We start from the raw sequence: 576716 nt of genomic DNA on the forward strand, positions 1-576716 counted from the left end.
TGCCTGAGAATGTAAATATATGGAAGCAAAGTGCAGAGTGAATGTTGCCAATTTTCAAGTCAATTTTCCTAGTGAAAGCTCTAGTGGGGCAGACAAAAAACAGAGCTTATAAAAGAACCTGGTTGCAACCTTAGCCACAGAGTCTTGACCACAGCTCCATAATAAAATTACTAGTATATTAAGCATGTGAATGTGGGGTGATATAGAAAAGAAGATGGGGCCCCCATAGCTGGCTGGCAAGCCAACTGTGATTTTAACTAAAAGCAGATGGTTTTCAAGAACGAATAGGTGCAACTTGCTCTTTTATGCAAGTCACGCTCAATTCACAACCATTTTCTTAGATGTACACCTTCAGCACAGGAGTTCATGTGGCCTAAATTGAATGTAATAATCCAGATGGGAGTATAGCAAATCTGCATCCTTTCAACTGGAGGGTCATGTTACGCAGCCCTCCCATTTAAAAGCATATAAAAACCCAAGCTATTCAACGTGCAGCTGAGAGTGCAAGGGCTTTAATCTTTACATTATCCATATGAACGCACTTTCTATTTTTGTTTATTGTGCCACACAAACCTAATTGCTGTTGCTTTAGAACCAGCAATCCCTAAAGGGCAACAAATAACCGCAGGCTTTGGTAACGCCAAGTTTCACTTTTTGGTCATCAGTTCTAACTTAACCCAGGTCAACCATAACCAAAAGCTGTGACCAGCTGGTGGTGTATGTAAAGCCTGTGGTCTGAATCCACCTGCACATATAAAATGGAGACAAAGGAATGCCCACAAAGAGGAGCATGATCAGTTGGCTGAACTGCAGCATAAGCAGGGGAGCTGACCTGTATCTGTGTCTAAAGAGGATCCCTCTAGGCCGATATGCACTGAAAAGCTGCCCTCATTCATTAAAATATTATTTAGTTGGGAAAGCATTTCAGAAACCTCCAAACTCGGCCCCTTACTAAGGGGCAAAACTCCACCAATATCACTAAGTGGTGACCTTAATTCAGAAGTACTACTTTCTTAAGAGGATCTGTGAATTTTAAAGCACTTTTTAATCATTTTATATGAAACCTACTTGGTGAATTGATAGGCTTTAAGAGGATGGGTGGAAACCTGGATAATCTTCTCTGTTTGCTAGCTGCCCACTTTTCATTTTGTCCTCTTGAGTGAGATTGAAATATGTCAAATTGTTACCTTATATGGTAACAATTATATAACCAATATGCTACCTTATGGAGCTTCTTGCTCACAGAATGCATTTTGTTACATATGGAGGTGTTAATCCCCAGGTAATCAAAAGCTGAATTAGTTCATAATGAAGGTAAAAGACTCTCTGGTTTATGTTGCTGCTGAGCCTTATAGGTTTTCTTGTTTTATTTTATTCAAAGAACTATGGGGTGTTAACAACTTCTGCAATAAATCAAATAAAAGTAGTATAAAACAAGGCCTACCAGTAGCTCCATCCTGGGTTTTGCTTGCACAAGGAAATGCAGCTTGGCATCATCACAGGCACATTGCTAAACATTGAAGCATAAAAGAAGCACAGAAACTTTTACCCTTGTGCCTCCTGAGCCTTGTCTTCTTGTCTAAATATATCCAACCAAACAAGTGTGTTAATTCAGCCATTTTCCATGACAAAAAGCTGCATAGCTCTGCAGAGAGAGTTCAAGAAATAATTCAGGTAATCCAAAAATAGTTTACCTATGGTATGACTCTTGCCTCACATGTCCTCCATGTCTGTGAATGAATTCAAACTTGTGACTGATTACAACAGGCCAAAATGGATACTGTTCATTTCAATTTTTGCTCAAAGTACATGATGCTCTTGTATGTTCGTAACTTTATGTCCATCAGCTCCACGTACAATTACTAAAAACATCAAAGCTAATCAGTGCTGCTGTCCCTTACAGATTTATCTTTTTTACTTGAAAATTGTACCAATTCTATATTTTTAATAAAGCTTGCATGTAACTTTTTTTTTCCCCCAGCACTCATTCAAGGATGGAAATCTTGAAGCCATACAGCTGGAAATTTGAGATACACAGAAAGTGGTTGAACCCACCAAAGCTACCCAGGAAGGAGTTTGAGCCTAAGCCTCTTCAGCAGAGTCTCTGCCTCACCACTTCCTCAACTTGGAAATACTTTCTACTCTTTTTACAGTTTGCACTTCACCATTGACTCTCCAACCCACATGTTCACTGAGTTCACCCACTGACTTCCAATGGATTAGTTCAGTTTCTTTTTCATTTTCATTCTTTCTCTGTACTTGCAAACAAACTGATCATGAATAAACAAAATAATATTTTCCAATTTCTGCTGCATGTGGGAAACAGCAAAAATGCAGAGTGCTCTTACTGTTCAATCCAATAGTAATCAGCAATGCAAAGATGAAAAATAATGTCTTTAAAGTGATGTGTCTGTTTGGTTGCCCATTTTCATCAACAAAAATAGGAAATTCTACATTCAGGTTCAGATCTGGAAAAATAATCCTTCAATCATTGCAGGCAGCAGATTTCCAAATTTGAAAAGAATGAGATACACAGTACACAGCTAAGGACTCTAGGCAGTGACTCACATTTGAACAGTTACACCATGAAAATGGTTCTATATTTCCCCAAGAAAGAAACGTTTGGATCAGTCTTCATTTAAGAGGCAGGTGACAATCAAATACAATACAATTTTGTATGATAAAGTGATCAGAATAAAACAAGGGAAAGATAAACCAAAATGCACAATCCAAAATCTGTTTATGTTATTTGGAGACACTGTGGATTTGTCAGTTACTGTAGAAGGATTTTATGAAGATATAATTAAACTCCAAAGTCAAATCACTTTTCCCCCTCTCATTATATATAGACTGCTTTATAACAAGGCATATTAAGAATACTTGCCTTACTTGTATGAGGAAAAAAATCCTGTTTACTTTTATTATCAAGCATCATATTAAGAACCCCAACCTGTAAGTGCCACACCACTTTTTAAAGAAACTAATTGCAAGCCACTTTCAATATTTTTTCTGTTTTTAATTTAATACCCTCAGAGATACATAATTGGGCTGGAAGGGAGAGTATTCACTGAAGTCATGAATTTGCTGTATAAATACAAACAAGAAGGAAAGCTAATACAGTAAGGGACTGTGGGATTAATTTTGAAATTGTCTGATTAGTGGATTGCTGCCCGTCAATAATTGCCTTAGATGTTCCCAAGGCCCCATCTTTATTGGAGTCTGGCAAGTGCATCTGCCCACAGATTCCGTCAATCAGGCCGTGCAGCTGGGAGGGTCTTCAGAGAGAACACAATTGTAAATCTGCTGGGGCAAGTTGTTAGACAAAGCAATATATACCAGGCATGATGAACAGTCAATCTCTGTTCCATTGATAACATTCTACTTGTTCACTGGTATAAGCTCCTTCAAGAATTATTTGCACAAAGTACTGTTTGAATTAGTTTGAATGAAACAATAACGAAGGTGTTTCTGCAAGATACAGCAAGAACACTGCGCGCACCTAAATTACACAGTAAACTTGGGCCTCTTTCTTCCCCCCTCTCCCTTCTTAAAATTTTTGCTGCTGAGATGATCTTTGCTCCCTTAGCATGCTATTAAGAGAACTACGGAAGTATGCAACCCTGGCATTTTGCAAGTGCTAAAGCCACTGGGTGGATAAAAGAAAAATTTAGAAAATCATCCAGAGAATCTAAATGTACCTCATCAACATGTGCACCTTCATTTAAATAATTCTTTAAATAAGTAATTTCCATAAATATTTCTAAGTAAAACAAAACCTAAAAAATTGTCTCTGTTTCCTGCATCAGTAGAAAACCTGTTAGACTCAACCAAATGAAACATGAAAAAGTATTATTTGGCCTCTTGGTTTGCAGAGTGAAGTTCTTCTGACCAAAACCATCCTATTTCTAAGACCACAAAAATATATATTTTTAAAACTCTGTATAGCTTGTTTATTGCATGCACATTCCTAGACATATCTATGCCTGTCCTGCCAGCATACAAAAGCCAGAAATATACAAAATAGATTCATCGATAGCATAGTTTACAAACCGAAATAAAATAATGGAACAAAGATGCCACACGTATTTATATTTTTGCTCTGCAATTTTCAGCTATTTTTCATTTTCAGCTATACTGATATGTTTTCGTAGCATGAAAATACAAAGAAGCTCCTGGAATGCTGTAATTGCTTACATGTAGAACAAAGTCTGCCTCCATTTTATTATGACCAGCCAAGCTTCAGTTTGAAATGCAGAGCAACAACACTAATGTTGTAATCACCACTGATTTTACAGCCCACATCATTAGCTTCTGTGGATTTGACAAGGGAGCTGATACTCCCAAAACACAGCACCACCTGTACAGAGACTCACCGCCTTTGTGTAAATTCCATTTGAACAGTCACAGTCCTGTTTGGGTCCAACTGAAACCCCCCTTCACTGACAGTGGGCCTATGTTTGGTTGGGGATTTCCCCCGCTTCTTTCTTTTTTGTACACAGGATACAATCATTAGCTTCTGTTGGGTAACACTGCCAAATGGGTTTTTAAAAGGGACTCAGTAATCTTACAGAAGGGATCCTGTACTGAGATGCCTGTCATGGAATCAGATTGAGCCCACTGAAACTGGACTCAGGACTGCTGTCCTACCTTCTGCTCTTGTGGAGTCTTTAGTTTCTTTTTTAAAGAACAATCCAGGAACGGACAGACATTAGAAATCTCTGGAAAAAGACTTTCCTTCATGCTGCAAGAGGGCTAGAGAAAGTACAATCTATCCTTATCCTTGACTTCTAGTTATGCCACGGATAGGCACTAAGCCATTGCCTTGCCTCAGATGAGGTCATCACATAACACTTCCCATGTGGAACCCATGCCTTGTTTCATGCAGAGGATGGGCATTCCTCTGATCCTTTATTAACTTTTTCCACATTTGAAAATCATACAATATCACACAGTTCCCCTTGAAGAGGCAGCCTGTGGAGCCTTCCCACACGGTTGCGACACAATAGCCCCTACATCAGTTATTACTGTTACTGTCACCCTGATTATATGGGAAGTGTCCTAGTACTTCTCAAAAGAAACGCAGATACAAGTTACACTTAAAGGACACAGAACATAAGCTGAAATAATGAAATTGTACTTACATTTGAAAACAAAGCTCTGCTGCACTCTGGTTTCCCTAGATGTGAATAGCTCACTGCAGATCAGCATTAGTGGAAAAAAAAAAAGAAAAAAAAAAAGACTGGCAAAGAGAAATTTTGATAAACCAGTGATATTCTGGTTCAACAAAGACAAGAGGGAAGACTTGAGGAAGCCACTCCTCTCTCAATTGAAAAACTCTTTAAGAAGGTTTTAACTATGGGCAACCTTGGTTTTAGAGATGAACTGAACCTTCACTCCCACAGGTGGGAATTTTTTTACTGTCATTTTGTTGGTCTCTAAAAAGGGCCATATTGTCACACAAGTGACACTGGTTCCTAAAAAAACACATTACTGCAACTTGATCCAAGGGAGAAGCTCAATACTCCGAAATATGGGAAACAACTGTGCCAAAGTCTGTCAAGCATGTCCTACTTCCAAGACAGACATTTTCCTTTCCTGTCATTTTGAATGACACAAAATTTGAAATTCACTTAATAAGCTTTGCCAACCCTCCTTCTTTTCCATGAAGAGTGACCACGTACCATCAGACACAAAAACTTCAGACTCCATCAAGAGCAAACGTTGGGCAGTGTTTCTTCCAGCTCTTACATTGTGATTAATTTTGTGTCCCAGAAAACACCGCCTCCTAAAAGACACTGAAGATTAGTATGTCTGGGCTACTTTGGACCAATTTTAAACTGGACAGCCCATAAGAAACAACACCTTGAGAACAGGCTCAAATTTAAAACTGAATAACCATCTCAGACATAGAGCACACCAGGAAGGACTGTATTTCAGGTAAGCAAAGAGACTAATGTGCTTACTTAAAAAGTTAATCATAAGTACAGATCGTAAATCACTGAGGCTGCGTGCTCTTGGAAAAAAAATTCTACCCAGTATACCAATACTGGATTTTCTGCTATTTTCAGCTTTTGACTGGCTCTGCATCTACCCCCATGCACTAAGTATAGCCACACAGTAATTTCAAGGGATCGAAGAAAGCTATGACAAAATAGTCTTTCAAGGAGTCTTCCTGCTGGGTATGGATGATAAAAATTCTGCCCCCTGCCATATGTTGATGGACAACACATATGTCACACATGACAGCTGCACTCTCTCAGCCAGAAGTGCTGATGAGCAAGGACTGATCTACTCCTAATAAACTAGCTAGAAACAGCAACACTGGCAAATGAGAAGCAAATCCATTAAGAGTACATACTTTGTATTTCTCCCTTTTGAAGCCAATTAGTTCCATACTTTAGTTACAATATACACTGATATGAGATATGCAATTTCCATTAGCTATAACAAATAGTTATGCTTATTTTTTACCTTCATGGGAGGTACAGGAAGCAAGAGACAACCAGGCTCAGATTCCACTACTACTACATTACCATTACATTACTGCCATTTGCATTTCATCATCTTAACTTCATTCCCATAAGACCATTTACATCTTGCAGGATGTTCTTCCCCAAATCCCTCCACTTCCTGCCCCTCCCTCTCCTCATCACACAAAAAAGCAGTCACAGTGCCAATACACAGCCTCTGGCATGTGGCAGTTTCCACTCTCTGCCAAGATATTCCACACATTTAATTCTGAGGTGAAAGTACTTTCCTAAGATTTCACTTCTCTTCAGTCTTTGTAAATGACCCCCAAGCACAACAGTTCCTTTCATGACATTATTTCCACATACCTCATTGTGAGTGACATGCAAAAAATTCTCTGCTTGATCACAAATAAAGGCAGTCTTTCCTAGAAATATGACTGTCATTGAGATATGAGAATGCAAAACTCCAGCTTAGCTGATTTCATACTGAAAACACTTTTCATTTGGTAACATACAAGCGTAGTAGGATAAATGGATCCTGTAAGATAAGGAGAAAATAACACTGATTAACTTTTCTGAGGTGCTGGTCTCCTGCTGGCCTTAAAGACGTCTCAACAATTAAAAGCCTGAACTCAACCAGATTTAATAAAGCTAAAGAAGTCATGGGGGTCCTCAGTTTACTAAATGCTCCTCTCTTTGTTGTTTCTTCTCGGGAACAAAAGTGGGAGACAAAACAAAAATTTCTAATAATATCAACTGGACTGCTGTGTTGAACATGCCTTAGTGTTTTTAAATTCTAGAAGTCAAATAAAGTAAAAGCTCTAACTAGTGAAACAAGGTGATCAATTTCAAATGTGTCAGCTCCTAGTCAGGGACAGAGAACATGTGAGATGACATTTGAGTGCTTTATCCTGAACTTCTGGTTAGATTTAAAATTCTCAGTGGGATGATTTGTCTTGATCTGGACATGGCCATCAGTCCTCTCTCACTTTCAAAGCATGGAGAATCTCTTAGGATTCTTGATGGAGCTAGAACATGCTCACAGGAGACCAAACAGTTATAGAAACAGCGTGAAACCAAACAGGCTTGATTAAAAGCAGCAATCCCCATTGTGGAAACTCACACAGAAGCAATACTCCTGCACTTGTCCCTCCCAGATCGAAGAATTTTATTTCCAAGTTGCAGAATTTTGCTATTTCCAGCTTCCAGAAGCTGTAGTAAAGCCTGTGCTGCAATACATACACTTTGTATCATTTGCTGTTCAACTTCAGATGTCTACAAATTGTCATGAGTTGCTGTTATGAGTCACTTTATATCTACCTGAAAAAATATCCAACCAAAATTGTAATGTGAATTAGATGGTCAGCTCCTAGAAATACCTGTCAATAAGCAGGACGTACCTGTAGCCAGCACAGAGTTACAACATCCACCAGAGGGACCATTTAGAGGCTCAAGTGGAAACAGGCAATTGAAGTTCTCTATAAACTACTCACTGAGGTTTGCTGTGAGAAACACAGACACATCATTTACTTGTGAACCTTTATAGAGTATGGATTCACAAGGATTTCTCAAAATGAAACACTTCTAAACAGTTACAGTTTCTACATGCCCATGAGGCGGGTGAGGAAACGTTGGGACCAGTAAACAGAGGTGCTCTCAAACCTTTAGGTGGTCTCTAACGGGAAGGAGTGGAATTACTGACTTGCCAACCTTTATGAAGCCCTGGAGACACGCAAACTCCCTCACTGCTCTCTCTGAAACCTTGAACAAAAGGGAGACAGAGTAACACAGACTGGCATTACCAACTCGTTCCTTCCACTGTCTTACAGGGCTGATAGTTTTGAAGCTGGATGTGCTTAAGCACAGCTAAGTAGGTACATAAATCACCCTCAGGAAGTCTAGAAAAGCAAGGTGCTATTCAGGCTGAACCGAGAACTCACTCAGCACTCACTTCACGGCGGGTAAGGCTCCTTACAGAAAGCTCTGAAATTAGGCAAATATGATTCATGTTTGGTTTCTAGCTTGCAGGCATAGAGTTTCTAAGTGTATTTGTTGTTAAATAAATACAGACACCAAGTTCAAGACGCACTACCACAAAGCTGTTAGATTATTTGTTCTCCTGAATTATGCATTACTTTCCGATGGTATGCAGTTTTTCTGACACAAGTACCCCACAAAGCCCAAATTCCAGCATGTCTATGTGCCATATGGACCGGCTTCTCCGAACGTCTGCTCCTCATGGAAATTCTATTTGTTTTCCTATTGATTTTATTATGTTTAACAGCATACTAAATCATTCCTGAGTTTGACATGTTTCTGGAAAATTGATATATGCTGTCTAAAACTGCCTGAGGCAGGAATAAAACCAAAACAAATGGCTTCTTTTAAACTCTTGTTTTGCATTACTACAGCCAGGCATACAAGTGCCATCTTGCTCAGTAGAATTCTTCTTCTCCTTTGTGTAATATCTGAAGCACAGGAAATCTTTAGAAGCTCTTCTTATGGGTCTGCATATCAGGGGAAGATGATTGCAAAACACCAGACTATTAGAGTGAGGGTGGGTCTAAAAAGGCAGATTGTCATCCAAGATCAATGGACCGGATTTTCTCTCTGGGGAGAAGTGGAACTACATTACAAGGTGTGTAGATGCCTTGGAATCTACAGCTTAAGGCAAAAGGAGAATTTTTAGTGAAACTTAAAGACTTGTATTTACTTCTTCTGAGAAACTGTACTTTGAAGCAATTAACTAAGATCACGAGGAAGCAGGAGTTTGTTTGTTCAAAATTTAGAAGGCACCACCATTAAGCAGTACTAAATTTGTTCCAAAGATTGGACAGCATTTCAAATGGGAAAAAGCATCCATCCAGAAAAAAAAAAAAGTCTTGGTTCAGAAACTTAAGATGAATTACAGATGCTTTGATGTCAGAAATCTGAACAGCACAGGAATTCAAGATGAAAACTGAGAATTAGATTAAGAAGAAGTAATTTTTGAATCTCCAGAGATCTGAGAAGTTCATATGTACGCATATTCATCCTTGTTACACTCTCACTCAGCTGCTTGAGTGAAAAAAAGAAGAGAAATTGCAATGGAAAAAAATATTTTTGGGGGGAAGTAGCTAAGGCACTGTACTAGCTGACAAATAATGGGATTATATCTGCAGAGCTACAGACATTTAAGACATATGACATGAAGTCATATACTTCCCATTTTGGTGTGGTTAAAATCATTCAAAGAGACAGACATGATATTCTCCCACAGTCCCTTGGATGACACAGGATAAACTGCTAAGTTCCACTACCGAGAAAGCTAACTACTTACGAGTATGTACTCTGAATTGTGGGTCAGTCCTCTGAGTACGCAAAATGCTTCCTGTGAATTAATAGTCAGAGAAATAGGCTCAAGATGTCTTGCATTTAAAGAATTTCATGATAATCCAAGAGACATACATAAAAATGCAAAAGATGCTACAATCCTCACAATATTACGGATTAAAAAATTAATTTCAGTAACAAACAAAATACCACAGAAAGAAAAAATACTCTTTATATTATTCACTAAACTGTGCTTCAGGAAATCAAGTTGATCTCCTCCTTAGAGAAGGCCAAGAAAAAGAAGTTACTCTGCTAAGTGCTTAGATACTGCAGCGATCATATATAAAGTTTAACAAATCATTCTCCTGATGGACATACTGCTGTAAGTAAATGTATCACCTGCAGAAAAAAAAATTCAACTTCTTTGCCTTGCATCTCTGTTTTTCAAGACAGTAACATGGTATTACAGTGTCTAATTTCATAACAAAATCTATCTTGCAGAAGTATTACAGGAAAATTTTAAAAGGCCTGCAAAACATGATTCCAAACTGTGTTGACTTTAACATAATAGAAAATAGTTATCTTTTCTTCAGTGGATAAATGCAATGAAGCTAGTAAGATCTGTCTTCCTTTTTCCCATGTGCTATATTATCCTTTAATCTCCAGAATACACTACCTACAGCTGGCTCATCATTTTGAAAACTAATGCACAGAGCTGGGAGATTACACCAAGCTAACCTGTTCCTAACTCATGCACAGACCCTGTGCCAGCAGCTACTTGGACATTTGTAGTTAGAAACCTTGTCATCAGAGATGTTTGACACTTGCTACAGTGTATCTGGGCTCATCTGTTGCAGACCAGAGCTTTTCCCAGCTTACAGGCAAGTTTGATGACTGCAAATGCCCAATGCACCAAAAACTCCCTGGAAAGACTATATATATACATATATGTTGTGTATGTGCTGTTGCTGGAAATTAATCTTCCACTATACCCATCCTTTGAAAACTTGGCTCATGAAGTAAATCCTTTGAAACACCACCAGAATACCACAAAACCAAGAAGTCTCCAGTTAGAAGAAACAAACCTCCTGTGCTAGGCACACCTAGCAGGAAACAGTGAGCATTTGTAGTGTGAGTGATTAAGCATGTGTTGGAAAGAAAGACAACTAGGACTGTTAAACCACTTGGGCAACCAGTACACTGAGAAAAGATGGACAGAAATGTTTTTATTTTGCAGAAGTATAGAACAACACAAATGTCTTTTGAAACCTTTGAGCAAAGCTCCTTACACTGCAAGGTACATCCAACTGTGTTAATCCATGATAACTAAACAAGCAAAAATAATACAGGTAAACAGACCTAACAACACTGGTCAAATAAATTAAATATAACTATTTCTGAACCATCTGGTTTTAGCAGATGCTTTTTCCTCAGTCTATTTTTGGTGCAATGTCATTACCACTTAACTTAAAAAGATAACTTTTTTCCTACCACTAGGAGCCCTCTTTTAGACTGTCAACCAGAAAAAACAGGCAAACTGAATGGCTGTTTTTTGGGAGTGGAACTACAGATGAGTCTTCTCAAGCAGTACTAACTGAAGATTAAGCAAATCTTGCACAGACAACAGGTAAGAGAGCTGTCTGACAGCCCACTGGAACTTCATTTACTCTGCAGACAAAACAAGGTTGCTTGGAAGTAATCCAAAAACCCGTTCCAACAATTGTTAGCAGAAAAGATTCAAGAAATGTGGTAAAATTGTTAAACTAAAGAAAAAAAAAAAGGCAGCAAGGCGCTGAAGGCTTCAAAATGTCTTCATTTTCAATATTCATTCAATGCCTGAGTCACCATAACCTTGCTCACATTACTTATCCTTTAAAGTCAAGGTTCAATTACTAAAACCCCTCTCACAAAACACGAATAAGATCCAATGTTATCCTCAGTCGAGGAATATCAACATTAAGCACTTTAACTTCCACTCTTTCTCCAGGACCTAGGCCCAGGCTTCTTCTCTTCTTCACTTTAGAGAGTTTTGCTTCTGTTATGCTTCGCACTGGAATCAAACCCGCTTTTCCCACGCCAATATCAACAAAAACTCCAAATGGCGTTGCATTTTCAACTTTTCCAGTCAAAATAGCACCAACATTTAAGTCTTCAAGGCACACTATGCTTCTCTTGAAGTCAGGTTTATCAAAATCTGTTACAGGAAACAAGAAACACAAATAAGACTCTGGAGAAAAAGGGTTTTTAAGAGTTGTTTCCAGATGATAGTTTCTAATTAATAAGTCTTCTCAAGGTAGCTCTTAGGTCACAAATACTGATTTCTGTACATTTTTAAATAAAGACCCATCTGTGGTAAACAACTTGTTTCTTATATTTTGTGAATCACTTTAAAAGACTTAGATTATTGAAGTAGTAAGTATAGTGAATTTTGTGTTATGAAACTATCATAAGGGGATCAGAAGCATGTTGTATATTAGGCAGTGACTGGAAGATTCTTTAAATTTTGTCGGCTCTAGCAAGAAAATACATGAGGTGACTCAAGCTACATCAATTATACATGAAATTCTATTCCTATAGGAATTTCTACACTTCCACAGGAAGATGAATATTCAGTTTCATCACACACTAAAAGAAAAGTCAACAATGCATTGTTCTTAGGCTTGCTGTTCATCTGCACCATGACATCATAAAAACTTCACAGTGCTGCTTTGCACCGAGAACTTGAAAAATCACACAGGCATGATCATAAGAAGGGATTATGCTGAGACATTAATGTTCACATTCTGCATTTAAGGGCACAGATAGATTTTTTAAACTCTTATTTCCCTACCACTTTCTGCTTCTGCAGAAAACCTTTCTGAGCCATCTCAACAATTTATCTTTCAATCTTTTCCTACCATTGTTTGACCTTTCCAAGATATAATAAAGACTGAGGTTTCCCATAAGGGACATCACCAAACCAGAATTGCAATAATTTTTCTCTGTTTGCTTTTGAGAAATAAAATTCAGCCTGAACAAGTTTATAGCTAAAATGCAGTGGAATTTAATCAGTCTGTGGATCTGTATTGGCTTTGCATGGCAACGTTTCGGTGTGTGGGGTGTGTGTGTGGGCTTCAGTGAGTGGGGGCTTCTGCAGCTTTGCCTGTGTCCAATACATCCACTACTGTCCAACGTCGAGCCCATTAAAAGTGGTGGTAAATGTCTCTGGGGTAAAATATTTTAAAAAGAAAAAAAATACCAGTGCAACAGCAATTGCAGAGAGAATTGAGCATATGTGACAAAAACAGCTCTGCTGACATCAAGAGAAGGAAGAGGAAGAGCTCCAGATGCCAGAGCTGAGATTCCCCTGCAGCTCATGGAGGGTGAGAACGGGTGGATGCCCAAAAGAAGGCTGCAACCCTGTGGGAAGCCCACACTGGAGCAGGTTTTCTGGCAGGACTTGTGACCTCATTAGGAAACAATGAAATTCTGTTTCTAAAGGACTTCACTCCATGGAAGGGACCCATGCTGGAGCAGTTCATGAAGACCTGCAGGCTCATGGGAAGAACTCATGATGGAGAAATCCATACAGCTACATAAGACTACTATAGACTGCCTTTTTTAGTCACAGAGTCTGTCTAAAGTAATACTGAATGCCCTTGATCAGCAGAATACGAATATTCCACTGAAGATTCTCTCTTTTGCTTTTATGTCTTCCTATGTCAATAGCCTATCCTACTGTAATTTAGGTGTGAGATCACCAGAACAAGTTGAGATAGAAAAAAATAGACATTTTCAAGATCACTAGTGGGGAATACTTAAAAAATAAGCACAGAAACCATTAATGAGCTAAAAAGGGGAACAGAAATGTTGCTTTAGATTTTTTTAAGCATATGTTTATTATTTGTTATTACTAGCCTGCCTCTTTGCTGTCTACCTTTATCTCCTGCTGTTATAAGAGAATCCAGCTGTAAGTGTCATTACACAACAGCATCCTCAGATGTTTTACTTCATCTTTCTTTACCTCAAACTGTTCAGTACCACTGCAGGTTTTAACCAGGGTAGGTCATGAGCCACGAGCATCAGTTACACTGGTCTCCCAGAAAGCAGGGCAATAGAAGTGCAGAACTACCCACTACTGCTCCACAGCACTTTATTGCTACTGTTTCACCTTGGTCTCAGCATTCCCATCTGTGATGGAGAGCCAACACAGATTCAGCCAATAGAGAGTCAACATACTGAAATTATTTCATCTGTTAACAGCCATACAACTCCCCCTTCCTATGGCTGAAAATGCCATGATGTAAGACAGGTTTCACACATCTTACCTACAAAACTGAAAAGAAACACCTGACTATGATATAGCCTTTACCTTAACTGAGAAAAGAAATTAAGTTACATGTCCATGAAAATCTACTACTGATTTTAGAAGAAGAATATGTGCTGTTTTAAAACTGATACATAAAACAAGCTGAGATTACAACCTTCCAAACTGAGGTTTACCTGTTCGGATGTCGTAGCCCTCAGGCTGAGTGAGACCATCAATGATCAGCTGCAGTGTGTGCATGGTGGTATTGAGCCTTTTGGCTGTGCCTTCCAGTCCTTCCTTTTGAATTACCACATTTACTTTTTGCTGCATATCTGATTTTCCTATGTCGTTTGCATTTCCTCCAATGAGAGATAAAAACCTAGGAAGTTCAAACAAAGATGGAAAGATTTGTAACATCCTTTAGTGGGAACTGAACCTCTGCTCTATTGTTTTTTCATTGATGCATGAACAAAACTTCTGATAACATATATGAACAGTTTCTCAAGTGCATGTCCTCTCAACTTATCGCTGATCTGATGCATAAATGAAAACTTATCTGTATGTATATCTGCACATCTTCTGGAACAGATTACAAAACTAGAAGCAAAATAATAAAATTCAATTGAAATCCCTTCTCAGACCAATTATTTTATCTCACAATAAAACTGAATTTCTTTTTTACCGGAAGATATTTTTTACCATGAAAACTCCCTAGAAATCAGTCAGAGATCTATAACAATGTTATTGTAAATGTCATTCTCATTCAAATTAGAATGAATGGAAATTTAGTAAAGCAACAATGAATACTCAAAATATTAAATTAATATGAAGAATCTTTAACTCAACTTAAGAAAAACTTCGCATAAAATACTTCTCTTGTCTGTGAACTTCATGATTAAGAACAATTAGTTTTTCAGACACTAGGTAATCATTAAGTCAAAGTAGTCACATGACACAAACATCTTTATCTTTCCTTATTGTCACATTGTACATACACACATTGCAGACTGAAACAAATTTGGACTGGTATCTAAAAAGCTGTAAAGAAATAAAAAGATATACTTCTAAATAATTATGTCCTGACGTGATCTCTGCCATGACCTGCATCTCACCATGAATAAGCCTTGTCTACCCTGCTTTATTATGCCTGTTATTGTTGGCAGGAAGCACAATTTTTTTTACATGTTCTATTGGTGAGCAATAGAAAGTTATATGGATTGAAATACAAAACTAAGTTTATTTTTGACAAAATATAAATTGAAGAGACATAATGAAAGCAATATCTGACTTTGAGTAAATCACAAAATTTATCTTTGAGCATAAGGGCAAAATTTCACTTAAAATATCCATTAATTTTGCATCTGTTACACCTGCTGGTCAGAACTTCCACTTTACTGAATTCAAGTACAAGCATAGTGATTAAATGTACTGGTAGCTCAAACACAGAGATTTGCACTTAGTAGTGATGAATATAATTTTCATTAATTCTTTTAGTGCATACACATCTTTCATGTGGCAGTGTATAATGAAAATTAATAAGGTCTCAGTGGATGGTGCTGTTCCCCATATTTAGTGAATTGTGCTTTGACTGCATATCGACTTTTGACATCACGTTTTGAAGTAGTTTAAGGTGGTTTGGAAGCAAAGCATATAGCAAAACAGATGCAAAATGTTTTATAATATTAAGTGCATTTTTATTTCTGTAAACTAACAAACCTCACCACTACTATTTGAGTATTTTGTCTAATAACAGACACAAAAAATATCAGATGTTCCGTGAAACAAAACCGCCTTCTTTTGCAAAGGAGTCCAGAAGTGTTTGTAATGATAACGCTGAAAATGAGCCCAGGCCCAGGTGAAGTGTTCCTCCCCACACTGCTGGAGGCTGCTGGCTGCTAACAGCGGACAATGCCCCACCAGAGCACTAGTGACAGGCAGCAGCTGCCCCAGCTTTGACTGACGTGCCAGATGTAACATGACAAACCCGACCAGCCTCATGACTCAACCTTCTAAATAATGTATGCTTTACCACCCACCCCTATAAACAAGTTTGCTGACATTCACGTACTTGGCTTTATTTCACTTCACATGGAAACTCAGCTTGAGTACATCCAAGTAACATTTTCTCACCATTAGATTTCACAGAAGCGCACTGACTTCGTAAACTGATCATGGGGTGGGCTTCACCCCTAATAGGTGCAACCACATAAAACAGCCACCAACATATATTAAAAAAAGCCTTGGTACATACAAAGATGTCACATGTGTGGACAATGCAATCAGAATAAATGGCGTTACATGCCCATGGCTGGAAAGAAAACCAGTCCAAAACAGGACACAATCTAAGTGCCTCAACCTTCAAGCACAATTCATGAGAGGTGTTTTGCCCCCTGCTCCTTCCCCTGCAGCTGCCTCCCTCTGGACACCTCAAAGCATTTATCTGAAATTAAAAAAGGATTCCTCATCCAGGCAAGAGTGGTAGGTTTGGGTCCTATGTTATCAATTACAATTGTGTAAATAAGTTATTAATGTAGTCACTGCTCACAGAAAAATTTTGGCTCCACCTGAAGATGCTGCTTAATCATGTGTTCAAGTCTAAGTACATGAGAAGTCCCACCGACTTTTACAGAATTTTAACATTGTAAAAATCAGGCATTTTGTTAAGAATATTTCAGATTTATGGGTTATATACCACAGGCAAAACAGAGCACTGTAACAAAGGCCAACATGCACATACGCAGAGAAGAAATACTCTTTATAAGAAACAGTATTATTTCTATTTTGGAAATTCTCACCATTTTTAGGCTAGGTTTTGGTAAAACCTATATATGAAAGTATTTCCAAATTAAAGTAACTTCTTAGTGATTGCAGATGCAGTTAATTTTAGAAATACTATTGTATCTAATTATATATTTAATGTATCATTTTTACTCAAATTAATATAGCCTAAGGACACTTGGACTAAAATCAATCAATATAAAGCACAATTCTCTGACTGAACAGTGGTGCATTATATTGATAATTTCAATTTTAAAATGTCATTGCTAAGAACAAAGTTAATTTTCTCCTTATTAAAAAAACAACCCAACAACTTCCTTCAAGAGTTATTTCAATGTCAGAAAAAAAAAGACAGACAGTTGATAATAACACTCGGATACAGTTATGGGGGAAAAAAGAGATTTCCCTTAATTTAAATATTTTTATCCTTATTGTTAAATTATCTCACTGCAATCCTTGAAACATTTCACTCACATTTACATTTGTAAATGATAGCTCCAGCTGCAAAACATAAGAACATGAATGATCTGTGCAAAAATGGAAGTCCTTAAAGTATTTTCCTGGCTACATATGTGAAATAAATAATACATTGCAGTAGCTCAAGTGCTATGTTTATCTACTAGAAAGACAAAACCTAATGAAAAGTTAACAGAAATGGGGAAAATGAGACTTTTTTCTGAAGTGAAGTCATTCTTACAAGATGTATTATCCTTACTTCCTCAAATGCTGAGGATGTGAATGAATGGTGAACTTTCTGATCAAGGTACATCAACTCAGATAAAAGCTGCCAGAGTCTTAGGAAAAACAGGGTGAAATTTAAACAGTTTAGAACTTTTGAGTTTTATGCTTTTGAGATTTAGAGAATACTGAGAAACCTTTGCAATCACCTTTGTTTTAAAAGCAATCTTTGCAGTCTTACAGGACCTGCAGAGACTGGTCATGGATAAATGACTGATGTCTTTATTTAATACATAATTTCATCCATCTTATCCAGATAAAGAAAGAAAAGTAGCATAAATGTAACAAATAAGCACATCATGTTCACTTAACATACACATCTGCACAAAATTATAGCACAGCCCTTGTAATGCTTAAAAGATAATGTAAATTTCACTGGAATGCAAAAAATAATCAGAAAAGAGTAAAAATTTTACCAAGGGGAGCCTACAGTAAATTTTTAAGAAGTTACTCTAACCAGCCCCCGAAAACCTTCTTATAATGTGCAAGAGTTCTAAAGTTTTGCAAGGGTTTTAGTCACAGTCATTTCTGTTTTATGTAATCATTTCCAGCAACACGACTTAAGAGCTGGGAGTACTGGATTCATTACATTAAAGCAACATGATACGCCATTACATCTTGTCACAGTGCACACATGAATTAATGGTAAAGCAACATAATCACTCTGAAAACAAAACAACTCTGCATTAGTATGCACTTTGTTAGGTAAAACGTACATTTATGACAGTAACAAACTTAAATTATGCAGACATTTATGTCTTAGTAATGTTTTGAAGTGCAAAAGCAGTATTTGTATAACGCAGATGTTGACTGCTTTTGTTTCCACCAGTACGGATCCTCAATTTTTGATTACTGATGAAGACTATGTATCAAACAGTATTTGTGCATTACTTTCTGTAATTAATTGCTGGACACAGAGAGCTAAAGATTCAATTATATCTAAAACTACTTATGTGTTTTAGCCAAAGTTGTTTAACCAATATGTTTTTCTTCAAATGCATAAATTATTAATAATGTAGATTCTTTGACTGCATGCAGAAAGCACTCAGTTAATGAGACTTTCAACTTATAAATTTTAAGAAACAGTGAGTTTCTAAATGAGAAAAGAAATTCAGACACAGTTCCACTGTGGCATAGCCACTTTACTCCCATACCATTAGGCACACTGCTGTTGGCTGTTCTCATGACTACTGATATATCACGTAACTTGAGTGCAACCCGAGATACAAAACAGTGAAACATGATTAGTTATCCACAAAGAACTAGTATACTACACTTAATGGAGAAAATTCCATTAAAAAGGTCTTGTGGGGGTTTTGCCCAGTTTTTTTTTCTAAAGGCGGGAAGTTATGTAACTTCCAAAAATTTCAACAAATTAAAAATATAATGTGATTTATGGGTCTGGTATTTATAGCCTAAATGGAGCATATTTCTCCATTATTTCCAAGTTCTTCTGATCATTCTTCTTAACTGTATTTTACAACACAATAAAGTTTTTAAATGTCTTTACTGGATGGGAATTGGCAGTGAAAGAGTTTCCTGGTCTTCTGTTTATTGACAAGATAACTTTCAAAAACATGGCCTCTAAAAATCCAGCTAAGTTAGTAGTAAAACCTGTGAATTAATTTGCCTTCTAAACTGATGATTATGGACAGTTCTTTATAATACTTAATGGCCACAATTCTGCAAGTGTTCTCCTTAATTAGGGCTGGATATTTGCTATTGGAAATAGTTATAGAGGTTCATTAACTGACCGAGTTTAACTTTTTAAAGTTTCTTCTAAAGAGCCCCAAAATGTAAGATTTTAATAGCTATGAGTCTGCACATTAAATACCTTGAATACCCACACATGTGTGTACATGCAAGTATAGTCTCACTCAAGTGGACAAGATATTTCTGATGTCTTTGTAAGGAAAGGCCTCCTACCACAGTAACAACTCCTGTCCTCTGCAAAAATATTCACCTGCAGACTGCATTATTAAATAGAACACAACAACTAGTTTTCATTGCTCAAATACCATACTGAGTATTAACTCCCTCCCTGATTTCTACTCCCCTCAGTTCTCAGTTGCCTCAGTTGTTCAGTGCCAACTAGGGGATCTGGACAGAGGCAAGCCGGCCTGCCAGCAAGCTGGAAATGCCAGCAAAGGACAAGCTCCCAGTTGCAGAAAGGGTAGGAGAGGAAAATCCCTTTCTTGCTGGCCTCATCAACAGTTCTTTTCTGTATTTTGTTATGTGCCAGTACTTGCCTTCAAAGCCAGCAAAAGCAGTTTATCAGCACAGCAAATGAGATACTATGGATCAGTGGTTATATCCACCCATGTAGAGTACAAGAAACACCAGGGATATTTGAAATATGACTGACTGGCCTATAATGGCATATAAACTGTTATCAATACAAACACCTTACTGAATTCCCTTGGGACTTTGAATTCCTGATGAAGATATCAAGCAGCATTATCAATACACAGAGAATGGCAAGACATGAATCTTCACTGAGAGTGACTGTTCAGTAACTCAAAAACTTCTCTTAAGGCATAACCAACCACGGTGAGCAGGACTCGCCCTCTAGCAGGCAAGGTCCTAAACCTCAGTAATTAGCCAAGGAAGATAATCACACCTCTGTTATTCTAACTCACAGCTTTAGATCTTTTACATTGGCAAAAATTTGTACTTCTAGGTCAGGCTAAAATGCAACCTGTCTGCCAGATGCTGCAATCTGTGAGCAGCAAATACACATTCTGAGTGCCAACCTTTTGCAAAAAGCATTTTAATGAGATTTAAATAACAAAGTCAGCAAATGTTAAAATTCAGTCACATGAAACCAACTGCACCCAGCAGACTGATAGAACAAAGAAAAAAATTGCATTTTCTTTCCAACATTTTGGTTTATAAGCATAACCTGGTTGTAACTTCTGGGGACTTCCTAAATGTTTCCTCAGTTTTCCTACCAATTCTTTAACAATACATACCAAGAAATTGGATATGCTCTACATATTGTATTAATTGTATGTAGAAGATTCTGCCACTATAAACTGGTTTTCACATATAGACTTTTCAAAGACTTGGTTCTGCTTTGCAGGAAAACAGGCTGTCTATAAAGTTTTGAGGTTTTTATTTAGCTTTTTGGAAATTCTAATTCATAATATTTAGAGGTGTTCCTAAGCTTGATCACTGCACATGACAAAGCCAAGCTTTGACGGTGTGGAAACCATGAACAAAAACGCTTTGGTCTTCTGCAGAGCGTGTTAAATCACTAGTAGGATATTTTCCAATTATTTTACAGAAATTGTACAGATTTTAAGTTAAGATGCTTAAATGTCATAAATCAATCATACCAGCACCATTTGTGCCACTGTAGTAAAAATTACATCAGTGTTTCCATTATAAAAAGTCTATTTTTCTAAATCAGCCCTAAAAATTGGCTCCAGCCTGAAGTTTGGCAACCAAAGTCACCACTTGGGAGTAATTCTTTTAACCATATTTTTCTTTAATGTATTGGCTTTTCAAGCTACAAAATAGTCCTGAAAAAGAAAATTAGTGGTTTCAAATTTTGGTAAATTTCTATCCCTCAAAAACATTGTTTTAAAACCTGATAATTTTGCATGTCATAAATCTGCTATGTAGACTGCTGCCTTTGGGTAATTTGGCTATAAGCAGTGGATAAAAATCATCATCTTATTTAATTTAAAAGTAATGCAATTTTCCCGGAAAACTTTTAATCCTATAAAACTTTCAGAAACTACTTTCTCATCGCAAGATGCAGTAGGCGTTGCATGAGGAAGCCTTTATGATTCACTTATGTAGCAGCTATTCCATACATTTTAATTTTTGTGGTAAGAGATATGTAATACTGGATTTTTGATCAAATCTGGTCATATTCAAGACAATTCTGCCCTTTGGCAGCACAGGACCACCTGTGAACTTGACACATTCCCTGACAAAGTTCAGTGTAAGCACACAAAAAGAAGAAATACTCTGATAGCACTAGAGTCACAGAACTCATTAAGATGTATTATTTAAAAAACTTTATTATTAAATACTGATTCTAACCTACATCTAACAGTTTCAATTTTTCTCCTGCATTTTAAGTTATCAGAATCAACAATTAGGTTTTAACCTAGTTAAATACTGGCATTCTAGAAAGACTTTCAGGTATTGCCTAACTTCTGTAAGACACCTCCAACCAACACCATGAACATGATTTGATTGTCAGGCTCTCAAAAACTTTCTCATGAGCATAGGCTCAGCAAAAGGGAATTACAAGCCCAGTCCCATCCACTGCCTGTCAGCAAAACTCACCAACAGCACCAATAAGCTTTGGAAAGCTGTTTTCGTAAGCTCTGAGAAACTTAGCAGCTCATATGCTTTTTTTGAAAAGTCATTCTAAATATATAATCATTGTTAAATTATAGCATTAGTTGCTTGAGGGGAGGATGTCTGGTTTATATTTAGCCCTTATGTCACCAGTGTCAATTTTTAATACTACGCATCTTAGCTTTTGTCAGTTTGCTGCAGAGCTGGATTTTCTTTTCTAAAAGCAGTCATTTGCCATGAAAAAATATTCAAGATGTTTGCCCCCTTCCCCACACCATTTTGTGATATTGGGTTGCTGCACAGTCATACAGTTTATATCATGAAGGTTATCACTTTCATATTTAACACGTTTTCAAGGAAACAAAAGAAAAATACAAATACTGCTGTCCATAAAGTGCATTGGGAGAAAGTGCTAGGGAGACTTTTTTTACCCCCTATCACACTATGTGTAGAGGTACTATAAATGTAAAAAGTAAGACAACAGAGAAAGCCAAAAGGATGCAGAAAAGACTGATACAGTTAGCTAGAGAGAGATGCTATGCTTATTAGTTTTGATGTTTCATTAGCAGATATTGTAATTGTTGTTTTATATTTGCTTTGTAATCAACTTACACTCTTTTGCATTAAAAAACAAAAAAAACCCACAACAAAATCCTGCATGGTACAATATCTATGGCATGCATTTGGACCTAAATACCTCATCTGAAAATTCTTTCTAGGACAGCAAAGTGTTTGGTGAGAAACAGAAGAGAAACCAGCATGGCTGGAAATCTGCTGTAAAATAATTGCAATATCCAAAGAGAGACAACGAGATAGATTAACACTGGTCTCTTCAGCCATGTAACACTTCTGCATTGGCTTAGAAGCATTCGAAAACCGAGTCTGAAGCTGCGCATGTTTTAAGACTCAGCAAGGCACCCTCTAAGCAGTGTTGGCTGTGCAATAGGTGCCAGCCCCCTTGCTGAAACATGCATAAGACTGGGACTCAAACCACTGTCTTGGCTGAGATGTAAAAATTGTGCTCATTTGGGTTTTTTGTTCTATTTTTTGTTAAATAGTGCTAGTGGTGGGTTCCCAGTCAAATTTCAAATCACAATTATATGATCTGTGATACCCACTAAAATGATACAATTTCAGCTGCATGTGAATGTCTGTTCTACCCTATCCAACTCAACACTTCAGATACAGATGTCACCTGTGCTGCTTTGGAAACAAAATCACAATTCCTTATTTTCTGACCAACCTTTGTGAAAATATTGTATATAGGGAAATTACTGTAGTACTCCATCATTACTACATGTACTTCTCTCTAAAGCAATCTGTCCACATCAGGCTTTAAGCAAGGCTGGTAGCATTGTGACCACCTTACTAATGATGTTATTAGTGTACCAGGGCAGGAAAGCTAAAAACTAAAATCCAAGTACTTGACATTTAAATTGAATTAAATTCAATACTGAAAATCAAAATTATTTTTGAATAATCAATTTATTTTTGCTTTTCACATTGACTCACTTACATTGAATAATCTCCAGTTTAGGGTGACCAAGCTGCACAACCTATAAATCACCCACCAAACACAAGATCATTAAGATCAGGACTTTGACTAATGTTTTTTTTTCCCCACAGCTACACAGGGTAGGGACTTTGTAACAAACATTGATACATAAGAAAAAAAGGGAAATGCTCATGGAAAAGGAGAAACCGAAGTTATCTGTACACTGCACCACTGCAGTAGACTCAACCAGGAAATTGCACATTGGGTCCTAGAATCAGGCACAAAGAAGAATGAATTGTGGCACAGAGAGGATGGAAAAAAAAGTGCACTGCATGCCTAGAAGAAGGAAAGCATGGAACCTATGGATAGGAAGAAAGAACAGAGCACGCACTGAAGTGAAGGTGTCCTAAAAATGCAAGGTCCTGTATGACTTTTTTAGGTAAGAAAGTCAAGCTTTGTGAAGTCAGAAATTCTGCATCTCTCTTTGAGGTTTAAAGATGGTTTTGTTTATAAAACAGGAACTTTAAGTTTATTTGTCCAGGCATAATATTCTCAACCGAGATCATAAGAAGCTTAAAGCAACTGGCTACTGGTGAAATTAGCTTCAATACTTTTTCAGAAAAGAACTTGTTCCACAAAAATCTGTTGAAAAATAAATATATGCCCATTTATGGTAAGAGATAATGTTTTCCAAAGAGGAAAAGCAGAGTCCAATTTCAACCAAGGCTGCTGATAGAAAAGATCACAGCTTATAAGAGTATTTCAGAGGCACACATGGATTCCTAATTGCTTTTTTCTGACATACACACAAACCATTCTCTCCTTTTAGCCGCTCAGTAAAACAATCATACTATTTGTGTATTTGGGAACTTATATATACATCTTAATTAGATATTGCAATATCAAAATTTAATTTTAAAGGCCCACAGTAATGACACATGTTCACATATATCCAAAGCATACCTTCTTCTTGAAGAAAGGGGTGAAAGCTTCAAAGCAATATAAATATTCCTGTCTCAAAAGTCTGAGCAGGCTGTTGTCAGAAAAATCAGTACTTTCATTGTAAAAATTGATGGTGCCCATGGTTCAAAAGGTTTCCTATCACTTACCTCATTGCAATGTGGTAAGATTCTGGATGAATACAAGTTTGGTCCAAAGGATTGGGCTGTTGTGAGGCACATGATGTGACTTTACTCTTCTTTTTGCCCAGTGCACCTGCTTTAGTCAAAAGTGCACGATTTTCAAGTTCATTTTTCTTATTACTGAAATCAAAAATGGACATGTCATTCTCAGTGAAGATGATCCTGGCCCAGTGTCCACACACAAAACCAACACATTTTTTCCCCTGAAGTTTCCCTCAAACAAACAAATTCATCAGGGCACATTAAAGGGCATCAAATGACTCCTACTGCAAATGCTCCTTTCATGCGTCTTTATTTTGGTTTTTTTCTTCCTAAATCACAAGTGGTTCCTGCTTTTGGAGGACAAAAGAGAATGCATTGAAGGACCAGAAACTAGCACTGGCATTTTGGGCTCCACTCATCAACTGTTGGCAGAAATGCTAACATATTTTCCTCTTTCCATATCAATTTTTTCAAAAACACTATTTGTTAAATTTCAAGTAAAAAGCACAGAAGTTATTTCATACAGCAATCTAAAGTCATCAAAATTATTAGAAAGGATAAAAATGAAACCTCAAAGTTAATTTCAAAAGCCTCTGGTTATATCACCTGGACCCAAAAGAAGTGTTGTGGAGGCAGTGGTGTTAGAGCTTTACTTTGGCCTCAAAATCCATTTCTCAGGTTATACAGTGTTCCCAAGTTCTATGGAATTTGACTAACATCAGAATCATGTTCCAGAAAAGCTAAAAACCCCCCAAAACAACGTTCACATTTCACCAGTGAACATGTAGGGGCGAAAAAAAAGCCATCAGCCCTCTTCTCACTGGTTGTATTGCAGCATAAACTACAGAAACTAGAACAGAGCTGTACAAGGTAGGACCTATCAATCACAGAGAGCTTTGGAAGCAGTTTCTTTGGTCTTCTGGTGCTTACAGCAAGCACCATTTGGCCTGCAGCCTATGCCTCCCTGCCAGATGGGCAACCAATCTGTACACCTTCCACCCGGGCACAAAGCCAGTCCCTATGTGCCCACGTCCTGCCTGGAAGTTACGCGTGTGCTGTTGGCCAGCAGCAACTGCGAACACAGTATTGGTTCTGAGCACTGTGTTGGCTGAAAAATAGCATGTGCTTCCCAGGAAAATATTTTTTTGAGAGGAGCCAGTGGCAAAAGCGTGGGGATGGTGCTACCGCCATGCCCTTTCTTAGTTCTTTATTTTGGAAGGAGAAATGAGGAAAGACAGGAGAAGAGCCATTGCACTAGAAAGGGCATTTGCAGTTGTAGAAAGGTCAAGAGGAGCACTGTGAATGGCTGAAAGAGTAGATGACTTGGTCCAGAATCAGGGAATGACATGACAGGGAAGAGGATGATGCACTGTTGACAAATTTGACTTGGGAAAAGGCCTCACATATTTCAGACAGATGACAGTCACATCACATTTGCTAGGCACAGCAGTATAACAGAAACAGTTTGATCTAGGCAGCTACTCAACTTCCTCTCTTCAGGTAATGAATTGAAACTCCAAAAATCTGCACTAGTTTACCACCTTTAAGTTCTGCAGAATAATCTTTACCATATTAAATTAATCAATTTACAGATCTCTGCATTATGCCTGAAAAACAAGACTAAAATTCCAATATCTCATATCAACACTGCTGCATGTCTTTTTTTTTTTACCAATTCAGTGGCAATTTTTTTTTAAATTAAACTTACATATTTATCAAAACCCTGACTTAGAGGACTAGGCTAACATGCCATGACTATTCAGAGGAAGAACAATCTTCACCCATGGACTGTAGCAAGATAATTTGTTGTCTTTCAGAGCACAATTGTCTAGGATTCTTTGACTCCCAAGCATGAATACAAAGCAGAAAAGGGGAAAGTTTTCTCATTCTATTTCAGATAATTTAGTCAGAATAGTTAAAATCTCTATTACCTGCAAAAAGTCTTTATATATTCTTGATTGAATCTGATGAAGCCAGCACATTGTTGGAAGGTTTTGGGACCCAAACCTTTAACTTCTTTGAGCTGCTCTCGGTTTATAAATGGTCCATTCTTCTCTCGCCATTCAATTATATTTTTAGCCCTGTTAGTATTCAGTCCTGCAATGTGTCTAAGAGAAAATTTACAAAATATTTTTATTACCATTGAGCAGTCATTATTGCAAGTGCTACCCATTACAAGGATTCACATTCCTATAGAAAATCTAGTTTACAAAATTTTAAAACTGCTAAGAAATTAACAAATAGACTCCTACACCAAAGGCACCGTCTGAAAAAGGATCCCTTCTCTTAGTTCTGTGGAAGGAATCCACTCAAGTCAAGAAAACTTAGTACAGGAATCTGGTTCGGTACATGCCTAACTAGTAAGCCAGGGACGTGTAATTTATGATCTGTTGGCTATTTCCGTAATGCCAATTCAATTTGTCATGTCTTATGGCCTGCCCCCAGCTGCCCTCTTCAGGAAACAGCGTGGGAGGAGAGTTCAGAACAGATAAATCGTTCCTGTAAGAACAGTCCCCTCTCAGCTCTTCCAATGGCACTGAAAAACCTTGCCCCAATATGAAGGGCTCACGTCTGCTACCCAGAAGGAGAGTGGCTGGGAGCAGTTTGCCTTCCTCAAACAATTTAACTGATGCACAAAGCTTGTTTCTTTTATCTAAGCTCTTCTTGAAATAAAAAGCAGCTGGGAACAGGCTGCATGACTTATTCTGAGGGTAACTTGGACCTGGCCAAGAACTCAACTGTGAAGAGCAACAGCGAGTAGCCAGGTTCCTTCAGGAAGCAGCAGGTTTGCTGCACATTTTCTGTATGCACATGTGAGTAAAACTTTCTGTGTGTGGAGTATGTTAATCACAAGAAGAGAGAAAAGAGCTCTCGTGGGAGTTACTCATGGCACCAGTGAAGGAAATGTCACCCACTAGGCTCTATATGTCAGATGCCATTGCTTTAAGCCAGCAGCAGCAGTGACCTGTTTGTGGAGTGGCATGAACTGATTCTAGAAAAACACCACCAGCAAACCCAGCAAGAGACATAAAATCTCGGTGAAAAAAAAAGAAAAAATATGTCCATTATTCTCATGCCCAAACAAAAGTTTAAAAAATAGTGTGAAGTTGGTGAAAGCTCAGAATGAAATTTGAGGGACACACCTTTAATCACAGACAGATTATTAATCATTAGGAATGGTATTTTCCTCAAAAATTTCTTAGAAACATTGAGAAATCCAGCTTATTCACACTGACAAAGGAATGTTACATAGTTGACAGAATTTTCCACTGATGATCTCAAGTCTTTCAAGCACAATACTCAGCAGTAATACTGTAGCACTGTCATGCTGTCCCTGTGGATGAGGATGTGTCAAGAAGCATATTTGATGCATCAGAAACCACAAACCAAAAGCTCCTCTCAGGCTGCAATCTAGCTAGGGTGACAATCTCATAAACTGGATGTCTGAAACTTAAGACTACATCTACACAGAACAGTAGAGTTCAAAGATTGGAAGCCAGATTAATTAGAGCACACAAAATACTTACACAATGTGGTTATCACCTGTAGCCCTGTCTGGACAGGGTCACCCCACATTCAGTTTTGTGGAGGCACAGTAGCATCTCAGGCTGATGCTTCCTGCTGAAGTGGACATCATAGCTGTTCCTTCCAACACAGCTTATTCTATGATTCTATTCTTTTGATTCTATCAATGAAAGTTTAATTTGTCATTTAGGTACCCTGCTTTCTTCCTAAAAGCTGATCTAAATGTGAAGCATGTAAGACAGAAGGAATCAGATGTTGGCTAGGGGCTGGATACGCAGAGAAAGAAAATGGAAGTGGAAAACCAGAAAGAATAGAAAGAGGGTCTCTTCCAAAATATGAAATGAGGTTTTTAAGAAAGATTTTAAGGGGCTAAACAATTAAAATATAGAGCTAGCGACAATACAATTTTCCTACTTTCATATCTAATATAATTTTCATTACTGATTATGGACAACAATATTATGGAAGAGTATGGACAGAAAATTTTGGACATTCTTTTCCTTCCTCCCCTTCTATGGAGGATGACAGAAGCACTTTTGCTCCTCTGAGAGTTTGTTGCCTAAACAATACTGATTTCTACACACTCAAGAGAAAAAAAGCTTTTCGTTTCTAACCATGAAAAATAAAGTCCAGAACATTCTTCAAGTAAACATAGCATAGCTACTTAACAAAAAAAAACCAAAACCCTGTAAAATGGGGTAAATTTTTCAAGTTTTCCCTTACATCTTTCCTTTTCTCCTTTTCTTGCTCAAGTTTTACAACCTTTTCCACTTAGAAGTACCTATAAAAATACCTTCTAAGAGACAAAGTACATTTCAAAATACCTTTCTCTGTGTAAAAATTACTTATGCCATGTTTTTTCCAAAATTGCAGTGTTGGCTGAAAATTTTTAAATATCTGTTTTTCTCTGAAGAATAGTTTTACCCTGGAGAATCACACATATCCTTAAAACCTGAGTCTTAATGATTCAGTGAAATACTGTCTTACTGTGTAATTTTTATGTAATTGGAAGTTTAACACAAGAGCCATTTGCTCCAGCTGAGCTTGAGTCAGATGGCAGACTAAACAGAGACTCTGAGATCCAGAGCCGTGTAATTACTGGAATAGGAAAATGTTTCACTCACCTTAATAGTATTTCTGAGCAGATGTTAATATCAACTCCTACAAAGCTGACACACTCTTCAACCACACTGTCCAGAGTTGCTTTGAGCAAAGTCTGTGATACATCATGCTGAGAAACAAAAATGGAGATATCTGGTTACTGAAGTACTGAAGTATACATAAACAGGAACTGCATATGGCACTAACACAGTAAAAAATGAATTGTGGAATATATTTTTCAAAATATCCCAAATATCTCTTTAAAAACAGCTTTGTCATGATACAAATCTCTCAAATAGACATTCTTCACATCCCTGTAGTGTCCTTTAATAACTATTTCCCTGCATCTTGTAAAAACAAAACTTTATTAAAAACATGATTACTCAAAAAAGAGTAATGCTTCTGGTCATCCATCATGTCTTCTCTTTAATCTGACATTTATTTACCTATAAAATCAGTTTATTAAAAATAAAGTAGAGAAGAGATCACAAACAAAAGTACAGCTACTTTTGCACCGGTACACACAGATATTTGCAAAATAGTCCCATTTATGAGCATCACACTACAGTAGAGTTATTATTTACTAAAAGAAAAAGCCAGGTACTGTATGAAGGTAGGCAATACATACGGTACTTATCAATCCCATGGCAACAAAATGTTTCAAATTTTGAACACATATTTCTGGGAAGATTGGCAGGTCTTTGACCAAAGCTCCACTAATGCAAATGTTCACAGGGTTTTCCCCTTTTCCCCCTAAAAGCAAAATCAGTCACACTTGTCAAAGGTAAAAGTTCTGAAGCTCTAAGATTTCTTTTCCTCCCAAATGTAGGCATACTTCAGTCTGTAACTGCGAGTTCCCCACACAAGCCCATCAGTGCTTGGAAGTCTGACCTGGAGGGAGAAGCCTCTCTAAATGTAGGAGCTAATTCAATCACTATGTTGGCTTAGCTTCAGGGCTCTTCTGCATCACTCATGTAAATCTGGGTTGATCTGCTGTGGTTTCATGATGCATTCATTTAGGATATCAAGCTGGATCCAAGCCAAGGCACCAAACACTTCATCCATTACTTTGTTTCACGTTCTAAGCCATTCAGATCTTTTAAAGATTTCACGGTTAAATTTAACATGCCAATAGCATCAATCCCAATCTACTAACATTGGTAGTTCATTAAGCAGTGATTAATAACTGAGCCAGTCATAAAACTTCAGGCAATGCATTTCATAGCTCCCTATGTCAGGTGATGGTAATGGGATACATTTTTATGATGTGAAATACAATAAAGTTACTTACAAACACAAAGCTCATATTTAGCCAATATTAGTCTTCCTAGATTAATTTTGTATGCAAGACACCACGTGCATGCATAAGTACTGGCATTTGCACACATTCTTGGTCTCATAATCACAAAGCTTGCTTATACACTTGGCAGATAAACATCAGTTTCTACTTACTAATGTGTTGCTACTGCAACACAATAGCTTCTTTTTTTGAATAAAGAGACAAACAAAAAACCATACCCTTAAAAGAAGTCTTATGTTTCCTTATGTTTCATTTTTCTGACTTACTGAAGATGTAGCTTCTCTTAATGAGGAATATATTCCCTCCTCCTCCTGGCATCAGTCATGTAATATACTAGAGCTAGACAACTCCAGCTCACTCACACACTCCTGCAAGGATGCATTTATATAACACGGCACAAGAACCAAAATAAAATGTTCAGAAACAACACCCACATCTTCTCTTCTTTGCCAAGTACAGTTGCCAAATACTGGGCTAGGTTTTTCACTAAACGTTTTATTTGAGGTTCACTGGAAGACAAAAATTCTAATTAATTTTTTTTTCATTGTGATAAAAGAAGGCATAAGGAGAAAAAAATGCAGAGGACAACTTCCTTCTGCTTTTAGGGAAGGTGACTGACTCCAAAGTAGTTGCAAGTTGATTATGATACAGTTTCACAAGTTACATTAACAAATTCTATTAACTGTAGCAGTTCTTTGCCACCTCTAAAAAATACCTTGCTCTAGACAACTGCTCTGAATATAGTCTGTGGCAAAGAGAAGGGTAGACTGCTTCTTCTCCAAGTTTCAGATTCATTCCTTAAGATTATGATGATTCTTCAATAGGAACAACATGATTCCACAGTGCCTTATAGCATAGGGTGTAGCAAAGAAGGAAACCCATTTATCTGGTCTAACCTTTCTAAGGGGTTCTTTCCCTTAGAAGAGACTTGATTCAGCAGAAGCTTTATTTCAAGCCTTCAGAAAGTGAACCTGGATAGCAAATCAGTCTGCTATATTCCCCAAAAATCAAGGAAAGGATCTGGCACAATCAAAAGCTAAGCATCCTAAAATATCTCTGCTAATGGACAAAATGCCAGTGCTCCCAGCACCTCAATCCCAAATGCACCATTGGCATTTATCTAAAGACCTGAGTCTGTGATTCTAATAGTCTGCGTAAAATTCATGAGATACAATACACACATCTTGAAAAAAACGATACTACATAACTGTCTCTTTCTCTTGCCAAGAAGACAAAAAGTTCTCAGGTCTTTCAAAGATTGCTTGCATCTTAACTTTATTTGTGTTTGACAGTCATCATTAAAGAAACCAAAACAAGACATGCACAAGTTGTTCTTTATTACTCGAACACGTGAATGTCACGTGACCTGGAATGGACATCACAGCGCCCACGTGAAGGCACAGACAAAGTGAACAGGCAGATGTGACAGAACAGGACAAGCATAAAACAGTCCCTAAGCTACCAGTACCTCACTGAAGGAACACACATTTAGTGAGTGAAGTTGTAAAAGCCAGGAAAACCTTCCAGATGGCAAACCTGCCTCCCAAGATGCAGCTACTGACCATCAAAGCTTCCTTTGGCTATAATGAAGAATTTTTTTACACCCCTCTTTACACTGAAACAAGGCATAGAGAACTGTTACACATTTAGTGTACAGTGCATTTTCTACTCTTCCAACAGTTTCACTGATCTTCTCAAATATCAGAGGTTAGATGATGCTATATACTTCTGTGTGCTATTTATAGGCACTGAGGTGGTATTAAATGAGTCAGACACTAGAAACACACATACACCCTGCTCCTCACTCCCTACAACAGGTTTGCAAAGACAGGAATGATGAACTGTGGCATTAAGCACATCAGAACAAAACCTGCACAAGTACAGCCCAAGTCTAAAATGCCAGGCTGCTTTCAGTGTGAGGTTATGCAGAACTTTATGTTTGTTGCACAATCTCTGACAACCCCTCCACACACCACTGATCATTGCATCAGCTGATCCCCTGCAAATCCTTCTAAAAAAAACCACTTTCATAATAGCACTGACTCTGAATACATCCCACTGAATGAGGGTGTCCCTGCTCAAACTGTTCAGTACAGCCTTTAAGCTCAGAGCCAAGCACACAAGGTGCTAGCACAGCTAAGTCTAACAAGTAGAAATACGTCCTTTGGTGTGACTTTCAATCTTCTTGAACTTATAGCCAAATATAAAGTTTTACTAAAAGGATATTCAGAAATGACTGCCATTAAAATATTCCCTGAAATAGTACATCTCAAGCAGGTAGACTTGACTTTATATGATCTCCAAAATGATGTATACTCCCAGTTTATGGAAACTAAGGCCAGCAGAAGTAAAGGGCTTGTCACAAACTACAAACTTGCATTTATCATCACCCTCCAGAAAACAAAGCCACCTTGCTTCACAGATACTATTAGCAAGAATTTACACATTTGTTTGGTTTGAGCTTTTTATGGAGAGGGCTATAGAAATTAATCTGTCCTAAGAAGTGTCAGGAACTGTAGCCATATTTCAGTATTTGTTTCCTAAGGAGCTACCAAGTGAGCCAAGGAACAAGATACAGAAAATTACTTGATTAATTGAAACAGTGAAGGATTGTCAATCAGTAAATGAAATTCAAACATTACGTTTGTCTAATATTTTTATAAAGAGTATCCCAAATATAACTTACATTCATGAACATGGAAGAAAATCAAGGGCAACTATTTAGCTTTATGGCCACAATTACTGCTCAGATTAGTCCAAGGCAAACTTGTTAAAACTACCAGAAAAAAAAATCACACATTTCAAAACAACTATTCAGCAAACCCATACTAAAAAATCCTAACAATCAAAATAATTTCATGTAATTTCATCAATCATGGCACATAATGTTAACCCCTGAAAAACAACGTTTAAGAACACCTAATATGTGCATGATAGTTTTGTTCTCTCATTATGTCCCAATACTTCAGCCATCTTTTGCCACATTGTACATAGCAGAGAATTTACTTATTGTGTATAGCATACTCCAGCCATATTGTATGTAGCAGAGAACAAGGATTGTTGCTTCACTCAGTTTCAAGAGTTACAAACACCCTGAGGATATAATTAACATTACTAAAAACCTATGGGTTCCTTGAGATGGCGCTCCCTTAACTGTAACTGAAATCCCTTCTACAGTTTCCAAAACCTGTTGATGTACACAAAAGGAAGGCAGTATTTTAAATAGCCTCTCAGCTCAGTTATTTCTAGCAGTGCACCAGTACAGACACTGTAAAAATACATTTGTCATCAGCACAGCAAATTTATCAAGTCAAAGAGCCAGTGTTCACAAGAAGCCTGAAGGTTGTACTCAGCCCAATGTGCGTGAGCGTGGATGGTGGATCAGCACACTAACTTTGCCTGAACACTAGATTACCAGTGCTAGACTAGAATGGGAAGCTTTTACATGCAAGTAAACTACAACTCCAAGCTCTTTACCTTTGGCAACTCCAAAATATGCCCACAATACTAAATCTCCATACAACATTAAAAAAATACACATAATTAAAATGCCTTTGGTAGTGTTTTCTTAGTTCCCGACAAAATCAGAATTTCATAAAGGATGGTATGATTGCATAGGTATCTGAAAGACAAATTCAAACAGCTTAAAAATCTACTGCAGCACACAACAATTCTGAAATAATTATTTTCCATTTACAAACATCAGTAGACATTGACCCAATCAGCCTGTGCGTCATTATTGCTTTAAAATGCCCAAGAGCCAAGCAAGGCCCTCCCAACACAGTCAAGCAGGAATTATTTGCTCCCTGCCGAGCCTACAAAAGTAGTGCAGACATGACCTAATGATGTTGGTTAAAAAGCAGTGGGGAGGGGATGAGTTCTCAAGACTGGGCAGCAAGCTGCAGGTTCTTGACCCAGGCTCAGCATTACAGTACTATAACAAGATCAATATTCATTCTAAATAAGACTGAGCTGTGTGCCAGACAATCTATTTTGGGGTTTGATCAAGTTATACCTCACTTGTCCTTTGAATCCAGAAGCCAGCCTTCAATGAAGTAAATGCAATTTAACTTTTTTTTCTGTCTGATTGAGTCCTGAAAGACTCCTAACACTTCATAAAACATTATTTTGTTGGTACCTACTATTAACTTCTGTATCCATGAATTTTAATATCGGCATGTGACACCAGACAACACGCCTCTCTAAAAACACTATTTTTTTCTTTAAAGAGTGGCATAACTGTGCAAACGGAATGACTTTTACTGAAAGAGAAATTAGGTGGGACAATACATCCTAAGCAAAGTTAAAAATATATATTACTTTACAGAGATTCAATCCATGGCAATGTGTTTCAAAACTTAAAAAATGAAAAAACATTACTAGTGCTGTAACCTATATACAATCAGCTTCATTTTAAATGCTTGTGAAACCACAGAAATAAAATGAATTCATAGCAAACCCTCAAGTACAGCAGGACTAAAGTAACAGAAATAGTCCAAGGAGAAGCATCTTTTCATGTCCAGAATTAGAAAAAAATTTAAAATATACCTTACATGTCAGGTGGAAAAGTTGTAAAGTTCAGGACTGGGATTTTCATCTCTAACACCCTCTGGAAAATCCCTTCCAATTAGAGTCTAAGAAAACAAGCTTATCCCTCTGATGTTTGATAAAAGGATTTTGAATTTCTTTTGAAGATTATTTGTGGTTTCTCCAAATGTTATATTGTTTTAGGATATATTGTTATCCTATGTACTTAACTTTGATTCATTTCTTGTTTCAAAAATCCAAATTCTGTTTATTTTGACAGCATATTACTATTACTGATATATCCCAGGAGAAAGAAATAGATTTAGATTTTCAAAGAAAACGTTAAAAACAAACCCAAAGTCTTTCAGCTCTAACATTTTAAGAAAGTAAGAAAACAAAATGCACCAATTTATCATGTAAATGCTTTGAATCACTTGCAGATTTCTGGAATTCATCTTATATTTACTTGTGTTTGTGTCCTAAAAGAAGCAGTAATACTGCCAAGCTTGTTACACAAACTCAGTTCCATCGTTGACACATCTTATTTCTAAAGTTAGCTTGTGACATGAGCAAGTTAGCAGAAAACTATGTATACCCAAAACCACTCTCCCCCTTCCAAAGCAGCTATAAGCTGTTTCCAATGCATATTGTAAGGTGACTAAGGAGCAGCAATACAAATTTCAATTATAATTAACTACATCATTCCTGGAGATTTCAGAGGGACATTTTGATCAACAAATAGCAAACGCAAAAATCCAAATTACTATAGATGGAAAGCCTTGTGTTTCATTTTCAATCCAAACATGTATTTTGGGACTCTTAAAGCTATACCAACATAGGGGATATCCTGCAACACTACAATAAAATAAAGCAAAGACCATAAGGAGTGGAGCTTCATAGATCACACGGTTAAAAGGCAACACATTCAGTTGAAGATTTTCCTGAACACTGCTGAAGGATGAGAGAAGAAAAAAACAGAAAATTGTCCTAATAGAAGGAGAAGATACAAAGCCCAGGTGAGTGTGGCAGCTTTGTTTAGTCTGAAGTCAGTGACTATGCATTGCCCTGCAGCAATGGGTGAGGAACAGCAGTTCTTGGGTGTAGCATTCCCACCAACCTTACTCAGAGCAAAGGGAGTCCCCAGAGGGTGTGAGAAGCTTGGCAAGAGGCTACTTAAATACAACACGTGCTTCTTCCAGCTCCATTGAAGACGTGTTGGGGTTCCTCTCCTCCATCCCTAATGAGGAATGTGCTACTTGAAATACTATTAAAAACCACAAAAAACCCCATAAATTCGTTTAAGTGTACTTTCTATAAAGGAAAGATTAGTATTGCTGATGGATATTTTATTGGATCCTAGATGTCTGATATAAGAAACCTCTTTTCACTGGCTTTCTCCAATTCAGTATACACAGCAACTGCTACATCAGGCTCATATCAGCAATGCACTGAGAATATATTTCATACAATGACCCATCTCTCATTAGAAAAAAAAAATATAGAAGTCAAAAAATGACATTTAGTAGTGTTTTAGTCCCATACCCCACAGAATTAGCAATTATATAAAAATAGTCAAGAGACAATTAAGAAGGGGAAAAAAGGTTTTATTTAAGGTGATACTACCTCCTGAAATTGCTTAGTGAAAAAAGCTTTACGGTAATCCAACTTTCCTCAACCCCCCACCCTGGTCCCCACCTTTTCTTAAGTAGATCAGCTCAAATGAAATATGTTTTAAGAACTCTTGCGAATCCTGCTGCTATCTCCTTCTCTTCTATTTGGCTGCTCCTTTACTTTGATCAGACACTCCTTCCCCCTTGATTGCCAAGCTCTTCCAAAGCCTGGCTAAAAGCAAAAACGAGCTAGGAATGAAACAGAATGAAAGACACTGTCCTGCAGAAGACAGCCAAACCCAAATAAAGCAAGCTTATTTTCTCTGCTTACTAAAAAGCAGAGAAAATCAGTGTGATTGACATATGGCAACTCAAAAAAGTCACTCGGAGTAGTGTTTACTGAATGACCCGTGGAAGACTGAAAGCTGACAGAAAACCAGGAAACATGTGGAAAAACAGAAGTTAGCTCAGTTAGCAGCAGTTAGGGATTTGACAGGCAGAGTACATAAGAATCCATTGTGCCATTCATATCTTCGATAAATGAAAGCAATTTCAGCACCACTCATTACATACAACAGCAAGGTATATTTAAAGCAAAGGAATAAGCAAGCAACTGGCAAAAAAAAATCACTATGATACAGTAAGCTTATGACTTGTCAGCAATGTGTTCTGCAGTAAGCTTAGCAAAATTTGCATTAAAGCGTATTTAGCACTTTTCCTATTACATATATAGCACTAACAAAGTGTTTGCACATAGGAGGTTGAAAAGTTGACAGGTCTCAATAATAAATTAATTGTGCTAACATGTCAACGCTAAAATGTTTTCAATGACAATTTTTACAAGTGAACAAGAACACAAACATTTCTGTCATTCTCAAAACCAAGCAACATTTCAGAACCACCATCACCATCGACAGTATGATTGTTACTGCTAATGTAATTAGCATAATATAAAGAGTGAGAAATCAAAATGAGCCAGTAGAACGGCATAAACAAGAACACTACATGTACTACCCTATACATAAAAACAGCAATTGAATACTCTTGTAATAGACACATTTTTATTCAAATAAATAAGACCTCAGCAGGTAGAAGGAAAAAAGCACAAATCAAAGAGCACTTATTTTACCAGCATCCCTGACAGAAACTGATTTGTGCCCTTATAACATAGTCCTTATGTATATTCAAGAACTGGAAATTCCTTCAGCAGGCTTCTTTAAAACATTAAAAAAATACAGCATTTGCAAATGTGTAAAATAATACCTAATTTTGTAGTACAACAAATTGAGAAAAAAATTTTGGAACAAGGTTTTCTTAGGCATACTCTAATGTAAAATCTGTAAATAATAATTGGATTACTATTAGGAATTTACAAAGCTTAAAGACACCTACCAAGTCAGAGCTTTTAACTATTGCATATATGACTATTCATTGCAAATCTGTAATCAGGTCACAGCATCATTAATTTTAAAAACTGACCTCTATTTCCCTTGAAAAATCTTTTATTTAATAATTGATCTAAAACTTAAATAAAATTTTAGGCAAGCTTGGGGAAACGAAGTTAGAAACCAAGTATTTGACAAATTAAGACCTAACATTTTAGCAACTCTGAAAAACAGATTTTAAAATTAGGTATCATTATGAATTCTAATTATAAAAACTTATTGTCCAAAAAAGCAACTACCAGCTCAGTTTTAGTAACGTTTGTAAGTAGGAGGAATAGAGTTGCCTATTTTGTACCAACATTTACAACTTCAAGCCAGTATATCACTGAGCAAGAGGGGAACTAAAATCACCTCTGATTTTGCAGCATTTATGTCTGCCTCTCACCACCTGCAGATGACTTACAACTTCCAGAACCAAGGCTCCATTGAAATCACTGGCTGATGTCCCTTTACATTAAGGACAAAAGTTCAGTAGCAGTTTTATCTGTGCTTTGCAGCACTAAGAGTTAAGAGATGAGGCAGCAGATGGATCAAATATTAGACAGGATTGTTCAATGTGTGTCAGCTTCAGCAAATTATTAGTTACACTGAAATAATCCAGAATTTTGAAATATGAAAAAATAAATTGCTATTGGGATTCTTTTTTTGTAGAGAATTGGTATTTTAGGAACACTGCAAGACAGCTGTTCTAAAGAACCTTTATTAGGGCATCAAGCTTTTGATGAATCCGCACACAAGTTAGCAGTTGCTCTGATAGGAGATCAGATAACTGAGACACCTTAGATCAGCTATGGCAAATCTTCCTCCTCTGGAGCACACAAAGATTAGCAGAGAAGCTCAAATGCAAGTCTTATAGTGAGTTTTAAAACACATAACTGGGTAAGCTGATGAAAAGAGTGGAGCGAATTCAAATGCTGTTGTGACTGAGAAGACAGCTTGCCTGGAGACTGGTCATCACTAACTCTGGCCCAAGCAACATCACCCCTCCTCTGCAAAAGGAGGTTACACAGAGAGCTAATGCCATTCCCAAACTGCAAATTTATCTCAGACTGAGGGATAGCAGTGGATGCAAGACTTGGCCACATAAAGATTTGGTGTGTATCACCCCAGGTTCAAAGGCAATTCTTGCATCCAAAGGTAATCCCACAAAAACACACTTCTATGGTAAACAGAACAGTAGACTTAAGAATAATAATTAGGAATAATAGAATAGTAATAGAATAATAATAATAATTAAAATATGATTTCAAAAACAAAGAAAAGTTTGAGGAAGACAAAAATATGAAGGTCCATTAGAGTAAAAGCTTAAGAAAAATCACTATTTTTTACTCCCTAAAAACACAGGCAGCCAAGAATGTGAAGAGAAAAATGTAGCTCCTAAGAGTCTAGAAAATCTTCATGTTAGAGTAGTGCATTCTCAAAAACTCTCAAGTCACTTCATAAAACATCAGAAGTACTCAACTTCTTCCAAACTTTCAGTGGCAGAAAATGCATAGCTGCATAGATGCAGAGATACAAAGTGGTGACTTTTGGTTTTGGTGTACTTTACTCAGACTACTTTGACCTGTAGGTGACAGAACTTGTGGGAGATATTTGCTTACAGAAACAGTTCTGGTTTTGCTAGGCTATTCTAAAATTAGAATAGTAATAACCTCCCCTGCCACAGTCGCACACATATTGAAGAACCTTTAAACTTCACACTACTTCAATATAAGTACCTGAAAACAGTCCCAGTCTCACAGATGACAAATCAAACCCACAAGAACTTAGTGATTTCTCTGAAACTAAAGAATAAGTAAATGAACCAGGAAAGGATCACAATTCTTCATTTCCTGACTACAGCCCAAGCATCATTACCCAGAAGTGAAGGGTACACATTTCACTTCTCTAATATCTTATGATGTTCATGCATTGATCGCTGTGTTTGCTGATTTCTTGCATCAGGGACAGCTTACAAATGTTTTTGTATCTTTGTTTTCAGCTGTCCATGTACAAAAGAATTAAAACACAGCTTCTAAAGTAAAGGATATTTAGAGCTAATAACCATTTCTCATCAAACTTATTTCTTTTATAAACTTATTACATGCTGTCTTATTTATTACAGCAGGAGTAAAAAAAGTGCTGTAACTGAACCTGTTACATTGTCTTCCAGAGGAAGTGATGACACCAGTTCACTGATAAAAATTAGTCTGCCCTCTTCCATAAGTTATTTTCAAGTAGCAGTCAAGACTGGGATGCAAAACTAGGCTTTCCTCTAAGATGAACAGATTTAAAGTCTCGACGAGGAATTGGAAAATGAAACTATTTAATACTCAGTCAAATCCTAGCAGTGGGAAAAGGGTCTTCAAAAACTGATTCCCAAGTTCTCCTGTTGCTCTTAACTTTTAGCAACATCAACTAGACCGCCTCACATGTACAACCAAACAGGACAAATGCCTCCAACACTGTTTCAGTTAAGTATATTCCTGAACTACTGTCTTTGTAAAACAAGGTATGTGAATAAATTAAAAACGGCTTGTACTTTGATTTGGGGGTTAGTGGGGGTTTTTGTTTCTTTATTTCTGCTGTTTTGTTATGTTTTCTTCTTTCCTTTTAAGTTAGGTAGGATTTATGGGGAACATATTTTCATTATTTCATGTATACATCTAAAAGAGAACTAAAAACAAACTTTCAAGTGGTTCAAGTCATACACATAGCAAAGACCTCTAAGTATGATGAACGGAAAACTGGTCCACAGTATGCTGAAAAATGGGTAGGTTAGGAAAACGAAAGAGAGAATTGCACATAGACACACACAGAGGATGTCACATCAAATGAGAGAAAGAATTACTTCCTCTTGAAAATGTTTCTCAACAGAAGACAAAAGGCTTCTAGCCACAGCAGCCATTTTGAAATTTATACTTGGAACAAACAAGAAGCTATAACTGATGTTCTTTATATTCCTTATGCACAGATACATTCCTTAAGTACTCTTGGTGTTCTCCGTAATTCAATTCTAAAGCTTCAGAAAAGAAATCCATACCTCATCAGGTTTTTCAAGAAAGTTTAATTTCTTCCTTTTTCCATCTGCACACACTGCGCCTCATTGTGCTAAAATATGCATTTTCTTCATGTGAAATTCTGTCTTTAAGTCATAGTCAGTAAAAGAGTTCTCTTAGAGAGTTGCAGCTTGAGAACATTTTCAATAGCTACTTAACACAAAACAAGCACAAAAAGTTTGCTATGCAGAACTTATTACACAGCAGACTGAAATTTCAGCACCAAATTTTCTTTATCACATACAAGAGTGTTGTAATGCAGTCCAGTTCCAGCCTCCGGTTTCTTCAGATACCAGACATGTAAATCCATGCTGCTATTTTCAAAAGACTACTGCATTTGCCTAGAATTTACTCATATTTTCAACTGGTTCAAAGGTTTCAGAAAACATTCATATCTTTAAGGAGTTTATATAGTAATCTATTTTCTATTTGTCCTAGTTACGGGAGAAGAAAAACAGGCCAAAAACACATTCATGGCAAAAAACCACATTCTGAAATGTTTCTCACTCAGGATGCAGACACTCCAAGAGACAGAAGTCTTAGCAAACTTCTTCCCAAAGCCCTGGATAACTAATCCAAACAACACATTAAGATATGCCATTTACCTGGGACATTAGCTTTTCAGAAAAGATTGTGGAAGAAGCATAATGCTTTCTTAAATAGAGCTAGGAAATTATATGGTACCTAGTAATAGCAATGCTGGATCAGATCTCAGGATGTGATAAAAGAGAAAGACACTCTAATGACATGCACACAGAGGGAAGGAATGCTATGAAAATAAAGAGCATGGACATACTATTTTGCACACAGTTCAAGCCAATAACTGCACCATTACCCTTCTTATCCATACTTACAAGATCTTCCAGCAAAATGCCTGTATTCTATAAAAGCACAGCTCAGAATAAAGTACTTCTAACAATTGCCCTTGGGTAAGCAAGGAAAAGCTATGGCAGGACCAGATTTACCTGAGATATCCCTCACATATTTGTTCATCATAACATATATACATAACACCCACCAACACCCATCAAGCTTTACTACAGCACTGTACAGAGAGGCACTTGCAGAGGAAAAGGTCCCTGATAACTTACACTTTCTAAGAAGACAAAACTGAGAGCATGATCAGGAACACTGCCTTAAAAAAGCCTTAATTAGGATTAAAAGTAGTCTTTATCCATAATTTAGGAATAACTGGATTTGTCACTGACTTCTTTCACCAAAGAGACAGAAATTTAAGAGGACATAACAAAAATAGTATTTCCTTTACTTCACCTCTCCAGTTTATTGCATCTATCAAATTAAAATAAAATGGACAACTATACAGCAGGAATTAAGGCTGGAGAAAAAATACTCAAACAGATGGGGAGGGGGTTCATATTTACAAGGATTGTCCAGATTATCAACTTACCCACTCTGAGGTTTTGTGATGTCCACATTTATGCTAATCTTAAGGGATGAAAAAGGTACGAGAATTTTCATTTACAGCATGCTTCTATACAAGTTGAGGAAGTAAATTTTTAATCAAGTACCGTCACTTAACTAATTACAGGGAAAAAAAAAAAAGAAAAAGAAAACAAGGCTACTTAATTCCAAAGCCCAGACAAACATGTCAACCCCAGAAAAACTCCAGGTCCACTGAAGAATTTTTATTTTGCTCTGTATAATAACATACAGGGCTTGAACTACTACAAATAAGAACAACACTTGTTCTTGTAAAACAAATGAGTTTGTAGACCCTAAATGTATGCTTACCTTGCTGAAACTAGTGTTTTTCATTAAAAATTTAACTTGCAAGCAAAGATTTCTATGATTGCAAATCACTAGTGCTTCAGTTCTTTATTTGATACACATTCTGTCTTAACATACCCTTTTCATAAAAGAAGTCACATGAAATGACCATACACATTACTGAAAATTTACCACAGTTTGCTAAAGAAGGAGTACCAGAAAAAGTTACCATATTTTTAAATATGTAATATTAAAAAACCCAACCAATTTTAAATGTTAAGTCCTATTGCGGAGAAGTTACAAGAAAAATCCAGCTTGTGTTAGTATGCATGGGAATAGTGTGAAGCAACTGCTTGTTGGTTAGTCTCACCTGTTCTCTATATTCTCCTAATTATTTTTACATGAAATATGTGTATTTGCAATCAGTAATACATGAAGAGAACGTATTTCTACAGCAAATGACATGGCAGGCAGCATTTCGCAAGGGTAACTATGTCCCACAGCATCCAATGGGACAGTAGCCATTTACCCATAGCCCCTGTACTCCAAGTGAAGTTCAAGGTCCCAGGACTTCCCTCTGCATTTTGCACCATTTGGGTCCAACTTCACAACAGTTTAACTTTCCTTTGAAGCACTGCCACATCAGGGCAGTTTAAGAATGAAATCTGCTTGCCCTTAGGGCTTGATAGTGTTAAAGGGCAAAATCCTGGCTCCATTTGAAGTCAGTGGGCAGTTTGCCATTTAATTCAATTGGTCTCCTGTTTCACAGTGACCTTAGGGGTACACCAAAAAGCTTGTACCCATGTATCCTGCCTTTGCTTGCAGGAAAAAGTGGTGGCATGTATTAGCTCATAACAGTAATGTCTGGGTGGCAACTAGAATGCTTTTACTTTGAACGTTCACGTTCATGCTCACAAGCATCCACAGAAAATTACAGAACAGAACTGTAAACATTGGTTCATCAACAAAGTTAATCTTCTGGTTGCTGCTCAAAAATTCATTTTAAAATTTAGAAACTAGAGAACAGGCACCTGAGAAAACATTCACTTTTACTTAGTCTAGATCATTTCAAAGAAAAGGATGAAGCAAATCATATTTATTTCACTGCAAGAAGTCCCATGGTTTTTAATATTAACTAAAATGTGGCTGTACCAGTGCCAGATGACAAACATCCCAGGAGACATAAGTGGGACATATTTCACATTACCACCTCGGCATCCTACACAAACTACACAGGGTTGGATGAATACCTAAATTTGTGTATCACCACAGGCAGGTGCAAATCTACAGGGAAGATTTTCTAAAAGCAATGAAGCAGTTAAAAGAATAGTTGATCAGAAATTCTAACTGTGGTATAGAGAAAATAATACATTTTTAATCTATCAGCAGTTCAACAACTTAAAATTACTTGTAATCAATCGCATTATTACTCATGTCTTTAGAAAACAAGATTTAAATGCTCCCAAATACAAATCTCACAAATTTACGCTTACAGGACTGTACAGACAACCTGTGGAAAACCCCAAATGTCTTCCTGTGTTTTACTTCTCACACTCAAGTAAAGCTATCCATCCAGTGACAGATGCTGGGATGCTTGCATCTCTACTTTTTTCAATTCCCTTACATAAATAATAATCTTTTTCAAAGTTAAAAATACTCCTCTTCCTTCTCAGCTAATGTACATGGGTACATTATATCCTTATTTAGAAGCTTGGCAAGAAACACACAGGGAAATTGATTTTGCGTAATGTCTCTCCCTTTACCACTTTCAACATTCTGGCATAATATTAAAGACCAACTCGGTAAGTCGACAGCAGAATATTTCTGTTATGCATTGCTTTCTCAGTTTTTGTCAAGAAATTACATCAGTAATCAAGGTTCAGAAAAATTGTTTCTACCACTAGATTTTCCTCATAGCCAAAATTTTAAAAATAAATAATAATTAAAAAGGCTGCAGTTAGTAATTTTTATCTTAAGACGTAGTATTTGTACAGTTATTAAAAAAACATTTTCCATTTATTTACATCATATAAAATGAAAATACATTCCATCATTGAAATTAGGTTCTCCTAGCTAGCCAAGGAGAGGGAGAAAGGGGAATGTCAATTAATCCAATTACTGACAGAGAAGTTATCAGGATGAGTACTTATCAGGTCAGGTTCAAAAACACATCAGAAGCAACAGTGTTAAAAAAACAGAAAAGTAAAATGAAAAAAGAAAAAAGCTTGCACTCCCTGTGCTGAGTAGCACTATTAAATTCAGATGCAGGGTTGTGTTTAGGTTGGACAGGCCCCAACAGTAGAACAAAGTCAGTCTGTCTTAGTACCATAACCAAATTCTACAAGTTAACAGCTTTTCATGAAAAGCTGCCATTTCAAAATGTCAATCAAACCTGAATATAAGTGGGAACTCCTGCAGAAATAACCAGCTGCAGGTTTGAAAAACATTTTTCACTGAAAGTGGAAACACAAAAGATGTTTGAATGAGATCTCTTTTCATTCCTGTAACAGTAGACGGTCATTTTCACAACATCAAGGACAAAAACACAAGACAAAATTGCAAATAATGTCTTGAAAGAACCATTTGCAGGGGTGATGAATGATTCAAGTTACAAATGACAGAATTATTGGCAAATGGAAACTCATTAATATGAAAAAGCTTCTCTTATAAGACTGCAGTTTGTCTCCACTTTCTCTCATTGTATCTGAATGATTGGGTTGTATGTATTCATTTCATTGCATGTTTAATATCGGCTTTCTCACCTTGAGGCAGCAGCTTGCGCTAAGATCATCTGATTTGCAGTATAAGTCTTTTTTGGGGTTCATGTGCTTAGTAAAGAATTGAACTACTTTCACTTAATAAAAATGTGGATTCTAAGATTCTACCAGAGCAGAGTTAAAACTTATGATCTTCCCGCAGGGAGAACACAAGTTTTCCAATTCAGTTCTGGACATACAAACATAACTAACTCATATTTATTCAATAAACCAAGGGGAAAATATTATGTATACAAGTGGCCATTATAATGGAAAAGCAGCTTACCAAAATCCCTTTGGCCACATTCTCCTTTCTAAAGAACATTGCATGAACAAAGCCATTTTCTCTACCATCTGAAAGATGCATACCACATCTGAAAATGAATTCGTTGTCCAAATATGGGCTTAATCAATTTCTTATTCAACAACTGGAGTGATATAGCAGTGATTTGTTTCACAAATCTCTACATTCAATGTCATGAAACAAATTTAGTCAACAGGGAGACTTAGTGAAGGGTCAAACCAGTATATAAGATTCCCCTTTCCAAAAGGTAACACCTGCACTGTAGTATCATTATCCATTTTGCTTATTATAAACAAGCAATAAAAGAATAATTTGCACAATAGATGAACATCTCAACATGTTTAAAAATTTAGAGTATTAACATAGACATAGTGCCCTATACATATTTATCTCCTTCCAGCATGACGATCACCACACAAATGAGAAAATGTTAACTCTTTTGAGTGACAACACCTCAAGTTACACTTTTCACCAAACTGAAAACACATTTACAAGTTACATAAAAATCACAAATGAGGACGTGATGAAACAGCATAGTTATATTAAATGTAACTGAACATACTTAAGACGTAAGAGTTTGAAGAGTCGGAAATCACATATAACCCTTCAGCAGCATTCACTGGAAAGTAAGATGCTACACAACATAAACTGAAACAACTTATCACCATAACCTCACTGTACTGAGATATCAGTTACATCACTCAATTCCACACTACAATACTGTTTTCTATGGAACACTATCCCAAATCTTAATCTTCATATTACACTGAATATATGCATATTACTCTGTAATACGCATTTCTCTAGTGGCAGGCTGCAGCAGACTACCACAGTCACCATAGAATTTTTGCTCACCCTTGAGGTTCATTTCAGCAGAACTGCCACAGAAATTTATCAATGCTGCTCCCAACAAAAAGACAAAAAATACAGCAAGATTTTTTTAATCTAAATTTTACCTAAATCTTGTTCTTATCACTTTGTATACCTAACATTTGTTTTTAAGTATGCTGGGGCATATACGCTCAACTCTGAGGTTTTGGGGTGAATAATACGCAATATGAAGAAATAGCCGAAGCAAGATTAACTTGATCATAGAATGCTGCTACCAAGCCATTTAAAAACAGACAGAAAAAATAAAAGAAGGAAAGAAACAAACTGTGCCAAACCTAGTGCCTTAGCAAGCAGAGTGTTTTTGAACATTCTCAAAAGCATTTACTATTTACTTCAGGAAACAGCTTACAAGTCAACACATGCTGGAGATTTTTTCATTTTGTTTTGCTTTGAGCTGCCAATTGTTAGTCAAGATTACTATTCATTTTACAGGAGTGTTAAGAATGCAAATGGTTAACAGTAGTATAAACTATATACTTGGTTTAAGTTTGAATGTCTAAAACTATTACACACTGCATTCATCTGCATTCCCTGTTTATGGGAATGAAATATGTAGTCATTTGAAGTCCACAATATGTATACTGTGTTTGTAATAACTGCAGATTTTACAAGCACATTATTCTTTCCATTAGGATTAAAACCTCACCGAATAGCAATTTGTGAAAGAATTCTAGCAGGGCCCTGAGCCCAGAACTCTGACCTCTGATGAGATGCTTGGCAGCAACAAACTCTAGGTCTAAGCAAAACATCTGGTTTGAGTTAGACTTCCTGAAAAAATAGCCCCTGTACTGGGGAAACTGGTATTCACTCAGCTTTGTCTATACACTTTGACTGACTGCAACACTGTTGCGGGGGGGTGGGGGTGTGAGGAAGAGAAAAAAAATGCTTTGCCAGAACGCACGTCAATCACTGTAGACTTCTTGGTGGCCTCCGAAGAGCCAGGCACTTACACTAGGAGACACTGTACACGTTTGTTCAAGCTTCCTGGGATTTTTGCTATTGTACTCCATAGCTCAATATTTTTTTCAGAATTAGTGCCAACTCTGAATTATCTAATCCAAAACAACAGTCGAGTTCAAAATATAAATTCTGCCTGAAGAAATAGTTTCTGCAGATTCTTTTTAAACAATGATTGTCTTATCATCATTTTTCTTACAAATTTAGACAATCACTGTCATCATAAAATGAATGAGGATATTCCCAACAAAAACACAAACTCTCACTGCCAAGAAATTTGTAAGAACAGCAACAGCTTTTGGTTGGCTCCCAAGACTTTTCATAGGCACACATTGTTACATGCAGTACCTAGAGATAAGAGTAGGACAGAAGGGTAACTAAAGAGAATGCTGATACAGTGGGGCGGCTGTGCTGAGCCTCCTGCTCTCAGACCTGCAATCAGCAAAAGCTCCAGCAAGAAGGATAAGAAAAGGTTAGAGCCGGTTCTTGCTTCACATTTTCCTGAGATGGGAAGTACACCCTATCACAGGGTAGGTGAAAACTAAGAAGTACACAATAACTGGCAAGAGCTGCACTTTGTTCAAGCTGGCAGCCCAGGTAAGGAGCACAAGAACAGCTTGGTGCAGTGGGTAGGACACAGCTTTGCTTATAGACGTGACTGTCAAGAAGTATGTGGCCAAACTCAATGCAACAGATTTTTTTTTTTTTTTAGGACACTTTGTATTTCTAAGCATAATACTGAAATATTTTTAAAATAGTTTAGCCATAATAATGAAACAGCTAGCAGTAGTTACTGAGACCTGTTACATTACTAGATACACAAAACAGCATTAAGTATCTTATATAGGCTAGGGAAGCTCAAGATAATTGAATTTGAAAGCAATAGATAGAGAATTTATGGAGATCTTTGTTAAAACACTCATCAATGTTGCATATGAACACAGGTATGTATAAGATGAGTGATAAAATTTATCTATGCACAGATTTACTATGTATGGAGAAATTTACCTTTAGGCACTATTAGTAGGACCTATTTCTATTAGCTGAATGCTTTTTCTGTACACTGTCTACTTAATAAAATATATTGTGGTGAAAAAAGCATCTGAAAAATTATTTTCATCTATCTACTGCTCTATTTTACACAAGTCTGTCACATGACTGTATATTGTTAATGTGCTCATAGTTTATTTTCTTCTTGTGATTGCTAATGCAATAATATTTTTATGCCTGTTCTAGCAGTAACTTTACACTGGAATTAAATGTCAATTTCTACTTTCCACCTCCAAAATTTTAAATTAAATGCCATGGATACCGACCCCCTGCATTCAGGCAAAATGCAGCCACCAACTCACAAAGGGACATTTATAAAATAAGCCTTGCTTGTTTGAACTGCAACACTGCCATTGCTGGAGTTTCAGCTGGGAGACTTAAATAAATAAAAACAAACCAAAGTAATAAACACCACGTTTTATGGAGCTGCACAGAATTAAAGAAAAAAAAAAAAAGGTAAAAAAGAAAAGAGGTCCTCCTGGCCAGCTTGAAAGATTACACTTAAAAGCAGCCTCTCTCATTCCGGAAGACTTCTGGCCCCGCCACTCAATGCCATTTATGAGGGACAGTCAGCTGTGGGCAACAGGGCCACCCACACAAGTGCCCGTGATGCCCTTTGGAGCTGCAATGAGATGCCCTTCTGTCCACGACTATACAGAAAACAAAACAACATTCCAAAGTAAGACAACTTAGGAATTTTCTGAGTGCAACAGGAGTAATGAACCCTAAAAATATCTCAAGCAACATGAGGCATGTGGAAAAACAGAGCTCCTTAGCCCAAGGCTTTGTATTATATAGTTATGTTCTCCATGGAGCTGAATTTTTCTACTACTGATGGCATTCCAGTGGCCCTGTTATCCAAACGTATGATATGAAACAGTTTCTTTTGAATTTGAAGAAATAAATCACATATGTCCGTAGACTTTAGTTTTCTGGAAGACTGAATATAATTTTAGAATCATCATCATCAGCTGGTTGACAGCAATAAAGACAACATTCACTTTAAATAACCCTGAATTATATACAGTTGAGTAAATTAGAATTTGTTTTGCTTTAAGGTCTTCCAAAGTTGAAGCCAACATGCTGAACAAAAATATTAAACTATCTATAACCCTGTGTCAACATATGATGCTACTGGGAATGGTAAGTGAATTAATTTTCCAAGGAAAATTAATTACTTATGACTTACAGTTGTAAAAGCAAACAACGTAACTCTGGATTAGGGCACATTTAATTTCTGTTTGGAGTAGCGATTAAATTAATTTCATATAATTCATGGTATGTAATGGAAAGCAGAACAAAGATGAAATCTTAGACAATGACTGACACAGAAAAAAAGTGTATATTTATGTTCCTGATACAAAAATAAAGGTCACAGATATTAATCACTGTCTAGCGAAACATGATTTTAGTTTTTAAAATGATTTTTTCAAAACTGTTTGTTAGGGTAAGTGTTATTAGCAAGATAAAAATCTAAAAAGCAACAAATTACAAAACATCAGAGAAATCTTGCATACTACATTATCTCAGTGAAAAAAAGACTACAATTTTCAGTGATGTCTGTTGAATGACATAACTGTCACAAAATTATCATGAGGAATAGCAGTACTAACTTAAGTTCCTCTTACATTAATTTCAGTTCATCTTACTCTTCAAGAGAAGAAAAATTTGATAACAGGTCCAATATTAAAATGAATATGTACGTTAACATATTGTATGAATTTTATCAGTTACCTACATTTTATAGTAAATACTTAATGAGAAAAATAAATTAATTGCTTAAGTAAACATATGAAAGAATTCTTGCAGCATTCCACAATTTGGTAATTGCTCGAACTGCAAAAAAAATTATTTTATGTATTTCATTGCAAAACATCATGTTTTTACTTTGCTTAATACAAACCAATCAAACCATATGTATTAGCAAACCATTTATGGTTTTAAAGTATCATAAGAATTTTACTTGCCACTTCTGTTCTCCTACCGAATGAAAGAACAAATTTTTTGCTGATTTCAGATTTTTGGGTATCAAATCAACAGCTGCTGGGCTATGAATTCACATGGAATCACTCAAAAGCATGATAGTATTAGTATTTTTCCTTATGAAAATGAATGTACTGTTAATTCATGAAACCAAAACAACAGATGCAACAGATGACCACTGCACAGCAAGCAGTGACTACGGAATTCCACCACAAATAATATTTACATTTGCGATGTTTAAACTGGCCCCCCACACGCATTCAAAGCAAGTGATTCACATCCCTACTGCCACTTCTACCTGACTTTAGACACCAAAGAGATGTTTTTACTGTGGTAACAGTTTGAACAATTTTATCATTATAGTATTCATATTAAAAACTGAATACAGTCCATAATATGACATCTTAGAAATTAACTTACTTCAAATAAAAGATGACTGAGCCTGAAACACAAATTCACAAACAGAAATAGCTCATAATGGGTACAGGTAATGCCATAAGTAATCTGCAGCCCTCTGGCTGTTCTTTATTGTAGTATTTCTAGGACTGTCCCTAAAATGAAAAGAACTTTAGTTATGAAAATTTAACTGAAACTTAGATGAAAGGAGCTGAACAATTCTTCAGTGCTAAACTTGTGTATTTTCACTTAAAGTTGTTAAACACATGAAATGTAAACAGCATCTCATACATTTCAGAAGCTGTTCAATCAAAATACTTTTACAAAGACAGACTTTATCATCCTCTTTTCTGTTTCAGCTTTTAGTCAATCAAGTTTTTCCAATCCAATGCACAGAGAAGGCATATCAAGCCGATTTGCAGGATCCCAGCCTCACAACTCCCATTTTACTCCTCTTGCCACTTGGCTCCCCCGTCAGAACAGTCTTTCAAAAAGTTTAATCTGCCTGGGTGGATCTTCACTCAGGTGGCCTGCCTATGTTTGTATTAGTTCTGCCCAAATACATTTACAAAACTGGGGAAAAAAACCCATGAAATATTAAACAGGCTTGCAGACAGATTACCCTGTATCTGGGCAATCCTGCTCATGACTTTCTATGTGCTTCTTTTATGGAGGTCTGGAAGTAAACAACCCTTACACCTATTTTTCATGAACAGTAACACATATTGCTTTAACCCTACTACAGCACGACTCACAAGTCTGTTGTCACACGGTGACAAAAAAACTTCCTAACAGACTTCTGCCAAGAGAACTGGTAATTAAGCAATCAGAAGCAAACTGGCAGGGAGGGAAATCTGTCCAGCTGCTGTTCCCTATCAACACCCTTAGATCATCCCACCTCAGGACACCAACACTTCTGGAACTTCCCTACTTTTCCTACAACCTCAGCAGCTCTGTAAAAGCCCACGTATACAGGTACAAACTCTCTAACAATAAACAGCAGCGGTGTGAGGGGGGGATTATTAGCAGTAATGTCTAAAATTTACCTGCAGTTCAGGTTGCTTACAGAGGCACATCTCTGACAAGTTTTCAAATGCTGTCCACAGTGCATTTTTGGTGACAGCAGCAAAAGGAGATGCAGTCCACGGGCAGCTTCATGAGTGACATGTGCAGATGGGGTGATACCACTGTGCTCTTGCACTCTTTGTAAATACACATGCACACATTTTCCTTCATTTCCTTAAAGGGGCAGCATCTCACCTCACTGAGCTGGCATGTTTTCCTGGAGATGCCAGTAAATACAGTGTGCTAGCTAAAATAACTAATAACACAACAGTTATTTCTATATCCCTTTGCTTTGCTGAAAATGGCTGTAATAGACAAGCAAAAGTTTATTGTGGTCTGCTGGCAGAACATTTCATTTTTCTCTGCCAGCCAGAGAATAGGTAGATGCAACCAGAGAAACTGCCAAGTTACAGGATATATAAACCACTCCTGGCAGCCAGCAGAACTGCTGCTGAAGATTAAATTACACAAACTTGCCAGAGGTGTAACTTACTTGGAAAGCATTCTTAGGTTTTGTGCACCTACTTCAGTGGGGTGGGGAAGCATCCAAAACATTATGGGGTTATTACCTCTCCTTGGCAAGGCTGTCTGCAAAGACTTTGCTCCCACTGGATGTCAGATGGTTTGGTTCGCAGAGCTTTACTTTTCAAAATGAAAAGTAATTTACCCTAGAAATGATGTTGGGCAAAGAGCACATATGATTTTTTTTTTGCTTGCTTTCCTCACAGATCTAATATTTCATCACTACTACTGGAAAATTAAGGATTCCATAACTTGCTCAGTGCTAAAAATCCTGTATTAAGCACAAACCTATTCACCAGCCTACATATCCATTTAAGTAAAGAAATAAATATACCATTTTCCTTACTGACAAGATACTAGGTTTTTGGACTGCTCTTAATATTTTATAGGTACAGCCACCACACCCTGTCCCTCAAAAAGTTTTTGTAAATCTTAAAATCTTGAGTACTTCTCTCCCTTTTCCACAAATTTCAAGGCAAGCATTCTCTTGCAATATGCAGCAAAAACTTTCAGTGACAATAATCTCTTTGCAGGAGACTACAGGTCCACAGGAGAGGTTCAAGTTTCCTTTACTGAGGAGCAGAGCTAAGAACACAGTGACGTACTATCCTGCATGTCCCCATCTTTAAAGTCCCCGTGACTTTATTCAGAGATGAGATTCAATACAGAAGCAGCCCAGAAGATACTTTTATTAAAATGATAATAATGGCAACATATCCTTATAGCCAGTTTCTTTCAGTCAGATTCCAGTCCAATAGTATATCTCCTTTTATTAAGTTTTTCAGCTTAAGGTACATCCATAACCAACCAGCTGCCATATACAGCCAAAAAGGAGTGATTTACATTTATTACTAAGCTGTTTGATTACAGCAAGATACACGTAATGGAATATTGGTATTCTCACCCTTAGACTTTACCTTGTTTAAGCAAAGTTTCTCTCTAGGCAACCACTTCAATTTAAGTACAGAAAACCATAAACAAGCTCATGAAATTCCAGTTATCCAAGGAGGTTCAGTTCTTTGCTGAACTGTGTGTGCATATTCAGTGTAGTAATACATAAGGAATGCTGAAGCCTTTTGTAGACAGGCTGTTCAACTGAATGTTGAAACCTGCAACCTACAATTCTAACCAGCAAACAACATTCCTGCTGAACTATGTTTCCACAGGAGCTATGTGAATCACACAAAATAAAGCACTGGTCACCTAATAAGACATCCCATATTCTTAATCAAAAGAAAAAGAAGTTGTGAATCCACACAAACTTGCTTTCAGAAGCTTAAGACAGCAAGCTCAATTTTAAGGCTGTTTTGACAATCCCACCTCAGAGGTTTAAAAAAAGACACTCTTGCACATCATGTCATCATACTTTCACATCATACATGAGTGATTCTCCTATGCTACCCAAGTAACATACCTAACTACTCATATACTCTATGAGTCAGTCAAGAAAACCTCCCAAAATAAAGAAAGTAAAACAAACTCCTTAAATATTCAGTGAAAAACACACTCTCCTCACTGGGAAAACAGCTCCAGCACTTTGCTCCACGCTATTAAATAAAATCGTACTACATGAAGAAGATAAAACAAAAATCTGACACCAAGAAGGATACAAAGTCTCATATTTCACCATTAAAAACTGTCTATCTATTCTAAGGAAAAAAAATTCTGAAACTGATTCTTTGAGATGACCAATGTTTGGATTCTGACAACTCATTTGCAACCACTAACTTCTTCACAGCTTTTTTTTTTTTTTTTTTTTGTTAGAAGCTTTCTATTTAAACACAAATTTTTAAAGTTTCCATTACTAGAGAAACAATACAACTTTTGCTTTACCCAAACAAAGCTACCGAGTTCTGTTTCCTGGGGTTTTTTAAGAACAGACTAACAAATACCTGCAGTGCAAGGGACAAGCCAGGTTTTGTTGCAGTAAAGACAATAGAAAAAATGCAGAGTTTTTCAGCCCACAGCTGAATCAGGCTGACCCAACTATACCTGGTCATACTCTTACACTTAGAGGTATCCCTGAGATCTCCACTTTTGACCCCTGTATTTCTAAGATGTTGCTATAATTCAGCTCTCAGAGATCTCCATTGCATCAAATATACAGCCAGATTGTCTCAAGCGAATAATATGCACGATGGCTGTTCACCAGAGGAATACAATTTTAAGTAGTACTGCTGTCCAAAGTGGGGTTAATCCCACACCTCACAACAGGAGGGTTAACAGCTCTCCTGTTGCAGAGGGACCAGCTGGAGGTAAAAAAGATCTTGGCAGTGATGATGCCATGTACAGACATTTTTTTGAGGGAGGAAGGCAACTAAAGAATGCAACAAATGAAAAGGGCTGTGTCCAACTTCAGCCACACGCAGGAGAGGCCAGTAACATCTTTGCACCACTGTCTATCCAGTTGCCACTCAGTAGCTCTGAGACACAGAAGGAAGGACCCAGGCAGAGGATGGCCTGTGACAGCAGACAGCATTCTACACAGACTTCTGGCAGAAAAAAAAAAGCTCCTTCCTTTCCAAAGGAGACACAATGTCCAGGGAGATGCCTCACCATTAACTAGCTGGCTGTAGATTTTTAAGTGGTTTATATCTGCAATGCCATAATTAAGAGAACTGGTCCAACTAAAGAGACGGTGTACCTGATTAAAAGCATTCTCTAAAGTTGCACTTACCAAAACATACCCATATTCTTTGGGGGAAAAACTCAAGCCTAGAAGGAATGTCAAATTGCAACTGAAATAATAAAACATCCTGCAGGTGATAATCAAATCAAACCAATGCACTCCAATAACTAACTAGAGGACCATGGAAAGGAACATGGACAAGAGGAACAAAAAAGACATTTCCAGATTTTGTTTTTATCAGACACCCTGAGCAGGCTTTATGAAACCTTTGAACCTTCCAGCATTATATAGAAAACAAACCAAGAATTAGCTCAATCTTTTTTTTTTTTTTTCCTTGAGGGAATGCTACTTAAGAGTATTGTTTACAGATTTTATTTATTTGACACAAAATGTTCCAGATACATCTGCAATCAAGTACTCTCTCACTTCAGAGGTCACAGAACTACATATATTATCCCTTACATCTTTTTAAGATGCTAATATTCCAAATGTGTTCAACAGTGAAGATGTTACTACACATAACAGATTATGAACAGATTTTTAGATTCCCAAAATTATAAAAACCAAATAGGATGATGCTTTTTCAAGATCAGACATAGAGCACATTTTTTAATATTACACAGAATTTGTCAAAAATTCTAATCTTACAACACAGATCACATATTTCGTTCATAGGCTACAGAGGAGTTTGACCCCCACCTATCTCTTTCTCTAGAGGTTACTGGTTTTATTATTATCCAGGGATTTTGCACAGCAAACGAACATCAAAAGACCAACCAAACTTAACACATTCCTTTACCTCTGTTTCTCATTTCTCTGCCTTATAACATAGATTCAGGTTTTGATGTTTTAAAAGTATATTAACTTAATTCCCCCCTTTACTGTGATGAAAGTTTATGCTTAGTGCTGCTTCATTCACCTCTGCAAAGTTGAGGTTTTATTTGCAAGCAAAGATTTTTTGTTTTCTTACTCATTTTCTTTGCACTGAAATTCAATTCCCTAACAACAATCTTTGTGAAGCAGCTTTGTTCTCAGCTCTTATCTATAACTTCCAAGATCATTACAACTGCAATGGTAATTCATCACCAAAATTCAGCGTACAGCATAATAAAGTCTTGAGCCACTAAATGTTTCTCTCTGAATAGAAATTTAGCTTTGAACTGGCATTGGGAGGTGACAAGGCAAATACATTCTGTATCAGGCAGATTCTGGGCATAATCTTCATGTTCAACTACAGAAGAAATCATACTAATATGGCCTGAAGGTGATAAATTAATTTTGGCTAGGTTCCTGTCTGGGAGGAAAGAACAATTTTTCTAATGAGATAAAGATGAAGGAAGACAAGGACCTTTAGGCAATTGGAATTAAGTCTGAGAGAGGCTCTAATAAATCAGGTTTTGCTTCTCTTTGTTTAAGGAAATACCTGTTAGGAGATTTGGGGCCTGTTTATTTTTTTCTGACAAACCTGATTTTCTCGGCAGTGCGCAAACTCAGAATCATAAATTGAAATGAGAATAAAAGCAGGTGGTAAAGTTCAAATTTCATTTTTTTTTCATCTAAAGTAAGTAAACAAATCTCAGCTGATGGAACCCAATTTACACAGATGATCTGCTACTTGGAAACTTGCAATTCCACATCCAAAGTATCCACACCCAGATGAGCAGATCGGCTTGGAAAAGTTGCACTAGAAAAACTAGAGAACACCAGTATTCTCACAAGGATGCACACTAAATACCAAGAGACCAGATAGGAGGGATCCTATGGAAGTAGGAACTGGAGAAGATGCAGCCCCTTCGCTCAGTTCCCTTTGGGTGGCACACACTCCACAGACTTTGGACAAGCTCATTTTGTGATCAGCAGATTCAGCACACGACCACTTCACTTTCCTGTAGCTCTGCTATCATTGCTGATAGCAGCAGAGCACATTCTGCCCAAGGGGGTCACTCAGCTGAACACACTGCTCCCGTACCACAGTCACATGACAAATGCTACAAGCCTTCATCAGGCAGATTCTGCTTCACCAGTCTCTCACTTCAACCTCTGAGGAAAGACAAAAATTATTCTCTCTGCCACTGCCTTTCAAGTAGGGTAGTTTGGGACCTCTGGCTATCCTAAACTGACAGATGCCGGGTCCCAAGTCAGTCCAGCTGCTGTGAAGGCAGCTGCCCCAGCCCCACTCCCCTGGACACTGTGCACTGCTGCCCCTCTGTTATGCCAGCCCAGGACATCATGTAGCCATTACCAACACCACAAAAAGACTGGAGCACTTGGGTAGGAGTAACAGAAAAGGCAGGACCATCCCCTCAGGGAGTTCACACTTTGATCAACACACAGTGAGTGAGCAACCATCCCTCAAGAAAACACCACGTTGCTTGTGCTGCTCCCATGGTCATGGGCAGCAGCACAGTCTCAGCCCGCCTCTGCCTGATTGCTGACAGACTAATCACCATCCCTCTTTCAGGACAAGAATGCCAAAGCCTGGATTTGTCAGCTTCTTAAATATCAATTTCAGGGTGTTTAAGAAAGGAAAGGTCATATTTAAATGCTAGGTTTAAAGTTACAATAGGCTAAGAAAGCAACCACCTCTATGAAAAGACTGCTGTATTTCTGATCAAGACTGTGCACTGCATATTTCACCACAGAAATTATAAAAAGCTACAGTCAGCATGTAGATTATAAATTAGAATGTAATAAAACCTTTCCAGTTGCCTTGGATATTATAAAATTCTATACCTGAAATACTCTTTATCTGAGGGATTATATCAGCCATTACTCTGGGACTCCCTGTTCAACAAAACAGCTTTTTCCATGTCTGTCCTCTGAGAAACCAGCAAGAGGCTGTCTCTCTAAAAGGAAGACAAGACAGAAAAGCTTAATTCCTCTTCTCCTCTCATTCCTTTCCTGTTCCACAAAACAGCTGTCACACCCAAAGCGCAGCAGACCTTCTGACTTTGTTTTCAAGAGTGCAAATTTGCTTTCAGTAACATCACAAAGATGCAGCACTTGAGAAATTTATGTATCTTTGAACAAACACGCTATAGATTCTGTGGTGATTCTTAAGAATTTCAACAGGATATGTATCTACCTCAGAGGTCTATTCAAACCCTGATGAGAATTAAAAATGCATATCGTTGGGAATGAACAATATTTGAGCTCTACCTCTATCTCAGGCTTCTAGAATTTATTTCTCTGAAACTTTTCATCTAACCAATTCGGACAATAACAAGTGACACAGCTGGGCATGCACTTGCAACACACCTGTAGTGGATCAAGAAGCTTCTCTGGAAGGGCCAGGAACATGGTACTTACCTTGCTCTCAATGAATGAAAAGTAAATGACAGCAGCTTCAGTCTCTGAGACTGCAGTGAGCTGCTGTGATATTGTTCACTGCAACATTCATCTCATAGTACAACGATCGCAAAACCACACCACCACCACCCATTCTGTGTCTTTTTGCTTTAGGTGCCCGCTTGTACAATGTCCACATGGGCCACACAAGAGGGTGTGCATTTAAATCAACATCTTCTAGACACAGCAGTGCAAGCTCCTAGTACTTAAGAATTCACAGTATACTACAAATAGTAAAATATTCCATTTTGAAACTACTGTTAAAAAAAAATAAATCAACTTCTCTAAATGCTGACATAGCATTTCAAATTTCCTTTTTTTAATACTTCTTTCCTTAAAAAAGGATGAACAAAAATCTTTATCACTTCTCATTACTTTTGTTTCAATGTATCACTGCCACCAGTAAAACCTATTTTTACTGAAACCTGGATACATATGTTAAAGGACTCTACAGTGTTTCAGCTCTTTGATACAATTTCCCTCAAAGAGTATGGTATAATTGATACCAAAAGATTATTTAAGTTAGGTTTACCAATAAGTATTACCAAATATTAATAAAGTTAAAGGTACCAATAAGTTTGCAGTTAGCAAGCAACATGACTAGGTTCTATCATCTGTGGTAATACAAGCAGGACTCACAAAAGCAATTCTGAATTCTACTTTAACCAACTAAAATGCTGACCTCAGTTCTGTAAAAACAAAATCGGACATATACTTCTTGGAAGATTTTCGTAACACCTTCTCTTTGTCACACCACCTTTAGCAGTGGCAGCAGGGGATTATAGGCTGCTCATTGCATTCTATCGCATTAATGCTCATGACCTGACCTGAAGGAACAGATCCAGACAGTTCTATGCTTTCTGTTCTGAATTCTGCTGTAGTCTTTCAAATTTACTCACACTCCATAGTTTCAAAATATAGAGAAAAGCACATGCTGTATTTTCTGGATTTTTTTGTTTGTTTGTTTTTGCTTCTTTATTTGATGGGGCTTCAGCACACGCATAGATGTTTTCCTGAATCGATGCCAATTTGCTATAAAATGAATAACTTATGTATCACTTAACATAATGCTCTTTGTAAAAAAACTTGGAAAGTAAAAGTTTCCTCTGAGAAATAACCTACAAAAATGTATAAAAATCACAATTGTCAAACATTTTCCAATTCAGCTTTACTAAATGAAAAACTTCAAAACAAACCCTTTTATTACAAACTTCTAAGAAGGAATGCACCTAATAGTACAAATTAATGGCTTCTAAATGGAGGATCAATATCTCATTGTATTTTACACAAAGAGCTAAAACCCCATTGCTGTAACAATACAGAAAAAGAGAAAGCTTCACGGATCAGGTTACCTGTCTGATTTGATGTTTTTAATAGACTATACATCTGGCCACAGCCATTTCAGAGTCTCAATCACAATCATTAAAAGTAGAGATTTTAAAAAAGGCAGTTTATGACTTAAGTATTTACTACCATTCCATCAACACTGAAAAAGTCTTTTAAAGGAGACATAACTAGTTGACAATTATAAAGCAGCATTTTGGTGTTGCTCTATATCATGACAAACTACTTAGATTAAATGATACGTATTATCTTACCTGATACATTCCAACTCCTATGTGTTTGGGCTCGATTTTCACTAGCTCAGCTAATGGGTCTTGGACACGTCTAGCTATGGAAACTGAAAAACAGAATTAGAAAACAGCTATCACTTTTCTCTGAAAAACCTGAATCAAGTAATTGCCTTCGCTCAGGTGTTCTGGGTTGTTTGTTTGGGGTTTTTTTAACATCTTCTATGCAATTAATTTTTTTTAACCTGGAAATAATCAATAATACAGCAGAATCCTTTTTTAACTGTTGGACGAGGACATCACATGTACCTTAATCCAATTTTTTATTTGAATAATTCCAGCAAAGACCTAGGGACACTTTAAACTGTAATCAAGACATTTAAAAAGTTCTTCTGAGCCACAGAGTTAATAAATGAAACTGTGTACACTATATTTTTCCTTTGTACCCATATTAAATGCATATGTAACATTTAACATTAAACTCTGCAAGAACCTTTAACTTGAAATCACAGATACAAAGAACCACACAAACATTTTAAAAAGTAACAGAGTATCTGTTCACAGACTTATTTTTCTGATACAGTATTTCCCAAGATATGTATCAGATATTTATATAATTCAACCATAAAATTCAGTGTTCACTTCGAAAATGGTTGCTGAACTTTACTAATCTAAACTGCACACCAAAGCACATCAATTTGCAATCTGTCACCATTATAACCACACTTAGAAAAACAAAAGCAATTTCCAATGATGCCATTATGAGCATGTGGGAAGAACCTTTGGTCTTCTAAATCCAAATGTTGAATCAAGACTGCATTTTTGAAGGCTGTATTTATTGATAAATAATTTTCCTTACCAAAATCTCAGAAGAAAAAACATATTTCCAAACATCTATTAATAAAGTTGGTCTGATTCTGCAGATACTGGGTTGTATTCAGTATTTGCAACTGTGCGCCCTCCCACATATATGAAACTACAAGAGTTCTATCTACCAGTACTACATCTATAAATTATTTTTCTCCTCCTGACTTAAAACAAACAGGTTAGCCGGCTTAGCAGCTCTTACAATACTCATTCTACCTAGTGAAGTAAACACTAACGAAAAACAAAAGTGTTTCAACAACAAAAGTGTTGGAACCAAAAACCTTTCCAAATAAGGACCAAAAATCCTAAAAAAAGCAAACAAACAAGTAAAACCCTAAACCCCAAGAAGCCCACAAAAAGCAAAACCCAAAAGAAAAAAAAAACCAAAACAAAAACATCCCAACACAATAAAAATTAAAACAAACCCCTCCAAAAATAAAAAAACAAACATAACACCTGACCTTGTTGCCAAGGCTGTTTTTTCTACCACATGCATTTGTGCAAGACTAAGAAAAGTGGGACTGAAGAAAGCTGTGGGTCTTTCAAAGCTACATCCAGAATCAACCCCATAGAGCATCAGTCATTTCAAGACTGTTTCACATTTAAATACATTTTTAAGCAAATCAGGAAGAGGGTTAGAGGAAGGGTTAGAGGAATAACAGAGAGGAGTCAGGAGTAAATATATATATTTATGCACCATGGTTTGGTCAACAACACACCCAATGCTTAAACAGGAATACTGCAAGTATCTCCGGTCTTCACCAGCTGATTTCACACACACATATGTGTATGGAAACATTAACATGGTTATAATTATCATATATCTAAAATAACCTGTAAGCCCCTTTACTGGGTCACAGAAGTAATGTAAGCATTCACAGAGGTGTTTAGGCTGGACACACCTCTGGAGAACACCGGGCTGCCTTGTCTAACATCCCTGCTGAAACACAGTTTGCTACAGCAGATTGCCACAGATCGTGTCCAGCTGGGTGGAGACTTCACAACCTGTCTGGTCAATCATTCCAATGCTGGGCCACCCTAAAAACAGGTAAATGTTTTCTTGTCCAGATTGAATTTGCTGTGTTCCAATCTGCACCTATTGCCTCTTGTCCTAAAAATGGGCTCTGCTGAGAAGGGTCTGCTGCTCTCTTCTTCATTCCCTCCCATCAGCTACTTACAACCCTTTTCAAGATGCCCCTGAGCCTCCTCCAGGCTTAGCAATTCCACATTTTTTTCATTTTTTCTTGTATGAAAGGTGCCCCAGTCCTAAATCATCCTTGCAGCCTAATTTAAACAGCAACCATCACTACTGCAGGGCGTTAAAGGCTTCACAGCATTTCAGAAAAGGACTTGACTAAACATTTGTACTTGAAGCCAAAACAGTAGCCAGAGATATGCAGGCTCCTCAAACCACAACTGCAAAGTTTATCAATTAAATGCTGCACTAGAGACTTCACTTTTAAAAATTTGTGCTGTTAAATGCACAGTTAACATGAAGTTCACTGCTCGGTCATGCAAGACTTTTCATATCCTTTAATATCCATTTTAACATGCTGACAAAGGCAGTTTGCTAGCTGGGCTCAGAAAGCACTGTGCTGGTGACATCTGATATGCCTGCTTCTCTGATAGAGAAGTTCTGAATTCAGAGACAATCATGTATGCCTTCTTGTGAAAAAAGAACCCCACAAAAGGTTAATCAGTGTACGCACAGCAGTTATCACTTACACGAGTATAGCTCACTGCACAAATGCTTTTCTACAACAATAATTCATATTAATTACTTTGAAATACTAGTCACCCACCACCTAACAAACAAAGGTGAAACAACACACCAATGAAAGTAATATTGATCCAAAACAGGAAACACTTACAATGATGTATTTCTTCTGAATGCACTGATGTCTATGCATAGAGACTTAATTTGTCCTTCAGCAACCATCATTAAACTCACCTTAATACCCATACAGTGTTTCAAAGAATTTTCTTTTAGTTCTACCTAAAGGCAAAACATATTTTAGAAGTTATATTTTAGACAAGCTGAGAGCAAATACCCTCTCACTGTCCACATCTCCTTTCATTACATCTCTTAAAAACAGACAACTATATGGATAGGTTGATATAGGAATTTTCCAAGCATAGCTTTCTCTTGGGAACCTTCAATTAAAACATAAAATTTAGACTGTTTTTGTCATATTAGCTTGGTTGACAATGCTGTCATATCCCTAAGAGGCTTCCAGTGGGGGCTAGGACCTGACCCAGCAAAGCACTTCAGCACAGATGCATGTTGGAATCCCCACTGGAATGAACAAAACTACTCACACGCATAAAGTTACAGAGACATTTATGTACTTTCCTGGATCAGGCCTAATAGTTACAATATTGAAGCAGGAAGATCAGCTAGCAGTCAGCTACAGATTAAGGGACGCAGCTCCTACGGTCAATACCAGCAGGATAGCTGACCTGCCTAATTCCCACTAAAGCCATAATTTCACTCCAGAACATTTCCAATTAATAAATAAAAGAGAGCACAGTAGGAAAAATGCCAGAGTTGTCCACATTCTCTCCAGGCAGAAATTCAGTCAAGATTAGCATCTACTGCCTCTTATACAGGCAAGCCCATTTATTTTTTGCTGGAGTAGTTGCACACTGCAATAGAAGGATCTTTTTGGGGACAATGAGGCTCCACTCTGGCCATTTGATCCAAGTGGCTGGACTCTCACAAGGAGAGTACTACTGAAATCATGAGGGCTCTGCAGAAGTGTGAGGTCTACTACCGTGGAATAGAGACAGCAAAACCCGATGGTCTGGCATTTTCTTCTTTAAAACTCTATCAAGAGTACGAAATTTGTTGTTATTTTTCAACTGTTTTACATTGGGTACATTTTAGAAACCATGCATTTTCAGAAGACTAAAAATGAAACAGGTAATGCATTTTTACTTCTGTAGATATTAAGGTATTCTTCACTTTTGCCCAAGCAAAAAAGATCAAATTACATTATGGCATGCAGGGCAAAATGAGAAAATCAGATTTCTCAAACGTTATCAGCATGGCCAAACATGAAAAGTTTGAGAGATGTCTTTATTAAAATATGCTAGTCTAAGTAAAATGTGGGAAAAAAACCCTAATCAATATTAAACAGGGTATTAAAATCAGGGTGACACGACCCTCTATTAGAAAATCACAAGACTTGCACACCCCATAAATGCAAAGCTTGGAGTTGTGAATTAGGATGAAAATATTATTTCAACACATGGAAAGGCAGTAAGATATTGTGCTGCCTTTCAATAAATTTATGTAAAATTTTAACACTTGAAGGGACAGAATGGTCTAGGTGGTGCTGTGACTTCAGTGTAGATGTACTTCACATCCAAATGCAATGAGAAAGAAGATTACAGCAACATATTTACAGTAATCCTGTCTTGTCATCAGATAGGACATATTCTGCCGTTTCATTAGAAAAGCAGTTTAACTGCTTGGAAGTCTCAATTGGCTCCATACTTTGGTTATTTGACAAGACAAACCCAGCAGACAGTAAAGGACGTTTGCGTGTCAGCGATGAAGATGCCATTGTGGTGGGCAAAAAACATCCCTAAGAGCTGCTTGCACAGCTCATGCCAGTCTCTGTGTCTGATCTTCATAGAAAGTGAGAAATTACATTAAAATGTTTTGTTTCCTAATGGCTAATAAGCAGATATGCCCTCATGAACTAGCAAACATACCTAATTATGTGGCTACTCCTGTCTTAAAGAGCAAATCACTAATTTCAAATGGAGAAATTTCAAATTAAGACCATTTTCTTCAAACGTACATCAGATAACTTTGTTTCTCTAGTAATTTCTACAGCAAGCAATAGCGTATTTTACACAAATCACAAAGGAGTTTTCAATCATGATTACTGATAATCATTTTCAGATTAAATCTTTTCAGACTAAAGACAGAAAAAACTTGCCACACTCAACAGTGAAGGGCCAAAACAACACAGCGGCCTTACTGTTTCTCTGCATGGTATCTATATACGTCAGCCGCCAGCCCTAAAAACTAAAATTAGTGCTAACTTCTTCAGCTACCTGCCTCACTTCAATAATGGAACAGGTCCAAAGCAGTAAGTAGGACCTAAATCAGACAAGCAGACTATTTAGGGTACAAGGGCAATTGGAAATCTTGTCAACTAGATGAAATTTATTATGGATTCAAATATTGTGCCCACTTGGGGGGCAGGCTGCCAACTTCTGTGTTCAGACAATTGCATACTGAAAAGTTCTCTTTTTGCATTGCTTTATGTAAGAGCCACACCATAAAGCAAGAGTTCGATGGCTTAGATAAAGAAAGAGTGCAAATGAGGAACGTTTACGGGTAGCAGAACAAAAAAGTTTCAATTTCTTTCAGTTACAGTGGCATTCAAATGTTGCTTAACACCGTAAGCAGAAAAACATTTTTGGCCAAAAGTCCAGGACGATGGCATTCCTCCTTTTAAACACATCTTCACATAAGGATAAAAATGTGTCAGAGTCAATAACTGTGACAGCTTAGCTACCCCACATGAGTTGGAGCATTTGTTTTGTGCTTTGAAAAAGTATGAAGCTTCCAGATGTGAAGACAGAGATAGTTTTATAACTGCTTTACAAATAAATACATGGCAACCACTAGCTCTTAAGCTACGATGAGTTCAACTTCAATTTAGCAATAAATGAGAACATTCTGTATCTTTATTATAAAACCTCAATATCTCATTCTTGCTGAGACATGCTACTAAAACATCCAAGTAACTCATCCACCCTCCTATTTTAAATTAACCTTCACACCTCAAAAGTCTGGGTTGAAACTTCAATGTCAATGAAATAAAATATATAATATCTTAAGGTAATCAGAGACTAATCACAAATGCATAAGTAATTACTGTCAATATATCATACCAGAGTAGATATGGAAACATTACAACTTGTTAAATCCTTTTATAAAGCCTATTATTGTGTTCAAGATCAATTACTCTCCATAAGTATCTGCAATAATGTTTACTCAGTGATCGATTGTTCAGGTTTCCTGAGTCCTGGATGCTTTCTATCCTGTTGACCTGAATTTCACCCTCCTCGCAAAGGATACAGTGAAATGTACAGTAGTCTTTTCATTAAGCATTCTTTCTCAGGAGGTCAGGATTTGTGACACAGTTTTGAATCCTCATATATCTTCTTGGTGGGTTTAAAGTATGCAATTTATTTTAAGCAACTGTTCAACAGCTGCATTTCATCCAAAGCTCTTCTGTAGCAAGTGAGCAGGTTTTTGTTTTAAAAAGGTTACATTTTAGTTTACTTTTAACTCCATAAAACTGATAATCTGTTATTCGCCTAAGATTAATAAAATAATGAATGACAATATTCTACTTATTTATTACCAAAAAAAAAATCTTTAAAAGAGATGAGTTGAACACAACAAGAAAGTTAGAACTACATTTAAAGAAAAAACTTCGACATGCAAATATTACAATGCAGCTTTTTAGAGTCAATATTTTTTCTTAGAAATATTCTCAAAAACACTTTCCTCAAGCATTAGTAATTTCTGTATCACAGAATAGTACCCATTTTTATCCAAGATGAGATAGAGGATATATACTCATTTAACTGAAGCCTGATGTGATATTTCTATCATAGAAATGAGTTAGTCTCAGAAGAGGGTATAAACTCTGAAAAATCTCCCCCATCTGTTCAGCTTAAGAGGTAGATATCATCAATATCCTTTTCAAAGTCACACTGCTGGTACTAACTGCATCACTATACATTGATTACTGTTACTACTAAAAGTAAAAAAATTACTTGAAGTTCTAATCTTACAAGAGCTAGTCATCTGTATCTTAGAACAATTAGTCATTTGTACCAACAACAAGTATTAACCTTTTGTAAGTGATCAGAATGTTCCTTCCTATGCCAGGAAGGAACATCAGGAACATCAAATCCCAGAATTAAAAGGAAACCAAAACTCCTTGAATTGAAGAGCATCCTGGTACTGGTCATTCCTCTAGCTCCACACTTCAAGGAAGCAACAAAGCCTTCAAAAGAAAGTACACACACACAACACACTCATAAAGTTACACCAGAAGGGGGGAAGTGAATGGTTCTCAGAGCTCTTTTATGCTAAGGGAAAGCAGCTTGACCAGAGCACACAAAACTTGCAGGTAGCAGGAGATTAAACTCCTCTGCTCTAGCCCAGTCCTGAACTCCACAGCTTTAGAGGAAATACTGTGCCAGTATGCAGGATGTTAATGATTATATACCACCTCTCCCACATACCGTGAGGTTTACACAGGTTAGAAAACATTAGATTCTTGTCTAGAGCAACAAGAAAACTATAAGACTACAAACATCTTTAACATCTGTGTAATGACCCATTCAGGATTGTGCTACTGGTTTGGGGCAATTCAAATCCATTTTTCTATTTCTCAGTATCCTGGTACAGGCACAGGTTCATGCCCAACTGTGAGAGGCTCAGTCATTTCCAGACTATCTGCAGTTAGGGACTGGTTTTTGACTTCCTATAGACCCCACAGATTCTCTATAACTTTTGTTTAAACTGTAAAGCCTAGCCCACAACCTTGAGATGAGCTTCTGCTCAATAGTAGGAACTAGGTCCTATGGGGAGACCAGTAACAACACCCTCCTGTTCCTGCTACTAATCACTTATAATACTATTATTAATTAAGAATTAATTATTTCTATTACTATTAATTTAGTTTATTAATATTATTATCATTACTATGTTCTATCTTTAACATCTTACTATGTTCACCACTCTTAACTTCTAACCACTGCACGTTCATCACTACAGGGTAGTTCTCTGTTCTCCATCCTTCCAAAAGTATAGCTAAACTCACTTTTAAATGCTACAGAACACAACAGATGAGAGATGAAATGTGATTTCATTTTGTACTGCTCTAATTGCACGCCACCTAACTAAACATTGGGCTGACAAAGTTTTTTAATGCACGAGAATTCAGTGCTTATTTTCCCTTCTGAAAGCTTTCACCAATTCTCTCCAACTAGCTGTAGAAGAAAGCTTCCACTTAGACAGTAGTGTGAATGTTTTAACCATAGGATTAAATAAAACAATAAAGTTTTTGAAAAATGACCTTCTCTCCTGAGTAGCCAAAGGGGAGCAGTGCTCTTTTAAGAAGATGAAGAAATTAGCTCAAGTAGACATCCAGGCACTATGTCCCACACATCTATTCATCAAATTGTTTTACTTTCCTTAAGATAAAGTCAAAAGAAATTACATTTTTTTCCAATCTCTACCTTCTACTTGCTGGCCAGTATGACAGCTCTGAACTCTATGTCTCTAACAGGACCCCAGGGGATGAAACCCTGTAGCATAACAGTCTGAAAGTCCTAACAAGCCCTCAAAGCCTACAAGGCTTTCCTTTGCAAGGAAAAGTGCAAGTGGTATGCTGAACTTTGAGCGCACAATAACGCAATGTGTTCTGCCCTGTGGAGAGGAGACAAGCAGATGGGATTTGACAACGCTAAGGCAAGCTGTGCTGTGTGACCTTTGGCTCTCTCAGATTCTTCCTTATCCTCAGAAAACATCCCTTAGAAACAACAGTTTCCATACTGGATCATACCCGTGCATGCAGCACAACACATGCTTGCCCTGTTAGTTTTCCAAATCTTCAAAAAAAAGTAGCTCTAGGGAATATTTTATCTACCTTTGTTGCTTTTCTAACTGGGTGACACAACTATGTGGCCTTGACAGAGCCCTAGACCTTCATGTCCAAGAGGAAAATGCACATTTCTTAGAGCTGTTGCATTAGGCAAGCCCAGATATGTTGCTCTTCTTTCAGCATCTGAACACAGAACTGCAAATTAAAACTCAAGTCTGTATGATTGCATAAGGTATGAAAATAAAATAGAGAGGCTTAATATGAGATCTCTTCTAACAAGTGGTTACACAAATATGATGTCTGAAAAAACAGCCCCTTTCTCCCCCTTTTATTTTACTTTTTAAGTAATGATAGAAAGAAAAGATTGCTTATTTGTTAGAGCAGTCATCTGAAAAGGAAAGGTAATTAATCAATTTAATGAAATGAAGACATTTCCCATTTATATAACTGAGCATATATTGAAACCAGAGTAAAATCCCAGCATGAATACTGCTTCATAGCAATTCTCTACCATCGGGCCACTGTTTCACTAGAATGCATCAGTTTCCTCCAGTTCTTAGTTATTAAGCAACATTCATTTCATTATGGTATCCAAGAGGTGGAGAGGCAACAGAAGAAAAAAACTCTGTGAGCACAAGCCAAGCAATTGGTACACCTTTTATCCTCCTTATACTATGGACAACAAGACCTCCACTAGTTGGCCATACCTTAAAAAGCTCCCAGGCATCTAGAAAATATATAAATTCCACGTTCCTGTGTGACAATCCTTCAGCATGAGTCATACTTGCTTACACTTTCTATATACTTTGCCTATTCCTCCACAGTCTTCCCCTTTTGTCTAGCCAAACTTGCTGAAGCCAACAAGCTTTCACAACAAGGGGTTGTAGAAGGGGAGAAGCACTGAGAGGAAAAAAAAAGCCTGGAGGAGTGTATGTGTTGACACCTCTACTGACTATCCTTAATTTCTTATCCCATAAGTTATTTTTATTAGGAATATAGGCTCTGCACAACAAAATAAATATAGAGAACTTTATAGAACAAGATAGAAAAAAGGCAACAATATCAACCTTTGGGAAAATCACTGAATTCCAGGATTCACAGGCCCAGTGACAGCAACCAAACCCAGGCTGGCTCAGACTCCCACAGAGCTCATCTGTCTCAGGGAGGAATGCCTATCACTACTGAGTTTAATTTTTTCTTCTACAAAGAATATCACACCAAGACAGTCATCTCATGTGCTCTGGCAAAGAAAGGTAACTAATGGCATGTGAATTATTGTTAAACTTGCAAGGCAAAGTAATGCTCAGTAAACTGTTACTCACAACTGCTTCTAAGGGAAACTTGCATCCAGGCTTTCCATTGAAAAGAGGCACAAATAAATCTCAGTCACAGAGACCCAGAGCAATCCAGGAGATTTTACAGCCAAGTTCAACAAATGCAGAACTCCCACTTGAAGCAGTCACAAATAAAAACTAACCAAAGGCTAAACCTTTGGTGGTTTAGTGATGCTAGGTCAGAAAATGAATTAATTTTAAAAAGAAGCAGCAAAAACCCCAACAAATGAACGGAACAATCAAAAAAATACGGATTTGACAGCTTTATGAAAACTCCACCAAATGAAACATTTTAACTACTTCTTCAAGAGGGTGGCCAGAGGACACATGCCAGGGCAGAAATAGAACTGCAGTCATCCACACAGCCTCACAGCTCCCTCATTACCAATACCTCATTGCAGCCTCAGAGTTGGCAGTCACAGAGCCTTGGTAGAGCACATATTAATAAACTTCACAAAGGTGATCAACATTTCCAGCTTGCAGAGGCCTCTTTTCATGGTCTCCATTCTTCCCTACAAAAGTTCCCACCCCAAATCTCAAGTGTGTCCTTGGGCACAGCTTTGGAGAAGAACTCAAGGAAACCTTGCACTCCCTTCTGTCAGACTGCAATCCTAGCGCAGGTTCATCCAAAACCCCTCCACTACTGAATCCCAGTGCCTTGCTCTCTAGGCAGAACCCCCCTAATCTGCTGCAGCTGAACTTCCTCAGCCTATCAAGTAGGAAATCCTTTTATTGCTCTGGCCCATAAGCCTCTTATCTCCTAATTCTGTGAGGCTGAGAAATAGCTCTTCTGCTCATTAATCCTACAATGACTGTCAGGAGGGGATATATACCTTCTTACTCTACTCAAACACAAGTAACTAGGTTTCATCAAGGTCTTTACTATCTACTTAGCTGAGTCCCACTCCACAAGGTTTTATAGGAATTGCAGTAGCAGTACAGAAGCTTCTGCACTTTCATGAAATATTCAGGACACTTCTAAAGTTGGAAAGGCAGGCCCTATTTCATTCTCTGTAGTGTGGATAAAAGAAAATTGTTTAAAAAAAGAGCTTTCATTCTTTTTTTTTTAAAGCAAGAGCAACTTTGGCTGAAAGTGCTGTACGGATGATTATAGACTTTCCTCTACAGTTTGTACATACACCATTGGTTTAACAAGAGATCTTTCTCAATCATTTATTACAAACTCTTGTCATCCATGACCTTCAAAGACAGCTCAAAGGGAAAAAAAAACCAGCCCAGCTGAGACCTTGGACTAACTAATACCTTTAATTAGCACCCCCAAGAAATGCTGAAGGTTGCTGCTTTTCCTCCCATATAGGACACTCAGCCAAGGAGAAATGATTAAGCTAATTTTTCCATCACGATTGATATCTTCTATTTCTATGTGTAAAGCAAAAACTGACCACAAACAGTTGCTAAACACCACTGCAACTATTACAGAGATGAGAAAGTTCTCATATAACATGTATTATTTAACATTTTACATTTATGTACCCAATGGACAAACATAGGCCTATCTGTGTCATTCAAAAAACCTTCTATAAAGTTTTGTTGAGAAAAATGTTAAAGTGGCAAATAGCGTTAAGATCACAGATATCTCACGTCAGCTGTACCTTTTATTTTAACTATAAATGTCACACTTCATCATGCAGCTGTCAGCTTCCTTTAACGTACTAAATGCTATCATGTAAGCACAGAAACTGACATGATGTAACACAATAATTAAAATAAAAAGCAAGTCAGCTTTGACACAATGTCACTTTTCTGTATGCTGCAAATTAAAGGAAAATTGAAACTACACAAGTAAGCTAGTCAAGAAAAAAGTCTGAAAAAGCCTCAAACATCAGTTCATGTTTCCCTCTAATGTTATATCCCATTTTTACATTCAACTTCAAGAAAACATCCATAGTTTAGCACAGTGAATTACAAAGTTACACCAGAAGATGTCAGGAAGGAAGCCTAAAACTTCTAGAATACCTTGATCGTAACATAGTTCTAGCTGTCAGTTTCATAACAGCCAACATCCACGGAACTAGGCAATTATATTTCAGTTTCTTTCCTACCCTTTTTCAATTTCTATCCACTCTGTGGTACTGCTGCAGCATGTTAAAATTGCTGATGCTTTTAAAACCAGATGCAACAGCATTTAAATTAAGCCTGAAGAAAATCCTAGTAATAATGGATCAATGATGAACTCTAGGTAATTATTATTTAAATTGATCATGTATTAAAATTTTGATTTCAATTTACCGTATTTGATGCACAACACTAAATAAAAGTGTCTGGAATGTTGAAAAATTAATTTTGGATAAAATGAGAAACATGTACATCTGGAAAGACGTAATGTTAATAATTGAATTTCCTCCTTTTCAGTGTTTTTTGTTCATTTACATCAACTTTAAAGCTACATTTAATATATCAGCACCATAAAAAACTGTGGCCCAAGGGAAAGCTAGTTCTATCTGTCACAAATACAGAAATGTCACATGCCGAATATTTGCTCTGGCCATACCATGACACATTTAAAACCTCTGTGGCCCAGGGAAGAAATAATCACAACGGAGTCTGTTTGCAGGCAGGGAAAAGGGAATCGAGCAAAAAGAAGCTAGAGACCTCTCTTACAAATGGAAGGGCTAATTTAGACATTCCAAGAATATTCCTGTAAAAACATTCACTTGAAACATCAAGTTAACACTTTCCCCTTGGTGAAAATAAGAGGAAAGTGAAGCATGGGGAATTCTATAAAGTTTTACCCCTGAATACCATGTCAGAATTCTTTTCTGCTGATCTATATCCTCTAAAGGATTTCCAGGCCAGTAACCTGCTAGAAAAACATTAAATTTAAGAACATTATAATTTTGACTGGAAAAGTTCTATACACGAGTGCTGCTGCATTTTCCAATATGCTGTATTTTGATTGAGTATGACAGCAAACTGCAGAAACACTAAGAACAAAAAAAACCCTCAAGGTAGATAAAAACAAATACAATAAGTCACACAATTAAAATACATAAGTGAAGTAATACAAAGACAACCTCAAATCTGCCCTTACAGCTGTCTCTGAATAAAACAAATCCATGAGTAGAATTTGGACACAGACGGAGCTGCTAGGAATTTGATCTTTAAGGACTACTCTTTAACCAAACACTGAAAATTATAACAGTGGCAACACTTGCACATTTCCAAGGTCTGTGTTAAACCTTAGTGACATTTATGCTGAATTAGATAACTTTTTAAAAACAAAACCTATACAACATATCTTGAAAGCTGTATTCAGCTACATGAAGACTCCAGTGATCACAACAAATGCACACCTTTAAATTATCTGTTCTACTTGTACATTGTTTTTCCAGCACTTGAATGCTTTCATTATTGTTAGAGATATTTATGTACGCACAGAGAAGAGGGAAGGTCAAGCCCCTGTGGGCATGGACATGTGCAACTGTGAGAGTTGGTGCAATTCATTGGTTCTATTCATCGCTATAAATTCTCCTGTGCCAGCCTGTTGAAGGAATACATCCGCAAGGATCTTTACATTACAGGCGTTTGTACAAGATGATGTCATTCATTTGCACGCCTAAGACTGCAAATGTGAAACAGCAGAAGAATTAAGGTTTAGAACCAAAATATCCCAAACTTTTTTCTACTTTTGGCAATTATTTTATTTAATAATATAAACAAAACAGTCTGAGAACTGAGAATTGAGCTCCATGCTGAAATGTGATAAACTTAAATCCTCTTCATACCTGCACTTCTTAGGTTAGGGTCGAGATCTGGCATTTCCTTGGACGCTTCTGGACTGACACTGTAGATCGATGCTCCTGCTTCACTGACAATGCTGAAAAATAAAATGGCAAATATCTAAAACAGCACACAACTGAACAACACAAGTGAAAGGCTTTGCAAGTGACCTAAGTGAATATTTAGATTTTTTTTCTCAAAGCCGCAGGTTTTGAATAAACCAAATGCTTACAAAAGTAAGTCAGTACAAAGGAAAATTTCTCCATTTAAGCCAAAATACCCCCCCGACTTGCAACATGAATTCTTTATTAATTCTGGCCTTATCATAAATACACACTGTGCATGATCTCAGTCCCTGTTGCAATCTTTACAAGAGCTGAGAAAATGAATACAAGAAACAAGTGTTACCAGAAGTAAATAGGCAAACCAGCTTCCATAAACGAAACTAAACCTGCCTGACAATTTCATTGAAAACACCTACATTCTGAAGTCTAACATTCAAGCATCACTTGAATCCAAGCCGCGACCGTGCACACACATTGCCTCGAGCCAGCTGCCCTAAAACACTCAAAAAGCCCCAACTCGATACAGACTGAGCCACAGAGCTGCAGCTCCTTTTTCAGCAGTATTCAATACCATCTTCTCCCAGCTCTCACTGCCATCCCCAAAGAAAAAGATTGCTTGTCTTCAGGAACTTAAACTACAGTTCATGTATCTACCATATACCTCAAACTCATTCAGTAATGATGATAAACTCAGCAATTCAAATCAAACACATAATTAAAACCCCCTCAAGTGCTCTAGTTCCACTCAAGAGAAAACTGCAATCAAGTATTCACAGTCTAAGTTTATTTTCAGCTGTGAAATTCTGACACCACTGATTCAACAGTATATTTCTTCAAATAACTTCAACAGAACTGGAATTTCAGGTTGATAATTATGGCATAATACAGCTACTGCACTGGAGGTTAATATCAGTTTCTAATATCAGTTTCAGAACTATTTTTACTTTTACTATTCCACTTTTAAAATAACCTAATCTTTGCCATAAGGAGAGAAACCACAGTCCTTAAGAAACAGACCTTTCAGCAAAAAACCATAACTTTGCTTTACATTGTTTTAAAATTGGACTATAAATTTTCCTTTTAGGAACATTTATTAGGTCAAATTTTTAAATAAAGAAACTGATACCTAGAAGCCCCTCCCTTTAGAAAAAGCTGGGAAACAGCTCAGATGTTAAATATATTCCCATTCAGTGTTCCAAGCACTGTAACAGTAAATAGTGTAAAATGCAAATACAAAAGGTAAGAATTTCTTACTGTATTTTTTACAGATTCCTACTTCCCCAATCAAAACTGGCATTTGGTGGAGGGAGGTACACACAAGGCAGATTTTAAAGTTACTCAAAACTCAAGAACAGTAGTACAAACAGACTGGATCTTTCAATTCAACAGAGAATAAAATCCTGCTATCTTTAAAATCAATGTAACTCCAGACCCATTCAAACAGAGCAAAAAAATCCTCAAATCAAGTGAACAGGGCAAGTGAAAATGAAACTATTTCATGATTTTTCAAAAAGATTCAGTATTATGAGCACTCCTTCACTATAAATGACATTCATAAAACATTCCCATCACAGCACTCAGAAATAAGATCGTATCACAAAAACCTAACTGCTGAACGTGAAGATGTTGACAGAAGACTCATAAAACTGATTTCTCTGATGAACGAGCAATTTAAAAAACAATGCAGCAGAACGTATTTCTTAACCTGTTCACACCTTATAAAGGCAGCATCTGGCAAGCGCTCCCTTACTGGATATTGCTTCTAAAAAACCACACACGAGCACACACTTCTAACAACTTTTTACTAATCGCTCTTTAATCCTCATATTCCAACAGATCCCAAACATTAGCCCATGTGCCATTTTTACATTTAATTACATTGATAATACAGTGTAATATAATTTTAGGTTAAAAAAAAAAATCAGTATTTTGCAGCAATTTTTACAGTGCTATACTATAAATTGTGCTGTACTTCTGAACACAGCCTATTGATTGATCCTCTCCCAGTATTGTCTGCAGTGAAAAACCTGATGTGACCTTGATGGGAATTTTTACGCACCCGACATTTTAATGTTTCTCACTAATACTACACTGACAATTTGCAGAAGCAGAAGGATTGCACTAACACTCTAATTCTGTGGTAATATGTGACTTGTGCCAAATTTTAATGTAGGCAGTACAAAAACTCCTTGCTGAAATGAGTAGATAAAATTAAAACTCAGGATAGGAGACAAGAAAATTTGAAAAAAGCATATTTCCTTTTCACAAGAACAAAAAGATTTACACACTGGAGTGAGGAGAAGGGGGGAAGCCAAATAAAAAACTATCACAAGAAAAAGAGCAAGATATAAAAAGCACCTTCAGAAGCAGCATACACTGGATACTTGAGATCTACTCTGAGATGTTTTAGTATACGCATGCAGTTATTCCATGAAGTATTTGGTGTAGCAGACGTGGAAAAGGGGAGCAAGAATTTCCACTCACGTAGAGCCTCACACTCCTCTGCCCAAGACAGCAAAACCCAGACATTAAATAAATCTTTTACCCAGATTAAACACATAAGGCCACGCACTCCAAAGAAACCATCCTCTGGTTCATTCAACAGTCAACCACACTTTTACAGAACTATTAGTGGCTATCACATGGTTTGATATGGCTACAGTGAAGTGGCTACTAATGTGACAATGGCACACAGAATGCTAAAACATTTAGCTTGGTCAAAATATTAAGATTACAAGCTTTAGGGATTGTCAGCAGTTGTTCTGGATTTTACTTTTTGACTAGACAGGAGACATTCACTTTGGTTCACTGACATTTCGTATGTTGTCCAATTCTCTTGAAAAGGGAGATGGCTTTATAGACAATTTAAGCTAATTTAATGTTGCTAAATGCTCTACATCATGTTTTTTAAATAATGTATATATATTTGATGTCAGGGCATATTAAGAGAAAACCAAACACACTCAAATGACTAGGCAACCGAAATTTGAATAGAAATAGAAACTCCCAACTGCTGTGGTCCACACTGTCCTTCAATCTCCTTTTCCCATTTCTATAATGGATACAATTCTCAAAAGAGTCAAAAAAACCAACTTCGTAAGAGCTGGTGAAATTATATTAAAATCTTGTGAATCTTCAGAATTTGTTTCTATTTTGACTTTTTAAGTCACTTAATAGACGAAATCAAAAAAATTGGCCCCCTAATGAGAGCCTCGTTACTGTAAATTCCTTAGAAGGAAAGATTCTTACCAAATCTAAACAGTTAAAAAAGCTTTAGTGAAAAATTATTTTGCTTTTTAAAGTCAATATGCAGTAGGTAAATAAGCACATGGTTATGATACAACATGTTTCCAGTACATGAATGAACAAGTCTCAAACTTCTCTTAGAATTAACAAAAAAGTGGTAATGGATCTGCAGCTCCATGGACATGCAGCCTCTATACTGTGCTTCCCACGTCAGCCATCCTATGGATAAGGGGTTTTTCCTCAGCGTCTCTGTACAATTTTTAAATATTAAAAGGGCCCAAATCACAACGCCACTACACAATATTACAGTGCATTCTTTTCAATTGTATGAACTGGCTTGTTGCACATGAACGAAGTTTTCCTGTACTGCACCCATCTCATTCACAGTTGTTAAGACACATTTTAAGTAGCTAAGGCAACATCAAATGTATTCCACCAGCACCACCTGGTGGCCCTTCAGCTTCATGCTAGAGACCACACCACCTATATCCTAAATACTTTAAGGAGCCTTTTAACATTTACTAAAGAAGTTGTTTTCTTTCTCAGCTTAAATAAGCATTACCTATTTGGTCTGAAAAGATTATTTGATTTTGAAAACATTCAGATTTTCCATCTCCTAATTTTTACAGGAAAAAGAGCCTTTCTTGTAAAAGGTAAAAAAAATAAAATCTGAGAATACTTACAATTTACTCGTTTTTAAATTCAAAGCTATCACATACCTACAAAAATGCATAAAGATTACACGTAACAAGCTAGTTAGCAACAATGGTTTAACTAAATTACAATTTTTAAAACCTGCAAGTTTCTTAGGTAGTAAGTTTTCACTGTAAGCCTTTTCACAGCTATGTAAAACATCTAATGTATGTATAACAAAGAAAATATGTATCAGGCTAGACATTTGTGGGTTTAAAGATGAATGCACCTTTTTGACATTTTCATGAACCTTACCAACATTTCAGACTTCTATATTACACTGAGGTCATTTCCCTACAATCAAATGTAACACTGGATTAATAACCTATAGAGAAACAAAAAGCAACTTTATCCAACTTTATATAACCTGCTGTTCCTACAACTTCCAAATCCCTTATCTACAACTTCAATCCTTTAAAATAACATTTTAAGAAACAACACCAGTACAAAGAAGAGTCTGGTGTTTATTAGTTGGAAGAAAATCCTGGTCACTCTAAAAGCAAAGAGTATGTCAACCTCAAAATAGGCCAAGATTTTTGTATTTGGCCATAAAATGATGATCTGCCAGAAAAACTCCATTCACAGTCATAATTTAGTAATTGTGGCTAATTCCTCTAAGCTAACGTTTTACATATTTATTGATAAATATATTGTTCATAAACTTGTGGCTACATAAGCCTGAGGCTTCCACAAAGTACCACAGTGAAAAAGAGTCAAAGGTTTATTCAGCATTATGTACTAAAATATTTGGGTTATGAACCACCCAGGACAGAAAAATAAAATGAAATAAAATGACAAAATATTCTCTAGAAAAGAATGGTGCATTTAGACACTCAGTTGGAATGTAACAAGCTTTAATTACGTTGACAGATGCCATGATTAAAACCAAGTAAGAAGGGGCAGGGGAGACTTAATTAAGCAGATACTCAAAAGAAGATTGGACTACTTCATGAATGAGAAATCCATTGGGCCTTACTGAAAACATGGAAGTCACAACTAGTTCCTGAAGAGCCTAACACCCAAAAGGGTTGAGTTACACTATAGAAACAGGATGCCAGCATCTGTTGTTAAATGTCTCCCTACACAGTCATTTTTGAGGACTAATGAGAACCACCTAGGGGAGGTTGAAAGAACTCTTCTCAGGAAACAGCAATAACTCCGCATTTCCATTTTGTCTTGTCTTGCTCCTTCTGCTCCTGTCAAGCAAGACATTGCACATGGCAGAACCTATGAGCAGCCCCTTCAACTCCTCACCATTAGCAAAGGCAGAGCTACCTGCCCCTCCTAGAAACTCCTGTTTGGGCACACAAACACTCCAGCACCTCTCTGCTGTGCACAGCACAGCTCCTTCTGCTGTGGTGGTGACTGTGGCCAGCTGGAGCCTGCAGCACAGCACAGGCTGGGCTGTGACCTGTGCAGCCACACGTGCTTAACCACAGCAACAACAGCACACCAGCACAGACAGACCTGGCTCTGACACAGCTATGCCATTGCTTTTGTTCACATGAACAACATAAATCATAGATGTGCAAGATTAAAAGGCTTTGATATATAATGTATTCAAAGGATAAAAAGGTCAAAGATATTTTCAAAAGCCTGTTCATTCTGATAGATAAGATTCATAATGTGGTGTTTCCCCATCACCAATAAAGTAGTGGTATAGCAAAGGAAGATATTATGATCATGAAAAAGGACTATACTGGAAAGCAATCATTATTCACCAGAATCAAGGCAAAACCCATCCAATTCATCTGTGTTTTTTAAATAATATAAAGAATTAGCTTTAAATGTTAACAATATATAGAACCTGGGAGATGTTTTCATTATAAAATATATTTAATACTAAAAACACTGTTAGATAGGAGCGGAATGTTCATCACATTTCCACTGCTTCACTCAAAACTTTTAGTTACTACACACCATAAAAATGTTGCTTATATCACAGCCTGTCTTTCAAAATCATCAAATTAGACAAAAGCTGTTTATAGTTATCTTTAGCAAAAGTATTACAAAAAAGCTCATAGTGACTCACAGTCGCAGCCATTCAATTAGGTGCAGGAGGGACACCATAAGTCTTAAAGTACAGCTCCTGCTTCAGAGCTCCCAAACACAAGAATTTAACCCCACAAGGAGCCTTCAGAGAGCACAACAAATGACGAGCAGTGAAACAGACACCATGTGGCTGCTCAGCTGCATTCAGTAAGTTTCCATAGATAACACCAGGTGAAATTCTGCTTACAACTAACATTTTGAAATCAGAACAAGAAAAAAAAAAGTCAGTGTTTCTAGCCATGTACGAATTTATTCTGTAGTTTACAAAGTTTACTAGAAATTATGCCATGCAAAGAAAGGAATTTGCTCTTGACCAATTCAATCTACTTTGTAAAGTAAAAACTACTACAATATCATATACCAGGGACTCTGTTTTGTGGCAGATTACAACACAGAATAACCTCACCTCTTTCAGTTACAAACCCTGCATTTGAAACAGCTTGCTGACTCCACAGCAGGGACAATAAATAAGCACCTTATCAAGCAGCTGCTGAAATGACAGAAGTTCAAGGCAATCATGCTTTCATTAGGAATTACTTCTCTCCTGTTCAGCCATAAATGATATTCAGCATCAGTTAAGCTGATGGCTTTCCTGGTAGACAGGAAAAATCTTTAGAACCTATTCAAGAGGAAAGAATTAGGCCTGTTTCAATCTATCTTTAGCAAAATACTCTAATCAGTGTTGGTATTGTTGCTTCAGATCACTAAAAATTGCTTATCTTAAAATAACAGTCTTACAATGACACTGTTTCCCATGTTTTCTAGTATGCTTATGCAAAACTAAACTTCAGAATCCAAGTACAGTCTTTCAGATGAGGAACAGGCAAAATTTAATGGTTTCAAATACCAAATTAGAGTCTTTCAAGAACAGAAGAAATGCAAGAATTCCTCAATGTCTGTTCACAAGGAAACTCACTATGAACTCCCAAATCAAGAACTAGTTACCATACTAAACTAATAAAACTAACTGTATAGCTCCAGTCTGGAATCCTTTATTCAGCTGTGTATGAACCATGCCCTCAGCACATCCCTGCAAAGGGAAGAATGATCAGATATCTGTCTTCATCTTGTCTGAAAACGATGACATTTTTCAGTAAGAAAAGGGTCCAAATGGCAGGTGTCAAAGAGCTTTAGCTTCACACGTGGTGCTAGGAGGCAGAAAAAACAACAGTAGCGTGTGGCCATGTCAGGGCTGCACAGAAGCTGCCGTACAAGCGCATATCTGAAAAGAGCAAACCTCAGAGCCTGTTAAATCAATCTAGTGCCAGATGCTGTTATCAGAACAAAACTGGTGCTGTGGATTCATCCCCAGAAGAAATACACGTCCCATGTCTGCAGTGAAAACTGAAAGACCTAGGGTGGCATGTCTCAAGACTGAAGGTGACAGTCACCTGTGACTGCCCCCACCACCTTCATTGACAGTTTCAGAAAACAAGTGCTGTCATTGCTCATAAAGCAGCTGGAGTTGAAGCTCCTTTCTGCTCTTGCACAGAGCTTTAAAATCTGAGCTTCAGGTCCAAAATCTACTTCCAAGTTAACCACCCAACTAAAAAGCAGTCAAGTAATTTATTTTTACTTAAAACAGTATAGTACTGTGGGAACTTCAGAGAAAAATTAGCTACTGCTCGTCTCCTTGCTGCAGCAATGCCAAGAAAGAAACTGACAATAATGATAATGTTGTAGAATCAACATTACCTTAATGCAGGAGGACAAGTTTAACTCAAAAGAAGCACATTGTTTGTGATTACCATGCAACACCAGCAATTCTAAGCAGTTTAAACAAAAAATGGTTGTATTAAAATATGTTCAAAAGTTACCTATCTATAATCAATTACCATTAGAAGACAGGAAAGTAAAAAAGGCTTTAGGACTCATTTAGGAAATGACAGTCCTGGAGTCCACTTCTAAAATATAATAGCATGGAAATGGGTATGCTCTTTATGAATATACTTTGTAATTTCAAGACCAATTGTGCCAGCGCTCAGCAGTTTTGCACAACTAAATTATCCCAGTGAATTCAGGGGAACAAACTGTAGATACAGGATTAAAAAAAATGTACCCAAACACGGACAGGATTTTACCTAACCTGATTTTACCCAGGAGGGAAGGACGGGGAGACAAAGAAACACAACCGATTTTGGCAGTCAGGCTTCAAAAAGAATAGAAACACTAGGCAATGTTAAACACTCACATTTCATACCTTTATAGACAATCTTGAAACGAAATCACCTAGATGCACATTAGAAACATGGCACAGTCCAAAAAGATGGTGATGCTCCCCAAAAAGCCTATGAAAACTGTTCCCCACTGAGGGGCTCGATAAGGAGGTTTTTTTAGCCCCTGTCCCTCACAGTGCTTAAGCACTTGGTGAAGATGACAAGCTTGACTCAACACCATGAAACACAGCAGATCAAAGGAATCTGTGAGTTCCAGAGCAGAAGGCTGTCACCAACACTGTCCTGCCAGCAGCTTCTTCTCAGCAGCTCAGCCAAGCAGAAACCCCTGCAGTGATAGCACCATGGCAAAAGCTGGTGTTTCACCCAGTCGATTTCCAGCCACACAAGATATTACAAGAGGTAAAATCTATCCTGGCTGTTTCTAGAAACAGCAGAATCCAAGGGTAAAACCCTGAAACCTGGTAGTTCAAGTTTAGGTATAGTAACTCAGTTTGAAGCATTATCAAATATCAAAGCTGTGGAAATAAACAATACTTTTTAAATAAAGATTCCTGCCTATAAAGAAATACATAGACCTTACTAGTACCACCAAATGTATTTGGCAGTGTCACTGACAATTTATAAAATAGGGAAAAAATATCTGACTATCTGACTAAAGCCTAATTAATTTTTGAGCCAAAACATTTCCCTATTGCATGCACTGTCATACCCACATCACTCTTCTGTGGGACACGGGACATTCAAGAAAACAAATGATCCACTGAGGAAAGTCCAGCAGGTTCTTGAGTGAATACAGATCTCTCCATCAATTTATCTGTCAGCAAACTTCATAGAGCATTCAGATTTAATCAAATAACATAGCAATAAAAAGCATCACATGTGAATAGTCAGTTTGAAATTACCTAGAAAGGCTACAAGAACGTGGCATTGCAGTGCTATGATTGCTCGTGCTAATCAATTTTATCTGTTAGAACGGGCAACACAGATGCAGCAACTGCTGTGCCTAAAATGCAGTTCGTTAATCCAAACCAAAGGCTGGAGCTTACAGTCACATTAACTCTCAGGGAGACTTTGTTCCCAGAGTGGAGCATAACTGGACAAGACCACAGCATATGGAGGAAAACGCCTCTCGGGGAACGGCACCTCCAGCGACTGTCATTTTCTTTAATGCTCACTCTGGGCAATTGGAGGCAGCCTGGCCAGGGCTGCTGTGCCGCCTGCACAGCCCTGATTCATGCAAAATTCTCACCTGTAGCTTTGACAAGAGACAGGCTCTATGCTGTTTACCCCTGTGCTTTCCTACAATACCACTAATCTTAGTACTCAAACTTTCCTTACTAGCCCAACCCTCCCCTCTGCACAGGTCCAGGAGGGAAAGGTGGAGTCAATTATAACCCTTCTACTAGGGCTGAGCAATGCAATGCAGAAAGGATCTGCAATCACAGATCCTCTGCTGCTGCTCCTCTCTGTTCCCTCCCCATCCTTCTTAACAGTGAGGCTGTGTCCAAAGACTTCATAATAAATATTTTTTAACCTACAGACACTTCTTGGCACAGCTCACTGAACTCTGAAGTACCCAGGTTTTCCACACAGAGAAACTCAAAAGAAATTAAGAGTTCTGGAATCAGAATAAATGCTGGCAGGAAAAATTCTTTAAGGTATTAAATACTAAGAAAAAGTGTTCTTTCCACATATTTCTAGCTATGTAGTTTCTTTTTATTTTACTTTCATTTGGAATTCACCTAAAAAAATAAGCTGTCTGTTTTGGTTTACAGAAGATGCATTTGCCTAGTGAGTTTATTCTCCAGCTCAACATACTCAAGACAAATGTTACATAAAGTAAAAGTACTTCACACAGATTCAATCAAAATGATATGCTTCTACTTTTCAAAAATCACTTCTACAAATTAAATCACGAGAGTGCACTTTTAATTTTTAAAGTACTCATTTGCTCTGGGTTTCTTTTTTTTTTTTTTTTTCCCACAGGACAATACAGTTCCTTTGATATTTTCCTGTGATCTAGTTTATAACCATTCAAAGCTGACACTTATCAGGAAGTGTTCCATTCTGCCCATCAAGGAAAATATTTTTCTTCATTGGAAAAAAGGCTGTAAAACTGAGGTACTCATTTAGTGTTTCCAGCAAAATTTATTAATCCCTGTGAAGCAACTGCAGCATTACAGTATAAAAAGGATTATAGCAACAGACAGGAGAAAAAAAATCAAACAAGTAAGTGACGAAAAAGAGTAGATTACTCATTCTTTAGAAACAGGTAACATTTTTCATGTCTAACTAAAACAACACCCCCCCCAAAAAATCAGCTGAAGCTTACTTTACCTTAACAAGCACTTTTAACAGCTCAGTTACTGTTCTCAGACAGATTTAAAGGCAGGAAGATGTACTCAAATGTCTGTAGAGCAACATAAGTAGATTGAGTGCCTTGTTATTAAATTACCCATTCTTCTCTTTTTAGACCTCTATGGTTTGTCCATGACTTCTCTGGTCTCCTCACTGTCATAGTTTTAAATATTATTATTTTACTTCTCTCATATGCAACTGCTGAGCATCTACAGTAAGAGATCTGAATAAAATATCTCCAAATCAAAGTGAGCTAAACATTAGGTATATTATATTTTATCCTTTAACAATTTACAACAGTGGACACCCTCTCAGTCATTTTATTTTACGAACAGAAGTATGTATCAACCTCTGTGAAAAAAGCGCACAAATAAAAGTAATGACCAAATCCCCACAAACTTGAAATGGATTCATGAATTGCATGTTTTTACAGACAACAAACTCCTTTCATAAGATTGTAACCAAAAGAGGGAAAAAAACCTGACAAAAATAGGTATCTGGAATTAGTGAAATAAAAGTTCAGTTAGGTAGTGCTATATTTGTTTTCCCCCTTCTCTTAAAAGGGAATAATTTGTTCCCTTAGGTTGTGACAGATCCACACAGGAGACTTTCCATGAGTAATATCACTAGAACTGGCATAAACATATGCTGAAAGACCACTTCATTTAAAAGACATTTTTCATTCAGTTACAAACACTTTAAAAAAAAATCTTCTGGACAGAAATTTCTCATGCTTCATTTCTAACCAATTACTTTTAGACGTGAAAAGAAAATCCCAACTGTAGTCTTTTGTTTTATTAGTTACTCAAATATGTAAGCACAGCATAAGATGCCTTCTAGTTCTTAAGAGATCCTTACACCTACCAAATCACAAAACTGCAGCAGCTTATTTTATGTCCTACTTTTTGCACCACAATTTTCAAAATTATTCTCCAGTCACAGATATGCTACATAGCACTTAAATAATCAACTACACTTCTAGTGATAAAATTCCTTACAATAGTGTGAAGGTGCATTAACACATATATACATCTAATTACTTGTGACCCAACAACACATTTTGCAGAAGAACATCTTGAAACATGCATTTTTTAACCATACAACCCCTCTTTTTCATCCTCACCGTACTTTATAATGGAAAAGTCTCTTAGAAACATTTGAAAAGCAGTAGGTCAGTTACATGATTTTAAACAAAGGCAGTAACAAAATTAGAATGGGCAACTCATACTTTTCAAATATAACAATGTTGCTTTCTCTCACAGATGCCAAAGCTTGCACCAGGAAGTTCACGCTCAGTTTTTCTACCCTGCCATGTGGGCAAAGAGCATCTATCCTACATCTACTTCTCTGGATTGCTCATTATTCTTATGCCTAGATCCTTCAAGACAAGCCACCAATGAAGAGTGAGGGTCTTCAAATGATTCTTTCAGCTTTTGGAAACTGCTGAATACCTCAGAATCACAATGGTTGAACCACAGACAGTCACAGTGATCTGTGGAGATTGATGGGTCCAACACTCTCACTCAAAGCAGGGAGAATCAAATCCAGTTGCTCATATCTGTATCCGGTTAGGCTTCAAATATTTCCATGAACAGAAACTCTAAAACCTACTACATATTAACGAGAACATTTGGATCCTCTGTAGCTCAGACTTGATGTTTTGATAGCATTAAGCTGAGGTTCAAAGGTTTTTTTAATGGTAGTTTAAAAATTTAGCACCATATATACACTTCAGAAAAGCACACCCTTGCCCTGGAACAGTGGGGCATAAATAAATGGAAATTTTAGAGTCAAAATTCTGTGTTTCAAAAACGGTGCTGCACTGAGAACTCACTAAACAATCCCAACTTCTTCAAATGCTGTAAGCAAAAAGAAAACATGAAATTGTTTGAAAATTAAATTAACGGAAATGTGTGCCCTGCTGATTCCAGCAGGAACAGAGCAGGCCCACTTAATTTCCACTGGAGTGATATTAAACTGTTAAGATTATTCTTGCAGCCAATAATTAACAGCTGTTGCTTTAAAGAAAATTAACAACAAAACAATGATTTGGAGATCAGGGCAATGGAAGAGATAGCACAATATTAAAACAATGATTGCCCTGATGAGAACCAGAGGTTATCTGAGCGAGACTCCACGGCAGCACAGCAGTGCAGGGCCTGGAGGGCTCTGGCTGATGCGTCTGATCCTACGGGGGGTTATGGAGAACATATGCCAGGGTGGGATACGCAGCACCCTCTAATACGGCAGAGCATCTCCTGCCCCCGGGCCCCTGCTCAGCTCTGCTGGCTACTGCAGGAGGTGGCAGAGCCAAGCCTTGTCCTCAGCCTGCCCCTGGAAGCCAGGCCAGCAGTGCCGCTGCTGTCAGCGTGCCCACGGCCCTGAGGCAGAGCGGCGTGAGGCTCGTGTTCGCGCACAGCATCACCACGTGCAACATCAGCCCACATCTGCACGGGCTTGCACCGGGCAGCTGCGTTTGAGGCTGACAGGATTTCCTACGTCCACTGCAGAGATGGGGTAACAGGCTCCTCCTCACCAAAAGAACAAGGCACAAACATTAAATATTCCCCTTTGCCCCCACGAGGAAGGATAGGCTCCCCAGTCTAAGCACAAACAAAACTTCAGCTAAATTCAGATCCATGTTATATTAGGGAACTGTTGGTGTAGATTTTAGTTTTAAGGGTCAAATTGCCACTATTGGTTTTTTCCTATAAATTTGCATAAGAGAGGATTTAATTCTAAAATGTCATGTAATTATTTCTAAACTATGTATTTGAAATTGTTTTATAAAATAAGTCACAGATGAGTATGCTCAGAATTCCGTCAAGATGTTGAAATATTTTCTTTGAAAAATATAAAAAATGCTTTAAGATTACTAATATCACAAACTGGCACGTGGATGAGAGTGTGATGTGAGTTTAATCAAACCCTGAGAACTAGAACAAACACATTTCACAAGTTCTAAGTCTTGACTTCCTCTGAAGTTCGTAAGGGCTCACATCTCCATCATCACATGCAAGATGTGCTTTATGCAATCTAATTATATTAAGTGTGACATGGTAAGCAGGAAACCCCAAACTTGTATTGTGTCATTAAATCCAATGGAAACTAACCTACAAATACTTTCTAAATAAGAAATAGTCATGAACTCAAACTATATGAACTACATTAAAATTCTGATGAGACCTGTTGTAATCACTAAGACTTCAACCTGTATTGAGTGCTAGAACAGGTATTTCAGATGACCCAAACACAATTTACATAAAGAGAGCATCTCGCTCAAAGTCCACTGTACTAATTATAAATTTTATTTTATCACGACCTAATATGAACCACAGACTAGCATTGCTTCATAATGTTAATATTCACAGTTGAACTAAAAATAATGAATTTTGCATTTTATACATTGCATACTAAATAAAACATATTGACACAAATCAAAATTTCAGCTGTATCTTTACTTCATAAAACCTGGAAGAAATTTCCTACAGACCCAAAAACTGAATAGAATCTGCTTTGAATTAGGTGCCACCATTTTTTTTTTGTCTCACGTAGCACCAGAACAACCCCAGGCTTAAAATCCTGTCTCATTCAGAACATTATTCCTGTTAGTGTAAGAAGTCCAGTAACCAACAATCTACTGTAACTGCTTTACCAAAGAGAAGTCAATAAGAGGAAAAATAATTTCCTCTAGCTCGATCCACTAATAAGGAGCTCAGACTTTCCAGAGAGTGGTGTTCAGAAAAGCCAAGAGATCATCAACCAGCTCCCCCAAGGAGAAAGCTGCAACCAAGGCAGCACCAAGTGCCTGTGGACAATCAGGTAAAAGCCAGCAAGATGATGGCAGAGCCATTTCCCCACAGGAGCAGGGGTTAACAAGAGGAATAGTCAATAGGAGAGCCTTAAGCATTCCTCTAAAACGAGTTCAACATTCCTTTTAAAGTCGTTTTACTGTTCTTGTTAGCTAGAAAAACAGGATATATTAAAAAGATACTATATCATGATACCAAAATTATTTCATTTTAAAACATTTAAATTGACAATGTCTCTTTCTATTTATCCTTACAGTAGAAAATTAGAGTTAACATTTTCTTTTGCAGAGAGATAATCACTGAGAAGTAACACAAGAATACCCAGTGTTCCAAATACAGTTTGATTTACTTAAAAATGACAAACTTCTAGAAAATAACTAATTTAAAAAAGAAGTATCTTGGAGCTGTGATTTTATACTCTGAGGAAAAATAGACCAGGAACAAGCAATAAATGTATCACTGATTTTACTGAAAGTTACACTTACAAAGTATATTTAGAGTACAACATCATAATGGTGACAAGAGGATCACCCATGGAGGATGCACGTTTCCCTGAAACATTTACATCAAATTCAAATGTCAAAATGTATTCTACTGAAATGTTAGTTCTAGTTCAACCCAATAAAAGAACAGAACAGGCAGTAGGCATGTTGCCTTGGCTGCCAAAGAAGTCTTAGAAAATATAAAAGTTAATTAGGTTGAGAGAGAAGTTTTATGTGAAAAGCCAATTTATTATAAGCTATATATTATAAGCAACTTATAGATAGATATTGCCCGCACCTCCAGGCTTTTTATTTAGAAACATGCACAAACAGCTGAGCTGTTTGGATAAGATTTGATACTACATTAAAAAATCTGATTTAATTAGAAACTGATAGTAGTCGCAATTGCAAATCGGATTAAAGCAAAAATGCTATTTCTGTGTGAGCACAAATTTACTTTCAGGAGCATCAGTTATTATAAGGAAAGGAAAATATCTAAATATGCAGAACTGCTAGATAGACGTGATTACATTTACAACCATGCATGGAGTCACCCAAGCAACACCACTCTGCCCCCAAACCAAAAAGGAAGAAGGAAGCCAACATCACTCTCTCCTCTTTGCCCTCTCCCCTGCATTTGCTCATTGTTGCAGCAGGAGGGGCAGGTACTGAAGATGCTTCATGCAGCTTGTGCATTTTGATGTCTCCTTTCAGGAGCACTTTCTCCTCCATATCACTCACCATGACAAACGGATCATTTGTCCCTCTCTCCACTTACTCATCATTGACAAAACTGCTGGGATTCAGTTATAGAAAGGAATTATCCTCAATAGGCACCTTCAGTTTCAACCACATGACACTGCAGTCATCTAAGTCTAATCCCTTTTCAAGCTGAAATAACCTACTCAAAGTCCCTTTGAGACACACAGCATGTCTATATTCTCTGCCTCTCATGCTCTGAAAAAGGCAGAAGTGTGCTGAAGTATCTCCCGTTGCTGTGGCTTCTTTCAGTGTCATTCATGGAGCTCTTAAGACTGCCATGCACTTTGTTGATAAGAAAAGTTAAATGAGTCCAGGCAAGCATAACCCCCAGTTTCAGCATTACACCAAATTACTCCAAGGGAAAGTGCAACACGGGCAGCACTCACTCAGGCACTGCCAACAGCCTCTAAGAGCCGACAGCCTGAGATCAGGAAGAAAAACTGCAATTTCAGTAACTGCAGAGGGAAAGAGTTCTTGCTTTACTGACAGACACGTTGCATTCATTTTTCAGTCCTCGAAGACTCTCATGCTACCAGACACCTAGAGGTCATAAATGTTCAATTTTCAAATCTTCCTAAAGTCCAAGATGTTCTGTCATTTTGGGGTTTAAATCAAAGGTTGCACCAGTTGCTCTCCTAGTACTAGGGGAGCTTGCTTGTTAAGGAGGCAATTTCCTGAGGTTTACTACTAAAAAAAAACCTGAAAATATTTTGGAGGGAGACTTCTACCTAAACTTAGGATCTGCCCACAAACTTTTGTTTTTTAACAGATCTCAACAGTATTGACACTTCAAAGAATAAAGAAACTTTTCCCCTAAACTAATGAGATCATTTATGATTTAGAATGAAATATTTCATCCCCAAGGTACCTCTCTGACAGTTAGAAGACACTGAAATTAAGGTATCTAATGTTTGGCAGCCGAATCTAATCTAAATGCCCATTCTAAGCTTCTGCTATCAGCAGCAAAGATAATAGCACAGTAAGTTTAAATAAATAAGCAAATCCATATAACACATCTCACAACAATAAAGGATGCCCAGTAAGAGCTGAAATGCAGAACAGCCAATGTGGTTTCACAAATGAATAGGTATGAAGTTGGGCAGAATCTCAGTTTAAGTAAAAACATATTACTGGCAAACTCACACAAATGGAAAACTGCTTACTTCTCCATTAGGTTCTTACAGAATGTCTACTTGAAAACAAAACAGTATCCAAATATACAACCAGCTCTGACTGTGCAATAACTCTCAGTATATTACAAATCATCTTGTATTCATATAATTTTAATCTGGATGCTCTCACTACTAATCACTCTGTATTTGCATGCTTCCATTTAAATTAACTCCTGACAGGATTTCACAAATAACTCCTGTTGGCACCTCTTTACATAGTAAGGAGCCTAAATGAAGTTTCTCGATCCTTACTAGTGAAAATGTACCAACTGCCAATTACCAACAGCTATGTCCTTACACAGTCACTTAAAGCACACAAACATATTTCTGATGTCTCTTACACATAAGAAGGATAATGGAGTAATAACCCAAACGCCACAAGCATAATTTATTTTAGAAAGGCCATATTGACACAAAACGTAAATTAACATTTTAATGTTTTTAATTTACATTCACTTTCAGTATCAAAGATTTTGTTGTTAGCATGACAATACCATACTCGTGTGGAGCAATTCTATTTCATCTAGGCAATGGGTGAAGACTAGCAGCTTAAAATGCACATGTGGGTAACAAAAAACACACCCCAATTTTCCAAAATTAAATTGCCATAATTGAAGTTCTGCAAATACAAATGAGAAGGAGGATTTAATCTATTTAAAATACTTGTACTTCCTGTTATTTTCAGGTCCAAACCAAATAGTTTTCAACTTGTGGTTCACAGGCTACTTCTAAGACATTTAAAATAGATCATGGAAGAGTACAACCCACTGCAAGTAGGCTTACAGCCTCTGGAGTGCTTTTTTTACACTACCATCAGTAAACTTCAATGATCTGCAAATCAAAAATGCATCAAAGAACCATCATTTTTCAGCTCAGTCACTTTCTCTCAATCTGTTCTATCAGGCAACATCCAAATTTGACTACATTCCACTTCCACTATGACAGAAACTGAGGTTGACCACACACGTTACTTCAAAGGAAAAAAAGCCACCCGAATCTACAGAACCACACAAGCTCATTTTTGGAAGCTCTTAAAAAGTTGCTTCTGCAGCTTATCTGAATGCCTAAGCTTTTCTGGTTTGTTTGAAATCAGTATCAATACCAAGTTTGGAACAATTAAGGCTTGCATTATTAAAGCTTCACTCTTTTTCCTCATGTGTTACCTCACACTAACGGATCAAAGCTATCCTTCCATGCCTTTTGATGAACAGACGGCATTTTCAAACACACTCTGGATACACATGAAATAAGAATATTTAGCTCACTCCAGCTTAGAAAGAAATTAATAAACATAGTATTGGAAAAAATCCCAAGTCTGAGAAGCAATATTACGTCATTAGGTCCCATTTTTCAGCTGACGTACAAACCTCAATTTTAAGCTTGGACTGAACACCACTCATTCATTCTCACAAATGACCAGGGAAAAAGAGTGGGAAATTTCTCTTGACATAACCTGCTGCACTCAACAGGCAAGGAACACACAGCTCAAATGAGGTGACAGCTGTACAAAGTTCCCACAGTACTTCAGTGTGTCTGTCTAGAGGAAGCACCTTCAAAGTGCCATGCCCCTTATTCCCTGACTGCATTCATTCTTTCTACACCACTTCCTCAGGCTTCTTGCACTCCTTGAGCCATCCCTTGACCCTGGCAACCACTCAGACACCTCTTAAGAAAAGGCTCCTTGCCTTCTCCTGCCAAGGAGTACAAGATGGCACACAGTGCTGAGACCTGCACATAGCCTTTCACGGGGGTTTTTAAAGTTCTATCCTTTGGTATCTCTACTCATACTGCAAACATGGTAACTCTTGGTTTGGTAACTCTTGAGAGAAAAAAGGATGTTGAACCAAATAAACACAGCACTTATGGAAGAAGTGGGCATTTTATACTACTGTCTTGTGTTATGTTCGTTCTGCTAAATAAGAGCTTTCTCTCAATTATATTAAACTGGTTAGAATTTCACAGTGTTGACCAAAAAGCACAGAAAAACTTCAGAAGTTGTAATTACATTAAATAATAATCAAAATCACCTTAGTCTGAAATAAAAAGCTTCATTTTGTCCTGTTATGCAACTTGTCTCCTCAGAAATATCAGACACAGAAATCAACTAGTTTTTTACACAGTTTACCTGAGTTGACAGGAACCTGCAAGAATCAAGTCCTACTCCTGGTTCTGCACAGAACCATCCCCAAGAGTCACACCATGTGCTTGAGAGTATTGTCCAAACACGGCTTGAACTCGTCAGGCATGGTGCTGTGACCATTCCCTGAGGAGCCTGTTGCAGTCTCCAAATACCCCCCGGTGAAGAACCTTTTCCTAATATCCAACCTCCCAACTCAGCTTCAGGCCATTCCCTCAGGTCCTGTCACTGGCCATGAGAGTGAAGACATCAGTGCCTGTCCCTCCTCTACCCCTCATGAGGGAGTTGTAACTGCAGTGAGGTCTCCCCTCAGTCTCCTCCAGGCTGAACAGAACATGTGACCTCAGCTGCTCCTCATATGGCTATCCCACAAGGTTCTTCACCATTTTCATTGCTCTCCTTTGTCTGGCTGGAGAAATCTAGGAAATTTCAGATGTAGTCATATTCCTTAAATTTATTAAAACCTTTTTTTATTTTTGGGCTTTGGAAATAGCCTTGAACGAGAGACTTCAGGCCAGAGGAACTTGTTATCACAGAAAGCCCTCAAGAAGGAAGATTGCATTGTAAACACTGACCAGAACACAATATGAAGTGATAATAGTTTTAAAGATTTCTACTAATGAAGTCAAACACACTCAAAAGATAAAATCCCCTCCTCAGAGTATAGTTTTACTAGTCATGTGCTGTACATTTAAATTAAGACTAAATCTGATTTTGTCTTAATTGAGTTTTAGGAAAACTCCTAGCCTTGCTCTACAAACATACTGCGTGCAATCCACATGCCAGAACTGCCCTCAGGGGACCTGATGGGCGCACTCTGTGCAGAAATGGTAGGTCGAGCTCACTGCACCTTCTTTCTCTGGTGTTTCTCAATAACCTTTTAACTTTCCAACAACTACTCGTTGGAAACCATTTGTTTTGTGTTTGCAAATATTTTTGGAAGGTTTTTCCTTTTCACCTGACTTCTGTTGTACTGCAATACTAGATGAATTCTAGCTGATTAAGATGTTTCATTAATCTGAAAATGACAAAGATCTACAAGAAAATAGGCTGTGTTCAAATTACTGCTCAGTGGGGCACATAAAATTGAAAATAGAGAATTTATTTTGCAATCCTAAATATAAATAGCTTCTCTGTGAGAAAACTAAGGAGGGAAAGAACTTATCATGTTCAGTTTCTCACTGTCATTATTTGATTTGCAAAAGTATATTTGAGATCAGTACATTTCTAACTGAAGAGAATGCATTACTGCCCTTAGATACATTGTCACATATTTAATGGCTTTTCATCCTGAAATCTTCCCCATCTTCTATTTTTTTAGTATCCCTTAAAGACCTGAAGAGATTTACATACTGAGAATGCATAACTTCTAAAAACTCTTAGAAAGAGAAAACACAGAAGGGAAGTTGCACAAAACTTTCCTCTCTCTCCCCACAGACTGTTTCACCACAGATTCCCTTGGATGCAAGTCAAATGACATGTCCCAGTATTATGGAAAAACCGACTTTTTCCTTCAGATTTAGATTTCTTTCACTAGTAACATTTGCTTCCTGACCCCCTGCCTTCACATTGCTGAAATCTAAACTCCATATGCAACTTACTCTTTTTCTGAACTTTAAGGAATTAATAATCTTTTTAACTACATCAAAATACTTACAATTAGTCCTTTTCTCATCCTGAAAACTATGAATTATTTCTCTGAAATATCAAAGAAAGCCTCATAATTGTCAAGTGTGTCATTTATACAGTTTGCATCAAAAAGTTTCAAATTCATGCTATGCAAGCCAGAAGTTAAAATATCCTGTTTCAATTGCCCGACCACAACTTCAGTGCTTACCCATTTCCTTCCCTCCCCTCAGGAAAAGACAGCTAGAGATGGTATGGGTGGCTACAGCTGCATCCTTGCTTCAAAGGTAAAGATGACCTCTGAATTTCCCATTTTGGATACAGTATGGGTCCAGCCCAACACAAATACCAGTCTATGGATTCACCAGGAACAAGAACTGGATCCTATTTTAAATGCAGACACTTGCTCTAGTCCATGTTATACCGAACAATAGATAAATTACTACCCAAGTTATGAACAACCAAGAGTAGTAGGAGGAAGTCACCTCTATGCAGACTGAGGTTCCAACTTACAGGACTGTCTCCTCTAAATATAAGCACATGCAAATGATTTTTCATTTGAAGTATGCATGAGCGTTCAGCTGAGGTAAATAATCACAACAGAACATAATTTTTACATAAGGGACAAAAGACATTTTGGCTAGAAATCACTACATAATTTAAAATGTTTTCATTGACTATGCCTTCTTCACACACATTTTAGACCTGTTTGTTCCTCAAATTAGTTTTTCCTTGTTCAGGACTTCCCATGACTCCATTACAGCTTGAAAGAGACAAAAGCAGAACAAAGGTTCTTCAGTGCACATTTGAGATGTGTGCATTGTTTCTGCTGAATATGTATTCCTTTAGCCAAAACTTTCCAAACTACTTTCCATCTTCGGGATCAGACAACAAATGACCTAAGGTGTGTAGGTGTGCATACATAAATGTGTCATCATCAGAGTTATATAGCTTAACAGACAAAAATAACAGCTTAAAGGAAACACAATCAAAAAGAAATAGGAATAAAGTTTCCCATATCCCTACCCCCCTTCATACTCTCAAGAGACTTGAAACAACTGCATTAATGCAGCAAGCAATAGCTTGTAAAAGGATGCAAACCAGCTGAAACATTTGACAGACAGTGTTAAATACCAGAGGATTCATATCAACCACTTTATTTGAAAAAGTGCTTTGAAGTTGGCTATCTTTCATGTACCTCTTTCATGGCACATTAATAAGGAAAACTGAGATGGGGTAAATTAAGTCCCAAGGTCATATCTAGAGTTACAGCACTGTGGGTACCTGATGAAATACGGATTAATGCTGCATGAGCACTGAATAAATAAAACCACTTCTGTTAACCACTCAAACAAGTTTTACAAGTAGTTCTGAACTTTATTCGGCAACTAGACTTCAGACATCTTAATCCCCCCACACTGCTTTGAAACCTAATTATCATAATGTGAACCCGAATGTTAGGTCCCTTTCAAACTGCGAGTGCTATGAAGCAGAAAAGTAATGGGAATTAAGCTAGTGTAACATTAGAAATGTAGAGGCATGGAACTTGAAAGTGGCATTTGTTAAAGCTGAGAGAGCATAATGTAGATATTCAACAACATAAAACACACATTTAAATTGAAAAGGATATTTAAAGCATGTGCAGACACCTATAAAACACAAGCGGATCTAAAATCCCGTAGAACAAACATGACTAAATCAATTTCTTGCCACCAAGGTCCAACTTCAAAAGGTATTACAGTCCTATTCTACCTTAGCAGAACATTTTTAAGTATTCTAAAGCAGACAATTTAAACATTAAAGCAAACCCAATGAGAACTTTATAAGACATTACAGACTTTCCCTTATTTGTCACAGTAAAGAAGTGTTTGAACTTAAACAGCAGTAAATTATTAATTACACAGCTTATAAAGTCTTGAGAGCAAGAAAAGATTTTTCTGTAAGTGGCAGAAAAGGATTTTGCATCAAGTTTGAAACCAAGTAGACAGAAATTAAACACCAACCCATCTAAACAGCAACAAAACATACACCTGCCTGGCTGCATTCTATGCTGCATGTTGAAAACAATTAACAATTCCTGACACTTATCAAACTTTCTTTTAAATACAAGCCGAAATACTTTATTCTGAGCGTGCATTAATGCACCAAGCACACAAGCAGAGTCAGACCAGTAAGAATTGTGACAATAAAATCCTTGAGGCTGAAAGAGAAATTGTGATTTGATTTTGCCAAATACAAAGGCAGAACTGTTAGTTTTGTCCTGCATTAGCATAGTTCACCTGCCATTCAGATAGCTTTCCTTTCCAAGATGCATCAAAGTGACAGCAATCAAAGAAAAACAGATTCCTGAAATATTTTTTCAAGATGTTAATTTAATCCAAAAAGGCCAATGAAATCCTAAAAGTTCATCATCTGCCATGTTAATACTGAACACAATGTTGTTTCATTTACATTTCTGGTCCTGTTAAAACAAATACACTTGTCTAAACTAGAACATCTGTTTTGGTTATAATACAATGTATCTTTGGCAAGAACTCACAATAGAACTAAGATAAATAATCAAGAATATTTATTGAACCTTGTAACAAAAACTGATTTGTAACAAAAAACCCAAAGACTAGATATGACTGTCCCTGGCTCTAGTCCAATCCTAATCTAAGTCAATAAACAGAGCTCTAAAAGGGAAACTACATTTGAAAAAAAAAAAAAGGAAAAGAAAGTCCTGTAGTTATTTAGGTTGGATGTAGCTATCTGAAAGCACGTTAGTTACAAAAATAGTGAAAAATATTTGCTTTAAATCAAAAACTGTCAAGCTGAGTCCAGACAGGTTTTAAAGCCAGATGAAAAATCATGCCATACGCCTCATTTCCTACTACTGTCTTCACTGATTTCTTTTTCTTCTCTTTGGGACACTTCAGAAAAACTCTACACAGTTTATATTTACTATTGCCAAGTATTTTTGATTTTAATCACTTGCTTGTCATATATTATCTTCAGCCTTCATTATGTGTGTGTGCACCAACTGCACACACCTTTCTGAAATTCCATCTTCTACTGTTGTCTCATTTCCCTGGAAATGCATGATTCCAAGCTCTATATGATGAACTGGACAGAAAAGCATGAACACCTTTTTATTTTTTTATAATTATTCCTGCTCCTATTCTCCACTGCTAATACTTCCCAAGGAAGCTGAAGTCTGTAGTACCTCCCCATGGCATCCACTTTTATGAACAACAGCTTATGTTGAATGTTTTGCTTTTAAAGCACTATAAAAAATGCAACCTCTTTTGCTAAGCCCCTTTATATTTGGATTCCTTTAAGGGAAAAAAAAATTCAACACAGATACAATTAGTAATTCTCTAGAACTTGCACACAGCAATGAGCTGAGCTCTGTTTTGCTGGGCAAGGATTTCCACCTTGATGCACTGGACCCATTGGGAAGCTGAAGGCTTGGGAAATGGTATCACATCAGATGCAACTGACTCATCCTGTTACAGCTCAAGTACTGAAAGGGGCTTTTTCTTCTAGGGGGTTTAGGTTGTTTTGTTTGGGGTTCTTTGTTGCTTTGTTTTCCCCACAGCTCAAACACTATATTGATTAGCAAATCCATTCTATCTTTATTACTGCAACCTGCTGAAGGCAGGCCTTCTTTAAGAATTAACTGTTCCAACAAATAATCAACTGAAATTATTTCTTATAGATTTTAACTGAAAAGTAATTCATAAAGACCACTTCTTCCAAAAGCATACGCAAGTTTCCACAGAACTGATGAGAGGTCTGTATTCAGCCTATGTATAAACAACATCCTCATACTTTTAAAAAAAGCCTGTCATGAGAAAACAACCTAATCTAGGGAAGACTTTGAACACGGAAGCAGAAAAGCTGTTTGTGATCTGAAAGCACATACTCTAGAGGACTTCACTACTTAAAAAGAAGAGGATCAGCAGAGCATATTCTTCCAAGTCATCTTTCACAGTTCCCCTCAAAAGGTATAGCAGTTATCCCAATGTACACCTACTGTCACCCATTGCTCCAACATGAACACTGTACTAATTGCTCCTCATTTAGCAAGTATCACATTTTTTAACTCACACTGACATAAATCCCAGGCATTTCACTGGATTATCAGAAGCGGGGTTAGATGGCTGGAGTCATCATTCCTTTCTGTTACTGAGAAATACCAAGGAGATTAATGCTTTCTGGAGCTAGAAAGGAAGAAGTAGCTACCTTGCAGGATTCAGCAGCATGGCTTGGAAACCCCAACACTGGATAAAGCAATGAGATGCACATGAAACTAGTTTATCAGAAAGGAATATATGGGAACCCTGATCCTTATGAAAAAAAACCTCACTACAGACTGACAAAACGGGAAAAGACCCAAGCATTGCAAATGCAGCCTGTCTGTAAACCCACACACACAAATTCACACAGAGACAGCAGTACACGAAGTTCAAGAGCCCCAGATATCACCTACAGCATGAAGTAAAATAAAAAATTCACTTGGCTTTAACATGCAGTACCTCGTGGCTCCGCACACAAATTCTGAAATATGGACTAGCTCTTTGCCACATGAGCGCAACACAAGAAAACCATCATCAAGATAAATATATAGATAAAAATGTTTTTCATTATGGTGATTTTCAGTATATAACATGTCAAGGTAAACAGCTGCAGTTATAGATTTTTGCTACAAATATCAGAAGCTTTGGAGAAAGTGAAAGGTTAAAAAATTATTGGTCATGACTAGAGAAAGCAACAAACTTGTTAACGTGACTTCTGCTTTACAGCATTTATACTAATTCCTATTACACAAGAGCTTTTATCAGTTGTAACAACTTAGTAACTTAAGTACTACTTTGAAAGTGTTGCCATCTTGAACTATAAATGGAAAAATATTAAATCAGAAGAGGTAAACACAGTGAGAAAAACAACAATCACAGTATTATATAAATATATTTTTCTGTATAAACTATGATCAATAAATAAAACCACTATTTCAGACAAAGTGCTTATAATGGATTTTTAAGCTATATTAAGTGAACAATAGTGAAATTAAGCATTTGCCAAAACCCACACAGTATGAAGTGTTTTGCACTCTCTACAGTCATAAAACATTCACTGTTTTTGCAGTGGATTCAGTAAAGAGGATGCCTAATTTTTCAGGAGCTTGAAAAGCCTCTTCCCTTTGCAAACAATTACAATTAGAAAACCTTTACTGCATCTCCTGGAATAAATGAGTGATTTAAGAATGGAATCTTGCACAAATTTACTTGGGAATCTTAGAAACAAAAAACAAGTGCAATCACATCATAGGTTATTAGAAATACTACACACATTAACCATATATATAAGGCCACTTCCTGATTTATTAAAAAAAGGCATCTTTAAATGTATTTAAATGTAGTTTGAACAGCAAAAGGCTATAACCTCAAAAATATAAAAAACTTACTTCAGTATGTTAAGACAGTGAAAACTAAATACTGCTGTTAAATGTCAGCACAAGAGATAATCCAAGGTAAATCACAAAAAATGCTTTAGAAAAAAAAATAAAGGTGGGAATTAAAAAAAGAGAGGAGTTCCGCCGTTCAGCATGGTAGAAAAGAAAGTGATATAATACCGTTTCCATCCAAATCAACAGAAGAATACTTTAGTTCAAACTTAAACTAATGGACAAAATTTGAAGTCTGAAAAGGATAAATATCTTCACTACTCTCCACTTGGTATTAACACAATATTTATTTCCAGATCATTTAATTCCCATAGGATTAGCAAGCATTCCATACTGCAGTCAGACAACAGAAGCTTTATCACGTGCAGTTAAACCTCATTTATGAAGAAATAAATACACAATGCCAAAGGGGTCCTTAGCTGGCAGTGTTGCTATTCTCACATACTTTGTTACAATGATAATAGCAACAGAGTGAACCTCAGGAAGAAAAAATAAAATGCTTCAGTGAGTCTCTCTTACTGACTCAGGATAACTACTGTCATGCTTCAAAGAGCTACAGTCAGTTTTCTTTGGCTAGAACACTGGGTCAAGCTTGACTCAAATACAGACTCAAACACAAGGCAGTAAAAAGAAACACTTCAAAAATTACATCTAAAACTACCTGTTAAGTTAAAATATGCTGAAAAAAGGAATAATATCCCTGCAAAGGATTCTTACCAGTATACAACATCCAGTGGTGCAAAATATTTCTTCATAATTAAGTCAGCAAAGTAAGCTTCAGTTTCTCTGCATGCCGTGCCATTGCCAATCACAACAGTGCTGCAGCTTTGTGTGGGTTAAAAAAACCAAACAATTACTCTTAAATATTCTTTTATACCTTTTCATGCACAGTATTCAATCCACCACAGTGACCAATACATCTGATTTTAGATAACACAAGGCCCAGTTGTAATGAGAAAACATTCCTAGAAGCATCATGTTGTGTCTAACAAATTTTCAATGTGACAGTTCATGAGAGGAGTCAAAAATTTTCATTTCTTTGTAATGGGATTGCACACTTGTAATATAAGCAGAAAATGCAAAAATTATACTTCACATTAATAAATGGAATGTTATTTATAGTCCTCAAACACTTTCACCTCTTATTTCCCTCATCTGGAATGAGTCATGAAAAAGAACAGAAGCCAAAGCAATCAGTATCTTAATTCCTTAATGGGAATATCACAGTTTCCAACAGTTTGCGAGGTCATTCCCTCTCCCTGCCCACACCACAGCCAGTCAGTCACCAGATCACCTTGTTAAAAGTCAATCTAACGCTTATAGGCAAACTGCACTGGGCGCTGCGGCAACTCAGCAGCTGAATCAGTAGACTAGATGTCTGTCCACAGACATAGCTGGACACAAACTTTTAATCATGCTGCCCCTCTTTGTAATTCCATCTGGAGATCTACCTCTGCAGGATTTCCTTTGCTTGACAAACTCTACCAAAACCTAATGCAGCTTTTGGAACAAGGAAAGACTGATGAGTGATTTGGGGGTTGCGGGAGGTAGGAAGAGGAAGGCTAAACTTATTTCTTGCTGAATGCTTATTTCTATTCCCAAAAATAAATGAATTAACAGAGTTTTACGGGGATACAATCGTAGCACACAGCCTTACTCATAGCCCATGGCTTGATTTCATGTGTTTCTAACATATATGTACTGCAAAAGCATGAACACAAAAGAAAAAGCAAGCTCTGAGCTAGACCAAAGAAAATGAACCTCCAGTTAAATCAGTAGAATTCTTATTGCACTCAAAATCAAGTATTTCCATAGTGAAGATTTTCATTTTGTTTGGTAAGAAAGCACAATAAATGGAAGTTTCTTTAGCATACTTGTACTGTAGCAGAAGCCTCTTGATCTTTTCAGCTTCACGAAATCCTTGACCAGAATGCAAGTAAACCACATCAGTATGGAGTATCTGACCTAGAACGAAAGGCAAAGCCACTTGATTAAACCCACAAAGGTCCAAAGGCTGTATCTTGCAGAGCTATCGAAGTTAATTTGATGATTCACAAAGAAAGCTTCTTAATAAGCCATCTTTCCCTTTGTTCTTTATATCCATTTAGAAGAAATGTATGCTGGGCATAGGACAAGAATGCTTTGGCTGGCAAAGACAAACAAGTTAATACATTTTTTTAGTTTGCTGCAGACATACATAACAAGTAATGAGTATCTAAACCTATTAGCAAATATAATGTATTATATTTCAGAGAAAAAGAGCAATTTACTATAAAACATTTACTATTCCAGTGTAGTACAATTTACAAATCCAGTAAAGAGTGATGAAAATTAGAGAGACTAAGGACTTGCAGTACAGGAGTTCTAGAACTCCAGTGCTAGCTCTTGTCATCATCCCATCTATCACATTTGGAAAGAACTGTATTAACTAGTACTGATAGCTAATGGTGCTATGAAAACTCAATCATTTACCTCACCTTCACTGCTTTCTAAAGAACATACCTTTCTTTACACTCTGCTGGGCTGGATATATTCTCAGGCAAAAAGCAACAATAAAATAAAAGGAAAACAAATAGTTTTTACGTAGGCCTAAAGTGGTGTGTATCCCCTGAACAGACTACAATGAAGTGGAAAGGCTCTGTTCTACACGTGAACTAAAAAGTTTTGCAAAAACAATGCTTCTGACTTCTTACATTAATACACATACTACTAAACAAAAAGGGCTGAAAAAGTCTCCAGATGTCCAAGATACTAGCCATGAAAAAAGCAATGTTATAGAAAGTATTTAAATTCAAATGCTTTGCTAAACAGTAAAAATGCCAGGTGTTCTCTTTGCTGGCTACTGAGGGGCACAATAATTTAACCTGTAGTCAGGAAGGCAGAAGGCATTTGAAATTCTATTTAAGAGAGGAGCAATAACACCAAAGAAGTCACTGGAATCCAGGTGCCAGAAACTTAACCTTAAGCTAACTGAAGAAAGGAATTTATACAACAGGACATGTGGAAAACACTAAAAGCTTCACCAAAAAAAAATTGAAAAAAAAGTAGGTTTTGAAACTATCTTTACTCTAAATGAATGTATTTTTATCAGTCCTTCCAAATATGTTTGGAATTGAAGCTTACTGGTTGGTGAAATAATTGCCAACTTGCAGCCGTGTTTGTAGCCAGGATCTACTCCCATCAAAGCACGGCCCCTCACAGGGCTGGTCAGAAGTAGCTGACGGAGATTTCTCCCAAACATCATCACAGACTCTTTCTCTGCATCAGATGTCAACTTGGATCTTAGAAAGATGGAAATAAAAGAAAAAAAAAACCAAATATTTTTCTTTCAATTAGCTTTCAAATACATTTATTAATTGTTCAAAAGTTGTAAGGCTTTATCCAAACATGTTTCCATCATCTTTAATGAAATGTCAACTCAAATCAAGTTGTTGACACATTTTTCAAAAGGATCAGCTACATATCATCTCATTCTTGTTCTAAGAAAGTCAGTCAATATAAAAAGAGAAACACTTGTAAGCATGTACACCCACTGACTACCATTCAAACATCAACTTGCAATTTTGAGCAAAGAACAGCTTCCTTTCAAAGCTGATATTAATTGCAAAGAAAAGTGGATTTGAAGGAGGCATGGATCAAATTCATCATAAATTCACAGTTCTAGAGAAAAATCACAACCCACCAAAAAAAGAGTGATGGTTTACACTGAGAGGTACCAGAGAGAAACTGGAAGGGTCCCTCCAATTAATTGCTAACACACTGTGACTCCAGAGGCATTTAATTTTGTCTTTGGATTACTTCACTTAACAGACATCATAAAAGCATGAAGACTTGAGGTTTCTCTAGGAGGGTATTCTGATTCCTCAGAACCAAACTAGAAAACTGCTGGGGCCACAGTGATCCCTTTCTTTCCCAAGTTATGTTCTTCAACAGAAAGAAGTGAGGTAGTGCAGCAAGGATTGGCTTAGATGACTTGAAGCACAAACACTTACTGCAGAGTGTCACAAAAAACAAATTAGTCTTGTTAAGTGAAGATGTAAAAGATGCACTGATGTCTTAATTCTCAGATGTGGCCAGCAAGACAAGGACTGACAAGGACAAGTATTTGTTATGGTATGGCACTTAAAAAAAACCAACCAACCAAAATTAAAAGAATAACGGGTACAAAAATATTAATCGCCTCATTGATTTATTTTTCTTTTGCAGGTACTCTTTACCACTTGCATATGCATTACACTGTCAGTAAGTCCCGTAATTAGGGAGTCCAAAGCAATCCAGTAAAGCCTTCATTTAAAGGTAGCCTGTGCCTTTATTCTGCTTTTCTTTTTACCTATCACTGAAAAAAACCCACTACCTGGGTTTATTTCTACAGAATTGAAAAAAAATGTATTACAGTTAACTAACCCTATCAGAATGGGACAGGGAACATTACTCAAGTTGTTTAGGTCAATCAATGCATGGCACAAGTAGGCTATAAATAGTTCAAAGACAACCCTCACAAGGGCTATTTGACATGATGGAATATGAAGCTGTTCTGAGCAGCTTTTGGCTGTGGAAGAACTCAAAAGCCTTACTTGAATATGCCCAGGATGCAACCAATCAACCAGTTCAGCCCTGTCTCCCACAGTGGTACAGAAAAAACCAAAAAGTCCTCATGATCTCTTGTTTGGAAAGTAGTCCAGAAAGAGGTCTAGATCCTCTTTCACACATCACTGATTGAACATTTCCTAAGGAAGTGTGCAACAGCAGAAGGCTCCCTTTTATCCATGTGCTCCTTATTTCTGTATCAGGTAGATGAGATTATCACAGACACAATGTACAGCGAGACGGTGAAGGGCATACGTGCATTACAAGGCTCCTGGGCAGCTCAAATGTGCCCTCAGCCAAGTGAGGACAGTCTGTGTATCGCCACCAAACGTGTGAATGGCTGCACCAGTTCAGCTAAGTTGTCCCTCTATCCCAGTACTCTGTCTCCAAGCAGTTGCCTAAGCAGCTGATAGAGCAGCACTAACATCTGTCCCATAATCTTGTCCTAGCCTCCAACTGCTTCCAGACTATTTCCTGGGCTTGACATGACTTGTCTCTTTACAGCTCGTAATAGAGCTCCTGCTCAACTACCCAATGTCCTCCTGAAGACAGACAGATTTCTGTCATCCATGGAGTGTGTTGGCACCGAGTTTTGCAGGTCCATCACAAACTGTGTAAATAGCTGCCACCTTTTAGTTGGAAACTGTGTCTTTCTGTTATGTTCCCCTAAGCCTTATACTGAAGGGGAGTAAAAATTTATCCTTAGAAACGTTGTTCTGCTCTTCACACATCACTTATCTCTAAGTCCTCCCTTTTCCAAGTTGAAGTTATAGTGTAGTCTTTTTTTTTCTTTCCAGAGAAATTATTTCATTCCTCATTCCTCTTCACTGCGCCTTTTCCAGTGCCAGTGAATTGTTTTCCTACTTCTTATGCCCCTCCCCATGTGAGTGGACCAAAATGGACAACAATATTCCAAATACAGGCCAAACAAATCAATGATTCTTTGTCTTTATTCCTTAACTAAATAACCTTATCTTCCGAGCACTTAACATTCATGTGGAGCTCCCTTCCACAGTGCCAAAGTGCCTCTCCTGTGGCAGAACAGCTCAGAGCTCATAGTTTTACTTATAAAAAGATAACTACTTCCCCTTGAAAGTATAATTTTACACTCATTCCACTGCATTTCAGTTGCCATTCCATTTCTTGATCATTCAGTCATGCAGCATCCTTCTCCCGTTTTTCCCTTCTCTAATTAAAAAAAAAAATAGAAAAAAAATAATCTAAACCACAGAAAAAGCTTCTTCTAGGGAGAGTCCAGAGACAGAGGAATTAGATGCCACTTATGAGAGACCAGAGGAAACAAAAGCCAATACCTCAGCCTCATAGAAGCATGGATCTTCTAGATACACACTACACACATAACAGAGAATCAACCAGCCACCCATGCATGCAAATGAAGATTACAAGTGGCTTGTAGACAAAGAAGGGAATGGCTTTGGACCAGAGGCTTTGTACAAAGACAGGCCAAGTTCCATCTTTCCATCTATCCCAAAGATACAGGGTCCCAGCTGTCCAAGGCCACAAGGCCAAGTCCTCCCACACTGCAAATTCTTGTCAGTCCACCTAAGAAGGGAGACTTGCACAGGATTTAAAATTGTCCCTAAACACATGCTATGAGTTATGTCAGACTTATGGAAATCATGTTTAAAATTGGCACTGATACACAGCAACTTTCACAGTAATAGGAAATGTTACTGAAATTGCCAGGTGTGTAGGGGGAATGTCCTATTATGCAATATCCTGGATTGTTAAACTTCAAATATAGACATCTCTTTTTCCTCTGTCTCTTACTCAACGCTTGTATCAATTACATGACCTACTGTCTGAAGCAGAGGCCCTTAACTTCAAGCTTGGTATAACCATTTGATACTTTGGAAAAAAAACAACAAAAAGGAAAAAAAACCCCATCAAGCTATCCAAAACAATCTAGTATCATTCTCTTTTTCAGTGTGTTACTGGCTTCATCCAAATGGCAAGATGTCCAGCTTCATGCTTTTCCAATTTACGACAGTTCTCATTAGCATGGCAGAGATAAAAGGCAGAGAATACTCCTCTCCAAAAGCAAGAAAAATGGCTATTTTGGAAAAAAAAAAATCCAAACAAATAAATCTCAAAACTCTTTGGCTCCTACTTTATGAAAAAATATCAATCAAGTCAGGACTCCAAGCTCCTCCCTTGAAGTCTATAAAGCACTCAGACTGTATATCACTAACAGGTGTATTGTAATAAAAGCAAATAACTTAATCATTACCCACTAGCTTCCATATTCAATGTTATAAAATTCAGTTTTTAAACTGAGATTTAAAATTCCCCACTTCCATGTACAGCCTGAGATGCAATTATTTCTGTGGAAAAATATCTGCAAAGTAGCTTCAGGTGTGAAACAAGATACACGGAGAAATGTTTGTGTCCCTGAAGACAGAGGAAAGAAAGCACTCCCTGCAAGAAAGTATGGAAAATTATGGAAGGACTATCCATTAAAAATATGTCCATGCCATATCACTTGCATGAAACCTTGATGGAATCATTCCATGCAGTCCTACAACAAGATAAAATGTATTTCAAGGAGCCAAAAGCAACACTGGACATTATTATACCAGATACAAGAAATGATATCTGACAGAATGGAAGAAAGGAAATTAAACAATAAATAAGGTAATCATCTTGCTGGCAAGTTTCATTCTTCTGATCACTAGAAGCACCAGCAATTTCAATGCATCCTTGGAAACTTTCTGTTCCAACATTTGATGATAATAAAAAGAAAAAAAGAACAGCAGGAGGTGGGTTGGAAATATTAATGCTAAAAGAAGGTATTGAATACTTTAGCAGCCCTTTGCAAGAGTCAGAAAACCAGCTCCTGGTGTGTCCAGAAAGAAAATAGGAGGATAAGGCTTAAGTGGTCAGGGACCATAACACTGTAAGGTGCTTTGAGTTCCTCTCCATAGGAGAGGTTTCAGATTTTCCTATCCAAACCCCATCAATCATGCAACACCATCACAACGAGTAAAATCTAAGCAGACATCACCTCAGGAGCCAGCAGCAAGCCTCGTATTCTTCTCACTGATTACTTGTGAGCTGCATCTAATTAGTAGGGAAGGAAGCCTTTTTCCCTTTTGATAAATAGAACAGAACACCTTCAGCAACCTACTGCTCCAGCAGTCCTCAAAGTCCTCAAACACACAACACAGGTCACAACAGTCCTGTGATACAAACTACTGAATAAAAACACAATAAAAGAGCCTTGAAGCACCCCTATGTCAGGTTGCGTAGTTCTCTTAAAAACAAACCCCCAAAAAAGTAGGTCTTCTTTCTTGATTTTCAAAGAGTTTGATTGTAGACATGACTAGGAATGACAACTGTTTTCACTCCCATGTGACAGAAGCCAACAATTGAACTCTCCACCATTAGATGTTCACCATTTCAACCACAATACACACAGTGCCTCCCCTACAGTAGCTACATCTATTGTGGTAAAAATAATAAGTAAACTCAATATTTTTAGAAATCTGTGAAATTCCAGGTAAGAGAAAACCAGACTAACTAATCAAAAGAGGTGAAGCAATCTTGCTTGCAAAGCAATAAGCAAACACAACATACTGTAGAAGCCCAAAAGCCTAAAAGCCCAAATACATGCTGTTAAAATCTTGAATTGACGGTTCTTTTCAGAGAGGTAGAACACAGATCATTCCTGCAATGATGCTCATGAAAAGGTGTCAGGAAAGCAACTCCAATTCAAACACAAAAGCACACCCCGGAAAGTACAGAAGAAACACATTTCACAGTGTGGTTGCTGATTTTAGGTACTAGATAGTATGTCATTTTCATACAAGTCATTTGTAACACGGTCTCTTTGATAAATTTCATTTTGAACTACTTCAAAAATGCATTAACATTTAGGTCATATATCAGAGAGTCTTGCCAGAATGAAACATGTTTTGAGGGGCTTTTCTGCTACTGAAGAATCATATCATAAGTACTGTTAGCTATCAGAAGATAATGCTTTTAACTGACATATTCAATTTCCACTATGTGGTAAACTTTTATACTACACCATGATATACCCCATTTAATTCATGCTAATTTGATAGTAAGTTTTAAATTTCCTTTAACTTTAGAGCAGTATTACAGATCTTAACAAGTGACATGATATCCAATGACATCATTACTACAGTATCACCAGTAATAAATTTACTGACTTCTCTAAAGGCACCACAACACTCACAAAATAGTATCAGACTAACACTATGACTAATTGGTTTGCCACAAAAAGCAGCTGGCAAACCCAAGGGGTGCCTCCAACTCTAACAATACTTCACTGAGTTCCATTAGACAGGTGAAAGAGTGAGTCACAACAGTGTCACTGACAGTACTATTGCTGCAACATGAAGAGATGCTAAGAAAATTCAGTGACATCATGATTTACGCTATTACAAGAATGAAGACACAACTGTCATGATAATATAGTTCTAATTGTACTTTATTAGATAAATGTACAAGTATCTAGCATGTAAACATGTAAAATGCCTTCACAGAAAGATCTACTGTAGCCTAAACTGGATAGGGTTAGAAATTAAATCTACAGAACCAAGACTACATAGTTCATCTCTTCTGTAAGCACAGAGCACTAGAAACATGCTGGTATTTTCAAATAGATAAATGACAGTCTAACAAAACATTGGGGAGGGAATTGCTAAAAAAATCAGTAATAAGAAAATACAGATTTATTCCAGGCTTACCTGAATTCCCTACAGAGAAGGGGATATATAAGGCGTTTATATGCATCCTCTACAGAACTCCGTAGTAGCCTCATAAATTCTGGTTTTAAAAATTGTTTTGGTCTCCATCTGCAAAAGATTGGAAGAAAAAAGAAAGAAATATTTTAAGACACATGTAAACACATAGACAAAAAGAGAATTTTTCCAGAAAGGCTTCTGCATTGTTCAATCCTATAAACTGAAGAATTACTACAATAATTACATAACTAAATCATGAGTCAAATATTAATGGAATGAGAAGCTGCTCATAGCTCTAATGCCACACAAGAGACAGGCTTATCTTTTCTCTTCTTTGGTATTAGAACACAATTATGGTTTATGTTTTAAAGAAAACATTAAAAAACTCTCCACTTTAAAAAGTCAAAGCTTATTACAATTGAACAAAGAACTTGGTTCCATTATTACCTTTAGGGCTGCATTGTTTGCTATTCCTCAATACATTAGAAAAAATGACTAAACACCCCCTGTGATTGTCACTGCAGAATAGCTGATAAAAGGCAACTGTGCCCAGACGGAGATTAAGGAGCTAAACTAATGCCAATAAATGAAACCAAATTCAAATTTCATTTGGAATGCATTGAGTATCTCTATTCAGCTTCTAAATGAACTCCTAATTTTGCAGCAGTTCTTAAACAACAAAAGCCAAAAACCAAATTGTTTTTCTATTTTACCTGTTACTAATATATTTAAAGTGTAAATAATAACATAGGAAAAGGGAAAATTAAATAAATAATACCAAACAAAAACAAGACCGTTTCCCAACTTTTTCTAAGCCAAACATTTTGAAGCCTTGAACACTTTTCTAGGGAGAGTGCACAGTAACTGTGTAACTATAATGACAAATTTTGCCATAAAAGACTCACTCTCAAAGCTTCCTCGATATTTATTCAATTGATCTTTTTGTTGTGGGCAAAGTTTCATGAAGGAGGGTGTGGGGGATGTAAGTGGGTGTGTGTGTGTCCTTGAACAAGCAGAACAGACACACTGAGATTGTCCTTCATGTGAGACTGAGGTTGAGGAGAAGCAACCAGATATATTATACTCAAACAGAAACAAATGCTATTAACATTTTCTACTAAAGTCCACCTGTTTTTTATTACTTAAAAAAATACTGATAACACTTTTCTTCACTTACTGTGTTATTTAACGTGCCTGGGTCCCAAACTGTAATGGGAGATACTCAGACATATTAAAAAATAAGCATGCAAGCTTTCTAAGTTTTTTGTTTGGTTGGCTTGGGTTTTTTAAATGAAAGATGGTAAAATTATGGTCATAATGTCCAGGTACAGGCAAAAACAGAACTGAATTTTACTTCTGATCTTATTTACTTGCAGCCACTCATAAATACTGAGAACTCTAAATTGCTCCTACCCAGACAGCTTTTCAGTTGTCTAAGGGGATCTGCAACTTCCTGAAACACCTTTCTAATTGCCTGTGCATATAATAGCTGAGAAATGTGTGATCGAGTCAATCCTGCATCGAGCAGACAGACACAGAAGCAGAATTAAGCTCAACATTCGGTTTTACAACATTCAGGGTTGTATTTCAGTGCTCAGCCACATGACCTCATCACTTTGCTAACAGTTTTTGCTAGCAGTTATATTATATTTATTTACAACTAGACTCTTTCCACACTTATATAAAACTGGCAAAGGCTTTAAACCCTCTTATTGCCATCACATTCTATAAACATGAAAGTTTTACACGTGGCAGGTATGACTACCCCAGAAAACATCCTCAGCCCAAATAAGAATGAATTTTGAAACCTGTCAGCTGTTTCCTTCTCTCTTCCATCCATTAAAGCCAGTTAAACTTTTCCTCTGTAAATAGGTTATCACAACAGATACTTTTATTACCTGCCTATAGATAAGTAAAAATTTAGGCAACATTCTGTTAGAAATTGATACAAATGAGAAAACATTCAAACAGCAAGTTCAATCGTAGCAAATACTGCAGTTTAATAATTTCAGTATTTCTTGAGAGAAGGAAAAAAATCCATTTCCCTGCAAAAAGCAAAGCAAAATCATGTGTGTATATTTGTAAAGATTATCAGAGCCTAGTTAAGCCTCCCTCTCAGAACGGATTTTTCTTGATTATTTAATCAAGATCTAGCTTTTGAAGCCAAATTTTAAAAAAGCTCCATACACACAGTATCATCTCACTCTGATCATCAGTTTTCCATGTCCTAGTGCCCACAACAGGGACCGCTACAAACACGAATGGCTTAGACTGCTGAGACACCAGGGAGTGGAACTACACAAACAGAATTAACAGAGCCCACACTAAGAACCACCAGTACTGATTAATAACTGTTCCAGGAAGAGAACAGCTAGGCTTTTAGACCTGATGGACAAACAGCAGAGCTTTGTGTTCCTCCAAGACATTATATGAAACATGTACCGAGTTAGTAACCACAGACAAAGCAAGCCTTTAAGGCCTGTACCATGGACTTTACACAGGACCTGAGAAATTTGACTGTAAACTGAAAAAACATCAAGGACCAAATTTCATTTTCAAGACTGAAATCCCACTTGGGAACAAACTCCACTCCATTCCAAGGAAGAACTCCATGTTGTTTCTACACTCAAAGCCAGCTAAGCAGCCCCTCTCTGGCTCTCTCAATGATCATTTTTCTCTTCAATTTCACAACAAAGTTTTTGGGACCAGTACAGTTCTCGTGTTAATGGAAGTAGGTTTACTGTCAAACCACAGAGATGCCATTTTCTGGGCAAAAATAGAGTCCACAGGGCCAGGCATAAGGATATTCTTGACTTTTCTACACAAACCCAAATTGCAAGGAAAAATGCCTATACAGCCTAATAAACATTCTGAACTTTCAAAAAAATTTACAATATTCTTAGACAGCATCTACACAGAGCTCAATGCAATAAGGAACTCTAGTCTCCCAGACTTGCTTTCCACTGCAGGAGCATTTAATGCTAAAAACTTTGTCTCAGAAGAGTACAAAAAGTTCATAATATTTGCTATTAATTCACTAAGCAGTAGGTGATATAATTTTCTGGCTAAAATACCGGCCAAACTCTGTAGCAAGCTGGTATTTCTGGTTCTGCAAGTGACTGTGTGTGTGAGATCTCTGGCAAATTAGTTAATACCTTGGCCAAGTTTTGAAACCATTGACTCAAAAAAAAAGTTATTAACCTTTTGCTCTAACCAGCAAATCAATGCAATGAAAAGAATGCAAATTCCACCCCCGGACAATCATTTCAAAGCTTGCAGGACAGAATACACATTTACTATTTGTCAGTTTGATAACACAGTTGTCAATCTGAGGAGGAAGATCAGAATCCGTCCTTGATGTTAATGCACAAAGATGTACTAAAACCATTCCTTCAGAAGTTTTCTAATGGTGGAAAAGTGTCCTTAAATAGTAAAAATACGCATATACAGACTTATGAGTGCTAAGTATTAATAAGTATTCATTTCCAAGGTCAATATTCTTCTTATCCCAGGATGATTCACAAAAGGGTAATAAACCAAAAATATCTCAATTTACATCCCACTTTTATTTGTGTAGCAGTGACAAGCTGTTCCATTATCTGTGGTCCACAGTGCTTCCAAATTCTGTCATAGATGCAGTAAGAGCAAGACTGACAGCTATGTTCTGCCTACAGAATATACATCTTGAGGGGAGGACAGAAATTCTGTTACAGGCACTAAAACTAGAAAGAAACAGGTGTGTGTGTATGACTCCTGATACTTTCCTGGAAAAAAAAAAGGTTACTTAGCATAATATGACCTAAGAGTAATAGTATCTGGCCAAAAAATATTTTAATACTTTCAGAGCCCTATTCTTTCCTTTCAGAGGGAAACAGCCCTATTAAATTTCTACAGTGAAAAGGAACATTTTTACCACATGTAATGCTAAAGCAGTATCACTGTATTCAGTTTAACACATTAAAAGGCACATTTCTTCCTATTTTTCCCCTCCGTTTGGTTATTCAGTTTTAGGATGCAAAGGAAGGAGTTTCTAAGATACCATCAGAACAATGTCCAACATCTTAAACTACTGAGAAAGAAAAAGTGGTTTTTTATACATGCAAGGAAGATGCAGAGTTTGGATCATAATATTCTCTAACAGAGGACATCGAGGTACAGTTTCCAAGAAGAACACTGACAGAGATATTACACAAAACCCCATATAGTTAGCCTAAACTTTTACAAAATACTTTGAAAATTATGCAACACTAAATATCTCACTACAGGCTTAAAAAACCTGGAGAAGTTATATGAACAAATCAGTAGGAAATAAAAGAATCTGGTTTTTACAGTCCAGTTTTCTAACTTAAACAGTGATCAAAATGCAAGAGATGGTTCACACAATATGTGAGAGGTATGCGTTGAAGGCAGTTACATTTACGTTTGTCTGTTAAATCCATTAAGTTCTTCTTAAATGTGTAATTCCTTACATTTGTGAAACTTGAAGTTATGTACTTCACAGATCTCAAATCTGACATAGCCCTATTTAATCATTGCAATTGGCCATATGAAGCTATTTTTCAAAGTCTGGAGTACACTCTATTGAATTCTACAAAGTCTTTTCAGTAAAAGCTACTAGATGTGATGCATATTACATTTTGAAAATATATTCACATTTCACCGGCCTTTGCACATGTTTTAAAAAAATTCAATTGCTTGAAGAACAGTGCCAGAACTTACAAATATAGCCCAAGGCATGATCTTTTCAGCATAATGCTACAGCAGTTGGAAATACAGAGTAAGAATTATCCACTTGCTAATTTCATCTAATCTAATAAATATTTGTTTAATTTGTTCTCCTAATGTAATGAGACACATGAGGTACACTTCAGTATGCAGCTGTCTATAGAAAAAATAGATTTCTGTAAGAATATGTATCCATGCAGACCTTTCATTGACACACCACCAACAGAATTCATTCTTCACCCCGTCAGGAATGTTGACCTTCACTGTCAGGATCTTCAGATTTTCCCCTCGGTTAATGGCCAGAATCTGAGTGCAAACATAAATGGCAGAGACAGATGACACACAAAATATCCAAAAGATAAACTTATCAACATTTGTGTATGCGCTTGCTTGACATTCTATAGCAAATCAGGATGGTGGTACAGTAAATCAGTTCACAAAGTACTAGCATGTACAGATAACATCCACAATTTAAACAGAGATTAAATCATGCCATGGCCTAACAAATAATACATTTTTCCTGGAGTCTGCAATCTCAGGATCCAGTTTAATCTTAAACACACTTACAATGCAAAACAGCGTGGTGGTGGAATAATTTTGGTGGTGGAATAATCTTACTAAATAACCCAAATTAAAACTCAAGAAATTAACTGAAGAGTGATTCCAATCAGAACTAGACATCTGAAATGGAAAAAGTTATGCTTCAGATTCCATTTTTCTTCCCATTATTAATCCAAATTTAAACACTAAATATCTCACTACAGGCTTAAAAAACCTGGAGAAGTTATATGAACAAATCAGTAGGAAATAAGAGAATCTGGTTTTTACAGTCCAGTTTTCTATGGAAATCAAAATGTGTGACACAAAGGCACTCAGCTTAATTTGAAAGAGGATGAAATTAGTCATTCTGTTAAATCCATTGCCTAGTTCACATATAGCAGAAAAGGATGTAAACACTCACTCTCTTTCCAGACCATATGCATGTATTTCTGGTAGAGCCTTGTGTACACAACTGCAGAGTCATGATCTAAAGCTAAATTTGGTTGTGTGCATGCTACCTGCACACAGAGCTCAATTTTAAATGGAAGACTGTGGCTCTACATTTGAAACCAGAAGCACAACACAAGTGGTGCATCCTGGAGGATCCTGGTGGATATCTCCTAGTCTAGTCTCAGTATGGACATACTGAGTGCTCACCTTAATACTAAGAGAACTCACTGACCAGCAGATTTTAGAAAGAGGATAATACTCAGAAGCAAATAAAATCCACATCTTTAGATTTCATTTTTCCTTGCAAAGTATTTTAAAGTAGAAAAATACCAAAACAGATAAACCTGCTCAAAGCTGACATTCCTGTATGACTACACATGTTGCTGTATGTAGCAGGCCCTGAGCACTGTCACAACAGAGCATTCTGTGTCAATCATGAACTTTAATTCAATCACTAGCTAACTCAGACATGTCACATATGTTAAATACAATGGTTTAAAATGACTCCAGGACATAGTACCAATTTATATTCCTCAGCCTTACTGCTCCTGTGACACACCAGGCCTGACATATCATTGAACAACAAAGCTAATAATAAAGATTGCATGTGAAATATTATAGCATCTGGTACCTTGACTGCCAAAGCAAATGTTTTCACGTAGAAATTACAAAGACACATTTTAACAAATCAAATGCTTTTGCGTTTATTCTGATTTTATTCTTTAAAAAGAGAGAAAATCAAATGTCAAGTCAAAATGAAATCAAAGTGATGCTCACAACAGAGAATGTATGTGATAGAATTATAATGTTATCATTCAGCATGCTGTCAGCAGGGTCAATATTTGCATCACATTTTGTTTCCCGGCACTCCATCTGCAGAATGTGTCAGTCACCTGAACTTAAACCAGCTGTTCATTCAGTGACTAATATTATTTATATTTTTTATCCTCAAACAATACGCCTATCCTGTTATAAGTAAAACATTCAGAGAAGAATTATCATCCAATAAATGCTCAATTAATAACAGAATTACTTGATTTCTCCCTCTAGTATAATAAAGTTCTTTTTGTTTAGCTTGTTTTTTTTAAGTAACAGGTTAAAATCTGGCTATTCTCATCACAAAGCCGTCTTCACTTCTGGAAAAAGACTGTTTTTGTATGAGATTGGAACAGATCCAGGGCAAGGGTCTGGCAAGGGCAAACATACATTTTTCAGAGAAAGCAAGAACAACAATATGATCCAGTCACAAGATTCACCAAACCTTATTCTGTTTATCATAAAAATACAACATGCTTCATTTTCACAGCTCTCTTAGATGTTGCATATTGACTTGAACTCACAGAATAAGTTCTGTATACTTTGCCAAGGACTTTAATTTCCAATTCCTTTTTAAGTATGAGATTGAAAATAGAGTACTTGCCTCAAATGTTACACTTTATTCATGAATTCTTTTCCTCCCACTATTTCAGTCATCTCCAAATACAGGAAAGCAACTCCAAGGCATACACAAACACTGAACTGTTTACAATTAGTCAAAAATTCAAATAAACTCTTAAAGATTTTTTTCCTTAGTTATGACACTTAGTTATGTTGGTATTGCTTCTCAGCTATGTCCTAACAGAGTCCAGTCAGGTTCTCCTTGCTGCCAAAGGAAGAAACTGTGACTGAACCTCCCGCTAAAAAAACCTTCCAGCTGGAAACATCCACGGGGTATCTGGCCATGTCAAAATCTGGAGTCAGCTTTTAAAGCTGACTAAAACAACAAGGACTTTTTCTCATTACAGTTTTAGTATTTTAACTTTTTCAAACAACCTGACTCCACGCCAGTCCTGATTACTTCACGACTCAAACAAGATAAAATGACAAGTCTCAGCAGACAAAACGACAGTGGCACAGGAAGTAACCCAGACCCACAGCAGAACCAAGCTGCAGCACAGCTTACTGCACACCACTTAAACTCACTGCAACACATGCTGCAAGGCACACTCACAGCTGCCAGGGATTTGGGCACAAGGCCCAGCTTGCTCTCCCACAGGTAACATGGCAGGTTACTGTGCAGCCCCTAAACTCACATCTAAGCCAGAGCAGAGTTAGGGTGGTACCCAGGTCTTCAGGATCACTTGCACTTCCATCCTTGGGTGATGACAAGTTTCAGTGTGGTATTTTATGCAATCTTGTGTATGCAACTCTGAAAAGAGGTGATTTAAAATTGACTTTTGCCTCTACCTAAGGGCATTCAGAACACTTGTCTGTGCACAGCCATGATAGCAGTGGAGAAGGTCTTCAAAGCAGGAAGTTTTACAATTGCTCTTCAAACATGCCTATTTAACCTGAAGTTCTGGGGGATTAGTAAATTACATAAATCACTCTGAGGTTCAGGCTCTCCTGTATCTTTTTCGGGTATAAGCTTCTTTTAATAATATTCAGCCAAACCAGAATTCCTTCTCTGGAAGACATCTTGAACTCTGTTCTTAAAGAATACATTTTTACCAGTTTTTAAATGCACAAAGGAACTATCTCTTCACAGTCTTATGTGAAGGAAAAAATAAAGACTTTTAGGTATTGAAAAGGATGGTCATAACCCAAGAAAATAAAGACATTAAAAAATGGCAATTTGCATCAGTAGGGGAATAAGGTCAAGTAACAAAGAAAATGAAGATGATTAGAATGACTTTCAAAAGTACAGAACCAGGGTTTAAGCTTAATGAAAAAATGGCAGATAAAAAAAAAATCTCTTATTTCATTATCAAAATGCAAAAGGGAAAAAGACAGAAACTGACAAATGAAGAAGGAACCGAAGTACAAAAAACAAACACTAAAAGTTCCAGTATATTTACAAAAGCAAATTTTACATGTCAGAAACTATCATAAATTACATTTTTTGCTCAACTAGTACTGAGAGCCCTGTCACACCTTGAACCTTGAAACATCACTGAAGCACAAGCAACTCAGACTTCAACAATTGACAGTACAGAAATATTAAATGTATTAGAATAGTTATACAGATGAAAAGCAGCACATAAGTGTGCAAAACCATCCTGTGATTACAGGACCGCCAGTTGTAAAATCGGTGCTTGTTACTTCTCTGAAGAGCAAGAATGGGTAAAGAAAGATGTATTCAGGGGAGCAGCACACCCAGGGAAGAATAAACCAAAGCAGATGGAGCTAATGTTACTATCCAGCAGACAAACTAAGGATACATCCCAGACAAAAAAAACAGTGCAGCCATATAATCAAAGTGCTGACCAGGTTTGGGAAACACAGTTTTAGCCCTTGCTGTCGCTAAGCAACAGTTTTCCTTAAGTAAAAAAAAAAAAAGAATGCCTTGGATGAGAACTAAACCACACCATCATGCCAGGGAACACTTATGCAACATGTCCTGAGTGAACATCGTGGTATTCATCACTGTGAGTGCAGGTTAAACCAAACACTCTTTACCTCAAGTATTCCTTCAATAAAAAAGGACTCAAAGGAGTCTACACATCGTGACACAACGAATCTACCAATCTTTGGCAATGTCACCACAGTAGCCAATACATTACTCCATCAACTTTTCCAGACCCTCTAGAAGGAACTTTTCACCAAATAACTATCAATATAAGTAAATATTCACACTTACTATGAAGAGAAAAACCACAAGTACCTCTTCAAATATTTATGCAAGACCAGCCTATTGAAATCAACAGTAGCTATTTAGTCCTTCATCTAACACCTTTCCTATTAGAAGAGGGAAAAACACTTAAAAATTAGCCTATCCATGTTGTGAATTTTTTATGATAAATTAATCCTTTGTTAAAAAGTTTAAAACAGAAAGCACAGAAAAAATGAGCATATCAGAGAGTTCTAAAGGAAAAGGACATTTCTAGTTAGAAGCATCTAAGTGATCTGTCCTCTGTGATATTATGGTTTGTTTTGGATTTGGTATTTTCATTTGGATTTTTTAATTGTTTTTTGTTGGGTTTGTTTTGGTTTTTTTTAAGCTAGGTGATTGTAAGTAAAACAAGAGACGATTCACTTGGCGATTAGTAATGAATTAGTGCAGAGGTCTTGACAGCTGAATTGAGTGCATCACACTTGTGCCTTTGAACTTCAGCAACAGGGATAGCCTAGCTGTCAAGTCATCAACTTCTCATCAGCTAGGAAGTTTGCTTCAGCCCTCCTTTCTTTAGTTATGTAAGCATGAGCTCGGGGCTTAGGATGACTGAAGAGGTTTCACAAAAGGGACAAATGATGACTTCCAAAACAAACCCATTTTGGGGTACTGAATAGCAGTTCTTTGCTGTGTTTCTTAAACCACAGATCAAGAGCTTATTTCTGCATTTCAAGCATTTGAAAGTCTCTATTACCTCTGATAACTGTAAAGAAAAAGCAAATATCTTTAGAATTCATTACAAGCAAAAAAATTCAAAAACAAAGCAATATTTACCAGAGTTAAAATTATAAGAAAAAAAAAAAAAATCAAGTTGTACCTGATGATGCTGAATATTCTTTATATTACAAGAAAACTCATGGTACAGTTGGAATTTATCGATATCTTTTTCATTTCCATTTTTGGATGACACTTTTGCTAACGTTGACTGGATGGAAATGTACCTTTGCTGGCATCTGAATAGAAGAAAATCAGATATTTATAAGGTATTTTAGCATGAAACTCATAACAAGCCATTACTGCATAGATCCAATAAAAATGAAGTTTGGAGTCTGCTCAATTACAAGTGATGTTAACTCTAATTACCTGCAGAACGGGATGACAAAACCTCATACTGAGGTGGCATAATGTGTACTGACTGTAATACACCAAGAGAAGACAGTCAAGCAGAAAAAGCTAATCACAACCCTCCTCCTCCTCAAGGGAATGGAAACTCAAAAGCCACCACCTGCACTTGAGTTATGGGTTCAACTTCACACAATAAATTTTGGGAAGTTGCAAAAAAAAAAAAAAAAAAAAAAAAAAAAAAAAAATAAAAATTGAAAGTCAAATCTGAATGCTCCTCGTGACTTATTACAACACACTTCAGAAGAACAGGATTCACCTGCAAAGCACTGAGTATTCAGCTAAGGAACTTCCAGTGGTCAAAATAATGAAAGTGTCAGGAAGTGACAGAACAAAACAAACCCCTTCATTGAAATTATGACACTGCTGATTCAAAGCAACTCTGCTTGCTCCTAAGGTGGTGCATGCTCTTTGATAGCTCTCTTCTCTGTCCTAGATGGCACACAGCAGACAAAATAAAATAACAAGTGATTACTGCCCTGTCCACAGACATGACAACACTGAAATCAAGTAATATAAGAAAACCTAAATTCAGCTAACACCATTAAAGGATCATTAAGTCCTGCTTTAAAACCAGTCATATTTGTTTGCCTTATTGGCTACCAGTGCCAAAATCAACCATCACTGCACACTAGTTACACTGACCGGTGTCAAGTCAGCTACTGGAGCAAGAGCTTAAGCAGATTGACTTCTGAAGAGTTATGGCTTGAAGAAAGCACAAGGAGGGAAAACTCCCGTATGGGTCACCAACTGCAAGGAAGACCTGCTGTACAGAAGGCACAGCACAGAGTTTTTCATTCTTTGGGAGTTACAGCATCATGCCATGCTCACAGAACATCTCTACTGCACTGAAAGCCACAGGCAGAAGGGCTAATGAACATACACAGGAATGGCCCTAAATCCATCTCACAGGAACAGCGTTTTCACATCATTAAGAAAAACTTCTGTATCTGCCACTAGGAGACTCCATTTTGTCATGTAAGCAAGAAAGTTTAGAAAGTAAGAATGAAACTTACAATTTCCTGACAAAATCCAGTGTATCTTTGTCTTTAGCGAAGATGTCTGCTAAAATGTGCTGCACTCCAGCCTCTACTTCCTGGATATTTGCAAGACCTTAGAAGAAAAATAATTATAGAATATGCAGCACTATAATACACAGTTAATAATTACAGAAAAACCTAATGAAATTACTCTACACAACTGCACAAGCACTAATAAAATATATGCAAGATGAAAGGAAACAGATTATTGTTATCTGGAGTGACTTGCAAAGGCTTCAAAGAATCCTAATTTATTAAAATTTTATCAACTAAAGCTTCCTTTCCTAAACATCAAACTATATTTTAATGAGCCTGAAGTGACCAATGCATTATCATAAGTCAAAATTATATTAAAATTAGAGAAAAATAATTTTTTGACTTTGACACTAACAGAACTTGACATTTGTGACGTAAATATTGCAATAGTAAAACTGGATATTTAAATATAATTTTGGAAAAAATGAAATATAATTTTTGAGGTTTCAATAAAATGAGCAACTACAGCAGAAGTCTACATATTTTGAAAACTACTGGTATGAAAACAGCCTAAAGTTGTTTGCAGGGAATCCTGTCTTTTTTCTGTGGAATAGTTTTATATTTACATTGTGTTGTAGCAGGAGTTTGCACAACAACACTTTTGAGGTCAGGGTGCCATCAACCTCTCCTATGAAACACTGAAGGTATAAAATGTCTTCAAAGACATGAGTTTATAAATGTCTTCATATCTCTGGAGAGATAACAGAGCCATTCAGGTAATTTCCAACACTAAGAAGCCATTCTTTCCTTCAAATGGCCAGAAGAGGAAGCACATAATTCTCCTTAGCAACGGGATTGAATTAGACTAGAAGCAGAGATAATGAAATAAAACAGCCATCTTGTATTTTAATTCAGTATATCTAACTCTTCTTCTAGCAAGAGTCAGTAATGAATGCTTCAGAGCAAACAGCAAGAATCCCAGAGCTGGCAGATGCAGCACTAACTGTCTCTTGCAACACATGCTGCTGCTCACTCTGCTGCCTAATGGACAGCTTTACTGATACCATTTTAACAGGTTGCACTGCTCTATGTATTCATTGAACCCAGAACCCTGCTTCTGATTATGCTATAAATTTACACATTATTAAAAAAAAAAAAAATATATATATATATATATAATCTATCTTGCGCCTTCTTAAAACGAGGAAGCTAAACTTACCTGCTAGAAAGAAAAAAAATAAAGTGAGAATAAGAATATACTATTAAATGCCTAAACTTACACCAAGTTGTAAATTTTGGATCCTTACATCTGTGAGTTACTATTTCTTATGGTAGAAGTGATGTCAGAACACAAAGCTAAGGGAATGCATCGTACTGAATGTGGACTGAGACACTCAATGTAGATTATTTGAATGAGACAGCATAGGCCCAAACAAGGCAGAATCAGAAATAATTAGAAAGTTCCTGCATCACTCACACAACACTTCACTGTGTCCACCAGCATGCGCTTGTGTAATAAGAGAAATTTTTGACCACGCATATAACTAAAAAGAACAAAGTTTTCTGGTTAGCCTGCTTCTTTAACTTTTAAATATTGGGCCTTGAAACACGAACTGATGTTTCTATTTCAGTTTATTTTTAGGATAAGTTGAAAAACACTAAGAATTTAAAAGAACCAAATATTAAGATTTGATGAAAAGTTTTCTGTACTCCAAACGGCTCATTCCTTAAAAAAAAAAAATTGCTCTGATCTCAAGTTGTATATAAGCTGTCAAACTGGCTCCCAAGGTGATAAAAGTAACCCATTTCATAAATGTATTTAACTTCTGATGCCTTTCAAAGGCAGACCATTATATAAACCTAAGCAGCATTATTTTTAGCACAGAATTGAAAATAGGTGTACTGGTTTTGAAAAACTAATGTTTATGGTGCAACAAATAGCACCTCCTTTTGAATATACTCTAAATAATTTATCTGAACTTTCACAGTGAAGATTTTTTTTTGGCTCTTTGGACTGCAACAGAATTGTCAGCTATATGGCTACAATACACTGCTGTATGAAGTAATGAGATATGCTGAAATGCAGTAATTTAATAACCAGAATACTTGGTAACTGATTTTCATTGCAAAATTAGCAGAATTTTATAAGTAATATTTAAATAAACTGAAGTGGGAAAAGTATGAGTCAGCTTTACTCAGGAGGTTCAGTATCTTCATGCCAAAATTCAAAAAGTCTGTGTTGGGGCAGGGAAGAAGAGAAGTTCATCTCTATTTTAACATCATACAGAAAGCTGCAGCAATCTTCCCATTTTATTGTCAGAGATTGCCCCCTACAGATCCACCCATAACTGCATTCACAGAGACACACAATACTGCAGTCTATATGTAACAATCATGCTGTTAAAAGTTCTTGCTCAAATTTCGGAAATTACAGCTCCAATCCCTACTGTCATTCAGACACAAAGACTCTCCTGCTCACTCCCAATGCCCAGGGCCAGCTTTTATGAAGATACGCTTTGCTGGGTGACATTTCCTTCAGTACAGAGTATGAGCATAAGCCTTTTGTACGATCAGCATTGAATATTCAGGAAACAATTCAAGTACAACAATGGAAAGGTCTCAGGTGTGTGGTGTGGTTCCCCCTCTCTTACCAGTAAATACAGATGTCAACTCTAAGGTCTCCAGATTTATGTCATTTCTATACCATAATTATTACTATTTACAATACAAAGAGAGAGGAAAGACTGAAGAGTATTTAAATGTGTTAACATGTTACCACATGTTGCTAAAAGCACTGTTGAATTTAAAGTAGTTGCCCAACTTCCAGCAACATCAGAACAATTAAAGTAATTTCCCTTTTAAAATGTTTTTAGACACTTAGAACATTACTGCTTAAAGAAGCAGGGCACTCACCTTTGGTATTGGGTCTAATGTAAGAAAAGAGATTGAGTTCCACAGGATTCTGCAGGAGGGCAAGAGCAGCAGGTTCTAATCCCAACTGCTTGGCCCTCTGGGCTTTGGTGCCTTTACTTCCAGTTTTATAAGGCGAAGACTTATAACAAAAAGAAAAAACAAAGCCAGTTATTAAAAAGAGGGAAGTATTCCAAACATGCTGTGCACTTGACATGATGCACTATTTAGTTATAAGATTACATTTAAACTAAGTTTATCTGGAGAAGACTAGAGTACTGACCACATGGTCCAATTCTTCCAAAGTTCTGCAATTCAGCAATCCTTTTAAAAGGCAACTGGATAACTTTCCTTCTTTCTTCAACTTCTGGATCATTGTATGTGTCTTTTTTGCAACGGTACTAAAATGCAAGAGATTAATGTTACCAGTCACATTTCACAGTGAATAAAAATGTCTATTGATTGTGACCTTGCCTATTACACTGCTGAAACTCTCTGAGACCTGTAAAAATTGTGTCTCATGTTCATCTTCAACAAACCAAGCTGATAATCCAAATGTTTCTAACCATTTCTCTCTCTCTTCAGTTAGCTCAAAACTACTTCAAAATATCCTGTGGTAGCTTTAAGAAAAATCATCAAGTAAAATTTATAGTCATTAATGCTCCACACATTTCTGTAATATTACTGGCCTGGAAGTGAAATAAAAAGGTCCTAGAATAAATCCACACTGATGAGCTCTTACAGATGCAATTCATATCAGGATAGTTCTTCAGCATCAAGTACAGGCTACCACATTTTAACTCCTGGGTCTTCAATAAGACAAATGTCAGCAACTGCAAGCAGCAGAGGTATTTTGCTATTATTTAATTACTTCGGACAAGAACCCTCTCAGGCCACCTCTCCTCCTTGGAAAGGATCTCTTGGTAGGGGTCAGCAGGGAGTACAAGGAGGACGACACCAAGCTGACAGAACAGCTGCCCAGTCTGTTCCCTTGCCATCTCAAGAACGCAGGGACACTCAAAAGCAAGATGGAATGAAAGCAGTCTCATCCATTGCCACAGCAAGCTTTGCTGATCATTTCTTTCCTCCAGTGATCTGGGATAGTTTAACCTCATCTCCTGGAACACTTCAACCTAAGAAAGGCTCTTCACTAGAAGCTTCCCTGATCCAAGCAGGGAGTCAAGGGGTTCTTAGCGATTCTTTTTCTAACAGTGGAGCTTTCATCTCATCATGCTACGTATTTCCAGCGACTATTAACTACTCCTTTAGTACAAGTTCTTCTGTGCAGTTTTAATAAATTACAAAGAAATTAAGATGTTCGTTTGTCTTTGGCAATTAATAAATCTAGATTTCTTAGAGAAAAAAAAAAAACTTCAACCTCCTAAAAAACCCAACAAAACCCCAGACAGGTATCAAGTAAAAATAATTTAAACCTTTTTCTTTAATTCCTTCACAGCTGTAGTGAGACAAAACAAGGGCCACGGGAGCAGCAGCCCATTGTTACTCACCTCCCGCCCAGATCCCTCCCTGTGTCGTTGACTCACTCACCGCAGCTCTTCCAAGGCGTGCTGCACTTCCCGCAAGGCGTCGGCCTCCAGGTTATTGATGAGCTCCTTCCGGTACCGAGCAATGAAAGGAATCGTGTTTTCTTCTTGGAAGAGCCGAATTAAGTTTGCACATACCCACGGTTCAACATTTGTTATTTCTGACAAGGCCTGTCAAAGGAGGCAAAAAACCCAAATACAACATCCAAACACATTTAAGAGAGATGGCAGATTCCTTTAAACAGCCTCTCATTCAACATTCAAAATCACCCCCAGAACATTACTCTGGCCAGCAGAGACTACTGTCCTCCCCAGGACAGGACATCAGGCTTCTCATGCATCCAACCACAACACCCAGTATTTCAGCAAGACATGCAGCAATCAATGTTTCCAAAAACTTGTAACCACAGTAAAAAATGCAGGCAGCAGTACCTCTTGAGAAAAAGAAAAAAAAAGAAAAAAATAAAGAAAAAAACCAAAATTATAAAACAAAACAAAGATCATAAAGGGTACACAGCAACTCGGAAAACTTGATTTTTTTTAAAGCCAACACTGACATACCTCATGGTTCAGCTAAACAAACAAAACCCACAAAGCCAGAGCTAACCCAAATCCCACTCAACCAAAACAGCAAACCAGCGATATTACTGAGGGCTTCAAGACAAACCAAGCCTTGCAAAGTTAAACATGATTTTGTACAAATTGAGCTTTCTAAAGTTATAGTGTATCAATATGGAATCACTGACACCTCATACAAGCAGCTTATCTTAGTAACATTTTAACCATCTCTTTGGTTTAGATTTGTTTCTTTTTCACTAACAAAATCTTTTCCCATAAGTTGTTCCGGGTACTTGTCTAAAACAAAAGAAGTGGCCAAAGGAGATGGCAGCACCGGGCTACACCTATTGTGTTTGGGTCTCTGGGAGTTTCCCTCAGAGAGGGGAGACAAGGCGAGTTTTGGGAGAAGTAAAGGACAGGGTTGGAGGCAGCTTTGCTCTCTTTCTCTGGGCATCTGAGAGAGAACGGCCAGGCTGCTGCCTGCTGCAGGAGTTCGCTGTTATCCCCCCGTCCAGTCTTGGAAAATCAACCACCATCTGCTCCTGTGCGCTGGAACTCAGAGCTCGCCTCCTCCTGCCCGGCCGGGCCAGCCCTGTCCCACCACCTCCTTTTCTTCGGCGTGGTTTTGAGGTTTTCCAAAACCTCAAAAACTTCCAAAACCACTCTGTGGCCCTGCACTGCCCTGCTCTGCCAGGACATCCCTGCTGCTCCAGCCACCACCAACAGAGCTTCTGACACATCTCATCCACCAGCCCGGGATTTTCCACCGCTCCAGCTTGGTGCTCTCAGAGTCCCAAGAGATCAGACTGCCCCGGCCTTTGTGCAACCAAAGCCCCTCGAGGTGCTTAGTTCTGTTTATTATTAATGCTGTAGTTGTTATTATTTGCCTTGTTAAACACACTACTAAAGGACTGCTATTCCTACCCCCATACCTCTGCCTGAAACCCCCTTTAATTTTCTAAATTAGAATAATTTGGAGGGAGGGGATTTGAATCCTCCATCCCAAGGGGGGGTCCTGCCCCTCCCTAGCAGATACCTGTCTTTCAAACCAAGACACCAGCACGATTTGTTTGCACTTCACTCTAGTAGTAACCGTAGATGGCTGACAAAAAAGCCTTTGAAAGTGTCATTCTGAAGCCTAAAAATATAACAACACCTGCACAATCATACTGACTCCTTTCAGAGCACACACAGGGATCAAATTCTCCATATGTATTTCCAGGAATATGTGAGAAAACCCACAAAATTTTACAGCTTTCTTAAGCAGACTGTACTAAGGATGATGAATACAATATGTCCTATCTACTCCCATTCTATTCATAGTAAAATCTTCCATGATCATACCCAGGCTTCCAGCACAAGAGCTATGCTAAAACTGCCTCCCCCTGAATGGCTTCAAAGTCAAAAACAAAGATGGTATCTCCCTTGCTGTCACTGTTGTGTGAGGAATGCAAATCTTCCTGATGGAACCATAAATTGATAAATACTCTCAAATGGGTCTCTGCAACTAAATGATCCACACTGACTAAATATTAAGTTGTAAAACTGCATACAAATATCCCAAGTCTGTCAGCATCCCTTCCTATGGGAGTTTTAGCTGAGTACATCAACAAAAATCCCATGTGCTCATACAGGAGAGCCACGCAAACTGTTTCAGGCAAGCTTTGTCCTGAGGACACCCAAAGTCACATATATGAGAATGATGTAAAAGTTTTAAGTTTTAACAGTTACCAAACAACATCTATATTTATACATATTTTATCACAACCTAAGCAGAGGTTAAATGACTACTTAACTTCAGAGGACTGAAATTGTATGTTAAGATTCCAAGTGCTGATTATGCAGGAAATAGTTTCATTGGTACCTTAGAAAAGAAAAATGTCTCATACCTGTACAATATCCCAGTTCATTTCAAATTCTTCTTTTATTTTGTTGCCTCCCAGATTTTTAACTGGCTTTCCTTCAGGACATGCATTCAACCTAATCTTTTTAGAGGGTTGTTCATCAAACGCAAACTCCTCACATTTCTCTTGTTTCACTACAGGAACACTTGTTGAGGGTTTTTCATCACTCACTAAACTGTTTTGGTTTTTCCCTTCGAATGAATTTACTTCCATTTTCTTAGGCACTTCTGGCATTTGATTTAAACTTTTTGGTTTAGTGCCTGGATTTTCTTCCTTAGGTTTTAGAAGTGGCATTTTATTATCTTCTACAGGTGCAATAAGCAAGGATACATCCTGCCAAAAAGACATTAAAGCATAACTGTTACAAAGTGATTCAACATTTCATTTAAACTCTAAGACATAATTTCCCCAAGTAACATCTCTGGAGCAAAATGCCAAGCCGAAAATCAAGTAACTTGAAAGCTACATTGCATGGAGGAAACTATACAAACACACAGAGCACACCTCTGATTTAGATCAAAAAAAATTATCGTGCATAGAATGTAGGAAGACCTTCCTTCAGAAGACAGTGACCTACAATCTTTGCCTCCATTCACATCAACAAAACAGGAAACAGCAGGGCAGAGAAGCACTTCTGAGGTGTGAGGTTCCCAGCACGGGTACTGGAACCGAGATCTGGTCTGCTAAGATACAGTTTAACAAGCCACACCTTCTTTACTGATTTCCCCCTGGAATCATCTTCAGAAAGTCAGGACTGGCTTCTGTCATGATGTGATCTCAGATATTAATAGCTGACAGAAGTATCTAATTTTCAGTATAACTGCATTTTATATTGATAATAAAACTGCAATCTGTGTTGGGCTGAACAGCCACACAAGGAGATGCAAGCACAGGCTGCCTGTTTTTGTGGTATGCAGACACTGAAAAGGTGGAAGATATCAAAGGTGCAATACCAAAACCAGAGATATTACAGAAAGAACAGAGGCATTTTCTTATTTACGTTCTTAAAACATCTCCAGAGAAAATCACATCCTATTATCATTGGCCAGCATTCTCAAGGAGGACCCTTAGATCATGGACACTTAATGCAAAACAGAGCAACGTTTATCCAATATACTGAACACCCACAGGAACAGTAGAATTGTATCAGCTGATGAGACTCAGGCAACCAACTGAACCAGAGTCGGAAAAACTGCTCATGTTACTTCCCAACAGCAGTAATGAAATGTCTCTTGCTTATAGACACTCACTGCTTCCTCTTTTATTGCTACCTTCTTGACCATCTTCCTGGCCACAGCTGGCCGTGGAGCAGCAGCTTTTTTAGGTTTTGCCTCAGTTTTCTTTGGCAAACGAGGTCTTCTGGCAATTTTTCTTTTTGGCTCCCATTCCTCCTCTTCCTCCTCTGATTCAGAGGTCCTAAAAACAAATGAATCAACAATATTGCTTATGAGAAGGACAAAAAAAAAACATAAATGAGCTAGTCTGAGTGGTTTTTGGCAAGAAAGAAAGTGAAAAGGAAAAATTAACAGAAAGGTGGAGGGACTCAACAAATAACAGGTCTTTCACACTGCTGCAGAGCTAACGGCTTAAACAATACCAACTTTTATGATGTATACACACATCATACACATGAGTCTGTTTGGACAACTGGCAATTCACTGCTCACACTTCTTCATTGTGAGCATGAAGAAGCCTAAGTAATTTGCATTTTATAATTGAAGTTTCATGCATGAAAACTTTTTAATCAGCTTCTCAGAAACTGAATGTTGTTCTTATGCAATTGCTCATGCTTAGCATGAACTTCTAAAAAAATCCTAAGAAAAAAAACGATCTTACGATTTAAGAAATGAAGGCAGCTCTTCTGATGTAGGGGCCTTGGGTACAGATTTCACCCTCCTTGGTAGAGATGACATCTGAAACAGAGGAAAGAAGAGAGAAACACAACATTTGGTTGAAGCTGTATTCTCTTCAGCTCACTGTCAGATGTGCCCTAATAATGTCTTCAGCAATCACAAAACTTTCCTCTAGAGCAAGTTTAGTTTTCTCAGTATCCAAGAATTTAGGCCACAGCAGCATACATTCAACAATCTTTTCAAGTGAGCAAACAAACCAGCACTATGACCTCTCTAACTACTTCTCCCTTCACATGGGGGTAATTTGGCTTGCATGTAAAGCTCTTCTAGCAAAAAAGGGCATTGGTTCTCAAACGTTTTATTGGGTGTCACATATAGTATACCAGTCTTCCCTCCATCCATTTAAAAAGCATAGCAAATCAAAATCTACAAACATGAAGTGAGCTCATGTGTGGTTTTGATGGGACAGGACAAGGCAACTGTCCATTTTCAGCTAGATTTTTACATTTAAAGACTATCTGTTGCTTGTATGCACAATGAAAGCTATTATTTTGAATGAGCTGCTCACTGGAATATAGAAAGTACATAACACAACTACCAAAAGTAAAAAGGGGAGGCCCAAGCTTTCTCCTGACCTAAGATTCATACCTACAATAGCTGTATTTCAGTTAAACAGTTACAGAATTTTTGTGGCTGGGCACATGAATGTCAATAATCATATTTAGCAGTCTTAGTTTAAAAATGTTAGGTGTCCTCAAAATATTATTTGCCAGAAACCCAAAATTTAAAAAAACTTAAAAAGCAAAAAAAAAAACCACCTTGTAATTTACTTCAATTACTACAAAACTCAGAAGCATGTTTTACCTATATCTGGTACAATTTCATCATTTTTCATATTTTCATACCTTGACCTTTCATCCAGCCTTACCACTGCAATGGGAACCTTAAAGTCCCCTGTTTGCACAGTACAAACCAGATAAGCATTTTCTAAAGTGCCACTTAACTCAAGGGCAAAACACCCTTAAATCAAACTTCATTCTGACCTCTGTTCAAGCACCAGAACACACTTGTTATTAATGACTTTCAGCAGGTTTTCCTTGTAAAGCAACACAAAAATTTAGGTAACAATTTTCAGCAGTGGAAGAAGCACTGTTGAGGCTCACAAGAAAAAGCACCACTCACTTGCAAAGAACCTTCTTGGAGCTACAGCCTTGCTCAGTAACAGGTCAGCATTTCCATGCTGTTCCATTATGTGACTGGCTGGAACACACATCCACCACAGAAAAACACAAACCTCCAAAGAACACAACAAATATTACTCACCTTATCAGCTTCCCAGGTGCCTTCTCTCTGTCAGTTCTGAGACACCCCCAGACTCATCCAGCCACTCTGCTTCTCTGCGCTCCTTTGCTCTTTATACCTGAACGGTCATGATCACAGTTCTGAATTAATTACTTATTTATTCACATTACTTCAAGAGGCATGAAAAGAATGCTTCCATTTTTGTATCATATTTCAATGTGTGAATGGTAGATACAAAAAATATTAAACACCAAGATTTCCAAAGTCAGGTAACATCCAAGCCAGATGGATCCCTGATCCACTCTTTTGAAGGCACTTCATGCTTTTTTTTCAGCTAATCCAATGAGGTGGGTATTCTAGGAAAGTGATCAGTTTTTAAACACTCTAGCCTGCTTCTTCATGGGTAGCCATTAAATCACTGCAAGAAAGAAGGAAAAGACCAATATACGTGGTCTCTTACCTGAGGTCAGCATTGTCCCTACTGAGGAACACCACTCCAAACATCCCTGCCAGTTTGGAACACTCAGCATATACCATGAAAGTTTTGGAGCCTACCCAGAAGTCCAGGTGAAACGAAAACCTCATCTGGAAGTTCCTTTTTTCTACTAGTATTTCCCCCATCACCTCAAGCGGCCGAGGGTCTCAAAATATCTCAACATTTGTGTCGTTACATTAAGTAAGATTATGGCAAGAGTAATGCTCGCTTTATGAAGCTAATTGCACTTCCTGACATCCAATGCTGGTGCCCTATCTAACTCTCCCTATCTGCAGAAGAGTAGGAGATGAGCTCCTCAGTAATTCTCCATGAACAGCCAAGTTATGGTCAGAAGCCAAAATGGACTTCTACAGCTGAAAATAAAAGTCAATAGCAAAAAAGTGTATGTAACAAATATCAAGCATGGGGTATCATAAAAGAAAAAAAAAATCGTATCTCCACTGCAAGGTGGAGCCAAATTATAACCACCTCCTCTTCTCACAATGAATACAACAAACTAACTGCACTTTCTATTTGTGGAAAAGAATCTTATATCAACTGCAGACATAGTTTTTGTTTACAAAAAATAATTTTTTAATTAGAACCCACAAAAGTACTTCTTGTTTAATTTCAAATTGCCAGACAGCTGTCTGCTAAAATTTTCCTCCTGATTTGCCTTTGCTGGGGTGTGCAAACACCTACATTTAATGACTAAGAAAACCAGCCCTTCTGTGATTCACTGCAGAGAGGGAGGCAGGGAAGAGGATGGAAAAGAAACCATTCTAAATGCCACTGATGACGAGAGATAACTAATACAGCAAACAAGCTCAGAGACAGTCCCTGAAGTGAGGCAGGAAGGCTCAAGAAACAGGCAAAGCAAACACTGTAAAACTCCACGTGAGGCACCTACAACACTGACTGCATTACAAGGCACTCAGTAAGCTACTGCCAGCTCCACGCTCCGCTTCTGTGGGGATACAGTCCCCCACATCTCCCACCTCGAGTGTCCAGGGAACTGGGAACAGCTTTAGTCACCCTCCCACAGCAAGCTGGGATCAAGCCAGTGTGAATTATCTCCTATTATAGATAGACTGGCCTCAGTGGGGAAACTGCCTTTAATACTTCCTTCTCTGTTGGCTCCAGTTAACCATACTCCAAGTGAGAGTTGGCTTCTACCCTGAGGAAAGAAATGATGGTCCCTTCCAAATCCAGAAGAATCCCACAGCTGTGGAAGAGCCAACTACAAAGCTGAAAAATTAACAGTAACCTATTCATACCAGTCAGGTCATTTTCCCTTCCCATGTCTGTGTTCAGTTTTGCTGTAACTTATCACAGATGCATCACAGATGTTTACAGTGCTTGGTGTTTGCTTATCAGCTGAAGGAAGTAAACACGCAGTACCCAGAATTGTGCACAAGTTATCCAGCCACTCTGTTCAGGATTTCACCAACTGTCATGTATTGAACTTCAACAAGCTCTGTTCTAGCAGCTCTTCTCACACCTGAGGCTAGTAAACTCCGGGCCAGTAACCTTCAGCTTTTCTTATTCTATGTACACTGTCAGCAACCTTTTAATTTCTGACAACGCTGTTCTTTAAGAAGAACAGTTCTTACTTATCTCACCAACACTATTTCACTTCCATGGCAGGCAACATGAACTAAGCCCTGGAAACTTTGGCCTTGCCTATATATTTAAGCTCCTGACTGCTGTTTCATTTCAAATCTGTCTGTGTACAGATTTGTAGATCTTTTGCTTCTGTAAGATAGGCTGAAACATAATGCTGAACCTTCACACTAGACTCCTGATCCCCTGTTCAAGGGAATCAAAACTCACCTGCTTGTCCACGTCCCAAATGACAGTGTGAAGCATCATTGCTTGAAACACACTCATCCATCACTAAAGCCTGGCTTCTCCACAAAACTCAGCAGCTCTAGCATGTTCTTTGAAAGTACTTTCCAGGTAAAAATTAAAGAAATTCACAGAGCTATTATGCTGTCAGTGAAGAAGAGCTGAAACTACTTCAATTATTGCTATTGTAGATAAATATATCTGCTAGGTCCACTCTCCAAATTGTTTGGGATCAGTTTTGCTGCCAGTTATTTTGTTCCCACCACCACCACCACTTCTATCCTCTGCATCCAGTGCAGAGCTCCACATCACAGCATGATCACAGGTGTGCAAACAGCACACCTCTGCCTGTCAGCGACTTGTTAAAATAAGGAGACTCTAGATTGGGGTCACACAAGGAATAAAGACTGACCAAGCAGCTCTCATCCTTTACTGTACAGAATCTTCACATGGGTATGCACAAAACATACAGCAAGGAATCATCATCATTTCTCTGGTCTCTCTCCCCAGATAGGTCTAGCCTGCACACACAATATAAGTAGACTGAGGTTTTAAAGACCTTATTATGCTAAGGAGTGATCCAAATCTCATGTAGAGACTGCTGTTCTTTTCAATCTCCCTATTCATGCAAAGGCACAATCCATGAAAAATAAATTTCTTCTTACATGAATCCCAGTGGCATAAGCAACTGCTTGCAGAAAGAGAAGTTTAATAACAGTTTCAAAATAATTAGTTTAAAAAATTCTCACTCCCCACCACCATTTGCCCACCCCCCAAAAAAACCCTGCACTAGCGCACCTCTTTTAAAACTCCATAAGTAGAGTGATTTTCAGATTCACAAATAACTCTAATAGTTTTCTACTTGAAGGCACAGGAGTAAAAAACAATAAATAATACAAAACCCCAAACAAACTCAATGAACAAACAACACAAAACACACCACGATCACAAATACATTTGGAAATTAATTTCATTTCAGTAACACCAAAAAGCCCTGTCCAGTTGAAAAGCACATAGAAACTTCTGAATATCTTTTCCACTTAATCCAAAGGAACACATTCCTTACAAAAAAGGGATCTGTCTATGCAGGAAGCTCATCAAACTTTGCTCTACAGCACCTGTTTTTCTATCACAAATAAACCAGCAATAATAATAATAATAATAATAATAATAATAATAATAATAATAATAATAATAATAATAATAATAATTTTGCATTTTAGCTTCTTCTTAAGTCTAATAATACTAGCCAAATCAGCATTTGTAACGTGAAGCACCAGGGGCAGGACAAAAAGGGCACTACATGAATCCCATATGACAAGGGAGTTTTGGACCATTGCTAGCAGAAGCAGAATGGCACACTTCAATAATTATAAGGAGATTCTTAACAGGTTGATTTTGCTTGTCATTTTAAGATACCTCAACTACAATAACATTCTAAAGAAAAGAAAAATCAAAACGTGAGCATACAGTCAGCAACAAGGGGAAAAGATGCTATGCAGACCAACGGTAGGGACTTGTATGGAAATCTTTCTGTCACTCCAGGTTTTTATCCTGGAGACATAAGTCAGCTGAGTTGTACTTCAAAATATAAATCCAACTTACTGTAATCCTCTTGAGGTTAAAACCTTGGAGAACTCCCAGACACTTTTGCTCAGGGAAGCTACTGGAGATTTCCAACGACCTTTTCTGTACAAAGCCAGTCAGGCCTGCCTGAGGAAGGAGTCACAGACACAGTTTAGGAGCCTCCAGCACTAACTGGAAAATTACAACCACAAAGAAACAGAGACATACAGAGTACACACATACACCAAAACAGTTCTCAAAGCTAATCAGAAAGGAAAAGGTATAAGAACCAGTAAGAACAGCATCTACTCTTTTTACACACACCAGTACCATCAAAAAGGCAAAGCACAAAGATTGTGCATCTAGAAGGTGCATTCTATCCCATGCCTGTTCCTATAATTAGCAGTACCACTGAGGAAAAGGAACAAACTGTGTTATGCAGCATCTTGTAAGTGAATCAGAAGAGGCCTGCCCAAGAAAGGGAGGACACAAACATTCTTCATGCACTTGCCTTAATCCACCTATCTCAAACCACCTATGAAGACATTATCCAAAATCAAGGGATACTGCTCCTGACACAGCAACAGACAGCTACATCATGTGCAGCTATTCCTTTTCTCCAGTCCACCAAACCAGCCCCACAGAAACACATCCAGCCTTGCTCATTAAACGGGATGTCTTCATACCCAAAGTATGGAACACACACATCTCTTCTGCATGGATAGAGCCACAGCAGGGTTTATCACATCAAAACACTCATTTTGGAGGCTTGGAGGTACAAGGGGAGTCGAGAGCAAAGCACTGTTTGTTGCTTGGTGACTCACTGCCACCCCAAATCACTGCTTCTCGGCCCAGAAACGCGACCGAGATGAAAATACACTTTATGTACTTCAAAGCCCTATTCTCTCCCTAGTGACTCCCTGATTTCATCAGATATGCTGACAGCGCCCAAAAGGAAGGGGTAACACAGCTAAATGTCACCCTCGCCGCCTGGGAAGGGCATCAGCTCCGTGGGAGAACCACAGGAATGAGCCACCTCTCAATTACCTTCCTGCCCCTTCCAGCTGTCCCGCCCCAGCCTCGCCGGGGTGCCCGCCCGCATCCGCGGTCCCGCTCACTCCCTCGCAGGGGTCGGGCACCTCTCTCCCTGGGGAGAGGGGTGGGAATGCCGGGGGAAGAACAGGCTCGTTCCCTCCTGAACAACCGAGACAAGAGCGAACCCCTCGCTCGCCGGGAGCTGCGGCGTGGCACGGAGGGCGCCGGGGCCAGCACGGCGCCGCTGCCCGCCCTGCTCCACTCCCGACCCGGCCCCAGCGAGGGGCAGGCGGCTCCCCCTTCGTTACCCCCTGCTGGCGCCGCTGCCGCGTTTGAAAGGGCCGCCAGCGCGGCAATGGCGGCCTCGCCCGCCCGACGCGCCGCGGGGAGGAGCAGGAAGGGGCGGCAGCGCCGCGCCGCAGGAAGCGCGGCCGGGCCGGGGCGTGCCTCCTCCCACACCGCCCCCAACACCGCCCCCAACACCGCCCCCAACACCGCCCCCAACACCGCCCCCAACACCGCCCCCAACACCGCCCCCAACACCGCCCCCAACACCGCCCCCAACACCGCCCCAAACACCGCCCTTCGCACCGCCTCTAACACGGCCCGTAACACCGCCCTTCGCACCGCCCCTCACATTGCCCCTCACCGCCCCTGCACCGCCCCTGCACCGCCCTGAGCTCACATCGCTCCTCACACCGCCCCTCACATCGCCCCTCACATCGCCCCTCACATCGCCCCTCACCGCCCCTGCACCGCCCCTCACACCGCCCCTCACATCACCCTTCACATCACCCTTCACATCACCCTTCACATCGCTCCTAGCACCCTCCTCACACGGCCCCTGCACCGCCCCTCACAGCGCCCCTCGCACCTCCCGCGCCTCCCGGGAGCTGTGAGGGCTGAGGGGCTGAGGGCGACCGACTCCGAGGCTGCCCAGGGCGAGAGCATCAGCCCTCTTTCGCTTAAACCAAAGAGCGGCGATGCAGAAATGTCCCCGTTCTGTTCTGGGTTAATGGGAATTCGAAAGATGCTAGCCAAGAAGTAGGGTTTTTTCACAGGGGTCTTGGGAAGCAGAAGTCGTCGTTGTGTGAAGCTGAAATACCGCGTCAAAGGTGACTGCAGGAGAAATCCCCTTTCAGTCCCCGGAGTAGATAGGAACGTGTAGATCCCAACAGACATAGGATGTTCGTGTTCTTCCCCCATGCACACTAAAATTTGCACTATTTTTCCTTAAAATCATTTGCACACTAATGCTGGAAAAAGTATCCAAGTGTTAGGTGCCTGCCTTAAAATTCCATCTAAAGTTATGTTTCTCTGCAGTTTCTACACCTATTCCTTTTTCATCCATATCTTCTAAGTGTTCAGCAAGGATCCTGTTAAGTCCATATCTCATGCAAAAAGTTTAAGAGCCATCATCAGAAGCGTGGAGCAAGCATGCTGCTAAATTAAAGCCGCCTTTCGAGCTTCCATTACCCTAAAAGGTCTTCTGCTTTGTATCATAAATATTTGTAACTTGTGGTCATAACTACGAGCCAGCTGTCCTCCAGCCTCAGAACAGCAACATCTTAAGTGTAACTAAGGTGCTATAAACTTAAATAATTCATAATTTTTCATCTTGACTTTATAATAAATTTGTGTTTAACAGTCTGGAATGGTTTTAAACACAATAATGTTCGATGCAGTCTCTCTCTTTGCATGGAGTTTACCTGACCTCTTCAGCTTTCAGAGGCCTGGAGAGACTTAGGCACGTACTTGTCTTTATGCATGGGGTTGTACCTCTGGTGCCAAATCTTCAGCTGATACGAACGGTCAGAGCTCTGTTGATTTAAATAGGGCCAGCGATTTACACAAGTCGAGGATCTGACTCACAGCCCTCAATAGGACTGTTCACATATTTAAAGGTAATCAAGTGTGCAAGTGTTTGCAGGCTCGGAGCTGATTTACCTGGAGTTTTGTACTAGTAAGAGCTGAGAAAAGGGTAGTTTAGTGTAATACTAGGGAGCATGAAATCATGTCAGGTCATCAGTTTTTCAGATGAAACATTGTCGTTTATGACAGAACCAGAAAAGGTTCTGTCATAAACGAGAATGAAATGTATTTCAGATCAGATTCTAATCTTACACCAAGACAACCTTTAAATAAGTATAGGAATTCAGTGCACTGTATAACTAAGGACAAAAAATTGTGACTATAAATACCTTAAAAGTCATATTTAAAGACTTGGTCTGATTAAATTTTGTAATAATTAGAGTGCAACTTTGTGCAGAATATAAAAATACTGCCTGTGTCATCTGACTCCTTTGATGCACTGCATTAAAATTCCTATGTCTAAGTACATATCATGCAGTCAACTTTACTTCTCTTCTATTAATAGTTTGAAATTAGGTCACTGTTCTTGTAAGGATAGGCTAAGCCTGTACCACTGATTTAGAAGAAATTGCCTATATATAAATGTTTGGGTTCCTTTCTCATGCTCGCCTACAGGGACACGGTTCCTTATCTATAATCAGTAATTTTTCTGTCTGTTCTGGCATATGTATTCTATGCTGGCAGGTTTTTGTAGATTTGTTTATAGTGACCCCTGCTGCAAAAGATTAAGACTGACGTTTCTCTAAGCCTTTAAAAAGACATTTACCCAATTATTTCTGAATTCAGCACAAAAGAACCGACCAGATGTAAGTCCAAATATATAAAATTTGAAACTCCCTAATCTGGATAATTTTCAGTAAAATTAGTTGAATCATACAACAGCTTTTCCTCTCTCATATGTGTAGGATTTACTTTCTAATGCAAACCAATATAGTTGCAAAGTAAAATAGCTTCTCATTTCCTAGAGGTAAGGCTAGTACTTTGTGTGATTGTTCTTTGATAAGGACTAAACTTGACAACAATAAATGGATGTCTCAGCTGCTACATGTAAATGTTTTCAGAGGTCCACTCAGGAAAGCACGTGCTTATGTTTATCTCTGTTCAGGATAGCAAACTAGTGAAAAAGCAGACTAAAGCATAGGACTAAGTTAAGACACAGATTACCCCTCTCGTTTCAGAAGGACTTAAGCATCAGCCTATTCCAGTATTGCCCTCAATAAAATGTTTTCTCAAGCTCAGCTTTAAAAGCTTCAGCAAAAGGTATTTGTATGGCTTTGTCTACTAGGAAAAGATCCATGTGTGCTCTGTTCTGGGCAAAAGCTGTGCAGCCATAGCTAGTGAAACACTCAACCTCAAAACGAATAGGCCCTGCTCACAGAGCTGCAGCTTCAAGCTGCTTCAGCTTCCTAGCACCCTGCAAGCTGCACAAAATAAGCATGTACTTGCTTGTGAAAGGCACTCGAGGTATAGCCATGGTGAAACCTCACATCCATATGTATTAGTGTAAATGTTATTGTACAAATATATGTGCCTGATATGTTTTTTTAAAGCTGTGTTTGAAGACTATTATTTAGGCTGCAAAGCTAAGCAAAAAGCCATGCTTAGAGCTCCCTGTGTAATCTTTATACTGCCCTTTGTGCAAATATTTACTGATGAATGGAGACATCCCATGAAAAACTGTCAGACCAGTGTGGTAAAATAACTACAAGGAGGCAGAATAAAAATCTGATAAACAACCTGGACTGTCTCCTTCCCCACTGAGTCCTTCAGGTTGCATTCTCAGCAGGATTCTTGTATTACTGAGTGCAATTTTCCACATCTGATAGACAGGTAAAAGTTGGATTGAGTTGTCCCACATCCTATATTACCAGTGAGGATTGAAACCTTTGTCTTTTCCACAGTAGCCACAATTCAACATAAAGCCAGTCAAACTTGTAATTTTAATGTAGGATGATGGATTATGGGTCCCAACAGCAGTTGCGGAAAAAAATTCAGCATAGCTGCATCTTACTCACTTTTTCTGGGATTTGGAAAATTGATGCTGCCTGAAATGTCAGGAAGGGAGATGAACCAGTGGGGCAGTCTGCTGGGTCTCACTCTCTGCTCCTTGAGAACTGGAGAAAATCCAGTCCTGCACAGTGTTCCCAACAATTTGCCATTGGGGGCAGATGCTGGGTTACTTTTGCTGTGAGAGTGCAGTCTGGTTCTTGGCCATGTTGCAGTAACATGCTGAGGGTCACGTGGTCTGCACTCAGGTTTCATACAGAATGTAATCCATACTTCTGTTTCCTACCTCAGTGCTTTGGCAGCTTGCAAGTGAGCTGCTTCTGCAGCCATTACTGCTGCTTTGGTGGTGGTGTGAGCTGAACCATGAGATCCTCATGTGTTTTTATCATCTTGGCAGGCTGAAAAAATTTCCTTAGGAGTGCGACTGGAAGAAGTGAGTCAGTGATTTTTAACAGTCCATTTCTCAACAAAAAGTGACAACATGTAATGACATAAAGGTGTATGCACACAGAGGAGGCCAGAGAGGCAGGAGAACTCTGCCAGTGCACTCAGCTTGTCAGACACCGGAAGGCCCCAGTCCAGAAGCAAGATAACTACATGAACCTGAGCTAATGAGCACTGCTGAGAGGCAGGGTATGTTATTTTGGGCATGGTGCCACATTAGCATGACTCTACATCTTCCAGACAGAAGCTTGCAAAGTCTGGGCAGCTCAGAGTGTGAGCAGAGTTTGCGTGTGTCTGTCTGCACCTGTCTGCACGGCCTTGCAGAAGAAAAAGCAGCAATTCCCCAATTAATTAGCAAAAACTTTTTGCGAACAATATGGACATAAGAGTATCTGCCAAAGAAAAAAAAAAAGAAACCAAATTTTAAAAAGAACCCCTTTACTTCAACAGCTCCTCAATTTCTTTTTTATACCAGGCCTAGAAGAAAGGATGATATTGTCAGAGTGTATTTGAAGAGTTTCTGAATTGCTCCAGAAAGCCCTGGTATTTATCCTCACAGCCTTTTTTTCCCTGTTGTGAAGGGCAAAGGCACAGACAAATTACACACCTTGTGCAAACATAGAGAACTGTACCAGCACCTTCAAAATGCATTGGTATTCCATAGGTGAACAGTTAAATGTACAGCTACAGGAAGGAAGATAGTGTAATTCTTCTTCCAACTGATCCAGGAATCCTTTTGTAGAATTACTCCTGAAGTTCTGTTACACGCTGATAAATCCAGTCTATACACGTAAGAGAATGAAAAAAAGAATTAAGTCTTGAAAGGAAGCTAATGGGTGCAAAGCATGTTTGGACTGAAGTGTAGGTGACTGCTCCTGGGTTACTGCATGCATTTATTTCAAAGAGAAGGTCTCTTCAGAATCAGAAGCAAAGGTGGTTTAGGAATTGCCAGATAGGATTCTATTTCTGTTGGGATCAGTTCTGATTTCTGTAAATAAACATGCTCAGGATGATGGTAAATTTCTTCTGGGCTGTGAGAGCTTTCTAGAAAAAGTCACATTTGGGAGAAAGTCACATTTGGGAGAAAGTCACATTTGGGAGAAGTAAAATCCTTCACTCGGAGTCAGATCACTGAACTATCAAAACCCATTATTCCAGTACCATTATCCATATAAAAGGATTTATCCATTTTATTTTACCTTTTACCCTATATATGTGTGTGTGTGTGTGTGTGTATGCCTATCAGTTTTCTCTGTGTGGGACTAGGATACCTCAAAGGCAAATCAGAATCTCCAGTTCCCTCTGCTGACTTTGCAGAAGCACACAGGTCAAGACCTTCAACAGTCACGAGGTCACATGTCTTGTTACAGAAGGACTGAATCCATCACTTTTGAAAATAGGAGATGATGTTTGCAAGTGGTGGAGCCTCAAAATGGGTCCATTATTCCTGTCCGTTCAAATAGCAACTTAAGTGCTTACAAATTGATCATAAGCCTTCACCAAACTACAAAAAGGGCTTAATTCTAGGGAACATAAATCTGAATTTCAAACTCAGTTTCCTCCTCTGCTACAGATGTCCTGTGTGACCTTTGATAAGCGACTTTTTTGTGTCTTGTCTCCTCATTGTTAAAATGGGCTACTAATAATGCTTCCTAAAACGAAGTGTGAGGATAAACAATGACTATGATAATGCTCAGGCATTTGCACATAAAGGAGATAAATAAGCATGTCAGATTTTACAGGGAAGTTTCTGCCAGAAAGATTTTGACCAGTTCCAGTAAGTGCATGGACAATAACAGGTCTGCTGTTCACCCTATTCACTGCAGGTCTGTTACTGGCACAGCAGTTTATACAGGCATACATAAATATTTCTAATCAAGCAATCTGTGGGTAATTTTGAATCAAGAAACTTTATATGTAGTCAAAATGTAGTCATAGTACTAGATATCCTGATACAGATCATCATTTGGAGAATTTCTTTCATTCTCGGTCATCATTTCCTCTCTTTTGCCATCCTCGAAAGCAAGCTAATGCTCTATATTCCAAAAGAGGGTTTTAAGTGTGTGGTCAAATCCCCACAACTGTAAAGATGAAAAAAAGAGTCACTTAAGGCCTTTATCACCTGCCTGAAATTCCACTGTCTTCAGCAGAGCTGCAGCTGGAGATGGATGTCTGATCCTAAATGAAAAAAAGATGCAGCTCCTGGCTGCAGGGAGAGACCAGATCCAGCTCTTCTGCCTTTCCCAGAAGTTAGTGCTTGCTTTTGGTTTGTGTCTGTATTTTCACTAGCATGGCAGCCTGCAGTTTTGTTAAAAATACTTGGGAAATGGCTCTGTTAGCAATCCTAGGGACCATTCTTTTAAACAAATGCCATCAGTCTTGCAGGTTCAGTCTCAATATCTGCTCAATTCGAAGTGTGCACAGTGCTTTGTATGGGGGCCAACATTTTGGAAGTAACATAAACATGTAATTTGTCAACTTTGCTAAATTTAAACCAATGCTGTTAGGTTCAAGAAACTGTGGCATGACAACCTCAGCTTTAATAGTACTAGAAGGCCTGGAAAATGGTTGCTTGTATTTGTCTCAGTTATCCTACAGCATTGCAGGTCATTCATTTTCTGACAAGAAGTTCCAAAAATTCCAGTGAATGGAGAATGTTGACACATAAAACTCGGTTGCTATTTCTGTAAAATAACTATTACAGTAGCTAACTATATATAGCCAGAAGTAATTGCTTCTGTAAATAAAATACCAGTGAACACATTACAAGATTAAAGAGAAACTTTGAGCTTCCAACACAATTATTTGCCGACTCCCAGCCTTATACACATGATGACTTTGCATTCATAGCTCTGCTATGCCACAAGACTTAATTTAGGATATGTGTGGCATATTGTACTTCCTCACATTCCTAAATAAAGTGCTTTTCCATGAGCTGCTTAGTTCTCATTTTAGCTGGCCACTTCAGCCTTCACTAGTGAAGAAATGTACAGTCATTTCACCAAATATACTGCCATGTGATTATTTGTTAATCTTATGTTATAGTTAGGATTTATACAGGTATAATAAAGGCTTCAGGTTCTCCTGGGCATTTGGATAAATTTTTAGACAGTATTAACTTGAAACTCTCACTCTTTAAAAATAGTCTCTTTCAAATGGCAGTAATAGGTAGTAAATGAAATAAATTGATGGAAGATCAGATCAGAAGTGATGTATCTTAATAAGTGTGTCATCCATCTTTGAGAGAGAAGGTGATATTAAATAGCTTGAATATCACGCTGCTTTAGGAAAAGGCACCGGTTTAATACTTTGAAGGTAGGTTTACAGTGATCTCTGCCATTCACTGAAGAGTTATTGCCCATAAACTTTGGGAGTCTTGCTTACTACAGCTGGTAAAATCAGAAAGCCTGCTGCTCATCCTTTATACCTTTTTGATAGGGATTTACCAGTTTCATAAATGAGAAGTATAGAGAGCACCTATATAAGATTCAAAGTCCCTTATTTTTCCTTTCCTAATCTGACATTATTCAGGCGAAGCTGGTTTTGCACTATCGGCTGGTTTTGGACCTCTCAGAATAACAGTATTCCATTGCTATGAAATACATTCTGCTGATTTGATCATTGTTGTTGTTTCTATACTGTCATAAGAACTGGAAGCTGCTGTGAAGGAGCAGGATCCTATATAGCAAGGTACAGATAGAAGTAAAAACAGACGGGTATTGTGTGTATCTGTAGGTGTCACAGTAAAGGAGAGCTTTGAGCATGAAGCCCAGTGGGCAGATGGGCAAATCCCTTCAGGGAGCTATTAAGCATATGGACAACATAGGAAAAACCCTTCTGTACTTGAATTAAAACATAAGAAAGGAGTTTTCCTGCTTCTAGGAGTCAGCGAGCAGAGAAAGGTGTTGACATCTTGTTAGGAAGGTGCAATCGTAGGCAGTGTGGGGTCGGGCTGCGTAGGAACCTGAAAGTGAAAATCAACAGCATGAGTTTATGCAAACAGGGATAAATGAGAGTAACCAGTATGTTGTTTTAGGCAAAAACCTACACAAATCCTTACAAGATTCTGAATGAACAGGAGAAGCACCGGAATATATCTGTCATAACTGAAAAAGCAGGCTGATGCTCCATTGTATCTTGGACAGGCTGTTATTGAAGATTTCACTGCTAAAAAGATCCACAAGACAAACTCTGAAGATAATTCAGAGTAGAAGCTGACACCTATGTTATTAGACCTGACAGTAGTGTGACAAGAAAGTAGGTAACAAGAAAGAATCATTATGGCAAACAAAATTGTATTAACTTGTTTGTTTTGTCTCTCTGTATTTTAATACATTTGCAGCAATTCAACATCAGCTCCTCCAAAAGTGCAGATATTTGTGTTCTCAACTTGTTGTCAAACAAAATGACATCAATCAACAACCCATACTTCAGTAGTGTTGCTTCTGTAACAGCAGAAATAAACGTTGTTGATGGGCAATAACCCAGTGTCACTAAAGTATCCCAGTACACATGATACCAAAGAGTGCTCCCACTACTCCCCCTTGGTGTACCTAGATGGATTTCTTCTACCCAGTCTGAGAAACACTTTCCCATAAGGTGTTTTTGTGAAAAACCAAACCAGCAAACAAACAAAAAACCAAACTGGAAAGTTAAAAAAAGGTCCCAGTGACTGGCCCATTAAAGGAGGCACTGAGTGAGTTTCACATGGAGTTTCGAAGGACCTTACATAGAGTTAAATAAATTTTTATTTGCCCTTCTAAGAATGCTGTTTTGTAAAACAGGATAGGAGCAGGTAGGTTAAACAGCTGTTTGAAAGACAACCTAGAGAACACTCCTACCCAGGACAATTCCCAGGAACATTTACTTTAATCACGCAGTGTGGATGAATCCAGTGTTTCCCATCTATTGAGGATGGAGCATTTGTGCCTTTCAGCTGCAATAATTGCACCCTTCTAGTGCAGTAACTTGCTGCTGCTTAGTCTGCCCTACCTTCAGCTGAAGCTCCCTAAATTCACTTATATCAAATGGAGATCCGGTTCAGAAAAGGGTTGTATGCATATGTCCTTTTTAAATCTGAAGCACTTTGCTGCAGTTACAGACACATTTTTAACCTGCCCATATGCTTCATCACAGGGCTTCATGGCTTCTGAACAGCTGTGATAGCACGATAGGTTTCCTCCTGAGATAAAGAAACACTCACCTGCAAAGCTGGGAAAGAAATCCCCATAAAGGGTATGTCCGACAGCTTGCAATAAATATGTTATCATCCACTTCATGCAATCCACTAATAATCAAGACAGAGAAGAAACTTATCCACATTTTATATTCTACGTGGTGATGCACCGTCCTTATGGAAAGAGGCGAGTGGCAACATGTCACAGCTTGCCAACTTCAAACACCTTTGTGAATGCTGTCTCTCATCAGTGGACTTGTATTCCCAAAGTACAGAGTATTAGGTTTCAGTGAAAGACCTGAATTATTCCATTAATGACCTGATGGATGAAGTAAAATTCAGTGGTTTTTACTGAAAGCCAGACTTGAAATATTTGAACTCCCTCTCTTTTCTGCTGGTCTGTTTTCATGATAGATACTCATGTGGATCCAATCATCAGATAAGTTTCTGAATCAGCAGAAGGCATCTGAGCTCTTTCCAAAAATACAAAATAGAGGTCACTAAACAATTAGTTATTTGAATCTGTTATACCTCGGCACAGTGCAGGACCTTTCCAGAATGCTAAGTACAATGGGAGCTTTGCCTCATGATCTTTAGCATCATCATCCTTGGACACCAGAACTGTAATATTTAGATATCTTAGAGCATTTGAAACTGTTAGTTTCTGTCATTTTAGAGAGAGATGATAAACAATCCTAGAAAAGGATTTCTTGAGGAAAATACCTCATTTTAAACTCAAACCTTTGAAACAATTATACTCCTTTTTCCAGGCTGGGCATTTTTTAGATCATACCAAACTAAAAAGAAAAACCACCCCAAAAGAAACTAGGTGTGACGTTTCTGTCCTTTGCCATTATTGAAATATTCAGGCCTAAAATATGCTCCTGAAATGTCTGAATAAGGTTATGTTATTAGTGTATACATAACTTAGAAATGTTTGGAACCATATTACTCAAGCTTCTATATTAAAATACATTAGGCAAAACTGCAAAATTTCAGTCCAAATGAAGTATTTTGTAAAATTACAAATACATCAGCACAAGTTGGGAAAAATACATTAGAATTAAAGATTAGATTACTTTGATTATACTGGATAATAGGTGATGATTCTGTGACAATAAATAATTGCAAATTATAAGACCTTATTAGAGTTTCTAACCTAATTGCTAATCCCCCTTTCCTTCCTCTCTCCCTTATGACTCCTAACTGCAGAGCACAGCTCTCTCTATTTTGCAGCAAATATAAACTACTTCCATATGTTGGAGGAAGAGGTACATAAAGGAACCACTCATTTCATTTGTAAGTATATATTTTTCCTAATTAAAAAAGTGGCAACATTTCTGCCCAGTATAAAAACATTTCTGCCTAGTATAAAAAAATCAAATAGAAACTGGAGCATAAAGGCACAAACCAGAAATCTCATCAGTTTGAAAAGGAGACAAAGATATGTTAATGTTAGTATAAACAAAGAGATTTAAAAAAATAATGGGGGAAAATAAAAGTGAAACAATGACATACTGCATGATGTGAATAAATCAAAACATATAGAAATATAATAAATAACTAATGTAATAAATGATACAAATAAATAAAATATATACTTTAGTAATTTATTTTATGAAGAATGAAGGTATGGGGACTGTAGTATCTACAAAAATAGTAGAGTTATTCATAAGCAGAAATATTCATTTTTTCTCTATGCTGCCTTTTTAAGAATTATATCTAGCCTCTCAAATTCCTTTTGCTTTGCATTAGGATGCATTAGTATGGGTGAATAATACTGGATTCTCCAGACTCAGATAGAATGTTAAAACCGTGGATATTGAAGATCTCCCAAGGGGCTCCTTCAGTTATATTAATATTAGAGAGAGGAAACAGTTTTCATGAAAAATACTTCAGAAAAATGCAGTGTCCTTATAATTATGACATATCTCTTCACCAAACTACTTTTACAGTTATGATCAAAACAAACAAAAAACCCCACAAAGGTTTCATAAATATTTAATATTTTTTCAAAGAAACACTGTAACTGATCTAATTTAAACTTTTTAATTAATTACCTAGGAAAAAAAAACAGTTATAACTTGTCCTATCTTGGATTAGCTGAGAGTCAGCAGCCTTACATTTGATTCCTTTGGATCAGTTACTTATTTGATTTTACAAGAGCAGCATTAGGGCAAGTATACATCTGCTAGTTCATTTAAACTCACATAACAAGAAATAACTGACATATTCATATGAGATTTAGATGAAGGCAATCAATTCTCACTCGTTTCTTTTGGAGTGTCTGCTTTCCTTAAGAAAACCCCAACGAAACAAAAACAAACCAAAAGCCAAGCAAACTGGCTATCATATTAAAGCTTTAAATTCCATGATAGATTATTTTCAGTTGAGACTAGATTGGTTTCACATACTGAAAGTTTGTAGTCTGTGGTACTTTCTTTTTGCCCCTAAATACCTGATATGTCTAAAAGCAGAAATATTTAAGACAGAGGATATATTTTAAAAATTATTTGTTAAACACAGATTTTTCTTTGCCTTTATATAACAGCTATCATATCCCAAGACAAAAGTATTAAAGCGAAGAGGGTGCTCTGAGGATAGACGTGTGAAAGTTTTGTAGATACCTATGAGGTTACAGAGCTATAATTACTAATTAGGTAGCACTAACACAGGCATCTAGGCTTTGCTCAGACTCAGAAATTCCCTAGTACCTGTAATGGGAGTGGATCATGCCCTGTCTTGTTACAAATGTTCTGCAATGGGATCACATCTTTTGCTTTCTGCCCCTCCTGTGCTGTTACAGCAAAGTGGGATTACAGTGAAGGAAGACATTATTTGGATTATTAGGAGGTTCTAGAATCTAGAACAGAAAACACTAAGAAAAAGAGATGAAGCTCTTAGATGGACATATCGTTAGGTAGGTATGTTTGGAGCATGTAAATGCAGAAGAAAATGGAGTGCAAAAGACTTAAAACCACACCCACAAACATAAAAAGGAAAAAGAAAAGTAAAATAAACTGTTGAGGAGTAATTATGACCTGCTAATCCTTTGTGTCTTTATTCTGTTTGTGAACTCCGAAGTCATGAGTCATGGCAGTTTAGTGGTCAACTGTTTTCTATTCTGTGCTTGCCAGTAGAGGCCCATTAAAAATCATTTTTTCGTGGGAAAAGCCATCTCTGTCAGTCCACACCTCAAAGGTCTCACCCGGCACTCACACCCCTCCTCCGCTTATGAGAAGTATGTTAGAGCAACAACAACTGCTGGACTGTCCATGACCTTTTAAAGTTGAAACTGCCACCTATACTTGAAAAGGAAACTAGGCTTTAGCAACTTCAAAGATATAAATATGAAGTGAACCTATGCACTACCTTTTAGTTCTCCAAAGACTTATGCAGGAATAAGTCTCCTGAATTGTCCTGAATCCTGACAATTTGGACTGTATAGTGTTATGCACATACATATAGGTCTTTTTAGGCTTTGGCCACCATTGTAGCTTATGAATTAAACCATTAAAAAATACATCTCAGCATATCCTACATGTCCTGTGTGACTGCACTCCAATACTGTAAATCATTACATCACATCTTCATTCCGCCTTTATTTATCAATTTTACAAAGTTTCACTTCTTGAATACTACCATGGGAAAAGGCTGAAGGAAGGCTGTGAGAATAACAACATACTGGTTTTATTAGTGACTCTTTTAATGACTCTTCATATTAGTGACTCTTCATATGTGAATTTAAGCAGGCGATTAGGACTAAATTCTGAAATTTGTCAACTTAAAATACCTAAAATATCTCTAGTCAGATATTTTACAATTAAAGCACTCAAAATTCAGATGTACTTCCAAAACGTAGCCAGTTACTCATTCTCTTTCTTATTCCTCTGTGTTTTAAAGCAGTGATACTACCTTCTTTTGAAAAGCCTGTTCTTTTTTACATTTCATTGATACTACTGAACCAACAGTGTGCATAATTTAAAATCATCAAGAAAATTAACAGAAGCTGGTAATGATAGTTACACCTTGGGCACACTAATTACTCCCCTGAAACTTAACAACTGTGAAAGGAGTTTGCCTTGGAGTGTCACACATAGCAGTGACAAATGCTCCAAATCCTGCACAGGGTTCAGGGTAGGACAGTAGGATGAATGCTAGCAATGCTTCAATAAAGTACAGACACATTGCCACTACTCTCTGGAAACATTACTGTATCTGCTGATGGCTCGGCATGTAAACATCAAGCTGCCCAGACCTGAAGCTTCCCTTATTTTTTCAAATTCACTCTGGTGCACTCACACCAAATAGATCAGCAGAACAGTAAACCCTTCCAGCCTGGTATGCTGTGTCCTGCCATGCGTTTGTTACGTGGCTTCCACTCCCGTAGTGTATGGGAAAGCAGAGAATCAATTCCATTTCCTGGAGGCAAAGACATTCAGATTCCTTCACAGTTTCTTTTGGGGAAGTCTACTTCAAATTAAGAACAGTTTTTAGGAGCAATAATACTTTGGTACTATATGGAAGAAATAAAACCAATAAAAGCCAGGAGAGGTATGGGTAATTGACAGCTGACCCTCAGGGGGCTGTAACAATCCTATCATGAAAGGAATCACGTTCAGCATCAGACTGTGTTTGCTCCTTGCCTGAAATTGTGTAGCTGGTAGAGAATATAGGAAGGAAACAGACCAGTCCTTTTCCCTTACTTACTGTGCATGGTTGTTTGTTTGTTTGTTTGTTTTTGTGGTGGTTTTTTGGTTTGTTTGCTGTTGGTTTTTTTTGTTTTGTTTTTTTGTTGTTGGTGGTGGTTTTTTTGGGGTTTTTTTTTGATACAATACAAAATCATTCATTCAAGCTGCATATGCACTTACGGTTTTGTTTTTTTTTCTGTGTGCTGCTCAAGAAAGCAACAGCCTGGAAAGGTAAGACTGACCTTCATGCTCCTGTTGTCTTCTAGTCTTGATGCAGAGAGTGAACTGTGCTCTTAGAAAAAATCTCTTCCAAGGTTCACTCCATGAGTGCAGAAAAGCTGATCTAGGGCAGGGGGTTGTCTCTTGAATTCTGATCCATTCCAGAATTCTTTCCTTGTCACTCTGTACCAAAATTACTTCCAGCAATTAATCACTGAGTCTGAACAGTAACAGACTCCTATCCTGGGCAATGCCAGGTAACTCCAAGTTACCATGCCCCAGAAACCTGGTGTAAATTGTCAAGATGAGGGCTGATAAACCAGGAACAGACCAGAGCTTGGGTTTACCCTTCAGAAGTTTTTCTAACAATTTCTTGTATAGAATAGTAACAATCCTGCAAATGGCAAACCCACAGTAAATGCTGTCAGCATACTCGTGAAAGTAGACAGGAGATATGTAGGAGATGAAGTGCAAGCCTACTTTTATATTTGGGGTACACATTGAAGTATAGAAGTTCCATTATATTTTACCAGAAAGATGTACAGTGCTAAAACTTTTTATATCAATTTAAAAAAATCACCATCCACAAGCAATAAAATAATAACACCCGCTCCTACAATGGTGAGAGCCCCTGGCACAGCTGGGTTTGTCTGAGATCATGCTGCTCTACAGCCCTGCCTGAGCCAGAAATCTCTAGCCTAGAAGTGACTGAAGCATATGTTCTGCAACTGGAGAGGTATGTTTTTGTAGCACGTGCAGATATGCTTAAACTGGCTGTGATCTATCGAGCTCAGATAAGAACTGCTGGGAAGGGATGACATCATGGGGTCCAGTCTTGGCTAGCAAACCTGGTGCATACCTGAGAACAGGCTGGCTGTAGACACCCCACTGAAGTCACCATGTCACCGTGCCCGCCAGAACCAGGTTCCTTAAAGCTGCAAATCCATGCAGATGTACTCTGAGAGATTTATTCCCAGTGAAAGCTAACACACTCAGCTAGTGTTCAGCATGTTCTTTTAAAAGAGGTTGGGAAGACTACCAAAAGTATAATTACACTAGAGAGAGAGTTGGAGACCTAATTAATCACACATTGACAAGATCCCTTTTGCTGAGACATTTCACAGAGAGCATTGGGAGTGCCTTAAGTAACTTCCTCAGGTACATACTTTGGGAGTGAAGAATAAATTAGTAGGAAATTGCCTGGACACAAAGGAAACCTTGGAATGGAGCTGAAGGCTTAACCAAGCTCATCGAGACTGGTCTTTTTCTTCATTTTAGAAAAGATGGATTAGCTATTAGTACACCCAAAAGATTGCTTGCATCATGACATGAGTGAAAATGCTCTTGAAGATGCTTTTTTCATAACTGTTCCTCCAAAAATAGATACTAAATTATAATTTGACTTTCAAAGATAGTCAGCATTTGACAGCAATCTTTGATTTCTTGCCAGGAAGGGACTGATTCCAGTAACAGCCAACTATTGCACTTGCATAAGCATATCCAATCAGTTCAAAGGAGTTCAGTGGATATACTCATACTGGTGAATATCTTCATATGCTTGGAATATATTCTTGTCCAGAGTGGATTCAAAGTTCCTCAAATTTCACAGGGCCTATAATGAGGGGTCTGGCTTTCATTTCAATTTTTACATAAAAATGTTTCTAAAAATCTCTCCTGCATTCAAGCCTGTTTTTATTCCTTGTCTATTGGTTTAGTATAACTCTGAGAAAGCTGCTCCTTTCAAAAATAAAACAACACAAAATCTCTCCTTCTTTCATATTGCTGAACTTAGAAAAGCCTGAAAATTTGCTGACTTTTCTCCAATGATTGAACAGTTTTTTAGGATTAATGGGACTATAAAAAAAATCCTCTTAAAAATGTAGTTAAACTTTCTATCAATCTGGAGCAACAACACCTCAAACCCATTGCAATCGTGGCTGCAATAATAGAATCCAGCCTAACGCGATTCCTGGCAGGACTTTACATCCTCTCTCCACCAGATAGTGCTGTTTCTCCACAGAGCCACGGAGGATGCACAGGCCAGGGAAAGGTCAGGGGCTGTGTGAGATTACAGGCTGCCTCCAGCCTGCTCGTCCCTCCTTGTCCCTGCCACCGCCACTACCTGAAGCAGGGCAGGCGCAACCTGAAAGGGATCTGCGGGAGTAAAACCGTGCCTTGGGAGGCCGCTGCCTGCAGGTGACTGCGTGCTGGCAGCGCCATTGCTGCCAGCCCTTATCAGTTTGATAGAGCCTCTTTCCTGAAGTAAGAATGAAAATAGAAGCTTATGCAATTAGCCTGTGTTTTTATGATCTCTCAGGGGTCTTTTCCTCTTCCAGCTGAGCAGCACACATTGAGAGCAGCCTTGACAAAAGGGTTCAGAGGGGCTTCTACCAGAAAAAGTTACTTCTGGAGAACAAACAGACCACTTTAACCAATCCTGAGTCTAGATACCTCATGTAGACCCCATGTATATTTTTTAAAAGAAAAAAAAATACAGCTGGCAAAATAGCTAAAACATTAAAAACCTTCCGGCCATGGTTTACTGCACTGCTGCAGCCTTTGTAGCAGAGTACATAAATGCATCTGGAATACTTTTTACTGCCCTTCTGCAGGAGAAATACTGCAAGTGAGGCATCTTCCTCTCCATACCTCCCTTTGCACAAAAGAATAGCTTTTGCTCTTCAGCTCCTAATGAACCAAATCCTTCTGTATGCGCAGCAAGAGAACAGAAAAAACATTCAAGCAAACAAATATTAAAAAGCTTTTCAAGTGGAAAACAGTACTTACAGTTGGAGTGTTCTTTGCTGTCTATTACTTAGAGTTTTTGAAACCACTGAGACAAGTTTTTACATGAACTTCCAAGAAGCATTGAAACGTTGCTCCATGTACCTGAGTTACTGGATTTTAAGAATACTGTTCCAAGGTACTTTGTTTAAGTTAAGAGCTGCTTAGTGATAAAAGTTCAGTCTTGACATAGATGTGCTTTTCCAAAATATAATTAAAAAGACCAACCAACCAATCAACCAACAAAACAAAACAAAAACCCTAAATCTAAAACCAAATTAAAACTGTGCAAGGTATTTGTATTTTCCTAAGCAATGTAAGGCTGCAGCTGTCTGATCCTAAGTGAGCTTGTTCATGCAGGCAGGTATTTACCCTTCGAAGAAATGATTTGTGAAACCAAACTTTAGCTTGCTTCAGTGCATGGAAAAATGTAGATGGCTCGAATTAGGGATCAGGGCCTAGCTAGGTATGCAGTAGACTGTATATGTAATTAGCCAAATATAAGGTCTATTTATTATTTTGTATGCTGTGTTAATAATGTCTGTATTTATTCAGACTTTCGTAATATGCCTGTGTAATTTCAGAGATATGCTAGGTCATTAAACTCACCATGGAGACTCTGTTTACTTACCTTGGGCATACAGAATACATACAGTTGAAGTTCTCTAAAAATAACCAGAAAAAAAATTTAATAGTGTATCAGTTTGGCTTTCATGTTTTCCAATAAGCATCTAAGGAAATGGAGCATACTATTTACATTGCCCTTATTGAGAAAGAACACAAAGACATCCAGGCAAAAGATTTAATTATAGAGTTCTTTCTCACACACTAAATGTAAGGCCACAGAGCTTAATATATAGTACTATGTGCATCAGGTAGTGAATGGGGCTGGGAGGAAAGGAGCAGGTCCTTCTTGTATTTCTGGTGGGGCCTGCGAGTACGGTCCTTTTCAAAAGTAACGTGATAGATGTATCACGGCTGCTGTGAGCCCAGGAAAGGCTGAATTGAGAAGGAAGACATTTCCCATAATTGGCTCCATACCACAGCTTTGTATCAAACGATTCTGCTTGGAGATTGTCAAGATGATAATGAACATGGAGATTTTACTGTACTTCTATTTTGACTAGTAGACTAAGTGGCAACAGGCACCAGAAAGTCTGTCTTCCATTAACGCGAATGCTCTCGTGACCCATTGCCTTCATTAGTACCGTATCTCCTATCTGGAAACCGCTCTGGAAGCACAGATACTGGAGCTGTTTCATTAGCTCCAAATATAACACCTGCCCGCTGAGCCATTATCTGCAGAAATCCATAATTATCTGTTCTTTCCTCTCCATTCAGGAATATCAGGTCCAGATCAAGGACTGAGTGCTCATCTCTTATGTCCTTATTCAAGTGGATCCAGGCAATCCAGCTTCTTTCTACTTTGGCTGATTCTTCGAAGCACCCCAGCTGCTCTCCCGGGTGCCAGGACTGATGTCTTTTCTCTTGTGATACTACAGCCAACTCAAATCCCATCAAAGGGCAAAGTCCATCCATTTCCTGGTCACTTTCTCAACACAAGCACACACACACACACACAAAGGCAAAATCAGTGGCTAAAAATAATTAAGGCAGTAATAATTTTCACCATGGGAAACCATCCAGATTCCGAGTACATTTGTTCTCAGGAGGAGAAAGTCAGGCTGCATGTATTTCACGGGTATTTCATAGGGTATTTAGTGCGGTGATGAAAAATGACTGAAATCTTTCATGACGTGCAGATAATGTTCAAGAACACAGTACGCACACCCTTTTACCCTTTCAGAAGGGGCTTTTTTTTTGTTTTTTTCGGTTTTTTTCCCTTTTCAGTACGCTCGCAGGGCAGTGGCGACTGCCGGCCCTCGGTCCCCCTCTCGGGAGCAGCGGGGAGGCGCGGCGGGCTGAGGTGGGGCAGGCACGGGCCAGGTGATCGCGGCAGACAAAGGGGCTGGCAGTGCCCCACCGCCCCGGGGCGTCGGGCGGCCAAAGGCGCCTTCTGCCCCAACCCAGGCAGCGCCTCCCGGCCGGGGGAAGGACGGCCGTGAGCCGGGCCGGGCCGGGCCGGGCGGGGCGGGCCCCGGGAGGCCGCTTCCCCTGGCGGCGCTCGGCACTTTCCGGCGCTCGCACACCGCGGGAAAACTCTTCCTCCGGCCCGGCCCGGCCCGGCCCCCGCTGACGTAGCGCTGTCTGTGCCGCTGCCGCGGCGGGCGGGGGCGGCGGTAGACGCGGGTCGGGGCTCGGCGCTGTCAGGCGGCGGGGCAGGGCGGGGGCGGCGGAGGTCGCTGCCCGTCAGGCGCGGGCAGAGGCGTCCGGGGATCACGGAGAGAAGGGCGAGGAAGCCCTGAGGGAAGGGGCGTTCGCCGGCACCGCGGCGCCAGCAGCGCCCGGCGCGGTTTGAGTGGTGGTCCCGGTCCGGGCAGGACCTCGGTGGTCAAGCACGTAAATAAAGGCGGTCGGGGAGGAAGGCGTCCGGGAGGTTTGGTTCACCACTTTATGCTGAGAGGAGGAGGAGGCGGAGGAGGAGGCGTGAGGCCGGGGCGGGCAGTGTCCCCGGCGGAAAGCCGCCCGGCGGGTGTGGAGGACCGGCAAACCCAGCCCGGAGAGCACGACCCCCGCCGCGGTTCCCGGCTGGCGGCGGCCGCGCTGCTCCCCCAAGAGGCAAAACTTTCTACACTCACACACACACGCACAGAAACACACACGCACGGCCGGGGCTGCCGCCGCCGCTCACTCGCCCCACACACACACACTGACGTCTTTTGCGCATTTCCTGCGCTGGAGCGAGCGGCGGAGCGGCACCGGCAGCGGGCGGGGGCTGCGCGGAGGGAGGCGGCCGGCGGCGGCCGAGGGGAGGCGGCGGGCGGGAGGCGGGCGGGGGGCGGCCGGCGGGAGGCGGGAGGGAGGCGGCGGCGGCGGCTCTGCCCATCGCCAGGGCGGCGGCCGCCCAGCCGGAGCCCGCCGAGAGCCGCGCGGGCCGCTCCGCTGCCGGCGCCCCCCATGCGCGGGGGTCGCTCCGCTGCGTCCTCGGCCTTGGCGGCGGCGGAGCAGGAGGCGGCGGCGGCGCAGGACGGGCGGCTGCGGGCGGCGGCGCGGATGGAACGTCCCCGGGTGGATGTTTGCTGAGCGGAGGCTGTGCAGTAGGGCAGGGCTGGTGGGTCGGCCGGTGTTTCTGATCCGTGTGTGTGCGTGTGTGCGTGTGTGTATGCGTGTGTGTATTGTTGTGCGGCGCACGGGCAGGACTGGCGTGTGCGGGAGCCCGGGATCGCGGCTCTGCTTCCTCTGCGAGGACTGATCCAGGATTATGGTCAGGGCGAAGGGAGAAGGCTCTTGCTTACCCCCCGGATTGATTATGCTCGGGTTTTGATTGCGTTCGGGGGTTCCTGCAGCCGCGGCCGCCTCCCCCTCCCGGCGGCCCCCCTCCCTTGTTTTCCGTTAGAAACACGGGCAAGAAAATAAATGTATTCACTGGGTGTCGCAAGAGCAAAGGCTAAATAATCGAAGGTAACAGCAGCAGCCAGGCGAAGAGACCCGCACCGTACCCCGCTCCCCCACTCCCAGACCTGCCCTCCTATTTATTGGCGAGACCTCCCTCCCTCCCTGTCGGTGCGAGTGCGTTGAGCGAGTGTTTGATCCCGGAAAAAGTGCAGCTATCCAGCCATGGTGGTTTTCAATGGCTTGCTGAAAATCAAGATCTGCGAGGCGGTGAATCTGAAACCCACGGCGTGGTCTCTGAGGCATGCGGTGGGTCCCAGGCCACAGACCTTTTTGCTGGACCCTTACATCGCCCTCAATGTGGACGACTCCAGGATCGGGCAGACCTCGACCAAGCAAAAGACCAACAGTCCTGCTTGGAACGATGAATTTGTCACCGACGTTTGCAATGGCAGGAAGATAGAGATGGCTGTTTTCCATGATGCCCCCATCGGGTACGACGATTTTGTAGCTAACTGCACTATACAGTTTGAGGACTTGCTGCAGAACGGGAGCCGTCACTTCGAGGACTGGGTAAGTGCTCACGCTGTAGATACATACATGTACATACGATTTGCAGTGGCGTGTGGCTCTGGATGCAACATCTGTCTCGCAGAGCTAGGTTGCCAAGGGCATGTAATGCTTCTGAAGGCTTTTCATTATTTCCACACTTTGTTATACTGAGATAGTTATGGCTACTATATAACTAATGCATGTGGTGCACAGGCGAGGTAGGAAAGAAAAAAATGCTGAATCTAAGTGAGATGTATGTAGTTACCACGCAAGTTTCTGAAATTGTGTGACATAAGTACAAATCTAGTTGTCTTACCGAGTCTGAAAAACCCGAACCAAATGCATCTGTACAAAACATTACTGCAAAACCCAGATCCAGTGCTTAGATGAGTTTCATCATTTCAGGGTGAATACTCTTGGTTAGCCTGGCAATGATGAGCCTTAAAAATCCAGACCTGACCTCTGATACGAGACACCTCAGGGTCTTCCTGTCACTTGAGAGCTCACTGCATCAAGGCTGATGCTCCTCCTTCCTTTCTCCAGATGATCGACACCTCTATGCGTAGATCTAACGCAATGCTCCTTCAAGTGCTCAAGACTGATGAAAGGGTCCTGGTGGAATTTGGGCCCAACTAGAGAAATTCTCTTGTCTGTACACACAGCGTGTCTTGACAGCTTTCACAGCATCTTTAAGACTCAGAGGCTAACGTGCCTCAGTGGGAGTACAGAAAAAGCTGGAAAATCCTTGCTCTGATATTCCTCAGGTAGTATGATTTAGCAGGGAGAAACCAATCAAACAGTGAAGAGATGGGAAACGTGAATATGCATATTTCACATTTCTGCAGTTAAACAGTTAAATGGTGAATATCCTTTAAATGAGATGTATAATAAAACAATAGTAGCTATCATCTCATTTTCGGTGTGCTCTGCTCAACCAGCCATCCGAAATTATATATGCTCATCTTTGTATGTATTTATTTTTCATGGTCAAGGATACTAGCCAGTATTTTTTTTGGCAAACAGACAAAGAATCCAGGACCAAAGAAAAAATGGCTAGGGCTAATAGGTCTGAGTTTTACGTATTCTTTGGGGCTTCTTTGCTTAATGCAGTGATGTAGAGATGGCGAAATGATGAAAGGGCATGAAAGAATTAGATTCTGTGCTGATTAGCAGCTGATCAATTTTGCTGTTGAAACTTTTATGTTTACAACTTCAAAATATTTTTCATTTTTGCTGTCTATGTGTTGCATTGTGATAATCAGGGTCTAGATTATTCTGATGCTCTGTAAAAGCTACACATCAATAAACTCAAATGGTAAAAGTGGGAGATAGAAAGAGGAAAAATAACTATATCAGGAAAAAACAAATGCAGCAGTATTGCAGATGTCTTTTACCTGGACTGAATGATAATCAAGTTGGGACTCTTCTGATACCAAGTGAGGTTTCATCTTTGAGACCAGTGGGATGAGGAGACCTGCACAGATTTTTAGTGAAAGACTAATAATTTTGTATGTTCTTTTTGAGCGTGGTGCATGTTGTGAGTTTGTCGCCAAATCTGTAAGGACCTTTCAGATTCCAGATGCCAAGTTTGAATTTTGGTGGGACTGGGGTGCATCCTGGCTCTAATATTTAAGGTGAACTCAGATGTCTGAACACATTCCCTAGACAGTGGAATTTAACAGGTTGAGGTGCATTGTAAACAGGATCTGTGAGGAACTAGATAGCTGAATCAGATAAATGCTGGCTTTTATTGCATCAGGATTCATTGCTGTCCAGCATTCAGTGGGTGGGAGGAGACGAGGGAGTGACTTTGCCTGTTGTCTGTTGATGTGACAGAATTGAGGACATGGCAGTGGACCATAACTGGTCAGCCCAGTATAATGCAGCTTCTGCAGCATCACTTAACTTGTTTTGTACTGTAAATCCTTACCATTAGGATTGTGTTCAGTGCTACATAGACAGCATACACCTCCCCCTTATATCACAGTTATAATGGGGGGGTGGTACGTATTTATAGGATTGTGCTTTATCTTTTCCAAAATCTTCCTATTTACTGAGTGTGTCGCTGTAATTGTAATACTGAGTGTGTTTATTGGATTAATAGATAGGGACCTTCAGATAACTGACTCTTACAAAATCACACTGGTTTTGGGTCTTTTTTCTTTGAATTGCAAGAAGATCTGTGGCCATGACATCTCTATAGAGTCCATACTGAAGTAAATAGATTTATTGGTATCTTCACTAGTGTCTGAAGTCTGTATTAAGACCTAAAAAAGGAGTTGTCTGCCAAGTGAATGAGTTTCACACTACCAGGAAAATGCACATGGCCTAAACCAACATTAGGCTAAGATCTGCTGGTATGATACAGTTAGTTTATTCTGTTTAATAAGAGGACTAGTCCCTTCATTTCACTCTTGGCATTTAAGGCAGATATTTTTGTAGTACTCTTTCTGAACTCTGTAACAAGCAAATTAAAACCAGCAATCACAGTAACCCGTTCTTCCTTACTGCCTGAAATACCAAATAAATGCAGCCTACATACTTGAAACACACTTGAAGACCATCACGTCTTTTTATGCCATTCTGAGGGTTTCCCTTTAAGCAGTCCTGAAAGTTGGAACTGGGTACCAAGTACTTGCTGATTGGAGTAATTGCACTGCTGCCCCTCCTCACCTTCAGAAAGATGCACCAATTATTGCAGGACTGGACTGTCACTATTAAAAGAGGGTTGAGAAAATGCACATGTGCTGAGAACAGGTCTTCTCAACATATTAATAGCTTTAATGCTTTTGATCTCATATAGTACTGCATGCAGGGTTTAAGGAAATTTCAGAATTTGTTTTATAATATCTGTGCTAGGGTCAAGGTTATGTTTCTAGGTTTCTAGGTTCTTGTCAGAAGTCCAAAATGCAAAAAAGATTTACAAAAAAGAATGTTTTGGGGTTTTTTTCCTCTAAGAGGAGACTTTCTCATTTTAGCCAGCTCACCAAATTTGATTGACTTTTGCCATTGTGCAAATCCTTATAATTTTTTCTCAGATGAGTTTTTTTGGAAGATACTGGATATTTTTCTCACTCTTAGGCCTGTGCTGTATACAGATGCCATGGTTACAGTGGAAACACTAATGATAAACAAGTACAAAGCTTGAAATCATGATAATGTCTATTATATTAACACAAGTCAGATCGATATGCAAAATCCTGGTTCCTTACATCTACAGTGTTCAGCAGTTGCATTTAACCTTATGATATATATGCTCCCTGAATATATATAATATGTATATGTATATATATAATTCAAAGTTGTTGGCATGAAACAGTGATTCAGAGTTTACTGGATGAAAGCTTTTAAATAAAATACATAGTTTTGTGGGGTTTTGGTAAGATCAATAGAAAAGACTTGTTTGGGTCTCTCAAATAGGTATAATGACAATTAGAAAGATGGCTGCTTTTCCAGTGGTGCATCAGTAAAGGCATAGCACAGTAAAGGTGTCAGTTTTGCAGATTTTTTTAGTCATGGCTATACTGCAGTTTTAAAGAGAGCTTTGGATTTATGACATTTCAGGCTTTTTGTAAGCACAGAAAATGTCATACGGAATGGCACCGAGCATTCAAGAGGATGCTGGTGAACTTACGCTTTGAAAAACAGAAAATACAGAACAACAAACAACTTGCAAGTTCTGATTGAAAAACAAACTAGCAACTTGACAGCTCTGGCTATATTTTTTTTGAGTTAGGTAATTCAGGTAACAATAAAGTATGTTTTTATCTAGCTTTCTTACATGTGGCATATGTAAATGATTCACTTGAGTTGGCAATGCAGCTACATTTTAATCAGTGGAATTGAGATCAGGAAGGAAAATTCCATTGATATTTAGCCCTGTGGTTCCACTCGTGCAAATTATCATGATCAATATTTATGTGTGTGGATGATTGGTAGTATGGGTTCTGAGTTCAAGTCCACTTTCCAGAGTTGAGGACAGATGAAATCAGCATGATTGGACCTATGCCAAAGACTCCATCTAAGGGTCTTAGCCATTAGCCTGGCTGAACATGAGAAAACCTATTGAGTTGTCCTAAAGAATCCTTTTGCTGGCTGAGTAGCAGAACTCACTAAATCAGTGAGGACATCACAGCATTTAACAAGAGAAGCCTTTATTTCCACTGAAAATAATTTACAGCTATATTTAGGTTAATGAAAGAAATTTAATTTTCTGCTGTCTTAAAAAATCCCTAATGCTGTCAGCAAAAAAAAGAAACATAGATTTCAGTGAGCTTTTCTTTGCTAAAGTATCTTCCATACTATTTTTCTTCTTTCAGTGAGACTTCCTCAGATCTAAGTTTAAACATTGTACTTTTTTGAAAGCATCCTTTCATATTTCCATTTTGCCAATGTGAAGTTGTGCAACTGTGCCACCATTGCATAAAGCAAGTTTATTAGGAATTAATCTAATATCTCAGTAGCAACTGGATGATGAGTTATAGGAAATAGCATGGGCAAGAAGTTGCAGTCTATACAGTTAAACACCTAGGTTATCTGAGCTCTGAATGTCACCTGAAAGGCAGTAGCAGGGGAGGAGTTAAAGCTCTTCGGAGTCCTTGGTCCTGTGAGCTGTCCATGGATGTGAGCAGCAGATCTGTCTCTTTCCAGTGCCTCTAATCTGAATGAAATGGAAAGACTACTTAGGTGCTTTTTTTCCCCCCTTCTTTTAATGCCATTTCTGTTGTTGGAATGGGAACCCCTTTCGGTCAGCACGTGATCTGTTGTAGCTGGCAGACAGAGAATGGAATTGTCATCATTGTAGTGCAGGTCACCCTGTGCGTTCACCTCTGCTTGTGCTGCGCACGGCAGAGGGCTGGCACTGGACTGGCAGAAAGTGACTGTAGCATATTTTCGTTTTTATTTTCATCTGCTGACTGAATTTATTTGTGCTGGTGGTGTCGAATGGCCTAGAATTTCATTTGCAAAAACTTTAAATCTCGTCTAAACGGTGGTTCGTGGGCTGCTGAAAAGCTGTTATCAGAATCATTTTTGTTGAAATGAAAAGGAAATTGCTGAGGTCCTGTTTGAGAGGTTTCTGCCTGACAAGGTGGTCATGGAGCAAGGTCTGTCAGGCTTGTGGGGCAAGGCTGAGAGAGCTGTGGGGGCTCAGCAGGGTCTCACAGGGACTCTCTCATTCTGAGGGTGATTGTCAAGAGGAGGTGAGAGATTTTGGAGAGAACTTTGTCCAGATAGGGGTCTCCCTTGCCTTCTCCCACAGTCTTTCTCCCTCCTGTCCCTTCTCTTTTCCCTCTCTGCTGGGGATGTGGTACAGTCACACACAGCTCACCCCCTGTCTTGTATCAATCCCTTTCTACAGCTGCATAAATCTACTCCTACTCCCTGCTAGAAATGTTCTCTCCTAACAGCTCCTGCTTACCTGCAGTGCTTCCCAGTCTGCTGAGAGGCAATAGATGGGGAAAATGCTGCCTCTGCAGTTGTTACTGCAGGGAGGGAGAAAGGGCAAAGTGGGGAAAGGAAGAGATGAGGCATGGGGAGAAACCTGGAGGAGGGTAATGAGTAGTTGCTGCCGCACCGCGTACTCCAGCTGCCCTTTTGGCAGCAGCAGAAAGCTGCACGTGTAGGAGACAGGCATGAGCTGGCATAGCCAAATTGGCTGGGTGAGGGCCGTATGGTGATCACTGACCCGCTTTGGGATTTTTTTTGCCTGCTTTGCTGAGTGTCTGGCTTTCGAAGTGTCATTTCAGATGTGAAAAAAAAATGCTCGGGGCATGAAAAGTGTGTAGTGGAGCATGCATTTCACTTAACACTGAATTATCATAGCTGTAGGTCAGGAGTTGATCCCTCCGCTGATCAGAATCTCATCCTATTGTTGCTAATACCAAATACTGATACAAAGTTCCACATAGTGAAAATAATTCTACTGAACTCTGTAGAAAGTATTTGTTAGAAAAAAGTTATCAGTAGCAGAGTCCAGCTCATAGGTGTTAGTTCTAATCTAGGCTTCTAAGAAATGTCCAAGTGGAGTGAGAACAATTCCTGCATGTCCTTCTTGTACCAGTTTTAAGACGGTGTATGTCCTTATTCCAGCTCAGGTGGTTCCGTAGACACTGTGCAGAACTTCATGGTTCTGAGTAAACCACTGATGTCCCTGGGTTCACTGGATATCATACAGTCAGTTTAAATTCTTCCCTCAACAGGGGCCTGTGCTCCAAAGGAAAACCAAGAATGAATAACAGTTAACAACATCCTTTGTTGTTTTTTCTTACCGATTTATTATTCATCTGCAAATCTTGCGTGTGTAAGTCTGCCTTCTGCTCTCTAGCATCAAACTGAATTTCTGTCCTCCATGTCCAGAATTCTTTAACAATTGCCTAAATGAGAATTTGATAAAAGTTGGAATTGTAGAATTTGGCAACTCATTTCATTTTCACTCTGTAAATAACTTTTATTTAAATGAACTTTTGGGGGGTTTTCAGGTTTTGAAGGGAGACTGTGAATACTGTTTGTAAAACATTAGAGACTGGAGCTTTTTTGGCTTGGAATTGGCTGGTTGAATTCAGTTCTGCTTTACCCAATATTATCTTAATCTCCTTTCCCCCACTCCAACTATTGTCTTGTAAGAGAAAGACATCTGCAGTTTGTGGTAAGAGAGGGTTTGGGAACAACAGATCATGCAAGTAATGGGATATCTTTGGTCTGAGAGGACTGAAAAGAGACTTTTCCTCCATCCACATGGAAAGGTAGGGCTGGAAGTATCTGGATATGGAATAAGATCAGAAGTCCAAAGACAGCTGGGAAAACTGACAGTTTGGGTTGGGGGGGATGAAACAAATCTTTTTGCCAAGCTGGCCAGAGTAAGGCCTGAAGAATGGGGTGTTTTGTATGCCCTTTTGAGTCATGCAAATTGTAGAAGTTACAGGGGTTTCAGCCGTTTGGGGGAAAAGTGATTACTACAGAAGGCTGACAAAAAGTTTTAACCTTGTGTTTGTGAGTATTTTAATGTTTGGCAGGCAGTCACTAGACAGTTTAAAAAGTATATTCAGTAATATTAATATGAAACTGCAACTGTAAAGCTAATAGGCCATTCTGGAGATTGGGTAACTTTCATGGCAGTTATGTACTTTGCACTATATTTCAGTAAAGAAAATGCAAATGAATATGGTGCAAGAACATCTGCAGAATTCTTATCTACTCTGATCATTATTCAGTCAGTAGCTTGAATTGCTAGTAAAGTTGATTTCTGAGCGTCCTCTCACTTGCATTCCTCCAAGAGTTAAAAAATCAATGATATTAAAGTATCATTGCTGTGATTTAACACAAGTTACAGAAGCCAAGATTTCACACATTTCTGAATAGCACAGCTAAGAAACCTAAAGATATTGGCATGTTCCCATTAAATGTAACAGGACTTTTAATGTTTATTTTATTGGAAGCAGTGTTAGAGAAATGCTATGCAGTTCTAAGAGGTTTTTTTTCCCCTCTGAACTCTGTAGGACTTGAATTGTTGAGGAACAGAAGTAATGCCAGACCATAGCTTTTAAAATGAAAAAAAGCAAAGTTTGATTCCATTGGAGGCTTGCAGGCAGCCATTTCTGCCTTATATCGGCTAGCTTGAGCTGATTTGATTGTTCCAGACAATAGAATCATTTTGCTTGTTTCTGGTGTCCTGCTGGGCAATTTCATCACAGGCAGGAACAAAAAAAGCATGAATAATGGCTAGATGTTACCAAATAAATTTCATGTCTGCATTGTTTGAACAGCAAACCCCCTTGGTATCTCTGTATCTTAAGTGAACAGTAGAGAAACCTAATACTTAGCATTTCCAGCTTAGTATCTTCCAGTGTCTGAGCGTATAAATAAGTTACCAGCCTCTTATTATGGGGGACCAGGATTTCTTGTGCATTTAGAGCTCTCCATTCTTCAGTACAATGACCTTTTAAATATCATTAAAAGATTGATGGCTTTGACCATGTTAATATTTATAAGTATATTTAGAGAGTGATGTGGTAGCAATGCAGCAGATGTAATGGAAACATGAAGGGAAGGCTGATGCATCCTCTGCACAGGTGATGAGGAAATGGCTGGAATTGCTTTGCTTTGTTTCACAGATTAAAAACCAGCAAGACAATGGTGTCCTTCCCTGTTTTCCTTCAGTTTTCTCTTTATTGTCTGTTCTGTCTTTATGCTGCCAGCTGTCTGTCTTTCTTTATCTTTTCTGGCCTTAAGATGGTCAAGAAATTATAGGGCAACTTTTACAATAGTGCATAAGATTTTGATGTTGGCAGTGCTAGCAGGCTATGTGAATGAAATGTCTTGCTATAGATCTCTACAGAGATCTATTCCAAGGACAGTTTTCTTACTGGGACCGTATTTACTCATTGCATGAGTCTTTCTGGCATCTGTCAACTTCCCTTTATTTCAAGGTGAGATGGATCCATGGCCTTAGAAAATGATGTCTGAGAATGTATCGGAAAAGGAAAGGCTTAAAGTCATTTGTGCTGTGTCCACTGCGTTTTCTCTCTCACATGGTTCTTTTTAGAGTTACTAAGGAATCTTTTTTTCTTTTCTTTTCTTCTGAGTTTCATTGCCTTTTCCTTCCTTGTGAGCCCATAGTGTCTTGGCACCTCTTGAACATTTGACCTCTTGGCCCACTTTCCTCCTTAATCCACCACTCTCACCTTGTCCTCAAGTCCCAGCTGTCGTAACTTTTCCTTCATTTTCCATGTTATTACTTCCCTTATATCCATATTGCCATTATTCCCAGCAATCCAACTCCTTCCCCTTTTTTGTCACTCCATTGGACCAGTAAGGTCTCCGTGTCAGTAGGACTCAGGAGCATCCCCAGTGTCTGGAGCTCTGTGGCATTTGCCCAGGCGTTGCCATCCAGAGCATGTCCCCGCTGTGCTGCTCAGCAAGCAGCAGGGAACTGATCATACTCGTGGCTCTTGGAGTGGCTATTTGCAGTCAGAAAGGAGTGATGAACTGAGCTTCCAGTTAATTATACTACTGAACTGTTTGAAGGAATAAATGTAATGTGTAGGTTGGAACTTCAGGCAAAATGCTCTGGTTGTAGCAGACTCAGTGAGGTGTTGTAGGAACATGATCTACCCCTGAAAACTGGACTCTCCCAAGCAATGGAAACACTATTAAAATTTTTAGTTAGTACTTACTGTTGGGATTTTCAGGGACTCCTAATCACAGAAAACACCTCCTAGTGTTTGGTAATTTTTTTTTTTATTTAACCTGAAATGGTGGTTTCTGTATTCAAAAAATTCCAGTCCAAGCACAAGTCAAAAAGGCAGATTGGGGAAGCCAAGAGAAATATTAGGAAAATGCTTACCAATGTGAAAGGCTGCAGTGATGGCTGAGCAGCAGCCTATTGCTTGTTGTCCCTAACTCAAAATATCAAGGGGAGAGGCAACAGTGGAAATTTTGCTAGAGCTGTTTGGAGTTCCTGGTGCTTTGCATAATGTGGTGTTTCTCTTCAAGGAGCTGATGTGTTTAGAGGGAGAGGCCATATGATCTAGTCCATGATTCCCAAACTTCTAGTTGGTTCTTAGCTTCCAGAATGTTTGGTACTGCACAGTTTGAGAGAACTACAGAATTTTTCTGTATAATTCAATGAAAGCTGGTATTGTATTACTACATTAGAGCTTTTTTTCTGTAGGATAGGTGAGTTAGACCACTAGCAGTAATCAAATCTGGATTTGATATGTAGGGATAATGGTATGTACTAATGTCACTGGGCTGACATAAGGTATGTTAAGTTTTATCACACTCTTTTACTCTTCCTGCTAGCAATTTCTCAGAGCCATGCCAAGCCTCTGAAAGGAAGAAAGAGGACAGAAGAATTTTATTAACACCTCATGTCTATTTTTCAGAAGTGTTATCCATTGAATCAGAAGCAAGTGACAGGGCTTTTCACCTAAAAAGCAAAATTTGGGCTTGTTTCTGATGACCCTTAGGTAATACTTCATATATATATCTCCAGATTTAGATATAAAGGTAAATTATATAACTATAAGTTATATCTGTACCTATAGATATAACTTTAAAAATAATACTAGGTTAGTAGTCGTATTTGGGAGGAAACTTTGTATATGCATTTTTATAAGGCTAGGTGAAAGGTTTTAAAATAAAAGTTCAGCTAAACTTATTTTGAACAATTCTGAGGAGCAACCCAGACACTGTGACCTAGACAAGCTCCTATAATCTCTTTACGTGCTCTTTTTCTGCCAGTCCATGCCTATTCTTTTCTGCTTTGCCCATTAGTTGCAAGAGGCTTTGGGTGGGGGATGATGTTACCTTCTAGGATAGATATATCATTTAGCAGAAATGTGGGGTCATGATTCTTTTTTGAAGGGTGTTCACTTTACCCTAGTAGCATGGTAACAAAAATAGATGAGGAGCAATTGGCCTATGTTCATCACAGCCCAGAACAGAGCAAAAACCCCAGAAACTTTCCTGTGTTGGTTTTGTTGATAAGTAGATGTGTGAGTAAGCAAAATCAATATACCTTAAACAAACAAATGTAAATTGTAAGTTTGTAGCGAGTGCTGTCCATTAATGACTGGAGGACAGACAGAGGGAAGTTTTGTCTTGCAAACAGATTCAAAGCTGATGTTCCTATGTTGATTTTATTGGGTAGTTCTCTGTTGCTGAAACTATTGAGAGTATGTGTATCATTTAGTTGCATAAATGCTGATTCCCCTGTGCTTCTAGCTAGTTACATCACCATCAATTGAATTCCTTCTGTGTTTAATATTGAACTTTAAGTATTTCTCCAATCTGAGACCTACTGTAAATTTTTCAGCAACGTGGAAACTACATGAAGAATTTAGGCTCCCGATTCAGCAGCCTTTTGAAAGTGTTATTGAGCTGTCTTTTCATGAGTGGTTGTATCTGTTGTCATAGAACCACAGAGTCTACTGAGTTGGAAAGTCCCCATCAGGACAGCTGAGTCCAGCTCCTGGCCCTGCACAGGTCACCCCAGAATCACCGTGTGCCCCAGAGGCTTGGTGCTGTGACCGCTCTCTGGGGAGCCCTTTCCAATGCCCAACCACCCTCTGAGTAAAAACCCAGCCAACACAGCTTCTAAACTGTGTACAAATGAGTGTGTGAGTACACTGTGAACTGCTTGTGAATGTGTTTGGTCAGAAGTGTCAGTTCGGACCATCAAGCCTTGTCTTCAGTTTGGTAATGTCTGTTGTTTTGGAAGTGCTATTGTTCAGAGCATTTTTAAGCTAAGAACCCCCCACCCTCTAACCTTAACATTTTTGGTTTTGCTGACACTTCATTGATAAAACCATAGTAAATCACTGGATATTTGAGCAAATTAAATGAAACTGATCTCTAGCCTTGCTTGAATGTACTCTGGACATCAAACTGACAATCTCTGACATGTTACATTTGGTTTAAAATGTGTGCGCTCTACAGCCAAGCACTGTTTTGCTGTAACAGTGTTATTAATACCATAAAGTTTTCAAAACCCTTAGTGTATTCCAAAGTTCACCCTTTTTAAAAATCAGCTGTGAAGTTTGAGAATGTAATTTTGTCTTTCAGGCTGTTCCTGGAAGACTGAGGTTAAAAAAAACCCCAATCTGACTGAAAGGGAAGGGAGGCAGAGTGAGAAGTGCAGGCACTTCTGGTGAAGCCATTTCTCCTTACAGCAGTCTCCTTGCTGGACTGTATGGGCTTCTTCTCTTTGGGACCTGGACATAATTGTGGCAGTGATCAGTAAGACAAATTACAGGCCAAATGTTTTGTAGAACTGCCAAAAAGTTTGCAGCTCTTCCAGCAACTGTGAATCAACCCTGCACCCTGTTTGTAGACTCGCAAGCGAAATCTGCTTCCCAGCAGCAGTGTGCTGCTCTGCAGAACCCCTCTATTGTAAGATTTATGCACGGTTAATGAACTTTGCAATGCAAAAAATGTGAAGTCTCAGAGACATTTTATGCAGCTATGAAAATGTACTTGATGCTGGTGATATCCCAGTGAGACAGGAGGGGAGTGCTGAGAGCTTGTCAGAGCAAGGATGCATACACGCTGGCAGCATGACAGTTTTGAATGTAGGAGTTATTAGTTTTTCTTTGATAACATGAGGTTGTGCAGAAACAGAAAGTTCATAGTTTCTTCCTGCAGGAGTTTATGATGTAAAATAAGAAAAACAATCTCACTTTTGGAGTGCAATAACCTGTGTATCAAGCTAGATGTGGCCTGCAAAAGCCATGGAAAATGTGTAACAAAATAAAAACCTTTACTTTACAGGGCAGAAGTATGCAAAAGAAATAAATTGTGTGTTGTTGTAACTTTTAAAAAATGTATTTGATGGTCCTTGGGGAAGCAATAGTTGTCTGACTTAGGAGTTAAGGGAGAGTGTTTTTATTCACATGAGTCAGCAGAGAAAGAGGCTGAAGCTTGTGTGCCAGACCAAGGAACATGTAAATATGACAGATGGTCAACAAAGTGAAGCCACTTTGTAATAGAGCAGTTCATACAAATAAAGATCTTTTTTGCAGCAGGCTTTATTTAACTGAAAGTTTCAAAATGTCAAAACAGATCAACAAAAAAAAATAGCCATCATCAGTATTGCTTGGTTTTCCATAGTGTTTCTGGTAACAGGTGGGGTTGGTGAATTTTCACAGTACACAAAGAATTTCTGATCCTGGTTACATTATTTTTTTAAATTTGGGTGAGCTGTGAAATAAGGTGTAATAACTTCATTATAATCTTGCATGCTGTGAACTGGTCATGCAGGTTTTTACTTGCTTAGTTGGCCTGCATCTACTTGTGATACAGCATGTTATCTCCTCTTTCTTCTGTAATTCTTGCCTTTATTTCCATTCACATAGTTCCTTCAAGCAAATGAGCATTTCAGTAATGGAAATGATGGGACAAACATTCACTCATAATTCAGGTATAAAATCTTTTTATAAAATGAATAATCTGGCCTTTTATATCAGTGGTTCCAGAAGAGGCCTTTGTCTGCTTTTGATTTACATGTAGTGATACATAGATCTTATCTAGGTTATGTCTCAGGTTATAATAAAACTCATTAGCCAAATAATCTGAGTCTGGAGAATCTTGAGTATCATCATCTTCACAGCATTCCTGAGAGGAAGTGTCATGGATGGGGATTTCTCCATGTTGCCCAGAAGTATGGCACAAGCACTGTGGTTTTAATCTCACAATTTTGCAGTGGAAGTATCAGTTTCATTTTTACAGTGGGGAGACAGGTGCTGAGATCTAGACTAGTGGAATAAGGTTTCTGCCTGATACCTTCTAGAGATACCTCTTTCTGTCCTAAAGCTTCTCCCTCATCTGTCAATCTCTCCTTTTACTTTTGTAAAAGAAGGATTCTTACCATTACGTTTCTATTTCCTTCTTGTAGCTTACCTTTTTGTGGGCTAATGGATTTATGGTTTGATTGGAAGGGGTTTTTTTTCTGTTTCAATTCTCCAACCACTTTATTGTGGGGATGCTTTCCTTCAGTTGTAGTAACAAACAGAAATGCGGGGCCTCTGTTTTGCTGCCTTCTTGACACTGGAGCTTTTTCCATAGAGGTGTGGATCTATAAAACCAGGCTTCCAGACTGTCAAAGCAGAGTCAGTAGTTGGAAGCTGAGCTACTCCTCTGGATGACTAGTTGAGGGCAGCATCAGCTTTACTATTTCAGTGAAAAAAATACCACTGAGGATTGTCCTGTGTGCATGTGCTCAGAATGCCTCTGGTATTGAGGTACCTGTGTATGAATATGTATAAGCTGTCAAAGGGCTGGAAGAGTTGGGTGTGCAAATCCCTCTGAAATGTAGAACAGATCGTTTTGAAAAGTTTGAAACTTTGAAAGTTGCTGTCCTAACTTATTATTTTGTATATTTTTTATAGCCCCATAACTGCAGTTAATATGGTAGAAGATAACAGCAGACAAAATGTAAAGTCAAAGCATTTGTTGTTTGGTTGTTCATGTACAAATTTGGAGGAAAGAGGACTTTCATTTGAGTCAATCATTTGAATGAAACTGAACATTTAATTTTACAATTTTAGGGTCTTGTCTCTGTTACTAAGAGTGGAAAGGCTTAGGATCCTCCAGCTGGAGTGGTGTGAAGAGGGAGTAAGTACAGCTGGTGTGTGCTGGGGAGCAGCTGTGCAGTGCAGCAAAGCCTGATAGCCCAACACCTGAGAGTGTTTATAAAACAGATGCAGTGAGATTATGTTGGTGTTGCCTGCCTGGCAGACTGGTAGGCTGTGGTTTACACAAGGCTGTCCTGGTTTTGAAAAAGCCACGGATTCTCTACACCGGATGTGCTGACATGGCTTGGGGTTAACATGTTGTGCTTCAGGATCGACTCCACTTGGGAAAAACTTGGAGCAGATTACAGCAACTGGGGCTTCATGAACTCTAGAAAGACAGATTCTGGGGGAATTACAGGGGGGTGTTCATTTAGCTACTCATTGTTGTTTTGCAAAATTACTCATGGTGTTTGGAGCTCAAATGAAATGGGAGAAGGACACAACATACCCATGACCATCCTTTCTCAGTGAATCAGGAACATTCTCTTTGGTTTCCTGATACTGTGTATAGTATTGCCCTCCCTGATCAGTATAAATTTAACATCTAGACTTGTAAGTGTCGTAAAGCTTTTTGCTTATGTTTCTTTCATCCAAAAGGCCTTGTGCAGATGCTACAGAGAAAGTGTTGAAATGTGGATTGCTAAGGTCCATCATACTAAAAGTAGTCAGTAATGGGAATATCAATTAAGTGATATGAAGCTGAAGGCATTGGTGTGCAAAGGTGGTGAATTTAAGGCTTCAGTCACTTAGAGTTTTCATGTGTTTAGGAGAATGCACGTTTACTTACACATTTCTATATGGCTATCCAAAATGTAATATTGACTTTGCAGTACACTGCTCAGTGATCTACAGGAAGAAACTAGTGCCCTTAAAATATTCTGATGGATTAGCTTCATCTTTCAAATGTATGTGGCTCATGAACACCAATTAAAATAGCAGCTTAGGGGAGTATGTTAATAGCTTTATTTCATACTGGAGGCTTAAAATACTGTGACATCTTTTATCTTAGAGAAGCTACAATTTTCTTTCTTTAAGCAAATATGAAAAGACATAGTGCCTAAATACAACAAATTCTCTTCACATTCTCCTGGTGTCACAGGTTTACCTTAGCTGTTAGATGTTCCTCTCAAGGCTGCCGAACATCAGAAAAGAGAGCATATGAGAGGTGTACTCAGCTGTCCTGAAAGTCTCCCTGCTTACAAACCAATTCCTGGTAAGAGCTGTAATCAGAGAACTCAGCTAGGTAATTCCTTTGTGTCTCAAAATGCATCTGCCCTGAAGCTCAGAGCTCATGTCCCAGGGCTTGCATTTGCAAACCCACAGGCTCAGTCTTGTTTTATTTTAACCCTGTTATTCTAAGGGATATTACTTTTCCAGTTCCACTTCCCTCTTGTACCTTCTCCCAGTGGTACTTGTAATCCCTGATTCATTGGTTGCTGTTAGCAGCTCCTCAGTTGAGAAGTACCTCACTTTTGCTCTTAGCAGAATTTAAAAAACTGTGGTGACAGGCTGCATTTACCAAGTCTCCTAGCTTGATTAAAAAAAAAAAAGTTTCGGCTCAGAATAACTGGCATAAATGGGAGTGCAAAGGGATGAAATAATTTATCTTCATTTATTTGGGTGTATATGTCCTACTCATTCGGTTGTTTTATTTCATTTTAGAAATCTAGGAAAGAAGATGCCGTTCACCAACACTCCTGTATTCTCTTGTTCCCTTTTCTCTCCTGGAGAAAGTGAGACTAGTAGCAGCTTTAGTTACAGTTAACATGTTTAATCATTGGAAAACTTAATTTGAAGACCTACTTTGTTACACTGTGTTTCCCAGTGGCGCTCCATCCGCTTGTGAGACAGGTATAATGGATAAAACACATTAAGGCAGTGAATATGTGTTATAGGAAGAGGTTAAGTTGGTTGGAAGTTGTCAAGCAGCCTCCCTTTTAGGGTTGTTTGAAACGTAATTGTGTGACAGCAGATACAGGAACAAAATATGTTACTGAGAAAGAACAAAAGCAAATTCAGTCAGGTACTTATTTCAAGGCCAAGGAAACTCAGTTGAGTTATTACTGGCTCCTATTAATATGCCTGAAAAAAATAATGTTCTTTGCTTCAGCTGGGTGGCCCTCAGAAAGGGGAGAGATTCTTTCCTGCCTTTTGAAATCATCAAAGAATATGAGAGTAATCATTTCCAAAGTTATCTCTATGTTGGAAAACCTCACTGTTCAGGATAAGCCAGGGTAAACAAAGGAGAAATAGGGAGTGACTTTTAAAAAGTATGGATTTGAACCTGTGAGGTGCTGAGTGTCTTCAGTGAAATGCTGAGCCTGCTTGATTTTCAGTAAGTTTATGGCTCTTGATTCCTGACAGGATCAGGTCCTAAGATTAGATCTACCCTCCGAAGTAAAATTAGGTTACTGCTGTCAGCTTTTTTTGCCTGCCAATATTGCTTGCAGTGCTTATCATCAGTGCTCTGTATGTACACAGACATGTACAGCACTTGAGTAAAGATAGAAGCTGATCTACAGGGACTCACATTTTCATTGTTTGTCTGCTGTACTAATTAGAACTCCGATATGAAAATGAGACATTAAGAGGATGAAGCAAGATACCAGATGCTTGCTGACAAAAGGAAGATCCTTCTTCAATTTTACTGTCATGCTTAGGAGCATTTTTAGGTGTTTTTCCCTTATGTAGAGTAAAATAACTCCAAATTTGTGTGGTGCTTTTCATCAGTGGATTCCTAAGCAGATATCAATTTGATGAATGTATTGAATAGGCAATCAAGATCTTTTTGTAAAGAAGCATGTACTGGTGCAATTCTTCACTTCCACATGAATTGCAAAGCCCTTTACGTTTAGGTTTTTTTGACTTTCATTGGAGCTATTCATGTTGTATGGGCATCTCAATACACCACGTTGTGCATGGAGATTGAGAGGTTGTAAAGGATGTTTGGACTAGATTCCTCCTCTCCCTCTAGTTCATATTTTACTGTCCCTATGAGGTTAATTTGCTACCAATGACTGCAGTCATTGTTGGCATTATTTGAACTAAGGGTGGGTATAATGAGACTTCACTGCCAGTCGTGCTTAAGGGGAAAACACTTTCTTCACAGTAGCTTTTAGAAGTTATACAAGGAAATCTATATGCCTTAAACATGAACTGAGAAATGTACATACAGTAGTCAGACTGACTCAGTCCTCTCCTAATTTGTTGCTCTTATGATTAGAAAATGGCTAAAATTTTTGCATCTGGTTATTGCAGTATGTAGAAATAAAAATCTTACCTGAAATAATACTGACATTTTTAACAGCATGACCGATCTGAGGGATAGTTTGGGTTCTTTTATTTTCTGAAATTCTAAATCTGTCCTTGTACAGAAGCATTGGCCCACCTTGATTCAAAGGAATATTGATTATATTATATCTTTCCCAGGGTTTGTTTGTTACTCTGTTTTCTGTGTCTTGACTAGAACTTGCCTGTTCATTGACCATGGCAGTCTATGGGTTATAAACAAATTGGAGGCAAAGGGGAGGAAAAAGAAACAGTGTTTAATTCTACCAAGGCTCCTGCCTCAGGCTTCAGTGCTCAAAGTTTCATCAAACAGGTTCTTCTACCTCTGTTTCCTCATTCCTCCTGAGGAGAGTCAAGCTGACCATGCTTAATTAATCAGCAGGCTTCAGAGCCTTCCTTGTGCTGCAGAGAAACAGTGCCTCCTTTCCCCAGGACCAGCAGTGCCCGGGAAACAGCCGGAGTGCAGATCCTGAGCCATGATCCTTTGGGCTGGGGGTTGTTTGCTGGGGCAGATGTTTTTCACTTGGTGCTGGTGATACCTTCCAGGAGGCCACAGGGAGATGAACCCAGATCTAGTGAGCAAGAAGAGTTACTCCTGTGTAGGGAGAGGCAGTCTCCTGTCAAGCCTGGGGAGCCTTGTTTCCCTTTGTTCAATGATGCAAATCACCTGGGAAGTTATGCAAGGGAAAAGCCTGGGGAATACAGCATATTCTTTAATATACAGTAATCTTTGGAGGATAATATTACATAATCATGACATCACCAGCTGGGATAAGACAGTATTTTGTAGTCAGTGTTTTTCCACCTACCTAAAGGATGATCTTAATACTGCAAAGCAATGCTGAGAAGGAAGTTAGGCTGGTAGTTGCATATTTAACCTCTTTTAGGTTATAGGCTTCACATTACATCTTCTTAATCTCAAGTATATAGTGTACAGGACTTCCCTAAAGACTACTGATAAGGGTAACTTTCTCTGAAACATTTGGAGACTGTGCTTTGAACCTCTTGGTTCTCAGAGTAAAAATGAATATGCTTCAGACTGCCTACTGAGAAAAGACCAGACAAAAATCTTCCTCTTCACTGTACAGATCATGTAGAAATTTGTTGAATATTACTAATTAATTTTGAAGCAGAAGATAAAACCATCTTTCCTGCAGCAGGCCTGTATGGATCAAAAGCTGGGAAAGATCTATTTTGTTTGAGTAACCGTGTGATATTTCTGACTTGCAGACTCAGCTTCAAAATGGCAGTCCAGATACCTGTAGAGCTTTAAAAGCACCTTGTGCTGGTTTTGAATATTAGGGCTAAATGTTCCTATTGTCCCTCTCCCCTCCACTCCCCCTGCTTCCTCCCCTTCCCCCCACCATGTTTTAAAGAACTAAGAGAGCCAGGTAAATAACTTCCTTTCCATAGCATCTGTGGAACAGAAGATGGATGAAGAGGTACACTCTCTGTTTCTGACTCTTATTCCTGGTTTAGTTCATGAAGAGACTACTAAACAGTGATAAGTTGGTTAGTTTGGACGGAGTCACTCTCCTGGCTGGGAACCCCACTCCGTGAGACAGGTCAAGTTGAAAGCCTGGTGGGAAAAACTTGCACGGGAGAAAATTTCCTTCAGGGTAATGTGGAGCACAGGGCTGGACTGTTGTTTGGAGAGTTTTTGAAACCCGTGTGCTTATCTGGAGATCTGACTGGGAACTGAGTGCTTCTCCTCTTAAACGAGGATGGTAAAGCTTGGTTCCTCACCCCCTTGTTTTCTGCTGGAGAGGGTGAATCAGAGCTGTCTGGGCTGCTGGTCCTGCTAGGTAGTATTGCCTGAGCAGGGAGAGGAGGAAGAGAAAAACTGGGATCACAATTGCATAAAAACCCACATAATGTATGAAATACCTCAGTATTACCCCAGAGAAGTGTGTGTCACTGATAAATGAGCCCTGTTATTGTTGTCAAGATGCTTGTGAGAAGCTTATCAGCACAGGCCATGCACCCCCACTGGGGTCTTATGAACCAATCTGAGTGTAGTGTGATTCCATAATCTGGCAAAAAAAGGATGCTGACAAGATGTACTGAAAGGTTATTAGGTTATACCAAACTTATTCCACACTTGGTTTATAAAATTTGCTTATATAGAGAACTGTATCTTTGACACCAAGGCCTTATTACATTAATTACATTAATTACATAATTGTGTAGGCTCTTCTGATACCTCCAGTCCCAACTGATACCTCATCCTCAGGGGATGATGCATCCAAATACGGGCCAAGTAGATGCTGAGGGGGACTAGGTCACTGCTGTGTCCTTGCTACTGTGGTCACTCAGTAGCTGCCCACTGGGAGGTTTCTTGCACCTTGGCTCAGTGCATTTTGTGGGGGTTACTGGAAGATTTCCTCCCTCTGCAGACCTCTGACAGGAGCGTGGCAGTTCCTGTTTTCCATCTGAGGCTGCCAGAGGTAGCAGTTGTGAGTACAGTATGGATAGAAAACTATTTTTTTCCCAGCTGGTGTGTGTGATCATCGACTGCTTTGATTAACCAGTTCTGGGGCTTAAAGTGAGACATTGTTTTTTCCATTCTTTGTAGTGTTTTTGGCAAGGGGTGGAGAAAATATAGTCATAGCTCTCTTTTCTCTCTGAGTTTGTTTTGTTTTCTGCTCTTTGTGTTCAAGCACAAAATGAAACGGTTTGCAAATAAAATAAATATTAAAACTGAAAAGTAGTTTATATTCCCCCCTCAGAAGAGTGTGTCTGAAGATAAATAGGAACAGATCATATTGGGAAAATATTACTTTCCCCCCACTCCTTAAAATAAAGCAATTCCTCTGTTGTTGAAGTTTTCTGCAAGTAAACCACAAGCAGACATACTAAGTGCAGCCAGCTACAGGATGATAGCCTTGTTTTTGTTGTTGTTGGGCTTTGGGGGTTTTTAACTGCAGATTTAGCCATTACAAATTGAACCACAAAAAACACATCAGTGTTATTTTGAAAATCCACAGCAGATTCAGCTCAGACCAGGAAGTGAGGTGCTGTCCTTTTAAAGCCTGATATACTGAAAAGGGTATTTCTGACGCATGACCTTCAGTGAACAGGAATTCCTCTACTCAAAATCTCATCCTTACCATGAACTTCACTGCCACAATTCATCCTTTCACAGCTGTGTGGAAAGTGACATACTGTGGGAAAAAAAAAGCCCCAGCTATGAGAGATTTTTTCATATTTTCTAAAATAAATAGCAAAGACTTGCAAAATATAGAGCATGACTTTTTGTTGAAATGTTTTGTGTGCAAAGAAATGTGATTTTAAGTTGCAAGAGGTTTTTTTCTTTGTGAAGTTCATTAGCTAAATGAACTTTAAATAAGTTAAAGTTAACTAAATAACTGATATGATTGTTAAAATCTGTTTCACTATCAAATCGTTAAGTATCACAATAGAAACCACTGGGGCCTAGGTTCTTGAAAATCTGGTTTGAATTTTGAGTGGTGAATATTTGAAACTCCACAGTGAAAAAAATCTGGCTCTGCATGCACTTTTTGTATATGTTTGCTTTCACTCTTTTTTTTCCCCTTTCTTTTGTGTGCTCTCTCTCACTCTCTCTGCCTTCAATTTCAGGGCAGTGAAAGAACACCTAGAGCTGGCTGGTTTGAGAACTGGGCAAAGGTGGTTTGTGAGCATAGCAGGTATGATGCCATGCCCAGCTGTGGTGGAGTGCATGAGCAGTAACTGTAATTAGCTGTAATTTTGTGCAGATTCTGAGTATTGCTGCAGTTAAATGCAAGCAGAAATACAGCCCTTTTGCCAGAGATGCAGGCTGTGGAAGGCATTGAATCGGAGTTGAATTGGAATCTTTGGAGTAGGAGAGGGAAGTATCTGGCGGGCGTCTTTTTTAGGACTCTGCACTTGGAGCATTTGCCAGTTCCTGCTGTTTAACAGCCCAGATTTGCTAACCTCCGGGACATACGGCAGGGCCTACTTTTTTCTTCTAGTTCTTTGTGGAAGTGGGTGTTGGCTAGAGCGAGATAAGGATGAAAACGGGATATAGTGCCGAGATTGCTCTGTTTTTGCTTTTGCTTTTGTTATGTTTACTGGATTATTTAATTTAACCTAAGGCAATTCATTTCTAGTGTTTAATTTTAAAAGCATGCCAGTGACAGAGAGATCACTGAGCAACATTCCATTGTTTGAGCAAGAAAATGAATAAATAACAGTTTTGTAACTCAAGTTCCCTAGAAAAGTATTGCAGCTGCTAATTATGTAAAACATGTATTATTTTTATCTATAGAATGTGCTAAATATATAACTTTTTTCCTCTAAGGAAGATGATTTCCCAAAAACAACTGAATGCAGTGGATTCAAATAACTGATAAGCCCTAATGAGCAAAAAATCCTGTGGGATTTTCAGGTAGATTAAGAGAAGGGGGTGTGGCATAGGTGCCATAGTAGAGGCTGACACTTACATGCAGTGACAGTGCAGTCCATCAATAGAGATCTTTGATCATAAGCCAATTTTTACCTTCATTCATAGACTGGAGATGAAATAGAAATCAAAGAAGGGGCTTGGACAGTCATATACCTGGAGAGACAGTGCTATGCCCTGTATGAAGGATACATATAAGCATAGTGCCCAAAAGTACTTTTTTTAGTTGCTATAAAGAATTACTCTTATTTGAGTCCAATATTATGTCATTGTAGTTAATAAACTTCTGACAGCTAGTTTTACCCAAAATGTTTTTAAAAGTAACTAAAAACTAATCAGTTGAGGGACAGAGCTAGATAGTATTTTAAAATGTTGGAAAAATAAAGTTAATGATGTCTCAATACCAAAATTTATGAACAGATATAAACCTTACTTTAAAAAGTCTACATAATATAACTTTGCAGAAAATGTTCTAGCTTAATTATAGTAATGTGCTTAGAATTTTCCAATGGGGTCATTTATTTTGAGTATATGTCTCGTCTCCTATTACTGTAACTACGAATAAGCCTTTTGTTGGGTATGTGTTGTCTAAACATTGCACATAACTTTCCTGGAATTTGTAAAGCTATTCTGTTTGACATTAGTTGGCATACCTTGTTTGCAACCTTTGTAATCCAAAAATAAAATATTTATGTGTCTCTAGTAGCAAAGCACGAAGTGCCATATTAAGAACATCCATATACGGGCCTGGCTCTGTAAGATGCTGACTGTTCGAATCCCCCTAGCTCGGCAGTTGCATTTACATGTATCTTAAAACCTGGTGGGACTGCTCTGAAGCTGCAACTTTGAAACCAGAATCTCCATCTGGCTTGGCTGTACAGGGCAGACAGAGACTAAACTCGGTTTAGGTGCTCCTGCAGTTGAGGTGCTGCTGTTGCGAGCAGATATGGACAGATCTTGGTCTGGCTATGGAAAGAGTGGCTGCCATTTGATCATCAGAGTGAGTGGAGCTATTGGAAAGAAGCTGGAGCTTTAAGAAAAATTTGTATTTTCCGTTTCTTAGAAGGGACACTACCTTCTGGCCATGCCCAGGGCCTTGGGGAAGTTGCTGGACACGCTGGAAGAGGAGGCACTGGCCAAACACCAAGAGGTTTTCTCACAGCAGGAGAGTGTGATGCTCCAGGCTCCTGCCTGTAGGAGAGCTCTGCTGACTGATAGGCACCCAAGTTACAAATGCTGCACTTCCTCTGTGTTTTATTTGCTTTATTTTGATGTCCAGTTGAATACTTGTTTTTATGCCTAGCTAAGGATTATATTTCTTTTCTCTGAGTCTTTTTTTGGAGTTGTGGGAGAAGAAAGGGAAGGAGGTATGGGGTTGACTGGTGGGCTTTCAACCTGTCTAAGGCTTCTGTGGTATGTTGAGGATTTTTTTCCAAGAAGAATACTGTGCCAGCCATATGGTCTGTCAAATAGTATTGTATTCGTTAGTGCAGTGAGATGTGCTTGCAAATATCTTTTTCCCATCCTACCTTCTTTTTTTTCTCTGATTTAAATAATTTCATTGTGGGATAACAGTAATAAAAAAATCCTCAAAAAATTATGCCAACTTCATGCCTCAGGGTTAGCAAATCAGGCGTGCAGAGGGAGCAGGGGAATCTAAAATGCCTCTCAGTGCCATTCATCCATAGCCAGAGGTTTAGGAGGAGTAAAGCATGGCTGGATTGGAGTTTTGCCTTTAGTCGTGCTTTATAATTTTTAGCATGGACAGACTGAATACCCATAGAAGAGTCTAGAAGAGGGGAATACAGGTGGCCTCGTCCCTGATTAGTAACAGCTGTGTTAATTAATGAATACAGCCTCATGCCTGATGAGTAACAGCTATAACCAAACTATATTAACTATCCACAGCTAATCCACATTTACATTATAAGTGTGATAAAAGGAAGTGGCTTAGTTGGTGAGGGGAGAATCATGAAGGAGGAGGCGCCTTGAGGAAGAGGGAATGAGAGAATCATGAAGAAGAAGGATCCTGGGAAGAGAGAATCACTTTTCTGAGGTCAGTTGGGGTGTGCAGTCGGAGCCTGTTGTTGGAACCTGCAGTCACAGTCTAGCTGGGAAAAGATGCAGTCAGAGTTTGCAAACCAATCCCTGCAGTCAGAGTTTAGCAGGAAATAACCAGCAGTGAGAGGCTGCAAGGGAAACCTACAGCAGGAGCTTGCTGCTGCCAGAGTCAGTGAAGAGTTGGAGTCAGCATGGCTGAGCTGTAAAGAGGAGTAAACCAGGACCCTTTTCATGCTGTGATGAATAAGAAGTCTGTGCCTTGGCTTATATCTACCCTCTAACAAGAGAGCTGCTGCCACAGAAGAGAAATAAGATAGCACTGCTTGTGTTATTTCTGTGTCATGGTGAATTTGCCCCTTGATATTCTATCATGGCACAAAAAAGGAGTATGTTTCTTACTGAACATTGAGCTGTTCTGCAATGTGGTGTTTTACTTAAGGACAGACAGTCATTTATCTTATATTTTTTTAGTACCTTGATATGGGAATTAATTGCCAGTTGCTGGAGAATAAGGAATCATGTTAACCCCATATGAAAATGGGGTTAATAGCTACATTGACTCAAAACAAAGCTAGTTTAGGCTTTGAAGGTACAACCAGAGTGCTGCCAAAAGACTCTTCCTCTGACTGCAGCAGGATATCTGCCTTTATAAGAGCTGAGAGGAAGTCTTGCCGTGGTAAGGGTTGTGGAAGCCGTCCCTTGGGAAAGCAGTGAGAGGAAACATGGGATGGCTGCCATCAGGAATACTGTTGCTGCAAGTCCCAAGTGGGAGCTCACGCAGTGGGGAAGCACAGCTGGTGTCTCTCATGGTCTCTGGGAGGACACAGTGCAGTGTGGACACTCTGGCAGTGGGGAGTGATAGTGAACTTATCCCTTGGTCCCTTTGTGGCTGTGGGGAGCAAAGTGATGGGCGAAGGTAGGAAAGGGAGAGGCTGTTCCAGGACATGCAGCCTACAGAACTGGCTGAAACTTGTTATGGTAATGAACATTTTAGAATTATGCTCCAACTTCATGCTAGTTGTTGAGGAACTATACAGCCTGTCCTTCCTCCTTCCTGACTGATTGTCCTTGTGAGAGCACCTATTTGTGGGGATATGTGATTTCTTGAAGATTAACCTTTTTCCACTTAGCTTTCCAAACTTGCTTGTGATGGAGATGGATGAGTTTTAAGTATCGTTTGCACTTTTGTTCAAAGCATTCCTGGAACAGTTCATTTCAATGGCCACTTGGACTATTTTAAACCTTGCTTTTTCAAAAAGTGAAGACAAGTGAAAAACAAGCCTTATAGAGTTGTATTCATCTGTTCTTTGGCAAATAAGGACTGATTTTTGTAAAAAACTGCAGATAGAATTTGAGCAAGATATTAGCAGACATGTTTATATTTTTCATTGTAAAAACTATTGCATCACTGTTAATTTCAGAGTGTCTTAAAACCTAGAAGAAGGGTACTGATCAGTACACTTTTTAAAAATGAAAGTGTTTAATCTCTAAATGAGCGAAAATTTGTACTTTGTATGTATAGCAAATTTCAAAGCCAAATAGCACACGCTATAGAATTTTATGTGTTGTGTGGCTTTGACTGATTCACGTGAATGCTAATGCTCTGTTTCTTTCCACTGCTTCATTTCTGCCAAGAACTGTTCTAGCTTTTTAAGCCTTCCAGCAATATAAAACTGGAAGGAGGAGATTCTTTGATTTGCAGGGCCCAAAAAGCAAAGTATTGGTGTATTTTATGCTTTTCTTAATACCTGTATCTATGTATTAATGCTCATGTTTTGCTTGGATTGAGAAATGTTGCATAATATAGCACTGCAATAGAGCATCGATACTGTTTTGGAAGGGTAACAATTTTAGACTCCTGTCTTTGTTCCGTTTAAAGTAGCCATCCTAAAAATCTGCCTAGAAAACACTGTACCATATTGCAGCATAGTATTCTCAATGTAACCACTGTTCAGTGTGCCCAACCAATGTGACCAAGCTAGATGATAAAGGTTTATGCTGTATGGGTCCAATTGTCTTTAAAATTCGACAATATGTACTGTGTATGTTATTTTAATGAAAATATACAGGCAGCATCTAACCAGATTGAATATTTCCATGCATGGGATTATATTTTTCTTATGTTTCCATTCTTTAGCTGGAGAATAGAGAGACACAAAACTTGTCTGGTTTAGGTGGTTCAGCAGTTGGGGTTAGAGACTAATGTGCAGAACATTAGTACCTCTGTTGTCAGTAGCCTAGAGAGGTGCAGGAATCCTTGCCAGTTTTTCCTGACATACTTTGCTTAATGTATAAAATGTCATCGTGTATAGCTGGTCAAACACTTGTGGGGGCTGGTGTGCGTGTGAAAGATGAATTTTACCTTGAAGATAGCTTGATAAATCATGAGTGTCTTTTCCACTGTCCATGGAATGAAGCTATAAATTCCTTGGCAGCCAGGGTTACCTGGAGACTAATATAAAGGTTGCTAGTATAAAGGTAGGTTGCTTTGTTACTTCACATCTGCGAGTGTGCCGAAAAGCAAGGCTAATGGTTTGCATTCCCAAGTTCAGGAGACAGCCAGATCAGCAAACTGGAGACCTCTAGTCTATCCTATTTATTCCATCTGCTCAGGACTTTTTTCTTAATCCAATTCTTATTTTGGAAATACTCATGTGTTGCAGGTTTTTTTTCGGTAGAATGTAGCCATTTTCACGTAATTTACACAGCAGAAATATTTGAGGTCCTGGGTGGAATTACCCTTCCCAGCCAGGAGCTTGGGATGGGAGTGGTTTAGTGGTGTGCAGAAGAGCCCTTTCAAAGCTGGGTTTCTTTACCAGCTGTGGGGTTCAGTGTCACATCTGAGTAGTCTGACCATGTTACTTTTTGGGAGCAAAATGCTCTTCTCTTCCCCCAAGATAGTTGGTTTCACTTTAATGCAGGGTAAAATAGTAAAAATATTGTTGTGATAGGCATTTCACAAAAAGAAGTGAATGACGTTACCTGGTTTTGGGGTGGTTTTTGTTAATGATTTTAGTTGAAAGGGAGTGGAAAGAGAGGTTAATTTACAAAAGCTGAGTAGTACCCAGGTCTCCTACATCTTTAATCACTCTTATCTGTTCCAAGTACATATTAGCAAAGAAAGAGAGCTGGTCTATTTCATCCCATCAGATGATGTTAATATACAATCTGGGTTTTCTCAATGATGTCAAGTAGGTGGGTTTCTTTGACACTGGGATGTTCAGAAGAGGTGGAAAACAACCATGAAGGTGGGTGGAGTAACTATAAAGAAGGAGGAAGATGGCTTCTTTCCCTTCAGAACAAAGTCTCATTGAATTATCGAAAATCCTCTTCAGGTTGTGCATGTCACTGATGTGGCGCTTTGAGTCTTATGAACTGGAATGTCTAGTGAGGTTTATTCATCCCTAGCAATTTAAGGAAGGGAGGCACTGTTGAATTCCAAGATGTCGAACACTGCAATTTTTGCTGTTACTTGCATGTGTGATACTACTACCTAGGGACAAAAATCCATTACCTTAGTGTTATACAAACAGTAACCAGTTGGAATTCTTGCTTAAATGATTCTACTGCCTGTGATGGACACAGCAGATGTCTAGAACAGCAGGTTCAGATGAGTTTTGAGATGGATTTAGCTTTTTGTGCAGAAGTCAGATGTCTTCATGAGAGGTAGAGGTTGGAGCCTTACATCAGACAGCCAAATAATACAGTCATTGGCAAGGTTTTCATTGGGTGCCAGAGGCAAACCTGTGTTCTCCTGGATTACATATCAACACAATTCATGTTCATCCATCTCCTTTAATTTAGTCTGTTTGAGTTTAGTTATTGCAAGTGTGTGGCTGTGCTGACTGAGCAGAATTTTACCACACACTGTAACGTGTATAGTCTTTTCTTTTGGGCACTTGGAACTCTAGCTGTGCTCTTGGAAGGACCCATTTCCAAGTCCTGCACAGCTTTGGCTGGTTGGTTGTAAAACTTGCATAAAAGAGGGAAGAGGATGGATTTCTTTGATAACGCTGGGCTACTTGTGCAGCAGTTCAATGCTTCTTTGCATAAATAGGCTAAAACCAAACTGGGAAAAATTATTAAAAATTTCTAGCAGCACAGTCAGATATCTGAACTTTTTCTTGTGAAGATTACAGCATAACCATCTTTAACCCAATCAAGGCTGTTTCTTTAGAGATTCTAGTTGAAGCTTTGGGTTTTGGGTATTCTTACTGAGAGATGTTCCTACAGAAATAGGGGTCAGTGGTCATAGGCATAGTGCCTGCAGAAAAGGGATGTCCTATAAATAATCCCGTGTATTCATGTTCTAGTTCAGCTAATCAATCTTCTTTCAAAATAGTGCAGAAAGCATAGACAAGTTCCTATAATGAAATGGCAGGAAAAAGCTATTTGTCCTCTGATTTAAGCTTCTGTATGTAACACTACCTAGTTTTGAGTTTAACCTAGAAGTAATTATTTTTACATTAAAGAGTCTTTTATTTTTGCTGCAGTCTCTTATTTGTGTGCCAAAAGTAGATACTTTTAGAAAGCAGTGACCTCTAGAAGTTTGCTGCATCCTTAAATAACTGTAAATTCTGAATGATTTTGAGGCTGCCAACACCTTTTAAAATTGTGACTCAACACCTTGATACTTTCTTTTTTTTTTTTTTTAAGCCAATTATAATCTTTTAAGATAATGTTCACACTAGAGCTTGAGTTAATTTCTTCTTCAGTTTGCATTTTTCACAATGAAGGGAATCTCCACTCTGTTGCTGGCATGTGAAAGGGTAACACCATCTGTTCACCTTGAGAATCTGAATTGTAGTGCTTGATGTCCAGCCTGTAATTTTGACTTGTCCTGCTTTCATTTAAAATTCTACCTGACAACTGATGTCCACGCACACTGTGGACTTTGTTATTAAGTGGCTGTGTAATGATAATAACAAGCATAAATGCACATGTAACTCTCAGGAGTTAGACTGATTTGGAATTCTACTGGTAATAATGAATAATATGCCTAAGGTTCCTCACTGTGTGTGTATAGCAGTTTACGAGTTCAATTGACTCTTAGGATAATCTCGTCCATGGAAGGCAGCTGCTAGGAACACAGCAAGGAGATACAGTGTTTCTTCAAAAGGAAGATATTTGCTTGTTAGGGACTCTGCATGAAGCATGTGTTACTTCCTGTGCTCCTGGTCCAGTGTTCGTGTTTGTCTCCTGTCCAGTTTCATTCTATCTTTGGTCTAATTATGTTGCTTGTAAGCTGCTTTTTTTGTTTCATATTCACCTCTTCTTCCCTCTTTCACTGTGTTCCAGCAAAACCTCTGTTTCTGCATTCAAAAACTATCGTAAAATACTTTTTATTCCTTCAAGGTCTTTTGTGAAGCTACCTTCTGAGGAGCAGAGCTTCCAGAAATGTGTACACTGCAAGAGATAGTCTATAGAATATGTTATGTGGGATACATCCATGCAAAATTGTGTTAAACCTTTAGCATGGTAAAGATGTAAAGGAAGGTTCTAAATTCCTGGTGAGGTAGGAATTGAAAATTACAGCAGTTTGTGTTCTGAACTATTTTGGCAGAAATTTCCTATAAATACACAGTTTTACAGATACCCCATTAATTTGAATTTAACTTTTTTCTTAAAGAAAAGTATTGAGTGAAATTCTGTTTTCAATGAAATGAGTAGCAAAGTTTCATGGAGTTATTAGTGCCAGCTTTGCTTGAACCTCTGTGGCATCAGGATTTCACTGTTCATTTTTACCAGTTTTCATATGGAAGGATGCCACAATGTTTCTTTGTTACTAGGTATGCTGAGGTATTGGTGAGATACGTTGTTGTTGTTGTTCTAGAAGATATAACCTAGTCCCTCATTAATATATAGAATTATTTAAAAAATATTCTTTATTTCCTGTCTTGAAAATTATGTGAGATGCTTTAAACAGTTTTTCAGCTATTTCTCCTTTGTGTCAAAGAACACCATCCAAATCCTGCCCAGCACAAACAAATGAAAACTTTAATTATTGGACTTCTTATTCTTCTGAAAAGTAACATCTGCAGTAGTGTGTAGAGAGTGAATTTGATGTGTAATCTCAACTGAGTTATTAGGAACTTCAGGATTTCATACAAGAAGGTACAAAAGGTGTAAACATGAAATAATGGATCTTGACGCTGGTAACCAAAATTCTCTGTTAAAAATTGCTTCTGCTGCCTGTGTGCTTTAACTCAGAGAGCAGAAACAAAGATATTTTGGGGTTTGTGCTTTTGGTGAAGTGTCCCTGGATTCCCTTCATCAGTCAACTCCAGGTTCTTTGGGAAGCAAACACAGCTGAAAGCTGCTGCTATGGCAGCCTTTTGTGTTGCTCTTTCAAGAATGTTTCTGCCAACTTTTTCTACTCTGTGCCCAAGATCAGGTTTGGCTGGGGTGGCATCATTTCACGTACCAGTCTTTCTTATTTAAAATGTAGCTGGGTCTAAATATTTTTGTTAGGAAGCTTCAGAGCTGTGGGGTTTGCCTGCACGCCTGTGGCTGAAAGTGGTCTAGTTTGCAGAAATGTGGAGAGAACCGTGCACTCAGCATCACTGAGCTAATAAATTAGGTGCATTGGCAGGTAGCTTGTTGTTTCTGTCCCAAATGCCCTTCTCAAAGCAGAAGGGACATGTCAATAATTTATTTAAATAAATCCTTATTAATGAAGGTCAAGTGATTTAATATTTTCCACATCAAACTGTGTTGAGTAGAATGAACCTGTGGAAATATTCCTACTGACTTTAGTGGAGACACAGGATTCACCCTTCAAGAAATTAACTATGGCAATTCTAATCAATAACAAGTTTTTCTTAACTAACTTGAAGAGGAACTGTGCTGCCTATCTTAAGAGAAGGCTGACAACTGCAGGGAGAGGAATCAGAGTAGGAGTCCACAACTTGGTGCCAAAAAATAGTGGAGTGTTTACCCAGACTTGCTTGCAGTGGAGACCATGGGTTTATACCAACACAGCAGATTACATTCAGTTCTGGTTGTAATGTCACTAAAATAGTCCTCTGAACTGAGAGTTTTGATGGTTTTGTTTCCCCAACATACTCTGTGCACACAGAGCCCTGTGTTTGCTGCCTGGGAGCTGAGGGCAGGCAGTGCCTGTGGCGTGCCGGGCACACGGAGACTGGAGGTGTTCCTGTTCCTGCGGGCAGCCAGAGGAGAGCAGGGAACCACATCTTGTTCCCTTGCAATCCTGCAGCAGCAGCAGCAGCAGAGCTGTTGCCAAAGGCGCCTGCATGACTTGTTCCTTCTTTACTGTTACAAGTTTGGTATTGCGGCTCCCTTGTCTACGATTATGCTTACCCAAGTAACAGCTGCAGGACTTTTCAACTGTTTCAAACCAACAAGCAGAGTGAGAGTACAAATTCCTGCTTGAAATTCCCTTCTGAACGTGCAGGATAGGCAAGGTAGTAAATGAGATATCTCAGTATACTAATTTTTACATTTATTTTCTAGCACCTAGGAACACTCTCTTGGTGTACTCTGTAAAACTTTGGATAGAAAATAGATTCATAGAAGTAGCATGAATGTGTGTGTTAGCATTTCTTCTGTTTAATCCTTTTAGTATTTGATTTGAATAAAACAACAGAGAAACAGTTATTTGCCTAAAGAGAAATAATAATAAATGTTGATATGGAATGGTGGATTCTGTTGGAGTCTAGATACATAGTTCATGTAATTTGGCTTGGTAAATTGTAACAGTTACATAACAATCACTCTCCAAAAAGAAATTTAGTGTGGAAGCTATTTACCCGGTAAAACAGGTTCTGGAAGCACTGTCCTCGGTTTAGTGTGATGATACAATTGGTAACTGAATTAATTTGTTAATTTTCTTTGAAAGTTTCCAAGCATTTCTATCCAAAGTACTTACATGCAGCATGGTATGTCAAAGATACTTTTATTACTGCTGGCATGTAATGTAAGAGAATATTATTGATAACATTTTCTGAGGAATGACAAAATAGGTTGTAACACTAGCTCTTTTTGGCTCCATCTGTAGCTGTGTGGCTTGCTGACTTCTGACAAGTTGTTGAATTAAGGTAAGAGAATAATATTTGGAATACTGTGAAAATATGTGGGATTCAATTACTGTCTTGCTGCAGTAGTGCTTAACTGTAGCAGCACATTAACACAATGGGGAAGAAGCACTTAGAGTAGAAATTACAGTTGCTGCTCTGTTGCACTGTCACCTTTGTACCTCATTACACGATCATTATATTTATTGTACGTGTTTGTGTGCAAAATCAAATGTTTTTAACTCCAGTAACAATATTGTCATTGGCTTCAGCAGTGCAGGTTCAGAACAGCAGTGCAGGAAGAGGGAATATTATGTGAGTAGTGGTAATGCAGTAGCTCTCACAGCAAATTTCACTACAGTGGAATTATTTCACTAAAATCTTAGGTTTTTAATAGACAACATGTAAAAATAAAATGTCTTTTGGTAGGTTATACAACAATATACAAGATGCTTCTTTGTCATACAGAAGTAGTTGCTGTTGAAGCTTGTGATGTTTTCAGTAACAGCTCAATGATCACTGTATGTGCCATCTTTTTTCATGACAATTATTTCATGAACTGTTCTTAAAATCCATTTCTGAGCTATTTTCAATATGGAAAGCCAAGCTGAATAGTACATCTTCAAACTGATGATGGCCATCTCCTTCTAAGGCCTCTCTAATGCCTTAGAGAATCTGAGGTGGTCACAATATATTGTAACACCTCATAGAAAGGGCTTTCAACCTCTTGGCCTATTTGGTACCAGATGCCTGAACAAGAAGCCATTTTTGGGTATTTTCCATTTCACACACATCTGTGTTCGTAAAACTCCAAACCGTGTCTTCTAGATGGAAGGAAAATATTCAAGGCTTTTTGCCTTAGCAGGAAAAGTAAAGACTGTTTCAAGCTAGAATAATTATTATTCTGTCTAGATAAGAATGTAACCTTCAGACATTTTTGCATATTTATATAATTTAATTTCCTTAACCTTAAAAATGTTTTAAAGATTTCTTGTTTTTTGAAATAAAATTTCAGCATGTTTTTCTTTTAGATAAGAACTTTGTTTTAACAAAAGTTATTTAAATAATTAACATAAAAAATTTTATCAAGTACTATACATTTTGGAAAATACAAATTCAACCAAAACAATATAAATAAGATCCATATTCCTAAAGAGAGTCTGATATGATAAGTCTGTGCCTTTGGCAATTAAGCTGCCTGTTAGAAACTTTTTACAGGATTCTTCTACTGAAAAAATTGAGAATGCTGAAGGAGTTGTCTTTGGCTTCTACTTTTTAAGGTGTTTGCTAATTGAATTTTTTCAAATGAAGAAAGCTAAACAACTGTCCTGTAGTTTTTGAATGTCAAGAATGTGTAAAATTTAGTTCTTCCTACCTTGTTAATCAGCTGAAATGGTTTTAAGAATTAAAATAGAGACAGAAGCTATTTATTTATAATTAATCACTTATGAAAGTATTAAACATCACTGTAAGAAATTCAGGGCCTTGAACAGAACTTTATGTCAAGTCAAGCTGGAACCAACATAGAATGGTTTGCAAATTTTAGATACCTGTAATCTTAAAAGTTTCACAGGAGAGGCAAATCTATATAGCTCATATAAATATGGGAGTTTAAGTGCCAAAATTGCAAGCAAAATCCTGACTGGGGCTGGAATTTTCTACTCTAAAAAGTGCAGGATATTAGCCTATCCTTATGGCCCAAGAAGCGTATCAAATCCAGAGTGATGGGTTCAAGCTTTGTGTGAACCTGCAGCAGAGCTCAGTGCCAGTCAAGCCAGTTCTGCACTGGTCAGTGCAATACGAGTGGTGCTGACATGGGGTTAATCACACCACTTTCCTGGATAACTACATTCAACACGCCTTAAATAATGTTGGTCACCAAAGAAAGATCATCATGTTAACATCAGCAAATTTTGTAGCAGTCATTAGTAAAGATAATACTGAATGTTAGAAGGAAGCTTCCAGTCACAGAGGTAAAGAGGTTAAGGCAGTATTCTTGACCTGATGGTGGAATGGAAGGCTTGTTGTGGGAATGGAAAGTGATGGTTCTGTTCAACTAAGATAGGAAAATCCCAGGGTATAGAAAATTGAGTTTATTATATCTTGGGCTATATGGCATATTGGTATCTTAGTGTAATTGAAAGAGGGTACTGTTGTTTGTTTCTGTCCTTGCCTAATGATATTAATTGCATGCTGTTTGGTTTTTAGTCACCTCTGAAAGCTGGAACAAAAATTGTTTTTATCTTTGAAACGTGTTTTTGCTTCTGATTTTTTCATTGTTTGTTTCAAGCCTCTCTTAAAATGTGACAAATGTCACAGCCATAAGCACAATGTGCACAGGCTGTGGTCACAGTGTTGAGGTCATTCTGTGTAGTGTGCTCTGTGTGTGCTACCTGTTCAGCTGAGTGATGCTCCTGGGGTTAGGGAGTGTTTTTATCTCTGAATGTAATGGCAGGGATACGATCTAATCCATGACCATCCAGAATGGGAGCTTTGGGTTGGTGTTAGTTTTGGGGTTTTTTTTTTTAACCTGTCTAGTCAGTCACAGGTATTCAGGCTATCTTTGATTCCTTCCGTCTCACTGGAATCTGTCTTGGTACTTTAGAGGTGTTGGTTTTACAAAATTTCAGTCTCTTTTTTTGTTTGTCACCTTTCTGAAAATACTTTATCCTAGAAATTTCCATTAAACGAAGGAGAGGTTGTTCAGACATGTAGGCAAAGGACCTACCATGTGTTTTATCTGAAGAGGGTTGGAGTGATCCCAGTTTAAAGGTAAACTGTCTCATCTCTGCTGCTACGTAGGTGTGTGTCAGTACGTCTCTGCTCTTGAATTAATTTTGATTGCAGAGTGAACTGCTGTGATCATACCTTTTGCTAGGAGGCACCCCAAAGTCCTTTCTTTTGTGTTTTTTGTCTAAATTTTGGAGACTTGTGACACGGTTTTCATAGTCACTCCACACCTGCAGTGCCCACAGGTGGGTGTTAAAACTCTGCCTGTTGTGGTGTAACCTTTTAGCACAAGGAGCCACAGCCTCTCCCAGGTGTGAGTAACCAGCCAGACAGGGACCTGTGCTGTGGCATGATGGCCCAGGAGCTGCAAGGCTCCCCCAAGGAGAGGCTTGGGTCGGCAGTGCTGAGATGGGAGATACAGCTCTGGGATGTGGGGGTGGAAGGATGATGGTGAGGGACAGCCAGATCTGGTAGGAAGGAAGTATGCAGTAGGAAAAAAGAATTGTTGTCTGCTTACAAGGATGTGCCTAGGCCAAGATCCAAAGAGGAGAGGGAGAACCAGACTTGCATTGGTGGGCAGAAGGGCAGTTCTGCCTGACCTGGCTGTGGTGGATGACAAGGTCTCTCCCTCTGGCACATAAAAATAATCCAAACTGATGCAAATGTAGTGTACCAGTTATGGTAACAGTAACTTAATTGTTAAATGCTAAAGTAATTAATTGATGTAATAGTTGATGATAAATGGTATTTTGAATTATGAGTGCACAGATAATCGTTCTTACAACAGGATTTCTGGTTTTGTTGAGAAAATTATCATTATCTCATTACGAGCATTTAGTCACAGGTTTTTTTTCCTAGTTTTTCTTTTTAATTTGATGCCCATATTGCATGGAATTCAGTTGATGCTTTAGTCAGCCCTTTGTGTGTGTGGAGATATGAGTGGATATAAAGTTCAGTTCAAAACTACATAAGACTGGAGCCAAAAAATTGTTTCATCTGCAAAATGCCATTTAAAAAGAATGATTTCACAGGATGCCACAGATGCTGTTGGTGTGTGTATCTGACAAGACCAATCAATTTCATGCAGAGAGACATGTTTTTCTTCTGTTCACTGTTAGGATTCATACTTGAAACATGTCCTTAATATTTAACAGATTTTACTACTTTATTTTCACTGTGCTTCAGAATTCAGACATTGCTGTGCCATGATCTTTGCTTTCACCAGAGCTTCCCTTAGTTTTCTTAGCCATTCTGTATTGTGAACCACCATATGCACTTGCATTTAGTATTCCTCAAGTCTGGAATTTCAGATTGCTGCTACTCCAGCTTGGATCAGTTAACATAATGTGGAGACCATGGTCTTGTTTCCATTTCACTGTGCTAAGAGTTTTCCATATTCATAAGTTGAGAATTGTTCTTGAAAAGCAATCCCTCATAAGTGTGTGTTTTTCCCATGTACCGTGTTTGTTAACAGATTGCAAGAAACAGTGCCAGACATAAAAAGCCCTAAGAAATGCATTTCTTGTGAATACCAATTCCTTGGAGCTGGTGCTTTGATGTATATTCAGAGCTCTGTCAGCTCTCTTTTTCTGTAATAGCTAGTGAGGCTTTCATCTCTGCCTTTACATTTTATGCCCACTTGCAGAGTGAGGAGGACAGCAGCTGGTATTTTGTATTGTATTATCTTTTCGTTATAGCTGCAGCAACGCAGTCTAATTGGCAGCCAGAAGTCCAGGAGGTTGGTCTTCATATCACCATTCACTTATTTTTTAGTGATTTTCTGTCCTTTAGAGAAGTGCAGTGAACTCCTTTCACAACTGTGCTTCCATGTAAGCGAGAAGGAGCAAGGGCCTTTCTGCAGTGTGTGTGGTCTCCTCAGTGTTGCCATGAAAATCACGTATGACTTCTTGGCGTCTGTGTCCTGGAGCCCAGGTTCAGCAGACTTCCAAGTGGGCACCACGCTGTCTGGGCAGATGGGTGTTAATGTAGGCATTGGGTATAAATGTTACAGACATGATTCCCCGTTCCAAATGTTGTCCTGAACTTCTACCTCTGGATGTAAAAGGATTTGTTGCAAATCCAGCTCAGGGAAGAGTTGGCTTTACAGTATTAGAAATTTAAATCTTGGATCAACTATGCCATTTGCAATGTTGGAAAAGGGTGTGAAGTTGCTCAGAGGAACTTGCTTGTATTTTTGGAGGAGTTCCCATAAGTAACAGAGGAAAATAAGCATCTGTGTTGTTTACCGTTTTCATGTGAATAAATTCTATTGTGAAGACACTGTGGAAGAAAGAATTATTTTGTATTTTTCTGTGCCTGTAAGTAGGGAGGGCAATTCATTGGGAATCCAGTGAACTTAATTCAGCTCACCAGACTTGTTTGTTCCCTTATGTAACATGATGGCTATTCAGAGTGAAAAGGGTTTTTTTGTTTCTCTGCCCTTTTTGTCCTGTGTTTCTCTTACATGCGTATCTGGTGGAGGTGATAGATTCTTTCCTAGTCCTTACTAATAACAGATGTAGTTTTGCTTGTCAGGGTCTAGGCAGTCTCTGAATTCTTCCAAGGCTTCTTCCACGTCCCACCAAACTGAATTTCATCTGTCCTGCCAGAGTTTGCATAAGCCTTGAGCGTATAAGCCCTGCATTCAGGAGCTTTTCCCCTCAGTGTGCTCACTTGAGGTGTAACATGGCATGGCCTGGGTGCTCTGGGCAGAGGAGCCTTGTTCAGGATCCTGGAACAAAGGAGTGTCCGTGGGAGAAGCGGTGGCGTCGCCCCTCCTGTGCTGCGGCTCGGGGGGAGCACGGAGCTGTGGGGGGACTGAGGGCCCACCTGCACGAGGAGAGAGGCCGTGTTGGAAGTCAGATGGCAGGGCCTGTCTCTTCAGTGGTCTCCACAGCGTGGAGGATGTGACCTAAATCCTGGTCGTTTTCTCCTTTTGTAACACAAAGAGATTAGAATATGTTTTTATGCTGGAAGTCAGCTCCTTTTCCACGTGATCAGATTATTTATCTTTTACATCCTGCCAAAAGTGAACAGAATGCAATTTGTTTGTTTATTTGGCATTTCTAAACTATCTTTTAAAATAATTTCTTTTGGGAAGAAACATCCTCCAAATTGTTAGTTTTCTTACAGCATGTCTAGTCCAGATAATTTCAACAAAAAGTTAATGTTAGTGGAATCATCCACTGAGGTCTTGGCTCTTATTCAGCCTGTACAGATGTTCTTTTAGACTCTTATCCTGTCTAGATAATAGGAAGCATGCCTAGTAAGCAACTGTGGAGCATGTTAGCATAATTCACGTAATTCCCGGTACCTCAGCATTCAGCCTGGGGCTGCAGACTCTAAAAATAGAACAACAGATTCTGCACAGCTTAATCCTACCTGCTTGTTGGCCATTATCTTCTTAATAAACAACTAGCAGCTACCTTTTGTTTGTTGAGAGTCTTCCACTCAAATGATTTTACCTTTCATTTGGGAGTGAGACTTGGCTTTTGACAATCTTCTTTAGTGAAGGGTTGTGGATGTCTGTGCCGATACTAAAACAGTTTTAGTTAGATGCAGGTTTTAGAATTTCTCTTTGTAAACTCAGAACAAAGAAGAGCAGATGTTGCTTAATAAGAGAGGAATAAATTAAGTCGGCGATATGCTGTGATTTTTTTGTTGTTTAAAGTTTTGGTTCTCTTTATCCTTGGGCAATTGTGCTCCATCAGGGTGAGATTGTCTTCTCTCTTTTAGGACAAGCAGGTTGTAGAGGAAAACACAGTTTCCAGCTGCCTTTTCCCCCATACCTCCATGCTCAGAGTCCACATACCGTGTTGTTATTAGTGCTGAGGGATTTTGCCAAGACAAAAGAGATTAACCCGTGTAAGTGAAAATAATACACAAGAATGATAATCAAAAGTATTTATGGCAACAAGTTGAGAGACCTGTAACTCTAGTTTGATTTTGGCAACTTCCAGAGACTTTTCTGATTTCTCAAATGCACCTTTCCTGTTTAGTTCTATGAGGTTTGGGGCCTCATTTCTGTGACACAGAGAGGGTACAATTTCCTTTGCCTCTTTCTGAACTCTCTACAAACACACACACAGTGTAATGAAGCTCTCAGACTTGGTTTGAGCCTTGGTTTGAGGGCAAGTAGTAATACAAATATCCTGCTAATCAAAGGATTAGGAATGTAGGAAAACTATTACATAGCATTTTTGGAAACTGCAGCAAGGCTGAGCAGACAATAAAAACTTTTTAGGGTAATCGTGGGTGAGATCTGCAAGAGCAGTTCATCATCTGCACTTACTTACATCCTGTTCATTTCAGTTGCTTCTTTTTACAAGTAGGACTGAGACATCTAAATCGCTTAAGCCTTCTTGAAAATTTAATTGGTTAATAAATATGGATCAGTATACTTGCAGCATAGCAGCTGGAGTTATGAAGTGCAACAGCAGAAAGTGAAATCTGTACTATTAAATGTCAAGATAAGTTTAGTACATGTGCTAATGATATATAAAAGTTAAATGACGATTTATTGATTGAAAGAAGGATGAAGAAGACTAATGGATGAAATGTTTACTTGGTTTCTGAGGTTTGTGACTGAAATTCTAGATTTGGGAAATTTTGTGATTTAACCTGAGAGATAAATGAGAGCTGTACTGGAAAATACCAGTTAGTTTTTCTGGGCTGTGATTCCCAGTGTAGCTAATGTTAGTTCATCTGCTTTTAAAAATTCAGACAGGAATCTCGCTAGGAACTTTTGAGTCTTCTGAAACCACTGAGAGAAAGGACCAAGAATGTTCTTGTCTGAACGTTCTTCTGGATACGTATATTTAAGACGTGCTTTACAAAGCTGAGAGTGGTGGTGATTATCTAACTGTTCCTGAGCTATGAGAATCTGTGGCTGGTGGAGCAAAGCTTGGCTGGCGAATTTGGGACACCTTTCAGGACACTGTAAATGTTTGTTTTCTGGAAATCAAGCCTATTTCAGTTCTTCCTGTAGGTTGCCAGTGTATGAGCCATCCCAAACCATTAGCTGCCTTTGAAAAGCTTTCTCTGCTTGCCTGTGGATAGTAGGGTTTTAAATGGCACCTAAACTTTCTGACTTGCTGTTGCCTTTGCTCCTAATACACTGTTACAAGGTAGAATTTGACCATTAGGCCCTTGTTCTGTTTTCCTCAGTTTGTGTATAGTGCTGGTGGTGCCAGAGCATCACAGCTTTAACCTATCTCCAGTTAAAGGCTGGGAAATATATGCTTATGTATAACCAGGAAGCACAAATACTGTCTTTCCATGTAGCAGCAGCTACATGTTAACATAGTTTAATATAATCTTGTTGATTTTGAGCATAGCTGTCTGGTCTTTGCATCAGTCAGCAAAATTGGAGACGTCAGGAACAAAGACTGGTATTTTAAGGTAAGACTTTTGTGAGATTTACAGATTACATTTACTTTCATAGAACTATAATTACATATAAGTGAAGTCACAATTTGCACAAGGAGGTATGGTTCAATGACAACCACTTGAATGTCAAAAAGGATTTAATGCATAGACAAGTTATATTTAATGCATATTTTATGATGCAATTAGTCCCTTAATATATGAAAATAATCACCTGATAACCTTTATGTGCTGGCATCTTCTTGTACTTGGCAAATTTTTGATTTGAAGCCTGGCTCACATTCCCGTGAGAACTGGAGTTTCTTCTATTCCACTGTTTTTCTTCATGGGCAGTTACCAGGTCATGGAATCCTTTACTGCTGAAAGTTCTTGCACAAATTATGTCCTAAAACTAAACTAGGTCTAAAATCTTGGGCACGCCCATAAAAAATCAGAATGAGCTATCCTCATATGCAAAAAGTATTGCTGCTGTTATTCCAGGTCAGAATGAGACTCTCGGAAGGTTGGTTTTTGATACTACGCTGTGTTGTGTTGTGCATGTGATGAGAGCTGCTCAAAAATGGTTTGGCATTTTGGCTCTGATGAGGTTGGTTGGTTGGGCCCTGGGACTGTGCCTCAGAGCAGCCAATTTCTGCTTCATTGTGGCAAATCAGGACGTGACAGGCATGGACATGCTGTGCTTTGCAAAATATAATATTTGTACTTTCTGAATGCTTCAAGTGGTTTGAATACCTGAAGCTATAGCTTTAATACCAATTATGTAATAACTTGAAGGGTTTTTTTTTCCTTTGGAGCTTTGAAAAATTTAACTTTGCACTGTTTTCTTGTCATTGCATAATCTGAGGATCTCTGAAAACAGCAGCAGAATCACTTTTACTCTGCTTGAAGGCCAGTGTTACTGTAAGGGAGGTAAAGGCTAAGGGTGGTCACCTTGTTTTAGGGCTGAGAAATGCCTGTTTCTGTGTTGTGGAAGAGAACATTTTGACCTTTGAAGACCTTTAGAGGAAAAGGGTTGGAAATACTAGATAGCAATGTGCTCCAGGAAATGAAAACTACTGAAGGAATCACGTTATTTTTGCTCAACCTGCATTACCAGTGGAGTCATTAGTGAGTCTGAGCTGAAGAGAAACCTTCAGGATTTGACCTATCCAATATTTAGTCATTGTAGTGTTTCTGAATTATTTATCATGCACAGTCTAGTTTAAATAAATCTCTAAAGTTTTTCAGATGATCCTGGACCAAAGCCTTGTTTGTCTGGCTTTCTAGAATTATCTGATTCTCTGTAGAATTAACAGTATCATTACTATGGAAGACCGTGCTTCTGGGTTTTGTTGTGCAACACTGGGCACCCCCACTGAGTAACAATTTCCCAAGAAATGATGGGCAACTTGGTCACCTGTTAACAGGACTCCAGTGACAATATAGCTCTTAAACTCTGTTCTAGATGGTTGTGGGTCATTCTGCCTGATGTCTGTCTGATCTAGGCATGTATTGGGCAACTGATCTGGCTCTTGCAATGGGTTATAGCTGATAACCTTTTAATTTTCTTGATAGCAGGTGGCTGAATTGCACTGACAGTGCACTGCCGCTGTTTTAATTATGGGTTCTGCAGAAGCAGTAAAATTGGAGATATGAACTACTTTTCTTTTCCCTTGAGTGATGTTGGTCGGTGGGAACACACACACATTTCAGTTGTTTTTTGTGCAAGTGGAAAGCATGAGCCATGAACCTGATTTGCACAAGCACAAAAGTAACATCTGTGGAGCTTTAAAGCAGGGTCTGAAGTGGAGTTTGAGAGCCAGCCCAGTTCATCACCCTGTTGTGATGTGATGCACAGCCTCTAGTTCTCAGCTCCTCTCTTATCCACTTGAAGCAAAATCTTTGTTGCTCATTGGGCTTTTTAATCTGTGCTAATATTTTTGATGCATCTTTAGTCCTAAAATTGTTCTGCTCAGAAAGCTGACATGCAGGTAATTAAGTAAAATGGTTTTCTTTACATATCTTTAAGTTCTGCTGCCAAACGCCAGCGAATCCCTTTTTATATCTTGGTGCGCAAATTGTTTCTAATGTGCAACACATTTTTAATTTAGCCCTCGCATCCGCATTATTACTATTTAAATGCCACAGCCTATCTGTGGCACTGTTTGATATATTCTGGATAGGGAGTTCTGCTCGAGCTGTATCAGATGTAACTCCATATGGCATTGTTGTGTGCCGCTGAGATGCTTGCCAGTTCCAATTTGGAGCACGACATTCAATGCAAATATATCATGATACGAATGCGTTGCAAGGATTTGAGCTGATTGCTGTGCTCTGCTGGTTGTAGGAATATATGGTGACAGTGTTGAGGTTATGGAGTGTGCTTTTGCCTTCGATGCTTAACAAGTTAGAGCTGCTCTGCATGCTCAACTGTAACTTTTATAATTTCTTTTTCTTGTGAGTGTGCAATGCACAAACTGTTGTTTGAGTTGGGTAAGGCAGGGTTGGTTTGCAAGGTACAATCTAAAGAGAACATTTAATGATATAAAATTGTACACACCTCCTCTGAGGCAAAAGAAAAGAAGAAAAATAGGCTAGGTTTCTGAGTTACCTGAGTTCCTGCTACCAGACTTAGGTCCTAAGGATCCAGCCCAAGGCAGAGGTATTTTATTTCTGAAAGGGTGGGTAAGGAGCTGATTCCCCCGTGTGTTTGGGGATTTGAATTTAAAGCTCTCTTTCAAAATATTGCCACCAGATGCTTCAGAGGGGACAGGTGGTGGGTGGGTTGTTATCTTCCTCTTCCTCCTCTTTGGTAGCAGCTAGTGGGCCTCAGTGACTCAGGGGAGATCATGCTGTACTTTGAAAGGCTGGCCATGCCTATGGTGATGTGCAGTGCCTTTTCCTGCCCGTGCCTTGAGGCAGGCTCTGGCCTGCTGTCTTTTCCTGTGTCTTTGCAGTGATAGTGTGCTGGACCCTTGTAGATACCATGTAGGACTTGCCTTTCCTGCATCTGTGGGCATACCATCATACGTGTTCTTTCACAGTGTTTTTCTGAGTTTGTTCCTCCTACTTCCTGCATGTCAGCATCTTCATGGCTTCTTGGAAACACTGTCTTGTGCTTTCTGTCTTCAGCGTGCACAGTTTATCCTGGAATTATGATCTGCATCAAAGATCATCTTAGGCTTTATGTAAAGAAAAATAAATCCCATCAATTTCATGTAATGTGCCATTAATTTTGACCCAGTGTTTAGATGAGCTAGAAATGCAAATATGTCCAGAATTGCTTGTAACAGCAATTGTAGTAGCATGCTATATATGTAGCAGAGCTTCTCCTGCAAAAGGAGGGTAAAAATAAAGGATCGGATGTAAAACAAGTTTGTAGTGACAGGTAGAGTATATCAGTAATTTAGAATTCACTGGGACAATTTCAGGATATTACATCTGAAAATAATTACATTTTTGCCTGTTATATTAGAATTTCTTAACATTGTTTTGCAAGTGAAAAAAAAAATCATAATGCACAGGCATAGCAAGAACAGATGCTGATTAGGTCATCTTATTAGTGACTTAAAAACACCACTGCAGATGGGTACAGATCTGACAGCCTATGCTGTATCACTGGTAAGTTGCACAAGCTGCTAGGGAACAAGAAGCGTGGACACTGAGAGATAAATCTGGGATCCTGGGAACTCTTCTAGCAGGCTGAAACACTGTTCTGTTGTCAGTAACAGTCCAGGATGCCTGAAATAAAATCAGTTTTTCATAACTTGCTGGCAAGAGGTTTTGAAGGAAATATGACGTGTTTTCAAGCTGTGTGCAAATCAAGAGGAGTATTACTCTGAAATCCGCATAGTCAAATGTTCAATTCATGTGATAAAATATAAATCCTTCTTAAGGGGATTCGGTTAGTTAGCAGATGCTGCTTGACACAGTTAAAATTGCAGCAACAGAGGTGCAAACTTGGTGGCTTGTCTGCTGACAGCTGTGTAGCTAAGGTGGGAGTAAACCAATATTGGACATGACTTGTAATATATTTAGGTTCCTAATAATTTACCACCTACAGGGTATGAGATGGCTCAACTATTTTGTGTATTGAGCTATTTACAGAGATCCTGAGCAGGCATGCAAAACATCATGTGGGAGACTTTGTGTTAGAGTGTAGCAATACTACTGGATTGGAATGACTGGAAAAAGAAAGTTTTCCGTATAAAGGAGGGTGATGGCACCAGAGGCTCCTTCAGCTCTGAGTTTTCAGTAATTTGCAGTGACAATTCTTTTCCCTTGTGGCCTGTTTTTCTAGTTTAGCTTATTCCAGCTGCCTGTTTGTTCAGGTGAAATGTAAAGAAGGAGGTTTAGCTTTTTTTATCTACTGAATACCATGTGCGTGGCTGCTGGATCCATGTCGTGCCACGAAGGAGGGCAGTTTTGCTTGCACTGTTTGGCATTGTGTTATCACTGCTATTGTTACTACTGATCCTATTGCTTCTAGTCTGTGTTCTCAAACTTTAAGTCAAGACTGCAAAGAACGTGTGATGACACTAAAGATTTTAAATAATTAGGAGAGTTTTTATCTTTTAGTTTGTGAGACTTCTGTTTCTTTTATTTTCAAGCTTAGGTCTTCCTGGTAGGAGCTTGTAGGGTAGAAACTTAAAAAAAAAAAAAAAATACAGCTGGAAGCTGAAATTTCCATGTAGCTGTCTGGACCAAAACATTTTAAAAAATGCCACAAATGGAGCAATGCTGAATTGATCTTTGAATGTTCTCCCAAGTAACTGCAGTTGATTTGTCTGCATGGTGCTTTTTGTGCTTGCGTTATAACTGTGTCACTGTAAAGGCAGATGTTTGATGAATTACATGTTGCTTGCTTTGCTGGTTCTATAAAATTCTCATGAGAGTTACAACAGGACTGACCTCCAACAGTCTGGGAGAAAGAAATGATTCACAGAGTATAATCCATGATGGTTCTGCCACTGTAATTTTCTGAACACTTTGTATTTCTGTTTCATTATTGCTTGCAATATGATTAATGTGACCTGATCCAATTTTATTTTACTTTTACATTTGATTTTTCTCTTTTTTTCTAATGCCTCTTTCTTTCTTTATTTCATCTTTGCATATGTGGGGATAAAGCTTTACATTACATTACATTAATTGTTCATTCACAAAACTCACCTTTGTGAAGATTTGCATCTGTGCAGTCATTCTGACTAAAGTGTCCTGTGTGAAACAAGGAATTTGCATTTCAGTTGAAGAAAACAGAATCTGTTTTGGTGTTTTCTGTTTTTCCCATCACCATGGCATCCTAGCACTTAGTAATTTTTGCAGACTGAAAAAGAGCAAGCCAAGTTTAATAAGAGAATAGAGACATATCACACATTTACTTGATAGTGCAGTAGAGTTTAAGAATCCCCACACAGTAGATTTTTGATTAAAATGTCTATACATTCATTAACCCTGAGCTAATGTAGATACAAGTAAGAGATACTGACCTCCAACATTACCCTCTGAAAAGTTTTCTTGGCGGAGGTGATGTCTGGTGTGCTGCACACCCAGTAAGCAGTGGAAATCAGTGTAACTTTGAGTTGTGCTCATCCTGAAAATAATTACATGCATAAGCCACTTGCAGCTATTCCCTGTTGGAAGTCTCCCACATTTTCATCAAAGAGAAGCCATTAGTTAGAAGCAGGTATGCTATGAAGGTTGCTATTGTATGCAGAACCCCTTGCATCGGGGTTTCCTGACACTGATGCCCATCCCCTCTTGTCTGGGAAGAGACACTGCTTTTATGAAGAGAGCTGATTTTATAAAATGGTCAAAAAATCTTTCTGATTTATCAGAGTGTTTTGGGGAGTATGCATGCTGGATGCAAAAGATAAGGAGTTGAGTTCCATGGTTAAAAAGAAAGTTGACAGGTTGAAAAGGACGTGCTTTAAACCTAAAGCTCTGTGTGAGAGATAGTTCATTCTTCTCCTTTTGCCTTTGTCTCAATCTATGCAATTTGTCCTTTTACTGCTCTGCCTTCGCAGGTCGTTCACAGAGACTTCTAATATTTTTTGGTTTTACTTAATCACAGAATAGTCCGAGTTGAAAGGGACTGAGAAGGATTGAGTCCAACCCTTAAGCTAATGGTCCATACCAGGATCAAACCCATGGCCTTGGCGTTATCCAACCCAAGCTCCAACCAACACAGCTAATGGAGTCATGTAAACCCCAAAATGCACAAAACCTGGCATCGATTTTCTACTCGGAGTTTGCCTAAGACTGATGTTCTTTTTCCAGTGCTTTGTCACAACTCCTGCTTTGAACTGGGAAAGTTGTAGATTGGGATATGTGGATTAGCCAGGAGTATAATAATTTTACTGTAAAGGATTATGAAAAAAATGAGGTAGGGTAGAAATGACAGAAATAAAACAGAGATTGAAGATGATGGGTCAAAAAAGATGCATTTCCAACAGTTAATCAGATTTTTTTAAAAGGATTTGGTGTAGAAACAGAAACTGGTGATAAAATAAGAAAAAGCATAATTTAACTTGAATATTTAAAGTTGAATAAAACTTAACATTTAGATTAATTATGAAACAATGCTTGGAAACATACAGGAGTATGTTGAATGGAAAAAAAAATTGTTTTTACTAGCATGTCAACCTCAGAGCTGTTGGCAGATTGCTTTAACTAATTTATGCCTTTGTATTTAAGATGGATAGTGTCCTTAATAATCCTTGTTTCAGAACTTTCTGCAGTATTTGTATCCATCCTTTCCTAGATTCCCCAATCTCTTAAGTAACCTAGATTGTTATGTAAACAGGGATTCTAGTCTATAGTGACAAATCTATTTCAGTGTGGATATGCTGGGACTATGTTTTTCTACTATAGAAAACATTTAGTTTTGACTGGCTTTATTATGGAAGGTAAATTTAGATGATGCTCTGAACAGTACAGGCTGAAAAATTTTCTTTGCAACAAATTCTGGAAAGTGGGTCTTAGTTTTCTCTAGGGACATTTGCAAATTCATGTGACATCTGTAATACCGTTTATGCAAGTCTCATCCCTAGAGCAAAGAGGATTTGTATTGTAGTTATGATTTGTTATGAGATTTAAAATATCAGCAGTCTCAGTGAAACTGGATCAGATTGGATGGCTTACAGAGGAAGCTCACTTTCTGCATGATGATTTCTTTCTGTGGCAAGTCTTCAAGTAGCCTGAGAAAAACTGATGTTGGCAAGTCGAAAACGGGTGGCTTTTCCATTGGTAATTTCTAGGCCTTGGCACTACACTAAATGGCAGAGGAAAGGAACGTGGGAAGCTGGTACTCTGGAGGGTGAAAGTTAGAGAAGTAGGTGAGAGATTGCACATGCTAGACAGGCAATGCTGTTAGTCCTTCTTTTGTGTAGGAATCCCATTAACTGGCAGATACCCAGACTGGGATGTGGAATGTTTGTGGTGTATTGCTGCAAACTTTGATGTGAAAATGAAAACTTTGTGAGGTGAAGTGGAACCTACAAGCTGAAATGCAGTTTGGAGTTTTACAACATTGAGCAAATCTGCTCAGAGATTGCTGTAATACAGGCAGTAAAGTAATAAACATAGCTGATCAAAATAGCTCATAGAAATTAGCAGAACATAGCTTCAATTCAGTGGCTTTCCACACTAACTCAAGTGTGGATTAGCTATGCCACAGGAAGCTGCACTATTTATGTCTTGGATTTAATGCAATGTTCAGGTACCATGAGGATGAACACACATAAAACAATGTATAGATTAACGAGGGGCATTAAACTTTGTGGAGCAAAACAGAAGAGGATTGTCTAGGCATTAAGCATTTTTGAAAAAATGTACAGGCTTCATTCTGCATGACCTTTTTTATTGCAAGGCTTAAATAAAAGAACGGAGCTTGTGCTTTATCCTTTGGGCTGATGGAGCTGAAGTGCAGATAACAAAAATTTTTCTATTATCCTATCAAAAGAACTTGGACCTTGACTAAAAGAAAAGACCTTTCATGTGAGCCTTATCTGTAGGTCTCTGTATCTGCTTCATCAGTTGGGATAGCTTCTGAATAAGACAAATGGAAAACATTTTTACTCATGTTAGGCAGGTAATCATCTCTTGGCTCTTGAAGAAGTGGTAATATAAAGGAAGTTAAATGTGCAGGTAAAGGAGGTTTTGTCAAGTTTGTTCCCCGTCTAAAGCCTGAGCCTCTCTTTGACTTTCTACTTGAGTTTCTCTTGAGTTTGTCTTTGAGTTTCTTTGTTGCCAAGGAAAAGATTAAAAATAAAATTTTAGGACTGAAGGATGAGGTCTGTTCAGCAAGAACAATTCTGTAATTATGAGAATTGTTTTCTTTCAATTGCAGTTGTTAAAAAAAGGTTCAGTCCCTTGTAAACTACACTGACTTCAAGATGACCAGCTTCAGTATTAGAGGTGGTAATGCAGGTATTCAGCCGGGAGAGGTATTCAGACTTTCTTCATTGAGAGCTTGAGCTTAGGAGCTCAACTGAGAGCCAGTAAGTTAGAGAGTGTCTTTGCAGGACAACTCAGAGAAGAGGTGTGTATCTCTATACCAGTGTTATAGAGAAAGTAGGTGCCTAACACAGACAACCAGATTTAGATGTCTAAAAAAGTCTGTGTGAACACTATCCTAGAGTGTATGTTGCCATAGACACAAGGAAGACAATCTGATCCCGTGAAGTATTTCTGCCTCATAATGATTTCATTGAAAAACTGTTGTAGTGCTTGGTCTTCAGTGAAAACAGGATTATCAGTCCACTCAAGGCATTGGCATTATTTTTGTGCATAGGAGTATGATTGGATTTTTTAGTAACAGAGCCAATGAAAAATATATATACTAAAGCCTCTTTTAGTGAAGTCTTACCTAATCTCACCCACCCTGAAACTCAAAAACTGGGGTTGAGAGAGTACTCATGTAGGCTTCTAATGTGCCTTTTTCACGAAATGTCTTTTACACCACCTGTGTTATCCTTTATTTTTACTACTGCCACATTTCTTTTCCTGCGTTGTCCCAGATGTTTGATGTTCAGTCTTTCTATGTATTTTTTATTTAATGGAAAAGGAAAAACTTCCCCCTACCCTGTTTCTTGTGAAATAAGATTGTTCTAATTTATAGAAATCCATTGCCAAGGGCCTAGTGTTAGGAGGAATTTACTGCTCTTCCAGTAAGGTTATATTGTGATTGCTCCTAACAAAGATACCTTACTTCTTTAGAAAAGCAGTTGTTACTGGCAACAGCCTGGGTATATTATGAAATAGACCACCAGTCTGCTTAATGTGCCATGTTAAGTGACTGCTGTGTGATATTTACAGCCACATCTCTTGTACCATATGAAAGCAATTTTTAATTAGAAAATTTAGGATCTGTTTGTTATCCCTGCGCTGACTTGGACAGAATTAACTTTGGCACCTTGTTTACACGGCAGGGTCAGTGAACTGCCGAACCTGCTGTCTGGTCAGATGGGAATCACAGCCCTCCCTCAGCGGCACAGGAGCCCTTGGTGTTTTCTGGATGCTGAGCAACCTCTCTAATGACGTCTTCAAGGCTCTAAATCTTTTCGTGTAAAACTATTGCAAGTAGTGTTTGCACAATTAAATCAACATAAAATTTATCTGTGGCTCAGTGAGGTCACTGACCAACCAGCTGGCATGTAGTGATTACGCTGTATTTTCTAAAGGCTTACTACAAGATGAAATTTATATTTCATCTTCAGCAAAAGATTTTGAATCTCAGAATTGAAGCTCTTCAAGCCAAGCTGGGAGGCCTTATCACAGCTGTATATACTGCATAACCCCCGGAGTGCAGGTTCTGTAGTTTATGCAGAAATCCCTGGAAAGTGGGATATAGTCTCTGACAGCTGTGTTACAGTCAAAACACAATCTTCGCATCTTTGTAGCAGACCTGAGGAAATTTCTTGTCTGCAGGTTTTTTAGTTTCCAGTTAAGTAAGATTGTTTAGCTAGAGATGATACCAAATCTTTTTTTAACGTACTGCCTGGTCCCTTGTGGCCTCGTTCAAAGGTACATTGCACTATTGCACTTGGGTGTGGGCAGACAACAGCCCCCCCTCTCCAGAAAGGATGGATACCCTCCTTTTCAAAGTGTACAGGGGTCAGCAGGTATGGGAGAAGAGGAGGCAGAGAAGCAGGTGATTGTGAATGCAGGATCAAAGCATTTTTGTCTGACTTCTTTGAATTAGGGATTAGAAGAGAGGTTATTAAATTGTTTCTCTGGTGCTGCTCCATACTGCAGAGTATTGACAAGAAAACATGAGTATTTTTTTTTTTCTCGTACCAAATGAGACCAATGGTACGTTACAGCTGGACTTGCTGGAGGCAGAAGGCACAGCACTCTGCTTTTGTAATTCAGTTTTGTATGAACCTCACAGTATGTCAACATTGTGTATAGATAGACCAGTTGCACAAGATCAACAAAGAAATGTTGCATTTCTGAAGTTTCACAAGCTTTATAATAAATTAATTTAAAACATACAACAAATAAGGTGCAAATCTTACAGCTTGGCTGTCACTTCAGTTTAATGGGAGCCTCTTTTGAGCAACCTAAATTACCATGTGGCCTCCACCAAGCACCAGTAATTTCATGAGCAGCATCCATGTGAAAACTCTTGTCATTGGTTGTGTTTTGCTTTTGACCACCAGAAACCTCAGCCATTATTGTGTTTCCTGTGGCTGCATGTGCAGCAACCACAGAAAGTTGTTTGAAACCACTGGTCAAAATTCTGTTTCTGCTGGTCATAGCTTTAACGTGTTTTTTTTGTTTGTGCTCTTATCTTTGCTTTGGTTTTCAGAATACAGTGTGATAAAGTTATGTTTTTAAGAAAAGATGTTTTTCAATTTCAAACACTAGTAGGAATGAGTGACTGACTGTTGCCTTAGCTCTGAATTTGGACAGTGAGGTCAGAGCAACAGGTATTGTTAATAATGGCTGGGTTTGATATACTCTAGGACTCAGTTACTGTAGTAGCCTGAAAATATGAATAATTTGGCTTGTGGTTCATACTCAGAACTGGGAAAATCTCAAACTGAAATTTGCAATGGAACATATTAACACAGTAAAAGTGACTACAGAGAATTTCACTTGGGCATGAAGGGTTACCCTCTGTTAAGACAGCTGCATCTCACCCTGTCTGGATGTCCCTTGAAATCTTGCTTTACTATAACAGTAGGATGTTCTGTGGTAGGCACATTGGGAGGATTTGGGAGTTTACCTCACTGTATCTTCTCTGCAACCATCTTCAGTCTCTCCTTTTCGCTACCAAATTCTGAACAACCTGTCAGGAAACAAATACTCCTGAAAAACCCACTATTACCAAGGAAAAGATTATACTGCGAGGGGGGACAGAGAAATGAACGTGAAGACACTTCATAATATCTGTCTAGTCATGTTTTGAAGCTGGGGATGAAGCCTTGCTCAGCATAGTGAAAAAACACTTCTTCAGGCTGAAGCAGGACTACAGTAATTTCAGCCTGTCCCAGCCAGCACTGTGACTACCCTGAGAGGCTGCTCTCATAAATCTTCCCCCTCTAAAAACTACTTTGTTGAGTATGGGTTGCCTTTGGGGGGGATCTGAATTAATGCTGGAAAAGGCAACATCCACCATGAGAGGAAATGCTCAACTGGACTTCAGCAATTTGTTGTGCCATTGTCCTAAGCTTTTGAGGTCCAGAGCAAATATCTCTTCGCTGTACCTTTGCTTTCTTAACCTTGAGCTCTGTTGTATAGTCTCTGATGGGACACATGCAGAGCTGCAGATGAGACTCCAAGTGTAATCTCTGTAGGTTTAACACATTCTTTTTCTTTCACTGTTAGAAGATGATAGTGCTAAAAAATCATCACTGTTGTTTAATACCCATAAGTGTGGTTGTCTGGATCTGGAAGGTAAAGTTTGGCTGTTAACACCTGTCAGCTAATGAGGCAGTTAATAATGTTTTGTGTTGTCCCATCATTTTACTCTTGCTCTGTACAGTGGGAAGCTTGCTCCTCATCCACTCCTGGGATAGCCCAGCTGGCTACTGTTGTCCTCCTTTGGGAGCTCCCAACCTTGTTTGCTGTGCCTATGTGTGGAGCAGATATGAAGTGTTTTCCTGTGGGTGTGGGATCATCCTGGAGCAAATCCTTGACTCACCTTGTTTCCAGCTGTGGGACCTTATCCTACCTCTGGGACCAAGGTGAACCAAACAGCAAACTTGATCAGAAAGGTTGAGCAACACAGGTGCAATATGACCACTGGGGGGCAAGTTAAAAAAATTTGAGGTGCAGGTCCATATAAAAGGTCATGGGATTTTTAAGAAAACAGTGGACCTCCAGGCAGGAAGATGGCTGGATAACTGGCAGCTTTTACTGTAAGTGGGCACTTAGTTTGGAAGTTACCTGACTGCGATGTTGTTTGGTGAGTGTTTGCTTCTGCTTTACAAAGAGACATGCAGGATAGAGATGTTGGCAGAGATATGCACACTAAATTGTTCATTGCTAAATTAACATGATCATTCTTTAAGAGCAAAAGGCAGTGCAGATACGGCACTGTACTGCAGATATCAGCCTCTTAGGGATAGGGGTGGTTGCCTCACAACCAAGGACATAGACAAGGCAGGGATGTTTAATGCTTTCTTTGCCTCTATCTTCAACACTGATGATGGGCTGAGGGAGTCCCAGAGCCCTGAGCTGGAGGACCAGGACTGTGAGAATAACTCCCAGTTGACCTCAAAATTGTGAGGGATCTGCTGCTCCAGCTGGATCCCTGTAAATCTGGGGGGCCTAATGGGATTCATCTGAGAATACTTAAAGAGCTGGCTGATGTCATTACAAAAATCTCTCTCAATTATTTTTGAATGGTCTTGGGAATCTGAAAGGGGCCCCAGTTCACTGGAACCTGGCAAATATTGTTCTGATTTTCAAGAAAGGAAAGAAGGAGAACCCTGGAAAGTCCAGGCCTGTCAGTCTCATTTCAGTGCCTGGTAAGGTTATGAAGATTTTTCTGGGAAGTATTGAAAAACACCTGAAGGACAATGTGTTACTGCTCACAGCCAGCATGGCTTCATGAGGGGAAAGTCCTGTTTGGCAAACCTGGGCTTCTTTTATGACAAGGTGACATGCTTGGTGGATCTACAGGGAGGCCTGTAGATGGAATCTTTCTGAATTTCAGGAAAGCTTTTGATACTGTCTCTTACAGGATTCTTTTGGACAGAATGTCCAGCATTCAGCTGCATGAACAAACACAACATGTGATGGGTGAGCAACTGGCTCACAGATTGAGCACAGAGGGTTACAGTAAATGGGGTGACACCAGACTGGCAACCTGGCACTATTTGGGGTTCCACAGGGCTCCAGCCCTGGCCCTGTGTTCTTCAACATCTCCATGAACAATTTTGATGGGGCTTGAAGGGATGTTAAGTCAGTTTGCAGACAATATGAACTGGGAGGATGTCTCACTCAAAGGCACAGAGGCTCTGCAGAGAGACCTTGACAAATTAGATGACTGGGTAATCACCAACTGAATGAAGTTCAAAAAAGGGAAAGTGCTGGATTCTGCACCTAGGACAGGGCTGTCTTGGATGTACAGAGAAACTGAGGAATGAGATACTGGAAGCTGTGCCAGGGAGAGGGACCTGTGAGTCCTGGTCAGTGAAAAGGTGGGTCTGAGCCAGCAGTGCCCTGGCAGCCAGGAGGGCCAACCCTGGCCTGGGGGGCTCTGCACTGGGGTGGCCACAGCCTGAGTGCTGGGGGCAGTTCTGGGAGCCCCAATATTTAAAAAAACCCCAGATTAAATCTATCCAAACTATCCGAAGGAGTATTGGTTTGGCATGGCCTGGTGCCAAAGCAATAGAGGATGGCAACAAGGATGGTGAAAGCCCTTGAGAGGAAGTCCTATGAGGAACAGCTGAGGTCACTTGGTTTGTTCAGCGTGGGGGAAGAGGAGACAGAGGACAGAGCTCGTTGCAGTTACAACTTCCTCATGAGAGCAAGAGGAGGGCCAGACACTGATCTCTGTAGTGACCAGTGACAGGACCCAAGGCAATGGCCTGAAATTGAGACAGGGGAGGTTTGGGCTGGATATTAGGAAAAAGTTCTTCACCCAGAAGAAAGCTGAAAGCACTGGAACAGGCTCCCCAGGGAAGTGCTCACTGCCAGAGCTCAGGAGCCTTTAGACAATGCTCTCAGACGCATGTTGTGACTCTTGGGATCTGTGCAGAGCCAGGAGTTAGACTTGATAATCATGATGGGTTCCCTCCTACTCAACATATTCTGTGATTCTGTTCTCCTTTCTGTCTTTGTTTGTAGGTGATCTGACAGAGACTGTTTCACAAAGACCCAAAACAAGACAAGCCAGGCCCAAATGCTGGGCCAGCAAGCAGAAGGTGGCTAATAGTCACACCCCATTTTGCTCCACATCTGAACAGCAAATGCTTTGTCTTCCTTTCTCCTAAAGGTGTTTCTAATTTTTCCTGTTTCTTTCTCAATTCCATATCCTTTCCTTTCTAATTCTTCTCCAGATTGAAGAAAAATAGCCTCAATTTATTTTAATGGTCCATATTTTTTTAATGGTCTGTTAATGTTGCATCTGTTTTTGTACAAACTGTTCCAGTTCAAAGGGGAAGAGTTCTCAAAGAGGTTGCTCTCCACTTCTGGATGCTGATGTTTTGTCTGCTGAAAAATTGACTTTTCTGGTCACTGGTAAAATACATTTGGAAAGATATGGAGCATCTGTTCATAACTTGTCAAGCAGATGGAGCCAACTAAGTGAAAAAGCATTTTTATGCCCATAGCCCCTTTAAACATTGCCTTCCAGCTGCTTCTTTCTTTAGAAAGTGTGTCTTACAGATGACATACTGAGTTAACTGGAGTTTCTTTTGGTGAATCCAAATGCCTGCAATCAGATGATGAATTAACTGCATTACTGAGTCTGGATGAAATAATCTGAATAATTTTCTATAATGCCTAAGCAGACTTAATTGAACGAGTCAGATCACTATATTTTGTGCAGAGGAAAACTGAGTTTTCCAGTTGAATAAAGTGCCTTGGATATGCCCCTGAAGTAGTGAATGAACAGGATGATACAATTTAGACATTTAGAAAAATTGACAGAATTCTTCACAGAAGACATTTATGTAATAGGATAAGTACTTAGAGGGCAAAAGGCAGTAGTGCATAATTATTTGACGACTGGCTGAAAGTTGCAAGTAGGAATTTCTGTTGGGAATTTTCATAGTGGTTCAAATATTGCAGCATATTTGTTTGAACACTTTGCCTGTGTTGATGAAATTAAGTCTGACCATAAAGGTAAAAACCGTGGATCTTAATATCAGTTAACAGGATTGTTTGTAGAGAGGAGTAGTAAATTAGGTATATAGAATATTGAAATATTTCTTCTCCTGAAGTCAGAGATAGCCAACTAAACTGAGAGGCAATACATTTTGCAAAACAATAAACAATCCTCTACGTAAAATGCAACTACCTGCAGCTAGCAGAGCCTGCAAAAGAAAACCAAGTTTCAGTGTGCAGGAGTACTTGCCTCAGTCACTTTGGTAAAGGGACTCCTTTAAGCCTGGTGGGCTGTTGCTGATCCTGCAGCGTGGAGAGCAGCCCTGCCTGCTTGCTGAGGCTGGGAGTGGAAGTCAATGTGGTCTGACAGCTACTGCGCCTTCAGAGACAGGTTGTCCCCTCTGCAGATCTCTTTCCAGGTGTTCCCCTTCTGCAGCAGGGCAGCTGTCTTACAGCACTGCTAGCCTGGAGAAGGGTCAGAGTTTTTAATAGAAGACTTGGGCTGTATGTTTGAACATATCCTTGAAGACGGGCGTGTTCAGGTCATCTTTGTGGCTAGGTCAGTTCTGTGCTAATGCTCACTGGCCTGCTTTTGGGAGAGAACACACCCAAAAGCAGCCTGTTAAAAAGCAGAGGTGCTGTCAAATGAAACCAGGAGAAACGTTTTTGTGATTTCGTATTCTTCCAGTAAACTGAACATGTGTACTTGCAAAAGCAGAAGTCTCTTTGTCTTTCTTATTTTATCTAGCACTGCTGCATACAGCAAACGCTCTTTCTGCCTTGCTGGTGGTTGCACACTTCCTCCCTCTGCCCCCCTGCCATCAACCTCAGCTTTACACCTAAGCTGTATGAAGGAGAATTGTTTTTCATTTTCTAAAAATCCAACTCTCCTCTCTGTTCACCTACCTTTGAACGTAAATGTAGTGTATATGAAATGATTGTAGATAGGCAACCAACTATTCTTCTGAATCAGGAAAATAAGGAATTTAAAAGTCTTTTATGTGAAATTTGGGCTATGACTCAAAATTTTCTTTTTCTACCATTCTTCTTTTCCTTCTTAAGTCCTCAGCTTTGCCATCTGCACTCTCACTAGGGGCTGGGATTTGGCTATGTGTGAAGTAGGGTAAGACAGCTGAAAAACTGTTCTAGGAAGAATTGCTACTAAAGGTGTTCAACATTTGAATGCTAAGTACTGAAAAGGAAGCACTTCCCTGCTTCCTGTAGTGACTGTATCCTGACTGCTGCTGCTGTTTTCCTGTGCTTTATGTTTACCTTCAGGTAGATTCTGCTACTACTAGAGAAATGTTTCCACTTCCAGCATTTACATTTATAAATCAAATGCCTTTCCTTTCCGTATGTACAGAAACTCCTTAATAGTCACTGTTGAGTAAACTGGGCTCAGCCTTTTAAACATTCTCTGTCCTGCCTTTTTAGCTTGGGTTTGAAGAAGCGTGTGTAGGGGCTTTTTCTTCCCCATGAGGACAGCATGAGCCAAACTGCTTTGTAGCCGAATTCCATTCTCTCCTTTTTGGCAGTTGCACAGAATGGCTTAGGCTATGTGGAGTTTGGTGCAATTCCATTGGAATTTGCTGGAGTTGCACTGATTTATACCTGGTGTGAATCTCATCTTTCCAAAATATTACTGATGCAACAGAAATGCAGAACTGAGAATTCTTCAACTAAGAAACAAAGTGATCTTCCTTTTGTTTTGCAGTAAGTCAATAGATTATGGTTATCCCTGAATCTTTATCACTAACTTCAGTTTTCATGATCAGCTGTAAGAAGTTGAAATACTTTCAAGAGTGTCAAAATAAGATCATTATTCAGTAGTTTCTGGTAGAGTGGTATCCCTGAAACCTTGTAATGACTCTCTTAGAAGCCCCAAGAGCATCTATCTCAAATTGATAGGCTGCAAAGCTAAACCTTCCAGTTACTGGAATAGATGTCAATATTTCTGGGAGCAACTTCCCTGTGTTGTTTCCAGTGGCAGTTTTTCAGCAGGGGCTCAGAAGGGACAGTGGTTGGATGTACTTTCTTCTGATTGGAACATAAATGGGAAGAGCCTTAGGGTTTCTTTGGGGTTATTTTATTGGGAGTTTTTTTGTGGTTGTTTTTATTTTTTTTATTTTTTCTTTTGTGGTTGTGTCACCCAGGCATTGTTTTACATGATAGAAACATTAATTTTATGTTGTTTTCAGAGTATGACTCTCCCCATTTTGTGATGATGCATCTCTTTTCCCTGCAAGCATCCAGGCAGTCCCTAGTCTTGGACTAGAAGGATACTCATGACTGAAGTCAGTTACCAAGTAACAAACTTTATTTCAGTCTTATGTGATGTCATTCACTTCCTTCTTCAAATCTTAGTTCTGTGTCCTTAGGCAGCTGAATTTCCACACCTAAAGGCTGCTTTTCTAGAGCAGTTGAACTGATTCCTGTACATGTTAGGCCTTGCAGTCAAAGAACTGCAACAGAGAATATACCATGTAGAGTAGGTACTTGTTTGTAATTGTCCCCAAAATGACCATTATTACATTCTAAGAGTGTGTTTGCCTTTACAGTATTCCCTGCCTCATAAAGAGCCTGGATTTTTTCATATGTGGTGGGGAGAGAAAGCAAAGTGAGGGACTGTGAAGGTAGTGGGGGAATCTGTTGGAGAGACAGATCTTTAAAAGAGCCAACATTGTTTAAGGCAAGATCTTCACGTCTTGAAGGCTGGTGGGATACCTTCCTTGGAACTTGGCAACCAGCCTGTTGTACTAGGGATGTGCCATACAGTTCCAAAAGCAAGGATCTACTTGATTTTCATGCAATTGTTTTCTTATCATCAGCTAAATAAATTAGATCTAGATGTGTGCTTCTAGGATTCTGTGTGTTGTGAGTTAAATCTGCTGCTGCAGCCAGTGTAGTTCATTGTAAGTTCAGTATGTTACTGAATATTTATGAATGAATATTTTTTGTGTTTTACAATGACATTTAGCAATACATTACAGCTAGAGCCAAATAAAATAAAACCTCTTACAGAAAGAGCAGACTTTGGGGAATATATCTCATCATATTCTTGCTTTTCCTTGACAGATAGTTTGGGGACCTGTTGTGGAGTTTTATAAATTACTTGTTTGTGAATCTGGCATAAAATCCTGGCCTTGCTGAAGTTAATGAGTGTTTTACTGCTTGGTCTAGCAGTGGTAACACTGGAATTCTTGCTTCTGCTCTCCTGTCCTTCTCCGTTCCTGATGTGTGGGAGGTGCAGGGATGCAGACAGCCAGAAGACAGGTCTTTTCCCTTCAGCTCAAGAAGTGACTGCATGGAAAGATTTTTGGAGCTGGGATATCTCTAGAAAATAAACTTTTTTCCATATCCTCTGCTCCCTATTCTTTTTCCATAATTCTTTCTCCAACCTCCCATGCACTCTATCTCACTGAGATTTTCTTTGGTGAGCAGGGAAGAAAAACCTTGGAGGAAAGATTGCTGGCTATTAGCTGAAGCAGGTTCAGCCTTAAATGTTTACATTTGCTGAAGGAAGGAAGGAAGACTGTTTAGATTTGCCTGCTCTTTGAGGGTCTGGACAATCTTTGCATTTACTTTTCTGTATCAATACGGTAAAACCTGACACAGAGGTTTTAAACTTGCCCCTCATGCAGTGTTCTATCCTGGTGCTGACCAATCTGTTTTAGCTCTGTATGGTAAGACTGTTTTCTCTGCTACTTTGCTTGGATCAGTTTTCAAGCTGATCCAAGGGACTCACCTACATTCTTGGAAGCTCATGTTTTGGGCTTGGAACACTTTTGATAATTATTTTTTCTGATTAATTCTCTAAAGTCAAGCTTACTGACTTTCTTTGACCTCACAGGTTCTGTCCTGCCCTTCTCTATTGGTGCAATAAATTGTTTTAATTTGCCGGAAAATGTTTTTACTGAGGTCTTTATATTTATAATGGCTCTTTTCAGGCTAAGGTAGAAATGACTAGCATATGGGTATTGTGAGAATAAAATATTAATTTTGGCAAATTTATTCAATTCACCGTGGGTGTTCTTAGCCTTTAAAACAAAATTCTCACATTTTTGGCACAACTATCAAGTGCCTGGGTTTTGACTCTAAGCCTTAATCACCAAACGAAGAGAGCAATGTATTATTAACATGTTAGGAAGAGACAGTAGCTATGACTGTGTGCTGAGGGTGGGTGTTCCATGGCTGCTACATGGTAGGAAAGAGGACAGATTGCAGTTAGGGCAGTCTGCAGCAATTAATGTACTCAGAATGGGCTGGTCTCCATGGTATGTTTGAATTGAACATGCCAGAACAATGAGTTTGGAGCCTAAACCAAAAAATTTTGCAGGTGTTCGATGTCATCCCGCATATCCCAGTGTATCTTGATCCATTGTTATTATCAAAGCTCAAGGAAAAAGAGATTTATGCATTGAAAAGCAGCAGAGGAGTATCAACTGATTCATTAGAGCCCCACTGATCATAAATACCTGCATAACACAGCATCTGATGGGCAATGCTAAGTGACAGCAACATAGGCAGTATCACTTACAACTTCACTGTGCAAAGTGCTGACAGCTCCTGCAGAGTCCTCTCCTTGGGAAATGAGGAAAGTCAGTGTTACATAGGAGGGCATTTGAGCTTTTTTTTATCTGCATGGATACATTTGAGTCACCTTCACTCATTTCTGAGTGCTTCACCCCTGGTCTGCCTGCAGTCCAGAACGGCATTTGCATTTCAGATGGCATATTGTGTGTGACCCAGTGGTGCTATTGATGATGAATCTCATTTTCATGAGCATTAACAAAGCAGGGCTTCATAAAGTATGTCAGTGCTCTGTGCTTCACTGGAGCATGATCTTCTGTAGCTGATGGAAAATACAGGGCTGGAGACAAGGCCATTTCCCTTGTGTTGTATACAATATGGTCTTCAAGTTATGTCTGCTCTGAGATACTTCATGTCCTTGTGAGGGGACTGATGACTCTATTGAAGGAGACCCCATAACTGGGACAGATCTCTACGACACCATCACTGTTAGGGAGCTGACTGGTGCTGTCAATTATGGATTCATGAACTCCCTTTGGCATTAGTGTTTAAAAGCTGTGGAGCTGGCCTTGTAGGATTTGAGTGTCCTTTGCAGATAATGGGGAATTTGTGAGGGAGCACTGAATGAAAACTTCCTCAAATATTAACATTTTTCATTCACATAAAACCTAGTTTCTGGAAAAATGTAATAGTTTCTAAGAATACTCAGGAAATTGTACAACATTCTTGAGTACTACTTTTAACATAGTAAATTAGATGTGTGTATTTGCATGTGTATCTGTGCAGACAGACATTGGGTGGGAGTCAGATTGCCCAAAGCGAGAGCAAGTTTCAGTAACCCTGCATGTAATTTCTGCTCCCTGTCTGGACTGCTATTTGGACATGGTGTGGCTGCATTACTGGCTCCTAGAGGAAAACATTGTCTTCTGCTGTCTCTCATATGCTAAGCAAATATAAACCAGAGGTGGGGGGAAAGGATGGGGAAGGGAAGAGAGAGTCCATTTCTTAAACACGATTTTGATCAGAGATTAGGTTTTTTTCTGGAAACGAGTGTACCACTACCAGAACATATGTTATGTTGTAACTTGAAGATATTTTGATAATGTGCAAAATGCCTTCCAAACTCTTTGAGTAAGGCATTTTGAGATTGAACCAGTTAACTACTACCAAAAATATCTCATTGGTTTTAGGCACTGTTTAAAGGATCCATGAGGTTTTCACTTTTTTCTTTTCCCAAGGCCTTGTTCAAGACTGGAAATACTGGAAAATATCTGGAAAGTGACTTGAAGCAATGGTTTTGTATCAAGCTTTGTTCAACTGTGTGAAAGTTGTGTAATGAGATTACTGGCAAAGCAGAATAATAAATTATGAATAGAACTTAAATGACTGTCTGTCTCATGTTCTGAAATAGCTTCAGTCCAGGAGTCAGAGCTGATCTGGGGTTGTGAGCAGGTGGTTTTGTTTGTAACAAGAGTATAAGTTTCCTGCAGCTGATTAAAACTGTGGCAACATCCTACTATGCCAGAAATGGGTCTCTTGAACAAAGCCCTATATAACAGGGGGTTAGTATTTTGATATGTCCCCTGTTGTAGTGTCTGACTGACTCATAGACCATTTATTCTTCCAAGCTTAGTCCTCAACTTCCAGTTTGTAAGTAAGGGCCGTTGATTAGCACAGGTAACCTTGCTGGGTTTGCAGTCCCCAGACCCCATCCTTCACTCTTGAGTGCTGCGTGTGTCTGCATGGCTGGGCCCTCCTGCCCTCTGCACGGTGGCATCTGTGCTCGGGATGTGTCCTACCCTGCTCCTTCAGCCAGGGCCAGAGGGCAGAGTTAAACACAGGGATTAGCATGAGGACTGGCATCTGGCTCTTTCTTTATAACAGTTCACAATGGAAAATTCATTTTCTTTTTTAAGCTGTAGCATTTTATGAAAGAACATGGGATGATTTTTTTTTTTCTTTTTCTTGAGTGTTGGTTTCACTAGGTTTCTATGTTAGCTCTATTCTTATTTGAATATTTTTAAGGCTAACACAAAAACTTCCTGAAGTGTTTGTAGAATGGTTTGAAAAATTTAGAATCATGTCTTCATGCATTTTGGTTCACGTGTATGTATGCAGACATTTGTTTTCTTTCAAAAACTGGAAGATTTGACTTTTTAGCACTGTTCTTTTTTTTTCTTTTTTAAAAGTAATCAGGATGCTCTTTCTAGACTTGGTGTCAGTAACTCTCCCTCTGATGATGACAGCTAGAATTGGAGCCCTCTTTAATTTGGAGTGTTTTTAATACTGCTCTAAGCTCCTGATTAATGTTACAGGAGGTTGGTTGAGAGTAAATTGAGATGCTCTCCTCCTGCAGGATTTAAATGTGCTGTTTCCATTGCCACATCCTGCTGACATAGTGGTTGAGGATTAAATTGAAGATCTAATTTGATGTGGGGCCTAATTATAAGCCTAGCAGCCTCAAAAGCATATATTGCATTTATTATTCATTCAGTGTGTTTTTGAGGTACTGTAGTCTTTATTTACAATTTAATGCGTGTATTGGCTAACTTGCATGTATTATCAACTCCTTTTCTCGTACTCCTGTGATCAGTAAAGCCTAGTTTGGATTTTTTTTTTTTTTTACCAGAAAATGCAACTTTGGAAACCATGAAAAATACTGCAGTTTCCTTTCGAAGAGAGCGCATTCTGTGCTTGCAAAAGAACCAATATTGCCATCTAGTGGGAGTGAAGGTTTTGACCTTCATGCTCCTCCCTCTAGATGCGTGTTATCTAGCAGTTCTCTTGGAGGCAACACGTATGTTTCTGATGAAGGTGCAGGAGTCTTCTCTTTCCTCAAACTATGGAAAAAGCCTCGCTGTTTTATTGCACAAGTTATTCTTGCATGTATTGCTGGAAAATCAGAAATATTTTGCAGGTGTATACATACAAATGTGATTTTTTTCCAAGCTGCTTTCTAAAGTACACTATCAAAGGAAGCATAAGGCAGTGTTTCTATGCCATGGTCTGTCTGGGTGATGTTACTTTTTCAGCGCCTCTGCAACATGTAAATAAATTTAAGCCTTTGAACCTGCCAATTTTTAACACCCATAAAGACTGACAGAAAAGTACATATTTTTCAAGCCTTTGTGCAAAACATACATTGAAAGTGTCCTAGTACATATGTGCAAAGCTATTTTAAACATCTTCAGTGAAACAGAGCAGGAGGTAGGATTTGGCTGAAGCTTTGGGATAAAGTGATTTCCATAATGTTTTATCTCCCTTTTTTACCCCCTTTGCTTCAGATCAGGGGTTTGTAGAGATGGAAATATGATGACACCTCATTGAATTAATTTTTTTGTTGTTTTGTATTGCTATATTCAGCTTTTGTTGCCTTGTTACACTTTTTCTTCAGAAACTGCATCTGGCTAGAATCAGCTAAGTAGCAGGGGTTTTTTGTGGATTTAATCATAACGTTTAATTAATCTCCCTGCTTTAGTCATCAGTCTGCAGCTTAGCAATGCAGGGTCCTAAGAACCTAAGCATTAGTTCTAAGTGCATTTTAGTGATGGTTTTAGTTAATTCTCATGCCAGTCTCTGTAGTTTTGAGTCAAAGTGCTCAGAGAGAAATCACTAACACACCCCTACCTCATTCTGCTTGTAAAGCGCAGAACGTTTAGCAGAGTGATAGTGATGACAGTGTCACTGTTACAGCTCTTTCTTCTCTTTCCATTTTCTCCAGTCCTCCAGCAATGAACTGAATTCCATCTGGAGTGCTTTACATATCTCTTGTCGAGCAAATTGCTACCTGCCTTTCAGAAAACCTGTATCACCCAGAAAAGAGGCCAATCCATGTCTTTTCATCATAGTCAGTACTCTTGACTTGTAATAATTTTTCTTAGCTCGAGGATATTAGTCTGTGTTTCATCAATGGCAATTGGTATTGCAAAGCTGTTTTTGTGTGCAGTGCTTCATCCCTGCTGATGCCCTGTCTTACTGTTCGTAATTGGGTGAGGCAGGTATTGCATAATCCGGGAGGGCCAGGGATGTGGATGGAGAGAATTTGTAAGTTCTAAGTATTGAGTTGGCTTGGGGTTACTGTCTGGGATCCAGCCTGCTCATAAGAAGCACTGTGTGATGTTTGCTTTCTTTATTTGGAACAGGACATCAAAGTAATTGGAAGATATTTATTTTAAACACAGGTCCGTGTGCAAAAGGTAAAACTAAGAGAAAATCTGGACTAGGATCTGGTATCTGTAATCAGTGTAAGAGAGGAGTAATAAGGGGGAGGCTGGCATACAAGTGGAGAAGTAGACAGAGAAAGTCAGTGACTGCCTCAGTATTGGATACTGGTGAGAGCTGTGTGGTCATCACCCTTTGGCTTCATCTGGTTAGGTGGCATTCAGGGTTCAGCTGTCCATCATTTTCCATTTGTCTCTCTAGCCCTGCAGAATCAGGCTGTCCTGTAGCTGGGAATGGAACTCCTGGTTCAACAAAGCCCTCCCCTACTCCACATAAAGACCCTCTTGCACCTTCAAAATCTCTGGCTAAATTGTAACCTTAAGCCTTCCCACAGGCTTTGTGTCTTTTCATAATGTCCTTACATATTGTTTCTTTGGGTAACTTTCCCAGTATCTCCTGTCACTTTGTTTCTTGTAGACCGTAACTTCTGCTGGACTGTGAAGGCCGTATCTTGTTTACTGTCAGTTGTCATCCAGGCTTGACTGATGATGATGTGCTTTAGTCTGGCTGATCCCGTTGGTTTATATTTCAGAAGTAACACTACTGCTGCAAACAGATTTTTCTTCTCAGAGCAACGTTTGTGAAGCATTTTCATGATTTCTAAACCATCTTCTCCTCATCTTCCTGTGTCTCTCCTAGTACAAATATTTAAATGCTAAAATAATGCATTTAATTTTAATCCTTTGCAAACAAAAGAAGAAAAGGACAAAGCTGATAAGGAGTGTGAAAAAAATTAGCCAGCAGCCAATGGTCTTTGTTAAAGTAAATAATTTTAAGAAGATAAAAGATAATTAGAATTAATCAGCAAGTGTTTATACATTATTATGACAGAGAGCTGACAGAAATACTTGCACTTTTCAGATTTTACATAATTTGGAAAATGAGGATAAAATTGTTTTGAATTTTTTCAAAATTTCTTTTATTTATGTTACCTGATTCCTCTTGCTTTTCTACGTGAAAAATGTTTTAATTGCATTTCCGTAAGTATGTTTTATATTCACTTTGGCATATTTTTCTTTGTCAGCATTTTTTAAAGACTTTTTTTTTTTAAATTAGAACTGTATGAAAAAGAAGAAATGGCTTGATAAAAGGAGTAGTTATTCAATCCCTATTTCAAATCCTTCTGAATTTCTTCAGAAGAAATTCAGAATTTTTAGGGGGAGCTGTTCCCCCTAAAAATTGGCAAACTTTTATGGATATGTTGCAGTAACAATAATTTCTGTCTGCCCTCCTTGCTCTTCTTTTTCAGAGGACACAGATATCCTCAAATTATTACCTTGTTATTCTATAGCCTGGAAAAGAACATTATTTAGATAGAACAAAATATAGCTGAGACCATCTGCCCAACTTTTCCTTTTAATTTTCCTGCAGGTTTTCCAATTCATCCTACACTCTATGCTTTTAGAGCTACATTGCTAGCATTACTTGAGCTTGGTTGGCTTTTTTTGTTTCAAGAGAATTTGCATATGCAAATCAATGTACTTGCAGTTATTTTAAGGGATATGTAATACTGTTACTGCTATTCTCAATAAGCCTGAGAATAGCAGGGTACTGGGGTGTTTTTCCTATTCGTAACCTGTTTCCCAGGGTGAATGTTGTGTCATCAAGAACTTAGGAACATCTGCAACTAAAATAGTCTTATTTCCTCTTATCTACTACTAAAAATTGAGATGAGGGACATTTTTTTCTGTTTGTTGGTAGTGTGGTTTTGCTTTACCCCAAAGTACCATTTTTTGATTCAAGGGGGAAATAGGATTGCATTTCTCCTTTAATTACCTTATTTTGTGGCTTGAAAAACCAAGACCTTGATTTCTTGAGCATGTATTTTCCAGGTACTATTAGCTATTTTAAGATCCTCCCTCCCTCCGTCTTTCTTTTTGAAATTTGTCTTCCCTGATTATTGCTCCATAGCTCATTACTATTCATATAGAGTTATCCTCTTGCTGCTCCTTGTACGTCTGCAAGGACACACATTAGATAGTTAAGACAGCAACTGAATGATCTGAATAATAATGTAAAATACAAGATCTAGAAATAAAACATATAAACAGGAAAAATTACTGCATCTTTGGAATGGCTAATTATATTGCACTTCATGTATTTTATGGCACATCCTATTTGATATCTAATTATAAGTACATTTCCTATGCAATCTTCTTAATTCTCAGGACCTTGTTCTGTCACCCGTACTCTCACTGGGTAGTTCCTTTCAGTGGCACCTCTTGTTGTGTGGGGCACAGGGGAGCACCACTCAGCTGTGCTGCAAATTGTCAGCTCTGTTATGTAGGAGCAAATCTGGCCTGGATGATACACACAGCCTTTAAAAACATCTGTCACCCTGCTTACTTTTGCTGGCTGACACTGGAATGTTCGATTTCAGAAGGAAATGTGGGAGGCATTGAACTCCTCTGGTTTTCACTGTAGTTTCTGTATGAGATCAGTGAGGCATTGGTGCTCCTGCTGCTGCATGTGTCATGTTGCCCATGTGTTTTCTTTTGGCAAGGTCCATCAGTTGAACACTTTAGGCTGTCACAGGGGCAACCTTCCCTTGTCATGTAAGTGGATTTTCACTGATGAACCTGAAAGTGAGAGATAAAAATCTAAATTAAAACATATCCTGGTCTGTTGTGATCATCTCTGTAAAGGATGCCAAGGAATGACTCCAGCAGAAGACCTGGGATGCAGAAACAGTACAACAGAGAACACTTTTCTTTTATTACAGGAGAGGAACTTCTAAGGATGGCTGAAAAATGCATCTCTTGGCAATAATTAGTAAAACATAGAGAAGTCTGTTGCCTGCATGGAGGTGTAATTTGTAGTACAACTACCAGGAAAATCTGTGATACTGGCTTTTGATCCAGACAGTTTTGTAGGCTGGAGGATATCTGTTGAAACTGGGAGAAAAGAAAAATTATCTCAGGTTAGTGCTGAATTGTTTTGGAAAAAAACAGGATATAGGTTATGCAACTTTAAATCTGGTATTTACTGTGCATTCGTGTATTTCTGATTTTGTGCTGTTTAGTAAAATATGATGCATTTGAAGTTTCCTTCCGCGTTTCTTCAAACTTGCCAAGTTAGCCTATTGCCCACAAAATTTTTGTTCCACTGAAATACAGGGGAAAATTGGATAACAGGGAACATTCCATATATTAAGGGCTTTGCTATGAGTAGATTCCACTATGACATTAAATTCTGGAATTACAAAGATCTGTGTATTATAGCTAGCATGAGATATCTATAAATAACTGCTTTCTGAAATAATAATGGTAATCCTGTTCCTCTTCCATTTCCTTTTAGTGAAAATTTATGAGCTCACACTTCTCTTTTATTTGTGAGCTGCTGACAAATTTTCTGAGACTGCCCAGGGATAATTAAATTTAAGCAACAGGATCTGTATACTATAGCTAGCATGATACTTCCTGCTTAATGTCTTTTCCTTTTCACTTTGTAATCTCCAGAAACTTTCAGTCTTTGCCTTGTTACTTACATTTCACTATCTCCAAGCAAAAAACTGACTCCACCCTGTAATATATATCCTGTAATCAGTTACGATTTCTACTTGAATTTCAGAATGTTCTGTCAGTGGGAGTTCAGGGAATATATTTTCCAAGTTATGAGAATAATTATTACTGAAATATGCAAATTGAAGCCTGGATGCATGTCTGTCAATGGGAGAACTTCCAAAAGCCAGAACTAGCAGGAACCTCAGGAACAAAGTGCTAGCATCAGGGAAGTCTTGGAAGCGTCAGCCTGAAACTTGGCTCACTTCTCTTAAGTCTAAAATTTGTACTGGTCCTGGAGTCTCAAGGAATATATGTTGGTCACAATCTATAGTGTTGTGAATGGCATTCCTTTTGATAGGTGATTTGGAGTTTCTTTGGCAAGCCAGTGCTGTCTTTCTAAATGTTGTTTGCATGAGCATGTTTGTTGGTTTGCTTGTTATTTTGGACTTGGCTTCTGAAATCTGTTACATTGCAACACCTGTCAGTGCCAGCATTCTGAAACATAAGAGGAAACCTGCCTTTATGCAGTTAAGTGCAATTCATTTTAGTTTAGCTGCAAAATAAGGAGAGTTGGTCTGTGTTCCGTTTTGCATTTTGAAAGTTGCAAAGTTGTTCTGGAGCTTTAAAGGGGATCCTGAATTTTAAGTGTTATCAAACATAACTAAGCCCACCCATTTTCAGAGCTTCATGCTAGGTGAGTTAAAAGGCTTTTCATCCTGATCCCTTGTGTTATTTGCAGTGGAATTTAAGGTGGTTGGACTACAATACTAGTTGTAAAGTGAATTTTCTCCTGATTTGATTCTTCAGAAGTGCAATTTAAATCTTGCTTATAAATGTTTGATAAAAAGAAACAAAACTCTTGAAATGTGTCTGGTATTCTTAGTGTGGAATTGCTGTCCATATGGTTAAAAATGAACATGAGCAAAACTATTTCTGAAATATTGCTTTTCAAGTACTTTCAAGATTACTTTCAAGTGTACCTAATATTTCTGCATCAATAAATAATTACATGTAGATTTTAATTAAGCTGCTTCTTTTCTGGTGCATGTACTGTGCTATTCCATCTTGGAGGGGTCATGGTTCAGAATCAGACCCAAAAAATCCCCACAGACACCGCAGACTTCACAGATATCGATCAGTTTTCACAGTGCTGCCGAGAACTGTTGGAGAAAATACTCCAAATTCTCCCTATCTGACTACTTCTGTACCTCACAGAAAAATCTGAAAATGCCTGCCAGCTATTTTCTCTTCCATCCACTCCTACACATTGTGAAGGTTGTTTCTGGAACTAGTTCAACAAGTTTGTACATACAGCTTTCTATTAGATGGGATCAATAATTCCCATAATAACAACTGAATTCTCTTATCTCAGGTGATCCTGGGGAATTGTTACATTTTCAAATTCTGACTCTGCAGAATCTGGAAAAATGATTTGCCTTTGTATTCTTCGTATGTGTCATGAATGGTATATCCACAGGTTTTCATTTCCAGAGGGCATTTAATGGGAGTATAACATAGTATATATATCTAAATTAAATGGAAAATTATGCAGAAATTTACAGAAGTCTCCACTCCAAAGAATTATTCATTTCAGTGGTGTTCTCAAATATAAGCATTCAGAGCAAGAGCTGGATTTCCCAAAACAGAATGTGTTAAGATCCCAATGGTTGCAAGCTTGCAAAGTAGCTTTTCAACAGTTTCTGCCAGGGAGTTTCAGCTGTGTGGTAGCCTTGGTACCCTTTGTAGGTAGCCTTTGGCTGAGTGAATACTGTGGCCCTGGGTACTCCCTTGTGCCTGCCTCCACACCCCTCCACTGCTTCCTGCAGCCAGCAGCACTCTGCAAACCCTCTGCACGGTGCAGCTCCTGCGGCTCCACCACGGCAAATGTGATTACCTCAGTGGAGAACACCTTTTAGGGAGCACTGGTATTGATTCCGGAACAATAGTCCTTTTATCTTTCACTTATTTTTCAGCTTTCAGCCATTGTCTTTTCCTTGTTATTGCTCCCATGGACCTATTTCAAAACCAGTACAATATTTGTAGTTCAGCAGAAACAAATGGCAAGGAGCATCCTCTGTCTCTTCTATGAATAATGAAGCAGGAAGGAAAGGATTTGGTCTATAACATCAGTAAATATATTGATGGGATGGGCAGGAAGGAATTAAACACTTGTGTCTCTATGTAAAATGTCTTAATTCTATGAAAGAAATTTTTAAAAAGGTATTTGAAGGCTTATTTTTTAGTAGCTATTGGAAAAAAAAAACAAACTTCATGGCTTTTCTACACTTCCCAGAACTATGCTGAGAGAGCTGTTTCTGCCACTGGTCACAGAACTTGTTGGGCTCATAAGCTCTGAGCACAAGAGCCCTGAAGCTTTGTGCTTTCAGGTGTATGGTCCCTTCCCGCTGACAACTAACTTTCTTAAAAACTTTGCCCTGCCCACTGGCAAGCAGATTTCTGCTTCATCTCACCAGTCCTGATTTGTATCCTTGCTCAACTGGTTGTAGACCAAATACCCTTGACTTTTTCATCACAGAATGACTCTCTGACCTGAGTACCTTCTACCCCCTTCTTATTCTCAGTAGCCATCCTTTCGCTGGTATTTTTACTAGTGCTTTTAGCTTTAGTCGAGCTATCCTGCATGGGCCCTGATAACTTGAAGGGTGACCTTCACAAACAGCAGTATCTTATCTTTCCTGTGAGATTTCCAGTAAAAGTGACAAGTAGAATGTTAAAGGCTGAGTTGTGTGGAACGGGATATGCTAAGTAGGATCTGAAACAGGATCACCACTATTTCCCATGGGTGCTCACTAACGGGGTAGCAAGAACCACATTTTCTTAGCAGTGGGTATGTCTGATAGTTTTGAGTGGAACTCTGTCCCCTGACAAACATCTGTCAGCTGTAAACCCGAGCTGCACACACTGACAGAAACCTAGTAGAGCAGGGAACTTAATGTGTAAAAGTACTAGATTGAATGGTTTTTCCCTTCCAGCTGAAGAGAAGTACAGCACTGGCAATTAGAGAGAGAGGGCTGTGGAGGGAGGGTGGAAAAGGAATGCTGTTCTATACTAGTGCTAAAAGCAGAGATAAGGACTTTGAATGCTGGTTATCAAGGTGGGGTTAACCCTGCCTGATAGCCTGCCTGGCAATTTGCAAAATTCTTGTCCTGTTTCTGATAGACTTTGGGTCGTTCACAGAACGATCTGTGAACCAAGCTGGGGTGGGTGCTGCTGCAAAATTTCATGAGCTTTTGCCTGTATTCAACAGCAGCTGAAAGCATTTGAATATCACTGACATTTTGTGGGGTTAAAGTTAGGTCAGACTTTAACCTTCTAAATGAAATACTGTTAACACTTTCTCCACATTAGATCATTTCAACATATGTATTCCATGGATATATGAGATGGATTTGAACGAGGTGGATGGAAGCAGGAATGATTTCTCTTATGATAAGGAGCAGTCCTGTCACCCTGAGAATGCCCAACTGGGACATTTTTTCCTTTTGATGAAGTGCAAGGAATAGTACCTCATTATTATTTCTGAGAGTGGCAATTATTGTTTGAGAAAGGTGATGCTTTTTAAAAAAATTTTTGACCTTCCTGTGCCATGTGACTGGATCACAGTGGAGTGCTGGGAGATGGCACTGATCCATGGCAGAAATCTATCAGAGATTTAGAGATGAATATAGCACAAAAGTAGGAAATATTCAGGGATTTTATTATCACAGGGTATTTCCATATTTTATGTAATTTTCTAAAGAATAGCATCCTTCTACGGAATTCTTGGTGCCGTAGCAATCTATCCTGTGTTTAATCACGGGGTTCTGAGGAATAATTAATAATCTAATTTTTATGCCTCTAAGACATGAACTAGAAAAGCTTCCCAAACTTGCAGGTTGAAGGTTCTTCTGCAGAGTCAAACTTCTTAAAATTCTGATTCTCAGGTAATGGTGATGGCAATTTCAAAAAGGCAACAAATAGTTTTTAAATCAAAAATGATATGACTGCAGTCTCAACTTGTAAAGAAAATGCAGAGCAGTTAGTGCATAATTCTGAACTGGTTACTTTCCAGTGTAGCAGGTTTTATTTATGCATTCATATTGGTATTTCTGTAAGTAAATTTAATCTGATTAATCTGAGAACTACTCATTTAGTGTTAGTCCAATGCTGAAACTTGTGTTTGATATCACAAGCAAAAAAGCATCCTGCCATGTTTCTTGTCTTTTGAAAAGTTCCCCAAGTAAGTCAGTTGTTAGTATAAAAATTACAGAGCACAGTAAAGAAGGGATTGAAGAAGAATGATTTAGTTCCGTATATAAACAAAACCCAAACAAACAGGACATGTTGATTCCTGAGATGAATTAGCACTGCAGCAAGTAAAGATGAGATAATTCACTGATGGACACACTGCTGCTGGCTGACACAGGGTTATGATGTCTACTTCCTTTGTACTTTGGAGTTGGGTTTGGTGCTACCTTTTAGTAGACTTTATGTGGCCTCAGATGAGTTTTAGTTGAGCAAGGATCAGTGGGCATTGTTGAAATAATGAGTTAAGCTGTAGCTTTAAAAGTGTTTGTCTTTCTCTAGGCAGATCTTCAGTGAAATGAAAATTGTGTTGAAAAATGTTATTGTTACATAATAAGCCAGAGAATGCTCTATTGGAACAGCAAAACTTAGAAATATTGCTGTGGCTGTAAAGCATCAAGTATATCTTTAAATATGTCAGTTGCTGTGGCAAAAAGAAAGTACAGACATTTGTGTTTGTCATGATTGATTTACCACATGAAATCTTGATATAATGCAGAAAAGAGTACAGAGCATCAGATAATATTATGGAAGTGTTAGCCAGTTTTAATTAAGGGGCATTCTTGATCTACTCCAGCCTTGCTTTGTGTCTGCTCACGCTTTCAAGGAGATTGACCAGGCTCATTTTGTGGGGCTTCTAATTTTGGGGTTTTGTTCAAGGTACTTATGTTACTGTTTCTTACTGAGAGTGTTGGCCTCAGGGGCACCGAGGGTATGAGGAGTGAAGTCCTGTCCCCAGGTGCCAGCCCCTACAGCTGCTGCCAGCAATGCAGCGGAGGGGCTCAGCAGAGCAGTGGGAGCTTCTTGCAGAGGTGGGGGCTGCTAACAAGGCTAATTGGCACCATGCACTTCATTCCTGGTGGCTGGAGGACATCAACTGTGAGCAGGCAGAGGCTTGGTGTGGAGGTGGGGCTGCAGGGGATAGATAAATGAGCTAGGCTGAAGTAGGTAGAGACCCATGGGCAGAATTTTATACACGATGGCAAAGACCTTGGCTGGCCAAAGGAAGCTTTTAAAGAAAGAAGCCTTGACTGAGGGTGTAGGTCCCTACCTGCCGCACTGAAGGGCAAGTTATCCCCAGGTCTGTGTCTGTGCACAGGCTTTTGGCCTCTTGATGAGATTCATCAGTGAAATCCTGTGCTTTGGCCCTTCGTGGTGTGAGGCCACTGCCTGGTGTCTCATGCAGCGCTCGCTGTAGTCCCTTGGCGCAGGTTTGGGCTGTGCCACCCCGCGGTGGCCGCGGTTCCCTGGACAGCAGCGGCTGCAGGCGAAGCGCCGGCCGTGCCCGCGCTCGGCCGCTGCCGGGACTGCTCCGAGGGTGCGGGGGTCCCGGCCCCGGGCCGTGCGAGGAGCGGGGGGCCCGGCCCCGGGCCCTGCGAGGAGCGGGGGGCCCTGTGCCTTGTGGGGTGTGAGGAGCGGTGCCTCTGCTCCGTGCGCTGCGGGCTCGGGGCAGGGCTCGCAGCCCGGCGGGGAGCGCTCGGTGTCGGGGCTCAGCCCGGCCGGGGCACGGCGCACACACGGAGAGCTCCCTGTCCACGGCACACGGAGAAGGGAGAGCTGTCGGCCGGCATCGTGCGTAAGAGCATTCACACACAACTTTAACAACTTCTCCCGTGTCTGAGGCTGTCTGTGCTCATGTCAACCTGCTGAAAGCACAGCGCAGTGCAGCACTTGGGTAGTGCCGGGCTGACTTGTTAGTATAAAACCAAAATGTTTGGTTTTCCAGGCTGGCGTGTGGGATTGAATGTGTTTTTAGACCAGTGATTTTGGAACTTTGTGTTCCACGTGTTTTCTTCTTAAATCTGATTTCTGCTCAGATGGTCATAATGGGAAGGATTAAACAAAATCATGGGAGAATATTAGGGGGTTTAAAGTAAAACTCATTTTATTGAAGAAGCGGTTAGTAATCCATTTATACTTTTTATACTATTCCGTGTTTGTAGATTAGAACTGTTCCTATTATCTCTTCTTAATTTGCTTTGGGTGGAACAAAGTATATGAAACTAAAACTAAAAAAGCTTTCAGTTATTTTGTTTCTGGGAAGGGTAAATCTTGGATGTGTTAGTCTCATGTTGACCTTTGACAAGGCCAACAGGTTTTTGGATTGGAGTCCTAGCTTAAGTTGTTCTGTTTAGGCTAATAGCACAAATGTTTAATAAATTGTTTCTAAGTTGCTGTGGTAACACACCACTTAATTTTCTTTTCAAAAATAAATCTACTTTAAGTTCTAACTTTTAAGTCAGATATTGAGTAATATTATTGAAAAGTTACCAGTTCATAACTTTTTAGAAAATTACTGTCATGCAAGTTTAGATATAACCAGAAATGTTCTAAGTAATTAATTTTCATGGCAAGGGATTACAATTTGAATTCTCATCATCACTAAGGTTTAAAAGCACACACTGCTGATGGTCAGGTTCTGATGAGCTGCATACATTTTTTGGAATCATATGTTGCTTTCTGTTCCATTTTGTCTTTCCATAAATTTGTTTGTCAGTGAAGAAAGGAAATTGAAATGGTAACTGTTTTTTTCATTGAAAACCAATGTAATTACAAGGAAGTCTGATTTCCATTTGTGGCAAACAACCTTGTGTGTATGGAGAGTGTATTTGTTTCAAATGGGATAATTTTCAAGAATTTTTGAACAGATTTGCAAGTAGTCTTTAAATTGGATAAATTGCTGCCTTTTCCCTTAGCTTCCTGCTTATGTATCTGCTTATTTATTTGAAATTTGGGAGGATAACTTTCTTCTTAATCCTCAGAATTGGCTTGTTAAGGTTGCTTAGGAAACAAGACACATATAGACCTGTAAGTTGTGAAGAATTTTCCTTCTCTTTCAAGAATAAGGGGTTTCATGGAATCAAATCATCATTGAAGTGCACCAAAGGCCAGACAAGTTTTAAAGGCTGTGAGTACCCTTCTCAGAAAAGTCACTGCCTTAAAAAGAGGGCAGAGAGCATGGAGGTAACACTCATGGCACCAGTCCAAAAGGCTATGATTTTTGTGTCGTGCTCATACTCTTTTACCCAAAGAAGCCATACTTTTATTAATGACTGCTTTTTCTGTGTAGGTTTTTGGTAGGCTTTTGTTTATTTCCAATTTTACAGGGTTTAAAAAGGTAAGCAGTTGCAATTCTGCCAGTATTCCTGACTTTAACAATGCAGAAAGCCTTTCTACCAAGTTTAATGGCAGGGAAGGTCCACGCCTTTCCAGCTTGGACCTGAAAATCCTTTCCTTCTTTTTTAATTGCCTTACAAAACGGCCTACTCCTGTAAAATCACTTTCTCACAGTGTAGGGTGAACGGCTATGCAGATTTGCTGCAGGAAAGAAGTACAGACAGGCACATTTGGGGAAAAAAAACGCAAAAAAGCTTTGGGTGAAAGCTTCAGAAACACCAAGTTGACTAAAGATGTACATTTCTCTGAAAAGCAAGGTGTCCATATCATCTTGGGAGGGTGTTGGAGCAAGAGGGCCTTCCAGGTTGTGCTTACTTATGGAGAGGGGTCGTGCTTCCAGTTCCACTGGGTGTTTCTGAATGTCTTATTGTATAAATTAAGAAATTAGATGGGGAAAGCAGGTGGAAATCTCTCTGGGGGATTTTGTTTTTAACTTGCTATAATGGTTTAATAGTTAGCAGTTAGAGCTAAGCAGGTGTTTTAAGAGCTCTTATTTAACAATTATCACTCATTTCCGGGCTTCCTGTTTGTTCAGGCTGCTGGAGAACATCACAAAATCAGCCAACAGCTCTCAAAACCTCTTTTAACCCTTTGCCATCCGGTGAAGCTGGGAAAAACTCCTGTCAAAGAGCCACGTGGGTGAAGGATAAGGACATAGCACAAAGCTGTTGTGCAAAGACTGTGGCAAATGTGAAAAAGGCTCTTGCAAATTTTGAAGTGCATGGGAGCATTGCATTACTGTAAAAAGACAGTATCCTTGTTTCATCTCTTTGATTAGTATTTTGGGTCAATTAGGGAAAGAACTTAGGGAAGCTCATGGAGTTTGTTCAGTTTGGTATTTTTCCTTGGGTTTTTTATGTTTGCTTATTTTTTTTCCTACTCCCTTAACATTTTCCATTACTTATTGGCCAAGGACATGACAGACGTATGAGGATTTATGAAGAACTTAACCATCCTTCAAAAGCTCGTGTAATGCTCAATATATTCTTTGTTGTGAATCATTGTGATAAATTAGATTTTGGAAAAAATACTAGAAAGTTGTAAAAGATATCCTTTTGTCCTTAGCAATTGCTGTTCTGCTGATAACATGCAAGTGAGTTTTCGTCTGCTCATAACTGTTGTTCCATAGATTAGTACTAAACTATGGGGAAAGTGTGATCTTGACAAAAATGTAAAATGAAAACACTGACAGCACTCTGGAATTTGGTATTTGGACATATAACAAACTAGGAAGTTTGTGAGGGATTTTTTGGTTAGTCATGTAACAAGGCTTATTGTCAAATGGCTCACATTAGTATTTATTCATAAAATGAAATAACTGACAGCAGTTATTTTCTGGGGCACATGTGTAGCTGCTTACTGCATATGTCTGTTTTTTCAAGCAGGGAGTCTTTAAGAAACCATCTCAGCACGCTCAGAAATCCTGTTGTACTTCCTTGAGAGATAAAAATGGAAAAAATGCTTTTTAGTTGGAGTGCCTCTGCCAGTTGTGGAGATGGCTAAGAAAGGACAGGCTCCTTACTAGTACTGGCCCCTTGAGTGATGAGTCCTGGTGAGAGTAAGAAATCTGGGATATATGTGTCCATTCCTACATTTGCGTGCTGCTGATGGTGTTCGTTCTACCTCAGCTCAGTTCATACTGGTATAAATAAGTACTTTTTCTAGCTTTCCTGAAACTAAACCTCCATCCTCCCAGTGCAATGAGACTTAAATCAGGCCAGACGTAAGCTCTGCTCTGGCAGAAAGGCTCTTGGCGAGGAAACTGTTCCTGCTATCAGATAAGCAGTTGTTCTGAATGGCAGGGTGGGGAGGAGTGTGCTCTGTGGGCACATGCACCCCACAGGTGGTGTGCAGGGTCTCTGAGGTGACAGGGACGTGCTTCTTTTACAAACCCTCTCATGCACATATGTCCAAGCCCCGTGTTTCTTCTGTCATCTGTCCTGGTACCAGCTGTCGTTCAGTTCAGGAAATTCTGACTGCAGGTTTAAAAGTGTTACTGAATATGATGCCACAAGCTTTCTTCAGCTGAAATCACAGAGCGTTTTCATTTTACAGTTCTAACAGGCTTGAGCATGATGATAAGAAAGCAGTATAAATGGATGAAGGCAATTTACAGTAAGCATAAAAGTAGTAAAATAGATTTGTACTCTAATATTCTGAGTTTGGTCCTCAAAAGAGAACAGGGAAGAAACCCAGTGTCTTATGTTCTGGTTTGAGTACTTTTTGATTTCCTGGTAAGAAATGTATCATAATTTCTCCTGTTTCCTTTTAAGATAAAGTGCACATTCTACAGATTTTTTTTCTCTCTTGTATTTCCTGTTTGTTTTCTCATCCCATGTCTAAAATCAAAATCCACTAACTCATCAGTGGGAGTTAATAAATCCTTATATTGAAAATCTGATCAAATAAAGCCACAAAAACTTGTGAATGATTTCCAAGGAAAGGAACAAAAATGTTTCCTTGCAGTGCCAAACCAGATTGTTATTCCTTGAAGGTCCCCAGAATAGGAGGTGAGTCTTTTATCTTGGAGCTGTTGTATGGGCTCAGAGTTCCCACAGGCACCCTTCAGAATTGCTGCTGCAGAAATAACAATTCTTTTCTCTTGCTGAGAGCCTACATTGTCTTCCAACGTTTTGGTGGAGCCACTCTCCTGAACTGAAAGGGCTGTTGGCAGCAGAGTTGGACTTGGTACTGCAAACATCTGATTCAGCTTATGACAAGGTCAATATTCCTGGCCCAGGTACTCAGTGATGGTTTGCTTTTATTTTATTTTATTTTTTTCAAAGACTTGTTGAGGATTTGGAGGCATTATCCAGATTTTGAGTGCTTGATTCCTCAAGTTATGTTTTGGAAATCTAGCCTCAGTTAATTTCAAGTGAAAGCTGTCTAAATGTAAATAAATCACTTGGTAGGTAGGTGCTTATGGATGACAATATTTTTATTTTTCTTTATCCAAGCCTGCTAGTAGTTGAAGGGTTGCATGAGTAGCATATTAGGTACTGTCTTCTGATATAATGGTCTTAAAAGAAGGTTTTGTCTTTTCCAGCTGGCGATCTGTTGTGTGCATTTTGCAGCTATTGTCATTTGGAACAATCTTCACCAAATATTCTGCCTCAGTGACTCTTCAGCTAGTCTCAAATCTCACATGAGGATCTGTGTTTTATGGAGAGAAGCAGTAGTAGGAGAGAGGGTTTTATATAATGTGGTGGGGGGAGTTATTCCTGCTTTGCTTTTCTTTTTACTACAAACAACATTAATTCCTTTGAAAAGTTTTTAGATTTTTAGGATGAGTATTTTGTATAGCTGGTAGTGACAAGTTATTGTTGTGTACTACAGGTAAAAAAATCACAGTTCAAGAACTTGTTTACTTTTAAAATAATGTCAAGAGGGTTCAGTCAGTCTGTGATAAAGGAGCATGTGAAATATTTAAAAAACTTGGTTGACTAGATAACGTGAGTTGATTTCTTTATAAAAATATTTTTCTTTATAAAGTCTACCTCTTGTTATTTTTTCTTGGTTTTTTTTAAGTTAATGCTTGTTCTGGGACTGTAGCATTGAAACACAGAATCACTCAGTTTGTGTGGAAACATCAGGAATTAATTCAGCAGTTGAATCTGTGCTCAAATTCAGATTAATTAATGTGATGTAAGACCCCATGAGATCATTGTATGCCCAAATTAGTGCTCTTTCTCTTTCATATGTTTTTACTCCCCATGATGGTCTTGGAAGGAATTTTCCTTCTCTTTGTTGTAGATAGCTTATATCTATATCAAAGACAAAGCATGATTATAAAAATTGCAAGATTTCCTTTTCTTTTTCTTCTTAACACATGCTTTGAACAGGGAAGCTTCAAAACTTTTCACGTATGTGGCGACTAGGAGTGCGTGTGCATGTGATTCTGAGAGATGGAACAAGAACAGATGTTCCCAAAAGTGATGGGTAATTCCATGGCAATTCATCAAGAAAGAACATGCAACCTAGGGGAAACCAGGCTTCTTGTAAAGGGAGCATTCTCGGCTCCAGGTGTATAAATCAAAGACTTGGTGTATACCAGACTCTATTTTGGTAGGCCAGGAAATGTAACAAGTTTTCTGTAGAAAGAATCAAATAATGTTGGTCCTGTAAAAGTTTGTGGAGTGTTTGTTTCATGTAATAGGAGACTCCTCGACAGCCTCCTCCTGAGGGAAGGCAAGCATTTCTTCGTGTTATATATTTTCTTTCATTTTCAAGTGCCTTAGTCTTAAGTCTCTTCAACAATAACATCAGAAAAATTCCTTACATGTTCCTTGAGTCTTCTGCCTTGTAACACAGCCACGCAAAATTCTTTGTTTATCTGAAACTCAGAAATAAAGGAATGCAAAGGGGAGAGAGGCTGCACTGCCAGCTTTTTAGTCCTACATCTGCCAAATAAGGCTCAAGCAGATTTGCATCTTAATTTGTTTCTAATGTGTTTTAAGTAGGTACATCAAGACTGGAGAGAAGCTTAATGGATGATGTAATGTTTTCTTGTGCTAAGAGTCCAAAGTTTAGAATGATTTTTATAATAGTACTAAGCTTATAAATATCAGGTAGGTTGCACAGAAATTGTGTGATCCAAAATGTCTCACAACTGAAGTTGCAAAGAGCAAGAAAAAAAAAATGTCGGTTCCAGGAATTTTGTGTATTGGGAATTGGCACTTGGCTTGCGCATGGTGTTCCATATTCCTGTGTCCTTTGAAGTTGTAGGGGGTAATACTTTTTTTCATCTGTGTTACTTATTTTCGTTTGCTCATCCTCTGTCCTCCATGAATTTGCTCCTGTGTTGGCAGAATGACAGAACTTGATGAGAAGTCCTTTCTGCTCTGTGTGCAGGCTGCAAAGACATCTAGTAGCAATACTGAATGCCCAATTTATGCAGTAGGAGCTATGGTGTTGGATGCTGCCAGTGGTCTCTGAACACCTCTGGGCATACCTTGGTTCCCAGATAACACTGAGCTAGTAATCTGTTCAAGTTTGTGATTCAGTGTACACAGCTGCTTCTTGTAGGCATAGAAGTTAAGGGTTTGTTATTTTTCCCCGTAATGGTTAAGCATTTCCAAGAAGGGAGCAAAACTGAAAATAACAGTAAAGTGGGATGTTACTTTTGAGTGTTTTCCCCTTCTTCAGTCTTTATTCTCCCATAGAATAGCAGCGTTTTTCCACATTGGAGATGATTTCTGAAGAATATTCTATGTGAGAACTTTATTTATTTTTACCTAACTTAGAGGAGTTTTAAAAAAATCATGTTTGTGTACACTGTTTTAAAGTAGGAAATATAAGCTAAAGCGGGATTAATTTCCATAAGATAAAACTGGATTAATTTTTCAGATAGAGATTTGTGGACTTGAAGCGGGGGAGGGTTATGTTGTTTGTACAAACCACAGGTTGTATCTCTGCTCAGTATCTTGCTTTCTTCAAGTAGAAAGTAGGAATCAGAAAGTAGGAATCCTTGCTTTTACTCTGCTTTACAGACTTTGTATTAATATGTCAATTCATTTTTACCTCCAAGGTATCTTATTGTCAGCATTTGTATGATACATGCAACTGAGTTCACACTGCAACGGAAGGAGTGAAAGAGTTGATTAAGCCTTAGGTTTGGAATGCCACACTCAAACAGAGGTCTGCTGAGACCTTCCTTTTTTGAGTTTGCTAAAACTAATAAAATTTAAAAGGAAAAGTAATCGTATGTTTTTTCCTGATAAATCTGAGCCTGGCAGCATTGGAACAATATTAAAAATTCTGTTGTCGAGCTTAAATAGGACTTGATTCAGCTTTCCTGCAGAAGCTCCCCTCTTTTGAAACCTATTCTATATTCTGATGCTGCTTTCCAGAGACGACTCTGTGCGTTTCATAATAAACTTGGGGGATGAAAGTATCCATTGCATCGACATCTTTATTTTTGTTCATCTATTCAGTGATGCTTGGTAAAGTGAGTGCATCACAAATAGTGAAATAAGAAAGAAGAAAAGCAAGGGAATGCTCATAACTGGTTCTGTAGTGCCAGGTGTTTTCAAGAGAGTGACTCTGAGAAATATAACTAGATGGTTTTTCTGTTACGTGTCTGATTTCTCAAAGCGACTAAATGTCCTTTTCTGAAGCAAGCCAGTCTTTCATTCTTCTTTTATTGACTGCATCTCTTTTTGTGAAGCGTTTCTGTAGCAGTAGAAGTGGTCATGAGATGATTTAGGGGAGAGAAATAAAATACTGTGTCAGGGCTTAATTTCCTTCTGTCTCTCCCAAAATATGTCTCTAGTAAACATGGAGCCTTGAGGTCTGACAGATTTGTTTGTTTGTTTGTTTTTGAACCTTTAGATGGCCAAGCCCAGACATTATCTGGATGCTTTTTGGACTTTGGTTTGCTAGAGCCATCTGTGAGAGAGTCAGAGTCAGCGACAGCAGTCTGATACCAACTGCAGTCCGTAGGAGGTTTGGTAGTTAGGTTTAGGACAGCTCATTATTTTTGAAATATCTTTGAAGTTAAGTTGTTTTATTACTAAAGATTGATTTAGTCATCGCTTCCAGACTGCAGCCAAGTAAGCCCACTGCTGTTGATGTGTTCTTCAAAACCATCTTTCAGTTCCAAATACCTCAAAGTTCCCTGCTGTCTACAGAGTGAGAGCTTCAGTAGCTTTCCGTTTTCCCTTCCCTGATGGAGGTCTGTGGTCCCCTTGGTGAGGAGGGCAACACTGCCATAAGCTCCAGGATTCCTGTGCGTGATCCTTCCCAACAGCTCTTACGCTCCCTTTGAACTCGAGTGTTTTCAGAAATGTTTGCAGTGTGAACTCAGTGGCTGTCCTGATTCACATACAAAGCAAGGGGAAGTCCAAGGAGGGTAAATGGGTGAGAGTAAAGCATAGTTTGGTTTGATGTGTGCTCTGCTGGCTTAGCCATAGGACAAGGAAGCCATGCTTGTATTTATTTTGTATTGCCATTCTTATTTTATTGCCACTCCATAAATATAACATTGTTATCCACATGGTGCAGAAATAACAGTGATTTAAAGCTCTCAGAGAACGTGATATTCAGTAATTTTGTAGAAAATAACAAATGCATAGTGATAATTAAATGTAATAGATTTTATGCTTAGCTGCTGAAATGTTTTGGTGTAAAAATACCTTTTCACCTAACTGTTCAAGTTTCTCTAAAAAGCTACCATGAAATAGGAATTCAAGAGTCAGAGTGGGAGATATCTGAAGAAATTGTTGCTGTAATATAAGTTAATTGGACTGTGAGTCCCAGAATGAGCTGCTGTTTCTTGAACTCTCAGAATTAACTGTAATTTCCATCATGTAACTAATACAGAATCATGTTTTAAAATGTGCCTTGGGTCATGGTTATAAAAGCAAAGCCACACATTAAGAAAATAATTCTGAATGAAATATTGATTCATCCATTCTTGGTTAATTTTGTACCTGAAATCCTTGAGAACTGATGGTTCTATAGATAAAAAGTCAGTTCTCAAAATGCTGCAAACTGAGTTTTTGTGTGTATTGTCTTTTATTCCAATATTATTTTTTCTTGCCAAATTACCTGTTCAGGCTTGTGAGATCTTTGCAACGTGTCTGTGGAGTCAGAGCACTGGTCTCTGTTTTTAATGCTAGCATGTTTGCTGCTGCTTGTGGTTTTTACTGCTTATTTTATAACAGAATTTGAGAGGAGGATGGAAACATCATTGCATTTAAATGGTAACAAAATAAATTCCAGTAAACTAGTCGGGTCCTAAGTTTACACTTTGCTGAGTCAGAGAGGTCCAGTTCCTTCCTTTGATATTATTCATGCAGCGAGAACAAAGCGAAGAGTTCCCTTGCATCGTGGTAGATCTCCTGCAGCAGTCAGAAAAGCTGCCATTGTCTACATTAAATTCACAGTTTGCCGAGGAGCGGGGGCTCAGGGGTGAGGAGCATCAGCAGAGTGAGTGGAGCTGCCAGGTTGTGCCTTCTGCTTGTTTGTAGAGTGTTTTGGGGTATACCTGGTAGGATCCCGCCTGTCTCAGGAGTGACAGCCCTCCTCGACACCGGAGTTCAGTGTTCACCTTTGTCCTGAAGTGGAAAAACTGCCAATAAAGTATTTCTGAAATACCTGGTAATGTTTCGGGTTTTACTGTTGTGACCTGTTCATGGTTTAAAAAAAAAAACACCAACTTTTGGAATGATCTAAGATGAAAATGACAATAGTTCAGATTTAACATAATTTTTAAACATTTTTAAACATAATTTTTATTAGATTTTCACAAAATAAAAAATAAAAATTTCTCAGGTGTATGGAAAATGCTGCTTAAATTGCTTGTGTTCTGAACACAATTCCAAAGTTGCATAATCTTTTGGTTTTTTTTCCCTAAGGAAAGCATAAGAAAAATTACCAGATTCTTGAGAATTAGTCACATCTTCATGGCTGAATACCAAGTACTATTTGAGCCAGATCCTGAGAATGCTAACATTGTCATCCGTTCATCATTACTGGTTCCTGCTGCATCTGTAAATTCAGTAGTTAGCAACTTTATTACCCTGCATACATATGTATATGCACATTGAATTTGTAGAGAGGAAGCCCTTTTTCCTTGATGGAGGAGTGGTTTGGAATGGGTTAAACTAAAGGCACATTTCAAGTTGGTTGCTTTGCGGAGAACAAAATCTGGAACAATCCGAAAGAGAAACATTATGGATTCCTGGGAAAAGTTAAAATGCAACATACTTGACTGAGCCAGGAGCAACAGATTGGACAGGGTCAGAGAATCAGGAATGGAAACAACTCTCTTACTCTGGAATATTACACAGACATCATGAATCTCTATTGGATTCCCCAAAAAAAACCTTACTTAAAGGGAGATTCCAGATGGTAAACAAGGTCATATTTGTGCATTAATAATTTTCCTCTCAATTACTAGCAAGGAAAATACACTGCACTAAAAAATAGGGAAAGGGGGCAAAACGAAACCACTCAAAACCAAGCAACCACTGCCTTCCCTTTCTTCCCCTACCTCTATCCCCCCAAACCCCCACAAAAACTTTCTTCCTCAATACAGAGGTAACTTTCCTGCTTCTTCTGTCCTTGAAACCTCCAGAGTAAAGGGACTAGTGCTGTCACACTGTGGTCAAGCAAATCTTTGGGAACTGTTTCTGTATTTTTTTTTAGAAAACTCTAGGTACGTAGTTCTCATTTCAGATCACTTGTTGAGTTTTTCTGAGAAAAGAATGCTTTGAGAGTTTTGAAACAAACCTGGATACAACCAAGTTTTGGTGATAGGGTTTTCCAAGGCAGTGATTTTTGCAAGCTGTGTGAGATAATTCTTATGAAAATTGTAGGCCAGTCATGGAGGAATGAGAAACAAGGGTAGCCAAAACTTAGATACATTCCTGAGGAAGCCTATCCTGTCTGCCTCCACCCTTCTTACAGCTGACAGATTTTTCATGACACTTCCCCAAGGTGTGAAATTATTCCTCCTTCTTCCGTAGGCTGCACATGGGAGGATTATGGAAGGTCGACATTTTAAAAACTGGTTGGAAATTGAGGAAAACAAGTGTACTGAAGGCCAGATAGACCTGCTGCAACACCTTTCTCTGTGGAATGTGGAATTAGAGTTGCTAAGCCTCATGCTATAAACCCCAAATGGAATTTTTTTTGTAAGTTAAGTGGTAAGGTTCAATGCTTTGTGGGAAGACATAGGTGCACCACAGCAGATTTATGTGCAGGGCTGTCAATGGGCTGCATTAATGGTTGATTACTCCTGGTGGATTTGGCAGTTCAAGTTGTTAATATGGCAGCATGCTTAGAACCTGCAAACTCCAGTGTACATAATGATAAAAACACGAGGGCCTAATTGCACAGGTATGTTAAAGAGAGCCTGGACTTTTTGGAATTTGTACTCAAAATAAGACTAATAATAGAAGGTGAAATAGGCACATGGAGAGTGAATAAATTTTGTTGCCCAGGGTGACCCAGCAAGTCAATAGCAGCATTCACAGTAGGATTTCTGAAAACATTCACATTATTGGAGAAAATTCTTTACAGGGAGAGACTCCGAGCTCACTGGTTTGCTTTAAATAAAAAGAACAATGGGAGGTTACTTAATTTGGGTATGTAAAGTACCATTAAAAAAATAAGGAGCTTTTTAATCTCAAAAGGGTGAAACAAGAATTGAGGGCTCTCCAGACAGATTAAAATGGGCAGCATAGAGCATATTTTCTTTCATGTTAAACTGATAAACTGATGGAACCAGTTAGCCAAGGATGTAGCAGATACTTCATCCCTAGACATTTTTAGGAAAGACTGAAAGCCTTTCTTGGAAGGCAGAGGTTAACCTTGCTCCGCTTACTCGGTTCGATACAGGAGTAAGTGGGCAGCATGCTGTGCCTTCCATTAGCAGAATTGGATGATTCTTACGCATTTGGAACTAAATTTCAAGAGCTAAATGAACAAGAACTATTCCACTTCCTTAAGCCACGTTCCAGGAGTTCTGTCAGGCTGTATGAAATCTAACATGAGCTCTTGCAAAGAAATTACTCAAACCTGAACAGTGAATGCTCTTGTATTCATAACTGAAAAAAAAAAAAAAAAAAAAGAAACCCAACCCCCTCCACTCCACCAAATGAGTTTGAAGGGTTTGAATTATAATCATTTTTTTTCCTAAGACCAAAACCGTAAATGACTCTGTGCTTCCTGTTTCCTTATGGGCTAAAAGAGGAACATCCAAATCCCTACAATACAAGAAAGACTAAATCTCAGGGCTGATTTTTTTTTAGGGTTTTGTTGTTTTGTTGTGGGTTTTTTTTTTTTTTCCCCCTAAATTCAGGAAGTATTGGGAAACTTTCTGGATGTCTGAAAGTGTGAGAATTATAAAAGGTGTAGCAGGCATCTTTCATGTCCAATTCATATCTAACATGTGGCACCTCCTCATGTAATGCTGCTTAAAGCACTGCAGTAAATGAAAATAAATGCTAAAGAAAAATGCCTCTTAATGCTGCATGCACCGGAACATGTTTTTTTCTTAGGGAGTTTTGAAGATGTATCTATTCCTGGTGTGCCACTTCTGGCTGGTGAACTGTGCCATCTAACTTTTCAGGAACCATAATAATAGCAGTGGCTATTTTTGCCATTTCCTTTTCTGTAATCTCTGTATTCAAGATGTTGTATTCTGGTCTATCTGTTTCATGCAATATAGGTTGCTTGGCAGTGAGTATAAAGGTATATAAAGCTACTACATTTTATTTTATTTGTTTTTCTTTTTTGCTTTTAAACATGGGTGGAATGAACTATCTCAGTTTTCAGTTTAGCTGTTCTTTTAACACAGTGTTTTGTAGCAGACATCTGAGGAGTTTTGGAGTTGCTCTGGGCTTGTTATGGCTAAAGCAGCAGAGGAAGTCCAAGTGAATCACAGATAATTGTAGTCCTCAGGATGGCCTTTTTGTTAACAGAATTAGCTTCATTAATCTTTCTAATCTGATGATTAAACAGAAGATAAAATATCAGAGCAACACAAAAACCGTGTTGGAAAAAAACCCTCAACATTATTAAATGGTATGTAATGATCTTATTGTGTTACATCTAAACATGGGAAAAAGTAGAACCAAATAGAGAATGTCTTAATGATGTGTTTTCTTATAGACATAATTTTTTTAGTTCCTCTGGCAATTTGTTTAGAAAGGCATGTAAGACAGCATTGGGGGTTACACTTTTTTTCAAAATGTTGAGGCATTTTTTGCCAAGTCTGGGTAGTTGTTCAAGAGACTTAAATATTTTGGTGCTGTTCTTGAATTTACTTTTTTGGGGGAGATTGCATGATTAAACATATCTAATATGAATAATTTTGTCTTTTTGAAACTGTCCCATTTACTGGTAAAATGCTGATTTGATACAAGATGTTAGAAATTCCCTTTCCCCTTAGAAAACAGGAATGATCTTTCTAAATAGATATTGAACTGAAACTTGAGAGGTGCATTCAGTTCCCATGCTGATACAGACATCCTGACTTAAACCTGCCTGGGGCTCCTGCGTGTGCTCAGTATAGAAAAGGACAAACTTATCTGCACAGCAGCCTGTTTGCATAATCCTGCTTGCACTTGTGTGTGCCACAGAGTGTGAGGGCAAAATGAAGGCTTTCATTCTAAGCTGAACAAACTCTAGGAAGATAAAAAAAAAAAGAAAAAAAGGCAGCAAAGATAGTTTTGCAAGAAGCTTGTACTTTATTTTCTTTAATTCTGTTTTTGCTTTCAAATTTCTTTAGAACTTAACTTGATCAAAGTTTCTGAATCAATGTGATTCTTGGCAGGCTGTGAGGAGAGATATTTCCAGAAAGGATGCTTTTGTTTAAATACTTGATGCCAATTCTGTATAACTATTGTGGTTTGTATATCATGTGGTGTTTGTTTATTATAAGGTCAGTATTTGTTGTAAAGCAACTCAAGTTACAGATGCATATGTGAAAGGACATGGTGAATATTTGTGCAGAACATACTTTTTTCTTCCATCTTCATAAGCCAGCAGAAGAACATCGATTTGTAATTTTTGAAGCTTGTATATTCATGCTTTCATCTTTGTGTTTGGTGGAGGAATTTTTCTGTAACTGGGAAACAAATGTTTCATGGTATTTTTGCAATCTGCTCTCCTTTCTAACCCAAATTAAAATTATTCTATAAGGTAACACTTCCCTTTTTGCTTTTCAGTTTCTTTCCTTGAGAACACAGATCTATCTGTAGTGAACCTGAACAGGAAAGTAGGAGACACATTATTTAAAATTGCATTTAAGTTATTAAAATTATCAATTGCAACGATAACTGAACAGAGACATTTTTTGTTAACAAATGACAATCTTTCAACTCCCTGGATGAATAATCAAACCTTTTAAATAAGTCAAAGTGGTTTTGGTGTCTGGATCTAAAAACTGTTTTATACTTCTTTATTACTTTTTAAATACTTACGCCTTATGTTTGGGATAGAGCTATGTCTTCTGACATAGCTGAGATAGTAATGAGAAGAATTCTCAGATATAAGAAGGAGGTTAAAAGAGGTTAATATTTCCAAAAGAAAACTGTTAGTATAATTTTTATAGTAATTTTAGCTTAGCTTTGTTCTTGAAATATTATTTTACTTCCTTTTGTTTCCTTGTGACAGCTTCATTCCACTTCTGAGCTGTATATATAATTTTTGTTCTGCATGTTCCCATGTCTCCTTCTCTACATCCTTTATTCTTCTCATTCATGTGTGGTTTGTAATTGAAGATGTTTCAAACCCTGTTTTATTTTATTTCTGCAGCTTTCTTTAGTTCTGCCCTCTTGAAGTAGTGTTCTTTGTTTCCTGCCTAGTGGTAGTCCATGGAGCTGCCCCTCTTTGGCACTGCCTGAGAGCAGTTTGACCATCTGGGTAGGTGACAGAGTCCAGCCCTGTGACCTTCTTCTTTGGCTTTGGGTGCCAAGGTGGGACTTGAAACAAAAACTCAAATCAATCCCTGTGTGTGGTGACACAGTGCTGACAAGTTGATTACCAGCCAAATTTCATGAAAGGTCCACTAAGGTAAACTGCAAAGGAGGTCAGGGATTTTTGTCATGTTGAAAGTCCAGTTTTGCAGAGATAGAGAAGCTTGGAAAGCCTTTACAGCTTATAGAGGTGTTTTTTAACAAGAAGATATTTCATTTTCTGGAAATTTGAGGGGAAAGAACTTAGTCATTCATTGGCAGTTTCTGAGATCAAAGGCACTTCTGGGCACACCTTCCAGGCTATCCTAATTGCTGTAGTTTCAGCCACTTTAGTTGAGGATTGTGGGGAAAGGGAATCTCATTCATATCTAAATCAAATTGGCAAGAGAGAAGAGTAAAAATTCACCCATCAGAGTTTTATTTCTCTCTGCTGATGCACTCTGGCTTGCAGCCAATGCTGGTGTTGCACATCAACAAGCTACTTAAAAGTTCCAGCAAGTGTCATTGAAGTACAGTTTGTCCATTTGCAGCATATTGATTCAAGCTGTTTACTTCCTAATGGAGGATTAATTTCTGTTGTGAATGCAAGTGGGGAGAGTACATTTAATGTGTTTGCCTTCCAGATAAGAAAGGCCTTTTGCCTTTCTTCCGAGGGAGCTGAACTGAATTCACATCCATAAACAGTAGTGGTTGTTTTAATATTGGGGGGTTTTTAATTGGAACAGAACCTAGATGTGAGTTTTGTTGCTAGCTGAAACAAAGCCAGCACAGCTCTACTTACAAGTGAGCCTGAGCTAGAGCTGAAGTAGATTCAATTCTTGGCTCATTGAAGCCTGTAAGTCCAGTTGGACTTCTCTCAAAAGTTCATGACAGGTGTTGCACAGCAGTGTTTGAGAGACTGAAAATGTGAACCTTTTGTGGAAAGGGGTTCCACAGACTAATACTGAGGTGTCTGCCTCGTTTGGGATGAGTTTTCACGTAAGGTATATTTATTTTATAATATCTGGGAAGAACTTCGCTCTAAGGCAGGTGAAAGCTTGACTCAAACCAGATGTCATCGATGTTCCCGATGTTTGTTTTGAAATACAGTTGATTCATAGGCAAGTTCCAGGGTTGTCTCTTTTTTGTGAGTTTTGGATTGTTTTTGTTGTGGTGGTGGTGGGTTTTTTGGGTTTTTTTGGTGGTTTTTTGTTTGGATATTTGGGGGGTGTTGGGGTTTTTGTGGGCTTTTTTTGTTTGAGTGTTTTGGTTTGTTTGATTTGTTTTATTTTGATTTTTTTTTTCTTACAGAGGGCTAGAATAGGAATAACGGGAGAAAAACTGAAGGGCAGTTTAACATCATCTAATATCACCATTTTCTAGGACTTATTTATAACTTATCTTTGAGGGTTATTTAACCTTGTTTAGGAAGAATTTTAATGTATACCTAATACGCAAAAAATTAATGTTATATACCAAAGTCTTGGATCTTCCAGGTGTTAATTTTTCCTGATTTGAGGTCTAAAAATCAGCACAGTTATTTTCTTTCTTCTTTGTACAGAAATGCTGTATGGATATTGCCTGCTGTATACTACCTTGAGTTTCCAGAGCATACAAGGCAGGAAGAGAGTGCAAGAAAGGAGTACTTTGACAATAAAGAGAAGAAATACATCTTTACCAGAAATAGATAGCGCTATTTTCGTGTCTTAATCTGTGAGTCTTCAGGCAGAAATTTTTGCTTAAAGGACGTCAGGAAATATGGGAATTACCTACAGAATTTAGGAAAAAAGTACGCAGTCCACCAAAATGGTTTTATGGGTTTTTTATGGGTTTTTTTAATTATTTTTTTGGCCAGGAAAAGCCACCAGTCAATCCATGTACTTACTTTTATACAGACCCATATTTCATGATGGTTGTGTAAAGCATTGAAAAGTTGTCTACTCAGAGGAACTTGTAATTTAGGAGAAACTCCAAATATCTGGTTAAAGTAATTTAGATAAAACTCCAAATACCATCATGTTTAGATAATTCCTGAGACTGAACAAATGAGTTTGGCTTTGGCATATAAGCAAGTGGTTGTCTAAAACTGTGCTATGGTAAGATAATTTGATAGCCTTTATCAGTTTTTAACATGTAGTAATTGGCCAACTGCTATGTGCTAGCAGTCCTGACTCCCTGCTCCGTGTTTTGCTGCTGGGTGTAAGGTAACTTCCCTTCTGGTTGCAATTCTGTACCATGACTTTAAAAAATGCATGTAAGCCAAGACAACAAACATGTTTTAAATACTTTGTGACAGTTAATTATTTCCCTGTGGTTTGGAGAGTGCCACTGCACTAGTGCATTAAGAAATACATTTTGAAAAGCACTGTGATGAAATTACAGGTCAGATCTCACCAGACAATGCAATTCCCTTATTCTTAAATCAAATAACCATCTGTTTGGGAAAGTGTTTTTGCTCTGAACAGTTTCTTTTCTTTCTTGAAATACATTTAGCAGATGTTTCAAGAGAATGGCTTTAGGCAGGCTTTTGTTCAGTAGGTGGCTTTACTGTCTGTTCAGTCAGAAAGTCTAGTTGGGCGTTGCTCAGCCAAGTTCAGCTCTTACACATTGTATTTCACGTTGTCTCTGGGCTTGTGTAGGTTCTTTGTTTTTTATCTTCATTACCCTTGCTAAAATAATGCCACCTCCATTTCTAGTGTAGATACAGTTTTAGTACAGTGAAAAAGTACTACGTAACTTTGGCTTATCCTCCTGTCTTTGTAAGGCTTAATAATGGAACACATTTACATCATCAGAATAACTATACTGGGCTAAATAAACTGACAAATAGCACACACTTGTATCTGGAACACTCATGCTATTGAGTTTCGTTGACCTGTTCACATGCAGAATGCCTGGAATGGTTAGTCTAGGCAGCCTTTTCTCTTAAGGTCATTGACTTCTTTTTCTGCTCATGCAGAGATTTCTCCCTGGTTGATTTATTTCCATTTGTCATGAATTGCGATTGTAGGCATTTAGAAACTCTAAACAGTTTGCCATATAAGTCTTAAATACTGTAATAATAGGTAGTACCTTGTATATACTCTCCACCTTCTGAAGCTTTCAAAGAAGTAAAGATAATCTCTTCCTTGCTTGAGATTATGGGCTCAGAAACTTGGTTCCATGCAGTGACCTGTCTGTGGTCGTGCTGCTCGATGCCTTTGCAGTCATTTTTACTGCTCTGCTGTCTCTTACCTGTAAATAGAGCCAATTGTCCAGGTTCACTTTCTGGATTCTACAAGAAAAGGAGCCCTGAACATCTTAGGCTCAGCACAGTGGTCTGTGAAAGTTGTTGGTCCTTCTAATACATAAAAATGAATATGTCACATCTGACAGTGCAGATGTGCTTGTGCTCAAACATACGTGCGTGTGTCGCTGCGCATTCAAAATTCTCCTTTGGTGTCTGGGAGGCCTTAGGCACAACAGATCATGAAAGACCAAGGTCATATCACATGTGATTCAGGACACCACAGCTGAGCGTCAGTATATGCTTCATTAAGTAATGGAAGGTTTCTTGGTTTAGAATTAGTTTCTGAATACTGTGGGTTATTTCAGAGCTGAATCTTGTTTCTCTCTGGCTGCTGCTGTTCTGTATTATGTCAGTGCATGTGTCTGTCACTGAAAAGTGTTTGATGTTTTCTGTAGGTCATGCAAGATATTTGATGGTTTTGTGTTGACTTTGGAGTATGAGTAAATAATTAATAGAATCCCCTGTGGCCAAAATTTCTGAACCTTTATGTATATCACTGTGGTCAATTACAATGCATCAAGCTGTTACATTTCTCTCTAATTATAATAATCAAATATGTAATGTTCATAATGAAAGGCAGATTTGTGAACATTGTAGCAGTGCGCTGACTCCAAATTTTCTTGCTGCCTTTGCCAGAAGAGCAAGAAGCTGGTGGGTGGAAAAACATCATGGAGGTAAATGGAGATTCCAAGGAAGATTTCTCAGTATGTTTTCTGGGTAATTTATTTTAAAAGTCAACTTTACTCAAGTGATTAATGACATAATGTGTAAAAATCTTAGTTTTCAGATACTATTAATAAATAACATTACTCAGCTTTTTTGCTGACCTTATGGAGCTTATTGCAAACCTTCATTTCAGATGAGCTTGATAGGGATTCAGGTGTAAATGCTGGGGCAAGTTTGTAAGTTTAATCATACATCTGGCTGTTCCTTTGGTCAAGAGTTTGCTTTTATTCCAATAATCATGGTGGGTTTCAAAGATTTTAAATTACTTGGGCTGCAGTCATTTTGGCTCTACTGAAAAGTATCACTGTTAATGTTTTATTTTCTATTAAATAAGTTAAAATAGGTACTCTGTTAGCTATTTAAATTGAAGCACAAAAATCTTGTGGCTAAAGAACAAAAGATGAGCACAGACTTTCCAGTTGTTTTCTATTAGATTATAACTGTTCTGATTTTCGTGTGCATTTTCATGGAAATAATATTTAAAAAAATTGGTAAATACCTCTAAAAACAACAGACAGAGGAACCACCCCTTTGAGCCTTTGCAGCTTATCAGCACTTTAAACACAATTTCTTCCCTTTTTCTTTCAGAAAAATTGTGCATTCAACAAGAAACTTTGTAATGCTGCACTCAGGAAGGGTTAAATCATACTGACTTCCCAGGTCTGACATCAGTCAAATAATCATCTGCAGTGACAGATAATGTGCTTGGAGTTTGTATTTTAAGCTACCCAAATATCAGATAATCCTAGAACATCACAAGAAGAGGTGCAAAGCAGGTTTTATGATTTAATTCTTTCTGTTTCTGTGGCTTATACAGTCCATTTAGGTTTATACTGTTGCCAAAATCCTCAACAGCTTTAGGTTTGAAGGGGTTTTGCTGTGTTTCATATACTGTCTAGCTAAGGAAGATCAGAGTAAAAATTATTTAACCTTTCTGCTTTTAGGAATTTCACTCATGAAAAATGCATTTGTCCACTCATTTTTTTTTTAATTTCAGATCTGGATTTATTTCAATGACTGTCCTTAAATTTCTCTTGAGACAAGTTGGCTTTAAAATGAGTACAGTGCACTAAATCTCAGGTGATGTCCTTGTGTTGGGACATAGGTGGCTGATGGACTGTGTTATGATCCAAAGAAACCCTGTGGCAGTGGGGCTCTGAGCCATGAAGACAGTGGTTTGTCATTTGCTTACAACAGGTCTCAGTTTGTGCCATAGAGCATGCAAAATCTGTGCTGATGCTGTCAAATGGAATGAAAAGGACACCCCCAAATGCTGATGGAATTATTCAGGCTGTACATAAAATCTTATTCGTATTCAAGTATGAAGCATCAGTGCAACACAAGTATTTCCATAGCATATTCTAATCTTCCTCGTCCTTTTAAGATGAAACAGAGTGTGCTTGGTTTCCTTAGAAAATCTTGGTCTAAGAGAATTCTCTCCAAGATGTATATTTTTAGGGGTGGGAAATAATGTCTTGAGAAGAGGAAAATGGTGAACTTCTAGCCAAGTTTAGGGCTCAGTTTTTCAGAACACTTAGGAGTTAAAAGTTTGTTTGGAAAAACAAACCTTGAGGAAAAGCTGGACCATTTTCACAATCTTCTGCATAGATTGATTAAATTTTGCATTACTTCAGATTACCCAGGAATTGTGATCCATTGAAAATGTTGCAGAGAAATATTTCAGCATACTTTGTTTCATATTGTTTTTACTGATGAGTATTATCTGAATGAAAAAGAAAGGAAATTGCATCCTTGGTATGTACCCATTAAAGCTCTCAAGAAAAGATTTAAAAAAAAAAAAAAAGGTTTTGGTAGTGCTTGATACTGCTGGGCAACAGGATGTGTATTTCTTGATTAAAGTGAAGCCTAACGGTGGAATGGTCCAGTGGGCAGTCTGGGCCTCCAGAGACCAGAGTTCAGTTCTTGTTTAATCATAAGCTTCTTGTATGACTTGCCAGAAAATCATTTAGTCTAGCCTGTGCCTCTGGGAGTATCCCATTTTGCATATGGGGAACTGTTTCAGAAGGGTGTTGAAAATAAAATCCATTAATGACTGTGAAACTGTATAAATGCCTTCAATATGCTGAAGCTTGGCCTTGGTTTCAACATGGTTTTTTTTTCCTCTGAAAATATGTCTGGTTTTATGGATGGTTGCCTTTTGTTCCCTGAAACAGGCTACTAATAGGTTTTATTCAGGCCTGGAGTTTTTGATTATCTGTGCTGCTTTCCAGCAATGATTGTCCCATCTCAGTATGCTGCCACACAATGTTATTTGAACAATATAGAAGTTGTTTAAATTATCTTTTTAATTAATGTTACTTGCACATGCTAAAAATGTATTTCAACAAAAGTCACAGCAATAGCTTGGGTCAGTAACAGGATAAAATGTTTTGGTGATCGGAGATTTTGCTCAGTGGTAGTCACATCTTTTTCTGCATGTGGCAAATGTGATGTATGTGTGCAAGGCACATATTTTGCAATGTGTCTTGTTTTACAGCAAAGCTGCTTTTGTATCAACTCCTCTATTCCATCCCTAGTTTGTATCTTGCCTTGTTCCCTGTTTCCTTTTTGAACAGTAATGTCTTTTTTAGATGTCTCCTCATAAATTCTCTCTGCACGTATGAAAGCTAGGATGCATTCAGAGAGAAGCATTTTTAGTCAAAGAGAAGAGTCGGAATCAGAATGGCCATGATCAAACTATTTCCATTGCATTCAAGGGTGCTTGTTCTATTCAGCTGAATTTGGCCAGTCATTCTGTTTCTGGTTACGTGTCTAAGGGCATTGCACATGTGATAACTTTCATGGCACTTGGTCAAAAATGCATGGGAACTTTAGATTTTGCTGTGTGCATCTTTTGTTACTTACTTATAAAATGACATTGCAGAATCTAAGTATATCTTAATGCACAGATTGAAAAGAAAAGCATGCATATTCTAGCAGTCTATTTTGGAGGTATTTATGCCATTATGTTTCTAGGCATTAAATTAGACATTATTAATGAATAATTAAGATGGAATCAGTCCTTTTTTCTCTGTTTGGCTTCATATGTGAAAGACCTGCATAGAAAAGATGGGTTCCTATCAGTTTAGGGGATTCTACTTTTGTTGAGGTGTTCATTTCATATGTGAGGTCAACTGAGACAGCTGAGCTGCTTCTGGCAAAAGTATGAGTTCAAATGACTGATAAGACTGTCAGTGCAAGTACTCACTGAAATAAAATGTGGCTATTTCATAAATCTAAAAATAAGAATATGTCCATTTCATTTTGGCATTAGAACATATGAAGACTAAAACATGCTTTCTTTGTAAAAGAGACTTCCCTTTATAGATAGAGCATTCATTTTTCATAGAGCATCAGCAAAATTTCTAATTCAAAATCACTCAGCATCATTTCTAATAAAATGTAAATTGAAACAGTCCACTTGCTGGGTAATGGAAACTTGGTTTCAGGCCTCCAGTCTTTTTCCTGAGTTGCTTCCAATGCTGTTTGTAATTAAAGAGGCAGAGCAGAGATTTTGTGATGGTGGTCAGTAACTTGTCCAGATGCCTGCTTCTTCGGCGAGGATGATGTTGGGGGTTTCTGTGTGTGCATGCACGCTGGGATTTGAATTGCATAAAGTATTTTACTGAAAGCTTAACCAAACAGTGTATAGTGCTGATACAAACAGAGCATTAGACATGTCTGTCTTTAATACAGCCATCTGTTGAGTGCTATAGCAGTTTTTCAAAGCCTCCCTCAGCACAGACATCAAAGTCTATTCATGCACCTGTGCTTCTGATCTTCTAATAATTTTCTTATTTAAAAATGGCAAAGGGGGAGGAGCAGTATTTCAAGATCAGCAGCTTTATTTGAAACAAAACACAAAAAGTCAAAAATCCCCAAAAAACTCCCTCACAAAACTCATGTTGCCAATTCAGAAATTGTAAAAAATGTATTTTTTGGATATTCAACACTAATATTTATTTAAAAAAAGACACCCACACTTTCATTTTCCTCTCCCTTGAGTAACCCCTGGCCTTGCTAACACTATTTCCTGCCTGGTCTATTTACAATACAGCTGCTGAGATCATTGTCTTGGCCCGATGACATCAGCAGAAGCTGTGAACTCTTCTCCTGGCCCTCTTGAAGGGCAGTGCTCAGTAGAAGGAGGAGCTCGCATCATCCTGATGCATTCGGCAACCATGTCCTGAAAGAGAGGGAAAAGCCTCTCCTGTCAGGTCCTCTCAGGTGATGAGAGAAACCTGGAGACAAAGCAGGTGACCCCACGGGCTGCCCACCGAATGCAAAGCCTGGCGTAGCCGGGGTGTTCTGCTGTCCCCTTATTTACTCACTAATTTGGGAAAAGGTTGTTCTCCTAAGTTCTTAGTGCGGGTGGGTGATCTGCCCCTCACCTCCTGCTGGCCTAGCACTGTGTCCCGGTGTCCCCTGTGGCACGAGAGGGACAGCTCGGGGTGCCAGCCGTGTTCCCCTGCTGTGGGAGAGGGAGGGGAGCGCCCCGGTTCCCGGGCACAGCCTCTGTGTGCGGCTGCCTCAGAGGAGCAGAAGCATGGGGCATGTTCCAGGGCTCCTGCTGTGAGAGCAGAGCCCCCATCTCTGCCTGCGCCTGGCCCTGGCCTGCCCCATCCCCGGCCATGGGCCCGGTGGGCACGCTGGGGCTGCCCTGGGGCCTCCTTGACCACCTGCTTGTCTGGTGTGACACAGACAGGTCCTGGCAGACAAGGCCCCTCGCAATCCTACCTGTGTGGTTTTCCTGCTAAAACAGGTTGAAAATACAGTATTAATGTGCACGACATCACATCATTCAGTCTCTGAAGTCATGTGACAGTAACTGCTATGTTACAGCAGAAGCTACTGATTACATAAGGTTTTAGTTACAGTTTTATTTTTGTGTGTTTATTATGTGTGGCAGCAAAAATAGTTTTTAGTCTGTTGTGTACCATTAAGATACTCAAATCCAGCAATAGTTAGATTTGTTGATGAAACTTTTGATAAAGTACAGGAACATCTTCATTGTGGTGCCTAAACTTATCTGAGCTTATTCTCATAGTATGTGAGCTCTTGGAAGTGCAGCAGCTTGATACTGAGCACCTGTACTTCATGCTGAGTGAAAGTGATCTCCACGTGGGTAAAGACTCCTTAAAATCCACCAGAATGGTGCAGAAATGAACAAATCTTGTGTTTCAGAAAAGGAGGATAAAGCATGGATTTCTTTCTCCCAGTGGGGAGTATTATCAACACGTGTTAACCGGCTGTATGAGCTGTGTGTGTTAGTTTCCCCCATTCTGTGACCGGAGCTGGGCTGTCTTGCTGTCACAGTGTTGTTTTCCACATTTGCATATCTGGGCTCAGTATAAATTACAGTAAAAAAATTGCTCAATGGTGGCACTTTCTGACTTCCTTGAAAATAGTGGTGGAAATATATGTCAGAACAGTACATTAAATATTTGAAAGGTAAAATTGACTGAGCTCAGACTTTCCAAGCATGCACAATTGTTTTTTATTCCAGTGAAGATGCAGGGTCCTGAATACCTCTTTGCAAAAGTAGGCTATATTTGTAGAGAATGTGTCCTGCCTACACCTTGACTTTGTGAAGTTTGGAAACTTCTTGCTTCCTGCATGTGCAGTTACTTGCTTTGGGAGCCATTCTAAGTTTGATTTTTTTTTTTTTTCTTTTTCTCTTCTTGGTTACAGATTGACTTGGAGCCAGAAGGGAGAGTGTATGTCATCATAGACCTTTCAGGATCGTCAGGTGAAGGTAGGGGCTTTCAATATTTTATCTTACTCTTTCATGAATGGAATTTCCAAGGGTCTCTGTAATGAGAGTATTAGAAGAGGTGTGTGCTGATATCCTCAAATCTGTATGAACTCAAGTTAAAATGAACACATTTTTATTCTCTGCCTTTGAGTCAATAAGCAGTTGCACTTCATCTTACCCTGTTAAGCACTGATGGTAACAATACCAGCTAAAATGATCATGATGAAATGAACATATTCTATTAATATTAATTTCTGGAGGAAACTTCCAAATTCTTTAATATTTGGAGCAATATTGTAGGTAGAAAGGAAAGATGGCAAAGATGAGGGACAGGAGTTCATTTGCTTTATAATTATTCTAATATTTGGTATTTTTCCATTTCAAGTAATGACCAGAACATTGTAATTATATGAGGTGTTTTCGTTTTGATGACACAGCAGTTACATGTTGGAAAAAGCCCCAAATATGGAAGAGAAGTATTTATTACATTCTTAAGAAAAATTCTAAAAATAAATTTTTGCTGCTTGCTGTAAACAGAGTCAAGTGATATATGGTAGGAAGAAGATAATTTATGAAGGAGAAAATCTGTGTCTTAGTCATGCACTTGGTGACAGCCTGATCTCCCAAAATGGCCTAGATGATTGATTATCTTAAGCTATATCCAGCAATCAGCTTTGATCAGCTTGCCCCAGTAGCTCGTGGAGTTCAGTTAAATGAGGTTATCGTCAGTTCACAGTACATAAAGAAGATTCACATGAACCCTGACAGGAGCCGAAACCAAAAATGCCATGAAATGAAATTATTTTGCCTGGCACAGTGGAGAATCAGCAGAAGAGCATGTTTATCTTTCTGTTCTTTGTAATGAATTGCTGCACTCTGGCCAGCTACTAGCAGTAGCTTGCAAAAACACATACTGCTATAAATCCTGAATTTTAAAAACAAACTTTATCTTATAGCCTCTTTTTTACCCACATAAGATATGCTTTACCATTTTTTTCTTCCTGCATATTGAAAAAAATATCAATTTAATAGTAGTTTCCACATATCTTTCTGACTGGCATGACAGTGATCACCTGAAGTGTGGTTAAAGGCATTGGTGTGATTGTGTCATGGGTAGATGTTCTTCCACCATTCCACTAATAGCTAGTGGATACCCAGGTGAGCCTGCTGCTGCTATTTCATCCCGAGGTGCATTCAAGTGTGTCAGACTGCCAAAGGGCAGGAAGAATGGTATGTTACATGGTTCTTCAAAAGTTGTGTAAAACTCTCTAACCTTCTACACAGGAAAGTAAAAAAATGGTTATCCCAATGTCTCCTTTATTATGGGATGCATTACTCTGTGACAATTGAAAGGTACTTGGGAAAGAAATCTGTGTCACTACAGTGACATTGGAGGGGCACATGCAAATGGAAAGAGGCCAGTGAGGGAAAACGGCTTAAGAAATGCTTATGGGAAGCCCTCAGGAAGACCAAGGGGATTGAGCTGAGGTGAATTTGGTAGAAATTAGAGAAGTTGGTACACTTAGAAAATGCAAAAGGTCTTGTATACTTTTTGAGCTTTCCCATGCAATTAAATAACTGTGTAAAAGTGTTGTGTAGAAGTATTGCAAAATTCTCTAGGAGAGTTCCAGTTTTACTCACAAAGGAAAGCAGACCAGGTTTGTAGAACTGTTTGTAAACCATTTTAGTAGTGTTGTTAGTGACACTATGAAATCCTATTATTGGATTGTTTTATTTGGACAGTGGTCTAAATAATTCTGGCTATTGAGTTATGTTATTGAAGCACCTAGTTTAACATAACAACTGTGTGCATCTTTGTGTAGTGAACAGAAATGCCTAGACCACATGGGAAGTAGTATGTGGTATGTTTCAAAAATGCCTCTTTCATTTTATGTACATGTACAGATATATATATAGGTAAAGATAAAGTATCTGAGAGGTATTTAATTAATTTCAAAGGGCCAGTTCATTGTAGTTGATCTGTATTTCTGGAATATTAAAGGGATATAAAGTTATACCAAGTGCATCACTTTTGAGTGGCCAGGCTTGGTTGAAGTGATTGCTACTCTTGACCAAATTTCTGAACCAGGCTCTTGTTTTTTGCATTCCAGTTGAATAGCAAGAGTACATAGTATTCTTTTCATGATGCACAAAAAACCAGAAATAGAAATTCTCATAGCAACAATTTTAACTGGAGGAATCAGTGAAGTTGCATGTTTCTTTTTACATGCAAAATGTACTATATACTCACCAACCACTCTTGTCTTGTAATGCTGTGTACTGAAAACTGGACTTGTTTCTCCTATGTGACATAAGCAGGTTTCTAGTTACCAGCAGTCAGTAATGTAGCTTCAGTTATTTGACACTTCTGAAAGCTTTGTCAGACAGATATCCAAGTTCCCTTTTGGTATATTTGACTTAAGATTAGTTCAATCCATTAATATGGACAAAGAGCATTGTTCTCTACTGTACTGCCTCTAAAAAACAAAAGTCCTAATTTTCCAAGTGAGCCCTTATGTGAGTAAATTGGTATATAAATTGAAAGTAAGCTTATGTTGTTCCCATATACCTCTTAAAATCCAATTGCCACTTAGTCCCAGCTGCCAGATTGCTTATCTCTCAGCACTGTTTGCATTTGTATGGCAAAACAATGAAAACAGTTCATTGTTACAAGCTGACTTCCTCAACAAAAGCACACTGTTCCTCCTCCCCCCCTTGTCTAAGCAGAATCATTTGTGGACTTGTGTGGCTTAGGTGTGCAGAACAGATGGAAATCTGGCAGATTCCTAAGGCAGGTAAAGAGCACTTCTGCCTGTCCCTAGGCAGGACAGGCTTGTTGAGAGCCACACTAGCATATCAATATCAGCATCTGGTCAATATTTTTACATGGAACTATGGAAAGAACAGTAGAGTTGCTGGCTTTGCTACTTGAAGTTTCCAACGGATTGTTCAAATTTCAGGGCATTTAGATTTTTTCTGAAAAAATATTTTCCTAGAACTTGCTTTCATTCAGTTCTAGTCTTTAAAGCAGAAAAAGATAGGAAAACACAAATGCTCAAGTCTGAGAAGTGGAAAGCAAGCTACATAAACGGCCCTTACAAGAACAACAACAAATGCAAGAGGAGTGTTTTGATCATCACACTTTTTACAATCCTGTTTTGGAGCCTCATTTTTGTTTCTGCACTGATAGGGATGATGAGTAACTATTTATTTTAGCAATCGTCTGTAAATTCTGTAGTAGGAACTGTCCAGCCCACATACTAAAAAGAAAATGCTAAATAAACTTGTCACACAGAAGGTGATGTTTTCAAAAGTTAGGATTTAAATTTTTCTGTTAAAATGTGAAGGTTTCCATATTGTGCTTCCAAATCAGTTCTGCAAAATAATTTACCATTTTGGTGATGTTGACATAGGAAGAGGGTGAGGAAACAGCTCTTTAAATAAGTCTTTTAAGTTCTCCATTTGAAACTATATAAGCAGTATTTCTGTAACACCTGTGAGTCATGTCTTTACACTTGCTTTGCCAGAATTGATCTGCAGAGTTATTTACCTTCTGTAGATTTACTTTATTTATAACAGGGCTGTGCATTTAGAGTAAATCTATATTTGTTTTCTGTGAATGGAAGCAGCTGTATCAGTGGAACCTTCCCAACTGTAGATATGCACTAAGGTATCTATTCACAACCTAAAGTAACTGCAACAGCTATTCAGTAAAAGTTAACTGCGACAGTTAATCAGTAAAGTTCTATTTATGTTTTTTGTAATAATTTTAATAGTTTGGTTTGGTTTCTTTAGGTGTTTCCAAGTGCTTAAGTGAACTGTCTGTCCAGAATTTTAAGGGATATTTCAAAACCAGATCTCTTTGGTCAAACAAACAAATGTGGCTTCTTGAAACCTGACACACAGTATGAGTTGGAATTTGTTAAATAGATATGTAACATACGCATTAACATAATTTGGTACATTTATATGTACTGTGCCATATGCAAGCAACATAGCATCTTTAAGCATTTCCAATTGCTTTTGGGACGCCAAATCAAAATGTGGGTGGCTGCAGTTGTTATTCTACCAGAATAGTTTGTCAGTCTTGCAAAGCATGTAATAAGTCAATTCTACTATTAAGTAAACATTTGGTGACTCCCCTTTATGTATGCGGTTGTAAGACAAACAATGTTTATAGTTTGTAAAACTGGCTGGCGTTTGTAAAAGGGGGTTAGCTTGCAAAAGATCCATTGTATTTATTCTCTTACTTTGCAAACTGGATCTAATGGTTGCACAGGTTTTTAGTCTTGTATCTTGAATTTCTGCCTGGGCTATGGAGAAGGATGTGTCTGTGTGTCAGTCTGTCAGTGAACAGGAGAACCTACAAGACTTGCTGCTTATTCATTTCTCTGGTGCTGCTTGTTGTGCAAGGTCATATTGATTTTCTGTATTAATTCAGTGTTGCTGTACTGTATGCAGTATTTCTGTACTGAAGTGCACTCACTAACTGTTTTATTGACATATTTTGGCAGTGTCTTTATATCTGTTTTTTTCATATTTTTCTTTAATTCTTATAGAACTTTGTAAGTAAAATTTTTTTAATTATTTGAGAAATATTTAAGAGCTAAAGTGTAGCTGATCAAGATACAAATGCAGGCTGAAGTTTAAAACTTAACTAATACAAAGACACAATGATTTGATTTACAAACTGGAGTAACAGATGGCCAGAAAGCGGGTAAGAGAGGTAAATTGCCTGAGGAATTATTAAAAACATTTTCAGCCAAGTGAGTTTTATATGTCCTGGAGGACAGGTGCTGCTATATTTAACAGGTTGTGACCTGTCTGCTCATTTGTCATTGAAGGTTTCTTCTTTCTTTGGAATTACAGGCTTATGTGGGACACAAACATGTACAGTTTCTTGCAGTAGCTTTCTGCCAACTTAAGAATTAAGCTACCATTTGAAATATGTCAATCTTAAGTCAACTGTGGACAACTTCAGAATGACCTTGACACGTTATTCATTTTTCTTAACTGTGTTTAATATAGGAAATATGTAATACAAATTTAAAAACTATTCAAAACTCTTTTTCTGTGTTCTATGTCTAATCAATTGCAATGATTATTTATCATTGTTAGATGTTCCAATCTGCACTACGGGATTGTCTTTCTTTGCAATTGCGGATTCCCCATTTTTAGTGGGCAGTTGAATTGCAGTAAAATACCACAGCTTCTAATACATGCATCTTCAGATTCATCTGCCTGTAAGATACTAAAGTTGCACAAGATAAAGAACATAAGGTGATATTTTACATTAAAGCCTGCTAGCTGAAGTCATGGTATTTTGTGGATGGAAAACATTTTGTTTACATTTATTATCTGGCCTTTTTGCATTGAAATAGCAAAAAAATTATAAGTCCTTAGAACGCTGGCTGCACCAGGTTATGTATTTAACATGTAATTCAAAATATATTAATTTGTGAGAGGTTTTCTTCATAGCTCATTTACTTCTAGGCTCTCAGATTTGCAAATATGGTTGTTGATTGGTGTGTCAGTGCAGAAGTTCTGCATGAAAAAAGTATGAGTAGAAGAGAGAATTATTCTTAATGCCATTTTTATGTCCCATATTTAATAGATCTGTAACATAGATACAGTGTGTTAATCAAAATATCCAGAGGATTTGTTTCAGGCATTCAACTTCAGTAGAATTGATGCAGCAAGAAAAATTGCATTTCTGTTCAATGTTGTAGCATGCTTTTGCAAAAATCTGTTCATAGAAAATATCCCACAGGATAAAAAAACTTTCTCTTCAATTCCTGATGTATCTCTGCCGGTGTTTTCCTTGAAGTACTTGTAGTTGTCTTTGTCATCATCATTAATTTTGCTTCTTGTGCTCTAAGGGCTCAGTGAATGAGATCTGGTTGTGCCAGGCACTGTTTGAACAGAAAACAGTGGAAGGTGCTTAATCAGAAATGTCAAAGTCTGTATCAGGGAGCATTTTTGCCTGGTTCCTTCAGGAATTTGTGTCACTGAAGAGTAGTGGCTTCTTTCATTATTATCTTCTATTGCAAATACAGCTTTGACAGGCTTTTTTTTGTCAGTTCCTCCTAACCATCAGCTGCTGATCTTGGGGTGCTGAACAGGAAGGGAATGAATTCTCGTGTTTGTTTAGAATTTATATTATTGACTCAATACGTAGGCCTTGATTTCAGCACAGGAGTCAACCTTCTTTATTGTTTTAGTTTTCTTTTTGCTAGTTTAACTACTTGTTTGCAAATGTTATATCTTTACTAGATTATTTTTGCTTGTTTGTTTTTAAATAAGAAGAGATGGAGAACCTATTTTCTAATAATCTATGCACTTATGGTTAACATATAAAAAAAGAGTCACAGTCATAAAAGGTTCACTATTAAAAACCTCCTTATCTCTTCTTATCTCTTATTTTGCCCCCCTGAATTTGATTCAGCATTCAGCTCACACACATTCTTACTTTTCTCTGTATGTTAGTGTTTCAGAAGAAGCTGAGTGTTGGAAATATGTAAGGCAGGCCCCTAGGGAGTCTAGGGAGAGTCAGTGGTTTAGTCAGAGTATGGATCTCTCAGGTGGACCCTAAGTAGCCTTTGTAGCTTTTCCAGAGCTGTAGGTGAAACAGAAAGGACCTGCACAAAAAGATCTGTTTTGGCATTGGGGCAAGTGTTTTTCCAGTAGTAAAATGTGAAGAAAGGATGCTGTTTGAGATCTGGGAAACTATTTACTGAGACTCAGCAAGCCACTTGAATATTACATTTTTAGACTCAAGGCTGGGAGTTGGAATAATCTGAAACTATATGAACAGGACAGTGGTGAACTGGCAGTACGAACTGGGCAGGTTTTTTCTTCAGTCACTTGACTCATGTAGATTTGCAAGTTAGAGCTCTTCTACAAATGCAGCTTCCCCTAGAAGTTCCTTGGAATATTGTGTGCTCAGGGAGATACAGGGTTTGAAGTGTCAATATTGTACAGCTTTTCTCTCTTCCTACTGTAAAGCAAAATATCCAGTCAGAAAAACTAGGCACACATTGGTTGGTCTGCTCTGTTCAGTCTCAGTAAGAAGGACTTCAATCTAAAGGTCTCATTTCACATTTTTATTCAGAGCTTGGATAGAGCCCTACACTGGCTTTTTGGCTTTCTTTCTGCTGGCTTCCCTTCTTTAAGAGAAAAACAGCAAATAAACTTAAAAACAACAAACTTAGACACAATCTTCCTTTCCAAAATTCCTTATGTGGTGTATCAACTGAGAATCTATTTCCTTTGAAGCTTCGGTTTTATGTAGACAGGGTTTGGGGAATTACTTTTTTTCCCCATTCAGGTTTTCATTTCTTCAGTACCAGATCAACACTCATTCAAATTATAACTGAGTGGAAAGGTTAAAATCAAAGAAACAAAAGAAACAACCTGATTTGCAAAGTTTTCTCCTTCTAATATGCCGTTGTTTTTCTTCTCTTAGGAGGGATAATGCAAAGCTGCTACAAATATGCTTTTTCTCTTGAGTCTTATTTGATTTAAACCTAAAATACATCAGTGCTGATGTGTGGGTTCTTATTACAAAAACGAAATTATTTTTCCAGGGTTTTTTCCTTGTTTTGAAATTATCTGTGTCTTCTATGCCTTTTTTTTACAACTATAAGAAATCTTTAGCCATCCAGATACTGAGTTTCTAGGGTTTTTTTCTTTTTTAAGCCAACCAACCAATGAAAGGAAAAGCCCACCAAAAAAACTTCCCAAGCGTTGCGTTTATTCTAATACGGAGATTTGTAGGTTGCATTGCTCAGTCAGACACCTTTCTCATCTCAAATGAACCACTCTAAATAAATCTCTTTTTTCCCCCCAGTCTGTTAGGATGTGTTAATGTCAGCAGATAACTGCAATACCTGACTCTGGTGTGTATTTGCTTGTTGGTGCAGTGGTGATGTATTTCTTCTGAAACAAAATTTCACCCATTGGTAGCATGGCATCTGAGAGCAGATATTTCTGTGTTGTTACCCAAGTGACAATAACTGCAAAGCCTGAGAAGAGGAGCTGTAAAATAACAGTCTGAGTCCGTGATAAGTTTTGGGCTCTTGCCAGTTGACACTGACTTGAGTAATGGCATGGGCATTTATTTGGAGAAATGAACCTTGCAGGTTCACAGTTGAACCCCAAATTTCCTTTTAAAGGTATCTGTGCACACACAAATCAGCACTTGGTGACAGTTCAGTCTGTTGGTGCATGAGCCCTTTAAACTGCACTGCTCAGTGTAGAGGTTCTCCAAAGGGTGCTTATATAAATTTAACTTTGTGTGGCAAATGCCTTCATAAGGAACATCTCTTCATGGATTTACAGCCACCCCTTGGATTGTATCCAGTTAGCTGATTGAACATCTGGTAAGCATTGTGTGTTTGTACGAAGCCCTTACTGTATAAAGCTGGCTCAAGCTTTTCAGGCAAAGATCAGCGACCCTTCCTTGGCAGGCTTTTAGCCACTTGCCAAAATAAATGCCTTGCAGGGAGCAAGGGATAGATAGAAAATCTGGCTTAAAGGCACCTTTCTATTGTAGTGGAAGAGTTTGCACTTGCTTAAGGAAAACTGTGTTAGGCTGAAAAAGGATTGAAATTCATATAAATACCATGTTCCCAACTGCTGTCGCTCTCTTTTCCATTTATGTAGTAAAAGCTCTGATTTCCATATGTTGGGGTTTTTTTTAACAAAATCATGCAGGGCCTTTGGAATAGGAATGTTTAATTTTATCACTGCCTATGCCTAATGTGTTTTTTGAAGAAAACAGGAGAAATGTATCACATTAAAAGCTATAGTGGTGTTTTCATACAGAAATGAAACATGAACTAGTACTAAGTTTGAAACAGAAATATGTTTTTGAAGTTTGTGTGTGACTAGCTATTTTAAATAGAAGACACAACATGGGTGAGTCCAACAGTCACTGTATACCATGATGTGATGTGGAAAATGCATCTAATATTAGAGTTTGGGGAGGGTTTTGTGTTGTACTTCATAAAAATACATAACCTCTAGTCTTACGATTTGTTAATGTTTTGCTCTGTTTTGCTGGAGCAGTAATATGCTCTGGATAGATCTTTTCCCTCTTCACGCTTGTTTCCCAACAATAGTGAAACCTGTTTATTGTTAGAGTAATTGAGGCAAAAGGCCTTGGTATAATCTATTCTGATTAATCAATTAGGGAGTGGATAAATGAGGAAATGCACACATTAAAGACAAGTCTAGCCGTGTTCCTGGCTATTCCATGCATCAGTTGGATTCTGAAAACTTACTTGTTCTGTGAATATCATGAACCAAATGTCTACTGCCTTCAATGTAGCCTGAAAATCTACTACTGTTTTTAAAATATGAATTTTACAGTAGTATGAACAGCTGGAGTGTCAAAAATCTGTATTCTTTAAGTATAGACTTGAAAGGTTAAACTATTTAAGCCTTTTCATTAAGGCTCTGTACCTGTGGCCAAAAAAATTGTTTTGCCACTGTAAAAGGCAGTTTCTGGATTTAAAAATGACTGAGTAAACCTTGCATCCCTTGCAAGTTAGTTGCACTTCCTTTAAAAGGAAGCTGTGAAGTCCAAAAAGGAAGGTTAAACCCTTTCATTATTTCTCTGAATTTTTAGAAGGGCTATACTAAGGGCAGTGTTGCAAGCTGAGATACGTACTCTAAGCCCTGCCTGCTACTTCATCTTTTTTTTTCCAACCTATTTTTTAGTTTACTTTCATTATTTTTGCCATATGTCTTCCATGTATTTATCCAAAAAGTGAATTATATATCATAGATGTCACGAACAATGTAAAATACAGATTTTAATGTGCACTAGCAGCTTTAGCAAACAAACTGCCTGATACTTTAGACTTGCAGTTACTGCATGCTATGTAGATCTTTGAATTCTTGTATAGTAAGGATGAGGTATATTTCTAAGAAATTGTACTTCTGTGATGTATGCACACACTAAGCTTAAGCATTGATAAATGATCAAATAATATCAGCATTGAGATCAAAATATTCAACCTGATTAAATCTGGGGAGTATTAATAACTCCAGTTTGCACAAGCAGGACTCCTTCCTCCAAGACAGAAGAGATATTTTTTTAAAAAATCTTATTTATATTACAATTTTGTAAAGGAACACTGAGAAATACTCCTTTTTAACTTCTCTGTTATAGTTCCTAGATCAGTTCCTGGAAACTGGATCTTGCCAGTGAATTTTGAAACACGTGCTTTTCTTCTTTATTAGAAGTTAGTGTTTTCAAAAAATCTTCAATACAGCATTTTTTAACTTCACCAAGGAAGTCTGCTGTGCTGTGAATGGTGCTATTTAAAGGAAATATCTTCCACTGCAATTCATGAACATTCTGTAGTAGATAAAAGTGACTCAGGGTATTTGTTCCTCTCTGTCTAAAATACTGGAAGCAGTGTTCTCCTGCTGTACTTCTCCTTTTTAGAGAAATGTAATTGTTTACATTTGCACAGGAATGTAGTAAGGCAAGAAAGGATGAAAGAACTTATTTTCCTATTTAGACTTCAGAAAAATGAAACTTTGGTCAGGGTTCTTCAATTCCTAGATATCATAGCTGTAATAGGTGTAATATTTAACGATAGTGTAACAAAGACCTGAAACCATCCCATGTTCTGTTGGAAGAGTCCAATTCTCCTGGTATTCCCTGGGTCAGGAATTTATTTGGGGCTTGGCAAAAATCAGGTAAATATCTTGGTAAATATCTCCTGTGGAAATATATTCTCATCTGAAGAGAGGTCCACAGGTAGAAGAGGTCAGAATTTTAGGATCAGGTTTGATGCTTTGCCTCAGGGGATGAGTTCTTAGTTTTACAAAAATAGTCCTTTGCATTTCAGTTGAATAAGTGAACCAGCAATGCACTGTCACATGTTCAATTAGCATTGTATTTAATATTATATTCAGAAGCAGACTACACGAATATTTCAGTGCTTCCTAAATATCAGCATGAGAATCACACATCATACCTGCTGAACAGAGAAAAAAGAGGAATAAAAAGGTCTCATTGCTGCAAACAGAGGAAGTAAAATTTAAGTAGTGAGGAGTTTTATTTTAGTTTTTCAAGTACAGCAAGTTGAGTTTCAATGTCTGATTTACTTTGGTTTTGGAACAACTTGTGGACTAAACACGTTTTTATTTATTTTTATATCCTTTAAAGTTTTTTGAAGAAAAGTAAAGTTTATAAAGAATTCCAAGAGGTTTTTTCTATAATTCATGCACTCCATAGATGCAGCATATTTTGTGAATACCCGCAATAGTAGATGTTTGGTTTAGAGCATGCAGTTTTTGTGTGCTCAGAGTTTTTGGAGTGAACAGAAATACTTAGTTATTATATTAAATACACTTTGAGACTCTTGCAAATCCAGTACTTCAAGCAAAATAATATTAATGCTAAATATTAATAAAAATGACGAACCCATTTTATTATAACAATTTTGAGTCTGGGATTTTCTGGTTAAACCCCATAACTGGAGTGATTTGTACATCTGCCATACTGGCTTTGGGCAAGGTTCTTCAGTGCATTAGCAAACTTCTCTGGAAAACTGGAGTATATTTGTCTATTGTGCTACAAGGCTAATGTAAGTGGAAGCATTCCTTAAAAGAGAGAGCTTTATGAAGACTGGAAAAGGACTTGAGATTTAGATTTGTATTTTCTCTTGAGTTAACGGCATACTCTTCATTGAAAGACTAGAAAGTACACTTGGTGATCTAATGAACTTGCAGTTAATAAAATATATTTATCCCTGTTTCAGAATACTAAATAAATTTTTAGGTTGGGGGAGGGGTTATGCATTTTAAGGATTCATTATTGTTAAAATCTTTTTGCTGACTGTAGTTACTAAATAATAGTCAGGTCCTTTTTCAAAATCCTTTCTCAGAGCATTTTACTGAGTATAACACTTGGGTACAAATGGAGGAGTTACTAGTCAGTAGTTAAACTTCTAAATTTGACCATGGCAAACTGACTATTAATAAAAAAATAGTTTGGGGGCTTTTTTTCCCCCATTGTGCAGTGGTGTACTGGATTTCAAATCTCATTTTAAATGATCAAAATCAAAGCAAAACAGAACTTGACTCACATTGAACCAGGGGAGGTTTATGTTGAATATCAGAACAAATTTGTACATCACAATATGCTGCCCAGGGAGGTGGTTGAGTCACCATCCCTGGAGGTATTTAAAAGACCTGTAGATGTAGCACTTAAGGACATACTTTAGTGGTGGACTTGACAGTGCTGGATTAGTGATTGGACACAACATCTTAAGTCTTTTCCATTCTAAATGATTCTATGATTTTATGAACACTCTACTAAGTAATGATTTCAGGATTTGAAGATAAAAGTTCTTTAATTATAGTTTGTTTGGGTTTTGTTGTTTTGATTTGTGGTTTTTGTTTTAAATAATCGCTTTCATTCCAAGGCTTTATTATTAGAGAGCATAAATTCTGCATACTTGGGGAAAGTCAGACATCTAACTTATAAGAGAAATAATTGACTTACTCATGCAATCTTTGTGGGATACAATCACTACCAGAAATTACATCTCTTGTTTTGTTAAAATACTGCTTTGGAGGGTTTGATAGTGTCATTTCAGAAGACTGCATACCTCACTAAATGTTATATAGCTTCCCTGAGGTAGATGAAGCATTTCCCTTATCTGTGCTTTCGTGTTTGACTAAGTTATGTAAGAAAATCTTATGTTGTTGAAGTACTTTTCCTAATATTTTGACTGGGATAAGGGGATTGAGGCTTCACACCCCACACTTCATACTGCATACTTCATTATGCAGTAACATCTTGTTTGATGTCTTCTGTGAAGGAATTCAGAGTTTCCACCAGGATAGCCAAGCCATTTGCCACATTAGGATGTGGTCCAGCTTTTCATGTTTCTGTTTCTTTACATCATTATTTACAGCTTTGTAATTCTGTATTGCACCAGAAAGGCTGACTTGGGCTATGAGATGTGAAATAGCATGAGCCCACGTTTCTGTGTTTTTTTCCCTGGGTCTCAGCAGGCATCATTGCAACTCCTGCCGCTGACTGGACAGATCACTTGAGTTGTCAGGCACTGTTTTCTGACAAACTGGGAATAGGAACTTGGTGAAATATTTGGAGTAGGAAATACAAGCATCTTTCTTCTATGCCAGCTTAGCTACACAGAACGAACTATGGAAAGCGTTGGAGAATATGTAGTTTCATTGCTTCTGCCTTTGGAGGAAAGTACAAATAACCTTGTGAAAAGCCGGTGCAATGAATACTGTCCACTACATTCTGAGCAGTTTCTCTGCAGTGTTCATGTTTTTTTTCTAGAGAACAAGACTTGTGATTCCTAATTCAGTGTATAGTAAGAGCAGTCAAAGCAGTTTTCCTTTGCCATGTAGACAGCAGATATACAGGCTATATAAAAGCTGTATCTGAGAACTTGCATCTTAATTTCTTTGCCTAAGGTCTTTTAACTATATAAAGTATTAAAATGGAGCTATCATGTTACCAAATGCTTTTTCTGAGTCATGAATACCAGATGCTGTTGAAGTCACAGCTACCTTCACTCAGAGTTGTATTTACATGATAATTTCTTACCAATTCCTTCTAACAATACTGCTACTACCAACATTACTGGTATTGAAAGAGTGTATGAAAGGATAAAAGAGGATTTGATTTGCTGTAGCACAGCTGAGACTGAAATTGTTGTAGCATTTCCGGTCTGAAGTTTGGAAAGCATGAGGCACACACTATTTCTTCTGTGACTTTAATAAAGGCAGCCCATTTTCACTGAAACAATTTTACATTAATAAGATAGTTGGAAGACAACGTGGAAAGACTCCAACCTTCCAATTTCATACCTACTTTAGAGAAACTAAGAAAAGAATCTGCCTTTTAAACATCTGGAATATATTTCTTCAGTTTTATGGTATTGATGTTGGGTTTTCTTTTATTCGTTCTTTTGTCTGTTTCTGGGAGACATATGGTTGGGGTTTTTAATTAGTTAGAAAATGGAAGTTTCTGTTAAGGATTATTCAGAATTAGGTTAAATAACGGCATTGTTAAATTCGGTAGGATCCAAATTTTATTGCTAGTTTCCTCTTTTTATAGCACCCTACTAAATATTTTCCTTCTCTTCCTGTGTAGTCCTTCCTCAAATAACAGCTGAGAATGGATTTCAGTTGTATATGTTAATCACAGATGAGCTGAACATGAATGTGCTGTTAAAGATTATATAGGTCCAGTTTAAAAGGATCATTGTATTGTTCTCTTTTTGGAAATTTCCTGCTACTTTTGCATAGCTGTGAAAGCAGTACATTTCAGAAGGTTGTTTTCTAAGAAACAGGCACAAAATCTCAGTAATTGTGAAGACAGACTTTTAAATTATTTTTTTAAAGACATTTTTCTTTCTTTTTTTGCTTGGTTACTACTGTTAGTAGCTTCTTCCAGTGAAGCCATTGGAAAAGCTGGGGCAGTTAGGCAAACAGTCTCTTGAAACAAGCACCTATCCACAGAAATCAGTGTTAATATAAGGCTTTTTCTCCTCATGTTCCTAATTTACCTGAGATACAGCCACCCAACTCATTTAGGTTCTTGGTGAAGTCCCACCTGTTGCCTTTCCCTGTAGGCACTGAAGCCTTAATCTGTCCTGTACTTCTCTGTGTGGGGCTTGATTATGCACAGCTCTCGGTACCAGTGCATACAAGTCATGTCTTCTCTTGCTGAAGCAAACAAAGCTTGCTTTGTGCCTTGTTACAATGGGAGGAAAACAGCGGACTACCATAAATCGCATTGTTTGAATTTGGAGCTAAAAATCAAAGTGAAACTTCTTTTTCTCGTTGGTGCTGTGAGGTTGGATTGTATTCATTATCTTGCTGACTGGCCTCTAACTGTCTTCCCTTGCTTCCTGCTGAGCAGCTTATCCCGGCCCCAAGTGCGTTGCTTCCCCTTCCACTTCCTGCCAGCTTCGCCTCCAGAAGTGCAGGCAGGCCAAAATCTGAAGTCTCTGCCTTGACAAAACTGATTCTTACTTGGATATCAGTATTTGGAGCTGTAATTTCCTCTAAACCCTTCCTTGCTGGGCTTTTTGAAGTTTGCTATAGTTAGGATAAGTAAAAGTACTTACTTAGATGGCAGAATCAGTTGAACAGCAAAATGGATTTTCCTATTTGGTTTGTACATATTTCCACTGAAATATGGCATTGCTCTGGGGAGAAGTCACGAATCTAGTGTGGCAGAGAGACTGTGGCTGTCTATTATTTGGAGTTGACCCTTAGCAGGAAAAAAAAATCATTGGAAATTGTAATGTTTGTGTTTTATTACAAGTTCTAGGGATAAATTGCCTTTATGTAGAAATAATGATGCATGGAACTGCCAATCCAAAACACAACTTGTACATTTTGCTTTTGAGAAGGTAAACAGAATCCATAGGAAAAGCATACCAAATAGGAGATACTGTTATTCAAAGACCACTCAATTACAAAACCAAAATTAATCTTAATGTTGTAAATATGAAGAAAATGTAGACTGAACTGTTTTCATCAGTCAGAAAAACATGTGTGTGTATATGCCCACATGCATACATATGTATTTTTGTAACTTAAAGTAATACTTTATCACTGAAAAACTTCTCATGGATGCCTGAAAAATATTAGTGTTTGCTATGTTGCATCAGGTAAATGAGGAGTCCTGTTATGGTTTTATCAAGTACATTAATAATTTATAATGCTTGCAATAGTTTTAGTATATTTATTAATACTGATTAAACATATATTCTTTTTTGTTCAAATGACCAAGTTACCTGCAGTTTTAAGTCTAGATTATAATTTTACCTGTCTGGAATATTCCTAGGTAGAATAAATTTTACCACTTAAGGAGAAGGTGCCTAGAGTACATGAAATATCCAGTTACTAATTTTATTGGATTCAGGTGGTTTCCCCTAAGTATCAGTACACATCCCACAACTTCACTTTGCACCTAGTTTCCCCCTCCACCTTAATCTTCTTGTGAATGAAAAAACATAAGCAACTTATATCCACTGTGCATTTCCGTTGCAGCTGGTTTGACAAACATCAAAAATAAGTGCTTCCTTTATTTAATATTGTCTGTCTCAAGATGGATACATCAAAATATTTAAATACTTTGCTGAAGAACAAGACTGTTTTCTAAGACCTGCTTTTGCTTCCTATTTCTGCGCATGGCCTAGTGGTAATTTTTATGTTCTTTGTGGCAAAAGCACGGAAATACTTGCTGGAAAACTAAACAAAAAGTCAAAGCAAAATTTTAACTGTTTCTGTAAGTAAGGAGCATGAAAATCTTGCTCAAATTTAAGCAGCCACCTGACTATGCAGCAAAACGTAATATAAGGTGTTTTCAGTGTTTTATCATCATCTCTTATTTGAGGTATGAAAAAAATGGGTGTTACAAACAAGTTGCAGGACAATAGGTTATGTAATGTAAATTAAAATATTAAACTATAGTCTTGATACCATGGTCTTATTCCATCTGCTGTTATTGTTGATGTCATTTATATGGAAAGCAGCCAAGGTTTCCCTTCAATAATTGTATGTATTTCTTATTGTCATGGTACACTTTATATATTGCTTAAGCTTTACATCTTTAGAAAATCTGGTTTTATGTGTTTGGAGATGCTGCCAGACTGGGAGGATTATAGGCTCATGGGTTGGTCAGTGAATACAGAACTCAGGAAGCTTCCTCAAAAAAGTATTTGTGACTTTGGACAAGTCATCAATTTACCCCACATCTCAATTCTTTGTATGTGAGCACTGTTATTAAGTAGGACTGCTACAGGGATAAAATGTGTGGAAAATTAATCAAGCAGCTAGGGCTGCAAAGAGACTGGAGCATGTTGGATTAGAGATTGTCACGATGCCCACAGTAGGAGCCTGAGCTTGGATAGTCAGGTGTTGTGAAGAAAAAGATGACAAAAAACTAATGGATACATCTGTGCCAGATGTATACAACAGAAGCCTTTAAATCCTTCTTGTTAACAGGAGCCTTTCTGATTCTAGAGCAAAATATGATTAGAAATGTTAATTTCTCTTATTTCAGTGCAGTACTTCAGAGCCTCCAGCTAGTAGCAAGTTCTTTATTTTTTGCCTTTGGACATCAAACTATGGCAGATTATGAGGTAGAATTGGATTTTGGGAGCTGGGCACTGGAGGTTGGGTTCTGTTCTCTAAAGAAGGGCTATCAGCTGTTCTCTCAAATCAAAACCCCCGAATAACATTAAATTAGAGTGCAATAACTTTAAAATGCAAATTTTTGTATTTGCACACATGGATGAAGGAAATACATCAAGTTGTTCTGTCGGTTTAGAGGAAAAGCTGCTGGTGCAGATTCTAATTTGCTCTGCTACCCTAACATGTCAGCTGCTGCTGAAGGCCATGACAAAGGTCTGCAACACAGGGTTTTCCCAAAGGATCAGCCCCAGGCAGTCCTTTTGGTGTTTCTCTTAGCACTTGGTCACTTCAGAGATGCAGTGGAACCAATGGTGAGCTTCAACTCTGACCTCCTTGAAAAGAAAATCAAGTTTGGGTAATAAAGCCATGCAATAATATTGACATGAAAGTAATTCATTTTAAAGCCATTAAATTATGACTGAACTTCTTTTCAGGATTGAGCACTGTGATCCTCCTTCATGCAGGGCAAGTGGGGATTGCTGATGTACAGGTTGCAAATCAAATATTTTATCCTGTGTCTCATCTGTGTGACACAAATAAGGAAAAAGCAGCAGCTTAATGAAAGAGTGGATTTTTTTTTTTTTCAGTAAAATAGTCCACATTATGGTTTTAGTGTAGAGTATCAAATTAGCTCTGATTGGCCAAGTCTTTTATCTGTATGCTTATCACTGTAATGGAAAATATGGACAGTCAAATTTTCATACTGCAGTACCTAGAAACTCCTGAAAGAAGAGACCAATTGATTATGAAAATAGCTGAAATATCTTCTAAAGCTACAGAGGTTTATGTCTGAAATAGGCAAATTCCTTGGAGGAGTTTGTTTTGCTCTTGTTACTCAGAATTTATACACTTGATGTTCAGTTCAAAGTATTTCAACATAATGCTTTTACCTGAACAAAGTTGCATTCAGTAATAGTAGAGGGAATGGATTTTGATTTGTAATTGATTAACTGTCTTAATGTGTTTGCATCAATTGAAAAATGCGCTAGCATGAGCAAAAGCCTCAATATTGCTCCAAGAAATTTTCCAGGCCTCTGTGTTTCAGTGGCTGGATGGCATTTAAGGTAACTCTGCAATGTAAGGGATGCTGATTTCATCCTTTATTGCTGTCATGCTAATGACTAATAGTGCTGATAAAAGGCAGTTGAGAGTGTGCCTGGGGCATGGAAAACTCACTCTGGGGTGAGCTGTACCATGATGTCAACACTGTTCGGAATGCATGGATTCCATCATGGCTCCGCGTTTTGTCTTTAAATAGTCCTTGCTATTATGCAGGACTCCTCTGCTCTGATTTACAGCAAAGTTCTTGTATCTCTGGTGGTGTTAAATTGCAATCAGCACTGTAGACAAAAGCAAAATTTTATAAAGTTTTTAAAAATATCTCTGGTTTTGATATTGAGGGAATAACACTTGGGTGGCCTGTGTGAAATTAGTTGGTGGTCTAAGTCTAATTCCTCATGGATGCATCAAAACCAAACAATTTAAAAAACCTCCTTCATTATAAACAGCACCCTTGCTGATACATTCAGCATGGAACAAAAACTGAGCCGTGAAGGAATGAAATCCTCCGTGACCTTTAGTTTCAACTTCTTTTAGAGCACTGCCCGTACTGGTAGAGGAAAATTGAGTCTTCTGTGTTATTTTGTTACTGGATTTCATAAACAGCAGCATACAGATATAGTTTAAGACAGGACCTCCATCCACTGTTCACTCATTTTTGAGCAAGTACAGGAAGCCACAAAAAGTTTTATTTAGATACTGACTTAATACCTTGAAATATAATTTCTTTGTGTCTTACCTGTTGGCATGCAAAATACTTAAATCTTACAAAATTTCTTGCCTTAGCCCTTACTGATTAAACTAACATTTAGTAAATCTCCTGTGATTTGTAATTCTGTGTATGAAATGGTATTTTTGTAGTTCAGTCTCTTCCTCACTGCCAATTGAAAGAAGGAAAAGGAGCACATGAGGCAGAGAATCCACTCACTAACACTATCTGCTGTTGGGTGTGGCTGAGGAATTCCACATGCTGGTCGATGACAGCCAAGTAAATTAATTATCTTCTTGGTGAGATACTTGAAAACTCTTATGCACTGTGCCATTAGATTTTAGCCAACACTATATAAATATAAATGGAGAAACTGTGATTGTTTATTAGTAGTATCTGGAGATAAGCCTGACATTTTCTTCTTCCAATATGACACACGTTCTTTAAGAAACAGTAGAATGCAGTCATGACCATTTTTATTTTCCTTGTCTGTCCACAGTGACTGTAAAAAAAAGTAAGAAATGTACATCTTGAACATCCTGTGTTAAATAATAGACTTCCATTATTCCTGTTAAGTTATTGCTTAATTTACCTTGGATATGGCTAAGAATAGGATAATACAGTCCTTGAACCCCTAGATGGGAGCTGTATCTAAACCTGTTAGGGTGACTAGGAATTCAGCAGATGGGCTCACTTCAGGGTCTACAACATTCAATGTGATTTGGTGCTGCTGCTTTCAGAGACACCTCTCTTGACAACTGTACAGAAGCAGCTGTGCAGCACTAGGGCAGAGCACAAAGTATTCACCCAAACCTTTGTATCTGCCATTGTTTGAAGAGCGTTTCACAGTTTGTGTTTGTGGAGGATGAGGATTCTCTGTACGGCCGTGGTTTCTCGGGGCTGTACACCCCTCTCGTGTTTGTCTGAGAGCTTTTCTGTCTCATCCTTTCATATGCGATAACCCTCCAGTGCTCAGTTGCTTGTTGAGCCTAATAACCCAGTGGAGTTTCTTGCTGGAGGATGTTTTACTTTAAACAAACCATTCATGTTTCTGCTTCTGTTGTTTCCCAGTATTCTACAAACCAGGAATCAGGAACGGGAGGAGCCCTAGCTGAGCAGTCATGCAGCTGAAAGCTGCACGCTTCCTCTTGGCTCTCTGCAAAACCACTTTTATAAGTCCAGTGCAAGATGTTCTAGTGCAGTGTGACTGACACCTTTCCCTGTGTATCTTCAGGAAGGATCACTGTGATGAAATTTAATAAATTTATTCATCAGCATGTTGCAATGTTTGCTGTGTTAACCGAAGGCATTCTTAATGGCAGTGAAATGTAGCAATAGTAAAAGTGGAAACATAATAGTGTTGCATGCTTAACAGCAAATGCAGATCCTTAAAAATTTTAGTCTGCCTTTCTCATTTGTATCTTTGTTTTAAATTTCAATTTCAGAAGTGTGTCATTTTGTTAGGCTTATCTTCAATCATACACAAGCTGTGGCTAAAACAGTATTTTCTTGTCTTCTTTTATTTCCGTGCAGAATGCTCTTCTGTGTGGAATAACTTATAGAAGGAAATAAAAATGCTGAGAAAATCAGATCCTGTTGATGTAACTAAATGTATTTATTTCAAATTGTCATCCTGCAAAGATGAGATTTAGTAGGGAGAGAACTCTTGTATTTGAGGCAAAGGAACATCTGCAGGTGCATCTGGAGGAAACACTTGGATCCTGTGTGTTGTGCTCTGTTTTTACTGGGCTGTTATTATTGGTCACTGAGAGGCAAGATGCCAAAACTGGACAGGAAATTTTTTTTTCCAGATTCTCTGAGAGTTTTCTGACAAAAATATATTTTTGCATGGAAGCTTCTGAAAATAATGCAGAGTTTTGTAAAAAAATTTATTTCCAATCCTCTCTCAGCCTTTTTTTTCCAAAAGGGTTTTGGACTAATCTTTGCTAAACTTAGTGTGTGACTTTTTGAACTGAATTTGTTATAAATAGGTGTTTCCACTCTGCTTTGCATTTTGACAAAAGAACTTTCAAGCAGAAACTTCCTGATTTTTCAGGCAGTGCTGTTCTAAATATAGGAACTCCTAAAGGAGATCTAAAAATGCTTCATGCTCAGGTACTTACTATTCAAAACCACTACAATGACAGTTCATTAAAACTTGTGAGATGGATTGGGAAAAAAAATTCTATGCAAAGTCCATGTTATTTGTGCCTCCTGCCTCTCAAGATTTTTAGCATGTCATTCCTTCATGCCACAGCACACACAACCCTTGAAAACAGCTTCAAAGCTGTTTCATTTTTCTGTGTCTCTTCTTCCTAATGAAGAAGATAGTGTTCCTTCTGGGAAACCTGTTGGCTTACTTCAAATGTGATGGAGCAAGTTAAGTGTCAAAGGTGATTATGTTCCTACAAGCTTGGTGAAAAATAAATGGCTTGGTGGAGAAGGGAGGACTTTTATGGAAGATTCAGAAGTGCTTAGAGACCATTCATATCAAACTGGTAGCAAAGAAGACTTTGGGAATTCCACTTTTCATGAAAGCACTTTCCTGTCATGGGCCTCTCCATTTATTTCATCTGCTGTGGTTTTTTTTCCCTTTTTCTCCTTAGAGGCACCATTGAAAAAAAAAAGCTCCTTACTTTGACCAAAACTCTGTCAAAACAAATGTGATTTAAAAGCACAGACTATTCCTGATAGTCCCCTTTTGTGCACCGTGTAGTTGCTGATCCATCACTTTGCTGCTGGACATGGATCTGCAGGTAGACAGTTTGTCCCTTTGTCTGTGGCCTGAAGCTACTCTTGTATCCCTATGAAGACTCTTGGGACCTGAGAGATTTAATAGTGTGAGAGTTGGCTGAATTGAGAACACATATTTCAGTGTAATAGTCCAGTCTTTGACACTGAATGATCCCACCACCAGTCTCAAAGACGTTACATTAAGTCTATAAATTATCCTTTCTCATGAGATCCGGTGTCTGATCTGTACTTGTCATTTGTATCAGAAGATGAGTGAGAGCTCTGGGGTGCAGCTACATTGCTAGGACTTTACCTGTCCATGTCATGGGGAAAAAAATAATCTGCAGGGAACAAAATCTGTCTGTTCTTCTGTGGAGTATCCATCCAACAAGACCATCATACCTGTCTTTTAAATTTTCAGCCTTGAGGGCATTTTGGATCATATTTTATTTGTTCTGCTGATTTCTCTCTCTCTCTCTCTTTTTTTTATTCTTTTTTTTTAAACTTTAGTACCTGCATATTGTGATTAAAAAAAAATCTTTGAAATAGGATTGAATTTCTATCGTACTCTTGCAGATTGGGAGAAATAGGATTATCACAGTATTCAACTAATTGATCAAATTCATGTATACTGAAAAGTATCCATGCAAAGGTAATTTGTTTCAATCAGATTCTTTGTGCTGGTTTCACAATTGTGATGATTGCACAGTCCAGCCTCATCAGAATTTATATGATTCCTATTTACTATTTTGATTAAACTTTTTCTTTTTAACACCTCCTTTATTGAAAGGACAAAATGATCTTCGCATCTGAAAGCTGTGTAATACTAAAGGTAACAGGATAAATTTATATTATATCACAGAGTTTTAAGTTCTAATGCTGATTGTTATATTTGACTCTAGATGTTATCGTGCAAAAACAGTATCTGCTTTTAGGTGGAGGGAATGGAGGGTTTTGACCATGTAGCTGATTTTTCAAAGTCCATTTTTGCTATGTTTCTATAGAAAAGTTTCTATAGATCCTGTTCAGTTTCACACTGATCCTCATGGTTCAGTTTTGACCTTGGCAGCTCCTGGCCATTTAGCTTCTCTAGGCACAATTTTAGAGCTGAACCTTGTAACTTGATCTTACACGTGTTCAGCACCTCTAAAAGGGCTGAAAGGCAGAACTAATGTTTCAGGCTGTTGAGGTTTGTAGAACAGGACTTAGGTTTGTCATCAGGCACCTTTCTTACTTCTGTCTGATACATGGCTTCCCAGAGAGAGGAATTAAATTAAGAGTTATGGGTTGATCAGTGATTGATTCTTTAAACAAAACAACCACAACAGCAGTTGTCATCACCAAGGGCAAATTGGAATAACAGTTTTTATTGTATCTGGAAAGATACTGAACTCTCTTGATTCCTATTAGTGCCATTTATAGAGTATATATGTCTTGATTTTTTTTCTGCTGGTATTCATGGAACATCTGAAAGATGTCGGGGAAGCTGATAGGCTTTTAGCAGGTGCAAAATCAAGTCTGGCAACTTCATAAAGCTACAGGGTTTTTGCAGCATTTACATTGCAGCTTCCCCAACACTTGGAGCCTTTCTGCCCAAGGGTATGGTAGTCTCTGTAGCAGATGCAGTGGAGGTTTATATTTAGAATTAAACATGGCAGCTATTTAAGATTTTGAGAGTACATGCGTGATGTAAGTGAAGTACCCTGAAATATTAGCTGGTATTGGTAGGATGGATAATCAATAAATAGGCCTGACTGAATGCTCGGGGGAAAAAAAAGACTAATAATTAGGACTTAGAAAAAACAATGTGAAGAGCTCAATTTAAAACCGAATTAATAGACTGTATTTGCCTTTCTGACTCATGGGGTTAGATGTGAGTCCTTTCAGAGTGAATAGCTCCTTACCCTCGTCTGACTGCTCTTCCAAGGCAGCCCTGTTTAGAAGGCAGTGCATATTTGTGCTACATAGTCATGGTCTGCTCTTTCCTCCCTTGGACCAGCTTCAAGGGCAAGGTCTCAACCTCTCCCTGTCTAGAGCTGCTAATTTGTTCAGTCCTCTGTGACCCAGGCTCCAGCACATGCTGAAGGTTTACCTACAAACCCTCCACATTCTTTCTCTCAGCTAAGTGCTTGTTACCTACCAGAGACTAAGCTATGATAAGGATATTGGAATTCTTTGGTTTATATACATAAGTGTTCTTGTATATAAGTGACTATAAAGTGAGAAATAGCAAACACATCTGTATTAGTTACATTTGGGAAATGAATTTTTGCAGGTCTGTAAATCCAAGCTGCCATTTTACATGTGTAAATGCTCTCATTTCAAACACACATCTAAATACTGACTGAGCTTTAGAGTTTTGAACTCGTGTAATTTGTGTTCTTTATGCTTGCTTTCTAATTAGTTCTACCTTTGAAATTTTTGCAGTGTTAGGTTTGTGCTGACAGAGTTGTTACTTGGCAGAGATTTCAGCTGTGAAACAGAGTGAGAGTATGTGCTGTGAATTTTTAATTTTGGTTCCCTGTCCGGGGAAAAATGTTGTCCTTTTAGATCATATTGCTTAAGAAACAGAAATTTATGAATGAGGATAAAACTTTTTGGTTTAGGCCATGTCCAAATATGAGTGGTGTAATGAAACCTATGGATTACTTTAGGCAAACACTTGTTTTGGAGCCATGTTTTGTTATCCTGCATAATCATATAGATTTACTTTTGATGTGAAAAATGAAAATAATAAAGACTTTTTGGTAATCTGTATTTTGTTTTGTATCATATTTAGGTGTGTTTCAGCTAATCCTGAAGAAACTAGCTGTAGCACTGCATAAAATAGGCCAAACACAACTCCAATCTTGCTCCATCTTTACTTAGGAAGAATCGCAAAGGTAGCAAAAGTAAAACCTGAATGAGATGCCTGTTTTCTGCTGTGTTTTCCCTGTAAGGATGAAAATGCAACAGAAGTCATGTTTTAAACCAAGGAGATCAACTATAGATGCACTTGATATGGTGCACAGAGAATATAATCTTTTGCTTTCACTTTCTGACTATAGCTGACATTTCTTTCTTCAGGCTTCTCATTTGAATTGATTTCGGATTGATTAAAATGTTTCACATTTTTGAGATACTAAATTTTTCAGTTATGTGTATGTAGGGGAAATGTATCTCTAAATTACTGGAAGTACGTGAAGCTTATTTGGGGTTTTATTAATTTTCAGTGGAGATTAAAAGCCAGGTGATCAAAAGCTGTTTTGCTATAAGACACAAGTCCAAAACCAGTGGGTGACTGTATTGAAAAAGTCTTTATCTGTATGTTCACATTAAAGAACAGAATAATGTGTTAATCTTGTCTATAAACATTTATATGTCTAATACTTGGAATAGGTTATTCTGGGAGCCTCAAATTGTATTTCAACAATCTGAATTAAAATGAAAACTTTACTGTCTGACAGAGAAACCTAATTCAAGCGTGCAGAAGAGACACAGCCTGACAGTCATTTTGACAGTAACTTTGACATATATAGTAATTGATCTATAGGATATTATTGGGAGGAAGTTGGGGGGTGGTGTGTAGACATGACCTGAAAAAGTACATGTAGTAATTTTTTTCCCATTTGGATATAATCATATGTAGTTGGCAGAAAACTTTTGTAGTTAACTTTCATAGTTAACTGTAATGGAGCATCTGCAGTTGTACCAATAATATTTTACTAAATTATTCTTGAAGCACCTCCTTCCTAGGTCATTCTTTCTTGTTGGTTTTTTTTTGGGGGGTTTATTTTGGAATTTTTTTGTTTTTGTTTTTGTTTTTGTTGTTTTTTTTTTTTTTTTTTTTTTGTTTGTTTGTTTGTTCTTGTTTTTTGTGGTTTGTTTTTGTTTTGTTGTTGTTGTTGGTTTTTTTTTTTTTGGTTGTTTTTTTCAGTTTAACGTATTATCCCTAATTCCTTCTCTAAAATTGGTCTAAATTCTTTTTTTACTCTTTCAGTTTCTTAAAATACGAAAGGGTGTTGTCATTTTGTGCCTGTTTTTTTAAGTGAGTTCTTAATGAATATCAGTCTTCCAGAAAATATTAGATTTTGAGACCAAAAGATGAATTCACACTGTAGTTGCCCTGTTTTGTTCTTATCTTTTTGAAAATGAATGCTTGTCACTAATAATGTTGGACATATGAAGCAGTAAAATATTTGCCATTAGAAACTGTTTGCAAAATGCCTTTATTTGGTACCTTGGTGCTGATAAATGGAATAGATTTTGTTTGCAGAATCACCATGACTTTGCAAGATGTTACATAACCCCTACAATTTTGGTTAGCTGGAACTCAATATTGTGTAAATATCGGAATAACCCAGCTGACTGCAGCAGGAGGTTACAGCACAATCAGATTGATTTTCCATAATGAATGTTAATAATGATCAGTTAATATTAACTACTTCTTTCTGCTGTGTGATAACAAGGGCTCCTGTTAAGACAGGGATAATGTGACAGAGCCTTTAGGGTTGTGTGCCATCTCATACAGGCGTGGAAAAAGCTCATCGTGTCAGAGGATCGTCATTTAAAGATCCTGTGGTGGGTTTTGTTCTGCTCTGCTTGCTCCTGTGTGGGTACCAATATCTCAAAACATTTTGAGCAAGCATCTAGATAAGTCACAAAAGCAGTATTGCTTCAGAGGTCACGATGACTTTGCATAATGAGTCCATTAGATGAGGTAATCAATATCAAGCCCTCGGATCTTATAAATATTGATGAAGCAATTGTAGTAAGGAGGTAGATAGGGAATTGAGATACATTTTGGCATAATCAGAGAAACAGTTAATGGCTTAGGTAGATTATGGGTCCAGTAACCACCTCACAGCATCTTGGATCTTTCTAAGTTATCATTAATAATGGAAAAGCCATTATGCCATTTGCAGTGGGAAAACACTGTACATGGTTTGTGTTGCATTCTGCCCACACAGGGGTTCTAAAGACAGTGGTGTCATGCCATTGTTTGAAAAACAATGGTAAAAATCCGCCGGTAAAAACAGTGGAATTTTTCACAAAGTGAGAAATTATGTCACCTTTTCACTTTTTCTTTGAATTGTTTTTCTTTTTTCCTTTCCTTTTTTTTTTTTTTAATTGGTTGATTGTTTTGGGGTTTGTTTTTTTTCCTGGTGGTTCCCTCTTTTCTGTAGAGGAAAAAGAATCTGGAAGGTTTTGTGAGCAGTTACGAGCATTAAGCTGATCTTTGCATGTGCCCACAGTTGTGTGCCACTTCACCCTTCTGTCCTGGGCTTAGTGCAATAGCTTCATCCCTCTGAGCCCTGTAAGCAGCACAGGAACTTCTGAAAATTCTTGCTGATAGCTTACATGCAAGTGGTGGCTGGAATATATTGCACCGGTATTCCAGAGTTTGCAAGCACAGTAGCTGGATTGTATAATTAATCATCTGATCTGCAGCCCAGCTATCAGTCTGCAGGATGGAGTAAACAAAAATTCCTTGCCTTGCAGAGGTTGAGCTGAACATGCGTCAGTAGGTAACTGGCAAACAGATGGAGACTGAGGTCAGTTCAGGCCTTCTCCTGAGTGTGGGACAAATCAGTCAGATGAAAGAAGATAAGGGGAAAGATGCAGAAAATGTGAAGAGTAGAACTTGATGCTTTATAAAGTAAGAGAAGAGAGAAGGATGACATTTTAAGTGTGAAAAGCTCCGGCCTATGAAAGGAGAGTGCACAATTTTCATTTCATGCTCTTTTGTCTGTATAAGCAGCTGACAGTGTTGAAGGGCACTGCCTTTCTCATTTGGCAATGGGAATGGATGGCTCTGAATTGGAAGTCTATGTCTGTGCAGAGAGTTTGTAAAAATCTTGGTTCAATCAAGTCATAGTACAAAATCCTGAGACTCAATTTTTATTGTAGCATTTATTTAAGAAAACCAGTATGCAGAGCAAGTAGGATTTTTACATAAAAACTGAGGGCTAGCTTCAAGGTTGCATCTTTCACTTGGGTATATCACACAGGTTCCAGTGTGGTGGAAGTGTATGTGATTAATACACACTGCATGTGCTCAGAGGGCCAAATACAGTTAGAGTGACAAAAAATTATGTTGATGGAGGATATTTCAAAAAAATAATTTCCAGATAGTAATAAGTACATTTAGGTGCAATTGTTCTCCGGTGACTAAAATAAATACCTAAGAATAAATGTTGTCTATAAATAACTATTTGGCTTAGTGCCAATTTCTTCTGCTGTTTATGGAAAAGCAGATTAAAAAAAATGCAGTTGCTGTGACTTTTCCAGCATATGACCTGTTTTGACCCTTACTCCAGCACTGTGAAATGGGAGCAGTGTGGCTGAAAACTGTCAGCCACAAGTCCCATGCCATCAGAGAACTGTGCAAGGGACATTTAGAGGAAACTAGGCATATCAGTTTTGACATACAAGTTTGAAATGACAAAGGAATAATGTTGCATAACATTTCGTGTTAAACAGCATCACTAGAATGTGTGACCTTGACTAGTTTTGGTGAAGTTTGTGGTAAATACCCTTGGTTTGTACTTATTTTAGAGATATAATATATTCTTGTTATTGTTGGAAAGCAAAAGGGTCCTTTTGTTTTTTCCAAATAGTGCTGAGATGCTTCAAATGACAGCAAATATGCAAGCTGATAACACAAATAACTTTCTTCATCTTGCAGTGTCCTACTGAAGCTGGTGTCCAGCTGGACACTGGTGTCTCACACTTGGCAGAGTTATGGTCTCATAAATGCCCAGCCACTACCTGTCCTTGGAATTTTTTTTTTTTAATTTGGTATCAATCACAATTATTTACATCAAATTTCAGTACTGCTTATGCTGGTTTCATTAGTGATGCCAAAAGTTGAAGGCACAAGACTCTGACAACTGTATTTACTTTCAAAAAATACTATTCACCTTTTTCTATCTAGAATTACTCTGCTTCTCTGTAACACCTGGTAGCACCATAAGGATGTTCTGCTTGTCTGGCATTGCCTTGAGAATTTTGATTTAGAATCATATGTCTATAGTTCAACCTTGTAAATTCATTCATAACTTGAATTCTCCTTTTTTGATTGCCAGGATTATGGGTATAGAAAAACCGAATCATAGACTCCTTTAGGCTGGAAAAGACCTTTGAGATCATCCAGTCCAGCTATTAACCCAGCACTGCCAAGTCCACCACTAAACCGTGTCCCTCAGCATCCCATCTGCTAGATCATTTTTCAACCATCTCTTTTCACACTCTTCTGACAGTGGAGGACTAAATTAACATCATTGGCCTGTGTCACATGTGATGTCCCCTGGTTCTTTCACGCATATATATTTTTAGCTGCCATTAATAATTGTGTAGAAATTACTTCTTTTTCTTGCAAACAGCTGAATAAAATACATATTTTATCTTGCTGTATTTCTATTAACTTCTTTTATAAACTTTATAAAATGGTGTCTTCATATTACAAACTGCTTCTGTTCTGCCTTTGTTTTGATGAAGTACCTTTTCATAGAAAGCTGGGAATGTGAACTGCATTAAAAATACCTTTATGAGCAAGTCATTCTGCCTTCTGAAAATCTTGCTATGGTTTTATTCACAATTGTTTTCACTTATACAGGAGTCGCTGTACAGGTCCCAAATGGTGAACCATAAATATATGGCTTCAAAGGTATTTATTGCTCAGCTGGGTTTTCTTTCTGCAGTAAGTGCTCACTTGCTCCAGAATGTTACAGCTTTCTGTGGCTCTCCAACAGAAAGTGATGGCTGCACCATCACTGTTGGGCAGAAAATTTCCATTGGGTGTGCCCACAATTGCAGTGAAGTGAGAGACAGGAAAGTGCTACAGTAGGCTCAGCCTTAATCCTAGCTCTTTGACCTGTTCAGCTAAAACTACTCCAGAGATTCCCTACCACTGTTCCCACAGCAACCTCCTTGGAGCTCAGGGAGTGCAGCTTTGTCACATGCAGTCTTTGGAAAATGCCATCTGAATGGACTGGTTTATCTTTGATTCATGACATTGAGTCCTTTCATGTGGATATTCATCTCTGCAGTCACCCAACAGCTCCTGTCCGTTTTGAACTGGGATACAACTAACCATATCTACTTTAAAGCTATTTCTGAGTGTGCATGTGTTTCACTGCATTGCTCAGACTTGTACTGTTTTTTTTTCTTTGTTTTCCTTCTGCAGACTGTTCTATTTCTCAGAAGATAAATATTAGACCCTTGTTGGCCTGTATAATGTTTCTCTTTACCCTCTTGGGGGGTTTTAGTGGTGTTGTGGTGTGTATTTGTTGGTTAGTTTGTTGTTTGTTTGTTTGTTTCAGATTTCTTTTAAAAGTAATTTTAGGCATTCTTTAGAGAGATAGTATGCCAGGTGATATAATCAGTACCTAGGCCTTTCATTTCACTGAAATGCTGACAGGTGGCACACAGATAATTTCTGACCCATTTTGTGTAGTGCTACATCTGTGAACGTGGGCAGTAAAGCAGCCCTCAAAACTTGGGGATTTTTAATTTTTTCTAAATAAACTCTACAGCTACCAGATTACTTACTAAAATCATCATAATAACCTTTTATTTTCCATATTTTAATTGGGTTTTTTTTAATTTTGGAAGAAAGATTTTGTTGTTGTTAATATCAACTTTTTTTTTAACCTGAATACAAAAAATATGGGGGCCCTCTGGTGGGCTGTCCAACCTCTGCATATGTTTCAGTAAATACGAGTATAAAAACCAAAGTTAACCAACTTTTAACCACCGAAGTCAGAAAAACTGCCAGTGCGTGCTTCTTTTCACACTTGGTTGGTTTCCCATTGGTTCCACTTCTGATAATAACTTACATTTCTTCTTGAATTGGCCCCCCATTTTCTAAAATTAATTCAGTCTGACTGGAAATGGTGAAGCCCCTCCACTCCCGTGCACCACCTGCTTGCGATGTTGCTCTCAGTATCACTGTTTTGTACCTGCATATGGACAAGGTCTTTGGGGAGGAGGGACTTATCCATTAAATTATAAATCCTGCCATAGACGGTCGTTCCAGCACTTTGGGGGAGGCATTAACCACAGCCCATGCCCTGGCCTTTGCTGGCAGAGAACAGTACAGAACACAGCCTTCCCTAGTTTCATTTATTATTTTGTTTTCCTGTAAGGCCCCAGGCCATGCTCCAAGGGCGACTGACTCCGTTTGATGATTCCAGAAAAGTCACAGCAAAGAAAAGAACACTTGTACTTAACAGAAAAAATAAAGGGATTCAGCTTGATTATTGTTTCATACGCTTAGAAAGGCTAACAGTTATGAGAAATTAGAAAGTTATTTACAATATAGACAGGGCAATTATGCTCTGTTTTTCCCTTGGGTTCTCTTGGATTCAAAATGTACATACATAGTTTCATTAGTTGGAGAAAAAGAAATCAAATGCCTCTGCAACTGATAACATAAAAGCAAAAGAGCTCTTCTGGTCTTTATATGGAAGTTGCAGTTTTGAAGGAAATATAAACTTTATTTTTTACAAAGGTTTAAAAGAAATTAAATTCCTTTTTATCTTTTTTTTTTCAGTCTATATCAGTGGCAAGATTGGGGAAATGAAAGAGATGGGATGGCAATATAAACATTGAATGAAATAAAGTGAAATGTCAGTTTACTCTTTTTTTAGATGGCAGAACAAATATCAGTCTACTTATACATACAATTTTTGAAGAAAAAAGTTAGATTTTCATCTATCTTGGGCTTTTTAAATATAACCACTTAAATTCTTTTTCAACACGGTTTTATTTTTTATTGTCTTTTAATAATGGAATTTCATTGACATTTAAAATAGAAGTCTTTTTGCCTTCCTATGCAGTATAAAACATCAGGTTTCCACCTGTTAGACAGATTCCCTGAAACGATGGTGAACCACTACAGCAATCTGGCCATGGCCTGTCTGAAGTCAGGCTGGAAGGGACTCCTTCCTCAGAAGGTTCAATCACGTGTTCCCATTCTGATGCCTGTTCTTATCTACAGAATACTTGAACCTGATCAATCCCCGTAAATCACATAAGAGTTGTCTGTCTGAAAGGAAAGAGAGGAGCGATTAAAACCTTATGAAACACTCCAGCATAGACACTGAGAAACAGTAACTCTTTCACGTTGACTCTTTATGAATGCTGTATTACTTGACACAGCCAAGGCCTCAGGCTGCCTTGGCTTCTGCTCTTCCTTAATGTGTAAAAAAAGCCCTTTTTCTGAAATAAGAGCAAGTGCTGTAGGAGCTGCTATGGAACAGCCATTCCAACTTGCTCCTCCATGTAGACAAGCACTTACATTGTACTTGCCATCCTTGTTGGACCAATACAAAGCTCTTTTTCTTATAAAATTGGCAACCAAACATTTGGAAAAATTTAGCCTAATTATGCCAATTCAGAATCTTTGTAATGACTGTAGTATTTAGACCAGTAGCATAAGGGGATCAGACTTTATCCTTCTAGTGCTATAGTAACATAGAGTACCTCACAAAATTTAGGAATTTGTTTGTATACCAATACAAATAGCCAATTCCATCGCTCCTTAGCCGCTGTCCCAGCTCCAACTAAATATAACAGCCGAGTATTTAGAGAAAAAAAGATATTTTCAATTGAATAAAATGAATATTATTCAAATTGAAAATGCAATGAGCAGACAAATCCAATCATACCACTTATGACTTATGCATGGTGGCTGGCAGTGTTATTACATTAGTCTAATAGAGCTGACTGCTGAAAAATGGAATGTATTTCTGGGAATGTGCAATGTGCACTTCCTAGGCATGACTTAAATCAGCATAGTGTGTGTGTATAATTTCATGCAAAAAAAAAAAAAACAAAATCCGGAATGCTTCTTCATGTCGTCTAAATTATACCTGATTGTGCTGCTGCAAATTAGTTTCTTCTTTCCTGTGGTCCTTCCAGCTCCTCCTGACTCTGCTGTGGTGATGAATAGTGTATTGGGAAAGATAAAAAAACAAGGAGCATGGATCATAAAATTACTAGAAAGCCTCATGGTGGAACTACAATCATGAAGTGAAATTCAGTTCTGTGGTTAGCAACAACAGAAGTTTCAGCAAAATTCCAAAAGAAAAAAAAAGTAGGTGATGGAAAATAGGTCTATTTGGAGGTTGTTTTTTTCTGTCTTTTTATTTACATTGAAGTAATGTCAGGGCATTTTTCCCTAGAATGATCAGGAGTTTGAGGTTCTTGAGTGCAAAACAGCATTATGGAAGAAGCTTTCAAAATTGTAGTATTTATTTGTGCAGCAATCCAATTTTCAGAAGTCAGGTAGGCAGAATACTTGAAGGAGTAGATAGCGTACAATTCATATTGATATTTGTAGCATAGGTTTCTGAGGCCTTTCAAATAGCTGCAAAGAAAACATTCCAAACATGAAAAGGGCTTCAGAAGTGTTGAAATTATTTCCTGAGTTTACACGAGAGCCTAAAACAATAGCTGTGAGGTGTTAATAGCTTCCTTCATTTCTGTTAAAAGTAATTTGAATTAACTTACTTGTATAGGAGTTGTATGGTACTACTTTGTTCAATCATAGCTTAGTTGATGAGGATGTAGGAAAGATGATTCATGGGTCATATCTGCTTAGTCATATTTGCACATTTGCAGAACTTTCATTTCACTTTTATGTTTCTAGCTGAGCTCAAATTCCTCAAACTTCATCCTGCAGTTTTACTGGTTAGTGAAAGTTGGTTTCACGGGGGATGGGAGGTTTGGCTTTTCTCTAGCTTTAGGAAGTCTTTATGTATTTTAAGCATGAGCAATATTTTTCCTAATCTTTCTATACAAGATTAAGTGATATGGGAAAGATCTTCCCCTGCCTTTTGCATAGTCCTCTGCCTCTGCTTAGTCCTCATCTGGGCAGGGAGAGTAGTGAAATCCTCTGCTGGTACTTGAGAGCCAAAGTGGGGCTGTTGGCTTGGATTAACACACCAGTGTTTCACCCACTTGTCTTGGTTACCTGGTACTCCAAGGCCATTGCTGTACATAACAAACATGAAATGGTGTTACGAAAGGGTGAAGCAACAATGCCAAAAGTATTCAAAACATTTTTAAATAACTAATTTAATAATGCATTGATTTTTTTTAGTTCTCTGACTGGCTGTTGCACATGCAGAACAGTCATGAAACAAGGATAGCAAAATCTGCAATGAGCTTCTATACATGAGGAGATTATTGGTAGTTTTCATAGTAAAATAATGATTGAAGAGCTTAGCTGGCACAAACATAATGGCCATTAGGGAGTAAATTTCTGTAAACATTTCCCGAGAGATGTTTGAGAGAGCTCCAGTAAAACCAAGAAGCAACCATTTTTAAAAATAGTCACAAGAAATCATAGCCAGTATGGCTGATACTTAGTAGAGTGTTTGGTCACAGGAAAAATTTTGGCACATTTATAATTGCCTAAAAATCCAGAGATTTCAATGTATAAAATGCTTTGGAAGTTATTTCCAAGGTAATTATACTGCAGTATAATTAAATGCTCCTGCTGTAATTTTTGCCTGGAGAGCTTTTCAGTCTGTTTGAGCATGTTGTTACAGGGGCAGCTTCACCTTCAATTCCTCTTATTTCCTGTAAAACACTATCCAGGGACATGCGAAATATTAAGAAGGTGCCACATTGCTTCCAAAAGGCATCAGAATAACCTTTTGAGATACACTTTGGTTTGCAGAAGATGATTTTCAGATATGCTGAAGTGCTAAATGCTCTGGATTTCAGGAGCGCTTAATAACCTGAGCCATTTTGGAAGGTCCAAGCCTGAGGGTTTGGGGGAAGTTTAATACGAAATACATATAAAGCTCTCCCTCTTACTATCTGCACTAGTATGTAATGCACCAGCAAGACAAAAAGTAGATTCTGTCAAAAGAATCAGGGAGCTCTCTTCTTCCATGCCTGCTGGAGGAATTATTGTGTTCCTGCTGATGAGTAGTCCTCTAGGCACTGGATTCCCCTTCTTGAAGGTGTCATTAAAGCTACCAGTTCTGAAGAGCTGGTAATTTCTATTGTTTGGTTGCAAATATATTGTGAGGAGACAGTTCAGGAAAGAGGGAATTATTTATCATAGTAAATACTACTTGTATTAGATTACATATTCTGCATTTATATTCACAGTGAATAAATATTTTCAAACCTATTTTCCCCCAGACAATTTGTGGAGAAAACTTCTTTTTATTGTTTTTAAATGAGTACTGTGAGGAATGAGAATTGATTTGAGATTCACTTGAAGCCATGATGAAAATTTTTATAAAAGATGAATGGGGTGGTACTTTTTTGTGTGTTACAGTTCTCAAAATCGGTCTAACTGGTTTCTATATGGTTGCTCTTAAAAATATCTTCTTTTTAGCTTTATGGTTGTTTAATTCCAGATTCAGTAAAACTGTAGGAAACTGTATCTTTCTTTCCAAGTACCAACTTGCTTGCATATATTTTAGGTTAAATTCTCTGAAAGCGTATTTTTTGCTTTTATTGTAGTCTCACAAACTAGCATCATTTTGTGCTCTGCTGTTAAGGCTTCAAAATCACTGACAGATATGAATTTACTTCTTTCTGCTTTCTAAGGCATAGAGAAATAAATCTTTTCTGAGAATCAACCAACCCTGTACTGGACTGGAAAAGCTGTTTGTTTAAACAAGGGTCCTATACTCTTTATTTTCTCCAATTTGACAAAGCAGATAGAAAAAAAAATTACTTTAAACTGTACTTTTTGAGACAGCAAGTTTATTCTTGCTCTTCCTGATGGTAAGATTTATTGAGTTGCAACTTACTCCCTCAACACTCTCACTTGATTTGAAATAGTTTTTACTATTGGTAGTTTTAACTATTTGTAGGTTAACTATTGGTAGATTGCTGTTTTAGGTCTTCTAAGTAATTCATTGCTTGTTAATGCTCTCCTGCGTAGAGCTTTAAGTTATTGTCATAAAATTTATCATCCAGTATCTTTTCTGTTGGCATTTAATATTTTCTAGCTTGCTAATGTGTAGTCTTCAAGATCAATGCAGTATTAATATTACCTATTCTACAGCTTCCTTTTTATACTTCATCATCTTTAGTGTAGAAGGACGGGAAACTACTAGAAAGATGATTCTTAGCAAATGCTATTAATATTGATGGTGCATAATTAAGTCCCAAAATGTATAAAGGTGGTAGCAGAACTGTGTCTCTTTACCACACTTATCAAAAGACAGGTTAAGTTTAGCCGTTAATACTTTCTATATTCAATAAAACTTTAAAATTAAACATCCATCTTTCCCATCAGCAGTTTCTGGGTCTTACCAAAGAAGACAGATAGAGAGACTCAGTGCTGCTCTCACAGTGCAATTCACAGTTTATTAATAAAGTTTTTCTCTTTTCAGTGTAATCATGAATACTTCAAGCAGGTGGAAACTGTGGCATCTTTTCTGATATGATAGTTTATTAAGAACAGAATGTCAAGTTATTAACCTCTAGAGATCTAGTTTTAGTTGCACAGTGTAAGAGTAAATATGATAATTTTGTAGGGGAAAACCCCAAAACTTAAAAACTTCAAGTGCTTTGGCCTTTTTATTTTATTATTTTTACTTTGTGGGGTTTTGTTTTCATTTTTTGTTTAGGAGCTGCTTTCTCTCAAATGTTTCAAAGTACTAAAGTGACACTGTTCCTTTTCTTGTTTGAAAGCTCCAGACAAAAATGAAAACTTCAGCTTCATTATCCATGATTGGTTTAATATTTTCAAAATTCTATTTACAAGATTTTGTTCAATAAGCAAGCAGGCTTTTTTTTTAATCCTGCAGGAGGGATGACAACAGTGCTGATATTTATGGACTTTGACTTTACTGAAGTTGCAAGCATTTTATCCAAGAATATGTCTGCTGTTTATATCTGTTACAGTGATGAATAGATTAATAGGTATTTGAAATCAGTATGGACTTGAAATTTAAAGCAGCAAGAAAACTGAGGTCAGGGGAGAGGGGACGTGTATTTTTGTTGGGGATATTTAAACAGTGCATTGGTTTTTTTTTTTCTTTCTGAAGAGACTTTTGTGCCTTATATCAGTTGGGGAGTGTTATCTATTTTACAAGGAGTAGAAACCATCTCTTTGCAGAAGTTTATATTATTGAAGAATTGCTGAGGCAGTCACATGCATATAGGGTTCTCTACTTAGTAGCTGCTACTCTTCCTCCTGTCTTACTCCCTAGACTGAAAGAATAATTTTGCATAAAATCAATAATACTTTATCAAAAGAAGTATCACTTCAGTACATCTTGTCTGTATGTTATCCTTACAGACATTTGAACTATTTTGGTTTTTTTCCTTATCATTTGCTATTATGATGATTTAAAAGAGAAATAAAATTTACTTCAGATGTAGTGGATTAGGTACTGATTATTTTGTAATTTCTTTTTCTATTGCTTATTTACTGTGTCTGATGATTGCTGTTTGTGTGCTCTTGACCTAATACCAACAGAAATTTCTTAAATCTCATTCATTTTGGAGTGTTGACAAATTGTTAATTAAGTTCATATTTTACTTAATAGCAATTTGTTTGTGTTTACAACCTCTTAGTTGACTGTAATGAAACCATGCTGACTTGGCCTTGGAAATGGACGGGGCATTCTCTGCATCAGTCCTGTTCTACCCAGCTTGCCTGGCCCATGTGCCAGACTGACCCGTGGCAATGACCTGCTCTGTTCTTACGGACAAAGCAGTTTTGTTTTGACCACAGAAACTCTGATGTCCTGCTGATGAATATTTCTCCTTCTATGTCTGTTTTGTCAGCAGGAGAAAACCTTACTGTCTTTGTTTTCAGAAGTCAGGAATTTGCATTTGGGCTCTTGGGCTTAGACCCTTCTCCTAATTTATTGCTTGAAAAATGATTTTTTAAAAAAATAATCCACACTTGTACCCAGATCTGGGTGACTGACAGTGTTTCCTAATAGTATCAAATAATGTCACAAGTCATTCAAATTTGAAGGCAGGAATTTCTTTGTCCTTTACGTGTACTGACTTGATGTCCCAGGCTCATCATGGAGTGAGTTATCCCTAAAGATGGCTTTCAGCCTAAAAGAAAATCACTTTTCTTGTGCTCTGTACTTGCATACTCACATGTAAGCTGTTCTACTGAAATCTGTTCAATATGGGTAGCTGGTAAAAGGCATTTTAATGTGCATGCATACAATATAATTGTACTTTATATTGTGATCGTTATTCCTATAAGGACTGGGGGAAAATATACTTTTGTGGTCCTCACAGCAGGATCAGAGTAGGGATTCTTTCTACATATTTACTGGTGTAAATTATCAGATTCTGAAGGATTACTAAAGGAACTGTATTTCTATTTATATGCTACAATTTTTGTGGACAAGGCCTCTATTTTTGTGAAGATTATTAAGATAGTAGGATTATTTAGAGTGAGAGCAAACATTTGATGAATGAGTCCTTTTGAAGTTCAGGAGCAACACACAACAAGATGATGGAAATTTTAAAATAGAATTTAGCTCTTGCAAGAAAACTCTAACCTACCAGATTTTTAAGAAGTACATACTTGAAATCTAGTGTGTGTTCCTAAACTGATGGATTCTTATGCTTTGAAGAACCATTTTCCAGCAGGGTTAGATTAAGGCTTTACTGCTGTGGCAGTTCAGTGTTCCACAAAGATGTCTGGCATGTGTTGTAGTAAGCTGTCACTTTGGTGCACCTCTATGTCATCGGGTCTGAAGAGGGAATAACACTGTGACAGAGGCATGAATGGTCTGCCCTTTTACCTTCTTGTTCATTCACACTGAAGAAGAAAGCAGGTGCTGAAACACAGTAATTGCTTGTCTCTGTATGGTAATGAGGAGGATTTGTCTGCCTTGATATGTAACCTGACCAGGACAAGAGACTGTGCCAGGCACAGAAAAGGGCTTCTGCAATACGACCCAAAATGTGGCTACTGTGGCTAATTCTGGAGTTTCTGGCCTTGACAGCATCCTTTATTTCGGTTATTTTTATTTAGTTATGTATGCTTTTGTTGGCTGCTCAGGCCACGTGAGTTATGGCAGAATGCCTAGATTTCAGTCCTTTAATGTGGCTAGTTATGTGTCCCCTACAGGCAAATATTCTGAGTGCTGGTCTCTCCCCAGGATATCCATTTACTCCTTTACATCCTGACTACTTATAATGGCTATGTAAAAGACCATTATTAATGACAGATAAAAATAGTTTGAAAGGAATCTGTCCACAAATATTGTACTATGTAGCTTAAGCTTCAGACTTTTTTTTTTTTTTTTGTCTATATAACCTTCTTACATTCTTGAAATGTTGAAAATTTGGTAACATGGTGTCTGAAGCAAGATGAGTTTTGTTTGCCATCCTCAAATACTAGAGGCCTGAAGATAGCTACATACTGCAGGATGTTCCTTGCTGTATGAAAAGCTACACATGCTTTGTACCAGAAGGAAATCAGCAGTTCTTAAGAACGATGCTTTTTATTGAGGCATAGGCACCTCCATCTTTCTTTTCTCCATTCCTCTTGAGTCAGAGGAAAGGTGTACAGCTGCTTGCCATGACATGTTGAAGGGAGAGGGAAAGGAGTAGTGTGATCTAGGGTCATCACTGTCTTTTGACATCACTGAATTTCTTAGCAGTATTTTGTTGAATTGCATTAAAATTGCTAGGTGTGCTCTTGTCTTTCGTTACTGAACAGATTCAAAACCAGGCTGTAAAAGGCAGGACGGCTCTTGCCCTGACGTTGTTACGAAAAGCCTTTGAACCTGACTGTGTAGTGTGCGTGGTGGTGGTGTTACAGGTCACTGCGAGGTTAGAATTATTTGAGTTAGAGCAACAACAGAGCTTAGCACTGGAGTTCAGTAGGTTCTGTGTCAAGACTGAGTTCCTTTCAGAGGAAGCAAGTCATGAGCTCATTTCACTTCTTTTGTTTTGCAAAATCAAAACAGTGTCCAAAAGAAATTAATGATATATAGTCCTCAGCTATAGACAATTATAAAAGTTTAAAGACTTCAACTGTGTATATTATCTAGAACAGAAAGGCTGGACTGTAGGGGTCCTTAAGAGTTAGGAAATCAGTTTTCCACTGACAAACTATTGTCTAACAGTATACCCCATGGAGCCATTATTCTTTTTTTCTATCCACTATTTGGGCAACTCTTGGATAGAACACTGAGTCAAATGTGTCCATCCATGTAGCCTCTGTGTGAGACACAGGTTGTCCTTACCTTTGTTGTATGCTAAGACAGTTTTTCTTTGATTCCCTTCACGAGATATTAACCTCTTGTACCGCTATTATTAGGTACCCGCATTGCCAGCTTTGCAGATTTGGTTTCTCACTCACTGTATGAATCTCTAAGAGACACGTTAGCAGGCTGTAACTTAATTTTCTTGGAATCTTATTGGGATCTAATTTCATGTACTGCTATTTGTTGTTATGGCAACAGTATAATGAGTTGAGCTGTATAAGGGTGGAAATATCACACACAGTTTCTGTTCAGGGTAAAAATGACAAAATGGCATTTCTATAAATGGTGTTCCAGAATAAACTGCTTCAGTGGGACTCATGAAGTTTTCCTTCCAGCTAATTCTTCATCATTCTACAGTTTTTAAAGTAAGTGACAGAGGAAGAATTTTAAAAATAAAAATCCTGGAAGAACTTTTTTATAAAATTAGCAAGGCGGTTACTCTTCTCATTTAAAGTGTAAGAAATGATAAAAAACAAGCCAAGATACTGGCCTTTTGTAATATGTTTATTATATTAAAGATTATGAATTCAATATATATTTCTTTGCAAGATAATTTTAACTACCAACGTTTTAACTAAAAGAAAAATGCTTGTACAGTGTCACATAATTGTCTCATAAAAATAAAATTGTGTCCCAGTAAATTTGATATAATGGATATCACCTTGAGGTCTTGGTTCCCTTCTGGGAATCTATATGAAAATCTGACAAAGATGCTATAGGTGTCCTTATGTGGGTAAGGTCTCTGTGTCTGTGGATATAGATGCAGTACTTGCATTTTTTTTTTTCTCTTGTTGTAATACCTAATATATAGAATAAATTACATTACTTTCTTTCTGGAAGGCTGGAAGATAAACTTGCTGGAAGTCCCATGTCCATGCCATCTAATGCTTAAATGGATATACCATTGACTTTTATTCCTTTCTCAATGCAGAGATGAAGAAATGTTTGAGTGTTTTGAGATCACCTTGAACTTGGTGTGGCATTAAATTTACACCACTTGTTATTCAGGCTTCTTTCATAAATTAGGGAACATTTTTGAGAAGCAAGGACTTCATTTATCTGAATGAAGAAAAGAGAAAGCTAGAAAGCTAAAAATATAATATTTGCACTGAAGAAGTTAGAAAGCATAGAAATACTATTACTTCTTGAGTAGGAAAAATCTATTTCTGCATTAACATTCTTAAATAACACTTGTAAAGGTGTTGGATCAGAGAATTGCTTTGCTGCTTAATTAAAAGATGTGGGATGCAGAACAGAATTTTACATCCCAAGGGCTGGGGTTAACCTGTAGGTCTTCAGCTGTGATTGCAGCTGAACTTTTGCAGAAGATCTGGCAAATGTTTTTAGTATTCCTCCAGATATTTGCTTCTCTCAAACTTTAAGTAAAGCTTATATTTTTCAAGAGAGATGTTAGTAAGTGTGGCAAACTACAAAAGAAATTAGAATACCTGATAAGTAGTAAAAAGCTGTGTCCCCTTAGGGTGCTCAGTGTAAGGTTTGCAGCTGGTTTTGTCTGGTACAGCATCAAGGAGCACACAGGTTTGATCACTTGCAATACAAATAAACAAAAAGACTAGGTTAAAATACATTCTGCTATGGAGAGAAACATTTTAAATTCTTTATTCTTTCTAGGATTAGTCTAGAAATTTAAATATGTGTTTATGATGAGTTTAGGTAGGTTAGGTAAGTAGTTTTTGGGGAAATACGTGTTAATAAACATAGTTTTGTCCATAATGGTGCCTTTAGCCTCCTCTAGCTGTTATCTGCTTATTAATGTACAAATACAAAAGCAATTTATCACATAGTCATAAACTCGGTTTTGCAAAAGGCTACTCAAGCTTAATGAAATCAGGCCCTGGCAGTCTGGCCCAGTCCCAGAGTCTAAGGCAAAATCACCATGATGGGAAAAGATTGCAAGTTCAGATCAATTTTCATATCTACCTGAAAATGTGAAAAGAACACAGTCATGCATTATAAAATGCTTTTCTAGCAGCAGAGATCCTGGTGCTGATAAAAAGCAGGCAAGGAAATGGAGACAGCTTTAGCTAAATGGACTAAGTATCTGTCCTAGCCCAGGGACAGGATCACACTCTGTATGTTTCTAGCTGGAAGGAAGAAAAGGGGAACATTTATCTGAAACTAAGGGAAAATCCCGTGCAAATAGTTGTGATCATCTGCTAGTAGTAAAATTTCCTTCTCTGTTATTGCAAAGGTCATGAATAGTTAAACAGCTGATCTGTTTAATTACACATCTTTTCTTGGTGTGTGGTCTAAAGCTGTATTTTCCTAGATTTGCTCAAGTAGATGGTCAGAACTTAAACAACTAGAATAAAGCCCAGATGTACAGGGAGGGACCCACCTCTAAAAGTTCCTTGCCCTTGGAAGAAAAAAAAAGGTGGGAGGGAGAGAAAAGAAATTTAACTTCAGCTGTTTGTTTCATTTACCTCCTTTCTTTCTATAAAGCAAGATGTCTTTATTGCATCATGAACTGGCTGGAATCGTTCAACTATTCAATTGTTTAAATATCTTCCCTTAAAATCACTCTTAGGCATTGTTTGGAACATGCTGCCTGCTGAATGCTCCCAGATTATCCAGAGCTACCTTTATCCAGTCCTGTTTGCATTTCAAATTCTTGTGGTACTAACAACAGTCTGATTCTTCCTTTTTATTAATATGAGCTTTTAATTGTAAATGTTCTGCTGAAAAATAATAAAAGGGTAGGATTAAAAAACTTTCAAGCTGTATCATCCTGTGGGTGATCTTTTTTTGTTTATTTTTCTTATGATCGTGGTTCTCAAAATGGCATTAATTGGCAGCATAATGCTAAAACATAGAGGAATTATTATTTTAGTCATGCCATCCCTAGTGATGGTGGAGATAACTTTCTGCCCTGAAGGACAGTCACTATCAAGGGTACCTTGTTATTATGTGAGCATTTTGATGGTCATTACATGGGAGGATTTTTGCATTCCATATACTAAATATAATAATTTTGCAATGATTATGCAGGTAACTGGTATTAATATCCTTAAATAACACTGGTAAAGGTGTTGAATCAAAGAATTGCTTTGCTGCTTAATTAAAGGATGTGGGATGCAGAATAGAATACATTATACACTTCAGGCTTATACACTTCAGTTTGGGTTTTTTTGCATTTGAAGAATCTTGCTAATACTTCTTTCATATTGTTCTAGCAGTCTTGGGGCGGGGGAGGAAAGACAAAGATAGATGAAAAAAATAAGATCTATATCTGTGCTGTGCATGTGAGCTAGTGTATATGTCTATAGATATAGATACAAATATATAAACACATACATACACACAGCCCTACGCCACCCTGTTGCTTGCGACACTTTCAAATATTAGCCATAGATCTATATCCAAATTTACCACGTGTGTGCACTAAATCAATTGCTTGAGTAAATATTTAACCCTGGAAGTTCTTATATTTTTTCTTTGGAAAAGGCAAAATATTTAGTTTTCTAGGAGGTATGAGTATTTTACCAGTAATTTACCATCAAATTTCTTTATTTGATGTAATAATGAAATTTTCATATTTCTTCTTTTGCCTTAGTCAATGCCTTTGTTTTTGTTAATGAACATTATTTTGTGATGCCTTTCATAACACCTGTAGAATACCCTTTTTAATACATTCAAAACTGGTGAAAATAAAATTACTCCTTATGTCAAATTGAATATCCAAGAGAATATTTACCATATATAGTTCATTATTATTAACATATATATGGTAAAAATAAAATAATATACTTTATTATTATTACCGTATATTTTTAAAATATTATGTAAATAATATTAACTCCTTATGTCAAATTGAATATCCAAGAGAATAAATTGTCAGCATGGATCTACATTTCACAGGAAGATCCAGCATCACTTCTGTAACACTGTGATCTCTGAAGCACAGCATTTAGAGGCTGATAAGTAGAAGTTGTAAAATCTCAAGAGGAGAGGGCAATGTAGCCATGGACAGGTGTTGTCAGAAAAAGTAAGTCATCCTGCATCACGGTGTTTGGCATCTTTGACCAAAATGTAGGTATAGCTGATATTCTCACATGCACTTCACAGACTTGTCTGATCCTCTGGGTCTGAAAGAAGGGGAAGGAAGGGATGGCTGCTGTACCATGCAGAGCAGAGCACTGTCTTACCTACCTGCCTGACCAGCCTGATCCCTGAGAGCACCAAGTAAAGATTTGAGGGGACCTGGGGAGCAGCAGCCTCAGCAGCTCAAGCCACCAGCATCCTTTGACGTGGGTCATTGTAGTCGGGGGGAAGACAAGCCAGGTTTTTCAGTTTCCTGTCTCTGCTGGCTCCTATCTGCCAGAGAAATCACAAGCAAAGGACTCAGCAATTTCCTTTCCCACCCAAGGAAGCGTGAGAGAGAGCAGAGGATCTCCCCTGCCCCTCCTCTGCAGTCATACTGAGCTGTGGATCTCCCTTTTCTCACCAGCAAGGCAGTGCACAATTGAGTGGTAAGAAAACGCTTAGAGTCATCTGTTAGAGGGATGAGTTTTTAAAGAGTGGGATGTGAGGAAATTTTAGAAAGGTGATTCCTTTGAAGTTCCCATTACATTTTTGTCCTCATGGCTCATGTTTTGTTTAAAAAACAGCATTCCATGAAAGATTACAGCTGAGAGAGTGAACAGTTATTTACAAATTAATAACAAAAGTTAGACTGAGGATGATTTGACAGTATTTTAAAATTAATGGCCTACCATAGAGCATTTATCTTCCTTTTTTTTTTTTTTTTTTGCCTGCAACTCTGGCACCCTTGGCAATGTAAATGAGTTTAGCAAATCAAGTTTGTGAACTAGTTTTTGGTGATTTGAGTAGAATTATTGATAACACTATAATGCTGTAGATGCTACTGATTAAACACAAGATATTGATAGACTATAAATTGACAGGCTTGAAACTGGAATATGGAAAGATTACTTCTGAAAAATACTTCAGGTTAAGCAAATAATACTATTGCTCACAGTCATACAAACTAATTTGATGAAAAAATGTGCATATGAGAAAAGTGTCCTGGTTTTTAGGAGAAACAGGCAGTAGCTTATTTGGGAGGCTGCTTGAAGAAAGCAGCCCACATATGAAGAACATACATGCATAATACAAATTAAGGCGTTTTGGGGATTTTTTTTTAAGCCAAAGCTTGATTTCTGTACAAAACTCCAAACTGAAAGATACATCACATAAACATGGGCTTCAATGCAGACATTTTCACAGCTGCATTCCTTAAAAGCATTTTTCCAAAGTTGTAATGGTTGTGTCTGCAGCACACGGATTTCTTTGGTAATATAATTACATGCAGGATTTGGCAACAGATCTGATGTGTAATTAAAGCTTTGTATTTTGTATGCATGACAAGATTTTGGTAGTAGGGGACCTATAAGGGCAGCCTCTGTGAGAAGATACTGGAAGCTTCCCTGATGTCCAACAGAGTCAATTCCAGCCAGCACAAAGACAGACCCAGGCCAAGGCTGGGCACACGGCTCACTATGATGGTGGTGGCAGTGCCTCTGGGATAACCAGTTTAAGAAGGGGAAAAAAATACCTGTACACTTGCAGGTGCAGAGGAGCATGCAAATATGTGAGAGGAACAACTCTGCAGACACCAAGGTCATTGCAGAAGGAGGGGCAGGAGGTGCTCTGGATTAGAGATTCCCCTGCAGCCTGTGGCGAAGACCATGGCAGAGCCGACTGTCCCCCTACAGCCCAGGGTGGGACACGGTGGAGCAGGCAGATGGCCAAAAGAGACTATAACTGCTTGGGAAGCCCACACTGGAGCTGGCTCCTGTCAGGACCTGTGGACCCATGTTAAGGGAAGCCCAGGTTTGCTGGCACGGCTTTATGACTCTGTGGAAGGGACGCCTGCTTGAGCAGGGGGAAGAATTTGGGAAATTCTCCTGTGAGGAGGAGAAAGTGACAGAGACAATGTGAACTGACCAGTTTCGAGGATTGGTGAATGGATTTTTGCCCCATATCATTGCTTCACATTGGAAAGGGGTTCCATGCAGGCTGTGTGAGCCACTGCCTCCTTGGCTGTCAGTGGCAACCTCTGTGAGAACTTTCCTTCTCATTGGCCCAATCTGACTTGAGTTTTAAGAAGAAAATAAGTGGAAAGGGGTTTTCTTCAGCATTAGCCTCATCTGTGGTCACTGGGCTTGCTTCAGAGAGTTTAGTTTGTGGCAGCTTTAAAGCAGATGAACAGCAGTCACTATACAGGCAAGCCTAGTAAGTATATGTTTGTCACAGATGACACAAAAAGAACTGCATGAGGACACGCTGGTGAGCAAAGCAGGAAAAGGGATGAGTTCATTTACAAAACTCAATTTATACATTTCCTACGGTGCTCATGGATTGGAGGATGGAATTCCACCTCTCAAACCACATTGGTCAAGCCAACTGTCCATCAACTTTCTCCTTTCTCCTAAAAATATGTAAACAATGAAAGACAGCTAGCAAAACATGGCCATTGTTTATAGTACAAAGTGTAGTAAAGTAAAAATTCTGACTCCAATATGAAGAACAATACAGAAGGCTTAGGAAAGTCTTCAAAACCAGGGCGACATATGTTTATATATAAGATCCTGTAGACTTGCAGATATTCTTTATGGAAAATCAGGAGCAAAGAAAGTAAATCACACAAAGGAGCAAGCAGTGTATTAGTAATCTGAAATCTTCTTTAATGAGACCTGAGAGTCTGATTCTCTTGCTATATGGCCACACTTTCCAGCTGAGGTTAAGTTTACATTATCCACTAGCAAGAAGAGCCCAACATTTGCCTAAAGTATAATTGCTACACAAGTATTATTATTATTATTATTAGCAGTAATTTAATTGGAATATGACAAGTGACAAATATAGATACTAATAGATTTTTAGAAAATCCTTATGCCTACTGTGTACCTACTGTGCCTCTTTTTTCCAGTTAGGTTGATAACCACTGAGCCATCCTTCTGTTTTTATTTTGCTTCTTAATTCTGCCCTTATCTTGTAGAAAGTATCTCAAAACAATTCCTTCCCTACTTAAAGGAGGAATTATGCTTTGTTTGACTAGAAGACAGCACTTTGCTCATCTCCTTATTTTGTGGTGGCGCTGTGGTGGCAGCAGTAGCTGTACAGTGTCACTGTGGGAGCTGGGTTCATGTCACTCTCTCCAGCCTGAGCAGGATGGCACAGCCCCTGCAACTGCCTGAAGTCACCCACAGAGCAGCTGTTCACCTGAATCACTTCTGTTTAGGCCAGGGGACATCCTGGAGCCCAGGCACCACTGAAAATAGAAGGATTTAAGCATGTAAAAACTTTGGTGAATCATGGGTCTTCCTCAGATTGTGAACCTGATGCACAGAACCCTGGGTACCCAGTACCCTGGAACCAGAGCACCAGGAGGGGCCTCCAGGAACTGCTGTTTCCCATGGCTGAATTTGAATCTCCTGAGATGAGTGGTTTTCTTGCCAGGTGTGAGTGGGGGAAGGTTGGTTTGATAGCCTTTGTCAAATCCTCATGAAACCTGAGGCAATAAATTCACTTTGAATACAGATAAGTAAGGAATACTAATACTGATTATGAAGAGTTTTTGACAACAGTTCTCTGTACATGAGCATAATGCAGCTTTTAACAGAAGTGAGACTAGAACAAACTGAGAAACACTGGAAGAAGAGTTTGGGGTTCTTTGAGCAGTAGCTGCGGGAAGAAGAGAAGGAGCTGTACTTGTAATGGGTATTTGCTTCTTGGAATAAGTAATTAATCTCACCATAATGGTCCCAGCCCTCCTCATATCTCTGAAAGATTTCTGAATGAGTCTTCAATGAACTCAAAAGAACCAAGATGGTCTAGTTATGGTAGTACAGAGCTCTGTGCATGTTAATCAGTCTCACAAAGATTAAAGACATAAAAGATCCAATAATACCTCATGGAGTCAACACATCTTTTTTGAAATTAATTCTAATTCCATCTTTTATTATTAAAAATGAGAGGGAGCATGTGCAAATGTTTAGCCTGTGCGTTGCTTTGCAGAATTATTCCATTAGATCAGCAGGCTGTGGGTGAATAATTAACATGTATAATGCAGGGTATTTTGTATGTGTGTTGGCTGAATGGACTTGAACTGTATTCTTTGTATTGATACAAAGCAAGTTCATGAGCTGTGTTTAGTGTATTGATAGTGATTTGAAAGCTGTTTCAAGGTATTATATAATCATTTACAAATAACAGAATACCTCATCCAACTCCTAGACAAGACAAGGAACAGCTGCAATTGCTCTGATTACTGCTGGAACTGAGGCAAATTCATTTTGGAAAAATTGTGTATATTCCATTTTTTCTGTTCTCAGTCTGGACATAAACAAACAATAAAAATCTGTCACAGAGTGCTCAGGCACAAGAAGTTTTGTGACTGCCTATCCTGGTTAGTCTTTCTGCTTGGTTTTTGGCACTTTTTGTCCATTATGGGCTTCTTTGGGCCAAAGAGATTCATGGGGCACAGCTGGTTAACATTTGATTATTCAAGAAAGGCTGTCAACCCTCACAAAGAAACTGTGAAAATAGTGGTTGCTTCGGTAAAATAGATACAAGGAAAAACAAAGTATACTGCTGTTGAAGGCACTATTTTTGCTAACTTGTGGTACTGTTTTCACTAACTTATTCTGAGACATCTGCAGGTGTTAGCAGTAATACTAATATAAGGAAAGATGCATCATCAGGATGATTTGAATTGAAACTGCATTAGAGCCGTTGTAAACTTCGGTGTAGTTGCAGTCACAAAAATATCAAGCACAAAAGAACAATCTGAGGTCACGAGCGGGAGTGCAACTGCCAAATTCAAACAGGTGAACACTGACCAAGGAAAAGGAGAACTTATAGAAACACGGGTAGTGCTTCTTTATGGATATAATTCAAAAAGTAATGTATTCCTTTTGGTAAGTGTGTAGGGGGGTTTTGCTATGCTTATTGCATAGCAAGTAAGTTCTTGCTACCCTTTTTCAAAAGGGTATTGTGACAGTACCTGTCCTGTCTGCTTTGATCCAAAAACTTAATTTGGGAGTGTTGAGAAAGCAAAGGCCTCAGTTCCTGTTCTGACAGTACAGGGGGCCTCAGCTTCTTCACAAGCTAGTTCATACAAAGCATATAAAAAAAAATGAGGCAACCATTTGTGACAGAGTGACAGCAGTCACAACTTACTCTTGTATTTGGAAAAAACTCTTTAAAGAATCATGAGAATGTGCTGCTTGGAGGGTGAGGGTGGGCTTTAAGAAAGAAACTTTATGACCAAGGCGATAATTTTGGTTTGTGTCTATTCTGCCCCTGTGCTTTGGAGTGGGGCAAGTGGGGTAGCCTTGTTCCAGCTATGCCTCTCCCTCCAGAGTCTCCTGTCATACTTAGTATTTATACCTTGACATGGAGTATGACATATGTCAGAAAGGGTGGAAATTGTCAAATGAAATGTCTCTTGGTTTTAAAAGAAAGAAAATTACTGTCCTCCAGTAGCAGTCTGCAATAGCAAATGTGACAAGTAAACAATGATAATGTTAGCTGAAATATTCTGTGAATGTCTGCAGGATATTGTAATAAACTTTTCCATTATTGGTTTCCCCAAACAATTTGCAGTCTAACAGCACTAGAGGGCTGCAGTAAACAGAGCAGTTCAGTTCTGCATTGTAAATGTTTTCTGGAATAAATAGGAGATACAACATTTTTTTCAACAAGGGGAGAACGTTCAAGTCAAGCCATCTCATTTAATTCACATTCCTTTGCCAAGTGTTTCCTTGGTCTGGCTTTCTACTTTCAGAGGTGCCTTGGCTCTAGAAGCCAAGTATCCTAGGGATTTAAATAGTATTTAGGTCCTCAGAAGCTGGGCCACATTTGGGATGCTGTTCTGTGCACCAGAAGTGGTGTGAAAAAAACACATCAAATTGGAGTGAATGAAGGAACAAAAAGAGCCATGACTGCACTGTGGCTCGAAAGCAGAGGGAGGAATCCAGGCATGAATGTTCTGAGAGGCAGAAGCCCCATTTGTAGATAAAACTGCTGTGCTCTGCTAGCTTTTAAGCTTTCAAAGTGTTGGCACTCTGTCCTCTGTTTTTTGGCTGGTGTCTTGGGATAGACGTGTGGAATGTGATGCAGCAGGGGGGTGGGAAATTTTAAAGGGGTTGGAAGATGGAAAACAGAAGGAGTTGGCCCAAACAAGCAAGCTGTGCTAGTTCCCTAGTACAGGGTGGAGAAGTTGTTTCTAACACTCTGATAAGGAGGCTTAAGCTCTTGAATGGCAATTACCACTGCAGTGTATAGGTAGAAATCATTCATCAAACTGTAGCATTTTTCCTCCTCTCTGTCCCTTTAAGCAAGCATTTTTCACTCACAATGCAGAGCAAATCCAGCTTTTCTTTTCTCTGGAATTTTTGGATTCCATTGAAATAATAAAGGATTTCTGGGAACTGCTGCTTTGCATCTTTTTTTTTCCCAAACTGGTGTGAAGACATGGATATGTCCCTAGGAGTCAGAATGCCATAAGGAAAGAAATTGGATTAAAATTATTTTCCATTACTGAAATTTCTTTGTCTGGTAAAAGTAATTTATTCAAGTTTACAGGATAGATTCTCTCCCAGTTTCTTCAGTGTGTCTCAGAAATTTTCTTACCTCAGGAAGGTTACAGTTGTGGCTTTCAGGACTGCTGAAAGAACATTTTTAGAGGCATCAAAAGCAGTTGAAGCAGTTCTCCCATATTGCTATTAAACAGGAGTTTTACAACTTGGGCACTGAGGCCAGGAAGGGGCTGTTTGATAATGTAGACTATTATATGAAGTTTCCAGTTTGAGACTGTTTTCTTTTTATTTGTACAAGTAAGTTTAAAATCTGTACTCTGATACTCGTCCAACCAGATCTCACCAAATATAAATATTGTATAGCAGGCTCCTGGTTTTCTTTAGGATTTGTGTTGCAGTGCTTCTGCTCTTGCTAGATACCTAGAGGGCAACATCAGGTTTTCTTGACTCTGGAGCTGAGCGCTGGCAGATAGGACTTCATAAAATTTAACACTAAGTTTAGCTCAAATCTTCTCAGGAGCATGTGCAAAAATACATTTTGCCATCCAGAGGCTGACAAGCCAAGGTTTTCCTGCTTTTGGAAGGGTGGATGAAAGCTGAAAAACAGAAGTGATCTGAAAAAGCAGTATTCCTCCTCTCTCTGCAGGGTAGGGAAAGCAGAGCTGGGAAATGCTGCTTTTCAGCAAGAGCCACCCCAACCATTACCTCAACTATCACAACCTGTTAGTCTCAGAGGGGATCTTGATTTTCCATGGCTCTGTTGGAGGAAAAGGGAACAGTGAGGTATCAGTGTTACTGATGTTAAATTAGCTGGTGATGGTCCAGTACAAAAGAGGCTATGCAAATGTAAGAGCATTTAATTATGTAAAAGTGATGTACCTGTAATTGGGTCTCTAATTAATACTATAATTAATATTAGTATGATAATAATTTTCTTGATGTTCATCTTAGTGTGTCGCTTTTCAAAGAGCATATTGGCAGTGTCTTTTGGAGAATCTTGAGAATGTACAGCCTTATGCTTCCTGTTGGAAGGCACAAATTCTAAAAAATAGCACGCAGCCTAATTGTTGAGTTGTTGAATTGTTCTGGGAAATGAAAATGAGACTCTGTTTTAATGTGTACTGTAAATTGGCATTAGTTGCTTCTCTCCTCAGACCTTCTTGCACTGGTTTTCAGCATGTTGACGCCCTGACAACCTGTCAGGCAGCAGTGCCAAGAGACACAGGTGATGCTCCAGCAGAGTTGGGAGAGGATTATTTCTTCTGCTGGCAGCATGGATTTATAATGGTCTAAAATGACTTTGTAACAAGAATCTCAGTGGGGGTTTTTTCTGTGAAAAATTTTGAATACGAAACAGCTCTCTGTGACCAGTTACTAACACTGCTTGGATTGCTGCTGTTCAGCAGTCAGCTTTCTAGTCATGTGATTTCATGGAATTTGGATCCAAGATAACTTTTTCCCCCTAATGTTTTCAGTTAGAGAATGCATCTGACTATCCAAATGCTTCTTCAATTACCGTTCTCAAATTAAAGTTTTATGTTTTCCTTTGTTCACATGCTTTTTGCTTTTGTATTAGTTGCAAGGTTTCAAAGGGATGTATAAACATTAGTAAAATATTTCACAGTTACAAATTATGTGCAATTGTTATTCTAGTACAGTGGCTAGAGAAATCTGAGACCTTGTGAATTATTCAGATGTATGTCATAAGGCTGCAAATGGGAAACAGAGAGAGCCTACACAGATGAGTCCTGTGAGCTCTGACTGACTTTGAGGTTAGTCCTGTTTTGAACGGGCTCCCAGCCAGGTGACCTTTCAAGGTCTTTTCCAGGCTAAATTATTAATACACATGTGGTTGGGGTGCAATGCCACCTCAGTCCTGGATGCAGTGTAGGTTCATAAGCAAGTAGCAATAGGTGAGGCTATTAAAGAGAAGCTGAAGTATTCCATTTCTTTGTGTAATCTAGCAAGGAGAGACATTTTCCATAAGGGTTGTTATAATCCAAATTTTTGTTGAAAATGCTAAAAATCAATTTAGAAATAGTTTTTAAATTTAAAAAACCTCCAATGTCTACAAATTCAAACTTTTGTTCCTCTTATAAGTGACACCAGTCAAACAAGTTTACCATGTACAGTAGGAAGTTGGTAATGAGTATACTATGGTAATGTCTGCTGAGCAGAACAGAAAAGCTATTTAGTATAAAGGTTTTCATTTTGCTTTGGTTATATTGAATTCATGTTTTAGATGCTGCATATTTCTTTTTTCAAATTTTGTTTTTTTTTAAAAAAAATCACAGGAATAAAAAATTAACATTCTGTTTAAGAGTCATTTGCCAGTATGAACATTTTATCACTCAGACACTGATCATGAATATATGCTCTCCAAAAGTATTTGTAATAAATACCCATTGTAGCTTTTTGCTCCTGAGTATTGTGTAGTAGTTCTGATTTGTAGAAAGAAAAAGAAAATTATTTTTCCTGAATTATTTTTAGTAATTTTTCATGTGGGATAATTCTTACTTTTATCACTATACTTGCTGAAATCAGTAACCTGCCATGGGTATTCAAATAACTAAATGGTATTAATTAAAAAGATATTTAGTAATGTTTTGCACAAGTTTTTTTTCTCTAGTTTCAGTAGACTTGTACTTTAATGTACTACGAACAATGAGACGTACCATGGCAGACACAATGAAATATTCATATAAGAGAAAGCATTAAAATAATTTGTAAAAGCAACAATGCTATTGTTCTGTATTTTTGAATCTCAAAGTATGTCCCGGAGTCTGGTGGATCTGCATTAGCACAGCATCCAGCACCACAGAGTTGGACTTGTAAGGCAAAGCTTCTATGCTGGAGGATCCAGTGTCCACACTATGTGTGTTTTGAGGGTTTAGGGAAGCTCTTGTCTGCCTTAGTTTTGCTGGAAAAGAGTCTGGTTTGTACTCTGTGAGAGCATTTCATGATGTGGAGCAAAGCGTGGTAGGTAGGGATGATCAGGAGATTTGCTTCCCAAAAGCACGCCTAATTTGTGATGAAATGCCCGTGTAAACACACTTCTCATTCCTGTAAGAGGGGAGCTTCATGCTGTCTTTTTGTCCTCTTTTACACACACCCGGAATCTTCCAATGATTATCATATTGCTACAGACACCTAGTATCTATGAATATAACAAATCATCATCGACGTAATGCATTCTGGGATCTACATCTGTCATCAGTCATTCTTTTATTTTGCTGCAGTCTAGCTGAGAGCATTTTGAATTTTGTCAGGAAACACTGAGGAGCAGAAAAATCTCTGTTGAGAGGCAAAAGCATTATGTGCAGTTATTTTAAGTTGTAAATAGTAGGAGTTACATTTAGTGAGCCGTATAAAAAGACTGTGAGATCCGTTTAGTTGGAGTCTTGGTTTTAGTTGCCAAACACGCTATTTTTTTAATTGATGAGATACACATACATATATTTTAGATATTTTGCAGGAGATACTCCCTGGAGGTTTGCTTCAGTAGATTTTCTGCCTGGTTTCACTTGAGTGCAGTAAGCTGCTAAGGTTTTCCAGCTCATTCAGGATTCATCCTTTGGGTGAGCAGGTTAATTGTGTGTCGTTGTTGTGGCAGGATTGCGCACAGGTCAAGGAGAGGGAACGCTTTCCTGGCTGTGCAGGTGCTCGTGTCAGGGGTGCCATGCTGAGCTGTCAGGGACATGGCACAGGCTGGGCCAGGCCATGGCCGTGTCTCTGCAGCCCCTGCGCTGCCCAGGCTGCTGACTCTGAGGAGAGCAAGCCTTCCTGACTTGTGCGTGGTGAAATACACTCCATTCTGCCAAGGTCTTAATATAGTATGGAACAGAGGAGAGAAAAGTAGAACAGACTGGTAGTTGAAGCCCTGTTTACTTATCTAGTAAAATAATTAGTGATCTGTTTTAATAGTGATAAAAAGAATCTCTTTAAATTATGGATGGGTATATAAAATTTTTCAATAAATGCTATTATTTTTAATGTGTTTTTGAATCAGAGCTTTCCAAATTTTCAAGCTGAATCTGGCATCAAAACAATTGTTTGGAGGGTTTTTTCCCTGAAACTTTATTAACAATTAGATATAAAATAATCTGATCTTATTTTAAATTGAAGTTTCCAGTTGTACAAGCTTTCAATCTATAAAGCAGCAATTCAATTTGCAGCAGCTAGAATGCTCTGAGAAGCCGTACCTTTATCAGCCCTGAGGGTTGAGTTGCCCTGAACCAATCCGTTTTTCATCATCGTTATTAGGGGCAAATAATTTATTGTGCGAGCCCGTCAGGTTCAGAGCCATACAAGATGTTGCTTCTTCTGCCACCCTGTGGTTGTGCTGCTCACAATCATCGACCATTTTAAGGAAGGTGCACTACTGTGACTTCTGTGAAAACAAACCGTGAACTATCACGATCGTTTTGGTTTTGATGGTCAGACTTTAAGTTACGCATCTGTAAAAGTGAAACTTCAAGCTACATGTTTAGGAAAAAAACCCCAATGCATTCAGTAAAGTTGTCGTTTCATCTGCTGGGATTTATGGTAAATTACATGTTTTTGCCTTACCCAGCCCTGTTGAAAAGAAGTAATAAAATCTTTCGTTGATGTTTGAGAACACTATTAGTACCTAAATTTTGTTGTCAGAACTGAAATTAAATTGTTCAAAACCACACTTGAACTGTACTGATTAAACCCTGTTTCTGTTTTCCCCATTCTCTACAATGTATTAAAAAGTTAGTCATTGCTTTAAAATACAGGAGTATGCCCACTCTCTATTTAACAATTTCCATTTCAGTGGAGAGAGTTGTAAAAACATGTTTGCAGATGGGTTCCTTAAGATTTTTGCTGCAAATTCATTTTTTATCTATTCATAGAATTCAAAATTGGACCTTCAATACGAAAGCTAAGTTGCGAAGAGCATACTTGGCATGCTTTTTACAAGGGTATCTACTTGTCAGACCTATTGCTTTTCTTTCCTTCTTTCCATGCTATTTTCACACAGCTCCTTCAGATTTCTTGTCAAAATAACCAGCTGCCATAAACCCCATGATTATTACGTAAGCCGTGCTGCTACTGAAATACTCATTAACATGGGAAGGTACATGTCATTTCACACCATGCATTGTCTGAAATTATAATTTTTGTTCTGAATAAGCTTTTTACTTTTACTCCCCTGTAATAAAAGATATTTTTAGTAGAAGGGATGAAACTAAGTTTGAATGTTGAAGTATGGGGTCTATGTGAGCAGGCAGATTTGAAAGGTGTAATTAAATCACTTAGCTCTTTTTTTACTAACTCTACTGAGCGCAACCTCTGAGATTCCTCGTCTCCCTTCTACTGTTAATGTAGTTAGAATACGTTCAATAATAAAACCTGATTCTTTTAATTGATTTTGCAGATTTTGGACCTTCAGGAAAACCCTCTTAGACAAAGAGTCTTAGCAGTTGATTCTCAGTGCTCATTCCTTGAAGCACTAGATCTTATATTCGTGTGTTAATCAACAAAGTTCTGTTGTAGGATGTTTTATGTTATGTTTTGATGCACCCTCTGAAGATTTTCTTGGGTGCATTTGAGTACATTTCTACTGTGCAGATGGACACTGTGTGTACATATCAAAAGGTTTCAAAACTGTTTTGTAAAATACTATGATAAATGCTTTGCTAAAGAAATAATGGTTTTTGCAAAGTGCTAGCACTTTCAGCGTATACTGGAAGCAAATTCCATACTGTTGAGTATTGCTTGGGCAGATAAGGACAGCCACCACAGCCAAAACGATTCAGCAAAGTTTGGAAATGCTAAAAAACCTTGATTGAAAGAGCCAAAACTACAATCCTTTTGCACTTTCTTTAAACTAGGTCATAGAACTGTTCAGGAGCAAGTCTTCAGAGAATCTGTAAGCAAGTTCTGCTGAAAGGAAAAGGTAGTGCATCCACCAGAAGCAAATAATATGCTCATTTAATGCATTGTGGGTGTGAACTTTCTCAGCACAGTAATGTGTTTTTTCATTCTGGAGTCCCTATTTGAGAACTGAAGCAAACTCCGTGTTCAGTTCTCTCTGCAAAGGGAACCCATTAAATGAGGTGAAAGGACAACAGTGCAAATAATAGCAGCTTGTAGTGTCATGTGTCTGTGTCACATCTTAAATATAAACTGAGCTTCTTTTATTAGTTTAAGATTTATTTAATATTCTACATGTCATTCTTCTCTGTTTTTCAGGTGGTCTCTCCATGTAAATTATAGCATTCCTTGAAGGCAGTTTGACAGGGTGTTTATGACTGGGTGGAAAAAACCCAAATAATTGAAATCTTGTATTCATTAAATAATTTTTTTCAGAGATGGCTATCCACACTTATATAATTGAAAGTTACCTTGAATGTTTTTCTGGAAAAGCAATTCCTGCTAGCTTTCCATACTGAGTATACATGAATTTATGTGAGTATCTGAGGGTAGCATTTTGGAGCTACTTAGAGCAAATAGCATGAGTTAAAAAATAACACACTGTGCAACTTATGGTTATGAGAAAATACATCATCGTTCCAGATTACTGTCACAAGGCAAAGTGAGCTTCTGAAATTTCTAATTATATGTTGGATCATATCTTAAAGTCTTCAGGGATCTTATAATTTATGGAATATTTTTGGGGCTTAGACTTAGGACTGAAAGGATTATTCAGCTTGGAGCCTGGAATAATGGGATGTTTGAATTGCTGTGTTCAAAGGTTTGGTTGACTTGATTATGAATCTTCTTTTTTTCCAAATGCTCAGGATTTTTATAGCTCCTTTAATAATTGACTTTAATTTATCTTTTATCATTTTAAACATTAACATATTTCTTTAGTATTAAGACAGGCTTGTTTCCTAGGAATTGCCTTTCTCAGAAGTTCCTTTCTTAAAATTTCTAAATGTTACTTCCAATTCTTAGTAATTCAGCAACATTTGGAAGCAGAGCACTGATTCATGGACTGTCACTAAACTGAATAGTCTTGAAAAACCTCAAGCACTAAGAGGAATGTTTTCTACAAGGGGGAAAACAAAATATTTCTACATGATGCCACCTCTTAGGAAATTTGGTTATGGTTTGTTCAAGAGGCCCAATAGTTACGCCTGTGTTTAACAGACCAGGTTAAAGGTGGCAATGCACGTTGTATCACTCTTAGAGAATTTGCGTTAGTAAAGTTTATGAAAGAGAGTCTCCGTGCTGGCAAATATGCTTTCTTCTGCAGTCTTCCAAATTTCCGAAATCATATGTGATTATAAATTTCACAGGGGAGGAGGGCACAGGAGAACTGTGTGTACATTTCTTCTGACATCAGATTTGACTGTGCGCATATCTATATATGCCCATAAAAACATGCCACATAATATGTATGTTAAATAAAAATACTTTTAAAATATTTTCTAAAATTATACTTCATGAAACATCCACATCCCTGTGCTAAAGGCTCCGCTTAGGAACATCAGCTCAGTCTGGTCTGGTGGCATCCCCACAGTGTGTGCTGCTTTGCAGCTGGGTTTCTGCAGGACTGGAGTCCAGCTCAAACTGTTGGGCTCCCCAGCCCCTTGTATGTAATACAAGGAAAGAAGTGCTGAGCCTTCATTAGAGAGCTAATCTTACTGCTGCAAACGAGTTTTAAACTATGCAAGCACTGTGCTTAAAAATACTCATGTGCACTGGTCTTCCTTGAAGACTGGTGAATGAATCATGATCTGCTAGAAAGATGTGATAACCAGAAATAAACCAGAAAATCCTGAACTCCTCTCGTGAAAAATATCTCCTTTCACAGTAAAACATAATCACTAAATTTAAAAAGTTGTCTGATTGATCTGCCTGCCTACCTATTGCATTGTAAATTGTATCTGAAAATCTTGTCAGTTTAGATATAGACTGTTTTCTTAGCCCTAGATAAGGAAAGGGGGCGGTCCATCATGGCCAACTCAGTGGGAGTAAAATCACAGCTTTTATAACTTGGTTTTTAGAAATAGGTTTCTAATTTTTGTTCTTCCAAGACCCAGAGATGGAGGAAAAGGGAGAACTGGTGTTTGACAGTGGTAGAAGACAACATTGATTGTATGAGAAATTTTATTTCTCAGGAATTAGACTTAGATGAAAGAATAACAACATTGCATGTAAATAAAAAGATAATTTTTTAAAATTAACAAATGAGTCATTATTACTGTAATCTAATATAACCAGCTACTTCATTTTAAATAGGAGTAAAATTTGTATTTTAATTTGTTAAGGAAGTCTCATGCTTGCTGAGAGATTTTTGCTTTAATTTAGTTATGTGTAAACTATAAGGCACCTCAAAAACCTGTTCCAAAGAACTGTTCTTCCGAGAACCATTTCTTTCTTTATTTTATATGTGCAGAGAGATATTACTTTTGTGTGAGTTTACAGGAATATAACTCAAAACTCCTGGCAGTTTATCAGAGTTGGTCTCTGACCAAAACCATTGGTCAGAGACCAAAACTGGATGCATGGATGCAGTTTGTGTCCGAGGGGGAAACAGCTGTTTTAGAGGTAGTGCCCCTTAAAGAAATGAGAAAGTTCCTGTGTTAGGAGCAGTGGTATAACGCCATTTTAAAAAGGATAACTTACCAGGAGTATTTCAGTGGCTGTTCAGAGAAGTTCACCCTTGTGTTGCATGTGGGACCAGACAGGTGATGTTCTTTAATGTCAGCAGGAAATTGCGCATTTGTGAGAATGAAAGGAAGAGGAAAATGTGATACAATAAAACTAGAGGTCTTCACTGGTCAGAAGGCAAGTGCTTCTTGCATCTAGTGGTTGTCCTGTTAGTTTAAGAACTTGTAAATGTCCGGGTCAGTTTATTTTGATGGGGGTTCAAAACAAGTTTCTGGTGCAATGGCACCTGTGTTGCTCTGGCAGGCAGCAATGATTTGGTGATCTCTCCGTACTCAAACAGGGATCTTACTACTTTTGATTTGTGACGCAGCTTTCTACTTCTTTCTAAATAATTTACAATTCATTTTCATCAAAATCACAGCTCTGGCACCATGATCGTAATGTTTCAATTGGCTTCTCTTAAACGAAGATTTATTTTTGCCTTTGGTTTCCAGGAATCCTTTCTATCCTGTTTTTCTTCCTCCTGGTAAAGATAAATACAATGTAGAGGGAGGATCATATTCATGATTTTGTGTCTGTCTTTCCATCTAAGGGACAAGTGTAATCTGTATTGCTTACAGGAATAATTATTTTAAATAAGACTAGATGCTGCTAATAATAGTGCTAATGCTTGCTCAGAGGAATGCTTCCTTCCCCCTAATGTTCTGTGTGGGCTGACTGAAAATCACTTAGTGACATCTAATTTTCTTGGCCTATTTCTATGACTTTTTCCCCACCATGGAACAAGGGGCATTGTGTATACTAAGATGATGTTCTTGCATGTAGGAGAGGAAGCAAACTGATTCCACAATATGGACATTGTGGTCCAAGTTCCCAAATAGAGGCAGCTATTCTGAATATGTCTTGGTTTGGATGAAGGATTTAAGACACTGTTCAGTGCAGATAAGTTCAGACAGTTTCACTGTAAAATCTGTACTTTCTAGCATAAGTTTGTTGCAGTGGTTCCAAAAAGACAGGATCACAAAATTCATAATTGGCAATTGACTGGTTTAGATTCACTGTGTGATATCAAATTTTCAGATTCAGGGGGTGTTCCAAATACATCAAAAAGTAAGGTTTGGTTTCATGTGTTGGAAGGGGTATTATTGGGAGCTTTAAAAAATCTTGAGGATTCATAGTGAAGACTTCTTTTTTTAAGAGATTTTTGGAGTGCTCAGATCTTGAAATGGCTGTGTTTCCATCTCCTTGCATTTCTTTTCTACTTGTTGAAAAACATCTTTATATGTTTTTTCTCTTTGTTGAAGTATTTTGGTTCTGGTTTTCCAGCAGTAGAATAAAGAAAAGGCCAGATTATAAATGTGGTTTTATTTAGTTTGAATTAGCTTTTTTTCCACCTTCATTTGTATTTCTTTAAATGCATTCAGTACTTTTATTTGGCTACTGTATGTTAATGGCAAAGGTACTTTTTGTTAAAAAACATTTACAGAAATCTTTTCAACATGTATTAATATATTTTTGATTTTCAATAGATAGTTACTGAAGGAAGAGATTTCATATGGTACATTAGCTCTTATTTATGTGATTTCTGATGGTAAAAATCTCTTGTTAGTGTGTGGGATAATCTCTTTCTTAGGATGTTTTTGTCTACTTCTCAAGAACGAGGCACATTTTTTCTGAATTAGAATGATTGTAATAAACTAATTCATGACTGCTGTGAAGTGTCATGGAGAGTCAAGTTAGAGGCTCCAGCTGTAGAGCAGGCAAAACTGTTTGAGGTTTTGTTTTTTCAGTTTATTTTTTTTTAAAGGAGCTTCTCTCTAGAGGTTCTTTTTCTAAAGACAACCAGTGTTAAAAGGATTTTCTCGAGGAACTTCTGACACCTTCTTAGGTAATTCACACTGAGAGAAAGTGAGTGGCAAATCAAAATCTCTTTGAAACCAACTTGGAAGTGCTGCCATATGTCTTATTCTTCAGATTATACAGGATTGTTTAAAAAAAAAAAAAAAAGAGAGAAAAAAAGGAGAAAGAAATTCAATCTCCAGCTTTCAACTGCCACATCCTTCAACCAGACAGTTCTGGGATCTGTTAAATGAAATCTTCATCCACCACACTTTGCAACTTGTGAATTGATAGATGATGCAGCTTCCTGTGGTGGTATTTAAGTTTACCATGGGAACAGCTAAATCAGTGACAGCAGCAATAAGAAGGCACTGAATACATTTTTTCAACTTACAGCCAGCTGACTTTCACATTCTTATTCAGCAACCTGATAAGGCTACGTTAAAATGAATTATGTAGTGTTTGAATATGAGCAGAGGTGCTGGCAAAGCAAGGAGGACAGAAAGGTTTTGAGATAATGGGCTATGACCTGAATTTTTTAAGGAAATGTTTTTTTAAAGTGTCTATCTCTTGACTTGTTAATAAACAAAACAATAAATGGAATGAAGTTTTAGAGGGTAGTTTTTTGCAATTGCTAGAACATTTTGTATCTTTCCAGTTTGAACACAGACAATTAAAGTTTCTTTTTTTATCTCTACTGTAAGTAAACTGAGCCAAATTCTCCTGGATTTTATGTGTGTCTCTGTTCTCTGGCAAAAGTGTAGAGCTGTAACCAAAGATAGATCTTATCCTCATGTGGCTATGCATTTAAAGCATTAAGTTGTACAAATAGTTGTCCTTTGTGCTGCAGGCAGTCTCCTTGTTGTTCTCTTCGCTCTCCACAGATTTTGGTTGGACCCACTCTTCCTTGTGCTGTGCACAGGTTTCGAGATGGGTTTTGTGCTGTCACTGTTAGGAGAACTTACCTGATGCCTTAGAATATCCAAAGGTTGTACCACTGGTGTGAGGACAGAGTCAGTGCTAAATGGAATACAGATTACAGCACTGGAACAATAAGAGAAAAATAAAATCTACAATTATTCCAAGAGTTGTTTTGTCTCTGTTTTCATTGCCTGATTTAGTTTCTGGAGTAGGGAGAAAGTTGTTTGGATCTTGAAGAAGCATTTTATTTGATCTTTGTTATGAAGAAGAAAAGAAAAGAATTCAGAGCTTTTTTTTTTTTTTCCAGTTCTATTTTCTCTCTCAGATACAAGATACAGATACACAGCCCAGAGTTTAACAAGTACTTTTCTTGAAAGGCTTACAGTTCTAAGAAGTGTTAGAAGCGGGTTTTCTGCTGCACACATTAATTCTTATATGAAGTCTTCACATATATTTTGAAAGTCAACCTGCAGTGAATGCTGAGGGCAGTTGTTAGTACTGAACTGCTTTCTGTTTTAGGAAGTAGCAAAAGGTGACTTGTGGAAGAAGAAGAACTAGAAAAGCTGAATTTCTGTACCTGTTCTTCTGCATTAACATAGTTTAAATTACCTTTATCATGAATCTAAAGACACAGCATCTGTGGTAGGTTTTTTAGGGGGTTTTTTCAGTGAATTTGATTGACAATATCTTTGGGGAAACCTTAGCAAGTCTAACATTTTTTCTTTTGTCCTGAAAATATCCAATCTGTTACGGCACTGTAAGAGATATTTAGATCCCTGTGGAAAAGGCATGGATCTTGAGTGTTTTTATGTAGCTAACTCTGTACATGTATATCTGCTAGTTCTTATGTATGAGCTTTCTGTAATAAGGAGAGTTATCTTTTCTGTACAATGAATGAGTAGAAAGGAAATTAATTGATTAACAATAATTCTAAACTCAGATTGTCCTTGGAGTTTGGGCCATTGACAGATGTGAGCTACATTACTCACAGTTCATTCTACAGGGGGGAAAACGAGTATTCTCTGATGTGCTCTCTTTCACCAGCCCTATGTTCCCTTTTTTCCCCTTCCTCCCTTTTCTTTCAAGTCCCATTTTTCTCTGAGTTTCCTTCTTCAAAGTGAGAGGTTTAAAACTCTGTCGGATTCCATTTTGGTCCTTTTTTTTTTTTTTTCCCCCTCAATTCCCATGCTGTAAATCACCTCATCATCCAACATCCCACTCTTCCCACTTGCCAGCTGCTTCCATCAGTAAGTTTTTAAGCATTCCTGAATTTTACATCAATTTTAGAGAACTATGAAAAACAAAATACATCTCAATCAACACATCTGTTGCCTCTTTAAAGGCTCTTTGCCAGTTCTTTTCCTCTGTGAGTATACTTTTCATTAGAGACTTAATCTGCCATAGGTCAGGGAAAACAGCTCAGGTCCCATTAGATTCCTTCAAGCAGATGATGCTTCAACATTTTTCTGAAATTCTGACTCAGTTAGGAATTGAGTGGCCAGCTAAGCATATTTTCATAAGCCATAAACACTTTGCATTTCATGTGGAAGTTTGAGCCACATGCTCACCAAATCACTGAAAACGAGAAAGACACCAATATATGTTTTACCAAAGGCTGGACAATAAGGGCTAAATGAACTTTGCAGCTAGCACATTTGGAATATAAAAAATATAGCAAAAGTTAGAAATAAGTACGCTTTTAGAACTTGGCTCAAACAGAGTCTTGTCTTTTACCCGTGTGTGTCTTATACAGTAAGACACAAAGTTAGCCCAGCTGTAGTGGGTTGACCCTAGCCAGGTGCCCATGACATCTCTCTGCCATCTCCCTCTGTAACAGGACAGGGGAGAAGAGTACTATGAAAGGCTCATGGATTGAGATAATGACAGGGAGAGATCACTCTGTGGGGAGAGTGTTTTCAGGGCAAAATGTAATTGGGGAAATTAATTAAATTTATTGCCAGTCAAATCAGAGAAGCATAATGAGAAATAAAACCAGATCTTGAATCACCTTCCCCCCATTCCTCCTGTTTTCCCAGGCTCAACTTAAGACCCAAATCCTCTACATCCTCTCCTCGAGCAGCACAGCAGGACAGGGAATAGAGATTGCATCAGTTCATCACACGTTTTCTCTTGGGCTCTTTCCTACTCAGGGGAAGGGCTCCTCACACTCTCTCACTGCTCCAGTATGGGGCCACTCTTGTGGGAGACAGACTGTCATGAGCTTGCCCAATGTGAATGCTTCACACTGGCTGAAGTCCTTCACAAACTGCTCCAGCGTGTGTCCCTTCCACAGGGTCGCAAATCCTGCCAGCAGACCTGCTTCAGCATGCACTTCTCTTGCCATGGGTCTCCACATTCTGCTGGGGTCCTGCTTGCACACAGGATTCTTAGGGACTCACAGCCTCCTTTAGGCATCCGCCTGCTCCAGTGTGGGGTTGTCCATAGGCTGCAGGTGGATCTGTGTTCCACTGTGAACCTCCGTGGGCTACAGGAAATGGGCTGTCTCACCATGGTCTTCACCTTTGCTGCAGCACCTAAAGCACCTTCTCCTCTCCCTTCTTCACAGAACTTGCTGTCTGCAGTGTTGTTTCTCCCACATATCCTTACTTCTTTCTCTGTCTGCTGTTGCACGCTGGGGTTTTTTCTGTGCTTCTTAAATATTTAAAGCCAGAGGTGCTGCCCCTGTCGCTGATGGGCTCAGCCTCAGCTAGCATGGGTACATCATGCACCCAGCTGGCTTTTCTGGATATAGGGGAAGCTTCTAGCAGGTTCTCACAGAAGCTGCTCCTGTAGCTCACCACCATCACCAAAACCTCGCCGTGTGAACTTCATGCTGATTTGTATTCATGTATCCAGTGTAGAGAGACAAGCACAATTTTCTGTAATATATTTGGGATGGGGTGTGGATTTGCATCACATTTTTCAGGAGTTCCTCTGTAGTCTGAGGGCTAGATATGTGTTGCTTAGTTTAACAAGAGCCAGGGTTCTCATGTGATGTGTATTTCAGCAAGCACACTGTACACACTGTACAAAACCTCAAATGCTGCAAAATTTGGCTGGGAATACTAAGAACCTTGAGAGAGATCCGTTGTTCTCCTTTTGCACAAAGACCTGCAAAAAATCAGCATTATCTTTATAGGTAGCAATCTGATATTACATATCATAGGACATGAGGGACCTGGTAGGGTGTGGTGATGTGTTTAAGTTGATAAAATAATTAATGGTTATGAGTTCTGTAGCCCCTTGTTCTAGTTTCCATACCCCCCTCTGGCACGGCATCAGTGGGGACTTCATGGTAGGACCACGATTCCTTCTAGAATGAGTTAGACAGTTAACACTGTGATCTCCCCTCATCACTCTATTTTTTTATTTTTATACAGTGTTTGAACAATAAAATATTCTGTATATTGAAACTGAAGCAAATGAGAAAGGCATTAAAGCTTCTCTTATTTAATCTTGTCACTGTGAAATGCTTCTTCTGCCAATAATAGGTTACAAGGAGACATCATGACAGGAATAGTAGGTTATGAGGGGACACATGACAGGAACCAAGGGGTCATCTCCCCAGTAAAAACCTATATAACACATTCAGGTTCTACTGACAACATGTAGACTCATTGTCTGCAATTCCCTCATGATGCTGTGTCCATAAGCCTGGCAAGGAGAAAGAACATACTGTTTAGCATGTGTGTCCATTTTTACCACGCATTAGATGCATAGGATTAACATCACACAGGGCAGGCAAATACTGCCTTAAGTCTTGGAAAGTCTCCCTTGCAATCCATGGCAGAGCGAATAGGCTCTTTCTTTTAGCCACGTCCAGAAATGCTTTGTTGAACTGGGGTGTGAAAGTAATATGCTGATAATAAATCATATCGAGTACTTCAGGATTTACGTAAGATATTACTGTCTTCTGAGTGGAAATTTGTTGTAATATATGTAATGTTGAAAGACATAGGTGTTAGAGTTGCCTTAATAGCACTGCTTGTGAGTCGGAGATGTTCTTAATTAAGCTTTTGTTGTGTGCTTAGGGGAGATATTAGAATAAGGAAAATTCCTCCCACGTTAGCAAGAAAGACAGTGGAAAGAGGGAGGGAGTTCTGCTGCTGCTGAATTTTGTCTCTGGCAATTGATGGCAAGAACTGCCCACTTAGCAAATGGGCAAAATGAAGCTGTTGGTAGAGGATGACAAGATTGTCATAGCATAGTTCTTACTAATAGATAAATCAGAAAGAGCAGTGACATGTTGGAACACTGGTCTAAGTGTGTTGTGAGTTGTATATTGGGCCAAAAATGGAAAAATTGTGTCAGATGTTATTTTTTGGTGACAGCTGCATCGAAGAACAGTCCTTTCGAGGCATAAAACTAGTATCTCTCAGTTGTTTCGTTCAATTCATCAGCAGAGTTGTGAAAAATTAAATCCAAAGGTTTGACTGCCTTATTTTAATGTGTCATACTGCTTGGGCACAAAACCTCTGCTGCTTTTTAGAACCATTACAGTCTCGTCAGTGTGTTTATCTACATGGAGGTACAGCTACTTTGTGTCTTACTAATTCAGTACTGTTGGAAGGGAAAAGTAATTTCCAAATTTTAAGATCTTTATTTTAATTAGTTGAAGAATAGCATATCATTACCTGAAAGTATAAGAAAAAAACGGTCTGCATAAGTAAAATATTAATATATCACTGCCATTCTCCCTGCCTTTGAAGCTTCCCCTGGCTTTCAAGAGCATTTTTTGAGAAAAGTATTGAGGATTCTGTGCTTTTTGCTTTATACCAAAATCAGCCAAACTGAAAGGATTCTTCCTGCTTGGGATAAGGAAACTGCTATGCAATCTTCTCTGGCTGTCTGAGCTATTACATAGGTGCTGTGGGAGGTTCTGTGAATCACACTCACTCCTGCAGTGGGCTCCCCCTGCCCTGTGGAGGATACAAGCAAACAGTTAGTACTTTACTGAGAAACAAATAAAGAAAAAAATTAAAAACCAGAAGCACTTCTCTAATTGTAAGTAGGATTTCACTGCCACTGTGAAGTAGTTCGAATCTGTGTAATGTATATCACAGGCTTGAGCTTGCTGAGGGTACAGCCATTATTAAAACCATGTTTTGAAAGCCATCTTCTCTGACTGATGTAGGTTATGCCCCATAGATCCTTAAAGTGGTTATATGGAATTTTAATATAGAAATTTTAAGTACAAGGGTGCTTTGCTACATGTGTTTTAAAGCTTGGATAGAAACAAATTGTTGCTATCAGGATGGGGATCTGGAAATAGAATCATCAAGACAGCTTTGGGATTTAGTAGCTTAAGGCAGTAAGTGATTTTCATTCCCCTTTTTGCCTTCACATACCATGACTTTTCTTTAGCTAGCGTGTGACTGGGATATCCATGGGCCCCTGTGTAGTGCAAAGCAGTTTCTGTCCTGCTGGGGCCTGAGAATCATACAAAATTTTTGCAGTCCTCTTTTCTATGAGATCTCCTGTGTCTCTGGGCTTTTGCATGATATCCACAGGATAATGGCTGCCTTGCTACAGATATTTCAGTAGTTTCTGTGCTGGCAAAAACTTGATTTTTTGGGGTGCCATCACTCATCCAGCATAACTTATTGCAGAAGCATTGAGGTGGAATATTAGAACAAGAACCTGCTTGCCAGAATGGTGAAACAAGATACATGGGTGTGTTGAGGAATTTCCCTCACTGGAGATTTTTGAGAACCATCAGAAAAATTAAAGCTGAGGATGCCTGAAGTACATGGGACACTTCCCCTCTTCAGGAGACTGAGCTCAGGAGTCTCCTAGGTGCCTGCCTGTCGTGGTTGCTGGGGGAGGTGAATTTTTCCAGGGAGAGGTAAGCAGGCCAATCAGTAATCAGCTTTTCTGCTGGCACCTGGATTGGTCACTCGGAGGTTTGGACACGCCTCTGAGGACACAAAGAGTTAAAAGCAGGAGTCTAGGGTGTTCAGTCTCTTTTTTGGATCCCGGTTTCAGCAGAGAGACGTCTCAGGTCTCCTTCCCCTGCCCAGCCACGAGGCTGGGTGGGGGAGGGGAAACACGTGGTCGGGCTCAGGTAAGCCAGAGCCCCCGGGGGGGAGAAGAGAGGGGACAGGACTGGAACTGAGCTGCCCCGTCCAGGATGGAGGGGTGAAAAACTGTGGAAGTGCCTTCTGTGTGTGCTCACCCCCTCTTCCCCCCAAACTCCGGGAGAAGGTGCCCAGCCACGTGGGGGTTGCCCAGCCTGGGAGTGCCTGAGCCTGCACCCTGCTGGGAGAATAGAAGCTGTTAACCCTTGCTTGGCAGAAAGAAACTTTTCTTAGACATTGATTCTCATGACTGGTGATTTTGGAAAAAAGGAGAAGGAAGCGGCCTGGGACCGAGGTGATAAAGCATGATTGGAAGGAACCTGATGGGCAAAGAATGAGAGGAGTAGCCTTCGGAGCTGGACTTTTCTTGCATAATGTCAGCCATGGACTGAACTTGAGTCTCTTTTGAACATAAACTGCATTTTTGGGTGGATACAGCTGCCCTGCTTTTGCTACAGTGACTGGCACTTGAAGAGTGGAGAGAGCAGAGAAAAGAGGGGGAGGGTGAGGTGGCACCCTCTGCCCTCAGGGCAGACCTGCTCCTGGAACCTCGGCCCCTGGGTAAAAAGGGGAGAGCTCGGCATGCAACATCCTTAAAAAGCCCTGTATGCAGTTTTCAGCCTTTGGACAGCGGTGAGAGCGCTGGACATAGGAAAGAGAGTGTCACCCTGGCAGACGTCTCCGGGCGGTGCCACGGGTGACATGGGAACACATAAGGAGTAGACCTGTGTGTTCTGGAGAACAGTCTGTGGTGCGAGAGAGACTCCTCTCTCCCTTGCTGAATTGAAGATTAGTTTGTTTTTGAGTGGTGATTGTTTGATCTAAAACCCAAAGGTTGGTCTGTGAAGAGTGATGTGTGGGGAAGTAGAAACTGGGAGAAGAAATGTTCTAAGAAGTTTTTATTTCTGTCTCTGTGTGTGTTTAAGAGTATTTCTGTCCCTGTTCTTATGTAATGTAATAAGGTTTTGGTGGGTTTTTTTTGTTTTCAAGATTTAAGCCTGCTCTGCTCTGTTCCTGATCACATCCCACAGTAGCTGTTAGGGAAAAAAAACATATTCATGGGTGCATTAACATCTGGCCAGTGCCAACCCATGACACTGCCACTTGGGCTTCTGTTATTCAGTGGGAAAGGAAAAATGCTGGGGTTGAATAAATATTTAAGAAACAACTTCTGAAAGTCTAGAAATCCCAGTCATACCAGGTTCTCTTCCATCATAATGTATGTAACTTTTGCAGATATTAGAAAGAGACTTCTAAACTTCTCTAATCTATCACAAACACTTGCTTAAAATAGTGTCATTTGGGATCTGTCCGGTTTAATAGTTACCTCTGGGAAAAAGAGCTTTGTCCTGAAGTTTTTACAATGCTTGTTTTCCTTCTTCACAACACAGCACAGCACAACACAACTCTGTTTCCTTTCCGGAGAGCTGACAAAGGCCAGCAGCTCAGGTGTTGACCCTGCAGAGAGGTCATTGGACCCTGCAGGTACTTCCAATAGCCTGGAGTTCTGTTAAAATAACTATGGCTGTGTACCCCTGTGGAAGTTCACCTCGCACTGCAGCCCTGACTGTGATGGTTTGTTTCATCCGCCTTTTCTCATTGGAGACAAAGCACAGCCAGTATGAGCGTTTGTCACCAGAGCACGACTGCCACCACTGCCACCACAAGGGGCTGGGCGTGCTCGGAGGAGCGCGGTGCAAACTGCAGGATGTGTTTGTAGACTTGCAGCAGTGACAGCAGCGAGATCAAGTCCCAAGGATAGCTCTTCTGATCAATACAATAATCTGATCAGTTACAATAAACTTATAATAATAATCTAATATGTTATATTATAGATGTAGTTTCTTCATTTAGAAGATTTTGTGCTTTTTTAGCTCTAGTAAGTAGTTGACTTAATATGAGATATTTCATCTTGTTAGTCTGTCAGGGGCTTAACACTAACAATGTTAACACCAGCCTGCTAATACTGCTCATTACTAACACTGTAACAACGTGATCTGACTCTTACTGACACAAACTAATTTAATTTTCTGCCTGCAAGTTTGTCAAGTCAAGTTATGGCACAAAAATTGTTCAAGATTTTGTAAATTACTATTTTACATTACTAGTTAGGACATGAATACACACATTAAATTTCATGGAGTAGGCTTTTCCTCCTGAATCATAGCTTTAGTATTTGCTATATGTAGAATGTATTTCCAGTTCTTTAATTTCAACTGCAGATTTGTTGACATAAGGACATCGTGTTTAGAGTGAGGCTGTTTCTTCCTCCTGAAAAATAAGACCAAAAGACTGAAATAACCTTAGTTAGCATTGATTTTTGCTTTTTTCGTTCTGTTGCCTGTGACATCTCCTTTTACAACTGAAAAAGCACTAATGTCTGGGTTGTGGGAAAAGGTTTGAGAGTTGAAACTTTATTTTAAAAACCTTTAGATGTGAAATTCACTTTTCAGAAAACCTGCCACATAGCAATTAATTCCCTGTGTTATTTCTGGTGATATCACTTCCTTTGTCAAATAAATTGCAATATGTAGATTTTAGGTACAATTTGTCACATTGTTTCAGGAATACAACTTTTCTTGAAATCATTAATGTCACCAATAAAGAAATTGAGAGGAATTAGGAGAGATCCGTCTCTGATTTGCTTGCTTTGTGGATCTGACAGCTGTTTAAGTACAGAAATTGCTATATCCACCCTGCAAAATGTGGTCAGTACCCCATCATCCATGTGAACTCTAAGGGATCTAAAAAACAGACTAAATATGTATATCCATCCCCTATCATTGGTCCAGTTCCTGTAGAATAGAGTTCTGTTTGTTAAATATTAGATTTATTAAATCATGCTGTATGGTCACTGAAGATGACCGTGTGTAACTCCATGTTATTACTTTAAGCTTGTGTAAATTGACACTAATTCTGTGGGCATTGTGGAGATCAAGTGCAGAAACTTGAGGGCTTATCTTGAAGTCTTTCTTAAGAAAAGTCTCCGAGTCATTTAAAGGAAAATTTTGCCTGAGCAGGTATGGAAACTAATTCCTCCTCGCCCCAGCCTCTGCTGTAGCCAAGTGGATGGGCTGGGGTAGCACTGGGGGTTCACCCAGTCTCTTCAGGTACCTCACTGCTGGTTTTGAACACTTGGTCCAAATTATTGCCAGCCACCAAGGCTGGGAAATTTCTGAAAACTAAACTGGACTTCTCTGTATGATGAAATTGCAGTTGGACCATCAGTATCTATGAGACTCTAGTACTTCTGGACATTAAGTAATCCTTTATTAAGTGTATTGAATGTGGAAATATTTCTATTTGAAAAGATGTGGGGAGTTACTGTTGTCCCTTCAGCTTTGAGTGAGCTTGTGAATGTGCTCCTGATAATAGTTAAGTATGTAGAAAAACTTTAAATCGTGTAAGTAATCATCAGATAGCTTTATAGTGCTTATTAGTGTTTTGGTTTGGACTCTTTTTAAAACTATGAAAGTAACAGAAGCCCTCAAAAAAATATGTGCCTGTCACAACCCAAATCAACTCTATCTGTGTGCATATCAAGGGAAATTTTAAAATACATATAGGCAGAATCTCTCTTTTAGACAAGAACTTAAGCATTTATAGGTAAGCATGTGTTTGAAGGCTCACATTTGAGCCTCAGCCTGTGCTACAAAGCCACCACCATATTTGATCTTGATATACTTTAAAATGGAATTTATTCTTCAGCGCATTTAGTAAATAGCTGGTGTTAGCAGACATGTCTAGACACATATCTCTTTTAAAACTCATCCATTCTGTGAGCATTTTTTTCATTTCTTTAGTAGCACTCAGCATCTTTGTTTTTGTTAACAGTACAGTGTTATTGAAGGAACTGATTCTCCTATCAAACAAGAAATTTCCTATCTGGTCTCCTAAATAAAGCAGACTTGACATACAGTAAGCAAAACCTGTATGCTTGTTCAAGAAATAATCTGGAAACACAACACTTCTAGAAAATGACATGAAAAAATATTGTGCTCTTTCTATGACTGTGGTAAACTATCTATATCTTTTCTGTGCTCATCAGGAAAAGCTTTATGAAAATCATATTCTATCATTTGCCTTACTATTTTTTTTCTCTAGAAGTTACAGAATTAGTTTGTTGCATGTGTTACTACTGAACAAGACGTTTTCAAAAGAAAGGATATAGAAATGCAAATATGTGGGAGTGTTTAGCTTTTTGTTCTTGGTGTTTTGTTTTTTTTTTTTGTTTTGGTGGGGGTTTTTTCACTTTAAAATAGATTAAAGTCTTAAAGGCAAAATCCTGTAAAGATTTCTGCCTGGAGAAATCTTGATGACAGTATATATGCTTCTACTGTGCAGCCCAGAATAGAATTTGCCAATAATCCTTTGAGACCTTATTTTAATGCATAATGATCTGGTTACACTCCATTCTGAATCCTGAGAAGTCCTGGACATTGCTTCTGCCCCTTCTCACTTTCCAACATATTTTTAGACAAATTACCTCTCCTGCTTTGATCCAAATCCTTCCTCTGTTTAGATATTACATAGTGCTAAAACGAAAGCTCTGTTTCTGTACATACATATTGGTTAAAGTGGTCAGGCTTAAATGTGGTACAAAAGCTGTTCGTTTTCATCTTCAGCTATGAAACGTCAGTACAGCCATTGTTCCTTTGCATTTGTTGTTCAGTTAGGGTCAGTTGTAGTTATTAAAGGTTAATGTTAAACCAGCTAGGTTTCTGGATGGTGCTTGTAAGGTAGGGATGACAGCAATGTGACACCCAAGAGATGCCCAGGGTGGAAAGCCCCTTGTGCCAGAAGTGCCATGTGGGGCCAGGGTTCTCTTTCAAGGCTTTACCTGGCAGCCCCACCAGCTGCCGTGTTACTGTCATGCATGGCCCACATTTTGGCTTTGATGGGGCAGAAGCCTTTCATTAAAGTTTCATTGTTTTTTTTTTTTCTTCCCCAAACACTGACAGTTGGGTAACAATCACCTCCAGATTCAGGGAAGGGATCAGCATTGTTCCTGTTTAGAAGTCAGCATCATCAGCAATAAAATACTGGATATCTCCTCTTATTTGTGTGTAAGCTCTCTTGCTCTTTTTCTGCCGTATTTTTGCTTTTTTTTTGGTTGTTGTCAGAATTCCCTAAGTACTCACAACATTGAAGATAAGACATTGAAATGGCTGTGCAGGATAATCTTGTTGCAGTTACTCCTCCACACTGAGCCCTTCTCATTTATGTTGAAACTGTTTTAGTATGAAGCAAGACCTGACACAGTTGAGCCTTTGCTTTGTTATTTGGTGTACAGGTCTTATGTCTTACTCCCCTAATCTTGTTTCTTTTGAAGGCTGCTGAGCGTTATGCATCACTTTCTTTTCTTTCAAATTTTAAGTTGTCACTTTTTAGTTGTGAATTATAATTCATGCTTAATGGATACTACACAATGAACAGTGTTAAATGTACTTCAGATAGTTCATTTAAGCCTCCATTTTTGCAGGGATTTGAGTTTTGTGCAATTTTTCATGCCAGATACTTCTGACTTTTATAACACTTCCCTTAGAGCTTGGAATTAAGCCTGCAAGTCTTTTCGGTCTCTTTAAGATTGTAGGCATTATGTATGTACATAATAGTATATAAAAGCAATTATATGCTACTGTTTTTCAAAGAACTCAAGAGTTACTCTTGGCTGCACTGAAAAGAAGTAGTGCCATTAGTGGGTATGGTTTTGAAATAAAATTATTTCTAAATTTGCCAGTTTTCAAGTACCATCATATGAAGCCTAAACTCAATGTGCTCCATCAACAGCATTCTCAATGAACACTTGGAAATTATCATTATTTCTTACTCCATCTTTTGAAAATAAAATGGAAGAAATGCATTTAAAAAGGATAAACTAAATAGTACAGAAGACAGAAGGACTCAAAATCAAAACAGGGAACAGCATGTACATTACATAAAGAAACAGCCTTTACCGAGGAAATGATTACCCTCTGTGGCTATTTAGTAGAAATACTGTGAAAAGAAATGGTTTATATTGAAACTTGCTAATATTCTGACTATGAAAAATTCACTGAATTTTAACTCCTCTGCTAAGAATAGAAATGCCATGCACAGTAACGAAGTATGCTAACGATACTTTCTAGAATCTAAAATATACCTCTGTAAGACTTTACAAAATATATTCAAAAGGCCAATTTTGTTTGGGATGCTAGTATTTTCAAAGGAATGCATTGAAAACACTTGTTGTCTATATCATACAGAGTTAGGGGTTTTCCCAAATACTCCCTGCTTTCTGATAGCATTTACTAATCTTTGCTTTCCTGCCTGTAAACAATGAGAGATATTTGGGGAGAGCAGTGTAGCCCCCTTCCAAAGTAGTGTCTTCAGACAAATAAATTAACACCTCTAGTGTGGCTGTTCAATATGAGATAAATGGATTTTAATTTAAATATAGACTATTGTGAGTTCTGCTAGAAATAAATGGTTCACAACCCTGGGTATGAGCCAGAATAGGTGTGATCATCTGCTTCTGAGTCACCTGGGACAGTTCCTGCCTCATTTTATGCCTGTGACCCAAAACAGCAGTGTGAATCACAGGATGGTTAAGGTTGGAAAAGACCTTTGAGGTCATCAAGTCTGCCTGTTAACACAGCACCTCCATGTTCAGCACTAAACCGTGGACTTTAATGCCATATGCATGCCTTTTTTGAACACTTCCAGGAATGGTGACTCCACCATGGGCTGCCTGTTCCAGTGGCTGACTATTGGCGATTGGTGAGAGATGGGAAGACTGATTCAGTGATCAGAATTCGATTTTACTCAGGTTTCCCAAAAGCTTATATACTATTTCAAACAGGTTAATAATTTCTACTACAATAATCAGGTTAAACATCACACAGAAAACTCATGCATTTTACAACAATTCTTTGCTTGCAGAAGTTGATTGAATCTTCTCTCTTCCCGTAAGCAGGTGTAATCCCATCTCCTGTAATTTTCACAGTTTTGTTTATTCCTGCCATGGCATCTTAGTTATCAAACTAGCTATGCTAATCAAGTCTGTTTGACTTTCTGTCTTGTGTATTCCCATAGCTGACCACCTTTTCAGTAAAAAGCTTTTCCTAAAATCCAACCTTATGCAAGATGTGGCAGTGTTTTGCTTGGGGACTGTGGGAAAGCATTGCTTATATGTTTATATAGGGTCACAGTGAATAAGGGACTGAAGTTAGTGTGAAGCTTGTGGGTGAGCTAATTTCTCTTGTGGCTTCATCTGCTGTGATGAAATGCACATGTCCAGTCAGCCAGTGGTCAGTCATGCACTGTAATGTCAGATGCTTCTTTAGCCTGGAGAAAAGGAGCCTGAGATGAGATCTCTAGGAATGATGCGGGAGTTGATCTCTTCTCCCAAATAACAATTGATAGATGAGAAAATGCTGTCAAGTTGTACCAGGGGAGGTCTAGATTGGAAAAATTTCTTAACAAATTGCATAGTTATGCATTAGAACAGGCTGCCTGGGGAGACCACCATTCTTGGAGGTACTTAAAAGACACGTGGATGTGGCACTTGGGGACATGGTTTAACAGTTGTATGCTGCTCCAAGCCCTGTGAATGAGTAGTGCTGCCGACTGACGAGGTGGGGATTGTACACGGGATGTGATGAGAGGTGAGGCGGAGGCAGAGTCAATGCTCTTGAACACACAGTCCATCCGTGCACTTGGACTCTAATGCAGGGCAGGGTGCATGGGTTTGGCCAAGTGCCAGTCTTTAGTGACAAGAGGGAAATAGCAGACTGACAGCAGAGACTCTTTGAGGGCAACTGCCTGATGGACATCCAGTGTTATCCAAACCAGACCAAGAAAACTGCATTTTCTTGAGCTGTTAGAGGATCCTTCTCACACACAGTGTTGCTGTTTGTGTGGAAGTGATTTTTGATAATCGAGGCCTGCCCTTTAATCTGATACTTTCTGATGTGCTGCTTGTATCTGTTTTCAAGTCAGTGCATTTCTGAGAAGGATACGGTTTCATTTTTTTATTTAAACTGTAAGTATTAGATGGGGGAAATGGAATTTCAATAGAGAATTAATATAGAATTGAAACAAATGCAGTGAAAGTAGATTTAAGACTTTGTTGGTAGAAACAAAGCAAACAAACAAAAAAACACCGGTGTCATGACATTGCATTTATGTAGCCAAATCAAGAAGAGGATTTTACATGCTCTGTAAAATTACAGGTGCTTTACCTGTCAAGAATTGCACTTAAGATGAAAAAAATGAGAAAAATGGTACTGTGGACTCAATATCATATTAAATGGTGTGTTGTGCACTGTCAGAACATCTTGTTTGTTTCATGTAAGTACATAACTTTTTGGGAAACCTTTCCAGAGGAGTTGGATTTAAACTTTCTCACCTCCAGGCTATGCCTACTGTAGCAAAGTCTAAAATTTGGATGATAACCAGAAGAGCAGACTGTGTTAATATATAATTATTTCCTATAATAGCTTTTAAAAGATTTCTAGCAACTTTGTAAAGTCAGTAAATCATTCAAGAAGCTGGAAAATGAATGTTTTGTTGGATTTTAACTACTTATTACATATTCTTTGAGGAAGTCTTTCTTAAGGAGCTGTGATATTTATTAGACATTAGAGTTTTGCTTAATACCTAAAAATAAACAAAATTAACAACATAAAGATAAACATAATGCATAATTGTCTGGTGTTTCTTATCTCTTTATTGAGGGGCAAGCTACAACCATTGCTTTTTGGTTGTTCTTCAGCATAAATAAAAGGGGTTGTTTTGTGTAAGAGGCAGTATTTATTTACTGAAGCTCACTCAAAGGAGTGCCTCTCTGGCCATCCCACAGATGTGTCATTTTGGGGTGAAAACAGACTCTGAGTATGAAGTGTTTGTAAAACATTAATGTTTATGGAGTTTGGGCTCTTCTTCTGTGCATGACTAAATTTGCTGGTGTCAAGGAGTTTAGCCTTTGCTCTGCAGTGAAAGACTCCGTTTGTTCATCTGAGCTTTAGTTTTTTTCCCCAAGATGTCAATCCATTGATTTAATTTAAGACCATTTTCTAGAAATTCTTTAATCAATACTTTTTATATTTACAACCCTCAAAAGCAGGATTTATTCCAATGTTTGTGAAAGAATTTGAGTCTTCAATACATTGAGTTGTTCTCAGACTTTGAATTTTCTGTGTGTTATTAATAGGTACTGATGCTTGGACAACTCAATCATGTACAGAAAAGCTTTCAGCAGACCAAAGTTGGTGTTTTTAGGCCACTGTAATGATTCACAGTAGCTGAAATTCAAAGAATGACAAGTGTTAGCTACAGATCAAAGTGTTATATGCACCAAAGTATTGAATGCATAGATTCAGTTGGCAATGGATGACTGAATATGGTCCTCTCCAAGTCTTATATTCTTATATTGCCAAACCATGAGTGGCTCAGGGAATGCTTGTAAAATGTGCCTTTCATTAACAACTGTGAACTGTTCTTCGTTGCTAATTCATCCTCAGCTGTTGTTGAATGCATACAGAATATTATGATGGTGTTAGTGATACTTTGTAAAAAAAAAAAAAAAAAACACCCCTTAAGAAGAAGACCCAATGCACTCTGAAGAATTGTTTTCCAAATTTTTTCACTCTGAGTTATATCAATTTCATTTTATATTTCCTCTACCATTAAATCTCATGTACAATTGGAATAGGAATTGGTTAAGAAGAATAACTTCCTTTTCTTGAACATTTTGATGAGCATGTATTCGTATTCAAAGTGAATTATTAGAGCTTGAAGCTCAGACCTTAATCAGGAATTCTACCAAGCATTCAATTTTGGATGGAATTTTTTGTTCTGCTTGATAATACATATTTTTACTCGGCTTTCTTGCACTTGTGTCAGCACTTTCTGAGTGTACAAGGACATGGGGATGTTGAGATCTTTTTCTTCTCCTGAAGATCAAATGAGGTGAAAGTCTGAGCTGTTAGGAGAATCTAACTGTATAATTACTGTTAAGAGGTTGTCAGTGTGCTTGATAAAGTGTAGAGGACTTAATCCCAATTTAGCATGAATTTACAGATGAAGCTTTAGAAGAACTAGAAGTTCCTGTACTAGGCAATGAAAACCTTTGCCCTCTGGTAATTGATGCTAAAATGAATAAAAATTACCCAAAGCTTAAGGAAGTTATTTTGCGCTGTTGGGTACAGAGGACTGGTTTTAATTTTGAAAGATATCTACCTATGTGCAGCACCTGAGTTTGCCCAGACTTGTGTCTGTGACAGCTAGTGCTTATTGTTTTTCCCTGTGTTTCAGCCCCCAAGGACAATGAGGAGCGTGTGTTCCGGGAGCGGATGCGCCCCAGGAAGCGCCAGGGTGCCGTGCGGCGCAGGGTGCATCAGGTTAATGGGCACAAGTTTATGGCCACCTACCTTAGACAACCAACGTATTGCTCGCACTGCAGAGACTTTATATGGTATGGAGTGACTTTGCTTTCTTTGCAACTTTGAGTTGGGGAGTTAACATACCTTCCTGTTTGGCTGAAGTGAAAATAGTATAGAGCAGTAGTTGTTTTCCTCTTTATTTTGGCATTAGTCTGTCAACAGCGTTGCAGATGATAATAGAAGGCTGTTAAACTCCCATCACAAACATTAGAATTGGTTGTATTTGTGGTTCTTCTCCTTTGAGCCACAAAGTTCTGTATTTCCCTATCTAATGAACACTAAATTCCAGGTAGACAACCAGTCTAGTATTATGTAAATGCCTAAGTGTAGATTTAGACTTAATGTTAGACCTTTACATTTTGTCACAATGACAGAATTCTTTTATAGATGACTAAGAGCCACCATCTTTCTTCAAGAAATGCAAGGCTCCTTTACATCTTACTGAAGTTGATGGAATTTGGGTATATTACCCAATATATGTGTATACGTTCCAGTGACACAGATTTTGTTGCTCAGTGTACAGGGTCTTTACTATTACAATGTACACCAAGAACTTCCTTTTAGAAATTATTTACATTATTTTGAGTATTTTCAATTTTCATATAGGGAAAAGTGGTGGAGACATTCAGTTTTCAGTTGTTTTTCAGCAACTCCTGAAGTTTTCCAAAGTGTCCTAGAGACACTGATTTACACATAAGACCTGATGTGATAGACAGTAAATATTTCTTAGGAGTGCATAATGAATCAGTCTTTCTTAATGTAAAATGATGTGAAATGTGCATGAACTTAACTGCACTCCTCTAAAAAGTGCCTGGGAACTAGGCTTTATGTTGGCTAAGGTGATTTCAAGCAATATTGGCTAATGCAATCTGTCTATTTAGAGGACTGCTTGATGATGGTTTACCACTGTGTCCTCTTTCCATGCACCCCTTGGCTTTGTCTGTTTCACTATAGTAAATGTGTCTGTACTTCTGTCTTCGTGGTCTCTCATCCTTCCTGTTACCTCCCAGCAGGTAACTTTGAACTGGTCTTCGTCCAGGCATGCAATGATCAGATGATTGTTTATGAGAAGCTTTTCTTTAAACATGTGCATGTCCACTAAAGGGAAGGAGACATGTTGTCATTTTTAAAAATATTTCCTCTTTGTTTTCTAAAATACTTTATTATTTTTCAGGGGTGTAATAGGAAAACAGGGATACCAATGTCAAGGTAAGAGCAATTCTACATAAGTACAGTTTAAATATATTTATTATGTTATATAAGTAATAAGATATTTTTATCAGGCATTGTATATATACAATGCTAAGAATTTAGCACATGATGATCAGAATAAGTTTGTCTCAACAAATATACAATCTTTGCACCAAGTCACAGTATTTTTTTTCAAAATTGCTGGTCTTAAGCATCATATATGAAGTAGGAGCTCAGCTAACATCAGATCCCAGATATCTCTTCATGTATATCCATCTAGGGAACCATACCTGCAGATGCTGGCTTCTTCATTTTTCAAGTCTTGCATTTTAAAATTGAGAGCTCTTTATTCTGCTTAAGATTCTGTGTTTAAAAATTCCAGGTAATTGCCAAGACTGTAATTTAAATAGATGAGATAATTATAGAGGTCATCATTAGAGAAGGTTATAGTGAAGACTGCACAAGTGCTTCATTTTCATCTCCCATTTTTCAACTCAATTTCTTGTACTCCTACTTCTTTACGCAATTGCCTTTTGGGATGATGTGTTAGTACTTAATTCTCATCTAACAAGTAGGAACCATCATTGGTGATGATTTTTCAGTTACAAAAGACTGGATGAAATCTCATTGTAAATAAGTAAATGCCTTTTTTTAAATAGAGCTTTATATGCTATAATAAACATTACTGTATTAACACACAAAGGTACCTCGAGAGATACCTTGACTTCTGATCTATTTTTTTTCTTACAACAATGACCAAACCTGGAGAAAGTCAAATTCATTAATTCACTATGAGGGCTTTTACTTTGTTTAATGACCTTGAATTTTACGGTATGATAGACCTAGTAATTGTTTATCTTATTTGTCGTATCTCCAAATGTTATCCATTGATTAAGAAATCAGGATGTATACTGGCAAAACATTGTTGCCTCCTGAAACCTCTTACTGCTATCAACATATGATGTGTTACAGAAAGAATGTTTGACCTCTTTTTTTTTTCTATTCTTTTGACTTTTACAATGAGTTATCTTTCTATCTGTTTTCCTTTGGAAGTTCTTTCAACAGGAATTGTTTTTGCTATTGTGTCTCATGTAATGTGAAGATCATGGACTTCATCAGATAAATAAATCACATACATAAAAACCGAGAAATATTGCAGTTAACGTTTCAGAAGGTAATTGGTGGTTTTACAGATGATATATTTGCAGATATGCTTTGGTTATCATAAAATTCTTTGGTCTTTTGAAAGTCCATTATCTTCTGCCTTTGTAAACCAACTTATGTCAATAGGACTCGCCAAATCACCACCAGTCACTTGCACACTTTCAAGTCCCAGTGGTTCTAGTCTTCTAAAATTAGTCTTCTGCTTTAAAATTAATCTTCATGAAAACTCATTCTTTTATCTGTTTTTGTCTTTCTAGTTTGCACTTGTGTAGTTCACAAGAGATGCCATGAACTTATAATAACGAAGTGTGCTGGCTTAAAAAAACAGGAAACTCACGATGAGGTAAATGTTTAGAAATTAAATTTTCTATATATGAAATCCTGTCTTTGATCTGTTCAAAGTAGTGTCATCTGCTCTGTTTAATCAATAGATGCTAAAGACTTTTTTGTGCCCTTCTGGTCATTTTGTGGTGTAGCATTTACTTGGGAATACTAGATTGCCATCACAGTTTCATTTACGTGGGAATTATCATACAGAACTCTATTTCTAATAGGTTTACTTTCTATAACATCTGAGCTCAAAGTTTCAGAGAGCTCTTTCCACTCATTTTCTTTTTAACATTCTCTCTATTTCTGAGTTAATATAAGTCTTGTCAGTTTAATTCAGAAGAAGTGGTCTGGGATCCCTCATTTCCCTGGCTGCATTTTTTGTGGCTGAGCCATCAGTAGCTGATAGGAGAGCTGGGATGCTTGGGTGGGTATCTGGCACCAACATAAAAGACTGACCAGAATTTGCTTGCAAAGTCTCACCTCAACAAAGACTACATCCAAACTGTCAAAATGTAGTTATGTTTTTTAAAATAGTTTTCACCCTCAAGTGTAAACAAATTTTTCTTACACAGAAGTTTTTGGTTTGTGCTTCAACAGAAAAACAAATGTATGTATGCTCATTGTCCTGTTGTTTTGTGCAACAGCAAGGGCCTGTTGTCTTTCACCATAGGCTTAGTTGAGGTGATCTTTGGGTGATCACAGTTCCTTGGCCACACAGAAAAACTACATTTCTTAATTTTATTTGTTAAAAACCTACATTCATGTGATTGAAAAAGCCTACCTATAAGTTACAAATTGGAGTTGTATGTAACAGGGCAGTTGTTATCTATTATTTCAACTCCAGCATGAGTTTGACTGAGGCACTTACTCATGATCTCATTTTTTCTGTGCAATTCACTAGCATTTTCCTTACTAGAACCATTCTGTAATATCTGGTGCACAACCAGTATTTTACATCCAAAATGTGATCATGTGCATACAATTGTGATAAGGGACTGTGTTGGGCTAGTGCTGGTTTTTGTAGTGCTCACAAGAATATACAAAATCTTGTTCAGGTTTATATTCCCAGGCTCCAGACTGGTGGAGACTTGCATACTTTGCTGATAGTCTCATTGTTTAGAAGGGGTACTAGATCATTGGAGAAAAGCCAGCGGTAATAGCAAAGGGAAGGAAAAACATAAAAATAAATCTCCTGCAGTGCAATGGTCACTATGAAAACTTATCAATGGCATCCCTTAATTAGTAACTAATCATACCTTGGAATCCCTGAACACAACAGGTTATCATTGTCATTATCATAATCCGAAGAAGAGTGGGATATGAAAAGGTAAAGGGTTTATAATATATTTCTTTTTCTAGTCCTGTATTGGTTTGGCCTTGTGTTCCTAAAACAATTGGGAGTGACTTCCTTGCCTTCCACATTGAGATCTTTCCTGATAGCTATGTATTTGTTGTTCCCAAAAGTTCTAGGAAGTAAGCTTTAGTCTTTATCTCTTGGACAACAGCAGCCCTTCCCCATCTTTTCCCCACATAAACTAGTGAAAAGAATTCTGGGGTTGGAGTATATCTAATGCAAAGGTCATCATCTGAGCACAGATCTACTTCATCTCATTTGAATTCTGTGTGGTTTTCAAAATGCAGCAGGGCCTCAGCATACACTGATTGTGAAGAAATTAATTAAAATGAAATATGCTGTGCTGTCCTTTTTCAGCAAGTGGGATCCCAGCGTTTCAGTGTCAACATGCCTCACAAGTTCAGCATTCACAATTACAAAGTGCCCACCTTCTGTGACCACTGTGGTTCATTGCTCTGGGGTCTTTTGAGACAAGGTTTACAATGCAAAGGTAAGGCACCACTTCAGAGCTTCTCTTTTTCTTTGTGAGTGACTTGTAGACTTGGAAAGACTTCAAGTCACTATGTCAGCATGAACAGAAATACAAGTAGTGGAGCAATGTAAGGATTTCCATCCTGGTTAGAACACTGGTGTTGACAACACCAGTCAGTAACAGATACAGAGGTCAGACATTAAGAAACACATTTTGCACTCACTCCTGTGTAGGATTATTGCCACGCAGGACATTAGAAGTTATCAGAAAATGATAAGCATGACAATTTACATACCTTCAGTTTATATGCCTTTTGTATTTTCAGGTTTGTTCTCTTTTTAAACATCAATATTCCAGCTACTTTACCCTTTAATACTGTTTTCAAAAACTGCTATTTTCTATTGGTTAGAGTAGGTAAAACCAGTCCTGTGTGCCCATGTCCAGAATATGAGGTATTGTCATACCCAGCTAAATCATCCTTTGTGATGGTCTGCTTAGCCTCTCTATTGCAGAAAATAAAGGATTCATTATATTCTGCCACTTAAGGACTAGGTACTCTGTACAGGAAAATATGGAAAAAGATATGGAAAATACAGGAAAGTACTCTGTACGTGAAAGTCTGGCTGGAAGGTGCATTTGTGTTGTTTTAGTTGTCAAAAATGTTTGGTTCCATATCTCATTGTTTCAATCAGATCTTTATAATGGGTGAGAAAAGAGTATGAACAACTGCAAACTAAAGTAATATTTTAGGAATAGTTAATAATAAAATAGTTCCATTTGCGGGTGGAAGGAAATGATGTCATGAAGGAAATGATTATCAGGTTCTTAGGAAGTAGTGCCTAGTGGAATGATAAGCATTTTCATTTTGTTATGCCTTAGGAATAGATAGGTCCATCTTCATAAATACAAAAATCATGTTGTGTACACCTCTCAACGGCAGAAACATGGGGTCACATCTATGTGTATAAATACATTATCTATAAAAATACATCCTTTGCAGTATTTGGAATGACACATAACTATAGGTGAAAGTCAGACCTGATGTTTCATGTCACAAGTTTGCTGAGCAACAAGGGAAAGAAGAAATTTCTTTCACGGCAAAGTTATACACAGTGAGCCTTCTGAAGTTCAAGCCTTCCCTTGTGATTCCAGCTAGTGAACAGTGAGGAAATGTTAGACTCTAAATGCTATTGCTTTGCAGCTATGGAAGATTTTGCTCAAATGCTGTCTTAATTATGGTGGAGTTGCATTCAGTGAAGACTTTTTAATTATATCTGGGGATTTTTCCTCTTTGATTTTTTTTTTTTAAACCAGAGGTATAGTATCTCTCTACCTGATCTGGGCATACATGAGTTCTCTTTCATATTCTACCTCAAGTACCATACTGTTCATTTGGTCTTAACTGTTATTTCTCACACTGTACAGCAGATACATAGAAACAACAGTGCAGAGAGTCTGTGTTGCTTTCTCTGTGTTCATAAAATTATTGCCTATAAAAATGCACTGTTCTCTGCATGAAAGCTAGAACTCACTTGAAGTGCAAATGTCATTTTCTCTGTGCTTGGTTTTCTCTCTTTAACAAGTGCTGAGTGACTCCCTTCTTCAAAGATCTACTTCTTTGCCCAGTGTGGTTATTAATGCCATAAGAAGCACATAACAGAGATTTATTATTCTTCAGGGTTTTTTTAACTGGTTATTCCTGTGCATCTTTTTACAAAATATGTTGATGAGGTTGGATGGTACAAAATTTTCCTGCTATTTCAAGCAATTTGGCTCCTCTATGTCCACTTTTATGGATCCTAGCTGAAACATTTTAATTGCTGCCGAGGTTTTGTCACTGAATATACATTCATTGAGAATATTATGTTTGGCAATTTCTTTTTACTCTTGTGAGCTGAAACATAATTGAAAAGGAAAGTCACCAGCTTTCTGAAGCACATGGTTATGGCCAGATACAGTGCCTGGGTATAGTCTCAGAGGCAAATGTGGTTTTTTTTCTTTAGGGGCTGTGCAACCCAAGCTTTGTTGGTGAAAAATATAATGAAACTTTATAAAGACATGTATTTTTTAATATCATTTTCTCAAATAAAGAAGTGAGGAATTTGAACAATTGAATAGTAATCTAGAATTTCATCGCACTTGCAGCTGTGCTCTCTTTATGCCTTGCTCCACAAGAGGGCACTGAAGTCTCAGATAAAACATGTCATCTGCTCCTAATAAATCCACACTCCACTAGTTTTAATGGAGCTATATTCTTGCCTCTGTCCTATAGTCTGGAAGCAAAGTAAATTTAGTCACAGGATTGCCATCTAAATAAAATAAGTGTTTAACCCTTAATTTTTATTAAAACTTAAAGCGCTGTCAGTTTTATGGCTGCCTACATTAGAAGTTAATGTATTTCAGTAAAATTGCTGTATAAGAAGCAATAATACATAAGGATTTAATGTTGTACTTTCCATAGTGGACAGTTAAAATCCAAGCTCTGGAGGACTTTTCTTCTAATTCAAATTAATTTAAGAGTTACAGGATCATTCAGTAGTTTCATTTTTTCCTGTCCATGTGTCTGTTCTGGGCACTGTATGAAAATACTATTCTACATTATCATATCAGAAGAATGATAATCAGGTTAATAACTTTATATTAGCATTCAAATCCAGCTAAGTATTTTCCTACTGAGATTGTATTTATTTGAAAAAGTTATTGATATGACCAATAAAAGTCTGCTTTGGGTTAGGCAAATGCATGCCAAGATAGTATTTAGTTTACTGTATTACTTTGTATTTCATTGCAGTTTGCAAGATGAATGTACATCGACGCTGTGAAACAAATGTGGCACCAAACTGTGGAGTGGATGCTAGAGGCATAGCTAAAGTCCTTGCAGATCTTGGAGTCACTCCAGATAAGATCACTAATAGTGGGCAGAGGAGGAAAAAGGTGATTTTGCTATGTATTGTCACATTAAAAACATCAGATAAGTCTGACTGTATTGTAACTTTATTGGTTGGGATTCAGTCCTACTCAAATGACTTCCACAGTATTTTTTTTATACATCAGTACAGGCCTAAGACTTTGAGTTTTGTTTTGTAAGTGTAAATCATCTATTCTGGACTTGGATATAAAATTTATTTTGACCTGATACAATGTTGCAGATCTTAAGTCTATAATTTCTGGAAGGATTTCCCCTTTTTAATTTTGAGGAAAGAAATTTGACAGAGACAATGTCTGGCAACAGTTAAAACCATAAATACCTGTTATGGCTCAGAATTGGCATAGAATAACTGATTGATTGATTGATTGGCAGATAGCACTGTTCCACAGTGTTGTAAATGTTGATAAACAAGCAATGTGCTGATTCTCATGAAGAGGAGATGTTTGCCAGATGACAGTTCTGGAGTTATCATGCCTTCTGTAGGAATAACCAGGCTGTTCTAGAAATAAAAAGCATAGATCATCCCAAGTATATCTAAAACTGATGGAGTTATACCTGAGTGATGATGTGTGTCCTGGATGGGAATGGGCCCACACTTTGTACCTCTGTTTGCATGATTGTCACAACAGACCCATTGGTCTCACCAAAACAGGCAATTTGTGCCATCATTTCTTTAAACATTGACAGTTGCTTCTGTTCATTTTCCTGCTTATTGCACACTGGGATTCCCTGTACCCTGTGTTAAAATGTTACAGAAACTCAGGATGAATTAATTGATTTGACACTGCTGGGAAAAGGTGTTGTCATGTTGCTACTGCAGGAGGTAGTTTGCAATGCTTGCTGATACATGTTATAGTTAAATGTATTTACTGGATAAATTTGAGTACAGACTCATGGTGGCTTCTCCAAACTTTCTCAATCACTGGGTATGTACACTACATTTATTTCGTCTTAAGAACCTGTTTTTCCTTCAGTTTCCTGTTTTATCTCTGTGTGTATTATGGCTTCCATTTTGTGTGATGCCATCTCCTGTATGGCTGAGGTTCTGCCAGTGAGAATCCATAGGGGTAGATGATCTTCACTTTCCTTCATGCTTCTGCTTTTGAAATAAAGTTGTTGAATTAAATTTCCTCATGGCACAGGAAGATCACAGCTGAGTACCCCTTTTGGAATTGTTCTTAGCTAATTGCAGGTGCAGAGACTCAACCACCCGTTCCGGGATGCGCGTCATCAGAAGAAGATAGGTCGAAATCAGCACCAACATCTCCATGTGATCAAGGTCAAACAAATCTTTTTATTTCCTATCTAACTGTTTTTTCACACATTTTTCTAGAGTAAAAAAAAAAAATCTATGATCATGAGCCTCTGTAGACACAAATCAACAAAGTAGTTACCACCAGAAACTGAAGCAAGTGATAAGGAAAAATTATAAAACAGTCATCTGAAGATATTATTAACTTTACATGGGTCCTTGTCAACAAAATATATTAATGGAAATTGTTTAAATATTCTGTTGTAAGACTGGAAAATTTTAAATAGTAACACAGAACTTGAGAGAAAACCTTTATTTACCTGAAAACCCATATGTTAATAAGTTTTTGAGATAAAATTGACTCCTTGTAACTCCACATTGAACATCTGTACTAATAAAAACTTCCATCCAGAAAGGCTATGCTAGCATGTGCTAGCATGTCCACGTGGTCTCTAGAGGCTTCTTAAAACCATGTTTCCTTTCAGCAATTTATTTTATGCATGGATTTGGACACAGACATTTTAATCTTCACTGCTATGACCTGATTTCATTGAGCTGAGCAGCTGATTGACAGAATGTGTACGTCAGCAGCATTTTTTGAGTCTCATCTAATTGTTTTTAAAAGTCAGAAATCTGTGACCTCTAAATCCAGAACTGACTTAAATTTATCTATGTTTTGGTTTCACAAACCATTGTTTTAATAAAATCATTATTTTTTTGAAGTATCTGATGTTTTGTTTGAAATAAGAACAAAGAATTTGTCTAAATTTTCTCTTTAATTTGACCTTTATAGCTGTCCAGTAAAGTTGTTGCTGCCAAGGCCATCAGGCAGAAGTACCATGCAGGAGCTCGGGGCAGGCCCTGAGGACTCCATGTATTTAATACTGAGAAATCTTCAGAACCATTTAGCAGATCTACACAATTGCTGCTTGAAGCAGCGTTAGGAAGTGGTCAAACGTTTTATTGGCAGGCGTCTGATAACAGCTGGAGCTGAATAAGATGCTCCATTCATGTTGACTTCAAGGACTGGGACGCCCAACTATCCTTTGAACTTTTGAAGACACAGCTCTAAAATACTTAAGCAGGAAGATGAGTAAGTGCTACAGGAAGACAGGGATATTCAAAACAAAGTACTTCTCTGTGGTACAGGAACACCCAAAGTCACTAGAACAACTATTTGGCTACTACTCTGACTTATCTTTGAAGTTTTGGATATGTCATTCTCTTAAGTTCATTTTAAAAGGCCACCCTTCCTGTTAGAGCAGGAGTTTGGCTGATTACTGTAAGGTGGAGAAGCAGTTTGCTAAATATGTATTTTTAACCACAGACTGCTCCTAAATGCAGCATTCAGAAAGGATGAATGTCCCTTCCCACACTGATACAGACTAACATAGTCTGGTTTTATGACATTTGATTAAAACTAACTTTTCCTCACGTTTCCACAGAAATCAAAGAGCTGGAAAACAACATTAGGAAAGCATTATCTTTTGACAATCGGGGAGAGGAACACAGAGCAACAGCTACAACGTCAACAGACAACCAGCTTAACAAACCTGGGGAGAATGGTGAAAATGGGGAGGTCAAACAAGCTCAGAGCAAGCGAATAGGTCTTGAAGAGTTCAATTTCATCAAAGTATTAGGAAAGGGCAGCTTTGGCAAGGTGGGTAGCTTTTTTCCCTTTCTTTTCTTCTTTTATTTTTTTTAAGCTGATGTTCAGGGGTGGTTTTGACTGTACCATTTTGGAAGTGTTCATATTGACATTCAGAAAGTGCTTCCAGGCTCGGGGTTTTCTTTTACCCAACAGATTAAAAATATCAGTCTTCCTGATGAGCTGGCCTTGTCTGTGCTTTAGCTCACTTTGTTAACAAGGGTCAAGCCTTCTGAAACAAAATGTCAGTGTTTCACTATTTCAGGATATGGCTGATGAAGACACACATACAGATACATACATACTGTTCAACAAAATTGCTTGTGGTCAAGCAGGAAAAATCAGGTCAGGAATAATGCTGTGGGATTAATTCGCTTTCTTGATAATTGCCAGTTCAAGTTTACTTGCTTCACAGAACATTGTGTGTACTTATTTTCCTCGGTGGGTGTGTTCAGTGTGGAGGAAGCGGAACTGAAGCATTTCCACTCAGATATGATGGGGCTTAGACAGCTGCCCAAAACACAGTGTAAGCAGCAGAGCTGTAACTCACCAGATACCTTCCCATAGCAGGGAATTGGTGAGGCTGGAAGGGGATTGCTCTGTTTACAGGGCCTACAGGTTTTCCTTCCACACTATTGTGCACCATGAAATCAGAGGTGGACTGAAATATGAACCTGTTTCAGAAGGACACTCTTCCTTCCTTGATATTATGGGAACTTCACATGCTGGGGAACAGGGCAGAAGCAGTTCTTCTGTGTCCCTGTTTTCTAATCCATTCTCTGAAGATTATCCTGGCACCAAGCCAGAACTGACCTTAAACAGAATATAGGGCCTGAACCGTAAACAATAGTAGTAGTTAAAATCAACCACTTGAAAGCAGCTGGAATGGTAACTTTGGATTGTATACAAAGTTCATCACACTCAAATCTCACTACCAGAAGTGGGAGATAAAAGTGGGAAGTAAATTTCAGTTTTACATCAACTTCCTTCCTTGTTTAGTTTTTGAGACCTCACTAACAGGTACTCATTAAGATACTTAACTAACAAACAGAACAGATACCTTGTGTTTCAAATTTGAAGAATACCAGAGGTATATGCTTCTAAAATTATGGTACTTTACTTTTTATTTTATAAACTGCAGCTTCATTTAGGCAAGTATGTAACTGTCCTATTTTCAGTGCAGTCAAACTCATATGAAACTCTGCATTTATGGCATCTGTTCACATGTAAAGAGAATTTTTCTTTGGTTTAGGTAATGTTAGCTGAACTAAAAGGAAAGGATGAAGTATATGCAGTGAAAGTCTTGAAGAAAGATGTCATACTTCAAGATGATGATGTAGACTGTACAATGACAGAAAAGAGAATTCTGGCATTAGCACGGAAACATCCATATTTAACACAACTTTACTGCTGCTTCCAGACAAAGGTAAGCTACGTGAGCCTTTTACCAGTTTGTGCCCAAGGAATAACAGTGACTATTTCCAGACTGAAAGAAAACAACATGAAAAGTACAGCAATATTTTGAAAATATTTCTGGTAAGTTTTTGGCATTACAGTGTATTGTACAGGAGTACTGGCTACTGTTAAAAAGCATAACTACTATTGCCTTGTAAGTACCACGAGATGGCAGTAAATGAGTTAAAAAACCCACATGCACAGAATACATAAAAATGACACCTACAGAGGTGGATTGGCACCTACTGAGGTGCCATTTTCTGTTTCTTTGGTAGGTTAATAGGGTGCATCATTTGTTGAATTAAGTACAAATGTTTTTAACATCCAGTGTGCAATACTTATGTGTAGAATTGCAGAAAAGCTCTGACAAAAAGATCTTCTAGCAAAGCTCTTTCTTCTAGGAAAGATAAATAGCACAGTGGGAAAGCCATAGGAAAATGACTAGTAGGATCAAGATTATAGTGGTTTGAATATGGAAACAGCAAACAGTTCTTAAAATAGTGAAAATGTGCTAGCATTTTATATGCTTTCAAGTTGACACAAAGCAGTAGCCCAGGAAGGCGTGTATGTCTGTGGAGGGTGTTTCACATTCAGACTTTTATTATATGTGTGAACATACTCTTAAAATGTTTTAACATATTATTTTAAAATTTATAGCTAGAATTAAGCATGTCAGTTCAGATGAAAGAGGTGATTAAAAGATTGTAGTGGGTGAGGTATAAACTCTGTGAGCAGAAAGGGACCTTCAGGGCTGAGTGCAGTCCTTGGAGTGTAAATAAATAGATCAGCAGCCTGATGTGAGAACATTGTAATGTTCTCATTGTGTTCATATGTCAGAACATTGGTAAAGATCAGTTGTACATTGTGTAAATTATGACAGAAGTATTTTGCTACTCCTCTGATTTCCTGGAGATTCCTTTCCTTTTGTATTTTTGGTCTGCTCTTCCCTCTTTGTACCATGCTTTCTGCTTTCCTCTCTGCTGTCCAAAACCATTCATCAAAGATCCTCAGAAGTTCTTCTCACTGTCTTCTCTCTTCTCAGATCTCTTAACAGAGACAAACTGTAGTTTGTGGCTTTCCTTGAGCTCAGAGGAACTCATACGGAAATGGTTTATAGTTACAAGTCATAGGCTAATGTCTCTTATCCAACAGTCAAAACTACACCTATTGATACCTAATCAAATTAAAATCCATAGTTGAAAAATTGAAGGGTTTTCTTGAGCATGTCCTATGATCAATTTACAAAAAATTCTTTTTAAAAGAATGAAAATACCAAATATGAAAAAGCAAAAGCAGTACATCTGCTAAAAGTACACTTGGTTTATGAATGGCAACAAATGAAAATGTACCAAGTAAATTAGTCAGTGAATGATTTTCTCAGGTTCGGTAGAAAAACAGGTAGAAAAACTTGCTTGAGCAAACATTTTCTGTGGTTAAAATGGCTTGATTGAGACAAAGGCTGCAGTACAATAGGCTTTAAGTGTGTTTCACAGTAGTATATGGTTACTCACACCGTGATTGTGTACCATGGCATGGCGACTGTACTTTGCAGAACTGGTCCCTGAAGTGATCATGCTGGAATTAAATTTTACATTTCAAGTAGAGCATATTTGTCGTATACACCCTGACTTAATGGGAAGCTTGACTCAGTATTCATTGTCAAAGCACTCAGAGGTTGTCTTGATGTAGTGAGATTACTTGCGTTGTTCCTCTTCGACAAAAATGCAGATGCAGAAGTTTAACTTTATGTGCTGCAGTGTTTTCCTTCAGTAATCAGCTGAAGACGCTGTAGAAAAGTTGCCTAATATGCTTTCTACACTAAGTACATTTCAATATTATTTATTTTTTACGTGGCGCAGGGTTTTCATTAGTGTCTCATACTAAATGAATCTATTATTATCCAGACAAGTTAGGGATAATATTTAAAATTACTTTGGAATTCAGAAATTGTGCCAGGTAATGCCTAACAACAACATAAGTTATACACTAGTGTGGTTTTCACCCTATTTCTTTTAACAATTCCATCTAGCTTCCTTACTTTAAAGAAATGTTCTTGGGACTGATATTTCTTATGTTCCTGCTTAATACAAGAGCAAACTTTAACGAAACCAATTTGCTTTATGCCCGCCAAAAAATGAGCCGCCAGCCCCCCATCAACGTTTTAGATTAAAAAAGAATTCTATTTGAGTACTATTGTACTATTGAGTATTGTATCTATTGTACTTCAGGAATAGTTTTGAAATCTTCTTCAGTGATCTGGAAGTTGAGAGAGTTCAAAAGCTTGGCATAAAGTGTGCAAAGCTGATAACAGGGTGTTTTGTCTGCAATAGTTTGAGAAATGAGCTCTGCAACCCAGTCCTACATATCAGAAAGAAAATAAAATCTACAGGCAGGGCCTCAGCTGATCTGGATTTTTATGTGGAAGGAGCTGAACTCTTTTAGTGCAGTGTATCTTCTAAAACTGTGTCACCCTCGGATAGTATTTTTCACCACTCTTATATTATGGCAGCATTTCCCTTCGTGTTTTGCCAGGATATGGTCATTGCATCTGTCAGCCTATTCAGAGGTTTGAGTCGTGTTTTGCCTGTGCTCTGTCAGTAGGAATTTGACTGATGAATGCTACATTCTGTATTTGGCACTCCCATGGCAAAACCTGCCCAAGGCCTAGCACACAGGGTGCAGCATTTTTGTAATAACTGACCTTTGCTGATCATCGTCTTTGGTTTATTCAGGACTTCACTGTGTAGATATTATTTTCTCAATAAAGGTATTGAGAAAACATAGGGGCATTTTCAGGCATTTAATTTGGTTTAAACTCTTCCTCATACCTTCTCTTTTTCTATGTGGTGGTCCCTTGACTTTTCAGTAAGAGGTATCTTACATGACAGTAATCTGATGCTGCCCAGTTCCCCTCTTCAGTGTCCTCTTCCCTCCAAGCCCATACCCTGCTTCAGGGATCAAATATGGAACGGTATCAACACGAGGTTTTATTGATATGCTTCAGTCAGGTGGCTCACCAAGGGGATTTAAATGTTTCTAGACATGTTTTCTCTGAAGACATCCTTATCTTCATTCAGTTGGATGTTTCTGAACTGTGAGAATTAAAGTGCTTTTTATGGAAAGGTCTAGAAAATGTAAGTAGCTTCACTTAATTCAATTCCTCCTACACCCCTGTCAACTTTCTTCATAAGCACTTAAAATTTTCTAAACCTCTACCTTATGAGATGCGTACAAATGTATGTGCACAACCTATAATTTATAATGAACTATCCTAATAAATACTTAAGAAGTAAAATGGGGTTTAAATTATTTAAGGCAGTAAAAGCTTTATTATGATAATTCAGTATAAAATTAGAAGACAAGAGAGCTGATGCTTTTAACATCTGCCATTTGATTTTTTTATCCTATTTCATAAAATCAGATAAATTTGAAAATAGTGCTCACCTTCTCTTTTCATCGCTCTTTAACACAACAGATGTAGTAGTGAGTATTTTTAGTGCACAAAAATGTTCCTGTTGACTGATAGAGTTGCAGAACTTGTAAAGGACCCTTAGTCAATATTATGTATTTTTCGTAAAGGAAATAATTAGTTAAATAAAAGCTAGAGAAAGTCAGTTACTACAGGTAAATAGACTTATGCCACCCATAAAAACATTACTCTTCCTTACAGTGTTAAAATCAGTGTATCAATCCATAGCATAGCTCCTGGGCCGACCTGCAAGGCCATTCCCTTCTTTCCTGTGTTCTGGTGTTGTAAGGTAGAGATCAGCCATGTGGCATGGCAGAGGACCTCCAGAAGAGGCTGTAGTGACCCTAGTGCAACTGTGTTCATCCCTTGGCTGTTCCATGCTACCCAGTGGCTTCCTGCTGCTTTATCCTAGGTTGTGAGTTCTGTGGTCCAGGCGTTATTCCTTCCTGCTGTTTGCACTGTACCCAGCACACTGAGCAGTGCTAGCCAGTCTGGTGTTTATAAAGCTGAAATTCATTTCAGCTGTCGTGATGTCCCTTCTTTACTCTGAAAAAAATCCTTAAACCTCTTTCTGCATCAGACCCCTCTAAAAACCAAAGTAATTAGTCTTCCTTCCAGTATGGCTTGTATTCAAATATTTCCAAAAAGGATTTGCAAGTCCAGCAGAAAGGTGTAAAATGGAGTTCCATTTTTAAAGTGATTTTTTTGTTAAGAAAGTGTGAAACAGAAAAGGGAAAGAGAATCATTGTGCTTATGATTTCTTTAAATCATGTTTTCTGAAGTTAATTTAGGAAGAAACCCTGTAGAATGTGACCAAAACTGTCATTGATAAGGTCAAGTAAAGTCTGATTTCTTTTATGTGTATTTGTACAAAAAAAATTAAATGTCTTCTGCCATTATAGCTCAGAGGAGTGTCATTTATGATATACAGTGCAAATTAACCTAACTGACTTGCCACTGTTGCATTCATCTGGGACTAATCAGAGCTTATAATCCATTTTATCTGGTATTCTTGTACCTTTGTTGCTAAGCAGCTAAAGCCATTATAAAGATATCGCTATATGGGTGTAATCAGTTTAACACAAGTTTGTATTGCCTTTTATTACTGATTAGTGTCAAATTAGAACTTTTTAGGGCCCAATTCTGTTCATTATTATCCCTGCTTCAGTGGATTTGTACATGTGAGACAAAAGACTGAATTAACCCCTGTATTTTTAGTTATTTTAATCCTAAAATATTTTAATATAATTTAAATATAAAATTATTGACAAGGGTTTCTTAATGATAGGTGTTAACTATGGTAAAAAGATAAAATAAAATTGTAAGTCAGCATAGAGTGATGGTATTTATACTGTTTCTATTATGTTACCTTTTTATATACATATTTACATGTTTATATTCAAACCTAATTTAAATGTTTTATTTACCTGTGTTACTATATATGTGCATACACAGAATATGTACAGTAGTAGGTGTTTTTGAATTCCCAAATCCTGGTTTATACAGGCAGTTCATATCATAAGAAATTCAAATATACTGATTTTGACTTTTTCTTCAGAGTATTTCCTGAAGCACTGGAAGTTAGAATAGCATCTGGTGATGTTTTGCATATCATACAGTTAAGAAGTTATGCAAATATACAAAATTTTGGCGGAATAAGGTTTTTGAGACATTTATAGTGTATATGTTAAATTTAGCTTTGCTGGTGACTGCTATCCAGTGTGAATGCACTGACGACGATCACTGCATTGTCTGAAAGTAGACACTATGGTCAAGAATAGTTGGAACAGTGAATCTGATGATTAAATACTGTAATCATTGTCTCTCTCACACACACAAGCCCCTGTTTCCAGCATGATGACCCCATTTTGGGAAACTTGCTATTATGCAGCTCAGTTATTGCTAGCTGCTCTTGAAGGATTATTAAAGCCTGGTTAGCTCACTGAAGATTCATTGTTCACATTTAGACCCTTTAGTGTTAAACTTCAAGTCAGGCTAGCAGTGCAGCCAGGCTCATCAAGGGCCTGCAGGAGAAATTACTCCTCCAGCATCAATCAGAAGAGTCTAAATGCTCCTCTTTCAGACAGGAAGGACTTTTCTTTTGTGATGTAGCACCCAAACTGAACAGGACTCTTTCACACCCTCTCAAAGCTAGGGCTTGTTCCTAGTTTGCGTGTGCACAAGTGAGTGCTGCAGCTGCAGCTCCGTGGATTGCTTTGCTGTAACCAAAGGCCTCAGCAATCCTGAGAATGGTCCTGAGTCAGCGTCTGTGGCACAATTCCCTGCAACTGCCCTCATGAAATAGGTGAGGGAAGCTGGAGTTTGTGATGACTTTTTTAACCTTGGTCCTCATGCCTGCATGTTAGGGCTTTAGAGTTAACTATGTCAGTAGTTCACTGTGTTAAAGACATCTTAGTGCAGCCAAGCATAAAATTCAACGTCAGGATTTTAATCCTGATCTGATCATGTGCAGACAGGAGGTTTTTAGGATAACAGGTAGAGCTAAGGGCCTTTAAGGTGCTGTTTTCATCTCTCTTGGACAGAGTAGCTGGAGTTATATATTAAACACTTCTGATCTTGGGAAAAGTGTGTTTCTCCAGTTGAGGCATGTTTGAGGGGAGAATGTTTCAGAGTATCTACCCAAATGCTTTGCCAGTAAGTTCCTTGGCAAGTCTGTCTGTCTGTCTCGTACACTATCTTCTAGCAGAGATTAGAGGAGACAGGAATACTGTCATCCAAACAGGGTGAAGGGAGTAGCAGACTTTCAAACTGGAGTAGTCCCCTCACTTACTGGGTCCACAGAACTTCTGTATAATCTTGTGCTATGGCTGTGTTAACATCGTTCTGCTTGTTCCTGATTCGGCATTCTTAATCTTATAGCTCTTGTGGAAACACAGTACTGTTCCTCATCCAGCAGGATAATTTAATATTGCTCCTTTAAATGAAATCCTGTGTGTTAAAGCTGTAGTGTGGCTTTCAGTTTAGCTTTGTCTTGGGAGAGTGGGAAGGATAAGGATAATATGACTTGTGGCAGCATCGCTTGGAAGGAATGTGCCTAACTGGTTTGTAACAGGATCTGTCACTGCAGACATGTGCTGTGGCCTTCTTTCTGTCCTTCCTCTGCACCTACATGCTGAGACCATCTCACAACTGTTGTAGGTTCCCTCATTTGGACAAAAGAGACCTGAGTACATGACCCACTGGTCCCTTGTCCTGGCACCCTTTGTGCTTGTATTTGTATTTTATGGCTGTAAAACACTATTCACAATTTGCCTCTAATGGGCTCAAGATAAAAATAAATTTGCAACAATAAAACCTATCTTTAAAATAAGTGAAAATATAATGTTCACATGGGTAACTGTTGGGATGCCTATTTTTGCCAGTTGACTGTTTCTAGTGCTATTTAAATAAAGCCCGTGACACACAAGAGATTGTGGGGAAACATTTTATACTGTGTTTGTTAGGCGTTGCTCTTACAAGTAAACAACTAACATACCCCAAAGGAAGAGTCAGGAAAAAGGAAACTGCATATAAAATTTGATTCTTCTGCAGCTTCTTTTCTAAATGCAGGAAATGATTCTCTTTGGAATTCATTTGGGCACTTTAATACAACTTTTTTTTTTTGGTAACATCAATAAGCTTAATAAATTATAATTGTACACAAGAGAATTTCACCATGGGAATGAAGTGGAATTTACAAAACATTTGAGTTTGCATCTTTAGTAAAATTTTCATTGCTTTTTTTAGCATCTACACAGAGTAATTTTGGCATGTCTTCTGCTTCATACACCACATATGGGCCAAACCTGGGTAGGGTATAGCTTAAGTATGCTTTATCTCCTTTTCTCAAAACCACACCATCAGATTCTTTTTTTCACCGATCATGCCATTTTCTCACTTGTGAGTGAGTAGTTTTGGCAAAACCAAACATGGGGTTTTTGATGCAGGATTTATTCTTGCACAGTTACTGTGGGCTGCGTAAGAGTAGCAGTGCCCAGTCCAGTCTCATGCTTGTGTATAAGGAAGCATGTAGGGAACCTGTCTGTGTTCCCACATAAGTGGAGCCTAAGGCCATTCTGTAAGCTGAGACGTGTTCAGCACATGGTTCTATCTCCTTAAAGTTATGACAAGGGTGATCTAGAACATCAGCTCAGCCTGTAAGAGAAGTGTCTCTCTGGAGGAGAGCGAGTGGTGCGTCGCCTGTGGGCCTGTGAGTCCACAGTCTCTTCCCCACAGCCGAACTGCTGTGTGAAGGGTATAGACAACTTCCACAAACAGCAAGAAACAGGAAACATAAATGTACACAATATGTACAGGTAAAATATACCTCATCATTAAGGCCTTCTGTTCTCTTCTAGTAAACTGATCAGTCATTACAAAGTAATTGTTCAGAGCTGAGAAAACTTGAATAATAAAGCCTGCTTCCCAGTCTTGGCTGTACTTATTAATGCATAATTCATAGCAATGCAAAGAGTGGTTATGGAAGGCATTCTGAGGGCTAACATACAAACTTAGCTACTTAAATAGTGTATAGGATAATACCAGCTAGTAGTAAGTCTGCATGTTTCCATAATCTAAGTTGTGACCTAGAGACATCACCCCATTTTATCCTTAATACAGCGAAGAAGCACCCAGCTGCAACTCTTACAGAATATGGGCACCTTGCCAAGTTCACAATAAGGAAAATTATCCTTTTAGGTATTTAACTTTCCATTCAGCCTGTAGAAGGATGAACAGGATCCATTTCATAAGCTTCTATAAATAAGTTTTTCCAAGAAACTTCACAGAATCACACAAAATAACTAACTTGGAATAGTCATACTGATAAGTAGTTTCTTGAAAAGTCTGTGGTGGCACTTATTTTCTCTTTTCTGTTTTCAGAAACCCAATATTGGAATCACACCAAATTATGTTATTCTGCTACTTAAAGCTGCTTCCTGAGTTGTAGAAGAAACTATGCCCTGAAAATATAACACACTATTTTTTCTGTGCTGCTTTACTCATTTCAGAGAGTTTAAGATGGCTTAAATGATAGCAGAATTTTGGACAGTGTTTCCTGTTGTCTAATTTACACTTGGGAGTTGCCAGGGTTTTCAGCTGTCTGAAGCTTATGCTTTGCCAAAAATTAATCAAGTTCTGGAAACAGGAAAGTATGGAAAATAAAGCAGATACAATTAATGCTTTTAAAGGTCACTGTTGCATTTATAGAACTGCTGAAATCCAGACAGTGAAGAGAGGTGTGTGAATAATACCTTTCGTAGGCATTGGAAAAGCCTGGCTCAGGTAATTCATGTTTATCATAAGAACAAAATAAGGTAATATGTGGGGCTTACACATATCAGTGGATATTCATAAAGACCTTCATTTTCGGGAAGGGTTCTGAAAACATGTTCAACAGGTAATGTTAGACAAGGGATTTTGCATATATTTATAGGTTTTCGTTAATCTGTGTGCTCATGTATTTTTCACTTGAAATGTGAATTTTAAACCTTTTGCTAGATCCCCTTTTGAGAACTGTTTTGTATAAAGCCCCAAAGAAAAGACAAAACTGAATTCTGTTCTCATGATTTTCTGCAGAAGACGTATGAGCAGAGTGACCAACAGCATGTCTGGCCTGGTCTCTAACAGTCCCAAAGCAGATGTCTAGGAAGACTGTAAAGCATATAGTGGTATTTTTCCAGAATACTATCCCTATATCATGAGATAGATGACTTGGGTATTTCCTGAGCCAAACATGGCAAGTTTGCATATAATCAGATGGCACTTTGCACATAGTTTTTGGGGGTTTTTTGGTAGGTGTTAAAAGTGAGAAGCTATTTGGAAACATAACTGTTGGTGAATGTTGCATTTTGTTCACCGACATGGAGCGGAGAAATCCTCTTAATACCACATCTGCAAACAGCCCTATAATGCAGTATAAATATTTACACCTTTTCTTTTAAGTGATATTTCCTAAAGTATTGTCTAAGCCTTTAAAAATCTCAAAACTAAGGTAACTGCACAGTATTTTCATCCTCTTCTGGAGCAGTGAAATAATGTGTCTGAGCACTTGGAAATACCAACTGTAATACTGAGTGAGGTTTGTCAGATAGAGGAAACTCAGTGTTCCCTGCAGGTATTTCAATATGCATGTCCATGATTTTTTGTTGTCCATACATTAAATAGAAAAGGTATTACATGTTGTAATGCAGGTAAACAGTACGTAGTAAATTTGATAGAACACTTCTCCAGTTGTTTTTTCCATTGCTGAGAGGAAAGGTACTGAAAGAAAGAGAGAAGTGTTACACTATCTTGTGCTTTCCCCTCAGGAACATAAGCAGTGAACCACAGCTGGCAAAGCCATGCCAGAGCCAAAAGGGCATAATGCATAATGCATTAGACTTAATTAAGAAGCATGCCAAAGAGTGATGCCATCCTCTTTCAAATTTTCAGTCTGCAGTGTTTGTTGAATTTCTGAAGTAGAAATCACAGTATCACAGAATGTGCTGAGTTGGAAGGCACCCACAAGGGTCATCTAGTCCAAATGAAAGAAGGTGTTTTTAAAACTTAATTCAGCCACTTTTTAATACATTTACCTGTCCATTTATTAAAGAAATGATTAGCTATAGACAGCCTTCGGAAGGGAAAATAGGTGTGTTGGATATATTGATGAATATAACTCATGATTTATTTATGGATCCATACAGTAGGGGGCAAGTTTTAAAAGAGAAGTTAATTAGGTTATATGGGCATGCAAGAAATCTCTCTTGCTGTATTTTTGAGAATTAAAGAGTAAAAATTGTAAGGCTTGGCCGGGAAGAGGGTCTGTCTTCATGACTTTAGAGTTCTGTGTAGCTCTGTGGTGTATTTAGCTCCTGGTAAGGCCTTTTGGTTGCGTTGAGATGCGAGAAGCTTGGTGGTCGTGTTCCTGAAGTCTCACCCAGTCAGTCTTGTGCCACACCTTCTCGTGCTTGCAGTATCCAAGAACAAGTCCTTTAATGGAAACTGCTGTATTGCAACAGCAATAGGAAAGGAAGCTTGCAAAGCTTTTCTGGCATAATGAGAAAGGGGAAGATCATATCTAATGAGATTTCTGGATTAGAAATTAGGGAGTTTTAGATAGGAATCTGAATTTAAAGAGGCTTAAACTCACCAAACCTCTGAACTTTTGGAAATTTGCCATGAAGCTGTGGGAAAAGTTAGGAAAGAATTGTTCCTGGGTGATATGCCCGAGGAGATTAACTGCTTTCTGCAGTGCTCTTCAGTGTGGTATTGTTCTATAAAACACTCAAAGTGATTCAAATATCCCTTAGGCTAACATCTTATCTCAGCCACATGTGTAACCCAATATCTGAGTATTGTTTCACTCTGCTTTTTAACTGGATTTAGACTGATGATTTGGGTCTAAGAAGCCACAGGCAGCTCCCCAGAACCAAAATATCACCAAGTTCAGGATTTGATAGCCAATGCAGACTTCATTAAAATTCATTAACCATTATCTGATTGCACAGTTACCATCATTCTGTAAATAGCATTGACAGAAAGGGGTATATTTACTGGCCTTGTACAGAGAAAAGTAATGTTTTATCCATTAGTAGTGTGTTGTTTTTAAAGTTGTTTACATTCTTTGAGGAAATGCGGAAGCTACTGCTTGAAGAGGTTAGACGACATACGAGTTTATGGGCTCTTTTTGAAAATGTTCTTGAAACAAATGCTAAATTAAATTATTCAAGTAATAGCAGCAGAGAGAACATAATGTCTTGGCAAGCTGAATTTACTCTGTTATATTTGAATAAAGAAATCTAAACTCTGGGGGGAAAAAGAGGTTGTCAGATCTTATCATGATACAATGAAGAATTATATAATTTTTTGGTCCTACCCATAAGTTTTGCTTGCAAGTTACTGCCTTTGTCAAGTTACTGATGGTCTCAGAAAGATAAAGCAGAATACAAATAAAATTATTGCATGGTTGAAGTAGAATGCTTAAAAGGTTAAAAATGTGATAATCTGTTGAGAAAAAAATCTGGGGTTTTAAATTATTTTTGCTTTTTCTTCTTTTTCCCTTTTAAGAATAGATGTGTGTTAATTTAAAAAGTAGTAATTCGTGAGCATTCCTTAAAGCTCTCCTTTGAATTCTGTAAATCCTTGTCCCATAGAAACCTTAGGTTATAAACTTCAAAGGCATTTCATGAAGCCTCGAGGTGAAAGTAGGTGAAATTTTCAAAAAGTCTTTCTCTCCCCTGTGGAACTAAAGACATGGGAAATTGTGTCAGTGGAACTGAAGTTTGCTTTGAAATGCTGGGTTAGCACAACCACAAAGTACTCAATGGGAAGGTTCAAATCACTGCTGGTGTATTTACTGAATCACAAAGGCTAAGTTTGTGCAAATTCTTCCCACTGCTCTTTTGTTCATAATTCCAGAGAACATTTTTTAATGATTAATATACTTTTTCTTAGAATGAAATATTAGACTGGGCCTTGGTTACAGCATGTTATATTCCCTGGACATGTTTTAGTCCAGGAACAGTTATAGAAATGCAACATAAAACCAGTGGGGCAAATATAAACTGTAAGTTCAAGATTTTGTAATCATATAAAGAAAAATGTATCCCACTGGTGTTCTTGTTCTCCTAAAACATGAGATTTCTTTTTAAATCTCATCAATTATTATATACCGATTGCATAATTCTGCTTTACTGGCTTGCTGTGTGGGTCTGTCAGTTCAGTTCTTGAGGCCTCTGTGTGGGTTTTGATCCTAAACTAAGAAAGACAAAGACTTTGCCCTCTCTTTGCCTTCACATAACCCACAACTGTAATAAAAGTAAGATAAATACATTGGAAGTTACGGTAAGGGGGGGGTGTTTATTATTTATTTTTAAAATAATTATATGAGCCTTTGACATATTTTTTTTAATTGAGCAACTTGGTCTAGTGGGCGGTGTCCCTGTTCATAGCACAGGGATCAGAACTAGATAAACTTTAAGGTCCCTTCCAACCCATTTTCTGATTTTATTATTTTATAAAAATATAGTTCACTAATTATTGTTTTCTAGATACTGATGACTGTGAGCAAGAGGTTGTTTATATATTATATTCTTCAGTGTGCTGAAAAGTTTTTCTGTTTCAGGGACAGGACACTTGAGTTTAAAACTTAATTATAAAAAAATAAATTTTAAAACCTGGAATTAGAAAATAAATATGATCATGCTTCTTTCTGACACACAGAGTGAAATAAGTTAATTAACACTGGAAAGGAAAACAGCCTGTTCATTTTTATAAAACCTCCAATTTAAATACATTTGTCTACCAGAAAGGATAGAGTATGTGTTAGCAATCTTAAATACTACTAGAGATTTTTTTAGAAATTCACCAAATACCTATTATGGGTGGTCTTACAAAATTTTTTGTTGCAATCCTGTTTGCATTATCCAAAGAGAATGCATTATTCATGCATTATTTAGGGAAAGGCATTGTGCCTTAACTTTGCATTTGTGGTGAAAAAAAATTCCTGAAAGGAATTTCCCATGTCGTCTTGAAGTATTATGAAGCTGCCATCACTCCACTGTTTGTAAATACCATTGACATTTTCATAGCTGATGTTTGTAATCTCACCAAGACACCAGCCATTTCTGCTTATTTTTTTAGTAAAAAAGGCCATTGAACTTACTTTAAAACTTGCTGTTGTTCTACAGGTGGGATTTTTGACAGGTAAGAAACAAAACTGAGTCTATACATATTCTTCATTTTTACTTACTGCTTATCAAAACCCGTAATTACTTTTGCATGTTTGCAAAAATGAAAAATTTTTATATTCTTTATAGTCAGCCTCGATATTGAAAACGGGTGCTGAAAACTCTGTTTTAAAAGCCATGTATTAAAAATAAAGTTCCTTACATTATTCTTACATACAGGGAACAATAAACTGATGCTACAGAAGTTGAAACTAGAATTGTGTTCAGATCCAGAACTCATAGAATTAATTTTGCTTTTGGTTTCATCTCACAAAGATGAAAGCAGGATACTGTGTGATGGCACTATATAGATTTTCAGAGTGTCCTATAACATTTTACTGATGCAGTGTGTCACCCAATGAGAATGTTTATGGAAAGAACACTGAAAATATACTCATCCTGTATTTGACAGGCAGGTATAAGTTACTGAAGATTTTTCTCAAGACATTGCCCAAGTTGTGTGGCATGGGGGAATTGGGTTTTGTTTGTATGTTTTAGTAGTGATGACCTTTAATTCAATTTAGCTGAAAAAGTGAAATTAGCTATCGAGGGGTGGAAAATAGAAAGCAAAACATTTGGATCTGTTTTTACAGAAATGAAACAGGTTTCATTCCAGGCTGTTGGGACACTGACCAATTAATGGTGCAGTGTAATGATACGTGCACGCTGATCTGAGACTGGGTTGCTGCTGGAGGACGAGGACATCTTGTCTTCTGTTCCCCCTTGCTGGGTCTGTCCAGTCTGTCCATTGTACCTGATTCCAGTAAGCCCTCTTATGGATGAGTCGAGTCGATTTTCTGCTACAGCTGAAAACTGAAGTAACAAAAAATAATCTGTGTGTCATTGAGAAACTCTAACCTGCCTAATACTCACTGGTGCCTTTGAGGCACCAAGCGTAGAAGAGGCTGTCACTTTCCTCAGTGGCAGTTCACTGCTGGGACAGTAAGGCAGCTGAGAAATCCCATGGAGCCCTGCCTATCCAGACAGCAATGGATTTTCTTCTTAAAAGAGTAAAAAGAGAATTTGAACTGCAGCTTTTTCACAGTGGTGTTTTGTGGCTGTAATCACCTTAGAAGTGATCCTAAACTCTTTATTCTCATGATTGCTATTAAGTTGCTCATGAGAATGGAAAACAAGATTTGTGGGTCAGTTTTGATCCTTTTGAAGGTAATGGTTATATTCCCTCTAATTTCAGAAGGGTCAGAAACATTAGCCTTCTTATTTTTTTGCCATGTCCAGAAAGAAATATGTGTTGCAGATGAGATGTGTCATTTTGTCATCTGTTAGAAATTCAGTTTTTGGCACTGCAACTATGCAAGCAGCATGTTTAGTTGCTGTTTTGTTTCTGGGTTTTGGTGGATTTTTTGTTTTGTTTGTTGGTCTAGTGTTTGTAGTCAATGAAGCCTCAGTAGTAGCTGTTACACATGGATTGATTAGAGTCTTAAGGTGACATGCTGTCATTTTCCATGTCTGTCTTTGGAACTAATTGCTTCACTTCTGCACAGCATTAGATTATGTGGATTGGACGGTATGTTACCCATGCAGCAGAGGGTTTATAGTGCTTGATCCCAAATGGAATGTAAAATATCCAAATGTGCTTATTTAAAGGACGGGAAAAATTGACTGGTAGATTTCTATATATCAAATGCAGCATTTAATTTGGAGAACAGCTAGAGATTGCAGAGCATTTGTAGAATAATGTATACTGGTGTTAGCACTCTCCAGACACACCAATCTTTTGGGAACTTGCACATCCCTGTGTCTTCTCTTTTCTTAGGGCAGTTTTTCCTGAGCTTTCTGAGCTGTCCCCTGTGGCTGCCTGTCACTGTCTTCTCACAGGGCTGTGAGCTCTCTAGGCAAGATCAGCCCTGCTCTCTGACCACTGCATCACTGCCAAGTGCATGACTGCTGGTGTGAAGCCTGCAGTCTTGACAGCCTGTGTTCGAGCAAACACAGTCAGATAGGTACAAGTCTTAACCTGCTGGCTGTGCTTACCTGGGGCCTTACTGTTACAGTAGTTTGGGGGATGAGAAGGGGAAAGCAGAAAAAAATCGAATAGACAAAGCAGTTTGAAAGGCATGCACAGGACAGTTTGCCATGGCTATTTTGACTAAGTATCATGAGTTGGTATTTGTACACACTTTCGACAACTTTTTGAAACAGTTTCTGCTTCCTGTTCCAAATCAGAAAAGAGGATTCAGGACAGTTTGTTTTAGGAGACAGAAACAGGTTCATCTGTCACTGTTTTTCTGGACAAACTGTGTGTATAAAACGTGCACAGCAACGTGTTTGTGTATTCAAGCAAACAAAGCACATACACTTTTTCTAGACTATATTTCTGTCCTGGTAGTTCAGTGTTCATCCAGCTTCACCTGTGTACATATTAGTTATTTTCATAAACCTTTTCTAATATGTATGCTATAGTTTTAAAATTAGGAACTACTTAAGGAAGTTTGCCCTTCTATTTTTTTTCCCACTTCCCCCAAAAGCTTGGCTTTTTTTCTTAAGTTAATTTGAATTTTCATATATATATATATCTATCTATATATGTATCTTTGTGATTAAAACTACATTCACATTATAGATGAAAGCTGCAATGATACAGATTCACTGCAATGATTTTAAACATGGGTTCTACTTAAATTCATTGATATGTACTAATACAAGAATTTTTTTTAAGATTTCTGTTTATCCAAATACTAGAGAAGTAGTTCAGATCCCACATAAAAGTGCTTTGGACTGCAAAAAAACCCACTGAATCTCTTTGGCTCTGGGAAGAAGAATGCTCGTTGTTGAAGGCTTATGAGTGATGATGCATGGAAATGATACCTGCTGGTCATCTTGTGGCAAGAGGAGAGTCACCTCAGGTGTCTGTGGGGTTGCTTTTCCATGTTACAACACTGGCAGATTTTTAACACAGAGAGAAATTATCTGGGTGAAGAGAAATATGGAGAGTATTTTATATCTCTGAGCAGTTCGTTTCAGCAGAAAGGCTCCTTTCCTGTTGCTGGAAACCAACACTGTACATGCTGCAGACTAAGTGACTTCAGTTTTCTTCCAGTTTTCAAACCAGAGTCTTTTAGCTTCCGATTTCCAGCAATCAGTGTGTTAAAGTAAATATTAAGCTCTATCTTCAGACAGCTTTCAAGATCTATGAAGTTATTGGTTCACATGAATTCAGTGTGAATCAGGTCTTGTGTACATCAAAGTTATCTCTGTAAAAAGTTCTTATGAAGATTTTTCCGCTAAGGATTCCTGTAAATTTCTTAGATCTATGTCCTCCCATGTAATTATTTTAAATCTAGATACATCACAGGCATTTTGAATCAGGCTTGCTAACAGAATTTGTCTTTTTTTATTCATTTTTGTTTTTCTTTAATGCATACATCAGTACTTTTGCTGATCCCTGTTAAAGGTGCTTGTTAAGAGCAAAATTTTATGTTGTACATGTTGAACTGAGTGTGGTTTAAAGAAAAAAATCTAGGTTTGCACTTTTAATGACCCAAACTTTCATTCATCATAGAATTCTGTGCTTAATCTGTTCTAGGATCTCTGCCATAATCTTATCGCTTTAATTATAGTCCCCAAAAATGCAAAAAATGTTATATAACTCTTTCTGAACTTGTTTGGGCTTCTTATAGACATGCTTATGTGGCAGGAAAAACATTATGCAGTCCAACCGTGGCATAGGGGAAAAGTCATGCAAGCAACAGTTAGGATCTGATTTTCAAAAAGAAACTTGCAGAGATATTCTGCTGACAAGAAATACACAAAGGATAGTTTCAGTATAGTTTTCTGAAAAATACAGACCTTCAACAACTGGGGTTGAGTAAATTTCCCTTTGTCAAATTGAAGTTATTGTAAACTTTCTGTTTTTTCTTATGTGGTCAGGGTCTACCAGATTAAATGTGTGTGCCATAAAATGACTTGCATCATCCTCTATCTGTAATTTAGAAAATTGTCAGTTCATTGTTTTACTATAGAGGTAAAAACCATTTGGGGTTTACGCATGTTATAAAATTCTATGTGGGCAGGTGTTACTCAGCTAGAGTCAGAATTGCTTTCTGTCTTTTCACATTGTAAAGGGTGCTTGAATTTCCTGTTGTGGGGTCCCTGAAAGAAGGAAAAGTTTGTCATTAATGTTGTCATAATGCTAAAGGCAAGAAAAAAAAGGAGGAACGGTTTTATATTTTCACAAAATATAGTCAACAAATTCTTGGTGTGTGCGTAAAGGTCTGTAAGGGCACTTTTGTAAGAACTACTGTTCTTTTGAATTGTTCATTAACTCTATTTGTAAATTCCCTTGTTGATTTGCACATGCTTTTTCTGTATCTTTAGACTCAATTTTATTTTAAGTCTGTCATATTTTAACAGTTTTTTTTTTTAAATGTCAAATAACAGGTCATAAAATCATAGTAAAATTTAGGCTTAGAAGGGACCATTCCACCCATCATGCATTCATGTGCACTACACACACAAGCACATGCACACTGAAAAGCAGTAACTGATCAGCTTGATCCATCTGCCCAGAGCCACAAAGTCTCTCACCTTGACAGCACCAGCAAATCTTAATGTGAGAATATTAAGTATATGCTCACATTAAGATATATAATATTAAATCAGGACATTTGCAAAACTCTTTTGTCGGTAGCATAATGAAAGAAGTTTATGTAGTGTTAGCCTTAAGAGGTATGTTAAAGTGTTCTAAGAAATCCCATCATGTATCAGAAACATGTCAGCTGCTGAATAATTTCACAGCAATGGTATGTAATTGTAGATACTTGTGTTAACACAAATATCACAGACAAGAGTGGCAAAATGAAACCCTCGTATAAGCATTTTTACTGGTGTTCAGGCCATCAAAACTATTGGAAAATATGGCATGTGTGTTGGACCAGATCAGTCATTCTTGGTGAATAACACATGTTTTACAACCTGAGAAATTGTCTGGACTCAAAAGAATCTAAATGTCAGAGCTGCCTTTAAGGCACCACAACTGCCACATTAATTTGTAACTCTTGTAAAATCTGTTGTGTGAATATGAACCTCACATTTATAATGTAAAGGATACAAAACTTGTTGATATTTAGGCACAGCCTGCTTGAATGGGTATATTGGTTATTTTAGTAGATATCCAGACTTCCAGTTCTTGTGTGTTTTGTCTTTGAAGTTTCTGGATTACAGTCAAGAATAATCTGGGCATTTTGAGGGGTATGTCACATTTTCATTTTGATAATGGGAACTGCTTGTGTAACTTCTTGACTTTGATGGTTGCTACGTCAGAGTTTTATTGAAGATCACAGTAACACAGAAAACCATTGTTTTATTTCCTTTGTCAGAGCTTTAAAAGTCACCCACATGTAGTTAGTGATGGTGAACTGCAGTACAAGTCACATTTGTGTGTCACCAACAGAAGCTGCCACAGGAGCCTGGGAGCTTCCAGATTTCCTCTCCTGGGGACCTTCCTGGCCACTTCTCCAACTGTGCTTCAGTTTGTAATCCTTTTTCCATTAGTGATTGGTGTCCATCTGGGAAGAGGCTCCATTCAAACTATAAAACCCTGTCTGTACAGTTGGCAGTCTCCTCTGAAATGGATTTTTAAGAACTTTGTTGGACAAGGACTGTCAGGAGTTTGGCTGCTGCTTTCAGGCTGCAAAGATCATCTTCCTTAATTTTTAGAATGTATGTACACTTTATCTTCTCATATCAGGACTATTTCTTAACGAGCAATCTTTCAGTATTTTTTATTCTCTTAGTTTTGTTTTGGCTTGTGATATGTAGGAGTAGCATGTAGTAGCAGTATTTGGAAGATCACTCAGGAGTTTGAATTTTTAGCCAACAGTTTTATCTGAATTATTGCCTCTGAGTGGAGAGAGTAACTTCTGAGCTCTTCAAAGCTGCCAGAGCATTCATTTTGGTCCCCTCCAGCCCTGCTTTTTTTTTTTCCTTCTATTTTTGATCGACATAAAATAAATGTTGCTGAGGTATCCAAGAATCCAGAGGGGCTGGGGTGGGAGGAAGTTTCTCTGAGTGTATCTCCTTACATGGCACTTACCACAATAGTGCCTGTGCTAAACATTCCACTTCTATGAGGCAGCATCAGGATATTCAGTTGCTTTTTATCTCTCAAAAACAATTTTTGCAAAACTTTGAAATTGCTCAAACTCTCAATTTTTCTGCGGCAACAAGTTTAGAGAGGATGGGATTCCAGCAATGAATAGCTTCTAGAAACTATTCTGGCATACAAAGTATCTTATATAAGAAGTCAGATCTTGGGCTTGTTTTTTTCTTCCTCCCTTTTCTGCCCAGCCCCTTTTCTGTGCTAGTGAAGGCCTTTGTTACAGCAATAGCCCAGCTGGATGCTACTTCCTCTGCTTAAGTGAAGTTCAAGAAACCAGCTGCTGCTTAAAAGAAAACTGCTTATTGTTAAGTTCCCCTTCTTCCCCCTGCCAAGGTTAAACATGTCCCTTCTCCGTCAGCACCTCCAGTGTAATGTGTCCCCAGATATTGGTGGGCACGTCTTCAAGGACATAAACCTAGTCCCTACCAAGCTACCTGCTGACAAGGCAGAATTATAGGCAATAGCTTTTAAAGTTGACTTAATGTTAGCCAGCCACACCAAGACCAGTTTCCCTTCCTTTAGAGGTTTTTTCCCTATCCTCAGAGCAATGCAAGGTGAAATTCAGGCACTTGCGACTTTCAGGAAAATATTAATTTTAGTTTTCTTCTTACTCTTTTCTTACATTAGTACTGTAATGAGCAATAATTTTAATATGAGAATTTACATGGTAGCTCCCAAGAAGATTTTAGTCCTGTGATTCATCCACACTTATATCCAGTAGGAAATGATTCACAAAGAATACATTAATAGCTTCCTCCTATTTCAAGCAGCTACTTTTAAAGAAGCTGATCACTAAAGCCTTTAAATGCTTAGCTTAAAAAGATGAATTCTATAAACTGTTTTCGAAAATGTATTGTGCAACACTGAGATAAAGTCACACAGCCAAACACAAGTTTAGGAGAATTCACTGCTGTACTGAGACTTCCTGTAAAGTTCAACGTTCTGAGTATTGAGTATGGTGCATTCCCTAATTCCACGATTATGTGCATTTTTATCCCAGACCATTGCTGTGGTAAAAGAGGAGGTCTCTTTTTCTGTGTCTGTGATAGTCAGTGCAGTACCTTGATTAGGATACTTTCTCTAAAAATCAGTAATTTACATTATTTCCTTAAGTTTTCCTGTATTAATAAATTGGGAGTTCAGAAGAAAATGTAGTCATCGTACAAGTAAACACTATCAAGCTGCAGTCTAAAGAGGCAGATGGAGATTAGATCAGTGTATAAAAACATTCCTAAATCTGGAATTTCTTGGGTTTTTAATCTTTGACTGCCTCTGTGATGCTCTTTTCCATATTCTTGTGTAAGTTTTTTATTTATGAGGGATCTATGCCTTTTGTATGCATATATATATTCACAGTGATGGGAAATCAAGCTTAGTCCTTCAACCCTGAAGACAGCCTTTACTGTTACATGCAATTTTACTTACTTCTGGGAGGTACATAACGTGGCCCTTGTTTTATCTGCTTCTTCTCTTTAAGTAGTTTCACGTACATATACTCTTTGTTTTCTCCAGAGCTATTCTTTGGCTTACCTTGACTGGACTTGCTAAATCTGTTGTAAGTCTCCAGTAAAGTGAGTTCTACAGCAATATCTGAGGCCTACCATAAATTTCTTTATCAGAGTGATTTCAGTAATGGATGTGCTGTTGTGTGATTAATGGCTCGTGATTTCATGACAGAAGACTTTAAGTGTTATTGTCACATCCTAGTCACATCATCGCATCTATTCAGAGACAAGACAACTGAGAGGCAAAATTAGAGGCTTTTTCCAGATCTTTTAATTGGTTGTTTCCAAAGTAGGAATGGATAGATATATTTTATATATCTAAATATAATATTCATGTGATGTTTCAGTATATCCACCATTCTGTGTGTTTTCAAGACAAACATCATTCTGTGTGTTTTCATTATTAATAATGTGTAACATGAGAAACTTGTGTGGAGCAGGGTTTGCGGTAAATTTGTAGCACACATCCTTCACAGTATTGTTTGCAGTGCTGGCATCTGTCTTGGGTTTGTATCTTCTCCTGAGGACACTGTTTCTAAATTCACATCTCTCCTAGAGAATTGCAACAGGACCTCCTTTGTATCTCCCATGGAATTCTGAGAATGCTTTCTAAAGTGTTATTTTAACTTTATTTAACTTCTAAAAAGTTAGTTTTAACTTTTTTTTTTAACTTCTGCCTGGTGTTCCCACCTGGCCAGTGCGAGATAGGTTGCAGAGCTACTATTTAGTGTGCATCTCTGTTGCACTGTCATTGAAATTAGAGGGGAGTAAAGCTATGTTTATTAAGTCTTTCTGATAGTCCTCAAAAGCTAAAAACAAAATAAACTATGCAACAATATGTTAATTTTGAAATCATTGTGTTTGAATGTAGCTGATCTGATTTTCTTAAAATATTTCTGGAGCTGCATACGAGCAGTAGTTAAAGATTTTTAAGACTTGGTTTCCTAAAACCAAGTTCCTAAAAAATAGCTAAGCCAATGCACAAGGGATTGAAAAGTTTTGAGGTTTCCAGTGTTTGAATCCAGCATGATAGAAATTTTAGTCTTATTTTATATAAATGGCAGTTATTTTATACGGAAGGCTTTGACAGATTGATATTGCATCATAGCATTGATAATTTGAAGTCAGTTGTCCAGACAAGGTAAATCTAGGTGCAAATTCATCAGTACCTACCACCTTGATGCTGAGTGGTAAAAGATATGGATGGTAAAAATGTTGATGTTATTTTTTTAGCCATTTCCCAGACTATTTCATAAATGGGAAAAATGAATAAATCTATGAAGACAAGAAATATGAAACTCAGTAAGAAAGAAATAGTTTAAAAAAAAGTTTGCTGTGATGTATTATCTCAGAGATAAATAGTTGTCAAAATTTATCTACTAAACTTGCCAGAAGAGAGTCAGCACAGCAGGTGACTGTGTCATGAACACTTTCAGGAATAAGAGAAGATGGTTTTGCAATCAAAATTTAAAGAAAAAAAATCCCCATTTTCTATTTAAACCCAAAATCACACTTGAAATACAGTCATCTCAGTTAAGTGATGGACACCTATTCATAAACAGAAGCTATCAAGTTAATAGTTTCCAATTGCCAGAATTCTGTATAAAGCGTGAGCTAAAAATATTTGACATATAGTTCAAATGTTTCTTAATAATGTGCTAACTGCAGGAGAACCAAACCCAGGAAATCAAATATTGAACTCTTCTAGCTCTCACCTGTGAGATAGTCTGCAAGGAGGAGTGACTGACATAATTTGTTAGGAAAAATATTTGCCTGTTTTTCCATGTGGAAGAAATGTTGGTTCACGTTGCCAGAATGTTGCATAATCAGACCTGTGGCTTAATCAGACCTGTTTGGAGAGCATGTGACACTTTGGGGTTGGATCCCCGAATATGTGATTCTTGAAGCCTGCTGAAAAGAGGAGCAGCAATCAGGATAACATTACACTTCAATTTGTGAGCTCTTCTTATTTCTGTGGTTTAAGCTGATGGTGATGGGATGTGTAGTCTCACCAATATGTGTATCTGTTGAACCTTATATATTAGTTTTCCTCTGCTACACAGAAATTGTTTTCTGTTCACAAAGAAATGAATAGTGCCAAGTCTGACTGTATAATTAGTGAAATTTCTTGGTTCTGGAAAATACTGTACTGCAAGTTTATTCCTCGGCTACTTTTCTCCTTCGCCCCTTCTCTGTCATTCCAGGAGATGACAAAGGCTCTGCCTCAAAATGTAACTCTCCTTGGAGAGTAAACCTGTTACTGCCTGCAGCCCTCCCCAGATAAATAACATCACAAGGTTATCATTCTTTCAGCAACTGAACTATCCTTTTGTACCAGGAAAAAGAATTTATAGTAAAAGAATTATAGTGTTCTCCTAGCTGAGCACATACTAAATATGTGTAACTTTATAATTGATCATATGTATCTCAATAAAGTGTCGTAGAATTAGAAGAAATTGAATGTGCTACAAGGAAAAAAATGAAAACAAGTGTGGTGTCAGAATGCTTATTTTCAACTTATTGTTTCTAATGTTGATAGGTTTTACACAATTCACTTATTTTGTAATTTTATGTTTTTTGAACCAAGGTTTTCTTTCTCTTTTGAATTCAACGAGGGTGAAAGGCTTTTAGTGTTTTGTAAAGTTTTAAACAGATGGGAAAAACAAGGAGTGATTGATTTAGTATAGAATAGAATAGAAATGCTCTCATTCACCATCCCAAGAACAAATCATGTCAGAGTATTTTCTCCATCTAGGGTTAAAAAAATTGTTCGTTATCTTGTGTAACAGCTTGGCTGCCAGCCCTCATCAAAGTAATAAAATTGCAACCAGTAATGAAAACAGAAAAAATAATTTTCTTAACCTTCAAAGGAAGTTTCAATTTATGTGTTGTGTAAAGGCTTGAGTCAGTGTTTTATCCTACTCAGCTTAATGTTTGCACATAGACAATAGTATCAAGTAGCAGTACCACAGCAGTTCACTTGTTCAGTGTCCAGTGCTGTTAAACACAATATATCAGCTTCATGGCAGGTCCATGTAATCACAGATCCATTGATTCAAGAGAGTTTTGACTTGCTCATACCAGTGAATAGGTTATTTTTTAATATGAGATCATATTACTAAAAGCTTGCCAAGAGCTTAATACCACGTTGGGGTTAGATTTGTAGAAGCTTACTACATCTTGTGACCTCAATTTACTTAAACTTGCATGTTTTCTACTCTGCTAAGACATAAATAAACCAGCACTGGAACACTACGCAAGCTGCAGAGAGCACAGTGCAACTCAGGACACTTCCATGGCCACCCCTTTCGGAAGGTTAAGCGCCTTGTCCCTCCAATAAGCCAAGATTCCTGGCAAAAGTCCAGCAGCTCGTTGTGTTGTGATGGAAAGAAACACTTGGAAACAACCAATTCACTCTCCAGGATGTTAAATATTTTTTCAATAGAACAAGACTAAATTTAAGTAAAGTAAAAGGGCTAACTTCTAAGCCTCACCAGGGAAAAAAAGTGGTAAGACTTGTTTTGCTGGCTGACACAGAGTTTAGCAAAAATGATTACTTAAACCAGGTCCAACCTGTCTCATTCTGTTTAACCATCATGTCCTCTAGTTTCTGCGTAATTAAAATTAAGTGGCTTTTCTTTCTTTTTCTCCCCATCATTTGGTAACAGTAAGCCTGAATAGCAACCTCCTGGGTTTGGTTTTGCTGTAGTAGAATCTCATGTAACAGACCTGAGGAGCTCTGAGGTCCCTGTTTTTTGCTGTGAAGAAACTGCTTTGAGGCCTTAGAAGGAGCAAGATGAGGACTAACACACTCCTGCAGTCACCAGGTGGTGAATGGACTCTCGGTGATTTTTGCCAGACTGACTTTAGGGCTCTTGGGGAAACCTTTGATATTACACTTATGCTCTTTTTCTGGCAGGGTGGATTTAACTAAAGTTTGGTGCCTGGAAGAGAAGGGCATCTGCTTTCAGTGCTTGTGGAGCATTATATTGTTGACATGTGGTGAAAAAAACTGCTTTGCGGTTTTTATGGATTATTGATGTGGAGTTTGTGAAATTTAAAACGTTTAGTAGAAGCAGATGTATTGTCACTATTGTCTTGGTAAGAGTAAGGCTGCTATCTCACCAGTAAGGAGAATATGAAAAGTGCAGAAGAAGCTGATTGTGCTGATTCTGATTCCTTGGTAACTTAAACTGAAGTGGAAATTCACCCCAGTGGTGCACTGATTTCAAAAATGGAAAGGACTTGGAAAATGAAAAGTCTAAAAAAGGTTCTACAGTAGTACTAAATTGCTTATTAAACTTCTAGCTAGACAGGACATAAAAATGGTGCTTAAAATGACACTCAAATAAAGGAATTATTTTCTGTTTTGTGTGGGGGAACCATCCTCATTCTGATGGCAACTCTGCTGCAAGGGGCATCCTATGACTGAACTTGCCAGACAGGGAAGACTTTCCCTGCTGTTGTGCTCTTGAAGTACTGTTAAAATCTCTCCATATTCAGTAAAATTCCAGTATTAGTGCAACATGTAAACCACTGCACATACCCTCAGAAAATGCACATCCTTAAGTGCTGTCTGAGCTCTTGCTCCCAGACTTGCTTCACATTCATATCAACATGACCAGAGTGAGTGGACCAGAAAGCACTTTGAAGCTAGAAAAGCAAAATCATCAAAAAAACCCCAGCTTATTATATAGTAATGAAGGTCTGTTCCTAGCTAAGTAATAGCTAGAAATAGCTGTTTCTAGCACAGAGGTAATAAACAGAGACAGGGGAAAAAAAGAGATGGAAAACTAGGAGTTTTCTTTCTTACTCTGGCATTGTGTGCTTTGTTTTACTTCCTGAACTCTGGCAGCTGAAATAATTTAGTTGTTTTATTCCTGTAGACATAGAAATATGTTTTCTTTGGCTTTAAAGTTAGAATGAAAAAAACAAAGCACACCTTATGTGGGAATGGGAGCATTTTTTGTGAGTTAGTGTCAGCTTTCCTTTGGTTGACCAATAAGCTAAAGGTGATCCCATGTTAGAAAAGCAAAATGCATGCATTTCAAAAAATACTTCAGAAACAAAGGTGGGTTTGCTCTTTTTTTAAAATTACTTTAGAGTATTCCTGTCATTTTCAGTTTCAAGTATTGTCTTTCGAGGTAATCTTGTAAAACCCCAATGTTTCAATACATCATATGAACCTGTGTAAAATTCCCATTTACATAAATACCTGTACTTTGAAAGACTAATTTGTTTGGTTTGGTTTTGGGGCTTGTTTGTAAACTGGATTTTCTGGTGGAGTTTTGTAGGTTTTGGGTTTGGGGGGTTGTTTGTTTCAACCTGCAGATTGAAGTCAGTCTATGCATAGGTGTACATCCCTGGCTTTGTTCCTAGTATTCCAGTGTGATCAGAAAATATGTACAGGGAAAAGAGACAGTAAAAATATCAGGTCCCATTGTGCAGTTGAATCTATTCAAATTGTCGTTTCAATCGGTGCAGTCTTTAAATCCATCTGATTGGAGGCTTGAAACAATAATGAGTTTTATTCACAACATGATCTTCTAAAAGAGATTTTTGCTTTATGTCCCACTACATTCTTGAAAGCACAGGCTTTTAATGAAAGTTTGTGCTTGATCAGTGGATTTTTTTCACTGTTTTTACATTTAATCTGAATTGTTGCACATTAGCAGATGTCACAGTTCATTGATAGAAAGGAAAAGGCTTTGAAATGCTTTTACAGGGTTTGAAGGCTTGATACACACAACTCTTGTTCATTCTTTTCTTTTTAGTATTTTCACACATTGATGTTAGCTCGTGAATCCTAAATGAAAAATTTTCAGAACCTGACAGCCCCAAACAAGGTAATCTTCAGTCTTTTTTACAGAATAAACATGACCCTTATGTTTTAGGCTGTCATTCTTCTTCCAAGCTGCTGCAAACATAATTTGAATCCTACTTCAGATTCTATTAAAACAATTATTATATTACTATAGTTACTCTTCAGGTACATGGCTGCTTTTTCCATTTTATGATTGACTTTGTATATGTATACAAATCACATGATTTTTTTGCAACCTGTAAGAATAAAAAGTATCCTACCAAGTAAGATTAGTGGTCTCCCTAATCCATTTTGTTGCTACTACACAATGCAATGGAAGATGTTATTTAGAGGGGCCATGTAACTGCTGCTCTCTGCAGTCTCTTCCCTTCGTACTCCAGCAGCATCCAGAGTTGTAGAAGGATGTTAAAATGGGCTATTCTACCTTATCCCTTTTAGTATCTGCTGATGTGTTGGTTGTCCATAAATATTTCTAATTCGTATTTGGAGTAGGTGGTACAGTCTGCCTCTACAGCTGCAGCAGCAAACTCCTATGAAGAAAAAGGTTTTTTACCCATTTTACTGCTTAACAGTGTCCCAGTTCTAATATTGCAGGATTTGATAAAGAGCAGTTCCACATTCATCTCATTGTCTTTGTGGTGATTTTAATCTCACTCATGTTGTTACACTCCTTTGTGCACTTCTTTTTCTGCTCTAGAAGTCCTGCACACATTACTGCAACTTACCTTTAGAGTGAACTGGAGTTTACATTATACAAGTTTACGTTTCATTTATTTGAGATGAATAAATAAAAGGTAGTTTTGAGGGGACTTCAATTCTATTATTTACTGAAATTGTTGAGCAGGGTATGTTTGTAAACTTCATGAACCACGGACAGATTCTGAGGTTAGTTTGTCCCATCTGTTTGGTTGCATTCTCCGCTTGTAGTGGCACCAGATGGTTGAAAATTTTGTGATAGAATTTGATTTGATTGTGTAGAAATGGCAAGAGTCTAATATAAATTGAATGTTTCCACCTTGTGTTTTCTTTCTCTTGTGATTCAAAGCATGCTACATCTTCTGTTTAACCTGGAATGAAACTTTTCTGACTTCAATCCATTCTGTCATCTCTTTAAGTATTTTTCAAAAGCATCTTTCCTTCTAGATTTGCAAAAGAAGTGGTACCACTTAAGCTATTTCAGTAAATGTCAAAATAGGAACTTTACTGCATTCATGCACATACACATTCCTTTTTCAGTTTATCTTATAGTGCAACACATTCTGCAGATTCCTGATGCACACATCTTTCTTTTTTATGGGCATTCTGCAGAGAAGTAAACTGCCAGGCTATTCTGTAATCATCTTTGATGTTGCAATAAATGCTGTGTTCTTTAAAGCTTTTTAACCTTTAACCAGCCAAAGAACAAATCAAAGAAGCAGTTTTCTAGATAATTTAAAAAGACTATAGACACAGTAGATAAGTTGAAGTCTGTGTTTGCTGTGTATCAAAAGACTTTTCCTCCAAAGTAAGACAGAAATTCATTGAGCAGCTAGCAAACTTAAATCAATTTGGAGACCTCATAAATAAAACAAGTGTATATTCAAAAGGTGCAATTATTTCCACATACAAGCATGTATTTACAGCATTGATGTTTTCAGTTAACCATGCTTCAGTATGCCCTGAAGTTGCCCAGTGAATGTATGCAGCCCAAAGCCTCCATACGTACACTGATCCAAGCAGCAGGTGCAAATCTGATCTCACAAAAGCTTTGCCCAAGTCAGAGGTCAGTGACTGTTGGTGATGTCCTCATGGCATCCCTTACTGTATGTGTCCCTGCTCTCTGCTTCAGAGGAAACTTGCTGATCTGTTTTTAAAAGCTACTAACATTTTACTGAGTCTTAGGAGGAGATCAGCCTTACTCAATCCAGACCAAAGTCCTCATCTGTAACCTCAAAGGGACTTGCCACCTACACAGTAATCTATCTATGCCTCCACTGTCTTCCCCAGCAGCAGCTTGGCTAGTGATTAAGTCATGTAGGGAACCACCTTTGCTTCAGAGAGAAAATCTTCTTGTACCTGAAATTTCTGGACATCATATTGTGCCAACATCAGTTGCCTTCTTTTGAGTGTATAAACTTAATCACCCTTGGTTTAAACTTGTTCATGCCTCTGGAAATAACAGCAGACTGTCAGTGAGAGTAAGAGCTAGCCTGAGCACTGGGGGGCTGAGAGTGACCCAGCAGAGGCCACTCTCACCAGCTAATGCAGACCTAGCTACAGGTCCAGATGTGACAAGCACAGCTGTCTGTTGGTCAGGGTGTCCACTGACAGCCCCCAGCAGGGTGAGGGAATGAAAAAGGGCCAGGGTCACTTAAGAGCCAGAGGTGCACACCTACAGCCCTGGCTGGTCCAAAATGCAGTGTTAAAGGGATGTCCCTCCCCAGGGAAGACTAGACAGGACCACTGTGGCCTGACAGTGCCCTCAGAGCCCTGAACTCTATCATTAGCAATTCTGTAAGTGCAAGAAGAATATAAATGCTACATTGGAGGCTCCAGAAGATAACAGGGCTTGGGTTAGCTCAGGGTCCTTTATTGAGGTAGTCTGTCATGGTCCTCATATCTTTGTACCAGTTCATATGGTAGCACTCTTTATTTTGGGTCTCTTACCATTCTCTGGATGAGTAAGAGAAGCTGGCCGTATATTAGTTGTTTTGAAGTAGACACATCTATTTGAGTTTTATTAATCATGTTTAACGTTAACTTTGTTAGTCTTTATTCATTGTCATAATTTCATTCTCCCTTTGTGTTGCGTGGTTTTCTCCCGCATGAGATCCAATCAGAGCATGAAACACTGAGTCTGTGGGTGGAACAGTGGTGTGTACAAGAGGCGCAGGAGAGAGCATATGAAGGTTAAGTTTCTGTCTCTGGCAGTCGCTCTCTAGCAGAGCAGGTTATCTGCTTTCTGCTTAGCAACAGAGGCTGTACAGGGATTTGCTTAGAGCATTTACTCAGGGTAGAAGCTGTGTCTGTGAGCTGCTCTTCATGCTGACTTCCATCCCCCATGACAAGGGAATTTTGATGTTGTCATGTTTCCACAGCAAGGTTTCAGGAAGCGCACTGAAAAACTTGAGAAACAATGACATATTATCATCATCATTTAACAAAACTTCTGTTAACAGTAACCTAGGACAACCTAGGAATAAAAAAGGTGATGCATGAGGAGACAGAGAATAGTTTTATGTCTGGCCTTGCACTTGCTGTGAAATTAGGAACTTTTAGCTTCTCTCTTTCTAAATGGCCTGATTCAGTGATAGCTTTGTGTTATCCTGTCTCAACGAAGGTTACAGTTCCAGACTGTGATGAGTAACTCTTCTTCCATTGCTGCAGTCAGTGTGCTGAAGCTTGCTCAGTGGGAAGCAAGCTGGGCATCTGTAAAAAGCCAGGTTTAACATGCAACCCCTGGAGCTTAGTAAAGGAAGTTGGTTCCTGAGGCTTCATCAGTGGCTCCAGCATTCAGCAAAGGCTGCAACTCACTCAGGTTAGGTGGCAGATACCCTGCAAACACTTTTTCTAATGTTTCTTTGTCTATTTGCTGTGCTTTTTCTCCCTATACATCCTAATTCTATCCCTTCTTGGCATAGCACCAAGTCCTGGTGCAGAGAAGGTTTCAATCTGTATTACTGAGTGCAGTATCAGCAGAAAGTTAGTCTTGCTATGGCATTTTATGACAATTAGTAATATATATTTGTGATGAATTTTTTTTAATACATCCAGTGTAAAGAACTGAGCTTGAGTTTGAGGAATTAAGCATCAGCACGATAATGTACCTGTCAGATACTGAGTCAATACTTATAAGAAAAGAGGGGTCCTGAATAAAAATCTGGAATTAGACATTTCAGGATGGAAACATATGTTAACTAATATCAGAAAAGCAACATTTTTATTTTGGCTGTCATAATTATTTTGTTTTGGCTTAGCCAAGTTCCCAAAATGAAAGTGTCTTTGGTAAGAACAGCAAAACAAACTCTGCTGGGTTTTTTTTCGTGTGAGCAGAGACACAGTTACTCAATGTTAATGTCTCATTTTAAGGAACTTAAAATCCTCAGGAAGGTTTTGTTAGTACAAATGCAACTACTTTTTCTATTCAGAACATCATGTTCAAGTAAGCTCTAGACTTTTAGTTATTTCTGGCATCCAGGGCATGGTTTGTGAACTGATATGACAGTATCTCATAGAAATTTTCCATCTGGATGATCACAGTGCAATACAAGTTTCTTGCTGTGTTGTCAAGCTAGGACTAACTGTTGTCACTGGCTGACCTTCGTTTTTAAGTACGTGGGAACATTACTGAAACGCTTCACATAATACAGAAGAGCTGTTTCTCTGTACTGAGTATCTCTATGTTGCCAAAGACTTCATTCATCTCCTTCTTTTGAAAGGAGCACAGGATTCCCTGTCCACCCCCATCACAAACTTTCTAAAAGTGTAAGTCAATTCCTTAACACTTAATCTCACAAAGGGTCCCGTAGGAGTCAGTGGCTTGGTCTAATGTACAAAAGTTAGAAAATCAAGTCCATCAAGTCCTAAAACAAGGCTGGAGAATGTTTTATTGTGCTGTGACTTGTGTAAAATTGCTGAATATAAAATACAGTGTTCTTCTGGGTGCATCAGTGAATAATCATGGGGGTTTTTTTTCCTTAATGCAAAGTGATTGAGGAGTAAGGAGGTATGAGGAACATGCAAAGGAGCAGTCTGATGGAAACATTAATTATTAGTGACTTGTACAGACTGTGAAATTATCAGAATAAGCTCATGATGTGAAATTGGTAAAAGCCCTCTCTTAATGCTCTTAGTTTGTTTTCCTAGTTTCATTTGGTTACTCTTTTTCAGAAAAAATGAAATTTATCTGTGGAGGAAGTACCAGTCTTTTCACCATCCCTCTTTTTTACTTAAGAAGAAATAACAATTTAAAAACACTAAAGAATATCTGGTAGCAAATGTCTATAACACATAGAGCATCATAAATGGAATATCTAGGCAGTATGTAAAGAAGCTGGCCCTGCTGCAGCACAGTTTTTCCAACACTCATTCTCACATTACAGGGAAAGAAGTTTGAAAGCTGTTGGAGAATTCTGCTTTACTCCTTTCTTAAAAAATGCCCTAGTGTTCATATCAAGCTCCTATTAGGCAAGTGAACTTACAGGATAACATAACAAATGTTTGACTAACTTTTTGCACCTGTTTGCTTTCCTTCTTTCACCCTGCACTGTCCAATACTCTGTTCATGGGCAAGTAGAATTCTGAGCTGGGAAAAGGAGCCGGTTTTCCCAGTGCTAAATTCTGGAATGCAAGAAAACTCTTCTTTCACAGTCTGGTGCAATGGCAAGAACTTGTTCATGCATGGGGAGAGAGGAAATACCTATACTTTTATGCTTTCTTTTGTAACAAATTCTGAAAATGTAAACTGAGAAACTTAAATATAAAACATCCTTATGTGCTTCTGCTGTAGTCTGCCCATTTTGGTTCAGGTTCTTCAGAATCACAATTGGCAGTTGCATCTGAGAAGACAACTTCTGCCTTTCAGTCAGCTGATTGCATTCCTAGAAATAAAGAGCAATGTTGCCAGTGTATCATGACTGTGATATAAGAACATGCCCACACAGCTGATTACTTCTGGTTGGGTTTTTTTGGGTTTGTTTTTTTCAATACTAGAATAATTTCTGAGAAACTCATTGCCAGATGAGTACTTTGTCCTGCCATTTTCATTATCTTCCTTAACTGGGTTCCTTTCCCTTCTGATATCACTGCTGCTGGACCAACTGGCTACATTCCCCAGAGTTTTGTAGCATCTCATGTGTTTCCCTGTGTGTTCAAACACATAAACTAGATGCCCAAACAGCATAAGAAAACAGGAATTGCAAAGACAAGGAAGGTACCAGAGCCAGCCTAGGAACTGAGGAGTCACATAGGACATGTGCCATCTCTAATCTCCTTGGTAGAATATAAACAGGTTAAAAGTTGTTCTTAGAAGTTGTGACGTGGCTTCAAAAACTTTATAGTTAGTTCTGTTTGGAAGACAGTATTTGTATTTTTCCTGTAAGAATCAGAACAAAGGAATATTAATAGCTCCCTGCACATTGTAACATTTTCTGCGTAATGACATTTTACAGGCTTGATATAATTTTGTGCCATGTGCATCAGGCCATTAAATGAGAGGTCTTTAAAATTATCTCACCAGAACAGTTCTTTTTTCCAAACAACAGCAAAAGAAGATGAGATCAAAGAATTTCATAAAAGGCGCTTTTCACAGCTTATCTGTCATCAAATGAAGGTATTAGGGAAATAGCCTGAGAAGCTTTTCCTACTTGATACCCCTTTTGAAGTGACTAGAACTACAAAACATGCCATTTCTGCAGAGGATTCCAGTTGTGTTTCTCCCTTATATGAGAGGAAGGGCACAAGAACTGTATTACATCAGCTGGGACCCTTCTGGAGTCCTTGCTCTTGGAGCTTGCCCGGGCTTTCAGGGGGCAGGCAGGGAGCAGGGTTGCTGCCCAGGGAGTGCCCCTTCCCTGAGCTCAACACTGCAGCTGGGGGCAGGCGCACCGGAAGGTTTTCCCCAGCTCCCAGAAAAACCCAGTGACAACATATCCATCCAGGGTAATTTGGGGTTGAGGAACTTCCCAAATTTAGAAGTCTTTTTGTTCATTTCTGAGGTTAGAAGGTAGGGGATTGAACTGATGAAATGCAAATGCACATAATTTGTTCAGCATTTTCATTGCATGCCCTTGTCTAATGAATTCCACATATTACAGTATTAAAAATTTAATCCTGATCTCAACTCCATTTGAGCTAAAGAGAGTCTTACCACTAAGCTCTGTAGGTACTGTGTCAGAAAATGAGAAATTATATTATAGGTGTCACATAAAAAACATTCATGTGATGAGGAGGTATAATATCCATCAGTGACCAAGAAGAACAAACTCCAAAATTGTAATTCTTAATTTAAAGGAGGAAGGAAGTAAAAAATGAACATTTTTTCTCTCACATGATAATATTTTAGGGTCTTAATATGAAATTTTGTCTATTCAGGCAACTCAGAGGTAGAATTTTATGTCATACTTTCAGTGAGTAAAATGAGAGCTCTATGGAGGAGAGCAGGCTAACAGCAACTCTCCACCTGCTGTTTCTGTGCAACATTGAATTACTCTAAATTTCATCTTTTTTAAAAAACAGGATTAATTAAATTTTGGATGGTATTTTCTTTTTACTAGAGCTAGATGAGCCTGATACACCAGATAATCCAATGCATAGTAGATTTGGTCCTGATAGTAATCTAACAAAATTCATTATCTGAAAAAACATTAGGAAGATTGTATTCAAGATCAGGTGTTCACAAATTGCACAGGAAAAAGGTCTGTGTGAGGGAGGTACATTTCGTCTGTGATTCTGAGCTATGTATGGTTGCTGGTTGCAGAGTCTAGGGTATAGGGTTTATTCATAACCATGTTTTCTCATAGTCCAGCATTTATGGTACAGTTGAAGACCTGTACATTTCAAAAGTGATGCCAATGTCAGTGAATTTTGCTTGCCACAGTAATGTGGGATTAGAGTCTTTCAATAATTGAAACATTCAAGTACACTTTCCTAGAAGTGTTAGTGCTGGGATGATAAACAAAGGGCACATTTTTTCACTCTCAGTGAGTTCAGGACAAGCTGTCTTCACTTTGGACAGTTTTAGAGTATTGCTGGATATGTCTTTGGAACTGCCATAAATCAACTTCCATCTTGAGTGCTGGTCCAGGTAAAATTTAATGGTCCCTTGAACTTTTTGCAAAGAGTAGGTGAGGTCCTGGATAACATTTCCTGCTTTGAATCATTAACTTGTTACTTCCATGGTTCTGTGACCTACTGCTTGCACATAGTAAGTCCCTCACCCAGGCCAGCCAATTTATCTCAAGATATATAACACTAGCCACGTTTCCCTTGTTGAACAGTACTATGGGATGTGTCATGGGCATGAAAAACATGTTAAGAACCCCATTTTGTTCCAGTATCCATAGATATTACATAAGAAGACAACATAAATCTCCCATGACAAAAGCAACATACCAGCCATACAGAAATCTCAGAAAAACTTCTTGCTTAAAAACCCTTTCCAGCAACTCACATTATAGCTGAGTCCATGCTGCAAGGCAGATCTTTACAGTAATACACTGTAAAGGATTTGACAATCTTTGTACTGATTCTGAAAGCGCTGTTTGAAAACTAATTGCATTTGATTCGTAGCTTCCTCTGGCCATTCACAATGGTATGATATGATGGGGTACAGAGGGATTTTTGAGTGTCTCAAAAAAGGCCAGCTATTTCTGAAACCATTTTCAAGGTTTTAGAAGTGCCTTTTATACCACAGGCTCTCAACATAATATCTGAGGTCTCTACAAACAGAGTAGAAATATTCTGTATTCAATTTTGTAAGATCAAGACAGAACAGTAACCATTTCTTCTTAAAAGAAACAAGGGCGGAAAGCACAGAACTGTTTCTCTAAAGGTATTGTATAACTTCCAGCACAGCTAGGAACTGATACTTTGAGTAAGATTAGAATAAGAAGTAATGCAAGTGATTTGCAGCAGTGAAAAGGTTCCCAGAGGTATCTTCTGCGAGTACTGAAACAGACTGCCAGAGGAGGTGAAGGAGTGCTTATCAGCGGTGATTTTTAAGAGAAGGTCAGTTTATTTTCAGTAGCTGATACAATTTTTTGACCTGCGAGGCAGAGTATGTTCAAGGAATATCATTCACTACTGGCTTTTGCTGGTGACAGGAGGACTGAGAATGGAGCAGGGTATTTCTGGCAGAAACGAGACTCCACTGCAGTGGAATGCAGACAAACCCATTTGCCCTCTGGCAGACCAGATTAGCAGAGGCTCCTACTTCTAGGTCTTTGTGGGCCAAATTCAGCAGGGCTGTTCAGGTTCACAGTTTCAGATCTCTGGCTTATAGTGTCCAGAAACTGCCTTGCAGCACTGAAAAGGTTAATTCCCCTTAGCTGAGGTACAGCTGATCCTGCTTGTCAGCTATGGGATAAGCTAGATGACATTGCAAGACTTCCTTATCCAGTTTTGTGTGGTTCTCTAGTTCTCTTTGGTCTATGTTTTAACTTTGAGGCAATTCTTTCAAGGGCAAGAAAAAAAAAAATTGAAATTACTGGGCAAAGCTGAGTAAAACTGATCAACTAGCCCTGAATATAATAGTACTCACCAGCTTGAGAGAAATTTGGAGTGTCAGGCTGACAAAAATCCTCTAATACAAAATCTGAACATGTACATTTTGTGTTAAGTGAAAGATGCAGACATCTCATGTGAAATTTAAGATAGCAGTTCCCATGTACAGGTCATTTATTCCAAGAAATATGGGATTCGTAGAAATTGTTCCCTTCTTGTTTGGAACTCCTTGAGAGCCCTGGTACAGAACAGGAAAAACAACACAATTAGCCTCGAGTATAAACACTGAAATCAGAGACAGATAACATGTCATAGTGTCCTGTTGGAGATTGTTACTGTGAACTTCAAAAAGGAATCACAAGAACAGGAGAGAGCTTCTTGTTGTTTTCTTTAGTGTTGTACCTGTTTTTTCTCTTGGATTTATATTTGTCCCTCCTAATGCTGGGATTGTGGAAAATGAATCTGCTGTCCTGGCTAGTCTTTGTCTCAGGGTGCTGAAGGTTTGCACATAGTTTTGTGTACAGTATGCCTGTGCAATTTCCATCAGAAGCAGGAAATGTTTATTTAAGTTCTGAGGGGTGGGACAGTTGCTGTAGTTTTAGGTAATTTTAAACAAACTATTTGAGCATCCTGTTTAAATAGAGCTAAGTAATCACAGTTTTGTATTAGTTGAAGAAGAATTCCATACATGCAAGACATGAATAAAATATCATCTTACAGAGCATACCAAGGTGATATATTTACCTGACTTCTTGAGCAATAAAAGTTATATGTTTGACTTTTGTTTTGCAACAAGTTTAGTGGCTAAACATATCCCATTATATAGCAGCAGTCTACTAGAATGTGAACTATTTTACATTTACATTTAGCTGTATTTGATGTACAGATTGGTTTCCTTGATACTTTCAGGGGCCTCTGAAGAAATCTAGTTCAAGTGCAACTTCCTGAAATTGGGAGAAAAATCTGTATTCACACAAAGAACTTCGTTTAGGGAACTAGTGAGAATCAGGAAGAATTTGTTCACAGCCAATTCTATGAAAACATAAATGAAGGAAAAAATGGTTGTTGGAGTACGCTGCTAAGATTTATCAGTTGTGAATTTTGCTTGAGTCCGTGTTCACTGCCTTTCCTGAATGATTTTAACTATTACAAAAGTTGAACTGGGAGACAAAATACAGCAGTGAAAAAATTTGTTCTCAGACTTGTGCCATGCACATCTCAGTTTTGAAATTGGGAGACAGATCACATGCTTTATTTCTGTTTTGTGATGTGTCAGTAATGAGGCTATGTTGAACTGCATATGGGGTCCCCCAGCTGTTAGCACTTGTTAGAAAGAGAAAAAAAATGTATTCTTCAGATTGAAGCGTTAATTGTACATGGTTTCATGTCTATCAATGGATTGTCTTTAGACTGCAATTTAATGAGATTTTAACTGGAAAACAAACAAAGGACAGATGGGTTAATGACTGATAGCAATTTTTTAAAAGTCTTTTAAGATCTACACAATAATTAATGTAAACAATACATCAAAGTCTTTCCATGTCTAACCATTCATACAGGGTTTACGTAGAAGCTTGTTCCTTAACAATGGTATTATTCCACATCTAAACAACTAATAGACTGTGTAGTGTCATCTGTTAAATCAGAACTGATTGGCAAGATTATCTGGTCTTACTAGTAGGAAGGTCTTGGTCATTAATCACACCTCCACAAAGAGGAGCTGGATTGAATCTGTTATGTCCTTAGATTTTATTGCTATTGATGTTTCTGGAAATCTCCCCTCCTTTTCCCAGTTAAAAACATGTACAATATTCCAAAAGAAAAAAGGTAAAACCTCTATCCAATGAAACCTGTAACATCTAAATCCAAGCAAATATAAAGTGGCAGGGAGTACACATAATACATAGTCAGGTATAAACAAAAAAGAAGTAAAACTAAAAATCAGAGAATGGCAGTAATCACAATAAACCATGAGGTACTAGAAGGATTTACTGTAGATCGGGGATGGTTATTTTGAATGTCAAGAAGGATGAAAAATTAAATTGGGACAAAATTAAAGGAATGGAACGAGACAGATGAAACAAAATTCCTTGTTTAACTAGTAAATGTACTCCTCCATTTAGTGCTAAGGACAAAGTCTAGAAAAAAGATTGCTTTTGGTGTCCATTGTTGATGACATAAAGCATGTAGGAGACTCTCAGTTAAGAAAGTTGAGAGGTAAGATTCAAATCAAAGAGATATGAAGGCAGTCGTTGTGCATTCCAGTACAAGAGTTACATTTATGGTCAGAAAATACTGTGGAAATACAGAGCTGAACATAGGTCTTTCTTATTTTTCTTTTTTTTTTTTTTAACTCCTAGCCTATTTCATATCCAGTTTTCTTTTAAAATCTCTTACTCATGCACTGTGCTCTGCTTTTGTTTCCATTTGTTATTTTAAGTATTCTCATTCAACCATATCTTTTGAGAAATTCAAGGAAAAGCAGTATGATTAAGAGCTAAAATAAACCCTGAAAAAGAATCAAATTACTTCCAAAAACATATTAGTTTACTTAACTTCAGAAAACATATTAGCTTACTTTGCAGTACTTTTTTTGCTTTAGAGGTGCCAAGAGAGGATTAATCTGTAATGTCTTTGTTTGTGGTTTTGCCTTTTATTTCAGTTTATATAATTAAAGAGTTCCCAGGACTGCTTTACATTTATTTTATTCATCAAAACATGCTTCCCAAATGTTATGAAAACAAAGTTCAAAAATAACGCAGTCCAAACTAAATCCATTCAATTTTCTCTTGGAACACAATTGATAATAAAGTCATACCTTGTATCTCATTCTTATCTGAGTAAACACCACATTGTTGCTTAATGCATAATTCTCATACTTCAACGTTTGAATAACTCCTGGTGGTACAGGTAGCAAGGTACATATAATCAGGAATAATACAGTGATTTCACTACTATTTGGGAGGATTTCATCCTCTCTGCATTCAACTCAGAGGTCTCATTGGGTCACTCTGAGCTTACAATATGACAGAAAGAAAGGAGACAAAGGGTTCAGAACCTGTATTTTGAACTTTTGATGAAAGACACACAAAAAAGTTTGAGTGCAAAAATCAAAACAGCGTGTCTGTTGTTGTTGAGGTTATGGAAATTAAAAAAAAAAAGTCAATCTCAGCTCCTGTTCATAAAATATTTTCTCTTCCCTTGCATCTTCTATTCAAGTAAATGTGTGTCTCAGCTGATCACATCATTGTCCCGACCAAAAAGAAAGACCAGAGAGTGCTTTTAAGAAAGTAGTTTCCTTAGGGACCGAATATATTTAATCAAAAAGATGATACCTTCTGATGTTGAAATTCTGTTCTGCTGTGCCTGTGCATGTTGTACATCTTACTGTTTACTCCTTGCTAGTAGATTTTCTCAGTGTAAACAGAGAACAGAACTTTTAAACTATTTATTTTTCTGTGAATTCTCAGTAGAAAACTGTAATGTTTACTGAGGAAAGCTGAAAAAGTGACTTGAAATATAGATATGTAGCAGAAAAATTCAGTAGCAGAACAAATTCAATTACTGAGCTGTTCATTCTGCTTTTAGTATACTTTTGATGAGATTGTCAAGTAAGCTGCAGAATCTGTTGGAAATACCCTTTCAAATTAAGAATGGAATGTGCACAAAAAGGAAGCTGTAGAAGAGAGAGAGATGATTGATAGGTGTCAATGTCCAGCTCAGAGAATACTACTGAATCTTTTGTTCAGACTGGTGACAAGATACTCTGCTAAAGAGTCCAGGTTAAATTTTTGATTATTTATTGAAATTGTTTAAATTCAAATTCAATTTCAATAAATGGTTAATGACCAAAAAAAGACTGAACTACAATAAAAGAACTTGAAGCTTTAACTAAACACAATTTCTGACATTAATAATTGGCAATTAGGTACTTAGTGAATGTCACAAAAAGCATTTGGATCAAACACGAAGTATTTAATATGAGAAAAAAACAGTCTATCTTGACATGTTAGGGAATGGCCCTCATCTATACAATTGTGTGAATCAGTCTTTTTCTGGTGTTATCACTGTTGGGAACAGCAGCTCCCAGCTCAATGAGAAGTTGAGGGTCACCATTTGGGAGTCACAGCTGTAAGGCACAGCACCGTCACTTTGCATTTTGTTTGTTTTCTACTTGTCATAGGTGCAGCAAAATGATAGCAACATTGGGAATGAGTATGGCTGCTCAGAATGGGAATTGCAGCTTCATTTTCCTTGTTGATCTCACTCAAGTTTAGAAAGGTTAAAATAACAGTATTAGAAAATTCAATTTCCACAAGCGTTAGAAGTTACTTTAGCCAAGTGTTGGTTGTGCTCTCCTCAGCCTGCAGTCCAATGGGTTTTGTGCTTGAAGCACTGAACTGTATCCAGTGAGATAATCTTAGGGAAAGACCTGCAAAGGGTCACTTGAAAATGCTCTTCAGAGATACTGTGGTGCAGCAGTGAGAAGCCTAACAAAGGACTGTGCCCACATCTTCTTTGCAGGGATTTTGTATCCTCTTACGTTATGTTCCAGTAGCAGTACAGCTCTGCTTTTGACTGACTTCATCACAAACCTGGCTGTATTGGTGTTACCCTTAAGCTCTAGCTTCTGAAATCCTAAGACTATCTGAGAACTAGCAGATTTTCTTTTAAAAGCAAGGCTATAGTTCTTACAGGGTCCAAAGATAAATCAGACAGACAGCACAAGGACTCATATTTTTGCTTGGAGAAGCAAAAAGGGTGATAGTTAAACCCTACACTAATGTCAGAAGGACTGCATTATGATTTTGAACATTTCATATCAGCAGTACTGAGCATTACAAAAAGAGCAAAGGTGTGGCTGTGAATCTGTGCTCTTTTGAGTGTATAATGCAGCCAGAAAATTTGATGCTATTCTTCAGGAGCTTTTCTTTCCTAGGGAATGGTAAAAAAAGTGTTGGAAAATGTACCAAAGCTTAGCAATGTTTTAACAAGAACACCAGATCACCTGGCTTTCCAAATTTCATCCAGTCCAGCAATTTCTGTGTTCCCAAGATACAGGAGGAAAGGCACAAAATGTTTTTTCTGCATCCTCTTTCTGTAATCAGCAAAAAGTCAGACAAACATTTCTAGCCTCCTCCAGGAAGCATCCCTGATAAGTATAACATTTAGGCACTTAATGAGCAGCATTAATGCACACACTTAAGTTTAAGGGTATTTTTGAGTACTGTGCTCTGAGTCATAGAGTAGATGGTTAAGGACAAATGACAAACATTTATGAATTTCTGGATTTATATATATAACCTATGTAGTCTGCAGGCTTGGATCCACTTGGGGGAGGTTAATTAACTTCCTTCTTCTGTTGTTTTCCCTTGTCCAAAGCAATGTCACATCTTGTGTCATTTTTTTCAACCCAGCACACCAGACACTAGGAACTAGAGCCAAACTGCAGTGACATCAGAGCTGCAGAGGGGTGAAGGCCCCTGCTCACACACCTGTGAATCTTGTGACTAAGGAAAGAAATGTCTGTGTCCTATCAAATCAGGATTACCTCAACCTCTAACTAAACTCATGTGCATAGAGCTGTAGATAATTAACAGTAAGGAAATAGAGAATGTGAAGTAAGCATTCACCAAAGGTGAACAGGCAAGAAGCTGAAGATTTAGGGGTATTAGTACAGACTGGGGAAAAATATGAAAATTTGTAAGAAATACTTAAAAAATTGATTTGAATTGTATCAAGTTGATGTGTGTCATTTCTTTCCTTATGCCTTCACCTGCATTGCCAGTTTAGATAATAAATGGTTTAAGATGCCAAGCACATGTTTAGTTTACTGATATTTTCAGTTCTGACTGTTTCAACTGGGTTAATGGTGTGACTGCCTGAGAATCTCATTTGCTATTCTCAAGGAACATTCATTTCTAGTCTAGCCAATGGAAATAGGCTTGAAAGCTTGAACGGGGGAGTGATAAGCATTAGAAGAAAATAGAAGGAACCTGATACGTATTTTAATAATGTAATCCTATTTCATTATGAGGGTTTGAGGCAATTAAAAAAACATAAGGGTTTGAGATTGGCAGCACTGGTTTCTATAGCTTAACAATTCTCAATCATTTTTATATGATTTCGGGAAGATGCTTTGCAGACAAAGTAAGTGGTAAGAGAGAAGTGAAGAATGAAGACTGAAATTTGTCCAGCCTGTCAGTAGTTGACAAAATTGACTTATCTTTTCATGGGTTATTATGGCTAAATTGCCTAAAACTATGGTTTTCATGGCTAAATTAGAAAAGAAATAACATCACTTAAGTATCTCTGTTGTTATATGAACTTGATGATGGGTTTCATATGTATTTGTTGATATGTGGGGGTTTATGTGTATGTGTTGTTTAATTCAGTATTTTGATTGCCTTTTTCTCATTTTTCACTTTAAGACTCATCTCATTTTCTTTAGGTTTGGTGGGTTTTGGTTGTCAGCTTTCTCCTTTTTCAGAATCATAGCATTAGTTTCTTTTATTTCTTTATGTAAATGCTCCAGTCATTTAAAGTGTAGCTTCAAGCAGTCCTTTATGTCACTAAAAGAAATTAGCTAAATAGCACTGTTTAATTAATTTCAGGACCGCCTCTTTTTCGTCATGGAATATGTAAATGGAGGAGATCTAATGTTTCAAATCCAACGCTCGCGCAAATTTGACGAACCTCGATCTCGCTTTTATGCTGCAGAGGTCACATCAGCACTCATGTTTCTTCACCAACATGGCGTCATCTACAGGTACTTTTTTTGATCAAAAATAAAGTATTCTTGGGGCTTCAGGATGGTTTTGGCTGAAATCCTCCATCTCTTAGCAACCAGTTTTAGATTAGCGTTTGTTCCAATTTGCTTACACAGAACTTTTTTTTGGCTGTTTATCATTGAGAATGTTAACATTTGAATAGCCTCTGCAGCAGTCGCCAGCTGTGTGTGCCAGTTTTGTGTTCTAGTCCAAATAAAGTGGGTTTGAAAAAGCTTGGCACAGTGAGACCCAGAGGTGACCTTTCTGCAGATCGGTGCAATCTCTTCACTTTCCTCTTGGTGCCATAGATTTCCTCTCGGTTTCTAACCCCCTGCCACTTCCTGAGTTTGTTTGTCTTAGTTGTCTCCACTCCGATACAATCGGGATGGTCGGGATGGTCGTTTGCAGCGCTTTGCTTATGCCCCTTCCTCTTGACTGTTTGGGTGAAGGCTTAGTCACCAGCAGGAAGTGGCTCGTTGGAGACAATTCGGATTTGCTTTCAAGTGCCCTGCATCTATTTGAACCTCCCCCACTGGCCCCAGTCTCTAATCTTCAACACCCATGCACACACACACAAAAAGTGCATATTGTTGTGCTGGGATGAAGAATGCATTTAGGGATAGGCTATATTATTAAAAGTAAAGATTCACTTTGAAAAATTTCACCCTGATGTTAATGTGTTTATTAAATCCTTTATCTTGTCATTTCACACTTCCTCTCTGTTTTTATTTGTTTTCAACAGTTTATTATTACTTGAGATAAATTTGGGCTTTCACAAGCAACATGCTTAATAGGTTTTGTAATATAAATCTATCCTGTCTAGTAAAAACTCATGAGTTCTTCAGATCTAATTGAGCTCTGTTTTTTCCCTTGATATTCCTGCCCTCTTTCAGGTTATCAGTTTTGATTTGAGGTAGTCATCTCAGGGACAGGCAGCCTTAGGTTTCGTGAGCAGAAACGTCAAGATAAGGATATGGAATTTGTCACATTCCTGGCTACATATAAAGCCAGGTGTTGAGAGTACTAGATATTGAGAAGGAAATACTAAATGTTTAGCAACCAGGGTTGCGTGGTAAGTTCCATTAGAAGCAATTTGCTTTCCTACATACAAAGGGATTCAAAGGTGTCTCCTTTCCAGAGACACAGTGAACAGCAGAACATCACAGCTTCTGAGGAAAGGAAATCTCTTTGAAAGTCCTTTCATCAAAAATCTAGTTTTCTTTATAAAACTCTTTGCTAGCTGCAGCTCTTAATCTCCATCTTTTATTAATTCTGGTATGATGTTTGCATACTGGGTTGTACTTTTGGCCCTGACAGTTCACATGAGTTTGTTTTCAAGTGCTGAAGATCCAACACATTTCTTACCTTTCCTGCCCATATCATATTTCCTATTCATTGTCTGCATTTATTTCCAAAGCTGGGTATTTGTACATTCACATAATAGAATGTGGCAACTTCAGGATTTGTAAGTATCTGTCATAAGGGAAACAGACAAGCTTGGCACTCTGAAAAGTGAAGTATTTTGAGGATTTGTTTCCATAATACTTGAGCTAATTTGCTCCTCCTGGAAACTGGAGGTAGATACCTTGTAATTAGCAGTCATTTTAATGATTTCTGTGAACCAGCAAGAAAGAATTGGTATAAAATTACATCTCCCTCTTTATATGGACGTGCATTCACCTGCATTTTTCACTGCTCCCATCCCTTAACACACATTCTCCTGTGTCTTTACTCTTTCTTTCCTACCCCTTTTCCCTTGTCCTGTATGTAGCTTCTGCTGAGTGTTGGGTAGTATCTGGATGCATTGAATTACTTCATGTGCCTTCATTTCTATGACTTCATCAGCAGAATGCTTCCATCACAGGAGAAATGTCATTCTGAGACAATGTTTCATAATTTAAACTTCACAGTGTACTCACAACTTCTGATTCAGATGCTGTGCTGACATGTCTGACATGCATGCTGGAGTATGACACTGAACTTGTAAATGGCGTGTTGTGCTGAGTGTATGACACAAGACACATGAGAACATGAGTTGTAGAATGAAAGCATAAACTATTGAAAGGATAGGAAGAAAGATATTGAAAGAATAGGAAGAAATTACGAACAGTTGTATTTTGGTTTGACATAGGCTTTTGGATCTTGACATAGCTATGTCTCTAAGAATAATTCATTTCCTAAACTGTGAGATACTAGTTCAAATATTTGTAAAATGAGCATCCCAGTTACGCTGTAAAATACAACTAGAAGAAAGAAGTTAGAAATTATTTTAAAATATTTTGTCCCAAGAAAATGCCTCAATTCATTCACAATATGCCAAAGCTTGGGAGAATGCATTTGTTGATGTCAAGCATGTGTAAGAATAGTTGTCTTGCACAGAACAGTTTCAGCCTAATTATTCCATTCTTCACTGCATTATTTACTACAGTGTTAAAAATGCATTAGGATCAAGTCACTTCTTAATATCTCAAAAGCTCTTGGTAGCTGGCAAACAAGGAAAGGGAAAGAAAAAAAAGAAAATGAAACAACCTTTGCTCCTGAATAACTACCAGTCATAACTACCTTACATGCCTTCAGATATTTTAATAAAGAATACTTGTCTTCTGTGTAATTATATTTCTAGAAAAAACATTGTGGTGTGAAATTAATGGTTATTCTCCAAAGTGGGAAATGCTGCTTGTATAGGCACTACTTCAAGGGAAGTGGGGAATATATAAATAAACTAAGATATTTGATGGAAATGCAGGTTTCAAAATAGCTGCTATACCTTCTGATCTTTTTTCAGTCTTGTATGTGGAAGTATTTGTTTGGAGCTAAACAAAGTTATATTTTTGGAAGTAAATAACTAGCTTTAGCTCATGGCTTGTTGGTTAGGTTTTTAGAAAGTGCTATGATGATACTAAATGATCATCTTTTATAATAACTGGTTTATCCTCATTTCCCCTAAGTTCAAAGAGAAAGCCAGCTCCCTGTTTGGCAACAGAAATTATTCTCTGCGTTCACATCTTTGCAGCTGGCCCAGGAGTTGTTCCCAGACTTGTCCAATTACCGGTGTGCTGATTGGAATTACATATTTCTTCCTTATGTATATCCTCCTTATGCTTATTGAGTTTAAGTTGGAAATAAAGATGAACCTCATAACTTTTATATATAAAGATATTCCAATTACTGAATGCATCTTGTATGACAGATAAACTTTAGGATATTTTTTAGTGTGGCATTTTTAAAGGTGTGATGTTACTGTTGTGTCAAAAACACTTCAACAGCTTAATAAAAATATTTACATTATCCCTGCCACCTTCCCTCTCATCTGGCATTCAGCTATTCAGGCACATGTTAGGCTGGGGCCTGATAATACAAGTAGAGTTAATCAGACACTAGAGAAGTTTCAATCCCATTTTCTGGCACTTGTTCATGTTTGTGTTATGCAATTGCAATTGCACCACTTTGAAAAAATGTATCCAAGCTTCAGGAATTAAGGACTAGAAATCTTATTTTGATTTTTCTTGTGAGCTGGATTGGATTTTGAACTTGGTGATGAAAGGTTGTGGACTATGTCCTGCCCCTGGAGTCTGGTGTATCATAGTATATTAATACATATTATGTGTATATAAAATATATTAGGCTATATTCTCATGTAGGGAAAGTGCAATGAACTGTATGTGTTAAGTAACTGTCAGTTCTGTACTCCCCTATTGTGTTGAATTTCAACATTTCTGTGCTCTTTCTGCAGATAGATGTAAACATGGCATGTTCTTGTTCCACTTGCAGTTGCTGGGCTGAGGTCAGGAGTACCTGGGTGTCTGTCTTTGCCCTCAGTGTAGGAGTTCAAGTGAGGTGACACAAGTGACCTGCTGTGGCCTGAAATACCTACAAAGAACTGTTGTCCTCCCAGGCAGGAAGGCCAGCACTAGAACGGGGTTCCTCTTCACGAACATAAGCGACGGTGTCCCCAGTTCGTACACGAGTTAGAAAATAACTCTGTAAGCATTGTTTTAGTGGTTGTGTGTTGCTTGATCTCGGTCATCCTCCAGAATCATTCAAGTACTCTCTCTGAAATACAAAAGAAGAAAACTGAATGTAGACAGTTTCAGTTCACCTGAAAGGATAAAAAATGTCTTAACTGGCAAATTAGTGTCACCTGCTTTGGGTTGACTAGAGTAGGAGCAAATTTTTTTGCTTTCAAGTGTAAGATCTGTGAGATGTTGCCTTCAAATCATGCAGCACCTGGTCATGATGGAGTCCTTATTCATAACTATGAGTTATTATGTTCCTCAGCAATATGAAGTAATAAGCCAGCCTGTAACTTGCTGGAGCTTTCTGAGGCTCTCTGCACTCTGTAATTAATGTGTTGGTCACGATGAAGGATTTATTAACACTGAATTGAGGCAAATGTGGATGCAAATATGCTGATGCCAATTCTTGATGCACCTCCGGGCTTTTTCCGTACCCAGCTACCCTAAGAACTTGTTTGAACACTAACTGAAGTTTTCCTTGGATGATCAGTTTTCCCAGCATTCCTGTTTATCAGGGCAGCACACACCAGTGTTTCAGAAAGAAGAACTACCTAAAATTAAAAGCACTTTCATTAGTGTGTTTTTATGTGAAATAAGAATATTTATTTATAAAGTGTGACTTCATTGGTGGTTGTATGATTCAGTGCAACCTTGGCAGAGCAATGAGGAGTTATATTTACACTGATGAAAATGTTGCATGGTCAGTGGTTAACATGTTAAAAGTCATCATTCTCCCAAGTTACCTTACTGTGTTATTTCTGAGTGGCAGCAGCCAAATAAAATTCCCCTCTTCCTTATTTTTTTTTTAAGCAAAATTAGACATGGAGCATTTTGATTTAAGTATGTAAAGATCACTTTATTGCAACTTGGAATAGCTAAAGGTTTAATTGGTGCTTTAGCTATGGTCCATGAAAGCAGGCAAGACCTTGTACCCTCTCCTGGCACAGTCACACCTAAGCATAGGAACACACTGAACACAAGGTCCTCTCCATAAGCTGCCTGTTGTAGCAGTCTGCTACAGAGAAGTTACAGTTTGCTTCTGGCCCAAGTGACCAGCAAACTATTTCCATCACCTTCAGTAAAAATAGGAAGCAAGGAGTGAATTGGGCAGGTGTGTGTGGAGTGCCAGTGTCTCCAGGGACTGGTGCCCAAGCCACGCACCTGACCAGTGCTCCTGGCCGGGTTTGAGCCCTGGACTCATCCACTCATCCACACTCTGTCTGCTCGGCCTGGTCTGGCTTCTAAAACTGAACATGAACTCCAACGGGATTTTAGTCAGTGGCCTCCTGCCCTCTTTGCACTTTTTCTTGCTGGATCTAGGCAGGCCAGCAGTCATGAAATGCATAAATAAGCAGGATGTCTTCCCCGCAGGAAAAGGCAGTGGGCTGGGGTGGAGAGGAGCGGAGCTGAGGGAGATGAGAAGCAGGAAGGAGAGTTGGTTCCCAGGCTTCTGGCATTCGGACCGAGGGAGTCCACCCTGCCATCTGCCCAGCTCATGTATTGTGCTAAAGGCTCTGTCCTATAGGAGAGCCTTTGACAAGGTTTCCAGCTGTGGAGGGATGAGTAAAGGCTGTGGGAATAGGATATGAGCCACATGGTCTTGCCAACAGTAGAATGCTTTCTAAATTTCTCCTGGGTTTAGAACTTCAAAAAGTCCTTAGTTGGCTGTTGCGTGGGAGTTGGGTATGTGGGGGGGCAGTGCTGGGCAGTTAATATTTAGAAGGATAGACCAGCACCGTCGACCTTATTTGGGGAATGACAAGGTACTTCCAGGGGGAGTTCTTGGTAGAGAGGTCAGCATTGTTTTTTAGCTTCATGTTGATTTGGTGCAAGATTTTCTTGTTTAATGACCGTTTGTATAGTGCTGTATTGTGTAAATAAAGCTATGACCTTTACCTTCTGATAACAGTATAGGAGTGAGTTAATGTTAAATGAGAGTGAGCAGGGAGTGGGAATCTGCCAGGGTTAATGCCAAGTTTACATTCCTCTGAGGGCAGCCATGTTCCGGTACCTTCAGCAGGCGGGCAACAGTGCCTCTCAGCAGATAATAGCAGTGAAATATTACAGAACATAGTTGTATTTATTTCTGGGTGAATGTCACTGATTTTAGATGATTGATGTTTGTGTCTTTATTTTATAACAGGAAGAAATGTGTTTTATCTCTCAGGGTTTGATAAGAAGATTTTAACTCAGAGAAACATACACAAAATAAAAATCCAGTAGAGCTACAGCACATGTGAAACTGAACTGTACTGATACAGAACAAACCCATCAGTTTTTCTAAACTGTCAAGACACAGAGCTGCTTCTGCAGAATCATGTACATTAGCTCCAAAGAAAATCATACTCTGCAAAAAAATCTCTAAGAAGAAAGAGAATACTTTCTGTTTCACAATGCATTTAAAATCTAAAGTAAATTACTAAAATGTAATTCTGCTGCTAACAGACAAAACTTGGGATTGAATTTTATGGTGCCCTTCAGTCATGTTTGTCTTCAAACAATGAAAAATATTTCTGTAACCCTAGTTGCAGTGGTGTTGGGACTGCACAATTCACATTAAGGGTGTCACATTAAGCTTTGCCTTTTTGCATGCTATTAAATGCATCTCCCAAAGTGTCATAATAATGCAGAGAAGTGCACAGCAAATGTGGTTCTGAGTTGATAGGCTTTTAGCAGATTTTGTTGTGCTCTTGAGATGCTTCACTCAACAATGAATCACTGAATAATGGAACCATAGAATCATTTGGGTTGCAAGGGAGCTTAAAGATCATCTAGTTTCAACCCCCTGCCATAGGCAGGGACACCTCCCACTAGACCAGATTGTTCAGAGCCCCATCCAACCTGGCCTTAAACACTTCCAGGGATGAGGCATCCACAGCTTCACTGGGCAACCCATTCCACTGAATCACTGCCTTCATGGTAAAGAATTTCTTCCTTATATCTAAGAACACTGGCAGTTTAAAGCCATTTCCTCTTGTCCTGTCAGTTCATGCTCTTGTAAATAGTCTCCCTCTATCTTTCTTGTAGGCTCCCTTCAGGTATTGTAAGGCCACAGTTATATCATTCTGAAGCCTTCTCTTTTCCAGGCTGCACAATCCCGATTCTCTCAGCCTTTCCTCACAGGAGAGGTGCTCCGTAACTCTAATCATCTTGGTGGCCTCCTGTGGGCTCTCTCCAACAGGTCAATGTCTTCCCTGTGCTGGGGATCCAAGAGCTGGATGCAGCACTGCAGATGGGGTTACTTACCAGAGGGGAGTAAAGGGTAAAATCCCCTCCCTTGTCCTGCTGCCCACAGTACTTTGGGTGCAGTCCAGGATAGAATCAGCTTTTTGGGCTGTGAAGTTGGGAAGTAATGCAAAATGTTTGATGACAACAAGTAAGGAACTCTATTGAGTTGGGGTTTTTTCAGTAGTGATGACAAAAATGCTGAACAGCCTTAAAAGAAAATTTGAATTGTGCCCTTCAGTAAAGACATTTGCATACTACTTCTGGGTTTTGGCCAGAACCTTGCTACTTTTGGCTCAAGATTTACATTTATTCTCTTTGCCCATCTTCCCACCCCCTCTTTTATCCACCTTCTTTCTATATAAGAGCTTATCACTTAGATGCTGCTCCAGCAAACACTCCTGCATGCAGATCACTACTCAAAGCCTGATTTTGACTGTGAGACTGTTCATATGCATGATATGTGCAGGTTCCTGAATGATTTGGGACCTTGGTTTGACTTCTTAGATAGAAAATATGTTTATTTTAAAAGGGCAAATCATCATGTTGGAGAAGGTACTGTTATTAAAAGCCATATGTTCTTTTGCTTAACACTGCATAAGGCAGTGGAAAACAAAAATTTAGCCAATCCAAAAGCTGACATAACTGAGCTATCACGGAATCCTTTGAAAATTTTAAAAATGTCTGTTTAGGTGACAGCTTATACTCAAATGGAGGAAAACAGAAATAATATTGTTCGCTAGGAGGTTAACTAAATAGGCCTAAAAAACTAAAACAGAGGAAATACAGCCAGTAAGAACCCCAGCATTTTGGGGGAGTGCACCAAAGTCTCTACTGCTACCAGAATAAATAATGGTAGGATTATATCAGAAAGATCTTGGACAGACAAGGTGCAGTCTAACCAAGGGAATCAGAAAGTGGAACAAAATGGCTGAGGTGGCCCTGACAGAGCTGAAAATGAGCAGAAAGGTGAAGGGTAACAAGGCCAGAGTGATAATAAATTCCTTCTTGTGCCAGCAGTAATCCATGCCCCTCTGCTTGGCTGCCACTGTGTCACAGAGCCTGAACAAGGAGCTCCCCAGAGCAGCAGACAGCAGTAGAAATAATCATAACTAGGAGTCCTCATCATCTCAGCAGCACTGAGGACATGTGGAGGAGGCAGATGTGGAGCAGGAGTAGCAGTGATGCCAAGGCCAGCTTTTACCAAGATGGGAGATTTTATGCATTCTGCATTGTTACCTACCCAGCAATGGATGGCTCCAGGGACAGACAATTTACTCCTACCACCAAGCTGAACTTTCATCCCCCAAGACCAGTTATGATGGGGGTACAATATTTTAGATTAAAAAAACATTTTTACTGTAACATCCAGCTTTTGAGAAGAGAGGCTTGTGAGAAGCCCAAGCAGCACTTCTCACCATGTACCTACCCCATGGGTATTCACTTCTTGCTTCCTGTTTCAAGAATTTGTTTCCAGTAGTCAGTCTTACAAAAAAGCAAAGAGAGAGAGAGCAAATAAATGTGAGAGGCCAGAAATAACAGTGGAATTGACATATGTATCCTTTTTTCATCCAGGCTTCAATTTCATTCTCCTGATGTATGAAGACGCAGAAAATGTCACTGTTAAATGCAAGCAGTACATGCAGTTGTGTGCATTTTTTTTTCATGTAGATTTGACAGTGGCGGTCATAAAAGTATTCTTCACAGGATGTTCCAGTATTAGAGCATATGGTTGTCCCTTCAAGGGAAGGGGAGGATGGGATGGCAGCACTAGGCTGCCAGTACAGCAGTCACTGTGGGTGCACTTTGGTTAGAAACTCAGTAATACAGAAGCAGTACCCAGAAAAATTAACTGAAGAAAGCTTGGTCACAATAACCCGAACAGTTTATATGTTCAAAACATGGAATATAAAGTATAAAATTAAGTGGGCACAAATAAACATTATAGCACTTTACCAAGTATTTACTTGATTTATTATAGGGTTTCCAAGGGAGATCCTGTGGTCTAAGACCCATTTTAAAAAATGCCTAAATATATTCTAACACAAATAATGAGTCAGATGGAATTTCTATGGTCAGTTAAGTGGGTAATGGATATTTAAAAGCTTTCAAACATCAATAAATCTGAAAGAGCTCTAACAGAGTACTTGCAGAACAAAAATAATTGGCACTTAAGAAACTGTCCGAGTGTGTATCTGTGTAAACTTAACTACCAGTGAGAGGACAGCAAGTGTTTATGGTACTGTATACTGAGGATATAAAAGGCATACCAAATGCCTGCCAGTTCATTTGCTGATAATCTGTAATGGGTCCAGAGAGGCCATAACTATTATCAGGAGGCTCTGATTCCCATTTATATGAAAGTCTTTAAATATCTGCTAGCATAAAAGGATCCTCAGATTGTGCGTGAAGAAAGTAGACAGCAGCTCAGCAGCGTGTGCCTTGCACGAGGTTAAAGACACTCTGCTGCCTCTGCTAAAACCCTGTAAGGTAATTTCCACAGACACTGAGAAACACCCCAAGCAGAGGGAAAAGGAACCCTTCAGACAGCCCTGGGTTTTAGGCAGGTTCTCTTTTCACCTTTTGAAAATTCACAAGGGAAAAAGAAGGGAATATTTTGGTCAACTCCAGATCAGAGCTACTGGTGTGCTTGTACATAAAGTAGGACAAAAGTTTAGGGGTTCTGTGGATGTCCCAAGAGGAAGAGGATTTCACCATAATTTCTAAAACATCTGCAGATTGAGTAGTTGTTTTGCTCATGAGCAAGAGGGTTTGAAGAAATTTTGAAACGTCATCCTGGAAATTCTCTGTGTAGTAATAACAACAAAACATTGACTGGTATTAGTGAGCTATAGCTTATAAAACCAGAGACAATTTAATGAAAAAGCTCATTTGCCACTACAGACTTTTCTCCCCTGGTTCAGATATGTGTGCTGTGGGGGCAAAACAATTGTTTGCATAAACCAAATCCAGGAGAGATTGTACTAAAATCAAAAACTTGTGCCCATAACACTTATAATAGTAGGGCTTATTTTTCACACACCTTATGTAGTAGAATCCATTTAAAAAGCAGTCAAACATAGTTATGCTTGCCTAATTACAGCAACAGAATTATCAGGGTAGGAAAACAGTGGGATTAATGTCTGGGGCTGAGTGTGCAGTAAAGGATGAAAGGGTGGAAAGGTATCATTGCTAATGGAATATTTTGTGTCATCGTTTAATGAGTCTGAGTTGACAATCACAGTGCCCCTTAATATTTTTTTGCTATGCTATCAAGTCTTAACACAATACTATAAATTGGCTACAGCAACTATAAACTAATTCCTTTATTTGTTTCAGGGTTGGGCAATGGTAAGTTTAATATATCATATATATGTCTTAGAGATATAGCACAACTTCTGCAACTTCTATCCCATTCTGTTTGAAAATAATTTTGATAATCTTTCTCAGAGATTCGTTTCTTCATGCATTTTTAGTTGGAATTCAAAATGTGATAATACATAATAAAAATAAGTCGTAAATGTGAGTGTGACATGACATGGGTGTGGAGAAGATGCTATCTGGTGTATGAGACTATTTCTTTAAAAATTTCTAATTTACAGTAAACCTCTTTCCAGCAGCAGAAGACAAAAGCAATTTTACAATAGAATTAAATTGTACTCAGTGTGCTCAGTTTAAGGCTGTCCGAAGGATGCAAAGAGACTTTATTGTGCATTATAATTTAATTAAACGGTATGTATAAGCTGTATAATTAAGTTCTTTGCCAGTCTGCCCACATAACTATCTGGAAGTTTTATGGGATAATTTCTTATCTTGTCAGAACATAGAGTCTGGTTAGCAGATCTTGGAAGAGGCTGGGCATGCAGAAGTTACAAAGATAATTCCTTAGGCCCACAATATTTTTTTTTTCACATTCACAAAATTGTTCAAGAACAGCCCACACTGACCAATAGTTAATATTATAATCCTACTGAAGTATTTACACACAGTGACTACCTAGTAAGTACCAAATGTTAGAGATTAAAATCATACTTTAGCCTCTCAAATCTTTATTCAGAAGTGCCTCTCTCTTGCTTTTGGGCTGGGCTGTTGACTTCTCTTGGTAGTCTCTCTGTCTTTACAGTTGAAGGTAAACTGCGATAGCACTCTCCTAACCTTGATGTTGGCAAAATGAGTACGCTGTAAATTTCTTAAGTCATGCCATGTTCTATTTCACATGAGTAACCCATGAGTCATCTTTCCATTGCATTCATATTAATTAAAAACCATGGGGTGCCTTGTATAAGTAGATTTTAAGTGGTGACATTATAAGTTGGCACTACAGCCAAACTAGCTTTCCCAAGTATGTTTTCTGGAGGAGATAGGAAAGGCTGCAGCGGCTACATTGGATACAATGCTGGACCTGAAAGTTCCTGCACATGAAGATTGTCTAGAAATGTTTGTGCATCTTTCTGGCAGACACTGGGGGCAAAAGTAATTTGATTTTGCTACACAATTGTAATTTTGAAAGAGTATCTTATAAACTATAGTTCTCTGCATTAACATACATAGCCCTTTTTAATTACATATCAAAGCAAGAATTGGATTTTGAACCATCAGATTCTATCTCTGTCCAGAAGCAGCATTAGGATTTTATTGCATGGATCAACATATAAGGGCAAGCAAGTCCCATTTTTTCAGGCATCTTCTTCATGCTTTACAGACAAATAATATTCTTCCTAATTTTGCCAGAATCCCTCCACTGCAGTGATCTTCCATCAAACATAATAGAAAACTGTTAACTCTACAGAATTTTGGAACAGACAAATCCCTCTGTATAATATAATGCTTTTAAAAAATTAAAGGACAAAATAAATTTAACTCACAGTTTTTACAAGAATTTCTGCAGAAATCTGTTAAACTGCTGTTGACTGCTGCAGTTTTGATCCTTGATAAATACAGCAGGGTTAGAAAAGGTTTTAAATGAAGAGCCTACATACCCTTCCCAAGTTCAGACCACGTGATAGGTTAAAAATACGTTTAGGCATGTGAACTATGCTACTGAAATCAGAATAGAAGCAAAAATTACTAAAATCTTTCTTCTAGTGATTCCATATAAGTAAATATTTTGTTGGAAGCAACATTCTTGCTGTGTTACATCATTTCATTTATGCTATATAATTTATTTAGTCCTTTCTGTGTAATATTACAGGCATCACTCTGTGGAAATGCTTTCCATAAAAAGACCAAAGTAAGGTTGGAAAAAAATCAGTGTCTGTACAAAAGTTCACTGGGGTTTTTTTGTGTGTGTTTTGCTTTTCTGAATAAGAAAGCATTTCTCTCCATGGAAACATGATATGGAGCTTAATAGGAGTCTGCTTACTGCTGGGAGCTGTGTTTGTTCCCTGCTAAGGACACCCCTGGGATCATAGGGAAGAGGATTCTTATCAATTAGTTTCTTTTATATAAAGAAACATTTTTTGTACAAACCTTCAGCAACCCTTCTCCTTTACACTTTCTGGGCTTCATAAATGTGCAGAGGGCATTGGCTAGTCTAGAAAAGGCACTGAAATTTTGGCTTATGCTGGTGCATCAATGGCTTCCTCAGGATATGCTCCCAGCCACCTGTTTGGCCATTTTATTGTATGTCCTGTGTTGTGGTTGCCAGACTAAAATATTTTCTTCTTTTTTTTTTTAAACATCTCCCTTAAATTTTGCAGAGTGTGTATTTTTCTGGATCCTCCTTTTAGCCCTTCTTGTAGATAAGGTTGATATTATACTTATTCCAGTCATCTGGGATCTCCATGACTTCTCAAAGATTATGGAGAGCAGTCTTGCAGCGATGTCAGCCAGCTTCCTTGACACCCTCTGGTGGACATTGTCAGGGCCGAGTGGTTTGTAAGGGTCAAGCTCCTGTAGTACTTTTTACACCAACTCCTCCTCCGCTGATGGTGGATGAGTGTTTTCATCAACATGGATTCTTGTTCCCAAGACCAGGCCCCCGACAGTGCTGGTGAAGACAGAAGAAAGTTTTGGGACCCCTGCATTTTCAGTGTTGTTGATGACTAATCAGCCTCTCCTGTTTAACACTAGGACAAATTTTAGCTTCTATTTCTGCTTGTTGTATAGGCACCTGAAGAACCTTTTCTTGGTTTTTGACATATCTGTCCAGTTTCAGCTCAGTCTGAGTTTTTGCTTTTTAAACTCCATCTCTACACACCCTGGCAATGTCCTTATATTTCTTAATGGATGTTAATCCACTTTTCAATCTCTGGTACACTTCTCTTTTGGTTTCTGAAGAGACTCAGAAGCTCACAGTTAAGCCAAGGGAAATCTCTTGCTCTGCCAACTTTCCATACTTTTAAAGGGGATGAACTGGTTTTGTATTTCCAGGAGAGCGTGCTTGAAACACTCTAGCCTAGTTCCTTTGATCATCCACGGAAGCTTCCCATGGAATGTCTCCTAACTGACTTCTGAGCAAGCTGAATTTTGCTCTTCTAAAATCTAGCACCTTTTCCTTAGTACTAAGCTTCAGCATGCTCACCTGGATCCCAAAGTCCGACAATGTGGTGATGATCACAGCCAAGGCTATCACTGATGACAATATTACAAAGCAGGTTTACTTGGTTTCCAAGTAGCAAGTCCAGCAGTGCCTTATTCCTGGTTGGAACACCTAATGTTTGTATGAGGAAGTGATTCCCTGCGCATTCCAGGAACTTGAATGATACGTGAGCTGCTGAATTGTTTTTCCAACAAATGTATGGGTAGTTGAAGTGATCCGTGAGAGTCATTGAAGAATGTCCAATTGTCATAGAAGCCAAAACATGCATGACTGCACCAGCCACAAAGCCAGAAGTTGATTTGCATTATGCATCTATTTTTGGCTTCATCTTTTTCTCCAAGTGGTAAAACAGAAGGAAAGAGAACTAGTACACCAATACTTTCTGCGTGCCCTCTCAGAGTTCTGTGGTCTTCTCTGACAGTGGCCCGGGTTCCAGCCTGCCATGTCATTTATGCCTACATGAAAGACTCGCAGTGGGAGAGTACTGTGTATTGGTGACAGTTTGTGACACCCTCTCAGCAACAACCAGACCTTAGCTCCTGGAATGCACACCTCCAGTGGCTGCCAGGCTGGCAGAAGGGCGCCTCAGTGCCCCTTAACAAAGAGTCACCCACTATGAGTCTTCATCATTTCTTTTACTGCATGCTGCTGGGCAAGACCTTGCATCTCATGGGTGTCTACAGCTGTTAAATCTTCATATGTGTTTTTGGTGGGAGTGCTGGAGGGTGGGGAATGAAAGAGTCCTGCTTTTGGTCGTCACCAGGGTCCAAGGTGCCTCCTTATCTGTGGTGTCCACCACAGAAGCCACCTATCTAGCTCCATCTCAGCACCTCTAATGCTGCACAGCCTTCAACAGTTTCCTGGCACTCCTGATGCAACAGATCATCAGCCTGTGCTCATCTTTGATAGGTCACCTTTTCTCTGGGAGAAAGGCTTAGGCTCTTGTTGCAACCTAGCACCCACACCGAAGTCTCTTTCCTTACTAGTTCCATATGGCTGGAAGCATCAGAAGCTTTCTCTGTCGGATTGCTGGGTTTAGCACAGCCTGGTTTTCCTTTCTTCAGTCAACACTATGCTTGGTAGTCATAATTTCTGAGGCAGGTGTTGACATTTGTATTACATTAATAAGAAAATTGTCATTTGGCATTCATGGAAGATAAAGACTTTTTCTCACCAAAAATAATAGGGTCAGAGCACAGGACAGGGGGTTATATATACCTTAAAATAATCTGCATTTAGTGTGACAGCACAATAACAATATACAAGACTGGATCAAATTCATCGATGCTATCACAGCTTTGACTTTCATTTAATAGTAATTTCAGAACTTACACTTGATCTTAACAGTCACGATGGTGGAAATGATAGGCTTCCAGCAAGGTAAATTTTTTTGCTCATTATTGTGATTGGGAATGAAAAGTCATCTCCCCTGTTAGACTTATATCATATTAAAATAATATTGGTCTTGTTACACAGCATGAGGTTGATTGACCTTTAGGCTATGGGAAGTGTAAGGCTAACAAGTTAAATGCCATTGAAAACAACTGGCTAAATCATAAATTCAAACTGTCCTGGTTTATGTGTCTGTGATTTAAGGAAGAAATTTGGAGATGTCGGATAAAATCCAGGGCTAAACAACTGAAAGAGAGAGACTAAAATACTCAACTTTAGTTGAATAAAGATATTCTGATCCTGTTTTTCTCTGGTGTCTTGACCTTACTAAAGTTCACTTAGTATGTAATGGAAAAAACAACCGGTTTGATAGCAAAATACAGGAAATGGCTTCAATCATGCCTGATTACAGTAGCAGCTTTTCTTCTGGTTTGTTGGGCTTTTTTTCAGAATGCTTTTTCTATGTGCCTGAAACAATGTAGAATAATAATGCTTTGGAGTGCTTTATTTGGTGTGTCAAAGCAGAGCAGTTAGATGTCTGGCTTTTTGATGGATATGCATGTAGGGAGTTTTTGCACAGGAGAGCTCCATGTGAGAAAGTGAGAAACCTAAGTGAGAAAAAATAAGAATTATTAGAGGGCATAACTTAAAAGCCTAGAAAATTGTGTGTGTGGCAATTCTACCAGGACTGAGAAAACAAATAAATGCAGGTCTTTTTAAGAAATCCGCCTTTTTTGACTTTCAACTACAAAAATAGAAGTTTTACAATTAATTTGGATCAAATCTTTATCTGAAATAAAGAAAGCCAGGAAGCAGCTTATAATGAATGTACACAAAGGCTCAGATTCATCTCACCTAATTTTAGGAACACAACTGAAGTTTCCAAGTCAGGATCCTGCTTCTCCTGGGGCACATTTAGTGTCAGTGGAGCAGGACAGACTCCTTCAGGGAGCTGTGCAGCCCACATGTTCTCTGTATCATCTGCTTGAAGATATCTATGAAGATGGCCATGGAGGAAGCCTGGGGCAAACCATGGTGCCTCAATTAACCTCCTATGACTAGTGGCACAAATCTAGTCAGAATCCTGCAAAATACAGGATAGAAAATTAAAACCAGTGCAAAATGTTTCAGAGCTCTACTTACATTTATACTTAAGGTAAATTTTGAAAATTGATGGAATTGGGCTGGATTACAATATATATTTTAACTCTGTTTTTCCTGATACCACTGTAAGATAAAAAGATCCTTGTCTTGGGTTATTAAGTTACAAGGATTGATTGCTCAGATAGCTCAATGAGAACTGATACAAAAATACAAAGTGCTACCTAGATATGCATGCATTTGTTTGGTGCATGTTTTCCTACCCTGTATAAGAAAGCTTCAGTCAAAAGTTGGAAGGAGAAGAAAGAATTTCAGTCTTTTTGGTTAGACACAGCAACTGTTTGCCTGAAATGCAAGTGCTCTTTTCTTTCTGCTTGCATGATTTGTATTATGTTGTTGTTCAAATGATAATGATTTTGTCATCCTACCTACTAAGGTCATTGAGGGGAAAAAAGAAAAAAAAAAACCAACAAAAAACAACATTGTTTTTTGTTTGCAAAGAAAAACTTTTGAGCAGATCCAAATTTCATTATGGTGTCTATTGATAAATTTGCTTTCCAAGGTTCTGGTAACATTTTTTCAGAACTGAGTTTTAAAAACTTGATCTAACAAGCCTTTCTAGGTTCACAGTGTCCTTTCACTGTCTTTCATCAAGTGGTTTTATCAAATAATGATTAAGTATTGTTTTCTTTAAAAGGATTAAATACATACATAGTATGCACTTTTAGTTTGTGCTCCACCTAACCTATTGTTATAATACACAATATTATTTTTATGTTATTTGAGATACAAAAATAAGAGCACTGAACCTCACAGGGTAGCATGCCACAGTTTGAGTCAGTCCTTGGCTAAGCCTGGGGACCTCTCTTGTCTTCAGTGAGATCACCAAGGTGTCAATGAGGACAAGGTTTATCACATTACATATTTAGCAATGACTTAACACACAGTCTTTGTAGTCATGCTCAAACAGCAAATATCATTAGCAATAGGATAGATTTCACTCCATTGTTCTCACCCTGAATATGCAGAACCAGTTAAGAATTTTTCAGCTGAAGTTTGCAAGGAAAAAGTAAGAAAATGGTGTTTTAAACTGAAGTAGAGAGAGTGAGCATGAGGAGGAAAATCCCTGAGGGAACTACTGGTAGCTTAGTGTTGGGATACTCAGAAGGATGGGGGGGGACCAGGGCCTGCAGGCAGCTCAGCCCTCATGCAGAGCCAGTCCCTGGCTGGAGCACCAGGCTGGGGGCTGTTTACCTTACTTTCACAAAAAGCTCTGAACAGTTTGTGTTTTCACTCAGAGAGAAGCACAAAGGGTTTGTAAAATCTTAAGAAGCCTTACAAAATGAGAAAATAATTTGGTATCTAGTTTAACTGCCAGTTTCTGAGGCAGGTTGTTTGTCCTGTGCCATAGGCTTAATATGAAGCCAGGTCTGTTCATGGCAGTTCTTATGTGGTACAAAAATTCCAGGCCTGTGGGCCATGGGAAGGGAGAGTTGCCACTGGGATCCTACAAAAAGCTTGTCTAAAGCAAGTCTTTGGCAGTAAGCTAAGTCAAGAGGCAGCATTGTAGCGTATATCACATTCCTATCTCAGACCCGTGGAAAAATTGTTGCATTCCCAGGTGTGGGAGTCATGAAGGATGAGGCTTATAAAGTAACATGATGTGAATGCTAAGGCAACCTCCTCTTGAAAGAGAAATAGAGACCGCTCCCTTCTGTGCTTAGCCAATTTTAGGGAGTGTTTTACATAATGCTTATTTGAACTTGTACATATTTCACTTAGGTTCACAAATAAAAATGGGAAAATAATAAGAAAGGAAAAGTCATACAAAGGAAAGCTGTTAAGTACAATATATTTATTTGCCTGCTCGTTATTTAAAGGAAACCCAGCTTAATAAGATAAGCCGATCAGGCACAATAATGTCCTAAGCTGCTACCGACAATTGTAATAAAGTTATGGTCAAAGCCAGTGGAAAGCCATATAAAGAAATTATTTTAAAGAAAACGTTTTTCTGCTATTATAAAAGTCATTGGTTTCCTTAAGCTGCTGGAAATGAATATTAAACTTTTGTTCAATATGTCGTTAAGACATCAGTAAACAGTTAGGACCATGTCATACATACAGCCTTCTTTTCTATTTTGGGACTTTGCTGACCTGAAAGATTTCTCAATGGTGAGCACTGCTGGAGAGGTGATATTATACATCTGCAAGCCTTGCTTTTGCCTTGCAGCAATGAGGGCTTACAGAGCCATAGACAATGACCATGTGTTTATCTCCCTCTGATGTCTTTGGTGGGTAGGTAGCAAGGTGCCTTTTGCTACGTCCCTCTTCCCATCTCTGCCATCCCTTAGTCCATAAATTGTTTGTGCAAATGGCAGGGTGGTGGATGTTGTGTTATATAAGGAAAGTAAACCTGTGTGTTTTTTAAAATAAACATGCCTGACAAGAGCATGTCACTATGGTCACATTAAAAGTCAACACTTCCCATTTATGTCTAGCCTGCTGTCCGAACTATAACTGTTTCCTTTGATGAAAATGAATTATAGTATCTCTGGATTTATTTGAAACCAAATCTGTGATAGTAATTCATCTGCCATTAGCAATTATACACACTGATACACATCAGAATAAGGTGGATTCACTTTATTCCAAATGTGACACTGCAAAGTAGCAGCTTTAAAGTCTGCACAGATTTTTCTGTATATTACTGCGTACAACTCTACTACAGTGTTTGTGTTATATAATACTTTTATTCTTTGATGTTATCAAGTAATGTAGCAGTGACAAAAACTGTATCATAAATTCAGTAATTACTTAATGGATCAGCATAAAAACAAAGCAGAGAAATCCCAAGACTTTCAGTCAATCATAGGCAAAACTGAAATATCCTACAACAACAAGAGCAGCAGAACCATCTTTTTTCTCCCTGTTAGTCTCATTTAAGTATCCCCCCTACTTCTTCTCTGCTAACACAAACTGCTCTACTGTCATGAATTCACTCACAAGTGTGAAGAATCCAGTGTCTCCCCTATTTTTTATTCCATAGATATGGGAGGTCACTGGTAGAACCTAATACTCAACTGCAATTATTGCCTGTTTATGCTCAGTAACCTCAGAAAATAAGGGCTCCTTCTTTCCCCTACAGGTTTTCACATGGGAAAAAATGTACTATTATTAGTTAGTGTTTTCTTAGTAGGTATGGTTTGAATTTTCCCATTTATCTCTGATCTGTTGCAGAGGGGAAAAACAGCCTTGCTGATGGATTGTGACTAAAATACTTAGTGCAACAAAAGCATCCACTCTGCAAGTACAATTCCCTAATATATCTGTCCTGTTCTGTTTATGTATGGAAACTGAGATTAAGTTGGTGTGATCTAATCACTAAAGAAGCTAACATCAGGACTTTTAAATTGTTGATATTCCTTTATGTTTTCTGACTAGTTCCATATATAATTTTATCTTGCTTAGAATTGTAACTTAATACATTAGTAATCAGTATTTTGAGGGCATCAAAGAGGAAATTTGCGCTGGGTACATGCATCTTTGTCTCAAAAGCAACTTGAATAACTCTGAGTAACTAAGAAAGTAATTCTGGGAATGTAGAACTCTCACCCTAATTAAACAGATAAAAAATCGTCTTGTTGAAATTTCTAATTGCTGTGATGATCATACTGTCATTAGTTATGAATTTCAATAACACTAGTAACTAGTGAATGATTCTGATGGTTTTCCATGTTGTAGGAAGTTTCCTTTTTACCTTCTGTGGTTTCTTGTGTGAACAGTTTGTCTATTTAAAGCCTGCAGAGAGGATGTGATTTTCCTATTCAGGGGGACAATGGAAGTGATTTCAAATACACAGGGTTTATTGCAGATGAAAGTCACCAAAAAAGTGGTTGTTCCGTAGTTCCATACTTTAGGCTTTTGTTGCTTTCAAATCTTTCTGAATGTTGATGTTCTGTAGATGTTTAGTAAGGTACAATCCTTCGTCTAACTTTTACCTTATAAATAAATATTCCTGTTTCCAATGTTGTTATTTGTACATAATAGTTATTATGCTTTATTCTGTGATGTTGCTCAATCAACAGTCAGAGTAGGAGTGGTAAGGTGGCCACTGTAAAGTGGTTGCTTGCCAGCTTGTGATCATATTTCTCAGCTGCTTGATCTTGTTCTTCAAATATGTATTTATTTAGTCACTGCTGTTTACTGTGTTGAAAGGCTACTGTTAGTAATGTTTGGCAGACTTTCTGATTCTACTGGTCCAAACCCATCTTGATTGTTTAACTGCCTTACTTTCAACAAGAAAATTGTCTGCCAACTAAATGGCACTTGTGACACACAGTGCCACTCACACAAGACACTTATCTCTCTGGCTGCTGGTGGGATTTGGACTTTAAGAACTCAGTCCTGTGAAATACTCATCCCCTGAACCTTTGGAGGAAGCCAGGGCACTCAGTGTCTCATGGCACTCATGTGGAGGAAGGAATGAGCGCTACAGAAGTTTTCACACAGGTTACCTGTAGTCAGCCTGCTCTTCTGTTCCAACTTGCACAAACCTAACTCACAATCCTGATTCTTTCTTGAGATACTGCCAATCATTCCAGCTTCTGAGGTGATTGTGATGCTGGCGGGTATGCAGAAGTAGAGATTGAGGCTTAAATTTCTATTTAAAGCTTTCTCAGAACGTGCCCTGCCTCCAAAAAAAAAAAAAAAAGAAAAGGGAAAAAACCCAACCAACAACATTTCGTGCAATGACTGCTCAAGTCAACTGAAGTGACTTTACTAAGTATCTTGGCAAAAAAACAAAGGAGAGAAACAGCTAAATGTAGCATTGCTGCATTCAAGAAATCTGAGCATTCTCCTGGCTTAACTGGTTAGGTTGTTTTCAGTTGCATGTAATTAATTATTCAGATTGTAGGAACTCATTTTGTCAGACACAGATGACTTTCTTACTTGCTACAAAGAGAATGCAAAATGAGAAAAAGAAGAATTTAATAGACCTTTGTCATTGAGCTATTTGACACTGTATTGTTTGGTATGTTCTGATTCAGAGATAGACAACTGGCACTAAATCCAGGAAACAAATAAAAGAATGGGTCAGAATGGAACAATCTGTACAGACAATTATTTTACATTTCTAGACATGGCTGTGTACTTTAATTCTGGAGGAGTAGGAGAGCTGGCTGTTTCTTGGAACTGTTCTGCAGAAATATAGGTCTAAAAGTTAAAGTTTTAAATTTTTCAGTGATGCTGCTGCTCTGGAAAGACAAGCTTCCCTGACAACTCTTTTTCTTACTTTTTAGTTTATTTCCTTTTCTCTGTATGTTTTGGTTGTTGGTTGTTTTTTTTTTCCTCTGAGGTGTTAAATAGCACACTGTCCATTCCTACTTTGATATTTATTTAGTTAACTAAGATTTCTTTTTCCAGCGTTGCAGAATTAGAGAGATTTTGTGAGATTTCTTGATTTGGGGAGGGTTTTTTTGGCTTTTTTTTTTTTTTTTTTTTTTTTTTTTTTTTTTTAATCTGGCAACTGTAAATTGACAGAATGATTTTCAGTACAAGCACTTTTATGGACTATGATAATCTTGTGGGCTAGCTATGAATTTGACACATTGGCCTACTCCTAGCTTACCTTTTAACCTCCCATATGTACTTTGACAGGAGTCATACTGCTGTTGTTTTAGCCTCTTCCAAATTCCTTTTGAAACTCTGGTGCACTTTGTGATAACAAATCTACTGGTATTACATTTCGTTATTGCATGAGTAATTAAGCTAATGTCCTCAGTGCCTTCAATAGAGTTTTGAAGAGGCTTATAGGCTTCACTGCACTGTTTTGGCTTCATAAAGGGGTTCCAGATGTTTTTCTTCTGTCAGTTAAGATTATAGTTTGGTAAACAGTAAAGAAGTTAAATTGACTTGTGCTTTTACAGATAGGCTTAGAATTTCATTGTCGCTCTTTACAGGTAGTCAGAATTTAATAATTAGACTCTTCCTAGTTTTCTCTTGGCTCAGTTTCTTTATTCTGTTTTTCCACTGTCAAATTACATTTTTATTGCGAATTTCTGTGTCTTACACAAATCCTTAATGGAACAAAGAGAATGGTGAGTATCTTGTCCTAATCCATTATGTGGTGCCTTACTGTTAGTGTTTTACTGCTGTTGAGGTTTCTCTTAGCTTAGGAGTTTCTTGGATTATTGACTGTATCTCCATGCAAGTCCATGGCTACCATATGGGTGGCATTAAATGAAAGTTAAATGATTTTAGGTCCTAACAACACCAGTGTGTCACCTACCTGCATGGGGAAGTCCTGGAATCAGAGCTAAGAAATAATTTAGGAGTCTTCTCATAAACACTTAATACTTGAAACACTTAATAAAGGTCAGTCCATTTTTCTACAGCAGCCTCTCAAATTTCTTCAGTTGCTATGATAATTATATGTATTATGACCTTCTTTCTAACAATCTGTTGTGATGGTGGCTGTAAGTGGTTCCAAGATTACATCAAATATAATTATACTTTGATTTCTTTATCTGAACATCTTGACTTCTTGACATATAGCTTGTATTCTTCCTTAGTTAAGGAACATCCAAGATAACATTGCACTTGGAAGGTTAAAAGCTACAGCTGCAATCTTGTTTCCTTCTTCAGTCTGCAAGAGCATTACCCTGATGATCACATTCTATTTGATGTTGCTGTTTGAATGCAGATCTTTTTATTGTAGTACTTGTAATTCACTGAAGGAGCATTTTTGGGAATGCACATGATTTTTGAAACAGGGACCTTTGTTTTGTTTCTTTGACTTCTTGTGGTGAGGACGCAGAACTGTTGATATCTGTTTGCCCTGGAATTATGTTGGACAATTCTTGCAAATCACTTTCCAGAGGTAGGAAGAGGTGGTTACTTGAGGGTTTAAATGGTTAATACGTAGGGGTTATGTTGCAGCCAGCTGGATCTTGGTTTGATTAGGAGCTGCTGAAATTAATGACCTTAAGGAATGATAAAATATGTAGCCTGCTCCATGGGTGACCACTGAGGACCTGCAAGAGCAGCGTAGCTGATCGGAGATAGTGAAGTGTGATGTAGGGGATACTGCCTGCAATAAACATTTCTACAGCCAGAGGATACTTCAGCCACATAAACCATATCTGACAAAGCTAGTTTATGTAGGAGACAGTGGTTTTATTGTTACTGAGGAAAATGTGACTTTGTTGTGCCATGTCAGACTTCTTTTACACGCACAAACCATTTTGTAATGTGTATGTAGCACAATCTAACTCTACATGCACAGTAAGTCCTCCAGTGCTTCCAGCATCTGATTTGTAGATGTATCATTGCAGATGTGCAATGATTATGCAGACCTTGAGTAGCAAGTCCACTGTGTCCCAGAAACAGCTGATTTTTATGTTGGCCTGTGTACCTGCTTGAGGAATATATGGGCCAGCCAGCACGTTAAAAAATGTTTAACAAGTGTCAAAAGAAAAAGAAAAACCAACAAAAACAAACAAACAAAAAAACCCCACCTAAAATCCACCTACTGAAATTTGTGTGATTCCCCCATGTTTGGTGCCTGTGGTTCTGAAGGCTGGGATCTGATAGGGAGACATTTCTCAGGAAGAAATTATCTGAGTGAGGTGAAGACTTCTCATCCATTACTCAGGTCAAATTTGTTGGCATAAAGAATTTTTGCAAAAAAACCCTCATCTTTTCATAGGGTTTTGGGGTGAAATTAGTTTACAGAGGCTGGCATGGGATTTTATTCCTCTTCTCTGATTTAGAACTTGGCTACACACACACTATTTTTTTCCCATCAATTTAATCAAAGGAAATTTGTCTAATTATTCTAGGAAACAGAATTCTGATCAGAAAGTGTCAACAAAGTTACCTAAGGACATGTGGTCTGCTTTTGATTCTCACCTCTCTATGCATTCATACATACAATACAATGTATTTATATATATTTATGTCTAAATATATTACATATCCTTAATATACATCAGAGATACCTAAAAGCCTAGGCAGAAATATAAAAATCAAATGTTGTTTTTATACACATGCAATATAAGTGGGATTTTTTTGCCTTTGTTTTACTTTTGTGTCATTATTTCTACATGATGAAGAGGTTTTAATGGTGGGGGGCAGGTGTGCTTCATGCAAGTTAGAGTTCTTTTATGCACTGAATTTCCAGATCCTTTTGTAATCTTGTCTAAGGCCAGTGGCAGGTAAGTTAAATTGTACCTAGCACCTATTGTGTTGGAACATGTAATAACCATCAATGGTATATTTAGAAAATATGCAGAGGGCAAGACAGGAAAGGTGGATATCCTTTTCTCAACCCTTTTTTTGACCTGACCCAATTTAATAAGCAGACAATTGTGTGGTTTTGACACAAAGACATTTGTAAAACAAGTGATCAGAAACAGCTGCTAAGATATGTTGTTTAACAATGAATGCAAAATATTCCTGTGAAATTATTTTTGAGCAGGCTTAAGCTGCAGAAAATAGTGCTCCCAAGGATGGGAATGTTGTTTTTCATCCCTCTTATTGCAATCTGAACTTTGAATTGCTACTATACATTAAGAATCAAATTCAAAGTAATCCAAGTTTGAAAATACCTATTTACTGAACCCATATGCTAGAGTATGGATAAATTGGTACTCCTTAAAAATTGGTAAAATTATTGGATATTGGATAAATTGGTAGCTCAGTGCTAATGCAAAAAATAGAGAATGCCTTCATTGACCTATTTCACATTGACAGAATGATGCATCTGTAAGAAACAAGAAATTGAAATCTTTCCCAAACTTTTTTTCTGCTGCCTTGAATTCATAAAAGCTATGCTTTCATCCAGCTAAAGAGAGTAAAATCCCAGTCTTATAAAATGTAATTGCCTGCTTCTTTATTTTATTGCCTTTAACTAGGTCTATTTAGTGACTGCTACCAACTTTTTATGCACATGTGTGAACGACAGTTTCTCAGTGGTGTTTGGGAAACCATTTATTTGTCAAATTCTATAGTGTATTATGAAATTTAAGAGCACATGATCAAAATTTGAGAGTTGATTTAATTTGGGGCCTTTGTATTTCAGGGACCTGAAACTGGACAATATTCTTCTGGATGCAGAAGGCCACTGTAAACTTGCTGACTTTGGGATGTGCAAAGAAGGGATTCTGAATGGAGTGACCACCACGACGTTCTGTGGCACACCTGACTATATAGCTCCAGAGGTATTTTTTTGCACTGCATTAAGAGTACAGATATTCTTATTCATCAGACTGTTACATGTGTAATTTTAGACACTCTTTACATGTAGATGAAAACATTTAAGATGCAGACAAGACTCTGCTGCAGTTGTGCTTAGGTAGTCTTGCAGAAAATAGTTACTCTACTGCTCACAAGCACTGTTCCTTGATGATAGGAGTGGTTTTTCTGGTATTTGTTTCCTGAAATTAAAGTTATTCTTCTCAATTTCCTCATTTCTGACTCAGCATCATTATGATGATTTTTAGCAGCCTTTAAACTGCTAGATGCAAATGAATATTGCAATCTTAATAATCTTTAGTAGTTATAAAATGGGTTGTTTTTTTAGTGAGGTTTTAAAGAACATAGTCATAAAGAAACCATGTGTTTGGTGTCATTCTGTCTACAGCCGTTGTGGGAATATAATTTTTTCCTTTCTTTAAAATATCTATGAGTGAAAGATGCTGTGCTTGTGCTACTTCATGGGCTTGCCCAGAAAGAGAGGAACTAGATATAGATGCTGCATGTTAGTTGGCAACATATCAAGGTGTTGAAATAGCTAAGAGCAGTGTAGCTTTTACATATCCTAAATTTTAATATTATTAAGTGCATTTCAAAGTGCCTAAATTGAACCAATATTATAGAACCAGTTATTCTGCTAGGCAGACTTTGTCTGCTCATTTGAGTTAGTAACCTGTGCATCTTTCCACTTGAAAGATTCAGTGTGCAGATTTAAGGGAAAAGTGTTGTTTTAGGGTTTGTCTTTCATCAAATATAGATTTACAGAGGGGGAAAAATGTTACTTATTATTCATTAGAGACAATAAATCATAAATCCATACTGTTAGTGTTCATGGCTGTCCAACTTTGGCAGCACAACTGATAAGGTGTGAATCATCCTGAAACTATCTTAGTATATAAGTGTGTCTTACAGAGTTTGAAAATATTAAAAGAAAATAAATACTAGTGTGGTAGTTTTGGCTTTGTATTAATCTTTTTCTAGTTCAGTACTCAATACTAATTGAGTCCTTTGACAAATTCTTTGAAAATTATTACTGAAAATAAAGCAATAATAAGAACCCAGGAACTTTTACTGAAGCTTCCAATTTGTCATCTTAATTGCAGAAGTTTAGCTCCTGCAGAAGTAGAAACTTCTCTTGCACCGTGGTGATATGTTTTAATTTCCTTTTCTTTAGCAGATCTGATTTCCAAAGAGTGTCCGGAACACTTGAAAAGTATACATCTAGTTTTCTGAATTTGATGGCTATAAAATACAATTTTCCTTCAGTGAAGAGTGTGGTTGGGATCCAGACCTGTGTATCCAAATGTTAAACTCATTTCAGTTTTGATGTTAAGACTGAATTTGGTTTTGATTCCCAACTACAGCACTAATCCCAAGCAGTTCACCACAGGATTTATCACTGCACTGTTAAGTGTTGTGTAAGGAGTTGCTGGATTTGTTGCCATTCCAAGGCATTTTAAGGCAGCCAGCTTCACCTTAAGCAGGCACCCACTCCCCTTTCCCTGGTTCCCTGTCATGCTGAACCAATGCAGCCAAACTGCAAGCTTCTTTCCAGTGAAAAGGACACAAGAATTCAACTTATTCCTGGTACAGCAGTAGTTCTGTAACACCAAGTGCTTCTATAAAACTCCATCGTGCTAACCTATTACTTGCCGCTAAAGGTATTTGCTCCAAGGTTGAACTTGTGCCACATGAGAAGTTGTAGCCAGTTTTTCTTGAAAGCAAGTGCAATTAAAGTGAATTCTACAGCCATGTATTGTACAGTGTTTTAATGCTATAAAAGGAACTGAACAAAAATGCTTTTGGCTTCCTTCAGTCCTACCTAAAGGACAAGAATAAATCTCTCAGATGATCTCTGTGCAGCATTAGAAGCTGGTTCAGTTTGTTTTGTTCAAGATAGAGACAAGGAAATGTTTCACATTTTCCACCAGTCTGTTTTGTATATGTGATCTTTTTTCCCCTATAGTGTGACCTGCTTTAAACAGCTTGGAAGGATATGCAGCTCTTTTGCTCACAGGCATGGTCATTTACTCAGGGGACTGATAAACTCCGTCAGTACTTCTGAGAACAACATCTCATTGACACTTAGCTGTGTTAGTGCAAATTGCATGGGTAAGAAACCCTGCCTGCTGTTCCTGAAATCAGTGTGTGATTCAGCCCTGCTTAGGCACTGGGGCATGGAAGGGCTGTCATGTTGAAACACCAAAGGTGCAGCTGAGACAGTTGTCTCACTTGTCTCTTCAATCCAATCTCCTTTTCTGTGCTAGATCCTCCAGGAGCTAGAATACGGTCCGTCCGTGGACTGGTGGGCTCTGGGTGTTCTCATGTACGAAATGATGGCTGGACAACCCCCCTTTGAAGCTGACAATGAAGATGATCTCTTTGAATCCATCCTTCATGATGATGTCTTGTATCCAGTCTGGCTCAGTAAAGAAGCTGTCAGCATTTTAAAAGCAGTGAGTCTTCCATTACTTGATTTCCTCCTCCTCCTCAAGGGTTTTTGGGGTGTTGGTTTGTTGGGGTGTTTTTTTCCTTGATTAAAATTGAATTTGCTGAAAGTTGTTGAGAGCAGTCACCACTGGGAGTTCAAGCACAGTTCAGAGTGCCACTGTTAGGATAATGGGGCCTGGGATAAATTACACCACTTGTGGGAAAGGAACAGAATGTTTGTATTCCACGCAGTTGTACACTGTATAAATCTGTGTACTGCAGATTCATGTTTCAGGGAAAACCCAACCAGCTAGAACTGTGCTATCACTTTGACACTTTATATGCCACATACTCCCATCACTAGAGTGGGAAAAGCACTATGTAATTAAAGAAACAATGTTTTTTATTTAACCCACTTACAGAATATCCTGTCCCTTTTCCTTTATTCCCATCATCAAGATGGGTTGAAAGCCCTTTATTTCCGGCAGCATGTTCTATTTTATAGTTCACATGATAAGCAGTCTTACTTTAGTGTGATTGTTTCTAGTCTCATTGGGATTTTCAGTATGAGTGGTGACTTGACAGCGACTTGTGTCACCAAATGCCATTTTTTTTTTTTTAAATCAGCCAATATGTGCCACCGGGCAAATTCAGTTTTTAGAGTTCTTTATAAAGTCAGGTTTGTAAAGTCATTCATTACTATGACACTGACATAATTTGGCATAATTGATGCAATTTAATGGAGCTGTGGCAATTTATACCATAAATAAAACACATTTCCTTATGATTAGCAACCTGCTGCCTATGGATCTATGGTGTGAAACCTGCTTGAAACTTGTGTTCTTCATCTGATACTTGCCCATATGAAGAACAGGAAAAACAGAGGAAAGAAAGAGACGCCTATGTATTTTACTGCTGAATGGTAGCAAGGGATTAACTTTGGAACGCTTCGTTTCCTCACATTGTGTTTTGAGACATAAGTTTTGTTCTTTAGAAACTGTGTATTTTTACACTCCTTCAAACAACGTTTAAGGAAAGTTTAATAAGAAGACATTCTCTTGTATTAAGTAACAATGTTGTCTTATTTTCTGAAGAAACAGTTTTCCTGTTATTTCCAACAAAACACTGAAGATGATATTAAAGCTCAGTATTACAGGGCAGCATGTTGCTTATCCCATGAAAATCCACACATCTTATTAGTTCTGTTTCTGTGAATTGACAGGAATTGCTATTTAAATTCTTTCCTGTGTAGTAAGGAAAACAATTCTTCATTGAAGTTGGCTCTCTGCTTCTTCCCAAGCAGTGGAGAGATGTTGTCTCTACAGTGTGTGCTCCTTGTGTACCAGGATGACAGTCTCTGGCTACAGAAGCAGAGCTCTGTTTTTTAACTCTGTGATTTATTTCAAGAAGAAAAGTTTGGGGAGCCCAGTGATCCTTGATTCAGGCCCTAAGCAACATTTGTCCTGTTATCACTTAAGTCAGAAGGAATGCTGATCCTAAAAGTATTCTTCTTTCAGAAAAGAAGGTTCCTGCCTTAGTATGGGAAAATGAAATGGCTTATGGCTATGTCTGTCAGCTCCATTTGCAACCATCAGCAGACTTCCGCAGAGTGCAGTCAACAGCTGTATCTATCCTGACTGTTGCATCAGTGTTGATGCTGGTGATAAAGAGGGAATAAATGTCAGCTTTTGCTTCAGAAATAGAAAGGGATTAAATTAGTGGAATTAAATGTGTGCTTTAGACACTTGATATTTTTTCATCATATATGCATATGAATTTTTGTTTAAGTATTCATTCTTAAAATACATTCTCTTTCATCACCCATTTCAAAGTTTCATGAAGTTTGTGAAGTACAGCACTAAACTGGACTGTTTAGTCACATTTTCATGTCCTGGGCTTCTTAAATAATTACATGTCCAGATGCTTCCCCTGTCTCCAGTTTAAAACAAAGATAAAACATGGCAGATACTAGGATCATATTTTACTTCTTTGATACCTGGATTATATGGTACAAAAAGCATATCCTGTAGTTTCCATGTTCTGTTTCTGCAATACATGTGGCTGCTGGTTCCTGGCCTGCTCACTCCAGTCCTGGAGATGAAATAAAGCAGAGGAATGTAGGAATGCAATTTGTGGGTTTTTAAGAGACCTCACCAAAGCATAGTAATCCTTTCAAAGCCTTTATTTCTCCTGCTCATAGAAAATATTGCCTGTACTTTAGATATGACTTGCCCACTTGCAGAAGAACTTGCAGAGCAGTTGAACTCAAGACCAAAGAGAAGGATCATCTTCAGAACGGCGTGTGTGTGTCAGAAACCACAGACAGAACTGCCTTGCTGATCCATGTTATACCTTTAAAATTACATAAAGCAAGGGTATTCTTCTGTGGATGGTTGATCTAGATATCTAAAATCATTCTGAGGGCTTAAACAGCTACTTAGCTAATAGCTGGAGTACTAAAGCAAGGGGTTTAGTACTCCAGGTACTAAAGGGCTTGCATTACAGTGATTTATTTTTTTCTGAGGGTTTTTTTTTTCTACAGAAGTATAGTATAATCTGATACATAGGTTGAAAAGGCACTGAACAATTTTAACAAATTTAACAATTTTAACATTTTGTTAACCTTGTATACTTTTTCTAAATTTAAAAATGTTATATAATGGCTGAATATAAAGTATAATTTGTTTGTGTGTATAAGAACAGCATTTATTGCTATTGAATTGCAAGGATTCTGTGTCCACACAAATTAGGAAACAAGTAGAGCAATTGCTATTAAAAGAAGGAAAAAAATAACAGAGAAAAATCAGGTAAAGTATAATGAGCTGCCGTCAGTTGATATCAACATCTTACACCACTTGTACAGCTTTTTCCTGACAGGAATAGTAATAGTTTGAATGTGAGAAGTTTATAAATCACCACATCAGAGGAGAGCAGTTAGTTCCAGTCACTGATGCTAATTGTGTGCTAAAAAATGAAAGAGAATGTGCGAGTTATGTCATGGGGGACATGACATCTCATTCTCAAGGGAAGCTTTCTGCAGGTACTGATCACTGTCTCTGGAGGGATTAAGATGGTCTTTCTTTCCTTCAGTATTTTTGGCTAAAGCTGCAGCTAGATATGCTGAAACAGAATCTATTCCTTCAGCACTCCTAGTCAGATCAAATTAAGAGGTCTCAACAATAAACTGAAAGAGTTCCCTGCAGTAAGTTTACAGTTTGGAGTCTCTGAATCTTATGGTTTGGCTGAAACCTCTGAAATTTGGAGGGCCAGAAAAAATAACCTTCTGAAAGGAGAAAGTCTCTAAAAACTTGGCTTTAAGAATTAGAGTGTCTAATTGAGCTGCAAATGATTTCTAGGTATTGCCATTCATATTTTAACTTTTCCCTCCTCTCCGTCCCCACCCTGTAGTTCATGACAAAAAATCCCAACAAGCGACTTGGCTGTGTGGCATCACAAAACGGGGAAGATGCGATCAAGCAGCATCCATTTTTCAAGGAAATTGACTGGGTTCTTCTAGAACAAAGGAAAATCAAGCCACCCTTCAAACCTCGGATTGTAAGTAACAGTTTGTATAACATTAAGAGAAAACTTGGTTTGGCAATTCTACTTGTTGGCTTTTCTGAGAAATGAGATTACCTGATGCAGTATTTGGGGGCTGAGATAGTCACATAAAAACAGCACTGAGAAAATTTCTTTGTCATTGTTTCTGTGAAGGTAAGTGTCAGGAATATATTTAATGCCCAAGAAAATGTTCATGTTCATCCACATAAACCACGAGAGTGTTTTAATTATTTTCTGTGTTCTTAAAGATACCAGAGCCAGAAATGATTATTTCAGTTGATATATACTGTCTATACTTTCTGTATGAACTCTTTACTGCTCTGCATTGCTGCTGGCCACTGGATTTTGTAGGAAAACACAGACAAGAATTTGTAATCAATAGTATTTTAAGTCAAGAAACTTGAAAAAACAGCCTCCTGGGACAAAGAAATAAACATTATGATTAGATAAATTTATGTACCTCCATTTTCCCGAATAATAACCAAGTATTTCTATTTTAAATTAACAAAAATCTCTAAATATCAGCCTCACCTGCAGAAGGTACAAAAGCCAAGCAAAAATACTTTACTTATTCTAGTTTTCCTCTCAATGAAAATACTTACAATTAACCAAAGGTCACAGAATGTGTGCAGTTACTTTTGTGCTAAAATGGTGCAAGAGGCTAATTTTATGATAACTCCTCTGAGAGTGATTTGCATCTTTTGATTTTGCACGTTCCTAATGACAATGTTTGATTTGCCTGTGAATGTGGTCAAGGTACTTGGTTGTTTCTTTCTTTAGGCAGCTTACAAAGCTATTAAAAACCCCAAAAATCAAAACAAATGAGCAAAATAAAAACCTTGGGTCTCAATCCGAATCCTGAACTAAATTCAGAGGTGAAGAACTCTCTGTTTTTGAGGTTTGCTGTATGTTACATGTAATGCCTTTACTTTGAGCTCAGTGAGATGCATTTCCCCAAGTTGCTTGTGTGGATGGTGAAAGCGGGGCTGACCATCCAGAGCAGGAGGCTGAGGCAGCTCCTCTGGCTCCACTCTTGGGGAAACCTCTCGCCCTCTCTGTGGCTCTGCAGAGGAAGCCCAAAGGGATTGACTGCTGTGAGTGAAAGCCCTTGTGAACACCTTTCTAGGAGTAACAGTAAGATAGAAGGCTATCACATGAGGAAGGTTTTCTTAATGTATTTGTTGGAGAATGGGAAGGTTATAATGCCGCATGTCCAGGCACAGGGAGCCTGAGCCAGCCCCACAGCTGGGATGGGTGCAGCCCGTCCCTTACCCTGCTGCCCAGCTCACTCTGGAGCAGCTGGTGCCTGAGCTGATGGACAAGTCTCTGCACCACTGCAGGGAGTGTAAACCCCAAATCAACTCCTTCAGTATCTGTCTGAAGCCTATTTAGTGCTGTGGCTAACAGTTTTCCAGTCAGGTTCCACGGCTCTCAGACAGTTGCACTTGGATGTAGTCAATGTTCAGCTGAGTTGCATTTGTGTAGGTCTTTTCTTGTTTTCACAACGTTTTGGCCCTTCATCTCACCGTAAGTTTTGTTGCTTTGCTCAGTATTCATCAGAGTTTTGTTTTTATATCAAGATGAACTATTGCAGAATTATTTTCACTTTATTCCTGCTTATAATTTTTATTTTCCTTTCATCTAGTCTGTTTATTGGCCGTTTTCCTTTCATGATCAAGATGCACAGTCCCTTTGACAATGGGTATTTTTGAGGTGTTTTTTGTTTTGTTTTGTTTTGTTTTTTTGTTTTGTTTTTTTGTAAGTACTTCCACTGTGCAGTCCTTAAAAGTCAGGAGGCATTTCTTATATCAGGTATTTTTATTCATTGCTGATATAAATGCCTTCTGCCTTCCCAGTGGGGTTTCTTTCTCTTTCTGGTAATTATTTCACTGCTTTTATATTGTAAAGCCAATCCTATTTCATTAATTCCTGGTGTTTTGTTCCTTTTCCTCTTTTCTGCTTTCTTCAATAGTATTATAGTTGAATCGTTCTGTTTCAGTAGTGATTGCTGATTATTTTGGAGTAATCTGAAATTTGTGTAATTTTAGGATAGCTCTTTGCTCCTTAATAATTGTTAGGGTGATTTTATACATCTTTATTTACACTTCTGGTCATTTTTCTTCAGGTTACTTCTCTAATGTTGCATTTTCATACTACTTCTTTCTATATTGTATCTACGAACTTCCTTTATTCTACCAGATTTGATTCCTGCAGTCTAGTAATTCTGTATGCTTGGATTTTTTTCTGAACTCCTTTTTTTTAATAGGGGTAAATTCAGAAAATATGTATTCTATGTTACAGGTATCCCTTACTATTTTCATGTTCTCAGTCTGCTCTCTCTAAGGTATCTTCCTTCCCCAGTGACTGGGTCTTATCAGCTTTCCCAATAACTTTGAGCATAGCTTACGTATTTATGATCCATGTTTATGATCCATCTATTTTGTGCCAAGTGTATAAATTTTACAGTTCGGATTTTATTGTTGTGTAGCAATCTTTGAGCAAGACCACACTTGAAATTTTTATTTGTCCTCTTAAAACTGAATGATCTATTACTTGGAAAGTGAAAGGTGATATAGATCTAGGCTGAAAAGAAAGATCACATGAATGAAATATAATTATTAATTATTCAACTTCAGAAATGGCAAAGAAATTTAGGGCAGTAAATTTCAAGTGCTGCATTTGGTAACTTGCCAAGCTAGGCCTGATAGCACTCACTTTGAAAAATTGTAAGAAGAGGGAAGAAGGTGAACACTAACGAAATAAGATCTACTTTAAAATCTACATAGAGAGCTCTTCTCTAAATTCAGATGTGGATGTAGCATTGAGATTCATTGATTCAGATTAACAAACATAACTATTCCATAGCTATGGAATAAGTATGGAAGAAACATAACTAATGCCTGTGTTTGGAATGTTTTATGTTTTTTAACATCTTTTAGTATTAATAAAGGGCTGATGATTATTTAAAAGTGACTTGTAATATTAAGAGAGGATTAAAAAAAATATTTTAATCTTGTGTTGAGGAGGGCCTAGTTTTGTGAAAAGAGCTATGACAAGAGAGGCCAGATTATTAGTCAGAAAATAGACATTCTTGCATGTGATATGTGAGTGTACATATGTGTTGGGAAAGAAGTGTACAATGCATATAGAGTAGTCTGTAAATTTGATTTGAGTTTTGCATGCACATACAAAATTCTGCTCATGCAAGAATGCATATTTTTACACAGATAGTCTTCTATTTTCTGACCAACCAATAAGATGACTAAGGGGGGAATATTTATGATTATGTCATAAACACTTTTAAAATAAAACAATACATAAGATGTGTAAAATGAGCTCCAGGCAATGTGAAGTGGTGACACTAAAGCAGTAAAGTCATTAGGGAAGATGGTCAAACACTGAGGTCCCATCAGACAATGGAATAATCTGCCAAGGGAGGTCATGGAGGTGCCACTGTGGAAAAAGCCTTGCCTGCCTCACTCTCCCCAAAACACAGGAGTTCCTTGGTTAGCACAGCTGGCTTGTTTTTCTGTTACCTACCATCCTTTCTCTGCCATAATAAATTTTCTGAGGAGCTATATTACATGGTACTGTCAGGCCTGCGCTTCTCCATGGTTCAGGTATGTCACTTCAGCTCTGCCAGCCTGAAGTCTGAGTATTTCAACTGGGCTTGGAAAAAAAACCTGCATGGCTGTTTATTAGCCACTACTTTTGAAGGTTTTTGTTGTTTTGTTTTTTAAATCTCATTCATAAAGTGGATGGATATAATTATGTTCCTTTTTATACCAGAAATATACCATTAATGTCTTTCTAGTTTGTACGTATTTGATTATTCTAGTGGTGCTTTGGAAGCTGAAATTTCTTCTTGCGTCCAGCATTAGAGTGAAAATTATCAAAAGGATTTTGAAAAACTGACTATGTTTTTTGAAGGCTTGCAAGAGTACCCTGAACAGAGAAGTCATACAAATAACTGAGGTTTAGGTTGCTAAACAATGACAGAAGTGTCACCCTAGGCTGTCCTAAGTAGAGACAATGGAAACAGATTTGGTGGCTCTGAAAACTGCTGAGAAGGGTCTTTGTTTCTGCAGTTAATGTCTTGGGATAGAGAATACAGAGGGATTAAAATGTGCCAGGGCTCAGTCCTGTGATGTATGTTATCTGCCAGCTCTTCCTCTCATAAATCTAGGATCATGAGGCTTTTCAGTGCTAAAATTAATTTTACATATATATATATATATATACACACTATGATTTACTATGCTGAGAGTTTGTTCCATGTAGATCTATTCTGAATGTTAAGCTAGTATAGAAAAAAAGTCATAGTTCTGGAGCATGTACATTAGAAATCAAGCAAACTTTTGAGCAGCTAGGCAGAACATACTGGTTACATCTAAGCTCCAGTGACCTTGCAGTGTCTTTTGAAGATCATTTTTACTGATCTTAAAACCTAATTCTTAGAGCTTCACAGCCTGTCTTAAAAATTTCTGATTAATATTATTCTTCTCTGAATGCAGTCATGAATATGTAATTGCATATGCAATAATTACCATTTTAGTGCAGAGAGGTATCTCATCTCCAGAGCGACTGTTGTGAGACAGAAAACTCTTGGAGGCATTTTATCACTCTGTTGAGCTATTACATGTATTTACATGTATTCTTCTTGGAATTTTATTCCATTTGGAGAATGAAATTTCCTTGATCAGTAGCCATAAGGCCAGGCTATGGTTTGCAATATAGTTTATTGCCCAAAAACCACAAAGACCTTGGCAACATTCAGTGATTCTCTGTTCTCCATCTTTCTTTGTTTCCATGGCTATATTCCTGGCTTGGTTGAGTTAGTTATTTCCATTTTCAAACTGCATTTGCTATCTTACAAATAAAAACAGTGGTGCAGTAGATTAGTTTCTTACCTAAGTTGTTGATGTGGTGGTAAGTGCAGTAGATCCTGCTTAGTGGCATGATGGGATGATTTTGTCTGTTCATACCAAATAACAAACTATGCATTAAAAACAGTCATTGAAACAGATTGCTGCTTTGGCTTTAATGTTTATTGAGGAATTTTATACTGTTATAGTACCCTGCAAAAGAAATTCTTTGTGCCATCTCTGGGAGCACAGCTGGCCAGCTGTAGACTTTTCAGAGTAATCCTGTGGCCTGCTGACATGTCAGCAAAATCAGCCAGTGGAGGCCAGAAACAAGTGCACAAGTGGCAAAAGGTGTGCAATATCACAGTCCCTCTTGCCAGGGATGGAGGGAAGTCACTGCCCAGAATTTGTTACTCATTTGGCTGAAGTCATTGGTAGCCTTATATGAGCATCAATTTAATAGACTCATAGAACAGTGTGCATTGGAAAGGACCTTTAAAAGTCATCTAGTCCAACCCCTCTGCAGAGAGTCTGATCAATCATATCAGGTTGCTCAGAACCATGTCCAGGCTGTCCTTGAATGTTTCCAGGAATGGGGCATCTCTCACCAATCTGAGCAACCTGTTCAGTGTTTCACCGTTCTCATTGTAAGCAATTTCCTTCTTATGTCTAGTTTAAAGCTACCCTCTTTCAGTTTAAAACCATTACCCCCATCCTATGGCAAAAAATGTTGTCCTCTCCTTTCTTTTAAGCCCCCTTTGAGTATTCAAAGTCCACAATATAGGTCTCCCTGGAGCTTTCCCTTCTCCAGGCTTAATAACCCCAACTCTCTTTGCCCTTCCTCATAGGAGATGTGCTCCAGCCCTCTGAGGGCTTTGTTTCTGTTTTTTGTAGAATTACACCAGCAGAGCAAAGTAAAATCACTCTCATATTTCTTGGGCACAGTGGCTCTGTGTGCTGCAAGGAGCTGTGAGACAGCGGAAGCTGTTGGGCCCTGTGCAGCAAGGCCAGTCTCACTGCAGGCACACTCCTGTCCTTCCAGACTGCGTTTTCACTGTCAACCCTTGCAAATGTGCATGCAAACAGGCAGACTTAACACTTTCATCTACCCTGTTGTCAATGTCAGGGTTGGGAAAATTTGAGCCACTCTTTAAGATGTCCTCAACATGAGAAAGCTGAAGAACTCTCAGCCAGAGGGTAATACAAAGCCTGGTAAAACCGATGTTTGCCATATGTATTTCTTTCTAGCAATTAAGCCAAAATTTGATCGCTAATGGCTTTATCAGTGCCTGTGGCAATCCATTCACAGTGTGGCCTAATGGAGATGAAGTTAAAAAAATAATCATATTACAATAATTCACTGTCAACATGCAGCTTTCACTGAACAATGCATTATTTTAATTTTCTCAATGCATTCCTATTTTTTTCATTTTCCATTCTAAAAGCTCGCTTTCCTCAAGAGCATTAGAGACAAAATGAATGGGACAGTGTATTGCAGAATTGTGTCTTGCACTATGGAGCAACAGCTGCTGCTGGCCTATTCATCTAATATGACTTCCTTCATTTTGAGCCTCTTCAATTTCTATTGTTGCACCACTGAGAATATTTTCTGAATAATTGTGTGTTCCTTCTTCAGTTCTGACTTCTTAGGGTAGAGGGTTGGTAGCAGCTAAAACCAGAGAACCAAGAATTGCAAGATATACAAGTTCCTCCACCAGATTTTCTAGAAACTAATGATGTGGTCCAGGCTGCATCACCTAAAATTGTCTCACTTCAGCTTCCCCTCTGTGGTAATCACAGGCAGAGTTAAGGGCCAGTGAAAAAATACAACTGAGAAATGTCAAGAAACAATGTGCTGAAGATCAGCCTGCTTTTAAATTCACTGAATGCTTAGTACTTCCCTTGGGAGAGTGTTCTTATGCTATACCAGACCTCAGTGTTAGCAGATTTCCTCTCAGCCTCAAATTATACCTTTCTCAGCTCCAGTTACTGTAAGATAATGATAAACCATTATCAAAGTCCCTCCCCCCTTAGTTATCACTATCTGAGCCATATTATCTGTATGCAGTTTCCTTTGTGAACCTGAACCCCCTTGTTAAGTCTTGACTTAAGGATGCCAGCAATGTGTCCTCTTTCAGTTTTGCACTGCAGCAAAGGTTTGAAATAAAGACATTCCCAAATATGAAATTCTAGTCGTAGCCAATGATTGTGGGTTACAACTGGAGTCACTAAGCACCGTGAATTTTCTTTTTCCCCTCCCCATAAGGAGTGAAAAACTGGCAAAATTTTGGCAATCCTTTGGCTATAACTGAATGAGAAGCTGGATGCCCACAGTGTTTGGAAGCTGGGTAATAAGTAGCAAATATGAATCAGCATCTCTGGAGAGTGCAGCTGGGCTGTTTGCACAGGCAAACAGGCAGAGGCCATGCCTGCCCCATGGGTAGGTGCTGCACTGAATGGTTCCCGAAAAATGTCATCAATTAGAGAGGTGTGTGTTCAAACTGCTGCAGCAACCATCTGCTGACTGTGAAATATGGCTGGAATCCTTAAAGAGGGACCACGTCTCTGGAGAAAACTTTCCAGTATGCTAGCCTGAAACATAAGTTCTATGATTGCAGATTCATTTCCATACAGGAGTGATAACAAGCAAAGATTATTTTTTACTTTTTAATTAGGGATTTTTAACCTGGTGTTGGGAAGTCATGATACTGTTTTGGTGGGGGTTTTTTGGCACGCCTCTACTTTTTTGTGACAATAGATTGTATCATCATCCATGCAGAATTATGACTTTGCCTTTACGCTGTGGGGAAGAAATCCTGTAAAATGCAGTATCATTCAATTGCACCAGAAGGAACATAGGAAATTACAGGCCAAGTAAATTTCTTTTTGTATAAATGTTCTCTCTTTTCAAGTTTGCTTCTGTGTGAATGTCCCTCTTTAAGGTAAGGCCTTCAATATGGGGAAAATGTCAAGGTAGGTCCACTTTTAGGCCTAATAACCTTGAGGTGTCCCTTCAGTTTCATAATATATTTCCATTCAGTCATCAGTGCATGGCCATGAGCATTTAGCAGATGGGCACGCAAGGGGCTATACTGCATGCCTTTGCATGAAGTGTTACTGCTTAGACAAAACACTGGGGAGTGATCTTGAGACCTCAGACCCTCATGTACCATTATTACACATTGCACATGATATATTTCCCACTTGCTGCAGACATTTCAGGCACAGGAAAACAGTGGGCTTTCTTCTGAGAGGGACTCCGTGTTGATTAATACTGATATGCAAAAAAAGAAGTTTAGAAATGGAGTAGACTGTCAAAATGGTTAACATGCATCCTTTAAAAAAACTAAAGAAAGTTGGATGTAGATTTTTGAGACAGACCTTTTTTATCACTGACAGTCATAATGGTGGAACTCCTACACTTTATTTGTATGCTTCCCCTGTCACAGGGTATCATGAATCAGAATATTGAATTTTGGATGGTTCCTAGAAGTTACACTTTTCTGCTGCTGGGTTTGAGTGTTAACCAGGTGGCTGCTGATGGAGAAGCATTGGTTGTTTTCAGGCAATGAAGTTCAAGATCTCAGCTGAACTTGCTGTAGGCAGCTGTGAACAACAAATAGTGCCAAAGTTGTGCCTGTGGCATAGCTCATACCAATCAGTCCAGTGGCTGGGCAGGACGGAGAAGTCTGGAACACTCCTGCCTCTTCCCTCAACAAAGTAAAGGACCTGGGTTTTTTTTCAAAGCTTCAGCTATCTTGGCAATTTGTGCAACCTCTAGGTTTGCCCAAGTTGTAAGTATATAGCTTTTGAGGAGCCTGTGTACAGCTTAGAGAAATCAGAAGTCAGTGAGCTGGTATTTTTAAGGGATTGGTTTTTTTGAATGTACAAGGTTTTGTTTTCCTAGAATTTCTCATTCAGTTAGTCTGATTTGGGGGATTTTTTTATTATCTTCCAGCAGCTGTTTTTAGATGTGATTACCATAACACTAGAATTACAGAAGTTTGAAAGCTACTTCCCAGCACTGCAGGTTCCCAAATATTTATAAGTTAAACAACTTTTATTATGTTTCTTTTGATTCTGTTCTGGGGATCCATCAGTATTTGTTTGGTTTTGTTAAGTCCTGGCTTTATAGCACTAAAATATTTACATATTGGATAATTAAGTCCATCTGTTAAGTGTACATTGTTAAGTGGTGCCCATTGGGATAGAGTGATAAGCAACCAGAGTGTACCTGCTTTCCTTTTGGTCTTCTCCAGATAAACACAAACTCTTTTTCACTTTCTGACAGATTTAATCTCCAGTGCAATTTCCATAAAGTTATTTAAACCATCAAGTGAAATAATCTTATTGTGTTCACTTGCATTCATATGTATATTCCCAAGAATTCACACAGAAATATTTTATTTTTATATTAATGTAGATAATATATAATATTCCTGGATTGGGCCTGTTTCTGATGTCAGTAAAAGCCAGTGGAAAAACACCAGGTGATTAAAAAGCAGTAGCATCTGGCTCTTCATCAGAAGGTGAAATTTATCAAAAAAATATCAAGACTCTTTGAAGGCTGGCCTTTTCTGACTAGTCCCATCCCAGCTGGAGTCCAGTAAACATTGAGTATAAAAAGAACTTTGAGTTTATTTCTGATGCAGAACTTTCTGTACTAGCAATACTATGCTAATGCAAGCATTAGGTTTTACTAGGGTGTTCACCCAAAATGGACAGCAAAAAAATTGTCAGTGTGTGTTCACAGCTCAGCCTACTAGTGCAAAACTGAGTTCCTTTGACATATGGCACTACTAGGCAGATGGAGGACTGAAGCAGCTGATGTGTAGCTACTTAACTGCAGTAGCAGGACAGGGAAGACACCTTTCAAGGTAAGGAATCCTGGCACTTCATTAGCTGCTGCTTTCCTCTTGTTATGCTGCTGTGCTGGTATAAAGGATTTTGTTACTGTGGAGGCACAGACCTTGTACTGGTCCTCTCAACAGCATCCTCCAGAAGTCATATGCTTAAATCCCATGGCATGAGAGGAACACTCAGTCTAAACATTTACAAAAAACCTTAAGCACAGATTTTGTTCCTTGCATGCCATATTCACATTTGTGAAGGACCTATAGAACAACACTTCTCTTGGCTTAATTCCGGAGTATGGAAAATAAGTATTTGAAGCCCGTGGCTCTTTAGAAGACTGTGCTTATATTTGACAAGAATGAGAAGAAAGGGAGATAGAGTTTGTGCCATCACATCTGCACTAGCAGCCCAAATTCCCAGCAAGATGGGTTCCCACTGTGCAAAAAGCCCCATAAGTGAAAGACAGTCAGGAGATTGTAGACAATGACAGAGAGGTCACAGCCCACCTATAGGAGAACAAAAATAGGAAGAAAACTAGATGAATGATGAAGAGAAAATTACTCAAGCTCAAAGCACATCAGTAGCAAAACCAAGAATTAAAGACATGTCACTACAAACTCTGCTACATCATACTGTGGTCTTTGAACAAATCTGTTCCAAAAAAAGCAGTTATGGAGTCTGGAAGAAAGGTGGAAAGAAAATGTATTGAGATGCAGAAGAAGTAAGCATTCATGCATAGTACTGCAACGCCTCTTTATTTAGCCTAATATTTGTATGTGCATTCGTTTGTTTTTTTTTTAAAGGCAGCATCCTCAGCTGCTTTCTAAAGTCACACACATCTGTATTTTACTCTGTCTTTGCAAAGACTTAAAAATAACCATTGCACTTAAAAATATAATCTCTAACCATTCAGTAGTCTTAGCAGTCAACCATCATTGAGTAGCTTTGTCCATTTGTCTAAGGTAAGACCTGCTGTACCATTTTGCTGTATGAAAGCCTGTCATATGCATCCATGTCAAACTAATTAGCTAGAGCATCAAAGAGCACGAGTTTCCAGAAATGTGGGTAGTCTTGTCAAAAATGGTGTAGCATTCCTACTCCATGGCCTGTAATGCAAATTATTTTAGTGTTTAACTGAGTCTTGGAATTTTGCTCCCACTGTACGTGTTGCTATTACCTTTCAAGCTGTGATGTTTCTTTGCGTCCAGCATCACAATGTACATGTCAAGGCTCCTTGAAAGAGGAGGGCTCAGACTCACAAGATACTACTACATAATTTCATGTCATCATCAGGAAGGTTTCCATAATGTGGCACTTTCCTGTAAATAAATGTGTAGGTGACTGTAGGCAAAATAAAACATAGGAAAGTCAGTCAGTCAGGATTTCTTCGGGACACACAGAGTATCTTAAATTATTTCTTTACATCATTCATCGATTTATTAACATCACACTCTCCTTAATTTATTCCTTGTCTTTATGATTGCTTAAAGAATGGAAAGTAAAGTAAATCTATTGATCTTTTACAGAGTATATCTGGTCAAATGCCTTAGTGCACAGTTAATCTATATTTGGATAACCTTTTCAGTGATTTGTGGATGTCTCCTGGAAGCCACTGAAGTTCTAGCAATACATGCCCTAGATTTACCAACTTGCCTCACTTTACCCTCCTCTTAGCAAGTCATCTCCATTGTCTGGATAGTCCTTTGTGCTAAAGTATGAGGGATCAGGAAGACCAAAAGGCTTCTACACACATATTTGAGGACTCACCAGCAGGTGGTTCAGCACATTGTCACAGATGCACCAGCGCTGATTCCTGTCACGGTGCTAGAACAGTGGTAGAAATGCAGTTTCAGGAGAACACAAGTGAAAATGGGCTGATCTTGGATGTGTGCCAGGATGTAAGAGGGGAGGTGACATGGCTGATCATGACCTTAGAGCAGCTGAGGATATCAGTGGAAGCTTGCCAGTATAATGTGAATTAGAGAGCCGCACATAGGAAATCTGCACTGCAGAGCAGATCATAAGGTTTGCAATAGGATTCACATTGTGCAGGTGAAGTGTGTTTTCATATGATAGTTCCATTACTTTCTCTTCTTGTGTTTCTTCCTCTCCCCAAGAAGAAATATAAAATTATTTCTCATGAGGTTAGATCTCTCAAAGAAGCCTACCATGAGAGGAAGATGTGGTGTAGGAATCCAGAATTTCCCTGAAATTTTTTCACTTCAAAAAATGCCTATATTCTACCATAGCATAGCTAATGTGCAATAGCTCCATGTCATAATTGAGTCTTGATGGAAGCAAGCCCTGAGAAGATGAACAGGATGGATTTTGAGAGCAAAGGACTAACCACAGATGGAAAGCTGGTGCTGAGCTCCCATAAAGCTCCTGTGAAATCCATCTCCATCCATGTTCTGCACAGAGATAACTGTTGTGGTGGAGCAGTCAGGCTATGAACAAAGGTTGGCTATATCTGTAGCATTTTGCTGTGTATCACTTTAGTGCTGTGTGCTCATGGTGAGGAGTATACCCAAGTAGGGCCATAGAGGACAACAGATACACAGTGACTGCTGGGAGAGGTTCATTGCCCAGACTGCGAACACGGGCTGGATGTCAGGAAACCCACAGAGCTTTGTTTTTGTTTTCCTTGCTGTTTGTTTGGTGGTGGTGGTTGTGGGAAGCTCCGTTTTTGAGGAAGTCTGTGTAAAAGTGAAATACAAAGGCTAGCATTCTGGCCTTGGAGTCATTAAATGTTTATGCCCCTAATTGTTTAGGTTATTCCTCCTTCCTAGTTGACCCATTTCACATTCCTAAGAAAGGGAATACCATTTATATGTAAACGTGGTTTCAGTTTAGTGTATCACAAATGATCCCTTTTAAAATCCATCATTTTGTGAATTTGGTACTTCCATAACAGATTAAAATATGGACTGCGTAGGTTGACGTGCTTTTCAAATACTGTTTCACTATCTATTAACATCTTTATTCAGTGGGGATGTTTCCCACTACTTTCACTTAATCTGGTGTCCTTTACCTCTAATGAAAGCATAATCTAGGAGAATAAAATCTCACCTTCTGCTTGAAAATAATGAACTTTGGTATACTTACAAAAGCTACTTGGATTCAAAAGCCTTCTTATCATCATAAGCTTCAGCTGAATATATTACAGCTCATGACAAACGTGTTGTTACTTTTCCATGTGCAAATAGAGCAATTAACCTGGTGGAAAAAAAAAAACAAACTTATAAAGTTATTTTGATAACATGTATTTCTTATCTTCTGAAATCGGACAAGCTAGGAAATACTTCTAATACTGATGCAGATTCTCAGGACATGCAAATACTGTGAAGAGGCATCCTGAGGATAAACTGAAAGACAGACCTGAAATGTTGTGCTTCTTAGCCCATTTCCTTTAAAATATTCATACTGAATTTATTTATAAATAGTATGCGTTATGTGCAAAAGTGAGTGCTCATTATAGTTGGTCTCAAATATTTAGAAACTATTAAAACTTTGTGAAAAGAGATCCAATCAGTGTGCAAAGCGATCTCTGTCTGTGCTTTGGTTTTTGTTATCATAGTAAGGAGAGGTGAATGAGAGGACAGTGACATGTGAGGTTAGCCATATAACCTTGTGCTTCAAATCAACTGGTTTGATGCCTGAGTTTCCATTTGTCTTGATAAATATAATCGGAAAATCTTATCAGCTATGAGGTACATACAAAATGTTTGAGCTCTTAGCATCCTGATGGAAGAATTTCTTCTTGATGATACTGTGTCAAACATGGGAATCACTTATTACTTACTGAAGCAAAATTCTGGATAAAATTAAGTGATATCATGTAATACGTATGTATCTTGTGACTCTTGCCGTATGTCTCATTCCTGCTGCCCTGTGCCTCTGGAGCCGCACACCAAAAGAATTTGTAGGACAATTAGACTAAAACACAAAGCCCAGTCTTTTGTGGCAGTATTGTTTCCTAGCCAGCACCTCCATCTGTTTTTCACCTTCTCCGAGTAGCCTTTGAAGCTGCTGGACTGTGCCAGCACAGTTATGGGAGCTGTTGAGCTTTCAATGGACTTGAAAGGGCTTCAGTGACTTTCTGCAAATTAAATGAAAATAAGTAACAGACTAAAGAGAGAGACTTCTTAATGTCTCCAAACTGGAGAACTAATTTAGTGTTTATTAGGAAGAAGAGAGTCCACGGAGCCTCTTGGCCTCATGACACATCTGATGAGTTGTCCAAGCTTTGCTGAGTTCCCTGGTTTGGAACATCCTTTCTCAGGTGTCTTCTTGCAAGGATTTCTGTGGCTTTTCAATACCAAAGGCTCCCATCATTCAAATTTGGTCCACGTAATTAATGGAAGGAATGGCAAGTTTTAACTTTCTGAGTGTATTTTCAGTGATAAGAACATCAACTTAAATTTCTTTTTTCATTGCTGAAATTCATATAAAGTCATTTAATAATCGCTGACAGACCAGGTTGGTAATCCTCAACACTGGAAAGCTTAATAAGCAGATTTTAGTGGGGTTTTCTTAAGCTTGAGTTTGTAACTACAGGTAGAAATTTAATGTTTTATTGAAATGACAGTGAAAACAAAAACAATTCAGAAAACCACTGTTTCGTGTGTGTTTATTAACAGCATCTTTTAATATAAATGTGAAGAAATCTGAAAAAAAAAAAAAGGCATTTTGACTCAAAAAAACCTAATAGCACTTTGTCCAAAATTGTACAGACCAGCTACAAAAGCTGATTAAATGGTGTTTCATGAAGAGATGGGTTTTTATCGTTTCTGATATCTTTATCTCTTTAAATAGAACAAAACGTGATTTTGACTTAAAAATTATCATCCTTGATGGGTAGTAGCCATATGGGATTATTAGTTCAAGTGTTATGTCTGATCAGATCATGTCTCCTAAGTCACACAGTCACTGCTCAGACAGGAGACCTCTGAAACTTTTGCACTTCTGGGAAAAACAAAAGATCAAGTGGCCAACACGTGTCCTGCACGAGAGGTAGTCACTATTCCTTCTCAGAACTGGAGATTTTCTGCTGGTGGAGCAGCCATCCTTGTGATGAGATTGTGTGATTTTTGTGATTGGAATTGTGTCATTTTTGGTCATTGTCAGTGCAGTGTGGAATTTGACACCTACTGTCAGAAGCTCTTGGGTAGCTGCTGTGCCCCTGCTCTCGTGTAGCTGAGGACAAGATGTTTGGGTAGTCTAGATCAAAAAGGAGCATCTGAAACCTAATGAAATTTCTGTGTGTTTGGCAAGACAGCTGTAATTTTGGGTGTTCTTTCCTAGTACTCTAGTTTCCTCAGTCATCTGAAACTGAAAAATCTTACCTGGGAAAAAGTTTGAAAAGTTTAAAATAATGTGTCCCAGAGTCTTAGAAGCTGCAGGCTAAATAAACAGAATCCCACCCATTTAATTACTGCATTTTAAATTATGCATTTAGCAATCAAACTAAACATTTTTCCTTTTATCTTCATGATTTTTTTAATGTTCAAAGTCAGATAATAGCTGCACTCTGTTTCTTTCATGTATTCTCCTTACCTTGCAGATCTTCCTTCTTTTCTGTTTCTCTGCTAGGAGACAGGCACAGTCTTTCATACCTTCATCCTGAGCCCTCATGATGCAACTGTGTGTTGGTTCCTGCTCTTGGTCCACAGAGTATTCACAGTGCAAGTACACTAAAATAGCAATAGTAGCAGAAATGTGGCCAGACCTGTTTTGTCCTAGCAAATGGAGCCTTGCAAAATAGTCATAGCTCCAGGAAGAAAGTGCCTAAGTTGCTAAGGAGGGCTTCTCAAATACATCTTTATATTGAAAAGAAGCACTTGTTATGAGCACTACCTTGGCTTAATCCTTTTCGTGTCCTGTGATTTGTTAATCTCAATTCATCAATTTGTTCGTTAGAGACCTGGTAGCATATTCCTGCAATCATAGATTGCTCCATGCTTGTCCTGTTAATAAGTTGGGTGATTTTACATCTATGCTGCCAAAACGACGTGGAATTGTTTATAAATCATAGAAAGTAAAAGCTTCTCTTTCCTCCTTTGGTCTAGAAGTCGTATTTTAAGACACAGTATGCTTTTAAATCTAAGCAAATACCTTTAGTTGTTGTTTCAGAGGTGTTTGGGATTCCCTACTGGCAGCACAATTATTTTTAGCAATAGAATTTATGTACACCAATGTTGGTGGAACCCTTTTTTAGATATACTTTTCTGTGCTCTTTTTTTGACGGTCTAACACCTTCACAAGACTTAGTGATTTCTGGAACGAGTAGCTGTGGAGAATTAATTGCCCCGATAGGCTTTGAGGAATTTGTCATTTTACTCTTATAACCTAAGCAAGGAAATAATACTTTTCACAAATATGTTCAATATGAAAACCTGAAAACAATATATATTCTATTTGTTTTCAGCTACTTGAGAGCTTATTTGCCCTTGATAGCTAGTGCTAAAAGTGTGAGGGTAGCCACATTTCTTTTGCTTATAACTACAGTCCTGAATTTGAATTCTACTTTTTACCTTTTTCTGCTTTAATGAGTGTTTCTGTGGCAAATCAATTGTGTGAGTGTGTAAAAATACCACAGTAGGACATGGAGAACAAGGAGAATGTAGACATAGTTGCAATGTAATGCTTTTAAAATTGAGATGGAATTTCATTCTTATTTTGCAGGTTTTTCCCAAATTACTTGGAAAAAACCTCATAAAGTCCAAAGCCATGTCCCTCGTGCTTCCTATGCAATTCAGAGTAACCTAAGTCACATACATTTCAGGTCTTTATGTACTAAGTAAATATTTCAAATGTAAACAATATAAATATATATATATACGTTTGTTAAGTCCATATCCCTTTCCTTTTAATGGAATTCTGTAGATAGAGGTTGTGGATTTTTGTTTGTCTGCACTTAGAAAGTATTTGGTTTACAAGTGACAGTCTCTTGCATCTACATAGAACCTATATCTATGTTTACAGACCCTATATATTATATTTCCCTATATCTATGAAGTTCTTGCAAACAGTATAGGTGAAAGTTTCTGTGACTATTTTACAACTGGGAGAAAGAAAACTCTTTAGTGTCTCAGTAGAACTGATGAATAAAAGACATTTATATATTATATATATGTTATAGAAAGATTTACCTACATTGAAAGGTGGTGTGCATCTCATTTGGAATATATTAATGTACTTTATGATGTATGACTTTGTCATTTTATCATTTTACTTTGAAAGTCAAATAGCTGTCCTATTTCTAGTATCATTTAATCTGAGACATTGGCAGGAGGAACACAAAGCTCATTTCAATGTGTCAGTGTGCCTCCATTAAAGATCCCCAGGTATTTACTAGTTTCCATGACACAAAGAGAAAAGAACATAAAGAAAAATGTTTGTTCCAATTCCTTGAACCTGCACATGCCTGAAATGTGCTGCTAACATGGAAAATGTGAACACTGCAGGTTCAAAGGAATTACCATGGAGAACCTTTTCTGCTGTAGCCTAGTGTTTTTTTCAAGTAAGTGGTCACATAGTCAGTGTTGTGAGTGTCATGAGGACAGCAAATCAGCCTCCCAAGGCTGTATCTCTTAATGCCTCTTGTTCCAGAACGTTCACAGCTGCACTTTGTTGGCCCAGCTTTGCTGAAGGAGTGAGGTGCATTAGACTTGAGTGGGAAAATCCTGATGCCATTGAAATAAAGAAGAGTTCTGAGGTGGATTTCTCTGGAGATGGGATTTCACATTTTGCATGGTGCTCCCAATTACATATGGCTGCATTAGGAAATCTGAGTTGCCAATGTTGAGCTCAAGGGGTTTGGACTGGGAGCTGTTGGAAGCTTTACCTCAGATGTTTAAACGTGAGTGTAGCCTATATCACTTGTAGTGATATAAGGAAATGGTTAACTTAGATTTGAAACACTGGGTTGTGTTTGGGGGAATTCATTGAAATCAGTTCACTCTGTGACTCTGAAATGAGACATGATTATGTTCAAATCCAAGAGGAAGTAGCCGTATACCACATACTATGCCAAAGCCTTTTCAAAACTAGTCCTGATCTCAGCTTCCTGCTTTATCATCATACTGCTATTCCTTCGCCAGTCAGAGACCCTGAGTCTCTGGGACCTCATTTATAGTGCTGCTTCTGTGGCCTCTCCTAAACTCATTTATATTTCTTGCTCCTGTAGCTTCTCTCATATGTCTGTTATTATTTGTGTGAAGTAGCTCCTCTTTTATTTCAATCATTCCAGAAAATTCAGCCTTTGAGGGTGGGTTGGAGAGGAGGGAGAGCACCTTTTATTTTATTATACCATTCACCTTTTTCATATTTTTCTTCTCAGAAAACCAAAAGGGATGTAAATAACTTTGATCAAGACTTTACACGAGAAGAACCAGTATTAACACTAGTGGATGAGACAATTATAAAACAAATCAATCAAGAAGAATTTAAAGGGTTCTCTTATTTTGGAGAAGAGCTACTGCCATAACAACATTAGGGTGACGGATGAATGATGCTACAAGAAGTGATTCTGAAGAGATCATCAAATTACTGAGACTCAGTAGATCAAGAACTACTTCTTTTACCCTGAGCCCATATCCCAAGTTAAAGTATATATTTATTGTTTTGTTTTCTTTAGTCTTCTGACCTGAAAGCACTCTTAATTTCTGTCTCACAAAGCAATGCAAAATAATTTTGTATCAGAAATTGTGGATGTAACACACTGCCGTATATTTCCAACTTTTCTTTTATTCCTAAGAATAGGAATTCCCAGAGGACAAAAATGCATCTTTTCCATAGAAAATGAAGCTATGCTATTGAAAGCAATTTAGCAGACCACGTTCTGTAATCATCATATGTAATTAAGCTAAGATGGTGAGAACTGTTTCTTCTGCAGTGATGGTTATGGTGAGATCTGTACTCAGATGCCCTTTGGAAAGCAAAGTCTGCCTTCATGGAGGTGTAATCTTCAGTTATTAATTTATTGTGGAGAGGTACAAACTATGAAGTTATCCAGAAAAAGAAGCACATCAATTAAGGCTTTCAGTCAACTTCCTCATATCATATACAGGAAGCTCTTAGGAATAAGAGACAAAAAGATACCTGAAATTTTATTTAAAGCAAGAAACAAATGCTACATGGATAGACATTAAAGGGCTAAAGAATAAAAAGCCTACAGACTTTAACTCAGCTATGTATAGCCATTTTACTGGTTTTCAGACAATTTGGTGTACTATCCATGTTACCAAATTTAATATCCTTTTCAATGAACCATTAATGTGACGGCAGGCTTGCAAATGTTTACAGTTAATTTTACATTAAAAATTAATTATAAACATTATAAATTCACCTTTTCCATAGTAGCTAAGTTGGTAAATAATTTCTTATTTATATTTATTTTCTCAGCAGTGTGTTACTTTTGCACACTTTTACAAAACCATAATACTACTGTGTTTGTTGGGTTTTATGTTTAAAAATCTAAAGAGAAACCTGCTTTTAGAAGACACAAAATAAGGCTACACATGCATTGTGTGGAGATGTGTTAAAAAACTGAAGATCAAACATTCACAAACTGACATTATTGAAAGTTGTAAATTGATTTTTTTTTGTGTATGAATTGAAATGGTAACTCATGTGGACAATATTACTAATGTGAAGTTACCTCCTGTAGATACGCTAACAGTGTTATGTACTTATATTTCCAGGAGTACCCTGTGATTTGGTTTTGGTTTTGATTTTTTCTTTTTTTCTTTTTTTTTTTCTTTTTTTTTTCTTTTTTTTTCTTTTTTATTTTTTTCCTGTGTGTGTGTACATGTATCGCTGAGGTCATTTTATTATATATTTTACTGGACTGAGTGAGCGGTCATTGGAATCCATTTTAATTGTTGCACATGGATTTCCAGCTGCACAAAAATATATATACTTGTGATTGGCAAAGTGGCACTAAAGAAGCTTTTTTGCCTTTTGTACAGGTGAGATTTTGTATATAGTGTTTGCTGCAAGGCCTGTGGAATTCATTGAATATAGAGGTATCAACTGCTGCATGTTCAGGCATACTATTAAAATGTTAGTCTATGAAAGAATAATTATAATAATGTCCATGTGCAATACTCTTGTATGTGTATTGGTTCAAGTTACTGTCAGAAAGATGAGGTTTTTGTTATAAAAGATGTAGACATATATTAAGCTATACTAAATCTCTTGTATAGTTCTCTTCAACTCTATTATGACATGATAGAGCTCGGAAAGAGAAAGGAATGTTACAAATCGTGGTGGACAAAGTGTGAATCATTGGCTTTAAGAGATAATCTCGGTCTCAAGCAGATGAGTTAAGTTTGTGTCAGTTTTGTGTCTGGCTGCTCATAGCCTGTTACTGATGACACCATTCAGTTCCATTTTGTTTTGTTTTTAAAACTCAGGTGTAATTATTATATATATTCTTATGATTATTTCAAAATATTAAATATTATGATATATCAATTAATGTGTTGTCTGGCCTACAAGTGTAATAAGGATCAAGCCTTTAGTTTAATTTAATTTATCTTCAGTAATCTTTTGTACTGGGAAAAGACTAGCTTCTGGAGCTGAGTACCAGCACAGAAACATCTTAACGATTGCATCATCTCAATGTTTAAATTTCTTTCTCTCTTAGAAATATATTGTAGAGCTGCCCATCAGTTTGTGTCTCGCCACTGGCTCTGTTTATTTCTCATCACGGTTAGCTTTTGACATCCAGGCAAGAACTGATGACAATGCTAAGGCGTTCTTTTCCATGGGTGAGTAGACTGCTAGGAAGGCAAGTTATGGGATCGTGCACTACTGTTTGTCCAACAAGGGGCCTTTACACACAACTCTGAGCATTTCTTCTGAAGGAATAAAAGCATCCCATAAAGCTATTGTGCACAAGCTATGTAGTCTGTATTCCCCTTTCTAAAGTGAAGATAATTAGCAAATGTTGATATGTCAGGAGGCCTCAGCGCCTGCTGTGCTGGGTAGGATGCTAAGAGAAAAGTGAAGGAGAGAGAAGCTATTGCATGGGCAGATATTTCTTCAGTATAAATAGTTAGATCCTCTCTGCTTTGGGTTTACATCAGAAGGTCTGTCTGTTACCTTGAACATTTTTTAAAGATAACTCTTAAAAAAGGACATTCTGTTACATTTCTGCCTGTTCTGTAGAATCTTTTCTGTTCCTTCTTTGTAAAATGAGTGCAAAATGCCAAAAAATGTTATGAATAATAATAATTATAAAGAATACATTGTTTCTTGGCTTTCTTCCCAAGCAGACTTTAAAAATGGAAATACATTTTTCTCCATAGGGTGAAAAATAATTATCTCCAAAAAGGCTTAAAAGTTACCTCTTTTTAAATTATGTGCAGAATAGTTCTGGCTAAATATAAAATGTATTCAGTTGGGGGGTTAGGGTTGTTTTTTTTTTTTATTGTGAGGATTTATTTGTACAGAATTTTTTTCTTATGGATGTAATTTGAATCTCTTGCCACTCATTAGTGTTATTTCATCGTAAACATTATTACTGTGCCAAATGTACTGTATTCAAAAGGATGTGAATGTGTATTGTTTTGGAACCTAATAAATACAATGATGTTAAATCTTATTTTTTCCCCAAAGTTTTCCTGAGTATTTCCTAATGAGGAGGAAAGAAAAATGAAGGATGAATATTTTTCCTGTTATGTCTTGTACAAAATTTCGTGAGCTTGTCTTTTAGGTGTGGACATTTTACAAAGGAAGGATTTGCTAACAAGAGCCTCACCTGTGAAGCACTAAGCACTGCAAGAAAAACACAGGTAACAGTGTGTGATCACTGTTTTTCTTGGGTACTACAACATTTACCTCAAAAACACCATGCAGGTGAGTTTACATATTTTTTCTGCTTACTGGCTACATCATGGTCACTGAGTTCTGACTGATCATAGTATTCTGCTTAGCAGCATTGTTAAAACTTATTTCAGTAGGGCACTTTGAGTACAAACACATTGTAGTGCTTTGGTGTCTCATTGGACTAAATTAATAGAGGGATTAATTGTATGCATAAATTCAGTTAAGAGCTTATTAAATTATTTATTTAACTTAATATGTCAATATGACATTGACTGAAATATTATTTCATCATATTTCAATTTGCACTTTAAATATTTTCCAGTTCCATGGTCTGAAATTCTTAACTTCAGTAGGTCAGCTATCAGCTGATTTACTCTGGCAGTAAATCCTGATAACAATCTCCAGTTAGTATACCTAAGTAGTAGATATACTAACTAGATTTAAGAGAAATTAAATTTTTTGGTTGTGTTTTCTGTTCAAATTGCAGCTTTTGCATATACCTGCACTTTTTTTCTTTATGCTGAGTCTTCTCAAAGTTGCTGAATGTTTTTGGTGCCTAGGAGCATTCTAGTTCCTGTGTGTTGACAGCATTACTGTAATCATTGCCACACAGATTTTACCAGTTAAACAACCATGTAACTTGGATTTTCTGGCTTTGTATTGCAGCCTTAGAAGCATATGAAGGCTTAACTTCATCTCACAAACAATAAGCATCTCTGGTCTCCAAACAGATCAATTCATATGATGTTTTCTTGCAGTGCTGAAAAACTGATGTCTATTAAGAACAATATTTATCCTTTCTGATGGACTGCAGAATTTGGGAATACAACAGTCTTTTGAGTTGCAGTCTCATTGGCTATCCATGCTGTAAATATAGCACTAAATATTCAGGAAGAGGGTCAGCAGGACGTCTCTGTCTGCTTCTGTGGCCTTCCAGAGACAGGGGCTGTCAGATCATTTTATAATCAAAAAGATTTTTAGCCTCCTGGTAGTCAAGTCAGTGACGTGATAAAATCAATATGAAACTTTCTTTTGATTACTTTTGATAATCAGTTTTGAACAACCTCAACTTCTGACATGCAAAACATTCTGTGGGAAAGAGCTACAGAGCTCAAATTACAATTATGTTAAAAATCACCTCTATTTGTTTATTCTGACCCAAATATAAGTGCATTTTATGCTGCCTGGGTCTTTATTTGAAAGAGGATAAATAATTTTTTGCTGTTTTTTGCCATTTGCACCTTTTTTCATGCCACTCAGAATTTTATAAGTCACTGATACATCCTCCCTCAGCCATTTCTCTTTCAGACTGAAAAGTCTTGCCCTGTCTGTCAAAAGCCTTCATAAAGATACATCCCATATTTTTGGTCATCTGTACCAACTTTCACTGAATCTTTTCCAGTTCTACTGTATCTCTTTTGAAGACAGGGAGTAGAATTACACGTATTTTTCAGCTGTGGATGCAGTGTGGGTTGTCACAATGACTACTGTGTTCTGTTTTGTTTTCTGTTACATTTTTACATTTTCTATTTTTAATCCAAGTTTGTTCTCAATTATTTCACAGGCTGTCCCAGATTAGTCTCAGCTGTAAATCTAATACTCATGTTTTCTGTCTGATCATCCAGTCATGATCAAAATTACTTCTGTCCAGGACACAATGAAAATATGTTAAATAGGAATTTAGCAAGTTGCAAAATGCTCTTTGGTGCAGCCTTCCCTTTTAGCAGTAAACCTTTGATGATCCCCATCTCAGCATGGTTTTCCTGCTGTTCTCATACTCCCTATATGTAGCTATGTTTAGACTATCTTTCCCAGCTTGCTTATATTGTATGCAACAAATAGTTTTCCAAAATCAAGATACAGAACATGCTCTGCTCCCCTTCTATCAATACAAGCTCCTACTGTGTTCTGAAGTATCCCTTCTTTTGACCTGTTAGCTACAGTGAAAGGGAAAAAGATAAAGGTTTTCTTAGCACATTGGGGAAGTGCATACACGTACCAAAAGAGTTTCCACTCTGTCTTTCCTTTTACCTCATCATTGCTGTAGAATCAGGAGTTAAGAGCAACAGCCTAAGCTGAAACCCAAATTGCCACTATAAATATTGTGAAATGATTATGCAAGACTGTCCAAAATTTGGAAAAGCATAAAAGAACTTTAATGTTTGTACACAGATGTTTAATCCTTGGAAAAAAATCAATTAGGAAGAAAGTCATTGACCTGGAGTCTATTACTGATTTGGGCACTGGATTGAGAACTGAATTGGGCATTGCATACACTTGTCATCACCATTCAACACTACCAGTTTGATCTAGTGTCTTGTGTACTGAAGGAAGCAGCTTGAAGATAAAACTTGTAGTCACATCAGGAGTCAGTGCTGGGCTGAAGCTCGTCTGTGTAGATGGACACTGTCATTCCTCCAGACCTCTTAAGACAAAATGTTACCCAGAGGGGCCATGCATCTAGGATCAGTGTCACAGAGAGGAAAGTAAGGAACAGAAGTTCTGCTTTTTGGACTGCACAAGCTGTTAGGTTAATTGGGTCATCTTATGTCGCTGTACCCTTAAAAACCTTTTTGACGAATAGGTCACTCCTCGAGTGACAGTAAATACACCTCTGCTCAGTCATCAGATGTTGACTGTTCCAGAGAGGAAGAGACTGGAACATCAACATGAAGAAATGTGTCCAAATGTCAGAAATGCACTTGTTATTTGCACTTTCCCGTAGCAAAAAAATGAGTATAGTTGCCTAAGCAACCCTCTGGTTTTCATTGACACAAGTGGTTTGGAGCTTGAGATGTCAAAATTGTGCAAAGGGAGAGATACTATTGTGGCCATTTTGCTAATCAGCAAGCTGAAATTAGGTGCCATGATGGTGATTTGCTTCTTATTATGTTAGTATAAGGTCAGCAGAAGTGCTAGGAAGAGAGTATGGGTGAAGCTCATCAGTGCCCTAATTGTCCTGGTGATTTTAAGCACAAAGTGTTTTCAAAACTGTGCTTTGGTACATACCTGCTGGTGGTCTCCTGTCACGGGCGTCACGGCTGCTTGGACTCCCCTTGTTTCCTCTTTGCAGTCAACAGTGGTGTCCACTCAAGTACAGCAGCTGATAAAGGGCCTTAACAGAGAGAAGGTTTAGATTGACTATTAGGAAGAAATTCTTTACTATGAGGATGGAGGCACTGGAAAAGCTTGCTTGGACAAGTTGTGGATGCCCCATCCCTGGAAGTTTTCAAGGCCAGGTTGGATGGGACCCTGAGCAACATGGTCCAGTGGCAGGTGTCCCCTGCCCATGGCAGGGAATTTGGAATGAAATGGTCTTTGAAGTACTTTCCAACCTAGGCCACTCTATGATTCTGTGCATAAGAGAGACGGAGGGAGTTTTGTTATACAATAGGATAAGCTTTTATGGAAATAAAGTTTTAAGAACCTCTGTGTTCTAGGGGAGCTATTTACTCAGATTCTTGGTACATCAGAAAAACATTTTCTGTTGATTTTTGGTTAATGAGCAGTGGGAAGTAGGCAAAGATATCAGGCCCACGGAGGCACATTTTTCTAAATAATGATATGGTTGATTAAGGTGAGGAGATTGAGGGTCAAAGAGATTATGCAAATCTCACTTAGGTAAATGTTTATGTTAGGGCGGGGATCACTGCCTTGTTTAGAAGCAAACTTAAGACCTTTAATCTTTGCTTGCTGGAATAATGTGGAGACATTTTTCTTTGATTAAATTATATGATAACCCCTTGCCTGCTAGTGCATTGCAGCTGCATCCTCATTATCCTTCTGTAAAGAATAGGAGCTTGACTATCTAGATCTTGAATTCTGCTGGATTGAGGCCTGTTCCTGGTTTATGATGCTGGAGTACAGGGTTGTATGAAATCCCTCAAACACCACCCTCTAGCTGCTGACCTGCACCCCTGAGTAATCCCTAGATCCATCCTCCTTGAGTTGTCTCGCTGGTAAACTGGTGTTCTAGAGCAGAGTTTATACCACACTTCTCCAATTTCAAATATAGGGGCAACTTTTTAAGCTGCTGTCATCATGAAACTCTGTGTTTAGGCACTCTGAAATACATGATGTGTGTGCCCATTGAAAGCATAGAGACAGCTCTCTCTGCTCATAGAGAGAGCCTGCTAAACTCATGGGTGTGTTCACTCTACCAAATACGGCCAAGAAGTGCTGATCCAAGGTGCACGTTGCAGTGAGTTCCTCTTGTTGACTGCACTGTCATCTCACTCGGTGGACACAAGGTTGCTGTGACCACACATCCCACTGCACGTCACCAGGGCTGCCTCGGGCGGGCACTGCACAGGTACCGACTTTGGTAGGAGAGGAAATGGAAAGCTGTGCAGAAAACCAATATTCTGACAAGGTGAAGGGCTACAAAAGCAACATTAAACCATCAGGTTTTAACACCATCAGACAGAATCTCCTTTCTCCAGAAGAAGTCAACTTACATACAACATCTTCTTAATACACCCCAGCCACTAGCCTTATAGGAGGCCTGCACCAAGTGGTGAGCTGCCAAGAGGCTCAGCTCAGTGACATTATCCTTCTTCCAATTTGCTTGCTTAGTGATAAAAGCAGCACACTGCAGGAGATTTTGCACTGGGTCGTATTGCTGCCATTGTGTATTTGGTTGATAAACTGAGAGATGGTCTCCAGCTGCAAGACTTCCAATGTGAGAGTTTTACTGATGTTTTTGTTCTTGTTAATATTCCTGCCTGTATTGGAAGAAGAGTCTGGGTGATGAAGAGGAGTGGAGAGTATTAATTTTAATTTACTAAGCTGTCTGGAAATAATTTGAACCACCCCCACAGCTGAACAAGTAGATTTCAGAGCCAGCGAGGTTATCAACACTAATAAAAATGCAGTTGTCATGTAGTTTAGACACTATGCATGGGCAAAAACCTTCTGGTATATTACTCATGCAAACTGAAAGTATTTCTGTAACCTCTGACCCTGCTTGTAAACAGCAGATTCCAGGAATTCTGCTGGAAACTATACATTACGAAGGCAAAATTTTACTTAGCAATAAACATGCTTCCCTTAGCGAAAGAATCTGGAAGTGGAAGAATGCAAGACCTTGAGATGCACTGCTGATTGTGGGGAAACCGCTGGGGCCACCTCCTGCCCAGCAGCTGGGAAAACAGCCGCCCCTGCGGAGCTCCCGGTGGGAATGTGCAGAGCAGGCCCGGCTGCTGAGCGTGAGCTCCGCGTTAGCGCTCTCGGGGCAGCGCAGGCGGCCCTGCCGCGCCGGGGTGACACACACACCACCAGAGCTGCCTCTGCCCTGAAACAGGGAGGCATCGGAGGAGTTCAGAAAGCTGAGGGGACAACAGGATGGATGTTTTAGTGGCAGCAGGAGGATGGAGAAGCAAGTAGGTGAGAATGGGAAAGACAGAAATCACAGAAGCAGTCCAAAATGAATACTGGCCTTGGATCTGGAGAGCTGTCCAGTGATCAAAGAGAAGATTGCTGAAAGGTGATGGAGGAGGAAATGTGAATTTTGTGTAGGAGCTAAACGTAGGAGGGAACAGTAAGAATTCAAAGTGGATGATTGTGCTTCAAGGATGTGAAGTGCAAGCTACTTTTAAAATAACTAGCATGGGTCCCTTTACCTCAGCAGTGCAGCTTCATGTTCAGGCATCAACCTGGCAGCTGAGGGAGGGAGTTGGCAATCAGCTGAGAACTCAGCCTGGCTGCTGATTACATTGCCAGGAGTAAAGAGTGGTCTGCTTTAAAGCTCATCCAGGGTGTTCATACACAGTTTGTCCTATACTGGAGGCACAGCTAAATAAAACCCCAAACTTTGTTATGCCCATAGAGAATAGACCACATGTTCTATTCCATGAGGATTAGAACTCTGCCACCATCTCCTTTCCAAAAGTATGTTCGTGGGGCTTTTGCATTCAGCTTTTTCAAGAGAAGGGCATCAGTTTTTAATCCAGTACAATGTTTTTGAAACATTGCAGAAAAACCCAAGCTTCACAGCCTATGTGATAAAAATGTAGGGCAGATAGCACAGTGGGGTTTTCTCCAAAAAAAAGTGGAGGTGGATTGTTCTAGCATAAAATAGAATTAATCTGTTATTAGTGGTATATATTGGTGTTATGTATATCAACAACAGGTAGGGAGATTATCAGGTAAAGACTTACAATGCCAGTTTATGGCTGTTGGCCTAGGCTAGCATGTTGCTGCCCTAAATGGACACACTGGGTTTTTTCAGTGTTGTCCTTCATGTGCATTTAGCTACCCAAGAAAAACATTTCATCTATTAAAGGCAATGAAGAAAAAGAAAAAAATCAAATATGAGATCTATTTAATAACTAATTCATTTCTGTGTAAATGATAGAAATAGAGGCTAAAGCAAGTATTTTCTATATTTATAGTATATTTTAATTTATCAACATTCAGATATCTCTCCGAGTGCTCAATTTTTCAGAATAAGAAATTTGAATAATTTTACTAGTAGATCAAGCTGGCAAAAGGGGTACTTGGCAAAATCTTGTTGTTTTTTTGGGCCAGAAGGTCTTATAGTTGCAGTGTTCTGTGATAGCTAAGCCAGCCTGTCAGCCCATGGTGGCTGAAAGAGGTGAGGATGTCCATCTCTCCCTGCTGTCAGCCATGTGATCCCAGCTCTGTGGGCACGGTGACCTGGGATTCAAGTCTGCTAGATGTGCAAAGTGCTGTGCTCCATTCCTCCTCTTTGCTTATGAGGGCCCTGAAACCCCCTGAAGGGAAATGGAGTAGATCTGCACTCGCTCTTGTATTTACAATGTGAAGAGCCTATCTAACACACTCCCTGCACAAAGAGGGCAGTCACCCTTCCTGCCTCTTGGAGCTTCCTGTTTGCACTGCTGGCTTTGTGCTGGCTCTGGCAATTCCCTGTCTCTTTTGAGGCAATCCAGCTTTCCCGATAGGAAACACTCACTTTTTTCATGAACCGGCCTAAATTAGTTCATAAAAGGGTCAAATGCATGCCAGACAGCTGAAGGCAGGTGGTGTGGTTGTGGAACTGGGAGTGCCAAGGTGGTAGAAGAAGGAAGGACTGTTCATTGGGGTGGTGAAAGTAGGCACTTCATTTCAAGTCACCTTACCATTTCTTTACTAAACAGGTTTAGGGGATACCATTGCAAAGGTGAGAAATAGCTAAGGGACAATTGTGTGCTGCAGGAAACCATGCTGATGAATCAGTGAGGTGTTGTCCTTTCTTGGAATCAGTGCTGGCCTGATGAATTATAGGATGCTGTTGCTGAAAATGTAGTGGTTCAAATGTAGCAGTTGAAATGAGATATAAAATCAAGTTCTTGAAAGGCAGGTGAAAGAAAAAAAAAAAGCACTAATAAGAAAACCCACAGTTTTCAAGGGAAATTCAGTAGTAAATGAAGTTAAAAAGTTAAAATTATTCACCCAGCAAAAGTGAGGAAAGAATTGCCAGTGGTTGCAGAAAAGAGCGTCCTGTCCTCACGCAAGGAGCCTTTGTTACCTCCAGGGCAGTAACCACTCCTTTCCCACTGAACAGACACCACCCAACTGAGTGTGACCTACCAGTATGGCCCCTGTAGCCATCACACTTGGACCAGAATCCAGAGCTATGTTAGGGACTGTGTGACCACGGGCACACATCCCTGCTGCCCTTGCCAGTCTCCCAAAGGGATTTTCCAGACCTGCAGAGGTGGCACAGGTCAGGACCCACTCTCCTACCTGTTGGCTGAGGAAATAACAAATTATGGGGACAACAAAACTTTATAGCATTTTAGTAAAGGAAGTTTGTGGCTGGGGTTTTTTTTAACAGTCATTCTTTGATTCATTTTCAAAGACAGAGACTCCAGGCAGATGTCATAGATCAGTTTGTACCTCTGCAGCAATATTTAAAGAACTGAGCATGCTTAGTATTTCACCAAAAGAGATGATGAACTAGCAGTTACTTTGCTGAAACTTTGTCTTGCTTCTGTAATAAGCCATGGGCCAGGATGGGGATATACTAACCCTTTGCAAGCCATCAGCCCAAAGCTCAGCTACAGCCTGGGCTAGTATGATGATGGAAGGTTGGGTCCAATTGTTTGAAGCAAGAAAACTGAGAGCCTGGTCTGTGAGGTGCTCTGCATCCTCAGGTCTCAGGAGAAACTAGAGTGCTCAGATTCTCTGGAGTGGAGGCATACAAGATGTTAATTCAGTGCTTCAATGAGTTCTGCAAAAGTGCTAAGTTATTTGCAGCCCATTCTCCTCAATAATGTGTAAATTCAAAAGTTCGAAGCACTCCCTCTGACTGTTCTGTCTGTGCCTTGCTTTGGGTTTTGGCCATTTCTGGCTATTTTACCATGGATATTATTAATTTCTTTTCCCTTCAACCTAATTTTGTCCCTCCCCTGTCCTTCTATTTTTTTCCCTCCAGTTCATGTCAGCATCTGGAGATTGAGCTGTTGGGTGAGATTTCATCCTGTGTTGGACAGTTTTACCCATTGACCCAGTGCCTGCTGTGACTTTGGCTACGATAATACAATTCATTCAGTGTCATTCACAGCAGGAGCAGAGAAGAAATTGTTTCATTCCAGGAGCACGGAACAATGATGATACAACCAAAACCAAATAAATGTAAACACAGAGAGCTAGTTACCCACCAGCCAACATTTAATGGAGGTGAAATGCAGGATGAATTTTCTTGGCTACCATCATCTGCCAAAACATGCCCTGAAAGAACAGACACCCAATGCTGTGCTTTGAAAGTTTCAAAACTTGTGATCCAGCTATTAATATCCCCCAGACTGTAAATCGCAGCTCTTCTAGCCTGCAAAATGATACCAGCTGACTGCAGGCTCAGAATGAGCAAAAAGAGTTGCATCAGCCTCCAAAAACAGTACAGTAATTCATCTCTCTGATTTGGCAAAATGTTTTAATAGGTACAAACACGGGCTGAAAGCAAATGCTGGCATTCTGCCTTGTTTTGCTACCTCGCACCCCTTTTCTTCCCCACAACCCCTTTTCCTCCTCACTGCAAAAAGTAAGTACATTAAAGGAAAACAGATTTACCCAAATTACAATCCTGCATGTGAGCCAGCCAGTTTTCCTGGTATTGCAGTCAATAGCATGTGCTCTTGGAACACACCACTCTGGATATCAAAGAGGGATTTGATCAGAAGGCTAAGGGGTGTTCTGAGCAGCAACATTTGTCCCTCGGTTTACTTTGAAAGCTCGTTTCCATGTACAATAAAAGCAGCAATACACTTTTGTGCAACTGCTACCCAACACCCACAGTGAGTGATTATAAGTGAAAGGAACCACTGATTCACTTAGTCATCTTCTGTCACAGATGCCCAATGACCAAACACTAACTGAGCCTTTGAAATCTTTTTCAAAGTAGATCTATGCAAACAGGAGGGAAAAAAAATTACTCCGAATACTTGCGGTTTTGTGGGTATCTGCTGTGACTACTGATCAGTCCTCTGCTGTTCTTTGGAGACAAGAGATGTGTTTCGAGATTCACAGTGGAAAGAGATGAACTGGCCTTGCAAACTTCCCCCTAAATTAAGAAATACCTATTGACACTGCAACTGCTAATGAAAAAACACATTGTGAGGATTTTGTTCTCTTGATGGTACTGTATATCATGGAAATAAAGAACAGGCCAGATTAAGTCTCCTGCTAGGGTGATTCCTCAAACTTATGACTTTGGGACCAGAAAGTCTCAAATATGCTTGCCCCAAGTCCTAATGTACTTGTGCTGTAAATACTCCAGAACCCTCAGAGAAGCAGCTGAGCTTGATAGAAAAGGGACTGTTTCAACCCCTCCTCCCCACGCCTCCAGGAATAAGATCCACACTTCATTACAACTCTCCTTTTTACTTTGGACCATGAGAGAAGGAAAATAGTAATTTCTTATCCCAGCGCAGGGGAGGTTGAGAAGCACCCTGCCACTTAGTCTGCTGTTTTTAAATGACTGGTGGCTGTTTTCCTGATGGATCACTCGTGCTACTCCTTCTTCCAGTTTGTGCTGCTGGTGGAATCCCAGCAGCTGATTCCTCTGCAGGGTTTGAGTGTTTAGGTCTGTCTTCCTTGAGTATGAACCCTTCTCTCGTGCCTTGGGCAGAGGGATCCTGGAGCAGAGTGAGGTCAAGTACATGCCTGCTTCACAGGGGCAGGTCCACGGCAGAGCTGGGCAGCCAGACCAGTATTCAAAGTACAGGTGGCATTCTTGCACTGGGAAGAGTAAAGGAGAGATGTGCTTGCCTAGAGACCTGTCAGCTCAATTGTCTAAGTGAGGCCCTTAACAATGTTATTGGACTGCAGTGCTTGGGGCATCTAGCCAAGACATAATTGTGTCTTATCCACTGAGTTCTTGGTCATGTCCCTTTTTATTTTTCTCACCTTCTTGTGCTTTTCTCTGACCAACTGAAATGTGAAAGCTATAAAAGAAAGAATTTTTCCTTGGATCTAAAAGTACACGATTTTTCCTCTCATTGTGAGTATTAATACTGCTGATATCCATCAACTTTACTTGCTGCTTGACGTGTCAGTGTGGATATATACAACTCTCTTTCCTGAGGATAGCTGAAGTGACAGATGATTTCACTGTTGGGTGTACAATAGGCATAAGTACAATGGAAAAGAAGGACTGGCAACTGTTATGGTGATATGTTTTCAAAAACATGTATTGTCATCTTTTTCTTTTGTGTGGTATGCAATGACAATTAGGAGTGGCAAAGTGAGCATCTGTTCAGCTGCTTCACAGTGATTCAGAGTTGCTGCTCCACAGTCTGTATCATCACCTTCCAGTGTCTGACACGGCAGTGAGTGTCTTCAGAAACCACATCTTTATATTTTTGAAGTAGTGTGCAAAGACAGCAAAGGAACTGCTGGTTATATGAACCAAAATCTAGCAGTCCTTACTTAGGTCAGCTCCAGATGCTTCAATTCTGTCCATGAAATGTCCACAGCATCATCCACCCTGGAAATAACCTCAGGTTAATTTTCTATGCCCTCAGTTTTCTCCCTCCAGTTTTTTTCTCTACTCTAACATGAACTTTTCATGTTTCATGCCCACACTGTACAATGGCAGTAAATCTATAATACCATACTGACCATTCAATGACCAACCTGTAACTGAAGAATAATCTTTACATCTCTGCTGAATTTTACCCGTATTCCCAATACAAATCAAAATACAGAAAACTGCTGCAAGTCCAGATATGGTTGATGGGTAATAAAGTACCACAGTCCCCTTTAAACAGTAATCTGTATTCTCTGCTGATAGCCATATTTCCCCACCATGGGGGGAATCTACATTTTTAGGTAACATAGTAGTTGCCCAAAAGTCTATTTCTAATCTCAAAAGAAGAGCAAGCAAGTAGAAGAGAAAAAGCAGATGAAGGCATAGAGGGGCTGTAATTGTAAATGTAGATTCAAAGCCAGTAGCTGTCAGCACACTGCAGTGCTCAGTGTGCATTACACAGAGCTGAGAGGGATGCTGAAGGTGGTGTTTGCAAAACAAGAGTTGATTCCTCCTGCAAAAGGTAGTCTGGGAAAATAAAGCATCAGCACAGGAATCAGATTTTGGCAGGCTAGTGTTTTGGGAGGAGAAAGATCACAACAGGAGAGGGGAGTTGAGGCATGAAGAGGCTTCAGAGAAAAAAAACAGAAATGAGGCTCCATTTCCCTCACTGTTTAATTTTCTCCTCAAATGCCCTGCATGCCACATCACCTGAGCATATTGTGCTCTCCAGCCTATCTCACCACCATAATCTTATATGCTAAGGAAAAGTTGTTCAATCCCTTAATGATCTACTCATTCAACCTCTACAAATTAAAGCCGTTTCCCTCCTAATGCATCACTGCCATACTCAGCATTTTTTACTACCAGGAGCAGTTTTCCCTGTGGAGGTGACACCTCTTCCTACACTTGTGCTTGGGAGGCTTTTGCTCCCAGGCCTGAAGAGGCAGGTTGGGAGGGCTGACACCTTGCTCTTGTCTCAGCTGCAGGCTGTTCAGCAGCAGGGTGGAGATGGCAGGGCCGTAAGGAGCTGTGCCAAAGCCACCACCAGCAGCTGTGGCCAATGAGGGATGTGGTGTCCATGAGAGGCCCTGAGCGAGTCCTGTGGTCAGATCCTCAGTGCAGGAGCAGGTTTGGAGTGATCTCATCCCTGTCCTGGGACTGTCTGCAACAGGAACACAGGCAAGGCAGCAAGAACTGCAGTTGGTCTTTGTGGTGGTGGTGTCAGGGATGAGTTTAAGGTGAGGGAAAATATTGTTTGTACTTCATGCACGATCTGGTAAAATCCATCCTTTGTTGGGAAAGATGACTTAATTTTGGAACCTGTCAGGAGAATTCAGTGTTCCCCTGTAAAAATGCTGGTGTGTGAGGTATTTCCTTGCTACTGCATATAGTCTGCATGAGCATTCAGGACTTCCAATGCTTTTCTAATCTAGTAAGTATGAGGGTTCAGGGCTGTCCATAACACAACTGTTTCTTGTAGAAATCTTAGGCTTCTGTTGTGTTGGATCTTGTTCAGGCGCCAGCTCTGTGCATGTTTCAAAGAAAAAAAATCTGGATATCATTGCTACATATACAAGGTGCCTTCTGTTTTGTGAGCTCTGTGGTCGGACAAAATATGGTAAAAATAAGGTAAGTTACTTTATTGTTATGTCATGAAATTAATTTACTGATATGTAATATCAGTAAATCTTATGTAGTACTAAAAAAACTCAAATGTGTGAAGGCTTTACTACACATACAGCCTTCAGTCTGCCACCTTAGTTACAGGCAACTGGCTTCCCATTTCACTTCAGTGTGTGTTGACATATAGGGTTATTTTAAACTTTTTTTTTTTTAATCTGAAAAGTGAAATTTAGAGAGGCTGGTGAAGACTGAATTGCATTTCAAGAAATAGACCTTGTAGTAAAGTATGAAGATCTGATCCTTGATCTCAGCTTCTGGTTTGCTGTATAACTTGGGTAAATTCCTGTGTGTGTTTTGGATCAGACTGAGCCTTGTGTGTCTGTCTGGTTGGTATGATTTCAGTTGTAAAGGGGCAAAAGGGTCTTCTGGCACTAAAATCATCCTATTTGCCCCTTTCTCATGGAGATGATTAGAAAGCAGAGGAAGGAGCAGTAGGTGAGGATTCTGTGGGTTTTAGCAGTTCCACAGAAGCAAAGGGAGGCTGGTGAGGTTAGAAGCAAAGACAAGTGGGATGTGCAGGGCTGTGTTTCATCATAACTGTGTGGAAAAAACATTTGTTACCAGTAGTTCTCCGTCTTTCAAAGGATTGAAATATAATTAATGAACAAGGGCTCGTTTCTATTTGGTTTATCCTTAGTTTAACTGCAAAGATTTCCCTTTTGTAAGAGGAGGTGAAATGTTTGATTGTGCCTCTGCGGTTATCCTCACTGTGGGTGTAGCACCTTTGGTAGATTGCCCTGAAGTATTTGCAGTGAGAAAATACTAAATGACTAAAACTTGGGCTTGCTCTTTGATATAGGAGGGCACTTGTGAGGGGTCACTAATTTGAATGACAAGGGGTTCCACTCCTTGTCAGAGAGCCTGTGGAAAGAATAAGGAAATTAGTAGGATTGCTTGTGATAGTTCTTGGTGTGAGACAGACAGTCATTAAGACACATAAATGAAGCAGTTCTTCTCATGAACCTGCCTTGGGTTGTTTATTGTTTGCTCATGCAGTTGCTATAAATGGGGTTTGGTGGACAGTGTCCTAAGCTGCCATCAGCTGGAGAATAGGAAAAAGCCAGGGCATGGGTTTCAGTCCACCCTCTTTGCCTTGTTTTTCTTTTTACTGCTTGAGTTTCTTCTAGAGGTGTTGGGCACTTGAAAAGATGTGGATGTCTTTGTGTAGGAATCCACATGTCACAGTGACCCAGGGAATTTGTGCTGTACTCTCACTGGGCAGTGACACAGAGGCCATCTGAACTCCTTCCAAACCTGGCCAAGGCCAGCACTTCTGTTCCACTGGGAAGCTGCACAGGACACCAGTGGGAGGGCTGCTATAACTGGTGATGCTGGCTTATTCCAGCTGCAAAAGTGTCTGTGAAATGGGAGTCTGTGAGAGGGGATTTACACTCGTGTGCACTGAGTTGTGGAGAGTTTATGGATGCAGCCTCTCTTACAGTTGCACCCTTGTCCAAGTTTAACTTCCTACCAAAATGCACCAAGAAAATAAGAATTTAAAAGGCAAAACAACTTAGTTTTCTTTTTCTTGGTCTGTGCCTGTGTAAATGTTCAGCTTCTTACCATTCTTTACAAGTCAATTCTGTATATTCCCGTGCTCATGAAACAGAACTCAAAGAAAGGAAGGTATCACTGAGCAGTAGCATTTAGTAAATGCCAATAAATATCTCAGCTGTGAATCTTTGTTGTTGTGATGGTCTTTGAGATTATCTTTTGGAAGAATGATATAACAACCTCCTATTCCTTGAAGGACCCTTTTTGTTCTTTAGTTCTGTTTTTTTAGTTTTTTCTTTAGTAATTTGGTGGGTTGTGTTGTTGGGGTTTTGTTTGTTTCTCCTCAAATTCTTTATTATTTTAAGATTTAAAACATTCCACTCCCCTAGGGTAAGGATCCTCAAACTTATTTGGGAAGCAAACTCTGCAGACATCCTTATTTCAAATGCAAACAAAATGCTAGACCACAATTTGAGTATTGCTTATATTTGCTCAACTTTGGGAGTTTTGGTTGCTTTACTGAGAGGCTTGTGAGTTGTCTTTTTCTTTTCTTTTCCTTGTTTCACCATTTATCCAATCCTTTGCTCTATATTCTACCACTTTGCATTTCCTTTATCTTTTAGGCAGCCTAGTTTTTCTCTTGCATTTTTTCCTACTTTCCAAACATCAAAAGTGTAAAAAGTAAGTTAAAATTCCAAACTGCTTTCTCAGTGATTCTTGGGTCACTTGGTGATGGACTTCCTTTATTTTCTTTATATGTATTTTTATTTTATTTTATTTTCTATCTTAGTCTCACATGACTGTTTCTCTGTGACTAAGAGCTCATATGCGGTGATTGGAGCTATAAGGAGAACATTCTTTAATTATGTATTCAAACCTTTGGTTTGTCACTTGCTGTCTTCATTTTGGTATGTGCACACTTTTCTGAACCAGAGTCCCTTCATCCCTCTCTCCCCACCTTTGTCCATTGTTTGATGGATTAAAAATATTGGGAGGTGAAGTGGAGAGCGAATCAGAGGTAGGAAGATCTCAATGTCTCTTTATTGCCCCTTTGTGGGGTTCTGCAAAATAGGGCTGGAGTGGCATCAGAGGGCAGGGACTCTTGGTGGGGCCATGGGGCTCTGAGGGGAGACAGAAGTTCTCTGTTCACAGTCTTGGCCTGTCTTCTCTGCTGGGAGGCAGGAGGGCTCCTGATGGGAATAACTGAGAGCTTTATATCCCAGAATTTACCACCTACACCTCCTTTTCTTGTCTGGTGTTTGACACCATTTAGGGCTGGGTGGCAGCAAGAGTCAGAGGGCAAGGTGTAAGCTGTGGAAAGAGGCCGGGCATACCTTTCCCAGAGATAGCTTGTTTATCCTTCCATTTACTTTCTGTCCCCATTTTACTGGTACAGAGTTGAATTATGGTGGCTGGGCCAATCTATGAATGTTCCCACTTTAAAGCCAGACCTTTCTGATAGGCTCTTTTTACCTGAGTCAGTTCTCACCTAGCTGAATACACAATTGCATGGGCAAATGCACCACCATAATGTGAATGAGAGCACACAGAGCAAATGAAAAAGTGAGGAAAAGAGACAAGAGGCTGCTGAAGTCGGTATCACTGCTGAGAGATGGGCCTGTCAAATCTTAACTCAGAAGTGTGATCACAGCAGCAGAGCAGTGTGTGTCATGCTAGAAACTCACCAACTGCTTCTCTTGAATGTCTGGAAAGGCATCTGTCCTCCCCTGTTGAGGCTTGTTAACGTGCTTTGTCAAGCACATGAGAATTTTGTTATCTTCATCTGACTAGACGAAGGCAAAAGTGGTTTTTACAGTTGCAAAATGTCATTGCCCTCTCAGAAATGTAGCTCTACTGGGTAAGAGAGTGATTTCTTCTAATAGCTGCTCATTTCAGGACTAGTCAAAATACAAGGAAGATAAGGAACACAACCCACTAACAATGGCACTTGGCTACTGTGCATTCTAATGTCCACCTTCAGTAATTTTTATGTGCAGTCCAAATGTCCATTCCAGGTATTTCGTTAGCCACAGCTCAGCACAGAGGGCGTTCAGCTGTGAACAGATAAACTCTTGTTAAAAGCGATCTCCCTAGCAAATCCAGTGGCTAAGAAATGCCATGTGTTGGGGTGTATCCATAATCCTACCAATCTCAAGGTATGGTATCCTGCTTTAGGGCTAATTTGGGAGGAAACTTCCCTCTAGAAAGCAGATTCAAACAGCTCCTCCCTTAGCTGGTTCAAGAAAAGATTTCCAAGGAGAAAAGTGGAAAAAACCTGGGGTTTTTAGCAAGCAAAGTATTCACAAGCATAAAAAATGAATAATATGAAACTGTTCTTAAGAGAAATAACAAATTCAGAAAGCCCCTGTCATGGGGTGTAGCTCAGCCTGTTCAGTCTCTTATCAGTGCCTCCGGTGCTGGAAATGCCGTCCTGGACCCCGGTGGGCCACAGGTGTGAGATCCCGGTGGTTTTATGGGTTTTCAGTCCAGAGCAGGGTTGATCAGTTCCAAGAAAAAGAAAATTCTGGGGAGCTTCTCTGCCTCAGCTAGCTGAAACCTAACTGAAAGCAGAGAGGAGCTCTCTCCCGCTGTCCGTGCTGCAGACAGCACAGTCCGTGAGAGGGAATGCAGGGAGCAAGTGCAGTGTCTGCAAACAAACCCCACACTTCTTCTGTCCCCTTGCTCTTGGAACCAGTCTTAAAGGTGCAGAGATTGATATCCAGCATAAACAGAACAGACAGCTGGGGATACAAGCATCATAAAATCACCCTAGGACATTTGGTCAACTACAGCTAGAGCTGCAAAGAAATTTGGCCATCCGCTGAGGTGAGATTCCTCTTACAATATGGTCTGTGATGGAAGAAGTTGTGGGAATGATTTTGATCCATTTTTAGTAGTTGAGAGTTAGGAATACTCTCAGATGAAGTGATGAAAGCCAGTTTCTGTGCCTCTCTGTGTTTCAGGGATGAAACAGGCATCTCATGCTACCAAGGAGAAAGCCCTGGATGTTAAAATCCTGCCACCACCAGAACAAATGGGAACAGGACTCTGTAGTTAAACCATTTGAATGCAATGCTGTAGGGTCCATCCCCTTACTCAACAACCTGAATTTCTTTTGGGGTTTGGCATTAGTGTAGTAGAGCAAGGTGGTTGGACTGAGAATCTGAGTGGATGAAAAGCAGAACCAGGGAAGTTGGGGCCACACAAGACAGATGCCTGGTTTCTTCTGACCCGAGGCTGCTGCAGAACAGTATCTCTTGGATGCCTAAGGAAAGGGGTGGGGAAAACCTGCAATCTGTCTTCCTCTCTTTTTACACATGATAGTCACTAATAGACTAAGAACATCTTTTTCAGGTAAAGTATTCTTCACTTTTAAGGAATGATTTTTTTTTTCTCTGGAGTCCTGACAATCTTGGATGTCTTGCACAGGGAAAGGAAAAATACAGGACTTGGTCTGTACTTTGCTAAACTCATGAATGTGCTCCCTAAAGTGAGAAAGCCCTTTTCCTTTAGTGGTAGAAATACAAATAGCCTGTACCTGAGAGATTCACAAGTGGGTAATAATTTGTCTTCTAATGACCAATAGGTGCTCAGCTTCCCCTGAAGCCAATCTGAAACACCTCCTGGAAATGGTGTTCTACTGATTTCTGTGAAATATTTAGAAAGAGATATTTTTGACAAGAGGCCTGGGATCATAAATGTCATTTGAAGTAGTTCCTAGAACTTTTTAATGGGACTAAACATGCTGCAGGGACACTCACGTCCCTCACCAGGATTCCATCCAAACCCTTCATAGAGCGGTGTTGTAATTGCAGTATCTAAAAAAAGTTGATTTAATAGCTTTTGTAGCTATAGAGTCAATTGAACTTTTAAATGGGTCTTATTTAAATGCGTAAATACGTTCTTATTTATTTCTGGCTTAGCAACGTAAAGTTATGGGACTTTGCAAAGTTACTCTTTTTTTGAGAATTAAAAAAAAAGGCGCAACCCAAGCTAGATCCTTTGCCAGTTGGGTATGGATCTGTGTTGGTAAACAGTGGAAAGTAAACAGCAAGTCACAGCATGTTGTATTTGTGGGTTTGTCTCCATTGGTGTCTGCAGCCAGCTACCTTTGGTTCAGGAGATAAGAGTACATGTAGTTCATGGGTGCTTACAGTAAATAATGTGACATTTGGGAATGTGATAGTGCAGGCAGTGCATCATTTCAACATAACCCTTACCAGTGTTTGCTCCAGAGTTCTTGTTGCCTGTAGATGCTGGAGTCTTGATAATGGAGATGAGGAAGGATAAGTGCAACCTGACAGTACAAAGCTTTGATTTCCTAGGCTTGGTAAACTGTTTGAAACAATTATGGGTCCAAAACAACTGTCTTTTCCTGTTACTATTTACCTCATGCAGTTATTTCCAGCTGAAATAATCATTCAAAAGTCTGGTCTGTTCAAATTTGGTGAGTGCTGATCACCCATTTTTAACCAAAATGAGAGGACAGGGGACAACAAATGGCTCTTATGCTTCCCATATAAAGGTCTCAAATCAGGAAAGACAGACTGGTTACAGGTGAAAGAAGCAGAGAGTTCCACAGTGAGATAGCTGACATGAAATCTTCCCATTCCTGAGACTTTTTCACTCACAATAACTTTTTTCCTACCTGTCCCTCCCTCCCTTATAGCAATTCGAGCAGTGTGGAGTTGCTCTTGGCTCTTTGCCTTCCTTGCCACCCTTCCTGGCAAAAATTGCCATACTATTTCCCCTGCACACCCCCTAGAAAACCTCTTATAAAGGCTGAGTTGATGTTTTAAAGCTATCAACCTAAGTGTTTGCTACAGAAGCTTCAATAACATTATATGTTAGTGCTTCAGTCTCTGTTTTTCTCAAGTTATTACTAGCCCTTGGATAAGGATACCTGCTTGGACCTTTAATTAAATTTGTGCATTTAAAAAAATAATTTCCTAGACGTAGGCTGCAAGAATGCATTCAGATTAAGTCTAATCTGACCCCTCTGCAAAGAAAGCATGTGGGATCTTGGCCAGTGATGCCTGCAGGTAACCCAGTGACCTAGAGTGTGTCTCAGGACTTTATGCTCTTCAGCCTTGATCTGAAGATTGTTACTGCCAGCCCCTTCCTTGCAGCCTTGGGTATTTGGAATTTCTAGTAGTTGTTTTGCCTTTGTCTAGGAGATGGAGCCCTCTGGTTACAGTTACTCTCTTTGTATAAGTACCTGTAGATTGTAATCAAGTTAACATTTGACCTTTTCTTTGATACGTTAAATCCCCAAATCACCCTCACTGTGAGACCTTGTGTCAGTTTTGTGTCATTCTTATAGACAATTTTTTCTTTTCTCTCTCTCTCTTTTGTTTTTTTTAGTAAAAGGAGCTCCCACGTACTAACTTGTATTTCTAACCTGGAAATACCATGACCTTTTCAGTATTAATGTGTAGGTATTAGTTTATTGAGGTAGTTAAACATTAATATTCCTGTTTCACAAACTGAGAAACTGGACCTGAGCAGTCAGATATCTTATTCAGGGTCATGCTGGGATGCAGTGATACCTGCTCCCACTCTGCTGGATGTCCATGACAGTGCTACTGCTCACATCTGAGCCTGGACACTTCTTCCTCAATGGCTTTGAGATGGCAGCTCTCCCTATTGTATGAATGCATGTGCATTCCTTTCTTAAAAAAAAAACCACTAAAAAAAATGTTAGAATGTTGTTAAAGCTAAGAAATCTGACATGTCAAAGAAAAAAAGCCACTATTGAGACAGGTTATCAATTTTAACATTTTCATACATTAATCGAGTATCTCATTATGTCAGAGCATATGCTTCAGTTTTATCCTTCTGCAAATACTCCTCGCTTCACCAAGTATGCAGACAACAGCAAAAGTAGACATAGCCAAAACCAGAGATGTGGTCAAACACGTTAACACAGATTCAGCTTGCAACTGAGAGTGAGTGTTACTTTCTCGCTTTAAAGTTACCCTAAGGAGTGCCCTTGCTTTTGAAACATTCTCTGTAATTAACATCTAGGTTGGACTCCTGTCGTCAAACTGAGGAAAAACAGATGATCTGATATATACAAGTGGATGGGGGTTTCTGCTTTTAACAAACATATCTAAATAACTCTTGTTAGACACAGGTATAACTGATGCACCAACACAGTTATTATTATTGAGACACCAAAAACTTGAAGCAATGTCTAACTCAGAGCAGGCTTTAGAGAAGCCTGAAGGTTGAAAGTCTGGTTGGCAGTGTCTAGAAGGAATACGAATTTTCTTACCAGGTTATGACCTTGCAAATTCCTTTATAGGGCTTGTTCTTTGTTAATATCACTGAGGCTGAGACTATTGCATTTCAATGCATCTAAATTCCTTTCCTTTGTTTGCCCCTGGAATGTGTGTTCTTAGTCACTTAGCCATTGAAGACTTGGGTGCCTTTTTGTCTCTAACCTGTCCTGGAACATTACTGTCTCCACGGCAGAAGAGGATAGGTATGGCTGATAATATTATCTATTTAACACTTTCTTCAAATAATGTCTCCTGAGTAGGAGGAACAGGCAGCCTAGAGTCTGCTCTTGGGTAGCTTTGTAAACTTCTGTGACAGTATTTCAGGCCCTTGCAATCACTAAGGGGCAGGAGGGAAGACTACTATTTTCTTAGTTCAAAGGGCTCCAAAATGGATAATCCAGTTTATCAGAAATTTGGATAATTCTCTGATCAAGCAGGTTGTGCTTTGGCTGAAGTAAACACAGTTTATAAAGGCCAGTTTGCTTAATCAAGAAGCACGAGGATAGCCAGAACAGACCAAATTTAGTGAAACAATAGTAGTAACACTACTGTTTTTTTAGGGTCTTATCATTGATTTTAGAGAAAGGTCAACCGAAAGACAGCTGAGAATTTTACTTGGTATGTATTTATAGCTTTTGCATCCCAGTAAAACTCAGTTTATCAATCTGTGCTGTAATACAATCAGTCTGATAAATCAGATATTTGATTCAAGCTACCAGAACAATTCCAATTAATGGGACAAGGGAAGCCCAAATACGTCCTTTCCTTCACTGACAATTCAAAAAATGCAGGAAGGATAACCTCATCACTTCACAGGAAATAGTTCAATATGCTCTCATAGTTGTCTCCTATCTTGCCACTACTAGGACTAGAGTCACTAGGATTTGAGTAAAGTTGGGTTTATTATTAACCAAAGCTTAGGTAAGATGCTATTGCATCTGATTCTATTTTTGCAGTTATTTGGGTTCTGTTGATTTTTCATGAGCAAAATGCTGCCTGTGTGAGAGTGCTCATACAAAGAAATTGTAATGAGCACCAGCCTGGCTACGAACTGAAATTCACAGTGAGGGTGTGTGGCAGCCTGTGCTCCCTGCAACCCAAAGGGAGATGCTTTCCTTTACTGAGGGATCTGGAGGTAGGGCTGTAGGGCTTGGATCCTACCATGTATATGACGCAGCAGGATGGGACTGGAAAATGCCATTAAGTGCTGGCAGGGTGTTGCTGCCACAGCTGGGAGCAAGACCCTCAAGGTGGGTGCTATCTCAAACTCAGGAGTGCCAGATTCTGTGCAGGATCTGTGCAATGTCCCAGGGCAGGGCTCCTCTCACAGACCAGCAGCAGAGCACCTCCAAAAATTGCACGTGCATTGGCAGCAGGGCAGGGTGTGCAGCTTTTTTGCAGTCCTGTCACACGAGGCTGGCTGCATGGCAAGGCAGCACCTCCCGGCTGGGCCCTGGCCAGCTCCGAACCCTTCCAGGAGCTGCGGGAATTGTCGGGAGGAGCGCCGGCCTGTGGGACACGGGAGCCTGGTGCTGCTCCCAGGATCGTGCCCTTGAGCAACGCCTGGCTGGTGTGGGATCGATGAAACACTGCCTGTGCAGCCAGGTACCAGTTTGTCCTCTTACAATTTCTCAGTACTGACACTAGAAGGACGGATTCCCCCCTCGCCCCCTCCCTTTGGTTATTTTTTTTTATTTTTTAGGAGAGGACAGGCAGGACTGTGGGAATGAAGATCTCAGAACGGGCACAAATAGGATTTTTCTTAGAATAGGCTTTCATAGTCCTTCTGTGAACGAGGGAACATGAAGAATACCTCCTGGGTGTTTTTCCTGCCTATCCCTAGCCTGTGTGGTGGCACTGAACTCCAGGTGCTCTGAGCTGGCGCGCTGCAGCACAGCCCTGCTCCCCTGCACCCCCAAACACGATGCTGCAGTGTGCAGGTCCCTCAGCCCTGGCACAGCAGGCTGAGGAGCTGTGAAATGAGCTGTGACACTGCCTTGTGGGATGGGGGGGCTCAGCGCCCGACATACACGGCCACTGCAGTCCCTGTTATTTAAGAGGATGGACAAAGTCTCTGGGCTGCTGTGGGTCAAGTGCACAGCACACTTAAATGTGCCATGCTCATGTACAGCCTGTCAGGGAAAAGAGCTTTTTTAGTGTTTGGGCTTTGCCTGAATCATGAATACATACATAAATAAATGTGCAGCACTACCTTAAACCTTTCAGTCCCTGCTGTGTTTTATCCCACATCAGGGGAAGGAGGGGGAAGCAAAGAGATAAACACTGGGACCTGTGGCTCCTGTGTGGAAATGCACGTCGGGTTTATGGTGAGGGATCCCACTATCTCTGATCCACTTACCTGGGGGCAGCTGGGTGCCTGCCTGATGCTGACACTAAGCACAGCCCTGGGCAGGATCCTGAGCCAGCCACAGCAGCTGGGGCTCCTGGCCTGTCACCCCGAGGGCAGCTCACGCTGGATGTCTCCAGCTGTCCACAGAAGCCAGGCCAGGGTGAGAGAGATAGTGCCCTTAGAAACCTGGATGCTTTGCTGACTGAGGGCCCAATCTCGCTTTCAAATCTTGTACCTGTCCTCAGGCTTGAAACCCTTCTGGGGCGTGAGAGCCCCTTGGAGTTCCTGTAAGTCTGAAATACTGTGGCTGTTTTTGAGAGGAGGATTGCCAGAGCATGTAGCAGCTGTCTCTGGCATGAAACTACAGCAAAAAATGCAACTTATCTGTGCCAGTGACACTAAAGTATGTGGTAGCTCACCCAGGTTTCTCAGAGGGAGAGGGGGGTGGATTTTATGGTTCTTTAGGAATATGGGGTGTATCTTTGGTTGTTCCAGAGAGCCCCAGAGCTTGGAGCTGTGGCAATGGAGCACCATTACTTCCCCATGGCATCTGCTAGATCAGGGTGTGAGCCCCTCTGGAGAAAGGCTGGCATCTTGAGGAGGGGAAAATGGCTCTGTTGCGTGAGAGTTGGTGTCTTTGACTTATCTGAGTCACAGACATAAACAGCTGAAGGAAATAAGCCGGTTGATGTATGTGCTGTTGCTAAAGAGCATTCAAAATGAGAAATATGTCTGCTTTTCCCAGGAAAGGGCAGGAGGGAGGAATCTGCTTTTCATCTTTCTTCTCTGTCCTGCCATAATATAAAAAAAAAACAAACCAAACAAGCAACCCCGCCCCCCCATAAACAAACTAACAAAAAAACCCCCACACAATCTAACTCCCAAATACAAATAACTCCCAGGACTTTAATTGTCTTTTAATACTGCTTTGCCAAGATGGATAGAAATCAGTCAAGCCTCAAAGCTATTTGAGGTGGGGGGCTGAGACTTTAGGTGCTTTTTAGGGTCTTGGGATGATAATTCAGGCTGGAAGGGACTTCACTAGATCATCCACTCCAACCGACCAATGGAAGCAGGGTCAGGTTTTCCAGCTTATTAAATGAGGCTGCATAAAAATAAAATCAAAGCAAAAAATCTTTTTTACTTCAAGTCCTGCAGTAACAACTGAAGACTAGAGAGTAACTATATATATGTGTGTGTGTTTTCCACAAGCCATGGTTGCCACAGAGCAGCAATTCTTTGGGTTTTTGTTACCAGTTGTACTCTTGTGCCCTGGCCTCCCTCTTTGGAGCAGGGAGGGATGGGTTGGATCTGAAGATGCGAATGGTCTGGCCCAGCTCTCACTCTTACCTAGACAGTAGAGCCATGGCAGGACCATACTTCCTGAAATCCCGGTTGCAATGGGAAAAATCCTAGTGAGGATCTCCTGGCAGAGCAGCACCATCCATAGGGAAAGTGAGTTGCTGCAGAAAGCAAACCCTGGCCCTTTCATATACCTCTCAAATCTTAGGAAAGATGACAGGGATTTTTCTGGAATAAATACAACTAGGACTATGGAGAAAAAAGTTGGAAAATTAGATTTGTTTTTTCAATAGCGTGGAAATCGAGGTGGCTTTCTATTAACATCTGTCTTGCTTTTGCCTTCAAAGACAGCAAGCCTTTTAACATTTTCCTATGGCGCAGTGAACCCAAACACAACAGGCACAAGCTGGTTCATGGGAACCGGAAACTGAGACAGCCTAGAAAACAACATCCTCAGGGGAAAAAAAAAAAAAGAATGCTGCTTTCAGGGCTGCTTCTTCTTTATTTTTATTGCTGTCGGAAACAAGTGACCTACTGCAGCCAAGTAGGCTTGGGGCTAAAATAAAAGGACCTTCAGAAGGCAACCAAAATACACAGACCAAATGATGTGCTCAACATGAGCGTAATTGCTACTGTGCCGTCCTGTTCCCCTACCAATGCCTATCATTTTAATTTCTAAGGGAAAACAACTGTAACTGGAAAGTTTCTGTGCCTCGGTTACTGTCCTCAAAGGAAAAAAAAAAATTGAGTTAAAGTGAAAATAGACAAAGGCATGAAGTTTAGGGGTGGACAGAGAAACTGGAGGAAGATTTGATGTAAAATGTTTCTCACCAATATGGATGGAAGGATATAGAAAATAAACATTGTTGTATTTGTGTGCCGTAAAGTTGACAGACAACAAGATTTAGACCACAGTTAGGCCTTGCTTTAACCTAGAATAAGATGCAGGAATTGGATTGCCAGTTTTCAGTAAGACTTAGGTCTAAGAGTTGGAAAATACAGCATGGTTGTTTGTTGTTCCTGCCGGTATGTGACTCCACTACGAGACACCAATCCAGTAATGTGCCCATGTGTGCTAATGTAATTAAATGCAAAAACAAGTGAAAATAGATCTTTGCTTCAGTTGGTTTTACAGACATAGGAATAGCAAAAAAGCAAAACTACAGGTTCTACTCTCCCCTATGTTTGTCTGCTCTTTGTATGAACCCAGAAAGCCTCAGATGCTTTTTGATAGTGTGATCAATATGCTCTGACAGCTGTATTCCAATGACTTCTACATTCTTAAATAAAATAGATTTGCAACTGAACTAATATAAGCAAAAGGTTTTTCCCTCATCAGTCACAGCAAACCTTTTTGTTTTTCCTAGGAGGAAGAGCCTTCTGCATAAACTAGTGGATCCAAAATTTAGTGAAGCATTTAGATGCTTGAAATAATCAAGGTGCTGTTATTTCAAAAACTTAAGAAGGGAGATGCTTTAGACTTTTAATTTGGAGAACACCAAGAAGTGTGTCTTTAGGTTGTTTTTAGTTTGCTAATTGTGCTGCTCCCTGGGGCTCTGTGTGATTCCAGTAAATAACCCCCATCAGATTTGGTTGTTAGTACTTGCTAATCTGGACTGATATGCGGTTGCTTTCCTGGCTACTTATTTCACAGCAGAATCACTTTTTTATGCGGTATACTTTTCCCTGCCAGCTTACTTTCTGGTGATTAATTTTATCCCATTGTTTGATTTGTATTTCTGTAAATACCTTCATGGTTTGGACTTCAGATGAAGACTCTCAAAATTCCCACGTCTGTCTCCAACTGCTACTGGAGGCTGCTCAATTGGACTACATATGTTTAGCTCTTGTGAAGAAGTCTCAATCAGTTCCTGCAACCTTACACTGTTGTTTTGAAGGTCTTTTCCAAAGTCCTTCATGTTTGTTTACATCTTTCTGAAGTTCAGATGAAAACACTGTTGGATTGTCACTGGCCTTGCAAAAAAAATACTTTTTGCTCTTTCTGAATGCAAAGTTCTAAAGACTACACTCATTGATTGTGTTGTTCTCATGTTGTGGTGCCTCATCCCACTGCATGGGATAAACTGGCTCTTGCTGGAATTTAATTTAAATGGCACATCTTTGCACCAGGGATAAAAGAGGACCAGCTCTGAATTTCACAATTCCATGTTACTGTGTTTTCACTAACATTTATCAAATTATTTTCTTTCCAAACACTGTGTATAGCTGTTGTTTTCCCAGGTTTGATTTCCCATTTGACATTGTCCTTATTCCTAACCCTTTTCTGGCTCTCTTCTGTTCAACATACAATCTGTGAGTGATGATTAAGATGCCATTCAAACCTGCTTTCAATACAATTCAAAAAGATACTGATGAAAATTTGGTCTTCCATAATTTCATCCCTTTTCTGGAAACACTTTATGATACTGCCATTGATCCCAAAGAGAGCATTCAACCAAATCAACCTGAAAAGCTGAAGCATCACTTCTTGTTCCTACACTGTATGGCTTAACTAAAGCCATTAACTTTGTTCTAGACAGATCCTTACAGTATTGCTCAGCCTAAGCTTCAATTGAGGATCTTGATCCTCATTGATTTACACAGGCTCAGAGTTCTATAAGGACGTTTTGGATCCTGTTATTTTGTGTTTTTTCTGCTCAGACACAAAGTCTTTTTTTTAGGATGGAATAATTCTACAGCTATTGACAAACTGTGATCTTCATTCTCAGCATCTAGCTGAATACCTCCTAATCTCAGGTATGTGACACCAGTGTTTAAAGAGAGGTGATCATTGCATTATTAAAGCAGTGTGAAAAGGAGTTTGGCTGTTAAATAGCATACAGTAAATGGCTAAAAGTGAACTTCTTACACTTGACTTGCTGAGATAGAGTACCTTAAGATCTTTTCACCTACTCTCAGTTCACTCATTCAGCCACTTTTGTACAGAACCACGTTCAGATTTCTGGGTTTTATGAGAATCTGTTGTATAAAGGGAGTGTCCAAAGTGGAAAATGCTGTAAGACCAGGAATGAAAGCAGTACAAAGCCACGAAGGTAGGAAATAAACCTGCAGGTGATGATTGAAGAGGCCCTGTGCTGCATTACTGCTTGTCGGCAGGCAGAGCGTACTGGGGTACCAGCAGGGATGCAGCAAGCTTTCCCAAGCCTTTTTACAGGCTTAGAGGCAGTCCATCTAGAGCACCCATTAGCAGAAGATCCCATTAGGAAACTCCCAAAATGTTTATTCTACTACATAGCAATGCATATTTTCTGCGGTAAGATCACATTTTTCCCTCCTACTTTGAATTTCAAAAGCTTAACAACAACCTTCCGCCTTTTTAGTCTCAGGATTTATGTACGAGAAAACATCCTTTCTATTCCAGTGTCCCAGGTGGAATAGTGCTGTTCCTTTTGACAAGGCTGCTGCTCTTGCACTGTTCCTCTGGCTTGAAGTGTGCTTGGATAGATGTTGCATCCCAGAGCTGCCTGTCAAGGCAAAGGGCATCTGTCCCCTGAACCTCTGCCCCTTTTGGGAGAGGCATGGGCCGTGGGGCTGGTGGTCCCATGTGCCAGCAGCTCCAGACAAATTCTGCAAAAGCAGCGAGCTAGTCTGGGATCAGCTTGTAGCTGATGTTCGGTAATTTAGATAGAGATCAGGAATGGCATCGTTTTCCCCTCGGAGACAAGGGAATTCACTGCGGTGCCTGTGGCTACTCCCATGCCCTAAACGCCGATCCCATTGCTAGAGAGCCGCTGCAGTTCATTTCTCCGGTGGTTTTACGAGCTAACCACACCCGCTGCTGGTTTCTGCAGTACCAATTTACAAGACTGACTGGTTTGGATGAGGAAACCCACATTTCCTGAGGTATCCCAGGGAGCTCAAAAGCCAAGATCTTAAGAAAACTAACAGAAGCGGTGATTTTATTTTTTTTTTTCCCTCAGCATTCAGCTTTAGAGAAGGCTGTTTGTTTCTCTTTCTGTGGAGGAGGCGGCTGCACACGCATGCTCTCAGGCATCAGGAACTTCTGGCATTGCTCTTGTTGCAATAGCTGGAATTGCTAGCCAGTTGTTGGGTTTTAGTCTTGACCCCACAATACCTTTCTGCCCTAGGAGTAATCAAACCACAGTCCTTGAGTGCCTTCACTCAGGTAGGTGAGAAGCTGGGTGGAATAAGCAGATGCATCCACCTTTAACCATAAAGGAGAAGAGATCTGTCTCACTCCTCTGACCAGCTGCAGGCTGCTTGGATTCTTTGAGATGAGTCAGCCTTAATACTAGCACAAATTTATGCACTTCACATGCTTTTTTTTCTCGGTTTGCTTCCTCTTGAGTGAATCACAGAATATTTTGGGTTGGAAGGGACCTAAAGATCATCTAGCTCCAAGGGCCATCTTCCACTAGACCAGGTTGATTAAAGCCCCATCCAACCTGGCCTTGAACACTCCCAAGGGTTGGAGCATCCACAGTTTCTCTGGGCAAGCTGCTCCAGTGCCTCACCACTGTCATGGTAAAGAATTCTCTCCTAATATCTACTCTAAATTTATTCTCTTTTGGTTTGAAGCCATTCCCCTTGTCCTATTGCTATGTTTGCTTGTAAAAAGTCCCTCTCCAGCCCTCTTGTAGCCCTCTTTAGGTACTGGAAGGTGCTATAAGGTTTCCCCAAAACTTTCTCTTCTCCAGGCTGAACAGCCCCAAACTCTCTCAGCCTGCCTTCATAGGAAAGCTAAAGTGGCTGATAGGAATAGTTTAATACAAGAGGGGAATGGGTGTGGGAAGCTGTTGGAGACAACACTTTTCCCCTGTGATGAACACTTAGCTCAGCACATTTGGCCCCTGGAGCTGCAGTATTTTTCCTGCAGCAAGGCCTTACTGCTTGGGACAGCTCTTGTAACTGGGGAGGGAGGCCAGGAGGAAATGCTGCTCCACACCAGCCTCAGCCCCTTTGGACCTCCAGTCACCTGCTGAAGATCTCCTGTGCTGGCTCTGCAGCCCTCCCAAAGTGCTAGAAAGTGTTACAAATGTTATGCTTGGGGAAGTACGGCGGGGTGGAATTTTTTTTTAAAAAAAAAGCATTAGACATTTGAGTGAATGTCGCTTAACTCAAAGTTCCTGGTATTCAGTACTTTTTCCAAAATTACCTATGACTGTCCTGACAGAATAAGATTAACACATCATTTTTAATAAAAGGGGGAAAAAAAAGGTAGCTTGTAAGGAATTGCTGGCATAATCCTAAACAGAATTATTACAGAATAATTACTGTTAAATACTATGTACTCAAGGAACTGAAAATATAACTTGCAGGCCCAAGTACATGCTTTGAAATATTAAAGTAACATTGCAAATACGTTATAGGCATGATCCAGTCTAGAGTAGTGCAAGACTAAAACTACGTATCTGGAAATTGCAGAATCAACCTATGTAAAATATACAGCTGGAAACCTACATCAGTACAGCAGCATATCTGATCAGTTTTGTGGCACATATTTAGCAAATCCTGAAGCCTCCTGCATAATCACTGCATCCCACCTAGCTGAGGTCTCTGGGAATTCTCTTCATCTCTCTGGGAAGTGCTTTTGGGTATCTTGCAGGAAAAAAATGTGATAAGGTGTGTTCCATCCTTGAAGAGTCCATAGCCTGACATTGGTGACATGCTAATGAAGGGTGGAGAAGGAAAGATACAGGAAAGGATAAAGGGTCACCACAAAATGATAGTCTGATAACACAGCCTGGGCACACTCATGGTTTGATGATTTATTCTCAATCCTATAACTTGCAGCAATCCACCTGCTCACTGCTCCCAAAGTTCCAGAGTCTTCAGCAGTTTCCACAGTAGGTGGTCAGTGGGATGTATTTTTCAGGAAAAGATTTTTGAAAGTAACAGCAGTGACAATAATTGTCATTGGATCCTCAGCTATTGCATTTTTTACCTGATAGTTTCTTTTAAAAATTATCTCCTAATCCTTTCCAGAGCTTCATCCTACCAACTAGCCTCTACACTCATCTTAGAAATGCTCAGGGTATACTTTTCTTAAAATTTGAAATGCTCTTCCTAAATGTAGATATCTTAATGTCCCGCCTCCTAGCAAGTACACCCTCTCCCACAGGAGCATGCAAGGAAAGCTTTGAATTAAGCTCCTCACTCCAAATGAATCTTTAGTGTGTTTTTCTGGCAGAAAGGGAAGCTGTTGGCCTGTGAAAGGCTGTCACATGGTCGTGAAACATTCAGGGCACTGGTAGTTTCAGCTGCTTGCACGACTTGACACAGAATCCAAGATCCTAGAATTCTAAGGCTACTGCTTATATGGTTAACTACTCTTATAAACATATTCTTATTGAAAATAAGAATTATTGTTATGGAAAGACAGCTGAATATGCCATTTTGTATTGTTCCCTCTTTGAAACAGACTGTTTTTTCTTTGCCTGAAAGTGTTTCTTTTTAAATAAATGTCATGAATCAGAGCAAGACTTTCTTAAAACCAGAGGTATAAGAGAATGGGAAATTACACTAGTTTACTTTTCCCAATAATGAAAAAGCAGGTAATTTCTTACAACTTCCCTTGGCTTAAGAAATGTCTTTAGAGAAATGAGTTGGAAATTAAGGATCCAGCCAAGTGCAAGCACTGAAGTGCACACTTGTGTTCAAGGAGGAGTCATTACGGGAATTGTTCACGTACTTAAGCATGTGCTGTATGCTGCAGAGCAAAGTCAGCTGGCCTTTCTAAATTCAAGACTATACTTATTTTCTTTTTTCTTTCCTTGTGGTGTTTTTTTCTCCTCTTATAATGTGAAATAGTTGCTCATGAATGTGACTTAACTAGCACAGCCTTATGTACTGATGCAGATACATACACAAGCTCCTGTGTGCAGATGACCCTGAATCTTCCTGTAAAAATGAGGAATAGGTCTACCTAAAATTTAATCTTTACCCCAAATGCTCCATATATGGCCCCTTACTTGCTCTGTTCATGGAGGGATAAAGAGGGTATTACCTCTTCATGTCTGGCTAAGGATCTGGCCAGAAGTGAATACAGACCCCATCACAGGAATGCAAAGGACTGGGATGCTGCTGGCATCTGTTCAGGAGCAACCCTCCTCTGTGGCTGCCTCATCAAGGTCTTGCCAGTCTCATAGGGCTCTGCCAGTGGGGTTCCTGTGTGCTCCCTGGAAAGCAGCAAAACCGCCTTGCCGGGTTAGGATTTGGGGCCTCCTGGAAAGCATGGAAGCTGATGGCAGCTCTTCCATCTCAAAAGTGCTGTGAAGTGTGCTGGTTTGCCTTGCTGCTGGTGTCCTGTGGAAGGACCTCTCTCTTTGCTGAGAAATGTGGGTGGTGTTGGGATGAACAGAACTCTGGCCTTTTTCATTCCCTGCATTTTTATACATGTGTATTCCTTGTTCTGTTGTTTCTGCTGCGTGCTATGATAGGGACTTCCAAAGAGGCAAAAGGGCTTCTTTTCCTATGGATGAGTGAGAGACACCCCAACATAAAAGAAAACCCAGTGTGGAGTGATACAAATGGTTAACAGCAGCTGATACCTGGTCACAAACATATTGGTTATCCCACATCAGAACTATCAAACCTCTTCTTCTGACACCCTCACACCAGAGCTCTCGTTCACTGCCTGACAGTTCATCTCTTAAACTGAGTGATGAATAGCTATGTCATAAACCCATAACTAACATTTTAAAAAGTAATAATTTTAAAAAATCACAGATTTCTTGAGTCTTTTGATCTGCCATGGACACATGCCCTGAAGGGACATTCCCTTGACCAGTGTGGTTGCATTAAAGATTCTTTTAAAAGTTTAATTGACAATATTTTCCATGCATTAAGGGTTGAGGATAAAGTGAATCAAACCTTGGTTGTCCCCAGAGAAAGGATTCATGAGACAGGAGACAAAAATTCTAGGAGATGGATTTTTGTTGAAGAATGTGTGCACTTCCTATTTTTGTAAGGGTGCTGTCTTTTTATTCTTTGCCATGTATTCACATGATTTAACCAAAACAACAACCACTAAAAAAAGACAACCTAACAAAAAACTCCACAACCAACTTTTTGGTAGTAGTACCAGTGTAGTTGTAAGAACTCTCATATTTTGGTGCTCTCAGAGTTAATTGATATAAATGACTATTGGTGGGAATAAGACTTTAAATATTTCTCAGACAAGAGAGGCCTCTGTTTCTAAGGATCTGGGATGCAAAGATGTGAGCAGCTGGGAGATTCCTGTCCATCCAGAGAAGTACTCAGTGTCAGTGTCTCTTTTCCATGGCCTCAGCCTAAATATACCCCAAGCTTTGGGGTAAACTGTAAAGGTGACCAAATACGGTGATCTTCTGCCTGAAGTATCTCTGTGTGACTCCCTGCTAACAACGCTTTAGGCTTGTGCATTTTGAGAAGCAGACAGTTTGGCATTTCAGTGGCAGGCAGACTCTCTGGTTCAATGTGCCTCTCCAGTAGCTTGTAACGCTTTTTTGGCATTGCTACAAGTAAGCCAGGGTTAATATGTTTAATGAACACAAATGAAACCTAAAATAAAACACACAGCAAAAATAAAATTATTGGCATGTGAAATAAATAAATTAAATCAAGGCACACTTGTGGGATTTCCATTGATTTCTTGGGTTCCATATCAAACTGGAAGAGTGTAGGTTTAGATTAGATATTGGGAAGAAATTCTTCGCTGTGACAGTGGTAAGGCACAGGAATGGGATGCTTGGATAAGCTGTGGATGTCCCATTCCTGGGAATGTTCAAGGTCAGGTTGGATGGGGCTTGGGGCAACCTGGTCTAGTTGAAGGTGTCCCTGCCCATGGCAGGGGTGTTGGAACAAGATGATCTTTAAGGTCCCTTCCGACCCAAACCATCCTATGACACCACAAATGGGTGAAAAGCGTGGAATCTGTTCAAAGAGGTGTGGAGGAAGAAGATGCGTATTTGTACTGCAGTATTACTTACTGAGCCAGAAGTATTTATATTGAATTCTTCCATAGCAGGAAATTCTGACCTATTGGAAATGAATTGAGCTAATTTATCGTGAGGTTGCTGACTTTAAAAGAGGCAAAGGAGACTTACGCAAATAAATAAAGAAGATGCCTTCTTATATCAGCCATATGCACTTGACACCTAACTTACTTTGTACCTTTGTGTTAATGCTTTACATGAACAAAATTTAGTCTGTATTGCTATTGGAAGCCATTGCTTTTAGACAGAGCCTCTGCATTTTTAGTATTTATAAAGTTGGAAATAAAGTGTTATGATGAAATTAATCCATGTCTCTCTCAGAATTTCCCATGATAATAAAAATCTTGTGTAAAACTGTGTCTGCTAGCAGAGCATACAGACCAGTGCTGTCTGTATGCTCCATCAAACAGGTAGCATTCCACTGCTGCCTGCTTGTGGAATTTGTGTTCCTGCAGTGTAGTACTTATGTTTGGGCTAATTCCCACTGCAGTCAACAAGAATGTTCTGACCTATTATTTTCTTTTGATAATTGCTTAAAGCTGCATTCCCTTACTCTTACTATGATAACTGGGTGATTGTGTAAGGAAACAACCTCAAAGATAATACTAAATTAGACAAGTCAAAAGAACAAAGGATTATTTTGATAAAGCATCAGTTTAAATTGTTTCTTTTCCTATGATCTAGTTGGGCTTTTTAAACCTAAATTAATTTAGATTTTAAAAAAGGTATTAGGGTGATAAAGATCATTTTAGAAGCTGAGGATTACAAGACAAGTTGCAGAGACCGAGGACCAGTTCCTCAGGCAGAGTAACTGGTGTAATGTCTCTGAATATTTCACCTGTTGCATCTTAACATTAGCTCTGTTGATGACATGCAAGCATGGGTAGCTCTGTATAAATCTATTTCTCCCTTATGTTGAATGGGAGGATGTGTGTGACAGATGTGCAACATGAAACATATTAACACAATGTAAAAGTTGATAGCAAATAGTTAATAATTCATGGCTTCTGCAAACTGTGGTACCGTGTATTTAGATGTCTGTTTGTCTCTGTTTCAGCACCTAAAAGACAGTACCAAAATGTACTGTAAACAAGAGATAACCTTCCATGAGACACCTGTGTTAAACTCCTCCTGAGAATTTTTCTTACTACCGAAAGTATTAAAAACAATATTCTAAGTGACAATCCGTCCTTCTAGGAAAATGCCAGATAAGAAAGAAGTCACCCTGTTTCTAATAACCATTCTCCTTTGCCCTCCCTCCCTATTTTTTTTTTTTTCCCCAACTGATTAAAAAATACTTCCTGGTGCAGTTGGAGAACTTGGCAGGCAGTCTGCATTTCAATTGAGCACAACTGCTGCCTTTTCTTCCCTTGGATTCTCCTCTCAGGCCAGCTGTAGAGGCTTCCTCCCTCCGCTGGCTCTGCTCCTTGTGCATCCAGGACCAGGTGGAGTCTGGGGCTGAAGTTATTTACATCAAAGCTTTAATGCTCTTCTTCCGGCAAAAGGTTAGGGAATTTTTGCTTCCCAGATCTCAAGTCTTTTACATATGAGAATAGAAATGCTTATTAAGAGACAGTAATAATTATTAAGAGACAGTAATTATATAAAGACCCAAAATACACCGAATTTAAAAAGAAATAATGAATAATAGCCTGAATGGAAACCAGAACATGCCACATTACAATAGTACAACGAGATGTACTCCCTGCTGTGGTGGCTGGTAATGGGATTAGTCATAGCTAGAAAATCAGCACTGGGAGATTCATGGCAAAGGCACCCTGAAACCAGTTGTGAAGTCTCAAAGGCTGGTGTTCTGTCACCAGGAGGCAAGACCCCCTCAGTGCTGTTGACATTACACCTACGTAAATAAGTCCACTGACACATGCTGCTCTCCTTGGAAACAGGTTTTTCAGTATTGCATTCTAAGGAAGAGTAAGCAATAAAGTAGGCAGGCACCTGACTGACACAAACCCTAGCAAAGCAAACCTGGCACTTTCAACTTGGTTATTCATGGATTGTTCTAATTTCAAGGTTAGGTTATCTCATGCATATATTTTTAGCATTATTCTCTCTGAAATTTGCCTGCTTGCCCACTCCAACACACACAACCAGATTACTTGGTAAGAACAGTGACAGATCCTCCTGTATGTGTGTGCAGTTCTCCAGCACACAGCTCACTTGAAGAGAAGCTGGAAGTTGTCAAGCATCTGTTTCAACATGCATAAAAAAGCACAAAAGAGCATTGCTCTTCTGATGTTCCAGCACCAGTTCAGAGTCTCAGAAACGTCTTCTTTTAACAAACTGTCTCCATACAATTGTGCATTTCATAAAAATAAGCTGAATTATATTTACATTATTTGTAGATTCCATAGGTCTGCAGCCCAAGAAATTCTCTAAATTGCTGCTTAGAAAACAAGAGGGGGAAAGGGCTTCCTTCAATATATTTGCTTACTTTCAGAAAAACACAGGTGAACAGTTTTTGCCAGTAAGTGTGTGCAGATCCATGGTAATTGATTCAATTGCCCTGAAGTGTATGAGGCCTCCCTTCTTGTTTCTTATTTTGCTGTTCATTTGGATTTTTTTTCCTTGCCTCTCCTCTCTGCTGGTTTTTTCCTTGTTTGTGACATTTTACTTGTGTCATCTTTGCCAGTTTTCCTCTGAAACGGTGAGGTTTAGAAATCTGTTTTAACGAAAGCTGAGATTTTAAATCACTTCTAAAGCGAAAATCATCAACAGTAATGATATTAACAATAGAACCAAACATTTCAGTGTTATTGACTTCATAGAGGCATAGATGGAAAGAGACCTCCTGATTCACCTAAACTACTCTTTGTTACTGCACATGAACAGCATAAAATCTTTTTGAAAACGTATCACGGGATATATGTAAACTGTTTAAATGTTTCTTGCCAAATCCTTTTGCTACACAGCTATTTGGTTGTTACTCCTCCAGGGACTGAGCACATTCTTCCAGGTGGGTACCACCTGGAGGGTACCACTAGGGAGGAGAGATGATGGATCTTTGAAAATATGGACTCTCTAATTCCTCTTTGGTTACAAGACTGATAGAAGGGGAAAAAAGTTCATTGATTATGCTTTAACTCTATTACATTCGCACAATTTTGTGAGCAGTGCCCCATACACCTCCTGCCAGTGTCATACTGTGGAATCTCTGCCTTCCCATGCCAACTGCAGAGGAAAAACCAGGACCAAAGGCAGCACCTCAAGAAAGGATCCACAGCTCATTCCTCCTAACAGTGATTACTAAAGTCTAAGTCTATCTAATTTAAGTTTCATGGAATTATAGAATCATTCAGGTTGGAAAGGACCATCATGGCTGAGTCCAGCCATAAATCTAACACTGCCAAGTCCACCACTAAACCACGTCCCCAAGCGCCACATCTGAATGACTTTCAAATACCTCCAGGGATAACGACTCCACCTCTACCCTGGACTCTGGACAGTCTGTTCCACAGCTTGGCAACATTTTGACAAAGAAATTTTTCATAATATTCAATCTAAACCTTCTCTGCTGCAGCTTGACTCCATTTGCTCTTGCCCTATTGTGTCTCACTTGGGAGAAGACACCAACCCCCACCTGGCTATACTCTCCTTTTAGATAGTTGTAGAGAGTGATAAGGCCTCTCCTGAGCCTTCTTTTCTCCAGACTAAGCAACCTTAGTTCCCTCAGCCACTCTTTGGAAGACTTTGTGTCCTAGAAATCTTAGTCTCGGTTCTGCCCTTTGCCCAGGAGATGATGATTACCAGATGATTACTTTCGTTTCTGCAGAAGCTTTCTGGTGTTTAGACACTTTGACCTCCTTGACATTTGGTCAGTTGATTGATGATCTGAAGTCATCACCTGTTTTTTCCTTCAGACTTTCTTAAAGAAGTCTTGATAGGTTTTCAAAATCTAGCTGCAATAAGGAAGCTGTCCATGCAGGCAGAATAAATGACTGATGCAGATGAGGCTGTCAATGATAGAGAACATGCAACAAAAGGAAACGAAAATGGCCATTGGTGGAGCTGTGAATGGTAGAGCCTAGGCTGCAAGGGATTTAAAAATATGAAAAAGAGAGTGTGATTAGTTTACTTGAATATAAAAAAAGAATAAGCAGTAATGCTAAAAGGCTGAACACTTATATTTGTGCTTTGCATTTGAGAGAAGCCCAGTGATGCAGAAATTGCAGGATGAAATCAAGTGTTTCAGTATCACTCATAAGAAAGCAGGATACTAAAGAGGAGTTTCTTGACTTGCATATTGACAGGCTGAAATGACTTGCATCTAAGAGTTTCAGAATAGCTGCCTGGGCAGGTCTCTCATATTGTGATCTCCTCCACAAACAGGTATTTGACACCATGGAAGAGATGAAGAGATTTGACCTAGGCTTAACATTGCAGCAGCACTTTTAGCAAGATAAATTATAGTCTAATTCTGGGAAAGAGAATGGAACAACTAATTTAAAAAGTAGTAATGAATGAACAGGTGAACTTGGTACCACACAATAGTGCCCACTAGCCAAAACCTTCCCGGAAGCTTTCTTCCAGAAATCCAGGAGTATTCAAGCAATTTGTTCTGAACATTTCAATTGATGTCATACACTGTTTACATTAGGACCTGGGACAACCTGATTTAATGTAAAATATGCTGAGTGTATTAAAACCATGTGACTGACAGGTCTCAAGCCAAACCTCGGCATCAGATATGTTTGTAACTGTAAAGATTAATGTGATCTTTAAATTTATGGAGTAAAGAGTTTCAGGCAGTATCAACAGAACCTATCTTGTCCTGTATTTTATACAGCAGATGCTTTTATGACACTTTCCAGTTGATCCAGGAGATCCTTCTGGGAATAATTAAAAGAGCCAAAAACTGCTTGTAGTGTGCTGCAGGGAGAAAATACCTGCCCGAAGAGTCAAGCAGAAGGATAGAAGCTGACTAGACTGCAGGTCATCAATATCTCCCATGCAAAAGGAAATTAAATTGAAAAAAAAATCGTACTGATTTTGAAAATGTGTAACATTATAGGAGGTAGAAATCAGAACATTTCATGTTTACTGTAGGCTTTCACCTGGGAGGATAAGACGTGAGAGAGTTTAATGAGTTGTGATGGATTCTTGCCAAGAAATATCTAAAAGATACTATAAAACTTCTCTGTGATATGCTGGTTTATTGGCTTATATCTGTGGATTTATGACAACTAGATTTAATGACTCTTTAAAAGGAGCATTTTGAGTAAAACGGAACAGTTCCAGAAACGAAAGAGGAGTGACATGGGGAAAAGCTGTGAATGGGGAGTCTGGGGTGGGTCTGTGGGAGAAGACAGAGGGAAGGAGGAGAAACATTGAGGATTGGAAGTCAGAAAGAGCTGGAATTTCACCAGGAGACTCCTGCAGAACAACAAGTACTTAGGAAAAAACGCTGACAGTGACAGATAGCAGACAAAAACATGGGAGCCTTTGAGTTTCACTGAAAGGGGGGAGTGCTGTGGTAATTCCTGAAGAGCACTTTCCTTCCTTCCAGCTTGGGTACAACCCCAAACTGTTGAAAATCCCACTTGCTGCTCTGTTACTCCAGAAGAGACCTGTTAGACACTTCCCAGAATCACAGAACTAAATCTCCTGAAGGATGCTTTCATGGACATCTTCTAAAGCATGAAGATTAAAATTAACTCAGACTTCACAGGGGGGAAAAAAGGGAGATTCCAAGAGAAAAAATAATCCTAAACCCATTTATAAGGTATGGAATCTTTTGGTCAGCCTGAACAGTACTTTGTGTTTCTCTTTTCTTTTGCCCCATTTCTCTTCCTCTTTGTGACTGAACTTTTCATATCACAAAACAGGTATTTCACAGCCCACTTTCTGTTTGAAGCTAATAGGAGCTAACCATTCCTGTTGTTGTCCACAGACCAAAAATCTCAGCTAGAAAGTGAAAGTTATTCTAAATAAGTGTGAGAGGAAAACACAGAGTAACCTTTGAGCTCGGTACTTGCTAGTCCTGCTTTGATTCTGACACTTTCCTGTAACTCTGCATGCTTCATGACAGGAGCTAAGCACCACAGTTCCCAACCTCAGTACTTTCATTTCAGTGTTTCACAATGGGCCTCTCTTGTTTATTAAAGAAATTTAGGGTATCGACATAAATTACTTATCTCTCAGGAGGTTAATTCTCTCTTTTGTTTGCCAAGTTTTACTGGAAAGTCAAAGCTTCCTTACAGAACTGATAGTTTAGGCTTGTCTGTGTTTACATTCTTTTAAGTTGCATGGTAGGGATATTGAGTATTTTCTGGTAAGAATCACTTCTAAAAATACTCAGTGTTTTTTAATGTGAACTGCTTTTAATTTCAACAGAAACTTATTGAATATGCATGCACTCAGGCTGCAAAAATTACTATTTCCATCAAAAAGCATCCATTCACAAGAACCTTTGCTTCCAGAACATTTTTAGGAGATAAAACTACAGAACAGGAACAGAGAAATAAAAAATAAACATGTAAACAAAAATGATTATGTACAAGGCAAATGCAGTAATGTGGACACTGAGTTAATTTAGCTTGTTAGAGAACTCTGCTGAAGTCATTTATGTGCCTGTAACTATGGAAATACGCCAGCATCCTGTGTTAAGCCAAATCATGAGTATCCAGTCAATGAAGGACTTAGAAATTAAGTTCTTTACTGTGTTTAGGACAAAACATGATTTATTTAAGTAGGGCACCGATTCCGTGCTGTTACCTTGCCTTTGGACATTGATACAAATTATTGATGCCTTTTTATTTTTCTGACAACACAATATGTGCAGATTTTCCAATGCTTTGCTGAGGATCAGGAGCATTACATCACACAGCTCAAAAGACTTTTAATAAGGCATACAGCCGGGTGACTAGATGAGTCTCTGTGCAATCAGTGTTTGGAAATGGGTAGGTTCCAGGAAAAGCTTTAACAAGGTGGTTTTGAGCCGAATGGTTATGATAACAGCAATTGGTGTTGTGATGACTTTATTGACAACTGGTGTCATTGTGGACATTATGCTCAAGGATTATGGGTGGAAAATCCCATCACTGATCATTAAGCATAATGAAAACAACTTGTGCTGATGGAGAGAAATATCTCAAACTCACTGCTGTAGATGCCTTTAGTGTTGATTGGGCAGGAGGGCCTGTTCTCAGTTTCATAATTTGCAGGGGTGTTCTGCAGGACTCTTGCAGCCAAACTTCCCCCTGCATCTCTGAAAATTTGAACGGGGTGCTCATGTGTCGTTCATTTCTGATGCAAGGCTTGTCTGGGACTCTGCTGCTCTTGTCTCTGAGTTGGTGACACAATTCAGGGTGAAAACCTGCTGAGCCTGTCAGGCTGGCCGAGATTTTGGGCCTTACTGGTCTAACATGCTCCGCTATTTGAAAAATGTAATTGGAGGTTTTAGCCGTGTTCCTGAAGCCTTGCTGTCTGAGGAGAAAAAGTTCTAAACACTCTTCTCTCCTTTGGCTGCTGCCCTCACCTTGTCTATAGGACATATCACATAAAATCAGTAAGTCAACAACTCTCATGCCTTGAGCAAACACTATTTTACAACTGTTCCAAAGTAGAGGGTAGATGTGGAGCTCTAATAAACTTACTAGAGGTAGAGATTCAGAAGTTTTGGCACTTTCTGAAATTAATTTAGACTTTTGGAGGACAGTGTGAAAGTTTGAACCAGCTTCTTTGTCACTGGTAATGAAAGAAGAAAAAAACCCCAACTATCTATAACAGTGTCTCAGATTCCATGTTGCTGAACAGGATTTTCAGATATTTGTAATCTGATTGTAGCTGTCTGTAGCAATGTAAAGAGTAATTTGGAATCAGTGACTATGTAAAGGTATTTATATGGTCCCCAACTCTGACTTTGTGAAAATTTACCTACCCTCGTTAGGGTGTTGCTGATTAATATTGGTTTTGAATATGCAAAAAATGGATGATGCACTCTTATTTGAATGTATGTGTTGTGAGCAAACTCACTACTAGATCAAATTGTCTTGGGTTCATCATTAATGTTAATTTGGAGCAAGATGTAATGTCTTGATTCTTATGGCTACTGAAACCCAAGGGTCAAGGGTTTGGAGAATATTGAGCCATTCCCATATCAAAGCAGCTTGCAATTAAATTAAATCTGTTTCTCCACATAAATAAATGACTTGCGATATAATAGTTGCAGTTTCCTCCTATTCTTACTTTTTTCCCTTGGTGAAATGACATGTAATAAATTCTATATTACAGTATGATGACAAGAAGTATCCTTAGTATGCACAGCCAGGGCCATTATGGATAACAGATGCCTCATGAAAGCATGGAGCACATAGACATGGAAGGAAAACACAAAGCACAGCTATGGCTTTGAGGGAAAAAGGGGGCTGACCATCCAATTCCTTGTCTGTATGTGAATCACTGTACTTTTACCAATATTTCATCTTTACTTGAGAGCCTATAAATACTTCCAGCAGCACATCTACTCGCAAAACCAGTCTTAGACTCTGCACCAAATGAATCTTGGACTGGTTCTCAGAAACAGAATAAGTTTCGGGGCAAGGGGGGAAAAGGTGAACTTTACCAGCACTGTAGGTAGTCAGGTTTCTGTAACCTCTGGCCCTTCCAGGAGGCCACTGGTGAGCAGCACGAGTGTGCTGGGTGGCTGGAGGCTGGCCCAGATGTTTCTGAGGACTGAGTTAGACTCACTGCTACAGGTCACACCCTCAGGGAAGCTTTGTTTTCATCACTGCCTTGGAGGGAGCAAGGGAAGACATGGTTACAGCTATCCACTGCGAATATCTGTGACTGCCTCGGGTCAGTCAAGGTTTCTGAGCACCAAGGATACATTTGTGAGTGGTACAGCAGTGCCTTTGTGCTGGGATTTCAATTACCAAGAACCTCACCTATTAGAAAACTAACCTTCCTTTAGGAGAAAGAAGGGAGTATCTAGAAGTCAAGACAGCCTCAGCAGTAATGGGTGATTATTTCAAAGGATGTAGTGATAAGGAAGTTATCTTTTTATGACAATTTTCTGCCCCCAGAAGAGGTCACATCCTTGGCAGGGATTTGGCATTTAGCACTGCAGTGGCTGAAGAATTTAGGATTGCTTTGCATATTTACAATAGTTTGTCACCTTCTTTAGGTGACAAGCGCCCACACACCCACACGGTTAATGGGTCCAGTGGCTTTGTTGAACAGTGGTAATTCAAGGACTGTTTAAAACAAACACTTTTCAAGACCTTTTTAAAAGTAAATTAGTCTTTGTCTAAGAATAAAAACAAATCTGAAATCTATTTACCTGAATTAGACTTAAATTAGAATTTACTGCTGGGATTAAGAAGATATCTCATTGCTTTAGTTTCACCCTAAACTGAGTTTTCATTGGGATTATGATGGAAATTCAGTGTTCTACAGAATGTCACCATAAGCTTGAGGATCACTCATGTGCCATGCAAACCCTCTAGAGGTAATTGCCAGAGATTAAAAGATTTAACAGCTATGCTGTAGTATTAAGAATTGTAAAATAAAAGAAGAATAATAAAAATATCTTTTTAAAGAAACAACAACAAAAAACCCCCACAAAACCCAAAACAAACAAACAAACAAGGAAAAAACCCAAGTGTGGGGGGCAAACAACCTAAAACACAATCTCTTGGCTCTTTTTAAAAACTCAAAGTTTTGCAACGGGTTTGTTACACTGTCTCTAAATAAATATTTGATGAGTGACTGAATGTTAACTACTAGGCATTGGTATCTGCTTCAGTATTGCAAAAATCTTCAGAGTTTCCTTTCTCTCTGAACCTTCATCCAGCATGCAGTGCTCTTGCTCTTGTTGATACGGTTCCTCTTCCTCCACTGTGGTGGTAACTTCCTTGGGGATAGGTGGTAATGAGTTCTGAAAACACTGCTACAAAACTTGGCTTTTAAAATCCACACAGAGGAACGTTTACCCTTCGCACCTTCTAAATGTTCCTGTTCCTGTTGCTGGCTTTGAGTAAAACATGCCTTTTCTGATCTCGCATCCATATTTCCTCCTCAGAGCTGCTGCAGGGAGCAGCAAGAGGCTGCAGAGCTCTTCTGCCCAGTGCTGGTGCTGACGGCTCCTGCGGGTGATACAGGGGGTGAGGTAGGTTGAAATGGAATAGGAGGCAGTCATCAATATTACACCTGTAGGGTGCCCAGCTTCCAGAAACATTGCAAAGAAATTCATGACAATTACCTGACGGCTGCATCCACTTCATACTTTATTTCCATTAAACTGGTCTTTATTGCATTTTATATCAAAAAGTACCCATTAATAGACTATATTCCTAGATTAACCTCACTTCTCTTCAGGAATTTTCTTAATATGCTGGAATCCTGTTTGCATTCTACATGATGAGACAGAGTCCTGCTTCGCAGATGTGTTCAGCTTTTACTGTGTATGGACCAATTAAAAAAAATGCCCACCTTGGAACCATAGTATTTCTAAACACTAAAATATTGAAGGTCAGGAGGAAAACACAAGACAAAACCCTTTCTCATTTAACAAGCTAGATTGCATGTGTTTTCTCCCTGGTTTTCTGGCTGAACTTTCCCAAAATTTCAAAATTATATTTTCTAATATCATGACAAAAGTGTTTCTGTGTACTTCATCATGAGTTTTCTTTCTAATCTGATTTCATAGCAACACACTGCTGTGTTAATTAGACTTTGTTTGACCACCTCTCCTTGGGTTAGGCCTAAGACATCCTCAGTATGTCATTTTGAAAAAGACAAAGAGATAAGCAGAGTAATTTTAAGCCTTTTAATATTTACAGGTACATTCCCAACATTTTGGCCATCGTCATTTTTTTCATGTGAGTGTGATGGCTGAAACATCTGGAATGTGTCTGTAAGTAATCAATGCCTCAAAATGCTGGGGCTTATCTGTAAGCCTTTCTTGAAAGTGTGCACTCAGTATTTGGAGGCTCTCAAAAACATCTTAATGACTCATTCCCTCAAAACTACATTTTAGCCTGGCCAGTCCAGGATACGGTATAGACTGTGTATTGCTTTCTGCCTAGGGCAAGGGGCAGGGCTGCCACAAGATATTCTTTATATCTATTTATGTGTAAGGGCAATCTATGTGTCCTGTTTTATAATACATGTATGTATATTTTTATTATTATTGTTCCCCAAGGTTCAGACATATTTCCTTTATATTTCCACCCAAGTAGTCCCTACTTTCTCTCGCAGACCTTCTGTATTTTATCTATACTTCATAAGCATCCCTTTTCCCCTGATAACAAATTAATTTGAACTTGGAAGTTTTACTGTCTTGCTTGCTGTTGTGCTTAATAAATGTTCTGTGGCTTTAACTTACTCTGGTATGAGTAAGTGAAGAATCATGAATCCTTCCTCCAAAGGATCAGCTGTGTTGAATAACAGGGCTCTCTTTTCTCCCCTTCCTTTCCCATCATGTTATTTGTTATTACAAGCATCAACTTTTTGCTTTTGCATTATTGAGCAGCCAGAAATAGAAAGAAATCAGGCAGGGGTTATTAATGAAGGTAAAACACTTTATCCTCTCAATAATCTGGTTTTAGGAGCTGCTTTTAACTTTAAAAATTATGCCTCCCCCGCAAGAGATGAAGTATCCGTGTTTTCTTCTGACTACTCTGGAGCAATAATTGCTGAGCAGTGTCAAACTTGTGTTTTACCAATACTCTTCAGTCAGTACAGGTGCCAGTAGCATGCATATATAAACCGGAGTACTGGAAGTGCTTTCACTCGGCTGAAGACGGCTATGAGCATTCAAACTGGTGTAAGTGCTGATTTGGGTGGCTGATTACATACATATGCATCTCCTTGGAGAAAAACAATGCAGCGTCACTGGTCCTGAATCGCTGGTGTGTTTCGGAATAAGCGGCAGTAATCAGGAGCTTGCCAGCGTCTTCTTTGGGTGATGGGGTGCTCCCCACGAGCACCAGGGGCCCTGCCCCTACCCTGTGCACATTTCCTAGCTTGTCAATGTACTTTAAACTTCGGTGTGGGCTGTGAAAGTTGTTCTCACACCACCGGGGGTTTTTGTAAGTCTGTCTTTTCCCCAGAGTTTAGTTCAGACACAGCTGACATAAAACTGGTCCCTTCTAGACTTGAAGGACCCTTCAAGAACGCATCTGATACCAATGCAGGTGTCAATGACTTTTCAAATACATCATATGAAGGCTGCTTTTAGAAATTAAAAACTTGGTGTTCCTATAGCATCTCTAGAATAATTCACACAGGAACAACCTGGGTCATCTTCTCTAATATTCTCCAGAACAGAATAGATAAGACACAGCAGCTTTTATTTTCTCTGATTAGTAAAATAAAGAAGTCCCATCTGGTATGTTGATCCTGCTGAAATCTTTGATGGGGGGAGGAAAAAGAGGAGTTAACCCCTGTTAAGCTCAGCTCATGAAATTTCCTGAGCACTTTCTCCTCTTCCATGAGATTTCATCTGAGTTGTATCTACTAAGCCAAGTGTCAAATGTACCAAATGCAAGGAGTAATACAGGAATATGAAATGGAAAGAGCATTTACAATGGTGATAGTAATCAAGAGGACAAAGTGAGCTTACTGTCAGTTTAAGGCTTTGTTTGGTTTTTCTTGCAGCTGTATCTTCTGTGGTTAAATAGTACAGATTTGTAGAGTAAATGTGCTCACTAATGGTGTAGTTCCTATTGAAGCTTCTGAGTAGTATAAGGCTAGAGAAAGTCCACCTTGTGGTGGGTACTGCTGTTAATAAATACTGAGTCCCCATAAAGGAAATTAAAGTCGTAATGAGACACATTTGAAAATTAAAATACATGATTCTCTCCACCGTTCTCCAGCAAGCCTCCCTGAAGGTGCTGTGGAGTCCCTTATCACCACAGAATGCATCTAGTAAAATTGACAGTGGTATTAAAGATACGTTTCATCTTCCCCTCCCTGAGCAGTCCCGGGAAAGAGAGTGAATTAATAACTAAAGTAAACTCTAGAGGACAGGCCATTTTTTTTCTTCATGTTCAAGATGGGGAGTTCATTTGTCAGAAATAATAGTATAGCCAACTTTAAGAACTGAAGCTGTGAGGGAGCTGTAAGAACCACTCTAGTCTTGCTTGCTTCACCTTCCTGATGCAGCAGCAAGATTCCTGTTTTTCTGGGCACCGACCTGTGCTGAAGCCCACCGACCTATCTGTGCAGAGGAGGACAGGACAGGTGTGTTCTTGAGTGGAGCTCAGATGTGAATTCTTCCATTGCCAAAGCACCTTCAGACTCTGCTGGCCAGGAGAGTGAGAGATTTCCACTGTTAATCAACTACACCGTAGGCAGAGCCAACAGGAGTCCGGCCAATGAGGTAGATGTGAAATAACTAAAACTTACTGAGTGATCTAGATTCAGTCTGTTTGAATGCTTTTCTTGTCTGATTTTTGAAGGCAAGTTGTTTATCCAAGTGAAGTGCTTTAAGATAGAGCAAGGAGCATTGACATCAGCAGAGATCAATGAAGGACGAAGAGGTCTATTTAATTTAGGAAATGAGTGACTTGGGTCTTTGATCCTATTGCATTCTCCTATTCCCAGAAGGTTAAATTTAGTCCTGCATACACAAATTCTGTTTGACTAAGTTTACTTAGGCTTTAAATATTTGTGGGTTTCTTTTGTTTAGGTTCTCTTGTATAACAAGAAAAAAACCCCAACTGTTACCACATAATTAGGCTGTTGCTGTGTAAGCATGTGTAGCTCTTTCCAGACTTGAGAGCAGAGTATGCAAATTCAAACCCAAATGCATTTCTTTAAACTTTCATACTGTATAAAAGAAAAGGCAAACACCCTCTGACCCATTGTATACAAACCAGCCTATGAAATGGCAGAGGGAAATGGCTCAAATTTGAATTAGCAAGAAATAAGTCTTGTTTGGCTCATCTTGCCTACAGTACTTCTATTTTCCAGAAGTAAAGAAAACGTCGTGCAGCCTAATGCTAAGGTGTGCATTTGGTTCAAGATATAAAAATGTAAGATAAGCCTTAGAGAACACGAGGATAATGCTGAAGTTTCTCCCATGCTGAAAGACAGTATCAGGAAAAATTCTCATAATCCCTTGCTTAGGAAGGGTAGTTGCTTTGGTGTAAAATAAACAGAAACCAAAGCGAGAGGGTTTTTTTATTATTTATGTTTATCTTAACTGCAGCAAGCCATAGCAGGTGCTAGCATGAGGTGAGCTTTGGTGCTTCTTGCCACAGACTCGCTTCACCATGTGTCATCAACCACGAGTTTTAAAAGTGCCCGAATTGAAATATGCATTACGACACAGAAAATAAAATCGAGAAAACAGGGAGAGGAAGGAAGTCCCATCAGGGAGGCAAAAGTACAGCCCTTGTTTCCTTGCACATCCCTCTGCCCCCGGCCGCCGCACAGTGCCTCTCCCCGGTGCGCGACCCGGGCCGAGCTCAGCCGGGCCGGAGCCGGGCGGCCCCGCACGCTGCGATCGCTCCGGGGCCTCGCCCCAAGCCCGCACCGTCCTTGCGCTGTTATTTTCGTAGTTTCAAATTAATTTTTCTAACAGCCCGTGCCTGGGCGGAACGGGGGTCGCTCCAGGGAGCGGGGGCGGGCGACTCCTCGCCCGCGGGTCAGCGCTCCGTGCCGGGGCAGCGCCGCAGCTGCTCCGCGGCCGCCGGGCAGGTGCCGCGGTGGCCCTCGGACCGCACCGGCGGGGAAATACCGCTTCTGGGGCGAAAAAAAAATAGGAAAGAAAGAGAAAAAAATAAAGTTAAATAACCAAAAACTTAAACAACTAAAAAAGAAGAGAGCGGCGGAGGGGCCGGTGCCCGTGTGCGGGAGCCCGGAGCGGTGCCGGCGGGGCGGAGCGGCCCCGCTGACCCCCGGCCGGGCCGGGCGGGGGCGGGGAGCCCGGGGCGCCCCGCCGGCCCCCATTGGCGGGCGCGGCGGCGGCGGCGGGGCCGGGCCGTGCCGGGCCGGGTCCCGGGCGGAGGGGCCGGCCCTGCCCCCGCGGCCGGCGGCGGCCCAAGGTTTAAGTGAGAACTTTCTGCGGGCGGCGCCGAGCTGCACAGCCTCATCGCCGCGTCGCTCCTGTCCCGCCGCAGCAGCCGCCGCCGCCACCGCCTCCCCCGGGCGGGCCGTACAATCCTCGGCAGTGTCCTGAGACTGTACGCCCGCCTCGGGGGCGACCCGGCCGAACCGGACCCCGCTCCCCGCCCGCAGAGCCCCGCGTCCCGCGGGCAGGTGCCGAGCGCGCCCCGGCCCGAGAGGCGGCGCAGGAGCCGCAGCAGCCGCCGCGATGACAGCTGACAAGGAGAAGAAAAGGTGAGGGGCCGCGGGCCAGCCGCCGGGCTGCTCGGGCCGCTGCGTCCTCCCGCGGCTGCCCCTTGGGCCGCGGGACACCCGCGGGCAGGCGCCGAGCGGGCACTGCCGGCGGGACGGCGCGGCCTCGCCTCCCCCCGCCGGGGCTCCTGAGCGAGGGCTCGACCCGGAGCCTTCGCGGGGACCGGCGGCGGCGGCAGTGAGTTAGTTCGCCCGGCCCGGGCGGGGAGAGGGGCAGGGGAGCAGCGCCGCGCCCCGCCGGGGTAACCCGCGCTCCGCCGGGGCCGCGCAGAGCCGGCAGCGCCCGCCCGGGAGCTGCCCCCGGCGGGCGGCACCGCGGGCGGCCCCGGCCGGGCCGGGCTGCGGGCAGGTGCACCTGGCAGGCAGGGCCAGCCAGCCGGTGTGCGGCCACTGCCGGGTACGCTATGGCAGAGCTTGGCACCGGACAAGACAGAGCTAGTAGGAAAGTATTTTTCAGTTGATCACGGGGGTTTTGAAGGTAGCAGCACTCTTAGCAAAACGTGTTTCATAATTAAAGTCGCGGGTGAAATTGCCAGGCTATGTAAATATTTCGACACCTCCTCCAGCCCGACGCGCTGGCCGCGGTGCATCTCCCGCGGTTCGTGGAGCTCCTCAGCTGTCAGCGCGTTTTGCCGGCGGGCCGAGAGCTCCAGGAGTGCCCAGCCAGAGGGATGTAAAGCTAGACATTCCCACACTGCCAGGGCCACCCTTCCAGAGGGAATCAAAGTAACGCACTGCTGGTTTTGTAGTTCATCAAAGAGTGTGTTTTCTTGTTGGTTCTTGAGAACCAAGCTCAGAATAAAACTGAGCGGTCTATAACACAGAAGCTACAGGTGGAAATTAAGAAAAGAGTAATCTACTTGTTGCTCCAAAGCTGTAAACAATTCCTATGGATGAGCGTGGGCACATACATGGAGAAAACGAAGCAAGCAAATAAAGGTCTATGAAGTCTTGTAAAAGGATATGTATTCAGTCTGTTTTATACAGCAGGCAGTCACAAGGACCCATCGATTATCAGCACAGGTTACCGTTCTGGCCATAGGTTCTCTGTATACGCGATGTGGTTTACAGAGTAGGAATTTTATGTTCTATTTGTTGTGCGTACTATCCAATTGATGATGCTGTAAACTTTAAACCCTGGGTTTTGGGTTGTATAATAGCTTCTTTTTTATTGAGTCACCCTATGACGATGTAATAGGGGAGGTAAATCACGCCTTTTCCATGTAGTTCTGTTTTCCTCAGTTTATCAGACACTGATGTGTTAAGGTTAAACAGTTGCCTTAAGTGTATTTTGTTCTAGGCAGAGTGCAAAATACATGTATAGTTTGTGCCTTACACTGAAAAAGTAAAAAATATTGTACAGTACAATGTAGTTAGAAAAGTGTGTTATAATAGTTTATAATGCAAGAGGGTGAAATAGTGTATATATTGGAAACACACTGCATTCATTGTATCGCCTCTTTTTAATGGGGCACTCTTAATCTTTTCAGTTTTAACCTCTTACTTTCAAGCAGAGTGAGGGATTGAGTGCTGTCTGATCTTGCAGGACAGCACACTGGTTTGTGCAAATACTCTTCAGATACAAAACAGGCTACACAGGACTGAAGTCTGAGCCGTGATCCTGACTCTGTCACTGGTTTTAAATATTGTGACATTCGGTGACAATATTTCTGTGTCTCTCGGAAGTAGGCTAATTGTTATCAGGTTCACGGGATTTTTGCGTAAGTTGATGTTTGTGGAAGAACTGGGAGAGTGTCCTGGGAGGGATTTCAGATGGCTGGCTTGTGCCCCCTTGTCAGTGTGCTGTGGATATCCCTGCTGGGGATGTACCCTATGTAGCCTGTTGAAACAGGATAATTTTGCTCTCTTAGTTTTCCAATACTATGATAGAATAGGTTTATTCCTTTAGTTCAACAGTTACTGCACTATTTGCTTGATCTCTATCCAGATATGCAGCTAGGATCTCTAACCTAACTTGCTAATAGCATTTATAAATCACTTTCACGGACATAAGGTGGGGCGGTGTTACCAGATTTCCAGGCACCTCTGAAACGATATTGAGGAGCAGTTCTCTTACTGTTAAACAAATGTTCTAAGGAAGATAATCCTTGATTCTCTTAATGGTCCATTTAAGTCGAAGAACATCCTCAGGTCCTCATTTGAAGCTCTGTTTGCCAGCAGTAAAAGAGCAGTTGCTTTGTTTGGAACAAATGTTATGGCACTTTCAGTAGGCTGATTTCCCACATTGAAAGTTAGTCCAAGATACAGACCTGAGATTATTATGATTATTCTTTTAACTTAATTTTAAAAAATATCTACACAGCATTAAATACTCTCTTAGAATGCTGGTAGGTAGAAACTGGGAGAAGGAGGAATAAAAGGGCATACATAACACCTTTTAGCAAAACAGTAAAAGCTAAGGGAAAAGTATCTGTGATCACTGTGTGGTACAAGTAGTAGTAGGTAAGTCCCAGTGTAATTAGAGCAGTCTGATACAATATCTTTATGTGTTTTTTAATGATTTGAAAGACACAGTTATTTTGTTAGGAATGGATGCTGTGTTAAATGAACTGTTCTGGATGGACAACAGTGTCTGTTTGAGAAAAGTTTGAAACCAGACTCAGGACAAGTCAAGTACCACTGAGAAGGATGCATCATTTGGCTTCACTTTTTCAGTTGTGTTGTTACTTGGGGAATTCCATGTTTGTTTTCTGTGTTGTATGAAAAATAAACCAATTTTGCAGCTCAAGGTGTTTCTGTGCTAGTGGTCCCCATGTAATTACACAATATGTTTTGTGACCATAACCATGTAATGTTACATAAATCTGTTTAACTTCTTCTGGTCTAGATAGTAAAGAAATGGGATTGCCCCCAGTTATTGTCTAGGTAATAGACTGCTTTCATATACCCTTTTACTCTGGGCTTTATTTGATGTTGAGCCCGTCTAATGAGATGCTTTGTGCCTCAATTTTCACTGACCTTTTCCTTCAGGAGAGTCATTTTGCCAAGCTGAGGTCACTCTTGGCTGCTCCTCCTCAGGATGAGGAAACTGTCCTGATGGCACAGCTCTCCAGAGCTCAGGTAGTTGCTCGCTTGCTTGCAGTGCATGTAACTTGGATGTCAGGAAATGTGAGCATTTGGATATGCCAAGGTCTTAAACAGAAGATGTCAAGAAACACACAGTCTCGGTTTTGTTCTCCCCATTTCGTTTTCTGTGTGTCACTATTGCCAGGTATACTCCCTGCTGCCTGCTATTCTGTAATGGCGGTGACAGATGATCTTGTCCATTCTCTTGCCAACCCAGCTTGGTCTTTATACTCTTTTAAACCTCCCTTTATGTACTTTAGCTGATGGAGCTTTGAACACTTTCCTTTGCAGACTATTTCACAGATTACTCAGCTTCAAAAAAAAAAAATTGTTCAAGTTTTATTATTGCTTAACGTCTCCCCATGTGTAGCCCATGTATTTTATTTACTTCTGTTTGCTTCTGTGTTCTCATCTGCCCTTGCAGTTTTTCTTATTTGGAGTTATCAAAGGGAAATGTGGTCTCCTGAATTCCTAGTGAACAATCTGTTGAAATTGGCTGTTTAGCACATACGGCGTGTTAACATTAAGCGATTTGTATTTTAGTTTCAGCACCACAAATTCAGGCACTTCATGGCTTGCAGGTCATCTTGAATGATCCTGGCCACTCCTGCTTTGGTTTTCTGTACTCACTGCCCCTTCTGCATTTCTACAGATGTCTGGCTTTTCTACCAGAGGGTGTCCCAAGGGTACAGGAATGAGGAAGAGCAGGCTGCACGCCTGCCCCCGGCTCTGCCTTTGCCTGCAGTGACATGGAGCAGAGCTTGGGCTGAGCTCTCTGGCTTGGCCACCTGGCCTGCTTGGGGCTCTTGACTTCTGCTGCCCAGCTCCTGTGGTTTCATCTCGATAGAGCCAAAGTATTTCAGCTTGATGGAGACTGAATGGCTTTTGCTGTGGGAGTGGTGTGCAGTGTGAGTGTCTCCCAGTGCGTACCACCCTCCCAAAGTGATCTGGGCGTCTGAGGATTGGTGTTTCGCAGGCTTGCTCCAAGGGCTTGCTCTGCTTGTGTTTAGCCCTAGAGCAAGTTAAAAATCTGTCGACCCTTCACAAACGCAATCTTTGTGTCATGTCCTTTTCTCTGCATCTTTTGTCACATTTATCTTGTGTGGGTCATTGCAAATGTCTTGCGTATTTCAGGTACTCTGCTAATTACCAGTTTTGCGTTTGTGCTGCAAATTCAGGAGATCCATCATGAGTATCAAAAAATCTCTCTATATCTTTATCTAATATTTTTTACTATGATGGATTCATAAACATTAACATTTGTTTTCAGGTTCCAAGCAGGAGCTGCTGTTAGGTGTGGTGGAGGCAGAAAGAATTCAACTTTTTGCTGTTATTAGGATAAACATTAGAGTAAGGAAACGAGCAACACAAAGGCAGATTGTATTTAAAAATAATTTAAATACATGGAATGGCTTTATTCTGCTAAAGCTGTTTGTGAAATGCTATTGTGTTTATTACTCCAATATTCATAGTGACATTTATATCTTAATAGTTATAAATATTCTACTCCTAGCAGAATGGCTGGCACAAGGTTGTCAGAGCCCTTCTCTTAAATTAAAAGAAAGTGCAAGTATAAATATTATCCATCTGACAGGTTTTTTTCTCATTTATCATTCTTGGGCTCAATTTGCTTAAAAGGCAATATTATAAAGTAGTTATCTGGTGAGGATAAAACCTTGACTGCTTATATAAAAAAACCTGAATTCCTTCTTACATTTGCAGAGCTACTTTTCATGGAGACTCTTTCTGAAATCTTTAAAATGGGAAACTATTTTACTGTGCATTTGGAAAGTAGCTTAATAAAGGCCAGTTGGCTGATAAATAACTGGTGTTCCAAAGTAGCTCACTTAATTATGCTCTTTACTTCTTGAGCTCAAATCTAATTATGATTTTGGTTCTTTCTTCTGTGACTTTATTTAGGTCCAGAAAATTTAGCTGAAACAAAGTCTGCCATAATAAATTTTGATTAAATGGGCATATTTTTGCCTGAAAACAGTTAGGCTTATAATTTAATTTATTTGACTGTTGTTACAAAGTGTTTGAAGTTGGATAGCATCTCCATTATGCTTTCATTATGTCGCGTCCATTGCTTTACATGACACAGCAAATATTCAATATTTATCCTATAGAAACTCATCAAATGTTTTGCCAGACAAGAAGCAAAGTTGCTTTAGCTGAATTTTTATGACTGATCTTCAGTCAAAGAGGTGCCCTGGTCTTGACCCTTTCTCTGTGCGCTAATATGTGGAATCAGCAGTTTTCTTTGATTTAGGGGAATGTTTAGGGTGTTGCCTCCAAGAAGACTGCCTGAAAAATTCAGAAACTTTACACATACTTTATGTTTGCCTGTGGGTGGACGATTAATACTGGCTTATTGCAGCTTTATGAACAAATTCTGTGTATTTGGGCAGGAGGCAAAACCACTTTTTTGTTTCGTTTGTGCTCTCAAGTAGGACAAAACCAGGATAATACAGGCTCCTCAGTTTTTTTGATTACTAAATGTGTTGAACCACCCCCCAAGTTACAAATGCTGGTTCATTCTGCTGTGTATGTATTTATGCACTGATTTGTTTTCAAACAAACATTGAGTAGTATGTGTTTTAATCTCAGGTATTTGTGGAAAATCCATAGAACCAAACTGGCTGTTTGGTCAAAGACATTTCAGCAGCATATTGGTGTTTCCAACAAGAAACATCTCTCAAACCACATCTTGCCTGTGCCTGGCTATTCCTCCAGTCCCTACTTCTTGAGGCATGTCCCTAAATCCCAGCTGTGAATTCCCTGCAGGAATGAAACCTCCAGGCCAGAATTTGAACGGACTGTAAAGCAGGAATTTGATGGAGAGAACAACTGGACTTTTATGGGATTTGACTGGAATTTGTTTGCTTGGTTTTTGAGTGAACAGTGAAGAGTGCAGGGTCCTACACTGCTCTCTGTTGTCTGCCTCATTCTTTAAAACCCCCACCTTAAAAAAAAGTCAATTATTCTTGGTTGTTTTCACCTCCTTTTCCACAGCCCTGGCAGAACAGAAGGCTGAAGCACTGAAACATCCCTTCATATTTGGATATGAAATACTGTGTGCATTGAATTATTTCTGCAAATAACAGTACTTTCACAATAACATTTTGGAGCTAGAAGAGTGTGAGAGCAGTCTCTTTTTGTTTCAGGAAATTGTTATCTAAGGAAAAGCTAAAATTAGAAGTGATATGGGGAGTGTTGTGCATGGCGACTTTTTTGAGGGGGGGAGTGGTGTGGTTGGGTTTTGGGTTTGGTATTTTTTCAAACAGAGCAGCTCTCCTAATGGATGAATCATGTGGGTGTAACTTATGGCACTTGATAGCTGGCAGTCTGTCTGAAGGTATATGTGTAATAAGATTACTGGGATCATTTAGAAATTATTTGGAACTACTGAAACGTGAACTTAATCTATTGTAAATATTTGTTACTCATTATCTAATATATCAAAATATATTTGGTTAGAGTTAGGCAAATGAAGGTAAGATATAAAGTGCGTTTTGAACAAAGGGCTACCAAGCCCTGGAAAAGCTGCAGATGCAGTTGGTGAATATCTTCTGTAAAACCAAATTTCTTTTGGAAAATAATTTTCCAGAGCACAAGGAAACAAGAGCTATTGTTCTCGTTTTAGCTAGACTAAAATGAAGGGATAGGGTTGAGAAATTGTCAAGACATGTGGAGACTGCTAAAACATTTTAGATTTGGCTTCATTTTCGAAAGGTTTCCTGTGTTGCACTATGTTGTTAATTGAAAACCAGATGTTTTAAATTCATTTGAATGAGACTTAATTATTTATTAATCTCTTGTTAATTTAAAGATTTTTGTTTTTCTTTGTCTTTGTTTTCTGGTGTTAGACTTAATTGGGTTTTTTTTCCAGATCTTTGCTGTACCGAAGTGTACAACACACATACATGTGTCTAGTTTGGTGACTTGACCTCAATCAGACTCCTGTCTTTTTTTTCAGGAGAAACCTTCAAATTTATCTGCTAAACTGAAATATTAGGTGTTCCTTTTACACTATTTACAAGGCCCTCATCACTTAGAGCCTTGAATTCAAAACAGTCCCAGTCTTTCAAAAACTGCAATTGCTTAGACAAGTTACCAGGTCTGATGAAAATACTTAGTCGTCTTTGGCTTGGGTTAGGCAGGAAGTGTGACTTGGCAATGACAAAGGTCTTCTCTAGCTTTGGTTATGTGAACAGCTTTTAAAGACTGTAGTATAATTGAAAACATAGCAGTGAAGGCCCTCCATAACCCCTCATTGGCTCCTGACATGACAGGCAAGAAAGTCAAAATATGAGAGAGATGAAAACAGCATGTTTACAGAATTTCTAACTTGTTCTCAAAGGACTGATAATTTCAGAGCCGTGTTCTTGAAAACCTGCCTGCGTATGCTGAGAGATAGAAATGTTTGCCTTTCCCAGGAAAGCTATTGCTGGAAGTAACAGATATAATAATATCTTGAAATATAGTCATCCCAGGTGATACTCACCTTTGGCCTAGTGTTTTTTTCATGTGGTCAGCTTCTGATTCCCCTATATATGTACTATTTAATACACAGAAGGTGGTTTCCTGAATGGTTTCAGTTTAACAACCCAGTTCAGTGGCCTGAGTAAGTTGCATGAAATCTTCAAAATATGCCCTATTCTTATCTTAAAAGGGAAAGCTGGTGTTCATTTGTTGTGTCAGAGGCCTTATGAACTTTTTTTAAATCTGCAGGAGAAAACATCCACTAAGGGCTCATAATTTTGGTGCAAGTTGTCTGATGGTGTTCACAATTTACTGTATGATATTTTACATTTAAGATATATTCATGCTCTTGTAAGATAAATAATTGCTTAGGTAATAAGCTGAAGCAGGTATGAAGTGGGATGGTTATTAGGCAGCTTTCATAAAGGAGGTGGAAGTATGCTTTAAAGAACATTCCTTGTAGTTTGTTTCACCATTAGCATATCTAAGGTATTTACTGCCATAAAAAGAGGCTTAAACTCTTGGTATCACAGCTGTAGTCGTTTGCACTTGCATTTGTATGATAAACTACAAAGCAATCCTATTCAGCCATTGTGTTTGGGACATTCTCTGGCTGCTGTTGGTCTTGAGGCCCTGTCTGTTCATTCACAATTGTATCACCCTCTCTGCCAGTAAATTCTAGGTATTACTGGGTACTTGTGTCAGAATACTTCAAAGATCCTTGAGACACTAAGAAACCACCCTACTCTGTATTTCTACAATTGTAAATGGGGAATCTTGCTAGGAATGTGCCCAGCTTTTAGCTGTCTGTGCAATTTGTATCCAGAAATCGTTGCAAATAGCAAAGCATCTTCTGAGATGATAAGCACTGTTGTTTCTGGTTAGACTTTTGTGTGGCATTATGATGAAATAACAAACGTGTTAGGTGATGGCAATGACAGTGTCTTCAGACTCTTAGGTATTTATGGCGAGTATTGACTTAAAGCTGATAGGAAGTTTGCTTGCAACAAAAATGGCTTTTGAGTGATCTATGGAATGTCAGCGTCATATGTGGATGTGTGAGAAGAAATTCAACATGAAATGGCTTTATCATGCCACAGCTCCTTAGGCAGTATTTCTCTGGAATGCAAATCCAGTGACCGGTTACAGCTATACTCCATTACATGATTTTTTTTTAAGGTCTCAGTTGCCTCCACTGTGGTTCATAACCTGTGAGAGAAGATTGCAAATTGCTGAAAGTGCTTTTGGTATTTTCCTATAGTTTTTGTCAGATGATTCTTCTGGAAAAGCTGCATTTGTCTAATTTGGTGAAGGTGGAGAGCCTTTGGGAAAGGGTAAGCATTTTGGAATAGCCTCTGTGTATCACCTTCACCATATGATCTTTGGAAGAACAGCGTGCTTTGCCTACTGCTGGCTTTTCCCATTCCTCCTCTGTCGCAAAGGAAAAACGTGACAAATGTGGCTCTTGGTTTACTTCTTCCAGTTATCCCCATATTGACCTGGGAGGCACAATTCCCGTTGTCCTGTAAGGTTGTCTTGCTCATCGAAGAATGCAGAGAGTTGGAATTTGCCAGTTCTTGCACATGGGATGGCTGACCTCTGCTTGCAGAGGAGGAACCAATGCCTCATCTAACCAAGACAGATAATTATGCTTGGTCTTAACAAAACAGTGTTATTTGTGCTTTTAAGGGAAGGTGGACATTTGGGGATGTTGACCCCCTTTACTGCTTAATGCAGCACTTCTATGTGCGTGATTAGGTGGAAGAGGTTTCATTTCACTGAGGGAGCATAGCTTGGTTCAGCTGCGGATGGGCTGCCTTTGTGCTGCAGCTGTAAGATTATCAGTTTGTGTTAATAAATCTGGTTCTTGGTTTTTTTTCCCTGTGAATGATTTGAAGGATGTGTTTATTGCCATTACTAATCAGAGGGACATTTTTATGGGAACATCCTTTCTGTGCTCAAGTTGTCTTAATGCTTCTACTGGTTTTTTACGTAACAGCAAAGCCGTATTTATGTTTCCAGTGATTCACAAAAGGGGACTATCCCGTTTGCTTAGGCATGTGCTGGCTTGAAAATGAAATAGAAGCAAGTGCAGATATCTGGAGGGAAACTTAATGCTGGTGTTTCGAAACAGCCATTATTTCCCATTTAAGAAAAACCAACCCCCCAACCCTACTTTTGTTTGTCAGCTGCATGACTGGCCCGAACAAAGCCTCTCTGGCATGGGGACCTGGGCCAAAGCGCAATGAGGCTGAATAAAATCATGTTTTGGATTCTGTCTCTTGAGCTTGTTCACCACTCTTAGTAGAGCTGGCTGTGAAAGTCGCGTCTGGTTGCTGACCTGGCTGCTGAACAACAGCTTCAGCAAGAGGGTCTGGCCTCTGCAGTTGCTTCTTCTGTCTGCTTTCTCCTCCACACTCTCTCCAAAAGCCCCTTGCTCAGCCTGGCTCCTTGTTCTGCTGGATACTCAGGGCATTGCATTGATAATGTGGCCTGGGCAGTGTGGTGTGACTGGTCACTGTAGTTATTCTAGCTCCTCAGTCTGGAAAACTGGGATGGTAGTACATCCTTCCTTCCACCCTTTGTGTGTCTTGTTTATTTAAACTGTAAACTTATTAAAATAGGGACTTTCTATTTCTATGCCTAACACAATGCTGTAGATACATTGGCAAGAAGCTTGTAGAATAAACCTAACTCAAAAATGCTTTAATAGGAGGTTGTCAAGTGGAAGGAGTTTGGTTATCTCTCACTCCTGTATTACCTGGGTAATTGCTTTCTTTACTGCACCACTCCATATTATCCCTCAATATGTAGGTTACACCCACGTACTGACGGGTGACCCACGCCTTCGTTTGCTTCACCTTTGAATTTGTCCTCCTGTCATATAAGATCCACGTGCAATTTAGACGCCCCAAGCAATTGAGAAGGTGGGGTGTTAGTGGCGGCAGCAGGAGATTGCGACACCCTGAAAGCATCTCAGAGATGATAAAACCCCTTATTCTTTCAGATTTCATCACGGAGCAGGCAGGTGAGCAACCTGCGGGGCCATAAGAGTGCAAAGGAGGGTCTGACCGTCACCAAAAACCGGTCTGTTCTGCAGATGGGGAGTTCAGCAGGGTTTCAGCCAGCAGTCATTTGCTCTCAGGTTTCTTTGAACTGAGAGCTCTAAGAAAGTAAAAGAGTGCTGACGTTCAGGGTTAGTGTGACAAGGGTTTAGAGGTCAGCATACGCAATCTCATTCACAGACTGAAGCCTGTGGATCTTCATTTGGTTAAGGCTTCTCTTGCGTACGAATGCCATGGTGCCCCTGAAGACAGAGCTCACACAGTGTTTAGTGTAAAGAAGGAACAGTGAGAAAAGCCTAACATTTTAGACAGACTTGGCAGCTTTGCACGCTGTGTGCACAGGCCCTGAAGAAGATAGTGCAAGAAGCTGTGTTATCTGTGTAACACTTCTTTCCCTTTGCCTGCCAAATCTTAGAACAACATCCCCCGCCCCCTGAAACCTAAATGTGGCTGTAAACATGGTGTAACTAAATTCCAGCTCTTCAAACGGCATCTATGAAGCAGTGAGCCAGAGTGACCACTAATATTGCTTTCTGATACTTTCAAAAAGAAGTATTTTAAAGGACGCAGATGACAGCAAATGGTACTTGTTCAAATAGGAGCTTTTCAGAGCTTGTCTAACCTGGGGGATAAAATGAGCAGAGAGCTGAATCTTCATTGCAGGTCACAGTAGAGATTTTGGGTGCAGTGATGGCTAATGTGGAGCAGAAGTCCCCCTAAAGGCAGAGCTGAAAGAGGAGGAGCACCTGCCACCTGACCTGTTAAAACCTTTTAAGAAGAAACACTGCCAACGTGAAGTCATTATAGAGCATTCCTTCAGAGGGAGTCATGTGATGAATATGGTCCAAATATAGAATGATTTCATGTTATATTGCATTTTGAGTAGGTTACAACCATGGAAAGAGCCTACTGAGTCATTTGTTGAGCTGTGTGCTCCTGTTGATTTGGTTTCCTAAGTTAATCTTTGTACCTTAATTAACAGTTGGACTGCTCTGGCTTTTGTACCTAAAAACCTCCATGTCCATAATGTCTAGAACTTTTATCAAAATGGAGTTCAGTTCCTGCCTCAGACCTCTGGGTACTGTTTTGTGAAAATGCCTTTGAGGAAAATGAAAAAAAAAAAAGCTGTGTGTGATATAAACCTTCATCCCTCTTAAAAGAGGGTTTCATGACCATTTCACTTCAGGTCTTAGTGGATTAAGCAAATGAAATACCTTTGTAAGGTATGAGGAAAGTAAAACAAGCATCTGTTCTTACAGTGTTACTTGTATAGGAAGTCAGTTCTGATTTACACTTATAAGAAGGAATATTTGGTGGGCAGATGTATTTCAGTGCACTCTGCCTACATACCAGGAGATGTTTTAGTGACACTGTGCAATATGAAATCAGTCTACTGAAGGAAAATAAAGAGAAGGCCTTAACCTAGAGATATACTTGCTACTGAGAGTCAAAACATCTCCCCCTCCACCTCAGAGAAGTAAATACTTTACTGTGCCTGTGGTTATAGGTATATTATAGTTTGCTGTAGCTGAATATGAATTGCATATAGGAAGTATGGAGAAGGATTATGGCTCAGTGAACTACTTGGAAATCAAAAGAAATTTTAATAGATGATGAGACAGTGATTAGATTCCAACTTGTTTCCTTAAGTGATCAAGGCTTACATGGTTATAGTGTGTCTACCTCCCTTTCTGATAGAGCTGTAGAGATCTCAAGAATATTAAATAACTGGGAGTAGGTGTTGTAATGGCCACAGGGTAATGGCAACCACAAGTCCATTTCCCTGTAGAGACAAAAGACTTCCTATGGCGGAAGAAGTCCAGATGCCAGCCAGCTACATGCTTGCAGAGTGTTGTGCCACAGGTTCCAGGATCTACCAGGAGTCTGCAGAATCCAGAGAAGTCTGTTTTTGCTAGCGCCCTTGTTGGCACATCAGCTTGTTGCTTTTGTAGCATGGGTCACTAGCTAACCCTTGTGGTGTTTTAAAACCTTACTGTGAGCTATTTGCCTTGTTATTTGGCAGAAATAGATACACAGATAGAATGCTGTTCCTTACTCTGGACATTTCTGGGTATTTTAGTGTGCTTAGACCTTACTGGTTTTGGATGAAGAAACTGCTGTGCTACTATGATTAATACTACCACTCAGTACTGTTGACTACTGTAGACTGGCCACATTAAAACCACCAATGTATGCTTCACTCAGGCCTTGAGAAGTGCAGCTGGACTTGTTTCTGCTGGGCAGGAATCTCTTGACTTCAGCTGGAGAAACAACTGCACTTCTGAATAGCTATAACTCTGGATCCGGCCGTAGAAAGATCTGTTTTGGTTGGAGAGGCCCAAATGTGTGCATTGGTGTTGATTGTTGGGGTTATGATTAATTTTGGGCATTGTTATACTGGCAGTAACAATGAAGGCATTGTCACCACTAACATTTTCACTTTCCTGTGTTGTTGCAGTGCTTGTTTAATTATTTTTGCAAGATCAGTAGGCTATGGGAACCTTTTCATGTGCAAACCACGTTGAAGGCGGGAATCTCCTGTTAAGAGTTGCGTATTTTTGTTGTTCCCATAATAAAAGGGAATGATGAAAACTTTTAAAATTGGTTCATTGGCTTTGGCAGTCGGTATCTACTGAAGATCACTTCTCAGAATCACTTCCCCCAGTCGAGGCAGTACTACTCTGTGGTTTTTGTTTGTATTATGTATTTGCTGGGAGGAGAGTGCCATTGTGTGTTTTTTGAGGGTGATTACAAACATAAAATAGATTCTCTTGAGAACACTTTGTCTACTCTCATCACAATTGGTAATTGTTCTGTGTTGTGTAAGGCTCTGCATGCTGTGCTTCTTATTTGGCAGTATGTGTGTGTGAACCTAAAACTGGATTTCCACCTCCAGCATTTTATCACTGATGTTTTAAAGGTGAATCCTAGAACAAAGCATGAAACATCTCTGACCTCATGTTGATGTAGATGATGAATGTTTACCAAATTAAGGCAAATTTTTTTCAGTCATTTGGGAAATCAAGTTTGCTGCCTTTTAATGGATGTCTTCTCCAATTAGGGCATGCGTGAGGTAGCTTTCAAAAATGAAAAAAACCCCAAACCCAGCCCCCAAAACAATTACTTTAGATGTTGTAGCAGACCAAAATAGTATAGTTATGTGCAAGGTGGGTGTCATCCTTTTGCACCAGGTGTATTTTCAGAGGTCATTCCAAAATGCCAAGGGAAAAGGAATCCATAATCCTCACATATCCTATTAGCAGAGAGCCTTGAGGTAGAGATGGGCAAGATGTGTGGAAAAAATGAGACTTCTGCCAAATGTTTTCTTTGTAGGTCACTTATTGTAGTTGAAATTACAGGGAGTGTAAGAGCAAGTGATCTATTACCAAAGCCATGAAAATAAACCATTTGCCACTTCTAACAAGTGTTGGACCAAAATATGCCTCAAATTTTAAAAATAAATGAAAACTTGGCGAAAAGTAAGACCCAGGTTTATCTGCATTTCATCAGGTACATGGCGTCCTGGAACACAGCCCACTGGCAAAAGCATGGGGAGTGTTATCCTTTGCAGCACTGGGAATGTTCTCTGCTGAGTTTGGCGCCAATGACCGAGCTTTGCTTGTTAGCTGAAGTTCACACAGACTCCTTGCCAGGCCTGCCCAGAATGCTGTCTCCTCTGACTTCCTGTGGTCTTGCATAATATTTCCTTGCTTCTTGTATAACTGCGGCTCATTCTGGTCACTGCCTGCTTTATACGGTCGACTTTTTGAAAGGCCAGTCCTGCAAACGTGCGGCTGAGCCATGTCAGTGGCAGGAGGCGTCCCGGCGGTGACGCCAATGGAAGCACCCTTCCACGGGGAAGCCGCCGGCAGCGGGGGCGTGTGTCAGTGCCGACATGTCTGAAGGCAGTAAAGTTGGCTGCTGCAGCCTCGTGACCAGATAAGTGTGAGGCACGACTTCAGATTGCCTGCACCTCTGAAATACGTGCCGCTGTTGCTCCGACTTCTGTAACAAATATAGGCGCTAATTTGGGATGGGGTAGGCAGCACACAATGAAAGCGCATTTTCAGAGCGCTCTGAAATTCCTGTTATTGCTAAGTCCCTCAGTTAGAAGTCCTTACATTTGCCTTGAACACATGCTTCAGGTATCCAGAGTGTTAAAGACAACGATAAGAATTTCAGGGAGGAGTTTCAGAAAATAATATTTTCATGCTGATGTTTTTAATGCTTCCATACAAGTTGTTTCTGCAGTTGACTGTGGTTAAAATACACATCAATTTTGCATTACTGTTGAAGCAAGTGTATTTAATAGTGTTTACCATTTACTAGCCTAGATTATTTGTATGTGTTTTGAAAGTGAATTTCATAGCAGCTTGTGCCATGTCATAGCGTTTATGCTGATTATTTTCTAAATATTTGTGTTTGCCATTGTAGTTATACCTAGAACACTGTGTGTACTTACAGAGCTTTGTCAGTAACACATTTTTAGAAAGGTGTTTGTCTAACTTGACACTTTCTACACAGTTTAAACACAATTTTCAACTATTACTCATATTCTTTGGCAGACCTGTTCCTGGGCATGGCTTTGAAAAGCTGAAGAGTGAGATGACAAAATAGTCACTTCAGTATGTTTGTAAACTTACTCAATAGAGTGTACTGATTTTTTTCTGTCGTATAGTTCCCAGGTCATGCATGCTCTTCCTGTTAAATACCATCTGCTTTGAAGAAACAGAAGAATCATTTTAAGGGAAAGCATTAGAAATGACTTAGTCATCACAGTTACATGAGATTCTGTTTAAATTGTCTCATACCATCATCTTTTCCATGAGTCCAGGTTATCCAGTTGTCAGAGAAAAAGTCATGCTGCCTACACATGACTTCTTTCAACACTGTCTTTAAATCTGATTAATTTAATGGAAAATAAACTTCTAGTGGTTAATGTGTGTTATGAGACAGCTTTCTTGGTCAGTTAAAGGCTGTAGTTTGTAGTCTGGTTTATTACCTTGTATTCTTAGGATCGGCATTTTAATGGCTACAGTCCAGCTAATACCATACTTGGAGAATTTTCAGAGTAACAGTGGTGATATTGCTGACATCTAGCAAACCATTTTATGGTATTGGGAATATGAGCACTTCTTGGGGGTGTGTATTACGTATACTGCATTTTTGACAGATGGATGCAAAGCCAGAAATCCTAGTATGGTTTGACCAAACAGCTCTAGTGGCATAGTTGCCAAATAAACCAGGTTAACCTGAACATGTTTTGACCAATGATGGGGAAAAGCAACAAGCCTTCTCCTCAGTGATGGGTTTGGAGTCCTGGATAAGCCTGGATAAGACAAATATGAATTGTATGGTTGAAGTAGACTGATACAGGTTTGGCCCTAAGATTAGAGAAGTTGTATAAGAATTGCAAAAGGTGTTGGACTGAGCACTGCTCAGCCAGCTGAAGAACGCAGCTCACTGTCACTAAAGATGGATTTTCTCTCCAAATGGAAGCAGTTAGAGAGAGATTTTAGGACCTGACAGTCCATTTCTTTTAATAAATATGTGTTTCTCCTGTGTACATCATTTTAAGTGATTTCAGAAAAATTGTTTTGCTTATAAAGTCAGAGCTAGAACTTTACTCTGCATATAGAATAACGAGATTGAGAAACTGTTGTTCAAAAAAGATGGACTGAGCCTTAGTCCTTCTTTGGCAGTGTTAGAAAGGCACACATGCTCTGTGAATCCAAATGTAGCCAAGTGTTGGAGAGATCCATGGTCACATGGGCATGTTCACTTTTCCTTTTTCTTTGCTGATTTAGAAATGTGGAAATGGGCACTGCAGAAAGTTTGAGGGTTTAATCCTCAGCTGTACCGGCACACAGATACCCACTGCATTCAGTGGGGGTCTTGTCCCGGTACAGCTCGGGATTGTTCACTTGTATCCATGTCTAAATGTGGATCTCAGTCAAGTAAACACACGTGTAGCTGTACTCATAATCTGCTTTCAGAGCAGGGAACACCCTGTGTCCCTCGCGTCACTGGGGACGTGGCCACACCTGCAGCTTCGTGCGGGCGTGTGTTAAGGACACCCATGGCCCATCCAGCGTGTGTCCTGCACAGGAGAGGAGTGATAGGCATCTCTGGGGTACAGCAGCCTCCGTCACTCGGCTTTTGGTGCACGGAGATACTGCTCTCCTCTGAGGGATGTGTTGGGGTGGATAAACACTTCCCAAATGCCTGTGCTCACAGATAAAGCAGAAGGGAGCAGTTCAGCTAACAAGGAGCGTTTTCAGCCTGCGTGCCTGCTCCTTCCTGAAGCTGAAGAGCTTGCTTGGTGTTTCTCAGGCTGAACTTTCACAGGAGCAGGAATAAACTTCTCATCTAGGGAAGAGTCTGTATAAAGGCTAACTGGGCACAGCAGGAATGTGGCTGTGCTCACAGTGCCAAAGAGCATTAGGGTGCTTTTCGTGAGCTGTATGCTGCAGCTGGCAAAGTGGCAACTCCTGTGAACCTCCTTCACAGGCAGTGTGCAGGGGGGAATGAGAGGTTCTCATACAGGTACTGCTGTTGGGAGAGAGCTGCCAATATTTATTTTAGTTTATTCTTATAATTTGAAGTTTTTTAATGGCACTTGCTGCTCAGAGGTTGTAGTCTGTCAGCAGGGAAAGCCAACCTTGTGACATTACAGCAGAACATGCCATGTCTCATGCAATGCAACCTGTATGCTGTCATTAAGGACCTGTGCACATGAGGGAATGCTGTAGGTGTGTAACAACGATTTTAATGTATACCATAAAATCCAGTCTCATTAAGTACTGAGAACCTCAGGAGTTTTGGAAGAGCTTCTCCTACTGCCTGATGTAGTAATTCAATATACTTAGCCTCTTGGAGTATAGGTCTAATAACAACAATTACTACATTTGTATGTTTAAGTATGTTTAAAAAGCTTAAATGGATGTGGTTTGAAAAAGTGAAATGAAAGAGCAGTAAAATTAACATTAAAACCCAGCATATGCCATGGTGAGGAAGTATAGTCTTAGCCGTACTACAAAAAATAGAGATCTGAAAAGGTTTCTGGTTGACAGATCTGTCAGAACAAACAGAAGGGAATAGTAAATGTTAACTGTTACTTATGGAGTATTGTTTTGGGGTTTTGTTTGGGGTTTTTTTGAGATTTTCAAAGCATTAGGATATGATGGGGATGTGGGACTGTACAATACAAATTATGAAAATGCACCTTTTCAAAATATTAACACAAAAGTCTCAGAAAGAATGATGACATCTGAAGTGTGAAATTGAAGAGTTCACACTTCAGTTTCTCTAAATATGAAACACCCACCCCCACCCTTGGTTTTTTTGTTTGTTTTATTAAGTAAGTATGGGAACATTTTTGAAAGAGCTTGATGCAAGGGGAGCTTTAAGAGAAGACAAGAGGCACACTTTTCTTCTGCTGTTACTAGAGCCCCTGCAGGTTTGATGAGGTCTTTTTGGGTGGAGGTGGCGTTTGCAGCTCCAATGCTGCCTGGGGAAGGAACCAGGGGGCTCTGCCCTTCCTGTGGAGGGAGCTCTGTTCAGCAGCAGGGCTTTCTCCTGAGGAGGCTGCCAGTGCAAAGGGAGGGCTGGCAGCACAGGACCAGGAGCTGTGCAGGCTGATGAGCAGTTCTTGACTCCCGAGTGTCAGGCTGGCTTACTGCAGCAGGCAGTCTCAAAGGGTTCTGCTGAGGTTTGGGTGTGAGCTGGACTCCAGTCCTCACAAGCTCCACAGCCACTGACAGAGGTTTGACCAAACAAACTTTCTTGGGGTCAGTGCTCACGGGAAGGCTGAGGTGCAGGGAGGCTGGAGAACATTTTAGGGAAGCATCTCTGCTTTCTGTGTCCTCCTTGAAGTGTTTGCTGATTGAAGTGGGCTGATGGGAAGATGCTGGACTACATCATCTTGCCTGCCAGGGATGTTGCTGTGTACAGGGATATTGCTCTGTAGGCAAGGGTACACCAAGCGGACACAAAGGGTTGATGGAGGCATAAACCAGCTTTACTTTTGCTCTATCCAAATCAACAGCAAAACCCCCTCCCACTGATTTCAGCAGCCATATGTGCTTTTTAACCAGACATCTCATGGTTGTATTTCTAGTATGTTAATATGTGTGTGAACCAACTTTTAGTCTTATGTTTAATAGATAAGGACTCTTATGAAATTCGGGTTTGCTTTTCATTGAGTTGTTTTGGGGATTTTTCAGGAAAACAAATGGTACTAGCAACCATAATTATTACACAGCAGTTATCCAGGCTTTTCACCAAATTATATGTGGTTGTTTCCACAGCAGAACACCTTTTTACATACCCCTAGCACAACACTAGCCTTGGCCTAACCCTGGGGGATTACAGAGATAAGATACCAACCATGGTTAGCATCATCTTCTGATAAACTGGAGCATCAGTAGGGTGCAGAGCTATAGCCTTGGAGGCAGAGAAAATGGTATTTAGGGCTCTTTGAAAATCTTGGTTTAGGGATTGCATAGGAATGATAAACAGATTTTTGCAAGGTTTTATGGGGACACCGTTATTAACTTTTGCAGTAATTATTGAACTGCTTTCTTGTTGCTTGGAAACTGGTATTCTCATTTGTTTGTCACTGTTCAAACATTGGAGTGAAGCACTTGGTAACAAATTGCAGCATGGGGAAGTACTAAGGTTGTCTTATTTCAAGCAACATTTGAATACTGAAAACACAGGTAAAATGAAAGGTGAAGGTTAATGATTTAATAACAAGGTCCCCAGCACCGTGCCTTATGTCTAGAAGGCAGTAATTTGCATTTGCTTCCTGTAGGGCGACTTTACTGAGGAACTGAAGGCACTTAGCATATGCAGATGCTGAAACTCTTCTGTGCATCTGTTACTGTTAAGAAAGTATAAAGTCTGTGGTGGAGACTTTTGAGTGAGGCACTGACAGACAGGGGTGTGCTGGTGTAGGCAGGGAGTGGCAAAGAGAGGAGATGGTTATGTGCCCTCCAAAAAGCTGGGGGGACACCAGGATAGTTAATGAAGGCAAATAGGCTCTGTTTAGGAGAGGGATGTTTATGTGCTTGATAGAATTGCATATACAGCAAATCGCCTTAAATACATTTTGTGGTTACCACTACTTATATACAAAGCCAAACCATAATTACAAAGCTGTTCTTGTTTTTGAAATGTCATGTGCCGAGCAAGTTGTAGATATTTGTAGGGCATGGTAATGTCAGAGATCACCTGAGTGTGAAAAAGATAGATTTATGGGTAGCAGCTGTATTCACAAACCAGCTGAAGCTAAATTCTCATTTGCATCATGTTGTGAAAACTCAACTTTCTTGAGTATTTGACGCTGGCTTCTGCAGCACCTGCAGCAGATGTTGCGGGCGGTGGGTGGCTGTAGACAGGGCATCTGGTGGAGCAAGAGACTGGCAGCCTCAGGCTCTTCAACACTTCTCTGATGCTAGTCAGGATGTGCAGTACGTGCAGCAGCATCATTAATGTCCCTTTGTTCTTCCCCTGCGCTGTACGAACAGCTTGGGGCAGAAAAAAATCTTATGTTGAGCTTGCCGATGATGACAGTGTCTTGTGAAACTTCTTCTGGAACCATCTCCATTATAGCGACTCTCTTATTTTTCAGAAGTTTTCAAAAAGTTCAAGGGAAAGTGTTTTGTGGGGTTTTGTTTGGGGTTTTTTTTAATTTTAATGTTATTGCTTGGTTGGAGACAGTGTTAGAAGAGTGAGTCTGAAGCACAGTTGGAATGGCAGGTTCCTAGAGAGCTCAGCACACCCATCCAGCAGCCTCTCCTCTCCTACCGATTGCCCCGATGTTGTTTGCAGATAAATTATAGACATGAAATAGTGTACAGGTCAGGTGCCTAGCACAAGAGCCAAGGGCTCCAGCTCTGGCCAAGTGGCCAAGCTCCTGCCAGGCGTCCCCCAGGTTAGCCGCAGGGCATTGGACTCACTGCTCCAGTCCAGCTTGCAGAGCTCACAATCTCAAATTACTCAAAGTTATTCACTGGATCTCTGCGCAAAATAAAACAAAACAAACACAAAACAAAAAAGAAGTGAGCACCCCAAGTCCTTTTGTAAAGCTTAATAATAGTTCACAAATAATTGTAATACATTAGGAAAAAAATGTACTATTTATTACAAAATATGTCCAATGTCTGCAGTAAGGGATTGGTTTTGTTGTCCTTTCAGCGCATGTTTTTAAGAGTGTAAGAGCACTAACTGGTGCAGACATGAGTACTAGGACCAGTTGAAAATGTGGCCATTTTGTGCTTTTGCCTGCCCTGGCTATGCCCTGTTCAGGACTAGTGGGGCTGAATGGGATGTCACTGGCCACAGTACTTTTGCTTTTATATATAAACTAAATTTAAGGAACTTTTAGTGTTTGTTGTGCACAGTGAACCTCTGGGAAAGCTTCAACCTTTGACCTCTGTAGTGGGTTATGACAGGGAAGATTCGTAAGAGCTTGATTTAGACTCATCTCTGGAAAGCTGGTTAAAAATATTCAACTACCATGTTCTTCCTCCTCCCCCATCTCAGTAAAGGTCCTCTTAAAATACATACTCTGACACTTCATTTTTGTCATTTCTTTGGGAGCCCTGTAGTGAAGGCTGCTTGTAAGGAAATGATTAAATTATATTCATGTTTATGCTTTAAAATTGCCTTGGTGGCAATCCAAGAAATACTTTCTTGCTCTTCCAAATTTCCATATGCTTTAATATTAATCTATTTTCATCAGTGTGACCTGCCCCAGCAGTAACATTTGTTTGTAATTGGTCATGTAAAGTTTGCTGAAGAGACATAAAAACTAAATTAAATTTATCTGAGACTTTAAAAAATCTTATTCTGAGAAAAATGAGGGATTTATTTGGAAATGAAGACATTTGTCAGTATTGGGGTAATTGTCACAAACCTGAATAGTTGATAAAGAAATCATGGTAGCAGAACTCTTTGATTTGCTTCTACAAAGTAGAATATTCTTTCTTTGAAATACTTGGTTACTAGCTTTTAATTTTGCATTATATGTTAATGAATGCCTGTGCTTGGGTTTTGGCAGCAATTTCAGACTGAACAACTGGTAATGACATTATTTATTGCCTTGGAGAAAGAGCCCTTTTATATATATATTTATTTATATATTATTTATATATTTGTATATCACAAATTACAACTATCCCAAATACCTAAAATTAAAGAATATATATATTTTTAATGCTAACAAAAATGGTCTTCAGAGCAAGCCAGAATATCTGGCTGTCACTTCAGACTTTGAAATTCTGTTTTTTTTAATACGCCTTTTGTGTTAAGTCCAAGTGAAGGGCTATTTCATAAAAGAACAGAAGTGACTGTATTATTTCGTTAGAATGGTCATTACTAATGACTAATTACTTGCACTTTTAGACCAGTCAATAATATTTTGTTGATTTTCTTGCAAAATTGTTTGTAATCAAAGCCATTGAACTATCCTTGAAGTGGAGAGCCCACTGTTTGCCCAGAGCAGCTGGCTTACTACATTAGCTTCTATAAATAATTTTATTATTTTGCATGAAAGTTATAAAGCAATCTGTTCATTGAAGTTAGTAGAATAGCTGAAAACATTGCTAAAAAAAAGGATGAAGAGGAGCACTGGAACAAAATAAAGTCCTCCAAGGGTTCTTTATGGTTATTTATTATTTTTATCAAGCACAAGTTCTCTGTTTTATGGTCCTAAGAAAACTGGAAGGACAGAAAGTGCTATTTCACTCTTCAGTTGACTGAAATGTAGTATTTTTCTTGTTTAAAATGCTGATTCTTCCTGATTGTCCTGAGATGCTTTTGGAAGCACATAGAACTGAATGGAGAAAAAATACAGACACCTGCGTTAACTGTGTGGAGAGAATAAAAGCATTAGCATGAAATCTGTTCTCCTTTAGAAACACATATTGGTTAGAAACAGAGACTTCAGTGCCACATATGCTGAAAATGTGGTCTAAGAGCTTTAATTTACCTTCATCTGTCAGTGTTAATGGAAAGAGCAAGTGCTGGAGCTGTTGTAAAACAAATCTGTTTTCCTTTTGTCTGCTCTGCCAGATAATGAAATAAAAGCTAAATTATCACTGATAAAAGTAATTTGCAGAAAAGCATTGATAAAAATACAACAGAGCTTGCCATTAGCAGTTTAAATGGATAATGTTTACTTCTAACCTACTTCTGTCCTCTGGTTTTTATTGTCTTCTCCCCCTTCCTGAGGGAGGAAGGGCCTTTTCAGCAGAGGCTTCAGACCTCAGATATGGGTGTACTAAATCCTGGCATTGGTAAGATTTGGAGGGATAACTCCTACTTTTTTCTCTTCTTTTCTGTAGTACAGTTTTGCCAAGTCAGTGTTTGTACACAGTTTGAAGTGCTGTTATCAGTGTAATTTTATCCATCCCACCTTGAGGGATGTGTCTGCTAATGATGAAAAGTGAGAAAATTATTTCTGTCATTGCAGCACTAGTAGCTCCTACCAAGAGTTACACTAATAGTTACTGTGAAGGTCTTCATTCTTGATGTTTAGGTGGGAGACACATACTTTCCTTTCTATCTCTCAGTATGTCTGTATATTTTCCCTTTTTTAAAAATTTAATATTTTAAGATGGAGAAGTTTGAGTCCCAGTTGCTCACAAAAATTCAGAAAAATTCAGAAAAAAGACTTCTGAGCCCCATGTGTTTGTGTGTGCATGGTGATTCTAATGTGTACGTATATGAATGTGCACACAGATCTACAAATATTGAAATTTTACCATTTTCTTGTAAACCAGACTTACCTCTCATCATTTTTTAAATGATTGGACTTATTACATTGACAATGGGTAGCCAGTGTCCAGGGTAAAACATTAGCCACAGGATATGTGAAGATGCTTAGTGTCTTGCACAAGCTGGACATGCTCACTGGTACATTTGTAGTTTGTAAAAGTATTTACTTAAAAACATTGAGTTCTGAGGGACCAAATAGGGAACCACACTAAACTCTAGCTGCAGTACTTAAAGTATTTTATAATTGCAGCCTGGTCACTGCTGTACAGTGCTTGCCAGTTTGCAAATGTCAAGGACAGTTACCCTCTCACATTCCTAAATGACTTGCTCCTGACCATCCTTCAAAATACCTGCCCTTTCTCCAACTCCTTCTCCAGCTGCCAATTTCTGTTGTGCTGAGTGACTGCAAGGACTGTAATCCTTGGGAAGGCTAGGTCTTGTTGGTCCAAACAATCTGTAAAGTATAAACTCCCTCTTCTTACCCTAAAAACTAAGACAATGGTACCTGAAAAGCTGGGGAAAGTCTTTTCATGTGTGTAGCTGTGCAGATTATTAGCTAGAGCACGTAGTCTTGCTGGGCTTGGTCAGATATTTCCTTACAGGCCCAGGCTAATACAATGTGCAAAGGTACTATTGTTTTAATATTTTATTATGCATTAATGCCTTGATACTTTCATGCGTAATGTAGGAGAAAATATCACACGTATGAACTTTCTAAAGTACTTTTATCTGACAAAACCCTTTGTGTTAATCTTGTAAGCGATATGGGTCTGTATCGTACTGTAGTGCCTTAGCATTTACTGTGGCTGAGGCTGTTTTTAGAAATGTATGATGATATAATGCTTTGAGCATTGCTTCTGTATTGTGACCATTCTGTGGGTAAGGCTTTACTCCCTCTGCAGCTTCAAAGTGTTGAGAAAGAAGGGTAGTGTGCTATTAAAATGTGTTTATGGCAGAACAAGTAACTAAATTCTTCTTTGTCGATATTGGTCAAATACATGAAAGTTGTCTTCAAAGGTGAATTTAGTGGCATAATATTTAGATAGCAATACAATGGCGTAAGAACAATGCCATACTGTAAGAAACCCTAAATTCTAGTTGACTGATATAAATGCAAATTTAGGGCAATAACCTGAAGGTATGGTGGCAGAAGTCTGTTTGCATTGCAGAGTACCAGGTGTGCTCTGCTTCTGACAGGCAGGCAGGATGTGAGGCACAAGGTGATTCTGTTCATGGCGTGTTAAACACAACTTCAATGAAGTTAAACTTTGGGTAACATCAAAGCTGTATTACCATAGCTGGGTAACAAACCAGTGCAATGTGTTTGCGCTGTGTTTACACCTGAGAGAGAACAAAATGGAGTAGCAAAACTGAGGAGTCTGATGCCAATGTACAAGTAGATACAAGGGAAACTCTGCTGTTTGTCAAATTTACTTACTTATTTGTGATCTTGTAGGTATGAATGAATGTTGAACAAAGCAGTGTCACTGCAGAAAATGGCTCCCAGTTCCCTGGTGACCGAATGAAATAGAGAGGTAGCTCCCAAAACTACTGAAACAGCAGCATGAAAGGAAATAGGAAAATAACATCTCCGGTGGAAATTCAGTGTAAAATACAGATGGAGATGCAGAATTAAATCCTCAGGATTAGCTAGTCTTTGACTAAGCTGTAGTTTGGACTTCCAATTCAGCTTCAGGGAGGAAGATGCAAGGGCTCAACTCCTCCTAGCCTGTGATGTGAGTGCCAGAAGCACACTAGAAAATGAGCCAGTTTAGATAGTTTAGGTGAGCAGTTGGACCAGGGATAAAACATGTAAGAGATATTTGGGCAGACAGCCATGGAAAGAAGTTCTATCAGGCCAAATGGGAAAAGGCTTTTCAATAAATGAAATGGACTCTGCTTCACAGGACAGGTGTTCTCACTAGGGGAGCACTTACCTTTCTGAGGAGGGCTGGCAGTGCTTGCATGTACAAGGGATAGCAGGGGCTCACTGAGCAGATAGCCATGGGAGCTTGCCATGGGTGAGGACACAGCAAGCTTGTGAGCAGAAACATGGGAAAAAATACTAGAACATACAGAAAATAGATCCTGACATAAGGTTTATTCTAGTTTTAGGTTTTTGGGTTGAGGGGTTGGTTTTTTGAGGGCTGAGTTCTATCTGCACAGTTACAGTCATGTATATTTGCATGAAGGTACTGCTTAATAGAAGTTGCATTTTTATCTTTCAAGTTTTTAGGCAGTATTTTTTCCTCTTCTATACTGTATCACTGTGAGAATAAGAAGTGTATCTTTCATGATGAAGCTACTGTGCAGGCTGAGTCCTTTTGTTCTTAAAAGGTGTTATTCATGGAGTTAAACAGAATTAATCTGTGTCCTCCTGACAGTTCTCAAAGCCTGGTTAATGAGGATGATCCATGCTTGCATAACTGGGACTTAACAAAGTCCAGATGTTCCTGTATTTCAGGCACACCTGCACCTTTTCCCTTCTGTGAAGCAAGACGCTTAGGGTGAAAAGTTCTCGACTCCTCTCTTTATCTAATTCTAGGTCTGCATTTGGAAATGTTTTCTATGTTCTTGAAGTCTTTCTAAACTTGTGGGATTTTTTTTTTTTTGGTTGTGTGCCTTCCCTTTCCTCTCCCTAAATCTGCTGATGGCACTCCCAAATCTTTATCCCGTTTTCTAAATTGTGTTATCTACTTCCTCCAGAGATGGTTTGATAAAAATCTGGTTTCCAGTTCTCTCCATGTTTCAGGCTTCTGTGTGGATGAGAACATAATTTAATGAACCTCTGTGGTCTGTCTTGCTTTTTGATATGGTATTCATTTCAAATGCTTCTCAGTATTTTATTTCTTTTTTGCTACTGAAATAGATTTGTACTGAGGCATTGGAAATGCTGTATCACAGATTGTTACAGATTCATTCTCTCATGCCCTCTGGAATTACGTGAAACTCCCATTGTTTTCGATAATAGACCTATAGATGGAGTTACTTTTTTTCCTTGCAGGGCCCTTGTTTTGTTCAAACTTTTCCCAAAACTGTTGTTTCTACCTACTTTCTCTTTTAAATCTTTCTCAGTAGCCAAGTAACAGAGCTGATGTGGATATCTGGATGTTCCTTCCCATGCTGAACAGTCATGCTTCTTAATAGCTGCATCTGGTGTTAGGAGTGGGACACGTCCCAGGAGAGTCTGAGAGCAAAGTATTTCCTGTTTATTGGCATTAAAACAACACAAGAAAACATGAAACTTACTTTGAAGAGTTGTGTTCCAGTCCCCCATTGGTGCAAGTCAGGATAACTCCATTTAAGTTAGTGTGATGAGGTAAGAATTGATCCCAGGGACAGGTGTGATGCGATTCCTCAGAGAGACACTTGGGAGGGGAGACCTTGCTTTTGTAGTATCACAGGCTAGTCTGTCATCCTGAACTCTGCTGTGTCCCCTGTGTCCTCTTCCTTTGTACCACAAGTGTCGTTGTTTGGATGGAGTTTCAGATGGTTTTTGTCCCTCCTCTCCTTGGGTCCCCTGTCTGTGCGTGGCGATGAGCGTCACTATTGGATCCCTGCTCTGAGTGGGGGTCAGATGGGTCAGACATGGGCCATGTCATGTCAAGTATTTTTCCAGTTGTTCTGTTGCTGTTTTGTTTTTAATGCTGAAACAAGGAAGTGAGGAGTTTAATATTTCAAGAAGATCATTTAAATAGCTGCAGCTCCCAAAAACGTGGGAAAGACATGTTTTGAGCTGTTTTAGTTAACTGTACTTCAGAGGGTATGCTCTATGGCATTCCATCCTTCCCATGTAAACACTAGGGAGGGAGAGGTCACTGGAACAGGCTTTGCAGCTGCTGCCTGTGGCCACTCTTTGGTTTTTACTGTCCAGAGCAATCTGTCTGTGGAGATGCTTGTGCCTGGCACAGCGGGTGCTGACGGTGCGTGACCGTGCGTACAAGCGAGCGCAGTGACTCTGGGAGCACCTGAGGAGTGACTTGCTGTGGCTGCTACCTGTGAAAGGCAGAAGAGGAAATAGTGTTCACCAGAGGCAAACACTGGATTTTCCAGGAATTGGGGTGAGGAGCGTTTGTATGTGTGTGGGTTTTTTTCTGCTGAAACCCCACAGCTTATCTTGCTTGTTTCTCTGTCTCTCCCCTCTGGCCAAACTCAACTTTGTAATTCTTTGCTCTTTCCTGCTTGGCCTGATGTTTTCTCATGTTAAATGTTGGGTTTGAATTTGCTCCTAGTTTCTGCACAGAACATAGCAGTGATGCAAGACTTGTTGGTTAGGAGGTGTTTCATAGTATGAAACAGAGACTGAAAGTGAAGTGGTATTGGGTTGGTACACCTATGTGCCCAATATAACTTCAGGCCTTTAAAAACAGGCAGTAAGAAATAAATTATGATGGAGGAAAAAGAAAATATGTACAAATATTTTGACAGTGAAGGTGACTGACCAGTAGAGCAAGTTTCTAAATGGGTTGGCTTTGGTCCTCCATCCTGGAAAGTTGCTTAAGTTGGTCTGACTGTTGTTTTAAAGAAATGCTCATGTTCAAAATGTATTAATTCAAGTGAATCCTGCAACCTCTGATCTACAGGTTGGACAAGTTGTTGGCATTCTTCATTTCTGTGCTGATGAGGTTTGACGCTGTCATTCATCCTTCTGCCAGAGCTGTTAGCAAGCTAGAGCTTCAGGGAAACAAATCTTCATTCAGGTTTTTAATAAAACATGCTGTAATCACAATGAACAAAATCCCTGCGTCTGCAGAGGCACAGACCTCTGCCCTACCTCACTATGAGCTGGAGCTTAATTGAAAACACAGCAGATTGAGGAGAGACTCTTCTTACATGGTGGACTGGTTTTGTTCACTGTGTTTTTAGAAAGGTTTTGCCAGGCTTTTGTTGGTTAAAGCTAAACAACCTGTTCTCAGCTGTGGTAAACATTTACTGGTAGGTAACGAAACTTTATTTAGTATCAGTTATGAAAATCTCCTCTTTGATTCTTAGTGATCTGAGAGATTGGTTTCCTCTTAAGTGGAGAAACTGTGGTTAAAATATTCATCCACATGGGTTTGTTCTGGTAATGGCTGTTGTCTTACACTCCTTGAAAAATTTTCCCAATGTTTGCAAGTTTTCTTCAAAATCAACAGAAATTGGTTCAAGTCCATTATCTGTCTGAGGAAATGATAATAAGAACAAGGGAGAAAAATTTATATAGATATTTTTTATATACAGTCATGAATAAAATGGCTTTTAAGATTTTTAAAAAATGAGTAATAAAATCAGTAGTATGTGCATGAAGTGTATTTCTTCAAGGCTTGTTACATTATAAATGTACCATTGAATAAAAACTATGTTAGATCAAATTAAGTTATATTTGTACAGCTTAGATTGTCTCCATTAGATGTACTGTGCCTTGCTCTTTAATTATGACTCTTGTTTTCCATATGCCTTAGTCTTAAATGTATTTCACAGTAGCATAAACCTGTTCCAGTAGAAGACTTAAATATTTATTCATGTCCTGTGTTCTGTATTAAAGGACTTTTTTCCCCCTGTCTATGAAGGGGTAAAGATAATTTTATGACTACCCTTGGCCACAGCAGCATGTGCTGTACAAACGTAGCTGACTGCACTGACAGTCACACAGTTGAAAAGAATACATTAGCACAAGAAGAGATGTTCCCTTTTGAATTCAGCTTGTATCAACACGTGTACGTGGTGCTCTCTCTGCGCCTGCCTCAGCCCTCCCCTGCATTTCTGCTGCTGGTGGGACAATTGCTTCTCAGCCTACCTCAGCTTTGGCCTCTGTACCATCCCAGTTGTGTTTTCTAATAACAAAACCATGATTCTTGGCAGTGAATGCAGCTTCTTTTCTTTTTTTTTTTTCTTTTTTCTTTTTTTTTTTTTTTTCTTTTTCTGAAAAAGCGGTTAGGTTTTGGGAAATTGTGCAGTTCAGTTGATTAAGTTACATAATTTAGGGAAAGGATGAGAAGAATAAAAATTTAATTTTCCAAGAACCACTGTGAAGAGGCACAATGTATGTTTACAAAACAGTGTTGGTAGTTACTGGGATGAGGGCTCCCTCACTCTTGACTTGGGAGATGCCATCTGTTTTGTGTAACTCCTGAAGCCACTTGCACCCAGTTGTATGCATTTCAGCATGTGCATCATGGACATTCTCATCAGAAATTTGGTTGCTGTATAGTTAAATCAAAACAGTGAATATTGAGGTACCACACCCTGACAGATGCAGTGTTCTGATAGATCTCCGGGACCTGCCTAGCTGTAATGTGTTGTTAAGTAAGCTGACAATTGTGGGTGGTATCATATGAAACAAAAAACTCTTGTTTCTTTTCTGGAAGAACTGAGTTCTTCCTACCTATGTTTTTCATAAACAGAAATTATTATAGCTGCCTCCTGCCTCCTGCCTTCTTGGGGTGGTGGGGCCATGGTGGAGATGTGAATAAGGCCCACTATATGCATCTGTGCCTTGTTTCCTTAAACTTAAGGAGAACAAAAGCTCCAACAGGAATAATGCCGAAATACTGATAGGTTAATTTGTAGTTCTGAAGTAAAACCCAGAAAATATAAAGAAACATGGTCATGTGAATTTTCCTTTGTATACGTATAAAATTTCTTCCTAGCGTTGTTGCTTCTCGTGTTCATTATATTTGTTTTCCTTTTCCCAGAGTAACCATTTTTTGATTGTAGCTACATAGCGGTTTAGGAGTTAGTAGACAGTAGGAGCAGGGAAGCAATAAAGCATGAAACACCAAAAGAGAAAGACTGCATCCAGTTATTTACATTGTGTTACAACACAGACTGCCTTTATATCAGTGCCCTTTGAAAGTTAGTGTTTAGCGAGTAATTATTCAGGGTGATGTGTCAGAGGAGCCAGCGGCTGATTCCTGACAGAACCAAGCCTTAATTTTTAAAATATTTTAAATACTGCAGCTGAGTGTTGAGGGGCCACAACTGTTTCCTCCTCGAGTACTGGAGTTTCGATATCCCTCCAGCTTCTGTCACAGCCATGGGTGCGGAGGGGCAGGTCAGCAGTGAGAAGACTCCTCAGGACTTTGCCAGGAGCTGAAGGTGTGTATTTTGGGGTTACTGATTGCCCCCAGGTTACATCACACCAGGGTCTGATTTTAGCTGTAAATTTAGAGGAATTGCCTAACTTGGCTGAAGTGACTGCTTCTTTTCTGGCCAGGTAGCTGAAGACTGACCCTTTGGTATCAATCCTTTTACCTTGTAGTAGGCAAATAAGAAAATTTAGCCCAGGTCAGTCTTCTGAATTTCGATTTTTATTGATTTAAACTAGTAACAGACTTTTGAATACTAATGAGAACTCACAATAACAGCATGCAAAGTTATCACTGTTCCCGTTTACCCAGTGGCTTAGTTAGGAAGAGACAGACAATTAAAGAGCTACTGTATAAAATAACAGCGCTCCAAAGAGAAAGCAGGGGCTGAGAATGAGCTGTGTCTCGGGATTTTTGTACAGGCAAAACCCACACCCAAGAGGGCAAAAATTGTAGCCTGACTCTCAGAATCTGCGCCTGAGCATTGTCGCAGGAAGTGGAGGAAGCTGTATTACAAGGAATGATCAAAATTTAGAGCATCTGTATTGTTATTTTCAGGAATTATTATTCTCTGCTTGCCAAAGAAATGGCTATTTAATCTGTCTTTCTGGATATCCATCATCTTAACCATGGATAGCTGTAAATCGCCAAGAGATAGAGAAGGAGAAGTCATTAACTTCCATCATTACCAAGTGCACATTAAAATCATTAAGATCCAAAAAGTAAAGAAGGATCGACATTATTTAATACAGATTTTATTGCAAGATCTCTTTTCTTAACTTTAGTATTAGAAGATTTGACACTTTAGGAGGACAAAGCATGACTTATTAACAGACAATGCTACAAAATTATTTTAGCGAGTGTTTGGAACGTTCTCTTAAAGAGACAAAATGTTTTCATTTAGAGTTGGCATGTGCCCCCACTGCAGTCTTTGGAGCATCCAGAACAGAGACCCCATGCTTGAAACAAGGTGACACAAAGTGGCTGAATTTCTGCTGTAGGTGCTCTGCTGCCTTTTTATACAGAGCTTATGAGTAAGGATGCTGTAGCCAGCATCATCAGAGAGCAGCCCAAAGCCTTAGGAGAAGGAGCTATTTCTGTTCTCAAGGCTGGGGGTTTCACCTGCTCAATCTCTGCTCTGTTGGAAACCTCACTGACTGTGATGGAGACAAGCTTCTGTGAGAGTGTGGTCTCTAAAGACTGGCTTCCAGTTTACAACTGTCTGCTGGTTTCAGAAACACATTTAATTATGGATTGTTTATTGCTTCTTTCTCTCTGGCTGCTGTTTTACCTGAAGTATTTTATTAGTTCTAGCTGAAATTAGTAGGAAAAAAATCACAGCTGAAATGCATTGTAGTGGACTGTATAGCATTTTTTTTCAATTGTGTCAATATAGTTACTTTTCAATTGCTATAAATGCTTGCTGTCGTGTGATTACTAGCCAACAGGCTTTTAAATTTCCATTTTACTCTGAAAATTAGGATGTCTATTTGAGTCAGCTTACACACAGAGCCTGGAGATGCATAAGAGAAGAAAAATGGTGTGGAGAGGTTTTGGTGGATGGCCTCTTATGTGGCGCTTTTTGGTAAAGATTTCTATGTCTTTATGGCTTGCTGATTCCTTTTCAGGGGTTGGAGAACCTACAACATATTAAAGGGTGGGCTGTTTATTTTCCCTGTGTTGTTTTTATGTACTGAAATATTGTAGTGAGAATAGCTGGGTGGGGTGTAATGAATGTTTTCAAAGACCTTCCTTTGAAAGAGGCTTTTTTCCAGCCCTTGGTGGTCACCACCCATTTTCCTGTGCTGTGCACGCCTCTCTCATTGTTCCTACCCACAAAGGCCCCTTGTGTGAACCTGTCCACAAATGTGCCAGCACAACAAGCTAAAATGTCATACTGGTCCAAGCCTGCAGCAACAGGGTTTGCCCCCCAAATGTTGGTGGGTATTGCCCAAGGCACGACACAGGGTTAGATTGTAAAACTTGGGATTTGTCAACAATGCTCTGCGAGGCTCTCTGAACTGTTCACGGTTGAGTGGGTTTGGGCCCCAAGTGTAGGTACGCACACCACTGATAGCGAAGTCATGCTATGGCAACATTTGTCCCTTAGGGTTGAAGTAAAGCTTAATTGAGAAGTTGTCCCTCTTTGCCTGCAGTTGTGCTGTCTGGTTAAATAAAGCTGATTGTGGTTTGGTATGGGCTGGGGGTGTGGTCAGTGCCCCATCAAAAAATGAGGCTGGTTCTGAATTTAACTGCGGAGCCCACCGCACACCCCACCTCCCCCAGCCTGCAAATTGCACTTCATTCACCTTTAGCTTTAACCCGCTGGTGAAGAGATAAAGCACATCCTTTCATATGTGTTTTTTAGAGTAGGTAAATAGTTGGGTTATCTGAAAACAGATCTTAGCAATACCTGCTGAGCCTTTGAGCAACAATGTGTATGGACCTCTAGATTAGCTGTCAAAATTGACTGATTACTACAAGTAATGCCCCAAGATAAGGATCTGTAATCTCTCAAACACAAATCATTGATAAACATCTGGGGTTGTGCATTGTCATAACCAACTGCTGCAATGCGATCCCAGGAGAGAAAAGTAGAGTGATACATTTATCACCCACAAAAAAAAAAAAAAATTGGCTGGTTTAAAAACAAATTCAGTTTTGGCCAGTGTTGAAACAGACATTTCTGTTGTGTTGTTTAGAGTGTTTGGTGCTGGGCCTTCTTCAGTCTGCAGGTTCTTTCTGAAGCTTGCCTTGTCTTGGCTGGTGTCAGAGTTGATTGCCACAGGGAAGGAATCCATGATCTTGATGGAGCAGAGCAGCACAAAACCAGTCTGGGGAGGGAAGACCTGAGCTGGGGTGATTGGCTGGTCCACTGAGATTTGACCATACGCTGTCCTTGTTTCTCTCCAAATGTCCCTAATATTTGAAAAGATGGAAGCTGTGTTTTGCTGATCTGTTTTAAATGTGAGCTGCAGCAGCTTTACATAGGTGACCCTCTGTGAGCAGCACTGGTGTTTTCTGAGCATGCAGTGACTTGGAGCAGGATACTGCACTTCCTGAAAATGAAGCCAGAGTAAAGTCATCTAGCCCTAATATAGGCAAAAAGGCAGTGCCACTATCTGCTCTAACAGCTGATCAGCAGCCTGGCATCTTCTTTGCACACTGTGGGCCTCAGGTGGTTCCATGGGACTGTGCCTTGCCCTGGACACAAAGTGTTTTGCACATCCTCTGAGGCAGCAGGCTTGTGCTGGCGTGGCAACTGAGGAACAGGCTGGCGCTCTCAGTGTTGTAAAATAATCCAGGAAGAGATTAATGGCTGCCGAAATCCAAATACTTATCTTTCTGTTCAAGGTACTCATAAAACCAGAGAAAAAAAGGAAGAACATAAATCCTTAGACATTGTTTTGCTTACTATGATTAAATTTATCAGACTCTGTTGACACACTGTGAACCTAAATGCTTTAAAAAATGTCAGTGCTCCTGCAGCCTCAGTGAGGTTTGCAACATTCAACTTCCCAAGTGCTATAGTTGCTGTGAGAACTTCAGTATTTACAGTGATACCTTAAATTGCACTTGCAAAGTGTTTTTCTTTTAGTAGCTCCATTAAATGCAGTTAGTGGTATAAAAAAGATGCCAGTGGTACATTTTAAACACTGTATAGGTATAATGCTTTTTGTTTTAGTACCACCTTTTTTTCCCCTTTTTTTTTTCAGAAATCAGTGCCAAAAATGTTCATGGAAATAAATGTAAACCTGATACATTTTAATTGTTATGACTAAAGGTACCATTAGAGCTTTAGACACTGGAGAAGTTGTAGTCTTACGTGTGCTTTTAAAGTATATATAAATTTATCCCCTGTGAGAAAACCTATTCCTGGCTGTGTTACTGTCAGCTGTGAGGGTCTTGGAGTGATATGGACTTAGTGAATCATAAATAAGTTCGAAGGCACTAAAACTTTGATATTTGTTTAGGCCTCATCTCTTGATACTGTAATTGTGTAGCAAAATTAATCCTCTATTGTTGTGCCAGGCATCCTAATGAGAATGGAAATGAGTTCATAACTCTTAATGCAGACTTTTCCCTCCTCTGTCCCTGAGACACTCAGCTTTCTCATTTTCCTGTCATCTCGCCTTTGATTTTAAACTTTGGTGAAGGAATTGCATCGATATTGCTATGGCAGTAGGTGTCAAGCTCTGCTGAACGAGCAGGGATTTGTTATTTGATTAGTATGTACAGAAACAGAAGAAATTCTTCAAACAAGCCAAGGAGTTTCTGGTGAGTTACTGTAAGTTAGGCAGCTTTAAAGGAAGGGTGGAAGATGCTTCATTTCCTTTTTTTTTTGTAATAGCCCTTTCTGTTAGTAGCCTGTCTTGTTACCTTCGAACTTTCATTTCCTTTATTAACAAATTCCCCATTTTGGTGCCCTTTGAGTTTGTTTTGTCTGTGTACTGGGTTCTGTGTCCCAGTGGGCAGCAACCCTGCTTTAGCACTTGCTCTCCATGAGCACTCCACATATTTCAAACTGGTTGGGGATTTTTTTAGCCATCTGAAAATAACTCTGTGTCCTTACCCTTCTTTTTGCACTTGCTGGTGTGCTGAACCTGGGCATCTGGTGTCTTCTCAAGCTTTAGAAATAGTTATTTTCACTGGAAAGAGCTATAAGGAGGGATCTGCATGGCCCTGTGTATGGGTTTCCTTCACAGTTTTCATAGTTTGGCCTGAGTTCGTGGGGAGTGAGTAAATTGCTGCTTCTAGCACTTTTTATTTACCAATGGTCACTTTTATTACTTTAACGGAGGGACCTTTCAAAAGCACAGCATGCCATCCAGAATAAACTGCTTGTCAGGTAGAATGGTTACAAATACTGTCTGAAGGAATTTTAAGGCTAAGTAAGCATGACTGCTGGCTGTTTGGTGTCTGCAAGCACATCTCTGGGGCAGTCAAGTGGTGTGGTTCTGAGATAGCAATGGAGTGCCTCACAGTCAGCAAAACTCCTTTTTTATTATTCTGGTTCAAATCAACTAGGGATTTGCCAAGCAGAAAGTCATGCAAAATATAAACTCAGCAAAAAATGGATTTGCTAGTTTGAAATAAATCTTTTTTGTTATCTAAGGTGGTACTGCCTGTTAAAATACTCTCATTGAGTTTTTACAGGTTTAGTTTGAATTTTTTATGCTAAGCATCTGATTTTTCATTTATCTGTACTGTAAAGGATTTTCTTATCTTTGCATCCAGAGAATGTATTTTTCTTGTTCTGCAGGTTAGCATTTGATGCTTTAACTCTAAACCATTGAAAATGAGCATTTACCAGAGAAATTTCATATGACAACTTAACTGTGGATTCTTGACCTTTAAAGTGCTGAAGCTAGAAACATTTAATAACCAGCCATTGGACATAAAGTAATATGCTTGTTGTTTTACTAGCTTGCATACATGGCAGTTTGAAGCAAAGTCCAAGGGTCACCAAAATCACGAAGTAAACTCAAGCAGGTCTGTCTGAACTGCATAACTCAAAGTGCTGTCTGCATGTGTCACACAGAGCGTAGGTACGAGTGAAGGCTACCGAGTTACTTATGAGATATTTTTCTGCAAGGTGTGCATTTCAGTTTCTCTGAAAGCTTCTGTGATCTGGAGCCTGCACAGTGGGAGTGTAATTCAGTGCAGTTGCTGCACTGCTGAATCTTAAACAATCGTGTGTGTGTGTGTGCGTGTACAACCTGAGTGTCAACCCACATGGAATTGTGAAGAGCAGCAAAACTCCAAGCAGAAGATTGCTGTCCTGGCAAGTCCCCTCCATCAGCTTAGAGGAGACCACCAATGTCCTTGGCAGAAGGGAGGACCTCTGACACTGACTGCCTCGCACCCTCATCAGCTGAGTGGGTAACGAGGGCTTTGAGCGGGTTGGAACAGCCTGCGGGAAGGACCAGGCAGATGTATGGGTGGAGGTGGTGGGCAGGGATTACTGGTGGAGATAAAGTACTGGTGGGATTGAAACTGCAGAGAGCAAATACAGTCACAGTCAGTGGAAACAGGACTGAAACCTCAGCTCAGTCTCTGGCTGAGGAGGATTGTGTGGGTGCCTAGCCAAACTTGGAATCAGTGAGTGACGCTGTGTGCTGAAGCTCCCAGGCGGGGAATGGTCTGTGTGCCCCCATTGTTTGTGGGGCTGATCCTCCTGTCACAGGTACCTTCTGGGGATGCTGCAGCAGGACAGTGGCAGCAGTGCAGCCCATGGCTGAGGCTGGCTGCCTCAGCTGTTTTCCTGGCTGCTGGAGCCCAGACCTGTCACAGCAGTGGGCACTGGGAAGGCAATTCCTAAGCTGATGTGGTAGTTTTGCAAGATTGTTTAAACCAAGTGGGTTATGTGGGGCTTCAGGTTTTGCCAATAAGTTGCTGTCCCTGAAGTTTCCAGTCCTGCAGTAAGAGAGGCTTTAAAAAGTCAGATTATGATCTTCACCCCAGGTGTGCAAGACCTTTGTCTGCAGGCATTCCTGCTGATTTCAGTGAAGCTGTGTTACAAGGGCCTGCCGGACATGAGCAAAGAGATAGGAATCTGGCTCCTGGGATCCATGCAAGGCATTCCTATATCACCTGAAATGTTTTCACCCAGTGAGATCAAGAGCTCTCTTCCTGGGCATGGGTGTACCCCTGGGACTAGTTTGGTGTTTGGATTCTAGGAAGAAGCATGGAGAACTGCTTATGAAAATTTGGAAGCTTCACCTGGGAGCGCAAATAGTTGCCAGTTGTTTGTCATCTTTTCTCATGTGCATTGGCCCATAAATTCTATTTTCAGAGTGCAAACTAAACCCACCAGGAGGGAGTGGGAAATCATGTAAACAGCTGTCCTGAGGGTACAGTGCTGTACTTGTGTTCTGTGTCACAGAACTGCCTGTGCCTCCGGAACTCTTCCATTCCCAATGGCTTGCACGCCCATAAGCCGTGCAGCACCGGCGCATCATCCAGCAGCCCAGGAAGAGTCCTTGCTGGGAACCGGCACCTCCCTGTTCCTTCTTAATTCTCCTGACCACGTTTTATGTAGCCAAGTCCTGTATGGAGTCACAAGACCTATTCCACAGCTTGGCTTCCCCACTTCCAAAAGAAATTCAAGCTTCTCCATTCCTTTCTTGGTTTATTGGGACCATTTATGCTGTGGCTGCAGTGTGAGGGTGCATGTGCAGCCCAGTGGAGTCTGATCCTGCTGATCCTGGGACCTCCTGAAGGAGCAGGTGTCCAGGAGCTCCCTGGAGGCTTACCTTGGAATACCCTGGGACATTGGACCAGCATACGGGTGGCTTGATTTATGGTGGCTTTCTCTGCTCTTCCATCTGCACTTTTAGAAATCCGTCAGAGAGGTTTCTGCTCGCGTTGCTTTCTCCAAGCGATGATGCACGCGTGCGCTCTTTTTCTGCCACATAAGAGGGTGGTTTCAAACAAAAATCATGAAAATACTGCTTTTTGCAGAATTCTGTCACTCAGCTGCAATTTTGGGAGTCTTTTGCAACCAGGACAAGTAAGCACAGAATACCCATCTCTGACATGTACATCCCTGGGAGGCACAGCAAGCACGTGTAGATGGAAGTCTTGAGTGGGGAAGCGGGATGGGGGCATTTTGGGTCTTGGTGGGCTTGCACTGCCCTGGCTACAATAGCAACACGACTCAACAGTGGTGCTGTGTGAGGGGAGATGGGGAGGAAAACTGAGGTGCAGGAATGAATCCACAAGGGGAAAATGCTTAGTGGGCAAGCTGTTTGTTTATTTAAAATGATAATGGATGAACAAAACAGTACTTTGAAAGCAACCAGGCAGGCCAGTTCCTCCCCTTGTTTTCTGATGTGAGAAAGCTCTTGTGTGGTGCGTAATGGACGGAGATGTCTCTCTGAACAGGACCTTAGCAGGACAGTCAGAAGCGGTGTTGAGGGAAAGCATCTGTAACAGAGAGAGAGAAAATCCTTCTCTGCTCATAGTGTTAATTACTAGAAGCCTTGACCAACCCATGGTTATTGAAACCAGCTTGTCTCATTAGCCACACTTCAAAATTATATTTACAGAGGTTAGAAAACTAAATATTTTTCCTTGTGGCTGCAGTAGTGTCACGAGAGACCCTGTCTTATACAACCTGTTTTTAGTGTATAAATTGTGACCTTGGCTTTGGCCTTGGTTCCCAAAGTTTCATATTTAAATGTGGAGGGATTGGATCTTGTTATGCCCAGGTTGGTTCCAATGTGAAAATTGTGGCCTCTAGATTTAGAACAGGCTCATTCATTTATGGTTGAAGTTATATTTTTCAAGCAGTGATTGGAAATGCTCACAAATACTGCTAAATAGTTTTTGTTCTGTTTGGTTGGTATAATTAGAAACTGAGATTTATTCCCAGTCTAGCATCTGTATAGGCACAGAGTAGGCCCATTTTTCTTTTGGGAGCAAGACATATTTCTGCAAGTACCATCAGTATTAAGTATTATACATGACTCTCCTGTAGCCAGCACCTGCCCCAGGAGAACATGGGGCATTTTTTGTTGTATCTTCTCAGATAGTGGTAAGAGACTTTTTTTTTTTTTTTTCACATGGATGTAGTATGACTCTTACTTGGCAAGGAGAAAAGTAATGAGTTAGTGTCACCTTGTGAATTTCCTTTAGATTCAGACTTAGGCAGGGTGCTGTTAGCTTCAGCAATACCCCCAAAGTAATTATTGCAGTTGGATCCTGCCATTTTGTATTGAAATGTGTGTAGGTCTCCTCCAGCACATGCCTCCTGTAACAGAGACCATGTTATAAAACATTCACCTTGAGCAAAATAGTTGTGAAAATGGTTTGCTGAGGGCTGATCACAGATCTTGAGAAGATACTGTAAGAATCTGAGCCTCCTTGCCCTGTTAGCACACCAACTAGTGAGCACCTGTCTGATCCCACATATGTACCCAGCTTCTTGTGTTTTGCAGCCCAAGGGCTCTGCTGATGTGTTGTGAGCTCCCTCCTGCTTTGAATGATGATGTTGAGTATCCAGCCTTGTTGAGCCTCAGCAAACACCTTCTTGTGACTTTACTCTTGGCATTTAAAGCACATCCTGGCTGTTTTACCTTCTTACTAATTTTTGAAGCTTCCTGTGGTTTCAGTGCTAGATGCTTTTGCAGACTGTCTAGGCCTTCAAGAAACAGTAATCTTCTTTAGAATACTCTACTATGAATTAATACTCTTCTTCTATTTTAGGGAGTTTTGCATGAGACCAGTCATGATTGAAACGGTTTCTAGAATTAAGAGATGTGATTAATACTTGTTTTCCTCATAATCTTCATGCAGCAGAATATATTCATTGAAATGCCTTGTTTTGAAAGGGTGGGGTTTTTTGGTTGGTCCATTTTTAGTTTACAGGCTCATTATTTTACACTGATGTTGGAAAAAACAAGTTATAAGCTGCTTCATTTTTGGGAGCCTCACAAATGGAGACAGGTGCTGCTGGTGATTCTAGAAATGAATGTGCAGTAAAAACAGCAAAAACAGTGGAACTGTTCTACTTAGCACTCTGTTCTGTGCTCAGTCGAGTGGCACTGGGGGACTGTTGCAAGAGTTGGCCTGAAAAGAAATGTATTTTGTGTTGGTGTGACTGTGATCCTCAACTGCAAAACGTCAACTCGTGCAAGTGTAGGATCTTTTAGTATCAGCAGAGCTACGTGGGGTTGAAATGGCTCATGGTTTTAAATGGATTCAGGTGCTTCATCTTCTGAAATAAGAACTGTACTTCATTGAAGAACCCTAGAGTCAGCAGAGTTCGCTCTTAAAACACCCTATCCTAGAACCATTATAAATGTATTCCTTGTTCTTCTCACATGATAAATTTAGCTTTACGTCCCTTGGTGGCTTAAATTTTCATACTTGCTTCATAAAACGTCTTCCCTTTGTTATTTCCTGCCCTTCGGTTCTCCATGGAGTTTGAAGAAGGTTGGCTCTATTGCTTATGTTATTTTACTCAAGAAGGAATCTATTTTCATAGATGGTGGAGAGATGGTGATTTAATTAGAATAGCTTCTCCAAAGAAGGGCTATCTTTCAAGCAACAGTATTTTCCATTTTGCACCCTTCATGGTCAAAGAAAGATGGCTTTCTGGACAAGTTTTGAATCAAGAGCTGAAGCAGTTCCATAGACCAATGCAATTTGATACTCTATTATTACTTTTATTTTAATGTGGAGTGCAGCCATTGAAACTCCACAACATTGTTGTATCTATGTTACAGCCATATTCACTGTAATTATTCTATCTTTAAAATGGATTGCCACCCTGTCCCAGAGTAAGTAAATTTAGATTGAACAAATAAAGAAGTTATTTTTAATGATTCCTGAATCCTAGAAATAATAGTTTGCTGTTTCATTTTGAATCTCTTTCCTAAGGCAGATCTCAATCCTGTTGTACTGCGTGGGGATTCAGGGCGTTCAAAGGCTGACTCATGTACAGTCAGAGCTCTTTCCAGCTGTGGCAGTCCTCTCCTAATTCCCATTCAAAGGGCACAAATAGGTATTAAAGCCTGGCCAATGGATTTCAAACACTTGACAGAATTCATTGCTGAGAAGATAACGCTCTTGTAAATGCCTCACAAGTTGTGAATTGCAGTTCAAGAAATGCTTTTTCCTTTCTCTTCTTAACCTAACAGGAGCAGTTCCGAACGGAGGAAGGAGAAATCAAGAGATGCAGCAAGATGCAGACGAAGCAAAGAGACCGAGGTGTTCTATGAACTGGCACATGAGCTGCCCCTGCCCCACAACATCAGTTCCCACCTGGACAAGGCATCCATAATGCGCCTGGCAATCAGTTTCCTACGGACTCATAAGCTTTTGTCTTCAGGTAAGATCTGGCTAAAAGAAGTTAGTTGTCCGGGCTGGCTGATGGCAGCTTGGTAAGATCATGCATGAACTTCTCTGATTATAGGGTTACCAAAATAACAATTAGTGCAGGTTTTTTGTCTCTCTAAATAAAACCTCTGAGAACTCTTGAATGTGGTTTATTAAGCTACGAGATTTTGAGCTTTTAAGAGTTTAATCAGAATTCAAACATATGGCTTAAGCTTCCGTGCTGAAACAAATCATTTTTGATTTGGCGTGGCAAGCATGTTGCTGCCTGCACATTCAAACAGCTACTGAGATGCTCTGAAGGTCCAATACTTTGTTTGAAAGGAGTAATTGCGTGATCCACTGGCAAAGAGTAGTAGGTAGCTTGTTTACAAGCTATACTAAGATAGCTAAAACAACTTCTAAGTATTTGATGTGAGTGGATTCTACACAAGCAGTTTAGCTCATGTTGGAGTAGTAGGAAATGTGAACAAGCATCATTTTTATAGCCTGTGAAAACTGATAAAATTAGGAATGTTCTTATTTTGCCCCTATACTTGAATAATCACTTTGATGGAAATATGTGGCTTGAGTAGCCTGTAAGATCAATGCAAACAACTGATGTTTCCAGAACTTTCACACGGTGACCTATGAATGTTGAGAATAAGTTAAGAAAACAATGCCTGCATTGTTTGTGAATGGTAACCCCAGAATTTTGTCTTTTCCTTCATTAATGTCAAGACTCCCAATAAGGTCACGATTGCACTTCCTCTACTCAGAAAAGTTGAGTCAAACAAGAGCAATTACTTTAATAAATGTTATTAGGAAGCATCCCATTTTGTGGTCAAATTTGCTGTTGGTTAGTCTGAAAGATACGGCAAATTCAATTCTGCTTCTGTGCGCTCTGTAATTTCTTGTAGCACTTTTGGCTTTTGCTGAAGCCTACTGTATAAAATGTAGGTATTTTTATTTTAGCTTATAGAATGTGGTTTTATCATGTACTTCTGTGAAAAGAAAAGTTTATGTGCTGAACAGTGTTTGGAAATCATCTCTCATTTTATCATGTAACTAATACTTGAAGAAGTTGCGTAAATAGGTAAATGTTCTTAAACAAAGCCAATTTGTTAGTAACTTTCTCATAAAAACACAGCCTCAGCTTTTCAAATATTTATATGGCATGAATGGGAGATGGACACGCCATAGGAAAAGTAAACTTTTGAGAGGCTGTAACTGATAAGTAATGTGCATGCCTGTAAAAATTGACATGAAATAGTTGGATGCAGTCATCATCAGAAATATACCATTTGCTAACCTGCAGAGATTAAAGTGAACTTTTCAAATTAATTTACATTATTCAGTGAGGAAAAAGTCTGTTGACCAGTAACATTTATTTTGATGCTTCTATAGTGTTAAAGCTTAGACACATTATTTGATAGTGATGACAATTCAGTATATGTGTATAGTATTCATACATACCCATACAGATATGATATTTCTGGCATATTTCTGTGACAGTGTTTGAAAAATAATGTGATTCATGTAGACAATTTGCATTTTCTTGAAGTACCACCAGTACCCAGCAGCAGAAAAGAATCTGGAAATAAAATGTTACAGTAGTAATAGGCCGTGCTTTAATATTTCATGATTTCTCTATTAGTTATTTGCTTAGCCTTAAATCTGATGCACTCACTTTCTCAGTCCAAATATTAACCTGGAGTAAATCCTCTCATTGAAATTTGTGTTGTTAGTCAAAGGCAGATTTGTCAATGGCTGCATCTTTAGGCACCAGAGGTGTAGATAAGGGTTTCAAAATCTTAGATGTTTCTATTCTGAGGGATTGAACTGGAAGTACTTTAAAACGCAATTTTGGGTATTATTTTCTGATAATGAAAATTAAAAATTTTCTATTTCATTTTCATTCATAGAAATTCTAATTAAAGAACTCAAGTCAGAAAACCTTTTCTGCTGCTCATCTACTCTTCTGAGAATAACTAACATATAAATTAAATTTCTTATCCTTGTGGACCTCTGAATGGTGTCAGTCTTTAGAAGGACACTGGCTTTCACTAGAAGGCCATCCAGTTTAATTCAGAGCAGTAGTTTTTGGTGCAGCTGGAGACTCACAGGTCAAGAGCTTTGCTGCTTATCCGGTTTTGACAAGTGTGAAGCAAGATGGAAAATGGGCTTGGGTGATGTTTATGCTCATTCTGTTCTTGCTTCTGCTTTGGACACATTCTGAGCCCCAGGCAAAGCTGCAGCAAAGGTTTCATGTGCGTGTTTAGCAGCCTGGAATTTGACCATAAATACACTGTTGCATTTGAGAAGTCCGATTTGACTGGGGAACACTGTGTCATCTCTTGATGGATGAACTGGGAAATGGGGAGGTGGAAGTGCATGGGTGAGCAAATGCCCACTCCAGCCTGCAAACCCCCTCTTTGCTTTAGGTTATCTTTATTGAAATGGCTTTGATTATTTCGGCTGGACACCTACTGTAAACTGGAGTTAAGTGAATGTATTTGTCAGCAATTTGGACATTGAAATAACATTTGCTGCAGCTTGAAAATAGCTTCAAAACGTGGTAGAGAAAAAACTACTGCTTGATTAGCATTTTTCTTGTTTCTGACTTAGTCTATCAAAACCTACTAGCACACCATATTTTATTTTGTGTTACTGCTTGTGGGCACAATTCTCAAACACATCTCTGTTTTAAGGCAATTTTGCCTGAAACAGAGAGAACAAGGCCTTTCCCAGGACTGTGCCCACATCTTTCTGCAAGCTGATGCTCCAGGTGGGATTTTGGAGATGGCTATAGGCAATTTGCCAGTCTCACTCTGCTGGCATTGAGTGTCTCATGCCCTTTCCTATTATTCCCTGAGTCGGAATAGGGCTTTTCACTTGTGTAACTCGGGCTGTTTTATTAGCTGAGTCTGCATAATGATCATTTATCTGTTGAGCAGCCAAGACCAAGGAAAATCTATGCCCACATTCTTCCAGCAGGTGAATGGCAGAGCCCCTGAATCTGAGCCCTCATTGAAAGCTCTCCCGCTACGTGCCTCAAAAAATCCTGACTTCTGGACTGCAGAGTGCACGTCTCCTGCAGGCATTGCAGGGCTTGGGCTTGGCCCTTGGATCCTATCATAATAGGAAATAGCTGGTTGTATATCTCAGAGTTCAAAAGGGTAAAAAATACCAGGTTTTGCTTTATAAAAATTGCTGCTTTACTTAGTAACACGTTTCCCTTTGATTTTCACAGTAGGCAATTCTGTGTGGGAATGTTGGAGAGGAAGCCTTTAACATTTAGAAATGCAGGCTGTTCGTCTGACGGCCTGATTGAGATTAGTATCACAGGAAGCAAACTAAAACAATAGCTTTATAATACTGTTTCCATGTTGTGCACAGAACAGTACACGGTATAATTGGAATGTTAAGTAGAAATATTTAATTACGATCATCTTAAATATTTTTCAAGATGTCTCCTAATTCTGTTGGCATAATGCATTTTTGCCATCATCATATTCAAATGTTTGGGATAAATTTAGAACTGATCTTTGTTCATTTCAAGTAAAGGTTTTGATCCCATAAAGCTGTTGCTGAAAATAGGCATTCTGATGCTTATCAGTAGTGGAGCTTTTGGATTTGGGTTCTTATGTCCTTTAGTGTGGTAAGAAAAACTGTTAGCAGTACTTTTCCCACATTATTTTCTAGTATAGCGAGTAAGTAAGGCTGATGCTTTTGGGGGAGCTAATAGATGGCAAAAGAGAAATAATGACTTCTGCTAAAGAAAGGCTGCCTTGGTTAACAGCTAGCATTGCTGCTAAGGCTGCCTCAGACAGTCTCTTTTTGTCTGAATATGAGCAGGAGAATCCATTTTAGGAAGCCTGTATGCACCGTGCCAGTAATTTTAAGTGTTTATTTGAACCGAGATGATGCTAAAGGTGTTACAGGAACCAGAACTCTTCGGTACAGTGAGCTTCCCTGTGCCAGGACTACGGACTTTTTAATCAGGCTAATCAGGCAGACACAATTTTATTGGCTTGCCTTAATCCCATCCCAATTGTGTGGTCACCCGGGTGTCTTTTCTGTGCAGAAATTCAGCAAAGGAAACTGGCTGGGAGTTGTTCTTGTGCAGGCAGACAGCAGCAGCAATGGGGAGGGAGCAGGGATACAGACAGGAAGTTGTTTGGGAGAAGGGAGGCCACAAGGAAGCCAGTGTGAAGGTTTCAAGGGAGGGAGACAACAGAGCCGGAAAGCCAGCAGGGAGCAGAAGGGGAAAAAATAGCTTTTCTCTAGGCTTTTAAGGGAGAGGACAGACTGCAGGGAGAACTGATGTGGGCATTGTTTTTGAATGTCTGGACAAGCAGCATCTAATGTCAGACCATTGTGGCATAAAACAGTGCTTTAAAAATAGCACGTCTACTGGATTGCTTTTATTAAATTGGAAAAATAGCTTTATGCCAACCATGCTGCTAGGAATGAGAGTGAGTGGGGTGTGGAGTGCTTCAGCTGCTTGAAGTGATGTTCCCTTTCAGGGAAGGTGCACCCAAAGGTCCCATGGGACTCAAAGCCTGGTCTGATGGGGTGCTGTATTCCCAACACTCAAAACGGATGGCTGCAGGACTCCAAGCAAGTTCCTGGGAGCAGTATATGAATGATTTGGCTAGATACAAACTGCAATCAAAACAACACTAACATAAGTGTTTTCTTTATCCAAGATTGCTTGTGCACTTGGAGATAAGAGCCCTTCAGGAAGCTTCAAGTTTAGGAGTAGCTTTTTCTTGATGTACCTAAATTGAAAGCTTTTATTGAACACATTGAAAATATCCCCTTGAACAGGATGTACTGCCCTGTCAAGACAGAAAAAAAAAAAGGGGGGGGAAAAATTCAGTCGCTTTCCTTTGATGGAAAACAAGAAACCAGGAAGAGACAAGTCTGTCTCAAAGTTGCTCTCTCTGAGGCAGGATGAAGCTGCTCTTAGATCTTCCCTAACTTTCGCCTGCTGCCATCAGGCAGGTTTTACAACCCTCCTCTGGAGTGGCAGCTGTAGCCTGGTATCAGTTATGCACAGTATGTAAGCGACTTACTGATGCTTATAGGAACCAGGATGAGAGACAAAGCCAGGAAAATTCTGTGCAGGTGATGATGTGACCTCCAGTAGAAACACATTTTATCATTGTCTACCTCCGAACTGACCAGAAAGACCCCTTTGAGTGAGATCAAAGGTGTTGAGAGGAGTTATAGGCTGTTTGCTAGGAGGTTGTTTATACCTGCACAGTTATTTCTTTTAAGGAGAAGCCTGATTTTTGAGCCTTCAGACTTGTTCCAAGAGGTTGGACTGAAGGAAATGAGCAAGCATCTACGGAAAAAGTGTTCTTAAACTTGGGAACAGTGCACATCCTGACAGTGAGAATTAATCAAAGCTTGTTTACAAAAGTTATTTTTAGCATAAAAGGTTATCATAAACACTGCAACAGGCATTTGCCATTACAGTTCAAAGTTTCTTGTCAATGAATAAATTCTATTTGGTGGTTAGAAAATTTGTCAAAATAAATACTTATCAAAATGTAATACAGACTGAGACATAAAAATACTGTATCAAAATTTAAGGAATACTGCCTTGGGGTAAAGTGAGCAGTGGGTAACCCATCAAATGTTGGTACATGGGACACCATTGCTGTTCCTGGTTCTCCTATAGCTCTGACAGTCTTTCCAGGAAGGCCACAGCAGCAGTTTTATGAGGCTCTTTGACATGTTTCAGCATCTCCCTATCTCCCCTAGACAGGAATTCTCCTTCTCTATAGGCTTTCCAGCTTTACATGAACACAATATTGGCTGAGCTCCGTCAAGTAGCTGTAATATGAACGACAATATCACAGCACTTCATTCTGCTGAATGTGCTGTTAATTTAAACTGGCATATTTGCAGTCCAGCCTCCCTGCTATACTGTCATGATGTCTGAACTGAGGTACCCCCCCTTAGTTGAAGGGAGGTGGAAAAAGTCGTAGGAAAAAAAAACAGAAACACATCCTCATTTCAAAATTTAGCTAGCAGCTATTTTGAAATGCAGTGCTAACAAAAAAACAATCAATCAAAAAAACCTCCGCTCCCTAAAAATCAGTGTAAACTGGGTCCCACTCTTACCCTTCCCAAAGACCTGTGAAAACCTGCCAAGTTCCATGAGGTGCTGCTCTCTGGATAAAGTGACCTCAGACCTATTGGAAACCCAAGGCTGAAGTTCTGCTCTCACCTCCTCATGCTAACTTCCCACTTCCATTTGGTCTCAGCTTTCTCTAATATTTTCCATCTGAAGCTGAACTTTCTTACACTAATGCTCCGTTCAGCCCCAAGGTAAAATAATGAAGACACTTAAAAGCAAAGTGAAACACAATAGGGATTTCTGGGAGGAGCTTGCAGGAGACATGCGATTATTTGTTTTGTATCTGTAAAATAGAATCTTTTGAAACAAATCAGATTTTTGCTAGCGGCAATGACTGAATTGCTTCTGATGTATCATTCTCCTGAAATGTGTGTATCCTCTTTGTATTAGCAGCTAGTGGTTTCCACAGGAGAAAGGGAATATGCTCTAATGCTGACACTGCAGCCATAGGAGAGACTCCTATTTATTATTTACATTACTATAATTATACCAAGTTACCTGATACGGGGCGTATCAGGGCTGCCACAGTGCAGCCCAGCATATTTCTTTGCTGCAGCCTTAGGATCCTCAGGTAGCTGACCTGCTTCAGCGGGTTAGCACAGATGCCACCTTCTGGGGCTGTGTTTGCAGAGAACCTGGGAACAGTCGCAGACATGAGCACCTTTGGTGTGTTCCCCAGTGCTGGAGCTGCGCGGGGTAGGCTGCTGGGGGCCAGGCCAAATAGATGGGCAAGAGAGCAGAGTGGCTCTGCAGGTACTTGGCACCCACCTCTGTGTGCCTGAGAGTGCCTGCAGTTTCCTCGTCTGTGAAACGTGAGCACGCCCTATTAAGTGCCTCAAGAAACCCGTATCTGCCTGCTCCCCTTTCCTGCTGCAGCCGGGCTGCTGAGGAGAAAGGAGGGGTGCAGTGGGCTTTATTGAGTTACCAGGGAGGATAGAGCCTGTCTGCAAAACACCTTGGTTGTGCTTTTGGGTTAGGTTAGACGGGGTGCACAGCAGCACAAACAATCTTCTCTCCCTTCTCCCTGTCCACATCACAGATGCCTCCAGCTGGACAAAGATAATTTTAATAAAAACAGTGAACTCTGATCCCACAAACCCCTGTAATCACATGCTTTAAAGCTGACTGTATCTTTAAGTGCTGTGCTCAGCTCAGACCTTAAGGGGTTGAACCTGCAGCCCTGATGTGAGTGATCCATGTCCTCTGTGTGTGTTTGTATAAGTAATATAATTTATATACATAGAAAAGCAAACTTAATCATCTGATAATACAAGTAAAGTGTTTGTCTTTCACTGTTGGAGGCATTTAAGAATACAAATGCTTTGAATAGCCTTCCTGCCTTTGAATGGTCATGTTTTGTTAATGCAAACTTAATGAGCTGGGAAAAAAATGGAAAGGAGGGTCCGGGGTTAGAGCTGAAAAGTCATTTTTTCTCTGAACCCACACTTGGCTGATTGTCTTGGGCTATAGCCATGATCCCTGCTGAATAAACCATTTGTTTGCTTCCGGAAAAGTAAAAAAAGACCCTTGACATTCTTTACGCAGCAGAAACAAGCTTGGGAGCAGATGGTCACTTACCTCTTTTTTTTTTCTTTTTTTTTTCTTTTTCCTTTCCTAAATGTCATTTTAGTCAAAGTGCATACTATTCAAATGTATTATTGTATATTTTTCTGTATTTTAAATGCTAGTCCTGATGTAATTTCCTGAAGTCATTTGCTTTGTACTGAGGAGGAACTGGCCCCTGCATGTGTAGCCAGAATTGCAGTGCAGAGACGTGAAATGATAAATTCCCAGCCTGTGCTGGCCATCCCCAGAGAGCATCCTCTCTTCCCTGCCACCAGTCTTGTTGAGAGGCAAAGGGTGATAAACCAGGTGCTCTCCGTGGCTCTGGGGCTGAGTCCATTCCTTCCCTTGTCTGCATGGTGTGTGATGGGCTGCTGCCAGGGAGGGATGTTGAGGAACAGGAGGATACAGCAGCAGCCAGCATAGTTTTTGTCACCACTTACCTGCTGCAGGCAGTGTTTGCTGGGCTCTGCACTGCGAATGCCCATCCCTCTTGGTTCGCTTGCAGTCCATCCTCAGGCACTAGCAGATGCAGTTCCAGGAGCTGTGGAGATCAAACTTATCCTTTAATCATCCCTCATTAGTGCTTCAAAGTAAAAACTGCATTAGGTTTGCTCAGCCTCTTCCCTATTCAAAAAGGCAACAGACCCAAACCATATAATGTTTTACAAAGCTTCTAGACTTCTTGCAAGATGAGTATTTCAACAAGAAACAGGAAGGAATATGATCAATGTGCTGTTTCACTGAGGAAAAGAACGAAAATTAATGACTTTTCTCAAGTGCTTACATTATGTGTATTACAGAACAAACTGTAAGCTGAAATTGCAACATTAAACCATCAAAGAAGAGCAACTTCTCCAAGAAGTTTGTTTGTGTCCCACTGTTCTTGCAAGTAAGGCTGATGCAGTTATGGCTGGAGCCTCTGGACAGCAAAATTGGTGGTGGGCCCAGCCTGGAGCACTCTTGTGCCACCAGGAAGGAGCACAGAGAGCAGAATTGCTTGAGCTCTTTTCTCATCATCCTTGCTGCCATGGGGTCTAGGGCACCTTTGATCTAGGTGGGACTTACCCATGGCCCTATATTTTGGAGCTGGTTATTCTTTATTCTGAGACAATAAGGTGGGATTTTTTTCTTCTTTTACTTGTTTTTTCCCTTCAAAATAAGAGCTTTACCATGACATTTACAATGACCGATCACAAATGTGCAGGCTGACTGACAAAACTGTAAAGATAAGCTCATCACAGCATGTCTGAGGTACAGACCAGATACAATATCTGTAAATGGTTTTGTAAAAAAATAATTCCAGAAGTTTCACGTAAAACATATCAAGAAATTAATGGGCCAGCTCCTACACAGATTTTTTTTGATACTAGCTTGTCTGCATGTCATTCCCTGATAGCGTCTTATTCCTGGAGCTGAGACATGCTTAAAAGCATAGAAGGGAAATGGGCATTTGTGTGAGTGGTATCAGGAGGAGCAGGGCTGTCCCCTCACACCCTGCCTGCAGCTTTGCCACGTGCTGCCTCCCATGGCACCAGATGGGCTGTGTGGAGCACACATGACGAGGGCATCACAGTGCCATCGATTGTCACTACACTGCAGCCAAAAGGTAGCAGGAAAATGTAATAACCAAAAAAACCACGCTGTAACAAACATTCTAGCACAGCCTTAGGTTTCAGCTGAACCGTGGCATATCTTTCCTAGAAATTACTAAGGTGCTCTGGGTTCATGAACATGCATAGGCAAACAGCTAGGACATGGGCAGAGTCTGAGGCTCTCCTTGCAGGACAGGGGAAGTGTGGGTGGGTGATGAAGCTTGTCAGACTTTGGTGGAGTGGAACATAGGAAGTTCTGAGGTCTGCAGATGAAAAAGCAGGTATCAGTGAGATGGATCTGTGGTTTTCCAAGAATACTGAGATTTATGATGACAAAGAGATTCACTCAGAATGACTTCAAGGGAGCAGTTTTCTACTTTTTTCTATCAAAGTATTGTTAAGAGATGTGTCTGTACTGAGTGAAGAGGTCTGTTTAGGCACGTTTTGTAGGAGCTGTATTTGAACTTCTTAGAAAGCCTAACCTGACAGAAGAGTCCTGTTAGGTGTTTGTTAGGGATGCACAGATTTATATACCTTCTGTAAGAATTACTCTCTACCTTGTGCCTGTTAGGATGTACAAATGCTGCAAGTGACCAAGAGAACGTGCACAAAGAAGACGCACTTCAGTCATTTGCATCTGCAGGTGTTAGTGACTGAAAACATGTCTTGCAGAAACATGCTAAAGGTGAAGAGAGGGAATTGCATTTTCCAAAACATTTAGAAAAGTATCTCCTGCCTTTCTAGTGATAAGGGCATCCTTTTCATATGCTGTTCAGAAGGTCCCACCAGAAGAGGTTTGATGAAAGGAAATTTTAACTGCAGAAAAATATTCTGTCGCCTTGCAACCAGATGTGCTTGCATTACAAAAGGCTGGCTGGCATGCTGAAGGCTTTAAATGCTTTTTTTTCTTTTTTTTCTCAGTATGTGCTGATAATGAGAATGAACTAGAGGCAGACCAGCAGATGGACAACTTGTACCTGAAAGCTTTGGAGGGATTTATTGCTGTGGTGACACAGGATGGAGACATGATCTTTTTGTCAGAGAATGTCAACAAGTATATGGGTCTTACCCAGGTAACCTGTCCCTTTTTGTAATACAGTTCATAGAAACAACTCTTAGGTTTAAATGCAGAAAACCAGCTGTGTGTCACTGCAAAAAAAGACTGGAAATGTCTTACTTCTCTTGTTCCCTCTCCCTTCCTATCAAGTTGTAGTGTCCATCGTGACTGCAGAGTTGCCTTTCAAGATCTTACTGGGGAGATGAGAAGACATTTATTCTCTTTGTGCCTTAGACTTTGGGACACAGGGGATAGAGCTGCTCTTTTGGGTTTCCCCTTTCTGCTTTGTGGATTGGGAGTTTTTTCCTGTGTTGGAATTAACAAGTGGTGTTGACTGTTAACTGCACTGTGCAAATTCTAAGATAAGAGAATCATTCTGGGGAGAAAATGAGGAGTTATGCATAGGATAAACAAAGGCAGGGTTGTGGGATTTGTGTCTGTGAGAAGCCTGTTTTAATGCACTTAGTTCAAGAGACCAGTTTCATCAATTGTTTTTAAAAACAGATAGTTACTTTCAGTTGCTTTGATTTGGCTATGTGTAGCTTTTACTTCCACACAGGTGGAGCTCACTGGACACAGCATCTTTGACTTCACTCATCCATGTGACCATGAAGAAATTCGAGAGAATCTGAGTCTGAAAAATGGTAATAATGAAAATACAAAAGTCCCTGTTTGTTTTGGAAATAACTAAATTAAGTGAATGGCTAGTAGTGGAGATCTGTTCATCACAGTAAAAGGAATTTTCATTCCTGCAGTAACCATTAACTGTTATCAGCTTTACAGATTCAGTTTGTTTTGCCAAATATTGCTTAAATACGATAGTACTAAGGAACTATTTGTCTCGTATTTTCCTTTCATCAGGTTTAGATGGGTATAATGTTTTCAGTTGTAACACTGTGGAAAGATTCATGTGCTGAAAGCTAAAACATAGCTTAAAATGCATAAAGTCCTATTTAAGTTCCACCTAAAGTTTTAGGTCTGAGCTCCACAAACTGCTCTGCAGTGATCAATGCATCTTTGATGGTCTCTGCAAGTAAATTATCTGTTGTTTCTGTTGAATCTTTCATGCTTATAAGTAGAAGAAATCAAGAAGGAAAATGAGAAAACTAATTTTCCCTATATAGGTCCAGGCTTTGGAAAGAAAAGCAAAGAGATGTCAACTGAGCGTGACTTCTTCATGAGGATGAAATGCACTGTTACCAACAGAGGCAGAACTGTTAACCTCAAATCTGCCACATGGAAGGTACAATATTTGAGCCAAATTAAGCGTGTTTGATTTTAATAGACATTTTGACGTGGAGAAAAAGTACATCCTAAGTTTGTTTCTTGTTATTTCAGGTTTTGCACTGCACTGGACAAGTTAAAGTGTATAACACTTGCCCTCCTCACACTCTGTGTGGTTACAAGGAGCCTCTTCTCACCTGCCTTATAATAATGTGCGAGCCTATTCAGCACCCTTCAAACATCGATATCCCCCTGGACAGCAAGACCTTCCTGAGCCGCCACAGCATGGACATGAAATTCACCTACTGTGATGACAGGTATGCTCCATTCATTTTTCCTTTCCAGAGGTGTTTTTATCCTCTTGAACAAAACAAGCAGTTCTTCCAAACGTCCTGTGTGGACCTGGTAAGCAAGGAGCAGAAGAAAATTCAGCCTGTTACCAAAACAGCTATTTAGTGGCTCACTTAATCCACCTCAAAAATTTCATTTTGGTGAAACTGTATTCCTGCTGTACTGCCTCATCCTGCCAAGTGAGGAATTCAGTTTTACTGGCAGAAGATGAGGCAACTTGGAGCCACAGACGTCAGGTTCTTGGGGTTTAACAAACTGAAGGGTGTACAGGGTTCCTGTGTTTCAGAGCGCGTGTCCCACGGCACGCGTACGGACCTTAGTCAAGGACTGTTTTACGGCTGCTTTGGCCCAGGGTGCTGTTATCAGTTAGCTGGCAAGTACTTCATGCTCCACATTAACCAAGAATTGCCAAGGCACCCAGAGCACCTGCTGCTCGGAAATGGAGTTGCAGGCTCTTGCTCAATGAAAAGCAAACAGCCTTTATTGGTTATCTCCCTGCGCCTTTTAGTGATGAAATGAAAGGGAGGGAAGGACCTTGGATCAGGCAAGGGGTTGTCCTCTGCTCTCCACACTTCACTCTTGAGTGGAAAAATGGAGATCCCTCGAGTCTCCACCTGCCTGACTTGTCCTGGGATCTCCAAGGCATTTCATACCATCTACCTCTTCTCCCTATGTTCTGTGATAAGCTTCTTCCATGCATGCGAGTGAGCCAGAGATCCCTTCCCATGAAGTGTCTTCCTGTCCTCCATTTGCCCAGAAAGTCCTGTCTTTACTGCTGTAGGTTTGGGGTTTGTTTTGATTTTTTTTAAGTTTATGAGGTCATCCCTGAGTTTAAAATGAACCTAAAGAAATTGGTCACCTGAAATTCAGAGAATGCTGGCAACCTCTGAGGCCTGGAGTGTTATCAGTGGGGTTATACACATGCCTGAAACTTATGTGGAAACTCACAGGACTAACATCTTCATTGATTTCTTCAGCCTTCAAAGGTTTTTTTAAACTTTGCTAGGTAAGATTATTTTTTAAACAATGTGATGAAGCAGCCATATAAACTTGCAGTGTTAGCAGCTGTGGATGTAAGCAAGATTGCAAGTGTGAAACTTGTGACTGACCTTCTGACCTCTCTGTGAACTGAGCAACAAATAACTAGAAATGGTCTCTGATGTAATCACAATCAGACTTTTTCCTTTGTTAATATTTTCAGCATGAAAATATTGAGATATTAATAGGATGTTGCTGCTAGAAGAAGAAGCAACAATATGGTAGTGACTCATTATTAAAAGTAATGTGCTCTGAGTTACTGGGGCCGTTCAGTGGCAGGCTACAGGAGAGTAGCAGAGGATTTTGTTTTATTGCAAAAGTAAAGTATTCACGTGTCTCTGCAAGACTTAATGCATAAGCAATTATAAATGAGAATTAAAGGGACTGATGCTATTCCATTAAAGATACACGTACTTATTTTAAAAATAATGATATATTATGCCTTGTCTTAAATAGTGAGCATTTGATTTACAGGGAAAATGTTTCACATGGCAGTGAAATACAACAGCTTCCTCTGGAAGATTGAACTTGTAGGGATTTTAGAGATTTTTTTCTCTAAAACCAGACTACAAAGTAGCACATCTTTTACTTTAGATAGTTTTGGTTGAATATTTCATTCCTGTGTTACACAGATTTTGGTAAAACTGCAAAAAGATAGCCAGGGCAGAGAAGGAGGAAGACCTCACAACCCTTTCAGGTCCTTCCCAGCAGATCCGGCTGGCCCCACTTCCCTCCCAGAGGGATGTTGATTTCTCTTCAGCAGGCACACATCACTAGACACATAAAAATGCAAAACACTCGGCTGTTCTTATCAAATTCAGTGCTGCTAGACAAATTGCATTGAAGGAGCAGCTTATGCCAAGAATGTAAATCCAGGCTGGGGCACGGAGGAGGGAAGGCAGCATGTGCCAGTCAGATGCCTAAACTCTTTTCTACAGCCTCTGTCCTTTCTGCAGCGACACAGCAGGGCTGACACAGCTCCTTGCTCCATAAGGGACAGCCTCTTTCCAGTTCAGGGCTGGTATCAGTGAGGGCAGTGTGCCTCCCAGGCTTCTGCAGTGGTCCTGATACCCTCCTAGCAGTTCATCTGGTGTGGGCAGGTCTGCTTCCAGGGAGCGTGAAGTTTTTATTTTCAAAGCACTCAGTCAAAGAAACTCTCAGATTTCTGAGTATAATTTCCTTAGGAAAGCTCATAGTCTCTGTCACAAAGCAGCATGCATAATAAGGCTGGCTACCTTACAGCATTTTATGACAAGAACTAGTTGTCTTGTCCTTAGGAAGGTAGATGAAGTAATATGAAGCAGGCAAGACTGGCCATCATTTAAAACATGTGAGACAGAAGCCCATATAATTTGCCTTCCAAAAATAAATTATGTATGTGGGCCTATGACTTGCCAGTGGTTAGGTGGAATATGTTTGTATTCCTAAAACAGTTTTTACAAGGTGATGAGCCTGTAGAGAAAGGTCTGTGGATATGAATAATAAATAAGGGTTGTTCTCTCAAATGCCTGCTTCAGCCATTCCTGGAGAGTGATTTAGAACTGTTCCCTTGCTCCACTTATCTTGGCTAAGTGGTTTACAGGAAGGATTATTTTAGCTGTAATACAGAAATGCTGATCAGTGGTACAGTTTAATAATCCAAGTGAGGGTTTAGTTTAGCTGCACAATGCTTTTATGTCAGGAAGGATTGCCAGTGAGGGTGTTTTAGTCAGAAGAAAAGGCATGTCTTTGTACAAAGGCAATTTTGTTACCTTGTGGCATCTGCACTTACTTTGAAGGCATGGCTTGCTGTGGGGGATCTGTCTGTCCCTGCTTACTAGAAACCAAATTAGTTATATACCCTTTTCTTCCTTTTCCTGACTGGGGCATTTTAATGGTAGAATTTAAGAAGACAAAAGGAGCAGTGGAGGATATGTGGTAATTTAGAATAGGATGGTGCAGGGAGATGCAATGCCATAGTGTTGGTCCCAGTTGGATTTTCCCTATGAGTATCCATGTAGGATCCAGGCTGTGCCCAGCTGAGAGGAAACTGAGTTATATTGTGTTACCAGTTATGTTCCAGTAAATAAGAAATATTCAGGCACAAGACTTTGGAGGAGGATTTAAGTCAATTTGTCATTTGACCTATACTTGGGGAATATTTTTAAGTTAAATGAGAACACGGGGAAGTATTTGAATGCTTCCCCTTTCATTCCTGCTCAGGAGAAAATGCAGTTTGGAGACAGGTAAAGTGGTGATATCTGAAGCCAAAGATCCATGTTTGACAAAACTGACTTTTGGTATATGTCATATATAAGAGTAAAAATTCTTGACCTACTTCTTTTGTTTATAACAAACAAAACCATGATTTCGGTTGACAAAACAAGTGGGAGTGACAGTCCTGGTGAAGATTTTCGTGTATGTGTATAGTTTTCTTGCCTTGCAGGACAGATACACCTAACCAGGCTATCCATCCTGCTTAGTAGTCAGGAGTCAGTAGTCAGTAGCCAGGGATCCCAGGATTTTGCATTTTGTTGGGTTTTTATTTGTTGGCCAGGGCTAGAGTAGAAGCAGCCACGAATATTTTTGAGAGGAAATGTGGTTAGTTGGCAAGACTGCCCCACTGCCTGCTCTAGCAGGCTGACAGATTGCTTTACCCCAGGCACAGTGTCTGTGTTAGGCTTTATTATTTTTTCCTCTTTTTTTTTTAAACTCGTTCTGCTTTAAGTATAACTTGGTTTTGTTTGTATCCTCAAGACCAATTTAACTTCAATAACTTGGTAACAGTTTGAATACAGAAAGACTTTGTTAAGAGATCCACACCCTCACACACACAGTCCGCACAGGGCGCGATGTTTTTTATATACACCCGGCTATTTTTTATAAGCAGTAAACATTAGAGCAGTCTTTCCCAGAGCCTGACTTCTCGGTTCTGATGGTTCCTACCATACTATTTTAACTCAAGAAATGGTATACAATAAAAAGCTTTGTGCTCCTATAAAGGGACAGAGAAGCAGAATTTTAAGAAAAACAAAAATACTTGAACTAGCTCATCTTGTAGGAAATGCAGCCTCAAAGCAGTGAGTTTTGATTGCTTCGCCATATCTCAAAGAGGTAAAATAGGGCAAAGTTGTACAAACCTAGAAATAGGATTCAGATTGCTTGTTTCTTTATTGCATACCCTAAGCACAACATTTGCCATTATTCCATGTCCCAAAAATTCAATATTAAGAGACTTATGTATATTGTATATTTAAGAGAAATTGAAATAATGCTCAAAATACACTTGAGTGGTGGCAGCTGGGACAGATCTACTGCAGATGACTATTGGCCACCTCTTCACTGTGTTTTCTGAGATTTTGACCCCTGTACATCATGATGACAAGTTTAGCTTAGAAAACTGAAATGCCAGTCTGGCAAAAATTAAGATTCTCCCAAAGGTATTTGTGTTCTCAGAAATGAGTTGGTAACAGGAAAATAAACAGCCTCACAGCCCACCTGTCATCATCAACAAAAAATTATTATTATCTTACTAATTAGCATTCTACACATGCAAAGGAAACACAAAGCCTACCATGACAGGAATGCCATCCAAAACCACCATACAGTTTGTTTTCTAATTCTGTCATTCCACAGCTTGCACAAAGAGCAATTTTCTGCCTGGAGTCTAAACAAAAGTTGATGCCTTGTGCCTGCACTCAGTTTTGCAAATGATCCTTTGGTATCATGAGGTTTAGACATTTTCCTGACTTTCTTAGCTACGTACTCCGCCTTCTCTTACCTCCATGGGATGCCTTTTCCTTTGCATTTAGTCCTCTGTGTGCTCACTTGGCATTTTGTGTTGCTAAAAGGATCCTGTGGAGAGCACACAGCGTTCAGAGGGTGCACCTCACTGGCAAACCTCCAAGTAATGCTCCGGTGAGGCCAGTACAAGGACCTGTGCCAAAACACTCTGCCTCCTGTCCCAGGGACTGGTCTTGGCTTTGCCCCATCTTCTTCCACGAACATCTTGGGAGAGCCACAGGATGAGTGTGATGGATATAGGGATAGCTGCCCACTTCAACCCTGGTGCATAATGTGGCGTGAAATACATTAACCTGATTTCCAGCCCTGCAAAGCCTGCAGCCTACAAGATTTTTTTAAGCTTTTCAGGGTCAACAGCACCATGGGAGGAATAAAGGAGGGTGTGAACTGCCAGTCTGTGTATCCAAAACTAATAGAGATAACAACTATTGGAGAGAGAGTGTTTTTTATAAAAGAGTGGTATTTTAAAATGTATTTAGGAAACACTGTCAGCCAGTTTTAGGGGGGTTTTGTGAGTGGGAAAATGGAACATTTTACAATTGTTTCAAAAAATCATGTCAATCTGAGGAGCCTTCAAAGAGAAGTGGAATGAATCTGAATAGTGTTAACAGATGAACAGATCAGTTAATGAGAGCATAGGGGCTGTTTAGCTATTTATTATTGTTTTTAAAGTAACTATTTTAAAACAATTACTTTTCATTAGTATTTCACTGTTAGCAGGCATGGATTTAGAACTTAGCCAGTGTTGTGGGGTTTGTGGGTAATTTTTTGATAACTTACTTCTATCTTTTCACGTAATATGTAGTTGCTTGTAGTAAAAAGATACTACCAACCTACCACTTGCTAACATCCATCCAAGATTGCATTAGATGTAATTAGATTTGACTTTGTCACAGTAGGATTGCGCCACAAGTCATTCTGTGCCATGGAGAGACAAGAAGAGTAATTTTATAGTGAGGGTGCTCATTATGAACAGCAAGGAGCAGTTTGAGAAGGGGAATTACAGGACTGGAATACATAAATTTTGCATAGAGATTACAATTCCCATATGAGAAGAGTCCCTCAGCCTGCTGTAACATGTATTTTTGTTTGCTGTCTCAGTTCCACTGTTGAATTCCATGAAGGCTGTAATGTGGGTTTGGATTTGCACTGGTGCTGCTGGCTACATGGTGCTTCTGTTGTTTCCCTATTATCTTCGTTTCATTTTCCTTCTCCCTGCTCAACCCCCACTTGCCTCTCAGCGCCCAGTGACTGGATTAAGAGTAAATACTCAACTTCTTGAATTTTAAAATCCCTCCTTCTGGGATGAACTCCAGACTAACTGGAATGGCTTTGTAGTATTGTGCCATTATATACCCAAAGGCAATAGTTTTTGTTTTTGAAGACCATGTATTTACACTGCTCCTGGCAAAAGCCTCTGGTCACTTACACCAATGTGTCCCAGCTGACTGTGTAAAGGCATGCAGCAACTGTATTTGGTGACCCTTAATTTTATCAGGACTCCTTCAGTATTTGTTTTCTCCTGACGATTCAGCTTTGATGACCAATTCATCATGAGAAGTACTTTTCAGTAAGAAAGAAAAAACAATTGTGGTTTCAGAAAAAAAACTTAGATCTGAGTGGGATGCAATTTAAAAGCTCAGAAGCTTGTCAGTGAAGAGAGTAAAAAAACTCTTTGAAACCTGGATTCAAACATTTCCCCTTTGTTGGTCTAATTTTAAATGTAAATAAAACTGGAAACATAAACAGAAGAGTAAGTTTTTGAGGGGAACCCAATACGAGCTACACTTTTGCTCAACTGAAGTATTATAAACCCAGGTTTGTTCCATGGAAATCAGGACAGAGGATAGTTTTCAGAGTGACAAAACCAAGGTGTCCTGGGGCTATGAGCTATGGAGTTCTGTGGAGGTGGAGGCAGGGAAAAGCTGACTCAATACCTTGGCGTTCAAGCCATACACAAAATAGTCCCATCTTATGTGTCTTCCTTGCTGGAGGGGGATCAGGGAGATGAATGCCATGCTCTTGCTCTGTTTGTTTTACAGTATTTACATGTCTGTCTTGTAAAGACATGCTTGTGTCTAGAGGGCTGGGCCAAAGCTGTCCTTCCAGGGAGTACACAAACCGGAGGATGTCTCTTAAAAGTAGCAACGCCGCAAATCAAATGTGGTGGTGGTGGCAGAGAAAGCCATTCCAAGTGAGTTAGTGACCTGGGCACTGCCACGTACAGCTGTGAGGTGCTGCAGGATGTGACCATTCCTTGCAAACCTCACAGCTTTTAAAGCTTTATGGCAGCTCCACAATTAGTTTCTGTCCTTTCTGCTGCTGTTCTCAGTGTTACAGGTTATTATAAGAGTTTCAGAGGCAGGAAGATGCATCTAAGTGTCACTGTCTTGTCAACCAGAAGATAACTTTGCTTTTGAATTAATTTTTATGTACCTTTTTTAACTTACTGTGTTTCCTGTAAAGCTGTGTGTAATGGTATTTCCAATTGAAATAGAGCATTTTTCTTCCACCCTCTCATTAGAGAAATCATCTGCACAGTTTGATGACCTATTTTCATTGATTCAGGAACTTGTGAGAAATCCTGCCTTGCCTCAAAAAGACTCTGAAAAAAAGGTCTAGTTTTTGAGATCATAGCTTTCTTTGTGTAAAATCCTACTTAGTTTGTGGATTAGTCACCCAAGTAACCTAATCCATATGCCAGAGTTTTCAAATTATTGAGGAAAGACTAAGTAGATGAGCATTTTTTTTCCCTTTTAACTGCCCATAATTTCTCTATGGCATTTTTCTTTTATTAAATGCAGTCCCCAAAGTAGTGATTTAACCCTTTTGTGTATGTTTTTAAAATGAACACATACTTTAAAACCTGGTGACACCAACCACTACCCCCTCACATGTATTTGATTTTGAATGGTGGTTGTTGGGAGTTTCTGCATGTTTGTCAGAACAAAAGTTGATACCTTCTATTAGAGATAGCATGCAACAGGCATAGGAAAATTTGCAGTGCACACATTGACATCCTTAGGAATTTATATTTCAATACTAGGACAAGGCAGTTTATTCTGAACATGGAGATATTTCAGAATGTGATCAGAAGTCCTCTACAGCTCCTCATGTGGTTGGAAGCTTAGAATTTCTCATTTTGCTTTTTTAATTCTGTTAGTTTAAGGACTTGAGCTGATAGCTGCCTTGCACATGTAAGCATAAGGCTACAATGACCTGAATTTTAAATACTTGCTTTTTTTTCTTGAACAAGAATAACAGAGTTGATTGGATACCATCCAGAGGAGCTGCTGGGCCGTTCAGCATATGAGTTCTACCATGCCTTGGACTCGGAGAGTATGACCAAGAGTCACCAGAACTGTAAGTCACGTTCTTATTTTTCTTTGTCATTTGCATATAAAGCATAAATTGTGGGTACCTCAATACATAGTTGAAAATACAAGTGCATTTTGTGTGCAGATACTCTCCAAGAGCGGTATTTACACCGGGTCACTGTGCTTGTCTAGCTGAAATCTGCTGCTGGTCCTTTCAGAGGGTCTGGGTTTTGCTGTAATTTAAACTAAACTTGGACGCTAGAGAGGAGAATCACTGACTCTCTCAGGTCTAGTGCAAGGTCCAGCAGAAGATTGGAAAAGCTGAGTTAGGCAGTTCTAGCCTGGTGAGAAGAGCATTTCCTGGTGGCCAAGAGAATTGGTGTTGTTCAAAAAGAAAAGAGAAGGAGTGTATTGAGGTGACCTAAATGTGGCCTTCCAGTACCCAAAGGGAGCCTACAGAAGAATGGAGAGGGACTGTTTACAAGAGCATGTAGTGACAGGACAAGGAGGATTGGCTTCAAACTGACAGAGAGTGGGTTTACGTGAGATATTAGGAGTAAAGTCTTTCGTATCAGGGTGGTGAGGCACTGGAACAGATTGCCCAGAGAGGCTATGGATGCCCCATTCCTGGAAGAGCTCTGTGCCAGGTTGGATGGGGCTCAGAGCAACCTGGTCTAGTGGAATGTGTCCCTGCCTATGGCCGGGGCTGGAGCTAGATGCTCTCTAAGGTCCCTTAAAGATCCCAAGTCATTCTGTGATTATCTTTCTCATGTGCTGTTGGACTCAGCAGACAGAGCCAAAGGGAAATAGGAAGAGCATATTGCAGTGGTTTTTTTTGAATGTCTCTCTTTTGCTACCAAATAACAACGATCTTCGCTATCCAAAGTGCAAGAATGTGCAAGGAGATTTTCTTAAAGGAATATTCATTATACAAATAATACCTACTGCCAGGAACAGTTGCTTCTCGTTATTGTTATGCCTATGGAAGCTGCCAGTTTTTGGTGTTCTTAAAGTAAAGTAACTGAATTTTCTTGGAGCAGAGATCAGATCCAAGATTGCTCTCTTCAGCAGACCACATAGTTACAATTTCCATCTCTTTCACATCAGGCGTCTTAATATAATTGGATATAAATCTTCAGTCTGTGTCCTTAAGAGTTAGTACTTTGGCTGGAGACAAGGTAGTGCATTAATGTATAAATGCCATTTCCCACCCTTGGCTGTTATGGCCCCCAACCAGTTTATTGGAGAGTTCTCAGCAGCACATCACTAAAACATCTGCAGATGCTCTTTTAATAGAAACAAAGCAAAGCAGCTAGCCTGGAATTTACAAAATCAAAAAACAAATCCCACACACCTTGTAGTTGCTGTGATAAATGTCGCTGTCCTCAGGAAAAAGTCCATGACTTAGGTCACATCTATAGGGAATTGGCCACCAAATAGACTTAAAGAAAGTATTTCTGTACTTCCCAGAGAAAAGTCACAGCAAAGAATAGCTGTCTGACCTTAAGGGGCTAGCTCCAATGGCAAAGATACAGGACAGTTTTAAGTTGAAATGTTTCTTGAAAAAGTGTTTGGCAATGATGAAAGTTGTGTCCTGTAAAAACAGTGTTGATATAAATCATCCTGTTTCCAAAGCTGCTTCAAAGAAAAAAATAGATCAGCCCATACTCAGTGAGAGTTATCTGGGAATGTAATTTTTTAAATTGTTTCTTAGGTAATGTGTTAGTGTTTTTACCAGTAAAAATGAATAAGTGATATTTATAGATGGGATGTTAATATCCTGTGCTGGGCAATTGAAAGTCATCCTGTGAAATCAGAGGGGTGTGCTGCACTGATGCTTTTGACTCATTGAGTTGGATTTCTAAGAATGGGACACCATCAGGGAGGGAATAAAATGGGAGCTGGCAATCCATTTGGTAACAGGCAAGGGAGGGTGAGCAAGCCCTTGCTGGTTATCCCCATCTAGTTAATGAAATGGGAGCACTGAGTTACTTGTCCATGTAAACGTTTCTGGAGAGTTTCTAGTACCCGCTGTGACCATTAATAGATGTTGCTCCTCACTCCAGCCATTCAGTTACCCTCACGTAGTGCAGGGTGTGTGTCCAGATGCCATTTGTGCCCACTGAAAAGGGCCATGTCCTACAAACTTGCTGCAGGGTATGATGTCTGATGAAGAAGCAGAATGAGGGCAAGAGTAAGTCTCAGAGGGGTGGTGTTACACCAACAAAAAGTCCTCAAGGCAATGCAGAGGCTATAAATGTTTAGGATCAAACTGTTCCATAGGATTTATGATAGCATTGGATCAGCATGGATTATCTTTTTAGTGTAGAAGTCCAGGACCAAAGTCTATTGCTATGATAAATGTGATTTCCCACAACAGAACCATCAGTTTAAATGGCCAGCAAATTTGACCCCTTTAGTTTTTCTAACATAAATAGTTCCTGCATCTTCTGGGACCATCAGCTTCGTACCAAATCAGAGAACAACCACAAAGACAAAATGACAGCAAGCTGTGACTTGACAAAACACGTGTAAACCCTTCAAATAGGAAATGCCTGGATGCCATTATATGTGTCACTGAGAGGCTGTGTAATTCTGGGTAAAAGGTGTACAGCTTATACAGACCCTACGTGTTCTTCCAGGCATGTGGCTATACAGAACTTACTCATTTTCTCTGGGCACATCCTTTTGTACATGGAAATAGCCACCTCAAAATTCATGTTCAGCAGACTTGCATTTGTTAAACAATAATTTTTATTAGAAATATGTTATGTATAGAGTATGTCTCCTTGCAATAATGCAATTCTGGCAGTGCCCATCAGTTAGCAGGAGTTCAGCAAGCCTTCCAAGGGAATCATGGTTTTGTGTTCTATAAAATTCGTCCCTGCCTTCCCCCTCTCTTCACACAAAGATAAGGAGTATAATTGGAGCCTATTTCTTTGAGATGTAACAAGTTCTGTATAGATACAGGTAATGTATACTTTATAAAAAGTAAAAATATATAAAGAGAGAAGTGAGAAGTTTACTCTGAAGGCAGAACTTTAAATGTAGCATTGATAACAAAGTCAGCAGTTACAAGTGTATTAGTAATTTATGAGATTACCCCATGGAGGGATTCTGCTGTACTTTATTATATCAGAACATGACATGCTTTGAATAATAATAATAAAAAAGATTAAAGCAGTAAAAAGCTTCTTTGTAATGTAACAGGCGCCTACACTGTGACTCTTATTGATGAGCTGATGATTAGCAAGCAGTGTAATTATGTTTCACAAGCAGAGCAGAACAGTCCAGTCACTAAAACACTTTGAAACTAAAGCCTTTTGATTTTGTTCCACCAGAAGTATTTAATCAATAAAAGTAATGTTCTACTTTGTCTAAATAAATTAAATGAAGGATGATTAAATACTCCTAGGAAGAAAACAAACAAACTTCAGAAATGAAAGGATAAACACAGCAACAATTATCTGCAGAACAGTTGTTGTATTTCACAGGCCTGGATTTGTACATTTGTGTGGTGGCGATGTAGGAGAGGCTGACAATAAATAGCTTCTCTTAATGGCCACATTCACAAGGAATTTTTCTGTAAAAAGACCACGGTATCAATTTTCCAGTCCTCCTGAGTCAAGTTGCATTATTTCTCGGGCATTAGTTTGATGGCATACTTCTTTTGGATGTAAAAGCTGTTTAAAAGGAAAGGTTGCCAGTGTGTGGTCAAAGGTTTAGTTCGGCCAGTTCCCACTTCTGCTGCTATTCAGAGTGACTACGTCCGCTTACAAGTACAAGCTCTTATTAGTGCAAGTACTGCTTGTCTACTCCAGCCCTAATATTTTTGCCATTGATCGACATTATTTTTTCTTCACTGACAGCTTTGAATTGCAACAGACAGGACATCATAAATCCTTACATCTCAGAAGTCCAAAGCTCCACACTAAAAAACCTCATTCTCTTCAAACATTGCAAAATATTGGGGGTAGCAGGGCTAGAAATTTCACCCTTCAAACATTTAGAAGCTTTAAACCCAAGTTGTACTATTGTAAGTTTATTGTTTGAGAAACACGGGATAGTTCAAAAAACAGAGTTAAATAAACATTATTTGATTTGGTCATGTGGGTCTTGGTTTCTTCTAGGCTGCTAATTCCAAGCTCTTGCAGAGGAACAACACAGTTCAACCCAAGGGAGAAATATAGTAGTTCAGCTTTTTTTTTTTTTTTCTTTTTTCTAGACAAAGCAGTCCTGTTTACTCTTCTTAATTTTAATACCTTTTTAAGAGTGATATTGCTACCATAAGATCTTACCTTTTAAAAAAATCTTTGTGAATATGGTTTTTTAAATCACCTGATTTTTATATTTATCGATTACCTAAATAAGGAAACTATAGTTTCCTCAATAAATTTGCTTTTCTACATCAATTTGGGAGCCCCGACTGACACACTTCTACAACAGGGACTCAAGAAACATGCACTCAGCAGGCATTATTTTGGGAGTTGAGATATTATATTAAATTTTTTAAATTCCGCATTCTGATCTGAAGATTCAGACCATCTCAAGAACTCAAATGCCAGAATTTAAATTTTCACTCTTTTCTAGAAGCCTCAAATGAACAGCCCCTTGCATGTTTAAAATGGCTGAATTTCCCCAAAGTTAAGCACATTCTTGTCCACAAATGCCTTCTTGCACTTCTGCATAATGAAAACTCAGAAGCGGGAGTATTTAAACCAAGTGTTACGTGTTGTGTGTTCCTGTCCTGATGCATTATTTATCTCTCTGCCCCCTTTTCTCAGTGTGTACAAAGGGTCAAGTAGTGACGGGCCAGTATCGCATGCTTGCCAAGCATGGGGGGTACGTGTGGCTGGAGACCCAAGGAACAGTGATCTACAACACCCGAAACCTGCAGCCCCAGTGCATTGTCTGCGTCAACTACGTGCTGAGGTGGGTTCAGGGGACGCACCAGAGCACGTGGGCGTTCACGCGCTGGAGAAACGCAATATTTGGAGGAACTTTTCAAGGGTCTATTTATTCAACACTGTTGTTCCGAAATCAGTTTGGTCATGTTTGTTCAGTCTTGTTTACTGATGTTAGACATCGATGAAAAATGTGGCATGCCTGTTCCCATACGTGCTGTTGAAATACACCACAGCCTCTCTCCTCTGCAGAGCAGCTGCTGTGCTCGTACAACAGAGTATAAGGTCTGCACTGAAGATTTTATTGTGTAACACCACTGCTAATGTGTTTTGTTTTTCTAATGCTGTGACCCAGAGATAAAACTAGAGTAGTAACTGTATGGTATGTTGCTAGGAGAAGCTGTTTACAGCCTTAAAAATCAGGACCAATCAGAAGTTTTGCCTTCATTTGGCAAAACTCGAGGGTTTTTGGTCCTAGTTGGGGCCAAAATAGGAAATACTTATTTGAGTGATAGTCTGGGTCATTACAGCCTCAACTACATCCCTTTAAAAAGCAGAGCAACAAAGCCCTGAGTATTCCCACAGAAGTCCTGACCACACTCTCTGCGTCATCTGAAATGGTGGTGCTCAGCAACGCTGGAACTGTGCCTCGCCTGTCGAGAGCCTGGCATGCAACCGAGAGGCCAAAATGCTCCTATAGCCCCAGCTTCAGAGTTTGTACTGCCTGCTTTATCCACATCTTTCATCTTTATGGTACAAAATGCCTAAAACCTATTCTCTCATTAGTGAAATTGAGAAGAATGATGTTGTGTTCTCCATGGACCAAACAGAATCACTCTTCAAGCCTCACCTGCTGACAATGAACACTGCCTATGACAGCAGCATCCCTGAGACAGAGAAGAGTGACTTCTTGTTTACTAAGCTAAAGGAAGAACCAGAGGAACTTGCTCAGCTGGCACCAACACCTGGTGATGCCATTATTTCCCTGGATTTTGGTTAGTATTTGTATAAATTATTTTTGTGCAACAAAGAACCACATGTGAGCCTACATTTAGAAATTAATAGACAAGGTCTGTTTGCAGTGTGTACAAATTGGGAGTAATGGCTAAAAGAGCCCACATGCTCACACCAGAAGAAAATTTCTGTGAATGAGAGCAGAATCAGGCTTTCTTGCTGACTAAATAACGTGCATTAAGTCTATGCCAATTTATTGTCATGGCAACTAGGCGCAGTGTTTACTTTTAATGAATAGCTCCAGTTATATCATAACACTGCACCAGCTAAAAGTATTCATTAATATTATTAAAACCCCATCCAGGAACACAGAAGTTTGAGGAAGCCCCTGCCTTCACCAATGCTGTTTTGACACCAAACAAAGCCTGGCCAGTGGAAGTGAAAAGCCACCCTGCTCAAGGTGAAACACGGATGATACCATCCTTCACAATGCCTCAGATTGCACCTGGCAGCAGTACTCCAAGTGCAAGCAGCAACAGTAGCTGTTCCACGGTAAGAAGAGCTTAAAAGACATTAAAAGCATGTTATGCTTTGCATGCAAATCCCATCAGTATATGCAGACGACATTTTTTTGTTGGCTATCCTGTCTCAGTGCTTATTAGTAAGGCCCCAGAGTATCTCTATCCTTCATATACTGCATCATGCCTTAAGAATTAATAGCAAAGCTATCAAATGGGAACAATATCCTGGCTTCACATTGCAGTCCTCAAAGTCTCCCAGCTGTGCCTCAGTAATTACTGTAACATATAACACAGCTCGTAGGAGAACATGCTACCACCTTCATGGAGTTAGCCTTATATAAAAAGCCAGTGTAGAATTGTGTGGCCATTGGGATCATTGCCCCAGACCCATCCTCCTTCTATTAAGTAGAACCTGTAGCTTTTAGGAAGCTTAGCCAAGTCAGGCTTTTGAGGGCAGCCCCTTGGAGTTTCCCACTGAAGAAATGAATGTACTTCCATGGCACTGCCCCCAAGGGCTGGAGCCACTCTTACCAGAGATCATCCAGTCTTAAGAAAAGCATGGAGGTATTGCTAAGCATCTTCTTTCTTGACAGAAGTATTTAATGGTGGACATTTCTTGTTCCTGGTTTAAGTTGCCACAAAACGTTTAAAATAGGATGACAGCCGGGTTCCTGTAGTGGGTGCCTGTGTTTTGTACTGACAGTCTTGTGTCAGAGAAAAGCTTCTGATAGAAGTGGACAGTTTTGGTTCTGAGCACACTAAATATACCATCTGCCTAGGCACTTTTTGTAGGAAAGATCTGTTACTGAATAACAGCATGGTACAAATGACACGACGCTAAGCAGTACTGTGGTTGTTTTCCTGGTTATAACAAATTGTTATTTCCACACAGCCCAGCAGCCCAGGAGATTATTACAGTTCTGTGGATGAAGATCTTAAGATCGAGGTGATTGAAAAACTTTTTGCCATGGACACAGAATCAAAAAGTCAGTGCACCTCCCAGGTAATGAGCTATCTCTTCCAAAAGCCACCAAGGTCAGTTTCCTGCTAGTATACAACACAGCAGCGTGTTGTGTGTGCAGATATACTGGGATACAGCATTGAAACTGCATTTGCACATGCACATCAAATCTTTGATGCACATTAACAAAACAGTGCACTTCCAAAAGCTGCCATGTCAATCTCTGTCCCTAACTCTCTGATACACAAGGTTTGGAGTGTCACTGCGGTGGCACTGCTAAGAAGAAAGGATCTCCAGAGAGCTTTCAAAATCTGGAGTCGTCTTTAGATTGGATAAGTTATATGGGCAGCAGCAATTTGTTTTTAAATCCAGCTGAATGACTAATGAGTAAACATCCTTTCTAGAACAAAATATAAATAAACTAATTCTTGAAAACAACCAAATGAGAGAGGAATTCCCCTCATAGCACACATCTCCTTTAACTACAAAATGAAAACTCATTTTAGATATATGCTTCCTCTTTTTGCCTCTTGGAGATTTTCAGAGAGACTTGAAAATTACGTGTGCATAAAGTAACACACAGTCTCCATCTCCTGCATTCTAATAATGATGTAAGTGTAGAAATTCCCCCTATAAATAAATAAACCCACTACTGTAACATTACAGCAAGTGAGCTAGTGAATAAAAGGTGTGGGCCTGATTCACCTTACTTAACTTTAGATACTTAATTGAAATGCCTTTGTGAAGAGGTTATACTTTATTGTTGAGAGAAAGGAACAGGCACTGCTGATTGGTAGCGCAGACCTCACACTCATCTCTATCTATTAATCCTGCAGAAACTTTGGGATGCCCAAATTAGGTACTTCAATTTGCCAACGCAATTTGCAGGCTTAGGTAGGCTGCAATCCATGTTCTGAAGAAATTTTATCTAAGTCTGGACATAGAAATAGAAGTAAGAGAAAGAGTGGACAGATAGGAGACAAGCATGGAGCAGGATGAAACTCACTGCAAGACTTCACATGTGCAAACTTCAGTATTGTCAAATTCAGCATCTGCTTGCTCAGGTGTGTCCCACCACATCAGCTTCTTTGGTGGGAAAAACAAATATTATAAAACTGCTGCAGGGGTGTTATGAGCTGATTGGGGGCCCCAACACTGATTATCCTCTCTGTTCAGCTCTGGGCAAATGCCAAGAGAACTGAATGTGGGTATGACTAGTCTTCCAAGGGGAAAAAATTACAGATTTTTCAACCCTCGCATTTTTAGGCACCTTTTTTTATGTAGTTGGATTATGAGAAAGCTGTGTTTTCTATTTTAACATGAAAAAGCCTGAGGTTGAACTACATGTTGTAGAGTCTTGGCAGACAAGTTACTCAAAGCTTAGTGAAACAAAATCTACTTGAGATCACAGTGGTGCTGGAGGCTGCATGCAAGCTGCTTTAACAAATATTGCTCCTCTCTGAGGCTTTTTCCTTCAGTTTGTTGTCTTAATTTTGCTGCTGATGATATGATGAATATGTATGCTAGCATAGAAATAAGACATCTTTAACCAGGAGTTGGCCAGTTTCATTGGGTAAATTTGGCATACAGTGATTTTTCAGTTTTGCATCTCTTAGTATTCCATATCACACTAACTGCCACAACTAACTTCTAATTTCTTTATGAACTTACTTCATCTTTGCACAGACTGACTTTAATGAACTGGACCTTGAAACCTTGGCTCCTTACATTCCTATGGATGGAGAAGATTTCCAGCTCAGCCCCATCTGCCAAGAAGAAAGTCCTCTCTCTGAAAGTGCACAAAATACCCAGCAGAGTCTAAGTAGCATGAGTACCATCTTCCAGCCCCTCGCTCCTACTTCACAGAATCAGTTCCTCCCAGAGAAATATTGCCCACAGCTATCAACTGAAAAAATTAACTCTGGTCATGGGTCCCTGTCATCGGTGTTCTTCAACAACATGAGTAGGTCATCACTGCCACCGTACCATGACCAAGCCAGCACTCCCCTGTCTTCGATGGGAGGAAGACCAAACACCCAGTGGCCACCTGATCCCCCATTAGAATATGTTCCTGCAAAATGGAGACTCATGGATAAATACTCAGGATCCCTATCAAATTCCCCCTCAGGCCCACCAATAGCCTCCCAGAGGGTGCCCGTATATAAAAAAAGGTACGTGCTTCTGTGGTATGACTGTGTATATTTACCCAGAAAATATTTTGGGAAACGAGAAGGGTCAAAATCTTGAAAATTGATTTTTCTCAATTCAGCTGAAACAATTTCTTGTGATAGGCATCAGACTGCAGCTCTGGGGAAATTAATGTGGTGCTCTCCCAGTGGCAGTGAGTCTGGAGGAAGCAGAAGTGGGCTAATTTTTCATTGCCTGTAAGGATACAGAAATGAATGTCCTGTGGTCCAGTTAAAATTACACCGGTAATTTTGCAAAGCGTGCTTGATTTCATGCAATTTAAGAACAGTACCAAAAAGGCTTACTGGTCCAGCAGTAGCAGGGACATACACATACCTTGCATATATTTTCTGCACAAGAGAAAATGGGGAAGAGAGAGGAATGAAAATACATTATTGCTGGCATATGTAAATACTGCAGCCAAGACTTAAATTTCAGGCTCTTTTTCTACATACAAGCTTTTTGTTTGCTTTCTTACACATGTGAGCAGTATGTGATGAGATGTAGATCAGAGGGCACAGTTCTACAAGTTGCTTCATAGCTAGAAGTTTCTCGGCAGCTGTTGAGATTTCAGTGTTGCTCTCACTGACATGTACAGGAAGTAGATAAAATACCAATGGTCATTTTAAAACATGAAGCTGTGCAGTTTGCTTTTTGGGATTTCTTGTTGGTAGAAATAGCAGTGTCTGAATCTGAAAAGAAAGGGTTTGTCCCCAGTCAACAACTTGTGTGTTCACACTTAATAAGTGAAAGCAAGGGGACATGCATGGTTCTCAAATTCAGTTCTTAAGAATTACATGACTTTTCTTTCCATAGCATTTTTTTTGTCTGTCTGGAGATCCCTAGAGGCTGTTTATGCTAAACTTTCATAAGTCTTTCATCCCAAACGTTAGAAGTTACTAAAGATGGTGGGATGACTAATAAAACAAAATAAAAACATTTGATGTTTGAGATCTGTCCACTGGCAAGTCTCAGACACCTTAAATGTCTTTAAATGAAAGAAGAATCTGTATAAATGAACCAGATGATTTTGATTTGCCTTCTTGTGCACTCACAAAGATCTCCTCTCCACAGGCCCCTAGATGCTTTTGGACAACGAGGCATAGATGTGAACCCAGCAAGACTTGCTCTGTCTAACAGTTTGAAACTGAAGCGACAACTGGATTATGAAGAACAAGCCTTGCAACAGCTGAGTGGGGTAATCATAAGAAATGCATCCCCTTCACAACTTTGGACTCACCGTGGTCATCAGTGTAATTGTTTGTTTTGCTTCCCTTCTCATTGTAGGGAGATCCATCTGTCATTAACCCATCTCACTTAATGTGGAAGAGAATGAAATTTCTCAAGGGGGAAAACTGTTCCTTGGTAACAGAAAAGAAGTCTCTCAGCACAAGTGTTCTTACTGGTAAGACAAAAGAAGGTGGTTTTGCAATGTTACATATTGAAACACCATTTTAACACAGGCTGAATAGAGAAAAAAGCTCTTTCGAAAGGAAATGTAAATAAGCTCTGTAAATGTTACACAAAGCTAAAATTAAAGATCAGGTTGTATCACTAAGAGCTGCACAATTTAAAGGTACACTTGATAAATACCATTTAGTTGGTTTCACGTATGTTCACACGCTTGCTTCGAAAGGAACAGAAATCAGCATAATGGAGCTGTGTTTACCTCCTGCTGATCCAAGATGTGAATATCTCAGAGCAAAAACAGATACTGTTTCTCCACAACACTGTGTTTCCTTACACAAGCATATTTTGAGTGAACTACTACTGCTAGAGCTGGGGCTGTTTCTAGACTTCCTTTGTGAATAGATGCAGATTGCCTATGCTGTAACACCATCACACCAAGCTTCACTTTGCTTTGGATCAGCATTATCTACTATAATTATTACACTGGCTTCATTTAGCTTTTCTTTTTCCTGCTATTTACATAACAGATGAATTTTTCTGTAACTCGAGAGGTCTGAGCCAACCAATGAATCAACTGCAGCAGCAGCAGCAGCATCAATCCACCTGTGACAGTCCGGGTGAGAATTTGAAAGCAGGAGCGTTTCCCCCTCTGTTTTACAGTTCCCATTGTCAGGACTACAGTGTCCAGCCAGCTAATAAAGCATCAGGTAAGAGCTGTCAAAGACAGGCACTGGAAAATGTTGGTATTTTGTTCCAATACTGATTCCATGAAAAGAAAAAAACCACACAAAAATGTGGAGGAGGATGATAAAAATCAAAATACTGCACAAAAAATTAGTTTTGTGGTTTAGTGTGAAACTGTAATGCTTACATTTGTAACGTATGAGAAAAATATTTTACCCTCCATTTCAGTTAAACTTAACACCTTTTCACCTTGGAGGACCTGTCTTCCTCCTTCCATATTCTTGTCTTGTAATGGAATTATTACATTGTACTAAACAACTTTGCTGCAGCATTGACATGGAAGTTTGTAGATTAGAGTCTTCACCTGTGCCTTCTAAATGTTGGAATAAGTAATTAAAGGGGACATGTGTCTGTTCTTTTTAATACATGGGAGGAGTGGTGTCAATTCAGAAACCGTGTCTTTTACTACAGCTTTCCTCATCTGCCCCAATACAGTTTTTCTCAGAACAATCTCAGTTTGGGGGGGGATGTGAAAAACAGCACTTGTTTGTGTGACACTCTTGGAGCAGTTTAAGGAGGGGCAGAGCACAGATTTGCTCTTGACACCTGGAACTGCTGGTGGTTTGAGGCATACTGACATAAAACCGGAATGAAACGGTTGTAAACAGAAGAGGTGAGAGGAAACAAGTGCCCTTTCTGGTCTCAGCACCTTAACTTGCTTCCCTGCTGTGTTCCAGGTATGACCAGCCGCCTGCTGGGGCCCTCCTTTGAACCCTACTTGCTGCCTGAGCTGACGAGATACGACTGCGAGGTGAACGTGCCCGTGCTGGGCAGCTCGACGCTGCTGCAGGGCAGCGAGCTGCTCCGAGCGCTGGACCAGGCCACCTGAGCCGCCCGCGGCCTTCCCGGCCTGCACCGCTCAAAACAGCGCCCCTTCCTAAATATATTTTTGCAAGTAGACAATTTCTAATACCAGTACACTTCTGCAGGATTTTACTTAGGTATTGAACCTGTCCACATTACCAAATAGTGGCCTTTTGAAGTTACTCACTTTATTATTCATATTAAAGAAATACATCTACTGTATCTTCTCTATTGCAATTAAAGTGATGTTTAGAGAGATTGATTACCCTTCCCTTATCTCATTACCTGTAATTTATATTCTGAATTTATTTTTTTTTAATTTCATGCTAATAAAAAGCTGTGGTATAAATGCCTCATCATGTGATACTTTGGCTGCAGTACTGCAAAGATATATTTTTATTGCCAAAGATGAATGAAACAAATTTGATCTCCAACCACAGTTTTTTGTTGATCTGCCAAATTAAAATCCTTTGAGTCTTTCTGGTTTCCAGCATTTATTTTATTGTAACTTTAATAACTTTTGGAAAACCATACTAAGGAAAAAATCCCAGCCTTCTGCCTTCCTTCCCTTTCCTTCATTTTTATACTCTTCATTGAAAGAAATGTGAATGGTGAAATGCAGTGTTTGTGGGTATCTGTGAAAGTTGCACGTTTTAAGCTTTTTTCCTCAGAAGCAAGCCACATTCTCAGCTGCCTTAACATGGCTTAGCTCTACAGCCAAGGGAGTCCTACAGATTTGCCCCAGTGGAGGATTTAGGCCTGTGTTTTCATTTGTGTTGAGGTTTCTTGTTTTGTTCTTTGTTGTTGCCTTTATTTTTTACACAAAACAGATTTTTTTTCATTATCTCTCTCTGGGTCAGTTGTTAATCATCTCTTGGTACTTTTGCTATATATCTATGATACAGCTACTTTAACAGGTGTTTCTGCTAGAAACATGTAGTGATGTTGCTGATATTTCAGGAATCAGAGCAGTGGCCAGTACTAACACCTCTGATTAATGTTACCCTTTCTCATTTTATATGCCAGCTAGCAATGTAACTTGCAATATTGAATCAACAAATCTCAAAATAGTATTTCCCAGTGTATTAGGCTAACTCTGTTATAATTAGACAAAAAGAGTTTGCATAGTGAGATGAATAGCCAGCAGGGAGGTCTCTCATTTTGACTTCCCTTACATTAATCAGTAGCTACAAAGGCATTAAACAGCAGCCAGAAATTTTCAGAGCTCCTTTCCAACTATCATTACTTGCCATGCATATATTTGAAAAACAGGGCTTTGAATGCTTTCAAAGGGTTTTGAAAGTTTAAATTACAACATGTACAGCAAAAAATATTACAATAAAAGGCAGGTGAACAGTTCTGACTTTAAAATACATACAGACTTAGATCTGTGTTGGGATCTATCTTGTTTCCTCCACTGGTATAAATCACTGTAGATTCACAGAAGAAAATGAAACAGTGGCAAAGTACTAAAGGTAAAAATCTGGCCCAGAAAGTTAGAACAAAAATATATTTTTGAGACTTCTGAGTCTGCTGAAGCCTGAAGGTGTATAAAATTACTTTATATCATGCACTGACACTTGCATAGAGAGAGCCTTGGGTTCATAGAGCACTTCAGAGTTTGCTGTGTTAAGCGAGTCTTAACCACATTTACTTAGAAAAGCTGAAGACCTTTTGTTATGGGTACATGATGTAAAAAATATATACTCCCTATTGTAGGCAATCTTTCCAGAGTTTATTACCAAAAATAATCTACTTGTAAAGTGAAGTTATTACTGTGTGAAAAAAATTATTGTAAGCATCAACATCTGATGAAAATTGGCCATCCAGGTTTGACAAATTTGCAGTGGCATAGACTTAAGGCTTCAAGGATTAAAGACACTTGAATACTGCTCCTCTGTTTCTTATTTGTGTAGTTTCAGCATTAAAGATGTTATACCCTAACAGTTTACTAAAACACTCTGAAAAAATATTCCATGTCTTAATATTAATCATACTTTTTATCATAATGACTTCATAATCTATATCGCTGAATTCTTATTGACAATATTATAACTGTATGGGAACTTTAACTTGATAAGGAAATGTATTTTGACACTGATACCTTATTAAAGTATACTGATCTTAAATTCTTTGTGACTCATTTGCTATGAATTTGTTATTTGTTGTATCATTGTAAAACAAAAGTATTTATTAAATTATTTATAGAAAATAAAGGTTTGCATTGATCTTTGAAGACTGAAAGAACAATCAAATGCTGCCCATGTTTGCGAGCTGGGAAGGAGCCTGCCAAAGGTCCGTACTATCAACTGCTTTGTAGAGTTTACCTGTGTTTCCTCAAATGAAGAATGGGTGCCCTGCAGACCACTGCCCTCCTAGAACTTGTCCTGTGGCTCAGACTGCTGCTTCCATTTCAAAACTGGGTTTCTATCTGAGGAGCTGAGGGTGCCTTTCGTAATGCTACCCTTACAAGAAAAAAAAAAAAAAAAAAAAAAAAAAAAAAAAAAAAAAAAAAAAGGAAATTTAAGTCCACCAAATCACAGTTTAGAGGCTGAATTGCCATAGTTCCCAACCTGAGTTTTGGTGGAGAAACAGAAGCCATCATATTCTAGCAGTCTTGGCAAGCCCCTACTAATGGACCTTCCCCATCACTTCATCCCCACCACTGAGACTGGACACTCGGTAGGCACAGAAACCAAATTCTTGCCTCTAAATCTGTTGTAATTAACATTAACTATACAATACTCTCTCTTTTAAAGTATCCCCTTAGTCTCTGTCCAAGTGTCCCCAGGACTAACTCAGCATAGCAGATCCTAATCCAACTGAGGAGTATTGGAGAAAAACAAAACAAAAAAATCTCTGAAATAGATACTAACCTGTTAATATCAACTTCCATCTTTTGAAGAGTGCAATAGCTAACTAATATGAATAGTAATAGTTAATATGTAATATGTAATAGTTAATATGAATTAGTGCTGTCAGGCATTATTTTCTGGGGTGTCTAAACAGCTCACACACTCATACTTAAGGGGGTCCTGCATTCACCATTCCCATGTTCAAATAGCTGAAGGAACATACTGGTAGTGCCTTGAGCTGCCTTTTTTTCTTCCCCCTTTACAGCTAAACACTTACATTAGTGAGTTTTAGTGGGTTTTCCTTACATATATGAAGAACATCCTGGACAGCTAAACTTTGACAGTACAATCTACATACCCCAAAGACCCAAACCCTGGTCAGAAACATGATGCAACCTCTGAATTAATAGTTCCGTTTTGTTGTGCTGAACAGGGATTTATGGCAGCTTTTTAATTTATTTTTCTCCCCAGTAGGCCAGCAGAAGTACTTAAAATTCAGCGTACATTATCTTTCACTGCCTAAAAGCACCATTTCTTGGCATCAGACTTTGTATCTCTAACAGCACAGCACTGATCCCAGCGATGTTTTTCAACACTCATTACATTCTGCTGAAAAATTGGCCTCTTTTGCCAAGCTCTCATGACTTGGGCTAGTCTCAGTCTCTGGCTCATTATCAAGTGTATCATCTTTTAAAATGATCAAGCAACCATTTTTCCCAGAACACAGAATTCACTCAGGTAAGATTCATGATGTTTATCAAAGAAATGCTTATAACAAAATACAATAGGAAATTCTCAATATGTGATTACTAATAAAAATACAACAAAGCCCAGAAAACTTGTATAACAAAGTCCAACTGTCTTTTCACTGGAGACGCAGGTTTCTAAGCCATACTGAAATCTGCAGGCACTACGTGATTCATCACACTCACTTGGAGCAGCAGGCAGAGCACACAGAAAACTAACACAGATGCTCCAGTTCTAGGTGGTAAAGGCTTCATCTGTTACTTCTACCTGAGGAGCTTTATAAATCTATTCACAGACATGCCACATATGTGTGTGTGTGTGTATTTTTTTTTAAGAGTTACAGTGGGGAACTGAAAATATCCCTCTACATCTAAATAAACAGCTTGTTTTTTCCTTCCCCTCCAACTCCTAATTATAGGCTTCCCAAGGGAGGAAGAAATCATTTCTAAGAAAAAAGCAAGTCAATTTCTAAGAAAAAAAGCAAGTCCTTAACAATATTTTATTAGGACAAGGTCTGTCACACATCCCTGTCCTGCTCCCTTAGCACAAACCAACACTCAGCACAAAGGCTGCCTTTTGGTTTCCTGGGGCTGTGTCTGAGCCCACCCTCACCCGCGGGGGAGGCAGGTGTGATTCCTGCTGCTCCAGGCTCTCTGTTCATTGATGTTTCCTTAGTTAACTGATACAACAGAAGCACCATCAGAAGGCTCCAGTAATTGGGATGTACCTCAGTTTTGGATGTTTGCATTAAAAGTGTATTTGAATACATAAAATATTTTTAAAGTGAGAAACACCTTAACTTCTTCTTGTTTGACTGAAAGCCAACCTGAAGTTTTGGAAGCTTGTGATGTGCCACAGGTCTCATATGGAACATTTTCCTTGAAGAAGTCCTAAATTCTTCTAATCAAGGAGTTACTTAATTCTCTTCAGTCATGCCTCCAAGTTAGGAATGTGGTTAGGATGTCTCATTAGAGAACAGCAGCACATGCATGAGCCTGGCTTGCAAGGACTGCCTGCAAGCCAACCAGAACCAGCCCTTGACATGCTGGAGGCAGCAGCAGCTGTGTCACACCTTGGGCACTATCTGATGTGAAAATTCCTGCATCTTAACTGCACTTGGCTTGCATCTCAAAAAAACCAACCCCTTCATAAAAAAAAAAAAAAAAAAAAAAAAAAAAAAAAAAAAAAAAAAAAAAAAAAAAAAAGGTGGTGAGGAAAACCCATCCCCCAAACTCCTCACTTGAAAAGTCTGTGTTTAGGTCTTGGAATTACACACAAAACTAGCAAGCTAGATCCTCAAAAGCACCAGCACCAGAAACCAGAGTGACTTTGTCACACCAGGCATATTTTAATATTTGGGGTCTGGCTGTTGATCTTTGAAGGACTGGCACTAGCTCTAGGGACTGAAGCTGTCTCCCCACAGAACTGGCAAAGGCAAACCAGAAGAAAACTATCTCAAGCATTGCCTCTTCCAGGCGTATTGGTGTCCCCCTCCAGTGCATAGTTCCAGGACCAAAGGCCCTAAATAAACCACAGCAGCACAGCACCACCATCTTGAAGGCTTCCTCATCCATCAAACATTGAATGTCCTCTAGTCTCTCAACAGCTGAATGTGCTTCTCAGCTGCAGAAGCAACTGCAGACAATTGCTTAGCCTTGGCTCCTGTCCTTTCCTCTAACCCCAATGCTATGCCCTCCACCAGCCCCCAGCCCATACATAGGTCTGTGCTTTCATCATTCTGATCTCTGCCTCATGCTGCCTTCCCCTTGCCCAGCTCACCTTCCCCTCCTGACAAACCTGCTCCAGTCTGTCCCATCTCTACACAATCCTCATTGCAGGCAGCAGTTCCCAGCAAGGATTTTGGGACTAGCAGCGAGGGTTCTTTCTCATCATGTCCTTGCCTTGGCTGCCTGTTTGATACGATGGTCACACTCCCAGGCATTTTCACCCAAAACTCAGCTTCTCTGGTTCTTGGGTTGAGCTCATGTTAAAAATATTCCAACCCCATTCCTACTCTAACCACTGGGCATTATAGATCACAATCCTTTCCCTGACATGAAAGCAGATTTAATGCTCCAACTCAGAATAAGTTAGTGCATCCTCCCAAGAGCTGCAATACCACCCCTGAGTCATTTCAGACATTTTTCTCAGCCTGTTTCAGCTATTCAAGCACTGGTGGGGTATGAATGAAAAAGGTCCTGCTGGCTCACAGAAAAGATAGAGTCTCTTATCAGCCCCTTGATACAGTGCTTCAAGAAAAATCCCAACAAATTTCAGATGTGCACATAATTTATCCTGCAGTTTTGCAAATGAGAGCAGAGTTCAGCAAGTTCCCCAGATGGCTGAAGTCTGATCTGTTAAGCCAGAACCATTTCCCAGCCTTAAGAGGAGCAGGATTGCTTTGCTCTTTTAGCCCTATCAGTACCACAGAATAACACTAGTGGGAAGAGAATCTATATCTGTGGCTCCCCAAACCTTCTTCCCATACAAATACTTGCTTGTTCAGGACAAGAATCAAGCCTGGCACAGAGATAGGTGCACACACTTGTTAGACAGCTTCCAAATGCTGCTAGGCACTTGACAGACACCAATAAGCTCACAAAGGATGTGATTTCTAAGTCCCACTTATCCATCAGTATTTTCAGCCCTAAGCAATCCTTACACACTCACTCCAGAGTTCGGCTGCCCAGTACTTGGAGAACTCTGGGGTGTCCCAGAGGAGAGTGATCCATGGGGATTTCTCTCTGTCTAGTTATAACCCGTAAGTCAGAAAAGTCAAAGGTTAAGACTCACGCAGGCAAACTAAAACTCACTTGTATGTCCACTGGAGAGGATGACAGGAAAGTGGTTACAACACCAATTCAACAGAATTTTCCAGAACAAAGCTCTTTTTAAAGACATTGGCAGGAATGCATTTTCCCAGTTACAACTGTTTCTGCAACTGAATTACATTTTGTATTCTCTAGTGGGAAAAGAACATCAAACAAACCCAGCAGCCTGAAAGTCTTGGTCTCTTTTTCTCAAGATGTTGGTAAACACCAAAATTGAGATAGAAGGGGAAAGCACAAATACAAAAAATCCACAACTGTCAAGCCCCCAGACGAAAGCACACAGCTCCCTGGCATTATTTTGTAGCACAAGTTGTGTGAACTTTCAAGAGGCAAACCACAAAAGGTGCCTCATATAATGAGCCTTATGATCAATACAACTACATATTATTTCAGTTCAGCCCCTCCTCCACACAGCAGCCCACAACAGTATTACACTGGATCAAATGAAGCATAAAATGGGTGTCGTCACCGTCCAATTTTAGATCCGTCGCATGACATCCATTGGCTTTTTTCCTGGAAGAGCAGGCAATACTAATTGTGTCTATCGCTTTACTGCTAACACAGATAGTGCTGTCCTTAACTGCAGCCCCCAGAACACACTGGAGTCCCACAGAAATCAAACCAGTAGAAGTTTACTGGGAAAACAGGTTGCTGTTCTTTACTTTAACTTCAGCTGCAAACATCACGATGAGTTTTCCTGTGCCTTGCTCAACTACAGAGATGCTATTTCCTAACATATTTACACCTTCTAACACAGGTTGTTGTTCACAACTTCCATTTTAATCTATGGTCAGTTTTTGGAGTGCACAGTATGACCTATTTCCGAGCCATTCTGATGACCACAGAAATCTCAAAGATAAAAGAGACACCAACACTGAATAATTCTGGGTGAACTTCCCTTTTCTCTCTTAAAACCTCTCTTCTGCAGAAGAGATTTTTTACTGATAGGCAACACCTTGAACAACTACATGGTGGGTTTGCTTTTATCCAGCACTCCTTTTTGACTTCCCCAGATCCACAACAAACAGCTACCCAAGCACTCTGAAAAGTGGACATAAACCTGGCTATTTTTACCATCAATTGTATCTTAATAATAAACACTTTAACTTCTATTTTCATTTTTAGAGGAATTCCTTCAAACTCTCTCCTTAAACATTCTCCTCCCCTCATTCAAAACAAGGAAGAAATCATCTTAAAGTCACTAAAACACTTGTCTGGTTAACCAGCAGAGGAACCAGGAACCCCTTGAAATATCTGGAACTCACTGGAAAGACAGGGAACAGGGAATATTCAAGGCAACAGTACTCTCATTCTTCTTTCTGCAACAGTCCCTGTTGGGCTGGGTTTGTTTGCACTGAGGTTTGTATTAGACACACACACTTAGCTAAATTACACAAATTCCACAAACCTATGCTGAAAATAATAAACAGAGTGCAAAGTGCCCATGGCCAGCACTCAAGAGCCACAACAGGTGCCTCTGGATGGTAGACTGCCATGATGTACTACTCAAAGCACTTGTCCCAAAACCTGCTCAAAGAAGTGATCCTCCTTCTTCCCCCCTTTCCTTTTTCCCACGTAGTCTCCCATTCCCACGGAAACATCTCAAAAAGTATTTTGATTCTTATAGGCAAAATCATATCTGACACGCCTGGGAAATAAATCCCATGTGCCTACAAAACCTATGGTACAAGGTGGTTGCTCAGGTGCTACCATCCACAAAGACCCTGAAAAATGGGTGTTCTGCAGCCCATGGCAGGAGCTCATGGTCTCCACAGGCATTCCTGCCCCTGGCATGGGAGCACCCAGCACGCTGCACAACAAGCAGTGGCTGTGCCCAGCAGACACTGCTGCTCCCTGAGTCGTGGGCCAGAAGCGCAGGGGCCGAAGAAGCTGCACATTTCATGTGCTGCCTCCAACACAGGTCACCTCTACAACACCCATCTGCTTAGGTTTAAACTGACTTAGATATGGAGCAAGGGGGCTAATAAGCCTTGCAATGCATTACTTCCATGCTTCATGGAAATGCTTTGTGGCTGCGCATTACAGAGCAACATCATTCAAGGCAAAAGTTGCCTAACAGGAAATTGCCCCAGGAAGATTTCCAAACCCCATGTACTCTACTTTCACACTAAACCCCCAAGCTTTACTGCCCAAAGGGAAACAATTTAGCACACCTCCTACGCCAATATCCTACCTTGTTCTTCCCAATGAGCCAAACCACAATGGCTGGGGCTGAAAATGCTAGGGCTGAAAGCAGCACGACACGGTCCCCCGAGCACACTTGTGCTCAGCCCCTCACTCACAATGTTTCACAGTGATCACATACCTCTCCAATTTGCAGGAACCCCCCCCGGTCATACCCTTCCTTTCCTCACTACCAAAATGCCAAATTCTTCTCCTGAGAGAACACCTCCACCTCATTTTTCCACAATGTTCAACAGCATTTAGAAATCCTTTTCCAGATGCTCTTACTGGAAATGCAGACCCCACAATTACAAAAGGAGTTCTGGGATCTGATCTCACACTGTATTAGTGTGACTAATCTTTGAAAGCAGTATTTCAAAATACTTCCTCGAAGTACACCAAAACATACATTCAAATTACTTGTTCTTTTTTTTTTTCAGTGAGATACAGAATTAAATACATAGTCACGTGCAGCACTAACACTTTGCAGCTGGACAGACCTAGCTTTGACAGTATGAGACGCACGCAGAAATGAATCAGTTCATACCCAAAGAGGTATGGGCTTGTGGGACTAATCTGCTAAGAAAACTAGGCACTCAAACCCCAGTTTTCAATATGTTGTAGCTGTACAGCAACACTGGAAACAGGAGACTGCTGTACCTGTATCACACAGTGCCAGTAACTGAACTAATGCAGAAAGAGTGAAATCCCCCTTTCAGGATCTCCTATCAAGATCCCAACAAACAGGTATTTTTACAATAACCAAGGCAACAAGACAAGGTGTATGTGAAGGCAGAAGTCAGCAGGATACAAAGAGAGCTTTCTGAAAATAATGTTGAGTATTCTGTCAGATTTTTAAATGGAAACAACTAGAAGCCCATCATCCCTTTCCACACAGTTATAACATGTTCCTGCCCAGCATATCTTTCTACTGACAACTTATTATGTCTTCACATTTCTCTGCTCCATTAAAAAACCACAACCAACCAACCAAAAAAATCACCTGACAGGCTCATTTGGATTTTTCAGCTTCTTAGTGTCTCCTGTTAAGAGCTACAGAAATGTAATTTACATGCTCTAAAAAAATAAGCTACTTTGAAAATTCAACTTTTTAAACAGCTCAGAGAAGCTGATGTCTGTCATCCTTTCATTTCCAAGCAGAAGTTTGTGTAGATTTTAGTACAATCAACTCATGTCTATGTCATGTTTCATTTTCATGCTTCATTTTACAAGTCCACTAATCAGACTAATGAGGTTGAATGTGAAGAAATCCCTTTGTTTCAATCTGAACAGCTTCTGAAACCACAGTTATAATGGTCTTTCTTTGCTTATTCATTTCCTATTTGCAAGTAATAGCAAAAAAAAAAAAAAAAAAAAAAAAAAAAGGCATTACAGAATTTTTCTGCTAAACCCTAAAGGCAGAAAGCCATCTCAGTACAACATCCTCTGCAATTTACAGGAGCTCAGGCCATATGTTCCTGTAAGGGAGTCACAGTGCCTTCCACTTTGTGAGCATGCTTAAATGAAATAAAATCTTATTAACTGCTTTGGTAGGGTCCCAAATACTCTCTATATGTTCCAAAGCAGGGGCTTAAGACGGTCCAGTGAGCAAATGCCTGTCTGCAGGCCGCAGGGAATTTGTGCTGTGCTGAGCACACTCCCACACAGCGTCATCGATTCCCCCATGCCTGTGTACAACACGTCTAGGACCTGCCTGGGAACTGGGAGCTTCCTGGTTCCTTAGCCCATCTAAGCCATCAGCCACACATATACACATAACCCATGGCATGAGACAGAAGCTAGAGGTGAGGAATGGAAATTCCTGGTTGGAGATTGATTACAGAGCCATCCCAGGCTGCAATACAAACCCGCCAGCGCTCCTCAGAGCTTTTTGCCATGCGTCAGTGGAACACAGAGAGATGCACCAAGAGACTTAGAAGGGAATACACTCAATTATGGGACAGTACCACAAAAGGCAACACTGTCTACCCTCCAACAACTCTGATAAATTTGAAAGCACAGTCTAAACAATTTTGACTTTAATTTGTTCATTCTGAGGTTGGGCTTTTATTTTTTCTGTAACATCGCATACAAGCAAGGCTTGTTTCTGATCGTCTAAATGCCTGAGGAGTTGCCCAGACCACATGCTGAACAGGTGACAAGTACATTGCACAGTCAGAGGATCACAGAGCATTCCACCACAGTTACTGTGAGTGTCACTAGACCTGCTCAGAATGAATATATATGGTTCACCTGTGGTTCAGAGTTCTCTGAAAGAAGCTGGATATGCCTGTAAAGGGGGATGGAAATGGAGAGGGGACAAGTTTCTCTTTTTAGCCTGTAGCATGATGACAGCACAAGCAGCACAGTGCCATGGTTTACATCTGACTATGGTCCCATTCAAAGAACAAAGTATCCATAGACAAAACCAGGCAATCCATTTCCTCCTAAAGCTGTAAATCGAACTAGAAACACACTCCTGCTGCAATACATCCCAGGCTATAACAGAAGCTTTAATCCTTCACAGATCACCAAGAATACCAGTGCAGCTTTAGGGAACTAAGAGGTACCAATTACTAACCCTTCTGTCCCAAACCAGTCCGTAGAGAAGGGATGAAGATGTCAGAAGACAGATTTACGATTGCACAGCAGCAGCCAACACTACTCCGTAAGGTCTCTGCCTGTTTAACCTCCAGCACATTCCTTGGGGAAGGAGGAACACCACTGTGAAAAGACAAAAAAGGCTTTTCACCTCCTGCTCTTTCCCACTCCTGGAACAAAACCACCTATCACACAGTGGCGTCCTCCATATCAGCTGGAGCCTGGCTGGGGAAGCAAATGTGGAAGGACTGGGGCAGAGTCCATGGTGGGTTACAGCACCAGTCTGATGGCTGCTACCACCACAGCATGTGTGCATCACCATTAGCCAGATCCTATGACACTAGACATTTGAAAGTGTTTTTGTTTTCCACCTTCATAGGAAACAAACCTGAGCCCTCATTAGCAGTATCTTGGCAGCAAAATAACTGAGAGCTGACGAATCCCAAGAATTCGGTCAGAAAAATCATTTTAGCTTTCAACTATCTCAAATGATCCTTTGATGTTTAATTACGAATAATTAAAGAACAAACAAAAAGCCTGAATCCTTTCATGAATACTTCATAGGTATATGCTAGTTATTTCAAACAGGGGCTCAGTTCTAGGGTGGCAGACTCCCTTTGCACAGGAGCTGAAGAAAAACAAACGAATCTGTTAAAGACAGAGCAAAAAGCTGTCAGATTTCTTCCAAAAGAGTGGGGTTTTTTAAACAAACAAACTGGTTACGAAGCTTGAACAAAATGTCTGACTAATGACAGACAGTGATCCCCCACAACCAGCCTCAAGACACAGGTGTTATTAAAAATCAACATGTAGCTTTACTGAAGTCTTTAGACACTGTACTGCCTCCCAGACATGGGAAATGAACAAAACTGCCTGAGCAGCTTGGGTTTGGCATAGAAAAAGAGCATTCATTAGGGAGTTGGGTTATTCCCAAATCCTGCAGTTTACGAAGCCCCATTATACCTGCTGCACAGTAGGTGGGACCCATTTTGTTTGGCAGTGCTGGTGTCAGATGTTAATTGAAGACCATGTAAGGAATACACCCCTAAGATAAACTATCTTCTGCTGAAAAGATACCAGTCATACTGCTGGGAGCACTGCAAGGGAAGCTCACTGGGCATGTGGCTGAAGAGCAGGAGGACATGGCAACATACACTCAAGCAGCCTTAAAGCTGGAAGATGGAACATCATTTAGAGCCATCAGGGACACAGGAAGAGCAATGGAAGAACTCCTCAAGGCAAAGAGTGCAGCCTCTATCATCCTACTACGCCTCCTGACTTCTCTCTGTTTTTTGGCACAATCTGAGTTTTACAAACACAAAGAATGTCCCTTCTGTGCTGCTGTTCCCACACTGAGCAGAGCAGGAGATAGTCAGCACCTCGTGAGCATCCCTAGGCACGCTCATCCTCCCACGGGGACACGGGGGGAGGACAGGACAGAGCCCCACGGCTCTGGCGCAGCTGTAAGGGCAGCACGCCACACGCCCTGGTGAAGCGGCAGACACGTCGCCTCTCCAGCAGATGTGGGAACGGCCTGTGGAGACCTTCCCGTGTGAGGGCGCAGCTGGCACGGGGGCTGCCCCCACATCCTGCCCCCACCGCTCCAGCTGCACGGCCCAGCTGGGCACTGCTCCGGCCACGGGGAACCGGCACACGCTGGCACGGGAGGGACGGCGGGCACAGCAGAGGGGGCCAAAAAGCAGCATGGAGAGAGGGGAGAAGTGAGCAACAGCACCCCCACCACAACATCGCACCTCTCCTCAGAAAGCCTGTGCCCCAGAATGACACAGGGGCTCACCTTCCCTCTCCATGGGCACAAGAACCTCCTGGGTGCACCAAGAGTCACCAGGGCAAGGGGCAGGAGCATCAGTTGTAGCAGCAGGACTGAGAAATGGTGACCACGCCAAATAAGCCCCAATGGCAGCTTTTGCTTTACTTTAGCAGCAGGTCTGCAGACTTTCTGAGGGTGCTGAGGAAGGTCCTGAAGGTTAGTCTGGAGGCTACGTTCAGAAACTGAGCGGATGTGTTGCAGGGGGAACAGCAGGTTCCTGGCTGCTGACTGTGGGAAGGAAGGAGGCTCTGCAGCCACACTGGGAGGCACACACGGTGTGGAAGGATGATGGGGCTGGGGACCCTTGCTGGGTCTTCCTTGCCTCACTGGTCCCTTCATATTTGAAGATCTCTGGTGCAGGGATTTTTCCCTCCATGCTGGTTTTCTAAGTACCTCCAAAAACGGTACCTTGAAGGCATTTGTGGCTCTACAGATTTCCATTTATTATACTAAGCAAGAACGAGGAATTTTAGTCACAGGATAACAACGTAGAGGATATATTTAAATCAGCCTCCACCTCTAAGCACTTACTACTCACCAA

The 576716-nt window shown here is 39.1% G+C and overlaps 3 protein-coding genes and 1 long non-coding RNA gene across 8 annotated transcripts; 2 read left to right on the plus strand and 2 right to left on the minus strand.

The window, feature by feature from the left end:
• Window positions 1–10993: 10993 nt before the first annotated feature.
• On the minus strand, window positions 10994–136153 carry SRBD1 (S1 RNA binding domain 1). Of its 2 annotated transcripts, none has more exons than XM_063390813.1 (23): window positions 136016–136153; window positions 134712–134819; window positions 130805–130901; window positions 129465–129541; window positions 128879–129044; window positions 127614–127961; window positions 125171–125337; window positions 123906–124023; window positions 123626–123764; window positions 120713–120809; window positions 119392–119527; window positions 114135–114238; window positions 109211–109318; window positions 103011–103168; window positions 101762–101852; window positions 100605–100712; window positions 73862–73953; window positions 60296–60378; window positions 29172–29278; window positions 26454–26630; window positions 24508–24660; window positions 14265–14449; window positions 10994–11976 (listed from the first exon to the last, which is right to left on the minus strand). In XM_063390813.1, exons 4-23 carry the CDS (start codon window positions 129539–129541, stop codon window positions 11687–11689), a joined length of 2904 nt encoding a protein of 967 aa, XP_063246883.1. In that variant the 5' UTR covers window positions 130805–130901; window positions 134712–134819; window positions 136016–136153; the 3' UTR covers window positions 10994–11686. The 2 variants fall into 2 exon arrangements, with proteins under 2 accessions (XP_063246883.1, XP_063246882.1); XM_063390812.1 differs by lacking the exon at window positions 136016–136153 and adding an exon at window positions 135720–135858.
• A 20421-nt stretch (window positions 136154–156574) lies between these two features.
• PRKCE (protein kinase C epsilon) lies at window positions 156575–440640 on the plus strand. Its single transcript, XM_063390814.1, has 15 exons — window positions 156575–156926; window positions 254995–255058; window positions 333267–333426; window positions 334569–334603; window positions 336007–336092; window positions 337791–337923; window positions 340697–340839; window positions 342017–342113; window positions 343532–343746; window positions 344987–345160; window positions 387634–387788; window positions 413147–413285; window positions 415587–415775; window positions 419158–419304; window positions 437371–440640. The coding sequence occupies exons 1-15, from the start codon at window positions 156579–156581 to the stop codon at window positions 437515–437517; spliced, it is 2232 nt and encodes a 743-aa protein (XP_063246884.1). The 5' UTR covers window positions 156575–156578; the 3' UTR covers window positions 437518–440640.
• Window positions 373078–399972, minus strand: LOC134547164 (uncharacterized). Of its 3 annotated transcripts, none has more exons than XR_010079400.1 (5): window positions 399896–399972; window positions 396460–396515; window positions 391664–391842; window positions 381057–381257; window positions 373078–374922 (listed from the first exon to the last, which is right to left on the minus strand). It is a non-coding gene; the product is annotated as an uncharacterized LOC134547164 (long non-coding RNA). The 3 variants fall into 3 exon arrangements; XR_010079401.1 differs by lacking the exon at window positions 373078–374922 and adding an exon at window positions 376271–377397; XR_010079399.1 differs by lacking the exon at window positions 373078–374922 and adding an exon at window positions 376271–377891.
• A 48199-nt stretch (window positions 440641–488839) lies between the features above and the next one.
• Window positions 488840–565648, plus strand: EPAS1 (endothelial PAS domain protein 1). Of its 2 annotated transcripts, none has more exons than XM_063390816.1 (16): window positions 488840–489233; window positions 530385–530575; window positions 540793–540944; window positions 541488–541572; window positions 542053–542171; window positions 542267–542469; window positions 550581–550687; window positions 555426–555573; window positions 556332–556540; window positions 556864–557051; window positions 557913–558023; window positions 559668–560152; window positions 561243–561366; window positions 561456–561573; window positions 562106–562285; window positions 563000–565648. In XM_063390816.1, exons 1-16 carry the CDS (start codon window positions 489208–489210, stop codon window positions 563149–563151), a joined length of 2598 nt encoding a protein of 865 aa, XP_063246886.1. In that variant the 5' UTR covers window positions 488840–489207; the 3' UTR covers window positions 563152–565648. The 2 variants fall into 2 exon arrangements, with proteins under 2 accessions (XP_063246886.1, XP_063246887.1); XM_063390817.1 differs by lacking the exon at window positions 488840–489233 and adding an exon at window positions 516578–516732.
• Window positions 565649–576716: the final 11068 nt, after the last annotated feature.

This window comes from Prinia subflava, chromosome 2 (genome assembly GCF_021018805.1).
Source record: "Prinia subflava isolate CZ2003 ecotype Zambia chromosome 2, Cam_Psub_1.2, whole genome shotgun sequence".
Taxonomy (NCBI): domain Eukaryota; kingdom Metazoa; phylum Chordata; class Aves; order Passeriformes; family Cisticolidae; genus Prinia; species Prinia subflava.

Bases quoted from the DNA above. Each gene is read 5' to 3' on its own strand.
- EPAS1 (XM_063390816.1), top strand. From the start codon at position 489,208: ATGACAGCTGACAAGGAGAAGAAAAG. The intron at 530,576-540,792 runs GTAAGATCTGGC...TTTTTTTCTCAG, and splicing joins TCATAAGCTTTTGTCTTCAG to TATGTGCTGATAATGAGAAT. The intron at 541,573-542,052 runs GTAATAATGAAA...TTCCCTATATAG, and splicing joins GAATCTGAGTCTGAAAAATG to GTCCAGGCTTTGGAAAGAAA.
- SRBD1 (XM_063390813.1), bottom strand. From the start codon at position 129,541: ATGTCATCTCTACCAAGGAGGGTGAAATCTGTACCCAAGGCCCCTACA. The intron at 124,024-125,170 runs GTGAGTGAGTCA...CTTGCATTTTAG, and splicing joins CACGCCTTGGAAGAGCTGCG to TACCGTTGCAAAAAAGACAC. The intron at 14,450-24,507 runs GTAAGTGATAGG...TGAACTTCCTAG, and splicing joins TCTTACCACATTGCAATGAG to GTTTTTATCTCTCATTGGAG.
- PRKCE (XM_063390814.1), top strand. From the start codon at position 156,579: ATGGTGGTTTTCAATGGCTTGCTGAAAATCAAGATCTGCGAGGCGGTG. The intron at 336,093-337,790 runs GTAAATGTTTAG...GTCCTTTTTCAG, and splicing joins AACAGGAAACTCACGATGAG to CAAGTGGGATCCCAGCGTTT. The intron at 419,305-437,370 runs GTAAGTAACAGT...TTTTCTTCTCAG, and splicing joins CACCCTTCAAACCTCGGATT to AAAACCAAAAGGGATGTAAA.